The following is a 574,476-nucleotide window of genomic DNA, read 5'->3' as shown; positions in this document are numbered from 1 at the left end:
GGAGGTGAGTTACTCGCCGCAGGATTCCTAGCCTCTGACCTGCTCTTGTAGGCATGGTATTTATCTGGCTACTCCAGTTCAGTTTCTGGTCAATGGTAGCCCCTAAGATGGTGATAGTGGGGGATTCAGCAATGGTAATGCCGTTGAATGTCAAGGGGAGATGGTTAGATTCTCTCTTGTTGGAGATGGTCATTGCCTGGCACTTGTGTGGCGTGAATGTTACTTGCCACTTATCAGCCCAAGCCTGGATATTGTCCAGGTCTTGCTGCATTTCTACACGGACTGCTTCTGTATCTGAGGAGTTGCGAATGGTGCTGAACATTGTGCAATCATCAGCGAACATCCCCACTTCTGACCTTTGATTGAAGGAAGGTCATTGATGAAGCAGCTGAAGATGGTTGTGCCTAGGACACTACCCTGAGGAGCTCCTGCAGTGATGTCCTGGAGCTCAGATGATTGACCTCCAACAAACACAACCATCTTCCTTTGCGCTAGGTCTGACTCCAACCAGCAGTTTCCCCCCGATTCACATTGACTTCAGTTTTGCTAGGGCTCCTTGATGCCATACTCGGTCAAATGCTGCCTTGATGTCAAGGGCAGTCACGCTCACCTCACCTCTTGAGTTCAGCTCTTTTGTCCATGTTTGAACCAAGGCTGTAATGAGGTCAGGAGCTGAGTGGCCCTGGCGGAACCCAAACTGAGCGTCACTGAGCAGGTTATTGCTAAGCAAGTGCCGCTTGATGGCACTGTTGATGACACTTTCCATCACTTTACTGATGATTGAGAGTAGGCTGATGGGGCGGTAATTGGCCGGGTTGGATTTGTCCTGATTTTTGTGCACAGGACATACCTGGGCAATTTTCCACATTGCAGGGCAGATGCCAGTGTTGTAGCTGTACTGGAACAGTTTGTTAAGGGGCTAGTCTCTGCTGTGCCCACCAGTCACAGAAGGACAACAGACTACAAATCAGGAATTTAGAAAGGGAAAAAAAGCTTTCAGTAATTTTTTTCCACCTAAAGAGTAAAAAGCTGCTTTTAAACTGGTGCTTCTTTCCAAAATATACAGGGAATGCCATTGGTACACTGGTTCCTTTGAGTTTTTGGTGTGTCTACAAATCTGCCACTGGAGTGAAGGAGACAGATTTAGTTTAGTAAATCAGGGAGCTAGCTCAGTCTCCTGAAATACAAAGTACCAACACTGTACAGTCACTGAGTTGTGATGTACGGTACCAGGCAATGTCATTGAAGCAGGCAGTACAAACGGGTTCAAGAGGCAATTGGAAACATTTCCAGACAGAGAGGAATTCAGCAGTGCTTGAAGTGAAATTTTGAGAAGGGGTACTTTAACTCCACAAATAATTTTGATCCTTCACAATCATATCGCCCTAGATTCTTGCTGTTTTGCACTGGTTTTACCAGTACAATTCCCTTGAAATCGGCCAAACCCGCATAAAAAATCAATCAATTTTAAGCACAAGTTAACATGACTGTAAATTGAGTTTCTGCGATATTTAGCACTGATTAAAAAATATCACCCTGGAAGATGGTCCTGCCCACAAAACCAGCCATTCCCCAGAATGAAATAATGAGCATGGCAAGTTTCTGCTGATTGCACCTGTTTGCAATTATTCAAGAAGGCTCTTCAAATTAAACTTTTTTTTAGGCACAAAGGCATTGTTAGACATGTTTTAAAAGCTTTTAAATATTAAAAACTATTTGATTTACTAAGCATCAAACTAGTGTACACCAATGAAACTAGTAAATGGTTCAGTATCATTTTTTAAAGTCACTTTCAGTGTTTTAAAATTAAGTTACTCATGGGTGGTGAACTACATACTCTTATTAAAAATGTTTTTTTTTGTGATAAACCTATTTCAGCAGTATTTGCTTAGAGTTGAGGAGCAAAAAGGGTATGATTACGCTACTGGGGGTATATAGGCCTCTAAATAGTGGGAGGGAGATAGAGGAGCAGAGCCACAGGGAAATCACAGAGATGTGCAAGAACTATAGAGTGGTGATATTGGAGGACTTTAATTACTCAAATATCGATTAGGATAATTTTAGAGTAGAGGGTAAGGAGGGGGAGGAATTCTTCAAAAGTGTTCGGGAGAACTTCCTTGATCAGTATGTTTTCAGCCCAACTAGAAAAGAGGCATTACTGGATCTGGTGCTGGGAAATGAGGAGGGCCAAGTGGGCGAAGTGTTGTGGTGGAGCACTTGGGTAAAGTGGTCATCATATCATAAGGTTTAGACCAGCAGTGGAGAAAAGCAAGGAACAAAATGATGTAGAATGTCCAGTATGGAAGAGGGCTAATTTCAAAGTGATGAGAAAGGATCTAGCCAGGGAGAATGGAACCAAAGACTGGCAGCAAGAGTTGTATCGGAACAATGGGTTATCTTTAAGGAAGAGATGCTTCAGGTACAGGCTAGGAACATTCTAACAAGGATGAAAGGTAGGGGAACCAAGAACAGGGCTCCTTGGTTGACGAGTGAGATGGAGATAAACAAAAAAAGAGGGTGTATGTTGCATATCAGGTGAACTCATCAAGTGAGAACCAAGCCATATACAATTAGTTGAGAGGGGAGGTGAAGAGGAAAATAAGACTGGCAAAGAGAGTATGAAAATAGAATGACAGTCAACATAAAAGGGAAGCCAAAGATCTTTTACCGACAAGCAAATAGTACACGAGTAGTAAGAGGAGGAATGCGGCCGATGAGGGACAGAGAGGGTAATATATGCCTAGAGGCACAGGGCAAGGCTAATATACTGAATGAGTACTTTGGATCAGTGTTCACTAAGGAAATGGAGACTGATAAAATATCAGTAGAAGCAGAGAGAGTCGAGGCAATGGATAGGATAAAAAATGAGATGGGGAGGTATTAAAAAGGTTGGCTATGCTTAGGGTTGATAAGTCACTTGGCGTACATCCCAGGTTGCTAAAGGATGTTGGGAATGGAGATAGTGATAGTGGAGATAGTGGATAATCTTTCAGTCTTCCCTGAATACAGGGGAGGTGCCAGAGGATTGGAGAGTGGCAAATGTGACATCAAAGAACAAAGAACAGTACAGCACAGGAACAGGCCATTCGGCCCTCCAAGCCTGCACCAATCTTGATGCCTACCTAAACTAAAACCTTCTGCACTTCTGGGGTCCGTATCCCTCTATTCCCATCCTATTCATGCATTTGTCAAGATGCCTCTTAAACGTCTCTATGGTACCTGCTTCCACCACCTCCCCCGGCAACAAGTTCCAGGCACTCACCACCCTCTGTGTAAAGAACTTGCCTCGCACATCCCCTCTAAACTTTGCCCCTCTCACCTTAAACCTATGTCCCCTAGTAACTGACTCTTCCACCCTGGGAAAAAGCTTCTGATTATCCACTCTGCCCGTGCCGCTTATAACTTTGTAAACCTCTATCATGTCGCCCCTCCACCTCCGTCGTTCCAGTGAAAACAATCCGAGTTTATCCAGCCTCTCCTCATAGCTAATGCCCTCCAGACCAGGCAACATCCTGGTAAACCTCTTCTGTACCCTCTCCAAAGCCTCCACATCCTTCTGGTAGTGTGGCGACCAGAATTGCACGCAATATTCTCAGTGTGGCGTAACTAAAGTTCTGTACAGCTGCAGCATGACTTGCCTATTTTTATACTCTATGCCCCGACCGATGAAGGCAAGCATGCCGTATGCCTTCTTGACTACCTTATCCACTTGCGTTGCCACTTTCAGTGACCTGTGGACCTGTACACCCAGATCTCTCTGCCTGTCAATACTCCTAAGGGTTCTGCCATTTACTGTATACTTCCCACCTGCATTAGACCTTCCAAAATGCATCACCTCACATTTGTCCGGATTAAACTCCATCTGCCATTTCTCCGCCCAAGTCTCCAACCGATCTATATCCTGCTGTAACCTCTGACAATCCTTATCACTATCCGCAACTCCACCAACCTTTGTGTCGTCCGCAAACTTACTAATCAGACCAGCTACATTTTCCTCCAAATCATTAATATATACTACAAACAGCAAAGGTCCCAGCACTGATCCCTGCGGAACGCCACTAGTCACATCCCTCCATTCAGAAAAGCACCCTTCCACTGCTACTCTCTGTCTTCTATGATCGAGCCAGTTCTGTATCCATCTTGCCAGCTCTCCTCTGATCCCATGTGACTTCACCTTTTGTATCAGTCTGCCATGAGGGACCTTGTCAAAGGCTTTACTGAAGTCCATATAGATAACATCCACTGCCCTTCCTTCATCAATCATCTTCGTCACTTCCTCAAAAAACTCAATCAAATTAGTGAGACACGACCTCCCCTTCACAAAACCATGCTGCCTCTCGCTAATAAGTCCATTTGTTTCCAAATGGGAGTAAATCCTGTCCCGAAGAATCCTCTCTAATAATTTCCCTACCACTGATGTAAGGCTCACCGGCCTATAATTTCCTGGATTATCCTTGCTACCCTTCTTAAACAAAGGAACAACATTGGCTATTCTCCAGTCCTCTAGGACCTCACCTGTAGCCAATGAGGATGCAAAGATTTCTGTCAAGGCCCCAACAATTTCTTCCCTTGCCTCCCTCAGTATTCTGGGGTAGATCCCATCAGGCCCTGGGGACTTATCTACCTTAATGCTTTGCACGACACCCAACACCTCCTCCTTTTTGATAATGAGATGACTGAGACTATCTACACTCCCTTCCCTGGGCTCATCATCCACCAAGTCCTTCTCCTTGGTGAATACTGATGCAAAGTACTCCTTTAGTACCTCGCCCATTTCCTCTGGCTCTGCACATAGATTCCCTTCTCTGTCCTTGAGTGGGCTAACCCTTTCCCTGGTTACCCTCTTGCTCTTTATATATGTATAAAAAGCCTTGGGATTCTCCTTAATCCTGTTTGCCAATGACTTCTGATAACCCCTTTTAGCCCTCCTGACTCCTTGCTTAAGTTCCTTCCTACTGTCTTTATATTCCTCAAGGGATTCATCTGATCCTAGCCTTCCAGCCCTTACAAATGCTTCCTTTTTCTTTTTGACGAGGCTCACAATATCCCGTGTTATCCAAGGTTCCTGAAACTTGCCAAACTTATCCTTCTTCCTCACAGGAACATGCTGGTCCTGGATTCTAATCAACTGACGTTTGAAAGACTCCCACATGTCAGATGTTGATTTACCCTCAAACAGCCGCCCCCAATCTAAATTCTTCAGTTCCTGCCTAATATTGTTATAATTAGCCTTCCCCCAATTTAGCACCTTCACCCGAGGACTACTCTTATCCTTATCCACAAGTACCCTAAAACTTATGGAATTATGGTCACTGTTCCCGAAATTTTCCCCTACTGAAACTTTGAAACTGAAACCTGGCCGGGCTCATTCCCCAATACCAGGTCCAGTACGACCCCATCCCTAGTTGGACTATCTACGAATTGTTTCAAGAAGCCCTCATGGATGCTCCTTACAAATTCTTCCCCATCCAAGCCCCTCGCACTAAGTGAGTCCCAGTCAATATAGGGGAAGTTAAAATCACCCACCACTACAACCCTGCTAACTTTACATCTTTCCAAAATCTGTCTACATATCTGCTCCTCTACCTCCCGCTGGCTGTTGGGAGGCCTGTAGTAAACCCCCAATATCGTGACTGCACCCTTCCTATTCCTTATTTAAGAAAGGGTGTAAGGACAGTCCTAGCAACTACAGGCCAATTAGTTTAACATCAGTGGTGGGTAAGGTTTTAGAAACAATAATCAGGGACAAAATTAACAGGCCCTTGAAGCGGTTTGCATTAATTGTGGATAGCCAGCATGGATTTGTAAAAGGCAGATCATGCTTGACTAATCTAATTGAATTCTTTGATGAAGTAATAGAGAAGGTTGATGAAGGGAATGTGGTGGATGTTGTTTATATGGATTTTAAGAAAGAATTTGATAAGTTACCACATGAAAGGCTGGTTAACAAAATTGAGGCTCATGGCATAGGAGGGTCAGTGTCCAATTGGATAAAAAATTGGCTGAAGGACAGAAAACAGCAAGTCGTAGTAAATGGTTGCTTTTCAAACTGGAGTATGTGGTGTTCCCTAAGGAATCACTGCTTTTTTTGTTGTATATAAATGACTTGAATCTTGGAATACAGAGTACAATCTCAAAATTTGCCGATGGTACCAAATTTGGAGGTGAGGCAAACAGTGAGTATGATATGAATTGCCTGCAACAGGACATAGATAGGCTAGCAGAATGGGCAGAAAGGTGGCAGATGGAATTTAATACTGATATGTGGGAAGTGATGCATTTTGGCAGAAGGAACAGTGAGAGGAAATATATACTTAATGGCACAGTTCTAAAGAGTATGCGGGAATATAGGGATCTGGGAGTGCATATGCCTAGATCTTTGAAGGTGGCAGGACATATTGAGAGAGTAGTTAGTAAAGCATATGGGATCTTGGGCTTCATAAATAGAAGCATAGAGTACAAAAGCAGGGAAGTTATGCTGAACCTTTCTAAAGCTCTGGTTAGGCCCCAGCTGGAGTACTGCATCCAGTTCTGGTCACCACACTTCAGGAAGGATGGTAAGGTCCTTGAGAGGGTGCAGAGGACATTTACTAGAATGGTTCCAGGGATGGAGGATTTTAGTTACAAGGTTAGGTTGGCAAAGCTGGGTTTTTTCTCCCCAGAACAAAGGAGTTTGAGGCAAGATTTAATCGAAGTGTACAAGATTATGACAGGCTTAGATAAATTAGACAAGGAAAAACTGTTCCCATTAATAAATGTGCAAGGACTAGGGGACACAGATTGAAAGTTTTGGGCAAAAGATTCAGGGGGTATATGAGGAAGCATTTTTTACGCAGCAGGTGGTAATGATCTGGAACTCGCTGCCCACAAGGGTGGTGGAAGTGTAGACAATCAATGACTTCAAGAGGAAGTTGGAAGGCCACCTGAGGGAAATAGATTTGCAGGGCTGTGGGGATTGAGCCGGGGAGTGGGACTGACTGCATAGCTCCGTGGAGAGCCAGCATGGACTCGATGGGTCGAATGGCCTTCTATGCTGTAAAGACTCTGTGACTCTATTACCAGATTACCATTGTTAAATACATAAAAGAATATGTTTAATGCAAGAAAAATGAACAATTATGTTCCATTACGCTGCTCAATTACATTAGTTGATGGATGATTTTACATTGTGATTATGCAAATAAGTTTGAGCTGAAACTTGAACCATAACTTAACTTCTGAAAAACAGCACAATTTCAAGCACAATTTGCACCCAGGGGTTCTCAACCCCAGCAGTCCTGTTGGTCTTTACATAAACATCAACATCTGCAAGTGGTTGCTAGCTCCACTGGCAAACCCATTTCATAAAAAGATCAGAATTGCAAACAAGAATGATTAACTTAACTTGAGGAGCCACTTGTGATAATGTATCCTAAATTCTAATCCTGTTGCGCAAAAAAATTCTTCAAATCTTCCTTATGTTTCGATTACTAAATCTAAATTTATACCACCATGTTAACTGATTCATCAAACAGTGGAATCTTTTTTCAATATTTACTCTTTGAAACCTTTTCAGTAATTTGAATATTTCTATTAGATTGCTGCTTAACTTTGTCTGCTCAACTGAACTGAACTGATTTCTAGCCTGTGAAGAACAGAGGTTCCTAGTTAAACTGTCAATCCAAGAGAGATGGAGAGAATTTGCAGTTATATAATGCTTTCCTTGTCTTTAGAACATCCCAAAGTGCTTCACAGCCAACTAAGTAGTTTTGTAGTGTCATCATTGTGGTAATGCAGGAAAATACAGCAAGGTCCTAGAAACAGCAATGAGATAAATGTGCAGATAATCTGTTTCTGATGTTGAGGGATAAATGTTGATCAGGACACCAGGAGAACTCCCTTGCTGTCTTCAAATAGTGCCATTGAATTTTTTACATTTGCCTGTGAAGACATTCAGTTTAATATTTCATACACTTCATGCACCAGCAGTTATGTTACATGGTACTTAAATCCCAAAGTGTGAATGGACTTATGCTGGTGCTTGGAAGTTTAGTTGGTGTGACTGGGTGTGTGGTGAGTTGCTTGAATTTCTAGCTGTGCAAGGGCCTGGCTGAATTGGCCATCTGCACTTGAGAAGACATAAAACGGAGAAGGCATTAGAAGGATCACTGCTGGCAGCTTCATAAAATTTGAACAAAAACATTGAATGAATATCGTGAGTTTCTTTCTTAGAATGATGACGCTGGGAATATTAATGCATATCAGATGTAAATGCATCAACCCTTCACCAGGAGCATTCCCCAGCTACTCCATATCTATCTCCAGATAGTGCCCCTATATTTGGAGAATCCTCCTTTCAAAAGCTGTCATTTCATGAATTGTCACCATTCCACCTTCAATCATGGACCTTTGGCACCTATTCTAAGCTAACTAAATGCAACAATTGATTAGTTTTGACATACTTTAGGGAAAAACTGCATTCCCTGCACTTAACAGCGTATCGCAGGCATGCTAGGGGAGGATGGTGAGGGAAAAAGCTAATGATACAGGTCAAAGTACAACAAGCTTTTCTTGCTGGGCTGTGGTGGGCATACCATTTGTGGGTTGCATGGGTCTTTCAGTGTCACATGTGATGGTGGGGATATCTGTAATGACTTTCCAAAATGACAATGCCATTCCTATGGTTCAAATGCTGGCCAATGCTTCTCTCTGTGACAGTAAAAGCAACCGATCAGAGATGCCCTCTTGTCTTTCCTTTTCTGGTCAAGTATCTTACTTTTTTGCTGCTTTGTAGTCAGATCCTCTGCATCATTCTTGCTGCAATTATAACCTCTTCTACCTCCTGTCATGCTTTTCTGTACATAATCTTGTTTACTTTCTTCCTAGAGGAAGAGAGCAGAACCTTCATCCTCTCTTCTACTTCCTGGAACAGCAACTCAATGCTTTTGTCATCAGAGGGTGGTGGTTGATGGCAAATGTTCATCCTGGAGTTTAGTTACTAGTGGTGTACCGCAAGGATCTGTTTTGGGGCCACTGCTGTTTGTCATTTTTATAAATGACCTGGAAGAGGGTGTAGAAGGGTGGGTTAGTAAATTTGTGGATGACACGAAGGTCGGTGGAGTTGTGGATAGTGCCGAAGGATGTTGTAGGGTACAGAGGGACATAGATAGGCTGCAGAGCTGGGCTGAGAGATGGCAAATGGAGTTTAATGCGGAAAAGTGTGAGGTGATTCACTTTGGAAGGAGTAACAGGAATGCAGAGTACTGGGCTAATGGGAAGATTCTTGGTAGTGTAGATGAACAGGGAGATCTTGGTGTCCAGGTACATAAATCCCTGAAAGTTGCTACCCAGGCTAATAGGGCTGTTAAGAAGGCATATGGTGTGTTAGCTTTTATTAATAGGGGGATCGAGTTTCGGAGCCATGAGGTCATGCTGCAGCTGTACAAAACTCTGGTGAGACCGCACCTGGAGGATTGCGTGCAGTTCTGGTCACCGCATTATAGGAAGGATGCGGAAGCTTTGGAAAGGGTGTAGAGGAGATTTACTAGGATGTTGCCTGGTATGGAGGGAAGGTCTTACGAGGAAAGGCTGAGGGACTTGAGGTTGTTTTCGTTGGAGAGAAGGAGGAGGAGAGGTGACTTAATAGAGACATAAGATAATCAGAGGGTTAGATAGGGTGGATAGTGAGAGTCTTTTTCCTCGGATGGTGATGGCAAACACGAGGGGACATAGCTTTAAGTTGAGGGGTGATAGATATAGGACAGATGTTAGAGGTAGTTTCTTTACTCAGAGAGTAGTAGGGGCGTGGAACGCCCTGACTGCAACAGTAGTAGACTCGCCAACTTTAAGGGCATTTAAGTGGTCATTGGATAGACATATGGATGAAAATGGAATAGTGTAGGTCAGATGGTTTCACAGGTCGGCGCAACATCGAGGGCCGAAGGGCCTGTACTGCGCTGTAATGTTCTAATTCTAATTCTAAAAAAAAGAGGGAGTTCAAATGCATGATCCAGTGTTTGAACTCATTGTTGCCAATGATACAGTAAAAGTTTGAAAATCCACTGTTTAACTCAATTGCCAACACAATTGATTGGTGCTCCATTGCCCTTATTGCTGTGGTACAAATTAACATGCTTAAGGGGAGGCAGTGGCATAGTGGTAATGTCACTGGACTAATAATCCAGAGAATAGGCTAATGCTCTGGGGGTATGGGTTTGAATATACCACGGCAGATGGTGAAATTTGAATTCAATTAATAAATCTAGAATTAAAGAGCTAGTCTAATGGTGACCATGAAACCATTGTTGATCGTTGTAAAAACCCATCTGGTTCACTAATGTCCTTTAGGGAAGGAAATCTGCCATCCTTACCTGGTCTGGCCTCCATGTGACTCCAGACCCACAGCCATGTGGTTGACTCTACCCTCTGAAATGGCCCCACAAGCCACTCAGTTCAAGGGCAATTAGGGATGGGCAATAAATGCTGGCCTAGCCAGCAACACTCACATCCCACAAACAAATTTTTAAAAAATACAGAAAAGGTAATGCAAACAGTAGGGTAAATTTGTTGTTCTTGGACTCCCAACAGGGAGTTGCTCTCAAGGAATATGGATCAGAAATAGAGCTACAATACTATGGTGTGAAGTCACCTTCAAGTGCAGCTCCCTGCTGGGAGCGCATGAGCAGTGAATTTTCCTAGTGACTCTGCAGTATTAACTAAAATAGCAAAATTAAATCAGGGCCATTCTGTCTTTCTGGCAGAGTATTTTAAACTTAATCTCTGATCCAAGTAATGATTGCCAGCTGCATTCAATAAGGGCAAAAGCTTACATGAAATTAGATAATTACCTATATGATGATATAAAACTGCATGGAGTAAAACTAAGCCATTTAAAAAAATTAGCACAGAATGCCAACATGTCATTATTACATAAGGATATCCTACCGTGGTCCACTCTACTGGTAAGTGGGGTTACTTGATTTGTGTATTTTTCTGTTCCTTAGGAAATGTCTTTACATAAACACTGTGGTTTTTTCAACAAAATGTTACTTCTAACAATTACTTGGAGGTTTTCAGTCAAATTTCTGTGTTTTAGTATGTTTGTGCTTTATGTCCATTTAAAGCAAATTTAACCTTCGGTATAAAGTGAACGATGTGAAATTCCATGACTCCCAATGTCTATTTTATCATTAGGAAGGAGAACATCCAGTTTAAAGCACAACTGCATGAGACAGACTGAAATCTCCTGTAAGAGGCAAACTTACTTAAATACATCATAAGCAGGGGTAGTTAGTTACTTGACTGAGTCAAATTCTTTCACTTAACCCATGGGATCAGAGATAGCTGGCAACTTCTTTGACAGGTGAAAGACAGACACACATGCTGAACCAAGCCAGTATGTTACCATGGTAACGGGGCCTCCCCACAGTGTCCCACCAGCAACTTTAAGCTTTGCTTCCTGATTTATCAGTGATTTATACAGGTACTAATAAGACATAACTGGAAGCCCTTAAATGTATACATAAAATAATTATGATACTGTTATGCGTGCACTTTTCTAAAAGTGATTTTTTGAAAATTATAAATGCATTCCATTATTCCATTCTGGAGCCCAGATTTTACACCTTTGTTCATGGACAGATAATGATGGCAGATTCTTCGCAGGCGCAGATCATGAGAAGGCTTGTCTCCATGGTAGTTGAAATGCTCATTGGTGACTGAAGAGGCCAATTCTTGATCTGCAGGCTCTTGAGCAGTTGGGGCACAAGAACTCCTGGTTTGGAGGGGCTTTGGTATAAACAGACTCCTTCCATTGTCTGCGCCTTTCTTCAGCAGCGTTGTGTCTGTTTGTTTCGAACTTGTAGATTGCTTTCCTGGTTGTTGCGTGCCAGCTGTCTGTGTCAGCAGCCTCCTGTTCCCACACCCGTTGCTCAATGTCAACCAGAGAGAGCTATCTTTTCAACTGGTCTTTGAAGTGTTTGCGAGGTGCACCTCGATCTCACTTACTGGAGAATAGTTCTCCATAAAGCACTGCTTTTGGCATTCTGGAAACCTCCATGTGTTATACATGTCCTGCCCAGTGCAATTGGCGTTGTAAAAGATTGCAGTCAATGCTGGGCAGATTGGCTCTGTTGAAGACTTCATTATGTGTGATGTCGTCCTGCCATTTGATGTTCATGATGTATCAAAAATAGCGTCGATGGAAGTACTCCAGCGGTAGCATTTGTTTTCTGTACAGAACCTATGATTCCGACCCATCAAGAGGGTGGTGATGACAACTGCTCGATATACTTGAATTTTGGTAGAGATGTGTAGTAAATGATTTCGCCAGACAAGCCTCAAGAAGCGGCCAATAGAGCTGTCGGTCTTGGACAGTCAATTTTTCTATGTCCTTGTTGACAGTGGCATCATTTGAGATAATGGCACCATGATAGGTAAACTGTTCTACTGCATTGAGGTTGCTGCTGTTAATGCTGATCTACAGTGGATTGTAATTTGCTTAGGGCTGTGGTTGGAAAAGCACTTCTGTTTTCTTTGCGCTAATAGTAATGTCAAAGGTATTTGCTGCCTCAGAGAAATGGTTTACAATGAGCTGCATTACCCCCTCCATGTAAGCCAGAAGGGCTAAATCATCAGCAAACAGAAGCTCCACCATAAGCTCTGCTGTAGTTTTGGTATGTGCCAGTGGTTGCCGCAGGCTGACGTGACAGCCATCTTTTCAGAAGCAGATATATCTGCCCTCCTTCAAGCCTGCCTTCTCCTCTTGTAGCATCATAATGCTGAAAATAGAGAAAAGGTTCGGTGCCAGAACACACCCTTGCTTAATACCATGGACAGTGTTATGCAAGTACTTCTATTTTTTTTTTGAGGATTCATGGACATTGGTTTATTTAGGAAAACTGAAAAGACTCCAGGGATGTTTATTACAAGGGACACCGAGAGGCCATGTTTAAAAACAACCTTTACTGGAAATCACATGCCTTAAGTCAATAAACAACAGAAACCTTCGTGACTTGGGGGAGATCTTTATTGGGAAGTGATATGTCAAGATTTATAGTGGTCAGGAGGTTCTGACTCACTGTTTGGGGTTTTGTTTCTGAGATATTGTTTTGCTTCAGTTGGGGTGTGGACTGTGTTTGAAAGCAGTTGGAGATCAATCTGTCAAGGGAGAAACACCCAGCTCATCATTCCTGCATCTCTCGAAGAGACCTGGATAAATCCAGTGTGTCAGCTCCTCTTTCTCTACCTCTTTCACAAACCTACAAATCCAGAGTGGGATAACTGAAACCCCGATGCCACATTTCTCCCGGAAAGCATCCCTGACCACTTCTCAACATCTCCAGAATGAACTGCTCCAGAAAAGATCCCAGTGATCAGTTGGCGTATACCTAGACGCCAGACCAAAAGGGACAACTGACATCCTTCCATATCTTCTCTTTTTCTTCAAGAATTAACGTATTTGGCCAAAGTATTCCTTTTTTTGTTTTTTTTTGTAAAAGAGCTCTGCAGAGAAAATCTCTTTAATTTTCAGTTAACCAGTGTGTGTGTGTGTGAATTAAAAAGGGAATTTTCATGTTTCAATCTGTGTATTGATGCTTTGCTTTGTTACTGGTTAAGTCTTATTTTATGAGCAACTGACAGTTTTGTTGTTTATTGAAGAAACCTGGTCGGTATATTTTATTCGTGGATAAAAAGAATATATGATTGAACATATGGTAACTGGGTAAACATTTAAATATATGTTGTGACCTGTGGAGAAGTGGAACTAGAAAAGACAGTGCACTTCTTCCACATCGGTTGTAACAACAGATAGATCTTATTTATTACATATGCAGCCTGCCAGTAGCTGGGATGGGATCTTTTGTTGCAGATGATGGCTGCTTTGTCTCCGATTGCTGCTGCTGGTGATTTCAATGGGAAGGAGCCACTGCTTTAATGAACAGCCACCGACACTGAGCAGTTCATCACCTGCTGACCTCCTAGGCCCGCTCCACAGAGCCCAATTGCAGAGCCTTGCTCACCTGGAGAATAAATTAGAAATTCAGGTACAGAGCTGGCAGGATTTTCCACCATTGAAATGAATGCTGTAGGACCCTCTGTCCTCCACATCTGAATTCCCAATATATGTGCTCCTGGTGGGTGAAGCTCTGTGCAAGGAAGGCAAATCTGTAAACGTGCCCTTCATGTGAATTATATGTTGTAAAATTCCAACTACAGTTCCCTGCAGTTTAAAAGATGGAATTCACCTCCAGCACAGAAAATTTGTACACTCTAGGAATAATCAAAAAAAGTGAAGACTGCAAGAGAACGAGAAAGAAAATACCCTAGAAATCTATTTGGAATGTACTGTAGAAATTCATGTTTTAAAGCAATATCATATCCATTTGTTTATGTGGGACTCTCCTTTTCATTGCTCTACTTGCATGTTCTTTTTGTTCTCATGTTTTTCCATTGCCTCACCTGATGATCTTTTGCATGATGTAATGATGTTTTATTAAGCAGCTGGCACGCCATTCAGCTCCTTCACTCCCTCTTTGTTGATCATTGCCTTATAAATGTTGACTGTCCTATGCATTTCCAGCATTTTATATTTTTTATTTCAGATTTCCAACATTTGCAGTCTTTTCCTTTTACTTAACTCCCTTGCTGCGATGGTTAATGCTCTCTCCTTTCTATCCTTCCCCATTTTTTCCCAACCACATAAAAATGCTTTGTTATCGTTCAGCTTTCAGTTCTGATGAAATGTGGTATAGTAGTGGGAAATGAAAAACAAAATTGAGCTAGGCAGCCTACCTCTTGGTTCCCACCCATGCCAGTGTCAGAGTAAGATCCCTTCATGCACCCCTCCCCCTCCCTCCAGCAGGGTTCTTGGTTGTGTGATCCTTGACTACCTCCAATGCACTTAAATGATGATAGGTTACAGGACTGAGGAGAATAGTCAATCCTAGGAACGTAGGGAGAGTGGTGGTGGTACAACCTAAAGAAACAATGGGAAGTCCACTAATTGTATCTTTGGGAGGGAGAGGGAATAGTAGTGGGCATCTTTACTTCTCTTCCAACTCCTTTTCCTGAAAGACCTGTGGTCATGGAGAACCTTTCATTTCATTATAAAAAAAAATCTTCAGGGCACTTCTATCTCCTCAAGACATTGTCCTCTTCCTGCTGCCGTGCTGCCAATTTCCCCATTCACAGTGGTGGCCTCCTCAACGTGGTGGAGATACGATTAATAGTTTACCCTGCTTGAAGAATTAGGCCTGATCTAGAAAAATTGCCTGGGGTAGCAAACAGAGGTTTGGGATGCCCTTTTGATGCTTAATCCACTGTAGGAAAACCCAGCCAAACTTGCGTTTCCTCTTTAAGGTTTGGCTGGCCTGCTGTATGTTTCCAGCGTTTTCTGTTTTATTTTAGACTTGCTGCATTTGCAGTTTTTCCTTTTTTATTTGATCTATATGGCTTGTGCATAAATGTAATAATCCAGTCTTTGTTGCCCACCTGAGATTTAAGTTTGTTAAATGTATCAGTATTAATGTAGGGTGCTGCTGTTAATCTGCAATTCCCAATAGGACTGTAAAACACAATTTGGAACACTAACAGATGGTTGCTCTCTATAGACATTCCCATTGCACTACTCCATCTGCCATCCCAACAGAGGCAGTAGCCCACTTATTTTAAGGGGACAGAGGAATGTCATATGAATGAGTTGTGGTTTTGTTTACCAATATCACCAATGGTAATTTATAACCTCATAATTCTACATTTACTCCTTTGAAAACCTTTCAATTTCAAAGGATTTAACCATAATTTAAATCACCATTACGAACAAATAGTGAAGAATATGAGGCAAGTAGTCAATCTATTGTATATGCTGCCTGTTAACCACAGAAGTTTAACTCACAATTGAAAAACTAGTAACATGCAGTCAGATAGGAAATTTCTACTTCGCAACCTAAATAATTTCCCTTCAATTTTTAGATTACAAACATTAAGTAGTAAAGTGCACCACTCGTCTGGTTACCATTTTATTCACTTGATAGTTTATGTCCTCCTCTAGCTCCACTTCTGCAAACCACTTCCCCAACTCTGACTTAGTGGGCTGAATTTTCAGTGCCTCCCCCCAAAAGGCGGGAATGGAGGGTGGGGGAGCCCGAAAATAGTGGCAATGGGCGGTGTGTCAATTTCCAGGTGCCGATCCCAGTGCCAGCAATAATCACCAGGGTGGGGGGAGAGCTTGGCAGGAATCCCACTCTCCTCCCCATTGAGACCAATTAAACCTGTTAAGAAGCTTGTCTAGAGCCGGTTGAAGGGGAAGGGTGCAATATTTAAAACGGCGAATTATTTCAGAAGCTGTCAGTTTCTGAACAGCTAAGGAGAAATGGATACACAGTGGGGAGCCAGTCATGGCCACCCCAGGGTATCAACCTGGCCCCATAAGAGGGTAATCAGGGAAAAGGGGGAACTGGGTACTTGGTGAGAGGGTGCCCTTGGTACTGTGCAGGTGGCAGGGAGAGTGGGCACTCAATGCCATGGCTTTGAACGGGGGTCAGCACTCCCCTGGCATCACAGGGCAAGGCTGCCAAGGAAAATGGGGCAGCCACCTACCCAGAAGGAAGGCTCCAGCTGGCAATGGGGGCATGACTTTCAAATTTTGGGCTCAGTGATGATGAGAGGCAACACCCTTCACAGGAAGGGCAGAACCCCAGGCATCAGGAGGGCACAGGAGAGGAAAGAACGGCAGGAAGGCAACTGAGGCCAAACCTTCAACACAGGAATGACTGCCAAAAGTGGAGCTACCTGCAGATGACCAAGACCCAGTGCGACAAGAGACTGTGACTCTCCAGGCAGATGGGCACAGACATCTGTGCCCTTATTGCCGAAGACTTCGCACTTTCCAGCACTCATCACCATGTCCTGCCAGTGGCCATCAAGACACTGTTGCCTTGAAATTCTTTGCTTTTGGCTCCTGCCAAGGATCAGCTGTGGACCTTAGTGGCATCTCAAAAACACTGCACACATCTCACTGGTCACTGATGCCTTCTTTGCCAGAGCTGGATAACACATTCATTTATTGACAGACATGGCTTCGCAGCAACAGAGGACATTGGGTTTTGCCTCTATCGCTGGATTCCCCTAGGTGCAGGACATCATCGATTGCACCCATGTGACCATCAAGGCATCCAATGACTGGCTAGTGAGATCCATCAACAGGAAGGGCTTACACTCACTCAATATCCAACTGGTCTGAGACCACAACAAGAGCTTCCTCCCTGTGTGTGCTTGCTTTCCTGGCAGTTGCTATGACTCCTTCATCCTCTGCCAGTCCAGGCTGCCTCAGATCTTCACTCCAACCCTCTAAATGCATGGAAGGATCCTAGGACACAAGGGAAATCCCTTGAAGAGATGGCTACTGACTCCTCTGTGGGAGCCCTGGGCAGAGGAACAGAGGCAATACAACCAATGTAACTGCTCAGCAGTACAACCACTGAGCAGGCCATAGGGCTTCTGAAGATGCCATTCCAGTGTCTGGACTGGTTGGGTGGTGCCCTCCAAACCCTCCTGAAATGGTCTCAGTCATTGTGGTGGTCTCCTGCGCTCTCCATAACATGTCCCTCCGGAGAGCTGTGGAGCTTGAGGACAGTGAGGCCTTGGAAGAGGCTCACGGGAGAGGAGCAGAAGCAGGAGGTAAGACAGGAGGAGGAATTGGAGGCAGAGGAAGATGATGCTGCATGATGAGGTGGCCTCCTCCTGCCACCCTCTGGGAAGAGGATCTTCCTCCTCTCCCTCATGGCCTCCAGCATTAGATCCAGGTTGGCATCAATGAAGCAAGGGTCTGCCCTGCCCCGGGGCCCAGGCCTTCGGCTCCACTGCGACATCTCACTTCCCTCTGTTACAGTGGAAAGCTTTGGCACAAACTGGAGATCTCTCCCTCAGGACAATCAGTATCCTCAATGAGGCTGCCAAGGAGTGTCTAAATGAGTCACACAGAGATAGGCACCAACTGTTGCACCACGGACATTTCACAAAATTATTAGCTCAGCCACAGACATGGGAGCATTTAATCTATATGTAAAGTGTATAGCTAACCTAATGCCATTAAAACACAGTCTGACTTCAAACACATTTCTCCCTATTTAGTGAGATACCTGGCATTGTTTTTGCTTGCACAAGTTGTCAACCTCTGCTGGCACACATGGTGTAATGATACAGAGAATTTGGAAAGATGTCCATCTGTTAGGAATGATCTTGATCTCTTTCTCTCCCCCTTCTCTCTCTTCCTCTCTTTGTCCACCCCTCTCCCCTCTGTCTCTCTCTCACCCCCCTCTCTGTATCCATCTCTCTCCACCCTCTTTCCCCCCTCGGTTCACTTCTCTCCACTCTCTCTCCTCCCTCTCTATGTCCCTCTTTCCTCCCTCTCTCTCTCCCCTTCTGTGTCTCTCCTCTCTCTCCCCACCTCCCTCTCTCTCTCTGTTCCTCTCTCGCCCCTCCCTGTATCTATCTGTCCCCATCTTTCTCTCCCCTCTCCTCTATCTGTGTGTCCCTCCCCCCCTCCCTGTTCTCTCTCCCCACCTCCCCCTCTCTCTGTCCCTCTCTCTTCCCCTCTCTCTCCTTTCTCTTTGTCTATCTCTGTCCTCTCTATCTCCCCACTCAGTGACCCTCTCCTCCTCTCTCTGTCTCCCACTTTGTGTCCCCCTCCCTCTCCCTTCGCCCACATGCACCAGGAGCAGAAACACATTGCCACTCAGTGGCAGCCCCGCACTCTGAGAGAAACCAGGGCCTTTGGAGAGCTGAAGATGTGGACTGTTTGCCTTAAAAAAACACCTTGCTCTAGATCAAAGAAGTCTTCCCTTTCCAACTCTATCATTGCTTTCTTGTATGCTATCCTATCTGTTCTACTCATTCCAACACTCTCCAGGGATGATTCTGCAGGTTGGACACAGGCAGAGAGTACTTGCCAGGAAATCACAGGCCCCAGTGCCTGACATCCCATCAATTTAACTGCATGGACAGAAAATTTTGCAGGCCGGTGATGTCTCAACCAGCTATCCCTGCAAGCGTTCTTCTGCACTAGGAATGCCCGACCACAAAGTTAGTCCGACAATAACCTCCCTCCGTGGCTCCACCACCACCCTGCCCTGCTCCCATTGGTCAGTGCCCCCAGATTGATGGCACCAGTCTTCTCAGCGAGTCCTGCCTCCCCTGTGCTCCTATTCGATGGAGGTCCACACACAGGCAAACCATTCACACTTCTGATTGGTGGGCTGGACGCAATTCTATGCCAGGCTGGATTCTGGCCCACAGTCTGTCGGACCTAGCCTGATGCCCTGATCCTTTCTGATTACTTTTGGTCCTGGTAATTTTAAATATCTTGCTCCAAGCCTTTAAACTTACCACTAGGTTATTTTAAACCACAAGTTTAAAGGCTTGGAGCAAGACATTTAAAATTACCACAGACCTCAAGATTTTTACCATGGACACTAGTTGATTGTGGATGGACATGTTGCCTACTCCTACATGTCACATGTCAACTGACTCACCTCCATTTCCACCCCCACTGGCTCTAATTGGACAGGGAACCTATTTCCATATAAATTAAGGGCTCACCCTGTCAAAATCTGAACTTTAATCAGTTTGCCACCGGAGGTGGGTATCTGACCCAAAAACAGACCTGGCTTCTGTTTCCTGCCTCCGTGATGAAAATTCAGCCCAATATGTCCACTTTGGTGCTGTCCATAAATGCAAGAAGTTGCTTCAAATGTGCCAGCAATCACTTAAAAAGGAATGCATGATTGAAATATGCTGATTCTGATCACAGTTACACTGGGGCTGCGCACAACTGGTCATGGACTGAAGTCACCTTGATCAGTATAATAAGCAGAATCATCCCCAACTGTTTTATGCCCTTTTCTATTATGCTTTGCTATTAACTGACTCTGTGCTTTCCTGGAAAATGATTAGAATTTTAAATGAATCCTTAGATGAGGTAATTAGAATAATAGAGCATCTTAAAGAAAAATGTGTAGCAATGCATGCTGTGTGGAATCAGCAATCAGTCAAGGTTTTTAGGACAGCCTTTGATAGTAATTGCGTTGCTAATTTAACTGTGTATACAGTGCCCTCTGCTGTAATGTAACTTTATTATTGAGATTGGATTTAAACAGGACAGGATTGAGCTCAAAGCATGATTTTGTAACTATATATATATATTTAAAAAATCTAGATTGGGATTTATGGAATGAGTTAAAGTGATCTAGTTGGCAATGTAGTTTTAAGCAGATCCATTATTGCAGTTTCTACACCAAATTTTATAAATTTATCATAGAAATTCCAGTACAGAAGTTGGTTATTTGGTGCATCATACCTTTGCTTGGGTTAGCTCTTAAACTGAACCTGTCTACTCTAATCCCATGTCCCTGTCTTTTCATCATGTTGTATTAAATTATTTCTGTTCAAACTTTCCCTTTTAAATGATGTTACAGGTCCTGATATTACTAACTTTTACTTTTTTCCCAAAAATATACTTTATTTGTAAAATTTGTAAAAATACAATGCATAACAGTTCAAATTTGACATTATATAAAGTGCAGTAGAGATTAGTTTCTTTCAATACAGTATGTGAGGTGCCTCACTACACTTATCATTTCAGGTTATATTTACAATGTATATTTACATTTCACGTGAAACATTCTCTGTTGCATACAGCCCAAGAGGTTTTACACAGTTTCCAGCCTCTTGGTATACTATGGTGGGAGGACCTTACACAGTGGCCTTTCCCCATTGAGCCTTTACAGTGGCTGCCCCAAGATTTAGTTCATCCCTCAGCACATAGTCCTGGACCTTGGAATGTGCCAGACTGCAACGCTCGGTCGTTGACAGCTCTTCGCACTGGAAGACCAGCAAGTTTCAGGCAGACCAAAGTGCATCTTTCACCGAACTGATGATCCTCCAGCAACTGTTGCTGTTTATCTCAGTATGCATCCTTAAGTAACAACCGTAGAGCACTGAATCCTATGTTACAGAGCTGCTCTGGATGAACCTCAACAAAAACACTGCATCTCTTTCCAGACCTGTTTTGCAAAGGCACATTCCAGAAGGAGGTGGGCTCTTCCCCACCGCAGCCACCTTGACAGCAGCGTGCAGAGGTGCTGAGACGCCGGGCGTGCAGGAAGGATTTGACAGGGAGGGCCCTTCTCGCCACCAGCCAAGCTGCTTCTTGGTGTTTGTTCGAAAGTTCTGGCGATGAGGCATTGTGCCAAATGACTTTGACAGTCTGCTCCGGGAACCATCCAACAGAATCCACCATCTCCTTTTTCCGCAGGGCCATGCAGACTTTACGTGCGGACCAGTGCCTCATGGGTTGTGGTCAAACATGTGGACAGGTGGTATGGCGCAGTCCAACTGAATGAAGAGTTCTGCGGCAATGAGGCCAGACCTATCCTTCGCCACACCGGGGACAGATAGCACCTCAGCATGTAGTGTCACTTGGTGTTTACGTACCGAAGGTCTACACACAGCTTGATGCAGCTGCCATCAGGTTGAAGGCGATGTTGGGTACATTTCTTTCCCCCTCTATATAGAGGTTTGAACATTGTGTCCCTGCGGACAAAGTCCATTTTCGATCTCCAGATCAAGTGGAAGATGTCTTGGGTGACCGCCATGGTGCAGGAGCAGGGTATGGGCCAGACCTGCACCACATACAGCAACACCGAGAGCGCTGCACACCTGATGATCAGGTTCTCACCCGCAATGGAGAGAGAGCACTGCTCCCACATGTCCAGTTTTTGTTTCACCATGGTTATCCTTCCAATTTTTGGCGCATCCCCAGCCCCTCCAAACCATAACCCCAGCACCTTCAGGTAGTCTGAGTAGACGGTGAAGGGGACAAATGATTAGTCAGCCCAGTTCCCAAAGAACATGGTCTCTCTCTTGCTGCGATTTACTTTGGCTCCTGAGGCCAGTTCGAACTGGTCGCAGACGCTCAATAGTCTGCAAACTGAATCTGAGCAGAAGACAGTGACGTTGTCCATTTACAGGGAGGCTTTGACCTGAGTGTTTCCACTGCCTGGGATTGTCACCCCCCCTACGCCCGTATCCTCCCTGATGGACTCGGCAAAGGGTTTGATACACCACAGGAACAAGAAAGGGGAAAGAGCACAGCCTGCCTGACTCCAGATTTGATCGGAAAACTTCCGATTCCCACCTATTGATTGAAACTGCGCTACTGGTGTTTGTGTAGAGCAGTTGGATCCATTTGCAGATTCCCTCCCCAAATCCCATTTTGGAGAGCATGTCTATCATGTAGATATGCAATATCCTGTCAAAAGCCTTCTCCTGGTCCAAGCTGATGAGGCAGATGCCCACGCCCCCGTCCCGTACACAGGTGATCGTATCCCTGGCTAGTGCGAGGCCATCAGAGATCTTGCCAGGTACAGTGCAGGTCTGATTGGGTGAATCACCAACTCCAGAGCAGACTTGACCTGATTAGCAATGACCTTGGAAAGAATTTTGTAGTTCACTTTAAGCTGTGAAATGGGCTGCCAATTTTTGATTTCCTTCCTCTCCCCCTTCTGCTTGTAGATGAGGGCGATGATGCCTTTCCTCATAGATTCTGACATGCTGCCAGCCAGAGGTATACTCTCATACACTTGCAGCAGGTCTGGGCCGATCCAGTCCAACCGAGTTGAATACAATTTGACTGGTAAGCCGTCGCTTCAGGGAGTTTTACTCATCTCAAAGGACCTGATGGCCTTTGTCAGCTTGCCCAGAGTTAGTGGTTTGTCCAGACTCTCTTGTGTACTGTCATCTAAGACCTGTGCTGTTTGTGGGCTTCACGTTGTACAGCCCAGCATAAAAGGATTTGCTGATCCTTAGTATGTTGGGCTGCGATGACGTTACCGAGCCATCCTCTTCCTACAGTCTACTGATCACAGAGCTCGCTCTGTGTGCCTTTTGGAAGAAGAAACGTGAACACGTCTCATCCTGCTCAACGGAGCGGACTTTGGGCTGGAAGATGAACTTGGAGGCCTCTGTGTCAAAGAGAGAGGCCTGCTGGCTCTTCACCTCTTGGAGATCCTCCTTGACATCGACTGCGGAAGGAGCAGATTCTGCTTTTCTGGAGTTGGGACATTTCCCTCTGTTTCTCTCTCACCTTCTGAGGATGAAGAACCTCTTGATGTTCACCTTGATCGCTTGCCACCAGTGTGTTGGGGTTTCAAAGAGGAGTTTCATGGTTCTTCTACCTTTGTAATCCCTTTTGAGTTCCTCAATGTTTTTTGGGGTCAACAGTTTCATGTTCAGCTTCCATGTCTCCCTCCAACCCACTGGTCTTCCTGTAGGCAACAATTGGCCAGTAGGAGACAGTGGTCAGAGAAGAACACCTGCTAGACATTGGTGGATCTGACCGTGAACACTTGGGAAACAAACAGGAAGTCAATCCTGGAACGGAAGGACCCATCTGGCCTCGACCAGGTTTATCGATGCTGCGCGCCAACTGCAGGGTTGCTGAAGACATCATGCAGCTTGGCATCTTTTACCATTTCCATCAGGAATCTGGATGTGGCATCCAGTTTGCTGTCGGCCCTGCTGGATTGTCCAGCCGCATCGATGATGCAGTTGAAGTCACTGCCTAGAATGACCAGCCTGGACGTTGCCGTCAGCAGTGGGAGCTGCTGAAGGATGGTCAGCTGCTCACTGTTTTGAGCTGGGGCATACAAATTGATTAACCGGAGCTGTGTGTTTTTGTACATTATATTTGTTACGAGGAGGCGACCGCCCACCACCTCCTTAACTTCGGAGACGTTTTCTCCCTGAAGTAGAATACACAGCCCAGAGGAATGGGTTTTGTTTCCCCCAAACTAGATCAATGGCCCGTGGGCCCACCATCGTGACCATTGCCTGTAGGTGCTGAGGTGCAGTTTTGCAGAGACTGCCCTGGCATTGATGCACCTCCATGATGAGGCTGAGCGCCACAGGCATCTCAGGCTCAGACAGTCGCTAGTGAGCAGGCTGCCACCACCTCATTCTCGGCCACAGGGGGAGCACCTCGTAGGAGTGGCCGTGAGCACAGGCCATCATGTCGGTAATGTTACTTTGTGGGTCGCTTCGGTGTGTCTGTTGTAAATAAAATCACAATGTACTTCCATAAAGCACTGGCCATGTTGTTGCACTAAGGTAGACCTGTCTGTCTTCATTTCATCATGGCGATGGTTGCTGCAAACTCTTGGATGATGCTCAACAAGGGCACCCAAGTCAGCAACCATCTGCCTGGACAGGCACAGCCCTGATGCTCTAACTTTCCTGGTAGCTTCTCCTTTGGCTTTCTACTGAGGGTCTCACCTTTGTTGCCTTCCTGCCCCTTATTCCTGACCTCCGCACCACTGTTGCCCATGGGTCTGCCTCTCCTCCTGGAGCTGCTGCTCTTCATCGCTAGTTGACCCTCTCTCGGAGTAGCTTTATGCCATTTTCTGTTACATCTTTCTTTCCTTTCAATTGGAATGTGCAGTCTTCCTGAGCATCCCCTCCACCCCCCACTCATGAACTTGGCCCATAATCAGAGGAACCCATCCAGACTGTGCGCCACCCCTCAAAGCTGACCCCCCCAAAATGCCCTTTTTAAGAGTGATGAAATATGACAGATAATTCTCCTGACTCTGTGGGACTGGCTGCTTGTGATTGAGGGCCTTTTCTGAGCCTTCCCTCTTTGATGGAGCCCTTTTGCTGCTGTCCTGCCGTTCTGAGTGATGTACCACTTTGTTTTTTAAAATTCATTAATGGGATGTCGGCGTCGCTGGCTAAGCCAGCATTTATTGCCCATCCCTAATTGCCCTTGAGAAGGTGGTGGTGAGCTGCCTTCTTGAACCGCTGCAGTCCATGGGAGGTAGGTACACCCAAAGTCCTGTTAGGAAGGGAGTTCCAGAATTTTGACCCAGTGACAGTGAAGGAACGGTGATATAGTTCCAAGTCAGGATGGTGTGTGACTTGGAGGGGAACTTGCAGGTGGTGGTGTTCCCATGCATTTGCTGCCCTTGTCCTTCCAGTTGGTAGTGGTCGCGGGTTTGGAAGGTGCTGTCTGAGGAGCCTCCCTCTCATGGTTAAGACCTTGCATGGATCCCATCCCTCTGAATGAAAATTCAAAACTGGCCCTTAACGAGCTGACAACAAGGCTGTTATGTGGCTTAACTGGCCATTTAGTGATGTTCGGTGGTTTGACTCCTCCGGCTCTCAGCGGAGCCATTTAAACTGGGAGCGTGTCGGTTGCACATCGGGAAATCGGCACGCCAACCCGAGGGGCAGGTTTAAGTGACTTTCCGCTCCAGGTTCCGCCCTCTCAATGAAATAAAAATCCCGCCCAGGGAATCCAAACTCCATAATAGGCAGGTGGGTAGACCACTAAAGGAAATGACTGACCCCACTGCTGGAGCAGATATGAGGCAGACGCACACTTAATTTTCACATTAAACTAATTGGGTGTGAAACTTGGGTCCATGTCTGAGATGGCGCTATGGAAGCCAGAGGGCCCCTGAGTGGAGCGCGTGTGCCTCTAGCTGTTTGCAGTACAGTCTACGCGATGCCCCGTGCTAGCAAGGGCACTCATGTGGGCGTCCCCTGCATTCACTGGAAGCCTCTGGACTGCTGCTGGCATGACATCACTCAGCCCCACTGGCTGGTTTGATGCTCGATTGGCAAATTTGGACCATGTAGGTTCATTCAATGTATTCAATTGTCACTCACCAAAGAACATGCATTCTGCTGCAAGAGTGTCCCAGCACTAGTGTTATTGAAAGGGCCAGGCACCAACTTGCAGGTGAGGTGCTTTTCACTTACTTCTGTTTAGGCTGAGTTTGCGGAAGTACTATGCTGTGTTTTTGGAGGTGCTTTTTGAGAGGTGGTGTTTAAAATCAGGGAGGACACAGGAATTGCTGCCTGAGGTATGGGAACTGTAGTTGCAGTGCCTCTTGGTCTGTAACATGTCCATTAGATGGAGTTGAGGCTGCAGGGAGAGGAAGCTCTGAAGAGAGGGAGGAGCAGGAGGAGAAGCATGGCTCACACAGATGGCGCTACCTAACCAGGATTTCTCGGGAGCATTTCTTCTACCCACACCTGACCCAGGAGCAGTTCCTGAGGTGACTCAGGTTCAATAAGGAGGTATTCACTGAATTCCTCCTCCCTTTTCTCCTAAAACCTGACCTGGAGCCTCAAACCAGGGGGGGATGGATCTGCCAGTGGGCCTTAATGTCATGGTTGCCTTAAATTTTTAAGCATCCGGGTCCTTCCCGGCAGGAGCAGGAGAAAGCTCCAACATTTCCCAGTTTGCTATTCATTGGAGCATCCGGGAGGTCACCTACTCCAGACAAGGACAGTATATCGTTTTCTTGCTCAGGATGGATAAGGAGGATGAAAGAGCACATGGATTTGCCCAGATCGTGGCATTCCCTGCACAATCGATTGCATGCACATGGCTCTGTGGGCCCCCCGTGACAATGGAGGGAGGTATAGGAACCACAAGGGGTTCCATTCCATCAACGTGTAGTTGATGTGCGACCATGCCAAGAACATCATGCCCGTGAATGCCCCATATCCTGGCAACAGCCATGATGCACTCATCCTGCGCCAGTCGACCCTACCCACAACCTTCAGGCCACCCAGAGGAATGGCTCAGGGATGAGGGCTACACATGGCAGATGACCCTCACAGCACCCGCCCACCCCCCACACCCCCACCACGCCACCACACAAGGAGAGTGTGCATGCATTAAAAGCCACAGAGCCACACAAAACATCACTGAGCAGGCAATTGCTGAAACAATGGTTCCACTGCCTTAATTGCACTACAATACATGCTGGAGCTGGTCTCACAAAGTCCGTTGTGGTCTGCTGTGCCCTCCACAACATCGCTAAATTGAGGATGCAGCCATTACCTCCAGGAATCCAGAGGCCACCTCAGGCAGAGGAGAGAAAGAAAAGGAGGAGGAGTAGGAGGAGGGGGAGGAACAGGAGGTGAAGGAACAGGAGGAGACAGGAAGGAGCAGCCCAGATCCCTTCTAACTGGACCTACTGTCAGCCGGCACATTACTCAACTCCATTTTCAATGAAAATACTTATCCTGATCACCATGGACCCACCATTCCCCACCATCGGGCGGCACAGTGGCGCAGTGGTTAGCACTGCAGCCTCACAGCTCCAGCGACCCGGGTTCAATTCTGGGTTCTGGCTGTGTGGAGTTTGCAAGTTCTCCCTGTGTCTGCGTGGGTTTTCTCCGGGTGCTCCGGTTTCCTCCCACAAGCCAAAAGACTTGCAGGTTGATAGGTAAATTGGCCATTATAAATTGCCACTAGTATAGGTAGGTGGTAGGGAAATATAGGGACAGGTGGGGATGTGGTAGGAATATGGGATTAGTGTAGTATTAGTATAAATGGGTGGTTGATGGTCGGCACAGACTCGGTGGGCCGAAGGGCCTGTTTCAGTGCTGTATAACTAAACTAAACTAAACTAATCACATCCTTCTGAGACACCCCATATCAGTGTACCCTTGACTACCAACCAACAATAAAAGACAGCCACAAAAGTCTTATCAGTAACATCTTCATCCAACAACACATCCTATTATACTAACAATTATACAGAAATGTACTATTCACCCTTATGCATTCCCTTAGTGCCTGTCTTGTGGGTGTCTTTTCCTGGTCTAGTGCTCCTATGCAGTGCTTCCCAATGGCTGCAGCATGGCTGGTGGAAGGCTGCTGACTTTCACTAGGGGAGACTGCACATGGTCTTGCAGGACACCCTCGAGCAACTCTGGGCCTTGAGGGCCTGGCTTTCGCCTGCAACTCTTCGACATTGGAAGCAGCAGTCTAGGCTGGCTGGCTGAGAGGCAATAGCAAGGACACTGGTGGGAGCACAAGTGGTGTCACCCTGAGAGAGGACAGCAGGCTCATGCTCAGCGGTGCCACTGCCACTCCCATAGAGCAGCATCTCCACAATCCTCGTAATCCATTGGTGGGAAGTTTGCTGGATTTCCATGTATGCCTGCATGCCCCTTTGGGATCAGCAGCCATGATGCCAGCAATCTAAACCTGCATGGCAACAAACATGGATCCGATAACCTCCATCTGAGCTTCCACTGCAGCACTGAGACGTTGGGAGGATTCTGCCTGTGCTGCAGTGGAAGCTGAGGCATCAGCCACCAGACGCTCCATCATGGTTAGGTCTATTGGTGCTGTCATGGAGATGCCCACCACTTCCATGGTGGAGAGGATGGCTCCAAGCTCTGGGCGATGCCCCCTGCCATGTTGGAGCCTGTCTTTTCCATGCTCCCTGACAGTGACAGGAGGCTGTTTGGCAGGCCTGACAATGCACCAAGCATCTCAGTGTGCATGTTCATCAGCATTCTCCTGTTTGCTGCCTCATCGAAATCCTTATCTGACTCCCATGTAGGAGAATTAATGTATGCTCTCTCCCTCTAGTGAGCTGGCACTCAAAACATCCTAGCCCCCTGGCCTGGCTGTAGCCCACTTGTGACTGGTAACTCACCACATGCAGATCCCTACTCTATACTAGCTTCTAAAGTATGCACAGTGCCAGTATCTGAGCTGGTGGCTGTGAAGTGATGGTGTGGGGTTGTTCTCCTTCTTCATCTTGGGTGTGCTGTGACTGGCCAGGTGCGAGTTCTTGGGTATCTGAAAGCATGAAAGCAGAAGGGGAATGTTGGGGTGAGGGAGGTGTGATTAAGGAGGGAGGAATGAAGGAGGTCCATGGTCACACACCTGCAGCTTTCACTTCATGCAAGATATCAGGATGAGGGTGAGGAGGGAGTTGAGAAGGGGCATAAGGCAGTAACTTACCATTATCCTCGAAGGTCTCGGCATTGGCTCAGTTGCAGCCAGCTCCATGATTTGCAGCACCATTTCCTCTGTTGGGCTGTGAATGGAATCATGCCGGCCCTCTGCTTGTTCTCTCTCTTGTTATGGGTGACCTTGTCCTGCAAGAGAGAGGGCAGAATGTCAGCAATTGTGTTGCACTGTTTGGGTGATGTGCCTGCCATAGCTGAATAACTGAAGGTATGTGGAGGCAGCAAGAAGTCGGTGTAGGGGTGGTATCATTGGAAGGTGTGTCTGGGTGAGATGGAGTTTTGTGAATGTTCGGCATGAGTTCTGAGTGCTAGTGAGTGTGCTGGGTGAGGGGCGAACTGAACGGTGTGAGAAGCTGGTGGTTTGTTGGGTATGAGATGTGATGTGAAGATGCATTCACTGACATTGATCACGCAGGTGAGGTTATTAAACGTCTTCCAGCACTGCTGCCAGGTCCTCGGGGCCAGACTCAGCTCATGCTCAGCGGTGCCACTGCCACTCCCATGGAGCAGCATCTCCACAATCCTCGTAATCCATTGGAGGGAAGTTTGCTGGATTTCCATGTGCGCCTGCATGCCCCTTTGGGCACTGGGATCAGCAGCCATGATGGCAGCAGTCTAAACCTGCATGACAAAAAGCATGGATCTCAACCTCCGTCTGAGCTTCCACTGCAGCACTGAGATGTTGGGAGGATTCTGCCTGTGCTGCAGTGAAAGCTGAGGCATCGCCCACCAGACGCTGACCAACTTAAGGTCCTCTTCCCTCTGTTGCTGTGATTATACATGCGGCACAGGGGTGGGGGACTTCTGCCACTTGGGGAGGCCGTCCAGTAAAACAAGGTGGCATCCCTGCGACCTTGCGGGGGGGCCTCCTCTGTGGGCAATTTGTGGCGGCAAAGGCCACCCCTCCGCAAACACCTACCCCGCCCTCAAAGACCACCCTCCCCCCCACCTCGTCGGAGCCTGCTGGACTGACCCTGGTGACCCCGCTACACTTACCTATGGGGTCTGGGGCTCCAGTGATAGGCCTGGTCCCAGGCCTGGTGTGGTACTGGCAAGTGGCCACTGTTCCTAGTGGTGCTGCCAATACTACTGAACTGCCAGCTCTCTGATTGGCTGGTTGCTCTTGGAAGCGGGATCCCCGTCCTTAAAGGGATGGGGACCATGGCACCGGGCAGTTAAGTGCCCAAGCGCCCTTAAATTGTGCTGGGGTGGAGGCTCCAAAGAGCCAAGGCAGGGTTCCCTCGCCTTTTCAGCCTGTCGTTGGGACCCCTGCCGAAATTCAGCCCGAAAAATGGGAATGCAGGGCTCTCTGGTCTGTATAGCTTAGCACCATAGTATACAATATATTATTTATGAGAGAAATGGCAAAGATTTTTAGACTTCTTCAGAACTTATGCAATTTGTACCTGATTCCAATATATATTACAAGAAACTTTGAAACCAGATGACTACTAATATCTTTCTGATACAATGTTAAACTGGGAATTTTGGATCCCTCCAATCCGAAAATTCCTTCAGTGCCCAGGACGGAATTCATTTTTAAGTTCAGGAGCAAAAATTCCGCTTCTTCTTCCTTGGATGAATGGTGGATATAACATTACAAAAACTCTTGTGAATATTTTGTAATATATGGAAAACCACAAGCTGGGATGTGCACAATTTCACAATATGCGTCAGGAGCACAGATACAAATGTTGTTAATATTAGCCCTGAATTTCCTCAGTGTTTTGGGTGCCCAGGGGCATTAATGGGGTGGGCAGGAGCTAGCGAGGGTGGACGATGGGGCATGCGAGGATTGTGTTGGGTCTCCACCTGTTTGGATCTCCCAGGGGTTTTAAGGAGTGGGGTGCTAGGCACGCCCTTTGCTAACAACATCAAGAATATAGGCGGGATTACTGGGATGACATCTGCCAGAATTCCTGCCATTTCCACCTCTGTTTCCCCACCCTCAGTACACCTGCATGAATATCGGCTGAAGAGGAGCCTGCTAACATTTTTGATTTGACCTCTGTCATCATGGATGCGTTGATTGACTCTTCATTGCCACCTCCAATAAGGATAGAAGGATATGCAATCTTGTTTCAAAGGTTTGAAGCCAGGCTTCAATGATACAGCATCTTAGTGTTTTTTAAAGAACTCCTCGACCAGCCCCCACCGCCTTGCAAATTTCCTCCCGCTATCTAATGGGTGCCTCAGAGGAGATGCCAGTGGTTTGGGTGCTCAACCATTTTATAGAAATATCCCTTGCCCTGGGAATGCAGACAAGGGCAAGGCATGTAGGACCATCAGAGTGAGGCCCCCCCCCGCCCCAATCCCCGGCCATGATTATTGCAGCAGAGTGGGATTATAGATTTTTAGCTAAATGGAACAAGAATGATAGAATTCTTATCATTAAAATTGTTATCATCCACAAGATGTTTTCTAGTTGTCTTATTTTATTGCTTTTGACAAGAAATGTATATTCTTATTTTTTGTAAGGATACCAGTCAGTCATTGAACACTTTATTAAAAATAAATTCCACATAGCCATCAATAGCCATGTTTACATTAATGTACCAGAATTAGAGCACTATTATTGCAGTTATATTCTTTCTATTATGTTTGCCTGATCTATCACAAATACCATTGACAAACTTGCCTGTTCAAATTGCAGGAGCTGTATCCTGCAAAGATTATGATGTTAACGAGATGCAGTTTTCAATACTGCAGAAGAAATTTGGCTGGCTTCTCTGCTGTAATTTGGGCGGCACAGTGGCGCAGTGGTTAGCACCGCAGCCTCACAGCTCCAGCGACCCGGGTTCAGTTCTGGGTACTGCCTCTGCAGAGTTTGCAAGTTCTCCCTGTGTCTGTGTGGGTTTCTGCCAGGTGCTCTGGTTTCCTCCCACAGCCAAAGACTTGCAGGTTGATAGGTAAATTGGCCATTGTAAATTCCTCCTAGTGTAGGTAGGTGGTAGGAGAATGGTGGGGATGTGGTAGAGAATATGGGATTGATGTAGGATTAGTATAAATGGGTGGTTGTTGGTCGGCACAGACTCAGTGGGCCGAAGGGCCTGTTTCAGTGCTGTATCTCTAAATAAATATAACATTGGGATTGAGCAGGAGCCTGGAATTAGACTAGGTAGATAATGTGGAGTAAAATGCTGGTATCGACTTGTAGGGATGAATGGTCTGTGATTCTATAATTCATTTCTTATTTGAGTTTAGGGGAGTAGTACAAGTAGAGAGTTTTTGCTTAAAATATAGAACACACATATTTTTCTAAATATTAGTTGCAAGCACTGTGTGGACTTAATATTAACTCTTCCAACTTTTCAATAACATGAATTATATCATTAAAAATTGGAAAAACAGTTTTGTTGGTATAACTGGATTCTGAATACGAACTGAAATTTGGATATTGTCTAAAATTGTGTACTATTTGTATTACAAGGTAGATAAGCAAAGACAATGTGGTCATCATTATTTGTTTTTGGTCAGCCGAGTGTCTGACTCACATGATCTTGTTCAAGAGTCACCAAATCAAGCTACTGAGAATTTTTTCCCCAAAAATATGCTTTATTCATAAAATTTTTAAAAGTACATTATGCAACTGTTCAAATTTGACATCACAAAAAGTGCAATACAGTTCAATTTCTTTAAATACTATCTGTGGCATTCTGAGGTGCCTCACTAACAATTATATTTACATTTCATGTCCAACATTTTCGGTGCATACAGCCCGAGGGGTGTTACATGGGTTCCAGACCCCAGAGGGTCTTGGACTGTGGCCTTTTCCCATTGAGCCTTTGTGGCAGCTGCCCCAAGCCTTAGTACGTCCCTCAGCACGTAGTTTTGGACCATGGAATGTGCCAATCTGTAACACCTGGTCATGGACAGCTCTCTGCACTAGAGGAGCAGCAAGCTTCAGGCAGTCCAAAGAGCGTCTTTCACCGAGTTTATGGTTCTCCAGTAGCAATTACTGTTTGTCTCAGTGTGCGTTCCTGGGAATAGCCCGTAGTGCAGAGTCCTGCATTATGGAACTGCTCAGGATGAACCTCGGCAAAAACCACTGTATCTCTTTCCAGACCTTCTTTGCAAAGGCACATTCCAGAAGGAGGTGGGCGACCATTGTTTCCCCACCGCAGCCGCCTCCAGGACAGCATTATGTGGCAATGAGACTTTGAGTGTGCATGAAGGATCTGACAGGAAGGGCCCTTGACATCACAGCTAAGCTACGTTTTGGTGCTTGTTTGAAAATTCTGGCAATGAGGCATTCTGCCAAATGAATTTGAAGCTACTGAGAAATCTATGAAAATAGAATTTCCATGTGCCTGAAATGGACTGCACACTCTCACTGTAGGTCGGTCACATCCCATTTACCAGTGGGAACACTTTTGCGAGAGGACAGCTGTGGCAGAAAATCTCCACTTAAATTGGCGGTGCAATCAGAGAGACTGAAAGCAGGGCAAGTATCAGAAATGGAAATGCCACACTAATGTAAATAGGACATGACCCAATAAGATTGAGTTCAAATGCAATGATGGAGCAGTTTAGAGGCAACTTTAGCCTTCATTTAACCCTTAAATCTGCAGCTGAAACTAGGCGTGACAAGTGGAAAATGTTTCATTTTCCAGTACTGACATCATCCATCTTAATGAGCACAAAAGTTAAATTTAAAATAAAAATCAGAGAACAATAATTTATCATTGAATTTGTTCTACGGAGTCCAAGTAACTGAAGTGAGAATATAAAAATGTTGCCTTGAAATGGAATGAGTGTAACCACATTAATATTACAATTAAATAGTTTTCACAATAAGTAGTACAATATTTAAATAATTATTCTAAATGTATTTCTATAACATTATTATTATTCATTATCAGTATGGAAATCACCTAACTATATAAAGAAAATTGTATTGAGATTAGAAAGTTTTGGACGTTTTCATAATAAGATTCCAAAAAAATAATTATTGTTAATGATTGGAATGAGTAATTGCAATGAAAAAAATTGATTGCAGCTGTGTTCCAGAATTTAGTCCCAGAATGGTGGGCTCAATAATAACAATTTATGGCTCGACTGATGGAAACATCTGCAAACTTTCTGATTCCAAATGTGCAGGACTTGCTCCACCTGTTGGAGAGCAAACTGGGTGTTCCTTGTGTTGTGGGGCAGCAGACCTCTAGGTGGCGCTTCCTGATGAAAATCTGTGTTGCACTTTGCGCGAAGGGAGGCACCTTATCACATCAAATAAGCTCATGCCAAAGTACTTCACAGACAATGAATTGCTTCGCAGTGCAGTTATTTTTCCAATGTAGAACTGACTGCAAAATGATCTTCTAAAACAGAGATCTGGAAAAGCATACTTATTAGGAAGAAAATGTACTTTTGGCATCCAATGAGGAATAATTATACCTGATAAATATTTTTGTTATGTAAGTTGAAACTGAAACCCTCAATTTTTCAAATAGGTTTCATTAAGACCCATTAACGAAATATTCTGTCTTGTAATCTTAATTCGTGAACACAGCAGTGCACTAGATATTTTGACAAATGGCATATTTTTTTATTCATTCATGGGATGTGGGCATCACTGACTAGGCCAGCATTTATTGCCCATTCCTAACTGCCCTTGAGAAGGCGGTGGTGAGCTGCCTTCTTGAACTGCTGCAGTCCATGTGGGGTAGGTATACCCGCAGTGCTATTAGGAAGGGAGTTCCAGGATTTTGACCCAGCGACAGTGAAGGATTGGCGATATAGTTCCAAGTCACGATGGTGTGTGACTTGGAGGAGAATTTGCAGGTGGTGATGTTCCCATGCATTTGCTGCCCTTATCCTCTAGTTGGTAGAGGTTGTGGGTTTGGAAGGTGCTGTCTAAGGAGCCTTGGTGCATTGCTGCAGTGCATCTTGTAAATGGAACACACTGCTGCCACTGTGCGTCGATGGTGGAGGGAGTGAATGTTTGTAGATGGGGTGCCAATCAAGCGGGCTGCTTTGTCCTGGATGGTGTCGAGCTTCTTGAGTGTTGTTGAGCTGCACCCATCCAGGCAAGTGGAGAGTATTCCATCACACTCCTGACCTGTGCCTTGTAGATGGTGGACAGACTTTGGGGAGTCAAGGGGAGATGGTTAGATTCTTTCTTGTTGGACATGGTCATTGCCTGGCACTTGTTATTTGCCACTTATCAGCCCAAGCCTGGATATTGTCCAAGTCTTGCTGCATTTCTACATGGACTGCTTCAGTATCTGAGGATTCACGAATGGTGCTGAACATTGTGCAATCATCAGCGAAATTACATACAGCTGTATTCTCTGTTGTATCTCACTGAGGTAATTTTGTTTTTTACTTTCAATCAGAATTCTGCAGCTCCAGTTCCTATTAATGTGCATTTTTAACCAATTTTTGCAAATATTGAAATAAAAACAGAAAGTGGTGGAAATACTCAGCAGGTCAAGCAGCATCTGTGGAGACAGAAGTAGAGTTAACATTTCAGGTCTGTGAACTTTCATCAGAACTGGCAAAGTTAGAAAAGTATTAGGTTTTAAGCAAGTGAAGGGGAGTGGGGGGGGGTGGGGAGGGGGGGGCGGGGTGGTGGTGGTGGGCAGTGGGTGTTGGTGGGGAAGAGAACAAAAGTGGAAGTTAGAGAGTTAATGGCAGAATAATGAGCAGGTCTGCCCAAAAGCACAACATGAAAAACAGGCACTTGGTTAAAAAATAAAATAATTAAAAAAATTAAAATTGAAAAGAAGCCAGTCATGCTCTGAAATTGTTGAACTCAATCTTGAGTCTGCAAGGCTGTAGAGTGCCTAATCGAAAGATCAGGTGCTGCTCCTCAAGCTTGGGTTGATGGTCACTGGAACACTGGAGCAGGCCAAGGACAGAAATGTGTGCATGAGAGCAGGGGGGGTGTTGAAATGGCAAGCAACCAGAAGCTCAGGGTCATGCTTTCGGACTGAGCGCAGGTGTTCCACAAAGCGGTCAGCCAATCTGTGTTTGGTCTTCCCAGTGTAGAGGCGACCACATTCTGAGCAGCGAATCCAGTATACTAAATTGAAAGAAGTATAAGTAAATCGCTGCTTCACCTGGAAGGAGTGTTTGTGGCCTTGGATAGTGAGGAGAGAGGAGGTAAAAGGGAAGGTGTCACACCTCCTGCAGTTGCATGGGAAGGTGCCATTAACACTCTCTCTCTGGACTAATGCTTTGTCTTTCACCATCACCATTAACAGTGTCTTTACCTTTGTCCCATGACATCTTTATTATTTAATCCCTCCTGCCCTCTGCCCTATCAAACACCTTCCCTTTTGTTCTCTTCCCCACCACCTCCCTCCCCCATTCTTTTGCTTAAAACCTAATACTTTTCTAACCTTTGCCACTTCTGATGAAAGGTCACAGACCTGAAATGTTAACTCTGCTTCTCTCTCCACAGATGCTGCCTGACCTGCTGAGTATTTCCAGTACTTTCTGTTTTTATTTCAGATTTCCAACATCTGCAGTATTTTGCTTTTAAGTAAATATTGACACCTCTTGCTAAACCTTTGAAATGTTTACCTTTTTCTTTGCTAATATTTTAAGGCTCTTTCCTCCCTTAATTAGGTTCCCACACCCATGGTTGACCAAGAGGAGAGATGAAATTTAGTGCAAGACTTGGTCAATGCTGCTTTGTAACTGGCCAGGAGGGGAAATAAGAATTGGTTGAGTTGACTCTAAATTTTAATTACCTCTTTTTCTCCTAATGTAATTCCTTGGCTTCAAATGCTGCAATTCCCAGATGACTTTTACTGAGATCTGAAACTTGCTTTGTTGGGCCTTTCAGGTTCAAAACCGAGTCCTACTCTTGTTTGGGGCTTAGTGGCATTAAGTTTCATGGAAGCAAAGAAAGAGACAGAAACACCAGAATGAGAGAACTTATACAAAAGAACACATAAAACAGATAACAAATCAAAGACTGTAAATTTGTTGCTACACTTATTGTACTCTTTGTCAGGAAAATTGCATGGCATGCAGAGAATTAGGGCCAGAAAAAAATGGAGAAAATAAATAAGCTCGAAAATAATTTCCCGCAGAGTGACTGCTGGAGCTGTACCTAAGAACATATGAAATCAATGGGTAGGAAAAGACAAAATCATCCAACGAGCCTGTCCTACACAACAGTGATGCCTGGAGTGTCATAATTAGGCATCCATTTCATCAGTCAGATAATCTCCTAGGAGAGGCAAAAAACAGGGGGAAAAAATCCACAGCCTATTAGGGAAACAAAGAAATCTGGGAAATTCCTCACTGACCCCACTTCAGTGATTGAAACTGGCCCATGGGATCATTGCCCATGCAAATAGCCGTGGTATATTACCGACCATTTATAAGAGAATTATAAACTGGAATTGATCCATCACCCTCTTTAAAGTTTAAATAACTCTAATGTCTAAATTCTCTAATGATGTTTAAATCGTAATTTAACCAAATTTGAAATTTATATCTCGTATTCCTTGCATTTTATCAAAAACATTTTAAGAGTTGATCTGGTAGTTGAATTGAGGTTACTTTCCTTTTGTATCCTTGGCCTTTGGCTGTAGAATGTCTGGGTGTTTCATTAAGGTGACCTTCCCTAGAGAAACCAGACACAGAATTGTCTGTTCTAACCCCACATTTAATTAATTTAAGTACTTGCTAATGGCTGTGTCAAAATTGCCAGCTAACCTCTGAGCAGCTCCAAGATTAAGTTGGAGGTCATCCCTCCTTGAAAGCTTATCTATTCCTTGGGAAGTACTCCAGTTATCCTTGAAGGTCAGCTTTTCCCTCGTGCACAGTTCCTGTAGCTAGATGTTAAAACTGATGACTACTCCTCTCCAAAGTACCTCATCACTGGCAGTAGGAGCGAGATGCACACCCTTGCTCCTTTATCCCTTGATGCATTGACCAGGCCTTTTTACTTCTGTTAAACAAATTCATATACCACATTACTCATTTGTGTGGCAGTAGAATATCTTTTTGGCTTGACGTCAGCATCCTGTTAGTGGGAAATACCACTTGTGTTGCTACTGCATTCTTTGGCCTCCTTATCTCGAGAGACAATGGGTAAGCGCCTGGAGGTGGTCAGTGGTGTGTGGAGCAGTGCCTGGAGTGGCTATAAAGGCCAATTCTAGAGTGACAGGCTCCTCCACAGGTGCTGCAGAAAAATTTGTTTGTCGGGGCTATTACACAGTTGGCTCTCCCCTTGCACCTCTGTCTTTTTTCCTGCCAACTGCTAAGTCTCTTCGACTTGCCACACTTTAGCCCCGCCTTTATGGCTGTCCGCCAGCTCTGGCGAACGCTGGCAACTGACTCCCACGACTTGTGATCAATGTCACAGGATTTCATGTCGCGTTTGCAGACGTCTCTAAAGTGGAGACATGGACGGCCGGTGGGTCTGATACCAGTGGCGAGTTCGCTGTACAATGTGTCTTTGGGGATCCTGCCATCTTCCATGCGGCTCACATGGCCAAGCCATCTCAAGCGCCGCTGGCTCAGTAGTGTGTATAAGCTGGGGATGTTGGCCGCCTCGAGCACTTCTGTGTTGGAGATATGGTCCTGCCACCTGATGCCAAGTATTCTCCGGAGGCAGCGAAGATGGAATGAATTGAGACGTCGCTCTTGGCTGGCATACGTTGTCCAGGCCTCGCTGCCATAGAGCAAGGTACTGAGGACACAGGCTTGATACACTCGGACTTTTGTGTTCCGTGTCAGTGCGTCATTTTCCCACACTCTCTTGGCCAGTCTGGACATAGCAGTGGAAGCCTTTCCCATGCGCTTGTTGATTTCTGCATCTAGAGACAGGTTACTGGTGATAGTTGAGCCTAGGTAGGTGAACTCTTGAACCACTTCCAGAGCGTGGTCGCCAATATTGATGGATGGAGCATTTCTGACGTCCTGCCCCATGATGTTCGTTTTCTTGAGGCTGATGTTTAGGCCAAATTCATTGCAGGCAGCCGCAAACCTGTCGATGAGACTCTGCAGGCACTCTTCAGTGTGAGATGTTAAAGCAGCATCGTCAGCAAAGATGAGTTCCCTGATGAGGACTTTCCGTACTTTGGACTTCGCTCTTAGACGGGCAAGGTTGAACAACCTGCCCCCTGATCTTGTGTGGAGGAAAATTCCTTCTTCCGAGGACTTGAACGCATGTGAAAGCAGTAGGGAGAAGAAAATCCCAAAAAGTGTGGGTGCGAGAACACAGCCCTGTTTCACGCCACTCAGGATAGGAAAGGGGTCTGATGAGGAGCCACCATGTTGAATTGTGCCTTTCATATTGTCATGGAATGAGGTGATGATACTTAGTAGCTTTGGTGGGAATCCCATCTTTTCTAGTAGTCTGGAGAGACCACGTCTGCTGACGAGGTCAAAGGCTTTGGTGAGATCAATGAAAGCAATGTAGAGGGGCATCTATTGTTCGCGGCATTTCTCCTGTATCTGACGAAGGGAGAACAGCATGTCAATGGTCGATCTCTCTGTACGAAAGCCACACTGTGCCTCAGGGTAGACGCGCTCGGCCAGCTTCTGGAGCCTGTTTAGAGCGACTCGAGCAAAGACTTTCCCCACTATGCTGAGCAGGGAGATTCCACGGTAGTTGTTGCAGTCACCTCGGTCACCTTTGTTTTTATAGAGGGTGATGATATTGGCATCGCGCATGTCCTGAGGGACTGCTCCCTCGTCCCAGCACAGGCATAGCAGTTCATGTAGTGCTGAGAGTATAGCAGGCTTGGCACTCTTGATTATTTCAGGGGTAATGCTGTCCTTCCCAGGGGCTTTTCTGCTGGCTAGAGAATCAATGGCATCACTGAGTTCCGCATCACTGCATTGTAGCAGTATGAAATGGCTAGCTTCAGAAGTGGTATTTCCCACTAACAAGATGCTGCCGTCAAACCAAAAGGATATTCTGCCTACCACACAAATGAGTAATGTGGTATATGAATTCTAGTGCCAGTACAATGTCAGGTACTTAGCCTGTAAGTCCCAATGACTGGTGGTTCGTATCAGATGGCACATCCCTTCGGGTCTTCCAAATGTGCAGAGTACTGACCGTACTCAACCAGCCCATACTAGCAAAACTCAGAACACAATGTCTAACATTAGATGTGATTCCGCGATTGGACAGCACTTACTGAACAATCTCGAGTGTGCAAAGAATTACACTAACAACCAATTTAAGATTATTAGTCGGGCTCGCAATGTGGCTCACTTATGCTTGCTAGAAGCTACATATATTCATACACAAGGACCTGCCCTCTGCAGGCGAAAGGAACATATTCAGGCATTGTGACTTTTTTGAATTAAACAAAAGCGTGGAGGACAATAGTACTTTCCCCATGGCAATGCCAAGACCAATCAGAGTCGACTTGTCAACCAATCAGCACCCTTTTCTCACTCAGTATAAATTGTTGCTCCTTTTGAAACTTGGCATTCTTGACTTTGTCCTGATGAGTGCAAGACATGTCTCTTTGTTCAGCAATATTCAAGTTCTGTGCTACCAAGTGACTAATTATACTGTCTTGATTTTTTTTAACCAAAGGCTGTTTTACTTGCTTATATCTGAGTCCTCTTGACATTGTCGCACAGAACATTTGATTTGCTTCTTTTTTGTAGATCTGTAGGGGGATCAGTAAAAAATTAAAACATAAATCCCAATGCTGCATTTCTAATATTTTACTTCCAGATCTGTCATGGTGCTGCTCATGAAAAGGGAAAAGATATAAAAAACTGTGGTGTCCAGAAGTATGACAGGAAGTAAATGTGATACTTACAGGAAGTGTGTTCAACATGCAAGACATTTAATGCATTATTAACAGATCTCGCTTGGTTTTCAATTTTCAGGTGGGCCTTTAAAATTGCAAGCAGCCTGCCTGCCTGTTTCCAGCAGGAGACTGCTTTTGTCTTTGAATAATTAATAAATAAACTTAAATTTAAAAGGAACTTAAGCTTACGTACAACAAACTGACCTGGGAGAAGAGCTTGGTGGAGCACCACTTATTATTGGGAGAACAAAATGGTAAGTATATTTGTAAATATTCATAATTTACATATCAAAGTAATAATCAGACATGACACCCATGTGTGACACCCAGCCATGACAAAATCATGACAGAAAAATGAATGCAATAAGCAGGAAATGCACTTTAGGCACTAACTTATTATTTTATCGATATAATTTTTTGTGTCCATGCTACATGTGGGTAGCCTTGCCCACCAGCCTCCCATATTGGGGAATAGCAGACACACTGCTCGCAATTTCCCATGCCGTGCCAACTCAGAAAATAAGCCCTACAGACATAAAGAAAAAAAATTATTTATTCAGTAAAAATGATACCAATCATGTATTTTCCAAGCACGTTCACACAAATTGAACTCTTTTAGGCAGTGCAAAATTCTGAAATACCAAACCATTTCTATTTATTTTGTTATGATGATGCTTCTATATTTTTTATTAGGTTTTTTTGAGGAATGATGTATTTTAGAATTATGGACATTGTTTTATTTGGGAAAATAGAAAAGGATTCCATGGATGTCTTTTCAAAGGGGTAATCGGAAGGTTTTTAGACTTGGTTTGTAAACAACCCTTACTGGAAGTCACCTATCTTCAGATAAGTACCCAGCAGGGATTTTTGAACTGGAGAAGATGTTTACAAAGAAGTGACATGTCAAGATTTATAGGGGTGAGGAGGCTTGTCTCTTGAGATTTTGTTTTTGGTTTCACTTTGGACAGTGAGTTGGAATGTGGATAGTGTTTTGAAAGGAGTTTAAATATCAACCTGCCCAGGACAAAACCCCAGCTCAGCTCAGCCTTTTCCATCTCTTTGAGAAGCTCTTTGAAGCGAGTGTAAGAAATAGGGAAATTGATGCTGCAATCCTCCTGAAAAACCTGCCAGAAACTCCTGTTGCCGTATTTCTCCTGGAAAGCCTGCCAAACTGATCTTCAATGTCACCTGAAGAACTGTTCTAGGAAGATCACAGTGACAGCTGTCCACACATATTTGGGACACCAAATCAAAAAGGGACAAATGACATCTTACTATATCTTTCTTTCTTCAAGAATTTGCAAGTATTTAGACAAAGTATTTTTTTGTCTTTTTTTTGTAACAGACCTCTAAAGAGAAAATCTCTATTTTTCGTTTAACCAGTGTGTGTGAGGGGCTAAGGTAAAAGGGACCTTTCATATTTCAATCTGCGTGCTAATGCTTTGCTTCATTACTGGTTATGTCTTGTTTTATAATAAATTGATAATTTTGTTGTTTATTGAAGAATCCTGGTTGGTGCATTTTATTCTGGGATAAAAATAGAGTCTATGAGTGACTGTATCGGTAACTGCGTAAACATTTAAATATATGTTGTGACCTGTGGGGAAGTGGAACTAGAAAAACAGTGCACTCCTCCCGCCTCAGTCATAACAATTTCCATATGATTTACTTTATGCATTGAAATAAAAACAATACAGCTTTTTCACTACCAATTCAGACAGAGGCTTTCTGAATGGCACTATATTTGGTTGCTATGACATTAGTTCTGTATACTGTTTTGTCTATTAATTGCTGAGAACAATTGGCCTGGATTTTGTGTTCAGTGTTGTTTACTGCTAGCACAGACCTTTTGTGTGCTTTTGCACAGTAAATTATGATCATGGTGAGTCTGATACAATGCAGTGCACCCTACAGGGGTTCTATGGCATGTGTGAACAGGCCAGGCAACGGCATGTCTCTTCAACCAATCAGTTGCAGGATCCTCACTGAGGCATGCAGAGTCTAAACCAGGAAGTGTAAGTCAATTCAATGTAAAATCACAGACAGAAACTAAAATAAACGGCTGGATTTTACCTTAGGCGGACAGGAATTCGCCACCAACTTAAAAGTCAGTGGCGAACCTGCTTCCGCCGAGCCCGGGGATCCGTCCCCCATTTTACAGGTCCCCGGGCTTGAATTGTCCTGAGGCGGGACTTCCACCCGCTTGAGGGAGGAAGTCCCGCTCAGTGGGCTGGCAGCTCTTATTCCCAGCAGCTCCACTGGGAGTGGTGGCCACTGCTGGAACTACAGCCCAGTGGATGACATGGAACCAGGAGGGAAGGTTAGTTGAGCATGCCTCACCAGGGAGATTGGTTGTGCCCTGGTGAAGCTAGGGTAGTCATTTGGGGGGAGGGGGGCTTCTTGGGCCCCGGGGGTAGGTTAGGAGGCGGGGGCGGCCCTCAATCGGGCACCCTGTGCCCGACTGCCATTGCCTCTCCCCTCCCCCCCCGCCGGTGCTCGGAAAGGCCAGGAGCTATCACTGGGCAGCATTTCACGTCCCCAGCACGCCCGCTTGCCATGGGTAAAATACTTGTGGAGGCGGGCAAGGGCCCTTAAGTGGACGTTAAGTGGCCACTTAAGGGCCCTGATTAGCCTCGGGCGGGCAGATGGTTTCCACCCCACCCACCCCCCCTGCCCCCACCCCACCGCCGAAAGTTGACCGGAGGCGGGAGCAGGGTAGGTAGGCCTCCCAGAGTCTCCAGCTCAATTTTATGCCGCCCCCATGCCACCATCCGACCCACTGGGGCCGTGTAAAATTCAGCCCAAAGTGAGGGAACAAAAGATGGGATTAAGGGAAAGAGATTAGAACGTTAGAACATTAGAACATTACAGCGCCGTACAGGCCCTTCGGCCCTCAATGTTGCGCCGATCATCTGACCTACACTATTCCATTTTCATCCATATGTCTATCCAATGACCACTTAAATGCCCTTAAAGTTGGCGAGTCAACTTTCAGGAGAAAGTGAAATAAAGAAAAAGTAAAAAGAAATACTATAATATTTTAAATCTCCAACAATTATTAAAAGCTAAAGGAATGAGACTTCACACGTATAATTTTTTTCATGCCAGAGAGGTTGTTTGGTAATTAAAACTTCTCATACTATTAAAATTTCACTTAGCTGTGCATGAACAAGCCCTAACATTTTAAGAAAATAAGAACATAAGAAATGGGAGCAGGAGCAGGCCATTCATCTCTTCGAGCTTGCTCAGCCATTCAATAAGATTATGACTGATCTTCTACTTCAACTCCACCTTCCTGCACTATCCCATATCGCTTGATTCTCTAAGTACATGAAAATGTATCTATCTCTGTCTTGAATATACTCAATGACTGAGCATCCACAGCTCTCAGTGGTAGAGACTTCCAAAGGTTCACAACCCTTTGATGGAAGAAATTTCTCCTTATCTCAGTCCTAAAAGGCCACCCACTTATTCTGACACTGTGACCCCTAGATCTAGAGTCTCTACTCAGGGGAAATATCCTCCTAGCATCTTCCCTGCCCAGCCCCTTAAGAACTTTTGTTTACTGTGACATTTTATTGCTTGAGCAAAAAAAAGAAGAGCATTGCAAACTAGGTTGGTGCTCTCTCTCTCTCGCTCATTATATATATATATAAATATTATATATATAAACACAATGTCATTTGTTCTGTCCTAAATATAAACCTGGTCTGCTGGCAGCAGAGTATTATTCCTCTACCTCTAAAATGGAGAAATCCCATTTACTCCAATCCACTACAAACCAGGAGAATCCTCTCTCCTATCCTTTCTTTGCCCACTACTCTGCTTGCAATGACTGTCTTTATGATCCTCAGTCAATTACTCAAAAAGTTGTAAAGGTTGGGACTTCCCAAGTTCCATTGTTGGAAGCATGTATTTTTTTTTGAGTTTTGAGAATTAGTGTATGAAAAATATCATCTAAACAGTCTTCCAAAAACTACTGTTCTGTTTTATATTACAGAACTCCTAAAATGACAGACCACATGTCTTATATAAACTGACTTTGCAATAAATAGATACTGACTTTAATGACATACTTCTCTAGAAGGTGTGGATCAGAGAAGAGAATTGGGATCGCAGGCAGCAATCTTTAACTTTATTTACTTACAATTTGTAATATTTTTACATGAAGGATTTTTCTATTTAATCAATTGGAGTTTTGTGCTCAATAGCAGAGGACGCGATGTGGTTAACTCTTAAATGTCCTTTGAAATGGCCTAGCAAGCCACTCAGTTGTACCTAACCGCTACGACGTCAATAAAAAGGAATGAAACCGGACGGACCACCTGGCATCGACCTAGGCACCGGAAACGACAACGGCAAACCCAGCCCTGTCGACCCTGCAAAGCCCTCCTTACTAACATCTGGGGGCTTGTGCCAAAGTTGGGAGAGCTGTCCCACAGACTAGTCAAGCAACAGCCTGACATAGTCATACTCACGGATTCATACCTTACAGACAATGTCCCAGACACTGCCATCACCATCCCCGGGTATGTCCTGTCCCACCGGCAGGACAGACCCACCAGAGGTGGTGGCATAGTGGTATACAGCAGGAAGGGAGTTGCCCTGGGAGTCCTCAACATCGACTCTGGACCCCATGAAGTCTCATGGCATCAGGTCAAACACGGGCAAGGTAACCTCCTACTGATTACCACCTACCGCCCTCCCTCAGCTGATGTCTCAGTACTACTCCATGTTGAACACCACTTGGAGGAAGCACTGAGGGTGGCAAGGGCACAAAATGTACTCTGGGTGGGGGACTTCAATGTCCATCAACAAGAGTGGCTCGTTAGCACCACTACTGACCGAGCTGGCCGAGTCCTAAAAGACATAGCTGCTAGACTGGGTCTGCGGCAGGTGGTGGGGGAACCAACATGAGGGAAAAACATACTTGACCTCGTCCTCACCAATCTGCCTGCCGCAGATGCTTCTGTCCATGACAGTATTGGTAGGAGTGACCACCGCACAGTCCTTGTGGAGACGAAGTCCCGCCTTCACATTGAGGATACCGTCCATCGTGTTGTGTGGCACTATCACCATGCTAAATGGGATAGATTTCGAACAGATCTAGCAATGCAAAACTAGGCATCCATGAGGCGCTGTGGGTCATCAGCAGCAGCAGAATTGTACTCAACCACAATCTGTAACCTCATGGCCCGGCATATCCCCCACTCTACCATTACCATCAAGCCAGGAGACCAACCCTGGTTCAATGAAGAGTGCAGGAGGGCATGCCAGGAGCAGCACCAGGCATACCTCAAAATGAGGTGTCAACCTGGTAAAGCTACAACCCAGGACTACTTGCATGCCAAACTGCATAAGCAGCATGTGATAGACAGAGCTAAGCGATCCGATAACCAACAGATCAGATCTAAGCTCTGCAGTCCTGCCACATCCAGCCATGAATGGTGGTAGACAATTAAACAACTAACTGGAGGAGGTGGCTCCACAAATATCCCCATCCTCAATGATGGGGGAGCCCAGCACATCAATGTGAAAGATAAGGCTGAAGCATTTGCAACAATCTTCAGCCAGAAGTGCCGAGTTTATGATCCATCTCGGCCTCCTCCTGAAGTCCCAGCATCACAGATGCCAGACTTCAGCCAATTCGATTCACTCCGCGTGATATCAAGAAACGACTGAAGGCACTGGATACTGCAAAAGCTATGGGCCCTGACATTATTCCGGAAATAGTACTGAAGACCTGTGCTACAGAACTTGCCGTGCCCCTAGCTAAGCTGTTCCAGTACAGTTACAACACTGGCATCTACCCTGCAATGTGGAAAATTGCCCAGGTATGTCCTGTACACAAAAAGCAGGACAAGTCCAACCCGGCCAATTACCGCCCCATCAGCCTACTCCCAATCATCAGTAAAGTGATGGAAGGTGTCATCAACAGTGCCATCAAGCGGCACTTGCTTAGCAATAACCTGCTCAGTGACGCTCAGTTTTGGTTCAGTCAGGGCCACTCAGCTCCTGACCTCATTACAGCCTTGGTTCAAACATGGACAAAAGAGCTGAACTCAACAGGTGAGGTGAGAGTGACTGCCCTTGACATCAAGGCAGCATTTGACCGAGTATGGCAATCATCTGAGCTCCAGGACATCACTGCACGAGTTCCTCAGGGTAGTGTCCTAGGCCCAACCATCTTCAGCTTCTTCATCAATGACCTTCCTTCAATCATAAGGTCAGAAGTGGGGATGTTCGCTGATGATTACACAATGTTCAGCAACATTCGCGACTCCTCAGATACTGAAGCAGTCCATGTAGAAATGCAGCAAGACCTGGACAATATCCAGGCTTGGGCTGATAAGTGGCAAGTAACATTCGCACCACACAGGTGCCAGGCAATGACCATCTCCAACAAGAGAGAATCTAACCATCTCCTCTTGACATTCAACTGCATTACCATCACTGAATCCCCAGCTATCAACATCCTAGGGGCTACCATTGACCAGAAACTGAACTGGAGTAGCCATATAAATACCGTGGCTACAAGAGCAGGTCAGAGGCTAGGAATCCTGAGGCGAGTAACTCACCTCCTGACTCCCCAAAGCCTGTCCACCATCTGCAAGGGCACAAGTCAGGAGTGTGATGGAATACTCTCCACTTGCCTGGATGGGTGCAGCTCCAACAACACTCAAGAAGCTCGACACCATCCAGGACAAAGCAGCCCGCTTGATTGGCACCCCATCTACAAACATTCACTCCCTCCATCACCGACGCACAGTGGCAGCAGTGTGTACCATCTACAAGATACAGTGCAGCAATGCACCAAGGCTCCTTAGACAGCACCTTCCAAACCCGCAACCTCTACCAACTAGAAGGACAAGGGCAGGAAATACATGGGAACACCACCACCTGCAAGTTCCCCTCCAAGTCACACACCATTCTGATTTGGAACTTTTTCGCCGTTCCTTCATTGTCGCTGGGTCAAAATCCTGGAATTCCCTTCCGAACAGTACTGTGGGTATCCTTTCTTCTCTTTGGGCCTCCTTATCTCGAGAGACAATGGATACGCGCCTGGAGGTGGTCAGTGGTTTGTGAAGCAGCGCCTGGAGTGGCTATAAAGGCCAATTCTGGAGTGACAGGCTCTTCCACAGGTGCTGCAGAGAAATTTGTTTGTTGGGGCTGTTGCACAGTTGGCTCTCCCCTTGCGCCTCTGTCTTTTTTCCTGCCAACTACTAAGTCTCTTCGACTCGCCACAATTTAGCTCTGTCTTTATGGCTGCCCGCCAGCTCTGGCGAATGCTGGCAACTGACTCCCACGACTTGTGATCAATGTCACACGATTTCATGTCGCGTTTGCAGACGTCTTTATAACGGAGACATGGACGGCCGGTGGGTCTGATACCAGTGGCGAGCTCGCTGTACAATGTATCTTTGGGGATCCTGCCATCTTCCATGTGGGTATACCTAACCCAAATGGACTGCAGCGGTTCAAGAAGGCAGCTCACCACCACCTTCTCAAGAGCAATTAGGGATGGGCAATAAATGCTGGCCTGGCCAGTGACGCCTACATCCCATGAATGATTTTAAAAAAAGAAATAAAGTGGATTAATGTAGCAGGGCAAATAGCAATTATAATATACTTATAGTTTCATAACTTTGGTCAAAGATAATTACCAAAGGAGATATTTTCCTCAGCAATCCTGACTCAACAAATGCAAAAGATATCACAGATATTATGTAAGATTAAAGTTCCCATTTCCTGATGATTGTATTCACTTTTTGAATTTTTTGCTCCCTTCTTGTTTTTCAGTTGTACAGATAATGTGAGATTGCCCTATATTGTCTCTTATTTGCGACAGTGTTGCGTGCAAACATTAGAGAGAGAAGCAGTGTTACTTCAATCTCCCAATGTAAACAGGGTAGAATTTCCAAATACAAGGAATCTCAATTTCATTGTTTAAAGTTTAAGAAAGTACAGTATATGCCATTGTTAGGTATCATTTTATCACACTATCTCCTGTTTGCTACTCATGTCAACTCAAAGTGTGAGAATAATGCCTTTGTTCTTTCTGTTATTCCAATCTACACTAACCATACCTGTTCAAACTCTTCTGGAATCTGAAAACAATAAAGCCTTTCTTTTTCATGAAATACATTTTAAGATATTCACATTTACACTATCAGTTAACCATATTTCTTCTGGTCAACTTATTTCCTTATGTTTTGTTGTTTACCTGCAATTTTGCTCCTGCTGTTTAGAAGTATTTTAATCCTTTGTACTTCAGTGCCAAAGGAGAGAGTTTACATCCATAGTATTTGTATATCTTCTTCTTCTTCTTTGGCCTCCTTGTCTCGAGAGACAATGGGTAAGCGCCTGGAGGTGGTCAGTGGTTTGTGAAGCAGCGCCTGGAGTGGCTATAAAGGCCAATTCTAGAGTGACAGACTCTTCCACAGGTGCTGCAGATAAATTTGGTTGTCGGGGCTGTTACACAGTTGGCTCTCCCCTTGCGCTTCTGTCTTTTTTCCTTCCAACTGCTAAGTCTCTTCGACTCGCCACTCTTTAGCCCCGCCTTTATGGCTGTCCGTCAGCTCTGGCGATCACTGGCAACTGACTCCCACGACTTGTGATCAATGTCACAGGACTTCATGTCGCGTTTTCAGACATCTTTAAAGTGGAGACACGGACGGCCGGTGGGTCTGATCCCAGTGACGAGCTCGCTGCACAATGTGTCCTTGGGGATCCTGCCATCTTCCATGCGGCTCACATGGCCAAGCCATCTCAAGCGCCGCTGGCTCAGTAGGGTGTATATGCTGGGGATGTTGGCCGCCTCGAGGACTTCTGTGTTGGAGATATGGTCCTGCCACCTGATGCCAAGGATTCTCCGGAGGCAGTGAAGATGGAATGAATTGAGACATCGCTCTTGGCTGACATACATTGTCCAGGCCTTGCTGCCGTAGAGCAAGGTACTGAGGACACAGGCTTGAAACACTCGGACTTTTGTGTTCAGTGTCAGTGTGCCATTTTCCCACACTCTCATGGCCAGTCTGGACATAGCAGTGGAAGTCTTTCCCATGCGCTTGTTGATTTCTGCATCGAGAGACAGGTTATAGGTGATAGTTGAGCCTCGGTAGGTGAACTCTTGAACCACTTCCAGAGCGTGGTCGCTGATGTTGATGGATGGAGCATTTCTGACGTCCTGTCCCATGATGTTCGTTTTCTTGAGACTGATGGTTAGGCCAAATTCGTTGCAGGCAGCCGCAATCCTGTCGATGAGTCTCTGCAGACACTCTTCAGTGTGAGATGTTAATGCAGCTTCGTCAGCAAAGAGGAGTTCCCTGATGAGGACTTTCCATACTTTGGTCTTCGCTCTTAGACAGGCAAGGTTGAACAACCTGCCACCTGATCTTGTGTGGAGGAAGATTCCTTCTTCTGAAGACTTGAACGCATGTGAGAGCAGCAGGGAGAAGAAGATTCCAAACAGTGTAGGTGCGAGAACACAGCCCTGTTTCACGCCACTCAGGATAGGAAAGGGGTCTGATGAGGTGCCGCTATGCTGAATTGTGCCTTTCATATTGTCATGGAATGAGGTGATGATACCTAGTAGCTTTGGTGGACATCCGATCTTTTCTAGTCGTCTGAAGAGACCACGTCTGCTGACGAGGTCAAAGGCTTTGGTGAGATCAATGAAAGCAATGTAGAGGGGCATCTGTTGTTCACGGCATTTCTCCTGTAGCTGGCGAAGGGAGAACAGCATGTCAATGGTGGATCTCTCTGCTCGGAAGCCACACTGTACCTCAGGGTAGACACGCTCAGCCAGCTTCTGGAGCCTGTTTAAAGCGACTCGTGCGAAGACTTTCCCCACTATGCTGAGCAGGGAGATTCCATGGTAGTTGTTGCAGTCACCGCGGTCACCCTTGTTCTTATAGAGGGTGATGATATTGGCATCGCGCATGTCCTGTGCCCCTGGAAAAGCCCCTGAGAAGGACGGCATTACCCCTGAAATAATCAAGAGTGCCAAGCCTGCTATACTTTCAGCACTCTACGAACTGCTTTGCCTGTGCTGGGACAAGGGAGCAGTACCACAGGACATTTGTATATGCATGAGATCTAAAGAGATTATACACTGGGACCCTGCTTTAACGCAGTCCATGGTGTCCACATCTCGAATCTGTGTTGTAGGTGAGACTGTCATATAACGAGGTCACTTCAAAACTTCCAAGCCAGTACCCAGAATAATAAAATAAACAATGATGACAATCAATTCAAATAAATTACATTTTATTACTTTTGGTAACAGAAATGTGAATATACATGTACAATTGGACTTTTAAAAACCACAAATGGTCATTGTGGAATGGATGAAGGCATGTTGAAGAAAGCAGTAATTTTTAACTGTTCACATTTATTCTTCGCCTTTGCCAGATGAAAGATGTTGTGAAGCTATGTCACAGTTGCAGCAGTTGATTTTTCATTGGCTTCCAACCATCTCAGCAATTCTTCTAGGTCTACTTCATCTGTCATCATCTCATTGATAGCTTCTCGGGCATCGATATTCAGTTATGCGTTGATGTCATCAGTATCTAATTCAGTTCCAAGTACGGACCTGGCATTATTTAGATTGAATCCATTGCAGTCCACAACTCACTTCGTGCTTTCAAGCATTTCTCCTTCAGTGAGGCCTTCGATATGCTCCCTGCTGTCACTGTTCGTTTCCATCTCAAATGCAGTACCCGAGGACTGTTTCCAGGAGTTTTTGATATCGTTGATTATCGTGTTACTAGATTCTCTAGGGGTGGGTGTGCAGGGTAGTAGTCAAGCAGTCAAGCAAGATGGCCTTCTTTGGTAATTTGATCTGTCAAAGATGTTTTCTGTTGTTTGATACAAATTCATGGTGGAACCAGTCTTCAAAAATTGATGAAGTCATCCAGACTTTGGTGCTACAGAACCATAGAAAAGTAATGGCACAGAAGGAGGCCATTCAGCCCATCGTGTCTGAGCCAGCTGAAAAAATTAGCCACCCAATCTAATCCCACCTTGCAGCACCTGGTCCATAGCCTTGCCCGTCACAGCACTTCAGGTGTCCAGGTACCTTTTACTTGAGTATTGGCATAGTTGTGATTTTGGGTTTAGATGATGGAAGTTGCATGGTTTGCCGAATTTTCTGCTGATGATTTGTTCTTCAGTGTATCCTCCTTTGTGTAAAATCTTCTTTAATTCAGTGGTAAATGATGTTGAGGCTGGCTCACCAGCGGATCATTGTTCTCCCCTTATCGTAACCTGCGAAATGCCATGCCGGTTCTTATATCTTGCTCACCATCCTTTGCTGGCTCCAAACTTTACTGGGGCACTGGTAATTTCAATCCTTTGGTGGGAAAACCTCTTAGCTTGAGCTTGAATAACAGGACCAGATATGGGTATACCCTCGGCTCTTAGCAAGGTGAATCACGTGTATAGGGCCATGTCGAGAAGTGTGTTGTCAACATTTTGGGCTTTCTTTCTTACTTGGCCACTTTCATCCATCTCCATTGACACCCTTCTCAACTTCTCTTCATCTTTAAGCCATCCACAAAGCGTTGATTCAGTGATTCCCACTCTCTTTGAAACGGACCCTTGAGTAGCGCCTTCCTTGATCTGTGCAAACAATTTTCAGCTTCTTGGTGATGGTGTAAGATTTTCTGTTTCGTGATTCAGTACACATGATTTCACGTTGATCATTGTATTGGTATTTGTGCAAATTTGACCCATATTTATACAGAGAAAAATGGCACCTTAAATAGTCAAGAGGTGCCCTCTTATTGGATGGTTCTAAATTATTTATGGAGCATTTACTTCAACAAGGTTCTGAAATACGTTCTGAAATGATAACTTTACATTTTTTTATTCATTCATGGGATGTGGGCGTCGCCGCTAGGCCAGCATTTATTGCTCATCCCTAATTGCCCTTGAAAAGGTGGTAGTGAGCTACCTTCTTGAACCACTGCAGTCCACGTGTGGTAGGTATACGCACAGTGCTGTTAGGGAGTTGCAGAATTTTGATCCAGCGACAATGAAGGAACAGCGATACAGCTGCTCTTGTCCGTCGAGGTGGTAGAGGTCCTGGGTTTGGAAGATGCTATCTAAGGAGCCTTAGTACATTGCTGTATTGCATCTTGCAGATGGTACACCCTACTGCCACTGTGCAGCGGTGGTGGAGGGAGTGAATGTTTGTAGATGGGGTGCCAATCAAGTGTGCTGCTTTGTCCTAGCTGCATCCATCCAGGCAAGTGGAGAGTATTCCATCACACTCCTGACTTGTAGATGGTAGACAGGCATTGGGGAGCCAGGAGGTGAGTTACTCGCTGCAAAATTCCCAGTCTCTGACCTGCTCTTGTAGCCACGGTATTTATGTGGCTGGTCCAGTTCGGTTTCTGGTCAATGGTAACCCCTAGGATGTTGTTCGTGGGGGATTCAATGATGGTAATGCCATTGAATGTCAAGAGGACATGGTTAGATTCTCTCTTGTTGGAGATGGTCATTGCCTGGCACTTGTGTGGCATGAATGTTACTTGCCACTTATCAGCCCAAGTCTGTATTTGGTCCAGGTCTTGTTGCATTTCTACCTGGACTGCGTCATTATCTGAGGAGTCACGAGTGGTGCTGAATGTTGTGCAATCATCAGCGAACATCCCCACTTCTGACATAATTGAAGGAAGGTCATTGATGAAGCAGCTGAAGATGGTTGGGCCTCAGACACTACCCATGAAAATTTAGGAGTCCAAGATGGACCTGCGTTATACCAAGTTCCACACTATAGCATGTCGCATTATGGCTGAAAAGTGCTTAATTTCCTTCCATCAGCTTAAAAAAAAATTAAAAAGACAAGGAAACAATCAACAGTCACTCCCACTCACCTAAACATACTTGACCTTGTACTCACCAATCTGCCTACCGCAGATGCATCTGTTAATGACAGTACTGGTAGGAGTGACCACCGCACAGTCCTTGTGGAGACAAAGTCCCGCCTTCACATTGAGGATACCGTCCATCGTGTTGTGTGGCACTACCACTTTGCTAAATAGGACAGATTTCGAACAGATCTAGCAATGAAAAACTGGGCATCCATAAGGCGCTGTGGGCCATCAGCAGCAGCAGAATGGTACTCAACCACGATCTGTAACCTCATGGCCCGGCATACTCCCCACTCTACCATTACCATCAAGCTGGGGACCAACCCTAGTTCAATGAAGAGTGCAGGAAGGCATGCCAGGAGCAGCATCAGGCATACCTCAAAATGAGATATCAACCTGGTAAAGCTACAACACAGGTCTACTTGCGTGCCAAACTGCGTAAGGAGCATGTGACAGACAGAGCTAAGTGATCCCACAACCAACGGATCAGATCTAAGCTCTGCAGGCCTGCCACATCCAGCCATGAATGGTGGTGGATAATTAAACAACTCACTGGAGGAGGTGGCTCCACAAATATCCACATCCTGAATGATGGGGGAGCCAAGCACATCAGCGTGAAAGATAAAGCTGAAGCATTTGCAACAATCTTCAGCCAGAAGTGCTGGGTTGATGATCTATCTCGGCCTCCTCCCAAAGTCCCCAGCGTCACAGATGCCAGACTTCAGTCAATTCGATTCACTCCGCGTGATATCAAGAAATGACTGAAGGCACTGGATACTGCAAAGGCTATGGGCCCGGACAGTATTCCGGCAATAGTACTGAAGACCTGTGCTACAGAACTTGCCGCGCCCCTAGCCAAGCTGTTCCAGTACAGCTACAACACTGGCATCTACCCTGCAATGTGGAAAATTGCCCAGCTATGTCCTGCACACAAAAAGCAGGACAAGTCCAACCTGTCCAATTACTGCCCAATCAGTCTACTCTCACTTATCAGTAAAGTGATAGAAGTTGTCATCGACAGTGCCATCAAGCGGCACTTGCTTGGCAGTAACCTGCTCAGTGACAGTTTGGCTTCTGCCAGGGCCACTCAGCTCCTGACCTCATTACAGCCTTGATTCAAACATGGACAAAAGAGCTGAACTTAAGAGGTGAGGTGAGAGTGACTGCCCTTGACATGAAGGCAGCATTTGACTGAATAGGGCATCAAGGAGCTCGAGCAAAACTGAAGTCAAGGTAATCAGGGGGAAATCTCTCTGGTGGTTGGAGTCATACCTAGCACAAAGGAAGATGGTTGTGGTTGTTGGAGGTCAATCATCTCAGCTCCAGGACATCACTGCAGGAGTTCCTCAGGGTAGTGTGCTAAGCACAACCATCTTCAGCTGTTTCATCAATGACCTTCCTTTAAACATAAGGTCAGAAGTGCAGATGTTCGCTGATGATTGCACAATGTTCAGCACCATTCGCGACTACTCAGATACTGAAGCAGTCCGTGTCCAGATGCAGCAAGACCTGGACAATATCTAGACTTGGGCTGATAAGTGGCAAGTGACATTCGCGCCACACAAGTGCCAGGCAATGACCATCTCCAACAAGAGAGAATCTAACCATCTCCCCTTGACATTCAATGGCATTATCACCGCTGAATCCCCCACCACCAACATCCTAGGGGTTACCATTGACCAGAAACTGAACTGGCATAGCCATATAAATACCATGGCTACAAGAGCAGGTTAGAGGCTAGGAATCCTGTGGTGACTAACTCACCTCCTGACTCCCCAAAGCCTGCCCACCATCGACAAGGCACAAGTCAGGAGTGTGATGAAATACTCTCCACTTGACTGGATGGGTGCCGCTCCAACACTCAAGAAAGCTTGACACGATCCAGGACAAAGCAGCCCGCTTGATTGACACCCCATCCACAAACATTCACCCCCTCCACCACCGACGCATTGATTCACAACCCTCTGAGTAAAGAAATTTCTCCTCATCTCTCTCCTAAGTGGCATCCCCCTTATTTTGAAATTGTGTCCCCTGGTTCTAGACTCCCCAACTAGGGGAAACATCTTACCTGCATCTACCCTTTCTATCCCTTTAAGTATTTTATAGGGGGCCACTCTGCAGCCCTCTAAATTGCCCCTACTCGGGGCTTTAATTATTTAAATTGGAAGCCTACCTCCATTTGGTGGGCAGCCAATCTGCTTCAGAGCCCCATCACTGAGAAACATCCCCGGTGGCAGTAATGCTACCTGTTAATTTCTTGGCCACCACCCCATCCCCCCACCTCCTCCCAGGAAAGACATTTTTTTGGAAAGACATTTTTGTATAGTAACTATCAGTGTTGGAATAAAAGGGACCCAGTTGTTGCTTTCCCAATTCACAGAAGAAATGGTTAAACCAGTTTTAGTCACATGACTAGCTGGCTTCAGGTTTTTTGAATTTGAACTTCCAACAAAGGATCTGAACAGACAAAGCCATGTGGTCATGGAGTAAAGATCTCTCCTGGAACTGAAGAAAGAATTACAGCCTCTCCTGTCTGCCTGCTTCCATCTCCTACCCACAGAACTGAATCTTGTGAAAACACATGAAACTCAAAGAGAGCAAAGTTTCCTAAGTGAACAGGTTTTAAGAAGACTACTGGGCCCCTATGAAATGCAAGACTATATCTACAATCAAGGACTACAGCGAGCTCAAGAAACAGCAACAAGATATTGCCTCAAACTGTTCTACTTATCTTTTCTTCTGCTCTTTTCTGTCCCTATTTGCATGTGTGTATCACGTGTGCATGCTAGCGTGGGCGCGTCGTACATCCATTGGCATTAACCGGATTAGAGTTTAAATTTAAGGTTTAGTAAATTTCATCTTTATTCTTTAAACCAAAGAAAGACTGTTTGTGCTCATTTCTTTGCCTTATAATTGGAAAGTTGTGAACAAGGATTCACAAAGGGGGAGCTCAAAACATTGTATGTTTAAAATTAAACCCCGTTACAATAAGACCCGGTGAAGATAATAACAGACCCATAGACACCTTTCGCACCTGGTCATAACAATACTGTTAACCAGGATTCTTCTGACTATGTCATAGCTGCGTACTTCTCAGCTTCTTTCAAATTGGACTGGGACACTGTGCCTCAAATCTTCACCTATGGAGCCTTAGTGATGAAAACAAACATCCTTCTGGACAAACATAAACCATCTCCCATGTTGTTGAATCATGTACACTAACTAAACTATCTAGTGGCTTAAGCTCTTTGCATGCTGGTGATGACAATGCTCCAAAATGGCTGGAATTACAGGCCAACGGTGCATACATTAATAAAGAAATAAATTCATAACTTTGTCCCCTGAGGCTTGAATTTATCCTCACAGGATTAATGATTTGAAAAGTATAAATGGTCAGTGAAGGAGGTTCATTGGCTTGAGCTCTTTGCCACTAAACCCACACATGCCAACTGTCAGTGTTTCACATGGATAGTGTTTTGGAGGCCTTGTCAGTCTGTCAGTGTTTTCTTTGAAACAATTCACCATTGCTGGGTGATTGTTTCCCCAGTCCTTCTCTTTCCAAATCCAGGTGGCTAATGACTGGAACAGATCCCTGTCTCCTTTTTGTGCTGCTCCCAGCTGCCATGGTGAATTTGTGCCCTCCAGATAAAGTATTTAAGAACTCTTGCTAAAACTGCTAGTTATTTTGGCCTCATTCAATGCCATCCATTCTGCTGATACATTAGCAAACACTATACAAAGATTAGAAATGTGAAATGTTTTAAGCAAGTAAAGCGGGGGGTGGGGCAAGAGATAACAAAGGAGAAGGTGTAGATAGGACAAGGTTACAGAGAATAACCGACCAGAAGGTCATGGAGCAAAGGCAAACAATATGTTAATAGTGTGCTGAAAGACAAAGCATTAGTACAGATAGGGTGTTAACAGACTGAAAACTGAACAACCATAAGTACAAACACAAAAAAAAGTGGTTAAGCAAACTGAACAAACTAAGACAAAATAAAATAAAATAAATACAAAAGAAAAAATACCTAAAAATAAAAGTAAAATGGGGGGGCCCGTCATGCTCTGAAATTATTGAACTCAAAGTTTAGTCTGGCAGGCTGTAGTGTGCCTAATTGGTAAATGAGATGCTGTTCCTCAAGCTTGCGTTGACGTTCACTGGAACACTGCAGCAATCCCAGGTCAAAGATGTGAGCATGAGAGCAGGGGGGAGTGTTGAAATGGCAAGCAACCGGAAGCTCGGGGTCATGCTTTTGGACTGAGCAGAGGTGTTCCGCAAAGCTTAGTTTGTTCAGTTTGCCTACCCACTGTTTTTTTCATATTTGTACTTGCGGCTGTTCAGTTTTCAGTCCGTTAACACCCTATCTGTACTAATGCTTTGTCTTTCAACACACTATTAACATATTGTTTGCCTTTGCTCCATGACCTCTTGGTCGGTTATTCTCTGTGACCTTGTCCTATCTACACCTTCTCCTTTGTTATCTCTTGCCCCACCCCCACTTTACTTGCTTAAAACCTTTCACATTTCTAATATTTGCCAGTTCTGAAGAAGGGTCACCGAGCTGAAACATTAGCTCTACTTCTCTCTCCACAGATGCTTCCAGACCTGCTGAGTATTTCCAGCATTTCTTGTTTTTATTTCAGATTTCCAGCATCTGCAGTATTTTGCTTTTATTACTATACAAAGATTACTCTCCGGAAACAACTGAACTTCAGGACAACCCAAATGTTATTTGCCTCATTGTGGTACATATGTGTCCAGTGATCTTTACATCAGTGCTTCCCCATGATCATAGTGTATGATTTGTATGAGCTGCAGCTTAACCTTGTGCTTTTTCTAGGTACAGGAATAGGTGAGGTGGCCACTTTATGTCCATGAAAGCCTGTTGGGATTGAAATGACCATCTGCCTACATGAACTAAGTTCTGCGAAATCCCAACTATTGGCTCTGCTACTCATGCAGCTGCAGCAGCCGTCTGGCCCTGCCTCCTTTCTGCCACATTTGCTAGCATGTTAGTGGATTGACAGAAGGGTCCAGTTGTGTTATTGTTCGCAGAGATAATACCATCAATTAAGCTTATACAGTCAAACAGCTACTGCTGGGCACTGCAACATCATGACCCCTGATCGGCATGACAACAAATTTGATGGCACCCACAAGTTCAGTGAAGCAGTGCCCCATGGTTCTCGCTAACTGATCCCCAAGCCTGGTCCACCATGATGCCCAAGGCAACTATGGCAGAAGACTGTGTATTCAAGACAGGTACTATACCTGACCTGGAGTGTGTGTGTGTGTTTGTGTGGAAAAGTGGGACAGGGGGAGTTGCCAGACAGCAGGTTCTTGCACCTCTTCTGTCACCACCATCTTGTCAGTCATGCCCTGTGGATTAAATGCAAACCCTCCTGTAACTCAACATTTAACTCCTCCAGTTTTTGAGTAAGTGCTTGCTTGGGTAGGGGTGAATGATGCTGGATGATGTGAGGTGCTGGGTATTTTGTGGCCACTGGTCCCTGATTTCTTGGGGATCACCTGGAGAAACATTATATGACAATGAACTGCACTGTATGTTTTTGTGTCAATGAATGAGGGTGAGTGAATGAGTTGGGCAAGGAGGAAAAACATGAGAATGCTTGTACAAATAATGTCCTTGAGGAGGCCTCCTACTTCTTCAGCCCCCATTTTCTCAGAAGCCTTGGTGGCCAACAATCTATTAAACAGCTTCTTCATAATCTGTCAGTGCTTGGAAGTTCACTGGGTTTCACCATCTGGGTTTGCTCCTAACTTTTATGTTCAGTCTTGTCTGGCAAGAAGAGAATAAGATGTGAAATTCCAATTATTGGGTGCCAACTACGGCTCAGTTGGTAGCATTCTTGACTGAGTCAGAAGGCTGTGGGTTTAAGTCCCATTCCAGAACTTGAGCACAAAAATCCAAGCTGACACTCCAGTGCAGGACTGAGGCAGTGTAGCACTGTTGGAGCCAAGTCTTTTGGGTAAGACATTAAAGTGAGGCCCTGCCTGCTCTCTCAGGTGGATGTAAAAGATCCCACGGCACTTTTTCAAAGGGCAGCAAGGAAGTTATTCCCAGTGTCCTGACCAATGTTTATCCCTCAATCAACATCACAAAAAGATATTATCTGGTCATTATCACATTGTTTTTGTGGGAGCTTGTTGTGTGCAAATTTTTTGCTGCATTTCCTGTGTTACAAGAGTGATTACACTTCAAAAAGTACTTTATCGGCTGTAAAGTGTTTTGGGACGTCCTGTGAAAGGTGCTATACAAATGCAAATATTTCTTTCAACTGGAGATACAATGACAGCCAAGTGCTTTGCTGCAGCTGTCCTCTCTGTAGCTCTGTATATTTTCATGTAAAATTTAATTTTCAGCCACATTGAGATAAAAGGAATGTTTCAGGCTGAATCCCTGTAAGGTGAGTGATAAAAAAAAGTTACAGGTACTGGCAGCTGACGCTAATGTAATCATGGTAATCATCCAAGTACCTTAAGATGGTGTGATGGGGAATAACAGTTAGGAAGTGTCTTGCATTCTTAACACATGCACTTCACATATGGTAGTGGTGGTCAGTCCTACCTTGACTACCCTGGTGAGGTATCTGAGCTTCTTCTTCTCTCCAGCTCCTCTGAGTGTTGCTTTCTTATTGACATAGTCTGCCACCTCCTGCGATGCACTTTGTATAGCTGTCTGCTGAGATTTGTGCCCTGGTATATCAATGACTCCATTAACTTGCAGACTGAATGTACCGAGAAGTGCAGTGCGGTTTCCATGCCAGCAGATCTACTGTGGGTATGATCGTCTCCATATGTCAGCTACAAGAGAAGTGTAGGGAACAGAGTATACCCCTTTACCTTACTTTTGTAGATCTCACTAAGGCATTCGACACCTTCAGCAGAGCAAAGTTCTACAAGATTTTGGGAAAAATTGGCTATCCACCGAAGCTCCTCAGTCTCATCTGCTCCTTCCATGACAACATGCACCGCACTGTACAATTTGATGGCTCCACTTCCGACAGTTTCGGAGTGAAGAATGGAGTGAAACAGGGTTGTGTCCTAGCCCCCGCTCTGTTTGGCATCTTCTTCTCTATGTTTCTGACCTTCACCTTCCCTGCAGATATGGAAGGAGTCTACTTGCACACCAGGTCAGACGGTAAGCTCTACAATCTATAAAGGCTGAAAGCGAAGACAGAAACTCATCACGTCCTGATCAGAGAACTCCTCTACGCTGACGATGCTGTGCTAGTCACTCACATAGAAACTCAGCTATAAAGACTCATGGACTGTCTCTTCTGTGCTTGTAACTTGTTCTCCTTGACTATAAGAGTCAAGAAAACCATGGTCATGGGACAAGGTGTTGATCTCCGTCCCTGATCACACTAAACAACAACCCACTGGAAGTGGTTAGAAAATTGTGCTATCTTGGGTCCATGGTGACAGACAATCTGTTCCTTGATGCAGAGCTTGAAACAAGCATAGAGAAAGCAACTACCACCTTTGGCTGACTTGCAAGATGTGCATGGAATAACACCAAGCTGACCCTTAAGACCAGGCTGATAGTTTATAAAGGATATGTTCGCAGCACCTTGCTGTATGGCTGTGAAACGTGGGCAACTTACAGGTACCAGGAAAAGAAACTCAAAATTTCCATCTTCACTGTCTGCGGTACATTATGGGTATATCATGGCAGGACAAAATCACATATGTGGCAGTCCTCTCAAAGGCAGAGCTCCTAAGTGTGTTGGCACTGATCAAACAGAAGTGACTTCGGTGGATCGAACGTGTCCGCAGGATGAAAGACGGTCACATATCCAAGGACCTTCTGTATGGTGAGGTAGCAGGGGCCAGACGACCAGTGGGGCGCCCAAAGCTCCACTTCAAGGATGCTTGCAAGCATGACATGAAGGCCCTATATGTCGACTATTGCACCTGGAAGAGTCCAGCTGGCGAAAGAGGGAAATGGCGACACATCCTGTGGACTGATCACTACAGCAGCTTGGCAACAGGCGCCAATGTCAAAAACAACAATTCACAGCCTCCCTTGGCAGCATCACATGCAGCACTTGAGACAGAACCTGCCTCTCAAGGATTGGCCTTCACAGCCATCAGCAAAGGTGCACCAAGAGAAGACACCCCACCTAAATGGATTGTTTACTGCATGTCCATCATCTTTCGTAGATGGAAGAATGCTAACTCAATATCAATGATAATCATCATCCTCTGTTTCACTTGCAGCAGGAACATTTTCACTGAAGGAGCAATGCACTTTGCAGCACTTGGTACACACCCACTTTTCTAGATGTGAAAATTCAAGATAAATTGAGTCTGCTTATCTGCTTCAAAAAGCCTACCCCTTTGAGGACTTTAAGTTCTGCAGCACAACACTAATCCTAACCCACACAATGGGGCATTTTAACTTTGGACAATGATGTGAAATGGGTGATGTTGAATTAGCCTCCCATAATACACCTTGACTGATTTTCTTTTCACTGAAGTGAATGGAAGGGAAAATTAGGCAGAGTACAGAATGCGCAGTCAGCTCTATATCGCCCGATTCACACTATCGCCCAATGTTAAAATGACACCCCACTGAGTTTCCAATTGCTGGTGATGTTTATTCCATGAACTCACTGGTGCTATGATGATGAAGCTGTCAGGTTCAAAGCTCGCTCCACCCACCACCCACCTGTTTCACGCTCAGATCAGAAAATCTACACTTTCATACCTTTAATATTGCACATTACATTGCATATTTTATAATAAAACTCATTGGTGAAGTGCACATCACACAAAATGTGTCTGTAACACACACACACACACACACACACACACACACACACACACACACACACACACACACACACACACACACACACACTTACACAAGCATTTTCTCACCATTTCCTGAGCGATTAAGATGAAGTACTTTTTGATTGGTTCCTGGGAAATTCGAGCCAATTGGAAGACACTTTACCACTATTTACTTACTTCATTGTCTCTCAAAAATTTATGTTATATCCTTCAGTTGGAACGATCCAGTAGGATAGCAAAGTTCCTTTCCATTTACATGGTGTGAAACTGTGACTCTTCTTCTTTGGCCTCCTTGTCTCAAGAGACAAATGGGTAAGTGCCGAGAGGTGGTCAGTAGTTTGTGAAGCAGCGCCTGGAGTGGCTATAAAGGCCAATTCTAGAGTGACAGGCTCTTCCACAGATGCTGCAGATAAAATTGGTTGTCGGGGCTGTTACACAGTTGGCTCTCTCCTTGTACTTCTGTCTTTTTTCCTGCCAACTGCTAAGGCTCTTCGACTCGCCACACATTAGCCCCGCCTTTATGGCTGTCCGCAGCTCTGGCGATCACTGGCAACTGACTCCCATGACTTGTGATCAATGTCACACGACTTCAATGTCGCGTTTGCAGATGTGTTTAAAGCGGAGACATGGACGGCCGGTGGGTCTGATATCAGTGACGAGTTCGCTGTACAATGCGTCCTTGGGGATCCTGCCATCTTCCATGCAGCTTACATGGCCAAGCCATCTCAAGCGCCGCTGGCTCAGTAGGGTGTATATGCTGGGGATGTTGGCCGCCTCAAGGACTTCTGTGTTGGAGATACGGTCCTGCCACCTGATGCCAAGGATTCTCCGGAGGCAATGAAGATGGAATGAGTTGAGACGTCACTCTTGTCTGACATACGTTGTCCAGGCCTCGCTGCAGTAGAGCAAGGTACTGAGGACACAGACTTGAAACACTCGGACTTTTGTGTTCCGTGTCAGTGCGCCATTTTCCCACACCCTCGTGGCCAGTCTGGACATAGCAGCGGACGCCTTTCCCATGCGCTTGTTGATTTCTGCATCGAGAGACAGGTTACAGGTAATAGTTGAGCCTAGGTAGGTGAACTCTTGAACCACTTCCAGAGCGTGGTCGCCGATATTGATGGATGGAGCATTTCTGACGTCCTGTCCCATGATGTTCGTTTTCTTGAGGCTGATGGTTAGGCCAAATTTCTTGCAGGCAGCCGCAATCCTGTCGATTAGTCTCTGCAGACACTCTTCTGTGTGGGACGTTAATACAGCATCGTCAGCAAAGAGGTGTTCCCTGATGAGGACTTTCTGTACTTTGGTCTTCGCTCTAAGACGGGCAAGGTTGAACAACCTGCCATATGATCTTGTCTGGAGGAAAATTCCTTCTTCTTAGACTTGAACGCATGTGAGAGCAACAGTGAGAAGAAGATCCCAAACAATGCAGGTGCGAGAACACAGCCCTGTTTCACGCCACTCAGTACAGGAAAGGGGTTTGATGAGGCACTGCTATGCTGAATTGTGCCTTTCATACAGTCATGGAATGAGGTGATGATAGTAGCTTTGGTGGACATACGATCTTTGCTAGTAGTCTGAAGAGACCACGTCTGCTGACGAGGTCAAAGGCTTTGGTGAGATCTATGAAAGCAACGTAGAGGGGCATTTGTTGTTCACGGCGTTTCTCCTGTAGCTGGTGAGGTGAGAGCAGCATGTCAATGGTGGATGTCTCTGCTCAGAAGCCGACTGAGTCTCAAGGTAGACACGCACGGCCAGCTTCTGGAGTCTGTTTAAAATGACTCGGGCGAAAACTTTCCCCACTATGCTGAGCAGGGAGATTCCATGGTAGTTGTTGCAGTCACCCGGTCACCTTTGTTCTTATAGAGTGTGATGATATTGGCATCGCGCATGTCCTGTGGTACTTCTCCCTCGTCCCAGCGCAGGCAAAGCAGTTCAGAGTGCTGAGAGTATAGCAGGCTTGGCATTCTTGATTATTTCAGGGGTAATGCCATCCTTTCCAGGGGCTTTTCCACTGGCTAGAGAATCAATGGCATCACTGAGTTCCGATTTTGTTGGCTGCTCGTCCAGCTCATCCATGACTGGCAGAGACTGGGCTGTATTGAGGGCAGTATCAGTGACAGCATTTTCCCTGGAGTACAGTTCTAGGTAGTGCTCCACCCAGCGGTCCATTTGCTTGCATTGGTCAGTGATCGTTTCTCCTGATTTAGACTTGAGGGGGGCGATCTTCTTGATGGTTGGTGCAAAAGCTCTCTTAATGCCATCGTACATTCCTCTGATGTTTCCGGTGTCTGAGGCCAGCTGAATACAACTGCATAGGTGTTGCCAGTAGGCATTTGCACAGTACCTGGCTGCTTTGTGCAGCGTTTCTGGCTACTTTAAGTGCTACGGATATTAACTCGCTGGGGGCGTTCTTGTAGTTCAACAGTGCAGTGCGCTTAGCGGCTATGACAGGTTCCAGCTCTTCAGAGTGAGATTGAAACCAGTCTGCTTCTCACATTTGCCAAAGGTGGTCATTGCTGAGTCATAGATGGAGTCTCTGATGTGGGCCCACTTCATCTCTGCATCCCCTTGGTGTGAAACTGTGACTACTGAAAGCTAAAACACAATACTAATTTTAAATTGAACTATAAACAGGAAATGTACAAAACAGAGTTACTTGTTTCAAACAATACAGACATAGTAAAACAAAACTGGGTTTTACAATGAATCTTTGAATTCAGAAACCTGTTTTCCTTGATGACACTGATGACACACACCATTATATAAGTCCAGGTTTCAATCCTGTGTATTATCCTGAATGAAAAATTCACAGTTTTGTGTTGTCATACTGTGCTTTACTTACCAATCAGAAGAAAGACATGGGAGAATTATAAAGGGTGAAATCGATCCTTTCTTAATGCTTGACTTCCTGAAAAAGGACATAAGGTGCAGGTGGGACAAAGACCACACTTGACATTATCCAGAACATTCTTTGTTAACTTGTGTAAACAGAATTACAGAAAGGTTTAAGACAAACAGATTGAAGTTTCTTTTATATTGCAACCTGGGTTTTGGGAAGTGAGCTAACAGTGCTATTCCCCCACATTTATCTTTCTGATCTGAAATAGGTCTTCCTCTAAAACAGTTAAATTTTAATGCCCACCATTTCGTGCATCATAGACTGGCTATGATATTTTGAACAGTGTGAATGTGCTCAGTAGCGATGCCATCACACAGTCATGATGTCACAATATAAAATTCACTCATATAATGTTGTGACTGTAGGAAATTGGCCCAAGGCTCTTTACGGGAGTAAAAGGGAAAGCAAATGGAGTCAATGGGGAAAAAGATTAACAGGGTTAAACAAAAGTTTGGTCAAAGTGCATCTTAAAGGAGAAAGAGGTGAGAGAGAGGTGATAAGATAGCAGGGCTTCGAGAGAAACTCCCAGACAGTAATCCCCAGGCAGCTGAAGACTGAAGGAATAAATGGAGGGAGGAATCCACAAGAGGTTCGAGTCAGAGAAACAGCATTTGTGGGGACCTGTATGGCTGGACGAGGTTTCAGAGAGAGCGAGAGGTGAAGCCATGGAGGGACTGAAACACAAAAGCAAGAAGATGTACATTTATATAATGCCTTTCATGACCTGAGGACGTCCCGGAGCACTTGACAGCCAATGAAGTATCTTTGAAGTGTCGTCTCTGTTGTGCTGTAGGAAACATGGCAGCCCGTTTGCAGACAGCAGGCTCCCACAAACAGCAATGAAATAAATGGTCAGATCATCTGTTTTAGCTGTTACATGAGGGATAAAGAACTCCCCTGCTCTTCTTCGAATAATGCCCATGGGATTTTTTTATGTCCACCTGAGAGGGCAGATGGGGGCTCAGTTTAACACCTCATCCGAAAGGCGGCACCTCCAACAGGACAACGTTCTCTCAGTACGACACTGAGATGTCAGCCTAGATTATATGTTTGTTCCTAGAGTGGGAAGTGAACCCATAACCTGTGACTCAGAGGTGAGATTGTTACCATTGAACCACAGCTGAACACCTAAGAATGTGAATTTTAAATCTGAAGCACTGGGGGACCAGGATCCAGGTTGGTGAGGACAGGAATTATGAAAGAGTAGAACTTGGTGTGGGATAGGATGTGGGCAGCAGAGTTATGGATGAGCTTCGAGACTGGAGGATGGGAGTGCCATCCAGGAGAGCAGTGAAATTTTTGGGACTGCAGGTACAGGGGTTTCAATGGGAGATGGGCTGAAGTCAGGTAGAACCATAGAACCATAGAAAAACTATGACACAAAAGGAGAACATTCAGCCCATCGTGTCTGCGCCGGCTGAAAAATCTAGTCGCCCAATCTGATCCCACCTTCCAGTACCTGGTCTGTAGCCCTTGGTAACTGACCTCTCTGCAAAAGGAAACAGGTCCTTCCTGTCTACTCTATCTAGCCCCCTCATAATTTTGTACACCTCAATTAAGTCACCCCTCAGCCTCCTCTGTTCCAAGGGAAACAACCCTAGCCGATCCAATCTTTCCACAAAGCTACAACTTTCAAGCCCTGGCAACATTCTTGTAAATCTCCTCCGTACTCTCTCCAGAGCAATTATGTTCTTCTTGTAATATGGTGACCAGAACTGTATGTAATACTCCAGTGTTTTATACAGTTCCAACATTACATCCCTGCTTTTGTATTCTATACCTCGGCCAATAAAGGAAAGCATTCCATATGCCTTCTTCTCCACTCTATCTACCTGTCCTGCCACCTTCAGGGACCTGTGGACATGCACTCCAAGGAATCTCACTTCTTCTACCCCTCTCAATATCCTCCCATTTATTGTGTATTCCCTCGCTTTGTTTGCCCTCCCCAAATGCATTACCTCACACTTCCCTGAACTGAACTCCATTAGCCACTTTTCCACCCACTCAACCAAACCAAGCATATAATTCTGGAGTTCACAGCTATCCTCTTTGCTATCAACTACACGGCCAATTTTTGTGTCATCAGCAAATTTCCCAATCATGTCTCCCACATCTAAGTCCAAATATATAACACAAACAGCAAGGGTCCCAGCACTGAGCCCTGTGGAACAGCACTGGAAACCACTTTCCATTTGCAAAAACATCTGTCGACTACTACCCTTTGTTTCCTGTCACTGAGCCAATTTTGGATCCAACCTGCCACATTCCCCTGTATCCCATGGGCTTTCATTTTACTGACCAGTCTGCCATGTGGGACCTTGTCAAATGCCTTAATAATATCCATGTAGACCACATTCACTGCACTACCCTCATCAATCCTCCTCAGTTCTGATGAAGGGTCACTGACCTGAAACGTTAACTCTGCTTCTCTCTCCACAAATGCTGCCAGACCTGTTGAGTGTTTCCAGCATTTCTTGTTTTTATTTCAGATTTCTAGCATCTGCAGTATTTTGCTTTTATTTTAGTAAGACATGACCTTCCCTCGACAAATCCATGCTGTCTATCCCTCATTAATCCGTTCCTTTCCAAGTGGCAGTTTATCCTTTCCCTCAGAATTGATTCTAACAATTTACCCACCACTGAGGTCAGACTAACCAGCCTATAATTATTTTGCCTCTCCCTCGCACCCTTTTAAAACAATGGTATAATGTTCGCAGACTTCCAATCCTCTGGCACCTCGCCCATATCCAGTGAGGATTTAAAGATGATCCTCAGTGCATCTGCTATTTCCTCCCTGGCTTCCTTTAACAACTTGGGATGCAATCCATCCGGCCCTGTTGATTTATCCACTTTCAAGGATGTCAGACCCTCTAGTACATCCTCTCTCATTATGCTTATCGTATCTAATATTTCACACTCCTCCTCTTTAACTACAATGTCTGCATCATCCCTCTCCTTGTGAAGACAGAGACAAAAAACTCATTAAGAATCCTGCCCACATCTTCTGCATCCACATGTAAGTTCCCTTGTACATCTCTGATAGGCCCTACCCTTTCCTTAGTTATCCTCTTGGTCTTAACGTACTGATAAAACATCTTTGGGTTTTTCTTGATTTGACCTGCCAATCATTTTTCATGTCCTTAGCTTTCCTAATTTCCTTTTTTCCTTCACCCCTGCACTTTCTATACTCCTCTCAGCTTTCTAGAGTATGAAGTTTTTTGTGATTGTCATAAGCTTTCTTTTTCTGCTTTAACTGACCCTGTAAACGTCTAGATAACCAGGGGGCTCTAGATTTGGTCATACCATTCTTTATCTTTGTGTGGCCATGCCTACATTGTGCCTGTCGAATCTTGCTTTTGAGGTGTGAGATGTTATGGAGGTGATCTTCGTGATAGACATGATATAGGGTTGGAAACTCTGCACAGGGTCAAACAGGATGCTGAGATTGCAAACAGTCTGCCTCAGCCTGAGTCTGTGGCTGACAGGGGATTGGAGTCAGTGGAGATGGCATGGAATTTGTTGGGGGTGGTGGTGAAAGATGATTGCTTTTGTTTACCTGACCTCCCTATAAACATTACACTCACTTCCTGTCACCCTTCAGCTACAAAATTCAAATGACACACTTGAGACCTAACATTTTTTAGCCTAATCTCTGAAGACACCATGGAAGATCTGCTAGTCTTAGAAAAGGAGAAATAAAGTAATTCATTGACCTGTAGACTGAAATCTACGACCGTCGACCTCTTAAAAAGTTACACCTTGTTCAATCCAAGGACAGATGCTATATGCCAAAATTGCTAAAGTAGTTTAGGGATGAAATCTACAACATCCTGACAGTCATCATAAGGAAATTAAAAGATATAGGGAAGGTCCCACACATTGTTTATTTTCAAGGAAAGTTATAAAATAAGCCCAAGTAACTAAAATCAATTAGTATTACAATGACAGATAAATAGTAGAATTGATCATTAGGAACAAACTTGAGGATTACCTGCATAAATATAACAGCTAATGACAGCCAACAGACTTTCAGAAGTGAAAGAGCCTACCTGAACAATGGGGAGGCGGTGGCATAGTGGAAATGTCACTGGGCCAGTAACCTAGAGACCCAGGCTATTGGTCTGGAGACATGGGTTCAAATCCCACCATGTCAGATGGTGATAGAAAATGGAGTGCAGATTGCAAGCTGAGTGTGGAGATTCGAGTTTGGTGAGTGGGGATTTTAAATGTTGTTATCTTTATAAAAGTCTGGTCTGCAGTTAGCATTTAACTGGGATTTACCCTCTAGTTTAAAGTAGGGTTAAGAAAGTAAAGTAAGTTTCTTACTGTCTTAGGCAGGGATTAACAGGTTCTCCTGCAGAGTAGCTGATCAGTTAAGTAGCTGACCAGTCTAATCTGGTTGCTGCAGTTTCAGCTTCAAAGGGTATAAATACAGAGGTCTGGGTGCAGCCTGCAAATAGAGTGCAGATTGCAAGCTGAGCTTGGTGAGTCGCAAGTTTGGTGAAGGGGGGAAGAGGTACTCCATTTTCTACATTTGCTTTCTACTTTTTTAACCCTCCAATATTTGGTTCTTGCTTCGGTACAGTGGAAGGAGCTGTTTGGTGAGTAACTGGTCAGCTACTCTACTTATAATAAATAGTCTGTAAAGTTAAGGAATGGCAGGACTGCTCTGCCGAGTGGAATGTACACTTTGAGGCATGTGGGAAGTCATGGACGCACCATATGTTGTAGACAGACACATCTGCAGGAAGTCTCACCAGCTACAGAAGCTTGAGCTCCAGGTTTCAGAACTCGAGCAGCAGCCGGAGTCACTGTTGTGCAGCTGCGAGGCGGAGGACTACGTGGATAGCACGTTTAGGGAGGTGGTCACACCGCAGGTTTGGAGCATGCAGGAAGATAGGGAATGGGTGACCACCAGGCAGTCTAAGAGAACCAGGCAGGTAGTGCAGGAGTCCCCTGATATGATCTCACTCGCTTATCGGTTTTCCATTTTGGATACTGGTGAGTGTGATGATTCCTCAGAGGAGTACAGTCAGAGCCAAGTTTGTGACACCACAGGTGGCTCAACTGCACAGGAGGGGAGGAAGAAGAGTGGAAGAGCAGTAGTGATCAGGGATTTGTTAGTTAGGGGAACAGATAGGCGTTTCTGCAGCAGTAAACATGACTCCAGTATGGTGTGTTGCCTCCCTGGTGCCAGGGTCAAGGATGTCACGGAGAGGCTGCAGGACATTCTTCTGGGGAGAGTGAACAGCCAGAGGTCATGGTCCACATTGGTACCAATAACATAGGTAAGAAGGGGGAATGAGGTCCTGAAAGCAGATTTTAGGGAGCTAGGAAGGAGAATGAAAAGCAGGACATTAAAAGCAGTAATCTCAGGATTACTCCCAGTCCCACATGCAAGTGGGCAAAGGAATAGGAGAACTGAGTGATTGAACATGTGGCTGGAGAACTGGTGTAGGAGGGAGGGCAAAAGATTTCTGAGACATTGGGACCGGTTCTGGTGCAGGTGGGACCTGTACAAGATGGACAAGTTGCATCTTAGCAGGACTGGGACGAGTATCCTTGCAGAGAGATTTGCTAATGCTGTTGGGGAGGGTTTAAACTAAATTGTCAGGGGAATGGGAACCTGAGAGGGAGCTCAGATTGGAGGGAAGCAAAACTGGTAACTTGTCAGGAATGTGGGAACCAGGAGCAAGTATCAGAGAGGAATACCAACGTGCATAGAATACTGGGGGAGATGGATAGCACTAGAGTAGGGAATAGTAAGTTATTAGGTGGGGTCAGAGTAAGGGAGAACATAATAGTCTGAATCAGGGTTAAAGTGCATGTATGTGAATGCACGGAGTGTGGTTAATAAGACTGGTGAGGTACAGGCGCAGATTGCCATGTGGAAATATGATGTGGCTATAACAGAGACCTGGCTCAAAGAAGGGCAGGACTGGGTGTTAAATATTCCTGGATACAAGGTGTTCAGGAAAGATAGGAAAGCGAAAAAAGGGGGAGGCATGCGGTAATGATTAAGGAGAGCATTGCAGTGCTGGAGAAAAAGGGTATTCCAGAGGGGTTGAGGATAGAATCAATTTGGCTAGAGCTAAGGAACAAAAAAGTTACATTGCTCAGTGTTGTCTATAGGCCACCAGCTAGTGGGAAAGATATGGAAGAACAAATTTGCAAGGAAATTACAGAAAGGTGCAAAATTTATAGGATAGGTACAATGGGGGACTTTAATTATCCAAAGACTGGGCTAATAGTAGTGTAAAGGGCAGTGAGGGGCAAGAATTCCTAGAGTGTATTCAGAAAAATGTTCTACAACAGTATGTTGCTAGTCCAACAAGAAAGGAGTCACTGCTTGACCTGGTTCTTGGGAATGAGGTGGGCCAAATGGATCAAGTATCAGTAGGAGAGCATTTAGGGGATAGTGATCATTGTATTAGAAGGTTTAGGCGGCCAATGGAAAAGGACAAAAAGCAATCCAGGGTAAGAATAATTAACTGGGGGAATGCCAACTTCAATGGGGTAAGAATGCAGCTGGGGCAAATAAACTGGAGTCAAAAGCTGGCAGGAAAACTGGTAGATGAAGAATGGGCTACCTTCAAAGAATAGATAGTTCGGGCACAGTTGAGGTATGTTCCCTCGAAGGGGAAAAATAGGGCAAACAAATCCAGAGTTCCCAGGATGACAAAAGAGGTAGAGATTAAGATAAAGAAGAAAAAGTGTGGTTATGATAGATGCCAGGTAGAAAATACTATTGAGAACCAGGCTGAAAATAGAAGGTCCAGAGGGGAAGTGAAAAAGCAAATAAGAGAAGCAAATACAGAGCATGAAAAGAGACTGGCAGCTAGCATTAAAGGAAATCCCTAAGTTTTTTATAGGCATATAAATAGTAAAACGATGGTAAAAGGAGGAGTGGAGCCAATTATGGACCAGAAAAAGGATTTACACATGGAGGCAGAGAGCATAGCTGAGGTACTAAATGGATACTTTGCATCTGTCTTTACCAAAGAAGAAGATGCAACCTAGGCAATGTTGAAAAAGGAGATAAGTCAGACACTAGAGGGGTTTAAAATTGATAAAGAGGAAGTATTAGATAGGCTGTCTGTACTTAAAACGGATAAAACACCAGGGCCGGATGAGATGCATCCAAGGATACTGAGTTTAGTGAGGGTGGAAATCACAGAGGCACTGGCCATAATGTTTCAGTCTTCCTTAGACTCGGGGGTGGTGCCAGAGGACTTGAGAATTGCAAACGTTGCACCCTTGTTCAAAAAATGGTGTAAAGATAAGCCCAGCAACTACAGGCCAGTCAGTTTAACTTCGGTGGTGGGAAAACTTCTAGAAAAATTAATTCTGGACAAAATCAATAGTCACATGGACAATTGTGAGTTAATTAAGGAAAGCCAGCATGGATTTCTTCAGGGAAAATCATGTTTAACTAAATTGCTGAAGTTTTTTAAGGAGGTAACAGAGAGGGTTGATGAGGGCAATGCTGTTGATGTGGTGTATATGAACATTCAAAGGCATTTGATACAGTGCCACACAACAGACTTTTGAGCAAACTTGCAGCTCACAGAATAAAAGGGGTGGGAGAAGAAATTGGCTGAGTGACAGGAAACAAAAAGGTTAATGGATGTTTTTTGTGCTGGCACAAGGTTTGTAGTAGAGTTCCCCAGGGATCAGTATTGGGACCCTTGCTCTTCCTGATGTATATTAATGGCCTACACCTTGGTGTACAGGGCACAATTTCAAAGTTTGCAGATGATACGAAACGTGGAAGCATTGTGAACTGTGAGGAGGATAGTGTAGAACTTAAGAAGGACATAGACAAGTTGGTGGAATGGGCAGACAGGTGGCAGATGAGGTTCAATGCAGAGAAATGTGAAGTGATTCATTTTGGTAGGAAGAACATGGAGAGACAACATAGAATAAAGGGTACAATTGTAAAGGGGGTGCAGGAGCAGAGGGACCGAGGTGTATATGTGCATAAGTCATTGTAGGTGGCAGGACAGGTTGAGAGTGCGGTGAATAAAGCATACAGTATCCTGGGCTGTATTAATAGGGGCATAGAGTACAAGAGCAAGGAAGTTATGTTGAACTTGTATAAGACTCTAGTTCGGCCTCAGCTGCAGTATTGCGTCCAGGACACCGCACTTTAGGAAAGATATGAGGGCATTGGAGAAAGTGCAGAAAAGATTCACGAGAATGGTTCCAGGGATGAGGAATTTCATTTATGAGGATAGATTGGAGGAGTTAGGACTGTTTTCCTTGGAGAAGAGAAGGCTGAGAGGTGATTAGATAGAGGTATTCAAAATCATGAGGGGTCTGGACAGAGTAGATAAACTGTTCCCACTCATGAAATGATCGAGAACAAGAGGGCACAGATTTAAAGTATTTGGTAAGAGAAGCAAAAGTGACATGAGGAAAAACTTTTTCACACAGTGAGTGGTTAAGGTCCGGATTGCGCTGCCTTCGAACGTGACGGTGGCAGGTTCAATTGAAGCATTCAAAAGGGAATTAGACAGTTATATGATAAAGAAGAATGTGCAGGGTTATGGGGAGAAGGCAGGAGAATGGAACTGAGGGAGTTGCTCTTTCGGAGCATACAGTATCCAAATAGCCTCCTTCTGCATTGTAACGATTCTGTGATTCTGTGAACAATCTCCTCCATTTTTTTCAATGAAGTGATGTCTCTATTGGAGGATGTAAAGCCCTCTGCTATGACATAGACTGCCAGAAAACTTTCAACAAAGTTCCACATGAAAGATTATGACAAATTTAAACCAGTGGATATCTTTGGCAAAATTTGGTGGTGGAGAAAGAAGTGGCTGAAACATAGAAAAGAGCGGAAGCAGTGGTTACTAGTTAGGGGATTGATGCTGAGCTGGAGAAAGGTACTGAATGAAATGCCCAGGGATAGGTGCTGGTCACCCACTGTTTCTGATTTTGGGTTTAGAAACATAGAATTGCTATTAAGGCAGAGAAGACTTCTGAACGCAGGGTGGGGGCATGACATCGGGCGCAAAATGCAGAAGATCGTGGGATATGTGTGAATGTTTGATTTCAACAGGGATACCCTGACCTCTGGGTTTTGTACCTCACGTGAGTGGGTGTGATGTACACCTGCCATGACGTGATTATACCTCGACTATTTAAAAGGACCGCGGAAAGACAGAATTTGGAAGAGTTGGGAGCAGTGTAGGAATGAGTGAAAAATTTAGAGATGGAACCAAGAAGGGCAAAGCCCACCGCCTGGTTGAATGAGGCATCACTTGATTTATTGCTGGGTGCAGTACGGGCTAGGAAGGAGGTCCTATTCCTCAACAATGGCAAGAGAAACCTACTGCTTTGTCCAGAGGTCAGCAGTAGGAGAGTAGTACTCTATACCTGGATCTAGCGCAGGAAGCAGTTTAATCACAAGTGGGTCCAGAAAGGTGAGCGCAGTTGTAGATTCATCTACAACCTGTAGCGCAACCCCCTCCCCTCTCACTCTTCCTTGTCAAGTGTACTCCATTACATCATCCCTCATGCCCTTAAGTTTCAGCAGCAGCCATTGTTTTGTTTGAATCTTCGTCACATCCCCCTTTCTCCACCCCCACTGCCACTCACCCCAATCCTTATGTAATGTGGTACCACCTCAGTCAGTTCACCCGATCCTCAGCACACGTTCTCAAATGGTGCTGGCAACAAGTCCTCAAATGCATGCCAGTACCAGTCGTGATGTATCGACATGATAGTCACCCTCTCTGAATACACGGCATCCATCAGATTCAGACATGCCTTCTAGACACTCTGTAGATCTGTCATGTCCCCTTGCAGGAGAAGAGAGCACAAAATACAATGGAGAGGGAAAGGACTGGATTTGGGCCATCATAGATTGCCCAGCTGACATCTGCAGAGGAGGAGGCCATAGAGGTCAGCAAGATATCAGCGTTCCTAAGCATTGGAGATGGCGAGATATAGAAACATAGAAACATGGAAATTAGGAGCAGGAGTACGCCTTTCGGCCCTTCGAGCCTGCTCCACCATTCATTATGATCATGGCTGATCATCCAACTCAGTAACCTGTTTCCGATTTCCCTCATATCCTTTGATCCCTTTAGACCCAAGAGCTATATCTAACACCTTCTTGAAAACAGACAATGTTTTGGCCTCAACTGCTTTCTGTGGTAGCGAATTCCACAGGCTCACCACTCTCCGGGTGAAGAGATTTCTCCTCATCTCAGTCCTGAAAGGTTTACCCGTCTCCTTAGACTATGACCCCTGGTTCTGGACTCCTCCACCATCGGTAACATCTTTCCTGCATCTACCCTGTCACGCCCTGTTAGAATTTTATAGGTTTCTATGAGATCCCCCCTCACTCTTCTGAACTTTTTTTTTTATTCATTCATGGGATGTGGGCGTCACTGGCCAGGCCAACAATTATTGCCCATCCCTAATTGCCCTTGAGAAGGTGGTGGAGAGCTGCCTTCTTGAACCGCTGCAGTCCATTTGGGGTAGGTATACCCACAGTGCTGTGAGGAAGGGAGTTCCAGGATTTTGACCCAGTGACAGTGAAGGAACGGCGATATAGTTCCAAGTCAGGACGGTGTGTGACTTGGAGGGGAACTTGCAGGTGGTGGTATTCCCATGTATTTGCTGCCCTTGTCCTTCTAGTTGGTAGAGTTCGCGGGTTTGGAAGGTGCTGTCGAAGGAGCCTTGGTGCATTGCTGCAGTGCATCTTGTAGATGGTACACACTGCTGCCACCGTGCGTCGGTGGTGGAGGGAGTGAATGTTTGTAGATGGGGTGCCGATCAAGCGAGCTGCTTTGTCCTGGATGGTGTCAAGCTTCTTGAGTGTTGTTGGAGCTGCACTCATCCAGGCAAGTGGAGTGTATTACATCACACTCCTGACTTGTGCCTTGTAGATGGTGGACAGGCTTTGGGGAGTCAGGAGGTGAGTTACTCGCCTCTGACCTGCTCTTGTAGCCACGGTATTTATATGCCTACTCCAGTTCCGTTTCTGGTCAATGGTAGCCCCTAGGATGTTGATAGTGGGGGATTCAGCGATGGTAATGCCATTGAATGTCAAGAGGAGATGGTTAGATTCTCTCTTGTTGGAGATGGTCATTGCCTGGCACTTGTGTGGCGCGAATGTTACTTGCCACTTATCAGCCCAAGCCTGGATATTGTCCAGGTCTTGCTGCATTTCTACACTGACTGCTTCAGTATCTGAGGAGTCTCGAATGGTGCTGAATATTGTGCCATCATCAGCGAACATCCCCACTTCTGACCTTATGATTGAAGGAAGGTCATTGATGAAGCAGCTGAAGATGGTTGGGCCTAGGACACTACCCTGAGGAACTCCTGCAGTGATGTCCTGGAGCTCAGATGATTGACCTCCAACAACCACAACCATCTTCCTTTGCGCTAGGTATGACTCCAGCTAGCGGAGGGTTTTCCCCCTGATTCCCATTGACCTCAGTTTTGCTTGGGCTCCTTGATGCCATACTCAGTCAAATGCTGCCTTGATGTCAAGGGCAGTCACTCTCACCTCATCTGTTGAGTTCAGCTCTTTTGTCCATGTTTGAACCAAGGCTGTAATGAGGTAAGGAGCTGAGTGGCCCTGGCGGAACCCAAACTGAGCGTCACTGAGCAGGTTATTGCTAAGCAAGTGCTGCTTGATGGCACCGTTGATGAAACCTTCCATCACTTTATTGATGATTGAGAGTCGGCTGATGGGCGGTAATTGGCCAGGTTGGACTTGTCCTGCTTTTTGTGTACAGGACATACCTGGGCAATTTTCCACATTGCAGGGTAGATGCCAGTGTTGTAGCTGTACTGGAGCAGCTTGGCTAGGGGCGCGGCAATTTCTGGAGCACAGGTCTTCAGTACTATTGCCGGAATATTGTCAGGGCCCATAGCTTTTGCAGTATCCAGTGCCTTCAGCCGTTTCTTGATATAATGCGGAGTGAATCGAATTGGCTGAAGTCTGGCATCTGTGATGCTGGGGACTTCAGGAGGAGACGCTGGCCTCCCGTGAATATAATCCTAACCGACTCAATCTTTCCTCATACGTCAGTTTTACCATCCCAGAAATCAGTCTGGTAAACCTTCGCTGCACTCCCTCTATAGGAAGAACATCCTTCCTCAGATAAGGAGACCAAAACTGCACACAATATTCCAGGTGTGGCCTCACCAAGGCCCTGTATAATTGCAGCAAGACATCCCTGCTCCTGTACTCGAATCCTCTCACTATGAAGGCTAACATACCATTTGCCCTTTTTACCGCCTGTTGCACCTGCATGCTTACCTTCAGCGACTGGTGTATGAGAACACCCTGGTCTCGTTGCATATTCCCCTCTCTCAGTTTATAGCTGTTCAGATGATCTGCTTTCCCGTTTTTGCTACCAAAGTGTATAACCTCACATTTATCCACATTGTACTGCATCTGCCATGCATTTGCCCACTCACTCAACTTGTCCAAATCACACTGAAGCCTCTCTGCATCCTCCTCATAACTCAGCCTCCCAACCAGTTTTGTGTCATCTACAAATTTGGAGATATTACATTTAGTTCCCTCATCTAAATCATTAATATATATTTTGAATAGCTGAGGTCCTAGCACCGATCCCTGCAATACCCCACTAGTCACTGCCTGCCATTCGGAAAAAGACCCGTTTATCCCTACTCTTTGTTTCATGTCTGCCAACCAATTTTCTATCCATCGCAACACACTACCCCAATCCCATGCGCTTTAATTTTACACGCTAACCTCTTATGTGGGACTTTGTCGAAAGCCTTCTGAAAGTCCAAATAAACCACATCCACTGGCTCTCCCTCATTACCTCTACTAGCTATATCCTCAAAGAATTCTAGTAGATTTGTCAAGCATGATTTCCCTTTCGTAAATCCATGCTGACTCTGTCCGCTTCTGTTCTCCAAGTGCTCTGCTATAAAATCATTGATAATGGACTCTAGAATTTTCCCCACTACTGACGTCAGGCTGACTGGTCTATAATTCCCTGTTTTCTCTCTACCTCCCCTTTTAAATAGTGGGGTTACATTAGCTACCCTCCAATCTGTAGGAACTGCTCCAGAGTCTATAGGATCTTGAAAGATGACCACCAATGCATCCACTATTTCTAGGGCCACTTCCTTAGGTAATCTGGGAGGTAGATTATCAGGCCCTGGGAATTTATCAGCCTTCAATCCCATCAATTTCCCCAACACCATTTCTCTACTAATACTGATTTCCTTCAATTCCTCCCTTTTACTAAACCGTGTTCCCAACATTTCTGGTATGTTATTTGTGTCCTCTGTAAAGATAGCATTTAGTTGGTCAGCCATTTCTTTGTTCCCCGTAATAAACTCCCCTGTTTCTGACTGTAAGGGACTGACATTTGTCTTCACCAATCTTTTTCTCTTCTTATAGAAACTTTTACAGTCAGTTTTTATGTTCCCCGTAAGCTTACTCTCGTACTCTATTTCCCCTTCTTAATCAATCCCTTGGTCCTCCTTTTCTGAATTCTAAACTGCTCCCAATCCTCAGGTCTGTTGTTTTTTTCCTACAAATTTGTATGCCTCTTCCTTGGATCTAATGCTATCTCTAATTTCCCTTGTAAGCCATGGTTTGGCTACCTTTCCCGTTTTACTTTTGCGCCAGACAGGAATAAACAATTGTTGCAGTTCATCCATGTGCTCTTTGAATGTTTGCCATTGCCTATCCACCGTCATCCCTTTAAGAGACTGAGGGTTCACTGCCATATAGTGACAGCATTAAATTCTTATGGCCCACATCTCGAAAAGACTAAGTCATGTTGACTTGCTTTCATTACTGAATGAAACATTAGCACTTTAATCACGCTGAATTTCAACATCTGTATATTTCCATGACTAAGTCATATCCGTCTCTTCTCTCCTCCAAGGCCATCACATGAAGAACAGCAGCTCGTGCCCTTTGCAGACAACATTTTCTCAGAGGAGTTGATCTTTTCCAAGGGTGCTCTGTTACAGGACCTATGCTAACCAGGCTCCTGAGCAGATATGAACACTTTGGTGGGTCCTGTTAGACAGATAGGTGGGACCTGATCTTCTGAATCACAGTTCACAAATGAGCAGAAATATAGGGTGGTGCTAGGGACAGCTGTGGAGAGTCCGTATTGGAGGGTGCAGTCCTCTCCAAGCTCTGCTATCTGGACAGAGATACCAAATCCTGGGGATCAACAATGAAGAATGATAGAGGGTCAGCAGCAACTGTGTGAAATACTGGCAGTTGTGGCAGGTACACTGCCCCCAACAGCAGAGAGGATGGAGGAGTCCAGCTCAAGCATTTGTGGATTGATTTTGCAGGCCATTGCAAGGATGTCTTCCATGAATAGAGTGGCCTCATTGAATTTGAATCACTGCACACTAATCAATACCTGCAAACTACGGATGCCAACATTTCTGCTGCCTGTCACAGGATAACAGGTATATATGTCATTTTGTTCTCCTGCAGAGAGGTAGGAGAAATATGCCACTGGCCCATGAGAGGGAACATGAAACTAGGAACTCCACTCAAAAGTGTTCCTACAACTCACCCATTGCCCTGACCTAATTCAGTCAGTACCTGATTTGCTGCCTTGTCTCCCAATGGCTGAGCCTGCTCCTGGACAGGTGAAGGTGGAGCAGTCTTTGGCGGGGCCCTTATGAGTTCCAAAATCCAGAGGTTGTTGGCCACGAGCATCCCCGAAGTCAGAGCAGGGATCAGAGCAGCCTGCCTCTACCTCTGCTGACGCCACAGGGGCTGCACCACAAAGCAGCAGTGGGTAAAGGGAAAGACAAACTTTGTCATTCACCGAGTCTTCACACATGGATTATGAGAAAATGTTGTGTCAGCAAATTTCATTTATTTATTCACTCAAAATGTATTCATTTGTACCCCATTCCCGTGGTCATTATTCTTGCTTGGTGAGTGCCAACTTGGGGTTTTCAGTTGTTTGATGATGAATGAGAAGACAGGAATTGACTGAGACCAACTAGTGCATGTACAATGTGATTATTTCAGGACGGCTTTGTGTCAGTGTAGGTGTGGCCAGGTGCGGAGGGGAGGGGAATGCAATGGTTACTTTGGTCCAGTGTGAGTGGCTAACTGAGCCTTCAAGCTGTTAGGGCATCTGGTTTTTAAGCAGCAATGTGATTGGCTAATCTGGCATTGGGAGCCCTATCTTCACTATCCTCCAACTCTTCATTGGAATCCTCATCAGATGATGAATACTGAGCAACTTGTTCCCCCTCCACCTCTAGTCCTTGCTGCTGCAACATGTTGTGTAGAATGCAGCATGCCATGATTATCCTCGAGACCCTCTCTGATGGAAACTGAAGGGCACCTCCGGACCTGTCCAAGCACCTATAGTACACCTTGAGCATGCCATGGCTTGCTGGATGACATATCTGTTTGTCATGTGGCTCATGTTGTTGTGCTACTAATGTTCATCGATGGGGCTCCTCGGAGGTGTCATCAAACAGGTTCGAAGGGTGTAGCCTTTGCTGCCTAGCACCACCATCTTCAAGTTCCCCTCCAAGTCACACACAAACCCGACTTGGAAATATATTGTCATTCCTCCATCGTTATTGGGTCAAAGTCCTAGAACTCCCGACCTAGTAGCACTCCCTCACCACATGGATTGCAATAATTGAAGAAGGTGGTTCACCACCACCTTCTTGAGGGCAACTAGGGATGACCAATAAAGACTGGTCTGGCCAGCGATGCCCACATCTTGTGAATTGAAAAAAAAGACCATCCCTGAAGGCTGGTTTCACATATGACTAGATGGTGACATTGGACTGCTGGAGAATGAAAGCATCATGGCAGCTCCCAGGGAATCTGGCACAGGCCTTGTTTTTTTGTGGTTGAAGACTAGCTGAATATTAATGGAATGAAAATCCTTGCGGTTGATGGATGATCGTGGTAGTTCTGGGGATATTCAAATTGCCAAGTGTGTGCAGGTGATGGCACAATGCACCTTGGGAAGCCAGCCAGAGACACAAGTTCTAGTGCGTGCTAATTCTGGCTACTGTCATCACAATGGAAGTTTACATATCTCCCAGTCCTGGCAAACAATCTGTCGGTCGCCTGCCATATGCATTTATGTGCAGTCTACTGCTAGACCCTCGATATTTCCCTGGTAGTGCCCTGGAGAGAATCAAAGGCAAAAAGACTGAGAGCAGTGGTGACTTTCACAGCCACTGGTAATGCGTGATACCAGGTCCAGGAGGTATTCTAGGAAGTTGCAGATATTTGCGATCTAGTTACATGACCATCTCAGCGTTTGGAAGTATTGATTTTCTGAGAGGTCAAGGAAGTGAGCCTCTGTCTGTCGACCATGTTAGGTGGGTAGTGCCTCCTGTGAGCTCAATCCTCTTTGTTTCTACCCTTACTCCCATGGATGCTGATTGTCTGCCTCACCTGAAGTCCAGTCAAAAGCAGCCATGGCACCACCCAGCCCGATATTCTTTGTGAATACATCCAAATAGTACAAATTGGTCTCTCATAACAAGTACTATCAGCAAATAGTTCTCCAGAGGGAACAGAAAAAGCAGCTGTGAACACTCAGCATGTATTCACATCAGGAATCCTGATCTTTAACCATCCACGTGAAGTCCCACTCCATCTCGCCTCTGTTTCACTGAGTTTCCCAAACTCTGGGAAACCTGTGCAAAATGACAGAACTGGGTTATTTGGATGCCCTGATATCTGGTTGAAATGGACACAGCTGTGATCATGGCGAGCTGGGGTCAAGTTTTGCAAATTTGAGGATTTAACCCCACTGACCCTTACCTGTGTCGTGGGGGCAGGAGGGTTGAAAATCCCCTCAGAATGTAAATTAGCCAAATTTTCAGATGTTGTAAAATTTTTGGGGGACTGGGTGTAAAGTACAGTCTGATGCTGCAACCAAGGTTTACTAATGTCCTTTAGGGAAGGAAATCTGACGTCCTTACCTGGTCCGACCTGTGACTCCAGACCCACAGCAATGTGGGTGACTCTTAACTGCCCTCTGAAATGGCCCAGCAAGCCATTCAGTTGTCATACAGTCATAGAGTTATACAGCACAGAAGCAGGTCTTTCGGCCCACCGTTTTTCTGCCGGCTATCAAGCCTATCTATTCTAATCCCATTTTCCAGCACTTGGCCCATATCCTTGTATGCTATGGCGTTTCAAGTGCTCATCTAGATACTTCTTAAATGTTATAAGGGTTCCTGCTTCTACCACCTCTTCAGGCAGTGTGTTCCAGATTCCAACCACCCTCTGAGTGAAAATTCTTTCCTCAAATCCCCTCCAAACCTCCTGCCCCTTACCTTAAATCTATGTCCCCTAGTTATTGACACCTCCGCTAAGGGGGCGGCACAGTGGCGCAGTGGTTAGCACCACAGCCTCACTGCTCCAGCGACCCGGGTTCAATTCTGGGTACTGCCTGTGTGGAGTTTGCAAGTTCTCCCTGTGTCTGCATGGGCTTCCTCCGGGTGCTCCGGTTTCCTCCCACATGCCAAAGACTTGCAGGTTGATAGGTAAATTGGCCATTAGCAATTGCCCCTAGTATAGGTAGGTGGTAGGGAAATATAGGGACAGGTGGTGGTAGGAATATGGAATTAGTGTAGGATTAGTATAAATGGGTGGTTGATGGTTGGCACAGACTCGGTGGGCCGAAGGGCCTGTTTCAGTGCTGTATCTCTAAAACTAAAACTAAACTATCTGCCCTATCTATGCCCCTCATAATTTTGTATACCTCTATCAAGTCTCCCCTCAGCCTTCTCTGCTCTGAGGAAATCAACCCTAGCCTATCCAGTCTCTCTTCATAGCTGAAATGCTCCAGCCCAGGCAACACCCTGGTGAATCTCTCTCCAGTGCAATCATATCCTTCCTATATTGTGGCAACCAGAACTGTACACAGTTCTCCAGCTGTGGCCTAACTAGCATTTTATACAGCTCCATCATAACCTCCCTGCTCTTATATTCTATGCCTCGGCTAATAAAGGCAAGTATCCCACATGCCTTCCTACCCACCTTATCTACCTGTGCTGCTGCCTTCAGTGATCGATGGACAAGTACACCAAGGTCCCTCCGACTCTCTGTACTTCCTAGGGTCCTACCATCCATTGTATATTCCCTTGCCTTGTTAGTCCTCCCAAAATGCATCACCACGCTCTTATCAGGATTAAATTCCATTTGCCACTGCTTTGCCCATCTTACCAGCCCATCTCTTTCGTCCTATAATCTAAGGCTTTCCTCCTCACTATTTACAACACCACCAATTTTTGTGTCATCTGCGAACTTACTGATCATACCTCCTATATTCACGTCTAAATCATTAATATACACTACAAACAGTAAGGGTCCCAGCACTGATCCCTGTGGTACACCACTGGTCACAGGCTTCCAATTGCAAAAACAACCCTCGACCATCACCCTCTGCCTCCTGCCACTAAGTCAATTTTGGATCCAATTTGCCAAATTGCCCTGGATACCATGGGCTCTTACCTTCTTAACCAATCTCCCATGCGGGACCTTATCAAAAACCTTACTGAAGTCCATGTAGACTACATCAACTGCTTTACCCTCATCTACACACCTTGTCACCTCCTCGAAAAATTCAATCAAGTTTGTTAGACATGATCTCCCTCTGACAAAGCCATGCTGACTATCCTTGATTAATCCCCGCCTCTCCAAGTGGAGATTAATCCTGTCCCTCAGAATTGTTTCCAATAGTTTCCCTACACTGATGTTAGACTCACCAGCCTGTAATTACATTTCTTGAATAATGGTAGCACATTCGCTGTCCTCCAGTCCTCTGGCACCTCTCCTGTGGCCAGAGAGGATTTGAAAATGTGTCAGAACCCCTGCAATCTCCTGTCTTGCCTCACGTAACAGCCTGGGATACATCTCATCTGGGCCTGGGGATTTATCCACTTTTAAACCCGCTAAAACCATTAATACTTCCTCCCTTTCAATGCTAATTTGCTCGAGTATATCACAAACACCCTCCCTGATCTCTACAACTACATCCTCCTTCTCCATAGTGAACACAGATGAAAAGTAATCATTTAAAACCTCACCTACGTCCTCCGACTCTGCACACAGATTACCACTTTGGTCCCTAATAGGCCCTACTCTTTCCCTGGTTATCCTCTTACCCTTAATATACTTATAAAACACTTTGGGATTTTCCATTATCTTGCCCACCAGTGCTTTTTCATGCCCCCTCTTCGCTCTCCTAATTACTTTTTTAAGTACCCCCCTACACTTTCTATACTCCTCTAGGGCCTCTGCTGTTTTCAGCCCCCTGAATCTGCCATAAGCCTCCTTTTTTTTCCTGATCCTTTCCCTTGACATCGACGGTACCCTGGACATGTTGGTCCTACCCTTCTCCTTTACGGGAACATGTTGGCCCTGAACTCTCACTATTTCCTTTTTGAATGACTCCCACTGATGTGATGTAGACTTTCCTATAAGTAGCTGCTCCCAGTCCATTTTGGCCAGATTCTTTTTTATCATATTGAAATCAGCCTTCCCCCAATTCAGTACCTTTATTTCTGGTCCATCTTTGACCTTTTCCATAATTACCTTAAATCTTAGAGTTATGGTCACTATCCCAGAAATGCTCCCCCACTGACACTTCTACCACTTGTCTGGCTTCATTCCCTAGGATTAGCTCCAGTACTTTCTACTCAAAAAGCTCTCCTGTATGCACTTTAAGAATCCCACCCCCTTTAAGCCTTTTGCACTAAGACTATCTCAGTTAATATAGGGGAAGTTGAAATCCCCTACTATTATTACCCTATTATTTTTACACCTCTCTGAGATTTGCCTACCTATCTGCTCCTTTATCTCTCCCTGATTATTTGGAGGCCTGTAGTAAACTCCCAGCCAAGTGATTGTCCCCTTTTTGTTTTTAAGTTCTACCCATCTGGCCTCATTTGAGGAACCATCTAAGATATCATCCCTCCTTACTGCAGTAATTGACTCCTTGATCAACAGTGCAATACCACCTCCTCTTTTACAACCCTCCCCCCACCCCACTGCCCCCACCGTCATGCCTGAAGATTCTATATCCTGGAATATTGAGCTGCCAGTCCTGTCCTTCCCTCAACCATGTCTCTGTGATAGCAATAATATCATATTCCCATGTGTTAATCAACGCCCTCAATTCATCTGCCTTACTTCTAAGACTCCTTGCGTTAAAATAGATGCAACCCAGCCTTGCATTATTCATTTGTGCCTTAACAGCTCTATATTTGTTCTGCCTTTCAGACTGACTTAATTCCTCTTCTATATCTGGCTGTGCATCACCCCCTACTGTACCTGCACTCTGTATCCCATCCCCCTGCCAAATTAGTTTAACCACCCCCCCCACCCACAACCAAAACAGCACTAGCAAACCTCCCAGCAAGGATGTTGGTCCTGTTCCGGTTCAGGTGCAACCCGTCCAACTTGTATAGGTTCCACCTTCGCTAGAAACAGATCCAGTGATCCAGGAAACTAAAGCCCTCCCTTCTGCACCATGTCTTCAGCCACGCATTCATCTATTATATCCTCCTATTCCTATACTCACTAGCACGTGGCACTGGGAGTAATCCAGAGATTACAACCTTTGAGGCCCTGCTTTTTAATCTGCTACCTAGCTCCCTGAATTCTTGTTGCAGGACCTCATCCCTCTTTCTACCTATGTCTTTAGTACCAATGTGAACCACCACCTCTGATTGTTCACCCTTCCCCTTCAGAATGTCCTGCAGCCCCTCCATGACATCCTTGACCCGAGCAGCAGGGAGGCAACATACCATCCTGGAGTCATGTTTGTGGCCACAGAAATGCCTATCTGTACCCCTTACAATAGAATCCCCTATCACTATAGCTCTCCCACTCTTTTCCCTCACCACCTGTGCAGCTGAGCCACCCGTGTTGCCACAGACTTGACTCTTGCTGCATTCCCCGAGAAGCTATCTCCCCTAACAGTACTCAAAGCGGAATATCTGTAAGAGAGGGAGATGGACCCAGGGGACTCCTGTACTACCTGTCTAGTTCTTCTACTCTGCCTGGCGGTCACCCATTCCCTTTCTGCCTGAGCAGTCTTTATCTGCGGTGTGACCACCTCCCTGTAAGTGCTAGCCACGATGATAGCCTCACGGATGCTCCACAGCGCCCCCAGCCGCGGATTTCGAGCACCTGCAGTTGGAGACATTTGCTGCACACGTGTTCGCCCTGGACACTGGTAGTGTCCCTGACTTCCCACATTGCAGAGGAGGAGCATTCCACACAGCTGAGCCACCCTGCCATGACTTACCGTTAATGTACTCAAAAAAATTGAGATTATTTACACTCGGGACCTTGATTTCCAAAAAACCACTGCTTACTATATAAAAAAAAGTAATAATTGCTAGTAATTAGTAATAAATTGCACTAATTAAAAACAAAAAACACACTTTAGTAGTACTAACCTTATCACTTATAGGGTAGGTTTTGAGATTTAAAAAAAAGAACTTTCTCTCCCCTGATTTTTTAAAGCTATTTACAGGCACGAACAGCTGTTACTTACCCAAGCAATCAGCTTACAGATTTCCCGTGATGTCACTGGAGTTGCCAAGGGTTACAATCTGATTGAGTGATAAGTCTTTCAGTACTGACTTTAGATTTTGTTGCATTATTATTTCAGATAATGTGGAAACTTGACACTTGATATTGTCTGTTTCTGCTTATTCTAGCCCCAAAACAAACATCGAATGAATTTTAAAGCTTACCTTACTCGGCCTCTTGGTATCTTTGACATGTTGGTTAAGCCACCATTGATCTCCCACTCAGTTGGGTGCTGATGACGTGCTCAGAGCCTGATCAGTATATTTAAATCAAGAACTTGCTGGCTGCTGGCGGGGGTCCTTGCCACCTGCAGTTTAATATTTCACTTGACCAGATCAAGGCAGGAGCAGAGTGGCTACGTCTCCCTCCTCCAATTTGCTCCCCCTCCATCCTTCCTGCTGCCAGTTTAATTGTCCTAACACGGAGGCTTATAGATTCACTCCTCAATCCAGTCATTCAAGTAAAATATATTGGGTCATTTATTAATTTTTTCAATCATATGACCCTGCTAATTATCTGTAGCACTTTGCTCAGTAATTTCTGCTTAGTATAATAGTTAAACATCTGTTTGTTTTCTGTAAAGGCATTGGTGTGGTCTAGGTCTCCACATGTGAAATCTATTCAAGGCAATTAATTCCACAAATTAATGACTTCTGTGAAAACAGAATTTCACAGCAAACCCTTAGATTAAAATCACAGTTGGGACATGATTGATTGCATGCCATGTGATTCTCCTGCAAGAAAAATAATCATGCATTAGGAATGTCTTACGCTGCAAACAGCAACATACAGGATCCACAACCACCATTTTCATAGTCATAACCCTGTTAAACAACAGAACTTCAATGAACTTCAACTGTTTCTCAATGTCAAAACATAGGTGCAACATGTTGTAACTTCTGTTCTATTATTTTTACTTCTGATAACCAAGTGTTCTCTTTTGCAAAGCCCAATGCCACCAGAACAATGCCAAACCATTCCACTTCCCCTTCTGGGAAGGTGGGCACTAGTAATCACTGAATTCATTGATGATAGACTGCCTGCCCAAAGTAAAGATAAACGCTAGTTAGATTTCTAAAGTCAATTTTGAAATTTAGTTAAATGAAGCATTTGATGTTCTGCAATGACATCCAGTTGCCAAAAGCTCCTAGCGAACCAAAGAACACTGTTGTTATATTCCATGATCATCTGGGTGCATACCAATCTAAACAAGCAGTCAAAGGACCCTCCCCAGTGATTTGTGGCCCTGTGGATGGTTGATTTTGCTAAGTCCATGTGCAGACACACACAACGGGCCGAACGGCCTCCTTCTGCACTCTAACAATTCTATGATTCTGTGACCTGCTCATCTTGCACACAGAATAACCAAAGACAAACAGACAAACAGGGCTGAATTTTACTGGCCCCTCGACCCCGTGGGTCGCGGAGTGGGGGCTAATCCTGGGGGGAGAGACCCGCCTCAACCTGCGATGTCGAGAAGGGCCCGCCGCAAATTACTGGCAGTGGGGGGGACCTTGGTGCGGCTGCCCTGCCACACCGTGGCAGCACCCCATTACAATATGTTAAACTGGACTTACCTCTGCAGATTATCCAGCCCACTGCCTCTCCATTGACGCTTCCTGATTTTTCGCTGAACGGGCGGTTGTCACGTGCCGTCCGTTCACGATTTGAAAAGTTGGTGGGTCCACAGAGGCAGAAGGTATTGCGACAGAAGGTCCTTTTCAGGGGTCTCACTCTGCATACTTAAAGGGAGGGGGTCTGAGATTACTGGAGGGAAGGCTCTGCTGGCATGAAGGGAGGTACTGTGTTTGTTTGTTTTCGTGAAGGAGCAATGGCACACTCGGTAGGTACCTTGTGTGTGGGGAGGGTGCCAGAAAGTGCAGGAGCATTAAGGTTATATGGATGGTGGGGGCAATCGATTCAGCTAGTAGGATGTTGATGTGGTCATGCTGTGCCACTTTGAGTGTTGGCCAGATGGGCAATGCCATGGCATGCCACATAGTTGATCCAGGAAAGAGCTGATGTACCCGTCAACACCAATCCCTGCCCTGTTGGGAACCTTCGAATACATGATGAGTTCAACTTTATTTATCACAAGGAAAAAGGCATGGGTCATCCTACATTGTGTGAATCTCTGCTCGTGAGGATCCGTATGTGCCAGAGGCAATATCAACAGGCAGGTATAATCCACGTAGAGGCCCCCGGTCATGAGCAAATGCCCCCAAGGGGAGCCAGCCATTACGGTTGCCCCGCATCTACAGGCCCCAAATGACATGCCGTCGGATGTCAGAGCACCAGTGTCAGAGGAGATTGCGCATGCAGAGAGGTTGGTGACACGTCTCTGTGCCCTGCTCAAGGATGACCTGCAATAGGGGCCAGGTCTGGCATGATGAGGATAGACGTCAACAGGATTCCTCCTCGGACTATGAGGATGCTGAGGACCTACAACATGAAAGACGTAGGGAGGGCTGATGGCACCCAGGATCTGCAAGCAGGGCTAGCTGTGAGCTAGGGATGTATGGCAGTGGCTTATCAGACAAAGGCTCTCTGCACCATAGGAACCGACATGAGCTCTGCAAGCCTCACATCACCCTCGCTCACCTGCTGTGCACCAGTCCACATCTGCAGCATCCTTGTGTAAAGCATTAGAGGCAGCAGCTGACTGAGCCAATGTTCATGTCACTGCATCCGTGGAGACGCTCATGAGTAATGGTGGCTTGGCAATGATGTTATTGCATACGTAGGCTCCCCTGAGGGCCAATGGTGCAAAGAGATGTGACATTGGTGCTACATGCTGGCACACATCATTCACACAGAGAAAAGGACACACATGTTGATGAGGAACATTTAGTGAAAGACGTATTTACATTGCTGTGACACCCATGCATTCCCTTTTGTGTCAGTGTGTTCTCAATAAACCTCTGTAATACCTTGGTATATTTCAGTCCCACGTCCTGGAATGTGCAAAATTCAGATTATTCACCCAGGTGCAGCACGCCTACAAGGAGGAATGTTACACTTGAGTGGGAGAAGAGGATCGCAACTTCATAGGACACTGGGACACAGCAGGTTAAGTATGTGGCAGCAAAGTGGAAAGTGCTGGGGTAACTCAGCAGGTCAGGCAGCATCTGTGGAGAGAGAAGCAGAGTTAACTTTCAGGTCTGTGACCCAGATTGACAGCAGCCCCACTCTTTAGCAGTCAGGTGAGTATTTCTTTGACAGCTGTCAGGAAGCAGGTGCTGGGGTGCTTAAATAGGGCCCCAGCACCTGCTGCACAACTGTCACAGGGTTCCTCACTGCGCCGAATGTCCCACCTCTCCCCACATAATATGTGGGGGGAGGCTTGGTGCAGTGATGCTAATGAGCCCCATGCGTAATATCGCGGGGGCTCTGCGGCAGCCGCTAAATGCGGGCACCCCGCTGAGTTTAAAGGGCACCGCCACAGAGCATGGTGCCTGTATAAAATTCAGGCCACAATGAGTGGGGAAATGTAACCAAAGATTGTGAAGCAACTCCTTTAAATTGCCAACTGAATATCAAAGTTTCCAAATATGGCCACAGTTAATGTACACTTTGGTAAAAATGTCCAATTTTCAAAATTGTTAATTTTAGAACCATAGAGTTATCAATAGTTTAAAATGCATGTTTTTCTTAATTATTGTTCCTGTAGCAATTTGGTTTCTTCGATGTGCCTTCAAATTTCTTTTGAATTGATCAGCTTTGTGTTTCTTGCCAAAAAAAATTCAAATTCTCATGGGCAATTTTGTGGTGCAGTGCAACGTTAAACTGATGTGCTGAATACTGTGGAGTATCTACAATTTGCCAAGCAGTAAGTTGGCTGAGATATCAAGAAATAAAGACTTGCATTTTTATATTGTGCTTTTCACAACCACTACAGACTCCTCTTTATCCACATAGCTTGTTACTCCTCAAAGAACTCTTGAAGCACTACAGTCCATGTGGTACACCCACAGTGCTGTAAGGGAGTGAATTCCAGGTTTTTGACCCAGTGACAGTGAAGGAACAAAGGAACAGCGATTTAGTTCTAAATGAGGATGGTGTGTGACTTGGAGGGAAACTTGCAGGTGCTGGTGTACGATATATCTGCTGCCCTTGTTCTTCTAGATGGTAGAGGTCATGGGTTTGGAAGGTGATGTCAGAGGAGTCTTGGTGAGCTGCTGCAGTGCATCTTGTATATGGTACACACTGCTGCCACTGTGTGTTGGTGGTGGAGGGAGTGAATGTTGAAGGTGGTGGATGGGCTGCCGATCAAGTGAGCTGCTTTGTCCTGGATGGTGCCAAGCTTCTTGAGCGTTGTTGGAACTGCACCCATCCAGGCAAGTGGGAGTATTCCATCATACTCCTGATGTGTGCCTTGTAGATGGTGGACAGGCTTTGGAGAGACAGGAGGTGAGTTTTTCGCTGCAGAATTCCCAGCCTCTGACCTGCTCTTGTAGCTACAGTATTTATGTAGTTGGTCCAGTTCAGTTTCTGGTCAATGGTAACCCCCAGGATGTTGATAGTGGGGGATTCAGCAATAGTAATGCCATTGAATGTCAAGGGGAGATGGTTAGATTCTCTCTTGTTTGAGATGGTCATTGCCTGGCACTTTTGAGGCGTGAATGTTACTTGCCACTTATCAGCCCAAGCCTGGATGTCAGACAGAGCAGCACAAATCAGCGAGACCAGTGGGGCTAAAAAAAGCGAGGAGAAGGAAGGCGAGATATAGTCAGAGCAGTATGAATCAGTGAGACCAGTGGGATTCGCTGTCACCTGTAACCAGTCGGAGTCTGCATTCAGAAAGAGAAAAGAGAGGCGTGACATCACAAGGAAGCAGGTAGGTGATTGGCTGCTCAGTAGTGCAGCTTAGATACTGCCTCTCAACAACTGGCAGACTAAAAACGGGAAAAAAATGAAGTATTAATAATAAGGAACAAGTAAATAGCAGGTGAGTATGATCTTTTTTTAAGTAAGGTTTATTTTAACTAGGGAACTGTATTGATTGATTATAGGATTTATCAGTACTCGTAAGCTTTTATTAATAGTTCTCGTATTGGTAACATTTATTTCTTTAGCAGTAGCGAAGGGTCAACTAATAAATAAAGGAATGGCAGGGTTGCGTCATCCTGGAGAGTGCACCTCTTGCGCAATTTGGGAGCTCCAGGATGCTTCCCATATCCTGGATAACCATTTATGCAGGAAGTGTCATCAATTGCAGCAGCTTGAGCTCCAGGCTTTGGAAATTGAGCAGCAGTTGGCGACACTGTGGTGCATTCATGAGGCTGAGAGCTTCGTGGCTAGCACGTTTATAGATGTGGTCACCCTGCAGCTTAAGAGTATGCAGGGAGAGAGGGAATGGGTGACCACCAGGCAGTCAAAAAGAAACAGGCAGGTAGTGCAGAGACCGTTGAGTGCATCTCACTCTCCAACAGGTATTCAGTTCTGAATACTGATGAGAGTGATGGCTCATCTGGGGAGTGCAGCCAGAGCCAAGTCCATGGCACCATAGGTGGCTCAGCTGCACAGAGGGGTAGAGGGAAGACGGGAAGAGCCATAGTGATAGGTGATTCGACAGTCAAGGGAACGGACAGGTGTTTTTGCGACTGTCGACGTGAATCCAGGGTGGTGCGTTGCCTCCCTGGTACCAGGGTCAAGGATGTCCCTGAGCAGCTGCAGAACATCCTGAAGGGAGAAGGCGAACAGCCAGCAGCCGTGGTCCAAATCGGAACCAGCGACATAGGTAGAAAGAGGAATGTGGTCCTGCAGTCAGAATTTAGGGAGCTAGGTAAGAAAATAGCAAGCAGGACCTCAAAAGTAGTAATCTCCAGATTACTCCCAGTGCCATGCGCAAGTGAGTACAGGAATAGAAGGATAAGACAGATGAATGGGTGGCTGGAAAGTTGGTGCAGGAGGGAGGGCTTTAGATTCTTGGGACATTGGGACCGGCTCTGGAGGAGATGGGACCTGTACAGGCCGGAAGGGCTGCATCTGATCAGAGCCGGTACTGAGTTCCTTGCGGGATGTTTTGCTAGTGCTGTTGGGGAGGGTTTAAACTAGTTTGACAGGGGGATGGGGACCTGAGGGTGGGACAAAATCAGAAATGAAAATGGAAAGCAGAAAACTAATGGATGAGTCTGGAAGACAGAGGAAACAAAAGTTAGATAATTTAAAAAAAGAGTTTGGCAGTGGTCAAAGGTATCTATTTCAATGCAAGGAGTAGAGCAAATAAAGCAGGTGAGCTGAGGGCACAGATAGACATGTGGCAGTCTGATAGCATAGCTTTAAAGAAACATAGCTTAAGGAGGGACAGGAATGGCAGCTCACGTTCCTGGTTGCAGGGTTTTCAGACACATTAGGGACGGGGATAAGAAAGGAGGGGAAGTATCAATTTTGGTCAAAGAAACATTTACAGCTGTAAGGAGGAATGATGTGTTGGAAAGTTCATCAAATGACGCCATATGGATTGAGATAAGGAACAAAAAGGGGCAATCACACTGCCGGGAATGTAGTATGCACCCCCAAACAGTCAGAGGGAGATAGAAGAGCAGATATATAGGCAAATCTCTGAAAAGTGCAAGAAAAGTAGGGCAATAATAATAGGGGATTTTAACTACCCCAATATTAACTGCCATAGTTTTAGTGTGAAAGGAATTGAGGGAGCAGAATTCTTGACATGCATTCAGGAGAACATTTTTGGCCAGTATGTAGCAAGTGCAACCAGAGAGGGTGCAGTTTTAAACTTAGTTTTAGGAAATGAAGATGGGCAGGTGGAAGGAGTGGCAGTGGGAGAGCATTTTGGTGGTAGTGATCATAATTCAGTCAGTTTTAACATAATTATGGAAAAGGACAGAGATAGAACAGGAATTAGAGTTCTCAATTGGGGCAAGGCCAATTTTAATAAGCTGAGGAGTGGACGGGAAACTGCGACTTTTTAAAAATTCATTCATGGGATGTGGGTGTTGCTGGCAAGGCCAGCATTTATTGCCCACCCCTAATTGCCCTTGAACTGAGTGTCATGCTAGGCCCTCAGAGGACATTTTTAAGAGTCAATCATGTTGCTGTGGGTCTGAAATCATGTGTAGGCCAGACCAGATAAGGATGGCAGATTTCCTAAAGGACATTAGTAAACCAGATGGGTTTTTACAACAATCAACAATTTTTTCATGGTCACCATTAGCCTAACTTTTTAATTCCAGATTTATTAATTGAATTCAAATTTCATCATCTGCCATGGTGGGATTCAAATCCATATCCCCAGAGCATTAGCCTGGGTCTCTCGGTTACTAGTCTAGTGACATTACCACTACGCCACCAGCTCCCCAGTTAATTGAAGATAAATCAGTGTCAGAGCAGTGGGAGCATTCAAAGGGGAGATTCAAGGGGTTCAGATTAAACATGTTCCCACAAAGAAAAAGGGTGGGGCAGCCAAATCTAAAATCTCATGGATGTCAAGGAGCTTACAGGGTAAAATAAGGCAGAAAAGGAATGCTTATGTCCGACACCAAGAACTCAATACTACAGAAAGCTGAGAGGAGTACAGAAAATGGAGGGGTGAAATCAAAAAGGAAATTAGGAAAGCTAAGAGGGCATGAAAGAACATTGGCAAGCAAAATCAAGGTGTACCCAAAGATGTTTTATCAATACATTAAGAGTAAGAGGATAACTAAGGGAAGACTAGAGCCCATAAAAGACCAAAAAGTAACTTATGTGTAGGGGTGGAAGATGATGGCATTGTTCTTAACGAATTCTTTGCGTCTGTCTTCACAAACGAGGGGGACAATGCAGATATTGTGGTTAAGGAAGAGGAATGTGAAGTATTGGATGCGATAAACAGAGGTGGAGAGGAAGTATTAATGGGATTAGCATCCGTGAAAGTTGATAAATCACTAGGACCAGATGAAATGTACCCCAGGCTAAAGGCCTGCTTCGGTCTGCAATTGAAACCCGACCTGAGCCCAACAGAACCATATCTGACCCAAGCCTGACCCGACCCGATCCAACCACCGGAATGAAGTTGATTATATTAAAGAGGTTGTGCTCTACCTTGGATGGAATCACTCATTGCAGACCAGTGCGGAGTCCGAATGCACATTTCCCGCCTTAACGTCCTTGCTGTCACTGTGTCTGACCCGGCCCGACCTGACCCGAACCCGACATAGGTCGCTGGGCCCGGACGGGTTTGGGTCGGGTAGCCATGCTCAAACCCAGGCTGTTAAAAGAAGCAAGAGAGGAAATAGCAGAAGGTCTGAACATCATTTTCCAGTCCTCATTGGATACAGGTGTGGTGCCGGAGGATAAGAGGAGTGCTAATGTTGTACCTTCGTTTAAAAAGGAAGTGAGGAACAGACCAAATAGTTACAGGCCAGTCAGTCTAACTTCAGTCGTGGGCAAAGTACTGGAATCAATTCTGAGAGACAGGATAAACTGTCACTGAGAAAGGCGCAGATTAATCAAGCAGAGTCAGCATGGATTTGTTAAGGGAAGATCTTGTCTGACCAACTTGATCGAATTTTTTGAAGAAGTAACAAGGAAGATAGATGAGGGTAGTGCAGTTGATGTGGTCTGCATGGATTTTAGCAAGGCTTTTGACAAGGTCCCACATGGCAGACTGGTTAAAAAAATAAAAGTTCATGGGATCCAGGGAAAGGTAGTAAGGTCGATACAAAATTGTAGGAATCAATTGTAGTGGCAGGAATCAAAGGGTAATTGTTGACGGGTGTTTTTGTGACTGGAGGGCTGTTTCCAGTGGCGTTCCACAGGGCTCAGTACTGGGTCCCCTGCTTTTTGTGGTATATATCAACGATTTGGATGTAAATGTAGGGGCCATGATCAAAAAGTTTGCAGACGACACAAAGATTGGCCTTGTGGTAGATAGCGAGGAGGATAGCTATAGGCTGCAAGAAGATATTGATGGTCTGGTCAGATGGGCAGAAAGGTGGCAATGGAATTCAAACCAGAGAAGTGTGAGGTGATGCATTTGGGGAGGTCAAGTAAGGCAAAGGAATACACAATTAATGGGAGAATACTGAGAGGTGTAGAGGAAGTGAGGGACCTTGGAGTGAATGTCCACAGATCCCTGAAGGTAGCAGGACAGGTCGATAAGGTGGTTAAGAATGCATATAGATGCCTGCAATGAAGACATTCTTTATTAGCCGAGGTATAGAATATAACAGCAGGGAGGTTATGCTGGAACTATATAAATCATTAGTTAGGCCACAACTTGAGTACTGTGTGCAGTTCTCATTACAGAAAGGATATAATTGCACTAGAGAGGGTACAGAGGAGATTTACGAGGATGTTGCCAGGACTGGAAAAATGCAGGTATGAGGAAAGGTTGGATAGGCTGGAGTTGTTCTCCTTGGAACAGAGAAGGCTGAGGGGAGATCTGATTGAAATGTACAAAATTGTGAGGGGTCTGGATAGAGTGGATGTGAAGGGCCTCTTTACCTTAGCAGAGAGGTCAGTGACTAGGGGGCATAAATTTAAAGTGATTGGCAGAAAGATCAGAGGGGAGATGAGGAAAAACGTTTTTTCCCAGAGTGGTAGGGGTCTGTAACACATTGCCTGAAACGGTAGTTGAGGCAGAAACCCTCAACTCATTCAAAAGGAGTCTGGTTATGCACCTCAAGTGCTGTAATCTGCAGGGCTGCAGATCAAATGCTGGAAGTTGGGATTAGACTGGGTGGATCGTTTTTCGGCCAGCACAGACACCATAGGCCAAGTGGCCTCTTTCTGTGCCATAAACATTCTATGGTTCTATGTTGTCCAGGTCCTGCTGCATATGGACATACGCTGCTTCAATGTCTGAGGTGCGGCAAATGGTGCTGAACATTGTGCAATCATTAGCGAACATCTCCACTCTGACCTTATGATGGAGGGAAGGTCATTGATGAAGCAGCTGAAGATGGTTGGGCCTTGGATACTACCCTGAGGAACTCCTGCAATGATGTCCTGGGACTGAGATGATTGACCTCCAACAACCATCTTCCTTTGTGCGAGGTATGACTCCAACCAGTGGAGAGTTTTCCCTCTGATTTCTATTGACTCCAGTTTTGCTCGGGCTCCTTGATGCCATATTCAGTCATATGCTGCCTTGATGGAATTCTGCTCTTTTGTCCATGTTTGGACCAAGATTGTAATAAGGTCTGGAGCTGGGTAGCTTGGCAGAACCCAAACTAAGCGTCAGTGAGCAGGTTATTGCTGAGCAAGTGCCACTTGATAGCACTGTCGCTGACCCCTTCCATCACGGTGATGATGTTCGAGAGTATAATGATAGGGTGGTAATTGGCCAGATTGGATTTGTCCTGCTTTTTGTGGACAGGACATAGCTGGGCAATTTTCCACATTGCCGGGTAGATGCCAGTGTTATACCTGTACTGGAACAGCTTGGCTAGGGGCGCGAATGTTACTTGCCACTTATCAGCTCAAGCCTGAATGTTGATAGGTCTTGCTGCATGTTTACATGGACTGCTTCAGTATCTGAGAAGCCACAAATGGTAGTGAATATTGTGCGATCATCAGCGAACATCCCCACTTCTGACGTTACGATGAAGGGAAGGTCATTGATGAAGCAACTGAAGATGGTTGGGCCCAGAATACTACACTAAGACTGTTAACCCAAGCCACTCTTGTATGGTTTCTGATTGGATAAAACAGTGCCTTTGGCAGAGGGATGAGCCAAACCTGAAATCTAAATCGTGACTGCATCACTTATCATACTTGTTACCATCTGTTCTCCTTATCAAAATCCAATGCATACAAAGGATTATGATCCATGCTAGCCTCCTTTCACATGTTTCTATTTTTTGTGAATATTTTGTTGAAATACTATGTGTTGATGGTACAAGCAGGGCACTTAGCTGGAGGAATTACTGTGCTAGATGGCACAAGGGAGCTAAATCAATACATCATAGGTTAATAACTACATTTAGTGATGATAATTTGCAATGTAGAGCCCATTAAGTACTTACAATCTATAGCTTACTTTATCTAATTTACTTAAAATTTTTAAATAAATTAACCGAATAGCAAGATGGGTGACAAAATTCATCAAAATGTATTCAACTCTAATTTTTTTTTAAAAAAAAGCTGATGGGGAAATTCTTTATTTCAATCCTGACAAGATCAATATTGGCAGTTTTATGGCCAGTGAGGCAAATCTACTGGCATCAAGAACTGGCATGGTGCTTTCTGTGAGATTTGGAACTGTGCTTTCCTTTTTTTTGGTACTTCAGCATAGTGCCCAGGATGGTCCTTATCATTTCCATAGAACAAAAAAGTTTACTGCCCAAAAGGAGGCTACTTGGACATTGTGTCTCTCTCAGTTCTTTGTTAGAACAATCCAAAACTAATTCGACCACCCTGTGCGCTCCCAAAGCTCTACTTCAAATGTTCACTCACTTTTCCCTTAAAAGGTGCAATGGTCCCCACCTCACCAATCTTGGGTAGAAAAGCATTCTATACTCAATGACCATCTGTATAAAGCTATTTCGCTTAACATCTCTCCCCTTTTTTAAAAAATTCATTCATGGGATGTGGGCGACGCTGGCCAGGCCAGCATTTATTGCCCATCCCTAATCGCCCTTGAGAAGGTGGTGGTGAGCTGCCTTCTAGAACCGCTGCAGTCCATTTGGGGTAGGTATACCCACAGTGCTGTTAGGAAGGGAGTTCCAGGATTTTTACCCAGCGACAGTGAAGGAACGGCGATATAGTTCCAAGTCAGGATGGTGTGTGACTTGGAGGGGGACTTGCAGGTGGTGGTGTTCCCATGTATTTGCTGCTCTTGTCCTTCTAGTTGGTAGAGGTCGCGGGTTTGAAAGGTGCTGTCTAAGGAGCCTTGGTGCAATGCTGCAGTGCATCTTGTAGATGGTACACACTGCTGCCACTGTGCGTCGGTGGTGGAGGGAGTGAATGTTTGTAGATGGGGTGCCAATCAAGCGGGCTGCTTTGTCCTGGATGGTGTCGAGCTTCTTGAGTGTTGTTGGAGCTGCACCCATCCAGGCAAGTCCGGTGTCGATGTTGAGGACTCCCAGGGCAACTCCCTCCCTACTGTATACCACTGTGCCACCATCTCTGGTGGGTCTGTCCTGCCGGTGGGTCAGGACGTACCCGGGGATGGTGATGGTAGTGTCTGGGACATTGTCTGTAAGGTATGATTCCGTGAGTATGACTATGTCAGGCTGTTGCTTGACTAGTCTGTGGGACAGCTCTCCCAACTTTGGCACAAGCCCCCAGATGTTCGTAAGGAGGACTTTGCAGGGTCGACAGGGCTGGGTTTGCCGTTGTCCTTTCCGGTGCCTAGGTCGATGCCGGGTGGTCCGTCCAGTTTCATTCCTTTTTATTGACTTCGTAGTGGTTACGTCAACGTATAAGAGTTAACCACATTGCTGTGGGTCTGGAGTCACATGTAGGCCAGACCAGGTAAGGACAGCAGATTTCCTTCCCTAAAGGACATTAATGAATCAGATGGGTTTTTACAACAATCGACAATGGTTTCATGGCCATCATTAGACTAGCTTTTAATTCTAGATTTATTAATTAACTTCAAATTCCACCTTCTGCTGTGGTGGGATTCAAACCCATGTCCCCAGAGAAATACCCTGGGTCTCTGGGTTACTAGTCCAATGATAATACCACTACGCCACCGCCTACCCTTCTCTTAGTGACCATTTAAAATTGCATCACCTTTCATCACTGTCTTCCCAACAAAAGCAAACAATTTTACAGATTCACTGTATGAAAACCCTTCATTAATTTTGAGCCACCTCTGTTCCGGGGGAAATAATCCAAGTAGCTCAAGTCTCTCCTCATAACAATAATTTCTCACCCTCTTATCATCCTGGTAAATCAATGCTTCATGCACTCTGTGGCTTTAATCCCCTTTCGATAATGGAGAGCCCCAAAACTATAAATACAACTCTCATTGTTTCTGCACAATTGCTTTGTTGAAATCTCATTAGCCATTTGCCCTTGGACTCTATGCCCCTACTTATAAGACCAAAAGTTCCTTTTTATGGCTGTATCCACCTACACCTCCACTTTGAGAATTATGTACATGAACCTCAAGGTCTCTCTGTTTATCTACATCCGTTAGCATCTAGGACATTGAGTGTATACTCACCTTCCTTGATTTTCTTCTCAAAATTAAGGACCTCACATTTTGCATTAAATTGCATCAACATCCTGTGTGCTAATTTTCCTAACCTGTCAATGTGTTTCTGAAGTTTTTTTACAGTCCTCGTCACTGTTTGCCAAACCAAACTTGTGTCATCAGCCAATTTCAATATTGCATTCTGTTTGCCCAAGTCAAAATTATGTATATATCCAGAACAAAGCATTGTTTTTTGTGGTACATGTAAGATCATTAGGGAAATAAAACAGTTATAACAAACCAGTTGATCCACAAATTTTAAATAATTCTCTGCTTCTTTTTTCCTAACCGCCGTCAACATACACTTCTTTATTACAGTACTGGCTTTCCTTCAGGTAAAAGTAACTATGTCCTTTTGAATTTGATAGCTGAGAATGGCAAAGTGCTACCAGTATGTTTGTAAACTGCAATATTCTAACCCCTGATAATACATTTTAAAAGTACTAGTGTTACACAGTAGCAAATATAATACAGAACTATAACCACACAATTTCCCAATTTCTTCTGCATCCTGGTGGCATGAGAACTTTAGTATTCCAGTGTATCACATTGCTTGGCTCTTGCCCAGCTGGAATTTTTACCATCCTGTGCATATCCGGATACCTGGACGCACATGGCTCTCTCCCAATGGATGGAAATTTTAATATTTCAAGAGTGGAGAAGAAAGAATTTCTGCCCTTTAAACATTTAAATAAGGTCAGGTAGATTTAAAAATTAACCAGGAGGTCCAACAAATTTTCTGAGCATTTTATAAACCAAGTTTGACACTTCAGACCAAAGCAGAATGAGAATACCATGTCCAGAAGTCTTATTCTACTTCATTTGTTGTGCTCTGACTCTGGATTTAAATTGCAAGTTTAGTGCCTGCTCAAAGCTGCACATTAACACTAAACTTGTAGTGCAAATACATCCAAAGAGAAAAATCTTATCACAGCTGATTTATTTTGTTCTCTCTTTTTTCCATGTTGGTGCAAGGTTAGCATGATGGATCCACATAAGTATCAACTAGATTATAGAGTGATATTTATTGCTTTGCCAGATTTTTCCTAACCCCCTTGTTCCTCCTTTGAAAAGATGGCAGCCACAAACATTTAAACATTTAGAAGTTAACTGCTGGGAGAGGAGCTCTGCACAGGTAAACAATGAAAGTGAAATCACTTTTTTTGATTGTATCATACACAAATGTAACCTGCAATCCACAATAAAATTATTAGTTATGAACACATGAAGAAAATGTATGAAGAAAACAATGAATACATTAGGTATGGAAATGAAACAACTGACTTTTTTGGGAATGAGCTGACATTTTTTTTAACATCTTTTGTACATAGCTTCATACCCTAAACCACCTACTCAAGATGAATCTGATGCACTAAAACTAATTTGCAAATGAAAATCCAATTTAAAATATTTTTAAAGTGAGGACCCATCATTTTTCAGTCGAAATAAACAATAGCTTTACCTGGATTGAACAATGGCTACATACCAAATTAACAAAAGAAATAAAAGAGTAAAATTCAATGGCCAGCACAATCTGCGAGTTGTTATCGAAACTCATCCTTAGAACATTGCATTTCTATTTACTCTTGGCTGTGATACATTCCAAAGTCTGTTTTATACTAAAATTGTTCACAAGAACATTTCAGCAATACAGAAGGAAGGAAGCTCTTTTAAAATAATGAAATGTTGGCATCATACACAGCCAAGTGCTTTCTGTAGGACAAAAAATTCAGGATCAGTGGTTGTAGCTTGGATTTCAGCTAAAGTGAAAATCGTGTGGTCCAAAACAACTCTCAAAGAAAACTTCACTTTTTCTTGTTTGCCTTGGCTCTCTGATGTGCAAATTCTGACAATCAGAAAACCCCAAATATTCATCTTCAACATCCAAAACTGAAACTAAAGAACCATGCACTCACCTCAAACAGAAATTCTTTATATATAGAGTAGTAGTTCAAGTGGAGTAAGCATGAGTCTGTTTAAGTCCTTCTGCTCTTCAATTCTGAAGACTAAGGATCTCTTTACATGGTTAAATGTGACCAGATCTCAGTGTGACTGTACTCTGTTCATTATAATACTTACAAAATACATCTCCTAAATTTTTAATAGAAGTTAACATAGTATGCAGAGATTGCAGTGCAGATATTCAGAATTACTGGGTAGATTTTCCTCTTTACCACCTGGGCATTGAGCATTACTGAGTGGGGTGCAAAGGGGAAAATCAGATACTGAGGACTGAGCTCCTGCTCCATTCATTTAAATGGAAGGAAATTCGGGCAGTATCAGTACAATACTCCCTGGCACATTTTTGTCATTGCACTCCTCCCATGCTTTAATGTGAAAAACTATCTTGTGGCTTCTAAATAGTTGCCGACTTAGCTTCTAACTTTTGACATTTTTAGTGGAATGACTATTTGATAGTATTGGACTGATGGTATTTCTACCCCGAACAAGTTTACTTGACTTTTACTAGTCACAACAATACATCAAATGACACTCGTTCTTTCTGCTAAAAGATCTGCACCAATTTTCCTGCCGATATTTGCATGGTCTGCTATGCAGACAGTATCCAATAACTTTAAAATTAATAATACTTTGTTAAAAAATATCATATTTTTGTTTTATTTGCTTGTATTGTTCCTTTTCACATTTATCAATTACATTTTAGGACAATTCCCAAGCAAAGCGACGATAATTTCATATTTTTTTGTTCAGTGGACCAACCGAGCTACTCAAATTTATTTTCTGCTACGCAATTTGTGATTGTTTTGATAACTCAGTTTAAATCACTGTTTCACACATATTGCTCTTAGGATACAAAATAAATTAGATACAATTCCAACACCTGCTGCTCAGGTAAAACCTCAGGAAAGGTTTTACAAGACAGCTTAGATCTTAGTTCTGAGCTCCAGTGACTGGGCGGAACAAAACTGTCATTTAACACGGCACAAACATATTTTCCATTACCCAACACATGAGCAATTAAAATACGTTGAATTACATAAAATATAAAGCAGAGAAACAGTCCACTCAGCATAACTCGTCTGTACCTGCTTTTATGCTTCACTCGAACAACCTCCCATTTTTCTTATCTAACTCCATCAGCATAAACCTGTATTCCCTTCTCCTTCATATGCTTATCTAGCCTCTCCTTAAATGCACCTATATTTTTTGGCCTCAACCACTCCCTGTGGTAGTAGGTTCCACATTCTCATCACTCTCTAGCAAAGAAGTTTCTTCTGAATTCCCTTATTGATTTCTTTGTGACAATCATATCGATGGCTTCAAGTTTCACTCTTTCCCACAAGTGGAAACTCTCTCTCTCTCTGTCTATTGTATTAAAGCCTTTCATAATTTTAAAGACCTCCACATGGTCAACTCAGCCTTCCCTTTTCAAGAGAAAAGAGACCCAACCTGTTCATCCTTTCCTGATAGGCATCAGGCATCACAGTTCTGGTATCATCCTTGTAAATCTTATTAGTTTGAGATGGAGTATTAGCTTGAGGGGCTTTGCTTGGTTTGAAGGGCTGTATAAGATGAAGGGGCTTCATCAGTTTGAAGGGCTATATTAGATTGAGGGGCTGTATTAGTTTGTGATGCTGTATTATTTTGGGTTGCTATATTAGTTTGATTTGATTTACTTCTTTGAGATGCTGTATTATTTTGAGATGCTATATTAATTTGATTTAATTTACTAGCTTGAGGCATAGGGCAGAATTCTCAAAAGATAGTCCCGGCCAAAACAATGGGTCCCGTAGCACCTTAGAGAAGGCTTTGCTATGGCTGTTTAACTTCCGGATTTCCCAGTTAAAAGAGGGCGGGTGGGATGACATGCCAAATCTGCCAATGAAGGCTCAGTATTTAAAGGGATCTCGGCAAGGGTCTGAATTGCTGCAGGAAATCTTGGTGGTGAAGTATTCACAAAGGAGTAGAATAGAAGGAAGATATGGAAAGGCTGCCCCCAAGGTTCTCTGATGCTTTCCTGAAGGGAATGCTGGAGACTTTAAGGGCGGGAGAGAAGTCCTCTTCCCTGAGGATGGGAGGAAAAAGCCAGCCAGCCTAATAAACAGCTATGGCTGAAAGTTGCAGAGACTGTCAGCTGCAGGAGTGTGGTGCCCAGCACCTGCATTCAGTGCTGCAAAAGGTTTAATGACCTCATGAGGTCAGGAAAGGTGAGTGTCATACCACTTTCAGGTGGCATCCATCATTCTCTGACCTCCCTTGCACTCTCCTGCACAACACTCTTCTGACTGACACACCTTGCAGTTCCAACATGTTCCTTTCTCTCCAACCACCTCCTCAAATTTCCATCTCAATAGACAACACTCTTACTCCCTCTCATCCTATTGCCCTCTCGCACTCATCCCTCTGGTCCCCTCCTCAAATGTTCTCATTACATCCTCATCACACTTCTCACACTCAACTCTCTGCCTTCTCTCATTGTAGGAGAGCCCACAACTTTCTGGACAGGCAGAGAACCGGGGTGAGGGTGAACCTGCAGCCATAGCCACCCTAATTGCTGCTGCATAGAACATCCTGGAGACCAGCAGGGTGGCAGACAGACTGGGCGCTGGCAATGGTGAGATGGGGGTGGCTCAGAGACCTAATGACAACATTAGGTGATATTGTCATGATAAGTAGCATGCTGAGTTTCAACCCTTTCTCAATGTCAGCACTAACTCATTTCTTTAATCTCCAACAAGTTCTTCATGGAGCACCTGCTGAGGGAACAAATCGATCACTCTGAGGATGCACCATCACATGACTCATGAGCATCCTTCACAAGTGCAGATACACACAATCTGGTGGATATTGGAGTCGAGACAGCTAGGTCGTCACATAGTGAAGAGTACATCACATGTGAACAGGAGCAGGCGGTGGAGACAGGGACAACAGTAGAGAGCCCTGTCAGAGTACACAGGACACTCCAAGATCTGCTCAGCTGGACACAGATGCTGAGCCTCGGAGGTCATCCATGAAAAGGGACTTGTGGAGCAGCAATGAGAAATGTGTACATTTCTGTCAGCATTTACAGAGGCAGTGCACACCCTTGGAGAGAGATTGGAAGAGTCCATCTCTAACATTAGTGCCATGATGTCTCAAGCATTTGTGCTGATGCCCATCTCCATGGAAAGAGTGGCCATCTGCATGGAGAATCAGATGCGGCAGGCCACGGAGTGCATTCTTGCTCAGGCCAATGGCCTGCACACAGCCTGTCACTTTACACAGGATGGAGCAAAGCCTTGAATTGGAGACTCAATGCCTCAGTGACATGCAGCCAAGTGCTCTCCAGCTCTTGACAAGCAGGGAAGTGCAGGTGGGCCCTGAGAGGGAAGACTGTGAAAGGGCATGTGGCAGTGGGGACTCTTCTCGAGGTACTCTCAGGTCTCATCCCTTGCACCCCCATCCACATCTCAGACAGAGCCGCACATTAAGGGCCAGCTACCTGACCCGAACCCGACGGAACCCGACGACATGTGTTGGGTTTGGGTCGGGTCAGATCGCACTTCCGAGTCTGGCATTCAGGCTCGGGTCAGGTCAGGCCAGATCGGACACGCTCTATCACCACCTTCGCTAAGTGGCTCCAATGTTAATGTACTTTTTGGACTTGAAAGGTGGTTTTGTTACAGTTATTTCAAGCTTGTGCAGATAAGCAACAAAGTAAAGAACGGGAAGTAGGTTAACTGATGGTTGGGTCGGGTTGCGGAAAAAAATAGAAGGACTCGGGCCGGGTTGGGGTCAGGGTCGGATGTGATTCTGTCAGGCTCGGGTCAGGTTTCATTTGCAGACCCAAGCTGGCCTTTACTGCACATGCTGTCTCCTGCTCTGATGACCATGTCTGGGCCTGCACAGGTGGAGGTGGGACAGTCTTTGATGGCTCCCTCACGTGCTCCAAAACCCACAGGACATTCGCTATAGGCAGTTCATGTCTCAGAGCAGGGGAACAAGCAGTCTGAATCCAGCTCAGCTGAAGCCATAGGAGTTGCACCACATAGGTGTAATAGGAAGCGGATGAGAAGTACATCTTAGTTGCACAAGGGGATTCACTTGGGTGCTTATACCAATGTTAATTGAGTTATAAGGATGTTTATTGCAATGAATGAATGACTTTATTCGAACGCCACATTCTCCTGGCCTCTACTTTGTTATATCCCTCATTCACCCTGCACATTAGCCTTCAGGTGAATGATACGATCAGGTTTTATGAGGAGGAAAGAGTATGAATGTATTGGTCGACTGATTGAATGTTGAAATGAGGTGCGGCTTGTTGTGGGGTGTGGGCTGGTGGTACAGGTTTCTGATGGCACTCTCAGATGGCTTTACACACACAAATTAAATAAAGCAGGCCTGGATGAATCCATCACGGGCTTCTCCGGCAGCCAGGTGTGTGGCTGCAGGCACCATGGCTACATCTGGTTCCTCCTCCTCCTCTGAAGTTCTGCACTTTCCTCTTTCTGCAGCTCCCCTCCTCTCTACAGCGTGATGTTGTGAAGAGCACAGCGGACCAGAACAATCCTGGAGACCCTTGATGAGGCATACTGAAGGGCTCCTCCAGATCTGTCCAAGCACCTGAACTGCATCCTCAGCAAGCCAATTATCACCTTTGTGGTCATGTAGCTCCTGCTGTATCTCTCCGCTGGTTCACTGATCGGGTTCGTCATAGGAGTCAGCAGCGAGATCTTCAGAGGCTGACCCTCGTCTCCCAGGAGCCTGTTGCTGAGGCTGTGTGGAGGAATGAAAACTTGCGGGAGATGTGATTGCCACAGAATAAATGAGTTATGGTAGCTCCCTGGATATCTAGTGCAGACATGCATGGTAACCTTTCGGTTGTCACAAACTAACTGGACATTGAGGGAGTGGAAGCCCTTCAAGTTGATGAAGACTGCTGGCTGATCTGATGATGCCTTGATTGCCACATGCATAGAATCAATGACTCCCTGCACCTGTGGGAATCCAGCCTCTGCAGTGAAGCCGACAGCCCTCTGGATTTGACTGGCCTCATCCATGGCGAAGTTGATATAATTGGCGGCCTTGGAAAACAAGGCATTGGTGACCTGTTTGATGAATTTATGGGCAGCAGATTGTAAGATCCCGGAGATGTCTCCAGCTGATCTCTAGAAGAATCTGGAGGCAAAGAAATTCAGGGCTGTGATGACCATGATGGCCAGTGGCAATAGGTGGGCACCCGGTCCACTTGGAAAGAGGTCTTGTTCCAGGAGGCTACAGATGTCAGTCATGGCCTGCCGTCAAAGCCTGATCCCCCTGAGACACTGTTGCTCTGTCATGTTGAGGAAGCTCTCCCTCTGTCTGTAGACGCTGTGCTGGAGGTATCGTCTCCTTTGAGCTGGAGCTCCATGCCCATCCCCTCTGTCCCATGGAGCAGCATGTAGCTGTGGAGAAGGCAGCTGCTGCTGGTGTTGTTGCTCCTGGTGCTGCTGTTGCCCTTGTTGTTGTTGCTGCTGCTGTTGGTGTGGCTGATCCTATTGCTACTCCTCAGAGGAGCGATAAGCTACTTTCTTACTGTGGTGAAGGCTGACAGCAAGGAAGTTGGGAGGAAGGTGAGTATCCTCCAAGGAACTTGAAAGTAATTCCAAAAGGTTGCAATTGACACTCAAAGTAGTGATTTCAGGCTGACAGAAGTAATCCTGCAAGCACAAACCTTTCATTGTGGCTAACCACAAGTTTGCCAATTTCAGTCTTTAATGTCTTCCCAGCACATCAATTTCATTAAACCATCATTCTCCCCCTGTGCTCTCGCCTCGTGAACCCTGGGGAAATGCAGAGAGCTCGGGGAACCCAAGCGCTGACAGCTAAGCCCAGAATCTAGGGTTAAAGTGAGACTTAATGACTTCTTGCAATATTTTAATTAGTTTCCTGACAGCTGCATGGGGATGCCCCACTCGCCTCCAAACCCACCTGGGTCAAACCCAGAAGCAGGCGTGAGCATGCTGGGTTCCCGACCTCATGCTACTTTTCGGGGATTTTTTTCATTCTTGGAATGGGAGTGTCACTTGTAAGGCCAGCATTTATTGCCCATCCCTAATTGCCCTTGAGAAGGTGGTAGTGAGCAGTCTTCTTGACCCACTGCAGTCCATGTGGTGTAGGTACACCCACAGTGCTGTTAGGAAGGGAGCTCCAGGTTTTTGACCCAGCGACAGTGAAGGAATGGTGATATATTTCCAAGTCAGAATGGTGTGTCACTTGGAGGGGATCTTGCAGTTGATGGTGTTCCCAGGTGTCTGCTGCTCTTGTCCTTTTAGGTGGTAAAAGGTCATGGGTTTGGAAGGTGCTCTCGAAGGAGCCTTAGCAAGTTGCTGCAGTGCATCTTATAGATAGTGCATTGTGCTGCCATTGTGCGCCGCTGTGGAGGGAGTGAATGTTTAAAGTGATGGATGGGGTGTCAATCAAGTGGGCTGCTTTGTGCTGGATGATGCCGAGCTTCTTGAGTGTTGTTGGAGCTACACTCATCCAGGCAAGTGGAGAGTATTCCATCACACTCCTGACTTGTGCCTTGTAAATGTGGACAGGCTTTGGCGAGTCAGGAGGTGAGTTACTCGCTGCAGAATTCCCAGCCTCTGATCTGCTCTTGTAGTCACAGTAGTTATATGTTTGGTTCAATTAAGTTTCTGATCAATTGTAATCAACAGGATGTTAACGGTGGAGGATTCAGCAGTGGTAATGCTGTTGATTGTCAAGGGAAGGTGGTTAGATTCTCTCCTGTTGGGGACGGTCATTGCCTGGCACTTGTGTGGCATGATTGTTACTTGCCACTTAGCAGCCCAAGCCTGAATGTTGTCCAGGTCTTGTTGCATGTGGGCACAGACTGCTTCAGTATCTGAGGAGTCTCGAACGGTACTGAGCATGGTGCAATCATCAGCAAACATCCCCACCTCTGACCTTATGGGTTGGAGGGAAGGTCATTGATGAAGCAGCTGAAGATGGTTGGGCCTAGGACACTATCTTGATGAACTCCTGTAGTGATGTCCTGGGGCATAGATGACTGGCTTCCAACATCCACAACCACATTCCTTTGTGCTAGGTATGACTCCAACCAGCAGAGAGGTATTTTCCTGATTCCCATTAAGTTGAATTTTGCTAGGGCTCCTTGATGCCATACTCAGTCAAATGCTGCCTTGATGTCAAGGGCAGTCATTCTCACCTCATCTTTTGAATTCAGCACTTTTGACCATGTTTGGACAAAGGCTGTAATAAGGTCTGGAGTGCAATGGCCCTGGTGGAACCCAGACTGAGCGTAGGTGAGCAGGTTATTGCTGGTTAAGTGCCACTTGATAGCACTGTCGATGACATCTTCCATCACTTTGCTGATGATGCAGAGTAGACTGAATGGTTGATATTGGCTGGATTGGATTTGTTCTGCTTTTTGTAGACGAGAAATACCTGGGTAATTTTCCACATTGTCGGGTAGGTGCCAGTATTGTAGCTGTACTGGAACAACTTGGTTTGGGACATGGCTAGTTCTGGAGCACAAGTCTTCAGTTCTACAGCTGGGATGTTGTCAGAGCCCACAGACTTTGCTGTATCCAGTGTCGTCAGCCATTTCTTGATATCATATGGAGTGAAATGGATTACCTGAAGACTGTCATCTGCTCGGCACTGCTGGCTGCAGATGGCTGCAAATGCTTCAGCCTTGTCTTTTGCATTGACATGCTGGGCTCCCTCATCATTCAGGATGGGGATGTTTGTGGAGCATCCTCCTCCGGTTCATTGTTTAATTGTCCATCACCATTCACGAATGGATGTGGCAGGACTACCAAGCTTTGATCGGATTCATTGGTTTTGGGATTGCTAATTGCTGGAGATCGCATGTGCTTCTGCTGTTTAGCATGCAAGTGGTCCTATGTTGTAGCTTCACCTGGTTGGCATCTCATTTTTACGTATGCTTGATGTTGCTCCTAGCATGCGCTCCTGCACTCCTTATTGAACCAGGTTTGATTCCCTGGTTTGATGTTAATGGTGGAATGAAGTATATGCCGGGCCATGAGGTTATAGATTGTGGTTGAATACAATTCTGCTGCTGTTGATGGCCCACAGCGCCTCATGAATGCCCAGTTTTGAGCTGCTAGATCTATTCTGAATCTATCACCTTTAGCATGGCGGTAGTGTCCCACAACACGATGGTGGGGGGGGGGGGTGGCGGGGCGGGGGCTAGTCTCCATAAGGACTGTGCAATGGTCACTCCTAACAATACTGTCATGGACAAATGCATCTGGAACAGCTGGATTGGTGAGGGTGAGGTCAAATAGGTTTTTCCATCTTGTTGGTTTCCTCACCACCTGCTGCCAGCACAGTCTGGCAGATATGTCCTTTAGGACTCAGACAGCTTGGTCAGTAGTGGTGCGACTCAGCCATTCTTGATGATGGGCATTGAAGTCCCCATTCAGAAAAGATTCCATGCCCTTGCTACCCTCATTGCTTCTTCCAAGTGGTGTTCAACATGGAGTAGCACTGATTCATTAGCTGAGGGAGGGCAGTAGGTAGTAATCAGCAGGAGATTTCCTTGGCCATGTTAGACCTGATGCCATGAGACTTCATGGGGTCTGGAATCAATGTTGAGGATGCCCAGAGCCACTCCCTCCCAACTGTATAGAACCATAGAAATGTTACGGCACAAAAGGAGGCCATTCAGCCCATCGTGTCTGTGCCGGCTGCAAAAGCTAGCCGCCCAATCTAATCCCACCTTCCAGCACCTGGTTGTAGCCTTGCAGGTTACAGAACTTCAAGTGCATGTCCAGGTACCTTTTAAAAGAGTTGAGGGTTTCTGCCTCCAGCATCGATCCGGGCAGTGAATTCCAGACACCTACCACCCTCTGGGTGAAAACCTTTTTCCTCATGTCCCTTCTAATCCTTCCACCAAACACTTTAAATCTGTGCCCCCTGGTAATTGACCTCTCCACTAGGGAGAGTTATATACAACTGTACCACCACCTCTGGTGGGTCTGTTGTGCTATTGGGACAGGACATACCCACCCTAGGTTTCACCCTGTGCCTGTATTTATGTCTGTCTCCCCTTGCCACTTAAAACTCTGCCTATAGTATTAGCTTGAGATGCTGTAATGGTCTGAGATGCTGTATTTGTGTAGGGTCCTGTGTTAGTTTGATTTGATTTACCAGTCTGAGATGCTGTATTAGTTTGTGACTGTGTTATTGTCTCAGGTACTGTATTGTTTGAGATGCTTTATTAGTTTGGTGTGATGTATTAGTTGGCGCTGCTATATTAGATTCAGCTGCTTTATTAGTTTCTGGTTCTGTTTAAGTTTAGGTGCTGCATAAGTTTAGGTTGCTGAAACAGTGAGCTTAAACTTCACAGTGAAGGAAATCGGGCATCTGGGACCTGAATAAGCATGTCATGAAACTCTGCCATTAGCCTCACCGTTATCTTGACAGCAAATTACAGCCCAATGACTTTTGCAAACATGACCAAAAGGTGAAAAAATGATACTAACCTGTGTAAGAGGACTGACTGTGCAGTGATATTTGTCAGCATTGATTGCAAAAATGGAATTGTAATTTTTGTACTGTAAAAATCAATATTAAGTACAAAGCCCAATATAAATGATGCTTTTAGAAGAAACAGATTAAGGAGTGTAGCTGCAGGGCTAAGACATTGATAGTCTATGCTGGTCTTTTAACTTCTTCCAATTACTTTGAAGGGGGTTCCTTCTTTCAGTAAGTACTGAATTCCATTGATGTCAATCAGTAAATCTGCATTCATTTTCAAAATAAATCTTTACACATTTACTGACAATACCTGAACTAGTTATCTAATTTACACAAGTTCAGGTTATCTATGTTTTTGAAAGCAGATTGCCCGGTTCTTATTTAGTTTTTTTTTAAATTGTGTTTTAAAAATGTCAAAGCCATAGTGTTAAACAAATACCATCAACTGTACTGCCTGATTTTACTACCAGTGAACCACTGAGGCTAATCCACAAAAGACTGCCGTGCCTGTTTGGAAATCAACATTGAATGACATTGCACAGAATACCCTTTTGCACATAATATTATATTGATTCCCTTTCAGTAAATTTTAACAGGGTTTGACTTCTCAAAATGTTTCTTGATGAAATTTGATGTTCTTACACTTTATCTTCAACCAAGTAGTTTCACCTGTAAGGTCAATTTATCGTTGTGCATCCTGCATGCATCATTTGCCTAACCTGCAGTAAACAAAATGCCAGATTGGGAAATGCATTTAAATTACATTGTACATTGTAATCATATCAAGAATATATCTTCACACCATTTTCTATCAATTAAGTTGTTCTGAACAAATCGTAAAATCTGAAATGTCCACTTTCAAAAATTACATTAGAAACATGATGCATTAGAAGAAAAAGAGTCTGCAACCTGAAGAATACCACTCATAGAAGAAAGCACAGGAGCCGTTGATAGTGGTGACATTCAAAATGATGTGACAAAGTTACTAGTCTTAGGTACTTTGAGGTTCCATTTAACTCTACCTGCCCTGCAGTTGCGAATTTAAAAATGAGGTTGCTTATCCATCCAGATTCCAAACATTTCTGATATTAACCTGTGACTTTTGCAGGCAGATGAGACACCTGCTCAACACAAGCAGGCGCCTCATCAAGTTAGGGAAATGAAGGTTCTATTGCATCAATAGGACCCCAATGCAGTTTTAACCAGGGCCTGAGCGGAGAAGCTACTTTCCAGATAGGCAGAAGCAGGATTCTCTTCAGGGAAATCTAAGTGCTCCTCTAGGTCCTATGAAAAAGTTGTGCTTCCCCTGTCCTGGACTAGCCCCCACTTCCCTCCCATGGAACCCTCCTGCACCACTCCCCCATTCCCCATTCTTACCTGGAAATTGTTGGGCACTGAAGAGCCACCCCATCTTTGCCAGCTGTTCTCTGCCCTCTTCATAACTGTTCTTGGCGGGAAGTGGGCATGCGGCTTTAAATGTGGCCCAATGGTTAAAATCAGAATTGCCTCCTGCTGCCTGTGCCAGATGCCCACTCCAAGTTCAAATGCACTCCTTCATTTTCAATCTATGCACTGCACCATTTCTTACTGTATGCAATGATGGAAGTCTGATAAATGATCTCTAACCTGTATCTTCTGATCATCAGACTTATTTTTGAAATAGCTTTTTCACTCTGTTTCATAATAATAGTTAAGGAACATTCCATAAAATTCTACAAACAAGAAAAAGAAGTAATGAAAAATCTTCTTTGAATTAAACAGTAAACTATGATTAGGCTAAATGATCTCTGAATTATGCTTTCAACAATAACTTGTATTTATATAGTTCCTTTAACATAATAATACACCCCAAGGTGCTTCTCAAGGGTAATATCTCTTGTTTATCCTTTTTAATATCATGTAGTTGCATCTTCTATCATGTGCACATTTCAAACAGTTGTTGTCATCAATAATTTCATTGTTCATAGCATAAAATGACAACTGAAAATAAATCTTTCAAAAGATTCCATGCCAGGATAGGGACTCACCAAAATTAACATACAGAAAATAACAGTAATTAAGAAAATAGTGGCACCAAAGAGTGACAAATCCCCATGACCAGATGGCTTCCATTCCTGGGTTTTAAAGGAAGCAGGTGAGAATATTGCAGATACTCTAACCATAACCTTCCAAAGTTCAATTCTGGAAGCATTCCTTTAGATTGGAAAATTGCAGGTCACTCCACTATTTAAGAAATGTGACAGATGGAAACAAGAGAACTGCAGATCAGTTAGTCTACCATCTGTTGTCGGCAAATTGCTAGATTAGAGTCTATAAGCAAGGAAAGGCTGACTGAACACCTTGAAAATTTTCAACTGATCAGAGAGAGCCAGCATATATGTCAAAGATAGGTCATGCCTGCTGAACCTGATGAACATTTTGAAGAGGTAACTGAATTAGTGGACAGAGGAATGGCTATGCATGTTATTTATATGGACTTCCATAAGGCATTTGATAAAGTCCCTCATAAGAAACTATTTGCTAAAGTTGAAATGCATGGAATTGAAGGCAAATTATTGACCTGGTTGGGAAATTGGCTGAGCGGCAAGAGACAGAGAGTAAGGATAATGGGCAGGTACTCTAATTGGCAGGATGTGACTAGTCGTGTCCCACAAGGATCTGTGTTGGGGCTTCAAATATTCATTACATTTATTAATGGCTTAGATAATGGGACAGAAAGCGACATAGCCGAATTTGCCGAGGACACAAAGATAGGTGGCATTGCAAGTACTGTAGATGGAAGCATAAAATTACAAACAAATGGTAATAGATTAAGTGAATAGGCAAAACTGCGGCAAATGGATTTCAACATATGCAAATGTGAGGTCATGCACTTTGGGCCTAAAAAGGATAGAACAGAGTAGTTTCTAAATAGTGAAAAGTTAGAAACAGTGGTGGTGCAAAGAGACTTGAGGGTCCAAGTACATCATTCATTAAAATGTCATGAACAGAAAATAATCAAAAAAGCTAATGAAGTTCTGGCCTTTATATCTAGAGGACTGGAATACAAATGGGTATAAGTCATGCTTCAGCTATACAAAACACTGCTTATAATGGACCTGGAGTACTATGAGCAGTTCTGGGCACTACACCTTGAAAAGGATATATTGGCCTTGGAGAGAGTGCAACGTAGAATGATATCTGGACTCCATAGGTTAAATTACAAGAAGAGATTACACAAACTAGGGTTGTATTCCCTATAATTTAGAAGGTTAAGGGGTAATTTGATTGAAGTTTTCAAGGTATTACGAGGAACAGGTAAGGTAAATAGAAAGAATCTATTTCTGTTGGTTCGAGAGTCTCAGACTAGAAACATTTTTAGATGCTGTAGAGTTCCAGAATGTGGAGGGTTATTTTTTCCAGATGCAGACTGACCCCATGTCTAATTTTTTTTCCTTTCAAGAAGGAAATTAGAAAACACTGCTATACATAAAAGGCTGCATGTTATTAGTGCTCCGCGGCAGCGCACTGTGAGAGCGGCGGCCTTCCGACATGGAAGTGCCATGGCACAGCTCCGTGATATTACACGTGGGGGCTGCTTTAACTAGAGGGGGTGGGGCGGCTGCCCCCGATGTCGTAGAGGGGATGGCTGCTGCGTCCCCAGCAACGTGTCCAGCACCACCGCGCAGGCGCCGGTGCCATTTTAAAAGGGATCCAAGCCCTTAGAAGTAATTTTAATTTTTAAAGGTACTGTATTCATTTATTTTTTATTAACAAACAATAATTATATGGAGGCCCTTCCCCAACCTCCTCCAATGGTCATTTCATTGCCTGATATCACCAAAGCTTTCATTTTTCCCTACCCGAACTTTACCCTCCAAACTTCTAACTTTTGCCCTTCCAACCCCTTCCCACCATCCCCACATCCAATCAAAAGTGTTTTCCTCCACCACCCCGCCCCCCCACCCGCTCTGAAAATTTTATTCCTCCCCCCTTCCCACCAGGTTCTCACCTTGGAATTCCGTACGGAGTTCTGAAGGCGCGTGAGGGACGAATGGCGTGGGATGGCCGCTGCCAGCAGGTAAATGAATTTACATATGATTTAGGCTAATTTGAATATGTAGATGAAGGCCCCGCCGAGGTCCCCCTGCCGCCAATAATATGCGGTGGGCCCTTCTCAGCGTCTGGGGTCGAGGCGGGCCTCTCCCCACAGAATTGTACCGGTGCCCCTGCCGTGACCCACGGTGCGAAAGGCTTGTAAAATTTAGCCCAAAGGGTGGTAGAAGATTGAAACTCTCTTCCACAAATGGCGATCAATGCTAGAACAATTGTTTGTTTTAAATCTGAGATTGATAATTTTTTCTTAACCAAAGGTGTTAAGGGATATGGGGCAAAGGCGAGTTAGGTCGCAGATAATCAATAATCTCATTGAATGGTGGAACAGGCTGGAGGTGCCAAATAACCTCCTCCTGTTCGTATGCACCATCAGGCAGCTGTATAATAATAAAACCTTCACCATCATATTAGACTGCATGAAATGGCACTTATTTGAACACAATTGTTTAAGGCAGAGGTTCCCAAACCGAAGAAGGGTCACTGACCCGAAACGTTGACTCTGCTTCTCTTTCCACAGATGCTGCCAGACCTGCTGAGTGATTCCAGCATTTCTTGTTTTTGTTTCAGATTTCCAGCATCCGCAGTATTTTGCTTTTATTACCCAAACTTAACTTGTTGCGTACCAGTTTCCAGATCTCAGATCCACCAACTTCCCGCATATCTCTACCAGCAAACAGGTTTAATATTTTAACCCCTTTAATGACCAAGCATTGTAGAAACTGTACAAATTATAAGACACACATACAATGTCTTACTAGTACTACCCACCATTAATGTGACACATGAGGCTGTTAGTTCGAGCGTAGGTGCGTAACGTTTGGAGTGACAGGTGATGGTTTTAGTCTGAAGTTGTTTTCTACATATCGCTGACGATACTTGGGTTTCATTGAACTGAGTGATGAAAATCCACTTTCATACAAGTAAGCTGTGTCAAACGATATCAAACCTTGACAGACCTGTCTGACAATTCAGGGAACTCCGCTGGCATTTGGACTTAAAACTCAGCCAACTGCTTTTGTTGGAATTCTATCTTGAGTGCGGGGTCAGTTGTCATGACAAGGAGGTTCTCTTGTACTTTTATTGATAAGTCGTGCGGCATGGGTACTGCAGATGAATTTATGAATGTGTAGCGGACCCAGCTGTTCATGTTTCATTAGGTACAGAACGGATCTCTCCTATCAGGTTCACCTAAATCTACAATAACAGACCCATCAGTTTAACCTAATCTACTACGAACAATTAAGACTCTAATTTTGGTCATTCCTTCCTATTTGACATTTCCCAGAAACATTTTTAGATGCTGCCTAGTTCTAGAATGCAGAGGGTTATTTTACCTAGAAACAAACTGACGCCAAACCGTTTTTAGTAAACGCAATTCTCAGCACTGGGTATCATTCGGTCTTGCAATCACTGAATCTGCAAACTACAACATGTCCACTTTTTAAGTGAACTTTTATCTTCCTCCAAATGCATTATTTTTAATGCATCATATTGTACTTAACATCAACCACATCTGAAAGTAGGATTGCTTACACTGTTGCTTTGAATATTTTGTTTCTTCAAAACATTAACATTTTAGATTAAAACATTTCACATTTTAACGATTTGTGTTTCTTAGTCAATTTACGTGTTTCAGGTTAGTTGGGATCGGTGGAGGTCAGCTCAGTCAGCCTGTGAAGTTGGTGAAAATTAATGAAGGTTTTCTCAGTAAAATGACTGGTTTCAAAGCATAAAATAATTTGAATTCCTCCCAAAGAACTAGTATAGGAGTCAAAACTAGCACCTTCAATGATAGGGGGAAGGGCACTACAAAGGAGGAGAAAACATTGGGCAACAACAAGCAACGATTTTTAAAACTAAAACTGAACAGATTAACTCAAGGAATATTCCAGCACATTTGCAACTTCCCTCCACCACCTCCTGTACTGTCTGGTCAGTATTGACCTTGGTAATATTCTTAATGGTCTATTTGAAGCGACCTAACAAAGCAAGTGGCAGCTTCACTTACCAAAAAGTTTAACCCAGATCAATGCTGCCAGCAAACCTGAAAGACCCTTTTATTTAATTAAAAGCAAAATACTGCGGATGCTGGAAATCTGAAATAAAAACAAGAAATGCTGGAACCACTCAGCAGGTCTGGCAGCATCTGTGGAAAGAGAAGCAGAGTTAACATTTCGGGTCAGTGACCCTTCTTCGGAACAGACCCTTTTATTTAACTGCCCATAGTGCCGTCAATGCCAGTGACTGAAAGCCTGCAGCTCCTAATTGAATGCAAATCGTAACAATTTACAGTGAAATGGGAGAAAACAAAGAGGCGTGTGAGAGTGAACGCAGTGGAGGGGCATGCAAAAGGATCCGTCATTGGACAATTTCCTCCATGTACCCCTGAGAGACTGCCAGGGCTACATGTGCCACAGTTTGGGAACCCCAATTTAAGGAATATGTTTCTACTCACTTTGATAAAGTTGCTTAAATGCTAAGAAAGCTTGAATTCTTGAGAAAACACTCAAGATATTTATTGGGAGAATGAAAATTTCCAAAGGAGGGAAAATCTCTGGAGTTGGTGCTTTTTACTTCGAAACTTATGCCACATCTTGCCTTCTGAGTAGTTTTTTTGGAAACTGTCATTTTTACATATCTGCCATTTTTACAGATCCAGCCATTTTTTCTTCTCCAGGTTCTTTCATATCTGACTTTTTAACATCTATCTGTAATATGTTAAAGGTCTTGTGTCTAGTGTATGCTTCATGTCTGTGTCACATTTGGTCCCAATCTCAATGTTCTTGTCTTGCTTGTTCTGCACCATGCTTCTGATTTACTGTGAGCAATGCCAGAGGAAATCTGCTGGTAATATTTTTTTTTATTCATTTATGGGACGTGGGTGTCGCTGGCCAGGCCAGCATTTATGCCCATCCCTAATTGCCCTTGAGAAGGTGGTGATGAGCTGCCTTCTTGAACTGCTGCAGTCCATTTGGGGTAGGTACACCCACAGTACTGTTAGGAAGGGAGTTCCAGGATTTTGACCCAGCGACAGTGAAGAAACGGTGATAAAGTTCCAAGTCAGGATGGTGTGTGACTTGGAGGGGAACTTGCAGGTGGTGGTATTCCCATGTATTTGCTGCCCTTGTCCTTCTAGTTGGTAGAGATCGCGGGTTTGAAAGGTGCTGTCTAAGGAGCCTTGGGGCATTGCTGCAGTGCATCTTGTATATGGTACACACTGCTGCCACTGTGCGTCGGAGGTGGAGGGAGTGAATGTGTGTATATGGGGTGCCAATCAAGCGGGCTGTTTTGTCCTGGATGGTGTCGAGCTTCTTGAGTGTTGTTGGAGCTGCACCCATCCAGGCAAGTGGAGAGTATTCCATCACACTCCTGACTTGTGCCTTGTAGATGGTGGACAGGCTTTGGAGAGTCAGGAGGAGACTTACTCGCGGCAGGATTCCTAGCCTCTGACCTGCTCTTGTAGCCACGGTATTTATATGGCTACTCCAGTTCAGTTCTGGTCAATGGTAGCCCCTAGGATGTTGATAGTGGGGGATTCAGCGATGGTAATGCCATTGAATGTCAAGGGGAGATGGTTAGATACTCTCTTGTTGGAGACGGTCATTGCCTGGCACTTGTGTGGCGCAAATGTTACTTGCCACTTATCAGCCCAAGCCTGGATATTGTCCAAGTCTTGCTGCATTTCTACACGGACTGCTTCAGTATCTGAGGAGTCACGAATGGTGCTGAACATTGTGCAATCATCAGCGAACATCCCCACTTCTGACCTTATGATTGAAGGAAGGTCACTGATGAAGCAGCTGAAGATGGTTGGACCTAGGACACTACCCTGAGGAACTCCTGCAGTGATGTTCTGGAGCTGAGATGATTGACCTCCAACAACCGCAACCATCTTCCTCTGCGCTCGGTATGACTTCAACCAGTGGAGGGTTTTTCCCCTGATTCCTATTGACCTCAGTTTTGCTAGGGCTCCTTGATGCCATGCTCGGTCAAATGCTGCCTTGATGTCAAGGGCAGTCACTCTCACCTCACCTCTTGAGTTCAGCTCTTTTGTCCATGTTTGAACCAAGGCTGTAATGAGGTCAGGAGCAGAGTGGCCCTGGCGGATTGCAAACTGAGCGTCACTGAGCAGGTTATTGCTAAGCAAATCACTTTACTGACGATTGAGAGTAAGCTGATGGGGCAGTAAATGGTCGGGTTGGACTTGTCCTGCTTTTTGTGTACAGGACATATCTGGGCAATTTTCCACATTGCAGGATAGATGCCAGTGTTGTAGCTGTACTGGAACAGCTTGGCTAGGGGCGCGGCAGGTTCTGGTGTTGTCAGGGCCCATAGCCTTTGCAGTATCCAGTGCCTTCAGTCGTTTCTTGATATCACGCAGAGTGAATCGAATTGGGTAAAATCTGGCATCAGTGATGCTGGGGACTTCAGGAGGAGGCCGAGATGGATTATCAACTTGCCACTTCTGGCTGAAGATTGTTGCAAATGCTTCAGCCTTATCTTTCGCACCGATGTGCTGGGCTCCCCCATCATTGAGGATGGGGATATTTGTGGAGCCACCTTCTCCGGTTAGTTGCTTAATTGTCCACCACCATTCATGGCTGGATGTGGCAGGACTGCAGAGCTTAGATCTGAACCATTGGTTATGGGATCGCTTATCTCTGTCTATCGCATGCTGCTTACGTCGTTTGGCACGCAGATAGTCCTGTGTTGTAGCTTCACTAGGCTGACACCTCATTTTGAGGAATGCCTGGTGCTGCTCCTGGCATGCCCTCCTGCACTCTTCATTGAACCAGGGTTGGTCTCCTGGCTTGATGATAATGGTAGAGTGGGGGATATGCCGGGCCATGAGGTTATATATTGTGGTTGAGTACAATTCTGCTGCTGCTGATGGCCACAGCGCCTCATGGATGCCCAGTTTTGCATTGCTGGATGTGTTTGAAATCTATCCCATTTTAGCACGGTGGTAGTGCCACACAACACGAAGAAGGGTGTCCTCAATGTGAAGGCAGGACTTCGTCTCCACAAGGACTGTGCGGTGGTCACTCCTACCAATACTGTCATGGACAGATGCATCTGCAGCAGGCAAATTGGTGAGGATGAGGTCAAGTATGTTTTCCCGTCTTGTTGGTTCCCTCACCACCTGCCGCATACCCAGTCTAGCAGATATATCCTTTGGGACTCGGCCAGTCGTGGTGTTACTGAGCCACTCTTGGTGATGGATATTGAAGTCCCCCACCCTGAGTACATTCTATACCATTGTCACCCTCAGTGCTTCCTCCAAGTGCTGTTCAACATGGAGGAGTACTGACTCATCAGCTGAGGGAGGGCGGTAGGTGGTAATCAGCAGGAGGTTTCCTTGTCCATGTTTGACCTGATGCCATGAGACTTCATGGGGTCCAGAGTCGATGTTGAGGACTCCCAGGGCAACTCCCTCCCTACTGTATAACACTGTGCTGCCACTTCTGCTGGGTCTGTCCTGCCGGTGGGACAGGACATAGCCGGGGATGATGATGGCAGAGTTTGGAACATTGTCTGTTAGGTATGATTCCGTGAGTATGACTATGTCAGGCTGTTGCTTGACTAGTCAGTGGGACAGCTCTCCCAACTTTGGCACAAGCCCCCAGATGTTAGTAAGGAGGACTTTGCAGGGTCGACAGGGCTGGGTTTGCCACTGTCGTTTCCGGTGCCTAGGTCGATGCCGGGTGGTCCGTCCCGTTTCATTCCTTTTTATTGACTTTGGAGTGGTTAGATACAACTGAGTGGCTTGCTAGGCCATTTCAGAGGGCATGTAAGAGTCAACCACATTGCTGTGGGTCTGGAGTCACATGTAGGCCAGACCAGGTAAGGACAGCAGATTTCCTTCCCTAAAGGACATTAGTGAACCAGATAGGTTTTTACAACAATCGACAATGGTTTCATGGCCATCATTAGACTAGCTTTTTTAAATTCCAGATTTATTAATTGTATTCAAATTCCACCTTCTGCTGTGGTGGGATTTGAACCCATGTCCCCTGAGCCCTTTGACTTTGTAGTGGTTAGATACAACTGAGTACAACCCTAACCCTAACCCATGTCCCTTTGCGGAACACCTCCGCTCAGTCCGCAAGCAGGACCCTGAGCTTCCGGTTGCTTGCCATTTCAACACTCCCCCCTGCTCATATCTCTCTCCTGGGATTGCTGCAGTGTTCCAGTGAACATCAACGCAAGCTCGAGGAACAGCATCTCATCTACCGATTAGGCACACTACAGCCTGCTGGACTGAACATTGAGTTCAATAATTTCAGAGCATGGCAGCCCCCCATTTTACTTTCATTTTTAGTTGTTTTTTCTTTTTTCTTTTCTTCTTTTTTCCATTTTTTACAACTTTTTTTTTTGCATTTATTTCATTTCATCTTAGTTTGTTCAGTTTGCTTACCCACTGTTTTTTTTCATGTTTGCACTTGCTGCTGTTCAATATTCAGTCTGTTAACACCTTATCTGTACTAATGCTTTGTCTTTCAGCACACCATTAACATATTGTTTGCCTTTGCTCCATGACCTTTTGGTCAGCTATGTGGCCTTGTCCAATCTACACCTTCTCCTTTGTTATCTCTTGCCCCACCCCCACCTCACTTGCTTATAACCTGTGACATTTCTAATATTTGTCAGTTCCGAAGAAGGGTCACTGACCTGAAACGTTAACTCTGTTTCTCTTTCCACAGATGCTGCCAGACCTGCTGAGTGGTTCCAGCATTTCTTGTTTTGATCCCCAGAGCAATACCCTGTGTTTCTGGGTTACTAGTCCAGTGTCAATACCACTACGCCACTGCCTCCCCAATATATGCTAGTGGTTATGATATTGGACTTACAGTTTAGAGGTCATAAGTTCAAATTGCACCACGGCAAGATGAATTCAATAGATCAGGTAAATTTTGGCACCAGAAAAATAATGGTTGGCTGAATTTTATCAGCCCCTCGACTCCGTGGGTCGCGGCGGGGAGGTGCGTAAAATGTTAGTGGCAGAGGCCCGCCTTGACCCACGATGCCAAGAAGGCCCCCTGATATTAGTGGCGGCGCCAAGGCCTCGGTGTGCACCCACCCACCCCCCCCCCACCGCTTGGTGGTGGGGCCTTCACTAAAATATTAAAATGAGGCTAATTAACATTCAAATTAACTTACCTGCCAACAGTGGCCGTCCCATGCCGATTTTATGGCTAACCAGCTAATTAGAAAAGGGAAATAAATAATGACTTGCAACGTCACTCACATCCACAGAACAAATAGAAAAAAACTGTCAGCAGCATCTCAGCACTTGCTGACCAAAATCAGAATTAAGTACAAGCAATAGATAAAATTGCCAAAGAAATGTTATGTTGAAATCCAATACCTGAATGGCCAGAACCATAAATAACTTGAGATGCAGTTCCTAAACACAAGGAAGTGGCATAGAAATGGGGATTACAGACCATAATGCAGTGTGGTTTAGAAAAAGCTGTCGGGTTGAATTCCTTCTTGGGTGGCAGCACAACACGCATGGTAGAAACCTGCTCAAGACAAATTTCACCCCTTTATTTCTAAAGCATGCTACTTTGGCACTGTGGCAACGTTAGTCTTTGCCTGCGTGAATTTGGAATTTGCCGGCACTGACTTATGCTTCTGCTTCTATCGTGAGAGACACAGAGAAAAGCAGGGGAGACAGAAGCAGGAAAACATAAAAGCGAACATAGAAGTAGCAGAAAGAGGGGCAAGAGTGAAGCAGAGAAGGGGAAAAAAACAGGAAAAGGAAGGAATAAACCGGAAATGGATAGAGAACACACTAAAAAAAAAGAACAATAATGAAAGAGAGGGGAAAGAAACAGAGGGGAAAGATTAAAGAAGCAGGAGGCAGACACACAGATGGAAAGAAAAGAGAGAGAGAACACACACAAATGGGAAGGCCATAGTTCCATACACACAAAGAGAGAGATTCTCAAATGGAAGGGGAGGAGATATACATCAGGGAAAAGATACAAGAGACAGAAGAGAAGATGAGAGAGCAGAAACAGAGAGGAGCAGGGGGAGAGGGAGTGAGAAGCTGAGGGAAAGGAAGCAAGACACAGAGAAAGTAAATAAAGAAAGAATGATCAAACTAGCATTTATCTAGTGCTTTTCATGACCTCATAATATCTCCAAGCACTTCACAGTCAATAAACTGTTTTCAAGTGTATTCACTGTTCCAATATTGGGACAGCAGATATAAGAATGCTAGAGGGAAGGAGGAGAATCACAGTATCACAGAAGAGTTACAGCACAGATGGAGGCCATTTGGCCCATAGTGTCTGTACTGGCTCACTGAGCGAGCAATTTACTTAGTGCCATTCCTCTGCCTTCTCCCCATAACCCTTTACATTCTTCCTTTTCAGGTAACTATCTAATTCCCTTTTGAATGCCTCGATTGAACCTGTCTCCACCGAACTCTCTGGCAGTGTATTCCAAATCCTAACCACTTGCTGCATGAAAAAGATTTTCCTCATGTTGCCATTGCTTCTTTTGCCAACTACTTTAAATCTGTGCCCTCTCATTCTTGATCCTTTCACAAGTGAGCATAGTTTTTCCCGATCTATTTTGTCCAAACCCCTAATAACTTTGAATACCTCCTCTCAGCCTCAAATCTCCTCTCAGCCTTCTCTTCAAGGAAAACAGTCCCAACTTCTCCAATCTATCCACATAACTGAAATTCCTCATCCCTGGAACTATTCTCATGAATCTTCTCCACACTCGTTCCAATGCCTTCACATCTTTCCTTAAATTCAGTGCCCAGAACTGGACACAATTCTCCAACTGAGGCTGAACTAGTGTTTATACAAGTTCAACAGAACTCCCATGCGCTTGTACTCTATGTCCCTATTAATAAAGTCCAGGATACTGTATGCTTTATTGACTGCTCTCGCTCAACCTTTCCTACCACCTTCAGTGACTTATGCACATATACACCCAGGTCCCTCTGTTCCTGCACCCCCTTTAGAATTGTACCCTTTATTTCATATTGTCTCTCCATGTTCTTCCTCGCAAAATGAATCACTTCACATTTCGAAACATTGAACTTCATCTGGCACCTGTCTATCCATTCCACCAGCTTGTCCAAGTCCTTTTGAAGTTCTACACTTTCCTCATCAAAGTGCTTCCAAGTTTCGTATCATCCGCAAATTTTGAAATTGTGCCCTCTACACCATGGTCTAAGTCATTAATATATATCAGGAAGAGCAATGGTCTCAACACTGACCCCTGGGGAACTCCACTACAAACCTTCCTCCAGCCTGAAAAACATCCATTAACCACTGCTCCGTTTCCTGTCACTCAACCAATTTTGTATCCATGTTGTTACTGTTCCTTTTATCCCATGAGCTATAACTTTGCTCACAAGTCTATTGTGTATCACTGTATCAATCGCCTTTTGGAAGTCCATGTATACTACATCAATAGCATTGCCCTCATCAACCCTCTTGGTTACCCCTTTAAAAACTCCAGCAAGGTGGTTAAACATGATTTTCCCTTCACAAATCCATGCTGGCTTTCCTTAATTAACCCTCATTTGTCCATGTGATTATTAATTTTGTCCCAAATTATTGTTTCTAGAAGTTTCCCCACCACTGAAGTTAAACCGGCTGAGAATGCGAAAAATAGACTGAAGGGAAGCAGGAGAAGATTTTTTTTCAGGAAGTTAGCTGTAAAAAAAGTAAATATTTTGGGAACTACTGCAATATCATTTGTGTCTGCATTATTATCATAAGTTGCTGCTACTGTGGTAAAAGTCATTAGAATATTAATATTAGCAGTATTATGTTACTAACCCTAACCCTAACGTGTGCTCTAGTCATTGGGTTAGATTCGAATCTCCCATTAGCGGGCCAGTGGCATTATGAACGTCTGTCTTGCCCTTGCAATTAATTCTGTTGTCAACCCACTACTTTCTTCCTAGGGCTCTGATTACTAATACAGGGTGGCTTCGGAGTGGTAATAGTGCTCTTCATTGGATTATGACCGTTGGATCCCTCCAAGCTGGCTACACACTTCATATTTAGAACATTACAGCGCAGTACAGGCCCTTCGGCCCTCGATGTTGCGCCGACCTGTGAAACCATCTGACCTACACTATTCCATTTTCATCCATATGTCTATCCAATGACCACTTAAATGCCCTTAAAGTTGGCGAGTCTACTACTGTTGCAGGCAGGGCGTTCCACGCCCCTACTACTCTCTGAGTAAAGAAACTACCTCTAACATCTGTCCTATGTCTATCACCCCTCAACTTAAAGCTATGTCCCCTCGTGTTTGCCATCACCATCCGAGGAAAAAGACTCTCACTATCCACCCTATCTAATCCTCTGATTACCTTATATGTCTCTATTAAGTCACCTCTCCTCCTCCTTCTCTCCAACGAAAACAACCTCAAGTCCCTCAGCCTTTCCTCGTAAGACCTTCCCTCCATACCAGGCAACATCCTAGTAAATCTCCTCTGCACCCTTTCCAAAGCTTCCACATCCTTCCTATAATGCAGTGACCAGAACTGCACGCAATACACCAGGTGCGGTCTCACCAGAGTTTTGTACAGCTGCAGCATGACCCCGTGGCTCCGAAACTCGATCCCCCTACTAATAAAAGCTAACGCAAAATATGCCTTCTTAACAGCCCTATTAACCTGGGTAGCAACTTTCAGGGATTTATGTACCTGGACACCAAGATCTCTCTGTTCATCTACACTACCAAGAATCTTCCCATTAGCCCAGTACTCTGCATTCCTGTTACTCCTTCCAAAGTGAATCACCTCACACTTCTCCGCATTAAACTCCATTTGCCATCTCTCAGCCCAGTTCTGCAGCCTATCTGTGTCCCTATGTACCCTACAACATCCTTCGGCACCATCCACAACTCCACCGACCTTCGTGTCATCCGCAAATTTACTAACCCACCCTTCTACACCCTCTTCCAGGTCATTTATAAAAATGACAAACAGCAGTGGCCCCAAAACAGATCCTTGCGGTACACTACTAGTAACTAAACTCCAGGATGAACATTTGCCATCAACCACCACCCTCTGTCTTCTTTCAGCTAGCCAATTTCTGATCCAAAGCTCTAAATCACCTTCAACCCCATACTTCCATATTTTCTGCAATAGCCTACCGTGGGGAACCTTATCAAACGCCTTACTGAAATCCATATACACCACATCCACTGCTTTACCCTCATCCACCTGTTTGGTCACCTTCTCGAAAAACTCAATAAGGTTTGTGAGGCACGACCTACCCTTCACAAAACCGTGCTGACTATCGCTAATGACACAAAACCGTGCTGACTGTCGCTAATAATATCTTTTCCAATTGAACGAGAGAAACAAAGGAAACAAGTGGCAAGAAGCAATTGGCGAAATGCATGTTGCACTCAAAATTTTATATGACAACATCCTCCACATACCCCCAACCCCATTTTGTCAAACAGAAAAGGTTTGCTTTCAGTCCATTAATGTGTAGTTAATGTGCAATGTCAACCACCTTATCCTGCATATGAATGTCCACTGGCCAGGAAGCTGCCATGATACTTTCATCATGTAACAAGCTGACATACCAGCCCTGATAATGCAAAGCCACGAAACAGGATTGTGAATTGGGTTCAGACTAAATAGACATGACCCCAATAGATTAATAAAACAAAATTAAGAGGTAATAGAAATGGGAGGGAAATTACCTCGACAAATTCTGCAGGGAGAAATGAGATGGAGCTGATTGGGATGAATGTAATAACATATAAAAGTGTCAAAAGGGTGATCAGAGAGGCAAAGAGAGACCTAGAAAAAGCATAACTGCAGACAAATTATAACAGTTGGAAGTTCTTCCAGCAATTTAGGGGGCAGTCACAGATGAGGTGAGAAATATACAAGATGCAAAAGGACTAGAAACAAAGTGTCATAAAACAGTAAAAATTCTGAATGACCATTTCCTCCAAGTATTTATAACAGAAGACACAAACAATATGCCTTTCACCAAATAGATGTTGTCCAGACAAAATGAATGACATGGAAGTCTGATACAAGCTAAAGGGTTCAAAAACAATAAATCTCAAGGGATGGTATTTATCACAAGACACAACGGTGACATTCAAGTGTAGGAGGCAGTGCAAAGAAGAGCTGCAAGGCTGAATTCTGGCCTTTGAGGCCTGAGTTATGAGGAAATACGGGAAAAATTGGGGGCTTTTCAGTTTGCAAAGGAGGCATCTAAGAGGTGATATTATTGAGGCATACAAGATAGCAAACAGTGCAAAACAAGTAAATCCAGAAAATAAATTAATTTACAAGAATAGAACACAGGATCACAGGTTCAAAATAGTAAAAGGCAAATTTAGGACTCATTGGAAGTTTTTTTTCACACACAGAGGGATCAACATATGAAATGGACTTCTGGATAGAGTAGTGGATACATTGCCCTGGAGTCATTTAAGAATGCAATAGGGAGACTTTAAGGTAATTCTGGAAGGATAAGCTAGGAAAAGCTGAACTGCATTTCTCATTCATAATTATCTAGTGATCTTGTGAAGTTTATATTGAGTATGTTTCTTTATAATTAGAGAGGCACTCTGTGTGTGAAGAGAAATAGGCAGAGAGCTATTTCAAATATGGCAGACAACACTGATAGCATACTTGTTGCAACTTTTGTTTATTTTTGAGGTGTATATAAAATATTACATATTTTTCTCAGTAAATTGTGCAGCAGTATCAGTTGAAACATACTTGCAAGTAGTTTGAATACAAACTAGATGAGAAACCTCAGCAGATTTACAACTAAAATTTAAAATTTTAAAATTAGTTTAATTATTTTACTTCAGAAGGCACATCAAGCTATGCGGGGGAGATAAAGAGACTTATTTATGATATTAATTATTAGTTGTTGAAAATGCTGAAACCTGTGATGGTAATGAATATTTTGTGCATTAACCTGCTATCACTATATACCATTTGTTATCAAGGTTTTTATCCCAAAAAATAATTTGGAGATCTTACATACAGGCCCTGAGTGAGCTGGAATAACAGAAACCCCTAGGGTAAGGAGCCCCCACTGTTGGATCCATGTTTGCAGCTGCCCAGATGTCATTTTCCTTATAAGGGGTGGGCAGTGATTCTGCTCCTTAAAAGGCTGCCTAGAAACAGCGGAGATGAAGCACAACTAGGTTCCTGTTGTTTTCAGATAGATTCTCCTGGAGTCTTGCCAGAGTTGTGGTAGGAGGCTGGCAGAAACCCCAAGGTATTTCAGGGTCATGGTATTCTACATATTGAGTATTTTTATAAAACTGGCATTGTTTTCATTTTCATTATTATATAACCAATACTTTTGCATCTGCGGTACTTTTGCCTATCTGGCATTTAATGTCTTTACATTGCTAATACTTTTACACACTCAGCATTTTACATCTATCTTATTTTTTATATATCTGCTACACCTTCTGTATTTTTGCATTTTTACTATTTTTACCAGAGCTTTTGTTATATACCCTGTAGTTTTCATATCTGGTGTTTTACATCTACAGTGCTTTAACTTACTAATTTTTAACAATCAATAATTTTACCTATCTGGTATTTTATCATTACTTTTATATACCCAGTGTTTTACACTGCTGGTATTTTACACTCTCAGTCTTTATATTATATATATTTTTATATATATGGTGTTTTACTTAGTCAAGATTTATTACAATTTGAATTTTTTAGAAATCCAGTTATTTTTACATCTTCAGTATTTTTATATAACTGGTATTTGTATATATTTGGTATTTTCACATATTTAGTATTTTTATATATCGAGTATATTTGGTACTTTTATACATCAAGCATTTTTACATTTTGGGATTGCATTATAGCCAATATTTTAAATATTTGTTATTTTTTATATATCAGCTGTTTTTGCACCTTCAGTGCTTTTACATCTAGTATTTTTATATATGCACTATTTTTACTCAGTCCATACTTTTCATGTTTACATTTGATCATTTTATGTCTTCAGTACTTTTATAAATCTGGTATTTTCACATCTCTATGATTTTACATATTGTATTTTTATACATTCAGTATTTCTACATATTTTGAACTTGTACATATTGAATATTTTTACATCACTGGCTTTTTTAGATCTCTGATGTGTTTATCTAGTTAACTATCTGGTAATTTTAAATATTCAGCATTTTAATACTTTTTTTTAAAAACTGGTATTTTTTGTACTCAGCATTTTTACATGTTGAGTATTTTTACATATTCCACATCTTTCCAGGTCCACTGCTTTTCATTTCCAGCATTTTTACATATTTAGCATTTTCAAATCGCTGCCTCATTTGCATATTCAATATTTTAAAATATACAGTTTTTTTTACCAGTTTGGCATTATTACATATTTGATACATTAACATATCAGACATTTGCACATCCTCAATATTTTATACATAGCTGATCTTTGTCACATTCAGTTGTTTACATATTATAATCTTATGCATCTGATATACTTGGATTTTTTTTTACCTATTCATTAGTTTTAATATTTAGTATATTTATTCTATCCCAAACAATTGGGGAAGAATAAATGAATGAAAATATCACACAAGTATATTTATCTGTGTTATCATATAGAAGGTAAGTGTCTTTATAAATAACACTTGTTCCATGTGAACTTCTGAACTCATTCCAACTGCCCGAGGGGGTCAGACAGGAATTCTCCAGCGTATTTTTTTCCCTTATTGGCCCTGTTTTTTTCCTTTTTATTTTGACTCTCCCAGGAGATTACATGGCTACAGGCATGGGTGGGAGGTGGAAGGATGGGAAGAAGTGTTTAGCCATGATAATCCAGCCTTCCTGTTGTGGGGAGATTAGAAGGACCAGATAGTCTTTTCTTGCCCGCCAATTCTCTATGTTTGTATGTTATATCAGCTATTTTGCTAAGGTCTGTGACTAGTTTCTGGAAGAATAGCTGAAAAGCACTTCAGAAGTTTTGCACATAAGATCAGAAGAAAACACACAGCTGGTGAGGTGGTTCTCAGGCATGCTGTATGATGCAATGCATACATCACACAAAGCAGAACAAACATTGCATAAAATCATTTGTATGTTTTATGGAGAAACACAAACTGTCCCTGAAATGTACCAAAGTATATAGTGAAATGCACTGTGTCTATATTGAGATTAGTTATTCTGGTATTACAATGCTTGGAATGCGAAAACTGAACTCTTAAGACAATTTTTTTCTGAAAATAAATTCCTGATGATTAAATTCACATCAGCACTAAAAATCAGTTCTAAAAATGAAAAACAGGGCTTCTTCCGATTAGGAATAAAATTTCAGTTCAAAACACAAAGTAAAGCACAATCATAGCTATTAGATAAATTTGCTGCCTTAAGAGAACGACCTGTGCACCACTACTGTATATAGGATTAAAGTTTAAATTCCTGTTAAAAGTCGCACAAGCACAAAATTAAACAGAAGAACATAGGAAATAGGAGCAGGAGTATGCTATTTAGCCCTTTGAGCCTGCTCCGCCATTCGACAAGATCATGGCTGAAACAGAAGAAAATGACAGGCAAACTCGTGGGCCATCTGAGCTAATGTCAAAATAAAACATATTCCTTGTTTTATTACCTTCTCTTGTGGTTTTGGACCTGCTTCTAAACACAAGCACAGATTTATGATGAAACGGCAGAGCAGTTCAGAATGAAAAAAGAAAATCTAATTCTGTTATGGGTGTATTCAGTAGGTTCCAATTCTGTTTTAATTTTGTACAATTATTTGTAATCTACATCACATTGCAACAATGTTCAGACTATGCATTTGTTCCAATTTTGCCTATATTCAGATTTTCAAATTGTATTCATGTACTTGTGTTGTAGTAATTTGGTATTATGCCCAGCAGAGAGAGCAGACTTCCATCTTATCTGTCTGGGCTGGATTTATAGCCAGCCTTTTTGGGGGAAGTTAACCTAATGCATCGCTCAGTTCCTTGCTCAAACATTTTGGTAATATGATCATAAAATAATACAGTACAGAAGGAGGCCATTTGGTCCATCAAGACTGCAGCAGTTCTTTCGAAGAGCAATTCAGTTAAACCTATTCCCCCATTCCTTCCCCATACCCCTGCTATTTTTTCTTCTTTAAGTATTTATCCAATTCCCTTTTGAAGGCTCCTGTTGAATCTTTGTCCACTACCCTATCAGGGTATCATTTTAAACCTAACCACTTGCTGTGTAAAAAAACTTTCTCCTTCTGTCACCTCTGTCTCTTTCATCAATAACCTCAAATCTGTGCCCTCTCATTATTGAGTCTTCAGCCATTGGAAACAGTTTCTCTTTATTCACTCTTTTTAAACCATTCAAGATTTTAAACATCTCATCAAATCTCCTCTTAGCCTTCTCTGCTCTGAGGGGAACAAGCCCAGCTTCTCCAGTCTATCCATGTCACTGTAATCCCGCATTCTTAGAACCATTCCAGTAAATCTCTTCTGTGCCCTCTCTGAAGCTTTCTATGATTCTATGATAGCTGGTATCAAATTACAATTCTATTTGCAATTTCTATTATATTTTAAACTTTTCAGATATTCAGCATCCATTTACAATTCTGTTCCTATTCTGTACCATAACCCACATCTGTTGCACTTATTTCCTACTATATTATATGATGTTTACTGACACATTCTTTTCAATTATTGGCATCTTCCTGCATATTATAAATTTGTGCTGAGTATATGGTATCATATTCTAATTCTACTGTGGACATTTGGCAGCACATTCCAATTCCAATTCTGCGACTATGTTGTCATTCTGTTGTGGATAGTTAGTGTTGTTTTCTGATGTCCATTGTTGTTATGTGAATGTGGTGCTATGTACCAATTCTATGCTTGATTTTGGCCACCATACTCTAACTGTATTGAGAGTACTTAGTGCCATATTCTGATCATGTAGTAACAATTTGACATTATGTTCTCATTCTGTCAGAGGACAATAGGTGCCATTATCTGATTCTATCCTATGTTTTTGGTTCTGATGAAATTGACCTGAAATGTTAAGTCTGTTTCTCTCTCCACGGGTGCTGCCAGACCTGCTGAGTATTTTCAGTTTTTATTTCAGATTTCCAGGGTCCACAGTGTGTGTGGCTTTTGTATGTATATTTGGTCTTTTGTTCTAATTCCATTGTGGAAAGTGAGTATGGTATTCTAATTATGTTCTGTTCATGTCTATGTTCCAATTCTGTTCTGAATATTTGCTACTATGTTCTAATTTTGTCATGGGAGATTGATTCAATGTTTTGATTCTGCCCTGATTACTTAGTATCATGTTCTAATTCTTTACCAGGCATTTCATATTATCCTTGAAACTTGCTATGGGTGTCTAGTGTTACATTCTAATTCTACTTGGTACCATATTCCAAATGTGCTGTGAGTATTTTGTACTATATTCTAATGTTGTTGTTGTTATTTGAGAACATGTTCTGAATGATTTGTATTTCCTAGTATATTTTAATTCGTTGTGGGTATTCAGTTCTCTATTCTAATTTTATTGGAGGTATTTCCATTTTTAAAATAAATTCTTTTGTCAATTTTGGACGAATAGTTTTATTCTGTTGTGGGTTTTGACATAGTATTTTAATTATGTTCTGGATATTCAATACTTTGTTCTGGGTATCTGGTACTTATTCTAATTTTGTTCTTGGTATTTGTACCATATTCTGATTCAGTTTTAGGCATTTTATGCTATCTTCTAATCCTGCTGTGATTATATGGTTCTGTGTTCTGATTCTGTTTTGGGTATTTGTTCCAATGTTCAGAATCTGATATGGGTATTTGGTGACACAGTCCAATTCTAGCATTTAATCCCATATTCGGATGCTGTTGTGGTGATTTGGTAATGTGATGGATATTTTGTGCCATTTTCTAATTCTGTTGTGTGCATGTGATAGCCTATTCTGATCCTGTTGTGGATATTTGGGTATTTTTTTTTATCATGTACTAATTGAGCTCTATGTATTTGTGACCAAATTCTGTTACTGTTGTGGGTATTTGTTAATAAGTTCCAATTCTGTTTAGAGTTTCATTTTGAAATATTAGGAACATAGGAGCAGGAGTTGGCCATTCAGCCTGCTCCACCATTCAATACGATCATGGCTGACCATCCACTTCAATGCCTTTTTCCCACACTATCCCCATATCCCTTTATGTCATTGGCATTTAGAAATCTGTCAATCTCTGCTTTAAACATACTCAATGACTGAGCTTCCACAGTCCTCTGGGCAGAGAATTCCAAAGATTCACAAACCTCTGAGTAAAGAAATGTCTCCTCATCTTGGTCCTAAGTGGCTTCCCCCTTATTTTGAAATTGTGTTCCCTGGTTCTAGACTCCCCAACCAGGGGAAACATCTTAGCTGCATCTACTCTGTCTATCCTTTTAAGTATTTTGTAGGTTTCAATTAGATCACCTCTCTGATTCTGTTGTGAGTATTTAGCATTACTTTCTCATTCATGTGTATTTCATACTGTATTTTAATTCTGTTGTGGCTATTTGGTACAATTTTCTGATTCAGTGGTGGGTATTTGTTATCATATTTTGATTCTTTAGTGATGATTCTTTTACAATGCCCTAATTCTATTGTGGGCAATTGGTATCATTTTCTGTTTCTGTAGTATATATTTGGCACAAAGCAAGTCTGTTATTTTGAATTATACTTTCATTCTAATATGGGTATTTAGTACCACAGCTTAATGTGCTATGGTTATTTTGTCCTGTGCTGCAATTCTGCTGTGGGTATCTGTTGTGATCTCTTGGTTCTGATGTGCATATATGGTATCGTATTCCAAATCCGTTGAAGATGGTACTTTATTCTACTAGTATTTTATGTTTAGCATCGTACTCTGATACTGTTGTGACTATTTAGTACCATATTCTGATCATGTTGTGGGCATTTAGTATCATGCTCCGATACTGTTGTGAGTATTTAATACTATATTCCAATACTGTTGTGAGTATTTAATACATATTCCGATACTGTCATATTTAGTACCATATTCCAATATTGTTCTGGGTAGATACTGCCACATTCTCATACTGTTTTGGGTAGTTAATACCATATTCCGAGTCTCTTCTGGGTAGTTAATACTACATTCCGATACTGTTGAGTATTTAGTACCATATTCCGATACTATTGTGGGTAGTTAGTACCATATTTCGATACTGTTCTGAGTATTTAGTACCATATTCTGATGCTGTTGCGTATTTAGTACCACATTCCGATGTTGTTGTGAGTATTTAGCATCACATTCCGATTCTGTTGTGTGTATTTAGTATGATATTCCAATACTGTTCTTGGTATTTAATACCATATTCTGATACTCGTGAGTATTTAATACCATAGTTTGATGCTGTTGTGAGTATTTAGAACCATATTCCGATTCTATCATGGGTGTTTAGTACCATATTCCAATACTGTTCTGTGTAGATACTATCGTATTCCAATACTGTCATGGGTTATTTAGTACCATATTCCAATACTGTTCTGGGCAGATACTACCACATTCCGATACTGTTCTGAGTAGTTAATACCATATTCCGAATCTGTTCTAGGTAGTTAATACCATATTCCGATACTGTTGTATTTAATACCATATACTGATACTGTTGTGGGTATTTAATATCATATTCCAATCATGTTGTGGGAATTTAGTATCATTCTGATACTGTTGTGAGTACTTGATACCATATTCCGATATTGTTGTGAGTATTTAATACCATATTCCAATACTGTCGTGAGTATTTAATACAGAATCCGATACTGCCGTATTTTGTACCATATTCCAATGCTGTTGTGAGTATTTAGTACCATATTCCAATACTGTTCTGGGTAGATACTACCACATTCCAATTCTGTTTTGGGAAGTTAATACCCATATTCTGATACTGTTGAGTATTTAGTACCATATTCTGATTCTGTTGTATTTAATACCAGATTCCAATCATGTTGTGAGTATTCAATACCATATTTCAACACTGTTGTGCTTATTTATTACTGTATTCTTAAATTGTTGTGGGTATTTAGTAGCATACTCTGATAATGTTGTGAGTATTTAATACTATATTCCAATATTGCTAGGGATATTTAGTACCATATTCCAAAACTGCTCAATGCGGCATTAGGCTCCAATTATGTTGTAGGTTCTTGGTAAGGTATTGCTTCTGGTTGATACCATATTTGGATTCAGTAATGGATATTTGGCATTCTGTTCAAATTCGACTGTGGGTATTTGGTACAAGCTCCCATTTTCTCTTGCAGGCATTTGATATCCATTCTGGTTCTATTGTGTGTAGTTGGTATTCTGCCCCAAATACCCACAAGAGAATGAGAATATAATACCTAAAGCAACAGATTTCAAACATGGTACCAAGTAGACATGACATAGAATCAGAAAATGATACCAGGTGCTCACAACTAAATTAGAACATTGTAACAAATCGCAGCAGAAAAGTCTAAATATGGCAACAAATAGCCACAAATGAAGGTCATGGAACAAAGGCAAACGGTATGTTAACGGTGTGTTGAAAGACAAAGCGTTAGTACAGAGAGGATGTTAATTGACTGTAAAACACAAAGCACTCCAAGCACAAACATTATTTATTTTTTAAAACAGAAACAGTGGGTAGGCACAGTTTTTCTATTTATTTTACCTGTTCCAATTTGTGGATAAAATAAGCTTTTTAGCAGCACCAGGATTACTTAAAAAGAAATATTTAAGCTGCATGTCTGACTTCTTGACAGTTAAAGCCCATTCAGACATAGAATGGTAATATAATTCAACTGAAGAGCTCCAAGAGATGGACATTATATTTTTCAAAACTGATTGTCTACATATACATTTTTCAGTGTTTCCTGGGTGAACAACTTGAACAAAGTAGCTAATTTGTAAAGAATCTTGGAAAATTTCTTTCTTCATGACATGTTTTAAATTAAATAAAAACATACAGTGCAATTGCTTTGCTTTCTTTTCACAAGATTGAAATAAAAAAAAACATTATTTTGTCGAAATGCATTGATGGGAATCCATTGAGTATATCTCTGACAGTCACTTTTTAACTACTGTATCATTTCTATGGTCCAACCATTGACAGGGTCTTAGTATCAGTGTACCATTAAAATTAACTCGGTTGACTTTTCAGTTCAAAGTATTCTCTTCTAACTTCTGGAATCGAACAGAAATCTGTTACTATTATCCATGCATTATTGACATCAAGTTGACAGTTTTATGAGTATTTCTTCAATTACCAACAAGTAGTAATAATCTGCCTTCCAATATCTGTCCCTCAGTATCTATCCCTACAATTGTTGAAAGGCAAGAAAGGCATCTGATGCACAGTATAATGCACATGGAAAGGAACAAAATCTATTTCACCTCTGTCTAGTGTAAGTTTCCAATTTGACAAATGGACAGTAGAAATGTATCCAAACTCAGATTTGGAAAGCACAGATCCTAGAACAAAGTAGCCATATGTGGATGAGATAATCAGTCTCAGTAACTTGTTGTCCAATGGTCCACTCATTCACTTTCAAATTATATTCACTCCTCTGATTTCATTGAGCGATATATTCTAGTAGCTGCCATTTAAATGTTCCAGCTATTGTCAGGCAAATAATTGTGTCTGTATGTCTGCAACATCAATGGAACAGATGCATCTATTGCTTGTATTTTGAAGGGAGCAGAAGTCGTGCTCTTGCTATTTTCTGGACTTTATTTCAACACATGTTTAGATTAATAGGAAATGGGCAGCAGTCAAGGAATTGTGAAAATTTGATTTCAGTGAAATATCCCTCAGCAACTACTGCTCCTCAGAATTCCTGTGTCTGTCAGTGATTTAACAACTGGAAGGAAAAAAAATCAACATCAATGTTCAAGTTTAACTAGTATGAATTGTTGGTCAGTAATTTGAATGCACATTCTATTTCCTTGTGTAATAGACCAGCAATATCTCACCTCACTGCTTGGACAAAACATGCTTCTATTCACTGTCCATGCCTTTCAATTACAGGCAATTAAAAGACAGTATCCAGCACTGGGAACATTGAGAAAAAACATTAGAACGGAGATTAATGACCACAAAAAGATGAGATAGATTGCAGCTGAAACCAAACTGTGTTAACTTTCAAGATTGACATCCATCAAAATGTATTACATTTTAAAATTATAATGAGAAACTGTCTTTTCCAATGAGTGAGACTTGGCCAGTTTGTATCCATGTGCCAGCCTTAATAATGAATGGACCATTTGGCTACTCTTTTGCATTGAGTGTGCTCAATGACTTAACAGCAATGATCCAAGTCCTACCTGTGTTCCTCATTCCTATTATTGATAGATTAAGGAGGTAGCATCCAGATAACTTTAAATAATATTCCTGCCTTATAAACTTCGTCTTTGGTGGAGAAACATATCCAACTGATGGGAGCAGCTGGAGCAACATCCATTCCTCTTCAACATTGTGCCAGTTATCCACGTCCAACTTATGGAGAAGAGGCAGCACTGATGAGAAAGAAAAGCAGCAAGACTTGCTAACCCATATTCATTTGAATGGAAAGTCCATGTTCCCCGCCAGCGTGGAGCAGAGGTCAATTTCCAAGCATCTCCTTTGCACCCTGTGGTCTGGATGCCAGGCACTCTCTTGTACCCACTTCCAAAAACAAAGGTAGTAGTAGCAGCAGCAGCTAGATGATGCCATTTAAAGGGGCCCCTGCGCACTCTTGCTTTTGCTGGCAGCTGGATGGATGGATGGATGAATGGATGTATCTGCAGTTGCCCACCTCTTATCTCCTGGACGCCAGCAGCAGCAGCAGCAACAGCCTCCAATGTTGCGAAACCCCCTGACGTCACTCCCAGCATCCTCCGCACAATGGCTTCTGAAAAGAAGCTGGGGAAAGAATTTTTTTTAGGCCGTGAAAAATAGAGAAAAATAATTTCCAAAATTTGGAAAGTGGAGATCGCGTGCATAAACTTATCGGAAAGAGATGCCGAGTCAACGGCGGTGAGTTTGTGCTGATTGCTGGAACGAATAGTGCGGGTTGTGGGGATGAAATTGACTAGTGAAGTGCTGGGAAGTTTTGCTGGGCAGTTTGTGTGTGTGTGTGTGTGAGAGTGAGTTGTGAGTGAGCGAGTTAGCTCGGGTTTATTATATTATACACTCAAGTTTTTTCCGCGGGGGTTGCCAGTCAAAATCGCCCTCCCTCAAAGTATTTCAAGGCAGTAAAAATCCCACTTGCAGAAATCTTTCTAATTTACAAGAGTTTTTTTTCCCCCCCTTTGCCAGATCTTCATTTTTGGTGATTTTTTTTTAAATTACGTGATCCAAAAAAAAAACGTCTTTTGGGGAGTAAGTTTCGTGTCTCTAATCCTGTATCTTCTGATGGTTCACGCCGCGCTGTTGAAATGCAGTGTAATTTTATTGCGGGGAGAGTTTCTTTAGAAAGGGAATTTTGTCACGATTCTGAATTGGAAAGTTTTAAACTTATGAATTTCGTTTGTGAGTCGGTAAATATTTCGGAATCGGACGTTTTCCAAACTCTTTACGTTTCAGGATTTATTCCCCCTCCCCTTCTAAAAGTTGCACGTTATGAAGTTGGTTAACATTAACTAGTTATTTTTTGTGGCTCATATTACGGTTTTGTTGCTGTGAGTCAGGCGTTGGGGGTGGTCACGCTGCTGGGCTGTGACAAAATATATGTAGATAACTAAAATCTTTCACGAAAAATCTATCGTTTTGTTTTAAAATGGATAACTATTGCACTTGTTTACACTCGAGTTGTTTGGCGCTGGTGCCCCGTTGAGTTCCATCGACCATTGCACTGAAGAGATACAAATATTGTCCTGCATTGCATGGAAAACTGTTTCGTCGTTACTCCAGAATGTGTAGTAACACGTGAGCTCGTTTAGTTGTAAGGGGAACTGGAGAGAAATAGGGTATTTAAAAGTAGTATTTCCAAGTTGTTTGCCTACTTAAAAAAAATAAATGTTTAGTGTTCAACTATTGTAAATATTGATGAAACCCAGTGGAAACCGCGTTGTACTTGTTTTAAGCTTAAAACTTAAAAATAAACATTTTAATCTGTAATGTTAAATAATGTTAATAACTATGGATATAAGGTGAACATTTTTGTAACGATTAGCGTTAGTTCAGTGTTGTAATCTTAAGAATTTGCCCCTGAGTATAGGACACGTTTGCTTTCCTCTTGCTCATGTTACCTGAAACATTTTTTTTTAACTTTCAAATTCCAGTTGATACTAAAGCTATGCATATTTTGGATTTGCAGATATATAATACTTTCAGAACTTGTTACTGTGTTTACATATATATTTTTCTAAGGAGTCAGCTTTGTCTTGCTAATTTCACAACTTAAGATATTCCTAGGACAGCTTTGAAAGAATGAATAAGTAATATGTTTACCTGACAATCCGAATGTATACTCTCCTTATAGTAAACAAAATGTTATATTAAATGTGTCTGTTCTGTTGCAAAAAGAGTGATGTGGTAACTATTTGTCGTTGCTGACAAACTAATTGAAAATGTTTGTGTCAGAAAATTGTTTGTGTGTAGGACGTAAGGTGCGAGATTGAATTTATGTAACTTTTTGAGTGAAAATAGAATGTGATAGCATTGAAATGAGTATGACATACAAATTGTAATATCAAACTCTGGATACTGGAAATAAATATATTAATTTATTTTAGATTTTTACTCTTTAAGATCCCAGTGTGCCAGCCTTAATAATTCATCAGGTGCACCAGAGGTGATGAATGTATTTTTTATGGAACGTGTACATGATAACTTGAAAAGATAGTAATAAAAATATCAAAATTACTTTGGAAACTAATTCAGCAGAAATTGCGAAATATTTGTAACTTACTAGAGAAAGTGATGGTTCAAATCCTATCTGAGAGTTTAACTTAACCAAAGTTTATAGATTCAAGAATATGTGAACTTAAGGTTTGCATGAAACAATGAAGAAAATAGAAGAATAACAAGGAAGACAGTTAAGATGTACTGTATTCTAAAGAATGATTAATTGCCATGATATCAGAGCCAAAAGTCAAAATTGTAACACACAAACCCGATGTTCATCTTAGAAATATCACAGTTATATCAAAGATGGTATATAGTTTGGTTTCTTCGGTCTTTTAGGACACGATGGGTCGTATTTAAATCATTTTAGTTGGAGTTCTTTATGCCTTGTAATGTACCTGTAAATTGGCAAATGTTGGAACTTTTAACAAGTTTCAACTTGTTGCAAAATTGATTATACAAGTTTTGTGTGTTAAATGTTGGGATTGATCTGTTTCAGAATAAATTTTTGTGTGCCCTTTTATCTTTTAAATATTATGAAGTGTGAAATAGATTTTTTTTTTTGTTTTGACTGCTGCTGTTTCACTTTGTGAAACAGATTTTAAAGACAGATGCTCCTTACCATTTGCATTTAACCAACTTTGAAACAATGAAGGAAAAAGTAACATTAAATGCCCTTAAAAATTAACAAATTATTTTGTGTCTCAAATATAGATTAAATATGAAAAGTTGTAGAATTGTAAGGCATAGCTTTATGTTTAAATAAAATTGCTTTTATCAGAAGAATTTGACCATTTGATCGATGCAAGTTGTGGAGAAATTGTCAAGTTCACAAGTGCAGTATCTTTTAAAATGTGATGTTAGATTGTAATTGAAATAAATCCAGTGGAAAAGTATAACAATAAGCCTATGAGAGAGTTGGTTTTTAATTTGATCTGATAAACTTTGAACTGTGTAAACATTTTACCTGTGTCATTGAATATTGATGGTATTAAAACTCTAACGTTAATATTAGTGATTACTTGTTTTTTTTTTAAAAGTTCCAAATTGGGTTAAGTTCCAATCTTAAAAAACACAATAGTGCATTTTAAATAACAGTAGATGTATATCTATTACTTATTACAAAAGATTGTAACTAAATCTCTACTCTTCTGCGTAATGGTTTCAATCCATATATGCCCTGATGTTTAGATGTTTTGCTCATCAAACTATAGTAACATAACAATGAAATATGGAGCATTAATATATATTCAGATATTTTACAAAATTAATTTATTGAAAGTGAATTTTCAAGTGTTGGATGAAACACATTTTAACTGCTCTTATAATAGAACCACAGAAATGAAAAAGGCAAAGAGATTTATCTGTTGTAAGTAAGATTAAAATTTTACAAACTAAGTTAAGAATCATTCATTAGTAATTGTTTTTCTGTTAGTAAATTCAAGTAACTGTTGGTTTTAACATGTTTGTGAGGTGTAGTTTTTACGGACAGTGATCTTTTCAATTTGTAATCTGGAGTAGAGTTGAAAATTGAAGGCATTTTCTTTTTCTTTGAAAGAATCTTTGTATAACTACAGTTACCAAAACATTTGGACAGTTACTTGAAGTCAGAAAATTTGGAGGAAATTTTCTAAAACTATTTGAATACTAATTATGAAAATATGCTTGTAAGATTATTAAAATTAATTTCTTTACTTTACAACAACATGCAGAAGAAACAGGGTTGTAGAATGAATTGGGATGAGGCATTTGATGCATTTTCATAAATTTTAGTTTAAAGTTGGATTCTTCATTTTCTTCTTCGTTTGTTTTTGTTTCTGGCGTTTGCCAGACATGTGTGTGAATGAAAATTGACAAAGTTGCTGGAAATGGATCCAAGTGTTTGGTTTGAATTTTGACGTTCAAAATTGAAAAGAAATTGTAGAGAAAAACCATTGTGCTTGCATGTCAAGAAATCATTTCTTAAGGCAGTTTGGGTAAAGTGGAATTATCTTGGCTTTTATTCTTCCATTTGATTTTCTCTATCTAAATCTGCAGATTTCAAATTTATAAATGAGCTGAAATAGTCCAAGTACTTTTCACGACCAAGCTTGTATCTTCAAAGTATTCTTCAATCTGCTGTATGGTGATTTAAAGAGACGCCTCATTTGTAAACTGCATGCTTTTTACATATTGCACATCAACTGTTAAACAGAGAAGGGTTGTTTAAGTTTTATTTCTAAGCACTTGCCAGGAAAAGTATACATTTAGAACTGAATCCTTTTAAAGTCATAAGGAGCTTGGGTGAACATGTAGTCCTTTGAAGTTAGTTTTTGAGATTCTTAAATATTTTTGTGCACTTTATTTTGGAACTGTTATCATAGGTAGAACTGAAGAGACTGTTATTTGCCTTTCAGAAACTATTAATTCTTTTAAAATGAAACCTGTGTTCTAACAAATGTGTGTGTAAATATCCTTGTTAATGATGCAGGAGATGACACATCGAGAAAACACATGTATTTTTAGTATATGGAGTTTTAGTGCTGCAGTCAGTGTTCATTTTCTGTTCTAGCACCTTTTTATCATCAGAAACCACCTTTGACATTATGACAAGGATTATACATGGTGAGAGAGACTTATCTATGAATTTGATGACTGATAATCCAGACTATCAAGGCTTATAAGAGGAGTACTGTATCTTTAACAAGATATGAGCAATTATCTTCAAATGCTCAAAAGATTAGCTAAGCTTTGTACTGCATGTTATCTGGAAGATTTGCGTCCCAAATCTCTCAATGTGTGTTTTTTGCTGTGAATCACTTTGCTGGAAATTGACTCAGAGCATGTGTGCTTGAGTTATACATTCATGTGCTAGAAGGAGAGTATGTGTTGGAGTCTGATTCAACATTCATAACATACAGAACTGTTTTTTTGCGCCACCCCCCCCCCCCCCCACCCCTGCAGAAGAGTGGATTGTCGACTCTTATTTCAATGTGAAGTTGTTGATATTGTGACAAAGGATAAGTGTGCATGACCATAAAATACATTGCACAATTGAAATGGTGTTTCTTAGATATTGTCTGAGCTGATAAACTTGGGTTACTTTGAACTAGCCAGTTAGGCAGTTGGTGGAAAGCTTTCAGTTAGCTAATGAATGAATGAATTAATCATGATAAAACTTACTAAAATGTACAGTAACTTGTTAACCGAATATCTGTGTAAAGTCTTACAGTTATAAGATTAGTTAACTTGTGAAGCATGCTCTGCTAGTGGCACACAAACTGCTGTTTCAAGCAGAAATATGCTAGAAAACAGAGATGTTGTAAATAGTATTTTCAATGATTTAGGAAACAAATCTACCAAATAAAATTCAGTACAAAGTCTTATTTCCCACAGTAACTGCATGCTGTAGTTCATTCTTCGTGAAGTACTTGGTGATGATTCTGTGAGATGTGATGAGTTGCTTTTTCCAGAACAAGTTTGTTCATTTGTTCAATACTTGACAGTTTAGTGTCAGTTGACTTCTGCAGCCCATACTTTGTACCCCAGTGCATAAATGTTTCTGAGGCTTTAACTTTTTCATAGATCTAGCTGGAGTTTTGGTGAAACCAACCTTTGAATTTGCAACTTGCAATCAGCAGTGAGGCTGAGAGCATGGGCGAAGGTGTTTTGTATTTTGAAAGATGCTTCGTACGCCTGTAGCATCGTGGAAATTTTAATCGTGTTTACTAGAACTTGGGGAGCAAAAGGTTGTAAGTACTGTACATCAGAATAATAATAAATGGCTATTAACTGCAATTAACGATTAATGGTTTTGTTAGATTATATAAAATGTGAAGATTTATTTGAAAATAATGGATAAACTTTATTAGTAAATTGAAAGGATGCATTCACACAGCTGTAGCAAATAAACTGACCAAGGATTTGAGACACTATCACCCAAGGATCATTGGTGTATATCATTTCTCAAACATAAAAATGATTTTTGGTATTGACTTGACATAAAGTCAATGGAACAGACCTGGACTTGCGTTTGTTGCTGAAAAAGCATTTCTTATATTATCATCGATATGATTAAATATATTAGCCTGAAGTGTGAGTGGGATTGAAGAATTCTATGCATTAGTCATAGTTAGATGAGACTAGCCTGTGATAGAACAATAATTATTTCAGGAAGACCTCAGGAAAAGTTGAAAAGCTGCTGCAAGGAAATAAGTTTTAGCATGGAGGCAAAAGTGTAATTCTTCTTGGAAAATATTTATTTCTGTTCACATGAGTATATGTTTGATGTACAAAGTTTTCCAAGTACTTAAGCATTCTTCCTGAAGAAGCTTCCTTACTTGGTAACATTTAGAAACTGTTGATATTGCCTTTTTAAAATTTGAATGAGCGTTGCTTTCCTTCACCCACCTTCCCCTGCCACCAAGCCTACAAATTATATCAAAGCTATAATAAAAAATTTAAATCAAGTTTCATATTTGAAATGACCTCCTAGTGAAACTGTGAGCAACTTGCTTCTCTCCACATCTGTCCATAATCCTTTTACTCTGCCCACCACAGGGAGTTGCATATGTTGGATTTATAATTTTTTTAACAAGTTGCTGGTTCCTAATTTCATTACTGGATTCCATATTGATTACTTTTATTTTACACATAAGATGGGTCTAGTTTGATGTTTACTTCATTTACTGATGGCACTTTTGGTCAATTAGCCAGGATAGGCATATTTGATGGTTTTTAGTTGACAAAGCTGATTCAACATAAGAGCTGTAGAAAAGGGATACAGCATCCAGTATACATTAACAGGAAAAGGAGTAATCTGTGCCTCATACCTTAGGGGGTATATAGTTTATTCACATCTTGAGGTGTACTGCAGTCTAACAACATGATTACCAGTTTTCCCACTCCATTTTCCAAAGCTGTAGTCAGAAATAAATTGTTTGTTCAGTGATGTGAATATAAGAGCTAGAAATCAATACTTCGCCCATCTCGGTTTTCGGAATGTAGTATACTTGTCTTGCCTAGGGGTTGACATCTTGTGTCCTACTGAGTCATCAGGAATTGTGGTTAGAGTACCAGTGTTTGGTATTCAATGTATTTTATCCTTGGATATGTAAAGGTTCAGTGAAATTATCTAATTTTAAATATGTCCAAAAAGCTCGAATTGAAACTGATATCTTCAAAAATACTTCTTGTATCTTTTGAAACTTCTGACAATTATTTTGCAAATGTACTCGTTAAAAGTAAGAACTATACCTTTATATACGAAGTCTAGAATTTATAGAAAACACTTGCTAAAGTAACTGTTACCCATTTAACTCTGGGTAACCAAATGTTGCTCAGCATTTGCCCAGTTACCTGAGCAATTGCTTCAACTTGTAACTGGCTTCATTAGTTACTGCAGCTCCCAAGTTTGCAAAATCTAGCTGAAGCAAACCTATGAAAGAATTAAGTTAATCAAAGGCAATTTAAGTTTTTTTTTCATCCGGGACTCTTTCTTTGTAGGTCCTAACATTTCAGAAATGTGAGAGTCTGGATACAGTATAATGAAAAGCTAGAGCAAAAATGAGACCAGTTCTCTTGGTTTTTGTGCATGGGCTTCCTGAAAGGGTAGAGATTCTCCTCAAAAGTGGAGGAGTGGTGAACTCGGGGGGGGGGGGGCGTGGTTTACAGTTAATACAGTGCCATGGAACCATTCATATGGCCAGTGTTCCCCAGTTCCTGTGGCATAGCATTGTAAAACGGAAGGTTCCAAATGTATGGTACTAATTCTCATAAACCTTTAGTCCAACCAATTAAATAACCCATTTCTGATTGTAGGTCCAAAACGAAGTTTAAAAAGGCATGTCTGCTGCTGTCGTTAGAATGCTAATAAGGTGAATTATCCCAACAAACTCACTGTTTACTTTGAAGGAGAAGTATATATTGTTACAGAATCAGTAGAAATTACAGAAGGAAGCTATTCAACTCAACATGCCTGTGCTGACAGTAACTCTTTAATTGGTGCTATCTACTGTAATCCCATTTCCTTGGACTTTTTGTTTCCTTTTATATTCTTTCATTTAATTATCCAATTTCCCTTGAAATGAAAATGAAAAATAACAGTAAATGTTGAAATGAGATATCTGATAGATCAGTGTTGGTAAAGAGAAAAGACAGGGGAATGTTTTCGATGAAACCCTCATCCTGAAATGCTAGTCTACATTTCCTCTGTCCATCTCTAATCACCCAACATTTCTGTTTCATTTCCTTTTTAAATTGAGTCTTAGTTTCTCCCTCAAAAGCCACTTGTGCTAAAGTGTTCCATGTTCTAATAACCCTCTGTCAGGAAAAAAATTCTTCTAACTTTCCTCTTTGTTCTTTCAGTTATCATGAGTCGTTGTCATTTTGCTACTAATTTGCTAACCAGTGAAAACAGTCTTTCTGGTCATTAATCTTTCAGAAGACTTTTCAGAATTTTGAACACCCTTTTTGGATTTAAAGTCCTAAAATGTTTCCCACTTTGATCATGAAGATCACTTCTCATTCCTGCCAACATTCTACTGAATCTTTGCTCTTTAATATCATTCATATAATTGATTGTATTAGTGTTCTGTTATAGTTAACGGATTGAACTTTGGATATAGATTTATGGACAATTTATCTTTTAAATATCAGTGTTGATCATAAGGTGTGTGTGACAATTTCTTTACATTTGTTTGTTTTATATTTATCTAAGGATTAGAACACATTGGCATTCCTTGTGTTAAGGGCTTGCACTTGAACTTGCTGTACTTCTAAGAAGAATATTAATTGGATGCATCCTTTTATATTTATATTTCTGATTGTAACCATATAGATCTACATATTATGCACATTTCTACATGTAACACACATCTATCTATTTGTAATTGGACTTTTCTGCACTTAATCTTCCATCATTTAAGGGGGTTTCTTCTCTCAAAAGCATGAACATTTTACCAAGAACATGCTTGTATTACGCAGAATAACAATGACTTTTTTTGGGGGGGGGGTGGGGAGATGGCGGAGGGGGTGAAAGATTGGTTATAGGAATTGATTGTCAATTGAACTTTGAGTAGTTTGTAGAAGTGCTCAAACAATGAGTATTTATTAAATATATAGGAGCAGACGCTGTCTTTGCTAAAATTCTAATTAGGAAAACAGTAATGTGAAATGTTGCACTGTGAAATCCAATAGTTACCACAGAAACCGTCGATCAAAATTCCCCATAGATTGCTGAATTGAGAGTGATTCCAGTGGCAACCTCCTGACCAGTTACCATCAGGCTACTTCTTGATAGAGGAGTTTTGAAAATAAGAATGCAAAATAATGCCATTCTCTTTAAAAGTTTCTAGCAGGGCATGTATCTAATTATCTGGAGACTTTTTTTCAGAAAATGACTGACTGACTTTTTTTTTGTAAGAGAGTTTCTTTTTTTTTGATTGTTGGAAGAGTTTGAAATCTATCCACCAGTTCTTTTAATCTTAGTTTAGAAAACACAATGCTATTTTCATAGGTTTCCATTGTTTCAGTCATTGTAGTCAGTTAAAGAAGTTAGACCCTGGGAAGATGAAGTCATACTTCAACGAATCTCAGACATCCATTATACAATGATTTGACTGTGCGAAGCAGCCCAGAAGTGATTATTGGTAAGATGAGCATGCAAATGCTTAATATGTTCACTATTTTAGCAGAAGGATCAACCCATTTAAAATAAGTGTTCGCAAATATCTTGGAATAATTTCTAAGCTCTCTAGTGTTGATTCTTTTAACCGTAGATTCATTGTGTTCGAACTAAACAGAATCTACATAGTTATGAAACAAAATAGTGGTCACAGTTTCTTGAGTTTTTGAAAACACAATATGAAACTTGTCCAGAAATATTCCTGAGGTAGTGTCTGTTTTTGACATCTTGATGTAGTCTAACCACTTGTTGCTGAACTTTGTTAGGTGCTTTAAGGAAATCAGAAAATACTTCAGTCTGGTGTGGTTTGTATAGACACATTTTAAAAACTACTTGGCATTTTGTTTTGCCAAAATAAACAAGGGTCACACAGCAGACCAACATCGCGAGAGGGACATACCTTTGAAATATCTATGCACTTGTCTCATTTCTCAGCCATTTTGCATTTTTGTTCGGAAAGTATATGAAAGTATTTACAAAGCAACACCTTGATTTACAAACCTGTAATTGTGCAGTTTTGACCAGAATAGGCTTTTGCTCACAAATGCAGCTGTAAAGTTTAGGTGTGGCTCAGCAGCCTTGTGTTAGGCATGTCCACACTCAGCTGCTTTCAGTGTTGAATGTAAGCTACTATGTGATTACTGATGCACAGCTTCCAGGCAGGCTTGCAATTTCATTGCTCAAAGTGGATGCATGTATTGTGTTTGCTAAGAGATATAGGTTGGGAAAATCCCTCAAAACCAAACTAGTAATTTATTTGAAAGGACACTGGAAATAAAAGTAGGTCTAATATTTCTACCAGGGCTATTGGAATGATAGGATGTGTAATGATGTGCCTCTAAGGCTATATTTACAAGTGTGGCTTCAACATAGATGGTTTTGCACTAGATGTGATTATGGTGTAAATGCAGCCCAAATCTGGAGTGTTGGCTCAATCTGCCAGTGGAATGAAACAGAGTGGAAATTTCACCCTGTTAAATTCAGGAGATTGGTCCAACTTTAACATTGCATTTACACAATACAAAATTACTTCAGGAAAATGCTAAACTAAATGCATCCTGAAAAAGTTCACTCAAGGAGACCTTGTCTATCTAGAGATTTCCATTCTTTTTTACCCCCACACATGGTCATAGAAAATGTTAAAATTGTCTTTTCTCAGTGTGGCCATAAGGTGAAATTCTCTGACGCAGACTGTTAACATTTTAAGTCCATAAATTATTCTAAAACTGGATAAAATAGTTATTGAAAAAGCGGAATATTATAGGGTATGGGGACCATGCAGGATCCTGGGATTAGACTAGGTGGGATCCGTGTAGAACAAGACCAGAACAGACCTCGTGGGCCAAATGGTCTGTTTCTGTGCTGTTGCATTCTATGATTCTATAATTGGATACATTTTTCTAGTAATTAAAATGAGGAATGCAACATTAGCAACGAGTCAAGTATAACAACAGTTAGAAGAGAGTGAAACATTGAATGAGATTGTCCTTTCGAGCCAATTAATGTTGAATTATGAACAGTTTTTGTGCAGTGTGTTCATCTCATTGGTTCATAAAGAAATGGATGGAAGCTGGCAAAATTAATTTCAGACACTCCCTCCAATGGAATTAAACCTGGATCCCAAAAGTAAAAGAACAGTGCTGAAATCCACTGGTGCACTCAGTCCTTCAATCTTTTTTTTCCAATCCAATTGATTGTCTGTAGGTAAGTTGAAAGTAGCCTACTCTTGGTATGTAAGACATGAAGAATTATAATACAGAAAGTAAATTAACACAAAGTTCATCTCCACGCTGTAAATGTCTAAATAATGATCAGTGAAAATTGGTGACTGTATTGTTAAAATTTCTAAATGTCTTTGCATTATATATATGCTTAAACATCAAATAACTGATCCACCAGACAAGAGAGAGTATAGTTGGGGGAGTGGAGAACGTTTCTTGGGGCCTAATCCATGTTCCCCTGCTCCCTCTATTCCACTGTTGGTTGCTCTTCAGTTATTGTGCTCCAATCCTCTGGAATTGCTTGCTTACGTCCTATTTCCTTGCAGTCTTTCTACTTTCAGTAACAAAATCAAAACTTTGATCTTCCCTGTACCTTTGGTCCCTTGTCTTAACCTTTTCCATTTTTTCTTTTTCGCTTTCTGCTGGGAGCCTTCATAATGCAGAGTGCCTTCAGAGGTCTTCCTGTAGTTTAAGTTGTCATTATTAAAAATGCAGTTGGATGAAAGCATTTAAACTAACCAGAAAGAGGTTGTTAGCAGAAAAGGATTGTGGATAACAAACTGTAAAAACATGCGGGTTAATTCACAGATACATGATGTTTGCTATTCAGTACCATAGCCCCTCACTATAACATATCTTATCCACAGTAAAACATTGACCTGATTTGGAGGTAATAATGACGGCAAAACAGTCAGTGTCCACCATCATTACACCTCCTGAAACTGACAGCAACATCTGGAATCTGGATGGAAATCCGGTAGTTGTCAGTGATTCTACACTGTAGAGTGACAAGAACATCCACTCTTACGCTGTTAGTGTTGTTGTAAAATCCTTGAAAAACTTAGACCTTGTTGAATAAATGTAACTGGGTTTTTAAAGACGAACTAAGTTCATAATTATTGCTGAACAGCCTCGCTGGCTCTGAAATAGTAATTTTATATTTGTTGACTATCAAATTTCTCCATTAAGATGGAGATGAGGAGGAATTTCTTCTCTGAGGGTCGTTAATCTTTGGAATTCTCTTCATTGGAGAGCAGTGGAGGCAGGTTCATTGAATATATTCAAGGCTGAGTTAGACAGATTTTTAATCTACAAGGGAGTCAAGGGTTATGGGGGCTGGCAGGAAGGTGGAGTTAGGGCCACAATCAGATCAGCCATGATCTTAATGAATGGCAGAGCAGGCTCGAGGGGCCGAATGGCGGACTCCTGCTCCTATTTCTTATGATTGTTATAAATCCCACATTTAAAAAAGAAAGTTTGCTTGATATTATAGCTACTGCCTTAATCTCGTTTATCTCCCAATCATTTATTTTGCTATTTGTAACTTTTAAAATTCAACGTGAAGGGATTCAGTGGTTTTAACTTCTTAGTTGGCTGTCTTAGAATACATGATTGGCTGTTTATCCTGCTTGATGGCAGCAATGTTGCAGGACACCCCTTAACTTTCCTGATGTCAGGAAAGGGGACGTCGATGCCACAGAGATCGCAAGATCTTTGTGAGCAGCTTCTTCGAGGTCAGTGGCGGGTGCTGTTGCTTGGCTGCTGATTACGTTATCCATCCCATTGTTGATAGTTCCCTCATTAACAGAGAAATCATTGACAGAATCCTAATTTAAACCATCTCTCTTTTTAAGGTTCCCAAAGGTAATCGCGCAGAGAAGATTTTATTTTACTTGAGGAGGATCAAAGTGATATAACCCCTGCACATTTATTTGTTTTTTTTTGGTGTACGGTTTCTATTTTTGTTTTAGAAAAACAGAAGTTCAAATGGAAACTGGATTGGATTCCTTCCACTAGCCCAGAGGGCCAAACCTCCTCGAAGTTTCCCTGCTGCCCAAGCCCTGAACTTGCCTCTTGAACGAGTTTTTCTCCTATCTCCCCTCATGTCCCCTGCAAGCTTAGCTTGTCCATGAGGCCCACCTCCTGCTCCCTCGATCCTATTCCCATGAAACCGCTGATTGTTGACCACCCAGCTACCCCTCCTGGCCGTTATGTTACCTGTTATTGTTAACAGTTCTCTCTCTTCAGGTGTTGTTCCTCTCACTTTTTAAATCTGCAATCATCACCACCACCTCAAAAAAAAACCCTTCACTCCACTGTTCTTGCTCACTAAAGCCCCATCTCTAATCTTCCTTTCTTCTCCAGTCTTGAGCATGTTGTTGCCTTCCAAATCCCTTGCCCATCTTTTCAGGAACTCCATGTTTGAATTCCTCCAATCAGGTTTCTGGCCCTGCTACAGTCTCTTATCAAAGTCACAAGTGACTTCGTATGTGACTGTGATGAAGGTAAACTTTATTTCCTTGTCTATTCAGTACCTGTCTGCAGCCTTTGACTCAGTTGACTGCACCATCCTCGTCCAACACTGTTGTCAAGCTGGGTGGGACTGCTCTCACCTGGTTCTATTCTTGTCTAATCGTAGCCAGAGAATCACTTGCAATGGCTTCTCTTCCTGTTCCTGCACTGTTACCTCTGGGGTCCCCCAAGGATCTATCCTTGGACCCCTCCTATTTCTCATCAACATGCAATCCCTCAGCGACATCATCCAAAAACACATGTACGCTGATGACACCCAGATCTACCTCACCATCATCACCTCTGTTGACTCCTCCACTGTTGCTAAATTTATTAGACTGTTTATCTGAAATCTAGTATTGAATGAGCAGAAATTTCTGCCAATTATGTATTAGGAAGACTGAGCCACTGACTCCATCTCTCTCCCCTGCAATTTTCTGAGACTAACCAAGATTATTCACAATCTTGGTGTTATATTTGATCCCGAGTTAAGCTTCCGACCACGTATTCACGCCACCACTGAGACCACCTATTTCCACCTCTGTAACATCACCCGACTTCACCCCGTTTCAGCTCATCATCTGCTGAAACCTCATTCATGCCTTTGTTACCTCTGGGCTTGACTATTCCAGTGCACTCCTGGCTGGTGTGCCACATTCTATCTTCTGTAAACTTGAGGTCATTCCTAAACTCTGCTGCTTCTGTCCTAACTCGCACCAAGTCCTGTTCACCTGTTTCCCCTACGCTCACTGACCAACATTGGCTCCAGATCAAGCAACATCTTGATTTTCAAATTCTCATCCTTGCTTTGAGATCCCTTCATGGCCTCACCTCTCCCTATCTCTGTAATCTCCTCCAGCCCTACCATGTACCGAGATATCTGTACTCCTCTTAATTCTAGCCTCTTAAGCATCCCCGATTTTGATCACTCCACCATTGGTGTTGGCTTCAGTTACCTAGGATCTGGGCTCTGGAATTCCCACCCGACACATCTCTGCCTTTTTACCTCACTTTTCTCACTTAAGACGCTCCTTAAAATCTATCCCTTTGACCTAGCATTTGGTCATCTGGCCTCATAGCTCCTTTTGTGGCTTGGTGTCATATTTTGTTTGATAATGCTCCTGTGAAGTGTCTTGGGATGTTTTATGACATTAAATATATGTTGTTGCTGCTCCCTTTTCTATGTAGATGCTGTTTACTTAACTACACTTATTGTCTCCTTTAAATCAATTTGTTAGTTATCCACCTCAAACCATCCGTCTTATTCTTTGTCTTTTGATTTGATGGAGTATTTCGTATGCTGTACTGTGTCAAAGGCTTTGCTGCTCCAAACTTATTAAATCTACTGAATTCCCCTCACTTATCCTCAAAGAGCTGTGGTAGATTTTTCCAGCTTGTTCTACAACCTGTTAATCTAAAATGACTTGCCTTATTTTGTTGCAGTATATACAGCAAAATGGTAATGTTGCAACTATAAGCTGAAATACAAGTTAGTAGCAGTCAATACCAAAAGCAAGTTTGTTAATTTACAGTGTTGTTGAAAGACCATTAATGCTAAGATGAGAAGTGCTGTGAAAGTTTCAACCAAGACTGAGGTGAGAAAAACCATACAAGGCTATACAGGCTCTGTTTACTGATTGAATGCAGGGCAACAAGTCATGCCATGGAAGCCTTTTGACCTGATTTGCAAGGATCAAAAGGATTTATCCAACAAAAGGGGATGACTATTTTGGGCAGACAAACAGATATAATCACGTAGGAGGATTAAAATCAGGAAAATGGGCAAGCAAGAATATGGAGCAGGGAAGGGACTGGAGTAGTATGGACAGAGTTTAGAATGGGGGTGACCAACCTCTTAACTTAACTATTGGTGTTCAGCATTCCTTTTTGATAGGGTGTGTGAAATGCCGTTCTTGTAGCACTAGTTTGGTTCAGGTAGTGACAGTGTTCGCTATTAGCATTACTTAGAATCATAGAACCATCGAAAAATTACGGAACCGAAGGAGGCCATTCAGCCCATCGTGTCCGCGCCGGCTGAAAAAACTAGCTGAATCAAGCTAATCCAACTTTCCAGCACCTGATCCATAGTCTTGCTGGCTACAGCACTTCAGGTGCATGTCCAGGTACCTTTTAAAAGAATTGAGGGTTTCTGCCTCCACCACCATTCCTGGCAGTGAATTCCAGACACCCACCACCCTCTGGGTGAAAAGTTTTTCCTCATGTCCCCTCTAATCCTTCTACCAATCACCTTAAATCTGTGCCCCCTGGTAATTGACCTCTCCACTAGGGGAAACAGGTCCTTCCTGTCCACTCTATCTAGGCCCCTCATAATTTTGTACACCTCAGTTAAGTCACCCCTCAGCCTCCTCTGTTCTAAGGAAAACAACCCTAGCCTATCCAATCTTTCCTCATAGCTGCAACTTTCGAGCCATGGAAATATTCTTGTAAATCTCCTCTGTACTCTCTCCAGAGCAATTATGTCCTTTCTGTAATGTGACCAGAACTGTATGTAATACTCCAGCTGTGGCCTAACCAATGTTTTATACAGCTCCAGCATTACATCCCTGCTTTTGAATTCAACATCTCGGCCAATAAAAGAAAGCATTCCATATGCCTTCTTCACCACTCTACCTGTCCTGTCACCTTCAGGGACCTGTGGACATGCACTCCAAGGTATCTCACTTCTTCTACCCCTCTCAATATCCTCCTGTTTATTGTGTATTCCCTTGCTTTGCCCTTCCCAAATGCATTACCTCACACGTATCTGGATTGAATTCCATTTGCTGCTTTTCTGTCCACTCAACCAAACCATTGATATCTTTCTGCAGTCTACGGCTATCCTCTTCACTATCAACTACACAACTAATTTTTGTGTCATCAGCAAATTTCCCAATCATGCCTCCTCAACACTGAACCCTGTGGAACACTACTGGAAACAGTTTTCCATTCACAAAATCATCCATCAATTACTACCCTTTGTTTCCTGCCCATGAGCCAATTCTGGATCCAACCTGCCACATTCCCCTGTATCCCATTGGCTTTCATTTTACTGACCAGTCTGCCATGTGGGACCTTGTCAAATGCCTTACTAAAATTTATGTCGACCACTTCCACTGTACTTACCTCATCAATCCTTGCTACTTCCTCAAAAAACTGAATTAAGTTAGTAAGACGTGACCTTCCCTTAATAAATCCATGCTGACTATCCCTGATTAATCCATGCCTTTCCAAGTGGCAGTTTATCCTGTCTCTCAGAATAGATTCTAACAATTTACCCCCCACCGAGGTCGGGCTGACCAGCCTATAACTACTTGGCCTATCCCTCATACCCTTTTTAAACAATGGTACAATGTTCGCAGACCTCCATTTGTCTGGTACCTCCTATATCTAGTGAGGATTTGTAGATGATGCTCAGTGCATCTACTATTTTCTCCCTGGCTTCCTTGAACAACTTCTGTCCATAACTTTATTCCACAATAGTTCACTGTTCTGAGGAAAATAAATCATTTGAAACCACAAAAAAAAGACATCTTCTATAATAACAGTAGTCAAGCTTCGATATAATGTTGTCTTTGCAAGTCCATGTGTGGCGATATATCTGTGAGTGAGGAGCAACTGTTTTTAAACCTTTTAGTTAACGGTGGTACTAAGGTTCACTTTGCTCCATTTACTTCCCTGTTCTCCTCTTTTCAGCTGAAGATGTTGACTCAACTAGAGTCCAGTGTCACAGATACCAGCAGCCCTCCGGTTCTGCAGCGTAATGTCCATTTTTTCTGGGCGAACCTAGATGAGTGTCATCAGATTATTTGACAGTAAGGATTACTGAACCCGGCCCAATTTTGTTTTGATCTGGCATTCGTACAATGAACACTTTCCATTGGGGTGACTGGATAGTTGTCAAAACAGGAACCTTGGTTGGCTTCTCCCCTCTGGTGCCCAGGTCAGTTGAGGCCAGTTGTAGCCCAGCAGTTGACCTGGCTGAGATTAGTCAATTCTGCACAGACTGGGAATCAAATCAGACCTTCTGATAGATTTGTTTTCTACAACTTTGGTGGTAACAGACTGGCTGACCCTTCTACCAGAAAGCAACACATAACTATATTCATTTATGAATATTTATATGGAATAAGTTTAGCATTTGTGGTGCTGAGTTTTGTGGAATGGGAGTGTATACTGGGAATCAAGTTTTTATGGAAGGGAATGTCTGTGCACAATCCAAGAAAGAAAGACTTGCATTTCTATAATGCCTTTCACGACCATTGGATGTCCCAAAGTGCTTTACAGCCAATGAAGTACTATTGACATGTTGTCACTGTTGGAATGTAGGAAACACGGCAGCTAAATTATGCAAGCAAGCTTCCACAAACAGCAATGTGATAATTACTGGATTATCTGTTTTTGTGATGTTGATTGAGGATCAATATTGGCCAGGACACTGGGGATAATTCCCCTGCTCTTCTTTGAAATGGTGCCATGGGATCTTTTGTGTCCACCTGAGCAGGTAGATGGGGCCTCGGTGTAACTCATCTGAAAGATGGCACCTCTGACTGTGCAGCACTCCCTCAGTACTGCACTGCAGCCTTGATTTTTTTTTTGTGCTCAAGTCCTGAAGTGGGACTTGAACCTACAACCTTGTGATTCAGGGACGAGAGTGCCACCAACTAAGCCACAGCTGATGCATGAATCAGGTACGTTGGCCTCAATGCACAGATTAATAATGTGGACTCTCATTGTGTAAAGTTCTGCAATGGGAGTGGCAAATTGTAAACATTACCTCATAGTGTAATAAATGTATGCATAATACTTAAAACATTGAAGTGCTTGTGACATTTTTCTATGGTTAAAAACATTATATTCATGCACATTGTTTTGAGAGCTCAGGTGTCAGGAATCCTAGCTTCCTCTATTGCCTAAATTTGGGTGTAAAGTAATAGCAGACTGTTACACACCGTTCTTGCATTTTGAAAAGTAATCAGAGCTTTGCAAGGTTGTGGGAGAGGAGGTTGATGTCTTGTTCTCCTATACGTTGAGAATCAAACTCAATTTAAATTATGCTTATCCAAACTGAATTTGAATTTCCCTTGTAATATTAGAGTTCTGATTCCCCAAGCCAGGATTTGAATTAAACAAAAGCAAAATTTGATTCTGATACGAGCCCAAGCCCTCGAGCAGCAGCAGAGGAGATATTTGGAGAAAAAAGACTGTTTACACCAAGCCAATCTAAATTGACTTGCTTGAAGCTTAGAAAAATTAGGATATGGGAATTGCAGGCTAACTTTCCACCTATTAACTCTGAATAATTGCATTCTAGTCCTGTTAATCCAAAGTGGGGGAGGTAGGAGATTTAGACAGTGGCGTTGAGAGCATGCTGTTATCTGGTAAAGCATTTTGACCAGATGTGAAAACAAAGGGCTGTGCAGTTTTCTGGTGATGTAAGCAAATTTTGAGAACCCAAAAAAAGAAAATTTCAAATTTCATGTTACAGTAGGTACAACATCTGCTACAGAACAAACTTAGCCTGGCAGTCAATGTGCTGGTCTTTCAGCTGCGATTGGTGTGGACTGTGCTACCAGGAACTTGATACTACACCCTTCCTTCAAAGAATCCCCAATACAATGACCATTCCCTTTGACATTGTTAAGTTGGTGGTTTTAAGCCCACTTTTGAAGAATTCAGCATCCGTCATTCTGAGATGAGTTTCGCTTCCAAGTGGCTGCATAAAACTTTTAGCTGGGATACAGTTGTTTATTTCATTTAACTATTTCAGCCCCCTCCTTGTCCCCTGCAAATTATCATTACAAGAACTATTCCCTCATGATTTGAAACAATCCACCCCGATCTGAGGAAAGCTATAATGTGAACCTGATAACGTTATTTAGATGTTTGCTGTCTATCCACTTATTTGTTCTCGTACTTTAGGTTGCAATATATTTTTGCTGTGATTTTTATTAGAAGATCACTTGCTTTCAGTAAAGAAATGCTTAAAGCTGTATGATTATAGAATATTTCTTTAAAAATTCTACAATAGGAAAGTGCAGAGATTCTGATTTATATTCAGAACCGACCAATGATAAGTGGCAATTATCCAAGGTTGAAATGAAATTAGCAAATAGTGATGTGTTTCTATTGGGCAGTGAGATTGTAAGAAAAAAGCACAAATTTAGATCATCGTAAGAATTGAAGGGGAGGTCAGGTTTTATTTACCAAAAGTAGTTATATTGTAATTGTCTGTGACAAGTTGTTTTGAAGCAGAATCCATCAATTCTTTTGGAAGGGAATTATAGATGATTGTTTGAAAGAAGGTGGATATTAAAGTAGTCAAAAAAACACTAGCACAGACTTGATGAGCCAATAGAATGTTAGAACACAGAAACATTCTCTGATTCTGTAAATGAGTTGGATATGTTGGAGACCCTGACAAAGGCTGGAGGAAAACTTGGCAGTGGAATGAATGCCTGTACATAGTAAACAGTCCTTTTTCACTGATCATACAAACTGTGCATAATAGAATTTGATATACACTATTGTCAAGATAGAGTAATGATTAGGTTAATGGGCAACAAAGAAATTCAAGAAAATTAGTTGAGTTCCATTAGGATGTTTCTATAAACATAAGGTGAAACGGAGGGAGTCCTATAATCAGTATTATTTTAATTACTGGTTAGAGTTATTCATAATATAGCTCCTGTCTGTTATTTTTGTTTCAATGATGAATGTTAATGATATCAGTGACTGTATGGGGAATGGGCAAGAAAAGAGTGATTTACTGACCTGAGTAATTTGATGGAACTGCATTTGTAATCGAGGAAGCTGAACGGACAGTGGATCAAAAGTTAGAAATTTCTGTAGGCGATTATTAGAAGGTAGCTGTGTTCATGTGGCATTTCTCTGTCCTTTAAGAGGTGATCATCCATTTATGCTAAATAGTTTATCATCTCTGAAAATAGCAGACAAAGGAATCCGATCCATGTCTGTTACGTAGTAATAATATCAAACAGTAATTCCGAGGTATGTCAATAGTGGAGATTAAAGATGTCTTCAGCCAGAAATATTAACTTGTCATAAAAGGACATAAAGACGGTTACAAAGTTTAAAAAAAAAACTGTGCTGCTTATTTCCTGCTAGTTATTCAATAATTTTAGCGTTCAGCTCCCTCATACTGTTAGGTTCAGTAATTCTTCCGAGGCATTTGTCTAAAAAGATGCTTTTATATTGCACTAGTAGTGCAGGTCTGGTGCAGCTGGCTCCAAGTCAAAGGTAAGGCAGAGGGATTTGCTAAGCCCAGCAGCTGGTCTCGCAGCACCCAATCTTAGCAAGTCCTGGTGGTTTTGCATTTTGTGTTCAGTCAGCTGCAACTGTCCTGCATTTGGGGAATCTGATACCACTGGCATTGGTCACATGCAATATAAATGTCTTCAGTGCCACCAATATTCATTTATTATCAGAACCTAATGATTAAAAAACAAGGGCCCTAAAGTTATTCTATGTCACACCAGGGTACACACACTTAATCCGTTCATCTGAAATTCCAAACTCTTCTATTTTAGTATATTCACCCAAAATCTGTAAACTCTTACTTCATTGCATAATTCCAATGCTGTGATTTCTTAGGTTGCCTAAACAAAAACTGGAGACTTAACTTTTTTTAATCAACTGGATTGCAACAGTTGTTACAACCGAGGTGGGAGGAGTGCACTGTATTTTCTAGTTCCACTTCTCCACAGGTCACAACATATATTTAAATGTTTACCCAGTTACTAATACAGCCAATCATAGACTCTACTCTTTATCCCAGAATAAGATGCACCAACCAGGTTTCTTTCATAAACAACCAAATTATCAGTTTATTATAAAACAAGACATAACCAGTAACAAAGCAAAGCATTAGCACACAGTGAAATATGAAAGTTCTCTTTCACCTTCGCCCCTCACTCACACACATACACACCAGTTAATCGAAAAAAAGAGAGATTTTCTCGAGAGCTCTGTTTTAAATAAAAAGATAAAAAAGAATACTTTGGCCAAATACTTGCTAATTCTTGAAGGAAAAAGAGAAGATATGGAAAGATGTCAGTTGTCCCTTTTTGGTTTGGCATCCGGAATACGTGTAGACGGCTGTCAGTGGGATCTTTCTGGAACAGTTCTTTTCAGGTGACGTTGAAGATCAGTTTGGCAGGTTTTCCAGGAGTAAAGTAGCATCAGTTTCACTATTTCTTACACTTGATTGTCAGGAAGTTCCCAAAGAGATGGAAGAGGGTGCTGATGGTGACTACTCTCCAAGCTGGTTTTCTCCAACTACCTTCAAAACAGTTCACACCCCAACACACTGTCCAAAGTGAAACCAAAAACAATATCTCCAGATTCAAGCCTCCTTACCCCTATAAATCTTGACCTATCATTTCCCTGCAAACATCTCCCCCAAGTCAAAAAGCCCCTGCTAGGTATTTATCTATCTAAAGACAGGTGGCTTCCAAAAAATGTTGTTTTCAAACAAAACCCAAGTGTCATTTCAATGATTCCAGTGAAACAAAATCCATAAGAGTCCTTTTTCAGTTTTCCCAAATAAAACAATGTCCATAATTCTAAAATAAATGAGTCCTCAAAAAAAAAAGTCTAACAAAAAATATAGCAATACCGTCTTGACACCTCCATCCTTGGAGGAATGAAACGCCATTTTCAAATACGTTTCATTACATAGAGTAGGAAAAATAACAAGATGAAAAATATTTTCAAACACATTTTCACACTCAAACTCATTTGCTCTTTTCCTGTGGCTAATACAGTTCTGCTTTGTACCATCTTTGCACTCAGATAATCAAAGCAAAGTTAAATCCAAGAGAAAGCATCAGCAATCAAATTTTTTTCCCGCAATGTGGATAGTCTTTAAGTGATTAGGTTGCAATAGTAAACTCCATCGGAATAGTCTGGCATCCTGGTTTTTGTATTTTTTCACAAAGGCTAGGGGGTTATGATCAGTACATACCAGTGTCACTCTGTAGTTATGGTGGACACAGACCTCAAAATGTTTAAAAGCTAGTAATAAGACTAGGGTTTCTTTTTCCACTGTTGAATATCTTTTTTGGTGTTGATTTAGCTTTTTGGAAAAGTATCCCACTGGCCTTTCTATGCTTGATTTATCATCTGGTAACAGGACTGCACTGACCCCCAGGTCACTAGTATCAATCGCTACCTTGAAGGGCTTGGTGAAATTTGGAGCAGCTAACACTGGTTCATTCGTCAACATGGCTTTCAGCCTCTCAAAAGATGCTTGACACTCCCCTAATCACACTACCTTGGTTTTCTGTTTTTGTAGCAAATCTGTCAGGGGAGCAGCTATTGTACTAAACTTTGGTACAAACTTACAGTAGAAACCACACATCTGCAAGAATATCATTTCTCGCTTAGTCCCAGGGGTGGGGAACTCCACCGAAGCTTGTTCTTTTGCTATTCTTGGCAACATTTGTCCTTGCCTTACTATATGCCTGTGGTAGGTTACTCTGGCTTTTGCAAATTCACTTTTGGCAAGGTTTATCATTAAATCAGCCAATTGTAATTTTCTAAACAGAGCTTCTAGTTTTTCCAAGTGTCACTGTACACCAGCACATCATCAAGATAAACCACACTGGCTACCACTGGGTTCATTAGTCTCTGAAAAGTGGCTGGGGCATCTTTTAGCCAGAATGGCATCACTCGGCATTGGAAAAGACCGTCTGGTGTGACAAAGGCTGATATTTCTTTAGTTTGGGGTCTTAAAGGAACCTGCAAGTATCCCTTTAACAAATCTATTTTTGTAAGAAAGGTGGCACTGCCCACTCTGTCAATACAGTCTTCCAAGTGAGGTATTGGGTAGGAGTCTACCTTTGTTATTGCATTAACCTTACTGTAGTATATGCAGAATCTAGTTGAACCGTTAGGTTTAGGCACTAACGCCACTGGGGAACTCCAGCTGCTTTGACTGGGTTCAGTTGGGTGTTTTCCAACATGTATTGGATTTCTGCTTCTACCTGGGCCTGTTTCTCTGCTCTTCAGTGATAAGGATGTTGTTTTACAGCAGAGGATTCCCCTGCATCCACATCATGTATGACTAAGGTTGTACATCCTGGCTTGACCCTACAGACTCCTTTTAAATGCTGTGAGTAGCCTTGTTGGATCTTCTCGTTGTTCTACATCTAAATATGAAAGCATAGTGTCCAATCTCCCTAACAATTCAGTATTAGCTAACTGGATAGTCAGAGGTTCAGTTTGAGAATTGTATAAGTATCCTTCTGCTTCATTCTCACTATCACTTTCATCCTTCACTGTCCCTATTACCTGACATACTTGTGCTGGCTTATCCTCCAGGCGATGATATTGTTTTAACATATTGATATGATACAGCCGATTCCTTTTCTGGGGATCTGGGGTGTCAGTCAAATAATTTACTTTACCAGTTCTTTTAACCACTTTATATGGACCACTGAACCGTGCTTTCAGCAGTTCACCCTGTAAAGGCAGTAATACTAACACATCATCCCCTGGTTGAAATGTTCGGGTCTTGGCATGCTTGTCTGCCCATTTCTTCATGGTTGTTTGGGAAGCTTTAAGGTGTTGCTGAGCCACTTTGCTGGCTCTCGTGAGCCATTCCTGGAACACTGATACATAATCTAACACACTATATTCGTCCCTTTGTTCTAAAAAGCTTTATTTAATCAGTTTTAGAGGCAGTGGCATAGGGGTATTGTCACTGGACTAGTAATCCAGAGATCCAGGGTATCGTTCTGGGGACGTGGGTTTGAATCCCATCACGGCAGAAGGTGGAATTGGAATTCAAGTAATAAATCTGGAATTCAAAGCTAGTCTTATGAAACTATTGTCAATTGTTGTAAAAACCCATCTGGTTCACTAATGTCCTTTTTAAGGAAGGAAATCTGCTGCCCTTGCGTGGTCTGGCCTACATGTGACTCCAGATCCAATCTGGTTGACTCTTAAATGTCCTCTGAAATGGCCTAGCAAGTCACTCAGTTGTATCTAACTGCTTTTATCTTGTGTCCATAAACTAATTCAAAAGGACTAAAACAATAGATTCATTCGCTGAATCCCTAATGGCAAACAGAAGAAATTATAGCCCTATTATCCCAATCATGGGGATATTCATGACGATATGTCCTGTGGGTCTGATGGTACCATTTTAAAGCTCCTTGTATCTGTGGGTAGTATGCTAAAGACTTTAACTGTGTTCTTCCCAAGTTACCCATAACTTCCTGAAAAATTGTAGGCATAAAATTGGAACCTTGATCTGACTGAATCTCAATTGGTAATCCATATCTAGTGAAAAACTGGGTTACCTTTTCTACCACTACCATAGCAGAAATTGTTCTCAAGGGCCTCTGAGAACTGAGTAGCCATATCCATGATTGTGAGTATATATTGGTATCCCACTTTTGTTTTTGGTAAAGGTCCTACACAGTCTACCAACATTGTACTAAATGGTTCCCCAAAAACTCGTATGGGAATTAGTGGTGCTGGTTTTATGGCAGGTTGCGGTTTCCCCACAATCTGGCACTTGTGGCATATTTTCCAAAACTGCACCACGTCCTTGGAAAGACCTAGCAGTAAAAATGTCGACTTTTATATGTGATTGGACCTTCTGGATCCCCACATGCCCTGCAATAGGAATTTCATGCACTATCTTTAATATTTCTTGGCAATACTCGGGTGGTGCCACTATCTGGTGAATGACATTCGCAGGTCTGTGAGGAGGTCTCCACTTGCTCATCAGAATCCCATTTTTAATATAGTATCCGACTGGAACTCTTTTTTGCCTCAGCTTGAGTTAGAGCTGATTGTGCTACTTTATTTAACTCTGGATTGGCTTGCTGAGCCTTGATCAGAGAAGCTTTGCTGAACATTTCCTTTGAATTATCCAGATCTTCAAAAAGTTTCAGATATTAGGTTATCTGTCTGTGGTGCCAACTTTATCTCTGACAATGGAATTTGTTTAGCCATTGCTCGGGTCACTACACCTGAAGGAAAAATTCCTGGAACCTTTTCCTGCAACTGTTCTGTCTCTTTGACTTCATTTAGTCTTTCCGTGACTACTGGAGAAGCTACTACCTTTGCTTCAGCCAAGTCATTCCCCAGGAGTAGGTCAACTCCATCTACAAGCAAACTATGGACAACTCCAATAGTTACTGTTGCAGACATTAGGTCACACTCCAGGTACTCCCAGTACAAAGTTACGGGTATATACCCCCTGCCACTACCATTCACTAAAACGTTGGCATTCAGTGCGCTCTCTGGTGGAAAAGTTACGCCTTTCTCAATCAAAAGAGATTGGGTGACTCCTGTATCCCTTAGTACAACAATAGGTTTACTTACCTCACTTGAGGGATAAGGAGTTACCTTTCCCTTTTGACCTGAATTCCCTACACCTTTCAGGTATCTTATGTCCCCCGCAGTGGTTTTTGTACTTGGCCTTACAGCTGGAGCTTGATCTGTTGTACTCTCGATCAGGGCCCCTTTCTCTACATTGGCTTTGTGTACCCCAATAAGTTCTATGGATTTATCCCACAACTTCCAGCATTCTGTGCCTTGTGGTAACACTTAGACTTGCGGACTTCACTTCCACCCTCAGCATCATCTTCTCTTCTGTCCTGAGGAGGAGATCCTGGGGCGTTCCCAGCTGTCCCTTCTTGTCCCTGGCTACTTGCCTTCCTTTCACCCTCCCACCTTCTATCCTTCTCAGCTTTGTGGGGGTGACAGACAAAGGGTTTGGGCTTGTGCTGCCTGTTGAAACTTTTTGGTTCTCTACATGGGTTCTTACTAATGGAGAAAGTGAATTTTTATATTCTTCCAGGAGAATTAGTTCCCTAAGATTCTCATCCATGGCCTTTACCTTTTAGTGCCTGCATCCAACGATCAAAATTAATTTGCTTTACCCTCTCAAATTCTATGCATGTCTGCCCAGGCTGTCTCCGGAGGTTCCAAAATTTCTACCTGTACACTTCAGGGACCAACTCATAAGCGGTGAGAATAGCCTTTTTTTGCCGTCTCATCTGCAGAAGCCTCTTCAGAAAGCATAGCATAAACTTCATGAGCTCTGCCCATCAGCCTGCTTTGCATAAGCAGTGTCTAGCTTTCTTTTGGCCACTTCATCTGTCTGGCTGTCTTTTCAAAAGAAATGAAAAATGCCTCTATGTTCCTTTCCTCAAATTTCATGAGGGTTTGTACAAATTTAAACAGCTCTCCACTGGGTCCTGGGCTGGAGACAGGTCTTTCCTACCTGAATTTTCATCGGGGTCAAGGACATCCTTTTTTTTCCTCTTGTTCCAGCGTTCTAATCTGGTATTCCTTTCTCTCTCCTTTTCCTCTCTTTCTCTTGCCCTTTTTCTCTCCTGCTGCTCTGCTTGCTCCCTTTGAAATGCTTTCTCGTTTGCCCATTCCTTTTCCTTTTCAAGTTCAAGCTGCTTCATCTGCAACTGAATTTTAACTATTTCACCTAGTTTGCCTCTTTCTTCCAATTGTTAATGCTGTGCTATTCAATTATGTCTGCTTTCTTAGTTCCTGGTTTTAACTCTGATGCCAACAGGTCTGCTAGTCCTTTTAGTCTAACCTTGGTTAAGCTTCTCAAATCACTCAGGGATACATCCCCCTTCCCCCAGAAAGGTCGTAGCAACTAACAAAGACATTCCAATAGTGTAAACTTTACTCTAATGCACAAGAAACTTGTGTGTTTTTTTTACTTTTCCTCTTTTCAATTATTATTACCCCATTTACAATTATACATCTTCAGTGTTGGGTTATCCTGCACAGAGCCCCAATTATATTTTGGGCTGAGGTGGGAGGAGTGCAGTGTCTTTTCTAGTTCCATGTCTCCATAGGTCACAACATATATTTAAATGTTTACCCAGTTACCGATACGGCCGATCATAGACTCTACTCTTTATCCCAGAATAAAATGCACCAACCAGGTTTCTTTCATAAACAACAAAATTATCAGTTTGTTATAAAACAAGACATAACCAGTAACAAATCAAAGCATTAACACAGAGTGAAATATGAAAATTTCCTTTTACTTTAACCCCTCGCTCACACACGCGCGTACACACCTACTGGTTAATCGAAAAAAGACATTTTGTCTTGAGAGCTCTGTTAAAAAAAAAGGACAAAAAAGTATACTTTGGCCAAATACTTGCTAATTCTTGAAGAAAAAAAATATGGAAAGATGTCAGTTGTCCCTTTTTGGTTTGGCGTCCCTGAAATGCATTGACAGCTGTCTCGGTGTTCTTTCTAGAACTGTCCTTTTTAGGCTACGTTGAAGATCAGTTTGGCATGCTTTCCAGGAGAAATGTGGCATCAGTTTCTCTATTTCTTACACTTGATTCTCAGGAAGTTCCCAAAGAGATGGAAGAGGGTGCTGATGGTGACTGTTCTCTTACCTTCAAAACAGTTCACACCCCAACATACTGTCCGAAGTGAAACAAAAAACAATACCTCCAGATTCAAGCCTCCTGACTCCAATAAATCTTGACCTGCCATTTCTCTGTAAGCATCTCCTCCAAGTCAAAAAGCCCCTGCTGAGTATTTATCTGAAGACAGGTGACTTCCAGTAAATATTGTTGTCAAGCAAGACCTCTGTGTCCTTTCATTGACCCCAGTTTTAAAAAAAACATCCCTAGAATCCTTTTCAGTTTTCCCAAATAAAACAATGTCCATAATTCTAAAATACATGAGCCCTCAAAAAAAAAATGAACAAAAAATATAGAAGCACCATCATAACTCAGTGGTGCTCACTCTGAATATCATTGAGGAATTAAATATGTTCTTGGATTAGGCTAGATTAATGAAAGACAAGACTGATTGTTGAATCCAAGTCCACTCTATCGTTAGTCTGACAAAAGATGACACACTAGTTAACATTTGAAGATTTTGACATTTCACTTATAGATTGTTAGCACTGTCTAACTTCTCTGCCAAGTATTAGGGCTGTTTATGTAGCTCTGCCCTCTACTGCACGTGTCTGAGTCCAACACTAACAAATTGTACGTCTGCATTGTAGTTTAAGCATTCTTTGAGATTCAAAGGTTTCTTTAGAATTTCATTGATGTTCTAATATCTGTACATTTTTATTAAATTGTACCTCTTCATTCCAAAATAGCTTGGTATAGCTGTTGTGTTCCAGGCCCTTTTCAGTATCAGTGCATTTGAAACTTTTCCTGTTTAAGTATGTGCAGTATAATGATCTGACAAAACATAAAGGCTAGAGTGGTCAAATTGAATGAATAAAGCTCCTCAACTAAAAAGCAATGAGATTTGCTGTAATAGACAAACACTCCTGCATCTCTCTCAAGAAGCAAAACAGCTGCCAAACATTTGCAAACAGTACTCTTGCTGAAAGACAAAGCTCGAGTGACAACTATGAACCACTGTTTTTTTGAGGTATGGTGTTGGTAAGGTTTGCTGTCTGATTGAAGGCTCTTTTCTGCTGAGCTTGGTGTGAACACAGACTTAATTGAATGATAAATGCACGGAGAAAGAAGATGAATAATAGTGAACAATACTGACCCTGTGTGTGGTAGTGGCATCTTGGTCTGCGTCCAATGGTTGCTGCCCTTCTCCAAGAGACTTCTATTATTTTCTCTCTGCCAGACGGTCAGATGACCTTAACTTACCAATAAGCTGCAAGACAGTGATACAAGTTAGCAGTCCCATGTGTTTTGAAAGGCTTCAGTTTTGTCAATCTAATTTAGCTGTCGCTACATAGCTTTGCAACTGGCAAGAAGCATTGCAGCAATTTTCTAGTTTGAGTGGCTTTATGCCATTTTATTGCCAGCTTATGCTCTTGCCTGAAGAAGGCTTCATTATCCACTATTGATACGGAGCTGACTCTCTTGGAGGAGTGCCTGCTGGCAGTGTGCCTGAAGCTGTACAATCACTGCTGGAGCACATCTGTCGTTGTGTCTCCCTTCTAGGAGGGTTCCCCAGTTTACTGCTGTAGATTAGCAATCTGAATTATTGTGTCCTGTTTTGAAAAGGAAATGGATTTGTTTTAGGGGTGAATTTTTTGTTCAAAATGGCTTCTCTCAAAACGCACCAAACTTAATCAACAATGATGAGATACAGAAATGAAGCAAAAACATACAATTTCTAACTGAATGGAGAACAGGGGAGTGCTTCTCCTCCAAGTTCTACTTACTTGTTTATAACAATCAGTGGGTACTTGAGAATCACTGTGACCTTTATTAACTGCTCCTGCCCTACATGTAACCTTAATATCCAGAATCAAAACCTCTTTTATATCCATGCCTCCAGTCTGACTTTAAACACAAACTTTTAAAGAACTTCTCACACCTTCTCCCCAGTGGTGTAACTAGGAATGTAAATTTGGGTGTGCCCCAACATAGGGTAGACAGCAATGATTAAATAAGTCACCGTACTGTTGCAAATGTTGCTCCCAATCACCCCAGTGGACGTAATTTTGAAATGTTTTAGAGATAGATACGCAGAAAGGTTCATATAAAGGTTTACCCTAAGTCTGCTCACACTATTCATCTCTTAGCATTATTCCTGTTGCCTTGTCTGGTAGCTGATCTCCCTCATAATGTGTGTCTTAAGGCTGGACTGCATGGCACTGCTTGTGTCTGAGTGCTACATTCTGGGAATCTATGCTTCACTTCGCTGCTGCTTATGCATTTTGCCTGAATGTGGGCAGAATCTAGGTGGGCCTGGTTGTTAATTGGATATGTTGTAGACTGGCCCTGTTTCTTTATATCTGATTTCGCAGGGAGTTGGCAGGGACCAAAGACAATGTCTACGGTCTTTCTAGTGTTTAACTGGTGGCTCATCTAGAACTGGAAAGCGGAGGTAGTGACAACACCCAGCTCCAGTCTCTCCACCACATCTCTCCACTACAGAGATGTGGTGGAGAGACTGGAGCTGGGTGTTGTCAGCTAACAATGCTAAGATCAGCTCTTTTTAAATCTCCTGGCCCACAATATTCAAATAGGATAAACCAGCAAATAAGGAATATGAGCACAAATAGAAACTTAGTTTCTGAGTCTTTGGGGCCTGGATTGACATTTGGTTCACAGGCTGTGGTTCAGACGCTTAAGCATAAAACACTACTGGGCTCCATGGTAGATGTCTGCACTTTTACTTTCTCCTGCTTTCCAACATGTGTGATTTTGTCTAAACCACGTAATAATGTGCCACTTTTTTATTAGTCAGCTATGGCTCAGAGGAGGCCATTTGACCCATCAGGTCCATGCCAGCTCTCCGTGGAGCAATCCAGTCAGCCCCAGTCCCCCGCTTGATCCCCATAGCCCTGCAAGTTTATTTCCTTCAAGTGTTCATCCAAATTCCTTTTGAAATCATTATTTCTGCTTCCACCACCCGCGTGGGCAGAGTGTTCCAGGTTATTACCATTCACTGCGTTAAACAGAAGTTCTTCGTCACATTCCCCTTGCATCTCTTGCCCAAAACCTTCAATCTGTGCCCCCTAGTCCTCATACCATCGGTTAGTGTCAACTTGGATTTGTTAGTGAAATTGCTTTTGAGCCAGAAGATTATGGGTTCATGGCACCATTCTAGAACTTGAGCACGTAATTGGGAATGGCTTTCCAGCACCATGCTGAGGGTTTGATGCATTGTTGGAAGGACACTCCTTAGGGTGGGATGTTATACTGAGGCCTTCTCTGCCTGTTGAGGTAGGTTTAAAAGATTGTATGCTCTATCAGAAGAGGAGCAAGAAGTTTCCCAGGTGTCTGTCAACTATCTTCAAAAAACACAATCGATTAACTCATTCAACTCTTGCTGTGTATGACATAGCTGACATGTTGACCTATGTAACAATACCTGCACTTTAAATTACTTCATGGTGTATGAACCATTCTGAGAGAAATGGAAAGGCACTATATAAATACAGACTGTAAAAGTGCAGACCCCAGTTGAGTTGACACTGCTGTAATGGTGTGTATAAGACTGTAGGTTTGTTTGTGTAATGGAAAAGTCTTTGTAATCCAACTTCATATTATGCTATACACCACCAGTTCTTGCCACCAATGGGACTTGCTTTTTTGTTACCAGCAGTAGTTGTTAGTATTACTAAATAGTGCCAAATGAGGTAATGATGCCTTGCTTCCCTCTAGCTTAACTCCCCAGAGGCAGTAGTTCCTTTGTAACGGCACAGAACAGATTTGAAATTAAATGTTCAGTTTGTATAATATTCCTATAGTGTTGTAAAGCTTAGCAACAGAAATGAATATAAAATAGTCATGTGTAGAAATGTACTAGTGACTTTGTTAGCAGTATTTCAGTTTAGTGTTTCAACAATTTGGGAAATCAGAAAGTATATGTAATAGCCTGGAAATCACTCGGTTATGTTGTATAAACACTGAATGCTCTTGTGTCAAGCTCCTCTCCTATTTTAACAGTGTCATTAACCCATTTATTTCTTTAGAAATGTGTTAACTTCATTAAAATAGAGGAAAGTGGAATTTGGTTCAGGCCTTGATGTTATGGTTGAAGATCATACACGTGCAACCTGCTGAGGCTTGGCGTGCAAAAACTGTGAATGCTCATAGGGTAACATTACTTGCCCTGATTTCCAGGCTGCAGTACATCATTTTGATTTATCTCTGTTTTTCTGAGGGATGTTCGTGCTGTGGAGTAGAAATCTTCCAATTTAGGCGGTATCAGCTTCAAGCACTCCCCGGTCAAGAATAGTCAGATGCACAATAAAGCTCTCTTTCTTCTGCCCCAACAACCTGCATCAAATGCAATCATAGAAGGCTGTCACTGCACTATGTCTCCCCATTTCATGGGCTAGTCATCTTTGGGCCCATGTATGCAACGGTTGTCAATTATGGCTGAATTCCGAGCAGTTTTATGCTGTTGGCTCTTGCTCAGAGGGGAGTGGATTGAGACTGCCCAAACTCATTTCACATGGGACCCTTCCAGCCACCAGACGTAGGAGACTTTCTATTTGTCTATGGGCTGGATTTGAACCCAGGTCCCAGAGGTAAAAGGCTAACATATAACCTGTTTGTTCCTTATCAAAAGGAAAATAGGGTTGGTGGTGGTTGATGCATATTTGAATTTTGAAATGTAGCAGTTGGCCTTTTATATGATTTTAAAGCTGAGATCCAACTGAATTAAAAGTCTTAAAAACTCTACTTATAGATCTTCCCCTGCCTCCCCCACCGCCCCCCCACCCCCCACCCCCCACCCCGACCATAGCTCAGAGTTTATCAAGTGAGTAGCTGAGCCATACAATCCAGGAAGTTTCCAGGTCCAATCTGCAGTCCAGGCTAAGTTAGATGGTTTCAGAGTTCGAGAGAGAAAACTGGCCAGGGTTTTTGCCGCTGGTTGTGACCCAGTAGTGAGTTGCTTTAAGCAAATGGCTGTTGACAACATCAGGCTCTCCTATAGTTGCCCATCACGGAGAATAGGCTGCTAATTTTCATGGTCATGGCTCACGTGGATAATGGTAGGATAATGAAGGTTTGCAAACCCTGTAAGAGATCAATGCCTTTTGGAGATGAGGAGAGAAAATTGGCAAACATTTCTATCGACTTCATTAAAGTAAGTTCTAATTTAAAATCAAACATAGCATGTTAATCTTCCTAACTATTCTATTTAATACTATCTTAATACAATTAAGGAATTCTAAAAATTAGAGTTTAGACCTATGCTCAACAAATGGTTTATCCTGTGTGATGTCCCGTTTGCAGTCCCATGTACTTCAGCACATGTGACCTGTGCTGTCTTTTAAGTCCTTAGCAGCTAGGAAGCAAATTTATTTACTTAGGTTTAGTGATTAATGAAAGAAAATGTTATTGCACCTTGCAACATAAAATACTATATGTGGTAAATGTCTACATTGCTGCCAGAAAAAACACAATGTCTCCAGAATGCTATTAATCTGTTTTTAGATTTCAGTTGTTGTTTATGGAATTGGCAAAAACTCACCAATTCGATTTGCTTAAAAAAAATGCATGAAACAGATGCAGTTCAATAAATATTTCAGCAGAATTTAAAATATTCATTTTTGTCAATGAACCAACAGCGTTTCACAGCACCCAACGAGACAGCAAAATAAACCAATCAAAATTTGCAATTTATGTTTAACGCAGCACCAGTCTGCCTTACAGCTGCTTCCATTTTTACACTACAAATTATAGTTTACATTGCTTTAGATGCTGAATCTTGATTTAGGCTAGTGTTAGGCTGCTATGTCATCAGTTTCAGTTCTCTAAATGCCAGCCTGTAGGACCAAAAGCCTGCATTACCTAGCACTGTCTGCTGTTTATATATATTTATAAATTCAGAATACTGGAGCCAATGCCCCAAAATTAGAAGTGATTAATTGTAATTCTAAAAATGACACATATAATCCTGTTTTTAATACACTTTATATCTTAATTCAAATATTTGAACACTTATTACCAATTTTTATGTTTCAGAAATTACTATATTGAAAGATTTTTGGAATCTTTAAATACAATTAGCTGTCCCACCATTCCTTGCTTTAATGGGGGTTTTTTCATTACTATTGAGTTTTATTTTAAAATGCTTTTAGTTGAGAGTTGCTGAGAGGTCAGTTTTATTCATTCTTGGGATATACGTTTCACTAGCAAGGCAAGCATTTATTCCCCGTCGCTAGTTGCCTTTGAGAAGGTTGTTGTGAGCATTAAGGTGGAATGCCAGTTTTGATAGTTGCTGGGGGCGGTGATGTGAAGGGCCTGAATTAACAGACACAACTGAAGTAACTCAACCACCTTTGCCGTGTTTTAGTGACTTGTCCACTCTTGTGTTAGCCTACACACAGCGAAATGCTTTGTAACTCCTTCAAGCCAGTTTCATCCAGAGGTCACCAAGACACTTTTTTTAAAAAAAACAACAAAAATGAAAAAAAAAAATAGAAGGACATCAACTTGTGTTCTTTGTCATTGTTTGGTTTCTTAAAGAGGTTCCTGGCATGGAGGCAAGGTGTTACTTGAATTTTATTGACAATTGTACCTACGTATCTGTGTGCACCTAAAGCTTGTGTTAGCTGTTTGAGAGAACCTTTGCACAAATGAATGTCATTCAAATGGGTTAGCTGGTTGTCTGCAAATATTACCAACAGTAATTCCTAGGTAGCTGAGACCAACATGGCCTTTTAGAATTCGTGTATGAATAAAGAAAAAATATAAGCTTGCATTTATATTGTGCCTTTTCATATCTGCAGGATATTCCAAAGTGCTTCACAGCCAGTGAATTACTTGGAGATACAGTTATTGTTTTCTCAGGTTTGTACCCCACAAGGTCCCACAAACAGCAAGTGACCAGTTAATTTGTTTGGTTGGTGTTCATTGAAGGATGAACATTGATGAGGACGTTGGGACAGCTCCCCACACTTTTTTTTTTGAGTAGTGACATGGCAGCTTTAATATTCACCTGAAGCTTTGACTTAACCTGCAATCTGAAAGAGGGCTCCTCTTGCATTGCAATGCTTCATCAGAAAGCTACACAAGTGTTAGCATAGATTATGGATTCAAGACCTGAAATGAGGCTTGAACCCAAAATCATTTGACTCTGGTGCAAGAGTGTACAACTGAACCAAGTTGACAAATTTAAAGAATTTGAAAATGGTTTGAGTTGCATGCCCTTATTATATTAAAATGAGCACAAATGCCTGAAATACGAACTGTGATTACTTGCAATTTGGAATCTATGTCCTACTCTTGATTTCTACTTTGTCTTTGACCCATTATTGGTGTCCAGTGTTCTGGGGTTGGTTGGTTCAGTTGGTAGCACTCTTGCCTTTGAGTCAGAAGGTTGTGAGTTCAAGATTCGCTACAGACATGAGCACATAATCCAGGCTGAAACTTTAGAGCTATAATGAATGACTGACTGTTTCATTATTGGAAGTGCCATATTTCGAATGAAACGTTATACCTAGGTCCTCTCTGTTCAGGTGGATGTACAAGGTCCCATGTCATTATCAATCACAGAGCAGGGAGTTCCTCTGGTGTTAAAGTCAACAGTCCTCCCTCAAGCTCAAGTGAGGCTATAGAACAGCTAACCAGGTCAAATTATCAAGTAATTGTTAAGTCATATCTTATACAGTTTTAATGATTACTTGTTTGCCGTTGTCTTATTATGAAATATAATTGTTTTAAATGTTTCATGAATTATCAAATTGACAATTTATTTAAGACCATACAAACTACTGACAGATAAAAAGTGAACCTGTCTAAGAGTGAGTTCGGGGACATGGACAGTATGCTGTAGGTGGATTCAGGGGGTGGTGCATTTGGCAGCTGTTAGTGCATATGTTACAAATCGGCTTATTTAGAAAATGCCACTTGCCTTTCTAAATGTTTTTTCCTTGCAAAAAGTAAAGCAGTGTAAGCATGTATTATACACAGCTTTGGAGAAAATGCCACGAGGATAACATTAGCATAGATTTAAGCTTGTGCTGCAGCAAGCATATTTTCTTTGTGAGATTCTGAGAGTAAAGAACATATGAAGGAGACACAGCACAAGCAACTCTTGATCAAAAGAATTGTCAGTAGTTTAAATGGCAGACTTCATAGTTGTCAAATTAGGGTCCAGGAATCCCAATTCTTCCCAAAGCCATCAGATTTCTGCATTTATTTTTCAGTATTCATTGATGTAGTAGTGCTTTCTGTCGCTGTGTACTAATAAAAAAAAAAAATGGTGCTATGTTTGCAGTGATTTCTGTTGCAGTATAGACACTGTCTTTTGGAAGTTAGTAATCAGTGTTGTTTGGTATGTTAATATTTGCAAGCGATAATCCACTTGAATGTTTCAGAACTTGAGGTGATCTTTAAAGTCAGATTTTACAGCAGTTTTTCATTTAATAATTTGCATTTTCAATACCACATGAAAATATACAATATTTAGTAAAGAGCATAATTAATTAACTGTAACGTTAATTACTGAAGCCAGAAAAGTGACTTGCAAGTCATAAATCAAATTGGTGATGTAATGGGTTTGATGCATTAATTGTATCTATGATTAAATGATTGGCTATTTATTGAAACATTGGCATCAATATAATGAAAATTAATTGTTGGCCAGTCACATAGTGCAGCAGGTTTTCCTTCAGTGACCACAGCACTGCCACTTTAAAATCGTTCAGCAGGCATTCCCAAATGGCTCAAAGATAAAGTCTCCATCTCTGAGCCAATAAGACCAAGAATAGTTTGGGTTTTATACCCAGTCAGTGCAGAGTTACACAGAGCAACAGTAGGGGGCTGTAGTACCCTTGAGTTAGGAAAGAGGAAGCATCACCATTTCTGATCACTTTCCAGTGACTTGCGACTGCAAGTTGTGCTGTGTAAATCCCAAGCATGGATATCCTATTCTCCTGTCATACTTTGTATGATAACTTTACTCAAAGTAATCTCCAGGTTACCTTCTTGGAAATGAGGGTACGTTTTCAAGCAGCCAATCTCAGAAGGAATATCTTTTTGAAAAAACATTTCAGGATATCATTTTTGTTGAGTGCAATTTTTATTAGGAGCTGTTAAAGGAGACATTGGTTAATGCAGCAGGTCAGGTTATAATAAAGACATTGAAAGCATGAATTTCAAACAGTCTGGTCTGACAGTATATGAAAGGACTTCTTCATGCATTAATGCCAGTGAAAAAGTGCTACTTGGAAAGCTTTTCATGAGATACAAAGGGTGCAGTGGAGGGGTTAAATTAAGCTTCAGGAAGTTGAGTGGCATGATTAATGGAGGAAAGCCTGCAATACAGCTGCAAGTAGCTTTATATTTAACTGTAGATTTTACCATTAAAAATGTACATGAGAGCTTTGCAACATGGCAGGATTGAAGGTGCTGCAAGTAGAGCTAAAAAGCTCTGGATCTCTGCACTTAACAGGCAGTTCTCTGTTAATCTTGCAACCCTCAGAAGTCAGTTCCTTCTTCGGTTTTACACTAGTAGATCCCCTGTGGCATTGCTGATGTTGAATGAGAGTAGGATATACTGTTTTCTGGCAAAAGGAGCGAACCATACAATGCACAATGGGTATAGGAAAGGGATGAAAGATGGAGGGATGCTAAATTATAGTCTGGAATCTGGCTTATGGTTGTGACCTTTAACTGTTTTGTTTGACCTATCCTGTCCTATTTAGTGCACTCTCTTTGGAGAAGAGGTCTAACTGTGTGCATCCAGAGTCAATTAATGGCTAGTTCCTGAGGGAAGTTCTGTTTGGCAACTGCTTGTGAATCCTCAACTCCAGCCCTTGGAGAAGAGGACAAGAAATTAAATTCAGCAAATATAGCAGATGATACTAATTATTTTACTGCTACATCTTGGCATTTTTAAAAAAAGATTTAATATCAGTTACTTAAAACCATCTCCATAGTACTTTTAATTTGGAAATCATCTATGCGTTGGTACCAGATTTCCTTTTTATTCTTTGATGTTTTTTGACCTGCGTTTCTTCCTTTGATAATTCTTTTTTTTCCCCACTGTTTTACATTCACCTCTTGTTTTCCCACTTGATATTTGCTGAGCAGTCCTTCTCAGGAAAAAAAACATAGGGGTGTCCACCACCTGGAGCAGAATGCTGTGCTGGTTTGTGAAAGTATACCTTAGATATTCAAAGTGTTATGGAGCTAAATGTTGGAAAATGAGTTGGCTCCAAGGTAAATTCTTGCTCTGAAGCATACAGGTCAAGAATGTCCCAGATTTGAACAAGGCTTACAGAATTGAAGCTGTTTGGCTGAGATGATGGAGGAGAGCCATGGAGAACTAACTGTACTATGGTGATCAAATCACTGCTTTCAGTGTAGGAAAGGATGAGGATGGATCTAGGGATTTTTTTAAGAGTTTAAGAAATGGTTTGATTCTGTCCTTCAATTAATCTAGGATGTATGATTTATCACTATCATGACTATTGATAGTTCAGTTCAAGCATTCAAATTGCTAGCCAGTTCACCATAAGTGGGACAAAAATGAATGAGCCAGTCGACTTGTGATTTCACTAAATGAAAAGCACTTTAGACATTTTCTTGTGGATTATGAAATTGTAAAGTGTGCTATTTGTGTGTTTTACACTTTAACACCTGAAATGTCCAGGCAGAAATTTAAGAAACTAAAAAAAACTGGGTAGTGCCTCTCGAGAACTTGTTCAGCCTTATGATATTTGATTAAAAACAGATTATGAAGGTTTTTGCTACTTAATGCCATTGGACAATTTCTGGAAATAGACATTTTAACAATCTGGTTACTTGATCAGGAGCAGCCAGCCAGACATATATATAATTGTTTAGGTCATGGCATTCCATTTCAAAATCCGTTGAAAACTACTTTGTCAATCTCTTCTAAGGTAGAATCCATTTTAAAAGTACTCCTGTATCTACTGTGCCAATTACACATGTAGGTGGCATTGTGGTGGGGCTTTGCCATATTAAATAGTCACGTATTGTTGGGTCAGAAACGAGATGTTTTTGTTGTATTGCTGACTGCTGCATCTTGCAGTACTATACCCAAGCCACCAGGTGGCTGTACAGCAGAAAGATCACTTTTCCACTTTCACCCAAGTGAAAGGTAAATCTTTGGAATTAATAAAGGATAGAAATGAAAATTATGACAGTAATCATTAAGATGAGCTGGAGAGATTTTAGATGTAGCCTCATTCAGCCTCTGATATTCCCTCCCCTCCCCCCAGCTTTACTTTACTTTTCCTGGCTGATTGCATGTGTGGACATTTTTCACCCCCGAGGAGCGTCTCTCAACTCTAATCGCTTTAAAAGAATTTGTTGTGTATACCCCTCTCAGTTCACTCCCATCCCTGCTGAAATGTTGGCAGCTTTGTTTGCTGAGCCTGATGGTAAATCAATTCCCCCCTCACCCCCTCGCCCACCTCCACCCCCAGCCAGCTCCCACCCCACCACTCCACCTCAACATCCAGCTAAGCCTAAAAGCATGGTTAACAGATTTTTTTGTCTGTGGATGGTTTGATCCTTCAGCCCACACTGACTTCCAGGGGAATTATCATCATCATCATCATCCTCCTCCTCCTTTACTGTCCCTCTCCCCATCCTCTGTCCTTTCTCTACCCCTTCTAACCCTGAATACTGCCTTGGATCATGATTCCCAATGGCTCAATTGACAAGTATATATTAATTTATAGCATATTTGTACAGATCTGTTAACAGTTTGGTCACTAACTGTTTACGTTTGGTTCAGATCATCAGTATCATGATCAGTGAAATGAATTGTGCAAGGGAAAGCTTAGTACATCTACTTCAGTAATATGAATTTTATTTTACTATACTGTCAAATAAGTATGGTAGATTAATGTAGGTAGTGCACTGATTTGAAGGGAGCTGTGTCTATTTAAGCTGTAAAGACGTGGGAATGCAGTAATTCAGAATGAGCAGTTCAACTAACATGAGACTGTATGACGAATATTTCAATCAAGCCATTGCCCTGAATTACAGCCCCAGTTACAGTAAAACCATTATTACAATGTTCATGCAATACATTAGCTTCTATAAAATCTTTTCCTGGACAGGCATTGGCTCTGCAGAACTGGGCAGTAGCTCAGTGGGGTTATTGTAAAATGGTTGCTTCATAAATGCTGCTTGTAACTCTGGTTAAAGTTGCTAGCAGCGTGGATAAAATTGCCAGTTTGCATTGCTGACTCGGACCACTGTTACAGTTCCATGGAAAGATGATCCTTTCAATTTACTCTGTCTGTCTTTGAGTAGAAATTAGGCATGTAACTGCCCTCGATCAGAAGTCAAGAAATGTATACAAATGTAGTCAAAAATATAAATGGGTGTGTGACTGTTATTAGTTTTAGGGTTGTGTGTCCACTAGGATTGACCTTTATCCCTCACCCATTCATCATTGTATATTTATATGTATTGTGTGCATATATCCTTGTGCATGTGCGCGTGGACATACACACACCTAATCATGCTCCTATATAGATTTCAGTAGAAGCATAAAATGGAGTACTGCAGTTTAATTCCAGAAGGTGCGCACTCTCTGTAAACCCTGAATGTCAGCCCAAGTATTTTAGGTGCAAATTTTTACATAAATTGCCTACCAAAAGCCAATAATTGAAAAAGTCTGCTAAATAAGTAAAAGGCAGTCCACAATTTGAATACATTTTTGTGCAAATGATTGGTGTAAATTTCATGATTTTTTTCAAAACACATTTTAGTACATTCAGCTAAACAATGCAACTCGGGGAAACACAGCTGTGCAAGGAGCAATTGAGTTGTTGTATAAAGCACCATGCTTTGTTTTTCCTTCGAGTACTGCAATTTAGTTTATTTTTATATTTGAGCTAGGCAACAAGGTTAGTTGATATCTAGTATGGAAATTGTATGAGGCATCAGAAGATGAAAGGATAAATGAGCAGGGTGATTGGCATTGTTTAGGTTGGCATTGTGTGCAAAGGAAATTTCTAAGTGCTGCAATTAAAGTTTTATGCGCCAGCAATCGCTAAACATTGTGGGATTTCCCACTTTGTGGTTGCTTGCGCCACCACAAGTCCATATTCTGACTGATGTAGGGTATGTAAAGAGCACAACTGCACAGAACTCCTCACACCCAACATGACGATAACTGTAGCTCAGCCCAAAGATAATTAAGGGAAAAACAAAGCCTTTCTCCAGGGAAATTGAAATCTTATTTCTTTGCTAGGATTGAGCAGGACGGATGTGGAGAAGATTGTCAAGTTGGGCTGGATCCAACCAGTGACCAGTATGCCAGTGGATGTCTTAATAATGAATAAGAAATGTTTCAATCTGCAAAGCAGTGCCCAGCTATGTAATCATCAACCAGCTGCACATATCACAAACAATACCACGCTGATCAAAAGTAAAAGCCGCTGTGGTGCATGTCCAAGTATTTGGCCAGCATGCTCCGGTGAAAAAGTTTAGTATCTATCAAATGACGCTTCAAGACCAGAGATGGAACAAGCAGTGTGTTGCAAGGTGTTTCAAACTTCCTTAAACATTTCACGTTTTGTTTTTTCCTCTTGATTTTTATGGTTAGTGGATATCCGTTCGGCTCAACTCTTTCTCCAGTGAATTGCACAGTCATTTTCTGCTGATGCTTCTAATGGCCTCGAAGCACTCCAGCAATCTTAACTATATAACTGCTGAACTCCCTGTATGACTTGTAAATGTTTTGCACAATTGATGTCTACAAAACAAGTTTTTCTTTTTAAGTGTTATGAGTCATTTTTTGAAAAAGAAAGTGAAATGTAGAAAATACATTTCGGCAGACTTGCAAAATGTTTGTGATTGAACCTTCCCCCCCCCCCCCCCCAACCTAGCAAGTATGTCTCCTAGAGAATATAGATGCAACTTTATTCTTTTTAAAGAGACTGCATTTGCTGATGGTTCAGACCACACTTAAGTTTATCAGAAACCAAGCTTGCAAAAAAATTGTACAGATGGTACCAGAATTGAGAGGTTATAGTTATCAGAAAAGAAATACCTTGGCAGTGATCTGATAGAGATCTTCCATTGAATGGTTTGGACAAGGTAGATATGAAATGTTTCCACTTGTGTGCCAAAACTAGGGGCCATAAATACAAAATAGTTACTAATAAATACAGTAGGAAAATAAGGCAAAAATTCTTCACAGAAGGGTTGGGATGTTGAACTCGCTACCACAGGAAGTGGTTGAGGCAAATGGCTTAGATACTTTTAAAAGGAAATTGTATGAGTACATGAGAGAAAAGAAAATAGGAAGATGAGCTGAAAGGCTCAATTGAGGCAGAGAGAATAGGAGGGGAATTGTGTGGAGCATAAACACCCAGTAAAGACTAGTTGGGCTGAATGGCCTGTTTCTGTGTTGTATACTCCTTGTAATATACATGGGGGTGGGGGAGGGATAGCCAATACTGTGGAGGACAGCAAAAAATTAAAAGACATGAATACATTTTGAGAATGGGAATATAATTAGCAAATGAATTTCAACACCGACAGGTGTGAGGTTTTACATTTTGGGAAGAAAAATAAGCTACATACATTAACACACAGGGCCCTGTTCTTTGTAGACAGAAAGAACATGTACACACTGCACCTGTTTCAGCTAAACAAAATAAGTGACAGCCATTTGGTTAGATCAAACTTGGACTACTGTGTGCAATTCTGGTTACCATATTATAAAAAGGATATATAGGCATTCTAGAGTGTGCAAAAAAGATTAAGGATAGTATCAGAAATGTGAGCTCTACCAATCAGGAAAGGAAGAACCTGTTGGGTCAAGAAATGACTGAGGAGTGACCAAATGGAGGTCTTTAAAATTATGAAAGGTTTTGATAGAATAAAAAACGGAATGTTTCCACTTGTGGGGAAAAGTAAAGTTAGAGGCCATCAACATAAGATAGTCAGCAAGAAGTTAATTAGGGTTTTCAGAAGAAACTTCTTTACCCAGAGAGTGGTGAAATATGCTACTAGAGGAAGTGGCTGAAGTGAATAGTATAGATGCATTGAAGGGGAGGCAAGATAGGCCTATGAAGGAGAAGGAAATAGAGGATTATTCTAATGGATAAGGAAAGACTGGAGGAGATTTGAGTGGAGCATAAACACTGCATAAGAGCATAAATGGCCTGCTTCTGTGCTCTATATTCCATGTAATCTATGTCATCCTAAAATAGGGACAATATCATTAGGATCTTAAATTTCCTTAGTATTACAAGAAAAATTCTGGATCACTGTTTTCCTTTAGAGGAATTTTAACATAATCAAAACCTCTGCTAAGAATCAAACTTACCACTTTCTCCCTAGCAAACTTGCAGAACAGTCTGTCGTCTAACCCACTGCATTGTATTAACAGTTGAGATGAGGAGTTGTCCTTTGTTTTTTGAAACAAAAATACCTTGTGCGAAAAAACTTCTTTTCCTCCTTCCACCAGTTTTACCTTTATGATTTTTTTTTTCTTTAACTTCCTCTCGGGAAAGCACAATTGACTTAGGTTGTTTTACTGTGACTGCACCCACACTCCGGGTGCTGATGAGCATCTGATACCTCAACTATTGACCTCCCTTCAAGGGTGATGATTATTGGGAGGTTGTTCGATTGTCAAGACCATTCCATCTTAGCTTGATCCTGTCATCAGATGCTAATTTCCAACAGAAGTCACCAGATAGCAGTGAGAAACCCTGGTTAACGTCTTCTCTGTCCTTTTAGCCTTAGAATTCTGAAGCCACTTGTAATGCTCCCATCACCTTTCAAGATGTTAATTCACCACAAATTGGGGAGCAGACCTTGGACTTTCCAGTTCATTATGACTTAGTACTGTGCCATTACATAGCTTTTTCTATGATCATGATTATGGGTTATCTAAACATTTTTTTAAAAACTGCAATTTGAACTTTGGTTTAATCTCTGCTGAGAGGACGCCTATTTAGAGAAACCTTTTCTCATGATAAGTGTTCCACAAAATTTTGTTTGCTTGGAGGGGGAAGCTCAAAAAAACATACACCGCCTTGTCATGACTCTATAGTGCTTTGGTGTTCCCAATTTATATTTGGTTGATTGAGGTTCCCAAGAGAACTTTCCTATTTTCACATACCCTTATCTCTACATAAAACAAGCTGTTGTCTTCTGCTGCTGCTGAAGACTACCAAGCCAACCTATCTCCAGCATTAGCTTTGGCTTTTTTGCAGTAAGACTGTCCAACCAAAGTAACATTTTACCTCCCACAGGATTTATTCTTCTGTGCTTCTCAGATGGTTCCTAATATATAGCACCTCCTTCCAGTTTACTCCATCTTTCCTGAACACACCATACCTTTTGAATATTTATTTATCGCTATTCTTTAGTGTCAGCCAAGTTTTAGATATTTCTACTAAATTATAGTTTCCTACTGTCCCAATAGCTGCACAGCCTACGTCTTACCCTTAATACTTGGATTCATATCTTTACATTTTAGAATAGATTTGCCACTTGGCTCTCTGTGTCTGCTGGTTCCTGTGTGTATCTCTCACTCTCTTGAGCTTCCATGTTCTTATCTGACTTCCACTCTACAATTGGTCACATATGGAATCCAGTTTTTTTCCCCTTATCTTCCTTCCATCTATCCAATTTAAATGATTTTTGATGATCCTTTTCTTACTTCTCATTGTTTTTGCTTTGCTTAGGTGTGACCTGTCTGTTCTGTACCAACCCTTTTTTTTAACAACAATACACCCTGCTACTTTTAAAAAAAAAAGTATAATAATTTTAACACCAGATTGCCAGCATTTAACTATGTTCTTTTTTGGCAAGCGCCCTTCTTTTATTTAACGCTCAAAGCACACCAAGGAAAATTATTTTACGTTGATTTATTTTTGAGTTTTGAGCAGCTCTTCACATATGTAACTTTTATAACCCCTATATTTTCCTGTGTTTATCTTTACGTGGGCTATCACCATTTTCTCTTTTTTTGGCCGAGCAGTCGCTTTCTAACATTTATTGAATGGACACTGCCCTAGCTCCAGGTGGACAGTTATCCTATAGGTATATTATAGTTATAGAGTAATAATGGCACAGATGGAGGCCACTCAGCTCATCTAGTCTATGCCAGCTCTCTGTAGAGCAATACATTCTCCCACTCTATTGCTGTAGCCCTGAAAGTTTATTTCCCTCAATTGCCCATCCAGTTTCCTTTTAAAATCAATGATTTATCTCTGCTTCCAAAACCCTAGTAAGCAGTGAGTTCGAGGTCATTACCACTCACTGTGTAAAAAGTTCTTCCCCCACATAACCCCTGCATCTCTTGCCCAAAACCTTCAATCTGTGTCCCCTAGTCCTAACGGGAACAACTTTTCTTTGTCTACCTTTTCTAAACCTGTCTTGATCTCGTACACCTCTATGAAATCTCCCCTCAACCTCCTTTTCTCCAGGGAGAACAACCCCAGCTTCTCCAACCTAACTTCGTAGCTAAAATCTCCCATCCCTGGAACCATTCTGATAAAGCTATACCTTCTCAAGGACCCTCACATCTTTCCTAAAGTGTGGTGTCCAGAACTGGACACAGTACTCTAGTTGTGGCCTAACCAAAGCTTTATAAAGGTTCAGCATAACTTCCCTGCTTTTGTGCTCAATGCCTCTATTTATGAAGCCCAAGATCCCAAATGCTTTGCAAACTGCACTCTCAATATATTTTGTGGCCTTTAAAGATCTATGCACATGAACTCCCAGGTCCCTCTGATTTTGCATTCTCTTTAGAACTATGCCATTAAGTCTGTGTTGCCTCTCCTATCCCTTTTCCCAAAATGCATCACCTTACACTTCTCTATTAAATTTCATCTGCCACTTGTCTGCCCATTCTGCTAGCCTATTTATATCCTGTTGGAGTTGATAGGTGTCATCCTCACTGTCTGCCATACCTCCAAGTTTGATGATATTGGAAAATTTTGAAATTTTACTCTCTTCCAATACTAAATCATTCACATATATCAAAAAAGCAGGGGTCCGAGCACTGACACTTGGGGAACACTATCATCTTCCATCCGCCAGTTTGAAAAGCAGCATTTAGCATGGCTTGCTGTTTTCTGTCCTTAAGCCAATTTTTTTATCCTCGCTGACACTGACCCTCCTATTTCCTGAGTCTCAATAAGTTCTTGTAACACAAATTGCTTTCTGCTTCCTTGAGCCTTTCAGTCTATAACTTTATGCTACCTAAGAATGGATTCAATTTTTTCTTGAACTTGCTTATATACTGTGCTTCAATATGGTATTATAAACATATTGCTTAATGTAGTACTGAGCCATGTTGACCAAGAGGATTCCGGATTCCATCCTTAGTTTGTATTGAATACTTCTAGGAGAATAGCAGCTACGATTCAGTTTTTTTCTATGATTCTGCTGTATAGAGCATGTGTGGACATTGGAGAAGGCAAGAATCTGTCTTAACTATGATGACCCCTGAGGTTGAATAGCTTGCTAATATTGAACTCTGTGGACTGGCAGACAAAGGTTGTTCAGATGCCAATGGGCTGTGCATGTCAATTGAGCTTCACAGTGGCATGAATCATTACCTGCAGGGGAAGTAAGAATTTTGTGGGTGTTTGGAGAAGTGGAAAATAAAGTCAGGACCAATCCCATCTGGTTAGTGATGGTGTCCCATCTCAACCAGCAGGAAGCAGGATGGAGTGCGTCAGTACATGATGGTGAAAAAAAATTCAAAATAAATAAAACACTAATACGATGAATCAGTTTTGTTTTCTTTTAACTGTAGTAAAATATACTGATGTGGTTACTTCCCGAATCCCAAACATTTTGCTAGTGTGTGATTAGTCACAGTAGAATTCAGCATTCAATGGGTAGTGCTGATTCATAAAGTAATTATGCCAGGAAATTCATACATAGTGTCTGTGTGATGTGTGACTTAAAACTAGGCTCTTGAAAATTAAAAAATAACGAAACCATAAAACTTACAGAAGTTGTCTTTTTGTGTAAGGAATATCTTGAGGTTTTTCAAGTCTGGAAAAGTTACTTTATGATGGCAACTTACTCTTTGCATCAAAGTCAGTTTACATTTCTGAATTTGATAAGAGTCGACATGGTAAATTGCATTTCCTCTAAATCATCAAATACTACGCAGTGTCTGAATCATCATCATACTTACGGCATGACTCATTTCATTGATATACTGCATAATGTAAACACTGTCAGGGTGAAAAAATGAATCTGTTCCTGCTTTATCTTCAGTTTTACAAAGAAAAAAGAAGCCATTATTTTTATGGTATCTTGCAATTTATGTTCAACTACAATTTCTTTATCCTCATCTTCTTCTTTGGCCTCCTTGTCTCGAGAGACAATAGGTAAGCGCCTAGAGGTGGTCAGTGGTTTGTGAAGCAGTGCCTGGAGTGGCTATAAAGGCCAATTCTAGAGTGACAGACTCTTCCACAGGCACTGCAGATAAAATTGGTTGTCGGGGCTGTTACACAGTTGGCTCTCTCCTTACACTTCTGTCTCTTTTCCTGCCAACTGCTAAGTCTCTTCGACTTGCCTCTCTTTAGCCCTGCCTTTGCGGCTGTCCGCCAGCTCTGGCGATCACTGGCAACTGACTCCCACGACTTGTGATCAATGTCACAGGACTTCATGTCGCGTTTGCAGACGTCTTTGAAGCGGAGACATGGACGGCCGGTGGGTCTGGTACCAGTGATGAGCTCGCTGTACAATGTGTCCTTGGGGATCCTGCCGTCTTCCATGCGGCTCACATGGCCAAGCCATCTCAAGCACTGCTGGCTTAGTAGGGCATGTATGCTGGGGATGTTGGCCACCTCGAGGACTTCTGCCTTGGACATACGGTCCTGCCACCTGATGCCAAGTATTCTCCGGAGACCGCCAAGAAGGAATGAGTTGAGATGTCGCTCTTGTCTGACGTACGTTGTCCAGGCTGTAGAGCAAGGTACTCATTTATTCATTTAACACCTCATTTATTATAGATCCGTTTTGCTCAAATACAGAAATGTACCACAATGAAACAAGTTTAAGGAGATTAACTCAATTTTAAGGTGGATCGGGGAGTTCATTGGGTAATGAGAGGTAGCTTTTTAATCAAGCAGTGCTTTTATTTTCATAACCTGTTGCCATCTAAGGAAGCAGACAGGCCTTCCTTACATTTCAAATCTAAAAATAAATTCACGACATTGTGATCAGCACTGTATGGATGCAGTCCTGGTAAATTCCATTGCCCTATTGGATCAAATAAGAACATATACACAGTATATTTAAAGTCAAACTGTAAAATCATGTAAAAAAAGATGAAAGCAGGTTCAGCAGTTGGCAACTCTTAATGACCGTGCTTCTATTCCCTTTCTTTCTTTGGATGTGACCCTCAACCAACTAGTCCTGTGTTCTATGTCTTGAATCCACTGTGGATGTCTTTCGGTTGACACTGTGGTTGGCACTGGATTGTATTGGGTTTACTGATGGTATTTGTTTTGTGGATATGTCTCCATATCAGCGATTTCACTCTTGGAAGGAGATAGTCATAGGTCGGAAATTAGATTATCCTTCAGTTGCGAGTACCTCAGCAGCCTTGGAATTTGGCACTGAGATGTTTCACGTTACAAAGCACATCTTTCATAAAAACATTTTCTTCTATTGATAACACGTGTAAAATCTCTCGAAGGATTTTCTCAATTATCATTGATTAGATACTAATAGGTCAGGCATGAATTTAAAAAAAGCCCAGATCTTGTGTTTCAGTTTATCTCTTGCTGAAGAAGAGTCTATATGTAAAACTTATCTGTTCTGTGCTGATACTGCCTGACCTGCTGAGTGTTTTCAGCACTTCACAATCGTTTTAGCTTTCAGTTCTAATAGCAATTATGTAATCATTCTGAATACATTTAGTGAAGAATTTTGAGTTGACAGGATGCAATAACTCAGCAGTTAGTCTACAGTTCATGAAACTCTTCATACAGATAGGCAGGATTTCACACCTTTTTATGTGTAATAGTCATTTATTCATTGCAAAGAATCAGCCTCTTGGAGGCTATGTAAGACTTCCTTCATGAGTCTATAATAATCAGTCCCAAGTTGATTAAATTTTAAGATTAATGCTATTGTTATGCTGCGATGTTCATTCTATTTTCATGGCGATAGTGTCATGGATTCAGCATGAAAATTCTATTTCAGAATGACCGAAGAGAATTCTGATTGATCTGGTCTATCTTTAGCCCTTACATTAGTCCTTGGGATAATTATTTATGATGATGCATAAACCTTATTTCACATGCTTCAAGTAAATTTAAAAGAATCCACAGCACTATTTGAAGAGCTCAGGGAGTTCTCCTGGTATCCTGGCCAACAATTCTCCCTGAACCAATACCATCAGACATTGATTAACTGCTCGTTTACCTCATTGTTACCTGTAGAATCTTGCTGTATGAAAATCTACTGCCACATTTGTTGCACAGGAAGAATAATTGCCTTTCAAAATAAGTTATTGTATGTGAAGTTTCTGCAAAATGGTAAAGTATTATATAAATTGGGACCAGTTGTGGGGCAGAAGGCACCTATTCGAAAGGGACAGGTTGCACCTCAGCAGGATTGGGACTAATGTCCTCGCGGTGAGGTTCACTAGTGTGGTTGGGGAGGGTTTAAACTAAATTGGCAAGGAGGTGGGCACCAGCGTACATTAGTAGAAAAGAGGAATAAGGTGCATAATGTGAGTGTTGGACAGTACTAGAGAAGAAAGTAGTTACATGTTAGATATGAGCAGACTTGAGAAGAGCTATGAGGAATAGGCAGAATTACAATGCATGCATGTAAACGCACAAAATGTAGTGAATAAGGTTGCTGAGCTACAAGCACAAATAGCAGTATTGTAATATGATATAGTGGCAATAATGGAAATGTGACTTAAAAATGGTGAGGACTGGGCAGTTAATCTGCAATGATATTAAGTGTTAAGAAAAGATAGAGGAGGAAAAAGGAGGTGGGATGGCAGTACTGATTAGGGAAGACATTCTAGTGTTGGAAGAGGGGATGTTCTTGAGTGTGCAAGAAAAGAATCCATTTGGTTAGAGTTGAGAAGCAAAAAGGATATGATCATGCTACTGGGGGTATTCTTTAGGCTTCCAAATAGCGAGACAGAGTGAGGAGCAAATCTGTAGGGAAATCTGTGGGGGAGCACTTGGGTACGACTGATCATCATTATATAAGGTTCAGACTTGTAATGCAGAAAAGCAGGAGTGATGTAAGGTAGAACGGCTTGGAAGAGGGCTAATTTCACTGCGATGAGAAGGAATCTAGCCAGGATGAAATCGAACCTTAGACTGACAGGCAAAACTGTAGTGGAACCATGGGTTATCATTCAGGAAGAGATGCTTCAGGTACAGACTCTGTATTATTCCAACAAGGGCAGAAGGTAGGGGAACTAAAAACAGGGCTCCTTGGATGACGAGGGAGATAGAGAATATGAAGAAACAAAAAAAAGAGGGTGTATGATACATGTCAGGTAAATTCTTCACGAGAACCAGGCCAAATACAAGAAGTTGAGAGGGGAGGTGGAGGAAAATAAGGCTGGCAAAGAGCTATGAGAATAGAATGACAATTAACATAAAAGGGAACCCAAAAATTCTCTACTGGCATGTAAATAATGATGGGGTGGGGCCTGTTAGGGACAAAGAGGGTAATATCTGCTTAGAGGAACAGAGCAAGGCTAGAATACTTAGTAAACACCAATACAAAGTACTTATTAAGGAAGAGGAATCTGACTATCTGTAGAAGCAAAGAGAGTAGAGACACTGGATAGTGTAAAAATTGAGAGGGAGGTGGTACTGGAAAGGCTGGTTATGTCAACTGGTCCGATTGGCTTGCATCCAATTTTGTTAAAGGAAGTGGGAGTGGAGATAGCAGAAGGGCTTGCTATAATCTTGCAATCTTCCTTAGATACAGGAGAGATGACAGAGGATTGGACACTGGCAAATGTGACACCCTTATTCAAGAAAGGGTTTAAGGATAGTCATAGCAACTACAGGCCAGTTAATTTAACATCAGTGGTGGGTAAGGTTTTAGAAACGGTAATCAGGGAAAAGATCGACAGACACTTAGAAAGGTTTGAGTGAATTAAGGATAGCCAGCTTGGATTTGTAAAAGGCAGGTCATGCTTGACTAATTGAATTTTTTGATGAAGTAAAAGAAAAGGTTGATGAAGAGTATGCAGTGGAAGTTGTCTACGTGGATTTTAAGAAAGTTTTAAGAAAGATGAAGTACCACATAAAAGACTGGTTAACAAACTTGAGACTCATGGAATAGGAGGTCACTGTCCAATTAGATTAAAAGTTGGCTTAAGGACAGAAAATAGCGAGTGGTGTTCCCCCAGGGTCAGTGCGAGAACCACTTTCTTCTATATATAAATGACTTAGATCTTGGAATAAAGAGTACAATTTCAAAATTTGCCAATGATACCAAACCTGGAGGAATGGCAAACAGTGAGGATGATCCAAACTGCCTGCAATAGGACATAGGCTAGCAGAATGTGCAGACGAGTGGCAGATGAAATTTAATACAGACAGATGTGAAGTGATGCATTTTGGCAGAAGGGATAGGGTGAGGCAATGTATAGATTTAATGGCGCATTTCTAAAGTGTATGCAAGAACAGAGGGACCTGGGGTGCATGTGCATTGATTGAAAGTTTTGGTTAAGAGATGCAGGGAGAATGAGGAAGGACTTTTTTATGCAGCGAATGGTAATAATCTGGAACTTGCTGCGCATGAGGGTGGTGGAAGTAGAAACAATCAATGATTTTAAAAGGAAATTAGATGGGCACTTGAAGGAAATAAACTTGCAGGGTTACGGGGATTGAGCAGGGGATTGGGATTGACTGGATTGCTGCACGGAAAGCCAGCATGGATTCAGTGGGCTGAATGGCCTCCTTCTATGCAGTAAATACAAGTTTGATTGTTTGTGAGTTAGAAGATGTTTAGAGTATTGTCACGCCAATGTGTTTTGTTGCATGATTTATTTAATCCACTGACTGGAGATCTGAAGTTATATTTTTTTAGAAGACATTTAAAAAGAACAGCTAAAAGGATGGCTTTGCTGGCAGCTTAGGATGGCCACTAAATTTGCAAAACTGTATCCTACATTGCAAGAACTGTGAGGAGGGAGACGAAATGTCTGCTCATATTCCAGCAAGAACCAAGACCAGGAAGTTTAAGGGAACTACCTGTTCTATTTAGCAGGAGAGAAATACTGCTAACTGCTATGTTTGAATCATTGAGTGACTGTCATGTGACAAGCCCCTCCCCATCTGTGCTTTTAAGCTCGTGTTTCTCTGCAGCAAAGGAGAAGCTTCTGGACTCTGACACGGGCAGACCCTAAGTGGAGGTCTCTCACTCTCTCGCCCCCCTTCTCCCCTCTTCTCTGTCTCTCTCTCTTTCTCTCTTTCCATTTCAGCGTACAAGCTTCGAAATCTGCCTGTTGCCTGACCACCTTTGCATACTCCGGCTACTATCAGAAACCTCATTGCATCACTGTCTCCAAGCGACTCACTGAACCAATCGTCGACTTCTTCAAACTAAAAGCTTCAGAACCACCAAATTCATCTATAAGCCAGCCGAATCACCAAATGTCACAGACTGCATACCTTTTTTCATATGGACTCTAACTCAACCAATGTACTTTACCCCACTCTGTAACCTATTTGTGTATGTGTAAACCTCCAGAATGCGTGTGTGAGTGAAAAGTGGCACGTAGTTTATTATTTTCATTAGTTTGGTTTAGGTACAATAAAGTTAACCTCTTTGTTAACTCAAGAAAACCTGTCCGATTAGTTCTTGTTATGATCATAGCAAGTAAGTAATCAAACACCTACTGAATTGGCCAGTACATCCACTTTTATGAAAGAATTAAACCTGATGTGGTCAAACAAGAAGAGGGAAACTCTTCAGCCCCCTCCTCACTTGACCGTAACAGTATCCTAATGTTACAGGTCATCACATTGGATGTGTACAATCCTCCTTTCTTGGGTTTGGAGTCTTGTATGTGCAGGCATGTGTCATACACAGTAGGATTCTAACTTGAGAGAAACAGAGGATGGTAATCACAGAAACATTAGCTGTGCTAGTGTGAGTGAGACAGTATAGTTTAATGTATCTCAGTCATTCCAGGACTCTTGACATAACGCAGCGTATTATTTAAGATTTCTAGCATTTGCAGTATTTTGCTTTTGTAACAGTGTATATTAGTTATCCTGATGTCAGTGAATCTATTACAAAAAATATAGTTAAATTTTATAGCCATTGCAGGGAAATCTTATGTTGCAAAATGTACTGGGCATCTAATTTCTAATTTAACGATTTTCCTTTGCAAACTGCTGATAATGACACCACAAAAGCCTTTAGGCAGCTTCTAGAAACTTTGTTTTTAACTCCTGTCAGTTGTCGATCAACCACTGAAAGCAGCAATACAAATTCGAATGAAGGATAATGGGCAAAATCCTGTGTGACGGGCAACTCCCTTTTTAAAGCTTATGAGGTGGCAGGTGTTTTTTTGTTGTTGTTTCACCATGATGACCACAACTCACTTGAAAAATGCATTTCACAAGAACCGTTGCTGAGTGTCCACGTGAAACTAGTCTGCTACTTCCAACCTTGAGGCTATGGACAAAATCAGTAAGTTTTACAAGCTTTAATGTTGGAAGCTAAAATGTCTAGTAAACAACCAGAGACAGAAGGGGACAATTCAAAGCTGTAATGTAATCTTGTGGTTCAAATAACATTTATAAATTGCTGGAGATTCGTTCTCATGGTTTGCGATGCCATCTGATCATCTTGATTCGATGACAGCCTTGTAATCATTCCCTGCTATCTATTATTCTGTGAGTGTTTAGATATTTAATACCTTTTAAACCACATCCTACCTTTTACCTTAAAATAAAGACATTAGTTTTAACACTATGAACACAGAAATTTGAGAAGGATCTTGTACAAGCCAAATGATAATTGTGTGAATTACAAGGTGGCAAGAGGTTCAGACCACGTAACTGTATGAATACAGTTTGTGTGGTTCACCTTGGTTATCTAAACCCTAGGAAGTTCAGTAAGAGATATAATTATTGCATAGTGGCTAACAGGCTTGATGGGCTGAATGGCCGCCTTCTGTTCCTATAAAGAAAATTAATAACAGCTTGAATATTATAAGTCTTAGTGGGGGTTTCTGTCACCCTCGGCATTTCAAGCATAGCATACAATGAAGGACCTGAAATAAAATTACATTTGTGATCTAAATTTTGTATTTAATCTGTGAATTAGGATCTGTGCTATGCCGAGTGTGCAATTTTCTTCTGCTTTGTTGCATTGCAGTTATATATAGATATCGTATATTGCCAGTGAAGAATTAGCCAAATGATATCACCTTGTATTACTCATGGGCATTACTGACAGGAGGATTTTATTTCAGTTTAGTTCATAGTGCAATATTGTGCCTTTGTTCTGTTACTCTGTGTATGTTATGTTAAGGTAAGAAATTGGAGCAGGAGTAGACCATATAGCCCCTTGAGCCTGCTCTGCCATTCAATACGATCATGGCTGATCATCTGCCTCAACGCCAGTTTCCTACCCACTCCCCATGTCCCTTGATTGCCTGAGAGGTGAAAAATCTATCTATCCCAGCCTTGAACATACTCAACGATGTCCTCTTCAGAGCTTACATTCCCACCTAGCGTTGTATTATCAGCAAACTTGGATACATTACTATTGGTCTCTTCATCATCTAAGTCGTTAATATGGATTCTAAATAACTGAGGCCCCAGCACTCTTCCTTGCAGCACTCCACGAGTTGCAGTTTGCCAACTTGAAAATGCCCCATTTATCTGTACTCTCTGCTTGCTGTCCAAAAACCAGTCGTTCATTCATGTTAATATTTTACCTAAAACGCCATAAACCTTTATCTTGCGTACTCACCTTTTGTGTGACACCTTATCGGATGCCTTTTGGAAATCCAAGTATACTACATCTACTGGCTCCCCTTTATTTACCCTATTAGTTGCATCCTCAAAAAAATTCTAATAAATTTGTCCAACATGATTTCCCTTTTGTAAAACCATGTTGACTTTGTCTGATCATACTATAATTTTCGAAGTGCATTATTAAGACTTTGTTAATAATAGATTCCAGCATTTTCCTGATGACTGATGTCAGGCTAACTGGCCTATAGTTTCTTTCTCCCTCTTTTCTTGAATAGTAATATTACTTTTGCTAACTTCCAATCGTTGAGACTGTTCTAGATCTAGGGAATTTTGGGAAACTGAAACCAGTGCATCCACTACCTCTGCAGTTAGCTTGTAGAACCCTTGGATGTAGGCCATCAGGTCCTGGGGATTTGTCAGCATTTAGTCCCTTAAGTTACTCAAATACATTTTGCGCTGCTGATCTTAATTACTTCAAGTCCCTCACTCTTATTAGCCCCTTCGTTACCCTCTATTTCTGGTGTGTAATTAGTCTCTTCTACTGCGAAGACAGATACAAAATATTTGTTCAACATCTTTGCTATTACCTCATTCCCCATGATAATTTTTCCTGTCTCTGCTTCTAAGGGACTAATGTTTACTTTAGCTACTTTTTATAGACTTATAAAAGCTCTTGTAGTCCATTTTTATTCTTTAAATGTTTCCCAGTGTTTATTTGCCGCCGTACCTTTTAGTCTATTTACTCAAAGACCTTTTCCATTTCTCCCCCTTACACCAATGTAATTGACCTTGTTTAAGTTTCAGATTCTTGTTTTGGACATGAGTATGTCGCTCTCAAACTTAACATGGAATTCAATTATTTTGTGATTACTTTATCCCAGAGAATCTTTTACTGTAAGATTACTAATTAGGCCTGCCTCATTACACAATACTAAATCTATAATAGCTTTTTCTTTAGTTGGTTCTACAACGTATTGTTCTTGGAAGCTCTTATGAAAGCATTCTATAAACTGATCTTCCAGACTACCTTTGCGAATTTGATTTTTCCAGTCTATTTGAAGATTAAAGTCCCCCACAATTGTACCACTAGTCCTTCTAGCTTGTTATGAATGTTTTGTGCATTCATATAAATAGCATCTAATTTTTTTTTAAACTGCTATTCTTTGCATGGATCTTATTCGCTGATGCATTATTCTTGTTAAACTCTCTGTCCCTTCCTGTCCCACTCTGCTTGTCTTTACCAAAATTGCTACACTGCTCTATTGCCTTGAATTTTCTCTTCAGATTTCTAAATCTTCCTTCACCCAACCCCTGCTCCCCTGCCCTTAGTCTAAAGCCCTATCAAGAGCCCGAGTTATATGATTCACCAGGATGCTGATCCCAGCGTGGTTTAAATGGAGCCCATGCTAACGGATAAGTTCCCTCTTTCCCCAGTACTGGTGCCAGTGCCCCATGAAAAACCCCTTCATCATACAACACCCTTTGAGCCATGCGTTTAATTCTCTAATCTCGTTGACTGTATGCCAGTTGGAGTGTAGCTCAAATAACAATCCAGAGTTTATTACCTTGGAGGTTCTGCATTTTGATTTAGGCCCTAACTTCTCAAACTCCCTCAGCAGAACATTATTCCTAGTTCCACTAATATTGTTGGTTCCTACATGGACCACAGCCACTGGATCCTTGCTCTCCCGCTCCAGGTTTAGCTCCAGCTGTGAGGAGATGTTTTTAATCCTGGCACTGGGCAGACAACACAACATTTGGAACTCTTCATCACGCCTGCAGAGAACTGTGGAGACCAAAAGTCTTGTACCTTTTTTTTAAAAAGCCATTCTTGGAAAGTGTCACATTTCAAGGCTGGCATTTATTACCTTGATATTACTGAGTGGTTTGCAAGGCCACTTGACGAGCATCTAAGCGTCAAACATGTTGGTGAGGAACTGGAGTCACATGTTAGTATGGACCGAATAAGACCAGCAGGTTTCCTTCCCTAAAGGAGATTAGTGAACCAGCTGGGGTTTTATGTCAGTCTGACAACTTTGTGGTCACATTTACAGATTTAAAAAAAAAATAACTAAAGTCAAATTCTCAAGCTACCATGGTAGGATTTGAACTCCTGTTCTTCTGGATTATTAGTCCAGACCTGTGGATTACTGATCCAGTTACATAATTACCACAAGATGATACACATATATTACACAGGTCCATGACAATGAAGAAAGCCAGTTATTTCCTGTTGTATTCTGATCTTGCTCATGAAATTAGAGAGCTGAAGATTTACAAGTAGTTACATCTCGTCTTGGCTCAATGAGTCTATTCAGCCCACTTTGCCACAGGGAATACCTGAGCAGTGATCTTAAAGGGACAGGCCCATGTTAAATTCACCTCCATTTTACAGCGTAACAACATAATCACGTTCCACACCCCAGACTGCTTGTGAACAATGCCACAGGCATTGGTAAGTTTATATACATCCATGTACAACAACAAATTGAATGTTGTACAAGACCCAGGAGCATTATCAAACAAAATTTGACACCAAGCTGTGTAAGTAGATATTGGGGCAGATGACTTGCATGTATGTATTTATTTATATACACCCGTATGTGTATGCATGTATATCTATTTTATATATGTCAGTGGTGCCCAAGAGCAATGCTGGAAAATTATATCATAATGGTGTGGGAAGACATAGTCAAAGCACACTGTATTTTTAATTTATCACACTTGCATGGCCTTTTTCCATGACCCTTAACTGTTAATATCTGATAACCCAGATATATCAGCTTTGTGAAATTATTGCTAACGAACCATAAAGTGCTCAGTGGTATTACAAAATTACAATAGGTAGTCGTAAAATCATGGAAGCCTGCAGCACAGTAGGAGGCCATTTGGCCAGTCGTACCTGTGCTGTCCCCGTTTATTGTCTAACGCTGTACGTTCCTCATTCTAAAGTTCCTCATTCCAACTCCCTTAAAAAAAAAATTATTTTAGCAATCGGCTTCCACCACCTCTTCAAGTAGAGTGTCCCAGATCCCGACCATTCTAAGTGGAAACGTTTCTCTTCATTTCCTTCCCAGATCTTTTGCCAATGATTTTAAATCTAGGACCTCTGGTTATTGACCCATTTGCCAGAGGGGATCATTTTTCTCGATCTACTCAAAACCTGAAAACATCTTGAATACCTCTATTAGGTTATTCTCTTTTAATAAAACCTTTTCAATCTGAATCAAATTGGTTTCTTTTCCACTTAAAAGTATAATCAATTAGTACTGATCATATGATAAAAGCAAAATACTGCGGATGCTGGAAATCTGAAATAAAAACAAGAAATGCTGGAACCACTCAGCAGGTCTGGCAGCATCTGTGGAAAGAGAAGCAGAGTTAACGTTTCGGGTCAGTGACCTTTCATTGGAACTGACAAATATTAGAAAAGTCACAGGTTATAAGCAAGTGAGGTGGGGGTGGGGCAAGAGATAACAAAGGAGGTCTAGATTGGACCAGGCCACATAGTTGACCAAAAGGTCATGGAGCAAAGGCAAACAATATGTTAATGGTGTAATAGTCCGCAAGCAGGACCCTGAGCTTCCGGTTGCTTGCCATTTCAACACTCCCCCCTGCTCTCATGCTCACATCTCTGTCCTGGGATTGCTGCAGTGTTCCAGTGAACATCAACGCAAGCTCGAGGAACAGCATCTCATCTACTGATATAGGCACACTACAGCCTGCCGGACTGAACATTGAGTTCAATAATTTCAGAGCATGACAGCCCCACATTTTACTTTCATTTTTAGTTATTTTTTTCTTCCTTTTTTTTTACATTCTTTTTTACATTATTTACAATCTTTTTTTTTTGCATTTAGTTCATTTCATCTTAGTTTGTTCAGTTTGCTTACCCACTGTTTTTTTTTCAGGTTTGCACTTGCTGCTGTTCAATATTCAGTGTATTAACAGCTAATCTGTACTAATGCTTTGTCTTTCAACACACCATTAACATATTGTTTGCCTTTGCTCCGTGACCTTTTGGTCAGCAATGTGGCCTGGTCCAATCTAGACCTCCTTTGTTATCTCTTGCCCCACCCCCACCTCACTTGCTTATAACCTGTGACTTTTCTAATATTTGTCAGTTCCGATGAAGGGTCACTGACCCGAAACGTTAACTCTGCTTCTCTTTCCACAGATGCTGCCAGACCTGCTGAGTGAATCCAGCATTTCTTGTTTTTGTTTCAGATTTCCAGCATCCGCAGTATTTTGCTTTTATTATATGATTGTGGTAACTGTCTTTAGAGGTTACTGAGTCAGGTGAGGATGCTTACTTAAGGCAAGTAGACACAGCAAGATTTCATGATTTAGCACTCCTGATCTCTGCCTGAATTTCTCATAGGTGTTCAACCATGAGAAATTCTTAGAATATACAGTACAGAAACTGGCCAACCAGTTCAGCCCAGGAGTACTAAATTATAAAATCTCTGTTATTAGTGCAGGATAACTCTCTGCTGATAACTTATCTCTACTATCAGGATCAGTATCATCTTTGTGATGATTTTTTGTATTCATTCTTGGCATGTGAGCATCGCTGGCAAGGCCAGCATTTATTGCCCATTTAAATTGCCCTTGAGAAGGTGGTGGTGAGATGCCTTCTTGACGTGGTGTACGTAAAACCGCAGTGCTACTTGGGAGGGAGTTCCAGGATTTTGACCCAGTGACTGTGAAGGAACAGTGATATAATTCCAAGGCCAGATGGTGTTACTTGGAGGGGAACTTGCAGATAGTGGTGTTCTCATGCATCTGCTTCCCTTATTGTTCTAGGTGGCTGAAGTCACAGGTTTGGAAGGTGCTGCAGACGGAGCCTTGGCAAGTGGCTGCAGTGTATCTTGTAGGTGGTACATACTGCTGCCACTGTGCGCCAGTGGTGGAGGGAGTGAATGTTTTAGGTGGGAGATGGGGTGCCAGTCAAGTGGACTGCTTTGTCTTGGATGGTGTTGAGCTTCTTGAGTGTTGTTGGAGCTGTGCTCATCTGTGCAAGTGGAGAGTATTTCATCACACCCCTGACTTCTGCCTTGTGTTTAGTGGACAGGCTTTAGGGAGTCAGGAGGTGAATTAATCGCCACAAAATTCCCAACCTCTGAGCTGCTCTTATAGCGACAGTATTTATGTGGCTGGTCCAGTTCACTTTCTGATTAATGATAACCCCAAGGCTGTTGATGGAGGATTCAGTGACAGTCATGCTGTTGAACGTGAAGGGGAGATGGTTGATTCATTCTTGTTGGAGATGGTCATTGTTTGACACTGTGTGGCACGAATGTTAATTGTCACTTATTAGTCCAAGCCTGAATATTGTCCAGGTCTTGCTGCATGCGGGCTGCTTCAGTATCTGAGTAGTTGCGAGTGGTACTAAACACCGTGCAATCATCAGTGAACATTCCCACTTCTGACAGTATGTAATTAACACTCACTGGATCCCTCATCACTGTAACAAATGGAACCATAGAACACACAATATTCTTTCACTAAGGTGAAGCTGTGTATAAATGGTTTATGGCTGTAAATAGACAGAAGCCTTAGATTTGTTGGAGTTCAATTGCAGTTGGTGAAGGAAGTTTACGGATTGCCATTGGCATGTAAATTTCTGGCTCCAGGTCAACCTGCAAACTACATCAGTGACAGCAATTAGCCAGTTACTCTGTTTTTAAACTCGGAAGGAGATTATTGTCTTTTTGTTATACTTTTGAACCTTGAAATGTGACATCCGAAGTGTGACAGACATTCTTAAACCTCTTATACATTGTATATAAAAATCGATATTTACAAGCACCAGCAGGCAGAAAAAAAAGTTCACTATAATTTTTGAGGAACAGTGTTGTAGCATATTCGGATGCTGACATGAATTGCCATAGAAGGAGGACTTGATTCCTTCCCTAATCAGCAGTGTTTTGTATTGCAGTATGTTGCTTTGACAAGGTGTCCGGTGTTTTTTGGATATCTTCTGACAAAGTTAAGGGGAAAGTTGCAGAAAATTGTCGTTGGACTGCTTTTGCATGCTTATTGTTTGCTGGCTAAAGCGTGGGAGCAGGTTGCTTAGCAAGTATGAGTATGCATACTGACAAGGTGTGGAAATTTCATAGCATCAAAAAAGGGGCACAGTTTGGGTTGGGGTAGCTCCAAGTTAAATTAATTTAAATATGTGTGTTTTCACACTGAAGATTTATTTGAATGGAGACTGTTGCCTACACCCAAGCTGTTCATTTTGGAATTTTTAAAAACCTTATTCTAATTTTTTCAGTCCTTGAATGGACTTTGAAATCTCAGCACAACTTGCATTTGTGTTGCAAATTTGATGACGAAAACTGCAGTTGCATTAATTTCACCACCAGTGGGAGGAATATACAGTCCAGTAGCATGGGTAAAGGCATCCACATTCCAGATAATGGCTTAAGCCCCCATTAGTTGCACATTATTGACAATTTAGTGTAGGTAAATCATCAGTAGCCAGCTAGCTGTGGGAGCAGCAGCTTGACCTTTATTGGAGCTTCTTAGAATAATTTAAATATTCAATGTACCACTTCTGACAATGCCATGAGAGTGAAACCTGAGTAAAAATAATTTGTTGAAAAAGTATTCTGCAAGTGGTATTATGGGCTCTCAGCTGTTTCAAATGGCAGACTTGTTTGTGACTGTACACGACAGGATTTGGACAAACTGAAGCTTATTGAAGTGGAGGACATGAGGCCACCATGGAGACCATTACCACAGTTGAGGCGGGGCATGACAGAAAAATGTATATATGAGTTTTCCAGTGTGCAGGTGGGCAATGTTGCAGATTATCGAAGTAAATCACAGCTGTACTGCAGGAGGACACCTCGGAGGGGTCATGCAGCAGGGCAATATGGGTGGAGCTCAGGAATAGGAAGGGTGCAGTCACGATGTTGGGGGTTTACTACAGGCCTCCCAACAGCCAGCGGGAGGTAGAGGAGCAGATATATAGACAGATTTTGGAAAGATGTAAAGGTAACAGGGTTGTAGTGGTGGGTGATTTTAACTTCCCCTATGTTGACTGGGATTCACTTAGTGCGAGGGGCTTGGATGGGGCAGAATTTGTAAGGAGCATCCAGGAGGGCTTCTTGAAACAATACGTAGATAGTCCAACTAGGGATGGGGCCGTACTGGACCTGGTATTGGGGAATGAGCCCGGCCAGGTGGTCGAAGTTTCAGTAGGGGAAAATTTCGGGAACAGTGACCATAATTCCATAAGTTTTAAGGTACTTGTGGATAAGGAGTAGTCCTCGGGTGAAGGTGCTAAATTGGGGGAAGGCTAATTATAATAATATTAGGCAGGAACTGAAGAGTTTAGATTGGGGGTGGCTGTTTGAGGGTAAATCAACATCTGACATGTGGGAGTCTTTCAAACGTCAGTTGATTAGAATCTAGGACCAGCATGTTCCTGTGAGGAAGAAGGATAAGTTTGGCAAGTTTCAGGAATCTTGGATAACGCGGGATATTGTGAGCCTCGTCAAAAAGAAAAAGGAAGCATTCGTAAGTGCTGGAAGGCTAGGAACAGACGAATCCCTTGAGGAATATAAAGACAGTAGGAAGGAACTTAAGCAAGGAGTCGGGAGGGCTAAAAGGGGTTATGAGAAGCCGTTGGCAAACAGGATTAAGGAAAATCCCATGGCTTTTTATCCGTATATAAAGAGCAAGAGGGTAACCAGGGAAAAGGTTGGCCCACTCAAGGACAGAGAAGGGAATCTATGTGTGGAGCCAGAGGAAATGGTGTACTAAATGAGTACTTTGCATCAGTATTCACCAAGGATAAGGACTTGGTGGATGATGGGCCTAGGGAAGGGAGTGTAGATAGTCTGTCATCTCATTATCAAAAAGGAGGAGGTGTTGGGTGTCTTGCAAAGCATTAAGGTAGATAAGTCCCCAGGGCCTGATGGGATCTACCCCAGAATACTGAGGGAGGCAAGGGACGAAATTGCTGGGGCCTTGACAGAAATCTTTGCATCCTCATTGGCTACAGATGAGTTCCCAGAGGACTGGAGAATAGTCAATGTTGTTCCTTTGTTTAAGAAGGGTAGCAAGGATAAGCCAGGAAATTATAGGCCGGTGAGCCTTATGTCAGTGGTAGGGAAATTATGAGAGAGGATTTTTCGGGACAGGATTTACTCCCATTTGGAAACAAACGGACTTATTAGCGAGAGGCAGCATGGTTTTGTGAAGGGGAGGTCGTGTCTCACTAATTTGATTGAGTTTTTTGAGGAAGTGACAAAGATGCTTGATGAAGGAAGGGCAGTGGATGTTATCTATATGGACTTCAGTAAAGCCTTTGACAAGGTCCCTCATGGCTGACTGATAGAAAAGGTGAAGTCACACGGGATCAGAGGGGAACTGGCAAGATGGATACAGAACTGGCTTGGTCATAGAAGACAGAGGGTAGGAGTGGAAGAGTGTTTTTCTGAATGGAGGGATGTGACTAGTGGTGTTCCGCAGGGATCAGTGCTGGGACCTTTGCTGTTTGTAGTATATATTAATGATTTGGAGGAAAATGTAGCTGGGCTGATTAGTAAGTTTGCGGACGACACAAAGGTTGGTGGAGTTGTGGACAGTGATGAGGATTGTCAGTAGGATACAGCAGGATATAGATCGGTTGGAGACTTGGGCGGAGAAATGGCAGATGGAGTTTAATCCGGACAAATGTAAGGTAATGCATTTTGGAAGGTCTAATGTAGGTGGGAAGTATATAGTAAATGGCAGAACCCTTAGGAGTATTGACAGGCAGAGAGATCTGGGCGCACAGGTCCACAGGTTACTGAAAGTGGCAACGCAGGTGGATAAGGTAGTCAAGAAGGCATACGGCATGCTTGCCTTCATCGGTCGGGGCATGGAGTATAAAAATTGGCAAGTCATGCTGCAGCTGTACAGAACCTTAGTTAGGCCACACTTAGAATATTGCGTGCAATTCTGGTCGCCACACTACCAGAAGGACGTGGAGGCTTTGGAGAGGGTACAGAGGAGGTTTACCAGGATGTTGCCTGGTCTGGAGGGCATTGGCTATGAGGAGTGGTTGGATAAACCCGGATTGTTTTCACTGTAACGACTGAGATGGAGGGGCGACATGATAGAGGTTTACAAAGTTATAAGCAGCCTGGACAGAGTGGATAGTCAGAAGCTTTTTCCCAGGGTGGAAGAGTCAGTTACTAGGGAACATTGGTTTAAGGTGAGAGGGGCAAAGTTTAGAGGGGATGTGCGAGGCAAGTTCTTGACACAGAGGGTGGTGAGTGCCTGGAACTTGTTGCCGGGGGAGGTGGTGGAAGCAGGTACGATAGCAACGTTTAAGAGGCATCTTGACAAATACATGAATAGGAAGGGAATAGAGGGATATGGGCCCCGGAAGTGCAGAAGGTTTTAGTTTAGGCAGGCATCAAGATTGGCGCAGGCTTGGAGGGCCGAATGGCCTGTTCCTGTGCTGTACTGTTCTTTGTTCTCTTTGTTCTTTGTTAACAGTCTTGGGAATGGATTGAAGATGGGGCTTAAAACTCAGCAACACAATTTTATTGGATGCCAATATTCTAGATGGTCTGATTCAGCCTGAGCAAGTGACTGGAGAGGGGCTGTAATCATCGGTAGTGGAGTGGAGTTGATGGTGCAGACAGAAGGCAATGGCTTTTGTCAATTCAGTGTTCGGCTGAAGGACGTTTTGACACATATAAGACTGGATGTCGGACAGGGAGCCTAATTCTTCATTAATTAAATAATTTAAGATAATGTAACTAGGTTACAGTTCCAACTTAAAGCCTGTTGTCAGTTTAAAAAAAAAAAAATTCTTCACCTGAAAAGCTGTTAATAGTTGCAGCATGTTTAAGGAAGTTACAAATTGTCAGCGCTGAAGTTAGTAATTGAAGGGGAGGCTGTGCCAACTTTTAAGAAGAGGTTAAAGAGATGGTTGAAGGGATATGGAAATGGGGCAGGCATATGGGATTAGGACTGCTGCTTGAGTGGAGAATATACACAAACATGAACTGTTTGGGCCAGATGATACATTGTGATCTTTATGTAATTCTTTGTGGAAAAAAATAATAGTTTTTTAAAATGCCATTAAATCAGTGTGGAATGAATCAGAAACAGTCTTTTTGCAAATAAAATATTGCAGCAAAAATTCAGAGCCATTACCTATAAATGTTAAAAATCCATTTAACCTACATAACTGCATACAGTTGAGTTGCTAATCAATTTATTACCTATACTAGTGTTTGGGAATTTTTTTTTAAATTAATGAAAATTTGTGTTGTGCCTCTGAGGATCTGCTGGAAATGTAATGCCCAAGCTGATACTAGTGCCTACCCAATAATGTCAAAGACCATTATTAGTTTAAATATGCATGGTAAAAACAGTATGACTTTGAGCCTTTCCCATTTGTGTCCTTCTGTTTATAGTGTTACGACCATGGTGGGAACAACGCACTGTTAATTCAGTCCCATCACTCCACAGGTCACAGGATATTTATTTAAGCTTTCCAAAGCAGAAAAAAAAACAGCCAAATTAAGCACTCTTGTGTCCCCAGAATGAAGTGGACCAAAGCAGGTATCTTTAGACAACAACAAATTCACTATTTATTAAAAAACAACTAAAGACCTTACAACTTATTTAAAAATTTAACTCCTGCATTCGCATACATACACACAAAAATTAACAGTGGTTCGGTTTTAAGTTAGCTGGCTGTTAAGAAAATAAACAAGTCTTTGCAGGTTACGTTCCTGATGGATGGAGTCTTCCAATGTAGAAACAGTCAAAGGTCACTTGAAGTCTTCACGGGTCTGATTGGAAAAAAAAAAGTCCTTCAAAGATAGGAATTCAGCAGTTCAGCTGTTGTAGCATTAAACTGTCCATTCAATGATGAACACAGCAAATACAAATAACTTGTTGGAAAAAAAGCTTTTCTTATTTTCTTAAGGAATTAATTTGGCTTGTTGCTTTGTAGAATTTTGAGAGTGAAATAACACAGCTTCTTCCTTCAGTTCAAACCACTTCACAGAACTCTCTGCTCAAAACCAGTCTCTGCTAGCTAGTTTAAACAGTCAAAACTGCAACATTGAATCACGTGACATCTCTCTCCTGCTGCTGTTTCTTGGCAACCAGAATGCAATTGGCAGACAATGTCTCTTGGAACCTTCCCTGCCTTAAAGGTGCACTGATCTTTTACAGCCTTAAAGGCGCGCACAATATTTCTGAGGTGAGAAAAAAAGACCATGACGAGTTGCACTTGAACTGTTAGCACTACAACTGTTGGCACTATTATCAATGAAAGTGTATTCTTCTGTTGATGGGACATGAAATAGTGCTTGAATTACATGTTGCCTTGGTTTGATGTACAGTATGAAGAATAAGTTGTTTTTTGCGACAAGACAAAAAACACCTGTTCAGGTGGCAAAATATAGTTAGTTGATATCGTGCAACCTTGATGTGAGCTGTTATGTACAGCTGGAATTCATGAACAGTTTTTGATCTTTTTCATAAACTGAAAATCACACCATTTTATGACCTCTGCACTTAAGCTGACTGAATTTACTGAAGTCTCTATTGATAGATTCTTCCCATGAGCTTGAAATAATGCTATAGTACGCCGTTGAAATTTGCATCTGTTTAGTATAAAAATGGTACACATAATGCATTTCCTCTGCCACGGTTTAAACTTCATCTTCAACTTTGTCAGACTTAAAGAAAAATATAGAGGGACTCTTCAGGAACATACAAGATCAGGATTTTGTAGTCTCTTAATTGACATCTTTAACGGGATATGTATCTAGACTTGCCATGTTATAATGCTTCTGATCATATGAAATGGCTGACTTTACCATGAGCAATGCCACAGAAGATGTACAAGTATTTTAAAAGTAATGAGATAGGGCGTGCTTCATGTTCATCAAGCTTCTCGCTTGGCTGAAATATTTAAAAAAAACTCTCCCAAAGGAAATATGTTTGAATTTTAAAAATTCCTTTAATCAGCCAAATCGAAAATAATTATTTTTGTAAATTACTTTACCCATTTTTTTGAATAATAAAACTACAATGTCCACAATTTTATATGTAAATGCATGAACAAATTTACATATAAAATTAACTTTTTTGTTTTTGAATACCATCATTAATGTTTTTACTTCAAAACCTTGATCTGACACAAAAGCTTGATATTTTTCCCAGAGAAAGTTGTCAGTTTCAACAAATTATGGATTACAATTGTGCCTGCAGTTTCCAGAATGCCACATTCGGGTCAAGCACAGAATGTTGCAGAATATATTCGTGAAACAGTTTTGTTTTTATAAATAGCGGTGTTGAGTACAAGAGCAGAAATGGTGATTTTGAACAGGACAAATCTGAAGAATAATATTTGCAGTTTTGGGCACCCCATTATAGAAAGGATATTAAGACCATAGTGAGCATATGATGTAGATTAACCAAGCTGACACCAGGGATAACTGTACTTGTGAAGAGAAACATGAAATACTGGGGCTTTTCCTGTTGGAGCTGAGAGTGTAAGCGGAAGTTTTATGGGGATATTTTAAACTGTGATGAGTTTTGATCAGTTGAATAGAAAAGGTCTTCCCTTTAAATAGGGGAGTTGGTGATGAGGGATCACCAATTTAAAATTGTCATTAAGTGAATGAAGACAGGTTAAGAGATATTTCTTGAACATTGTTGTTTAAAGTAGGAATTTTAAATTTCATTCTTGGGGTGTGAGCATCACTGGCAAGGCCAGCATTTATTGCCCTTTCCTAATTGCCCTATAGAAGGTGGTAGTGAGCTGCCTTCTTGACCCACTGCAGTATGTGTGGTGTACAGACAACCGCAGTGCTGTTAGGGAGGAAGTTCCAGGATTTTGGCCCATTGACTGAAGGGATGGCGATTATAGTTCCAAGACCAGTTGGTGTGTTACTTGGAGGGGAACTTGCAGGTGGTGGTGTTCCCATGTGTCTGCTGCCCTTGTTCTTCCAGGTGGCAGAGATCAATGTTTTGGAAGGTGCTGTCAAAGGAGCCTTGGTGAGTTCCTGCTGTCCATCTTGTATATGCGACACACTACTGCCGCTGATTGTTGGTGGTGGAGGGAGTGAATGTTTAAGGTGGTGGATGGGGTGTTGATCAAGCAGGCTGCTTTGTCCTCGATGGTGTTGAGCTTCTTGTGTGTTGTTGGAGCTGCGTTCGTCCAGGCAAGTGGAGAGTATTCCATCACGCTACTGACTTGTGCCTTGTAGGTGGTGATCAGACTTTGGAAGGTGAGTTACTTGCCGCAGCATTCCCAGCCTCTGACCTGCTCTTGTAGCTACAGTATTAAATGGCTGGACCAGTTAAGTTTGTGGTCAATGGTAACCCCCAGGATGATTGACGGTGAGGGATTCAGCAATGGTAATGCTGTTGAACCTCAAGGGGAGATGGTTAACTTTGCCACAGTGAATAGTTGAGGCAGAGAGAATTGGATCTTTTCAAAAAAGATAAGCATTTGAAGCAGTGGAGGATGGGGAGAAAGCAAAGCAGTGGAATTACTTTTGGATTGTTGGATTGATGTGTTAAATGTCCTTCCTCCTGTGCTGCAACATTCTACAGTTTCCTAAGAACCTACTATTAAAGGAAAGAAGGAAAACCAAATATGTCGAAGTCTCCTTGGAAATTTTTTTCACCCTCTCTTTTTTTTCTTCCTACTGTTGACAACACGCAAGTTTTAAAACATGCAACTTATAACATAAAATACAAAATATAAAAAAATATATTTCAACTTAACCATAAAATTGCCCAACTCCTATTGGAAATACTTCTATTATATTTTCGCCTCTGAGATTTAACCTTTCTTGAGGTCCTAGGTTTCTGGTTCATCCCCAACTATCACGTTGAAACCAGCCTGCAACATCATGTTCCTGACCACCAATCTGCCTCGGACAAAGATGATCCCAGTGTGGTTTTTTGCATGTTAGGACCACTTCCAACTTGTGCTCTAAACCCATTCTGGACCCCAGCATGGCCAATTTTCAACGTAGTCATTTTCAGTATGATCTAGTGCTTATGTTGTATTTGAAGACTGAGGGATCGGGAATGGGGTGAGCGGGTGCAGCAAAACCAAGTGAATGGATTATGGCCAGGAATATATGCCAAGGCTGGGTCTAGCAGTAATTCTTCGTCTGCCTACTCACATTGCTATGGAAACGCTGATTTTTTTCCTCCTGTGCTTAAAGAGCCTGAACATCACTCCACAGTACTGCCTTTCACTTTCCCCCATGACTACCAGACATTTGTAGACAGTTGGATTTTCTATGACATCAGGAGTTTACAAGCACCTGAAATTGTCTGCATTTGCTTATTTAGATTTCTTCCCCACAGGTTGTACTTGAACAACAGTCTTAAAAGGATAAGCCAGATTAGTGGCTAAACAATGCAGTTGTGCTGCAGACCAGACTCTCCATAAGCGCTACCATAAAAGAACTAGTTGATATCAATTTACAGGTGGTTTATATTGTTAAATTCAAGAACAATGTAAATATATTAGTATAACTCATTTTAAACCATTTGCCCTTTCATTCTGGTCAAGCTTTAAAATTAGGACATCTATACTATTACATGTATGCATAAATGATTTTTAAAAATTGCAGTACACACCTGCATATTTTAGGCGAATATTATTGCAAAACATATTGGAAATTGTTTTCTTAAATTAGATTATGCATTGTTCATGTGATTAGCAGCAGTGGGTTCTAGCAGGTGCAGCAGAGAAAATTAAATCGATATTTATAGCATTCTATCATTTCCTCAGGATAAGCCAAAGTGCTTAATAACCAATTAATTACTTTTAAGTATAGCCATTATTGTTTTATAAGCTGTGGAGTGGGGCTTGTTAGTCTCCACATGTACAAAATGGCCATGACATCTTGGTTTGTGTGAATGTACATAAAGCAGTGACCTCATGACCTCGGGTTTTGATATTGTTACGGCCAGGTGACAAAGGTGTCTAAGGTTCCCTCTCGGCCTTCACCTGGTCGAACCATAACAGAGTTTACTTTTAAACACACCGTGTTTCTAGCTCCCCCTTGGTGAATCCTTGTTTACTGCTTTCCAATTCTTTGTCGTCTTTGGCCTCCTTATCTCGAGAGACAATGGGTAAGCGCCTGGAGGTGTTCAGTGGTGTGTGGAGCAGCGCCTGGAGTGGCTAAAAAAGCCAATTCTTGAGTGACAGGCTCTTCCACAGGTGCTGCAGAAAAAGTTGTTTGTCGGGGCTGTTACACAGTTGGCTCTCCCCTTGCGCTTTTGTCTTTTTTCCTGCCAACTACTAAGTCTCTATGACTCGCCACACTTTAGCCCCGCCTTTATGGCTGCCCGCCATCTCTGGCGAACGCTGGCAACTGACTCCCACGACTTGTGATCAATGTCACAGGATTTCATGTCGCGTTTGCAGACGTCTTTAAAGCGGAGACATGGACGGCCGGTGGGTCTGATACCAGTGGCGAGCTCGCTGTACAATGTGTCTTTGGGGATCCTGCCATCTTCCATGCGGCTCACATGGCCAAGCCATCTCAAGCGCCGCTGACTTAGTAGTGTGTATAAGCTGGGGATGTTGGCCGCCTCGAGGACTTCTGTGTTGGACATACGGTCCTGCCACCTGATGCCAAGTATTCTCCGGAGGCAGCGAAGATGGAATGAATTGAGAGGTCGCTCTTGGCTGACAGACGTTGTCCAGGCCTCACTGCCATAGAGCAAGGTACTGAGGACACAGGATTGATACACTCGGACTTTTGTGTTCCGTGTCAGTGCGCCATTTTCCCACACTCTCTTGGCCATTCTGGACATAGCAGTGGAAGCCTTTCCCATGCGCTTGTTGATTTCTGCATCTAGAGACAGGTTACTGGTGATAGTTGAGCCTAGGTAGGTGAACTCTTGAACCACTTCCAGAGCATGGTCGCCAATATTGATGGATGGAGCATTTCTGACGTCCTGCCCCATGATGTTCGTTTTCTTGAGGCTGATGGTTAGGCCCAATTCATTGCAGGCAGCCGCAAACCTGTCGATGAGACTCTGCAGGCACTCTTCAGTGTGAGATGTTAAAGCAGCCTCGTCAGCAAAGAGGAGTTCCCTGATGAGGACTTTCCGTACTTTGGACTTCACTCTTAGACGGGCAAGGTTGAACAACCTGCCCCCTGATCTTGTGTGGAGGAAAATTCCTTCTTCAGAAGACTTGAACGCATGTGAGAGCAGCAGGGAGAAGAAAATCCCAAAAAGTGTAGGTGCGAGAACACAGCCCTGTTTCACGCCACTAAGGATAGGAAAGGGGTCTGATGAAGTGCCGCCATGTTGAATTGTGCCTTTCATCTTGTCATGGAATGAGGTGATGATACTTAGTAGCTTTGGTGGACATCCAATCTTTTCTAGTAGTCTGAAGAGACCACATCTGTTAAAGAGGTCAAAGGCTTTGGTGAGATCAATGAAAGCAGTGACGAAGGGAGAACAGCATGTAACGGTTAAACTCTCTGTACGAAAGCCACACTGTGCCTCAGGGTAGACGCGCTCGGCCAGCTTCTGGAGCCTGTTTAGAACGACTCGAGCAAAGACTTCCCCCACTATGCTGAGCAGGGAGATTCCACGGTAGTTGTTGCAGTCACCGCGGTCACCTTTGGTTTTTATAGAGGGTGATGATATTGGCATCGCGCATGTCCTGAGGTACTGCTCCCTCGTCCCAGCACAGGCATAACAGTTCATGTAGTGCTGAGTATAGCAGGCTTGGCACTGTTGATTATTTCAGGGGTAATGCTGTCCTTCCCAGGGGCTATTCCACTGGCTAGAGAATCAATGGCATCACTGAGTTCCGATTTTGTTGGCTGTACGTCCAGCTCATCCATGACTGGTAGAGGCTGGGCTGCATTGAGGGCAGCCTCAGTGACAACATTCTCCCTGGAGTACAGTTCTAGGTAGTGCTCAACCCAGCGGTCCATCTGTTTGCGTTGGTAAGTGATTGTGTCCCCTGATTTAGATTTGAGGGGGGCGATCTTCTTGATGGTTGGCCCAAAAGCTCTCTTAATGCCATCATACATTCCTCTGATGTTTCCAGTGTCTGAGGCCAGCTGACTATGACTGCATAGGTGTTGCCAGTAGTCGTTTGCGCAGCGCCTGGCTGTTCTTTGTGCAGTGCTTCTGGCTGCATTAAGTGCTACGGATGTTAACTCGCTGGGGGCTTTCTTGTAGTTCAACAGTGCAACGCGCTTAGCAGCTATGACAGGTTCCAGCTCTTCATTATGAGATTGAAACCAGTCTGCATTTCTCTTCGCACGTTTGCCGTAGGTGGTCAAAGCTGACTCATAGATGGTGTCTCTGATGTGGGCCCACTTGGTCTCAGCATCCCCTGTGGGAGTGTTTTGAAGGGCTGTTACAAGTGAACTTAGTGTAACAGCTGTGGATGAGAAATTCTGCTCGTGTTGATGCGCGGGTGGTCCTTCTGCTTGGAATGATGCAACTTCTTTGGTCTGAGTCTAACCTTGCTGCACACCAGGGAGTGGTCGGTGTCGCAGTTCGCACTGTGGAAGCTGCGTGTGATTTGAACACTGTTTAAGGAGGCTCGCCTTGTGCCAACGACGCGATCTTGGGTGCCTCCATGAAGCCTGGTGACAGGGTTTAGTGTGAAAGAACGAGTTGGTGATGCAGAGATTATGACAGGTACACAACTCAAGCAGTCTCTGCCCATTCTTATTCATCTTACCAATGCCATAGCGCCCAAGGCAGGAGGGCCATGAGTCATGGTCGGCCCCAACCCTGGCATTAAGGTCCCCCAGCAGGAACAGGTGTTCGGTGTTGGGGATGCTGCTAATGATATTATGGAGTTCCTCGTAGAACTGGTCTTTAGCTTCATGTGGGGAGCAGAGTGTTGGAGCATCGATGCTGAGTAGGTGTACTGGACCAGAGGCGGTGAGCAGTCGGATGGACAGTATGCGTTCCGAGCCATTTGAGGGAGGCTATATCATGCTGAGCAAGGAGCTTCTGATGGCGAAGCCCACTCCATGGTGTCTTGGTTCTTCAGGATCCCTAACCTGCCAGAAGAAGCTGTAGTCTTGCTCTGCTAGAGATCCATTCGCGGGGAGGCGTGTCTCCTGAAGTGCTGCAATGTCTTCATTGAGTCTGCTGAGCTCGTTGTTAATGATGGCGGTCTTCCGAGAATCCTTGATGTGTGTCAGGTCTTCCGACAGGCCAGGACACATAGTTCTGACGTTACAGCTTGCAAAGCGTAGGGCTGGTACCTTCTTTCCTTTTTTCATCTTGTTTGGTGCGGTGTTGCAGTCCACTTGTCGGGCAATGACCCTGAGCTCCAAGCACCCATTGAAGCAGGTGGACTGTGGTGGGACAGAACCTTATTGACCGGGGGCTTCCCGGTTTGAGGCGGGCGGTAGCTGTCCAGTGAGGTGCGATGACCCCTCCCACCGACAAAGGCAACCCGTGGCGCCCAATCTCTATGCCAATTGAGCTGGACTTATAACCTGTAACTGCTGCCTTCCGTGTTGTTTCAGTCGCTGTGAGGCAACTATGGAGTGACCTCTCCATGGCGCATGCCTAGGCGAATGTATGGAGGTTGAGAGTTGCCCAATCATCAAAACCCCCCTCTCGGCCTTTCTGGTGGGGTCCAAAGGAGTGCAGAGCACGACGTTTGGCACTGGTATGGCTGCAGGAACTGCCGGAAACATGCCAAAGGTGACACATGACCGCCTACAGGGTTCCGCTCCGGATGTTCTTGCCTTGGTCTCTCCCGAGATGCCCACAAGGCAGTAGGGTTGTTAGGGCCCCTACACAGGTGTAGGATGATGCCAGGGGGAGCTGGGAAGGGGGCTGTCAGGGGGTAGGAGGGGTGTGCAGGGGAAGGGGGTGCAGGGGGAAGATGGTGCGAGGGGGGGCGCTGGGAAGGGGTTGTGAGGGCGGTGCGGGGGGGTGAGCTGAGAGCGTGAAGCTGGGAAGGGGGGGGAAAGGGGGTGCAGGCTCAAGATGGCTCCTGGGCTGTAAGCTCCCGAGGAAGCTCCCTTGCTGTTCAACTCTATCCATGGCCATCTGCTCCCATTCTTTGTGTTTTCTCCCCCAATCTACCCTCTTAAACGGTTTAAACTCCCCTGGCTCTTTAATCAGTTCATTTTAGCCCTAACTACAAGCTAACAGCTAGTTTATGTTACCTGGGCCCACTGCCCTCCCCCAGCCATACCTGCTCTTTGTTTTCTCAATGAAATTGATCGCAGTCCGGACGAAACTGAAAAGTACAGCTGGTGATACTTTGATCTCCGATCCTGCTGTCTTCACTGTCCAGAGTGTCCGCGGCCACGGCGTGCGGTAAGTCCGTTGAAGAGAAGGAGGAGCAGCGGGACCCTAGGGAAGCCTTGCGAAAAGATGCCCCAAACACCCAAAAAGCCACGAACGGCTCCTCGGCCGCAACTTCAAAGCGCCCGCAGGAGATGGCTCGGAGAGCATCTGCAGCGCGCTGTCGGCATTGCTGGTACCGGTGCCCGAGGATGTCGCTCACCTCCCGAAGGACGCGGACGAGATTTCCAGGCGTCGATGGTGGGAACTGAGGAAATGGCTTTCCAATTATAAGGCAAAGAAACCAGCACAAACAGGTTTTCTTAGGTTTAAAGAAGAAAAGTTGAAAGTTATTAAACTTAAACTCTAATTGGTTAATGCCTATGGATACATGACACGCCCACGCTAGCATGCATAAGCCATACACACATGCAAATAGAGACAGAAAAGAGAAGAAAAATAAAGTGGAAAAATTTGAGGCAATATCTGAAGAATTGTTACGGTTCTTCGAGCTCACGTAGAGTCCTTGTTTGTAGATAGATCTTGCTTTTCGTTGGGGCCCAGTATTCTTCTTGAACCTTGTTCTCTGTAGGAGCCTTTTCTCTCTAGGACTTCATGTGTCTTCAGTGGATTTGGAATTCTGTGAGAAAGAGATGGGAGCAGGCAGACAAGAGAGGCTGGGGTGAGCCAGCCAGGAGAGATCTTCTCCGTACAGGAGCATTCTGCTTTCTGCCCAAACTGTTTGTACAGATTCAAAAAACTCAGGTTGCCCAGCAGGTTAGTCATGTGACTAGCTGGTTTGACCATGTCCGTTTGTGTATTCAGCCATCTTAACAGTTAACCTGGAATGCGAGCTCCCCGACCTTCAATGTCTGGTGATCAAAAGTCCATTGTGGGCTGAATGTGTCAGGGAATGGTCCTTTGTCCTTTCCAAGCACTGTCTGTTGATATGCAAATGTATTTCCAGCCAAGAGTCCATTGTGGGTTGAATGTGTCAGGGAATGGCTGCTTTGTCCTTCCAAACACTCACTGTTAATGTGAAAATGTGTTTCCTGCCAAGATCTGGAAATTTTTTAAAGCAAGTCCTTTCTTCGCTTCAACAGTTTGAAATTTAATGTCCATGTGGCGAAACTAATGTGCCTCGTTCTTGACAGGTGGGGGCCTGAATGACAATAGCACGACAGGGAAAATAGCTGTGTGGTATGATGTCATGACTTGCATAATGAAATCACTACCAAAATGTACTGTTGCCAACGGAACGGAGCAATGACTGGCCCAAACAAGACTAATCCCAGTTGGGAAGGGCAACAATAAGTCTTCTGGGCTATCTTTTAACAAACAAAATCCAACAAGTTTGAGATGTGTCACAAGCAACAGCAACTGTTCAATATTCAAGTAGCTTTCTATTTCCCTCAACTGAACTAAGTAAATCTTCTCAAATTTGTTGAGAGTTTGGAGAGTCAGTGTACACTGGCTCTTCCCAATCTTCTTTCCTGATTTTGAAATCCGTTTGAAGCCTTTTGATGATCTGGCATCAAGACATCACTATTCTTTAGAGATTACCTCCTGTGGTTATTTATACTTTTGAACCCAAACTAAGAAGATCCTATTTCCACTTGGAAGATTAAAATCCCAGAACCTGTGAATCCCAAGCCAAGTGTTCGAGTGTGATCCATAGACCATTGAGCCATCAAAATCTATGTTTCCACGTGTTTATGTTAAAGCAGGTTTTCAAATGTGGAACTCTTTTAATTACATGTAGTACAGATGCTATATGTTCTTCAGTCTGATCTCCAACCCATTCACACCAGCTTTCACTCAGTACAAACAGGTAGATGTGCAGGAATCTTCCCTCTGATTGAATTATTTTTACAATCCGAAAATAAGCAGTTCTGAACATTATTGGAAACGTGGTCAAGAGAGACAATTCTAAAGAGATAAAAACAGAAAATGCTGGAAATGCTTAGCTGGCCAGGCAGCATCTGTTGAGAGAAATGGAGGTAATGTTTCAGGTCGATGACCTTTCATCAGACTTATTTCAAATTTCCAGCATCCGCAGTATTTTACTTTACTAAAGAGATGTTCTTCTGCCTGAGATTGCAGCTGCCTGATTGACTTGCAGGAAGCTTGGTTCTCTTTTTGTAGTACATCCAAAACGGCTCTGGAATTGAAACTCAGTAAAGAAATAAATATCTATTTTCAATGTTTTCCTGTCAGCAAAGGAAATTAAACAAGCTGCCACAAGCTGTTTAAAGTGAAAGCAAGACAACTACTTCTGTGGGGTATGGAACAAAAAACATCTCTTCACAAAGCTTTCGCTGAGCAGCAGAAATCATTTGCTGTGAATTTGCTAAATATTTTTAGAACTCAAACCATTTGGAGGCAAAAAGCAGAAATTGTATTACAGCAGGCTGCCGAAGTAGGAACCTGCTGTTCATTTAATGAGGTCAGTATCGCTGTCACTTACTTGAACTAGAGTAATTGCAGTACAATTTTAACCAATACATCAATATTTCCTTAAAGGTGTGTTATTTAATATAATCTGTATGGAGAATGTGGAAATCTGTCTCCCAGTTGTGTTATTCCCACAACCAACATGACCAGAGCCTGATCACTTACAGTTCATTTACAGTTTGTGGGTCCTTGTTTACAAATTGGCTATTGCATTTGTCCAGGTAACAACTACGACTGCACTTCAAAAGTCATTCATTGGTTGTGATGCACTTCATACACATGTAATGATGAGTCACAATATAAATTTAAGCTCTTCTTTAAGCTATCACTTAATTGCAGTTTTGAGAGTGCTGCATTGCCAGATGAGACATTAAGCAGAGAACTTATCTTCTGGATGTTTAGTTCCCATGGGACTATCAAAGAAGAGTAGAGAGTTTTCTTGGCATCCTGGTCAACATTACTCCCTTCACCAGCACTACCAAAACAGATTAGCTGGTTGTTCTTCATATTGTTGTCTGTGGGATCTTGCTGTGCATAAATCTGCCACATTTGCTCACAATAGCAATTGCTCTTCAAAAATAATCTGTAAGACATGCATTAAGTTGTCTTTCTCAGATGTGTAGGTGCTATGCAAATGCAAGTGTTTCTTAAATCTATGTGGCATGTTTGTAAATACTTTTTATTTTCTACTTAAATATGTATTATAACATGCAGATAAAGTGTGCTTCAAGCACATATAGCAGTTGCTTAAAGTTATGAATCATTAATTGAGATTTCTGATTCGTTATAGAAGAGTTTTTTTTTAACAGCTAGAGAATTTTAATTTGTCTGTTTTCTTGTTAGTAGTAATAATCTGTACAACAGATGCCCCTCTACATTGCTTTCATTGATCTCACCAAAGCCTTTGACCTCGTCAGCAGACGTGGTCCCTTCAGAGTACTAGAAAAGATTGGATGCCCACCAAAGCTACTAAGTATCATCACCTCATTCCATGACCATATGAAAGGCACAATTCAATATGGTGGCTCCTCATCAGACCCCTTTCCTATCCTGAGTGGCGTGAAACAGGGCTGTGTTCTCGCACCCACACTTTTTGGGATTTTCTCCCTGCTGCTTTCACATGCGTTCAAGTCCTCGGAAGAAGGAATTTTCCTCCACACAAGATCAGGGGGCAGGTTGTTCAACCTTGCCCGTCTAAGAGCGAAGTCCAAAGTACGGAAAGTCCTCATCAGGGAACTCCTCTTTGCTGACGATGCTGCTTTAACATCTCACACTGAAGAGTGCCTGCAGAGTCTCATCGACAGGTTTGCGGCTGCCTGCACTGAATTTGGCCTAACCATCAGCCTCAAGAAAACGAACATCATGGGGCAGGACATCAGAAATGCTCCATCCATCAATATTGGCGACCACGCTCTGGAAGTGGTTCAAGAGTTCACCTACCTAGGCTCAACTATCACCAGTAACCTGTCTCTCGATGCAGAAATCAACAAGCACATGGGAAAGGCTTCCACTGCTATGTCCAGACTGGCCAAGAGGGTGTGGGAAAATGGCGCACTGACACGGAATACAAAAGTCCGAGTGTATCAATCCTTTGTCCTCAGTACCTTGCTCTATGGCAGTGAGGCCTGGGCAACGTCTGTCAGCCAAGAGCGTCATCTCAATTCATTCCATCTTCGCTGCCTCCGGAGAATACTTGGCATCAGGTGGCAGGACCGTATCTCCAACACAGAAGTCCTCGAGGCGGCCAACATCCCCAGCTTATACACACTACTGAGTCAGCGGCGCTTGAGATGGCTTGGCCATGTGAGCCGCATGGAAGATGGCAGGATCCCCAAATACACATTGTACAGCGAGCTCGCCACTGGTATCAGACCCATCGGCCGTCCATGTCTCCGCTTTAAAGACGTCTGCAAACACGACATGAAATCCTGTGACATTGATCACAAGTCGTGGGAGTCAGTTGCCAGCGTTCGCCAGAGCTGGCGGACAGCTGTTAAGGAGGGGCTGAAGTGTGGCGAGTCAAAGAGACTTAGCAGTTGGCAGGAAAAAAGACAGAGGCGCAAGGGAAGAGCCAACTGTGTAACAGCCCCGACAATCAAATTTTTCTGCAGCACCTGTGGAAGAGCCTGTCACTAGAATTGGCCTTTATAGCCACTCCAGGCGCTACTCCGCACACCACTGATCACCTCCAGGCGCTTACCCATTGTCTCTCGAGATAAGGAGGCCAAAGAAGAGTTCTAATCTGTACTAATACTCACATGTCCGGCCTCAGTATATCAATGAATACTCGCTGTACTTCATAATTCATTTTTTTTTATTCTGTCATGGAGATGTGGGTGTTACTGGCAAGGCCAGCATTTGTTGCCCATTCCTAATTGCCCTTGACAGCCTTGCTGGGCCATTTCAGAGGGCATGTAAGAGTCAACCACATTGCTGTGAGTCTGGAGTCATATGTAGGCCAGACCAGGTAAGGACTACAGATTTCCTTCCCTAAAGGACATTAGTGAACCAGATGGGTTTTTACAACAATCAATGATAGTCTCAGTAATGGTCCCATGAAACTAGCTTTCAATTCCAGATTTTTAATTAATTGAATTGAAATTTCACCAGCTGTCATGGTGGGATTTAAACCCATGTCCCCAAGGCATTACCCTGGGCTTCTATTACTAGTCCAGTGATATTACCACCATGTCACCATCTCCCCCATGAAACACTTGGGATGTTTCTGAAAGCACTGATAATGTGCTCTATAATGTCTGTTCATTGGAGAAGTTCGGTCAAAAAAGCCCAAAGGAGTCTTGAAGCTGGTTGGTTGGCATCCTTCCATCTACGAAAGATGATGACACGTAGCAAACAATCCATTTAGGTGGGGTGTCTTCTCTTGGTGCACCTTTGCTGATGGCTGTGAAGGCCAATCCTTGAGAGGCAGGTTCTGCCACAAGTGCTGCATGTGAAGCTGCCAAGTGACGCTGTGAGTTGTTTTTTGAGTTGGTGACTGTTGCCCAGTTGCTTTAGCCAATGGTTGTCATGGTAGTGCACGCCAGACCACAGGATGTGTTGCTATTTCCCTTTTTCAACAGCTACTGACCCCCAGGTGTGATAGTCAACATTTAAGGTCTTTGTGTCATGCTTGCAAGCATCCTTGAAGCGGAGCTTTGGGCGCCTCACTGGTCATCTGGCCCCGGCTACCTCACCATACAGAAAGCCGTTAGGTATGCAACCGTTTTCCATCCTGCGGACGTGTCCGATCCACTGAAGCCAGCTCTGTTTGATTAGTGCCAATATGCTTGGGAGCTATGCCTTTGAGAGCACTGCTGCATTTGTGATGTTGACCTGCCAGGATAAACCCATAATGCGCTGCAGACAGCGAAGTTGGAAATGATTGAGCTCTCTTTTCCTAGTAGCTGTAAGTCACCCATGTTTCACAGCCATCCAGCAAGGTGCTGAGAACACACGCCTTATAAACCATCAGCTTGGTCCCAAGGGTCAGCTTGGTGTTATCCCATGTGCGTTTTGTGAGTTGGCTAAAGGTGGAAGTTGCTTTCCTTATGTGTGTATCGAGCTCTGCATCAGGGACAGATTGTCTATCACGCTGGATCTAAGGTAGCAGAATTTGCTGACCACTTCCAGTGCCATGTTATTTAGTGTAATCAGGGCGGAGATGCAACACCTTGTCCCATGTCGATGGTTTTCTTGATGCTCATTGTCAAGAGAACAAGTTACAGGCATGAGACAGTCCGAGTCTTTGTAGCTGAGTTTCCATGTGAGCAACTAGCACAGCATCATCAGCGTCGAGGAGTTCCCTGATCAGGACGTGTTGTGTTTTTGTCTTCACTTTCAGCCTTGATAGATTGTGGAGCTTGCTGTCTGACCTAGTGTGCAAGTGGACTCCTGTCAGACCTGCAGGGAAGGCAAAGGTCAGGAATATGGAGAAATAGATGTCAAACAGAGTAGGGGATAGGACACAACCCTGTTTCACTCCATTCTGCACTCCAAAACTGTCATTATCAACTGATTTAAAATGATCAACTGAGAGACATGCATTACAACAAGGAAGTGTGAGCAATTTATTTTTTGTTGTAGTTCAGCTCTTCCTTTCTCCTTTCCAGCATGTCTTCCTGTCACATACTATCCCTGGCAGAGGGTGGTTGGCAGTTTGCTAGTCTGTTATTACCAACCAAGAGCCCAGTTTGCATCTTCCCATTGTGGCATAGTGAATTCCAAGGGCAGAATGCAGTTGTATACACTACCACTCGATAGCGCAACAAGGCGACAGCATAATGGAGTTGTTGTGACATCCTGCAATTTTGCGCATATGGCACATTGTTTTAGGACAAATAAATAAGAAACACTAGTTTACACTTGTAGAAGTAGTGTGATGCTAATCAAAAGGCATGAGTTATTTACAATTAAACCAGTCTGCAAAGTGTTATACCAAATTGGCAAGATGCCAGGATGAGATTGTGCAATAATTTAATTTCTGTTGGCATAAGCAAAGCCAGGTAGGGACAGGCCCTGCACTGTGCCATGAAGTTTAAATTTACTTCAAGAATTTGCATTCTAAATTTCTGTTTGTGATTGTTAGTCAACACTATTCAAAGGTTAATAATCTTGTTCGACTCGATTATATCTCCTAAAACAGCAGCTCAGGAATGGTTGAATGCATTGTTCAAGAGAGATACTGCAGCTGCAAGCAGTTTGTGGTCAGTAACATATTCTGCAAAAACAGTTTATTTTGTGAATCTAAATTTTCAAACATGTTTATTTCCTGTGGTGCTGCTTCATTTCGTATGAACTTTATTTAGGAATCGGTTTTTAAAAAATGAAACTGATTGTTTATGGTATTGATAGTCCATTAGTTGTTTAACTGCATGATTTATTATACACCATGTCGTATAACCAAGACGTTTATATAGATGTCCTAAGATGTCATGGGGTTTGGGGGGGTGGTGGGGGGAGGTTAATCGAGGACATCTAATGATATGTCATAGGTAGCCATGGAGCTTGCTCAATTATCTTGGAGTCACCAAGAAATTTCCTCGAATTGGCCGCAGTTTCTTTTCCTCTTGTTTGCCTTCTCAAGGGCTGTGATTCACGAGGGTGATGCATAAAGTTACACTATCTAATTGTTAAGATGAGTACTGAGAGGACTATTGGTTTGGTCTTGTCCGTTTTTATGTTTATGTATGATTCGAAGTCCTTCCTCCAAATATCTTAGAAAAAGCTAAAACTTGATTTTGTCAGTGATCATTCTATAACATTCAAGCCTGTGCAAGACAGACATTCCAAATCTTGTGTCTTCCCAGAATGACGAAGTATAACTCTGAGTAAGGCCTGATAAGTAGAGAAAGTTAAAATTTATCGATCAGTGATTCTAACATTATACATATTAAAAACTTTTTTTGTGAAATTACGGAGATTCTAACCAAACACAAACTCTGAGAGTGAAGAAGGTCTTCTCAGTTTGGGAAGTTGGGCAAAACTCGACTTTACATGAGGAGCATACAGTCTACTTGATGTATGGAAGCAAGTCATGATTGTGCTAACTTAAAGGAAATGGAAATAAGTGTAGTTATATTGATCACCGCCTCTGTATGATCCACTTCTTGGTTAAATATGTATCGAGAATGTACTTTAGCTACAGATTGTCCATAGAAACCGGATTCCATGTGCTGAAGGTACAAAGGCAGCAAGAACTTGCTCCACATATGGGAGAGTCCTGTAATATCTCTGTTGTGGCAAGATGTTTGAGATCCTTGGCAGTATTACAATAATGGAGATGCAAGCCTAACCAGAATTATGCATATTACATGAAACAATATACCTTCAGCTTTCCAAGAACATGGCAAGAATGCTCATCTCTGCTGTTAAAACAGCAGACTATTCAAAATAAGGAGCCCGCCACTGATCTCAGCAGTGAGCTCAAACAATGATGGCCTGCCACCAAAGAGTCACTGCAATCTCCTGCATGGCGGCTCATTTAAATAGTTGGGGCGGCCTGCCCACCCCCCAATCATGTGGAGGGGGTGGGCTGTCCGCCCCCAGCAATGGCGTCAGCTGTCTGTGCGCAGGCACTGACGCCATTTTTAAAGGGCAGCCTGTCTTGCCAGCCGATTAAAATTTTTAAAGCTACACCCCCCCCCACCCCCCCAAAGTTCTCCAATAAATTTCTAACGCACCTTTCTCACCCCCAGTAACAATTACATTAACTATTTTACCTTTCTCTCCCCAAAACATTTAACTTTTAAATCTGACCTTTCTCCCCCCACCTCCCCAGACGACACAAAGTTTAAAGTTCACTCCTTCCCACCATCCCTTACACTCATTACGTTTATTTGACCCCGTTTTCCTCGTGGGTACTGAGAATCTTATCCCCTCCCCCTTCCCACTAGTGTCACGCTGGCTTCCCTGCGATGGGGAATTGAAGGTGCAGGAGTGGTGGCTGCTGCACTGAGGATTGTGGCGGGTCCGGAAGATGGAAGGTAAGTTAAATGTATTCATTATACTGATATAAATAATGAAATTCAGGTCCTGTCATCCAGCGGCGGGCGGGGGTGGGGAGCTGCCATGGAGCCTCGCCACTGCCGGGAGGATTGTCTGGGCCCTCCTGGTGGCTGCCGGACCCATATTCCGGTGTCCCCCATCCCGCCATGGAGCCCACACGTGTGCTTGGTCAAATCCAGCCCATAGATTTATAATTCAGATCACTACTTAACTAAAACAATGGAGGAAACAGATAGGATAGCGATTCAAGGCAAAGAGTGTGATCAAGATTCAAATTAGATGAAGAATACAAATGATATGAAAGACAGGTGATTAAAAAAAGTAGAATGCACACCTTTCTAAGCCAATGTGTTGTGTTGCATTTTTTTTTATTCATTGGAATGTGGACAGTGTTGGCAAGGCTGGCATTTATTGCCCATCCCTCTACAACTGAATGGCATGATACCATTTCAGAGGGCAGTTGAGTGTTAACCAATTTGCTGTGGGTCTGGAGTCACATGGGTGAGACTGGGTAAGGCTGGCATACTACCTTCCATTAATGAACCAAATGGTTTTTGAGGACAATTCAGTTGTTTTATGTTACCATTACTGATGCTCACTTTTATATTTCAGATTTATTTAATTGAATTTAAGTTTCCCAGCTGCCATGGTAGGATTTGAACTCTTGTCCAGATTGTTGGCCCTGGCCTTTGGATTACAAGTCATTAATATAACCACTATGCTACCATATCCCAAGAATATACTTGTAGACTTGACAGCATTGGTGTCGGAATTGTGATCACTGAATCCCTAACTATCGACATCCTGGGGTTACCATCGACCAGAAACTGAACCGGAGTAGCCATATAAATACCATGGTTACAAGAGCAGGTCGGAGGCTAGGCATCCTGCAGTGAGAAATTCACCCCCTGAATCCCCAAAGCCTGTCCACCATCTACAAGGCACAAGTCAGGAGTGTGATGGAATACTCTCCACTTGCCTGGATGGGTGCAGCTCCAACTACACTGAAGAAACTCAACACCATCCAAGACAAAGCAGCCGCTTGATTGGCACCCCATCCACAAACATTTACTCCCTCCGATGAGTTCTGATGAAAGGTCATCAACCTGAAACGTCAACTCTGTTTCTCTCTCCGCAGATGCTGCCAGACCTGCTGAGTATTTCCAGCACTTTGTTTTTATTTTAGTTTAAAATAGTTTCCTTTCTGGCCCAGAGGGTTTGATTGGCATTGCATTAACTTGGGGCGTGTCACTACATCCCCTGAACTTCCTCAAGGATTTGTGTATTCATAAACTTGTGCTTTCAATAACAGACAGTTATTTGTCCAGGAAGATTTGGCCGAATGTGTTTACTCTAACTACAGAACTGACAAGTGCCATTTTTAAAATATTGTCTCAGTCCTTTTTGAATCAAATATGCAGGAACAAAGATGGAAGGGCTGGTATATCAAGTGATCTCATACTAGAGAGAGGCATGGATAAATCAAAAACTGACTCAGTAATTAGATCAATTGCTTGTTTATGCTGTTCCATTACCAGATTCACAATCTAGGCAGTTCAAACAGGATATGTTTGTGCCATGTTTGTAACAATCATACAGTGAAACTTTCTTCTTATTTGCTACCTAACAGAATTAAGCGTGTAGTGCTAGATTACATTCCTAAAGTACTCCTTAGTTAGAGAAAAATGACAGTATTATACAGGATGGAGGACCCAAAAAATGGATACCACGCAGGAGGAAGTGTTTTGTTATGGTATTGTTGCATCTTCCCCAAAGAAATATTGTATTCAAGGTGAAGGATTTGGCATTAAAATTATGAACTAAGTAAGCCAGTTCTTACTCTAAATTCCCCACACCCATGAGTGAGTTTTAAAAAAAAACCCTCATACCCTTCGATTGTACTATCAGCTTCAGTAGCACTTTGGTCTTAAGTCAGTAGGTTGTGGGATAGAATCATACAATGTTTACAGCACAGAAGGAGTCCATTTGGCCCATCATGTCTGTGCTGGTTATTTGCAAGAGCAACTTAGCTAGTCCCACTTCCCCACTTTTTCCCTCGTAGCCCTGCAAATTTTTTCTCGTCCGTTAAGCACCACTCCATGATCTTAGTGCATAATCTTGGATAAAAACTACTGTGAAGTACTGAGAGAGTGCTGTGTTGTCAGAAGTGCCATCTTAAAATGGAGTAATTAAACTGAGCCCCATCTGTCTCTTAAAGTGGGCATGAAAGATTCCTTAGGGCAGGGTGTCATGCTTAATGTCTCTTTCTCTCGGACCAATACCATCAAAAATAGATGAAGTGGCAGTTTACCTTTCCGGCATTTGTAGGGGAATTATGCAAAATGGCTGTCACGTTCAACCGATGTAACAATAGTAACTGCACTTCCATTGGCTGTGAAACATTTGGAGACATTCCAAAGACACACTGAGGTGCTATTTCAATGCAAGTTGCTCTAACTGACAAAAGTACATTCACTCTCCAGAATTAGAATATTAAACAAAAGAAAAGGTGCTATTGCATAATTCAAATTAAGAACCTTCATGTGCAGGTAAAACTTCCACCTGCAGCATTTTTCTTGTGCCTTTTCAAAGTACAGGAAAAATTCTTGCGTTATAAGCACATTCTGTGTTATTCCATCTCAATGTATCTAAGCTTCTTGGAAGCTTTTTAATGTTAAACAAGTTTATCTGTTTTCATTAACAAGGTTCAACATATTTTTTAACCTTATGCTAAATTCATGTTTTCTGTGCTGGAAGACCTCTCAATATGATGATCAGTACAAGGTCAAGATTTGATCTTCAAAATTAAACAAAAATTGCAACACAGAAACAGTATGTTTGGTCCAACCAGCCCATGTTGGTGTTTAACCTCCACGCAAGCAGTTGCCCAAGTCTCATGTGCTCCTACTGTTCCCACATCCCTTTATTTCTCTTTCCTTCGTCTACATATTTAGCCTATTAAATTTTAGTGCAGTCTCAGAATCAAAGAAAATGGCACTTCAGGGTCCTCTAAATCCTGGTCGTCAGCAAGACAGGCTGAAACACCTTGGCCACAAAATTCATCTTCATAGCTGTGCTAATGCTGGCGTTACAGAAGCCTTAAGCTGCTGAACCGCTTCCAGCCACTTCTGGTGCAGCCCGCTGTGCTTGTCAGGGCTCTAGGGCGGACATGTCGCACGAGTGCCAGAAACGTGCAGAGTGGGCAGAGCATGACATCACTTGGCGTCGAATGCTAACTTGGCCTTCAAATGCCATTTTAGGTCACGCAGGTCTTGTGAACGCCCTGTATTAAGTATTCTCAACTGGTCATTTTTTCAGCTACATGAGGGATCCCTCTGGCACTATTGAAACACATCAGCATAGGACATTTAGGTGAGGTACTTTTGACATTCTTTTCGTGCCACAGAGTGAGTGGAAGTACTGTATCCAGTGCTGTTAGAGTTCTGAAAAGTTGTTGGAGTCAGAAGGAAGTGTTAGTGGATTTTTCCAAGGCTTGTTAGAAGGCCTGTCAGCAGAACACCTGCTATCACTCATGGGGGTTATAGTTGCAGTCCCTCTTGGCTGTGGCACAAAAGGTACATGGAACAGAGGCATAAGAGGAGATGCTGAGGGAGGAGGAGGGCTCTCAATACAAGACCACATCCACCTGTGGTCTTCAGGGGACATTTCTACCTCTACCTCAGCCAGGAGCATTGGACATTTCACCATGGAAGTGGTCACTGACCTGTGCCACCTTCTTCAGCTGGACCAGCAGTTGCACAGGGCGAGGACAGCGGTGCCAGTGGCGTTGAAGATCACAGTGGTCCTTAGTTTCTACACAAGTGGATCTGTCCAGGTGGGAGCCGACAATATTTCCAACTCTTCACAGTTTTTCATATATCATTGCACCAAGGTCCTGTACTCCAAGAGAGGGGACTTCACAATCTTCCCTCTAACCAGAGAAAAGCAGGAGGAGCAGGCATATGTCTTTGCCAGAGTAGCGGGATTCCCAATGGTGCAGTGGCACGTAGCTCCGCGGGCACCATGTATTAATGGGGAGGTGTCCCAAAACCACTCCCTTAATCTGCAGTTGGTGTGTGACAATGCACGCCACATTCGTGTCGTTGAAGGCCCGCTCTCCAGGCAGCAGCCACAACTGTTCATCCTGCACCAGTCAGCCATTTCTACTATATTTGAGTCAGCACAATGAACCAGAGGCTGGCTGTTTGGTGATGAGGGATACCCACTCGTCATGTAGCTCATGACTCCCCTCCACCACATGACCATGTGCATATGATGAGAGTCAAGCTACCACCAGGAGCCTTGTGGACTAAACCTTTGGCATTCTGAAACGGTTTAACTGTCTGGACTGCTTGAGGGAGCCCTCCAATAGCGCTGGAGCATGTCTCCAAACTGGTGGTGGTCTGCCACATTGTGCACAACCCTGCTCTCATGAAGGTGCAGTCCTTTGGTGAGCACCTCGGATGGAGGCAGAGGAAGGGATGAGGCATCTGGGACACCTGTACTCCAGACGGGTTTTTCATGAACAGCTTCTCAGATTTCAGTTCCTCTAAAATCTCAACCCCACGTCACCGCTGCTCCATAATTACCCAGCTTTCCATCTCTCTGCTATGGACCATCGCTGGTATCTGAAGGCATGATGGCAGCAGTCTCAGCTTGACTGGCAGCAAGTTGACCTTGCATAGCAAAAAGCATCAATCTCATGACCTCAGTCTGAACTTCCACTGCAGCATTGAGACATTGGGGTGGCTTCTGTCTTGTACTGCAGTGGAAGCCAAGACATCAGCCATCAGACGCTGCTGGGTCTGCTTGTGCTGTCGTTGAGTTGGCCACCACTTCCACTGGAAATGATAGGCTGAAGGTGTGTGTGAAGCCTGTGCCAAGTTGGAGTCAGGCTGCTCCATGATCCTTGACAGTGTCATCAGGCTGTCTGGCAGGCCTGTCAAAGCAGCAAATATCTCTATGTGCATGCCCATCAGAGTTTGCCGATCAAAGTTTTTTCTTATTCATGGATTTTTATTCATCCACAACCAATGGATCAGATTTAAGCTCTGCAGTCCTGCCACATCCAGTCGTGAATGTTCGAGGACAATTAAACAACTGACAGCAGGAGGTGGTTCCACAAATATCCCCATCCTGAATGATGGGAGAGACCAGCACATCAGTGCAAAAGACCAGGCTGAAGCATTTGCATCCATCTTCAGCCAGAACTGTCAAGTTGATGATTCATTTCGGCCTCATCCTGAAATCCCCAGCATCACACATACCAATCTTTAGCCGATCAGATACACTCCACGTGATATCATGAAATGGCTGAAGACACTGGATACTGCAAAGGCTATGGGTCCTGACAACATTGCGGCAATAGTACTGAAGAGCTCTGCTCCAGCACTAGCCACACCCCTAGCCAAGCTGTTCCAGTACAGCTATAACACTGGCATCTACCCGGCAATGTGGAAAATTGCCCAGGTATGTTCTGTACACAAAAGCAGGACAAATCTGATCCGGCCAATTACCAACCCATCAGTCTACTCTCGATTGTCAGTAAAGTGATGGAAGGGGTCATCGACAGTGCTATCAAGCAGTACTTGCTCAGAAATAACCTGCTTACTGACGCTCAGTTTGCGTTCTGTCAGGGCCACTCAGCTCCTGACCTTATTACAGCCTTGGTCCAAACATGGACAAAAGAGCTGAACTCCAGAGATGAGGTGAGAGTGACTACCCTTGAAATCAAGGCAGCATTTGACCAAGTATGGCACCAAGGAGCCCTAGCAAAACTGGAGTCAATGGGAATCAGGGGGAAAAGTCTCAGCTGGTCGGAGTCACACCTAGCAGAAAGAAAGATGGGTTGTGGTTGTTGGGGGTCAATCATCTCCATTCCAGTACATCACTGCAGGAGTTCCTCTGGGTAGTGTCCTAGGCCCAACCATCTTCAGCTGCTTCATCAATTACCTTCCCTCCATCATAAGGTCAGACGTGGGGATGTTCGCTGATGACTGCACAATGCTCAGCACCATTCGCAACTCCTCAGACACTGAAGCAGCCCATGTCCAGATGCAGCAAGACCTGGACAATATCCAGGCTTGGGCTGATAAGTGGCAAATAACATTGACGCCACACAAGTGCCAGGCAATGACCATCTCCAACAAGAGAGAATCTAACCATCTCCCCATGACATTCAATGGCATTACCATCGCTGAATCCCCCACTATCAATATCCTGGGGGTCACCATTGACCAGAAACTGAACTGGACCAGCCACATAAATGCTGTGGCCAGAAGAGCAGTTCAGAGGCTGGGAGTTGTGCAGTGAGTAACTCAACTCCTGATTCCCCAATGCCTGTCCACCATCTACAAGGCACAAGTCAGGAGTTTGGTGGAATACTCTCCACTTGCCTGGATGAGTGCAGCTCCAACAACACTCAGGAAGCTCGACACCATCCAGGACAAAGCAGCCTGCTTGATTGGCACTCCATCCACCACCTTCAACATTCACTCCCTCCACCATCTACGCACAATGGCAGCAGTGTGTACCATCTACAAGATGCACTGCAGTAACTCACCAAGACTCCTCAGACAGTATCTTCCAAAACCACGACCTCTACCACCTAGAAGGACAAAGACAGCAGATGCATGGGAACACACCACCTGCAAGTTCCTCTCCAAGCCACACACCATCCTAACTTGGAAATGTATTGCTGTTGCTTCACTGTCACAGGGTCAAAATCCTGGAACTCCCTTCCTAACAGCACTGTTGGTGTACCTACACCCCAAGGACTGCGGCGGTTCAATAAGGCGGCTTACCACCACCTTCTCGAGGGCAATTAGGATGGGCAATAAATGCTGGCCTAGCCAGCGACACCCACATCCCACGACTGAATAACAAAAATGTGGAAATCACTGGGAAGGCCAGCATTTATTGCCCATCCCTAATTGCCCTTGAGAAGGTGTTGAGCCGCTGCAGTCCATGTGGTGTATGTACACCCACAGTGCTGTTGGGGAGGAAGTTACAGGATTTTGACCCAGCGACAGTGAAGACGAGATATAGTTCCAAGACAGGCTGGTATGTAACTTGGAAGTGAACTTGCAAGTGGTGGTGTTCGCTTGTGTCTGCTCCCTTTGTCCTTCATGGTGGTAGAGATCATGGGTTTGGAAAGTGCTGCCAAAGGAGCCTAGGTGAGTTGCTGCAGTGCATCTTGTAGATGATGCACACTGCTGCCACTGTGTGTTGGTGGATGGGGTGCCAATCAATCATCTGAGTCCTCTGCAGCTGTACTTGTCTGCAACCTCACCCTCTGTTTGTTTGTTTATTTATTTAGAGATACAGCACTGAAACAGGCCCTTCGTCCCACTGAGTCTGTGCCGACCAACAACCACCCATTTATACTAACCCTACGGTAATCCCATATTCCCTACCACCTTCCTACTCTAGGGGCAATTTACAATGGTCAATTTACCTATCACCTGCAAGTCTTTGGCTGTGGGAGGAAACAGGAGCACCCGGCGAAAACCAACGCGATCACAGGGAAAACTTGCAAACTCCACACAGGCAGTACCCAGAATTGAACCCGAGTCCCTGGAGCTGTGAGGCTGCGGTGCTAACCACTGCGCCAACCACTGTGCCGCCCCATGAGCTGGCACATGTGCTGTCCTTTTCCCCCCTGTCCTGGCTGCAGCCCTCTTGTGCTTGGTGACTCACAACTTGTTGATCCCGCCTCTATGTTCCTCTCTCAATTCCACACAGTGCCAGTATTTGAGCTCGTGACTGCGAGTCTCCGATCAAGTGACGGTGCCCCTTCATCAGACGTCTGCTCTTGTTGATGCTTTTCATGCTGAGGCTGCTCTGGCTGGCCAGGCGTCATTTCTTGTGTATCCTGAAGCATAAATGCACAAGGGGCAGATTGGGGTGAGGGAAGGGGTTTGGGTGGAAAGCAAGAGCTGCATGGTTACACCATCTGCAGCTTGTACGTCATGCTAGATAGCAGGGTGAGGGTAAAGTGGGATTTGAGAAAGTGCTGTCTTGCTGGATATTCACACCATTGCCCGATGCAATGGCCTCAGTCACTGCTGGCCCAATATTTCAGAGCACAGTCTCTTCCAAAGGGTCTAGGAGATGCAGACATGCCTGTCTGTGCTGCTCCCTCCTGTTATATGTGACTGTATCCTGCGAGAGAGGGGAAGAGTGTCAATGAGTGTGTTGCAATATGTTTGAGTGATGTGCCTCTCAGCTGAATAGCTGGAAGTATGTGGAGGCTGCGAGGAGTGGGTGGGTGTGAGGTCAGCAGCATTGTTAAGTGTGTGAGGGTGAGGTAGAGTGTCTGGATGTGAGGCATGAGTTCTGATTGGTTGATGAGTGATGGGGGGGGGGGGTGTTGCATTGAGCTGTGTGTGAGGTTGGTCGTGCATTGGTTAGGAGATGGCATTGAAGATGCTTTCACTGACTTTGACCATGTGAGATCATTGAATTTTCCTGGTACTACAGCCAGATCCTCAGGGCCAGACCCCTTGAATTAACCTACATGTTCCCATTCCTTTTGCAGCGTGTGCCTGGAGGGTGTCGTGGCCCCCTGTGGAAACATGACATGTCTCCCTCTTTGGACTGCCTAGACTAAGACCTCTAGCGCCACATCAGAGAACCTGGGAGACCCCTCTCTCTGTCCTGCTGCTCCATTGGTGGCCTTATTTCTTCTCTGCAAGACTTTCGCAAACTCTTCCTGCAGTTTCTGCAGCCTGAATGCACCTCCTGTTTAAAAGAGGTGCAGGATGCCTTTAAGAATAGGCTAGCTTTGACTTGTGCTAGACACACACACCAAGGCCCCCTGCTGAGTGTGCAGTCAGTCAGCAGCGGGTTTAATGCTGGACTGTGTGCTACAGTAGTGTTGATGAGCAGGCAGCATGCCTGCCTGCCCTTCACTGGGTACAGAGTAGTCGCACATCACAATCCCTGCACCCACTAACAGGCTTCATCATGTTTTTAGCGCCTTAACTTCGAGAGTTTTGTGCAGTTTCTTCTGGTTTTAAGGACATTGACCTGTTAGTCCAGAGTTCACCATAGTTAGATCTGTGTTGGCCAAATACTTGACTGCCTGCATGAAGGTTTTCCACATGTGCCTCTCTTTTATTCTTGGACCTCAGCCATAGGTGTCACCCAGGTGAAGTCCAGATCTCAGTGGTAGAACTTCTCTCTCAAATTATCATACTGAGAATCATGCAGCATAAAGGAGGTCATTCAGACCATCATATCTGTGCTGGCTCTCTGAAAGAGCTTCCAAATTGTCCCACTCCTCTGAAGGGCAATTATATTTTCTTGGTCTCCTGCATGAGTCATGCCTCATTATCATTTTGACCTACTTTTGAACTGTTGGTTATTACCCCCTCTTAACTTGCTATCTGTCAAATCCATGTTTTTGGTTGCTATTGACGACAGTTCCTGTGGTTTGAGGGCCTTCTGGATTCCTCCCACGTCAGTTTTCCAGGGCAGATGCTGTCTTGCTCTTCACCAGAATTGGTACGCAGGGTTAACACTGTTTCATCTCATTGGGTTGCTGATCTTTGGTTGCATTCTTGCATAGCAGATACCTAATTTTGTTCATAACCAGTCACAAGTGGAATTTATTAAATATACAGTTAGAAATAAAATAACCTCACATTCCTATCAAATTGGGGTAGCACTGTTGCACTTATATTGTGCAGCCACTGGGCCCTTACATTATATATTGTCTCTTTATAAGTTAGATTTAGCAAGATCAGCAAATGTAGCATTACACCATGATAAATGCTCCCTCTGAAGTTATATTTACTTTCAACTAGATTGGCACTGTACATTAATTTCCCCAGTGATAAAATTCATATGTGAATTGGAGATGAGAGGAAAATATTAGAAATTTCTTGGATTTCCTTACTTGAATGTACAAAGATTCTGGAGTAGCAGTTCCATGATTCATACATTCCCAGAGATCCAGTTGAAATTGGTTCCCAGTGGGCACTTGCATTTCTTAGGAACACGGTGTTGCACCAGGGAAGAGATTCATATGGTGGAAGGATCTGTGGGCAAAAGTTGATTAGATGTTAGAATAGAAATGCAGCTATCCCTCAACAGAATCCAGAGGAACAATCTGTTTTTATTTTGTTAGTTTGTAGTTTTGGCTTGCGGATTTCTGTTCAGTTTCATATTACTTCAAATGGTTATAGTCATTGCTGCTGGAGATCAACTCTTGTAGTTTGTTCCTCATTGATGTTCCTGATTGAAATCAGTTCCTTAAAGCTTTGGAGGAATTTTAGACTGCCAGCAGGAAGTGATGCTGCTGCTGCCTAAGGGGTCCTGATTTCAATTAGGTAATTGCTTCCTGTGCACTTTGGTCTGCTCATCTAACCTTATTGGTGATCATTTCTGTCTGGACTGAGGGAAGGGACAAACTGTGGAATTTAACTTTGTGGAAATTTGGATTTCTGGTCATTCTTCCATTGAGAGTGATGTGGATAGATGCCTTTTGGGTGAATTTTTAACAAAACAACAAAGATAATGCAAACTTATACATATGTAACGCAACTTGTAAATAAGTCAAGTTATTGTCAGATCATTTGCTATCAATGTAGGGATGGTGAGCTATTGATCTTCATTAGTAAATGTTTACTTATAAGTTCTGTGAGTGATAAAATCCTGTTATAAATAATTCCACATCAATACTGTTGGCGGGGTTAGGGGTGGCGGTGGGTAGAAATCCATTCAAATGCTCCCATGTTAATGGCATTTTTATAGGTAGCTTCAGTCAAAGAGCTGGCGTTGACATGAGAGACTGAATGGGCTCTGTTGGTTCTATAATTTCTAACATTTTATATATGGCTTGTGAAAGAGATTTTAAGTTGATAGTGAAAGATTCAAACAACAGGGCAGAAATGAATTGTACTGCATAGTAAATGTAAAGGCCAATAATTAACTGGTCCTTTAAAAAAGAAAAGCTGGAGTACTTGTAATCCATCTAGCTCTGATACCTTGGTATTTAAAAGCAGACATTTTCTTGAGGCTCTTGGGAATTCTTTACAGGTATAAACATTAAGCATTTTTTGCTACCACACAACGGCAGGCTATAGTGTTGAGTTTTAATCTTTCTTTTTTCTTTTGGGCCTCCTTATCTCGAGAGACAATGGATACGCGCCTGGAGGTGGTCAGTGGTTTGTGAAGCAGCGCCTGGAGTGGCTATAAAGGCCAATTCTGGAGTGACAGGCTCTTCCACAGGTGCTGCAGAGAAATTTGTTTGTTGGGGCTGTTGCACAGTTGGCTCTCCCCTTGCGCCTCTGTCTTTTTTCCTGCCAACTACTAAGTCTCTTCGACTCGCCACAATTTAGCCCTGTCTTTAAGGCTGCCCGCCAGCTCTGGCGAATGCTGGCAACTGACTCCCACGACTTGTGATCAATGTCACACGATTTCATGTCACGTTTGCAGACGTCTTTATAACGGAGACATGGACGGCCGGTGGGTCTGATACCAGTGGCGAGCTCGCTGTACAATGTGTCTTTGGGGATCCTGCCATCTTCCATGCGGCTCACATGGCCAAGCCATCTCAAGCGCCGCTGACTCAGTAGTGTGTATAAGCTGGGGGTGTTGGCCGCTTCAAGGACTTCTGTGTTGGAGATATAGTCCTGCCACCTGATGCCAAGTATTCTCCGAAGGCAGCGAAGATGGAATGAATTGAGACGTCGCTCTTGGCTGGCATACGTTGTCCAGGCCTCGCTGCCGTAGAGCAAGGTACTGAGGACACAGGCCTGATACACTCGGACTTTTGTGTTCCGTGTCAGTGCGCCATTTTCCCACACTCTCTTGGCCAGTCTGGACATAGCAGTGGAAGCCTTACCCATGCGCTTGTTGATTTCTGCATCTAGAGACAGGTTACTGGTGATAGTTGAGCCTAGGTAGGTGAACTCTTGAACCACTTCCAGAGCGTGGTCGCCAATATTGATGGATGGAGCATTTCTGACATCCTGCCCCATGATGTTCGTTTTCTTGAGGCTGATGGTTAGGCCAAATTCATTGCAGGCAGACGCAAACCTGTCGATGAGACTCTGCAGGCATTCTTCAGTGTGAGATGTTAAAGCAGCATCGTCAGCAAAGAGGAGTTCTCTGATGAGGACTTTCCGTACTTTGGACTTCGCTCTTAGACGGGCAAGGTTGAACAACCTGCCCCCTGATCTTGTGTGGAGGAAAATTCCTTCTTCAGAGGATTTGAACGCATGTGAAAGCAGCAGGGAGAAGAAAATCCCAAAAAGTGTGGGTGCGAGAACACAGCCCTGTTTCACACCACTCAGGATAGGAAAGGGCTCTGATGAGGAGCCACCATGTTGAATTGTGCCTTTCATATTGTCATGGAATGAGGTGATGATACTTAGTAGCTTTGGTGGACATCCGATCTTTTCTAGTAGTCTGAAGAGACCACGTCTGCTGACGAGGTCAAAGGCTTTGGTGAGATCAATGAAAGCAATGTAGAGGGGCATCTGTTGTTCACGGCATTTCTCCTGTATCTGACGAAGGGAGAACAGCATGTCAATAGTCGATCTCTCTGCACGAAAGCCACACTGTGCCTCAGGGTAGACGCGCTCGGCCAGCTTCTGGAGCCTGTTCAGAGCGACTCGAGCAAAGACTTTCCCCACTATGCTGAGCAGGGAGATTCCACGGTAGTTGTTGCAGTCACCGCGGTCACCTTTGTTTTTATAGAGGGTGATGATGTTGGCATCGCGCATGTCCTGGGGTACTGCTCCCTCATCCCAGCACAGGCATAGCAGTTCGTGTAGTGCTGAGAGTATAGCAGGCTTGGCACTCTTGATTATTTCAGGGGTAATGCTGTCCTTCCCAGGGGCTTTTCCGCTGGCTAGGGAATCAATGGCATCACTGAGTTCCGATTTGGTTGGCTGTATGTCCAGCTCATCCATGACTGGTAGAGGCTGGGCTGCATTGAGGGCAGTCTCAGTGACAGCATTCTCCCTGGAGTACAGTTCTAGGTAGTGCTCAACCCAGCGGTCCATCTGTTTGCGTTGGTCAGTGATTATGTCCCCCGATTTAGATTTGAGGGGGGTGATCTTCTTGATGGTTGGCCCAAGAGCTCTCTTCATGCCATCATACATTCCTCTGATGTTTCCGGTGTCTGAGGCCAGCTGAATATGACTGCATAGGTGTTGCCAGTAGTCGTTTGCGCAACGCCTAGCTGTTCTTTGTGCAGTACTTCTGGCTGCTTTAAGTTTTAATCACAAAACAATTAATACATGGTTTCAGGGAAGGGAAATAAAATGGATCATTAGAGGAGTCTGATCTGCTGACTCTAAAGGAGATTAAATAGCTGAGGTGCTGAACATGATGCACGTTTTTAAAGTAACAAAATGGGTTTGTTGAGACTGGAACTAAGTGCAACTGGAACAATCAAAAGATAAAAAGACTAATTCCTGATTCAGCAGAGAGGAGGAAAATGATGGGATTGGGGGCAAGGAACTGAAAAATAATCAGTTAAGATCGAGAGAGTTTATCTTGATCTCGGATGGATGAGCTGAATTAATTTTCTTGTTCTTCCCTCTTCGTTTTAAATATGTCCTTTTCAGTGCAATCTGAAGTCAAAGCAGTAAGAACAGTGGTACTGTCTAAGTGTTTGGAAATGTCAGCCTAAAAGTTACTGTCGGTAACGTGGGCGGGCAAAAGAACTAATGAAAGGTCACAGACCTGAAACGTTAATTCTGCTTCCCTCTCCACAGATGCTGCCTGACCTGCAGAGTATTTCCAGCACTTTCTGTTTTTATTTCAGATTTCCGACATCTGCAGTATTTTGCTTTTATATAAATTCTTAGCTGTTCATGGAAAGGGATAGTAGGTGAGAATTGATAATGTGACCCAATCGTATCAAATGGGAGTAATTTCCAGCACAAACATTCCAGCAGTGTAGCAGTCTTGACATAGTATTTAACATGAGTTGTTCCAGGACTTGAATGCACAGTGCTGCTTCAGTTATTTAAAACAAAATTTTGGTGCTTTATCTCTCAAATATTGCCATTTCTTTAAAAATTAAGATAATGTTTTACCAATGTGCAAAGGTGTAGATTTGCTTCAACAGCATTGCTATTAAGAAGTGATGCATTGAAAGATTATTCTCATAATATTTGAAACATCTTGTTAGTATTACTAATTTGGAGCTAGGAAACTTAACCTTCAACATGCTGTCATATTCCCTACTTGCTAGTAAAACTGTAACATTTCACAAACTGCAGTAAATTCTGCTTTTATATTTGCTGTACTATCTGTCCATGCTTGTTTGGGAGGGATGAAGGGTGCGGTCTGTGCACGGGAGAGAGAAACTTCTAGGATAACCATAATATTGTGATGCTAATAATGTTAAAAGATGCTGCGGACTAACACAACAAAGAATAAGTTGAGGAAATGGAAGTGCTTAAGCTCTTAAGTAGGAAAAAGATAATTTTCTGCTCCAGTTGACGAGAGCTGCTTGGACTATATTGGGAGTTGTAGTTCCTCTTACAGTGTTAGTGACACAGTTGCTGTAGTGAACAGTGAGGTGGATATTCAGGAGTGCTTTGGATGAGCCGTGATAAATGTGTGGTCAGTTGCTACAACAACTATTAAACAACTGGGTAAGCAGTGCTTCTGGACTGACGCATGACCAGAAACTTTTATTGAAGAAATTGTGGTCACAAAATTGGGTTATCGTGGAAGTTTTTTGTTTCAATCATGTTGCAAACAATAAAGCAGAACTTCCTGCAGTATACGAAATGTTGTGGTTTTACTGCCAAGTATAGTGAATACAGAATATAGTGGTGCTAAGATTGTTAAGTTTCCAATCTTTGAATCAATAATATTAAAGGCTTTTCAATTATTAAGAGATTAATCTTTGTGCTCTATTAGCCCATAGAAAAATGCACTTATATAGCACTATCCTCGGAACACCCGACAGTACTTTACAACCAATAGATCTGTATTAATGACTTAGAAGTGACAGAGAAACATATCTAAGTTTGCTGCTGATACAAAGGTAGGTGGAAATGCAAGCTGTGAGGAGGACACAGAGGCTGAAAAGAGAGAAAGATAGGTTAAGTGAGTGGGCAACAAGGTGGAAGATGAAGTATAACATGGGGAAGTGTGAAGTTATTCACTTGGTTGTAAGAATAGAAGAGCAGAATATTTTTTAAAAGGCATGAAACTTGTAAATGTTGTTCAGAGAGACTTGGGTGTGCTCGTACAAGAAATACAAAGTTAGAATGCAGGTAATGCAAGCAATTAGGAAGATAAATGGCATGTTGGCTTTTGTTGCAAGGTGATTGGAGTACAAGAATAAAGAAGTCTTGCTACAATTGTACAGGGCTTTGGTGAGACCACATGTGGAATACTGTGTGCAGTTTTGGTCTCCATATTTAAGGAATGATATACTGGCATTGGAGGCAGTACAGCGAAGGTTTGCTAGATCGGTCCCTGGGATGAGAGGGTTGTCCTTCGATAGGCTGACTAAATTGGGTCGATATTTTCTGGAGTTTAGAAGAATGAGATGTGATCTCGTTGAAACTTACAAGATTCTGAATGGACTTGATAGGATAGACAATGAGAGGTTGTTTCAGGTGGCTGGGGACTCTAAAGCAAGGGCACAGTCTCAGGATAAGGACGCGATCATTTAGGACAAGATGAAAATTTTCGGCACTCATAGGGTCGTGAATCTTTGGAGTTCTCTACCCCAGAGTGTAGTGAATGCTGCATTATTAAATATATTTAAGGCTGGAATAGACAGCATTTTGGTCTTGGGGAATCAAGGGATATGGGGAGCAGGCGGGAAAGTAGAGTTGAAATCCACGATCAGCCATGGTTGGAACAGGCTACTCCTGCTCTTATTTCTTGTATTCTTACGGAATAGATCACTTTTGAAATACAATGCTATGTGGACAAAAATAACGGCTAATTTATGCAGTCAGGTTCCAATAAATGAATGACCAAGATAATCTCTTTTTTTCGTTCAATTTGGTTGAGGAGGGAATATTGGCCAGGACATCATGTGTAAGCCCTGCCCTTCAAATTGTGCCATCAGACATTTTGAATCTACCTGAGCAGGTAAGAGGGTTTGAGTGTTCCTATTGAATAACTGTGCCTCTACCACGACTGCAGTCCCTCAGTACTGCATAGGAGTATCAGCTTATAATGTATGTTCAAACTGAGGCACAAACCTACAACTTTCTGGCTCATTCAAGTGTACTAACAATTAAGCCAAAAAAACACTGTTACAAAGGTGTGCAACATTTACTTTGTTGTTTTAAGGGCTACCAAATTTTGTATCATGTTGCACCTTGCCTTACTGTTATGTGTAACAGATTGTTAAATTTCTAATCACTGAAGCTGAGGTTTTACAGTGTGTAAGTTCGTATCCCGTAGCGGTACATCTAGGTGGTGAAGACCAATTTGAATTTTTCAGGTCAGGCACGGTTAGAGGTCGGGTAATAGAACCAGTGTGCAGAAAGGGGAAAGGAGGGGGCCGAATGGCTGCCTCCTGCTCCTATTTCCTATGAAAGGGCGTAGGTGAGGAGGTGACTGGGGAATGGAGAGGCAAGGAAGGGGAAGACAGCAGGAGGTATTGGGTTGCAAGGGGAAGGGGATAGAGATTGGGAGTGGAGGGTGCAGGGAAAGGAGAAAGGGGCTGGTGGGTAGCCAAGGATCATAAAATCATCTGAAGGGGCTGCTGCAGGAAAATCAGCTCAGCTGTTGGGGATTGGGGTGAATCACGGGTTGGTTTGTGGACACATTATTCTACCTGATTCTCGCTTCCAGTGAAATGATTGCCAGCTCTCTCAGCAGGGAAATCAGATGACAACATTGAAACAGGTTACTGGAATTCCATCTGCTGGAATGGAGGAACTTTTAAAAAAAATTCTTTCATGGGATGTGAGTGTGACTGGCAAGGTCAGCATTTGTTGCCCATCCTTAATTGCCCTTGACAACTGAATGGCTTGGAAGGCCGTTTCAGAGGGAAGTTTAGAGTCAACCTCATTGCTGTGGGTCTAGAGTCACATGTAGGCCAGACCAGATAAGAACAGCAGATTTCCTTCCCTAAAGGATATTAGTGAACCAGCTGGATTTTTACTGAGACGAGCTTTCAATTCCAGGTTTTTTTTAAATGAATTAATTGAATTTAAATCCCACCAGCTATGGACCCACATCCCCAGGTATTAGACAGGCCTCTAGATTGCTAGTTCAGTGACATTACCACTATACCTCCATATCCCTACATAAAGAACAGATCTTCAAAATCCGACAGGGACTGAGGGAAAAAAAACAGAAATTTCAGCGTGAAATATGCTTTCAGTTCACTCTTCGGAGTGCTGCTGGATCTGATTTCTTTCCTCCAGTGATTTGTTGAGGCTCTCAACCTTCATTTATACTCTTTCAGGCAACCTGCTTATTGGGTGAGTTGCCATAATCTAATTGAATAGTGGAACAGGCTTGAGATGCTGAATATCCTACTCCTATTCCCTGGGGGCTGCTACTGGACTGATTTCCAAACATGATCTTCAACATCCGTCTCATAACTGAGGGGTGAAAGTTTCTCATGGATTATTTCTTCATTCCATGTGGAAACTTCAATTTCATTGTGAAAATGTCAGGTTAGCAATGGAAAAGGGGATATTGGTTGGGGAACAATGGGTTGCTGAAATCCATGTTGGGAGATTTCAGTGGCCGTTTTGAGGGATTGTTCCATAATGTTAATTTAGCCTCTGTACTTCTGGTGTCATATAATTTGACCCTCACAGGCGTATCATTAGAATTTTTGGACACTCAGCGTTTGTAATATATGTTGTCGATCCCTTGTGGTGTCGCATATGATGAGTCACTTCAAGCAAGGTTAGCAGGGTAATTGGACCATGGTGGGGAAGAGGGAGAGAAGATTCTGGAGGAAAGGGAAGTGAAGTGAGGAGGGACGGAACAACAGGTGGCAGGAGCACGGGGAGAGGCAGGAGAGAGACATTGAGCAAGAAAAAGAATTAGGATCCTGGCAAAGAGGAAGGAATGGATGGAAGAGGGAGGGCAGTTCAACATGGATTATGTCAAAGAACAGTACAGCACAGGAACAGGCCATTCAGCCCTCCAAGCCTGCGCCGATCTTGATGCCTGCCTAAACTAAAACCTTCTGCACTTCCAGGGACCGTATCCCTCTATTCCCATCCTATTCACGTATTTGTCAAGATACCTCTTAAATGTCGCTATCGTACCTGCTTCCACCACCTCCCCCGGCAGCAAGTTCCAGGCACTCACCATCCTCTGTTTAAAGAACTTGCCTCGCACATCCCCTCTAAACTTTGCCCCTCTCACCTTAAACCTATGTCCTCTAGTAACTGATTCTTCCACCCTGGGAAAAAGCTTCTGACTATCCACTCTGTCCATGCCACTCATAACTTTGTAAACCTCTATCATGTCGCCCCTCCACCTCCGTCATTCCAGTGAAAACAATCCGAGTTTATCCAACCTCTCCTCATAGCTAATGCCCTCCAGGTTTTCAAACTTGTCCATGGAACCTAGGGGAGTTGTAAAGCTATCTTTACTTTGGGCCAGGCAGACCAAACAGTGAGCACAAGATCACAATCTTTATTATATTTATTTGTTGACTTGCTAGCACAATACTTCTGTTGCTCAATATACGAATAGAACATTTTCTACCGTTATAATGCTGTTTTCCTTTGGGTGCTTGATGTATTTTTGATTGCAAAATATTACAGATAAAATACTACTAACGTTGGAATTCTGAAGTAAGAACAGAAATTGCTGTAAACACTCAGTAGGTCAGACAGCTTCTGTGGAGGGAGAAACAGAATAGCCATTTAAGAACTGGAATAAATTAGATTTAAGTTTATCAGCAAGTACAGAATCAGAACCAGAAATAAAGTGGGCTGGGGAAGAAAAGAATAAAAGGGAAGTTCTGTGAAAGGGTGGGCAGTAGGAATGATCAAATGGCAAAAGGGATTATGGTGCATGTCTAAAGTGGGTGATAATGGGACAAGAAAGAAAGAAAAGAGAGGTCCAAAGCAAATGTAAATGCTTAGAGCAGAACCATCACTAGAGCCTGCTATTGAAGAAAATATTTTTGATTGTGCCCTTATTTGCAGGGCTATCTTCTAACCGGTGTCAGGCAAACCCCCCACCTGCTAAGACTTAGGCACACATTATTTCACCACATGAACATTAAAACTTTAAAAATTGCAATCTCTGTCTGGAAAGACATTTCCGTGGTAACAGACCATGTTGAAACATTGGAGACTCTGCAGTTGCTCTCCAATGCACAGAAGTGGTCAGACTAGTTTTAGCCACATGGCTAGCTGGCTGGGGCAGAGAAATTTGAGCCGCCAACAAGGATGTGAAGAGACTGTTCCTTATATGGAACAATCACATGACTAACCTGCTGAGCACCCTTGGAGTTTTTTAAAATTTGAACTCCCAAACAAAGGAAGTGCCAGTTAGTTCGTCATGGGCTCTCCTGGAATGAAGAACACCTTCCTGCTTGCCTATCTCTCAGGGAACTGAAACCATTAAAGACACGTGAAACTTATGAGAAAAATGTTTGCCACAAAGTTTTAAGACGATTACTGGGCCCCAACGAAACGCAAGAATATAGCTACAATCAAGGACTACAGCAAGCTCGAGAAACAGTAACAAGATATTGCCTCCAACTGTTCTAGTTATATCTTCTACTCTTTTCTGTCCCTATCTTGCATGTTTATATCGTGTGTGCATGCTAGCATGAGCGTGTCGTATATCAGCAGGCATGAACCATATTAGAATTAAGTTGAGGTTTCATAAATTTCATCTTTCTGCTTTAAACCAAAGAAAGCCTGTTTGTGCTTAGTTATTTGCCTGATAATTGGAAATTGTGAACACTGATTCACAAAAAGGGGAGCTCAAAACACAGTGTGTTTAAAATTAAACCCTGTTACAATAAGACCAGGTGGAGACAGCAAGAGACCCCCCTAGACATATTGTTCACCTGGTCGTTACACCCGCATTTTAAGTTTTTAAAATGTATGGAGTTAATAAAGAACAGGCAAAATGCAAAAACATTCATATTGAAAGTTACAAGCTATCAATGTGATATAACAGAAGTGGCAATGACATGCATTTATATTGTGAATTGAATGCAAAAAAACAAGTCCTCTAATGGTTTTCATTTGGAAAAGCATTGGGACATGCACATTTGAACCATGGAGGGAGAGATTTGGATGGCTAAAGGGATGATTGAAAAGGTTTTGAGAAGACTTTTAAAGGAAGAGAAGGAAGTAAAGAGGCAGAATGTTTTAGGAAGGTGTTGGAGAAAGTGGAATCATGGGAGCTGCAGGCTTTGCCACCAAGGGTGAGTTGAAGGGAACAAGTAAAAGTGCTATATCTCTCAAAAATGGGAGCGTAGAAATTTAGGAATGCATAACAACCATTATGACCCATCTGGGCAGATTACAAAAAAGCAACATAAATTAGAATAGACATGACCACTTTCAACTTAAGGCTGCACCTCTCAGTTGGTGACATTGGGTTATATTTTTACCACAAGCTTCTTGAGTTGTTGAAGTTGGATACGGTGCCCAATAATAGACTACTGAATAAGGTCAGAGAATGGGGAGTGAGGGGAGAAGTGGCAGAATGGATTGCTTGTTGGCTTTAAGACAGAAAGTAAAGAGTGGAAGTAAAGGGTAGTTATTCAGAGTTACGGAGGGTGGGTAGTGGTGTTCCATAAGGATCAGTGCTGTTCACAATTTACATTAACCATTTGGACTTGAGAATCAAAAACAATTTCCAAATTTGCTGTTGACACCAAATTAGGGAGGATAATTAATATTGAGGACTGCAACAAATTATAGGACAACATTAATAAACTTACAGAATGGGCAAATAATTGGCAAATGAATTTGAACACAGATAAATGTGAGGTATTACATTTTGGTAGGAAGAATAGAGAAGTCACTTATTACTTGGAAGGTGCGAGTCTGTGGGGTGGAGGAACAAAGGGATTGCAGAGTACAAATACGCCAATCACTAAAAGTTGTGCCATTGGTTAGCACAGCCATAAAAAAAGCAAATCAAGCACTCGGCTTTATTTCTAGAGGGATAAAATTGAAAAGTAGGGATGTTATGCTAAACCTGTATCGAACCTTGGTTAGACCACACTTCGAGTACTGTGTACAGTTTTGGTCACCATATTATAGTAAGGATACACAGGCACTGGAGAGGGTGCAGAGAAAATTTACAAAGATGATATCAGAAATGCATGGGTATACATATCAGGAATGGATTAACAGGCTGGGTCTCTTTTCTCTTGAGAAAAAAAAAAGACTGAGGTCTTTAAAATTCTGGAAGGTTTTGATAGAGTAGATACTGAGAGAATGTTTCCACTTGTGGGGAAGAGCATAACTAGAGGCCATCAATATAAAATAATCACCAAGAATCCAATAGGGAATTCAGAAGAAACATCTTTACCCAAAGAGTGGTGAGAATGTGGAACTCGCTACCACAGGGAGTGGTTGAATTGAATAATATAGATGCATTTAAGAAAAGCTAGATAAACATAAGAGGGAGAATGGAAGAGAGGACAGATTTAGATGAGAAAAGATGGGAAGAGTCTTGAGTGGAGCATGAACGCCGGCATGGGCTGGTTGTGCCGAATGGCCTGCGTCTCTGGCATGCTTCCTGTATTAAGTTTTCTTCACAAGTCAAACGTCAGTGCGGCTCACGTAATAACACTCCTGTCTCTGAGTCAGAACGTTATGGGATTAAACCTTTAGCATTTGAACATTAAATTTGAGAATGTTACAGCACAGACAGAGGTCATTTGGCTCATCTTGCCTGATACTGTAATGCAGTACTGGTAGAGAATTGCATTGTTGGAATTGCTGTCTTCCAGATGAGATGGTAAACTGATGCACTATTCAAATATCTGTTTGAAAAAAAAAAATCCACTGACAGTATTCAAAAAGGAGGGAGTTGTTCTGCTGTTCACAATTATCAACACAAAAATAGTAACTGCACTTTAAAGATAATTAAATCTGAAGCACTTAGTGACACCCGGAGTATGCGATAAGGTGCTTTATATATTTGTCATTTATTCCTTCCTTCCCCAACAAGGTTTAGCTCTACCAGTTCATACCACCAAGTATTTCTTGATGAGTATTTGATAATCCAGCAGAGCAATTAGGGTAATAATATACTTCATTGAAGGCTAACTTGATATCATCTTCCTGTTATTAGGAAAACCAATGGTGCACACATTTTTCTGATGGCTGTTTATTTTTGTAGTTGTCAATCTGCCCTGATGCACTTTAATCTCACCTTTAAGCACCACTGTTTAACAGCACACAAGCCCAGTCCTCAATTTTAGACTCATTGCTCTGAACTGCTGACTTTTGAGGCGTCGTGATCTAGTTGCTGTTATACTTGCTCTAATTTTGTGCATAGCAAATCTAATTTTCATTGTTTTTGCCCAACATTTCACTCTGAAGTTTTCCCCTGCTTTGACACCCATTGACCATTGAGGCATCTGGGATGGCGTCTCATGTACAGGGCTCCTGAGCCTAAAGGCCTGCTTAGGTCGGGAAAAAGAACCCGACCTGAACCCGAGCCCCACCTGGCCCGAATCCTCCAGTTTTGCCCCAAGCCTGACCAAAACCGAGCCTGGCCCAGCCTGACCCGACAGTCCCTTTACTTGCCTTCCGATTGGGAAGCTCCATGAAGCTGCAGCGCATGCGTGATGACGTCACAGTGACTTCACCAGCTCACTGCGCAGACTCCGTTTCGTCCTGGGCTCCCAGCTCAGCTAAGTTTTTTTTTCATTTTAATACTTAACGGCAGAGCACTTAGCATGTGTGTCCAGCCCGATCCGACCCAAGCCCGAAAGCTGGACCCTCAAGAGGGGCCCGACTCGACCCGGACCCACCACATGTTGTCTGGTCTTGTCGGGTTCTGGTTGGGTAGCAGGCCTTTACCTGAGCCCACAATACATGGATGTCAAGGCACTGCTTCTCTGTAAAGGCCTGCTCGGGTATAAAAGTGAAACCTGACCTGGGCCCGAGTCCTTTAAATTTTTTTTCGTGCCCGACCTGACCTGACCTGACACAAATGCCATTCATCCGTTCCGGCAGCAGGCTATTCCAGCAGATAGAGTTGTGGGGAATCATGGATGAGCCTGATCCCGTGAGTTCCCGGAGGCAGCACTGTCCAGCCCGACCCGACCAGAGCCCGAATGCTGGACTTGGAATATATACACGACCCGAACCTGACACATGTAGTCCGGTTCGGGTCGGGTAGCCAGTCTTTACCTCTCTGTCTCTTAGATTATTTGATCAGATTTCATGTGGGTGAAGTAGAACGACTTTGAACAATTTAAGTTTAGATGAGCACTTCAATTTCATGGAGATAAAATCTAAAATACACAAAAGCATAGTTTGCAGCAGTGGTAGATTTAGAGATTACTGCAGGTGATGTGAGTGCTGAAAGCAGATGATTTATTTTCTAGCAAGGCTTGGGAAAATTTTCCTGCCCTCCACTTTTATTTTTGTATTTTACACTTTATAAGATACATTTTCTAAATTTAAATGGTTACTGCAATTCTCTCCATGTAAAAGAAAAATCCCCTTGGAGAATTGTGGACATTTCAAATATGAAAATCAAAGTATCTATTTCATTGTGATTCTAATGCCAAATAAGTATTGTTAATGGTGAAGAAATCCTACCACCCACAATATTCTTGCTAGTGCTTGCTACAGTCACTAAACAAAACTGTTTCACTGTTGCATGTGTGCTTGTTATGGACCCTATGGCAGTCCAGAAGCAGATGGGATTATCTGGATTGAGTATGCTGATCTAACCATTTTTATTTTTAAAATGCTTCGGGGTGGGATTTCCCATTTAATATTTTGTGAACTTGGAATATGACCCAACATTGGCAAGAAAAATTTATTTCCGTTTTGGACTATTGCTGTACTCTTTAGCTAGGTCACTTCAATAGGCAATAAAAGTCAACCAACTGGAGATTTCCTTCCATAAAGGACACTAATGAACCGTTTGGTTTTGTACAAAAATCTGACAATTTTATTACTCCTGTAAATTAATAAATTTCAAGCAAATTTATAGTGGGATTTGAACTCATCCTCTGGGTTGCTGGACTAATAACATAACTACAATCCTATCAAAGCCTTGAATATTTAAAGCCCTCTCTCCAGCACCTCCTTTGAAGGTTAGAGAACACCATTTTCTCCAGTCTTTGCTCATAACTCAATTTCTTTGGCATAAATGCTCAACTATGATTCACAAAGTCAGCTGCGCATCTTAAAGTCTTTCTAACTGCAGTTTTTGTGCCACCAATGATGGCAGAAAATAATGCCTGGTTGTGTAGCTTCCATTCCATCTCATGTTTTTTACCAACCATTTAGCCCTGCCTCTGACTAATCTCATTGGTTCCCATCGCTGCCCTTCAGTAAAATGTGATTGTTTCTGACAGCTTTGAGTCCCAATTTCCAACTGATATGATTGTCATGATGGATATTATGACTTTCATTGAAAAATTATACTGACTCGTTTTCTAGAAGTATATCTTTTAATTCCTGAAAGATTGTATTGGGTATTGTTCTGGTCAAGTGAGGAGGGGTTGAAGGGTTTCCCTCTTTTTCCTCTCCTTGTTTGACCACAACAGGTTTAATTCTTTATTAAAGTGGATGTAGTGGCCAGGTCAGTAGGTGTTAAATTGGTTCTTGTTACGACCATAGCAAGTATGTAATCAGACAGATTTTCTTGAGTTAACAAAGAAAGAGGTTATCTTTATTGTACCTAAACTGAACTAATAACATAATAAACAATGTGCCAACTTTTTTTCTCTCTCTCTCTCTCACTCACACTCACTCACACTCACTCACACTCACTCACTCACTCTCTCTCTCTCTCTCACTCTCTCACTCTCTCTCTCTCTCACTCTCTCACTCTCTCACTCTCTCACTCTCTCACTCTCTCACTCTCTCACTCTCTCACTCTCTCTCACACACACACACACACACACCAGAGGTTTACACACACATACACAAATAGATTACAGAATGGGGAAGGATAGATTGGTTGAGTTAGAGTCCATAAAAAAAGTATACAGTCTGTGGAGATTGGTGATTCGGCTGGCTTCTGGCTGAATTCAGTGGTCCTAGGCTTTTAGTTTGAAGACCAGATAACTGGTTTGGTGAGTCTCTTGGAGATAGCGATGCAGATGATTTCCTCCAATAGTGTTTCTGATTGTAGCCGGAGTATGCAAAGGTGGTCAGTCAACAAGCAGGATTTGAAAGCTTTCAAGCTGAAATGGAGAGGGAGGGACCCCCACTTAGGGTCTGCTCATGTCAGAGTCCAGTTGCTACTCCTCTGCTGCAGAGAAAAACACTAGCTTACAACTACAGATGGGGAGGGGCTTGTCACATGACAGTCACTCAGTCATTGAAACATAGCAGTTAGCAGTATTTCTTTGCTTGCTGAAAGAAGAGGTAGTTCCTTTAAACTTCGTGGGTCTTGGTTCATGCTGGGAAATGCACAGACATTTTGTCTCCCTCCTCAGTCCTTTGCACGTAACATACAGTGTAGCAAACAGCTTTTTTTTAATTCATTCATGGGATGTGGGCGTCACTGGCCAGGCCAGCATTTATTGCCCATCCCTATTTGCCCTTGAGAAGATGGTGGTGAGCTGCCTTCTTGAACCGCTGCAGTCCATTTGGGGTAGGTATACCCACAGTGCTATTAGGAAGGGAGTTCCAGAATTTTGACCCAGTGACAGCGAAGGAACGGCGATATAGTTCCAAATCAGGATGGTGTGTGACTTGGAGAGGAACTTGCAGGTGGTGATGTTCCCATGCATTTGCTGCCCTTGTCCTTCTAGTTGGTAGAGGTCGCGGGTTTAGAAGGTGCTGTCTAAGGAGCCTTGGTGCGTGGCTGCATTGCATCTTGTAGATGGTACACACTGCTGCCACTGTGCGTCGTTGGTGGAGGGAGTGAATGTTTGTAGATGGGGTGCCAATGAAGCGGGCTCCTTTGTCCTGGATGGTGTCGAGCTTCTTGAGTGTCGTTGGAGCTGATCATCTTAAGCTGAAAGGATGACTTTGCTGGCAGCTTGTCTTTTTAAAAATGTCTTTCTTAAAAAAAATGAATTCAGATCTCCAGTCACTGGATTAAAGAAAATGAATATTCAACAAAACACATTGGCGTAACAGTATTGAAATGGAAGCGACTTTCTTTGAAGAAAGAGTTGTTAATATATAGTGAAGTTATGAAACATTTCTACGTATAAAGGGTGGTTGCTAGATCAATTGGTAATTTTTTTTTTTAGAGATACAGCACTGAAACAGGCCCTTCGGCCCACCAAGTCTGTGCCGACCATCAACCACCCACTTATACTAATCCTACCCTAATTCCATATCCCTACCACATCCCCACCTGTTCCTATATTTCCCTACCACCTACCTATACTAGGGGCAATTTATAAAGGCCAATTAACCTATCAACCTGCAAGTCTTTTGGCATGTGGGAGGAAACCGGAGTACCCGGAGGAAACCCACGCAAACACAGGGAGAACTTGCAAACTCCACACAGGCAGTACCCAGATTTGAACCCGGGTCGCTGGAGCTGTGAGGCTGCGGTGCTAACCACTGCGCCACTGTGCCGCCCAGATTTTAAATCTGAGATTGATAGATTTTTGTTTTTCAAAGGTATTATGGGATATGGGGTAAAGTGGACGGGGAGGGGGGGCATATGGAGTTGGTACAGATTAGCCATGTTCTTATTGAATGGCAGAACAGGCTTGAGGGGCTTTAATGGCTTACTCCTGTTCCTGCATTCATATACAATGTGCTCTTGAACCATCAAATAGAGAAACACACAGAAATCTGGTGACAGACAGAAATGTGAGGAACTCCCCTTATGGATTTCTAGGGTTCAGAGACCCTAGTTTGAAAAACTATCCTGTGGAATCCGGAATTCAGAATGAATAATTTTTTTTAGTTCCTGTCCGCTTACTTATGAAATAAAATGATATCAATAGTCAAAGTACAACTCTACATTTTGAGAAAGTGTTTCTGTACTGATACTGAAAGAGTAAATAATAAGCACAGCTTCCCTCCCAAGAAGCTGCATGTAATCCTTCCTGTCATTTTAATGCCCTGCCATCCAATTGTTACGACCAAGGTGGGAGGAGTGCACTGTCATTTCTACTTCCACCTGTCTACAGGTCACAACACATTTTTAAAAATGTTTACCCAGTTACCGATAAGGTCAATCGTATACTCGACTCTTTATCCCAGAATGAAATACACCAACCAGGTTTCTTTAATAAACAACAAAATTATCAGTTTATTATAAAACGAGACTTAACCAGTAACGAAGCAAAGCATTAACACATAGATTGAAAGATGAAAGTTCCCCTTTTTAAATTCCCAACACACAAACTGGAAAAAAATACAGAAATTCTCTCTGCAGAAGTCTCATGCAAAACAAAACGAAAAAGAGTACTTTGGCCAAATACTTGCTAATTCTTGAAGAAGAAAGAGAAGATATGGAAGGATGTCAGTTGTCCCTTTTTGGTCTGGTGTCCCAAATACACCTCGACGGCTGTCACTGGGATCTTTCTGGAGCAGTTCTTATCAGGCGACGTTGATGATCAGTTTGGCAAGCTATTCAGGAGAAATGCAGTATCAGTTTCTCTATTTCTTATACTTGATTCTCAGGAGGTTCTCAGAGGGGGAAGAGGGTGAGCTGATAGTGGCTGCACTCTCAGCTGGTTTTCTCCAACTGTCTTCAAAACAGTTCACACCCCAACACACTGTCCAAAGCAAAACTGAAAACAGTATCTCAAGATCTCTCAGAAGGGATCGTTCCCTCCGCGACACCCTGTTACACTCCTCCATTACCCCGAAACCTCGTTCCCTTCCCATGGCACCTTCCCATGGTAGGAGGTGTAATACCTGCCTCCTCTCTCCTCACTATCCAAGGCCCCAAACGCTTCAATCAGGTGAAGCAGCGATTTACTTGTACTTGTACTTTCAATTTAGTTTACTGTATTCGCTGCTTTCAATGCAGTCTCCTCTACATTGGGGAAACCAAACGCAGATAGGGTGACTGCTTTGCGGATCACCTCCGCTCAGTCCGAAAGCATGACTCCTGAGCTTTCTGTGGTTTCCATTTCATAGAATCTTAGAGTCATTCAGCACAGAAACAGACCCTTTGGCCCATCGTGTCTGTGCCGGCCATCAAGCACCTACCTATTCTAATCCCATTTTCCAGCACTTGGCCCGTAGCCTTGTATGCTATGGCGTTTCAAGTGCTCATCTAAATACTTCTTAAATGTTGTGATGGTTCCTGCCTCTACCACCTCTTCAGGCAGTGTGTTCCAGATTCCAACCACCCACTGGGTGAAAACATGTTTCTTCAAATCCTCACTAAACCTCCTGTCCTTTACCTTAAATCTATGCCTCCTGGTTATTGCCCCCTCCGCTAAGGGAAAAAGTTTCTTCCTATCTAACCTATCAATGCCCCTCATAATTTTGTATACCTCAATCATGTCTCCCTCAGCCTTCTCTGCTCTAAGGAAAACAACCCTCGCCTTTTCGGTCTCTCTTCATAGCTGAAATGCTCCAGCCCAGGCAACATCCTGTTGAATCTCCTCTGCACCCTCTCCAGTGCAGTCACATCCTTCCTATTGAGAGGTGGCCAGAACTGTACACAGTTCTCCAGCTGTGGCCGAACTAGCGTTTTATACAGCTCCATCAAAACCTCCCTGCTGTTATATTCTGTGCCTCAGCTAATAAAAGCAAGTATCCCATATGCCTTCCTAACCACCTTATCTACCTGTGCTGCTGCCTTCAGTGATCTATGGACAAGTACACCAAGGTCCCTCTGACCCTCTGTACTTCCTAGGGTCCTACCATCCATTGTATATTCCCTTGCCTTGTTAGTCCTCCCAAAATGCATCGCCTCACACTTCTCAGGATTAAATTCCATTTGTCACTGCTCCGCCTATTTTACCAGCCCATCTATATCGTCCTGTAATCTAAGGCTTTCCTCCTCGTTATTTACGACACCACCAATTTTTGTGTCATCTGCGAACTTACTGATCATCCCTCCTATATTCACGTCTAAATCATTAATGTACGTTACAAACAGCAAGGGTCCCAGCACTGATTCCTGCGGTACACCACTGGTCACAGGCTTCCACTCGCAGAAACAACCCTCGACCATCACCCTCTGCCTCCTGCCACTAAGCCAATTTTGGATCCAGTTTGCCAAATTGCCCTGGATCCCATGTGCTCTTAGCTTCTTAACCAATCTTCCATGCGGGACCTTATCAAAAACCTTACTGGAGTCCATGTAAACGACATCAACTGCTTTACCCTCATCTACACATTGAGTCACCGCCTCGAAAAATTCAATCAAGTTAGTTAGACACAATCTCCCCCTGACACAGCCATGCTGACTATTCCTGATTAATCCCTGCCTCTCCAAGTGGAGATTAATCCTGTCCCTCAGAATTTTTTCCACTAGTTTCCCAACCACTGATGTTAGACTGACTAGCCTGTAATTACCTGGTCTATCCCTGCTACCCTTCTTGAATAATGGTACCACATTTGCTGGCCTCCAGTCCTCTGGTACCTCTCCTGTGGCCAGAGCGGATTTGAAAATTTGCATCAGAGCCCCTGCTATCTCCTCCTTTGCCTTACATAACAGCCTGGGATATATCTCATCTGGTCCTGGGGATTTATCCACTTTTAAGCCCGCTAAAACAGCTAATGCTTCCTCCCTTTCAATGCTAATATATTCAAGTATATCACAATCCCCCTCCCTGATCTTTACGCCTACATCGTCCTTCTCCGTAGTGAACACAGATGAAAAGTAATCATTTAAAACTTCACCTATGTCCTCCGGCTCCACACATAGATTGCCACTTTGGTCCCTAATGGGCCCTACTCTTTCCCTGGTTATCCTCTTGCCTTTAATATACTTATAAATTGCCTTAGGATTTTCCTTTATCTTTCCTGCCAGTGTTTTTTCATGTCCCCTCTTCGCTCTCCGAATTACTTTTTTAAGTACCCGCCCCCCCCCCCCCCCCCCCCCGCCCTACACTTTCTATATTCCTCTAATGCCTCCGCTGTTTTCAGTGCTCTGAATCTGCCATAAGCCTCCTTTTTTTTTCCTGATCCAATCCTATATATCCCTTGACATCCAGTGTTCCCTGGAATTGTTGGTCCTACCCTTCACCTTTAATGGGTACATGTTGGCTCTGAACTCTCACTATTTCCTCTTTGAATGACTCCCACTGGTCTAATGTAGACTCTCCTACAAGTAGCTGCTCCCAGTCCACTTTGGCCAGATCCTGTTTTATCATACTGAAATCCGCCTTCCCCCATTCCGTACCTTTATTTCCGGTCTGTCATTGTTCTTTTCCATAACTGCCTTAAATCTTAGAGTTGTGGTCACTATCCCCGAAATGCTTCTCCACTGGCACGACTATCACTTGTCCAGCTTCATTCCCTAGGATTAGGTCCAGTACTGCCCCTTCTCTTTCGGACTTTCTACGTACTGGCTCAAAAAGCTCTCCTGTATGCATTTTCAGAATTCCACCTCCCTTAAGCCTTTTGCACTAAGACTATCCCAGTTGATGTTAGGGAAGTTGAAATCCCCTACTGTTATTACCCTGTTATTTTTACACCACTGAGATTTGCCTACATGTCTGCTCCTCTATCTCTCCTTGACTGTTTGGAGGCCTGTAGTACACTCACAGCCAAGTGATTGCCCCCTTTTTGTTTTTAAGTTCTGCCCATATGGCTTAATTTGAGGAACCTTCTACGGTATCATCCCTCCTTACTGCAGTAATTGACTCCTCGATCAACAGTGCAATACCACCTCCTGTTTTATCCCCTCCCCTGTCAGGCCTGAAGATTCTATACCCTGGAATATTGAGCTGCCAGTCCTGCCCCTCCCTCAACCATGTCTCTGTGAAAGCAATAATATCATATTCCCATGTGCTAATCAATACCCTCAATTCATCTGCCTTACTAGTAAGATTCTTACATTAAAATAGATGCAATCCAGCCTTGCATTTTTCACTTGTGCCTTAACAGGTCTATATTTGCTCTGCCTTCCAGACTGACTCGGTTTCTCTTCTATATTTGACTGAGCATCACCCCTTACTGTACCTCCACTCTATATCCCATCCCCCTGCCAAATTAGTTTAAGCCTCCCCCAACAGCACTACCAAACCTCCCAGCAAGGATGTTGGTCCCGTTTCTGATCAGGTGCAACCTGTCCAACTTGGACTGGTCAACACTCCCCTGCTCTGATGCCAACATTTCTGTCTTTGGCCTGCTCCAGTGTTCCAGTGAATATTAATGCAAGCTCGAGGAGCAGCACCTGATCTTTCGATTAGGTACTCTACAGCCTTGCAGACTGAACATTGAGTTCAATAACTTCGGAGCATAACTGGTCTTTTTGTAAATATTTTTTAACCATGTGCCTGCTTTTCATGTAGTCAGAGCTGCTCATTATTCTGCTATTTATATTCTCTCTGGACTAATGCTTTGTCTTTCACCACAAGTATTAACACACTGTTTGCCTTTGTCCCAGGAGAGCTTTGTCATTTAATCACTCCTGCCCTAGCAAACACTTTCCCTTTTGTTCTCTCCACCACCCCTTCCCCTTTACTTGCTTAAAACCTCATTCTTTTCTAACATTTGCCAGTTCTGATGAAAGGTCACAGACTTGAAACGTTAATTTTGCTTCTCTCTCCACAGATGCTGCCAGACTTGCTGAGTATTTCCAGCGGTTAGCACCGCAGCCTCACAGCTCCAAGGACCCGGGTTTGATTCTGGGTATTGTCTGTGCGGAGTTTGCAAGTTCTCCCTGTGTCTGCGTGGGTTTTCGTCGGGTGCTCCGGTTTCCTCCCACATCCAAAAGACTTGCAGCTGATAGGTAAATTGGCCATTGTAAATTGCCCCTACTGTAGGGAGGTGATAGGGAATATGGGATTACTGTAGGGTTAGTGTAAATGGGTGGTTGTTGGGGTGGTTGTTGGTCGACACAGACTCGGTGGGCCGAAGGGCCTGTTTCAGTGCTGTATCTCTAAATTAAATTTTTTTTTAAAATTAAATACTTTTCTATTTATCTCAAGAGTCAAGCCTCTTAACCCCTGTAAATCTTGAACCGTCACTTCTCTGTAAACATCTTCTCCAGATCACCAAGGTTTCTGTTGTTTATTGCTTAAAGCACATGACTTCCAACAAGACTGTTTTTTAAAAAACAAATCTGTGTCCTTTCAATGAACTGTCAACAAAGCAAAATCCAGCTTCTATGAAATCTTCAGCCTTCCAATGAAGCCATCTTCACAATTTAAATTCAAGTCCTCAAAAACATATACTTAACAAATAAAAAGAAACACTTTCGTAACACAATGCATTAACCACTAGCCACATGTGAATAATTGGGAATCCAGATATCACTCATTATCTTTCTGATTAGTAAATAAAAAATGAATAATACACTGTGCGCATGTGATCTCATATTTGTACAACATATGTTTGTGTTGTCACAAAAGGTTGTATTTTTGTACTAAAATCTTGAATTCCTGTGTTTTTAAATAAACTGAATAAAGTATGTTACTCAGTGAAAGACACCTGCAAAAATAATTGGAATTCCAGCAGTGTTTTGAAAGGAAGTTCAGAACGAAGAGTTGAACTTTGAGAGTTTTGAAAGGAAGTTGAACTTGTAAAAGGACAGGGAGGTCAGCAGTTGCAAGGAAATAATGAGTTTGATCTTTCTTCAGAGCAGCTTTTGAACAAGGGGGAGACACTGTGTTTGGAAATATGACCATGTTCAGGAAGGCTCTTTTTTCACTTCGGGCCCCTTAAAAGCCTGTGAATTGGACAAAGAACAGGCAGTTGAAATCTTTGTTTGACCTGCCTGGAGCCAGTGAGACGAGACCCAGAAAGGTGTTACCTCCCTCTGTAAAGGAGACTTGCATCTCTTGAAAAAGAATCCTGCATTTGAAAGGTAGCGGATTCCTGTTGCCTCCAATCTCTGAAGAATTTCTGTATCCATTGAGATTCCTGCTGCCTTCTATGTTCCAAGAAAATTCTGCAATCTGAAGAATTCTTCTACTGTGAGACTGCTGCTTCAAAACCTAAGCAGACCTGTTGCTGCACCCCGTTGGAAGACCTGTGTGATGCCTGCTGCAGTTAAATTGCTGTGAACACCTACCATCACAGACTGTTCATCAACCTTGCCTGGAGTGACTTTGAGTGGCATCTGACTATTTGACTCTGGGACACCTCACCATACCAAAAACATCCTACCAGAACGTGAACCTCCATTATTTGTATTATTCCTTCTGTTCCTAAGAAACAGTTGTAATGTAAAACACCCTTTTGAAACCAGTTAATCAGTTCTTTTTGAATGTATGTGTGTGTGCAAGAGGGTTAAGGAGTTTTCATATTTATATAGATTTATCTTGTTAATAGTTAAGACCTATTATTTCTTTTCGAATAAGTAGTTAATGTTCTTTAAAGAAACCTGGTTTGGTGTGCTTTATTCTGGGGGAAACGTAGTGTTTAATTTGGCTAGGCTTCGGTAGGTGCGAAACTTGATTGGATATGCTATGACCTGTGGAGTAGTGGGACTGAATTAACATTGCACTACTCCCGCCTCGGTCATAACAGTGTGCCTAGTTTTTTTTGTATTTGGGTGGCACATTGGCGCAGCCTCACAGCTCCAGCGACCCGGATTCAATTCTGGGTACTGCCTGTGTGGAGTTTGCAAGTTCTCCCTGTGTCTGCGTGGGTTTTGGCTGGGTGCTCCGGTTTCCTCCCACAGCCAAAGACTTTCAGGTTGATAGGTAAATTGGCCATTGTAAATTGCCCCTTGTATAGGTAGGAAGGTGGTAGGGGAATACAGGGACAGGTGGGGATGTGGTAGGAATATGGGATTAGTGTAGGATTAGTATAAATGGGTGGTTGATGGTCGGCACAGACTCGGTGGACCGAAGGGCCTGTTTCAGTGCTGTATCTCTAAATATAAATAAATAAAATGGGAATACAAATTGTGTGCGAGTATTTTTTGATTGTGAATGCTTTACTTTGTTAGTTACTGAACAGTAGATTATGCTTAAGTAAATATACATGAGTACATTTACTTGTACATTGTAAGTGTATGTAAGGAATTTTTACTGAAATGATTGTGTGTAGTTGTTGCTGTGGCCACACCCATGGCTGGTCAGCAACTTCTATTGATCACATACTTTTAAACTATATACAGACTGGCCAAGAGAGTGTGGGAAAATGGCGCACTGACACGGAACACAAATGTCTGCGTGTATCAAGCCTGTGTCCTCAGTACCTCAATTCATTCCATCTTCGCTGCCTCCAGAGAATCCTTGGCATCAGGTGGCAGGACCGTATCTCCAACACAGAAGTCCTCGAGGCGGCCAACATCCCCAGCTTATACACCCTACTGAGTCAGCAGCACTTGAGATGGCTTGGCCATGTGAACCGCATGGAAGATGGTAGGATCCCCAGGACACATTGTACAGCGAGCTCGCCACTGGTATCAGACCCACCGGCCGTCCATGTCTCCGCTTTAAAGACGTCTGCAAACGCGACATGAAATCCTGTGACATTGATCACAAGTCGTGGGAGTCAGTTGCCAGCGATCGCCGGAGCTGGCGGGCAGCCATAAAGGCGGGGCTAAAGTGTGGCGAGTCGAAGAGACTTAGCAGTTGGCAGGAAAAAAGACAGAGGCGCAAGGGGAGAGCCAACTGTGCAACAGCCCCAACAAACAAATTTCTCTGCAGCACCTGTGGAAGAGCCTGTCACTCCAGAATTGGCCTTTATAGCCACTCCAGGCGCTGCTTCACAAACCACTGACCACCTCCAGGCGCGTATCCATTGTCTCTCGAGATAAGGAGGCCCAAAGAAAGAAAGAAAGCCTAGTAGATCACAGGTTCACAAGGTTGTCTTCACTTCCAGTCTAGCTGTCTTCCTCCAACTAACTATAAATGGCTTGCTTAAGGGTCATTAAATTTGTTGTCAGCTGTTACCTTACAGTGAATAAGAGACCTGAGTCCTGTAGTGAGCACCATATTCTTATAGTCCAAAGTAATCTGTAATGGATACAGTCTCTGTATTACTGCTACAAATAGATTTTTTTTTTCCCCCCATTTCTTCTTGGTACCAGGGTTACCAATCTCTTGTTACCCTGAGAAAGGTTGATGGGTTTTCTCCTTGAATCTTTATGGTACCATTGTAGTTGCATCTGAAAGATGCCGGTTTTGTAATGTAGAAGTGTGTTACATTGGCTTTTAAATTGATCTTAACACAATTGCGATAATGCCTTGTGATACATTTCCAACATTATGCTCACAAAGAATTTTCTGTCTGCAGCCTCTTTGGTAATAGTGTGGTGAGATACCACATTCACTGTTTCAATTGGTCATTTATTTGAAGACTAAGATGCCTTTGGTTTCCCAAGTTCCTTGTGTGTTAGCCGGTTTACAGTGGCTAAGCTATAAAGTAGTTCAGAATGAAATATATACCCACTCTACATTTTGCCTTATGAATTATTTTATAATGGTTGCAAAAGCCAAAGTTACTTTGGTAATAAGTTGGAAACTGAAAAATATATACATATATTTAAGAATTTCATGCATGCATGGTTGTCAACACAAGAAATTGGAGCATGAGTAGGCGATATGGCCCCTGCGAGCCTGCTCTAACATTCAATGTCAACTCCACTTTTCCACCCTGTTCCCATATCCCTTGATTTCCTTAGTTTCCAAACATCTATCGATCTCAGTCTTGAATATACTCAACGATTGAGCATTCATAGCCCTGTGGGATAGAGGATTCCAAAGAGACACAACTCCTGAATGAAGAAATCTTTCCTCATCTCTGTCCTGACTGGCTGATCCCTTATCCTGAGACTATGACCCCTAGTTCTGGACTCTGCAGCCAGGGGAAACAATCTCTCAGCATCTACCCTGTCAAGTCCTCTAAGAATTTTATAACTGTGGAGATTATTCATTTTTCTTGGAGACACTTAACAGAGTTGTATTTTTATTATAAAAAGCTACTAATAGTGCAACACCTGCTACTACGTAACAGCCTTGCTGTTGTCAGAACCACTATAACGTCTGTTTATAAAAAAAATTCTTCAAACAACATGTACTACTATGTAACATGTACGACACAGCTGCATAATCTGCTCCTCAAAATGTACCACATAATTCCACCAACTACTCTGTAACCACTACTACTCCATAACTACTACAAATATGCAACTAAATACTATTGTTAATATTTACTACAAACACTATTGAACTTTTGCTACTCCATATGAAATATATGTGGAACAACTTACATTTATATGGTACCTTTAACATAATAAAGTGTCCCAAGGTGCTTCACAGGGGCAATATAAAACAAAATTTAACACTGAACCACATAAGGAGATATTGGGTCAAATGTCTAAATGCTTGGTCAAAGAGAGAGATTTTAAGGAACATCGTAAAGGAGGAGACCAAGTATAATATTTCCAGGTTTGCTGATGACACAATACTAGGTGGGAATATGAGTTTTGAGGAGGATGCAAAGAGGCTTCAAGGGGATTTGGACAGGCTAAGTGAGTGGGCAAGAACATGGCAGATGGAATATAATTTTGAAAAATGTGAAGTTATCCACTTTGGTAGGAAAAACAGAAATCAGAGTATTTCTTAGATGGTGAGAGATTGGAAAGTGTTGATGTCCAAACGGACCTGGGTGTCCTTGTTCATAAGTCACTGAAAGCTAACATGCAGGTGCAGCAAGCAATTAGGAAGGCAAATGGTATGTTGGCCTTTATTGCAACAGGATATGAGTGCAGGAGTAAAGAAGTCTTGCTGCAATTGCATAGAGCCTTGGTGAGGCTGCACCTGGAGCATTGTGTATAGTTTTGAGGGAGCACAATGACGATTCACTACACTAATTCCTGGGATGGCGGGATTGTTCTATCAGGAGAGATTGAGGGGACTGGGTCTATATTCTCTAGAGTTTAGAAGAATGAGAAATAATCTAATTGAAGAATACAAAATTCTTACAGGGTTCGACAAGTTGAATATAAGAAGAATGTTTCCCCTGGCTAGTGAGTCTAGAACCAGGGGACAGTGTCTAAGAGTAAGAGGTAGGCCATTTAGGACTGAGATGAGGAGAAATTTCTTCACTTAGAGGGTGGTGAATCTTTGGAATTCTCTACCCCAGTGGGCTGTGGAGGCTCAGTTATTGAGTATATTCAAGACAGAGATCGATAGATTTCTGGATGTTAAAGGTATCAAGGGATATGGGGATAGTGCAGGAAAATGGCATTGTGGTAGAAGATCAGCCATGATCTCGTGGACTGGTGGAGCAGGCTCGATGGGCTGATTGGCCTACTCCTACTCCTCCTATTTCCTATGTTTCTATGTTCCTGTGAAAGCGAGGTGGAGCGGTGTCGGGAGGGAATTCCTGAGCTTCAGTCCGAGGCAACTGAAGGCACATTGGCCAGTGGTGGAGTTATGAAATTGGGGTTGCTCAACAGGCCAGGTGTGTATGTATATGTATGTATATATATATATATATATATTAAAATAAATCTGTTAGTAAAGGTGTATATATATATATATATATATATATATATATATATATATACCTTTACTAACAGATTTATTTTAATTTGACTTCAACTTTCATATTATTAAAGATCATATGTTTTGTACTCAATGGTTTCCACTACAGGTGAGCTGAGATCTGTAGTGAAATACATTTCCTTATAGTTGTATCTGTTTAGTTGTTCCTCTACCACCTAGTGGAGACCATGTGCTATTAACAGAAACAGGAAATCTATTCAAAGTACTTGGCACAACTTTAGGAAATGTCTTGTTAAGTTTTTTTTTAAAAGTTTTCATGCCAAATGTGCCAGTGAAATGCTTTTAAAATTTGGCTGGAAGATAGAAAACATTGTGGTTTGTATATGAAATGACGAAAGATGTATTGTATTTTAAACCATCCTTTACCTCTAAAACAAGTTGAATTCTTTGCAGAATCTATTTTTTTTATATCCCAAAATAATTTCAAAGGCAGTTAGTAGACATACTGGGTGATGATTTTCATGCTTTGATTCATTTCATTAAAAGCAGTGTTATCGTCCTGAGAGGGCTAGCTGATCTGTACACTTTAAAAAGAAGTATAGTACAATGGAATCTTGTTCATACAAAACTCCCCACAGTAGCAAATGCCTCTCATGTTTGAGTTCCATTATAATCCATGAAGAAACTCATGTCTTATTGTAATGTCACTGATAGGAGCAGGTCATTGTGGTGATAAAGAAAATGAAGTTTTAAAGTTGTTTGAATTTTGACTGGAATGCAGGCTCAGAGTTTCTATAATATTATAAAAATTATCCTGTTGTGATAGTATCCACCAGATTTCTCACAGGAATTTGAAACTAATTCTGTCCGACTCCTATGAAATGCTTAGAGGATTGTTTGCAATGCTGCACTATATGCTTCTTAGTTTTGCAGCTTGACTTGAGCTGATAACTGAGATCCAATTTTATTTTGTATATATTAAAATGGTCAATCAGCGGAACTGCCATACATAATCTCATAACAAACTAGTGCAAAGAAACTCTGGATATGGGTCATTGGCAATTATCCTTGTGTTTAAAGAAAGCAGAGTGAATGATAATAGAGGTCACAATTTCTGATGGTTGTTAGGGACCATATTTGATACCAGTTCATGGGGGATGTGAGGACAGGTTTCCTTGTTAAAACAGAGACCATTTGAAAGGTCCTGTGAAAACATTTCCAGACCAGAAATATTACTTAGTGAAGTTAAGAAGAGTTCATGTAAATTTAGAATTGAGGCTGTGTTGCCAGGGTAGTACAATCAGCACTGTAACTAAGAGGTGCACTAAAAAAGTGCCATTGACATGCAAAGGACAATGCTACATTATAAACAGGGCCTTTGTTCACCAAACAGTTCTGCTTATTAAGAAAAACATTCAACATTACTAATTGATGGGATTTTTTTCTGTGTAGGTCAGTAAAGATGTGTAGCAACACTTCCTGGTCTCCTCCAACGAGAATTGTTGGAACTGGCTGAAAAGGGATTGTCTTGGCAGAACTGGAGGAGATTATTGCACATGTGGAGCAAGTCATGCCAAAGGTAAATGTGTCAGTTACTGTTATAGACATATTTGTATCCTACAAAAATAGAATGTTCTTGAAAAGAACTTGTTTAATTCTTAATGAAAATAGTTTGGGTTTGTGCTGCATAGGCCTACTGAGATGAGGAGGAATTTCTACACTCAGAGGGTTGTGTATCTTTGGAATTCTCTACTTCAGTAATTTGTGAATGCTCCATCGTTGAATATATTCAAGGCTGGGATAGTTAAATTTATGATCTCTTGGGAAAATCAAGGGATATGGGGAGTGGGTGGCAAAGTGGAGTTGAGGCACAAGATCAGCCATGATCATGTTGAATGGCGGAGCAGGCTTGAGGGGCCGTATGGTCTACTCCTGCTATTTCTTAAGTTCGCATGTTCTTATGGCAATTGAGGATGGGCAACAAATGCTGGCCTTGCCAGGGATGCTCACGTCCCATGAATAAATAATAAAAAAAAAAATGATACCCATGAGTTCAGGCATCCCACTAGTTCTTCGCTAAGCTTTGTGACAGTATAGGTTTGCTAGTAAAGACCTCAACAGTCTGCAGGATGGATGAGAGTGTATGTTTGCCTCTTCAAGCTGCCTACCCTACCTTGCCTACATCACCAACCAGCTATCCAATTGAGACAAATTATAAATACTTTTGTAACGCCTTGTCAGGCAGGCATTTCTTCCAGTGCTGTGCAATTCTGTTTCATTTTATTAACTTTATTTAGGGTTCTCTCTGCATTTTGAGAATGTGGTGTATTTTTCATACACCATGAAGAAATTCAAGGTCAAAACCCAGAGAAGTTGGTTATTAAATATTAGATGCTTAATTTCTTTGCATGGGGCAGTTTGAAATCTCTGTTTTTCCCCTGTGCAGGTCTCGTTGGGCCATGCATCTCCTGTGACTGAGAGAGAAGGCGTGCAATTGGGTTCCAGACCTTCGCTGATTCCATTTATAAGTGGTTGTTCAGAAGTGTAGAGCAGTGGCCTGGCAACATACTCTTCCTTTTTTGGTAGATGCCAAGTGCAGTCAGATACTTGACCACAGATTTATGACTGATTGGGATAATTGTGCAGGAGTGAATTTGAACCTGTATCCCTCCACTTCATGACGCCTCCACTACGCTGTAAGTTTTACCATCATCTTCTCACTACATTGTAATTAATACTAAAAATATTTTGTTAACTTAAGCACACATTCACTTACACTGAAGCTTTGCATTTTCCTTGGTAAAGGCACAGATTCAGTTACAGCGAATCATGCCAGTGAACGTGGAAGGCTAGGCAGTATCGAACCACTAAGAATTACCTGAAATCTATGCTCTCCACAGCAATCATGTGCAGCACATTCTTAGTAGAATACTCCAGGATAACATCTCATAATGGCCATAGATATAGGGTTGTATTTTGTAGCCAAGTACCAAGAGTTAAGGCCACTGTAGGCTTATCATGGAATATTCCTTCAAAACTTCAGCCATCACTAAGAAGGTAGCCATACATGTTGTACCCATTTTTAAAGGTTCTCAAAAAAAGAGTATGGGCCAAGTTCTGAAATGAAAAGAAAAAAGCAAGATTTGCATTTGTACGGTGCCTTTCACATCCTCAGGAGGCCCCAAAGCACTTTGCAGCCAGTGTAGTCTCTATTGCAATGTAGGAAATACAGCAGCCAATTTGCACACAGCAAGCTCCCACAAATAGCAACATGATAATGACCAGATAATTTTTTTTTTTTAAGTGATATTGGTTGAGGGGGAAATATTGGCCGCGACACCAGGGAGAACTCCTTTGCACTTCTTTGACTAGTGCCATGGGATCTTTTATGCCCACCTGAGAGGGCAGATGGGGCCTTGATTTAACGTCTCATCCTAAAGACTGCTTGTACAGCAATGCACCGATCTCTTAGTGCTGCACTAGAGTGTCAGCCTAGACTCTTGTGTTCAAGTCTCTGGAGTGGGAATTGAATCCTGCCTTGGGTGCGATTGCTACCAACTGAGTCATGTCTGACACATAAAATGATGTCGCAAGACATAATGGAATCCAAGAAAGTAATGGTAATGATGTATAAATTAACTAGCTAGGTCATGAAAAATTGTGTCCAATAAGATGTTGACCTGTGAATTTTATTTATTAATTATTTATTAATAAAACAAAGGACCTGGGTTGCAAATGATCAAAGGTGCAATTAAATTAGTTCAAGAAATACAAATAAATGAAGTACTTTTAGACTCTCTGATTTTAGTTGTGGGGAAAAGGAAACTGTACATTACATATGCTCTCTGGTACATTGTGAGGAGATATAATGAGCTCATTTGTATGCACTCTAGTCTCATCGAACACGATTCATTGTTTCTTATTAGCTGTTTGTAGCATGACAAAGTCTTCCTTCCTCCCATGTGTCTTATTAATTTATTAATGTATTCATCCCTTGCCTTTTTTGTTCAGTTTCGACAATTCTGCATCCCTTTTCTTGACTCAGAAGGGGAGATAGGTGACCTGATTATAGATATCTGCTGTTGTTATGCGTCACTGCCAAAGGATGTATTATATTACTGTGGCTCTTCCTCTAGGTGTCCTCCAGAATCTATCTTTGTTCAAGTATCTCAGCTCTGCTCTGTGTCTCCCATGTTTCTCAACTACAATTCCGCTAAAACCTGCTGTTATTTAGATTGATGCATACAGTGTGTTCAGCATTTGATTGCCTCTCTCCTTTGAGTTGCATTGAATATCAATGAATAATTATATCAATTAATGTGTTAAATGTTTTGTGTGCTGTGTGGATCTTCACCAACATGCTGTAACACCTCTCTCTAATGCTTTGCTGTACCACTTCCTATAATGGTTCTTTGTAACACCCCACAATCATACGTGATCACAGTCAGTTTTTAGTCTGACCCAACTGGGCCATTCTTCTCATCTGAGTTTCACTTCCTTAACAGTGGTAGCAGACCATAGACGAGTAACTTAATTCAACAACAACTTGCATTTATATAGCAACATCTAATGTAGTACAGCCTCCCAAGGTGCTTAACATGAGCATTATCAAGCAAATTAGACACAGAGCTGCATAAGCAGATATTAGGGCAGGTGACCTAAAGTTTAGTCGAAGAGATAGGTTTTAAGGAGTGTCTTAAAGGACGGGAGACAGGTAGAGAAGCAGAGAGGCTTAGGAAGGAAATTCCAGAGCCGGGGCCCAGGCCAGGGGTTGGTAACTTTAATAACAAAAAGCCATTTTCAAAATTTAGTCGAAATACAATATCTTAACAGGCACAAAGCTGTTACCCAACTGCCAATACAAGGAAAAACAAGACAGACACACATTTATGGATTCTATTCAAAGCCTTTTTACTGACACTCATAAACATACATGTATTAGTATCAATGAAAGAAGGCATTTGATTATCAACATTTTGAAGGATTTACAAAAAGGTTAGTTGATACTTTCTCACAAGTACAATGTTAATAAAAGTTTAAAAATAAACAAGCCATTTAATTGACATCAACGTCTGCAAGCAACTCAAGTGATTGGCTGGTGGGTGATATGTAAGCCATTAATGCGATGGCACGTGACCTCATTTTGCTTAGCAAAACAGTCAACTGTAAGTTATGACTTTTGATCCATGCAAGTTTCCAGTAGAATTTCATATTTTTGTGATTAAACATTTCACAGGTTCTAGCTGTTATGTTAAAACATCCATTGCCAAGGTGATATTTAGATGTGATATTCTTTTTAAAATTAGAAACACATTTCATAGAGTCAGAGTCATTTACAGCACAGAAGAGGCCATTCAACCCATCAAGTCCATGCTGGCTCTCCAGTCAGTCCCAATCCCCTGCTCAATCCCCACAGCCCTTCAAGTGCCCATCCAATTTCCTTTTGAAGTCATTGATCGATTGTTTCCGCTTCCACCACTGTCGTGGGCAGAGAGTTCAGGTTATTACCACCTGCTGCATAAAAAAAATGTTCTTCCTCATATTTCCTCTGCATCTCTTGCCCAAAACTTTCAATCTGTGTCCCCTAATCCTTGTACCATTAAATGTTTCTTTGTCGAACTTAACTAAGCCTGTCATAATCCTGTGCACCTCTATTAAATCTCCCCTCAATCTCTTCTGCTCTAAGGAGAACAATCCCAACTTTTCCAACCTAACCTTGTAACTAAAATCCTCCATCCCTGGAACCATTCTGGTAAATTTCCCCGCACCCTCTAAACTACCCTCACATCCTTTCTAAAGTATGGTGAGCAGAACTGGATGCAGTACTCCAGTTGTGGCTCAACCAGAGCTTTATAAAGGTTCAGCAAAACTTCCCTACTTTTGTATTCAATGCCTGTATTTTATGAAGCCCAAGATCTAATATGCTTTACTAACCACTCTGTCAAGGTGTCCTACCATCTTCAATGATCAATGCACATGCACCCCAGGTCCCTCTGTTCCTGCACACTCTTGATAACTGTGCCATTAATTATATATTGCTTCTCACTGTTCCTTCTGCTAAAATGCATCACCTCACACTTGTCAGTATTAAATCCCATCTGCCAGCTGTTTGACCATTCTGCTAGCCTATCTATGTCCTGTGTCAGGCAGTTCATATCATCACTGTTTGCTACGTCTCCAAGTTTGGTGACATCGGTACTTTTTTGAGATTGTGCTCTGTATTCAAAGATGCAAGTCATTTACATATACTAAAAAAGCAGTGGTCCCAGCAGTGACCCTTGGGGAATACCACTATCTATTATCTTCCAGTCTGAAAAACAACCATTTACTGCGACTTGCTGTTTTTTGTTTTTAAGCCAATTTTTTTATCCAATTGGACACTGACCCTCCTATTCTATGAGCTTCAATTTTGTTAACCAGCCTTTTATGTGGTACCTTAAAAAATGTTATCTTAAAATTCATATAAATGTCCACCACATTTCCTTCACTAACCTTTTCTATTACTTTATCAAACAATTACATTAGTCAAACATGATCTCCCTTTTACAAATCTGTGCTGGCTATCCTTAATTAACTCGAACCTCTCCAAATGTCTCTTGATTTTTTCCACTCCTCCCCCCCTTGATTATTGCTTCTAAAACCTTACCCACCACTGATGTTAAACTAACTTGCCTGTAGTTGCTAGGACTGTCCTTCTACCCTTTCTTGAATAAGGGTGTCACATTTCACACTCACCAATCCTTTGGCACCTCCCCCATATCCAGGGAAGATTGGAAGATTATGGAAAGCCCTTCTGCTATTTCCATCCCCACTTCCTTTAGCAACCTGGGATGCAAGCCATACGGACCAGGTGACTTATCTACCCAAAGCATAGCCAGCCTTTTTCGTACCTCCCTCCTCTCAAGTTTTATCCTATCCATTACCTCTTCTCTCTGCTTATAGATATTTTGTCAGATTCCACTTACTTAGTGAATAATGATACAAAGTACACATTAAGCACATTAGTCTTGCCCTGCACCTCTAAGCATATATTACCCTTTTTGTCCCTAATAGGCCCCACTCCAACATGCTATCGTTCTTGCACATCACTTTGACTTCCCTGCAGATTTGGTCCTCTATCTCTTTGTGTCTCACTCTTTGGAGGCCTATTGAATTTAGATAAAACTATTTTTTGAAGCATTGGTAGAAAAAAGGGCCCGACCAATCAAGGTCGGGAACCTCACGAGTCCTTAATGAGCTGTGGATTGCCAATCTTTGGCCTAGGCAGCTGAAAGCAAGGCTGCCATTGGTGGATCAATTAAAATGGGATATGTGTATGAGGCCAGCATTAGAGGATCGTAGAGATTACAGGCAGTGTTCCCTCTAAATTTTCTGTAGTCTACGAGTGATTTATTTCACAGTCCCTTTTAATTTTTCTGTGCGGCCGTGCACACGGGATTGCTTGAAGGGGCTGACTTGTGCATGGACTGCATGGGCTCTTTCTGGTTGTGGCCATGTATTGCAGGGAACATTGGTAAGCAGGTGTGGGTGGGGGGAGCAGTGGGGTTGCAGGTGGGAGGGATTTGTAAGCAAGTATGAGAATTTCAAAATGCAGGTGCTGACGGATTGGGAGCCAGTGCATGTCGATGAGCATAGGGGTGATTGGTGAACGGGATTTGTTGTGAGTTAGGATACAGGCAGCAGAATTTTGGATGAGTCCAGGTTTATGTCGGGTGAAAGATGGGAGGTCAGCAAGGACAGCATTGGAATAGTCAAGTCGCTCAAGAGAACAAAGACATGGATAAGGATTTCAGCGACAGGTGAGCTGAGGCAGGAACGGAGACAGGTAATACAGAGTTGGATGTAGGCTGTCTTGGTGATTGAGTGGATATATGATCAGAAGCACATCTTGGGGTGAAATAGGACATCAAGGCTGTGAATAATCTGGTTCAACTTAAGACACTGGCCAGGAAGAGGGTTGGATTCAGTGGGTAGTGAATGGAGATTGTGGCAGGGACAGAAGACAGTGACTTTGGTCTTAATAATTAGTTGGAGGAAATTTCTGTTCATCTAGGACTGGATGTCAGGCAAGTAGTGTGACAAATCAGAGACAGGTGTCGGTGGGGGGGGCGGAGGGGTGCAGGGTGGTGGTGGGTGCAGGGGGGAGCTGGTGGATCAAGTGAGGTGGTGGTGAGGCAGAGCTCTTTGTTTTCAGCATTCGTGTAGAAACTGACATGTTTTTGGATGATGTCGCTGTATGAGAAATAGACAGGGACCGAGGATAGACTGTTGGGGAGCTCCAGAGGTAATGGTGCAGGAGCAGGAAACCATTGCAAGTGATTCTCTGGCGACAATTGGATAAATTAAAATGGAGGAGAGGCGTTGAAAGAGTATGGTGTGGTCATCTGTGTCGAAGGCTGCTGACAGGTCGAAAAGGATGAGGAGGGATAATTTACCATGGTCAATCTCAGAGGATGTCATGTGCGACTTTAATAAGGGCCATTTCAGTGCTATGACAGGGCAGAAATCAGATTGGAAGGGTTCAAAGGTGGGGTTATCGGAAACATGGATGCAATTTCAGGAAACGACAGCAACCAATAAATTTGGACAGGAAAGGGAGTTTGGAAATGTAACTAGTTTGCAAGGATGGGGATCAAGGCTGTGCTTTTTGAGGAGGGGGCTGACGACAGCAGATTTGAAGGGGAGAAGGACCATACAGTGGAGAGAGAACCATTAATAACAGCCAATATGGGAGCCAGGAAGAGAAGTTGGTAGTCAGCAGTTTGGTGGGAACGGGGTCAAGAGAGCAGGAGGTTGGTCTCATAGATGAGATGAGTTCGGAGAGGGCATGAGGGGAGATGGGAAAGAAACTACATAACCATGCATGTTCAGGGTTAGGGCAGGGCAACATGCTAAAAACCATTAAACTGCTCCAAACCAAGCCGAAATGTAGAAAAGCTGAAATTTTTAACACAGTGATTCATACAATTAGGATGACGTGCACTGGCCTCTCTTTATTACAGTTGCAAATCAATTTTTCTCTCACTCTCACAGGCAATACATGTGCACACAAAACATATATACAAATTCTTGATTGACCGTTAATCAAACCATTGCAGGGTTCTGACATCGACCCTAACCTGTAGTTTTTTTTTATTCATACATGGGATGTCGGCGTCGCTGGCCAGGCCAACATTTATTGCCCATCCCTAATTGCCCTTGAGAAGGTGGTGGTGAGCTGTCTTCTTGAACCGCTGCAGTCCATGTGGGGTAGGTACACCCACAGTGCTGTTAGGAAGGGAGTTCCAGGATTTTGACCCAGCGACAGTGAAGGAACGGCGATTATAATTCCAAGTCAGGATGGTGTGTGACTTGGAGGGGATCTTGCAGGTGGTGGTGTTCCCATGCATTTGCTGCCCTTGTCCTTCTAGTTGGTAGAGGTCGTGGGTTTGGAAGGTGCTGTCTAAGGAGCCTTGGTGCTTGGCTGCAGTGCATCTTGTAGATGTCATAGTCATAGAGAGATACAGCACTGAAACAGGCCCTTCGGACCACCGAGTCTGTGCCGACCATCAACCACCCATTTATACTAATCCTACATTAATCCCATATTCCCTACCATCTACCTACACTAGGGGCAACTTACAATGCCCAATTTACCTATCAACCTGCAAGTCTTTGGTGGTGGGAGGAAACCGGAGCACCCAGCGGAAACCCACACGGTCACAGGGAGAACTTGCAAACTCCACACAGGCTGTACCCAGAACCGAACCCGGGTCGCTGGAGCTGTGAGGCTGCAGTGCTAACCACTGCGCCACTGTGTGTCAGTGGTGGAGGGAGTGAATGTTTGTAGATGGGGTGCCAATCAAGTGGGCTGCTTTGTCCTGGATGGTGTCAAGCTTCTTGAGTGTTGTTGGAGCTGCACCCATCCAATCAAGTGGAGAGCATTCCATCACACTCCTGACTTGTGCCTTGTAGATGGTGGATTGGCTTTGGGGAGTCAGGAGGTGAGTTACTTGCCGGAGGATTCCTAGCCTCTGACCTGCTCTTGTAGCCACAGTATTTATATGGCTACTCCAGTTCAGTTTCTGGTCAATGGTAGCCCCTAGGATGTTGATAGTGTGGGATTCAGCGATGGTGATGCCATTGAATGTCAAGGGGAGATGGTTAGATTCTCTCTTGTTTGAGGTGGTCATTGCCTGGCACTTGTGTGGCGCAAATGTTACTAGCCACTTATCAGCCCAAGCCTGGATATTGTCCAAGTCTTGCTGCATTTATACATGGACTGCTTCAGTATCTGAGTAGTCATGAATGGTGCTGAACATTGTGCAATCGTCAGCGAACATCCCCACTTCTGACCTTATGATTGAAGGAAGTTCATTGATGAAGCAGCTGAAGATGGTTGGGCCTAGGACACTGCCCTGAGGAACTCCTGCAGTGATGTCCTGGAGCTCAGATGATTGACCTCCAACAAACACAACCATCTTCCTTTGCGCTAGGTATGACTCCAGCCAGCGGAGGGTTTTCCCCCTGATTCCCATTGACTTCAGTGTTGCTAGGGCTCCTTGATGCCATACTCGGTCAAATGCTGCCTTGATGTCAAGGGCAGTCACTCTCTCCTCACCTCGAGCTCAGCTGTTTTGTCCATGTTTGAATCAAGGCTGTAATGAGGTCAGGAGCTGAGTGGCCCTGGCGGAACCCAGACTGAGCGTCACTGAGCAGGTTATTGCTAAGCAAGAGCCGCTTGATGGCACTGTTGATGACACCTTCCATCACTTTACTGATGATTGAGAGTAGGCTGATGGGGCAGTAATTGGCCGGGTTGGACTTGTCCTGCTTTTTGTGTACAGGACATACCAGGCAATTTTCCACATTGCAAGGTAGATGTCAGTGTTGTAGCTGTACTGGAACAGCTTGGCTAGGGGCATGGCAAGTTCTGGAGCACAGGTCTTCAGTACTATTGCCAGAATATTGTCCGGGCCCATAACCTTTACAGTATCCAGTGCCTTCAGTCGTTTCTTGATATCACGCGGAGTGAATCGAATTAGCTGAAGACTGGCATCTGTGATGCTGGGGACTTCAGGAGGAGGCCGAGATGGATCATAAACTCGGCACTTCTGGCTGAAGATTGTTGCAAATGCTTCAGCCATAATTCGCATTGATGTGCTGGGCTCCCCCATCATTGAGGATGGGGATATTTGTGGAGCCACCTCCTCCAGTTCGTTGTTTAATTGTCCAGCACCATTCATGGCTGGATGTAGTAGGACTGCAGAGCTCAGATCTGATCCGTTGGTTATGGGATCGCTTAGCTCTGTTTATCACATGCTGCTTACGCAGTTTTGCACGAGAGCTTCGCCAGGTTAACACCTCATTTTGAGGTATGCCTGGCGCTGCTCCTGGCATGCCCTTCTGCACTCTTCATTGAACCAGGGTTTGTCTCCTGGCTTGATGGTAATGGTAGAGTGGGGGATATGCCGGGCCATGAGGTTACAGATTGTGGTTGAGTACAATTCTGCTGCTGCTGATGGCCCACATGGATGCCCAGTTTTGCATTGCTAGATCTGTTTGAAATCTATCCCATTTAGCACGGTGGTAGTGCCACACAACACAAAGGAGGGTATCCTCAATGTGAAGGCAGGACTTTGTCTCCACAACCACTGTACGGTGGTCACTCCTATCACTACTGTCATGGACAGATGCATCTGTGGCAGGCAGATTGGTGAGGACGAGGTCAACTATGTTTTCCCCTCTTGTTGGTTCCCTCACTGCCTGCCGCATACCCAGTCTAGCAGATATGTCCTTTAGGACTCGGCCAGCTCGGTCAGTCGTGGTGCTACTGAGCCACTCTTGGTGATGGACATTGCAGTCCCCCACCCTGAGTACATTCTGTGCCCTTGCCACCCTCAATGCTTTTTTCAAGTGGTGTTCAACATGGAGGAGTACTGATTCATCAGCTGAGGGAAGGCGGTAGGTGGTAATCAGTAGGAGGTTACCTTGCCCATGTTTGACCTGATGCCATGAGACTTCATGGGGTCCAGAGTCGATGTTGAGGACTCGCAGGGCCACTCCCTCCCTACTGTATACCACTGTGCCACCACCTCTGCTGGGTCTGTCCTGCCGGTGGGACAGGACATACCCGGGGATGGTGATGGCAGTGTCTGGGACATTGTCAGGTATGATTCCGTGAGTATGACTGCGTCAGGCTGTTGCTTGACTAGTCTGTGGGACAGCTCTCCCAACTTTGGCACAAGCCCCCAGATGTTAGTAAGGAGGACTTTGCAGGGTCGACAGGGCTGGGTTTGCCATTGTCGTTTCCGGTGCCTAGGTCGATGCCGGGTGGTCCGTCCAGTTTCATTCCTTGTTATTGACTTCGTAGCGGTTAGATACAACTGAGAGGCTTGCTAGGCCATTTCACAGGGCATGTAAGAGTCAACCACATTGCTCTGCGTCTGGAGTCACATGTAGGCCTAACCAGGTAAGGACAGCAGATTTCCTTCCCTAAAGGACATTAGTCCTTTACAACAATCGACAATGGTTTCATGGCCATCATTAGACTAGCTTTTTTTTTATTTTTAAATTCCAGATTTATTCATAGAATTCAAATTCCACTTTCTGCTGTGGTGGGATTTGAACCCATGTCCCCAGGGCAATACCCTGGGTCTCTGGGTTACTAGTCCAGTGACAATACCACTACGTCGCCGCCTCCCTGCACCAGCAGTAATTTCAGCAGTAATTTCAATAATGTCCAGCAATTTTATATTGTAGCCTTGAAGAGACATACACGTGCTTTGCCAAATGTTCCTGTCCTCATAAAAGCAGCACATCATCAAACTTACTGACTGACTAGATACACTAATTTTTTTTTGTATTATTCATTAAAGGGATGTGGGTGTTTCTAGTGAGGTCAGCATTTATTGCCCATCCCTAATCGTCCTCCAGAAGGTGGTGGTGAGCTGCCACCTTCAAGCAATGAAGTCCATGTGATGTAGGTACACCCAAAGTGCTGTTAGGAAGCAAGTTCCAGGATTTTGACCCAATGACGACGTAGTTCCAAGATGTGATGGTGTGTGACTTGAACAGGGACTTGCAGGTGATTCTGGTCCCATGCGTCTGGTGCCTTTGTCCTTTTCGGCAGTAGAGCTCACTGGTTTGGAAGGTGCTGTCGATGGAGCCTTGGCGAGTTGCTGCAGTGCATCTTATAGATGCTACACACTGCTGCCACTGTGTGTTGGTGGTGGAGAGAGTGTATGTTGAAATGGGCTGTTTTGTCCTGAATGGTGTCGAGCTTCTTGAGTGTTGTTGGAGCTGCACTCAACCGGGCAAGTGGAGAGTATTCCATCACACTCCTAACTTGTGCCTTGAAGATGATGGACAGGGTTTGGGGAGTAAGGAGGTGAGTTACTTGCCACAGAATTCCCAGCCTCTGACCAGCTGGTCCAGTTAAGTTTCTGGTCAATATTGATGGTGGGGGAATTCAGCGATGTTAATGCCGTTGAATATCAAGGGGAGATGGTTACATTCTCTCTTCTTGGAGATGGTCATTGCCTGGCACTTGTGTGGCATGTATGTTACTTGCCACTTATCAACTCAAGCCTGAATGTTGTCTTGGTCTTGCTGCATGCCCTTGAGGATTTTGGCAGCTCGGTCTGTAATGGTGCCACCAGGCCACTGTTGGTGCTTGTCTTTGTCTTTGAAGTTTCCCACCCAGAGTGCATTCTGCACCTTCTTCGAAATGGTGTTCAATGTGAAGAAGTTCTGATTCACCAGCTGAGGGTTGGGGGTGGGGAGGCAGTAGGTGGTAGTCAGCAGGATATTTTCTTGTCTGTATTTAAACCAATGTTATGTGACTTCATGGAGTCCAGAGACAATATTGATGACTCCTTGGGCCACTCCCTCCCAACTGTATACCACTGTGCCACCATCTCTGGTGGGTTTGTCCAGATTTTGTCACACTTCAAAGAAAAATAAGGAACAATTACCAGGAACTAAGTTGGAGTAAAACTTTCCAGAGACACAATGCCTGCAACCTCTTAGTTGACATATGTATGAAGTCTCACAATACTTCCTTAATGTTATTTTGTAGCTTTAAAGGGACACACCCACACCTTGAATGGTTTAAAGTTCCCAAACTTATAAATTGGCACATCCTCTGACTTGATGTTTAAAAAAAAAAGAAAGGAGAAGATTTCATCCTCAATACTTTTCAGCTAGAACCTGAAAACTACATATAATTTACTCACCAGTTTATACAACTTCAATTACCTGGATTCCCAACAGCGAATACCTGAGCAGTGGCTTTAAAGGGGCAAGTCAGGTTAACACTTAAATATCACAACTGTACTTCAGACTGCCCATGAACAATGTCTTAGGAGATCTGCCCATGATTAATCTAACTTTGACACCATAATAACAACACTTTCCAATCACTCAAATACTTGATGAATGATTTACACATGCATGAATGTCAACATTGTGCTTTCAGCCCATTGATGAAGGTTGTTCTGAAGTTCTTTTGTAAAGTTAACATGCTAATGCAAGGTAAACTCAATAGGAAAAGATTCAGACAGTCAAGAAAACAATAGTATAAGAGACAGTCAATGAAAGGCAGGTTGAAGTAGCCCAATGATGAATTGATAGGGTTTGTATTGCTATCTAGAATTGTCCCCATGGGTTATTTCCAATCTCCTCTAGATCAATGAATAAGTGTCCTAGCAGACATGGGAACAGAAGAGATTTACTGGAATGGTACCAAGGATGAGGGACTTCTGTTTTGTGGAGAGACTAGAGAAGCTTTTGTTGTCCTTAGAGCAGAGCAGGTTAAAATAAGATTTGATAGGGATATTTAAAATCATAAATGGTTTTGATAGAGTAAATAAAATGAAACCATTTCTACTAGCAGAAGTATTGGTAACCAGAGGGTAGAGATTTGTGGTGATTGTTGAAAGAACCAGCGACGACACAAGGAAACATTTGTTTACCACAGCGAGTTGTTGTGGTCTGGAATACACTGCCTGGAAGGGTGTTGGAAGCAGATTCAGTTGTCACGTTCAACAAATACTTCGATAAAAACTTGAAGGGGAAAAACTTCACAGGGCTACTGGAATTAAGTGGATAGCACTACCAAAGAGCCCACACAGGCATGATGGACTGAATGGCCTCCTTTTGTGCTGTATCATTCGATGATCTATGCACTTCCCTTAACCTTCCTAGCAACCAGTTACATGGTAATATCAATGATGCTCTGGAAACAACTTTACTGTTGTTTCTGAGGAAGTGTGTGTAAAAAAAAAAAAAACACACACACACACAACTAAAGTCTTAAAAAGGAGTAGCATCATAAAGCAAAGGAATTTTTTGAAAATTAAGGGACAATCCTTCAAAGGTTTAAACTGGCTCTGAAGTTGCTGTCGTGACAACAGAAACATAAACTCACATTTTTGTGAGTCTGCAATTCTGCCATTAGGTTAAGATCAGTCATTTTACTGATTGGTTTATAATGAATAGTTTAAATCAAAAAATCTTTAACCGTTGCACGCAGAACAATACAATATCTCATAAATTAACATTAAATGCTAGTACCATTTCAGCACTACATCCAAAAAGTAAGCCAAGTTCAGAAATTTCTCTTCAAACTATAAAAAGGAAAGACTTGCATTTCTATAACCCCCTTATATCTCAAATGTCTTAAAGCACCTTGCATATATTTAATTTCTTTAAAGTACAGTGGCTGTTGTTACGTAGGAAATGCAGTTGTCACTTTGTGCACAATGAATCCCAGTAACAACAATGAGATGGGTGACCAGTTGACTTGTTTTTGTGGTGCTGGTTGAAGGAGGAATGTTGGCAAAGATACCAGGAGAACTTCCTGCTCTTCTTTGAATGATGATATGGAACCTTTTTTCACCTGAACCAAGTGAACCCGCAGTACCTTATGCCTCATCTGAAAGGTGACATTTCTAGAAAAGCAGCACCACTTCAAGTGCTGGAATATCTGCCTGGATTATGGGCTCAAGATTTGATCATCCTCTATCAGTAGAGGGGTGTTTGATGTCTTTCATAGGAATCATAGAAAATTTACAACACTGAAGGAGGCCTTTCAGCCCAATGTGTCCGTGCTGGTTGACAAAGAGCTACCCAGCCTAATCCCACCTTCCAGCACAAGGCCTGTAGTCTTTCAGGTCATGGTTCTTCAAGTGGACATCCAAGTACTTTTTAAATGTGGTGAGAGATTCTGCCTCTACCCCCCATTCAGGCAGTGAGTTCCAGGACCCTACCACCTTCTGGGTGGAAAAAAATGTCTTCTCATCTCCCCTCTAATCCTTCTACCAATCACGTTAAATCTATGCCCCCTGGTTTTTGATCCATCTGCTAAAGTAAATGAATTGTCCGAGTTCATTGTATCTAGGTCCGTCATTGTTTTATACACCTCAATTAAATCAACACTCAGCCTCCTCTATTCCAAGGAAAATAGCCCCAGTCTATCCAATCTTTCCTCCTAGCTAAAAATTTCCAGTCATGACAATATCTTCATAAATCTGCTCTGAATCACATCTTTCCTTCATTGTGGTGACCAGAACAGTATACAATACTCAAGCTGTGGTCCAACTAGTGTTGTAGCCAGCTCTAGCATAGCCTACCTGCTCTTATATTCTGTGCTTTGGTTAATAAAGAAAGTATGCCATATGCCCTTATCAACCTATCCTGCTGCCTTTAAGGATCTGTGGACATACATTCCTCCACACTCCCATTTAGAGTCATAGAGTTATACAGCACAGAAACAGGCCCTTCGGCCCATCGTGTCTGTGCCGGCCATTAAGCACCTAACTATTCTAATGGCATTTTCCAGCACCTGGTCCGTAGCCTTGTATGCAATGGCGATTCAAGTGCTCACCTAAATACTACTAAAATGTTGTGAGGGTTCCTGTCTCTACCACCCTCTGAGTGAAATTTTTTTTCCTCAAATCCCCTCTAAACCTCCTGCCCCTTACCTTAAATCTATGCCCCCTGGTTATTGACCCCGCCACTAAGGGAAAAAGTTTCCTCCTATCTAACCTATCAATGCCCCTCGTAACTTTGTATACCTCAATCATGTCCCCCCTCAGCCTTCTCTGCTCTAAGGAAAACAACCCTAGCCTTTTCAGTCTCTCTCCATAGCTGAAATGCTCCAGCCCAGGCAACATCCTGGTGAATCTCCTCTGCACCCTCTCCAGTGCAATCACATCCTTCCTATAGTGTGGCGACCAGAACTGTACACAGTTCTCCAACTGTGGCCTAACTTACGTTTTATACAACTCCATCATAACCTCCCTGCTCTTATATTCTGTGCCTCGGCTAATAAAGGCAAGTATCCCATATGCCTTCCTAACCACTTTATCCACCTGTGCTGCTGCCTTCAGTGATCTGTGGACAAGTACACCAAGGTCCCTCTGACCCTCTGTACTTCCTAGGGTCCTACCATCCATTGTATATTCCCTTGCCTTGTTAGTCCTCCCAAAATGCATCACCTCTCACTTCTCAGGATTAAATTCCATTTGCCACTGCTCTGCTCATCTTACCAGCCCATCTATCTCGTCCTGTAATCTAAGGCTTTCCTCCTCACTATTTACGACACCACCAATTTTCGTGTCATTTCTCCCATTTATTGTGTATTGCCTTGTTGCATCTCCCAAAATGCATTACCTCACACTTCTCTGAATTGAATTCCATTTTCCACTTTTCTGCCCAATTGACCTGACCATCTATATTTTACTGCAGTCCAAAGCTTTCCTTCTCACTGTCAATGAAATGACCAATTTTTGCATCATCTGCCGACTTCTTTATCATGTCCTCTACATTTGAGTCTAAATCATTAATATAACTATAAAAAAGGGCCCAACTTCTTAGCCCTGTGGAACCCCATTGGTAACAGTCTTTCGGTCACAAAAAACACCCGTCAGCCATTACCCTTTGCTTCCTGCCACTAAGCCAAGATCCAGTTTGCCACTCTCCCTTGGATCCCAAAGGCTTTTACTTTTTTTATCAGCCCGCCATGTGGGACCTTGTCAAAAGCTTTGCTAAAAGCCATGAAAACCACATTGCCCTCAACAACCCTACTTGTCATCTCCTCAAAAAATTTAATCATGTTAGTCAGACATGACCTTTCATTCGTTGTTTTGCCACAGTTTTCATTTTGCTTAAGCAAAACATTTTTTCAGGACAACAGACAATTAGAACGATTTTTTTTTTGAAGAATCTGAGACCTCTAGTTCTCAAAGATTAGAAAGTAGGCTTCGATTTAGATTGAATCGTTCATGTTTCCACTGTACATGTTACTTGTGTTTTCATTTCCCTTTTGTTTAGGTAGTTTCCTTTTTTTAATTTCCAACCAAAAGTGTGCGCAGACAGCAATCTATAATCAAGCTTCTACCAGTCTCACTATGTCTGTGTAACTACCTGACGTGCCGAAAAGGCAGCCCGAGTTGACTTGCTCTTATTTTCCTTGTCCCAAATTTTAATTTTCCCTTGTGGTGAGTCACTTACCTGCCCTCTTTCTGATGTCCTGGCATGATTTTGCTCTTTACACATAAGAAATCAATTCCTAGAACTTCTTGACACAATATATTGGCTCACAAGGTAGTGTGCCATTAATGCAACCTATATGTTCTCAATGAGCGAAGTGAATACAGGTGAAGTGAAGATGACTTTTACAAAATGTATGTATTTGAGGACAAGTATTGTGCGATTTTCAGTTTTTATATATACAACATTTTGATTTTGTATAAAATTGCCTTTGATAGAAAATATGTTTCTTCATGAAAATAAAATGGGAGCCTGAACATCTTTGGTCATAGCTAACCCAAAGATGATTAATAAATGAAGGTACACAGAGATAGTGATTTTCATGTTCAGAAATGTTAATCTTTGTATTTAATTTGACTTTTAGGCCTAAAATTTCTGTGCTCCTCCCATATTGCTGAAGCAGCTTTAAACTCTGGATGCAACAGGTATCTATCAACTGGAAGTGATCATAATACACAGACTGAAAACACAGGAAATACACTTGGTAGCGAGAAGGTGGGTAAAGCCCCATTTTTCTAGGGACTTGGCCTGTAAGGCTGCAATGGCAGCTGTTGCCACTGATGACCTAAGTCAAATCACAGTAACAAAACAGAAGGAAGATACGCAGAAGGTTTTAGAAGCCAAATGGAAAGGGAAGGAGTCAAAGCCAAGGAGAACCCTTGAGTGCCTGATCTGCGGAGCATTCTTCAGCAGTGTTGACAAACTTAAAGTCCATTCATACTCTCACACAGGAGAGAGGCCCTACAAGTGCTCATACCCGGAGTGCACTAAAGCCTTTGTGTCCAAGTATAAACTTCTCAGGTATGGGAAGCTGAATGGGAAAAGTGCCCTAAAAACTGTTAATTAAATGTATTTAATCCTTTGAGGACGCAACTTTCTATGCAAATTATGCAACATGTACATCTTTAGCTTTTAAAATGGTTTTGGAAGAAATATTAACATTATGAAACTTAACTGTTACAATATTAAGTATTAGCAATACTTGTTGCATTTTCTGAATAACCTCAAACATGAATCATTTTTTTAAAGAATGTTGCAGAAATGCTACTGCAGTCCTCAAAGGGTTAACTTAAGTATATACACCTCCTCCAGGCTTGATGAGGATTCTTGCAAACCATCTGCTAAAGACCACTCCACTTCTGACCATTGCCTGCTCCAGTGATTTCCTGCATAAAGTGATGTCACACAATACAGCAAGGATATAATATGCTGTTTGGCTACCATTACAAATGAAATGTCAAATTATGTCCTGGCATCCATTGTGTTACAAAAAAAAAAGCCTTTAAGCATGTGCTTTTCAAATTGTGCATAATGCATTGACGAGGAATCCTACAACGGTTCCAGTAAGAAGCTATACCAAATAGTCAACAGTGTATCATATCATCGCAGAAATATTGGGCTTTATTTAGATCAATGTCATGAAATTTCACTTCTTGTCTTGTATCTGCTAGCCATATGGCATATACACTGAAAATATTGCAAGTCAGAATGGCAGCATTCAATTGAATACAGTTTGTTTATTGCTTCTGCTCTCATACCAGGTGATACTGTGATGCAAAATTCACAGTGGTTTTATTTCTAAGGTGGCATTGGTCAAGGACTGGAGAATGTATCCAATAGATACAGTCAAAAGACAATGTTAGTGCAACTTAAAATTACATTGATATTATAGCAAGGAGAAAAAAACTACACAACGAAGAGCCAGGATATACCAGTGTAGCATTGGTGGTCAGACCTAGCCATGGGAGACAGTGCGGTTGTCTTTGATTCTTTTAGGAGAGAAAGAAGAACCCAGAACTAAAAGAGAGTAACAAAAGATTTTGTTACACTAAAAAATCCTGATTGTATGATATGTACATATCGATCAGTGATCATGCTGAGAAATCAAATAACGATGGTGGTAATGGAAGGCAGTTTACAGACATTATTATTAGTTGCTCTCTTACCTGAGCCTCAGCAAAAGCTCCCTATCACTGACATTTGAAAGTGGGATCTCACCTCCCTGGTGATCTTGGAAGCGTTACTGCTTTGCAGGAGTGCAATTGATAACATGCCAGACAAGTCCCATTCTCTACCAAGCAGTTGTTAACATTACAGAAAGCCAGGTGGTGAAGGATAGAACTGGAGCCAATCATTACACACTTTTATAAGCATTTCTTTGCAGAGGTGCACATTACATACATGCAGCCCTTTACCCAATGATCACAGTTTCAGTCTCTTCCTATTTAGAGGAGCACAGTTAAAGCTCACCAGCTGCATCCAATTTATATCGCATTAACAGGTTCTCTTCTCTCTCTTTAACTTAAAATTTGAGTTTATATGTATAAACAAAATATGAAAATAAATTAAATGAAAGACCTCCATATTCTTGTACAAAGCATTATGTTGCGAGATGCCCCTAACAGTTTCTTAGTATATGCAGTTCTTTTTGTAAAACAATCCTACAGATGATGATTTGCATCCACCCATTTAATTTTAGAGATTTCCTTTCTCTCTAGCAAATGTTTCATTCCTCACTCACTCACACTTTTTGTAGAGTGTACATAATCCCACAAGTAACAATTATCTACAAGGTGTTCAAGGTATACTATCTTTAGTATACCCATTGTACAGAATCTCACTTAAAATATTTGACAGCTAGAATCCCATATCCACTATCTCCCCAAGATCCAGTGTTTTGGCAGCCAGAGTACTTTTAACAACCCTTTTTATTTTGTTAGCTTCCCATTCTCACCCATCAGAAATTTTATGCAATCAGCTGCAGTAGAATACCCATCAGGAAGATTTGCATGTGAAGCATTGCTTTAAAAAAAAACTAGCTTCATGTTCTTTGGGTTACTTATGGCTGGGAACTTAAGTATGCATTTATCCAGCTTTAAATTTAGTAATGAAAACAAAATCCTGGAAATACTCAGCAGGTCAGGCAGCGTCTGTGGAGAGAAAAACAGAGTTAGCATTTCAGCTTGATGACCTTTGTTCAGAACTGGGAAAAGTTCAAAATGTAAGAGTTGTTTGGGTCAATAAGGATTGGATCAGGGTGCCACAGAGAAAACGGTCCCTTTGGAATGTTGAAAGGGGAGAGCAGGGGAAGATCTCTTAGTAGATGTCACGTTGAAGCTGGCGTAAATGGCAGAGGATGATCTGTTGGATGCAGAGTCTGTTGGGATGTAAGGTGAGGACAAGAGGAACTCTTCCATGGTTCTGGGAGAGAGGGAAGGGGTGAGAGCAGAAGTATGGGAAATGGGACGGACAAGGTCAAGGACCCGGTCAAACATGGTGGGGGGTGGGGAGGTATGGGGTGGGTGGGAGGGGTGGAGGGCAGGTCTTCGATACCAGCATTTCTGCTATGTCTTTCATTTTCACCCTGGTCCACTCCTCAATCACCCCCTCTCCTTCCCATGGCATATTTCCTTGCAAGTGCAGATGTACCACCTGCCCTTTCACTTGCTCTGTCCACCATCCAAGATCCCAAACACTCCTTCAAGGTGAAACAGTGAATAACATGTACTACTTTCGATTTAGTGTACTGTATTCACTGCTTGCAATGTGGTCTGCTGTACTTTGGGGAAACCAAATGCAAATTGGGTGACTGCTTTTTGGAACACCTCCATTCAGTTCACAATATAGTCGACTCTTAACTGCCCTCTGAAATGGCCTAGCAAGCCACTCAGTTCAAGGGCAATTAGGGATGGGCAATAAATGCTCGCCTTGCCAGTGACACCCACATCAATGAATTAAAAAAAAAATTGTGATCCTGAGCTTCCAGACCTGAAATTTTAATTCTCCACCTTGCTGTCACACTGACATCTCTGTCCTCAACCTTCTGCAGTGATCCAAGGAAGCTCAGTGTAAGCTTGAGGAACAGCATCTCCTCTTTTGATTGGATCTTCTGGACTGAACATTGAGTTTATCAATTTCAGACGAACCTCTGACCCCATTTTGTTTCCTTTCTTCTTTGTAGGTTTTGGTTAAACTCTTGTTTTTCTCTCGTTTTTGCTTTCAGAGGGCAGTTGTTCATCATTCTGCTATTCACATCTCCTCTAGACACATCTGTTGTTTCTTTACCACTCCCTTTGACCTTCCACCACCAATTGTTTTGTCATTTAATCTGTCCTGTCTTCCATCCTATCACAGACTTTTCCTTTTGTTCTTTGTTCCACCCTCTCCCATTTCACTTGCTTAAAACATCTCTAACCTTTCCCAGTTCTGATTGATGGTCATCATCCTGAAATGCTAACTCTGTTTCTCTCTCCACAGATGCTGCCTGATCTGCTGAGTATTTCCAGCATTTTCTATTTTTATTTCAGATTTCCAGCAGCTGCAGTATTTTGCTTTTAAATTTCATAATGTTTTATTTGTCCTTAAAACATTCTCTACTTTAGAGTGTTTCATCCTGATACTTAACACCAACATATCAAAACTAGAATCTGGTTTAGATTGAGCGCACAACCAGTTCCATTGACCAGTCAAGCTTCACAGTTGCTTTGTCTCTTTAGATATAACATCATCTTTCTCTGATGACCTAGTACGATTAACTGGGATGGAGTAACACTCTCTAAATAGTATTGTTGATTTAAAGTTATTGGAGACCTACTTTGCTTAATATCTAAGCCAATATATTTAAAACCCTCACAAGCCTGTCTCCCAATCTTAAATTCCACTCTAATTTTATTAATAACACATTTTTCAAATTCTGCAGTACCACCCCATAAGAAATCATGCAAATGCCTGAAGGTTTTCCTTTAAGGTACCAATAAAACATTGTGGGATAAGCTTTTAGTTGACCACAATCTATTTTCAGCAAAACAGATCTCACCCAAAAAATACCATACCCTGGAAATATAATTCAGACCATAGATGCATTTGTTTAGTTTCCATAGCCTTTCTTCTGCATCCGCCTCTTTGGGCGATTTCAGAAACACTTCACTCTGAAAAGTATCGCCCTGCAGAAATGCGGCTTTTATGTTGATTGATTTACACTCCCATGAATATGTGGCCAAAAGAGCAAAAGAAAACATTTTTAAGATTACTTTTTCAGCTATTGGGAGATTCCACTCGCACATCAGTACCACCTAGTCACTCTTCAAGACCCCTAGCAACTAGCCTCACTTTAGCCTTAAGTTCCATCTGCAAGGACTTTTTCAGTACAAGTCCACCTGTGAGACAAAGCTGGTTGACCCTTATGCGGTACCTCAGAGTAAACTCCAAACTCTCTCCAACTATCTCCCTTTGTTCAGCTGCGATATTCATGGCCATAATGTTCATGTTTTCACACATGTCTCTGAACTCACCATTGGCAAATTTCCCTCCAGTATCAGAAACTTGATGGTGTCCCAAGTCCGCGCACTGTCCATTTCTCCATGATTTGGTCTTTAGTAACCCTTTTGTCCTTACTAAGTATTGTAGAAAGACTAAATCCAATCACCAGGTCTACAAAATGTACAATGAAAATATTTCTTCGTCCCCTACCTTTAGATGCATGGCAACTACCTAGTTAAAGTCACATACCAAGCCTTAAAATAGGACAGGACAGCGTCCTTTTTACAGATTTTGCACTTCTCACTAATCTCTTCTATCAGCCTCGTATATTCTTCATCAACCACACCTGCACCTTTAGTAGGATTCTGAACCTTTGACAAGTAGGGTGAGCAAATTGTCCATGTCACGTTAGGACAATTTGTTTTCTTTTTTCTCTGATTCTTATCACTTGATGCCATTAATATTTGTCCAATGCTGTGATGAGAAACATCAGGTTTTGTTAAGGGAATACAATAATGCCCTGACTGGGTATAAACTGCGGATCCACTGACTTTCCAAAAATAATTGCCGTATCATGCTCTATGTCAAGTACATTTGTGCCTTTTTTGTGGAAGGTTTACGCAACAGCATTGGTATCTCACTGGAGACTACATCAGTACTTATAAAATAGCTTCAGTTATTTTACCTGGATTACAACTTTTTTTAGTAACCTCGATGTGTTGTCAATACCAAAAAGTCATACTTTTATGATCTTTAACCTTGCATTGATCCTCACTACTTAGTCAATCAAGGTAACATTTTACCCAGTCTGTCCCACATTCTGTTGAACTACAAGTATTATTTAGTACTGTACAATTAAAGGGGTCTACAACTAACATATTCACACAGGACTAAAACTCCTTGTGACCAGTATAATTTGTTTGGATTCGTCATTATCTTCATCCTCTTCCTCATAATTCTCTGTGTCATGTGTCATTTTGAGGACCCTGCCTCTTTGCTGTGAGCAGTTAGTTCACTGCATAATGATATTTGGAGACACACTGAAAGCACATATTAACTGTTCTTTGGGCATTCCTGGGATTCATTTCCCCCATTATGTTTGTTCCAATTTTGTCTTCTACTGTAATAGCCACATCTGCTAAAGGTGCTTTCATCCTCATTCTGCCTGTCTTTAATCCTTCCATTGCACTGATGCCTGTGTTGTATCTGGGTTATTTTGAAATATGGCAATCATTGAGCCCTTTTTTTATGTCACTGCGGAATGTTTCATTTGTTCCTTGAAGGCTGAAGGAAATGACTGTTTGTTTCCCCAGGAATTTTTTAAAGACAGCAGACATCTGATCCAATGGAGTCTCCTTCCATGAGACCCAAACATCTGTTTGAACCAGTTACCTGCCCATATGAGATGCCTCAGTACAATACAGTAATTTAAACTCATCCAGGGATCCCAAAATTGAATTTTGTCAATCTTTTATACAATCTGCTAAAGTCCATGATATATTCTTGAAAGGAGTGATCATCTGTTTTCTGAAAATTATCAAAGTCTGACCATGCCTCATAGGCATTTAACAGATCATCTGTCTTGTAGATTTCATCCAACTCTAATCAAAGGTCCAACCCTTCATCCAACTGACGGGCATCGATCTCACAAAATACTTCTGATTTTACCTCTTATAGGAAGCAACAATGCCGAGGCTATACCAACAATTTACCTTTTGTTTTCTGCCACTTTTCACAATGGCCACAAGGATTTTAGTTTACTGTCTGAAAAAGTTTTCTTACTTTCCAAACTTCACTTTTACGCAACTATCCTCTGCTGCCACATATTCCAGAAAGCCAATTGATGAAGGATATAACTAGAGCCAATCTTTGCACATTTTATTAGCTTTTATTTACCAGAATGGTTCCAGGGATGGAGGATTTTAGTTACAAGGTTAGGTTGAAAAAGCTGGGTTTGTTCTCTTTAGAACAAAGGAGATTGAGGCGAGATTTAATGGAAGTATACAAGATTATGACAGGCTTAGATAAGTTAGACAAGGAAAAATTGTTCCCATTAACAAATGGTACAAGGACTAGGGGACATAGATTGAAAGTTTTGGGCAAGAGATGCAGGGGGAATATGAGGAAGCACCTTTTTATAGAGCGGGTGGTAATGACCTGGACCTCGCTGCCCACAAGGGTGGTGGAAGCGGAAACGATCAATGACTTCAAGAGGAAGTTGGATGGCCACCTGAGAGAAATAGACTTGCAGGTGTACATGGACCGAGCTGGGGAGTGGGACTGACTGCATAGCTCCGTGGAGAGACGGCATGGACTCAATGGGCCAAATGGCCGCCTCCTGTGCTGCAAATAACTCTCTATGCACCTATGACTATTATTTACAGTGATACACATTACAAATATGTATCTCCTAACCCAGTAGCCACAGTTTGTTTGTGGATATTTATAGGAGCAGAAGTGAATCTCCAGTTAATACCCACCACCTGCATACAATTAACAGTTGTAAAATATAAAAATGCAAAGATTCTGATCTTCTGATGGAAAGTAGGAAAAAACAAATAGAAACACCGTCACCTTACCAACAGTGGCTTTAACATGAAATGGATTCAAGCTCCACCCATAGGTCAGCATGTTTATTTTGTGAGTAGCTGAGCTGTACAGAGCGGGAATATCTCTGGTTGAATCCTTGGTCTGTGCTTAGCCTAATGAGTTGATGTTTACAATTGGCCTTGGTGTCCCAGGTACTGGAGGGATTCCTTCTTCTGATGGTTATCTAGTCACCTCTACAGGAAGTGCTTGGGTATAGATGATGGATGAGGGTAGTGTCAGCCTCATCTGTGATGCCCCTGCAATTGAAGAGCCTGCTGACACTTGCCATCAAGGCTGTTAAGTGAATAATAGTGTCTTGCGTTAGATACCTGAGGGCAACCTTCAGGAGATAGGAGAGAAAATAGATAAAAAGAAAAGAAATTAGAAAACTTCCCGATGAATAAATGCAAATCGCAACCACTGGTGCCATTCAACACCATGCAGACCAGGAAGAACCATGGTTTAATCCACAGTCTGTGCTGCATTAGTTTCATTCAGTTGAGAAGTATGCAGTAGAGCTATGGGTCACACCATTTCCCAGGAAGTAGAAGACAAAAGAACTAACCAAGGTTTTAGTTCCATATTGCTAAAGTGAGGTTCGGATCAGCTTTTCCACTAGTAAGCAGCCTATCATGAGTGCCTCGGCCCACAAATGAACAGTGACTTCTCTGGGGTTCTGAAGGCCACTTCTGATTGCTGCTGCTTTATAAGCAGGGGAATGATGACCAGTACCACTGTGCCTAAGGTAGGAAGTTGATGGGTGATCACCACAGACTTTGTAGTAATAAGTAAGTTGCCCAGGTAGAGGCCTTGAACCAGGTTGATTGGTCTTCCACATGAGTAGAAAGTAGTGTATGGGTTATGGGAAATTAAGAAAGAGACAAATTAATGTTTTAAAAATTGTGGAGGTTTTTTTGACAAATCCAAGCCCAATTTTTACTGTATTTTTTATCCATGAGTGGATAGACACTAATTTTTGTTTTAGACAATGTATTTAAAACAGGTTTGAGCCAGGTACATTTCTAGAAGTTTCTAGAATGTTTTTTTTTAAATCATGTATCTGTTAAGGTGCTTGTATAGGAACATTCTCTTTGCTGATGACATTGTTTCACTGCCAGCTGCTGGTCCTCTTTCAAGCAGGATCCTCCCATCCCAATTTTTACAGGTCAGATGCTGGTTTTGATGCGTCACATGGTGAGTGTGATATCCTCTGTACTAGACTGGCTAAACCCTCTTACCAAAAATGGCACAATAGGAAGAAGTTTGACACAGAAGTCAATGGGAATTTAGAATTTTTTTGAATTGGTGCCCAAATGAACAACCTGGATCTTAATCTCGTCTGTTAATTTCAGCTTTCTCTACCATGCTTGCAGCATTCTAGTAAACAACAAAACATGAAGAACAACTGGAACTGTCAAATGCATAGTCCTTTGCAGTTGCAAAGACCAATCCAAATCACAACCCTCAACATTTCTTATCCACTACACCACTTAATGCCAACAATGAGAAGTTTGCCAGTAGAAGCCTCTAAATCTGCTAAAACTTTTTCTTTTGAATCATCGTGTGGTTCAGTATGAATGATAAGAGTTTTCACTCTACCAGCACTGTCCATTGTGCTCATCAGCAATGTTAACCAGGATAGGAAAGCAACAGATTTGAATACAACAGAAGTGAAATATTATGGATGCTGGAAATCTGAAATAAAACCAGAAAATGCTGGCTGCAGAATACACTCTTTCTAAATACTCATTGCCTCTCAAAGCTTATCATGTAAAACTTCATCTCAACCCTCCACTGTCGAACTCTGACCTGATTTATGAAGACAATACATCCCTTTGGCCCCGGCAGCATAGAAACTATAGTGTCTCATGGATAATTTGATTATTTCAGGCCCATTCCCATAGTCTTCAGTTCAGTTCCTAACTGCTTGCAAATAACCTATTAGTACTGAAGGTAGCACATTTATTAGATTGGCCAGTTTTCTTACTTGATAGATCAGTTCTGGGAGTAATGGTACTTATCACTTTGCAGTTCTGCAGTAATTATGAATTCTTTCAACAAAGCAAACAGAATACTGAGCTGCCATGTCAAATTAGTCAAGTCTGAGGCCATTATGCTGAAATTCTGTAGTATTTAGGTCAGCCCACACTCTTGAGTACTACTGTTCAGTTCTGGTTACCAAAGCACAGGGAAGTATTGCAGAGAATGGAAGCCAAACTGATCATTGCCTTAACGGGTTGACCTTATGAGGAAAGGATGGTAAAGCTCAGACTGTTCAACCTTGATTAAAAGGGAACGAGAGGGGACCTTATGGAGGTATATAAGATAGTAGGTGGAATGGAAAGCTTAATCCAGAGCACTATTTAAATTCGCCCACTATTGTGGGTCAGGAGGACATAGGTTAAAAACTGGTAAAAGGCAAGTTCAGGACTGAATTCCTGAAGCATTCCTTATCTCAGAGTGACTTAAACCTGGAATCGTCTTCTGAGTGAGTTAACAGAAGCAAAAACTTGGAGTCATTCATAAGGCAGTTAGATACCATAATATAAGTGGGCTAGAGTGTGCTGAACATTTGTACTATACAAGTGGAAGATATTTCCATGATCAGGGAGCTTCAATAATCAGCCATCACTTTACATTGCAATCCCAGCCAGTAATAAATGTCAGAGTATTTCAAAGCCCTTGAACATCTTCCCACTTCCTAAATCCATGCCTATGGTTCCTTTGACTTCATGCTTTAATCTGTCCAATCAGTTTTCTGCCCCCTGCCACAGTGCTGAAAGAGCTCTAACAGAAGTCACAAATTACATCCTCTGGAATTGTGGTGCATTATTCTTTTTCATCCTACTTGACCTCTTTGTAGCCTTTGGCACTGTCAGCCACACCATCTCCTCCATTTTTAACTCTGTGGGACTGTCATTACTTGGTTTCACTCTGATCGTAGCCAGACAATCTTCATTAGTGGCTTCTCTTCCTGTCCCTAAACAATTTTCTTTTAATTCCCAGGGATTGATCTTTGCCCCCCTCCATTTTTCATCTACATGATGCCCCATGACAACATCATCGAAAGACATGTGGTCAGCTTCCACATGTATGCCATTGACATCCAATTTTACCTCTCCACCACTTCTCAACCCCTCCACTGCCTGAAGGTTGTCAAACTGCTCGTCCAACATCCTGTCTTGGATAAGCTGCAAGTTTCTTTAGTTAAATATTGGGAAGACTGAAGCCATAGTCTTTGGGCCCCCGCCACACGCTCTGTACCCTTGCCACTGATTTCACCTCCCTCACCTATTGACAGTCTTCTCATCATTGGACTTCACAATCGAAGAAGAGGAGAAAATACCAATGGTACAAGGAACTTCTCATAAGTTTTTGAAAAATGGTAATGGAGAATATAATGGGACTTAAGATTGACAATTCTGCAGGACCTGATGGTTTCCATCCTAGGTTATTAAAGGAAGCAGGTGGGGAAGTTGCAAGTGTGATTGTAATTTTCCAAAGCTCCCTCGGATTCGAAAACCGTACACTTGATTGGAAAATTGCAAATATTATTTGAAACAGGAGGGAGGGAAAAACCAGTAAAATACAGATCTGTTGTGTATCATCAGTTGTAGGGATGTCACTGGAATCTATCATCAGGGACAGAGTAGCAGCATTTCAATATGTATGAGTTGATTGAAGAGAGTCAGCATGGATTTGTGACTAGTTGAATTTTTTTGAGGAGGTGGACAGGGGAGTGTATATAGATGTTGTCGATATCACCTTCCAGAATGCATTTGATAAGATTGTGGACAAGCGATTATTAGCAAAAATGACAACGCATGGAATTGGACTTGAAAATTGGTTAGAAGGTAGGAGACGAAATGTAGGAATAAAGGGAGTATACTTTGGTGGAATGCGACAACTGGTGTTCCTCAAAGAACTGTACTGGATCCTTAGCTTTTCACCATTTATATCAATGACGGATGAAGAAATAGTGAATTGTACATCCAAATCTGATGGTAATACTAAACTAAGTGGAATAGTAAGTTGTATAGATAGGAGCAGGAAGTTACAGTGAGACATAAATTAAGTGAATGGGCAATCATGTAGCAGATGAAGTTAATTGTGGGAAAGTGTAAGCAAGAAAGATAAATTGGAATACTTTGTAAATGGTGAAGGAATAGAAACTGTGGAGGAGCAAAGGGATTTGGGTGTCCAGGTACATAAATCACCTATAAAAGCTGGTGCACAGGTACAATAAGTAATCAAAAAGGTTAATGGAATGTTGGCCTTTTCACAGGAAGGTTGCAAAACAAAGAGAAGGAAATTATTTCTCAGTTGAACAAAGCATTGGCCAGATCCTGTCTGGAGTATTACATTCAGTTCTGGGCACTGCACTTCAGGAAGTATATATTGGCCCTAGAGTGGGTACAACATAGATTTACCAAAATGATACCAGGGCTAAAAGGGTTAAATTATGAGAACAGGTTGCATAAACTTGGGTTGTATTCCCCTGAGTTTAGAAGGTTGAGGGGTGATCTAATTGACACCATTAAATAATAAAAGGATTTGATGAAGTAGATACAGAGAAACTATTCCTCTAGAAGGGGGTTCCAGTACAAAGAGCCACAATCTTAAAATGAGAGCTCGACATGAAGGGTAATGGAAGTGTGGAACTCTCCCAACTGTGTCTGATCTGCTGTGCCAATTGAAATTTTTAAGCCTGAGATCAACAGATTTTTTTTATGATGTAGGGGTATGGATCAAAAGTGGTTAGATAGATTTGGGTAGAAATCTAATTAAATGGCAGAATAGGCTTGAGTTTTGTAGCCTACTATGTTACTTCCTGGCTACTGTCTAAGATTGAACCAGAATGTTTGCTACCTTGGCATCCTATTCAACCCAAGCTGAGCTTCTGATCCCATATCCTCTTCATCACAAAGACTGTCTGCCTGCACCTTTGTAACACTGCCTGCCTCCGTCCATGCTTCAGTCCTGTTGCTCAAGCTCTAATTTATGCCTGTATCACCTTCCGACTCTACAATTCAGCGCTCTCCTGGCCAAATTCCCATCCTCTATGCTGTGTAAACTCCAGCTCATCCAAAACTGCTGGTGCCTATTTCTTGTCTTACACCAAGTCTTTCTTATCACAGTCTTGTGTGGCTTCCCTCTCTTCACCTCACCAATGGCAGCCATTTCTCAAGCATTTCTGGCCCCTATCTGGGATTCTGTACCTAAACACCTCTGTCTTTCCACCTACTTCTCCTCCTCAAAGTCTAACTGACCAAGCTTTCGGCACCCCTCTTACTATCTCTATCATCGGATCAGCGTCTATTTTTGTTGGATTATATCTGTGAAGTGCCTTGGACAGTGTTATTCAATAGAAATTTCTGCTTAGCTACAGGACTAAGGCTTTAGTCACATGCACTGATTTAGTGGAAAACACCTTGTGCACAATACAGGTAAATGCATTTCTACATGCATATTTCCTTAACAAACATCTGCCAGTATACTCTGAAAAACTTTGCAGTCTCCCTTACACAAAGTTTGGAATTCTGGCATGAACCAATCAGGCACAGCACCTCTTAGTGCAACTTCTAAAATTTTGACCAGCAGTTACAAACAGCATTTCATCTTCTTTGTAGTGATCACTGAGAATGTTGACTTGTACAAAGGAAACTGTCCCTGCTGTCCATACAGAACCCAATTGGAGCTTCCTTGCCCATTGTCATGACTTGCCCCGTTGCAGCTACTCCTTATTGGCTGGGTTGGCTTTTTTCCTACTGGCCTGGAGCTGTTATTCGATTGGTTGAGCTGACTACTTTGCTGTCTCCCTTTGCCGTATGATTTTGCTAGTGTTTCCATGGTGCTGAGGTCTGGCTTTTTTATCCATGTTGCATGCCATTTAGCAAACAATCTAAACAGGAACCAAAAAAGTTAAGCACAAACAACAATTAAAAAGCACTTGCGCACTCTGCTTTTCATCTTGTCTTTTTACTAACAAATGCACATGGTTAAAGTACACATGCATATGCTGCGTAAATGAGTATTGAGATTATATACCCTTGCTCATTTTTTATATACTGAAGCATATAATTAGTCACATCTGAATTACCAATTCATCACATGGGGCTAGGTTTAAAGAGATGATGTAAATGCAGCTTGTTGAATGCAGAATGATTTTGTCACATGACTCAACAGAATAGATATCATCTAAAATATATTAAAATCCTTGAGTTTTTGTGACAGGTTACACTTGGGTTACTCCTGTATGATCGATGCATAGTTGCACGTCATGCCTTCAGTACACAGATTCTCCATCTGTTTTCTGCCTTCCAAGAACTGCAAACCTGAAGTTATCTCCTGAGGTCTTGCTGCTCCCTCACTGTCATGTTCAAATAAATGCCGCCCTGCTTTCAGCTTCACTTCTCCAGTCACCTCAGTCAAACTTGTCTCTACTGCTACGCCTGTTCTCCTTCTTTGGCCTCCTTATCTCGAGAGACAATGCTTACGCGCCTGGAGGTGGTCAGTGGTTTGTGAAGCAGCGCTTGGAGTGGCAATAAAGGCCAATTCTAGAGTGACAGGCTCTTCCACAGGTGCTGCAGAGAAATTTGTTTGTCGGGGCTGTTGCACAGTTGGCTCTCCCCTTGCGCCTCTGTCTTTTTTCCTGCCAACTACTAAGTCTCTTCGACTCGCCACATTTTAGCCCCGTCTTTATGGCTGCTACGCCTATCTTCAACATAAAAGTTGTAGCAGAGTCTCCTGCTGACAGATCTCAAAACATGAAAGCTCCTTACTTGTATTCTGCCCATTCAGCCTCCACTCCTCAGTCCTAGCGTCCCAATGCAGCCAGGCTACCCCTTTGGTACTTTTCTCATCTCTTCTTAGCCCTTCCGCTTTTTCTTCGTGAACTACTGCCACTATCTACACCTCTTTGATCTAACCACATCAGAGCTCCCTGCTTCAATGCCATTCAGCGCAAAAAAGATGCAGTTAGCAAAAGTACCCAATTTTTAAAGAAGTTTCCTTGTCCTGCCTCTTATTTCCTGGCCATAGCTGGAATAAAAATAGCAGATTGTGTTTCTGGTCTTCGTCCCAAAGCCTAAGTTAAGTAGAAAGCATTCAGACTCCCCAACCTTACTCCAGAAACATCCTGCTCCGAACTCCAACCAATCTAAAAACTAACTTACGACTATCAAGAAAGACTGAACAGGCTGGGGCTCTTTTCTCTAGAAAAGAGACAGCTGAGTGGTGATCTGGTAGAGGTTTTTATCAAACGTCTTCAGAATTTTAGATACACATTAATAAAGCCAGTAATCCCCTTGTATCTTCATTTTTAGTTACACAGTGCACCTCTACTAGCTTTATTATTTATTTTCTCTTCGTAACATTTTTAAAAAGAATTGTATCCCCTCTTCAGTTTTATTATTTATTTTGTACTCCCTTCTTCCAACTCCCTCATTTTTTTTAATTTCAGGATCTCCTTCCACCCCAATTATTTATTTCATTTTCCCTTCTGTTTGGTTGTCACCAAGAAAGACAGCACACGATTCAGCATTTTAACATGTGCTTCTCAGTGTAAGCCTCCATCTTTATTCTCTGTCTCTATGTATGTGTGGCCCTAGCCCCTAGAAGGAGTCAATATACATAGACTCACATCAAGTCACACTCGGGGTCCTAAAGGTACAGCACAGCAAACAAGTCATGTTCAACTTGAATTTTTTGAAGAAGTAACAAGGAGGATAGATGGGAGCAGTGCCGTTGATGTGGTCTACATGGATTTTAGGAAGGCTTTTGACGAGGTCCCACATGGCAGACTGGTTAAAATATAAAATCCCATGGGAGTCAGGGAAATGCAGCAAGGTGCATACAAAATTGGCTCAGTGGCAGGAAACAAAGGGTAAGGTGTTTTTGCGACTGGAGGGCTGTTTCCAGTAGCGTTCTGCAGGGCTCAGAACTGGGACCCCTGCTTTTTGTGATGTATATTAACAATTTGGATGTAAATGTAGGGGGCATGATGAAGACATTTGCGGACGACACAAAGATTGGCCATGTGGTAGATAGCGAGGAGGATAGCTGTAGGCTGCAGGAAGATATTGATGGTCTGATCAGATGGGCAGAAAAGTGGCAAATGGAATTCAACTTGGAGAAGTGTGAGGTGATGCATTTGGGGAGATTAAACAAGGCAAAGGAATACACGATTAATGGGAAAATACTGAGAAGTGTAGAGGAAGTGAGGGACCTTGGAGTGAATGTCCACAGATCCCTGAAGGTAGCAGGAAAGGTCGATAAGGTGGTTAAGAAGGCATATGGAATTCTTTCCTTTATCAACAGAGATATAGAATATAAGAGCAGGGAGATTATGCTGAAACTGTATAACTCATTGGTTAGGCCACAATGTGAGTACTGTGTGCAGGTCTGGTCACCTCATTACAGAAAGGATGTAATTGCACTAGAGAGGGTGCAGAGGAGATTTACGAGGATGTTGCCAGGCCTGGAAAAATGCAGCTATGAGGAAAGATTGGATAGGCTGGGGTTGTTCTCCTTGGAACAGAGAAGGCTGAGGGGAGATCTGATTGAAATGTACAAAATTGTGAGGGGTCTGGATAGAGTGAAGGTGAAGGGTCCATTCACCTTATCAGAGGTCAGTGACGAGAGGGCATAGATCTAAAGTGATTGTTGGAAAATTTAGAGGGGAGATGAGGAAAAACTTTTTCACCCAAAGGGTGGCGATGGTCTGGAACTCGCTGCCTGAAAGGGTATTTGAGGCAGAGACCCTCAACTCATTCAAAAGGAGTCTGGATAAGCACCTCAAGTGCCGTAAGCTGCAGGGCTACGGACCAAATGCTGGAAGTTGGGATTAGAATAGGTGGATCGTTTTTCGGCCAGCACAGACACGATGGGCCAAGTGGTCTCTTTCTGTGCCATAAACATTCTATGGTTCTAACTCACATACCATAATGTCTCCTTTTTTTTCTTCCAAATTAGTTGTCCGAAAGAATAAAAGTAAAATTGTACAGTGATCCCAATCACAGAACAATAACATACAAGAAATATGTAAGTGTAGATGATTTTTTTTCAGCTGAGTCCTTAAGTGTTCATAGTGTTCTTTTCAAATGCGTAACCTTTCCTGGCCAAAAGAGAACATCTCTGGCTCGTCTGACGCAGGCGTCTCCTACAAAGTGACTCTTGTGGATTCTGTCTAACATCAGTGGCTGCATTGCTTTACGCACAATGACTTACATGCCCTTGTAGAGAATTCCATTCTGCATTGTTATCTTCTCTCTAAATCTGAAGTACTCTTGAACTGAGACTGGTACTTCTGCCATCCACTTATCAACATGGACGTGAGTGTTTGTAGTGTCTGATCCCTCAAAGTCTCTTTCTGGAGCTGGATGGAAGTCACATTGCTCACTCTCTGATAGTCTCCTTGATTAATCTGTTCAATTCCATTGTAAATTGGATCAGCTTTTCTGCTGCAGGGTTCATGTATGTAGTCTCTACTGAATCTGTCAGTTATGCACATCTTCTCAGGACAGTACTTGACATCTAGCTGGTAGTTCTGTAATCTCAGCATCATTCTTTGAAGCCTCTTTAGTGCACTGTGAATGGCTTTGTTGTAGATTGGAACAAGTGGCTTGTGATTAGTGTGCATCGTGAACTTCCTCCCTTGTATGTACTGGTCAAACCACTCGCAGCTGAAGACTATGGCCAAACATTCCTTCTTTATTTGAGCATAGTTACATTCTGCTTTGTTCAAGGTTCCTGAGGCAAAGGTAACTGGCTGGCTATTCTGAAGAAGGGTGGGTCCAATTCCTTTGTCTGATGCATTGCATTGGATTGTGACCTGTTCATGCAAGCTGGAGTATTTCAACACTGCAGCTTGCGTGAGAAGTTGTTGGAGCTCATGTAGTGTTTGAGTGTGGTATTCTAGCCACTCAAAGTAAGCATCTTTGCCCATCAATCTTCTTAGCGGCTCTGCAACATGAGATAGTCTGGGTAGGAACTTTACCAGGTATCTAATGCACTGAAGAAGACGCTGGATTCCATTCTTGCTTTTAGGTGCTGACATCTCCATGATAGCCTTTATTTTGTCTGGAACTGGGCATTGGCCATCCTCTGTCAATAGGTGTCTCATATAAGGCACTGATGAGAGACGAAGTTGAAGCTGCTTCTGGTCAACTTCAAGTTGACGTCTCTTGCTCTTTGCAGGAGCTAGGCTAAGTTCTTGTCACAGTCTGCTACCACTTCCTGGTGGATGTCGCCACTTCCGAAAACCAGAAAGTCATCAGCGTTGACATCAACACCATCTAAACCTTCAATAATTTCATGCTGGCGTTGATGAAACTCTTCTGGGGCTGTTGATATACCAAATTGCATACGTGTCCATCCGTAGCGGCTGTAGAGTGTAGAAAACATTGTGAGAAGACTGTTCTCCTCATCTAGTTTCACTTTCCAAAACCTGTCTTTAGCATCAGAAACTGAGAAGACGTGCGCTTTAGATGGCCTTGGTAAGATGTCATCCACCCATGGGAATAGGGTAGTGTGGGCACTTCAGAGCCTTATTCAAGTCCCTAGGGTCAGTGCAGATTCAAAGTTAGTTAGGTTTCTTCACAGTGACTGCACTGCTAATCCATTCTGTTGGTTGTGTAACTTTGACAAGGATTCCCCGTTCTTCAAGTTCTTCTGCTTCAGTTCCTGCTTCAAGGGAATAGCTACTTTCTGAGCAGCATGCTTCGCTGGAGATACTGTGACATCTACATCGAGGTGATACTCTCCAGCAAGGCAGCCTCAGCCTTCGAAAACATAGGCATACTTGTTAATTACATGGGTAATCTTCTCTGCTCCCATCAGATTAACTTTGTTCAAGGTCTGTGGGGTGTTTACTGTAATCAATCCCATCTGGAGTGATGTTTTGCCTGCCAGAAGAGGCATCTGTTGCACGTCCACTACCTTGAAAGTGATCTTATGCACACGATCCTCATGTTGGCAGAAAAGATCACACTCTCCTCTTACAGGAATAGTAGTTCCATCATAAAGTCTGATCTTTGTCTGGCAAGGTCTAAGCAGTGAATGTCTTGTCTTGTCAATCTCGCACAAATGCCTGAATGAGATGGCATTGCATTTTGCTCCTGTATCAGCTTGGCACTCTAACACTGATTGCAGCAAACTAATTGTACTGTCAATTTCTTTCCTTCATTATGAATGTGGAAAACTGTGACTTCCTCCATAGCATGTATCTCATCCTCTGACTCTGACATGTCATTATCATCCCGCACTTGGATGCAGTGTTTTCCTTTTGCAGACAGCCTGGAAATGATTTGCCTTGTCACATTTCCTGCAGACCTTTCCATATGCCGGACATTTTTCTCGTCCTTTTCCATGACTTCCTCCACAGTAGGGACACATGTGGAAACCTTGTGGCTTCTTTGTGTGGGCCTTTGGCTGTGTGATGTCTTTTGCTGACATATCCTGCCATGAGCCTGCTTTGAGGAGCCTGCTGATCTCATCTTGGGCTTGGAAGGTAACTTGTCATGGCTGTAGTGCACCTCTTCTTGCCCTCCAACAACTTTGAGTTGCTGATGAGCAGCCTCACTAACTTCAAGGACTCTGATAGCCTTCTTGAGATCACATACTGTATTCTGCTGTCTAAACAATCTGGCTTGAAGCTGTTTATCTTGACAGCATCAACATCTCGTCAAGTCGCATACCAAGCTTGCAGGGCTCAGCTAACTGTCTCAACCGGACCACAAACTGGTCAGCACTATGGAAAATGTATCTGCCATACAAAACATTACTTGCAGGTGCAAAGTGTTCAGATAATTTGTCAATTATCTTGCTTGGTTCTTTTGCATCATTCTCACTCATTCCAAGTGTTCTCAAACTCTGTTTGCATTCCTGACCCATTACAGCTCTCACGGTGACTATCTGGGCTGTATCTGGCTTTTATCCAGTTCTGTAGCACTAGATAATCTTGCCAGGATTCTTTCTAAACTTTCCAGTCAGCCGCTAAATTCCCCTTGCAGCACACCGGCTGCTGTGTTGGAATCTGGCAATACGCTATTTTGTACTCATGACTCTGATGAATTTTGTGTAGAGAAAAATGATGCAAATAGAAACATAGAAATCTCTCAGGCTGCTAAACCTGTGCTCCCAACACATCATTAATGTCCTAAACTTTCATATTTTCAATGAAATCCGTCACTTCTGACACCATGGGCTGAATTTTAATCGCGTGCCACACTCCAACTCGGCGGCCTTCTGGCACAGAAGTGCCGCCGAGGAGCCCCCATGATGATATGCGCGGGGGGGCTTATTTAAATTGGGGGGGGCGGCGGAGAACGGCTGTGCCCGATGATGTAGAGGGGGGGGGGCCTGTGCCATTTTTAAAGGGCTTTACGCCCTTAGCGAAATTTACAATTTTTAAAGGTGTAGCATTATTAATTTTTATTAAATAAAAACTGTTGTGATGGAGGCCCTTCCCCCGCCCCATGGTAATTTTATTGCCTGGGATAACCAAAAAATGTCTTTTTCCCGAACCAAACCTTACGCCCCAACCTTCAAACCTTTGCCCTTCAACCCCTTCCCACGATTCACACAACCAATCAAAATTGTTTTCCCCCGTTCCTCCATCTCTCTCGCTCTGAAAATTTTACTCCTCCCCCCACCCCCCACCAGGTTCTCGTCTCGGAACTCTATACGGAGTTCCGAAGGCGCGCGAAGCACGAATGGTGGCCGTAGAATCGGCGTGGGACGGCCGTTGCCTGCAGGTAAGTACATCTACATATTATTAACATTAATTTAAATATGTAGATGAAGGGCCTGCCGCCAGACGGCGGGGGGAGGTAGCTGTACCGAGGTCTCTCCGCTGCTGGTAACATGCGGTGGGCCTTTCTTGACGTTGCAGGTCGGTCGAGGCAGCCTCTCCCCGCGGAATTTTACCAGCCCCCACATCATGACCCATGGAGTCAAGGGGCCGGTAAAATGCAGCCCCGTGTTTGGTTCGGTTGTCACCAAGAAAGACAGCACATGATTCAGCATTTTCACATGTACGTCTCCGTGTCTGCTTCCATTTTTATTCTCTGTCTCTGTGTCTGTGTGGCCCTATCCACTAGAGGGAGCCAATATACACAGGCTCACATCAAGTCACACTCAGGGCTCCAAAGGTACAGCACAGCAAACAAGTCCTGTTCAACTCACATAACATAAAACGCTCAAACCATATTGGTATTATTATAAACCTGATATCCCTGCCTTGCACTCCTTGTTTCTAACCCCAAACTTCAAAATCCTTTCCTTATCAACGAACCCCACCCTCTGACTTATTGTGAGTTCTGCCACGAGGTTCCCAAATCATCAGAGAAGGATCAGAAGTATGAGTTTATAAAGAAGAACTGCTGATTTGAATGGTTCTGCTTCTTCTCTAAATTGAATGTTGCAAATTCTGTGAATTCATTTTTTTAATTGAGTTACATCCATTTCATTTTAATAGTGGGGATGATACTAAATGCTACAGTGTTAGACCCAGTAGTTAGATTTTACTATAATATAAAGAAAGTGATAAGACCCTGCTTATTATACTTAATATTTCATAATTTTTTCCTGTAGTTATGGCATCACTGTGTCATAAACCAGCACTAAAATGGTCAGTTTATAAGATTTAAGGGGAAAACTTTAGACCAGCAAAGTTAACGTGAAATCTTAATGTCTTTGAACTACCTCCCTTTTCATTTAAATGGGTTAAAGCCTGTGTGACATTGCCACATATAGGAATGTAATATGGATGTGTTAAGCTTTCTGTATTTGTACTTTGCCAATGAGACATTCTACTATTTTAAAATTAGACAGAAATAATTGCTGTAGGAAGGGTAACAGATCAGAAAATTTAATAGGAAATCGTTAATTCTTGAAGTTCAAATTTAATTAAAGATTCCATTCAGCAATAGAAATGCACTGTGAATTTTGCTTAACAAAATCACCTGGACACTGAACAATGGGATTTTCACTTGAAAATGTTGTTTGAAAATTGAGACTGATTCGGCTACAGCACTGAAAATCTTTTATAAAAAAAAAAATCCCTTCCCACCCAGTTGTTTTTACAGCTAAAGAATCGGTTAGTAATACAGCTGTGTGACAGCAATATGCACCTGCCCCACTCCTGGAGTTGTCGCAAAATTGCCATCAAATGCAGACTGTTTCCCTGATTAATTAAAACCCTAGACTGTTTTCTAATCAGTTCAGTGTTGCCATTTGTTTTCTGTTTTGCACTCTGTGTAACAAAATCATAAACAAGTTCTTTATAAATGGGTTTATGATCTTGTTGCACAACATGTACAGAGGAAATCACCCCACTGTTGCCATATGTTGTGTGAAACACTATTACTGTTTTAGTTAAGCAGTATCAATATAATAAATGATTTGCTGACACAAAAATGCTTTTTATATCAATCTGACCCTTGTTCGGCAGAAAGTTGATGGATGTTAAAAGCTGATTCTGCCTCCCTCCCTTTCTCACTATGGGGATTGAGATGACACAATATGATGAATGATCAATACACCACAGTAATTTACCAAACTATGGCATTTGTTTAAAGCATTTCTTTGGTATAACCAGAACTGTCTGCTAATGATTTTAAGATTGGAGTTTGGGCTCCATTGTTGTAGATTGCCTCTCAGATGTATCCTCTTCTAAATCAGATCTAGCCTCCCCAAGGTACCAAAGTAACTCAGCACAGAACAGAATGCCCTGGTTATTTTATCACTGACTTTAGTGATACCAGGCTACAAATTATAGTGGGCGATGTTAGCGATAGATGCCTAACATGATGACATGACATTCATCTGTCTGCTGTTTTAATGAACCTGTTAACTTGTTTAAAATAATTGGCTTAATGTCATTAAAGTTGCACATGGAGGAATGTCATACAAATGAGTTGAGTTTTCATCCACAATCTACCATTATAACGAATGAAGTTTGTATATCTACTTCAGCAAACTGGACATCTGATGGGACCTCTCTACTCACTAAGAACCAATGAATTATACTGAGGGACCAACCAGTGGAATAATTTCACAATAAGGAAATTTCAGCAACCATTAAGTTATCAGAGGTACATTGAAGCTGGGGTATTCTGTAAAAGAAGATTTTATGAAGACCTTATAATCTACCACATTAACATTTACAACTGAAGAAATTATCTGCAAGTCAAGCTTTTAAGCTGCTTTTCAAATAGACTTCACTAGACTCTGTAGACTAGTCATATTCCTACAAGTCTGTAGAACAAACAGATGGCTTATTTCAAAACTATGTAATGCTATCATAGACAAGGCAGTGATTAAAAAGTTCATAATGACCTGGATTACTGGGTTTTTATGACATTGGAATTTTTGAGCAGCCTAAATTGAGAAAGCTTGGAAGAAAATTCATGAATTTCCACCATGTTGACTACACAAAACAAACTTTCCTAATTTATTTCCTCTTTACCTGCCTTTAAATGAAAGTTTAAAAATGAATTCATTTTGCAGTGATGGAGTTGTTTCATCAGCCATGTCAAATATGCATGAATCTGTCTATAAACTCAATTGAAACATCTTGTAAGATGCACTATCATAAGAACATCAAATTATTGGCTGTGACCACAATACAGCCCAAGAATCAGTCGTCTCAGTTCTATTTGCCTTATGTTTCTTACTAGCTAGTTTGTCCTGTTTGCAATTTGTGGACCTGGAGGTATGGAAAAGGCCGTTCTTAGTACTGTTGTCATTTTGCTGGATAAATCCCAAATTGAGACTGGTTAGTATCCACATCATAAGATGTGTACAAATTAATGGGAATATTAATTTGAGCTTTATATAAAGTCCTCAAAGCACCATAGTATGAAACTATGACCCACAAAAACAAAAAGTTTGTGCAAGGTTGGTCTAGAGAGCCAATCAACTACTGATTGACTTGATTTGAGAATTTCTCCCTCCTATATAATTTAGGATTTTTGCTTTTGAATAAGCAAAGATAAACCAGATGTACATTCCTTACTTGCCTCCTGTTTGGCCATTCAATTCCTTGTATCCTTACATTTGAGAGTGTTTGCTACCTTTGTGGTGTTAGGGAGAGAAAAGGAGTTGGAACTGCCATCACAAAACATCAACTAAAGACTTCCCCTAATGATTCAGTGAGTTTATCCAGTGACTAACTAAGCTTTTCAGATCAAGGAGGATTCAAGTTTGATCCCCATCTCTACTGATTTAGCCTATCTCACTGAGATGGACATATAGGTGTTACAAATAGATCTCCTTGACTCCTGTCTGGGAAGGTTATCAGCCAGATTCTCATTCTTGGCCATTGTTCAGCAACTCCTGCTGAAAGTTCGCATGTGTGGGCATTAAGTGATAATTGAGTCTGGCTCAGCGGTAATGCTCAGTCATTGTCAATGCTTATGCATGTATAATGGACACAAGAGACAAGAGAGGGCAGTTAGTACCTGTGTAAGAAAAAGTCAAGACCTTCAGGAGAGGATGAGGAAGAACAAAATTGGCATGGAAAACAAAACCAGTCAGAGCATAGTGAAATCTGGAATTTAAAATAATGGTTATCTACAACAGCAGACAAATCTGGTTGATATTTGGGCCTAGTTTGGAAATTCAGCTTGATAACCCAATTGCCTTGACATGTCATATGGCTTAATCTATAGGCAAATTATTCAGCCATTCCAAGGACCCTAACTCTATATGCTTGTATCCAATGATCCCTGTCTACACTTCCTTTGCTATCTTCAATATTGTAGGCACTCTCTGCCTCACTCTGCATGGCTACATTTTCCTGCGTTTTCTCAATTGCAATCGTATAGAAAATAGTAACCTAAATTATAATTTCGTGATGTATGCAACTGTTGATAAACATCAAATTATTTTACTTAAATGAAAACAGAAAGTGCTGGAAATACTCAGCGGGTCAGGCAACATTTGTGAAGAGAGAAGCAGAGTTAACGTTTCAGGACTGTGACCTTTCATCAAAGGCAAAGATAAAAAAAAGTATTAGGTTTTAAACAAGTGAAGGGTGGGGTGCAGGAGTGAGTTGGTGGTGGTGGGAAAGAGAACAAAAGGGAAGATGTGTGAGAGGGCAGGAGAGATTAAATAACAAAGATGTCATGGGACAAACGCAAAGAGAGTGTTAATGGTTGTGGTGAAAGACAAAGCATTAGTACAGAGAGAGTGTTAATGGCAGAATAATGAGCAGCTCTGTCCAAAAGCACAACATGAAAAACAGGCACACGGTTAAAAAATAACGCAAAATAATTTTTAAAAGAAATAAAAAATAAAAAAAGGCCAGTCATGCTCTGAAATTGTTGAACTCAGTGTTGAGTCCGCAAGGCTGTAGATTGCCTAATCAAAAGATGAGGTGCTGCTCCTCGAAGTTGTGTTGATATTCATGGAATACTGCAGCAGGCCAAGGACAGAAATGTGGGCATGAGAGGAGGGGGGTGTGTTAAAATTGCAAGCAACCGGAAGCTCAGATCATGCTTTCAGATTGTGCGGAGGTGTTCCACAAAGAGGTCACCCAATCTACTTTTGGTCTCCCCAGTGTGGAGGCAACCGCATTGTGAGCAGTGAATACAGTATACAAAATTGAGGAAAGTACAAGTAAATCACTGCTTCACCTAGAAGGAGGGTTTGGGGCCTTGGATGGTGAGGAGAGAGGAGGCAAAAGGGCAGGTATTACACCTCCTGCAATTGCATGGGAAGGTGCCATGGAAAGGGGACGAGGTATTGGGAGTGATGGAGGAGTGGACCAGAGTGTCGTGGAGGGAATGATCCCTTTGGAATGTTGACGGGAGGGGAAGAGAAGATGTGTTTGGTGGTGGCATCACACTGGAGGTGGTGGATATGGTGGAGGATGATCCTTAGGATCTGGAGGCTGGTGGGATGCAAAGTGAGGGCAAGGGGAAGGGGTGAGGGCAGAAGTGTCGGAAATGGGTCGGACACTGTTGAGGGCCCTGTCAACCACACTGGGGGGTTCCTCAGTTGAGGAAAAAGGAAGACATGTCAGAAGCGCCATCCAAGGCCCAAACACTCCTTCCAGGTGAATCAGCGATTTACATACATCCTTCAATTTAGTATACTGTATTTGTTGCTCACAATGCGGTCGCTTCTACATTGGGGAGACCAAATGTAGATTGGGTGACTACTTTGCGGAACACCTCTGCTCGTCCGAAAGCATGACCCCGAGCTTCCGGTTGCTTGCCATTTCAGCACACCTCTCTGCTCTCATGCTCACATTTCTGTCCTCGGACTGCTCCAGTGTTCCAGCAAACATCAACCCAAGCTTGAAGAACAGCACCTGATCTTTCGATTAGGCACTCTACAGCCTTGCAGACTCAACATTGAGTTCAACAATTTCAGAGCATGACTGGCCTTTATTATTTTTTATTTATTTCTTTTAAATTTTATTTTACTTTGTAACCATGTGCCTGTTTTTCATGTTGCACTTTTGGACCGAGCTGCTCATTATTTTGCCATTAACACACTCTCTGGACTAATGCTTTGTCTTCCACCACAAGCATTAACAAGCTGTTTGATTTTGTCCCATGACACCTTTGTTATTTAATCCCTCTTGCCCTCTGCCCTATCACAAACCTTCCCTTTTGTTCTCTTCCCCACCACCCTCCCCCCACCCCCCACCCTTCAATTGCTTAAAACCTAATACTATTCTTACCTTTGTCAGTTCTGATGAAAGGTCACAGACCTGAAACGTTAACTCTGCTTCTGTCTCCAAGATGCTGCCAGACCTGCTGAGTATTTCCAGCACTTTCTGTTTGTATTTTAGATTTCCAGCATTTGCAGTATTTTGCTTTTAAATTATTTTACTTATTGATGTGCCATTACGTTTATAAGGTTTTTTTCTCTTGTTCAGTTTTTTGTTCTATTTTTCAGTTCTTTATAACATTTCCATCGTTTCCTTCAAGAAAAAAAGTAGTTTACAAAAAGCATTTGATTTGAGATGGAAAGTATAATTTTGTATTGTCAAGTGTGCAATGCTGCTTTCCATTTTAATTTCAAAATGTTGAATTCTTTCCCTAATCTTTTACATTTTCTTGTAACAATTCAAAAACTACATTATATATTTTTGCAAAGATAAGTTGGCATAATAATTGCATGGAATTGTTATTTAAAATCTCACTAAGAATATAATTTTTTATGCTCATAACTTGAATAGGTTGCTTGCAATAAACATATGAAAAATAATTGAGATTAAATACTAAGTTTGTGCTTAATTGCAATCAGCAGTAAATCTATCTAATGTGATGCCACCATTAATTCTATTTTATTTTAAACTAGCTTGGGAAGTGTACGTAGTCCTGATTGTTTTCACTATTATTTCGTTTAGGCACATGGCCACACATTCACCACAAAAAACCCATAAGTGCACCTACTGTGAAAAAATGTTCCACCGGAAAGATCATCTGAAGAACCACCTTCAGACACATGATCCAAATAAAGAGGCATTCAAGTGTGAAGAATGTGGCAAAAACTACAACACCAAGTTGGGGTACAAGCGCCACCTAGCACTGCATGCTGCCACCAGTGGTGACTTGACCTGCAAAGTGTGCCTTCAGACATTTGAGAGCACAGAGGTTCTGCTTGAACACCTGAAAACACATTCAGGCAAGTCGTCAAGTGGAGTTAAGGAAAAGAAGCACCAGTGTGACCACTGTGACCGACGGTTCTACACTCGGAAAGATGTTCGGAGACACATGGTAGTCCACACGGGCAGGAAAGACTTCCTTTGTCAGTATTGTGCTCAGAGATTTGGCAGAAAAGACCACCTGACAAGACATATGAAGAAGAGTCATTCACAGGAATTGTTGAAAATTAAGACTGAACCATCTGATATGATGGGTCTGCTTCACTCCAGTCCACCCATAACAGTGAAGGAAGAACTTAGTCCAATGATGTGCATGGCTTCTAAGGAGGCAGTAGGTAAGCCATTTACTAGTTTGCCGATGAGCATGTACAGTCCACACATTCAAGCCATGACAAATTCAGGATCATCACATAGTCTGGTTGCTAGTTCTCTAGCTATGGGCATGGGTTGCCAAATGGAGCCCCCATCCTCAATTCATTCAGCACCTCCTCAACCCCCTTCTAAATATCAGCTTGGATCTACCTCATATGCCACTGGCTTGCCTGAGAAGCCAACAGAAAGTTACTTAATGGACTTGCACAGCAGTTTGCCACTTTCATCCCATGAATCTCAGTCTTCACCAGCTAAAGTAGGCTTAGATTCGCAAACTGGGCCTCTGGATGACATTTCTGGTGAGCATTTGCTTTCCAAAAGCCCTGCTATAATTACTGAATCCCTCTGTACAGCAAACATGGACTTTTCACATTTACTGAGCTTCTTACCACTGAATCACCCTACGTACAATCCACCTGTTTCAGCAGGGGGGCTGGTAATGGGCTACGCGCAAAGTGAGCCTCAGTCCTTACTTACCTCTCTTCAGCCTCAGCTGCAAGACTCCCAAGGATCTGGAAATGGCCTGAATCTTGGGCCTCTTCACCCATTGTCTCCAGTCTTTACCACCAGTCTGAGCACAACAACATTGCCACGTTTCCACCAGGCTTTCCAGTGAACTGCTGTTGGATATTTTATTCAATAATCTGTGCTTGGAGTGGAATTGAATGAAGCGCACAAAGCTTTCTAGAACTCGAGGGGAAGCTAAAGCTTTGAAGAAGCTTTTATAAGGCAATTTCCGTTATTCAGTTTAATCCATAATATGGAGGTTTTTTTTAATCTATTAGCAACTGACAAGGCATATACAAACAATGAGCCTTTTTTCTGCACTCTAACATGGATACAAATCCACATGAGGGCTGAACACATCAGAACTCTGAGAAGTGGATGAGTTTTAATGTGAAAATTACTCCCCAGACAGCTACATGTTTCATATGTTTTTAACATTCATGGAGACCTGTTACGATTGAGAAGTTACTTCATGAGCTAAAAATCTGAAATAGAATTACAGGGAAAAATTAGTGAAGGATGGGAAAAGAATATAGTTGTTATGGCATTATGCAACGTGTATTAATCTCTGCTTAGTCGATTATGCTTGGGTGTCTGTCCAAATTGTGTTTTTAGAGCAATATTTTGTCACACACAAAGGCCTCTGCATGAAACAAAAGTTGCACAATGAAATGGACTTAGATTGTGCTCGCAATGTGAATTGTGCCCAGTCAATTACCCTCTTGAGAATAAAGTATTGGCTTAATTCATTGTTAAAATACCCTTAGTTTCCTAAAAATTGAGACATTTTGAGAGAACCGGGAAGATAGTATTTGCAAGGAAGTGCTGACCCACGTAATCATTCAAAGAGCATTGGCCTAGAAATTACTGTTCATAATATCAGTAGGCAAATGCTTAGCATGTTCATATGACTTACTCTCTCTGTTATTTTAATGGTGACTTAACCCATTTTAAGTAAACTGGTCAATACAGGTTAAAATAGCAGGTAGAAAGGACATTTTATGGACATTTTAAGTTGCAAATGTTGGCAACAGTAATTTCTAGCCTTATATTTCTGTTTTTTACAGTTACTACGTTTGTCATACTAGGGTGTACGAAAGTTTTCATCTTACCAGGATTGAACCCTATTTATTTTTTTAATTGCAAAGCAGCTGCTTCATATTTCTTATTAAATATTTTTTTCATGAGGGTAGATATCACCTATTTATGATCAATTACTTCAATCCATGGTTCATGCATTAAGCCATTTCACTGTGGTGTGCAAAGCCCATACAGCAATCTGCTTATGAGAGTTTTTGAAAGTTAACAGTAGCTCATTTATAGCAAAGCTTAAATGTTGCAGCATGTTGGAAAATCTGCAGTTTTAAATGTTGCTGCTGATTTATCTAGGGTACAAATTAAGCACCTCAGTGACTTTGTTGAGTGCTACTCTCAGGAACAACCTGTTGTGTTCCTGCAAGTACTGTAAATGCATTGCTCACTAAAGGTAACGTTGGCAAATAGTGTTGAAAGAGGAATAGCTTAAAGCAAGGTAGACTTGAACATTAGTTTGTAACAAAGGTACATAATTGCACAAAATTAATCTCAGCCATTCGATCAAAGTTAGCTTGATGCACATTTTTACAGGAGTCTGGCTCTATTTTACTAAACTATTATTGCAGAATTATTCTTTGCTTCCAGATTTGTGGCACAATTAAAACTTAGCATTTTGAATGAAATTCAGTGTCATAATAGCCAGTATGTAAATGCGTGTGGTGCAGTTTTCCTTCTAACACTAATTTTGCTTTATAAAAAAATCAGCTTAAAAAAAACACTGAACATTCAAATTCTCAGCTTAATGGGGAGATATTGTGGCTTAATTGTAATGCAATTGCTTCTGATATTTTAATCGTCCTGCCTTTTACATCTGAGTAATAATCCTAAGTTTTGTTTTTGTGTATTCATTTAAACCCCAAACGTATCTTCAAGAAAAGGAAAGACATTATGATATACATCTGTGTATAAATACTATAATGCATATTTTAGAAGATTTAGCTCCAAATTAAGTAGTTGAAACACCAAGCTAATTAAATTCTTAACTATCATCTGCAAGAATTGCATTGTTGGCTTGTAGATGTAGTAAAAATCCATTGAGTATCACTAGACTTTTATTGTAGTGAATATTTACTTTGAAAATATTGTACCTTTCCTTGTATTTAGGAGCTGTGAGATCTAGAAAGGATACAGAACAGGGTGTTTGATTTAAGAATACCCTGATTATATTAAGTCAGGGTCTCATAAAGAAAGATTTTTATGTTATGCTTGTGTTTTAATGTAAAGATTTTAGTTCTGTTACTGTTTTGCCTCTCCTGACAGTGCCTTATTCTGGCCACCAGAGGCTTTGAGCTATTTGAATCCTTATTTCACAGTTCTCTGAGCAGGACCTCACAAAGACACAACACATCACCTCATTCATGCTTCTTGCTATAAGCCTAGGAGAAAACCAAACCTGCCTTACAGTGAATGTGGACACAACTTCACCTCTGACTGATACAGAATCAACATCAGGAAAAACTGTTGCTGTTGATTTCACAACAAGCTAGTTCTGCATGACGAAATACATAAAAAAAAACTCCTCATGCAAATCAACCGTATCTATATTTTAATATATAAAAGCTTATTTTTATGAAATTAGGGGCTGATATCACAACCAAATTCCGATATTGCAGAATTTAACAGTATTCCTCTCATAGCCAAGAGTGGTTTATTTTTTAATACTGATAATTCATTACAGCAATATTTGTGGTGTGGCATTACTAAACATTTTATCCTAAATATTTTAATGGATTTCCTCAGTTCACTATTTTGGGAGGAAATTAAAATGTAGAACATTGTGGTACCAATTGGAAAATTGTTAATTACTTCAGTGTTCCATTCTGCCCTGCGAGAAAGGAAATAGTTTATACCATGGATGTTTTGGAAGGGAATAAGTCAGGGCATCTCTGTACTACCTGTGGGCAGACCTTTCCTAGTTAAATTTAAAATCCTTTTGGTTTAAGGCCAAAATGACAATAACAATTTTATTCACACTGGTGAACAACAGCACAGTGATCAAAGACATATTTTCAATTAATCTTAATTGCTGTATTCATTGTAAGGCTAATAGTTCCTCTTATGGCTGATTAATTCACTATGTTCTAGCACTTTCAGAAACCTTTATAGGAGAGTATTTCTTCAGTACCATAAACTGGTAATGAATCTGTTCTAAATTTAAATACCATTAGATTTTTGTTAGATCTATTAGTATTACTTATAATAAAATAGCGCATTACAGTGTTTTGTATTACTACCATTCAGCTGCTCTGTGTTGTACTTTAATATCTAGGATATCTGATGTATAAATCAACTTGATGTATAAACCACAATTACTCTCAAATAATTTTCTTTCTTTAAGTCTGAGTGCTGGAATCTCCAGTTGTTGTTTCAATGAATGCTGAAAGTCTACATTAGCATTCCAAGATTTACGAACTGTATTTGGAGTTGTACAAGTTGCATCTCTCTTCACTGTATGTTAACTAATGTTTACCAATGATTCATACATCAGATGGCCAAAAGTCAGCGTGCTTCCATAGTTGCACAATTTATCTGTATTTTGTAAAATTCTTTCAATTAAAAGTGTCATGTTCTATATTTGTACTGATGTTTTAGGACTGAAATGAAAGCAGATCAAGTTAAAGTAATTTGCCCATTTTATATTTTTTTCAAAAAAATAAATGTGCCTACTCCTAAAGGAAGTGCATAGACTTGGGGAATGGAGGCATAATCAACATAATGGTGTTTGATGTATTGTTCCGCAGTCGATGACCAGACTGAAAACCGTTTTACTTCCTCACAAATCACTAAATACTGCTAAGATGGTTTTTCTCTCTCAAACTTCCACGTGCCAAGCTTCACCCAGGACTAAAGTGAATGTGTAAAACACTTAATGCATAGAGTCCACATAAAGTGTCAATAGATTATTAGTAATAAATAGTAAAGTTATTGCAGTTGGAAAAACTGCAGACAATTTCTGTCCTTTATACATTGTGTAGTAAATAGTAACTTTTTCCTGCATTTTGTTTTTAAATACTGCATTCTGTCATGACAGGATGCTTATTGCATATGGTAATCATTATTTTTATATAGCATTTTATTTACATACTACTGGTATTTGTACAAAATGTATTTCAGGTAAAGAGCAACATAATCACATATTTTTACATGAGTGTTTTATCAGGTTTCATTTGCAATCTATTGCTGCAGTTGAATTTGTTGGACATTTGTATTGGTAGATCCAAAGAAGTATTTCGGCAAACATATTTACTTATTGTACATTATACTTTGACTGCTACCATGTTACTTTTGAACAATTAAACTATGGAGCTTGAACTGCTAAATGTTCATTATTTACATTCATTCTGATTACAACATGTTTTGGTGAGAAGACAAAACATCATTTCATGAGGAAAGTGCTCCATGAAATATTAATGTAACTTATTGTTTTGCAATTTTTGTAAAGGAGGGAAACCATCTAGTGAACTTAACAAATTAAAGCAACTTTTGTTTTTTGATTCCTACTGGAAGCTTTCCTTTGTGCAGAATTCCTATCTTAGCTGCTAAACTTGTTTACACTTGCATGTTTGCCTGCTTTCTCATTCACTTGTTACATGTAAAGCCCCTTTAGCTGCATCCGAAAAGATCATTGTGACTACTAATGGATCATTATAAGAACTGAGACAAACATCTGTTAATCATTTTCCTACACAATCCATTAATCCAGCCTGCCTTGATTTATTTACTGGCTCCTTTTATTTTTGTAGAAATTGGCACGAGAAAGTTGGACCTAAAACTATTTGGTATGAATTGTGATAATGTTTTTGCGGCAATCTTAATTTATATTTACCCAGAATGTCAATGCAGGTCTTTAAACAAACTCAAGCTACTCAACACCTTCAGTCCTCTGGCACCATGCCCTTAATGTAAGCAACTGCATGTAAACCAACAAAACATTTCCCCAATTCCAGTGGTTAGATAAATTCTGAAAATTAATCTAGCATTACAATTCATAAACAGCACTCCACAGATGAACTAGTGAGCTTATCATTTGGTAATCTATGCCTTTCAGTGTCTGTCTTTCCTTACTTGACACAGCAATACTGTACTCACCAATTTAGGTTATGCACAAATGATGAGTACAGCACTAGTAGCATGTGTAGCTTGACAGGCTTCGTTTTTTTTTTCACCTTTTTCATTTGTTCTTGAGCCCTGGTTGCTGTTTAGTGATTTTCATTCACATTTTTCACGGACAGCCAACTGTCTGCAAGGAGTCCTCTAGTCCGCTGTTTCCCAGCTCTCAGATATATTTTGCATCTTTGCTTTTCACAGGAATTTCAAAACGCTGATTGAGTTGTGTGCCCCTATGGCACTCTCCTGTGACATTGCCGGGAATTGCTATTATTCAGGATGCTGGATTCCACTATGCTCTTAGGTATAAGTGATTGTACTCATGTTGCTGACTCAGGTGAAAGGCGAGGCAGCACCACAAGTAATGAGGTGAGCCTCTTGTTTTGGTCAGATTTAATATCTTCATTTTTTCAGTAACTTTTTAGTACAAATCAAAGCATTATAGAATTTAAATGATGTGATTCGATCATATAATCAGGGAAACTTTCTCATTTAAAAGAAATAATTTCAGTCTGAACATCTAAAGATTGTAACTTTGAGTCTTTGGAAATCCAAATCTTTGAAATTCTCTACTCCAGAGGGTTGTGGATGCTTCATCATTGATTATATTTAAGGCTAAGATGGACAGATTTTTGGTCTTGGGGAATAAAGGGATATAGGAAGTGGGAAGGAAAGTGGAGTTGAGGTAAAAGATGAAATATAATTGTATTGAATAGCAGAACAGGCTCGAGGGGACATAAGGTCTGCTCCTGTTCTTTTCTTAATGCAGTTGATAGGCATGGACAGAGTGGATAGTCAGTAGCTTTTTCCCAGGGTGGCAGAGTCAGTTACTAGGGGACATAGGTTTAAGGTGCGAGGGGCAAAGTTTAGAGGGGATGTGCGAGGCAAGTTTTTTACACAGAGGGTGATGAGTGCCTGGAACTTGCTGCCAGGGGAGGTGGTGGAAGCAGATACGATAGCAACGTTTAAGAGACATCTTGACAAATATATGAATAGAAAGGGAATAGAGGGATATGGGCCCCGGAAGTGCAGAAGGTGTTAGTTTAGGCAGGCATCAAGATTGGCGCAGGCTTGGAGGGCCAAATGGCCTGTTCCTGTGCTGTACTGTTCTTTGTTCTTTGATAATTTATACCATAGCTATACTGAGGACTGTTCATTTTAATAGCTTTCAAGATATTCCAATTTTTAAATTTTCATTTAACATAAAAATAGAATTGTAGAGCTCAAGGCTTAATTAGCTATGTTGCATTCATCTTTTGGACACATTAACAGCTGTTTGTAATGGTATGGTTTATTCAAATCATGTAGAATGGTGTTGTAAATGTTAGTGATTCCCTATTGTACATGTGACAAATGTAGATTTCCTGTCTGTATCAGTACTGCATATTTACCTATTTTGAAATGGTGGGGGAAGGCAAAATCATCTTGTGTGACCATACCTGGAGTATTATGAGGTTGCACAAAGGAAACAGCTTTAAATTGGAGAGATTCGGCACTACAAAAACGAGTGCCAGTTTTATTTTTATATAAACTCTTTCAAATTATTTGATCCAAATCTTAGTTAACTAAATGGTTACAGAAGTAATAGTTTGTTCAGTGGCATTTCTTCCTGATGCTGCACATTTTATTTTGTACATTTATATGTTTCACCTGACACAGGTTTTCAGTTTTCTTATTTTGAGTTCAAGTTCAATGATATTGCTCACAGGTCAAAGGAACAGGAACTCTCAAGCCCACATAGAAATCATAGAAGTTTACAGCACAGAAGGAGGCCATTAACCCTATTTTGTCTGTGCCGGCCAACAAGGAGCCATCTGGTCTGATCCCACTTTCCAGCTCTTGGTCTTTAGCCTTGTAGATTACAGCACTTCAAGTGCATATCCAAGTACTTTTTAAATGTTATGGGGGTTTCTGCCTCTATCACTCTTTGAGGCAGTGAGTTCCAGATCCCCACCACCCTCTAGGTGAATGGATTTCCCCTTGAATCCCCTCTTTTTTTTTAGAATTAGAATATTACAGCGCAGTACAGGCCCTTCGGCCCTCGATGTTGCGCCGATCATCTGACCTACACTATTCCATTTACATCCAAATGTCTATCCAATGACCACTTAAATGCCCTTAAAGTTGGCGAGTCTACTACTGTTGCAGGCAGGGCGTTCCACGCCCCTACTACTCTCTGCGTAAAGAAACTACCTCTGACATCTGTCCTATATCTTTCACCCCTCAACTTAAAGCTATGTCCCCTCGTGTTTGCCATCCTCATCCGAGGAAAAAGACTCTCACTATCCACCCTATCTAACCCTCTGATTATCTTGTATGTCTCTATTAAGTCACCTCTCCTCCTCCTTCTCTCTAACGAAAACAACCCCAAGTCCCTCAGCCTTTCCTCGTAAGACCTTCCTTCCATACCAGGCAACATCCTAGTAAATCTCCTCTGCACCCTTTCCAAAGCTTCGACATCCTTCCTATAATGCGGTGACCAGAACTGCACGCAATACTCCAGGTGCGGCCTCACCAGAGTTTTGTACAGCTGCATCATGACCCCGTGGCTCTGAAACTCGATCCCCCTACTAATAAAGGCTAACACACCATATGCCTTCTTAACAGCCCTATTAACCTGGGTAGCAACTTTCAGGGATTTATGTACCTGGATACCAAGATCTCTCTGCTCATCTACACTACCAAGAATCTTCCCATTAGCCCAGTACTCTGCATTGCTGTTACTCCTTCCAAAGTGAATCACCTCACACTTCTCCGCATTAAACTCCATTTGCCATCTCTCAGCCCAGCTCTGCAGCCTATCTATGTCCCTCTGTACCCTACAACACCCTTCGACACTATCCACAACTCCACCGACCTTCGTGTCATCCGCAAATTTACTAACCCACCCTTCTACACCCTCATCCAGGTCGTTTATAAAAATGACAAACAACAGTGGCCCCAAAACAGAACCTTGCGGTACACCACTAGTAACTAAACTCCAGGATGAACATTTGCCATCAACCACCACCCTCTGTCTTCTTTCAGCTAGCCAATTTCTGATCCAAAGCTCTAAATCACCTTCAACCCCATACTTGCGTATTTTCTGCAATAGCCTACCGTGGGGAACCTTATCAAACACCTTACTGAAATCCATATACACCACATCCACGGCTTTACCCTCATCCACCTGTTTGGTCACCTTCTCGAAAAACTCAATAAGGTTTGTGAGGCACGACCTACCTTTCACAAAACCGTGCTGACTATCGCAAATGAACTTATTCTTTTCAAGATGATTATAAATCCTGTCTCTTATAACCTTTTCCAACATTTTACCCACAACCGAAGTAAGGCTCACAGGTCTATAATTACCAGGGCTGTCTCTACTCCCCTTCTTGAACAAGGGGACAACATTTGCTATCCTCCAGTCCTCCGGCACTACTCCTGTCGACAATGACGACTTAAAGATCAACAACAACGGCTCTGCAATCTCCTCCCTGGCTTCCCAGAGAATCCTAGGATAAATCCCATCTGGCCCAGGGGACTTATCTATTTTCACTCTTTCCAAAATTGCTAACACCTCCTCCTTGTGAATCTCAATCCCATCTAGCCTAGTAGGCTGTATCTCAGTAATCTCCTCGGCAACATTTTCTTTCTCTACTGTAAATACTGACGAAAAATATTCATTTAACGCTTCCCCTATCTCCTCTGATTCCGCACACAACTTCCCACTACTATCCTTGATTGGCCCTGTTCTAACTCTTATCATTCGTTTATTCCTGATATACCTATAGAAAGCCTTAGGGTTTTCTTTGATCCTATCCGCCAATGACTTCTCGTGTCCTCTCCTTGCTCTTCTTAGCCCTCCCTTTAGATCCTTCCTGGCTAGCTTGTAACTCTCAAGCGCCCTAACTGAGCCTTCACGTCTCATCCTAACATAAGCCGCCCTCTTCCTCTTGACAAGCGCTTCAACTTCTTGAGTAAACCACGGCTCCCTTGCTCGACAACTTCCTCCCTGCCTGACAGGTACATACTTATCAAGGACACGCATTAGCTGCTCCTTGAATAAGCTCCACATTTCGTTTGTGCCCATCCCCTGCAGTTTCCTTCCCCATCCTACACATCCTAAATCTTGCCTAATCGCGTCATAATTTCCTTTCCCCCAGCTATAATTCTTGCCCTGCGGTATATACCTGTCCCTGCCCATCGCTAAGGTAAACCTAACCGAATTGTGATCACTATCGCCAAAGTGCTCACCTACATCTAAATCGAACACCTGGCCGGGTTCATTACCCAGTACCAAATCCAATGTGGCATCGCCCCTGGTTGGCCTGTCCACATACTGTGTCAGAAAACCCTCCTGCACACACTGGACAAAAACAGACCCATCTAAAGTACTCGAACTATAGTATTTCCAGTCAATATTTGGAAAGTTAAAGTCCCCCATAACCACTACCCTGTTACTCTCGCTCCTGTCGAGAATCATCTTCGCTATCCTTTCCTCTACATCTCTGGAACTATTCGGAGGTCTATAGAAAACTCCCAACAGGGTGACCTCTCCTCTCCTGTTTCTAACCTCGGCCCATACTACCTCAGTAGACGAGTCCTCAAACGTCCTTTCTGCCGCTGTAATACTTTCCTTGATTAACAATGCCACACCCCCCCCTCTTTTACCCTCTTCTCTGTTCTTTCTGAAACATCTAAATCCCGGAACCTGCAACATCCATTCCTGCCCCTGCTCTACCCATGTCTCCGAAATGGCCACAACATCAGGATCCCAGGTACCAACCCATGCTGCAAGCTCACCCACCTTATTCCGGATGCTCCTGGCGTTGAAGTAGACACACTTTAAACCAAGTTCTTGCTTGCCAGTGCCCTCTTGCGTCCCTGTAACCTTATCCCCTACCTCACTACTCTCAACAGCCTGTACACTGGCACTGCAATTTAGGTTCCCATTCCCCTGCTGATTTAGTTTAAACCCCCCCGAAGAGCACTAACAAATCTCCCCCCCAGGATATTGGTACCCCTCTGGTTCAGGTGAAGACCATCCTGTTTGTAGAGGTCCCACCTACCCCAGAAAGAGCCCCAATTATCCAGGAAACCAAAACCCTCCCTCCTACACCATCCCTGCAGCCACGTGTTCAACTCCTCTCTCTCCCTATTCCTCTCTTCGCTAGCACGTGGCACAGGCAACAACCCAGAGATAACAACTCTGGTTGTTCTCGCTCTAAGCTTCCACCCTAGCTCCCTGAATTTCTGCCTTAAATCCCCATCTCTCTTCCTACCTATGTCGTTGGTGCCTATGTGGACCACGACTTGGGGGTGCTCCCCCTCCCCCTTAAGGATCCCAAAAACACGATCGGAGACATCACGTACCCTGGCACCTGGGAGGCAACACACCAACCGTGAGTCTCTCTCGTTCCCACAGAACCTCCTATCTGTTCCCCTAACTATGGAGTCCCCAATGACTAATGCTCTGCTCCTCTTCCCTTTTCCCTTCTGAGCAACAGGGACAGACTCTGTGCCAGAGACCTGCACCCCATTGCTTACCCCTGGTAAGTCGTCCCCCCCAACAGTATCCAAAACGGTATACCTGTTGTTGAGGGAAACGGCCACAGGGGATCCCTGCACTGCCTGCTGGTTCCCTTTCCTTCCCCTGACGGTAACCCATCTACCTACTTCTTTTACCTGAGGTGTGACTGCCTCCCTATAACTCCTGTCAATAATCCCCTCCGCCTCCCGAATGATCCGAAGTTCATCCAGCTCCAGCTCCAGTTCCCTAACGCGGTCTGCGAGGAGCTGGAGTTGGGTGCACTTCCCGCAGATGCAGTCAGCAGGGACACTCTTGGCGACCCCTACCTCCCACATTCTGCAGGAGGAACATACAACTGCCTTTACCTCCATTCCCACTATTCTAGATTCCCAATAAATCTACTGAAAAACCAAACGAAAAAAAAAGTCAAAACTTGTTCGCTTAGCAATCCGACGGACTGAAGTTTTAAATAAAAAGCTTACCTTATCAACACCCTGAACTGCTATGCCTGTGCTGGGACGAGGGAGCAGTACCCCAGGACATGCGCGATGCCAACATCATCACCCTCTATAAAAACAAAGGTGACCGCGGTGACTGCAACAACTACCGTGGAATCTCCCTGCTCAGCATAGTGGGGAAAGTCTTTGCTCGAGTCGCTCTGAACAGGCTCCAGAAGCTGGCCGAGCGCGTCTACCCTGAGGCACAGTGTGGCTTTCGTGCAGAGAGATCGACTATTGACATGCTGTTCTCCCTTCGTCAGATACAGGAGAAATGCCGTGAACAGCAGATGCCCCTCTACATTGCTTTCATTGATCTCACCAAAGCCTTTGACCTCGTCAGCAGACGTGGTCTCTTCAGACTACTAGAAAAGATCGGATGTCCACCAAAGCTACTAAGTATCATCACCTCATTCCATGACAATATGAAAGGCACAATTCAACATGGTGGCTCCTCATCAGAGCCCTTTCCTATCCTGAGTGGTGTGAAACAGGGCTGTGTTCTCGCACCCACACTTTTTGGGATTTTCTTCTCCCTGCTGCTTTCACATGCGTTCAAATCCTCTGAAGAAGGAATTTTCCTCCACACAAGATCAGGGGGCAGGTTGTTCAACCTTGCCCGTCTAAGAGCGAAGTCCAAAGTACGGAAAGTCCTCATCAGAGAACTCCTCTTTGCTGACGATGCTGCTTTAATATCTCACACTGAAGAATGCCTGCAGAGTCTCATCGACAGGTTTGCGTCTGCCTGCAATGAATTTGGCCTAACCATCAGCCTCAAGAAAACGAACATCATGGGGCAGGATGTCAGAAATGCTCCATCCATCAATATTGGCGACCACGCTCTGGAAGTGGTTCAAGAGTTCACCTACCTAGGCTCAACTATCACCAGTAACCTGTCTCTAGATGCAGAAATCAACAAGCGCATGGGTAAGGCTTCCACTGCTATGTTCAGACTGGCCAAGAGAGTGTGGGAAAATGGCGCACTGACACGGAACACAAAAGTCCGAGTGTATCAGGCCTGTGTCCTCAGTTCCTTGCTCTACGGCAGCGAGGCCTGGACAACGTATGCCAGCCAAGAGCGACGTCTCAATTCATTCCATCTTCGCTGCCTTCGGAGAATACTTGGCATCAGGTGGCAGGACTATATCTCCAACACAGAAGTCCTTGAAGCGGCCAACATCCCCAGCTTATACACACTACTGAGTCAGCGGCGCTTGAGATGGCTTGGCCATGTGAGCCGCATGGAAGATGGCAGGATCCCCAAAGACACATTGTACAGCGAGCTCGCCACTGGTATCAGACCCACCGGCCGTCCATGTCTCCGTTATAAAGACGTCTGCAAACGCGACATGAAATCGTGTGACATTGATCACAAGTCGTGGGAGTCAGTTGCCAGCATTCGCCAGAGCTGGCGGGCAGCCATAAAGACAGGGCTAAATTGTGGCGAGTCGAAGAGACTTAGTAGTTGGCAGGAAAAAAGACAGAGGCGCAAGGGGAGAGCCAACTGTCCAACAGCCCCAACAAACAAATTTCTCTGCAGCACCTGTGGAAGAGCCTGTTACTCCAGAATTGGCCTTTATAGCCACTCCAGGCGCTGCTTCACAAACCACTGACCACCTCCAGGCGCGTATCCATTGTCTCTCGAGATAAGGAGGCCCAAAAGAAAAGAAGAGTCCTTTTTTTTTTGGTTAGAGGAGGAGGGTGGGTGGGAGACACTACACGTGTAGTGTCTTGGGTACTGCCACTGCCCAAATAAATAAATAGTTTTCCCCTACCCAGCAGTCCCCGGTCCTCCGAAACAAAAAAGGGATTAACTTGTAACTTACTGAAATTGACCGCTCAGCTGAAAGTCCGCTCCGCACCCCGTTCTATCAAGGCTGCTCCTCGCAAAAGACAAAGATTTTAAAACTGCCCAAATAAATAGATAGTTTTCCCCTACCCAGCAGTCCCCGGTCCTCCGAAACAAAAAAGGGATTAACTTGTAACTTACTGAAATTGACCGCTCAGCTGAAAGTCCGCTCCGCACCCCGTTCTATCAAGGCTGCTCCTCGCAAAAGACCTCTTAGCGGAAATCATGTCCCCTGGTTATGGACCGTTCAGCCAAGGGCAATCGGGCCTTCCCATTAACTCTATCTAGATTCCTCATAATTTTATACACTTTGTGGAAGGGGTCTCAGGCTCCCCTTTCGCCCCTTCTCTGGTTTGCCCGCAACCGGGTTGATTCTTTTAATACAGTGATTTAGCTTACATCCTCAGTGGGCACTTGCTCCTGTTCCTCTAATTATAATTGCAAATGAACCAATCGGACTGGTTTTCTTGAGTTTAAATAAGAAAGATGCAAGTTTAATGGCCTTATCATTCTAGACCGGTTAAAATTATTAAAATATGCGATGCATTCATGCTCACATTCACACTAGAGGCGCACACGCGTACAAATCGATTACAGAGGGAAAACAGAGTTGGGAGGTTGAAGTAAAGTCCATAATAAATGGAATTCAAATACTGAGTCTGTGTCTTTAGTTAAGTTAGTCTTGAAGTCCTTGCTGGGCCACGTGCACAATTTGGGCTTGCTTCTCAGGTATCAGAAGGCAGGAGAGGGGCTTTATCCAGGTCCCCTGGTTGTTGACTGGAAGGATCTGTAGTCTTGAGGCTTAGTAGCTGCCACCTAAATTTCCCTGGGACTTTGCTGGAGAGAGAGAGGGAGGGGAGATCTTCCTTCCCTGGGTCTCAGTTACTCACTGACTTCTGAGTCATCACTCACAAGTCTCCAGTGTGGCCCAAATAGTTATGTGATGTGATCACCTCTTTGTGTTTGAAACAGAAGTTTCTGGGGTTTTTCTGAAATTCAAAGTTCTCCTCTCAAGCTGTTGAAACATACTTGGTAGAGGGGTTTGGCTCTTTCAAAGTCAATGGGTATTGATGGCTTTTGGCGATCAACATTGACAAAACCATTCTAGGTAATTAATCAGAGAGCACACCTATTGTTCTGGCTAGACTGGGTAATTACCTCTGTCTCCAGGCTGATTCCTTAGTTCTACACATGTAAATTTGTGGCCATCTTGGCTGCTAGTAGTTCTGTTTTCTTTTAAATGTTATTTGTAACAATGTCCAGTAAGAAGTCTCAGGCAAAGTTCCATATCGTGAAATTAATATTTCCAGTTGGCATATGGGGTTTTCGTTACAATCTCAATTAGTTTCCCCTCAGCCTCCTTTGTTCCAAAGAAAATAACCCTCTCCTCTCCAATCTTTCTTTATATCTAAAATTCTCCAGTCCAGGCAACATCTCATAAATCTCCTCTGTACCCTCTCTTGTGCAATCACATCTTTCCTATACACAATAAGCAAGGGTCCTAGTACTGAACCTTGCAGAACCTCACTGGAAACAGCCTTCCAGTCACAAAAACACCCATTGACTATTATCCTTTGTTTCCTGCCTGAGCCCATTTTGGATCCAACTTGCAAATTTCACAATTTTCGTGACCAGTCTGCTATGTCGGACCTTATTAAAAGCCTTGCTAAAATCTATATAAACTACATCAAATACACTACCGTCATTGACTCTCCTTGTTACCTCCTCAAAAAATTCAATCATGCTAGTCACGACCTTCCCTTAACAGATCCGTGCTGACTTGTCTTTGATTAATCTATGTCTTTCTAAATAAAGATTTATCCTGTCCCTCAATTTTTTCCAATAATTTCCCCATCACCAAGGTTAGGCGGACTGGCCTGTAATTACCCACTCTATCCCTTTCTCCCTTTATAAACAATGGTACAATGTTAGTTGTCCTCAGTCCTCTGGCACCACATCTGTAGCCAGAGAGGATTGGAAAATGAATTGGAAAGTTTCTTCTCATGCTTCCCTTAACAGTTATTTCATCTGGGCCTAGGGATTTATCCACTTTCAAAGATGTTAAATGCCTTCATAATTCCCCTCTCACTCTGTTAATTTCATGTAATATTTCACACTCCTCCTCCCTGATTGCAATGTCTGTATCATCCTTCTCTTTTGTGAAGGCAAACGCAAAGTAAGAACCATACCAATGTGTCCGCCTCCACACCTAGGATTTTCTTCTGGTCTCTAATATGCCCTACTCTTTCCTTAGTTATCCTCTTGCTCCATATGTATTTATTTTTAAAGAAAACTTTGGTTTCCTTGATGTTACTTGTCAATATTTTTTCATGCCTTCTCTTTGCTTTCCTAATTTCTTTTTTAATTTCACCATTACAGATTTTATACTCCTCTAGGTTTCCTTCAGTATTGTGACCTCAGCATGTCATAAGCTTCCCTTTCTTTATCCTCTGCTTTAAGTCCCTTGACATCCAGGGAGCTCTGGATTTGTCAGTCCCACTCTTTTTCTTTAAGGGAACATACTTGTTCTGAACCCTCACTGTCTTTTCCTTGAATGCCTCCCACTGATCTGGCACTGATTTATCTTCAATCCAGTTTAGCTAAATCACGTCTCAGCTTAATGAAACTAGCTTTTCCCCAATTGAGAACTTTTATTCCTGGTCTATCTTTGTCCTTTTCCATAAATACCCTAAATCTAACTGAATTATGATCATTCCCTAACACTAAATCCAGAACCGCCCCTCTGATGGGCTTGCTCCATACTGGCTAAAAAGTTCTCCTGAATGCATTTTAAGAATTTTGCTCCCTCTGTGCCTTTCATACAAATTCTATCCCAGTTAATATTAGGACAGTTGAAATTCTCCACTATTACTGCCCTATTATTTTTGCACCTCTCAAAGATTTGCCTACATATTTGTTCTTCTGTCACTCCCTGATTGGGCGTCGGTAGTACACTCTTAGGTTGCCCCATTTTTGTTCTGCAGTTCAATCCATATGGCCTCATTAATGATGATCCTTCTTCCATGTCATCCCTCCTCACAGAGATAATTGTTTTTTTAAATCAATATTGCAACTCCTCTCCTATTTTATCTCCCTCCATCTCGTCTGAAAACCCTGTAACCAGGAATGTTAAGCTGCCATTCCAGCCATGTTTCAGTAATAGCTATGATATCATACCCCCATGTGTAAATCTGTGCTCTCAGCTCATCTACCATATTTCCTGGACTTGCATTGAAGTATATACCATTTAGCACTGTCAAACTCCCTTGTCTATTTTCGAGCCTTTATTCCCTCTGCCTTCCAAACATGCTTATTAATTTTCTGCGTTCCATTTCCAGTTTTTCTTCTGAATCTATTCTCAGGTCCTCATTCCCTGCCAAGATAGTTTAAACCCTCCCCAACAGCACAAAAAACCCCGCTTTGAGGATATTGGTCCTGGCCCGGTTGAGGTGCAATGCATCCAGCTTGTACAGTTCTCATCTCCTCCAGAAGCAGTCCCTATATCTCAGGAAACTAAAGCCTTCCTTCCTGCACTCTCTCTCCATCCAGGTAGTCATCAGCTCTATCTTCCTATTTCTGTACTCACTAGCATGTGGCACCAGGAGTAAGCTGGAGATTAGTCTGGTCCTGCTTTCCAATCTCTCTCCTGGTTCCCAAGACTCTGCCTGCCGGACCTCATCCCTCTCTGTCTATGTCATTGTTGCTAATGTGGACCACAGTTGCTGGCTTTCACCCCCCCGCCCTCAGAATGCCCTGTTGCCTCTGTGACATCCTGACCCTGGCACCAGGGAGGCAACATACCATCCTGGATTCATGTCCTGTGGCTGCAGAAGCACCTGTCTGTTCCCCCTACTATAGAATCCCCTACCACTATTGATCTTCCACTCATGGTGAGCCACCTATGGTGCTGTGGACTTGGATCTGCCTGTACTCCCCAGAGAAACCATTTCGCTCACCAATATTCAGAAGTGAATACCAGTTGAAGGGTGAGATATCCTGTCAAGTCTGACTAGTCCTCCTTGCCTTCTGGCGGTGACCAGTTCCAGAAATGTGCTATCCATGAAGCTCTCAGCCTTGCGGATGCCTTGAAGTGACTCCAGCTGCTGCTCGAGCTCTGAATCCTGGAGCTGTGACACTTCCTGCACGTGGTTGGCCAGACCACGAGAAGCATCCAGGATTTCCCACATGGCTGAGATTCTCTGCCATGCCTTTAACTTTCTAGATTAATAACTAGAAACACAACAGCTATTCATCAATTGGCTCCATCCCTGGTGCGGACACCACTATAGTTTTGCAGAATTTGCTTTTGTTGATGATTTAACTGGAGGCTCTCTTTAGCTCCTCGGTCGCTGCACTCTGTCCACCCAGGCCCACTATCTCTGTTGCCAGTGAGTCTCTGGGTTACCTCTCTTCCCCCCCCTGCTTTAACTCCTCAGTTGCTGTGCATAGTCTCCACCCAGGTCTACTTCCTGCAGCAGGTGATTACATTGAATCAGAAATTGAAAAGAGAAAGAAAAAAGAGCAGGCAGCGAGAAGAATCGCAGAACATATGAACAATGGAAAATATACCACAAATGTATCAAAATTGAACATGCCCCAGCACACCCTGCCCAATCCACATAAACTACATTTTGCACAATGAAAGCTTATTTCTCGCTCCAAAAATTCCTAGATCCACCACTTCAACAATTACACATATATACCTTTCCACTATACTACCCCCCAAATAATACAACTGATTGGAACATTTACAATCCTCTGGCACCACTCCCATAACCTGAGAAGGATTGGAAGATTGTGGCTAGAGCCGCTGCAATTTCCAATCTTTCATCCTTCCAATCTATGATGCCTCTGGATTGGGTGACTTTTCTACTTGGAACACTGCCAACCTTTTAATTACCTCCTCTCTTTTTATCTTATCCAATTTCAATACCATTTCCTCCTTTACTCTCACATTGACAACATTCTCTTTAGTGAAGACTGATGCAAAGTGCTCATTTAGTACCTCAGCCATGACCTCTGAGAAGATATACTTTTGGTCCCTAATTAGCCTTACCCTTCCTTTGACTACCCTTTTACTATTTGTGTTTATAAAAGGCTGTTGTGTTTCCTTTTATGTTACATACTAATCTATTCTCATACACTCTGCTTATTTCTGTTTATAGTTCTCCCCTATACTACTAGTAATTTGCTTGGCTATCTCTTGAATCTTGAAATTGACATTTATCATAAGCCTTTTTGTGTTTCATTTTAATCTCTTTAGTTGAGGAATGTTTAGCTTTGGATACCCTTCCTTTTCATGGGAATATGTCTAGATTGTATCTGAACTATGTTCTCTTTAAGGCTCCTATAGCTCATTTACTGTTTTACCTGCCAATCTTGGATTCAGATCTAATTGGGTTGGCTCAGGGTTACCTAACATATGGCCCGTGGGCTGGAATCCAGCCTGCCAATCCTTCATAATTTGCAAACAGAAAGGGGCGAGATTGATTTTGTTTCATTTGTGTTTCCCCCCCTTTGTTAGCGGTAAGTGAACAGACAGTTGGTGCAGTTCAGCCTGTGCCAGAGCAGTTACTAGTCTTCGCTTTCCTGCGAGTGGCGGGGAGGGGAAGGTGGTAGTAGTTGGGGTGGGGGCAGAATGTTGCTTGTATGATTGACCTGTAAGCTCACCAATCAAAAGTGCAGACCTGTGTTGAATAGTAGCATGGGGGGAGGCGGGACTTGCTGGGAAGACTGGCGCCATCAATTGGGGGTGCTAACCAATTGAGCGGCTTGTCTAAGATTCATGCACCTTATATCTCTTCTCTAATTGTTTATTCTGATGTCTCTGCCAAATTAGTTTAAACCCCTCACCCACAAGGTTAGTTAACCTCTCTGCGAAGATATTGGCCCCAGCCCTGTTGAGGTACAATCTGTCTATCTTGTACGGGCATCATTTATCCAGCCACATGTTAGCTAATCTTACCTTACTGTGCTTAAACTCATTACTCACAGTGCCATGTGCTAATCAAGAGAGCTTTTGAGGTCCTGCACATAAGAAGGAGACTTCCTCCCTAGCTCTTGAATCTGTCTGTAGGACAGTATCCTTTCTTTACCCATATGTCATACTCAGTAAAGAATATATTCCTACTATGAACTTTATTCAAGGTGGACTCTTTAAAATTGACTTTACCTTTTCTTAAAAAGGTGGACAAGGCTGCCGAAGGTCAGAGGACATGACCTGTGCATTTGAAGATTGTCTCAGTGTTATGGACAAAAGGATATATTCCATGTTAAGAGGTGTCAATTACACCCATCCTGAAACTATCAAGTGACATTCCTGAATTGAATGGGTTCTTCTAAAACAAAGGCGTGAAACAGATACCATAACAGAATGGTTCATATTCAGACATCAAATGATGGTCATGGTTATCATATCTTGGCCCATTGTGTAGTCGCAACAGGGGAGAGGGCTGTGTGTCTCCTAACAGAAGCTAATGGGAGAGATTTTTTTACCTTAAAAGATAGCAAGAATATCACAGAAGCAGTCCTGCCACTGGCTGTGAAAAGAAGCCCAGCCAGGCAACTTGGTGCAGCAGAGAACTGAAAGTGACATACCACCGCCAATCTGAAATCTTTGATAACCACTAGAAATCTACAACACCTCAGTAAGTCAAGACTAAAAACAACCTAGGCCTACATCTTTAAAAGAAACTGTTCTACATAGAAGATTCAACAGGTTTACTGTAAACCACAAACACCTACCATACCTTGAATTATTACACTTTACCTTCTATCTTCTCTTGAGAGTGAATGTGTGCGTGAGTAGTGTAGTGAACATTTAGGGGAATGAATATTGTTCAATAACTAGTTACTGTTCTGTTTTAATCCTACAGGAAAACCTGTCACTGTCTGTTTATTTGGCAATTAAACTACTCAGGGACTAATATCATTTTAAACAAAACAAGATTGTGGTCATTTCGGAGGTGAACAGTGGGAACCATCCACACCCCTTACCACCTGTCAGTAACATATGTCATTGAATCCAACATCGTCCACAACTTCTAGCTGTTCCCCTTCTCCCCAGTAAAATGGTCTTCAACCATTCAAGTGATGTCCTTTATGCTGGTATTAGGAAGGCAACCCACCATGCAAGACTTAGGCATTTCTGCAACTCTAGACATAGACCTCTTTCTCACCTGGTCATAGCAGTTAGTGATGGATTAAATTGCATGCCAAGGACAAAACAAACTCACCAATCCAAAGCAATGACTGAGTGACAGACCTGGGATTAAACTAACAATATTCTCCATCTGAAAAAGATTTTACTTTGTTGACCAATATTTACCAGAAACAAAATATATCTCTGTTCCTGGAAGGCAAAAAGGGCTAAATTTGCACTGTAATGGGCTAAATACATAATCGTTTTAGAGAAATATGTGTACCTTATCAAAACCCAGAAAGTAACAATTTCAGGAAAAGTAACTGCCATATTGTAAAGTTAATTTCATAAGCATATCAAAAACATTTTACTCAGATAACATTTACTAAAACAGACAAGAACTTCATGCAGTTTTCTTCAGATTTAAAACTGATGTCTTACAAGAAAAAAGTGTAAGTCACACCACTGCAAAATGTATAAAGGAAAGTTTACACACATTTTTATTTTATACTGGACATTATATAAAGGGTAACATGCCTTTTGAAACAATTACATAATCAGTACATACAGTGCCTATGACCAAAAAGCAAAAGTACAAAATTGCATTTATTTATACCATTGCATGAAAGTCACACAAAAATTAAATGAATCCCATGAAACCACTAAGGAAAATTCTAATGCAGAATTTCAAAAAAGGATCATTTAAATATTTAGAAAATATACAAAACTTAAAATTTAAATCACAGTAAACTTCATATCACCCCTTCACCCCCCTTTCAAGGACTATATTACCACTAATTGTTAGAGAAAAATGTACAGGAAAACAAATCAATAGGTTTATTATATGTTGAACAGCCAAAGACTCAGATGTGTCTGTACTGGATGAAGTCAGTGCAGTATTTTGTAATACTTCATCAGTAGACTAGTAAATAGAAGCATGGTGGCAGCCACTAGGTAACTGTTCCATCTCATTGTTTTCATTTTCTCATCCATCTTGATCACAGGGTCCAGATACAAATAGGAGACATTTGTGATGGCAATTCTTCCAAATTTTGCGGCCAGATAATCAAAAAGGGGTCATGGAAAAGAAATATAGGTACACAATGCAAAAAGCCAGCTGTAAATTATAGAGCTACAAAGTATTTAGAATAAAGAACAAACTGCTCTATCTGTATTACACATGCACTGCATACAGACAACAAAGTGCAAGATGTTTGTTCTGAATGCAGCTCCTCAGTGCTTTAGTTATGAGCCATTCACAAAACCATAAAGGAAGTGATAGAAAACAATATAAATTCGGTCAGGCCTTTGGTAATACTTTAATATTTTTACTGAATTTTTGCAGCTATGCCTATATCTAAAAATGCACAACAGCCTCAGTAAATTGAGGTCCAAACCAAAATACTAGTCAGTACAGCACAGGCGATTTCAAACTCTTAATAACCCACACCTTTGCCTTTTAGAACCAACAAAATCTGTAGTAATTTTGAATATGCACCTACAGTGATTTAAAGGCTTCCATGATCAGGTTCCTATTTACAAGGCTTTATTTAATTATTTTAAAAAGAAATGCTTGACAAAAAAAACCTTGCTTTATTTACATCAGAACAAATAAGTGTAATCAGCTTTTTGGTGTATAATCCACTTCAGTTGTTTAGCCCAACTGCAATTGTAGTAACAAATGTGTTCAGACAAGGTACACTTCAACTGACTGTGAAAATGTTAGGAGTGAGAAATCCATCAACCAAAATCCACAACCAAATTCTAGACATCATAGCCCCATGACATTCCTCTCTATGAGCAAGTTGGCTTTCTTCAAAGTACTCAAATAGAATGGGCATCATCTGTTTATGAATTTTCTGTAGTAAAGTAGGTCATCTAGTGCTTCTTCAGCTACCAGTATTCTACACCTCTTAATAAAAGACAAATTTTTCCTAGGTAGTGGAACTGCGTAGAAAGTACAAGTAATGAATTTCTCTGATCAATGGCACTCAATAGACATTCTATGGATCTCTCTTTGCAAATTGGCTCTGACTTCAAATCTGTTTGTTGCATTTGTACACAAAAATTTCCATATCCAACTTAGCAAAATGTATGAACATTTAAGATCCAACTGCTTAAGAGGCAACAAATGTTTCCAGTATTAGATTTTTTTTTTTAAAGTGTCTGGCACAATAACACTCAATGTGATAAAGTAGGTAAAAGCTAGTTTAATTCTTTATATAGAATGTTCACAATGACATACTGGAACAAAGCTGGGAATGGATATCAATGCTTTTTATAATTAATGCCTATGTAGCATCCTAAATGTTTTGTTCTGCAAAAAGAGCATTTGTTTTCAAAACAAAATTGGCATATAAAAACTTCCTTTTAAGAACTCCAATATTGTTGCCTAATCGCTCCAAAAGTGAACACCGTGCAATTACCTAAATTGAAGGAATTTTTCAAAGTGATATTCTTCGGAATCAAGAGGTGCTTGCCAACATGTCCATTAGCATTTACAGTTAGAAGGTCCATCATATACATGAATTCCTTATTGTGTGGCTGGTCTTTTCAGTCTATTTTTACAGCAGCGTAGATTTTTCGTATGAACATGTATGCAGCATAGAATCCAATAGTTCCAGTTAGCAGCCAGAAAGAAAGCACCATCAGAGTTGTGTAGCCAAAATACAACAATGATGGGATGAATTCCACAATATCCAACTAGAAAAGAATAAGATTTCTTTTTACATTTTAACAGTTTCAAACTGCAGTGCCAAAGAATAGACTGTAAAAAGTTTTTAAAATATATATCCTGAAACTGTGCATGAGCAAACACGTGCAAAAATAAAAAGTAAAATTAAATCAGGCTTGATTTTCCATCTTTCTTACCTTATTAATAAAATAAAATATGGCATAAACAAGCACATAAAATGCTGATCCGCCAGACACCAAAAACGTTCTCCACCACCATCTATAATCCTGAAATGTTAAAGCAAAGAAGTCAGTTAATGTTTTCCTTAGAACTAAAACAAAAGCTTCCTTCAATAAGTACAACCCCAATAGAAACTTCAATTTTTGTATTTATCCTAAGATTCAACTAACCATTTCATCGAAATAGACGCTAAATCTGTCTCAGGAATATTCTACTAATGCTGAATTGGGTATTAAACAAATGACAGTCAGTGGAATCTGAGATTCCCACTTATGGCAGCTTCTTTTATTGCACATTTTCAGTATCAGCAAAGATGGCTGCCATTATGCTGATGCTGTATCAAGTTGAGTCTTGAAAAAAAGCATCTCTTCCCGCTGGGAATCACCCAGAGTGTGCATTAACAAAATTTTGCCTTCATGGTTCATTTGGTAAATACACTCCACAGAATGGAAATTATACAAACCAGGAACGTCCCAGATTTGATCCCAATGCGTGTGTGCAAAGCAAGCATTCAGGTGCAGCAAGCAATTAGGAAGGCGAATGGTACGTTGGCCTTCATTGCAAGAGGATTTGAGTACAGGAGCAAGAATGTCTTACTGCTGTTATACAAGGCCTTGGTGAGACCACATCTGGAGTATTGTGTGCAGTTTAGGGCTCCTTATCTGAGGAAGGATGTTCTTGCCATGGAGGGAGTGCAAAGAAGATTTACTAGGCTGATTCCTGGGATGGCAGGATTGACGTATGAGGAGAGATTGGGTCGACTAGGCCTATATTCACTAGGGTTTAGAAGGAGAGGGGATCTCATAGAAACTTATAAAATTTTAACAGGACTAGACAGGCTAGATGCAGGGAGGATGTTCCCGATGGCTGGGGAGTCCAGAACCAGGGGTCACAGTCTCAGGATATGGGGTATACCATTTAGAACCAAGATGAGGGGAAATTTCTTCACTCAGAGGGTTGTGAACCTGTGGAATTCTCTACCACAGAAGACAGTGGAGGCCAAGTCATTAAATATATTCAAGAAGGGGACAGATATATTTTTTAACGCCAAAGGGATATGAGGAGAAAGCGGGAACAGGATACTGAATTAGACGATCAGCCATGATTTTCTTTGAATAGCGGAGCAGGCCCAAAGGGCTGAATGGCCTACTCCTCCTATTTTCTATGTGTAGAACCTGACTTCGATAAGGATGCGGTAATTGGCTTCAGCACCTCCAGATTGGGGGTGGGAGGGGTGAGATGGGGGGTGAATAATCAAATAGGAAAGAGACTGCTATATAGTGTCCCCTGTGGAAAACTTTTATATATAAATGATGGATGAGAGCAGAATTGGGCTCATCTCTGATGACTCCCATATCACAGCCTGCCAACACTCACGGGCTTGTTCACACAAGAACACTGGTCACTTAGGCAAGGGACCAGTGGGCTGCAGACAGTGGTAGAATCACATTCCAGCATGATTCAGCTCTTTTAGGAAATAAGGGGAGATGGGAGAATCAAAGAAAGGTTTTAGGAAAAATAAAAATGCCAATGTAGTAAATCTAATCTCTTCAGTTGGTCCCTGCTTTCAGTCAAGACAACTAATTAATTAAATAGCTATGCAGAAGAACAAGGAAGCTGCAGGAGGGTGGGAAGTATTAGGAAAATTATACCTTTGCTTTTATGTGATTTGAGCATGGAGGTAACATAAATGAGTGGCCAGGGTCACTAATGGTCTGAGTCTGAGATCAAGCTCTTACATGGACTAAGGCCAATTTGGACACTGAGCTGAGTGGGTACATTCAATGTTAGAAACAGATAACTTATTCACCTAAGTTTACCTACAGATTAAATGTCTGCTTGCCACACTAAATGATGTGATTGCAAATGACTGATTTACTTTTGTCTATTAGCAATTAAATGTGGATTCAGCTCCCAACAGCTGAGTTAATCCAGCAAGTAACTGAGCCATACAGACCACAAAGTTCCCAGATTTGATCGATCTCTAGTATGTGCTGAGTTAGCTGATATGAGACATAGCACTACAACTGACTTTAGCATACACAGGTGCAAATTGTTTAAGGGTTGATATTCCCAACTACTTCTGCTGAGAGTGACACCAGGCACAGACAGGATAGTACTTTATTACAATGATGCTATGGTCCATAACCTTGTGTTATTCTCTGTCAATGCTCATACATGACTAATGGCAACTTAGGTTATGTGCCATGGAAGGGAGGTATGGAACCACAGACTCAGCAAGAAGGCATAAAGCTTTAGGGCAGGGAAACTGCAAAATAGAATAGTGGATTCCAGTTTTTCTTGGTGCCAATTGAAAAGATCATCTAACATCCTTCTAATTTAAAACCAGGTTTTACCAAATAAAATGGCAGATAAGGACAATCATATAATGCAATATTTACAACTGATCATACATACCTCTGCACAGAGCTGGAAGTAAACCATGACAATGCTGATTTGAGAACATGACACTACCAGTATAATAAATACCAAAAATAAGAATCCAAAGAGGTAATAGAACTGGTTCTCCCAAATTGCCTGCAAATGAAAAAAAAGTTTCAATTTAAATAAAACTATTGTTGAATAATAACAATTCTTGTTTAGATAATCAAATTTATTTGTCTGGCAGTTAACTAAAGCACCAGTTTCTGGTTAGGGAAGCCTCATATAAATGCTGTAGTATTTTTGAAGTTCAAAGACAAAATTGGGTCAACAAGCATGTTTTACCTTACTGAAATGCCCTAGTTAATGAAGATTCTATTCGCAAATACCGAGGGGAATCTAATAAGGGCTTTCAAAATTATGAAGGGTTTTGAGATGGTAAATCAATGAAAAATTATTTCCATGGGTTGGTGAACCAGACAACATAAACTTTAGGAATGTCAACAGGACGAAAGGGAGAAATTATTAGTTTCTTTAGAGTTATTAAAACAGCTATAGAAAACATAATTTAAAAGGGCATGAGATAAATATTTGAAAAAGATGAATATAAAAGAATAGAAGGAAAAGATAGGGAAATGGTATCAGTAGATAACTCCTATGAAAGAGCTAACATCGATTTTAAAAATTACATTAGATTCACTTACACTGAAAATAAAGAACAGCTCAATAAACATGGCACCAAATGGCAGGATACCAGCCATAAGAATTCTGCAAGAAGAAGTCAGTAAAATCAGCCGATGGTACAGAAGTATAAATACAACAATTTGATTGAGGACATTATTATTAAGGGTTATGACAAAGTAAGTAATGATAAGTTGTTTGCACTGGTTGACAAGACAATAATATGAGAACACAAACTTAAAATAATCATAAAAATTAAAAGTGATGGCTAGAACTATCCTCCCATACAGCAGGTGGTTATAATGTGGAAGTCTTTGTCATAAATCATTGCCGAAGCAGGGTTTATAAATTCTTTAAAAACAGAATTAGACTGTTGCTTGAAAAAAAGATTATAAAGGGCATGGGGAGCAAGCAGGGGAGTGTGTTTAGACTAGGTGATTAATGTGGAGAAACACACCGACATAATACTTGCTGGGTGAATATCCTGTTTGTGTCTTAACATTCTATGATTGAAACACATGCATTAGTATCACTATTGCAACTGGAAACAAAAAAAAAAATGCAGGAGTTTGAAATCTGTAACAAAATGAGAAAAATGCTAGAAACATTCAACCAGTCAGTCAGCATCTGTAAAGAGAACTTACAATTTAAGCAAATTGTTAATTAACCTGTATGTTCCCTTCACAGATACTGACTGACCTGTTGAGTGTTTCCAGCATTTGTATTGTGAAACTGCTAAGGTGAACTACCACCACCTTTTTGAAGCATCTAAGAATGGGCAATAAATGTCAGCCTTGCCAGTGAAGCTCACATCCTGAGAATGAATAAAAATGAATTCCAGAACAACTGCAACATGCAGTGTAACTCGAGCCTATAGGCAACAGTTTAAAGAATGCAATTGGAAAATGCAGAGGTTCTTTATCTGGAGCTTAATTCCACAGATGCCCTGACCACATGCTCTGCAATCGTTCCTTCTGTAGCAGATCTATCTCTGCATGGCTCTGATTTTGAATTATAAACTATGGCACTTCTAGGAGATTCATCTTTAAAATATAAAACGCTATAAAGCAGGGAAGTTACAAAGCAGTATTGACGGATTAAGTGAGTGGGCAAAATTGGCAGATGGCATTCAACATATGGAAGTGTGAGGAGATCTACTGTGGATCAAAGAAAGAAAATCGGAATATTTTCTTAATAGTGAGAGACCAGAAGCTGCTAAAGGATTTAGGTGTCCACAGGTGCAACAAGTAATCAAAAGGCACCTTTAACTCAAGGGGGTTGGAATACAAGTGAGAAAGTGATGCTTCAGTTGTACAGATCCTTGGCTATACACCATCAAGTGCACTGTGTTCAGTTTTGGGCACCAAACTTCATGAAAGATGTATTGATCTTAGAGGGGGTACAGCACAGATTTACCCAGACGACACCAGGGCTTAAAGGGATAAATTGTGAAGACAGGCTGCATAAAGTTGTTTGCATTCCCTCGAGTTCAGAAGTTTGTGGGAGTGATCTAATCAAAGTGAATAAAATGAAAGAGATATTCAAAAGAGTACATACAGAGAAACTTGCAAAAGAATCCAGAACCAGGGGGCCTAATCTTACAATTAGAGCTAGACCATTTAGCAGCAAAATCAGGAAGCAATTTTTCAAACAAAGCATTAGTGGAAATCTGAAACTTACTGCCTCAAAAAGCTCTGAATGCTGGAACAATTACATTTCCAATACTAAAATTGATCAACTAATGTTCAGTGAGGACATCAAGGGATATGGGGTAAAGGCAAGTAAAGGGAGTTGAATACAGATCAGCCATGATCTAACTGAATGATGGAGCAGGCTAATGGGACTGAATGGCCTACTTTTGTTCCTATGTTACTATGAAATGCCAGCATGGAGCCAATATCTTACGAATATGCTGCTCCAAAGACATTTTTTTTCTTTTAGCAGTGTTGGTGAGATGCCAGGAATAGACACCAACATATTGCACCACGGACATTTGACAAGGTAATAACTCAGCCATAGACATGGGTGCAATTTATCTGTATATAGCGTCTCGCCAACCTAATGCCATCAAAACAGAGTCTGATTTAAAACACATTTCTCCCTATTTAGTGAGATACCTAGCATTGTCTTTGCTTGCATAAGAAGTCAATGTCTAACCGCACACTTGATGTAGTGATGTAGAGAATTCAGATAGATGTCCATCTGTTAGGAGCGATCTTCCTCTCTTTTTCTCTCTCTTTCACCTTCCCTCTCCCGTGTCCATCTCTCTCCCCATGTCCCTTGCCCCTCTACCCAACCTCTTTCCTCTTCCTCTCTTGCCCCCCCTCTCCCTCCATACACCAGATGCAGAAACACATTACTACTCGGCGCAGGCCAGCACTCAGAGAAATCAGGGCCTTTGGAGAGCTGAGAAAGTGGACTGACCTTGTCTTTTCAGTTCTTTCATTGCTTTTCTGTGCACTGTCCTATCTGTTCTACTCACACTGACATTCTCCATGGTTGATTCCGCGGGCCGAACACAGGCAGGTAGACACAAGATCCTATGTCACTATTCGAAGAACAGCAGAATTCTGCGTGTTCTGGCCAACATTCATCCCTCAAACAGAATATTATTTGTCATTGCCATCCGTGGGACCTTGTTGTGCACAATTTGGCTGCTGCATTGCCCCATACTATAACAATTACTGCACTTCAAATGTACTTTGTTGGTTGTGCAGAATTTTGGGACATCCTCAGATTCTTTTACTGCTTGCAAGTACAATTTGAGATAATCACAAAACAAATTAAAGAAGGGGTTTGGAAAAATGCCTTTGCACAGTGAGGGGTTTGAATGTGAGATTTTCCTGTCACAATCCATTGTAGGAGCTGAGTGCATGAATCTGATTGACAGCACCGGTCTACCCAGTGAGTCCCGCCTCCCCCGCTCTCCGATTCGACAGAGGTCTGCGTGCAGGCAAACCATTCGCACTTCTTATTGGTAGGCCAGATACAAAACTTTGGCGGGCTGTAGTACTTAGTCCGATGTCTGATGATCCCGATCCTTTGTAATTACTTTCGCTCCTGATCATTTTAAGTGTCTTACTCCAAGTCTTTAAACTTGTGTTTTAAATTTTTATTTTATTTTAAAACATAAATTTAAAGGCTTGGAACAAGACATTTAAAATTATCATGGATGTCAAACTTTTTACCACGGACACTGATGTCTGTATACGGACACGTTGCCAACCGAAGAGATGCCCTGCAAGTAAGGTTTTTACTTGTACATCTGTTTCATACATTGGCTTAAACAATCCTAAGCAAACACACTTAAGTACACTGGATACCCTCCACCATGATTACTAAAAGCCTTATATTTGTAAGCCTTATGCAAGGTTATAGTCCAACTTCAATCAAACTACATTTTGTCCAAAACATTTCAGCATAAAAACATAATAAAACAATTTCATTAAAAAATTTTATCTTAATTATATCTATCTTTAAAAGATAGACATAATTGTTACAGAATTTCAAAATACGTCAAATCTGTACAGATAATCTACAACTTACCCAACAAATTTGTTCATGTACCATCGCTGTTCGGGGACCTGACGTGGTATTTGATTGGTGCGCACAGGGTTGTCATATGGTTGTTTGCGAAAACCAAAATAATAGCCAAGGTATACTAAAGGAAGTGAGATACCAAACCACATGCAGAGAAGGGCTAACATAGTAGGAAAGGGAACCTTTAAAAATACAAAAACAGCATTAAGTTAGCAAAAAGGTTTATAAAGTTCCTTCAGAAAACTGTGGAGATGGTTTTAGAAGTCAATGCGCTTGCCCAGTTGATTAGAAAATAAACTAGTCTGTAAGGTTCTCTTTATGTAAAGCTTAAGCTTGTAAAACTATGCTATGGCCCTGTTAATGAAATTCAGCATTTAAAGTTGAACTTCAACATCCAAATAGGGAGACTATGAAACTTCTGAGCTGATTCTATTGTTTTCTGACAAATCAAAAGGAGGGTTAAAAGGTCAGCACAAATTCAACCCATGTCTAAAAATGAACGTATTTCATACTTCAGGATTGTTACTCATGTAGTCAAGAACAAAAGTCGCATTACATCCATTTTCTAATCTAATCCAGAGCTTGAATTTTATTGGAATGCCAAATTGGTCTTCAGATAGTAGAACAAATTTGCCCCCTCACTTTTTCTTTCAGCAGGTGGTGTTGGTAGTTAATGTTAAAAATTCTATTGCTGAGGTGTCAGCCTTGACTCAGTGGTTACAATCTCACCTCTGTGTCAGAAGGACAGAGTCAAATCTCACTCAAAGACATGAGCACTTGATATTGTAGTGCACTGAAGTGTCATCCTATAAGAGTGCTGCACTATCAGTCTTTCCAATAAGATGCCCACTCAGGTAGACACAAGATCCTATGTCACTATTCGAAGAACAGCAGAATTCTGCGTGTTCTGGCCAACATTCATCCCTCAAACAGAATATTATTTGTCATTGCCATCCGTGGGACCTTGCTGTGCAAAATTTGGCTGCTGCATTGCCCCATACTATAACAATTACTGCACTTCAAATGTACTTTGTTGGTTGTGCAGAATTTTGGGGCATCCTCAGGTTCTTTTACTGCTTGCAAGTACAATTTGAGATAATCACAAAACAAATTAAGGAAGGGGTTTGGAAAAAATGCCTTTGCACAGTGAGGGGTTAGAATGTGAGATTTTCTGTCACAATCCATTGTAGGAGCTGAGTGCATGAATTATTTTAAAATTGACTAAGATAGTTGCTTGGAAAGGGGGAATATTAAAGGATCTGAGACACAAGTAAAGTGGGATTAGAGTAGATGGCTCATGCAAAGTTAAATCACCAGTGCAGGTTTAATGGACAAACGGCCTATTACTGTTCTGCAATATTCTGTACTTCTACAAATTGCTTTTCAATAAAAACTGGACTCCACCATAAATATCTAAATATAAAACCAGTAACTGATACCTAGTTTAAAGTAGCAAAAAGAATCTGAATTCATGTAAATCCAGACTTCTATTACTGCTAAGAACAATCCAACTTTTTTGCATCCAAAGCAGCACCCGGACCAAGAAGGCAACGCAATGTTAGCTCTCATCCCAAGGCCTATTTGTTCGCAGATGAATGTCCTACCCAGAATTTCTACTTTTCTTGTTCTAGCTACCAATTCTGTGCCTTTTTTCACACTATAATTAATAAAATAAGCACAAAAGATAAACTTGTTCACTTTTGTTTAAAGTAAAATGTGACTGCTTTACTTTTCTTTTAGTTTTAGAATGCCATGGTGGGGGGGGGGGGGGGGGAGGAGGGGGACGAGGGGCGATACATCATTACCAGACCCACCAGCAGACTACAATAGAAAGGCAGGAGCATGTATATTGTTTTAATAATAAAAACGAGAAATGCTGGAAATACTCAGCAGGTCTGGCAGCATCTGTGGACAGAGAAGCAGAGTTAACGTTTCAGGTTCTGAAACGTTACCTCTGCTTCTCTCTCCACAGATGCTGCCAGACCTGCTGAGTATTTCCAGCATTTCTTGTTTTTATTTCAGATTTCCAGCATCCACAGTATTTTGCTTTTATATATATTGTTTTTATGCTTTAAGATTATCCATAAGATAAACAGCGTTCCCTCAGCATTTTGTTCCAAGTCTCAAGCCTGGATTGCATCAATGATTCATTAAATTGTTCAACAAATAAATAGCTCTAATTATTAACAAACTGTGTTTAGATCAACACTTACAGCTCCTGATGAATGTTTTCCCCAAATGAAACAATTTAGGACAAAACACAATCCAAACACAATGCTAGGGTACAGTGTAGCAGTCTGTAAATAAAGAGGAAAACAAATTAATCTTAATGAGTAAAATATAGATACGGCAGTAAAATCTTTAAACCCCAGTATTTCATTGAGGTAGTGTAGCAAAGAACAATACTAAAGTGGTGGAACACATTTGCTGCTTCACTTAGTTAAGTGTCCAACCTTTGGGACTATGAACCTTTCTTCTAAAGGTTTAGATTTCATGCATTCATCTTTCCCAGAGCAGCAGGGTAAATAAAGTCCAGGGGGAAGTTACATGTAATAATTAATAGGCAAAGTGCTTAGGGGCATTTGAAATCCAATTCTTAACTATGTGTTGAAGCAGAGTAGAAGATACGAAACATTTTGTTGAGGGACATGGTGCAGAAATATTACTACATTCCTCAAAAATATCTCCAGCATTGCATGCTTACTTTTACCACTTTAATCACCCAAATACCTTTCCTATAAAGTAAAATCTCTATCCAGATGTACACATAACTCGCATGTTTTAACAATCTGCGGTTAGATTATAATGTTTTACTTCTAAACTTTAGGGTGAAATTTGTGCTCATTAGGGTAAGTGATGACAGAAGACTGGTGTATTTTGGTATATTTATGACAAATTTTGCAGTGAAAGGTTTTTGGATGTGGTGAGGGCAGGGAGACAGGGAGTTATTTTTAAATGTTGTAGCTGTAAAGCAATGTGTAGTCAAACAAGTTAAAAAAATTGTGCGGAGGTGATAAGTGGTTAAAATGTTTTGATCTTTGACAAAGACTAAATAATGTGTTGGTCTGCAACTTGTTAGCATATTTTGGCAATCAATAAACACTCGTGTTGGACTGTATGTATTCCTTTCAGGATGTGAATAGAGGAAGATGAAAGACAGAGCAAGAGGGTAAGTGGATGGGTCAGTCAGGTCTGGCATATGGTACTGTCAGGTTTTATCAAACAGAAAGCTGTGAGGGCAAATTTTGCCCAGACTCAAAAGATTAGTTTGGAATTATTTTGCTTAAGCATGATGCTCAGAACACTTACAGGAGTGACTAAATCTTCTGTACCCAAAGGCAAAACTTGTAAATAGACTTCAAGAATCAAACTTTGTAAGGCTTCAATTCCATTTTGAAGTGCTTTTGGACTGATTTTCCAAATGCAGCTTTGAGTATAGGGTCTCATTCACCAAAAGTGCATAGCGGGAAATTATGGGAACACCCTCCACAATTTTTCAATATACATTCCTCGCAAGCAAGGCTCTCCATGCCCAGTGCATGCAATGAAAAAATCAGTTCAACATCTCGAAGGTCTGAAATATATTAACTACTAAAATGCAACTTGTAATGGGTAATTTTGTTCGGCTATGAGCTGGCAACAGAAAATCGAGGCTACAATGTACAATGTTGTAGCCCCACCTCTGCTGTTGAGCTCATCAAAAAGCCTCAATGCTAGGAGCCAAGCCTCACAAATCTATCCCCTAATTCCTACAGTAGCTTTGAAGTATACACTGAATTAGAATTGAGCTCAGGTTAAAAAGAATATCTTTCCAAAGTAAATTCACATGGGACTAGCAAATTCTTGCCCGAGTAACAACAAACCAAAATCATTCGGAATATTTGTCCACATAAAAATGTACAATATAATGTACTTACACAAAAAGCACCTTTCCTCCATCGGTGGCCTTTCAGAGTGCGGTACAAACGGCCTGCAAAATAACCACCAAACAACCTGGGGAAAAAACATTTTCCATAAGACTGACTGGATAAGCTTAGAGGTTTAGTAAAACTCCGTTTACTAAATACAATCGCACAACCTGCAAAACTGGATCTTACTGTACATGAATATTAGAATTGCACAGTCTTCAGAGCTGTCCAATTAAAGCTATTTCCTAAAAGCAATTAGTTAACTGCTCTGAATTTCTGAAATAGAATCTGAAAGTCATAGCACAAAAACATGCCATTTCATTTATCAACTCTGTGCCGATATTCTTCTCATGAACCACCTGCTCTAATCTCTCACTCCCCATATCCTTTATTACAATTTTTCAAGCAACTAATTCCCTTTTAAAAGAATTTATGTATTTTGCTACAATAGTTTGTCAGAGAATTCCACATTCTAATAACCCTGTGTAAAGAATTTATTTCTAACTTTCACTGAAATTTTTGCACGTATAGAAGCCGTTTACTTCCAGGAGGAAGTAATAGTCATTATGAACTGAACTTTTCTGAAATATTAAGACAAGATAAAGCCCTACTATGGCTTTATCCTGGATTATATTCTTCTGAAAAATACCATCCTTTCTCCCTTTAAAATGCTACTCAGTTTTAATTACTCAGTTTAATCATTTCACAGGTACAAATTTGTAAGAAGTAATGTAGCAATGAATATCGCACATTTTAGTTCAATTCCTGCAAACGTTTTGCAAGTCATTTTGTATATCTCTGATGAAAAGTCTCTACTTAAGACCACTTATGTTGCCACAGTAGGTTTCCCAAGAATTATGGATAGCACACTGCAGATTCACAGTTCATGCTTTCAACAGCAAAAAGAATCTGACAATAGTTTTAATAAGAGGGCGGCACAGTGGCGCAGTGGTTAGCACCGCAGCCTCACAGCTCCAGGGACCCGGGTTCGATTCTGGGTACTGCCTGTGCAGAATTTGCAAGTTCTCCCTGTGACCGCGTGGGTTTTCGCCGGGTGCTCCGGTTTCCTCCCACAGCCAAAGTCTTGCAGGTTGATAGGTAAATTGGTCATTGTAAATTGCCCCTATTGTAGGTAGGTGGTAGGGATTATGGGATTACTGCAGGGTTAGTATAAATGGGTGGTTGTTGGTCGGCACAGACTCGGTGGGCCGAAGGGCCTGTTTCAGTGCTGTATCTCTAAATAAATAAATAAAGAATTTAAATGTTATCTACAATTCACATCCAATTTACTTCTTTTATTTGCAGGAACAACAAAGAGAGGTAATGGCTAAGGTTATAGGAACATAGGTAGACCATACAGCTTCAAGTCTAATCCACCATTAAATTAGATCATGGCTGATTTGAATGTCAACTCCATTTACACCCTTGATCCATATCCAAATACCCTTACCTAACAAAAACTTAGCGATTTCAGTCTTGACAATTTCAATTGACCTAGCATCCACAGCACTTTAGGGAGAAAATTCCACATCTCTATTACGCTGTGTGTGAAAAAATGCTTTTTGATTTCGCTCCTGAATGGCCTAGCTCTAATTTTAAGATCGTGCCCCATTGTTATGGGCACCCTAACAAAGGAAGTAGTCTTTCTGTATCTACCCTATCATGTATTTTTATTATTTTAAGCATTTAAATTAGATTACTCCTCAATGTTCTGAAATCAAGGAAATGCAACCTAAGTTTATGCAAGCTATCTTGATAATTTAACTCTTCAAGCCCTGGTACACTTTTGGTACACCTGCACTGACCCTCACCCAGGAAGGAATTGTATCCTTATGTGCAGTTCCCAAAACTGAACACAATCCTCCACATGGGTTGTAAAAAGGCTCGTTACAACTGAAGGATAACTTCCTTTCACCCCCCCCCCGCCCCCATCTTTATATTCCTCCTGAGAATAAAGGCCAACATTCCAATAGCATTTTGGATTACTTTTTGTACCTATGCACTAGCTTTAAGTGATGTATATCTGGATACCCAAATCTCTGCTCCTCCATAGTTTGTAGTCTCTCACCATTAAGAAAATATTCTGATTCATCTTTCTTGGATCCAAAGTGGATTAACTCACTTTCACACATTAAGCTGCAGCTGCCACAGTTTCGCCCACTCACTGAATTTGTCTATGTCCCTTTGTACCTTCCTGCGCCCATCTACACAACGCACTATTCCTCTCAACTTGCTTATCCAAATGCAATACTCTCTATTCCTTCATACAAGTCATTGATTTTTTTTATTAGTTTGTTCGTGGGATGTGGGCGTCGCTGACATGGACAGCATTTATTGCCCATCCCCAATTGCCCTTGAGAAGGTGGTGGTGAGTTGCCTTCTTGAGTCCTTGGGGTGTAGGTACACCAACAGTGCTGATAGGAAGGGAGTTCCAGGGTTTTGAACCAGCAACAGTGAAGGAACAGCGATATATTTCCAAGTCAGGATGGCTTGGAGGGGAACTTGCAGGCAGTGGTGTTCCCATGCATTTGCTGCCCTTGCCCTTCTAGCTGGTAGAGGTCGCAGGTTTGGAAGGTGCCATCAAAGGAGCCTTGGTGAGTTGCTGCAGTGCATCTTGTAGATGGTACACACTCCTGCCGCTGTGCGTCCGAGGTGGAGAGAATGAATGTTGAATGTTTGTGGATGGGGTGCCAATCAAGCGGGCTGCTTTGTCCTGGATGATTTCGAGCTTCCTGACGGTTGTTGGAGCTACACCCATCCAGGCAAGTGGAGAGTATTCGATAAAACTCCTGACTTGTGCCTTGTAGATGGTGGGCAGGCATTAGGGAGACAGGAGGCGAGTTACTCGCTGCAGAATTTCCATGAGGCCCCTGTATAAATCCCTGGGTACTACTTGTCACACTCTGTCAATCAGAACACATTCCATGTATCCACACTCCCTCTCTAATCAATTATCAACCCATGCAGTCTAATATTTGCTTGTGCAATGCCTTCTGGAAGTTGACATAGTCAACATCCATAGACAGTCCCCTGCCCACCCTCATTAGTCACCTCAAAAATTCAACCATATTCAAACAATGTGGAGTGTGACTCAACTAGTGCTATCCTACAGGTCTTTTCCTCCAAGCTGGCCTGACCTTGAACTGTGCTTCTTCAACAAGCTGCAACTCTAGGTGCCTGCACTGAGTTCTGAGGTAAGTCATACACATTTGAAATACTTTTTTGCAATGAATTTTCTCATAACAGACCCCATTATTGCACTCAGTAATGCAATTCCAGAAACTGAATTACCTGAAGTGCAAGCACTCCTTATGGGTATTGTTATGGCCAAGGTGGGAGGAGTGCACTGTTAATTCAGTCCCACTTCTCCACAGGTCACAACATATTTAAAAAATTTTCCCACTTACTGAAACAGTCAATCAGATACACTATTTTCGCCAGAATAGAACACACTAACCAGGTTTCTTTACTGAACAACAAAATTAACAGATTATAAAACAAGTCTTAACTAGTAATGAAGTAAAAACAATATCACACAGATCAAATGTTTAAAAATACAACATTAATTTTTAAAAGTCCCCTTTCTACATTAGCCAACTGTTAACGTCCCTTTTTACCTTAGTCCCGTCTCTCTCTCTCTCACACACACACACACACACACACACACAGACAGACACACAAATACACCAGTTAACCAAAAAAAGTGGATTTTTAGATCAGGGCTCTGTTACAGACAGAAAGCATTTGGGTTTACCTGCTCGTTTTTGAAGGAAACAGCAAATGAGATATGCTGTTCCAAACTGGCATACAGTCTAACTTCTGAGTAGAGCATGGCTACCTGACTCGAACCCGACGACATGTCAGGTTCCGGTCGGGTTGCTCTTCCGGGTCCGACATTGGGGGTCGAGTCGGGTCGGACACGGTTACAGCCAGGACCTCAAGGAGGAAAACATGCATTTGTACTCTGCACTGGTCTGCAGTGAGCGATTCCATCCAAGGTAGAGCACAACTTCTTCAATAAAGTTTATTATATTCTGATGGTCAGGTCGGGCGCGGGAAAAAGTCAAAGGACTCGGCCGGGTCGGATGTGGTTCTGTCGGGCTTGGGTCGGGTTTCATTTGCAGATCTGAGCAGGCTTTTACTTCTGAGCACATGCAGACAAGTCACTGAAATCTTTATAACAGTTCTCTTCAGGTGGCATTGAGAATTATTTTTAGCAGATTTTCTTGAAATACAGGAAACAAGATGAATCAATACAGTGGACCTCACAGGGTCTTTTCTTGGGTGTTTCTGGAAAGCAAGCTGGGTTGTGGTCTTCTGACCTTTCGTGACTTTTTCTTCAGACTTGACTTTATCTCCTTCTAGAAGGTAAAACCACACACACACTACCAGAAAGCTTTTCAGTCTTTTTTACTGCCCTTCCAGGTGCTCTCTGTTACTACTGGGCTTGTCCAATCAAAGGAATGCTCGTCACTTTTCTGCCAGTTACCAGGGTTTCTGCTCCAAGCCTAACCCGAGCCATGTGACAATTAGCAACATTGTTGCCAATCCGGCTCCCTCAGTGCCCTTGATGTAAAGGCCTGCTACCCGACCTGAACCCGATAGGACCTGACGACATGGGTTGGGTTCGGGTCGGGTCGCACTTCCAGGTCCGGCATTCGTGCTTGGGTCGGCCCGGTTTGGACGCGCTCTATCACCACCTCAGGTAAGTGATTTTAATGTTAATTTACTTTTTGGACTTTAAAGGTGGTTTTACTACAGTTATTTTAAACTTGTGCAGGTAAGGAACAAAGTGAAAAACGGAAGGTAGGTTAACTGATAGTCGGGTGCAGGAAGAAATGGAAGGGCTCGGGCTGGGTCGGATGGGGTTCTGTCGGGCTCGGGTCGGGTCGGGTCTCATTTGCAGACCCGAGCAGGCCTTTACCTTGATGGCACTATTAAAAAAAAAACCTGGTCCACATTTATTCAGCTTAACCATAAATTCCTTTGAAAAAATATTTTAACAAAAAAGAATCACTTTCATAACAGTATCGGCAACAAAGAAGGATGCATGGCAAGGTGAATTTTCAAGCCTGCAGCCCATTCAGCAATTAAAGTTGAAGATAAGCCAACCTTAATCAGACACCAACCTGAACATGAAAACAACAATCAACATGAAAATTAGAGAGCACGTTCAGGACCTGAAAGCTGCTGTCAATAGATTTCCTTCAGCGTGCTGACAGTAGAACTGTTAACGATGGGAGAAAAGAAAACTTGGGATACTTTTGGAACAAAGCACAACATACACACAAGCCTATGGATCGTGGGAAGGGAAAGAAGAGACTAGCGAACACAATCGTTTGGTGCTTATATGATGCCAGAGGCTGGCTGATACAATGGTTGCTCCCCTCTTTGCACGATAATCTTTTAATTGTGTACATGGAGAATGAATAAGGAGGAAAATACTCTAGTGCTTGAAATTAAGCATATCGAAAAATTAGTTAACATACCCCATGAACATGAAGAGGAAACATGCGGTTGTCATCAATGCCCCTCTGCTGGATGGTGACAGCATTCCTAACATGGCAACAACTGAAAATGAATTCATATGCAAAATTAGAAAAAGCTCTGAAAAATTCCAACTGATCATATTTTGAAGCAAGAAATATGATGGCAAATACTCACTGATTACAATTAGGATCATGCAGAATAACTGGATCCCTGATCCTAAGAGAGAGCTGAGGATCATGGGATACTGAGGTGGCCTGAATACATCACCATGGACCAGTTTCCAACCAGATTCTTCCATTGTGTCTTCCTGCAAGCATCAAATTTAAAATCGTGTGAGGATGAATCTTCAATTAAAAATGTCACTTTGCGCATTATTTTCACCGTGCCACTCTGCCCCGCCCACTTTGACCAGTACTTAACACAAGTGCATCAAGAAAGGGCAGCACAGTGGCTAGCACCGCAGCCTCACAGCTCCAGCGACCCGGGTTCAATTCTGGGTACTGCCTGTGCTGACTTTGCAAGTTCTCCCTGTGACCGCGTGGGTTTCCTCCGGGTGCTCAGGTTTCCTCCCACATGCCAAAGACTTGCAGGTTGATAGGTAAATTGGCCATTGTAAAAATTGCCCCTAGTGTAGGTAGGTGGTAGGAGAATTGAGGGAAGGTGGGGATGTGAGAGGGAAAATGGGATTCATGAAAGATTAGTATAAATGGGTGGTTGATGGTCAGCGCGGACCCGGTGGGCCGAAGGGCCTGTTTCGGTGCTGTATCTCTCTATGACTCTAAGAAAGCAAGTAGGCAACAAATTTCCCTCTCTCCCCTAATTAAAAGAGTCAGATTGAGTAAGAATGTATTAATTTCTATTTAAATCTACAATTGAATTTTGGGAAACGTTATGCCATTTACCTAGTTTCCCATGTGAACTCCATTTAACATTTGTCTTTGTTCTTTCTTCTCTACTTTGTTGATAATTTTTGTACTCAATGGGGCAGTTCTAAGAATAGAACACTTGCACTTCATATCAAGCAATTAGCAGCCCAAGACCAAGCACATTGTGCCAAGGTGTACAGTAGCTGTCTCCTATTCAGATGTACTTTAATTCCAACTTTGGGGCCATAAAAATGTGCCACACATGGTGCTTTCTCACTCTTTTTCCACATACCAGCCTTCCTCTGGCATCTCAGTAAAACTGGAAATTTTGTGCAAACTATGAGTAATTTTATGCTGTGAACACATGTCCATTAGCAACTAGGATAACATTCCCAAAACCTATTTCACGTAAAGCAATATCAAAACCAAGGGGAAACCAACAATCCATGTACCGCAGCTGGATTCAAACCCAGGTCCTAAAAGTGAACAATCACTGTACGAACCTATTAAACCCAGATCCTGATTTTCTCTTTACAGCACAAATGAAGATGTGACAATGAGACAGACTGAAAGAGTAGGAACACAAGTAAAATCGTTGCTGCTTTATCTCAAAAACATCTTGCAGGTGCCTCCCATTAGCTTACTTTAGATGGCGATTAAACCTTAAATAGTTATGGACAAGTATTCAATTTGCCAGATTTTTTTTACATTGTTGGGCACTGTATAATTATGATCTGTTCTGGAATGGAACTTAAAACCCTCTCAGGAAAAAATTAGCTTCATCATTCCCATTATCTTCTGAAGAAATCAAAGCAAAAACAAATCACAGCACTCAAAGCTGTCATAGAAGGGGCTTTCCCCATTCAGAATGGTATATTACAGTTGACCAGATCAATGTTCCTTCTAAGCTACGCAGCAACCTGGAATGTAACAGGCTGTGCAATAAACAGATGGCGCACAAAGAAAAATTAGAGGCAACATTGAATCAGATTAAAACTGAAGTATAAAAAGAAGTATACAGCACATGGGCAAAGCATGGTTGGACATACAGGGCTTGTGAAGGTACTGATACGCAGTGTGGTTACACTTGCAGGACCCAAAAATTATCATGACTGAAGTAAATAATGTGAGGTTTGGAAAGAGAAAAAGTAACAGCAAGGCAGAAAGTTATTTTAGTTACTAGAAAATGAGATGGTGAATGAATTGCTTGGTTTTGGTTTTTCCTTCCAGAACTATTAATATAATGTAGGTGCTATGGGTCGTTAACAACATGGATGCTGAAGTCACTTGTAACAATTATATCAGAGGAGTAAAGTACTTATTTGTGTTTTTTAATTGGCTGTTAAGAAACGTAAGCCAATTGGAATACTTTGAACCTTAGATACTTTTCTGCTCCACAGATGCAGTTGGCAAACTTTTATATCGATGTATAAGTTAGTCGTTCTTTTCCCTCCAAGAGTACAGCTGAAAAGTTAAACCATTTGTGACAGGAAGACAGAATTTCCCACAAACTGCCAGCAGCTTGAGTGTTAAATACCCTCCTCATTCTCAAGTCACTTCAAACCAAAAATACATACAATGTCATCTTCTCTGTTATAGTTCGCAATGTCCTTCCTGAGAGTTCGAATGATTATCATGCTGAGAATTCCTGAGAAAGGACGGAAACGAAGTTTAAAAATCAGGTTTTCAAAAATAAAAGATGAATAACGTCAACATTTTCAGATTGTTGGGGCATGAGCTCTAATTTTAACTCAGCCATCATCTCCAGGTACCAGCAAGAGGTGGAAACATGTTTTCCCTTAAGAGTAAGTGAAAAATTTTACATGGTTTTTCAAATGATTAACTGCAAGAGTTGTGTTCTGGAAAATTCCTTTAAGGAATTAATATCGCATTAAAGGTGCTGACAGCATTTGAGCAGGTTGGAGGGAATGCATCACAAAATGAACTACTTAATATACATGTTGATGCCAAGGATTCAAGACACTGGTACTTCACTTATGCTGTGTAGCGAAAAATCATAGTGTAATTCTCCACTGAAGATGAGAAATTCAATTTCTAAGTAGTTCTCTAGCAGCAGCCTCGTTACAACCTGACAATCTAGACATGAAGGGCTGAATTTTCCCAGCCCTGTGGAGATGGGGTTGAGAGGTTTGTTTGGGGGGGGGGCAGTGACGGAACGCATTCCCGCTTCTTGGGGACTTTCCTGGGGTGGCTGGGAACCAGGTCGACTACCCACTCCAAGGAAGTGGGCAGCCAATTAAAGGCCTCACTTAGATGCCATTTTGCAAAGTGTCAGTATTTTCCCAACATCGAAGCAGCCACAAGTGTCCCATATGGGCCCGATGTTAGGGTCCCAACACCCGCTGGAAATTTAAGCACAAGCAGCTGGCAGATTCAGCGGCATAGTCAGCCCTAAGACAAGGCTTTGATTGGGTGAAAGAAAGATTACCTAGTTTGTATGTCTCTTTCATTTTCAAACGCTATGTATTTCGTTTATGGGATGTGAGCGTTGCTAGCTAGGCCAGCATTTATTGTCCATCCCTAATTGCCCTTGAGAAGGTGGCAGTGAGCCGCTGCCTTGAACTGCTGCAGTCCACGTAGTCTAGGTACACCCAGAATGCTGTTAGGAAGGGAGTTCAGGTTTTTGACCCAGCAACAGTGAAGGAACAGCGATATAGTTCCAAGTCAGGATGGTGTGTGGCTTGGAAGGGAATTTACATTCTTGTATGGTGGTGTTCCCATGCGTCCAATGCCCTTGTCCTTCTATGTGGTAGAGGTCATGGGTTTGGAAGGTGCTGCCACAGGAGGCTTGACGAGTTACTGCAATGCATCTTGTATATGGTACACACTGCTGCCACTATGTGCCAGTATGTTGAAGGTGGTGGATGGGGTGCCGCTCAAGTGGCTGCTTTGTCCTGGAATGATGTCGAGCTCCTTGAGTGTTGTTGGAGCTGCATTCATCCAGGCAAGTGGAGAGTTTTCTATTACACTCCTGACTTGTGCCGAGTAGATGGTAGGCAGGTTTTGGGGAGTCAGGAGGCAGAATTCACAGCCTGTGACCTGCTCTTATAGCCACAGTATTTCTTTGGCTGGTCCAGTTTAAGTTTCTGGTCAATGGTGACCTCCCATCACACATTACAGGAATAAGTTCCAACCTGAGATGGTTCTGGAGAAACCATGAGAATTTAAATATTTAATTATGGAATACCACAGCTATTTGGGGTGTGACTGAGAATTCTGAGTGCCCCCATCATAGGGAAATTCTCTTTTATAATTAATAGCATGTGTTTTGCAGTTGGCTTATGTAATATTTTATACCAAATACCAAACGTTCTGAACATCAACTGCTGTCAGCAAGACCCCGCAGTGGCTCAGCACTGATGTGCCTCCTGGTACCAAAAGGGGACAGCAGATTCACAGCACTTGTCCTTGGTACCAATAAGGGTTTGACAATGGGCAATTTTAAACAGCTAAAGATCAGCAACTTCCAACTAAAGCCTTCTTAATATTTTCCTCAATTATATGAGATACACAGTTATAGCTATATTTAATTAAACCACAACAAACATGTCAGGCAACAGTGATGTTTCGCTGCTGATGAGCATTTCTTCTGCTTTCAAAAACTGATGTCAATACTGGAGCTGAGTGGAGGCACACACACTGTGCTGATTATTTTCCCTGTTTCATGCCATCTTAATGGCTGCCTGGATAGTGTGTGGTTGGTTGATGTTTGTTGTCATATGACCTGAACTGACTTGAACACTGCCAATATCTGAGCCTGTCGGCAAGCTACTTCATGTCAGTTAAAAATCATGGAGGTTTGCCAGAAATGGCACCATGATTTCCTGGGAAAAACTATGAATAGAACAGACTGACCAGTTGAAAACAGAGTCCACTAAGATTACCCAGACTATCTAATCTAAAATACTCTGGAGGAGAAAGTCTGAGCATTTTCCCACGAATGAGACACGTGTGGTAAAGGCCTGCTACCCGACCTGAACCCGACGACGTGTCGGGTTCAGGTTGGATCGGGTTGCACTTCTGGGTCTGGCATTCGGGCTCAGGTCGGGCTGGGTTGGACACGCTCTATCACAGGTAAGTGGCTCCAATGTTAATTTAATTTTTTGACTAGAAAAGTGGTTTTGTTACAGTTAGTTTAAGCATGTGCAGATCAGCAACAAAGTGAAAAACGGAAGGTAAGTTAACTGATGGTCGGGTCGGGCATGGGAAAAAATGCAAGGACTCGGCCCGGGTTTTTTTTTTTGCAGACCCGAGCAGGCCTTTAATGTGTGGCATACCTATCTGGTACGTCATTACATTTTATGCACGTTAGTTATGTAGTTTCCCCAGAATTAATGAACTTATCCTTTGCTTTTACAAAATGCAGCAGATTTGTAACCAAGGAGGAGGTATTAACTGCCACATAGACAGTTTGTTCATATTACATGTAATAACACAGAATGTGCAGCACAGAAATAGGCCATTCGTCCCAACCAATCCATGCCAGTGTTTATACTCTACATGAGGCACCCCACACCCCTCTTCATCTAGCCCTAATCAATATAACCTTCTATTCCTTTTTCCTTTGTTTATCTAGTTTCCTCTTTAATGCATCTATACTAGTTACCTCAACTAAGCCTTGTAGTAGCGAGTTCCACATTCTAACCACTCTCTAGGTAAAGATGTTTCACCTGAATTTCCTATTAAATTTATTAATATCTTATATTTATGGCCCCTGGTTTTGTTCTGCACAAGTGGACACAATCGTCTCTATGTCTACCTCATCAAACTCTTTCATAACCTTAAAGAATCGTGAAATAGTTCCACTAAAATGTCACATGTAACAGTAACCAACTCACCAGAGAGGAAGAAAACTACAACCACCGAATTCACAATTGAGAACCAGTGAATCTGTACATCACTCATGGTTAAGTAGGTGTCCCAGCGTGATGCCCATTTAATAACACTTCCCTAGAAATACAAAGTACAGTAGTTCTGCGTAACATTTTACATTATACATAGTCTCCATAAACTATTTGTATTAACTTTGACACTGAAGAGTTTCATATTCTAGTAAAGTTTAATTACACAGTCTGAACAAACTTTTACAATAACCTGAGGCCAGGATAGCAGTTCAGAAATCAACAGTAAACCTAAGGTCATCTTGACATACTGGGTGTTCATATGCACAAACAATAGCAGATGTTATTTGCTCGTGCACAATACAAATAAAATAATAGACTATTAGTGCCTAGCTTTGTGATTCATATCTCTCAAATTCACAGAGATTCACATTTTCACTTCACAAAATCTCCAAAACTGTAATATTTGAGTTTGAATGAGAACTGTCAGCAAACACAAATGCTCTGGAATTGACTCATGTAGGGCTCTATACAGACACATTGATTTCTGACGTTATGCTTACCTCCCAACGGACAGAGTAAGTAAAAAGCACATCATTTTCTTTGTTGGGATCAATCTCCTGGGGAAGAGAGCCTGCAGCCTCAGGCAGGATGCAATTTCCTTTCTCATCAGCTTTTAAATCTGGGACAAAAAATGAACTGTGACAATTCAATAAATATAGGTTTACAACAGCCAAATATTTATTGGGCTCAAACATAACTTTTGGAATATTTACTCATTAAGTAATGAGACAAATATTTATTTAGCTCAGAAAAATGCTAACTATACAGACTGAACTTGTTAGCATAATAGGGTTAAGAAGTCACCTTTAATTTATCACTTACCCAAATTTAGTGAACAAGCAAGTTTGTGCCCATTTTTTCTTCTGGTTTAACTTGCCCCTCAGAATAGCTTATTAAACATATTTGCTGGTTTTATTTTTTAAAAAGGGGGGAATTCACCTTTCCAATACTGTTAACTGACCTAAAATTTGTTATGTTGGGGTGGGGAGAGGAAGACAGTTCATAGTCAAACTGAGCACTGTAAAAACAAATACAGTCTGAAGGAACGAACCAAAGGAAAAGAAATGTTGCAGGTTCTGCTGAATATATAAACGTAGCAGCCATTACTGCCCACAGTAAGATCCCATAAGAGCAATTAATCGTTTTCTTGGTGGTTATGATGAATGAGAAATATTGGCCAGGACACTAAGAGAAACCCCCTGCTCTTCAAACAATGCAACGGATCTTTACCATCTGCCTGAACTAGCAGCTGGGGTCTAGTTTTAACATCTCATCCAAAGAACACCTCCAACGCAATACACACTCACTACTGCACTGAAGTATCAGCATAAATTAAAAGTATTTGGGATTTTTTTTAAATTATTCGTTCATGGGATGTGGGCATCGCTGGTTAGGACAGCATTTATTGCCCATCCCTAATTGCCTTGTGAAGGTGGTGGCGAGCTGTCTTCCTGAACCGCTGCAGTTCATGTGGGGTAGGTACACCAACAGTGCTGTTAGGAAGTGAGTTCTAGGATTTTGACCCAACGACAGTATAGGAATGGTGATAAAGTTCCAAGTCAGAATGGTGTATGGCTTGGCGGGGAACTGGCAGGTGGTGGTGTTCCCATGCATCTGCTGCTCTTGTACTTCTAGGTGATACAAGCTGCGCGTTTGGAAGGTCCTGTTGAAGGAGCCTTGGTGCGTTGCTGCAGTGCATCTTTCAGATGGTACACATCACTGCCACTGTGCGTTTGAGGTGGAGGGAGTGAATGTTTGTGGATGGGGTGCCAATCAAGCAGGTTGCGTTGTCCTGGATGGTGGCGAGCCTCGAGTGTTGTTGGAGCTGCACCCATCCAGGCAAGTGGAGAGTATTCCACCTTGTGCCTTGTAGATGGTGGACAGGCTTTAGGGAGTCAGGAAGTGAGTTACTCGCTGCAGGATTCCCAGCCTCTGACCTGCTGTTGCAGCCACGGTATTTATATGGCTACTCCAGTTCAGTTTCTGGTCAATGCTAACCCCCAGGATGTTGATAGTGGGGGATTCAGTGATGGTAATGCCATTGAATGTCAATGGGAGATGATTAGATTCTCTCTTATTTGAGATAGTCGTTGCCTGGCATTTGCATAGCACGAATGTTACTTGCTACTTTTCAGCCCAAGCCTGGATACTTTCCAGGTCTTGGTGTATTTCTACACGGTCTGCTTCAGTATTTGAGGAATCGCGAATGGTGCTGAACAATGTACAATCATCAGCTAACATCCCTACTGACCTTATGATTGAAGGAAGGTCATTGATGTAGCAGCTGAAGATGGTTGGGCCTAGAACACTACCCTGAGGAACTCCTGCAGTGATGTCCTGGAATTGAGATGATTGACCTCCAACAACCACAACCATCTTCCTTTGCACTAGATATGACTCCAACCAGCAGAGTGTTTCCCCCGATTCCATTAACTCCAGTTTTGCTAGGGCTCCTTGATGCCATACTCGGTCAAATGCTGCCTTGATGTCAAGGGCAGTCACTCTCACCTCGTGAGTTCAGCTCTTTTGTCCATGTTTGAACCAAAGTTGTAATGAGGTCAGGAGCTCAGTGGTCCTGGCAGAACCCAAACTGAGCGTCACTGAGCAGGTTATTGCTGAGCAAGTGCCGCTTGATAGCACTGTTGATGACACCTTCCATCACTTTACTGATGATCGAGAGCAGACTGATGGGGCGGTAATTGGCTGGGTTGGATTCGTCTTGCTTTTTGTGTATAGGACATACCTGGGCAATTTTTCACATTGCTGGGTAGATGCCAGTGCTGTAGCTGTACTTAACAGCCTGGCTAGGGGTGCGTCAAGATCTGGAGCACAGGTCTTCAGTACTATTGCCGGAATGTTGCCAGGGCCCATAGCCTTTGCAGTATCCAGTGCCTTCAGTCATTTTTTGATATCGAGTGGAGTGAATCGAACAGGCTGAAGTCTGGCATCTGCGACGCTGGGGACTTCAGGAGGAGACAGATGGATCATCCGCTCGGCATTTCTGGCTGAAGATTGTTGCAAATGCTTCAGCCTTATCATTTGCACTCATGTGCTGGGCTCCTCCATCATTGAGGATGGGGATATTTGTGGAGCCACCTCCTCCAGTTAGTTGCCCACCACCATTCACAACTGGATGTGGCAGGTCTGCAGAGCTTATATCTGATCCGTTGTTTGTAGGATCGCTTAGCTCTGTCTATCGCATGCTGCTTACGCTGTTTGGCATGCAAGTAGTCCTGGGTGGTGACTTCACCAAGTTGACAACTCATTTTGAGGTATGCCTGGTGCTGCGCCTGGCATGCCTTCCTGCACTTTTCATTGAACCAGGGTAGATCCCCCTGCTTGATGGTAATGGTACAGTGGGGGATATGCCGGTTACAGATTGTGGTCGAGTACAATTCTGCCGCTGCCGATAGCCCACAGTGCCTCATGGATGCCCAGTTTTGCATTGCTAGATCTGTTCAAAATCTATCCAATTTAGCACAGTGGTGGTGCCACACAACATGATGGAGGGTATCCTCAATGTGAAGACGGGACTTCATCTCCACAAGGACTGTGCGGTGGTCCTACCAATACCGTCATGGACAAATGCATCTGCAACAGGTAAATTGGTAAGGACGAGGTCAAGTATGGGTTTCCCTCTTGTGTTGGACATTGAAATCCCCCATCCAGAGTACATTCTGTGCCCTTGCCACCCTCAGTGTTTCCTCCAAGTGGTGTTCAACATGGAGAAGTACTAATTCATCAGCTTGGGGGGGTGGGGCGTGGTGGAGGTAGGTGGTAATCAGCAGGAGGTTTCTTTGCCCATGTTTGACCTGATACATGAGATTTCATGGGGTCTGGAGTCTATGTTGAGGACTCCCAGTGCAATTCCCTCCCGACTGTATACCACTGTGCTACCACCTCTGCTGGGTCTGTCCAGCTGGTGGGGCAGGACATACCTGGGGGATGGTGATGGCGGTATCACCCCTTTTTTTCAATCTAGTGTCCAATTCATTCATCTTCCTCTGCATTACCTTAAACAAACATCTATTTATGTCACTGCTTCCATCATGAACTCGAACCTCTATCTGCTCTCCAACCCTTCCAGAAGTTCATCCACCTGATCCATGATGTTTTTTACCCTGACACCAAGGAGGTAAGAAAAGTGTCTGTACCTTGCCTATAGAATCGACCTTTACCACTATTCTTGTAGTCAATCGATTCCCAAGTAGTCCCTTGCTCCGTGGTGCCAAAATGAAACCCAATACTATCCGTACCTTGCCTATAGAATCGACCTTTACCACTATTCTTGTAGTCAATCGATTCCCAAGTAGTCCCTTGCTCCGTGGTGCCAAAATGAAACCCAATACTATCCTCCTCTGAGTCAATGTCACCTTGTGCTTCCCCAACACTAAATATCTAACACACAGTTCCAGTATCTTAGTGGTTTTCTGCATGTGCGAGTCCTGTCTCCTTTTGTTGTCCCTGTAAATTGTCATCCACTTCTCTTTCTACACCATCCCCATATCCTGAACTATCCAGCACTGTGACATTACCGATGCTCTATAAAACCCCTCATCCTCTCTGATGCAGTCCTTAACCAGTTTCTCTGTTCCACAGACTGTTTTCAAATACTGTAGCACAAATGTGCTACCACCTGATACATTGCGGATCTATGACCCAAAAATCGTACTCCACCCACATCATGAGGATTGTCTGCACTGTCATACCTGCACATCCAACTTAAAAACATAGCCAGGGTTAGCCTGAACTCTCATTAGCACTAACTTAGTGCAAGAATCAAACTCCACCCAATTTCACAAGTATTAATTATAGAAAAAAAGCCTCCTGTCCAATTGTAACTCGATGACAGCATTAAACTCCCACTGAAGCTAAACTTAACAATCTTCTGGCTGTTCACATTCTACTGGCCTCTCACAGTTTGAACCTTTAGGACTCTTCTTGAAGCCTGAAAGGAAAAGTGAGCTGACAACAGAAACAATGATGACTTTTTTTTTTAAAAAGGGGAAACTACAAAGCGATTGTATGGATTGAATTACTTTATCGCATCAACATAGATCAAAAGCATATTATTTGTCCACAAGAATTATTTGCATAGTTCCCAACATTGCTTTTTTTCATATCACTGAAAATTGAATTGATATGAAGCGCATGGAAATACTGAGTTACCAATATACAGGAACTGCTAGAGGGATCCAAACTGGGAACTTTGCTCAAAAAGCAGAGCACAACAAAGGACTATCAATAATACAGCAAATCCACATGAGCATGGAACCAGAAATCTGAACCACGCTCTTTTTCCTAAGCTCAATACTGTTGTTTGTTGCATTCCATTTTCAATGTGCTGTCATGTGGCAAAATAAATATGACATAGAACCAATTACATTACTGCTCACTGCGATGTAGAGGTTAACATATGAAAAATGTCCTATAAGATATTTTTTAAGCATAGTTTACTGCTTTATACTCAAGTCTATACATATGCATAACAAACACAAACCAGAGCAGTGTTGATCATGTAAGTTTACAGTTGTTCACATATGTTTTGTATTTATTTCTCCATCTTTGTAGTTGTTTGTCTATGAACAGGTTGCTACATACAAATGTGCTCAAATTATATCCAGAAAGAACACTATTACCTTCATACTTAACACTTTGTGGTACAACTTCAAAGCGCACAACTCTGTATGTAGGTTCCTGGTCTTTCTCTATTTCTTCCTTGTGATAATAAACAATGAAGGAGAGATGGTTGTGGAGGTAGAACTGTAAAATAGGAATATGTTAACTTAATCTTTATGCAAGAGAAGTGTAAGCTATAAATACAATACTAGGTATGCCTGTTCTCCTACAGCTACACCTATGTGCACAGACATAAAAACAGACAATTGCAAAAGGGTTCACAATGCACATTGCACAACAGCTGATAATTACAACGTTTAGCTTATGTGACTTATTTTAGACTTAATCCAGTATAGAAACTATTAACCTGGCGGGCATGAAAGCTCACGTTTGCTACGCACAAAATGAGAAATATAGATGAGAGCAACGCATTATTTTGCTACTCCGATGCAAATGACAACATTAATTTCTGCTTTGTAAATAACCAGTGTGGAAATACGGCAAGTGATGCTATTGTGCGATCACTTAAACATTTGTGTAGAATTCCTCATTATTACTTTAACAGACATAACACATTCATTCTAAATCCTAGAGAAAGAAAATTGATACCCCCATTTAAGCAATCATGATAAAATCACTAATTTCTAGACTTAAATCTCCACAAAATTCTGTTCAGCCCTCACCAACATTTATTAGGGATTCATAAGTGAAATACGTAGAAGCTTCTACTACAATTTAAAAAATATTTAATTGCAATGTAAGATTATCGGAAAAGGCAATTATAGAGATACAGGGGCACTTCCAGGATAAAGCATTTTTTAACAAAACATGCTTACTTTATAGGGCATTATTTAGTATTTTAAATTTGTCATGCTTCAATACTCAGGACAAAACCATTTAACTGACATCAACTACAGGACTCACTAGCAAGCAGTTTCAGAAAAACAGCACTGTTTGCTATTTTTTTTATATTGATTCCTATCAAGAATCACCAAAGCCAAAAAATGTAAGGACTGGTCAAATCATAGGAATTGATATCACAGTTTAGTTCACTGTTCCCTTAATGGACCAAATGTCTAATTTCACTGCTATATGTTTCAGGTTATATTGCAATTAAACGACTTGATTTGAAAATCTGTCCAGTTAGTTTTACCTTGTTGTTGTCAATAAATCCCAGTCTGTAACCATGCTCAAACTGTACTTCCTTTTCTTTCTTTTTGTCATTGTCATCATGGTTTGGATAAAATTCTAAACGTGTTGCGACAGGCAGGTTATCTGCAATTCTGTAACAGATAATTACCATTCACATATACTGAGGAGAAAAGGAATGCCTCAAACTTCATATTCAAAAGATCATGGAAATTACAGCTTCAATGTAGTAAAGATTTAAGGTAAGGAGCAGGAGGTTTAGAGGGGATTTGAGGAAAAAAAATTTCACCCAGAGGGTGGATGGAATCTGGAACACGCTGCCTGAAGGGATGGTAGAGGCAGGAACCCTCACAACATTTAAGAAGTATTTAGATGAGCACTTGAAGCGCCATAGCATAGAAGGCTACGGGCCAAGTGCTGGAAACTGGGATTAGAATAGATAGGTACTTGATGGCCGTCACGGACACGACGGGCCGAAGGGCCTGTTTCTGTGTTGTATAACTCTGCGACTCTAATAACCTCTGCAAAAATGTCTCTGAGGTCCCCTGTCGTCGTTCTCATCATAATCCTGTGTCGATGTCACCTGGTCACCAATTCGCTGATCTGTTCAAAGGTCTTCAAAATTAGGAAAAATTGTTATGTTTGTCCCCTTGGCCTTCTCTGTTGCAGTGAACAAAAGCCTCATTTTTTGAGGTTTTCTCAACTAAAACCCAATTCCTGGTAGCATTCTAGTGATTTTTTGCTGGACTGTGACAGTGTAGCGTGGTTTGTCCAATACTTGTTCCCTTCAAGCGCAGCTGCTGCTGGGAGCTTGGGGTTGGCGAATTTACCCTCAAACCTCAAATTCAAGTACTCCTTGGTCATGTATAAAAAAGCATGTATAAAGCTCTCTACTCTATCCCAATAATGCAATCTTAGTAGAGCAGCAGCTACAGGACAAGTGAAATTTTTCTTATTTTTCCACACCAACTATCCTTATGGCTTCTCCATGAGCCTGCGAACTTAGTTCTCAAGTACAGGTTATTTTGCACTGGTACGAGGAACTGAGTTGGTGCAAATACATTTCAGGTACAGCCAAAAGAAAAGATGTCTCATTGATAAGGAAGGTAAAATTAGAGTACGAGAGAAAGCTAGCTAGAAATATAAAGACAGATAGTAAGAGTTTCTATCAATATTTTAAAAAAGAGAAGAGTTAACAAAGTGAGCGTTGGTCCTATAAAAATTGAGTCTGAGAAATTAATAATGGATAATAAGGAGATGGCAGAGGAACAGAACAGATATTTTACATCGGTCTTCACTGTAAGTCAGAAATGGAAGGGAGGAACTCAAGAAAATTACTATCACCAGGGAAGTGGTACTGAACAAATTGTTGGAGCTGTGGGCTGACAAGTCCCCGGGTCCTGATGGACTGCATCCTAGGGTGTTAAAAGAAGTGGCCAGTGAGATAATTGATGCCTTAGCTTTAATTTTCCAAAATTCCCTAGATTTAGGGAAGGTTCCTTTAGATTGGAAAATAGTGAATATAACTCCCTTATTCAAAAAGGGAGGGAGACAGAAAGCAAGAAACTACAGGCCAGTTAGCTTAACATCTGTCTTAGGGAAAATGTTAGAAGCTATTATTAAAGATGTTATAGCAGGGCATTTAGAAAAATTCAAGGTAATTAGGCAGAGTCAACATGGTTTTGTGAAAGGGAAATCACATTTAACCAATTTATTGGAGTTCTTTGAGGGAGTTACATGTGCTGTGCATAAAGGGGAACCAGTGGATGTATTGTACTTAGATTTCCAGAAGGCATTTGATAAGGTGCCACATCAAAGGTTATTGCATAAAATAAAAGCTTATGGTGTAGGGGGTAACATATTGGCATGGATAGAAGATGGGTTAGCTAACAGGAAACAGAAGGCATAAATGGGTCATTTTCTGGTTGGCAAGATGTAACGAGTAGTGCGCCACAGGGATTTGTGCTGGGCCCTCAACTTTTTACAATTTATATAAATGACTTAGATGAAGGGACCGAAGGTAAGGTTGCTAAATTTGCTGATGACACAAAGATAGGTAGGAAAGTAACTTGTGAAGAGGACATAAGGAGGCTACAAAGGGATATAGATAGGTTAAGTGAGTGGGCAAAGACCTGGCAAATGAAGTATAATGTGGGAAAAGTGGGAAATTGTCCACTTTGGCAGGAAGAATAAAAAAGCATATTATTTAAATGGAGAGAGATTGCAGAGCTCTGAGATGCAGAGGGATCTGGGTGTCCTAGTGTATGAATTGCAAAAGGTTAGTATGCAGGTACAACAAGTAATTAGGAAAGCTAATAGAGTGTTATCGTTTATCGCGAGGGAAATTGAATACAAAAGCATGGAGGTTATGCTTCAGCTATACATGGCATTGGTGAGACCGCATCTGGAGTACTGTGTACAATACTGGTCTCCTCATTTAAGGAAGGATGTAAATGCGTTGGAGGCAGTACTGAGGAGGTTTACTAGACTAATACCTGGAACGGGTGGGCTGTCTTATGAGGAAAGATTGGACAGGCTAGACTTGTTTACACTGGAATTTAGAAGAATAAGAGGCAACTTGATTGAAACATATAAGATCCTGAGGGGTCTTGACAGGGTGGTGTGGAAAAAATGTTTCCCCTTGTGGTAGAATCTCGAACTAGGGGGTCACTGTTCAAAAATACGGGGTGGCCCATTTAAGACAGAAATGAAGTGACATTTTTTCTCTCAGATGGTCGTGAGTCTTTGGAATTCTCTTCCTCAAAAGGCAGTGGAAGTAGAGCCTTTGAATAATTTTAAGGCAGAGATAGATAGATTCTTGATAAGCAAGGGGGTGGAAGGTTATCGGGAGTAGGTGGAAATGTGGAGTAATCAGTTCAGCCATGAACTTATTAAATGGCAGAGCAGGCTCGAGGGGTCAAGTGGCCTACTCCTGCTCCTATATCGTATGTTCGTCTCCCAAGCTCTGAGGTTACACTAAGCATTTACTAGCAGACTACAGAGGAGTGTTGATATTTATCAAAGGCAGAGGCAGTTATTTTTTTACTCATACATGGTGAAGGCGTATGAATAAAAAGATCCAAGACCAGATACAAATCACCCAAGAATTACTTATTCATTCTCTATATCTTTGCAACAGTCAATTATGGTTTTATTGTCAGAGTAACTACTGGTTATGGCAAATATTTATCCCTCAATCAACATCAGTGAAACAGATTATCTGGTCAGTAACACATTGCTGTTGGTGGACTCTTGCTGTGCACAAATTGCTGCATTTTCTACATTACAACAGTGACTACTCTTCAGAAGTACTTAATTGGCCATAAAGCATTTTGGGACATCCTGAGGTTGTGAATGGTGCTATAAAAATCTAAGTTTATTTTTAATTTTCAAAGTGAACCTACAAGTGAAGCAGTATATGGTTTAGTAGAGCATGCAACTGTAAGTGAATTACAAAAGATGAGTTCAGCAACTCATCAAGAACTGGTAACTCTAGCTGACTAAGAAGCATGAATGAGCATCAGCACAATAAGAGCACGCGACCTAAATCAGTTTTTCAAAAAGCAAAAGCTCAAAATTTCTATTCCTGTGGGAAAAATTTGTCCATAGAACAGACACAATAATCAGTAACTGTTCTCAGACTTAAATAATTTAGCTTCCGTCACCAACATTTCTCATCTCTTTTTGTTTCTCGCTGAACTACCCCAATGGTAGTAAAGTGCCCCTTCCAAGGGAGATGGAAAACAATTATCCTTCCCTACAGAATGTCAATTTGAAACAGTACAATGCACCCATTTAGAAATCTACAGCTGAACAGGGATACAGCTTGAGCTGTGGAGGTAAGGATCTCTGATTTGAAAATGGTCAAACTGCACTGGAAAACTCCAACTATCTGTTTTAGCTTGTATGTGCATGTTGTTAGTTAACAAGAAAAGTTGGGTTCAAAATTAGGATCTGAGTCATTGGTAAGTATTGTTTCTGGCTCCTGGTCAACTGACAAGCCATTCTAATGTAGGGCAGAAAACTAGTAATGGCTTCAACCCCCTGCTGTCTACTCTGCAACTGACCAATTAGGAATTATTTATGTTCCCAGCTTCTCCAGTTTTCCATGCAAATAGAAGATCACCACTAGCATTCCCTCTAGTACTGGCAATTCTCACACATTCCTGGCTGGCCTCCCATGTTCTACCCTCCCTACTTAAACTTGAGATCATCCAAAATTCAGTTGCCCATGTCCCATTCATCCATCACCCCTGTGCTTGCTGACCTACCTTGGTTCTCATTTAAGCAAAGACTCAATTTTGAAATTTTCGTCCTGGTTTTCAAATCCCACCAGTGGCCTTGCTCCTCTCTATCTCTGTAATCTCCTCCAGTCCCACAACCAACCAAGATATCTGCGCTCCTCCAATTGTGGCCTCTTGAGCACCCCCAAATTTAATCGTTCAACCATTGGCAGCCTTGCCTTTAGCCAAGGCCCTAAAGCTCTGGAATTCCCTGCATAAACGTTTCCACCTTTCTTCCTCTCCTTCCTCCTTTAAAATTCTTCAAAACCTACCTCTTTAAACTCGCTTTTGGTCATCTGCCTTAATATCTCATGTCACTTGGCGTCAAATTTTGCTTCATAACATTTCTGTGCAGCGCCTTGGGACACTTTAAAGGCACTACATAAATACAAGTTGCTGCTGTTGAGATAAGGACAAATTTTATCCTTAATTTGTTCCAATCTTTTCTTTAACCTATCAGCATTCATACATGGATGCAGAAATATAGCAGAATGATCCCAGTGCACAGACTGACAATATGAAGGAGCTCAAATAAAACAGCCTGTATAAAGGGCAGAACAAGATTGCAAAAACATACCTATCTACAGACCTTAACTCAGTGCACACGGTTTTCTTGCCAACCTATCTTAACAGCAAGCAAGAGACTAATTAAACCATGCACGTCACAAGGACTTACTCCAGTCTTCAGGTTGTGGAGAAGGATTACAAGTCTACCGAACGACGAATAGAGCTTTCGCCCTCCTGTTAGTGAAAACTACTCCTAAATGTACTTGGTCTTACAAAATAGATATCAACTTTTCCATACCAGTTCCTGTATTTAGACAGTTAAATCCAAAAGTACCTAAAATTTTGTTGGTTCTTAAAAGGATAATGGCAGCTTCCCTGATGCCGCAGTTATTAAGTAACAGTACAGCCACACAGGCCTAAAGATTCCAAGTTCAATTCCTGGTTTTGTTGTGATAGCTAATCTTAATTGTGGCACAAGTACAAGTGCCATCATTGGATTCAGTACCTTCATCCTAGGAAGGGGATAATAAACTCAGGGTCCCGCTTGCTAGCATGCACAGGCCTATAGAATCAGGCTCAACTGTGGTGCCCCATGGTAGAATAGCCTATCCCTACACAGTCCACAAAAAATTCATAGCAAAGTTCCTTTAACAAAGCAATATGGTATAAAAAAAAGTTTTAAACAAGTTAATGAACTGCAGGCTGCACACTATCAATGTATAAGAGCAAAAATAGTTACACATACAAATGAACATAATATTCTTCCCGAATTCTTTCTACGACCAGTTTACTTTCTGCTACTTTAAACTTGACAGGTTTGTTTGGCTTGTCACAAAGCACTTCACATTTCTTTTCAACGCTCATGTGCAAGTTGTATGGTGTGTTCACAATCCGATCACCTCTTAACACCTCACCTGTATAAAAGAACAAATTTAATAACAGTTATTTCTTTTTTGCATTCCACCTATCTGCATCATTATTTTTGAACATGTAAAATTATTGATGCCACAGTTACAGGAATCAAATGAAACAGCAGTAACAGACCTTTAGCATTATCATAGAACAATTAGCTCTAGTGTCGTGTTTGAAGCATGATGTGTTAACTGGTGATTAAATTCTGAGTTTCAAGGGGGAGCCAGTGGATGTGGTTTATTTGGACTTTCAGAAGGCTTTCGACAAAGTCCCACATAAGAGATTAGCATGTAAAATTAAAGCACATGGGATTGGGGGTAGCGTATTGCGATGGATAGAAAACTGGTTGGCGGACAGGAAACAAAGAGTAGGAATAAATGGGTCTTTTTGCAAATGGCAGGCAGTGACTAGTGGGGTACCGCAGGGATCGGTGCTGGGACCCCAGCCTTTCACTATATACATTAATGATTTAGATGAGGGAACTAAATGTAATGTCTCCAAATTTGCAGATGACACAAAACTGGTTGCGAGGGCAAGTTGTGAGGAGGATGCAGAGAGGCTTCAGGGTGATGTGGACAAGTTGAGTGAGTGGGCTAATGCATGGCAGATGCAGTATAATATGGATAAATGTGAGGTTATCCACTTTGGTAGCAAAAACAGGAAGGCAGATTATCTGAACAGCTATAAACTGAGAGCGGGGAATATGAGCAAGACCTGGGTGTTCTCGTAAACCAGTCACTGAAGGTAAGCATGCTGGTGCAACAGGTGGCAAAAAAGGCAAATGGTATGTTGGCCTTCATAGCGAGGGGATTCGAGTACAGGAGCAGAGATGTCTTGCTGCAATAATACAGGGCTTTGGTGAGGCCACACCTGGAATATTGTGTGCAGTTTTGGTCTCCTTATCTGAGGAAGGATGTTCTTGCTATAGAGGGAGTGCATCGAAGATTTACCAGACTGATTCCTGGGATGGCGGGACTGATGTATGAGGAAAGATTGAGTCGGTTAGGATTATATTCGCTGGAGTTCAGAAGAGTAAGGGGGGATCTCATAGAAACCTATAAAATTCTAACAGGACTTGACAGGGTAGATGCAGGAAGGATGTTCCCGATGGTGAGGGAGTCCAGAACCAGGGGTCATAGTCTAAGGATCAGGAGAAATTTCTTCACCCAGAGAGTGGTGAGCCTGTGGAATTCACAACCACAGAAAGCATTTGAGGCCAAAACATTGTATGTTTTCAAGAAGGAGTTAGATATAGCTCTTAGCTCTAAAGGGATCAAAGGGTATGGGGCGAAAGCGGGACCAGGCTACTGAGTTGGATGATCAACCATGATCATAATGAATGGCGGAGCAGGCTCGAAGGGCCAAATAGCCTACTCCTGCTCCTATTTTCTATGTTACTAACATAGGTTTCACCTCTTATATGCCTCATCAGATGCAAAATCCATTACATTGCTCTGCTGACCAAGAGTCACTTATTAGTTCACTAATGATTTAAAACGTGAACAAAGCAAGTTTTTCTTAAAAGCTGAACTGACATTACAAGCGGTAAGCAGTGAGTGGCCATGTTGACCTTGGTATCATTACTAATATCATTCAACAAAGTGATTCCTGACAACGCGTCCCGCCACTGACGGCATTAGGCTGCGCCAAGGTGCACACATGCGCAGACGGGCTCCTGCTCTCTGCGCGTACGCTGCAATCCGACTTGCGCATGCGCCAATGATGTCATCGCTTGATGTGTGCATCTTCGGGCAACGCGCCTGGTCGGCCTCTGCGCATGCGCCTTCCGGCTGCTCCGCTCCCCCCACTCACTGCTCTCTCCGGCCGCTCTGCTACCCCCCTCGCCACTCTCTCTGCTCCCCCCACCCTTGCTGCTCTCTCCGGATGCTCTGCTTCTCCACCCCCTACCCCCACCCCGGCCCGCTCCGCTCCCCCCCGTCCCGCTCCGCTCCCCCACTTGGCCGGCCCGCTCGCTCGCTCTCTCCCGCCATTGTGTGCTGCCATGTGTTTAGGTTAGGTTGCCTTCGTGTGATTATTTGAGCAGCGCAATCTTTAGTCCTGGCAGCTGCCTGAAGTTGCAGACTGGGACGTTTTAGTGGCACATGCTGCATTTGCGCATGTGCCACTGCAGTACCACCTAGTGGTAGCGCTGTCAGCAAACGCAGCCATCATTAAAGCACTGGTCATTTACCTCCAACCTCAGGAAATATATCACTGAAAGGTGCCTCCAGATTAGGAACAACACAAAGAGAGCCATACATACTTATTAATGCCTCAATGCCAGAACAATGACATCTTCCAGAAGAGTTCAACCTGACACATTAACAAACTGCATCTTCCACAGTTCAATAGCATTCCATATACCACACTACATGCACCTATTCCTGGCCTAGCTGCAATCTCACATGAGCATTTACTGTCCACCTGAAATTAAAATATATATTACAAGATTAGGGCAAGACTTTCAAATATCTGTAATCATTTACTTTAATTCTGCTTTTGCATTTAATACATGAGCCAATCCCTCAATCTATAAACTCAGACCATCAATGGAAGGTGCTCCACAAGTCATTTAGCATATGCCATGCATGGAAGGAGCTGTGATGAAATAAACAATGAAAAGGAAGAATTATGAATTAAAAAGTCAACTGTTAAATAAAACCACAAGAACTTTGACAATTGTACTACAGTCAAAATGGAGTAATGGTTATATGATTAAGAGGGCTAAAAGGGGTCATGAAATATCTTTAGCAAACAGGGTGAAGGAAAATCCCAAAGCCTTTTATTCATATATAAGGAGCAAGAGGGTAACTAGAGAAAGGATTGGCCCACTCAAGGACAAAGGAGGAAAGTTAAGCGTGGAGTCAGAGAAAATGGGTGAGATTCTAAACGAGTACTTTGCATCGGTATTCACCGAGGAGAGGGACATGAAGTTGAGGTTAGGAACAGATGTTTGATTACTCTAGGTCAAGTCGGCATAAGGATGGAGGAAGTGTTGGGTATTCTAAAAGGCATTAAGGTGGACAAGTCCCCAGGTCCGGATGGGATCTATCCCAGGTTACTGTGGGAAGCGAGAGAGGAAATAGCTGGGGCCTTAACAGATATCTTTGCAGCATCCTTAAACACGGGTGAGGTCCCGGAGGACTGGAGAATTGCTAATGTTGTCCCCTTGTTTAAGAAGGGTAGCAGGGATAATCCAGGTAATTATAGACCGGTGAGCCTGACGTCAGTGGTAGGGAAGCTGCTGGAGAAGTTACTGAGGGATAGGATCGATTCCCATTTGGAAGAAAATGGGCTTATCAGTGATAGGCAACATGGTTTTGTGCAGGGAAGGTCATGTCTTACCAACTTAATAGAATTCTTTGAGGAAGTGACAAAGTTGATTGATGAGGGAAGGGCTGTAGATGTCGTATACATGGACTTCAGTAAGGCGTTGTTTGATAAGGTTCCCCATGGTAGGCTGATGGAGAAAGTGAAGGCGCATGGGGTCCAAGGTGTACTAGCTAGATGGATAAAGAACTGGCTGGGCAACAGGAGACAGAGAGTAGCAGTGGAAGGGAGTTTCTCAAAATGGAGACGTGTGACCAGTGGTGTTCCACAGGGATCCGTGCTAGGACCACTGTTGTTTGCGATATACATAAATGATTTGGAGGAAAGTATAGGTGGTCTGATTAGCAAGTTTGCAGACGACACTAAGATTGGTGGAGTAGCAGATAGTGAAGGGGACTGTCAGAGAATACAGCAGAATATAGATAGACTAGAGAGTTGGGCAGAGAAATGGCAGATGGAGTTCAATCAGGGCAAATGCGAGGTGATGCATTTTGGAAGATCCAATTCAAGAGTGAACTATACAGTAAATGGAAAAGTCCTGGGAAAAATTGATGTACAGAGAGATTTGGGTGTTCAGGTCCATTGTTCCCTGAAGGTGGCAACGCAGGTCAATAGAGTGGTCAAGAAGGCAAACGGCATGCTTTCCTTCATCGGACAGGGTATTGAGTACAAGAGTTGGCAGGTCATGTTACAGTTGTATAGGACATTGGTTCGGCCACATTTGGAATACTGCGTGCAGTTCTGGTCGCCACATTACTAAAAGGATGTGGATGCTTTGGAGAGGGTGCAGAGGAGGTTCACCAGGATGTTGCCTGGTATGGAAGGCGCTAGCTATGAAGAGAGGTTGAGTAGATTCGGATTATTTTCATTAGAAAGACAGAGGTTGAGGGGGGACCTGATTGAGGTGTACAGAATCATGAGAGGTATAGACAGGTTGGATAGCAAGAAGCTTTTTCCCCAGAGTGGGGGATTCAATTACAAGGGGTCACGAGTTCAAAGTGAGAGGGGAAAAGTTTAGGGGGGATATGCGTGGAAAGTTCTTTACGCAGAGGGTGGTGGGTGCCTGGAACGCGTTGCCAGCGGAGGTGGTAGACGCGGGCACGATAGCATCTTTTAAGATGTACCTAGACAGATACATGAATGGGCAGGAAGTAAAGAGATACAGACCCTTAGAAAATAGGCGTCATGTTTAGATAGAGGATCTGGATCGGTGCAGGCTTGGAGGGCCGAAGGGCCTGTTCCTGTGCTGTAATTTTCTTTGTTCTTTTCTTTGTTTGTTTGATCCCTCCTGTACTGAAAATCAACAAACCTGTCTACAAAGGAGGAACTCATTAACCTTGTCTGGGAGTAAGAGGCGCACGGATTGGAGACTTTGCCTGAGTGAGACGTAGTCAGAGTGTGAAGGTGGGAATTTGGTTCATGTGAGAATTCGGTACAGAGAGGGAGAGAGGAATTAATGTGTGACGTTCCAGCAAAGAAGGTAAGTGATTGGTTGAACATTTTCTCTTTTTCTCTTATCTCAACTAAGGAATTTTAATTGGGGTTGGAATAATAAAAATCTTCTGTGACTCAGGTAGTTTATTAATTAGGTTTTATTAGTAGTAGTGTTTACCAGCAGTAGTAAAGCTTATTAGTAGTGGAGCTTAGCAGTAGTCAACTTTAATAATTATGAATTAATTAAGAAAAATAAATTAACATAATAAAAATGGCAGGGCAGGTGATGTGTTGCGGGTGCAGTATGTGGGAGCTGCTAGACGCCAGCGTGATCCACGGCCAACACATCTGCAGTTAGTAAGTGTCTGCGGCTTGAGGAGCTTTGGCTCAGAGTCAATGAGCTGAAGGCTGAGCAGCAGACACTGTGATGCATCAGGAAGGAGGAAAGTTACCTGGACACTTTGTTCCAGAAGGCAGTCACATCTCTTAGGATAGGGTCAGCTGATTTGCTCAGGGACAAGAGGGTGTAACTTTGAGTGAGGCAGGTAAAGGGATCAAGAAGACAGAAGTGGAGGAGCCTCAGCCCTTGCAATTGTCCAACAGGTTTGAGGTTCTTTCAGCTTGTATGGATGAGAGCGCTGCAGGATGGATGAGCAAACTGACCATGGCACCGTGGTACAGGAAGCCATTCAAGTGGGGGGAGTAAATAGGAGTATAGTGGTAGTCATGGATAGTATAGTTAGGGAGATAAACACAGTTCACTGCGGACAAGAGCGAGAGTCCAGAAGGCTGTGTTGCCTGCCTAGTGCCAGGGTTCGGGACATCTGCTAGGGGCTGGAGAGGAACTTACAGTGGAAGGGGAAGGATTCAGTTGTCGTGGTCCACGTGGGTACTAATGACATAGATAGGACTAGGAAAGAGGTTCTGCATAGGGAATATGAGCAGCTAGGGGCTAAATTAAAAAGCAGAACCTCAAAAGGTAATAATCTCTTGGTTATTACCTGAGCCATAAGCAAATTGGTGTAGGGTAAAGAAGATTAGACAGTTAAATGCATGGCTCAAAGATTGGTGTGGGAGAAATGGGTTTTGATTCATGGGGCACTGGCACCAGTATTGGGGAAAATGGGAGCTGTACTGTTGGGATGGTCTTCACCTGAACCGTGCTGAGACCAGTGTTCTGGCGCCTCGTATAACTGGGACAGTAGAGAGGGCTTTAAACTAAATAGTGGGGGTGAGGGATCAGGTGAGGTAAGATGTGATTAGTTAAAGAAAGAGAAGGCAAGATAGCAATAAGGGTAATGATAATCTGTGTGGGGCAGGAAGGGACAGAGCGTACAAACTTAAGAGTGTGCCATCAGATAAGGTTAGAGGTTGTGAACTAATGGGGGATGGGGAGGGTTCGGGTAAAATGAGATTTAGAAATCCAAAGAGAAAGGTCGAGGCATGGGAACAGCATTGTGGGTAAAGACAAGCAGAATGGGACAGGAAGGGACAGAGAGTTTAACAAAAATTGTACATCAGCGAATAAGGTCATTGCTGGGAATAGAAGCAAAAAGATTAAATTAAAGGTCTTTATCTGAATGTGCGAAGCATCTGCAATTAGATAGATGAACTAGTGCCACAAATAGAGGTAAATGATTTAGATCTAATCACTGTTATAGAGACATGGTTACATGGTGATCAAAGTTGGGAAATAAATATTCCAAGGTACACAATATTTCAGAAAGACAGACAGAATAGCAAAAGAGGAGGGAGAGCCCCAATAGTAAAGGATGAGATAAGGACATTAGTGCGACAGGATCAGGCCTCAGAAGGTCATGAAGTAAGATCAGTATGGGTGGAAATTAGGAATAGCAAGAATCAGAAAACACTGGTGGGAGTAGTTTATAGGCCCCCTAGCAGTAGTTATAACATTGGACAGAGCATTAAACAAGAAATTATTGGAGCTTCTAACAAAGGAAATGTAATAATTGTGAGGGACTTTAATCTGCATTTAGACTGGGACAATTAAATTGGCAAGAGTGGTCTAGAAGATGAGCTGGTAGAATGTTTTCAAAACAGTTTCTTAGAGCAACACGGTGTGGAACCAACTAGGGATAAAGCTATCTTAGATCTAGTATTGTGTAATGAAGCTGGGTTAAATAGTAATGTAATAGTAAAAGATCCATTGGGAAATACTGATCATTATACCATTGAATTCCATGTTAAGTTTGGAAGTGACATACTCCAATCACAAACAAGAATCTTAAACTTAAAGCCAACTACGTAGGTATCATGGGAGAACGGGCTACAGTAAATTGGGTAAAAAAGGTATATTGGTAAATGAATAGCAGGAAACCTTTAAAGACGCAATTCAAAATGTTCAACAAAAATACATTCCATGAAAAACAAAAACTCAGCAAGAAAGATACATCCATATAATAAAAGCAAAATACTGCGGATGCTGGAAATCTGAAATAAAAACATGAAATTCTGGAAATACTCAGCAGGTCTGGCAGCATCGGTGGAGAGAGAAGCAGAGTTAACGTTTCAGGTCAGTGACCCTTCTTCAGATATATCCATTGCTCATTCAGGAAGTTAAGGATAGTATTGGATTAAAAGAAAAGGCTTACAATGTTACAAAATGAAGAGTAGCAAGTCTGAGGATTGGGAGTTTTAGAAACCAGCAAAAGGCCACCAAAAAGTTGATAAAAAAGGGAAAAATAGACTGACAGTAAACCAGCCAGTAATACAAAAATAGATTGTAAGAGCTGTTATAGGTATATTAAAAGGAAGAGAGCAGCTAAAGTAAACGTTGGCCCCTTAGAAGCAGAGACAGGATAAATTATCATGGGGAATGAGGAAATGGCAGAGGCATTGAACAAATACTTTATGTCTGTCTTCACAGAAGAACAAGTTTCATACCAGAAATAGACAGTAAACTAGGGGCTAAAAAGTGAGGAAATTAATATCAGCAGAGAAAAAGTATTGGAGAAACTTAAGGGATTAAAATTTGACAAATCCCCAGGATATGATGGCCTACACCCTAGGGTTCTAAAAGATATAACTGCAGAGATTGATGTGCTCGTTATGATTTTCCAAAATTACTCAGATTCGGGAATGGTCCCATCAGATTGGAAGTTGGCAAATGTTACACCACTGTGTCAAGAAAGGAGGGAAAGAGAAAACAGGGAACTACAGGCCAGTTAGCCTAACATCAGGCATTGGGAAAATGCTGGAATCTATCATTAAGGAAGCCTTAACAATGCACTTAGAAAAGCACAGTATGATTAGAGCAAGTCAACATGGTTTTACTAAAGGGAAATCCTGTTTGACAAGTGTATTAGAGTTTTTTGGGGATGAAACTAGTAGGGTAGATAAAGGAGAACCAGTAGATGTAATATACCTGGATTTCCAAAAGGCATTCGATAAGGTGCCCCACAAAAGGTTAATAGGCAAAATAAGGGCTCATGGAGTTGGGGGCAATATATTAGCATGGATAGAGGATTGGTTAACAGGACAGCAAAGAGTGGGCATGAACGGGGCACTTTCAAGTTGGCAGGCAGTAAATAGCGCAGTGCCGCAAGGATCAGTGTTGGGGCCTCAGCTATTTACAATCTATATCAAAGACTTAGATGAAGAGACAGAGAGCAATGTATTTAAGTTTTCTGATGATACAAAGGTAGGTGGAAAGGTAAGCTGTGGGGAGGACAGAGAGGCTGCAAAGGCTTATAGACAGGTTAAGTGAGTGGGCAACAAGGTGGCAGATGGAGTATAATGTAGGGAAGAATGAAATTATTCACTCTTGTCAAAAGAACCGAAAAGCAGAATATTTTTTAAAAGGTGTGAAACTCATAAGTGTTGATGTTCAAAGAGACTTGGGTGTGTTTGCACAAGGAATGCTAAAAATTAGCATGCAGGTACAGCAAGCAATTAGGAAGGCAAATGGCATGTTGCCCTTTATTGCAAGGGGATTGGAGTACAGAAACAAAGAATTCTTGCTACAAATGTACAAGGTTTTCGTGATACCACATCTGGAGGACCGTGTGCATCTTTGGTCTCCACATTTAAGAAAGGATGTATTTGCACTGGAGGCAGTTCATCGAAGGTTCACTAAATTGGTCCCTGGGAGGAGAGGGCTGAGTAAATTGGACCTATATTCTCTGGAGTTTAGAAGAATGAGAGGTGATCTAATTGAAACAAACAAGATTCTGAAGGGGCTGGATAGGATAGACACAGAGATTGTTTCCGCTGGTTGAGGAATCTAAAACATGGGGCATAGTCTCAGGATTGAGGGCTGATCATTTAGGACTTAGATGAGGAGAAATTACTTCACACTAAGGGTTGTGAATCTTCAGAATTCTACCCTAGAGAGTTGTGGATGCTCCATCGTTGAATACATTCAAGGCTGGGATAGACAGTTTTTTGGTCTCCCAGGGAATCAAGGGATATGGCGAGCGGGCAGGAAAGTGGAGTTGAAGCCCAAGATCAGCCATAATCGTATTGAATAGCGGAGCAGGCTCGATGGGTCATATGGTCTACTCCTGCTCCTATTTCTTATGTTCTTGTGAAACAGCTCTGGGGAGAACCCTTTTGAAATTGAAAAGAGCACTACTGCATATCGATGATCCCCTATTGACATCAATGAACTAACAAAGGTTCTAGAGACTGACTAACTCACAGCCCAAACCAAAATGAATAGATGTGAAGTAGCACCACATTAACAGAATGGCCCCCATACAGACATCAATTCATAGCCATGGTTATCATATCTTGGTCCATTGTGGTCACACCAGGGGAGAAGGCCACATATCTCCTAACAGAAACTCTAATGTGATGATTTTTTACCTTAAAAAGGTAGCCCTCTGGAGAGAGGGGAGATCAAACCAAGACCTCAGAAAGCCAGTCCAGCCAGAGACTGTGCAAGAGATCCAGGCAAGCAAGACCCACCCTGCTGAACAACTGGAGCAGCCACTACAGCAGAGACATCACAAAGTGTTTTTGAGACTCTCCACCTGTGAAGGTAAAAAAAAAATCCACACCACTAGCTTTGTGTTGAGTCGTAACCAGTTCAAGATTACAAACACCCAGGCCCGAACCTTTAAAAAGGCTTTCTTCCTGAGAAGATTCAACAGGTTTACTGTAAAACACAGACACATACCTCACATCAGTCTTTAAAATACATCATAGTCTTTTCTCTCTATCTATCCTTGTGTACGTGTGTGTGAGTGAATTTGTGTGGGGGTGACGTTGTACTCATTTTGGGAATTGTGTAAAAAATAAAGTTTTTTTTTAAACCTATGGGAAAACCTATCAAATGTTCGTCTATTTGACCCTAAAAATACTCAGGGACGAACACACGATTTTTAACAGAACACGAATGCAGTCAGTTGGGAGGTGAACAGTGGGAACCACTCACACTCCCTTTTACCTGTCCATAACACATACAAGTTATGCTATAGTTTACACTACAAAAAAATGTTACCAATTGTAATAAACTCACCAAGATTTTCTGCCTTATATTCAATTTTTTCTGGGCGACAAAAAGGGAGAGAATAATATTCATATGGGAGCTGTGTCCGTGAGCTAGTCAACTTCACAGCCTGAAACAAGAAGATTAAAAGACTCAAGATTTTTTAATTGGCATTTTATGCAAGTGTATTTATTTTGATGAAAATAATCACATCCTCTTGCGTCCATGCTTCATAGGTCAGTACAAGAATATATATTAGGTGAAGAAAAACTTCTACCAAGTTGATCTAAACACTAATATGCCCAGAAATGTTAACTCTGTTTCTCTCTCCAGAGATGCTACCTGTCCTGCTGAATATTTTCTGTTTTTGCTTTGATCTAAGCACTTTTAGGAATTAAACTGGACAGACTACTCGGCATCGACCTAGGCACCGGAAACGACAACGGCAAACCCAGCCCTGTCGACCCTGCAAAGCCCTCCTTACTAACATCTGGGAGCTTGTGCCAAAGTTGGGAGAGCTGTCCCACAGACTAGTCAAGCAACAGCGTGACATAGTCATACTCACGGAATCATACCTAATAATGTCCCAGACACTGCCATCCCTGGGTATGTCCTGTCCCACCGGCAGGACAGACCCACCAGAGGTGGTGGCACAGTGGTATACAGCAGGGAGGGAGTTGCCTTGGGAGTCCTCAACATCGACTCTGGACCCCATGAAGTCTCATGGCATCAGATCAAACATGGACAAGGAAACCTTCTGCTGATTACCACCTACCACCCTCCCTCAGCTGATGAGTCAGTACTCCTCCATGTTGAACAGCATCTGGACGAAGCACTGAGGGTGACGAGGGCACAGAATGTACTCTGGGTGGGGGACTTCAATGTCCATCACCAAGAGTGGCTTGGTAACACCACTACTGACCGAGCCGGCCGAGCCCTAAAGGACATAGCTGCTAGACTGGGTATGCGACAGGTGGTGAGGGAATGAACAAGAGGGGAAAACATACTTGACCTCGTCCTCACCAATTTGCCTGCTGCAGATGCATCTGTCCATGACAGTATTGGTAAGAGTGACCACCACACAGTCCTTGTGGAGATGAAGTCCCGCCTTCACATTGAGGAAACCCTCCTTCGTGTTGTGTGGCACTACCACCGTGCGAAATGGGATAGATTCGAACAGATCGAGCAATGCAAAACTGGGCATCCATGAGGCACTGTGGAGCATCAGCAGCAGCAGAACTGTACTCAAACACAATCTGTAACCTCATGGCCCCGCCATATCCCCCACTCCACCATTACCGTCAAGCCAGCAGACCAATACTGGTTCAATGGAGAGTGCAGGAGGGCATGCCAGGAGCAGCACCTGGCATACCTCAAAATGAGGTGTCAACCTGGTGAAGCTACAACACAGGACTAACCACGTGCCAAACTGTGTAAGCAGCATGCGATAGACAGAGCTAAGTGATCCCATAACCAACGGATCAGATCTAAGCTCTGCAGTCCTGCCACATCCAGCCGTGAATGGTGGTGGACAATTAAACAACTAACTGGAGGAGGTGGCTCCACAAATATCCCCATCCTCAATGATGGGGGAGCCCAGCACATCAGTGCGAAAGATAAAGCTGAAGCATTTGCAACAATCTGCAGCCAGAAATGCCGAGTTGATAATCCATCTCTGCCTCCTCCTGAAGTCCCCAGCATCACAGATGCCAGACTTCAGCCAATTCGATTCACTCCACGTGATATCAAGAAACGACTGAAGGCACTGGATACTGCAAAGGCTATGGGCCCTGACAATATTCCAGCAATAGTACTGAAGACCTGTGCTCCAGAACTTGCCACACCCCTAGCCAAGCTGTTCCAGTACAGCTACAACAATGTGGAAATTTGCCCAGGTATATCCTGTACACAAAAAGCAGGACAGGTCCAGCCCGGCCAATTACCGCCCCATCAGCCTACTCTCAATCATCAGTAAAGTGATGGACGGTGTCATAAACAGTGCCATCAAGCAGCACTTGCTTAGCAATAACCTGCTCAGTGAAGCTCAGTTTGGGTTCCGCCAGGGCCACTCAGCTCCTGACCTCATTACAGCCTTGGTTCAAACATGGACAAAAGAGCTGAACTCAAGAGGCGAGGTGAGAGTGACTGCCCTTGACATTAAGGCAGCATTTGACTGAGTATGGCATCAAGGAGCCCTAGCAAAAACTGAGGTCAATGGGAATCAGGGGAAAAACCCTCCGCTGGCTGGAGTCATACCTAGTGCAAAGGAAGATGGCTGTGGTTGTTGAAGGTCAATCATCTCAGCTCCAGGAGTTCCTCAGGGTAGTGTCCTAGGCCCAACCATCTTCAGCTGCTTCATCAATGACCTTCCTTCAATCAGAAGGTCAGAAGTGCGGATATTCGCTGATGATTGCACATTGTTCAGCACCATTCGTGACTCCTCAGATACTGAAGCAGTCCGTGTCGAAATGCAGCAAGACCTGGACAATATCCAGGCTTGGGCCGATAAGTGCCAAGTAACATTCGCGGCACACAAGTGCCAGGCAATGACCATCTCCAACAAGAGAGAATCTAACCATTTCCCCTTGACATTCAATAGCATGATCATCGCTGAATCCCCCACTATCAACATCCTAGGGGCTACCATTGACCAGAAACTGAACTGGAGTAGCCATATAAATACCGTGGCTACAAGAGCAGGCCAGAGGCTAGAAATCCTGAGGCGAGTAACTCACCTCCTGACTCCCCCAAGCCTGTCCACCATCTACAAGGCACAAGTTAGGAGTGTGATGGAATACTCTCCACTTGCCTGGGTGGGTGCAGCTCCAACAACACTCAAGAAGCTCGACATCATGCAGGACAAAGCAGCCCGCATGATTGGCACCCTATCTACAAACATTCACTTTCTTCACCACCGACGCACAGTGGCAGCAGTGTGTACCATCTACAAGATGCACTGCAGCAATGCACCAAGGCTCCTTCAACAGCACCTTCCAAACCCGTGACCTCTACCAACTAGAAGGACAAGGGCAGCAAATGCATGGGAACATCACCACCTGAAAGTTCCTGTCCAAGTCACACGCCATCCTGACTTGGAACTATATCGCCGTTCCTTCACTGTCGCTGGGTCAAAATCCTGGAACTCCCTTCCTAACAGTACTGTGGGTATACCTACCCCAAATGGACTGCAGCGGTTCAAGAAGGCAGCTCACCACCACCTTCTCAAGAGCAATTGGGGATGGGCAATAAATGCTAGCCTGGCCAGCAACGCCCACATCCCATGAATGAATTAAAAAAAAACTTTTGGTCCAGTTAACAAAACAGTATTAAGGAGAGAAAAACAGAAAATGTTACAAATGCTCAGAAGGTCAGGCAGGATCTGTGAAGAGCAAATCCAAGTTAACGTTTCAGGTCACTGACCTTTCATCAGGACCGGAAAAAGTTAAAGATGTAACAGGTTTTAATCAAGTACGGAGACAGGGAAAGGGGGTAGGGAAGAATGAACAAAAAGGAAGGTCTGTGATAGGATGGAAGGCAAGAGAGATTAAATGACAAAAGGGGATGGTAATGGGACAATTAAGAAACAAAAGATAGGTCTAGGAGGAGATGTAAATGGCAGTAGCAGAATCATTACCAACAGCTGCTGTCTGAAAAAATGGGAGCAGTGGTTATGATCTGAAATTTTTGAACTCAATGTTGAGTCTGGAAGGCTGTAAAGTGTCTAATTGAAAGATGAAATGGTGTTCCTCGAAGTTCCGTTGAGCCTCATTAGAACAGCGTAGGAAAGCAAGTCAGAGAGGTCAGGGTGGCAGTGGGGCGGAGAATTAAAACAAAAGGCAACTGGCAGCTCAGGGTTATGCTTGCGGACTGAACGGAGATATTCCACAAGGCGATCACTGAATCTGTGATTGGCATCCCCTGTAGAGAAGACCACATCATGCGCAACGAATACAGTATACTGATTTGAAAATGTTCTTATAAATATTTATGAATCTCAAAATCTCATCAGTTTTTTAAGTCAACCATTGCAATCAAAATTGGCATTCCTTGATTGGACAGCCTCCAGTACTTTGGTCTGAACACTGACTTTAGCATTGTCAGTTCTTGCCCATTTTCTTGTCCACTTTTACCATCTACCTCCCACTACATTGGCCTCTGTTTTAGAGAGCATTTTTTTGCACGCATGTCTTTCCTGTGCCTTTTCATTGCCTTGTTTAGATATTTTCACACCCTTTTGTTCTTTGTAAGCCTTTTTGTTCTTCAGTGAGATGATTATTATACATCAATCGATCAATCGGCAGTTTTCACTTATTTACACCTTATAAAAAACCTACATCACTCCAAGCAGAAGGGCCATCCGTGCATCAACACTAACAGAATTTCTTATCCACAGCTGTTACATATGATTCTATATTCACTTGAAAAAGCCCTTCAAAACACTCCTGCAGGGGATGCAGAGACAAAGTAGGCCCACATCAGAGATGCCATCTATGACTCAGCAATGACCATCTTTGGCAAACGTGAGAAGCAGAATGCAGACTGGTTTCAATCATTTTAAAGAGCTGGAACATGTCATAGCCGCTGAGCGCGCCGAACTACTGAACTACAAGAAAGCCCCCAGCAAGTTAACATCCGTAGCACTGAAAGTAGCCAGAGGAGCTGCACAAAGAACAGACAAGCACTGGGCAAATGACTACTGGCAACGCCTATGCAGTTGTATTCAGCTGGCCTCCGACACCGGAAACATCAGAGGAACGTATGATGGCATTAAGAGAGCTTTTGGACCAACCATCAAGAAGATTGCCCTCCCCCCCAAGTCGAAATCAGGGGAAGCGATCACTGACCAACGCAAGCAAATGGACTGCCGGGAGGAGCAATACATAGAACTGTACTGTAGGGAAAATGTTGTCAGATACCGCCCTCAATGCAGCCCAGTTTCTGCCAGTCATGGATGAGCTGGACGAACAGCCAACAAAATCGAAACTCAGTGATGCCATTGATTCTCTAGGCAGTGGAAAAGCCCATGGAAAGGCCGGCATTACCCCTGAAATAATCAAGAGTGCCAAGCCTGCTATACTCTCAGCACTCTACGAACTGCTTTGCCTGTGCTGGGACGAGGGAGCAGTACCACAGGACATGCGCGATGCCAATATCGTCACCCTCTATAAGAACAAGGGTGACCGTGGTGACTGCAACAACTACCGTGGAATCTCCCTGCTCAGCATAGTGGGGAAAGTCTTCGCTCGAATCGTTTTAAACAGATTCCAGACGCTGGCTGAGCATGTCTACCCTGAGGCACAGTGCGGCTTTTGAGCAGAGAGATCCACCATTGACATGCTGTTCTCCCTTCGCTAGCTACAGGAGAAATGCCATGAACAACAGATGCCCCTCTACGTTGCTTTCATAGATCTCACCAAAGCCTTTGACCTCGTCAGCAGACGTGGTCTCTTCAGACTACTAGCAAAGATCGGATGTCCACCAAAGCTACTAAGTATCATCACCTCCTTCCATGACAATATGAAAGGCACAATTCAGCATAGCGGTGCCTCAACAGATCCCTTTCCTATCCTCAGTGGTGTGAAACAGGGCTGTGTTCTCGCACCTACACTGTTTGGAATCGTCTTCTCACTGCTGCTCTCACATGCGTTCAAGTCTTCAGAAGAAGGAATCTTCCTCCATCCACACAAGATCAGATGGAAGGTTGTTCAACCTTGCCCGTCTAAGAGCGAAGACCAAAGTACAGAAAGTCCTCATGAGGGAACTCCTCTTTGCTGACGATGCTGCATTAACATCCCACACAGAAGAGCGTCTGCAGAGACTCATCGACAGGACTGCGGCTGCCTGCAACACATTTGGCCTAACCATCAGCCTCAAGAAAACGATCATGGGACAGGACGTCAAAAATGCTCCATCCATCAATATCGGCGACCATGCTCTGGAAGTGGTTCAACAGTTCACCTACCTAGGCTCAACCATCACCAGTAACCTTTCTCTCGATGCAGAAATCAACAAGCGCATGGGAAAGGCGTCTGCTGCTATGTCCAGACTGGCAAAGAGGGTGTGGGAAAATGGCGCACTGATACGGAACACAAAAGTCCAACTGTTTCAAGCCTGTGTCCTCAGTACCTTGCTCTACGCCAGCGAGGCCTGGACAACGTATGTCAGCCAACAGCGACGTTTCAATTCATTCCATCTTCGCTGCCTCCGGAGAAACCTTGGCATCAGGTGGCAGGACTGTGTCGCCAACACAGAAGTCCTCGAGGCGGCCAACATGCCCAGCATATACACCCTACTGAGCCAGCAGTGCTTGAGATGGCTTGGCCATGTGAGCAGCATGAAAGATGGCAGGATCCCCAATGATGCATTGTACAGCGAGCTCGTCACTGGTATCAGACCCACCGGCCGTCCATGTCTCCGCTTTAAAGACGTCTGCAAACGCAACATGAAGTCCTGTAACACTGACCACAACTCGTGGGAGTCAGTTGCCAGTGATCGCCAGAGCTGGCGGACAGCCGTAAAGGCGAGGCCAAAGAGTGGTGAGTCGAAGAGTTGGCAGGAAAAAAGACAGAAGTGCGAGGAGAGCGCCAACTGTGTAACAGCCCCGACAACCAATTTTATCTGCAGTGCCTGTGGAAGAGTCTGTCACTCTAGAATTGGCCTTTATAGCCACTCCAGGCGCTGCTCCACAAACCACTGACCACCACTAGGCGAGAGACCCATTGTCTCTCAAGACAAGGAGGCCAAAGAAGATGATTCACAGAACACTAAACATATTCACTGCCTCTACGGTAGGAGTCAGCACTCCGATCTTACCTGTTGTTTCTTAGCCCCAACTTGTTTTCAGTCTCCCCTGGAACTTTTGTTTAGTCAGAAGCTCATCTTCCTGTTTCCATTCCTGATGAAGTGTATACCCACTTCTAATGAACTATACAATTATTATCCTAGCTCACGTATATCTCAAGTTGCCTGTGCGACTACCTCAAAAACCAAAATCCCGGTTAAGAGTCTGAATATTGAGAGCATGTAGGGTAACAAACCACAGCAGGTCTTATAATCCAGTTTCTTATATTCTATTTGCTGTGACAAATTGATTTGTGATTCAGAAACAAATCAGTTGTGCACATCCCTGTCTTTTAACTGGTCGCAGTCTTATCCCCAACTGCTGCATAGCCAGCTTTTACCAATAACGGCTTACAGTGAGTAGATCTTGCTTGACATATGCAGACCAATAGCATGTTTTTTCAACAAAAGTCCCACGTCAGGATGTTTCAGCCAGAAACAACATCACAACTAGAATTGATAATAATAAATACTTTTATACAGGATTGCACACCAACTATAGGAGGGCAAGGTTCATCACGGGACTGCTTGACGTGTGTAGGCTTCAAGACTATCCTGCATGGGCCAATTAGTGACCAAGGCTCCATACTGGCCAATTCAGAGATCTAGCAGAGTTCGGAACATTTTGTACTCCTACTACATATCGAATTACATTTTAATCTGAAATTTGCTTAACATACTAAGTGAATTATGGGGTAAGGTTTGCGATTTCCTACTTGGATGGATATCTTCTATGGGCAACTAGGGATGAGCAATAAATGTCAGCCTTACCAGTGACACCCACATCGCAAGAATGAATAACAAATAGCACATGTGCTTACCTTAATTTCTACAGGGTGATTTTGATGAAAGTCAATTGGTGCCACGCCTGGTACGTAAAAAGAAAATGTAGTATGCAGGACTGAAAGAAACACCAATGGCCAGATTAATATTGCCTGAAAAATAAGGGATTAAAACTGGTTAGGATTTATATGCATATGGGTCTGACAAGATCAGAAGTGCTAACATTGCAGGAAAATAAAAATTTGTTCAATATCAAAAATGGCATGAATATTCATTATTACCTGAAGCAAATTTTCACTTTTAATAAACATGCAATGATGCATAATGAGAATGTCATGACGGCTTATTAAGAAAATATTTCTTTTATCCTAGAACTCTCCTCGGTGAGCTATGTGAGCAGTAGAGCTCCCTCTAGCTGAAGTACTCCATTTTCTATGCACAAACCGCCCCATTGCCATTGCTGCAAGTGGAAATGCAAAAACACCAGGACTTGAATAAACCTTTTATTCATTCATCACTGACACAGCTATTGTCCAACCCAAAGTGCCCTGAAGATGGTGGTGGCCTGATTTAGAATTATATCACTGATCCTTCACTGTCGCTGGGTCAAATCCTGGTACTCCCTCCCTAACAGCACTGTGGATGTACCCACACCACATGGACTGCAGCGGTTCAAGAAAGTGGTGGCAAGCCACCACTTGTGATGTGGGTGGGTACACCCACAGTGCTGTCAGGGAGGGAGTTCCAGGATTTGACCCAGGACAGTGAAGGATCAGTGATATAATTCTAAATCAGGACAGTGTATAACTTGGAGGGGAATTTACAGGTGGTGGTATTCCCATATGCCTGCTGCCCTTGTTCTTGTAGGTGTTAGAGGTCGCAGGTTTGAAAGGTACTGTTGAAGAAGTCTTGTTGAGTTGCTGCAGTGCATCTTGTAGATAGTACACACTGATGCCACTAAACACTGACGATGGGGGGAGTGAATGTTTAAGGTGGTGGTGGGGTGCTAATTAAGCAGGCTGTTTTGTCCTTGATGGTGTTGAGCTTTTTGAGTGTTGTTGGAGCTCCAGTCTTCCTGGCAAGTGGACAGTATTCCATCACACAATTGGCTTGCGTCATGCAGATGATGGAAAGGCTTGGAAAGTCAGGAGGTGAGTTACACGCCACAGAACTCCCTCTGACCTCCTCCCACAGCCACAGTATTTATATAGGTGGTCCAGTTAAGTTTCCGGTCAATGGTAATCCCATGCATGTTGATGGTGGGGCATTCAGCGATGGTAATGCCATTGAACGTCAAGAGAAGATGGTCAGTTTCACTCCTAAAGGAGATGGCCATTGCCTGACAATCGCAAATTTTACTTGCCACATATCAACCCAAGCCGGATTGGACTGCTTCAGTATTTGAGTCGTCGCAAATGGTACTGAACACTGTGCAATCATCAGCGAACATCCCCACTTCTGTCTTTCTGATGGACGGAAGGTCATTGACGAAGTAACTGAAGATGCTTCAGCCTAGGACACCACCCAGAGGAGCTCCTGCAGTGATGTCCTATGCTGAGATGATTGGCCTCCAACAACCACAACTATCTTCCTTTGTGCTAGTTATGACTCCAACCAGTGGAGAATATTCCCCTCGATTCCCACCGACTTTAATTTTGCTAGTGCTCCTAGAAGCCACGCTCATTCAAATACTGCCTTGATGTCAAGGGAAATCACTCTCGCTTCACCTCTAGAATTCAGCTCTTTTGTCCATGTTTAGATCAAGGCTGTAATGAGGCCTGAAGCTAAGTGGCCCTGGGAGAACCCAAACTGAGTATCGGTGAGCTGGTTATTGCTGAGTAAGTGTCGCTTGACAGCACTATCGATGACACCTCCCATCACTTTGCTGAAGACGGAGAGTAGAGTGATGGGGTGGTAACTGTCTGGAATGGATTTGCCCGGCATTTTGCAGATAGGACATACGTGGGCAATTTGCCACATTGTCAGGTAGATGCCAGTGTTGTAGCTGTACTGGAATAGCTCGGCTAGGGGCATGGCTAGCTCTGGGGCACATCTTCTATTCTACAGCCGGGATGTTGTCAGGGCCCGTAGCCTTTGCTGTATCCAATGTGTTCAGCCACTTCTTGATATGATGTGGAGTGAACTGAATTGGCTGAAGACTAGCATCTGTGATGCTGAGGACCTCAGGAGGATGCTGAGATGGATCATCTGCTTGGCACTTCTGGCTGAAGACAGATGAAAATGCTTCAACCTAGTCTTTTGCACTAACGTGCTGGGCTCCCTCATCATTGAGGATGAGGATGTTGGTGGAGCCTCCTCCGGTTAGTTAATTGTCTACCACCATTCACAAATGTATGTGGCAGGACTGTAGAGATTTGATCTGATCTGTTGGTTGTGGGATCGCTTAGCTCTGTCTGTAACATGCATGGCACACTTGAAATGTATCAACATGGCCATCTGCAGAGTTAAATGCTATTGCACTAAGCTGAAACTTCATTCCCAAATAGCAAAAGAGGTGGCACAGAGCGCTCCATAGTACGTTATTAAGTCTTCATAAAATCAAAAATACTGGACACCACTGTTGTACAGCATCTCCCAAGTTGCCATGTTGCAGTACCCATTTCACATTACCTGAGCAAGAGGGAGCTCTCTTCCTCACATAGCTCACTGAGGAGCTCTTGTGGCACAAACCTGGTACTGCAGTATTAAACCAGGAAATTCCGTGTCAAAATTCTGCAACCCACTTGAAGGTCTTAAAACTACATACAATTCCACCTCTGCTAGACACACTTTAATAGTTAAGGTCACTAATGCAATCAAGTTCTACAACTAAATATGAATATCATAAACTAAATCACCTTTCCCATTTGTCACTAAATTTGCACTATTATAATATAAATCTCATTAAAAGATTCACAGAAACTGGCGAACTGGTGGTGTATTGCAGTGGAACCCAGAGTGAAAATGCAACAGTAACTCATGGGATGAAGTTATTTTTTTGTCTGTTGTCTGTAGAATGAGTCTCAACCCAATTCCCAGTAAGCTCTTGTCCAGAGTACAGAACTGCTCCCAACAGGCGCTAAATTGGTTGGTATAGGAAATTAAAAAGCTACAGGAGTGCTCCGAATTTGGAGCAGAGGTACCTTTTTGGGACTCTATTGAGGGTTTTTACTATCTAGCTATACCACACTTGATCATTAAGTGTTAGTACTAAGCAATTGAAAATGTCCAACATCACTCACCTTGATATAGAAATTCAAACAGAAAAATTAAATTCTCAACAAACACAAAATGGAGAGCAAAAACTACAGTTGGGCTTTAGATACAAAGCAAAACATTCCTACCTTAAAAAAGCAAACTGGTTAACAAAACACAATGCACTGACCAAAAACGATTCTGCATTAAATCCTGAGGCCATATATTTTATGAAAACACATCACCTGTTCAAAAAGTGAGTAATACGGTTGATTTACTTAATTATTTTTGGATGTCAATGATACAAACCTATACAGTAATCATGGGGGCTTTAATCTTCATATAGACTGGGCAAACCAAATTTGCAGCAATAGTGTAGAGGACGAGTTCATGGAATGTATAGATAATAGTTTTCCAGATCAGTATGTTGAGGAACCAACTAGAGAAAAGGCTATTTTGAATCTAGTATTGTGCAATAAGAAAGGGTTAATTAATCACCTAATAGTAAAGGGGCCTCGAGGAAAGAGTGACCATGATATGATACAATTTTATATTGAGTTTGAAGATGATTTCGTTAAGTCTGAAACCAGGGTCTTATATCTAAACAAAGCAAACTACGGGTGGCGAGTTGGCCAAGGTAGATTGGGAAACTTTGTTAAAAGATATGACAGTAGACAAGCAATGGCTAGCATTTAAAGAATTAATACGTAATTTGCAACAAACATCCATCCCTCTATGGCACCAAGCCCCACAGAAAAAGTGGCCCAAGAGTGGCAAGGAAGAGGAAAGAAAAGTATTAGATCAAAGGAAGAGGCTTATATGTCAAAAATAGTGGTAATCCTGAGGAGTGGGAGGATTTTGGAATTCAGCAAAGGAGGACCAAGGAAATTGATAAGAGAAAAGAGAATATGTGCATAAATTAGAAAGAAACATAAAACCAGACTGCAAATGTTTTTAAAGGTATGTAAATAGGAAGACATTAGTGAAAGTAAATGTGGCACCATTTTCGTTAGAGACAAGCAAAATTATAATGAGGAATAAGGAAATGGCAGAGACATTAAACAACTACTTTGTGTATGTGTCTTCCTGGTAGAAGACAAAAAAATTCCAGAATGATGGGGAACCAAGGGTCTAGCGAGAATAAGGAACTTAAATAAATTAGTATAAGTAAGGAAATTGTACTGGAAAAATTAATGGAACCAAGTGGCGACAAATTCCTTGGACCTGATGACCTGCGTCCGAGGATTTTAAAAGAGGTCGCAATAGAGGTAATGGATGACGTTTTTGATCTGCCAGAAGTCCTTAGATTCTAGAACATTTCCCCAGGATCGGAAGGTAGCAAACATAACCCCACTATTTAAGAAAGGAGGAGAGAAAATGGGGAACTATAGGCTAGTTAGCCCAACATCAAAATGCGAGAACCTATTAGGGACGTAGTAACAGGACACTTACAAAACCATAATATGATTAAGCAGGGTCAACATGGATTTATGAAAGGGAAATCACGTTTGACAAATGTGAGAATGTTTTTTAAGGATGTAACTAGTAGGATGGATAAGGGGGAATGAATGGATGTAGTTTATTTGGATTTTCAAAAAGCATTCAATAAGGTGCCACTCAAGAGGTTATTACACAAAATTAGAATTCAAGGGATTGGGGGTCATATTTAGCATTGATGGGGGTTGGTTAATGGACAGAAAACAGAAAGTAGGAAAAACGGGAAATTTTTGGGTTGGCAGGCTTTAACTAGCAGGGCAGAGATAGAAGAACAAATACAGAGGCAAATTTGAGTGCAAAAGAAATAGGGCAATAATAGTTAGGGATTTCAACTACCCTAATATCAACTGGGATACAAACAGTGTGAAGGGCACAGAGGAGACTAAATTCTTGAACTGCATTCAAGAGAACTTTTTTAGCCAGCACGGAACAAGCCCAACGAGAGGTGGTGTAATTGTAGATTTAGTCTTAGGAAATGAAGCTAGGCAAGTGGATGAAGTAGCAGTGGGTGACCTTTTTGGAGATAGTAACCATAATACAGTTAGATTTAGCATTATTATGGAAAAGAACAAAGATAGAACAGGAGTAAAAGTTCTAAATTGGGGGAAGGCAAATTTTAAGAAACTGAGAGGTGATCTGGCAAAAGCGGACTGGATACAGCTACTTGAAGGAGAATCAGTGGCAAACCCGTAGGAGGCATTCAAAAGCGAGATACTACAGGCACAGTGTAGACATGTCCCCAAAAAGAAAAGGGCAGTACTGCGAAATCTGGAGCCCCCTGGTTATCTAGAAGCATACAGGGTAAGATAAAGCAGAAAAAGAAAGCTTATGATGATCACAAAAAACGTAATACTTTAGAAAGCCTAGAGTAGTATAGAAAGTGCAGAGGCGAAGTAAAAAAAGAAATTAGGAAAGCAGAGAGAGGACATGAAAAAATATTGGTAGGTAAAATCAAGGAAAACCCAAAGACGTTTTATCAATACATAAAGAGGATAACGAAGGAGAGGGTAGGGCCTATCAGAGATGTACAAGGGAACTCATGCGCGATACAGAAGATGTGGGCAAGGTTCTTAATGAGAACTTGTCTCTGTCTTCACAAAGGAGAGGGATGATGCAGGCATTGTAGTTAAAGAGGAGTGTGAAATATTAGCTACGATAAGCATAATGAGAGAGGAAGTACTAGAGGGTCCGCTCACCACCCATGAGTCGGCCAGTCGGCCACTCCGCTGACCACCCAAGAGTCGGTATAAATCATCAGGGCCAGATGGATTGTATCCTAGGCAGTTAAAGAAAGCTAGGGAGGAAAGAGTGGATGCTCTGAGGATCATTTTCAAATCTTCACTAGATACAAGTGAGGTACCAGAGGATTGGAAGTACCATTGTTTAAAAAGGGTGCGAGGGATAGGCCAAATAATTATAGACGGACCTCAGTGGTGGGCAAATTATTGCAATCAATTCTGAGTGATGGGATAAACTATCACTTAGAAAGGCACAGATTAATCAGGGATAGTCAGCATGGATTTGTTAAGGGAAGGTCGTTTCTTACCAACTTAATTGAACATTTTGAGGAAGTAACAAGGAGGATTGATGAGGGTAGTGCAGTGGATGTTGTCTACATGAATTTTAGTAAGGCATTTGACATGGTCCCACATGGTAGACTGATCAGAAAAGTAAAAGCCCATGGGAAACAGAGGAATGTGACGAGTTGGATCCAATTTTGGCTCTGTGACAGGAAACAAAGGGTAATGGTCGACAGATGTTTTTGCGAATGGAAAGTGGTTTCCAGTAGCATTCCACAGGGCTCAGTGTTGGGTCCCTTGCTGTTTGTGGTATATATTAATGAATTGGATGTAAAAGTGGGAGGCACGATTGGGAAATTCGCTGATGACACAAAAAATTGGCCGTTTAGTTGATAGCGAAGAGGATAGCTGTAGATTCCAGAATGATATCTGGATGGTTTGGTTGAGTGGGCAGAAAAGTAGCAATTGGAATTCAATCTGGAGAAGTGTGAGGTAATGCATTTGGGGAGGGCAAACAAAGCAAAGGAATATACAATAAACAGGGTAGAGGAAGTGAGAGATCTTGGAGTGCTTGTCCACAGGTCCCTGAAGGTGGCAGGAAAGGTAGATAAAGTGAAGAAGGCATGTGGAATGTTTACCTTTATTGGACGAGGTATAGAATACCAAAGCAGGGGTGTAATGCTGGAACTGTATAAAATGCTGGTTAGGCCACAGCTGGAGTACTGCATACAGTTCTGGTCACCACATTACAGGAAGGACATAATTGCTCTGGAGAGAGCACTGAGGAAATTTACAAGAATGTTGCCAGGGCTCGAAAATTGCAGCTATGAAAAAAGATTGGATAGGCTACGGTTGTTTTCCTTAGAAGAGGAGGCTGAGGGATGACTTCTTTGAGGTGTACAAAATTATGAACAGCCGAGATAGAGTAAACAGGAAGGACCTGTCTCCCCTCGTGGAGAAGTCAATTACCAGGGGGCACAGATTTAAGGTGATTGGTAGAAGGATTAGAGGGAACATGAGGAAAAACTTTTTCACCCAGAGGGTGGTGGGTGTTTGAAAGTCGCTACCCAGAGCGGTGGTGGAGGCAGAAATGCTCAACTCATTTAAGAGGTACCTGGACCTGCACGTGAAGTGCTGTAACCTGCAAGGCTACAGACCATGTGCTGGAAGATGGGATTAGAATGGGCAGCTAGTTTTTCAGCCAGCGCAGACACGATGGGCTGAATGGCCTCTTTCTGTGCCGTAACTTTTCTATGGTTCTATGGCACTGAAGGATCTGTACTTGGGCCTCAGCTATTTACAATCTATATTAATGACTTAGATGAGGGGACTGAATGTAGAGTATCCAAGTTTGCTGACAATACAAAGTTAGGTGAGAAAGTAAGCAGTGAGGAGGCCACAAAGATGCTGCACTGGGTGGCAAAGAACATTGTAGATAGAATACAATGTGGCACAGTGTGAAGTTATCCACTTTGACAGGAAAAAAATATTTTTTGAATGATGAGGGGCTGGGAAATATTTACATTCAGAGGGACCTAGGTGCCCTTGCACGAGTCACAAAAAGTTAACATGCAGGTATGGCAAGCAATTAGGAAGGCAAATAGTATGTTAGCTTTTGTTACCAAAGGATTGGACGGTAAGAGTAAAGAAGCCTTACTACAATTATAAAAGGCACTGGGGAGGCCACACCTGGAGTACTGTGTGCAATGTCAGTCACCTTATCTAAGGAATGACATACTTGCCCTAGAGGGGGTACAATGCAAGTTCACTAGAATGTTTCCTGGGATGAAGAGATTGTCCTAAAAGGAGAGATTGAGCTGACTGGGCCTATATTCCCCACAGTTTAGAAGAATGAGAGGTGATCTAATTGAAACATCAAATTCCCTGGCTGGGAAATCTAGAATACAGGGCCACAGTCTCAGAATAAGGGGTCAGCTGTTTAAGACTGAGATAAGGAGAAAACTCTTCGCTCCAAGGGTTGCAAATCTTTGGAATTCTCTACCCCGGAGAGCTGTAGATGCTCAGTCGTTGAGTATATTCAAGTCAGAGGTCGATAATTTTCTGGGAATTAAGGGATATGGGGATAATGCGGGAAGGTGGAGTTGAGGTAGATCAGTCATGATCTTGTTGAATGGAACAGCTGGCTCAAAGGACCAAATGGCCTATTCCAACTCCTATTTCTTATGAACTGTATCTCTAAATAAAATAAAAAAAATAAATTAAAAGTTTATTACAGTTATCTTTCCCATTTGTCACTAAATTTGGAAATAACTGCACACAGTTAATTCAAAGTTGCCTAATTCAAATTTTTGAGTAAAAGACAACTTTGAATTAACAGTAGGGTTACTGCCAACTGTTTTATAGCACACACTAATTCTAATTGAGTCAAAATAGTGATTAGTGATAGGTAATACCATGCTTAAACACAATTATTAGAGCTACGCAAGACTGTTTTACTGATTTACCACAAGGTTTATCCCTTTACATTTTGAGTCCCTATTGAGTCAACTGCAATCAGTTCTACTAGATTCAAAGTATAAACAATAATGGACATGGAATTCGGTTTCCCTTTCTCCTGCCTCCCACAAAATAGCAACAACCATTGAGAAGTCAACAAATGGACTTAAATTATTACATTGTAACACAAACCTTAGCCCAACACTAGAATAAAGGTTTTATCTCAATTTGCACATTCAAAATTTGATATAACTACTTTACATTTTTCACTTGTGGTGAGCATCAGGATCTGCATCCAGGGACAGTGATTATTGTTCAATAGGATAAGTCAAAGGAAAACTGCTGCATACTTCTCCTGAGCAGCATTCTAGCCATATCATTAAATATGTACAGCTCTCTACAGAATATTATTCAGTCCAAAAAGCTGAAGTAAAAAGAACAAGAAAAACAGACAAGTGTTTATGGGCCTTTGTATTTCAGATTCAAACTGCATCTTCTGCTCCCACGGAAACTGTCATCGCATTCAAAAAAAAACTTGGATATGCACTTGAAATACCATAAGCTACAAGGCTACAGACCAAGAGCTGAAAAGTGGGATTAATTAACTACTCATTTAACTCTATTATTATGCCCTTACGGAAATCCATGAGCTGCCTCTCAGGAATATATATTGGCTTGGATTTTGATAGATAAACGTAAAGTGTTCCCTTTTCCATACTGCAGAAGCTATTGTTTAAACAAAAATTGTTGATTCATTGATTTTACCTCCCCATATTTTTTGATGCCCTCTCTGCTTTCCTAATTTCCTTTTTTCATTTCACCCCTACACTTTCTGTACACCTCCAGGCTTTCTTCAATATTCAGCTTTCATATCTAGCATAAACTTTCCTTTTCTGCCAAATCCCCCACTGTATGCTCTTTGACATTTGGGGTGGGTGTGTCTAGATTTGGGTATCCCACCCTTTTTCTTTGTGGAAACATGTTTGTTCTAAACTCTCTGTCTCCTTCTCGAATGTGTCCCACTTCTCTGACATTGATTTACCTTCAAGTAGCGGTTTCCAGTCCACTTTTGCTAAATCACATCTCAGCTTAGTAAAATTGGCCTTTCTCCAGTTTTGAACTTTTACTCGGTCTATCTTTATCCTCTTCCACAACTACATTAAACATAACTAAATTATGATCATTACACAAAAATGCTCTCCCACTGATACCTGCCCAAATTCCTTCCCTAAAACTAAGCCCAGAACTGATACATTAGGTAATAAGCCAATGAATTACAAAGAACTACTTAGGCAGATGCATTTGGTGTAATAGAAGAGAGGTGGGCTCACTTTTAAAATCACAAAAGGCAATCCATAAAGGTAGAGAAGACATAAATATAACACAACTTATATTTATATAGCACCTTTAACGTAAAAAAACATCTGAAGGCACTTCGCAGGAGCATTATAAAACAAGACAGGGAGCCATATAGGGAGATATTAAGGTCAGATGACCAAAAGCTTGGTCAAAGAGGTAGGTTTTAAAGAGTGTCTTAAAGGTGGAGAGGTGTTTGGAGGGTATTCCAGAGCTTAGGCCTAAGCAGCTGAAGGTGCAGCCACCAATGATAGAGCAATTAAAATTGGGAATGCTAAAGAGGCCAGAATTAGAAGTGCGCAGATATCTTGATGGTTGTGGGACTGGAGGAGATTACAGAGATAGGGAGGGGCGAGGCCATGGAGGGATTTGAAAACAAGGATGAGAATTTTTAACTCAAGTTTTGCTTGGCTGGGAGCCAATGTAGGTCAGAAAGCACAGGGGTGATAGGTGAATGGGACTTGGTGCAAGTTAAGGCACGGGCAGCAGAGTTTTGGATGACCTCACGTTTACAGAGGGTAGAATGTGGGAGACCAGCCAGGAGTGCATTGGAATAGTCAAGTCTAGAGGTAATAAAGGCATGAATGAGGGCTTTGGCAGCAGATTTCCTTAGAGTTCCAGAAGGCATGTGATAAGGTGCCCCATCAAAGGTTATTGCAGAAAATAAAAGCTCATGGTGTAGGGGGTAACATATTGGCATGGATAGAAGATTGGATAGCTAACAGGAAACAGAGAGTAGGCATAAATGGGTCATTTTCTGCTTGGCAAGATGTAACGAGTGGTGTGCCACAGGGATCTGTGCTGGAGCCTCAACTTTTTACAATTTATATAAATGACTTAGATGAAGGGACCGAAGGTAAGGTTGCTAAATTTGCTGATGACACAAAGATAGGTAGAAAAGTAAGTTGTGAAGAGGACATAAGAAGGCTACAAAGGGATATAGATAGGTTAAGTGAGTGGGCAAAGATCTGGCAAATGGAGTATAATGTGGGAAAATGTGAAATTGTCCATTTCGGCAGGAAGAATAAAAAAGCATATTATCTAAATGGTGAGAGACTGCAGAGCTCTGAGATGCAAAGGGATCTGGGTGTCCTAGTGCATGAATTGCAAAAGGGTAGTATGCAGGTACAGCAAGTAATTAGGAAAGCTAATAGAATGTTGTTTATTGCAAGGGAAATTGAATACAAAAGTATGAGCTTATGCTTCAGTTTTACAGGGCATTGGTGAGACCAATGGAGCACTGTGTACAGCATTGGTCTCCTTAATTAAAGAACAATGTAAATGCGTTGGAAGCAGTTCAGAAAAGGTTTACTAGACTGGAATAGGCGGGTTGTCTTATGAGGAAAAGTTGGGCAGGCTAGGCTTGTAACTGCTGGAATTTTGAAGAGTAAGAGGCGACTTGATTGAAACATATAAGATTCTGAGGGGTCTTGACAGGGTGAATGTAGAAAGGATGTTTCCTCTTGTGGGAAAATCTAGAACTAGGGGTCACAGTTTAAAAAAAGGGATTCCCCATTTAAAACAGAGATGAGGAGAATTTTTTTCTCTCAGAGGGTCGTGAGTCTTTGTGACTTTTCCTCAAAAGGCGGTGGAAGCAGAGTCTTTGAATATTTTTAAGGCTGAGGTGGATAGGGTTATTGGGCATAGGCGGGAATATGGAGTTGAGGTTTCAATCAGATCAGCCATTCTCCTGCTCCTAATTCACATGTCCATAGATGAGCTGAGACAGGGGCAAAGTCGATCCATGTTACGGAGGTGGAAATAGGCAGTCTTAGTAATGGTGTGAATATGTGGTCAGAAGCTGATCTTGGGGTCAAATGTGACACCAAGGTTGCAAACAGACTGGTTTAGTCTTAGACTGTTGCCAAGGAGAGGGATGGAGTCAGTAGCTAGGGAATGGAGCTTGGAGTAGGGGACAATAACAATGGCTTCAGTTTTCCCAATATTTAATTGGAGGAAATGTCTGCTCATCCAATACTGGATGGTGGATAAGCAGTCTGATAATTTAGCAACAGCGGAGGAGTTAAGAGAGGTGATGAGGTACAGCCAGGTATAATCTAAACAAACCATGACTTTGAAGGCAAGGATCAACTCCTTCACACTTGACTGCTATTTTTTGGAAGCAACCAGATGATACTAAGTTGGTAGGGGTTGAGATGGGGGAGGGGGAAATTGCTAGATCAAGTATGTGGAGGACTACCCCAAAATACACACTTGCAGAGTGGGCAGATAAATGGCAAATTAAGTTCAATACAGCAAAGTGTAAATTAGTTCAATTTGGTAGCAGGAATAAGGAAGGCACTTATTCCTTGGAAGCCAAGAACTAAGTGAGATAGAAGATCCAAGAGATCTGGGAATGCAGATAGCAATATGAGGTGGTTCGTCCATTAAGGGTGAAAACAAAATACTGGGGTTCATTTATGGAGAAAGAGAATACAAAAACAAGGTGGTAATATTGAATTTATATAGGAACAGTTAGACTACACTTATGAGTATCGTTTGCAGTTCTGGTCTCCATATTACATAAAGAATATTGAAGCACTGGAGAAAATGCAGAAATGATTTACAAGGATGCCATCAGAATTGAGAGGATGCAACTCTCAGGAAAGACTGCGCAGGTTTGGGCTCATTTCTATGGAAGAGAGACTAAAGGAAAATCTACAAACATAAGAATTAGGAGAAGTAGGCCATTCAGCCCCTCGAGCCTGCTCTGCCATTCAATAAGACCATGGCTGATCTGTTTGCGTCTCGAATTCCACACTCCCATCTATCCCCAAAAGCCCTTGATTCCCTTGCCTAACAAGAATCTATCTACCTCTGCCTTGAAAATATTCAATGACACTGCCTCCGCCACCTTCTGAGGCAGAGAGTTCCAAAGTCGAACACTCAGAGAAAAAATTTCTCATCTCTGTACTAAAAGGGCGACCCTTAATTTTGAAACAGTGCCCTTTAGTTCTGGACTCACCCACAAGAGGAAACATCCTCTCCACATCCACCTTATCAAGACCGTTCAGGATCTTATAAACCTCAATCAAGTCTCCCCTCACTCTTCTAAACTCCAATGAAAACAAGCCCAGTCTGTCCAACCTTTCCTCACAAGACAACCCGCTCATTCCAGGTATCAATCTAGTAAACCTCCTCTGAACCGCCTTCAACACATTTACATTCTTCCTTAAATAAATACAGCACACAGTATTTGAGATGGGGTCTCACCAATGCCCTGTATAACTGAAGCATAACATCCTTACTTTTATTTTCAATTCCTCTCGTAATAAAGGATAGCATTCCATTAGCCTTCTTTATTACCTGCTGTACTTGCATACTAATTTTTTGTGACTCCTACACGAGAACACCTAGATCCCTCTGCACCTCGGAATTCTGCAGTCGTTCTCCGTTTAAGAAATACTCTGCTTTTTTATTCTTCCTGCTAAAGTGAACAACTTCACATTTTCCCACATTATACTCCATCTGCCAGATTTTGCCCACTCACTCAACCTATCAGTCTGCAACCTCCTTATTTCCTCTTCACAACATACTTTCCTACCTATCTTTAATAAACTTGCTATATTTGCAGATGAGACAAAGAACTCCAAAGTTAGTTAAAAATGATTTCCCTTTCACAACCCCATGCTGACTATTCCCAATTACCTTGAGTTTTTCTAAGTGCCCAGCTACAACCTCCTTAATGATTGATTCTAACACCTTCTCCACGACAGATGTCAAGCTAATTGGCCTACAGTTACCTGTTTTCTGCCTACCCCACCTCCCCCTTCTTGAATAGAGGGGTTATATTTGCTACTTTCTAATCTGATGGAACCTCTCCAGAATCTAGCGAAAATAAAAAATTAACACCAACGCATCTACCACCTCATTAGCCACCTCTTTTAAGACCCTAGCATAAAATCTATCAGGATCTGGGGACCTGTCAGCCCGCAGCTTCATCAGTTTGGACAGTACCGCTTGCCCGGTGATTGTAATTTCACCAAATTCCTCTCTTCCTTCCACCATTTGATTTACAACTATTGCCGGAATGTTTTTTGTATGCTCTATGGTGAAGACAGAGGCAAAATATTTGTTCATTACATCCACCATTTCCTTATTATTAGCTCCCCATTCTCACTCTCTAGAGGACGAACACTAACTTTACTTACGGTTTTCCTTTTAAATACCAGTAAAAACTCTTGCTATCCATTTTTATATTTCTAGCTAGCTTCTTCTAATTTCCTTCTCCTGATTAACCTTTTCGTCATTCTCTGCCGTTCTTTATATTCTGAACTGCCACTCATCTTTGCGCAATTAAATGCCTTTTCTTAAGTTTGATGCTTTCCTTAACTTCTTTAGTTAACCAAGGATGGTAGGTCCTTCCCTTAGAGAATCTTTCTTTATAGTAGGAATATACTTATTCTAAGTATTCTGAAATATCCCCTTAATTGTCTGCCACTGCTTCTCTATTGATCTATCTCCAAGCCTAGTAACCCAGTTCACTTCAGCTAGCTCAGCTTTCATGCACACATAGTTGCCCGAATGCAAATTTAAAATCTGACAGAAGTCTTTAAAATTATGAATGGGTTTGACCAGGAGGATGTGGAGAAACTGTTTCCACTTGTGGGAGAGTCCAGAACAAGGAGGCATAAATATAAAATAGCAATTTAACCGTCAAATAAAGAATTTGTTTACACAGAAGGTGGTAAGAATGTGGAACTCGCTACCACATGGAGTGACTGAAGCAGACAGATTTGATATAATTAAGGGAGCAGTGAATAGATGATGCTGCTTTAACATCTCACACTGAAGAGTGCCTGCAGAATCTCATCGACAGGTCTGCGGCTGCCTGCAATGAATTTGGCCTAACCATCAGCCTCAAGAAAACGAACATCATGGGGCAGGACGTCAGAAATGCTCCATCCATCAATATTGGCGACCACGCTCTAGAAGTGGTTCAAGAGTTCACCTACCTAGGCTCAACTATCACCAGTAACCTGTCTCTAGATGCAGAAATCAACAAGCGCATGGGAAAGGCTTCCACTGCTATGTCCAGACTGGCCAAGAGAGTGTGGGAAAATGGCGCACTGACACGGAACACAAAAGTCCGAGTGTATCAAGCCTGTGTCCTCAGTACCTTGCTCTATGGCAGCGAGGCCTGGACAACGTATGTCAGCCAAGAGCGACGTCTCAATTCACTCCATCTTCGCTGCCTCCGGAGAATACTTGGCATCAGGTGGCAGGACCATATCTCCAACACAGAAGTCCTCGAGGCGGCCAACATCCCCAGCTTATACACACGACTGAGTCAGCGGCGCTCGAGATGTCTTGGCCATGTGAGCCACATGGAAGATGGCAGGATCCCCAAAGACACATTGTACAGCGAGCTCGCCACTGGTATCAGACCCACCAGCCATCCATGTCTCCGCTTTAAAGACGTCTGCAAACGCGACATGAAGTCCTGTGACATTGATCACAAGTCGTGGGAGTCAGTTGCCAGCGTTCGTCAGAGCTGGCGGGCAGCCAAAAAGGCGGGGCTAAAGTGTGGCGAGTCGAAGAGACTTAGCAGTTGGCAGGAAAAAGGACAAAAGCGCAAGGGGAGAGCCAACTGTGTAACAGCCCCGACAAACAAATTTTTCTGCAGCACCTGTGGAAGAGCCTGTCACTCTAGAATTGGCCTTTATAGCCACTCCAGGTGCTGCTCCACACACCACTGATCACCTCCAGGCGCTTACCCATTGTCTCTCGAGATAAGGAAGCCAAAGAAGAAGAATAAAGGGATACAAGATAGCTTGAGAAGAGGTAATTAGAGTGGGCGGAGGCTTGTATGGAATACAAACACTAGAACAGAGCAGTTGGGCTGAGTGGACTGTTTCTATGCTGAACACTCCATGTCAAACCAGTCAGCCTAGGGAAAATACATTTACAATATTCAAGTAAACACATAATCTTGATACAAAATGGAATAAATCAAAATAGGTAGACAAGATAGAAGAAAACAATGTAGATGCTGAACAGAGACCTAAAATAACAGGCAAGTTTGATGGGCTGAATGGCCTTTTTAATCATACTTTCTGTTATTAAAGTCCAAAGACTAATTTTTTTTTCAGTTCTGATATTCCTGAATTAAACCAATTTACTGGTTTATACCATATTCATAAAAACACACAAGCTTTGAACAGAATTTTTAAAAGGATTTCCTTCCTAAAAAGAATTGGTCTGTTTTGACCTTTCCTGGTCCCCCACACATTCCTGTAATTGTACTTACAGTTGTACTGGGACTAGGCAGATGCTTCTACCTTGTCACATAAGTCATTTGTGTATTTTCTTTTAAAGTAACACAATGTTCTCTATAAATTCTAGACCACTCTATATGGGACAGGGCATTGCCAGTAACATACTGTTCTTTCATTTTTGGGCCATGAGCTTGAATTCAGCTTCATTTGATGGGACCAAACCGCCTTCACAGTCTCAAGCATTTGGGTAATCTCAACCCTGTTCCGAGCAAGTATGGCTCCAGATTCCAGTGATGTAGCAAAGTAATAACTTGTACCCGTCCACATTACAAGCAGCACTATAATAATGGTAGTTTTAGACTTTCTGCTTATTTTAAGCGCTACATATCTGCAGTACAATAACTTTACATATAATTTCAGATATTTAGTACATACTTAAGGATCTAGTCAAACACACTAGATCTACCTAAACATCTTTCTTCCACCGTTGCAACCATTGTATATTTTTATCCATCAACCTAAACATTGCTCAATTTTCTTCTCATTTCTCCTTATTGATAATGCACCATCCACATGTTGTTCTTTATCCCTGCATCGTGAGGGTAGAAATGAAGATCAGTTTCCTACACCAACATATTCTTTTCTAGGACCTCTGAACTGTGGAACTTCACACCAATCATTGACTGTAAAGCACTTGGGGTGCTTGAGGTCATGAAAGGTAATATGTAAATGCAAGTTCTTTCATTCTTTCTTTACCCCACCCAGTCCTTCCTTTCTCTCATATTTGGCATAACTGGTCTCCTATTATTCTTTCAGCCTCAATGGTGTCATGAACTATGCGCCTTGGCCCTTCACTTCAGTTTCTCAGAAAATCAGCAAAATAAAATGCCAATTAGTCAACCCACTTTACATTCCTGCAACAGAATGTCTTACCATAAGGAGCCCTTTTTAAAAGTACCATGACCCAACTGTAGATGACAAAGCCTGATGGGCATGATATAATAGAACTGAATTAAATATCCACACAACGTTAAAAAAAATTAAGTTTATCAAGCATCATCTTTAAACATGCTCAACAAATAAAGAGAAAATATAAGCAAAATACTGCAGATGCTGGAAATATGAAATAAAAACAAGAAATGCTGGGAATAGTCAGGTTAGGCAGCATCTGTGGAGTGAGAAACAAAGTTAATATTTCAGATCAATATCCTTTTATCAGTTCTCCTGTTCTGAAGCAAGGTCATCAATTTGAAACATTAAGAGAACTTTACTTGAACATTCTGAATGCTTATAAAATATTAACATTTATGTGATGCTTACATCTGATGTGCATTTATATCAAAATAGGCATACATTTTTTCAAACTCTGAGGAGCTTTCAGTACTTTTAATAATTTTTGACAACACAAAAATACTGATGACCATTTGCAAGCATTCCTGTCAATAAGGCAACCAAAGCTAGAGCAAGAACACTTCATGCTCACGTGGAAAGTAGCAGCATTCAAAAATAATTACATATTAAGGATTAATATCCAGAATTTGTCTCTGGCTGCTTAGTGTCCAGATGTTGAACACTTCCAGACTATTATGCAACCCTCACCTACACAATTTATTTTATAAACTAGTAATAACTTTTTTATTTATAACCAAGGTTTATAGTAAAAATTCAACCATTTAATGCCAATAGATTTGATATACATCAACAAAAGTACTTGTACAACCAGATGTGTTAAATGCAACGACTAAATATTAGTGATGCCGTGGAGTCCACTTGCGTATCGTTACAGCCATGCATGGGCAAGAATGGGTTCGTACTGCATTCCTAAAGTTCAAAGTGACCCATGCAAAATATGTTTGAGAAAAGGTTTGTTGAGGAAAAAGGGGGGGGGGGGGGTAATACAGGAGCTAATGTGAGGGGACAAACGAATCTGAAGAGCCAGAACCCTCTCTGTTCATCCCCCTAGTTACAGCTTCCTTTATTACTCAATAGTATGATCAAATACAGCTGAGAGCCGGTCTCTTAGGCCATCATTACCTGGCAGGATTAGACGGCCGGAATGCGCTCAAAGCCGCTTTAATCCCAAAATACCCCCGCCGCCTCTAACAACCCCCCTCAACCTGCCCCCTTCCCCTCCCAAATGACAGCAAACACAAGGGTTGTTATTGTTGTGAGGGTGCAAGGAGAGATTTTTCCTCTTACCTTCCTCTGCGCCATTTTGGAATCCACGTGTCATCCGTGACGTTACCGGATGTGAGGTCAAGCCCTCTCCCCCATTGGCTGGCTGCCAGTGCTGACGTTTCAACACTTTGAATTGCACTTTTGGTGCAGTGGAAGCTTATTTCTTGTTTATGGTTTTACTTTTTAGTTAAGCATTTACAGTTGAACACTTTTTACAGTGTAATTAATTTTCTGCCTGTGATTGTAGTGTCTGTCGATTCCCCAATCTTACTGTGGGTGCATTTTCACATGAGTTTAGAGTCCCTTCACGCTGACATTTACAGCTTTGGTACAGACACAGCTTGAAAAAGAAGTCAGGCCTGCTGAGTATTTCCAGCATTTCTTGTTTTTATTTCAGATTTCCAGCATCTGCAGAATTTTGCTTTATTGAAAAAGAAGTCATTGGATCAGAGAATGATCCAGCACAGAAGTCATTTGGTCCATCGTGGCTGTCCCGGCTCTTTGTAAGAGCTAGTTAATTAGTCCCACACTTCTGCTGTTTCCTCATACTCCAGGAATTTTTCCTTTTCAAGTATTGATCCAATTCCCATTTGAAAATTATTATTGAATGTGCTTCCAGCACCCTTTTAGGCAGTACATTCTGGATCCTAACAATTTGCTGCATAAAAAAATATTTTCCTCATATTGCCTCTGGTTCTTTTGTCACTGACTTTAATTCTATGTCTTTTGGTTACCGAGGTCAGTTTCTCCTTATTTATTCAACCAAAACCCTTTGAGATTTTGAACACCTCTATCAAATCTCCCCTTATTATTCCCTACTCTTAAGAGGAACAAGTCCAGTTTCTCCTGTCTTTCCACATAGCTGAAGTCTTTCATCCGTGGTGTCATTCAAGTAAAACAAAGCAAAATACTGTGAATGCTGGCAATTGACATAAAAACTGAAAATACTGGAAATAGCAAGCCAGGCAGCAGCTGAATAGAAAGAAACAAAGGTAATATTTCAGGTCGAATAACTTTCATTAGAGCTAGAAAAGGTTAGAGATGTAAGCAAGTACAGAGGCAAGGAAAGGGGGCGGGGAGGAAAGAATAAAAGGGAGGGTCTGAGATTGGCTAGAAGGCAGGAGAGATTAATTAAATGCCAAAAGGGATAATGGTGCAAGGCAAAAGGGGATGATAATGGGACAAGTAAGGAAACAAAAGGTGGGTCTAGAGAGGTGTAAATAACAGAATCATTACCAGCAGTTGCTGTCTGATAAAATGGGGACCGTGATTATGATCTGAAAATGTTGAATCTGAAAGGCTGTAAAGTACCTAACTGAAAGATGAGGTTAGGTTGTACTTCATTGGAGCAGTGTATTAAACCTCCTGTGCACCTTCTCTAAGGCCTTGGTATTCTTCCAAAACTGCTTTGCCCAGAACTGGTCACAATAATCCAGTTGGGACGTAACCTCTATTCTATAAAAGTTTTGCATAAATTCCTTGCTTTTGTACACTATGCCTCCATTTAAAAAGCCAAGCCTCATTACACCTTTTTAATAGCCTTCTCAATTTGTGCTGCCAACTTCATGCATTGAATATGTACATCCCCAGTTCTCTCTGTTCCTGCACCACCCATAAAATTATACCATTTATTTTATATCGCCTCCTCATTTTTCCTTTCAAAATCAATCACTTCACATCTACTATGTGTCTGTCCATTTCACCAGTCTGTCTAAGCCTTCCTGAAGTCTGTTACTACCCTCCTCACTATTTACATTTCTGAGTTTCGCGCCATCTCCAAACTTTGAAATTAGTCCCTGCATACCAAAGTTCTGGTCATTAACATATATTATAAAGTCAGGATCAGATGTGACACCAGCACAAAGTGGAGTGGCATTCCCTGTCCAAGCATGGACGCTGGAATTTGTAGTCTTAGTTTGTTTAGCTCAGTTTGAGACAGATGTTCTATTTACATGCAAATTTAGCATTGTTGCAATCTGAAACCACCTTACATACTTATTAAACTTGTAGTACAACTGTCCGCTAAATGCTACCTTTCAGGTTCCAGTCTGGCAAATTGTCTACACCCAAACCATTATTATCTATTACAACAAAAACAAGAAATGCTGGAATCACTCAGCAGGTCTGGCAGCATCTGTGGAAAGAGAAGTAGAGTTAACGTTTCGGGTCAGTGACCCTTCTTCGGAACTGACAAATATTAGAAAAGTCACAGATTATAAGCAAGTGAGGTGGGGGTGGGGCAAGAGACAACAAATTATTATCTATTGATAGATTCTGACTGATCTGCTATATCCATCATTTTCTGATTTTGTTTAATATTTTGTATGGCACGGGAATCCTTAAAGTTCTTGCATGAAACATTCTGTTTGTTATTTTCCACATTTTCAAACAAAATGAGAGAAATAGAGACAGAGAAAAGTGATTAAATATTGGTACTCTATGGAACATCACAAAGGGAAATTCAAATATAATAGTTGTAACTTATATATATCCACAAACTTCCTATCTGTCAAACTTCAGACATCACACACTGACTAATGAAAAGCATAAAGATTAAGTACAATGGACTTACTATATTCTTTGGAGTTTAGAAGAATTAGAGGTGATCTCATTGAAACGTGTAAAATTCTTAGGGGCTTTATATGGTAGAGGCTGAAAGACTGGCTGGAAATTTTTGCCGGAGGCAGCAGTCCCACGCTGGGGCCAAAAGAGGGAGAGGTGACCTCGCTTTGGGGGGTGGCAGGACCCAGGGCTACATTTTGCCGGTGGCTGCACCCGGGGCTGCTGTCCCTATTAAGGATGGCAGCCTGCCTCCCAAGAACTGCCGGCCCAGTCGGAGGTCTGTCAGCTCAGCAGCCCCACTGCTAGCGGTGACCATTGCTGTGACTGCACCTGGAGGATGAGGGAGCATCGATGGCTGGCACCCTTGATGAAAGGTTGGGGGTAGCAGAGGGCTGGCAGGCAGGCCCTGGTGATCATTGGTGGGAGCATGGTCTCGGTGAACAGGTGGCGTCATTGTCGCATGGGTGGTCACTGCCTCCGAGGGGCCCATCCATGGGCCAAAGTGTGCCCAAAAAAGAGGCCACTGGGAGGCTACCAGGTTTCACTGGACTGTTTCCCCACCTGGCGGCGGGCTGCCCAGCCACCGGCAAAATGCTCACGGAGGTGGGAAGTGGCCCTTAATTTGCCATTCATTAGTTCAATTGGGTTCCGAGCGGGCGGCTCATCTATCATCTTTCCCACTGCAGGCAAAATGGCATGGTGGCAGGAAGACATCAGCACGCCACCCGATGCCTTCTCGCACCATTTTGCCAGCCTTTCCACCTCCCTGCCTGTCCCCAAAGGGCTGGTGAAATTCAGTCTGCTGTTTCCCCTGGCAGGAGAATCTAGAACTAGGGGTCATAGACTCAGGATAAGGGGTTGGTCATTTAGGATTGAGATGAAGGTAAATATTTTTACTCAGAGGGTCGTGGATCTTGGGAATTTTCTACCCCAGTGGTATATTCAAGACTGAGATCACTAGAATTTTGGATACTAAGGGAACCAAGGGATATCGGGATAGGGTGGGAAAGTGGAGATAAGGTAGAAGAGCAGCCATGATATTACTGAATGACAGAGCAGGCACAAGGGGCCATATGGCCTACGCCTGCTCATACTTCTTACATTATTAGGAAACAAATGCAATAACTGGTGTAAGCCTTTTTAAAACACTCACTCAGACTTATGGTTCATTTTGGACCGTGACATGCAAGAGAACAAATTGATGACTCACTCAAAAAGTTGTTAAACTTAATGGGGTTATTGTTTATTTAAAGAAAGACCAGCTCTCCTTCCGACACTTGGTCAGGTTTCTCCTTCATAACTGCATTGCTCGTCTCTTGTGACTGCAGTAAAGGTCTCCGATGTGTTCAACATTTTATACCCCTTTTCAAAGGATGGACCTGGGTTACTATATTGAGAAGCCATACTGTCCTATGAAGCTTCTCTTAAAATCACAATACCCCATTATATTTTGAACTCTTTCTTTAAACCATAGGGTTTGAACCTACCCAGAAAGTTGTCCATCTTTCTTTAGCTTTCTTCAGTAATTTTCCATCATGTGAGGCCCTTGCAGTCAACCTTCCACATAAAGATGTTTTTAGAATGAAAGCTAGAATACTAGGCTTCCTTTTATCTACGTTGGACAGTGTCCAAGGTCTATTCAACTATCAATATCTCATCTTTACTTACACTATTTCTGTTTCTTTCCAATAGCCTTTGTTTAGTTTCACTGCTTTACCACAGCTCAGCAAATTTAATTTTAAAAGACTGAAAAACAAGCATTTCTTCCATAACTTGACTCTATCTTTTCTTCACTGGTCCAGTCTCTTCCCACCGACATCTGTGACTCTTCTGATGTCCTACGTCATTTTGACAATTTCCAGTTTCCTGGCCCCAACCACCTTCTCTTCACTATGGACATCCAATCTCTCTACACCTCCATCCCCCACCAAGAGGGTTTGAGGGCTGTCCGCTTTTTCCTTGAGGAGAGGCCTAACCAGTCCCCATCCACTACCACCCTCCTCCGCCTAGCTGAACTTGTTCTCACATTGAACAACTTCTCCTTCAACTCCACTCACTTCCTTCAAGTAAAAGATGTTGCTATGGGTACCCATATGGGCCCTAGTTATGCCTGTCTTTTCGTTATGTCGAACATTCCTTCTTCCAGTCCTGCTCAGGCCCCCTCCCCCAACTCTTTTTCTGGTACGTTGATGACTGTATCAGTGCTGTTTCCTGCTCCCACTCCGAACTGGAAAACCTTATCAACTTTGCTTCTAACTGACACCATTCTCTCACCTTTACATGGTCCATTTCCGACACTTCCCTCCCCTTCCTCGACTTCTCTGTCTCCATCTCTGGGGATAGGCTGTCTACTAATAGTCATTATAAGCCCACCGACTCCCACAGCTACCTCGACTACACTTCTTCACACCCTACCTCCTGTAAGAACTCCATTCCATTCTCCCAGTTTCTCCGTCTCTGACACATCTGCTCTGATAATGCTACCTTCCATGACAGCGCTTCTGATATGTCTTCTTCTTTCCTCAAGCGAAGAATCCCCCCCACTGTGGTTGACAGGGCCCTCAACCATGTCCGGCCCATTTCCCGCACCTCTACTCTCACCCCTTCCCCTCCCTCCCAGAACTGCGACAGGGTTCCCCTTGTCCTCACTTTCCACCCCATCAGTCTCCATATCCAAAGGATCACCCTCCGCCATTTCCGCCACCTCCAGCGTGATGCCACTACCAAAGGAATCTTCCCCTCCCTTCCCCTGTCAGCTGTTCCGAAGGGATCGTTCCCTCCGCAACACCCTGGTCCACTCCTCCATTACCCCCACCACCTCGTCCCCTTCCCATGGCACCTTCCCCTGCAATCGCAGGAGGTGTAATACCTGCCCATTTACTTCCTCTCTCCTCACTACCCAAGGCCCCAAACACTCCTTTCAGGTGAAGCAGCGATTTACTTGTACTTCTTTCAATGTAGTATACTGTATTCGCTGCTCATAGTGTGGTCTCCTGTACATTGGGGAGACCAAACGCAGACTGGGTGACCGCTTTGCGGAACACCTCCGCTCAGTCTGAAAGCATGACCCCGAGCTTCCAGTTGCTTGCCATTTCAACACCCCCAACGCCACCAGCCCCCCCCCCCCACCCCCCCACCACTCACCCCGCTCTCATGCTCACATCTCTGTCCTGGGATTGCTGCAGTGTTCCAGTGAACATCAACGCAAGCTCGAGGAACAGCATCTCATTTACCGATTCGGCATGTTACAGCCTGCTGGACTGAACATTGAGTTCAATAATTTCAGAGCATGAAGGGCCCCCCATTTTACTTTTATTTTTAGTTATTTTTTCTTTTTTCTTTTTTATTGTTTATGTTTATTTAATTTTAGTTTGTTCAGTTTGTTTCTACTGTGCCTATCCACTGTGGGAGTTTTTTTCATGTTTGTGCTTGTGGTTGTTCAGTTTTCAGTCCATTAACATCCTATCTATACTAATGCTTTGACTTTCAGCACATCATTAACATATTGTTTGCCTTTGCTCCATGACCTTCTGGTCAGCTATTCTGTGACCTTGTCCTATCAACACCTGCTCTTTTGTTATCTCTTGCCCCACCCCCGCTTTACTTGCTTAAAATCTTTTACATTTCTTGTATCTGTCAGTTCTGAAGAAGGGTCACGGACCTGAAACGTTAACTCTGCTTCTCTCTCCACAGATGCTGCCAGACCTGCTGGGTATTTCCAGCGTTTCTTGTTTTTATTTCAGATTTCCAGCATCTGCAGTATTTCGCTTTTATTTATTCCATAAGCACTATTTCATGCTTCCCAAGTTGAATCAGGGTAAAAATTATGTCAAGTTGCTTCTTTTCCTTACTACTTGGAATGTACAACATCTCCAGTGAAGCAATACTAGAGTAACAATAATTGCAGCTTGTTAGTTGACTTTTGTATGAACACACTTAGTAGTTAATTCATAATTAAATTTACAGTTTAAATGGAGTCACACCTCTATTAAATAGACTACTACAACATGTATGACATTATAAAAGTTTCCTATATTTATTGCACAGCCATTGCTCTTTCCTAATGTGAACAGTGCCACTAGTGCTACTAAGGGTTTTTCAATTAGTGTAATTTACTCATAATTTACGAATTTAAAATAGTGCTGTTTAGACAGAGTCAGGCTGTGAGTTGTGTGTGAAGGATTTCACTGACTCGGGGAAAGAGGTGCTCTTTGCAGTCTTTCTTTTCTGCCTTTTCAGCCTCCACTGTACAGGGGAAGAAGCTAACTGGCGAGTAACTGGTAAGTTATTTCACTTATTATATTCGCGATAATTAGTTTGTAAAGCTAAGTAATGGCAGGGCAACTTGGCCAAGTGGAATGTGCCTCCTGTGGCATGCGGGAAGTGGTGGACGCACTATGTGTCCTTGACAAACATATCTGCAGGAAGTGTTACCGGCTGCAGAAGCTTGAGCTCCAAGTTTTGGAACTCGAGCGGCGGCTGGAGTCACTGTGGTGCATCTGTGAGCCATAGAACTACGTGGATAGTACATTTCAGGAGCTGGTCACCCCAGAGCTTAAGAGAGCACAGGCAGAAAGGGACTGGCTGGCTGCCAGACAGTCAAGAAGGTCAAGGCGGGTAGTGCAGGAGTCCACAGAGGGCATCCCACTTTCTAACCAGTATTCAGTTCTGAGTACCGATGGGAGAGAGGGTTCCTTTGGAGAGTGCAGCGAGAGTCATGACCAGAGCACCATGGGAGCTCAGCTGTGCAGGGAGGGAGGAGAAAGGACAAGAGAGCAATAGTGACAGGGGACTCTATAGTTAGGGGAACAGATAGGCGTTTCTGTGGTCGCAGACATGATTCCAGGATGATATGTTGCCTCCCTGGTGCAAGGGTCATGGATATCACCGAGCAGCTACAGGGCATTCTGGAGGGCGAGGATGCACAGCCAGAGGTTGTAGTCCACATTGGTACAAACGATAGAGGAAGAAAGAGGGATGAGGTACTGCAGACTGAGTTTAGGGAGTTAGGAACGAGATTAGTAAGCAGGACCTCGAAGGTAGTAATCTCCGGATTACTCCTAAGGCTACGTGCTAGTGAGTATAGAAGTAGGAGAATACACCAGATGAATGCGTGGCTGGAGAGATGGTGCAGGAGGGAGGGCCTCAGATTTCTGGGGCATTGGGACCAGTTCTGGGGAAGGTGGGACCTGTACACGCCAGACAGTCTGCACCTGAACAGAACTGGGACAAATATGCTTGTAGGAAGGTTTGCTAGTGCTGTTGGGGATGGTTTAAACTAGCTTGGCAGGGGGGTGGGAACCTGAGCGCAGTCTTAGATAAGAAAAATTCAAGGCAGGGAACAGGAGGCAAAAATTAGTGAGTGACTCTGAAAGACAGAAGAAGCAAAGGTTAAAAAGTGTGCAGCACAGGAATTTGGCAGTGTTCAAAGGTATTTATTTAAATTCAAGGAGTATAGTAAATAACATAGATGAGCTGAGGGCACAGATAGGCACATGGCACTTGGCAACATGACATCGTTGCTGTAATGGAAACTTGGCTTAAAGAGGGGCAAGAATGGCAACTCAACATCCCTGGATATATAGTTTACCAGCAAGATAGAGAGGGAGATAAAAAAGGAGAGGGTGCAGCATTATTAGTTAAGGAATCAATAACAGCTTTGAGGAGGGATGATATGCTAAATGAATCATCAAATGAGGCCATATGGATGGAGCTCAGAAATAAATAAGGGGCAGCCACACTACTAGGAGTGTACTATAGACCCCCAAATAGTAAGAGAGAGAGAGAAGAACAATTATGTAGACAAATTTCTGAGTGAAAAAACTTTCTTTCTTCTTTCTTTCTTTGGCCCCCTTGTCTCGAGAGACAATGGGTAAGCACCTGGAGGTGGTCAGTGGTTTGTGAAGCAGCACCTGGAGTGGCTATAAAGGCCAATTCTAGAGTGACAGACTCTTCCACAGGTGCTGCAGATAAAATTGGTTGTCGGGGCTGTTACACAGTTGGCTCTTGCCTTGCGCTTCTGTCCTTTTTCCTGCCAACTGTTAAGCCTCTTCGACTCGCCACATTTTAGCCCCGCCTTTATGGCTGTCCACCAGCTCTGGCGATCATCGGCAACTGACTCCCATGACTTGTGATCAATGTCACAGGACTTCATGTCGCGTTTGCAGACGTCTTTAAAGCGGAGACGTGGACGGCCGCTGGGTCAGATACCAGTGATGAGCTCGCTGTACAATGCATCCTTGGGGATCCTGCCATCTTCCATGCTGCTCACATGGCCAAGACATCTCAAGCGCCATTGGCTCAGTAGGGTGTATATGCTGGGGATGTTGGCCGCCTCGAGGACTTCTGTGTTGGAGATACGGTCCTGCCACCTGATGCCAAGGATTCTCCGGAGGCACCGAAGATGGAATGAATTGAGACGTCGCTCTTGGCTGACATATGTTGTCCAGGCCTCACTGCCTTAGAGCAAGGTACTGAGGATGCAGACTTGATGCACTCGGACTTTTGTGTTCCGAGTCAGTGCGCCATTTTCCCACACTCTCTTGGCCAGTCTGGACATAGTAGTGGAAGCCTTTCCCATGCGCTTGTTGATTTCTGCATCGAAAGACAGGTTACTGGTGATAGTTGAGCCTAGGTAGGTGAACTCTTGAACCACTTCCAGAGCGTGGTCACCGGTATTGATGGATGGAGCATTTCTGACGTCCTGTCCCATGATGTTCGTTTTCTTGAGGCTGATGGTTAGGCCAAATTCATTGCAGGCAGCCACAATCCTGTCGATGAGTCTCTGCAGCCACTCTTCAGTGTGGGATGTTAATGCAGCATCGTCAGCAAAGAGGAGTTCCCTATTGAGGACTTCCCGTACTTTGGTCTTCGCTCTTAGACGGGCAAGGTTGAACAACCTGCCATCTGATCTTGTGTGGAGGAAAATTCCTTCTTCTGAAGACTTGAACGCATGTGAGAGCAGCAGGGAGAAGAATATCCCAAACAGTGTAGGTGCGAGAATACAGCCCTGTTTCACGCCACTCAGGATAGGAAAGGGGTCAATAGGGCAATAATAGTTGGGGATTTCAACTACCCCAATATCAACTGGGATACAAACATTGTGAAGGGCACAAAGGAGACTCAATTCTTGAACTGCGTTCAAGAGAACCTTTTTAGCCAGCACGTAACAAGTCCAACGAGAGGGGGTGCAATTCTAAATTTAGTCTTCAATAATGAAGCTGGGCAAGTGGATGAAGTAACAGTGGGTGACCATTTTGGAGATAGTGACCATAATACAGTAAGTTTTAGCATAATCATGGAAAAGGACAAAGATAAAACAGGAGTAAAAATTCTAAATTGGGGGAAGGCAAATTTTAAGAAACTGAGAGGTGAACTGGTGAAAGTGGATTGGATACAGCTACTTGAAGGAAACTCAGTGGCAAACCAGTGGGAGGCATTCAAAAGCGAGATACTACAGGCACAGTATAGGCATGTCCCCACAAAGATAAAGGGTGGTACTGGCAAATCTAGAGCTCCCTGGTTATTGAGAAGCTTCTTTCTATTTTTTTTCTTTTGGGCCTCCTTATCTCGAGAGACAATGGATACGCGCCTGGAGGTGGTCAGTGGTTTGTGAAGCAGCGCCTGGAGTGGCTATAAAGGCCAATTCTGGAGTGACAGGCTCTTCCACAGGTGCTGCAGAGAAATTTGTTTGTCGGGGCTGTTGCACAGTTGGCTCTCCCCTTGCGCCTCTGTCTTTTTTCCTGCCAACTACTAAGTCTCTTCGACTCGCCACAATTTAGCCCTGTCTTTATGGCTGCCCGCCAGCTCTGGCGAATGCTGGCAACTGACTCCCACGATTTGTGATCAATGTCACACGATTTCATGTCGCGTTTGCAGACGTCTTTATAGCGGAGACATGGACGGCCGGTGGGTCTGATACCAGTGGCGAGCTCGCTGTACAATGTGTCTTTGGGGATCCTGCCATCTTCCATGCGGCTCACATGGCCAAGCCATCTCAAGCGCCGCTGACTCAGTAGTGTGTATAAGCTGGGGGTGTTGGCCGCTTCAAGGACTTCTGTGTTGGAGATATAGTCCTGCCACCTGATGCCAAGTATTCTCCGAAGGCAGCGAAGATGGAATGAATTGAGACGTCGCTCTTGGCTGGCATACGTTGTCCAGGCCTCGCTGCCATAGAGCAAAGTACTGAGAAGCTTACAGGATAAGTTAAAGCAGAAAAAGAAAGCTTATGATGATCAGAGAAATCTTAATACTTTAGAAAGCCTAGAGGAGTATAGAAAGTGCAGGGTGAAGTAAAAAAGGAAATTAGGAAAGCAAAGGACATGAAAAATTATTGGCAGGTAAAATCAAGGAAAGCCTGAAGATGTTTTATCAGTTTATTAAGAGCAAGAGGATAACTAAGGAAAGGGTAGGGCTTATCAGAGATGTACAAGGGAACTCATGCATGGATGCAGTAAATGTGGGCAGGGTTCTTAATGAGTTTTTGCTTCTGTCTTCACAAAGGAGAGGGTTGATGTAGACATTGTAGTTAAAGAGGAGGAGTGTGAAATATTAGATACGATAAGCATAAGGAGAGAGGAAGTACTAGAGGGTCTGACATCCTTGAAAGTGTATAAATTGTCAGGGCCAGGTGGATTGCATCCCAAGTTGTTAAAGGAAGCCAGGGAGGAAATAGCGGATGATTTGAGGATCATCTTCAAATCCTCACTAGATACAGGAGAGGTACCAGACAATTGAAGGTCTGCTAACGTTATACCATTGTTTAAAAAGGGTGCGAGGGATAGGCCAAATAATTATAGACTGCTCAGTCTGACCTCAGTGGTGGGTAAATTGTTAGAATCTATTCTGAGGGACAGGATAAACTGCCACTTAGGAGGGCGTGGATTAATCAGGGATAGTCAGCATGGATTTGTTAAGGGAAGGTCATGGCTTACCAATTTGATTGAGTTTTTTGAGGAAGTAACAAGACGGATTGATGAGGGTAGTGCAGTGGAAGTGGTCTACATAGATTTTAGTAAGGCATTTGACAAGGTCCCACATGGGAGACTGGTCAGTAAAATGAAAGCCCATGGGATACAGAGAAATGTGGCAGGTTGGATCCAGAATTGGCTCAGCGACAGGCAACAAAGGGTAGTAGTTGATGGATGTTTTTGTGAATGGAAAACTGTTTCCAGTGGTGTTCCACAGGGCTCAGTGTTGGGTCCCTTGCTGTTTGTGGTATATATTAATGATTTGGACATAAAAGTGGGAGGCATGATTGGGAAATTTGCTGATGACACAAAAATTGGCCGTGTATTTGATAGTGAAGAGGATAGCCGTAGACTCCAGAATGATATCAATGGTTTGGTTGAGTGTGCAGAAAAGTGACAAATGGAATTCAATCCGGCTAAGTGTGAGGTAATACATTTGAGGAGGGCAAATAAAGCGAGAGAATAGACAATAAATGGGAGGATATTGAGAAGGGTAGGAGAAGTGGGAGACCTTGGAGTGCATGTCCACAGGTCCCTGAAGGTGGCAGGACAGGTAGATAGTGTGGTGAAGAAGGCATATGGAATGCTTTCCTTTATTGGCCGAGGTATAGAAATCAAAAGCAGGGATGTAATGCTGGAACTCTATAAAACGCTGGTTCGGCCACAGTTGGAGTATTGTGTACAGTTCTGGTCACCACATTACAGAAAGGACATAATTGCTCTGGAGAGAGTACAGAGGAGATTTGCAAGAATGTTGCCAGGGCTTGAAAGTTACAGCTATGAGGAAAGATTGGATAGGCTCGGGTTGTTTTCCTTCAAACAGAGGAGGTTGAGGGGTGACTTAATTGAGGTGTACAAAATTATGAGGGGCCTAGATGGATTAGACAGGAAGGACCAGTTTCCCCTAGCAGAGAGGTCAATTACAAGGGGGCACAGATTTAAGAAGATTTGTAGAAGGATTAGAGGGGACATGAGGAAAAACCTTTTCACCCAGAGGGTGGTGGGTGTCCAGTGAATGGTGGTGGAGGCAGAAACCCTCCATTCTTTTAAAAGGTACCTGGACCTGCACCTGAAGTGCTGTAACCTGCACGGCTACGGACTAGGTGCTGGAAGGTGAGATTAGATTGGGCGGCTAGTCTTTTCTTTCGGCCAGCACGGACACGATGGGCTGAATGACCTCCTTCTGCGCTGTAATTTTTGTATGGTTCTATGGTTCTAGTACTACATTAAATAGCAAAGGTGAAATTGGATAACCGACAAACTCGAGTCTGCTGATGGGAACTGTGAACGGGGAACGATCCCTGCACCAGAACAGATTGGTCCAAGGCCTACTCAGTATTAGGTTTCATTAAAATGGATTTAAATGGCTTCATTTAAATTAGGCCAGTGAGCTGTGACTATTGAGGATCCCCAGGCAGTCAAGAGGTGAAAATATGAGTCACTGCTTCACCAGTTTAAATCTTAATCATTTGAAAACAGTCACAAAATTCTGCCATTTTTAACTTGAGGGATTGTACTTTTTTATCTCTATTGAAGTACAAGAGCCATATATCATTTTTATTATAGTTGCAGCATTCAAAAGTATTACAGTTCCCAATCAACACGGAAGTGACAAAAGTCTTGAAAGCAAATGGTCAGAAATAAAAGTCACACTTAATTGGCTTGTTGGAAATTAAAATAAATCCAGCTGTTTTTGAAAGTTTTCACATAAAGCGTTAGCTGTAATTGTAACTCTATTCAACAGTTATTTCAAGAAAGTGATGTTAAATTTGTATACAACTTTGGTTAGGTGACAGTGTAAGTATTGTGTACTGTTTGGAGTAAGCATTATTGGTAAAGTATGAAAGTAATGGAAAGGATACAGCAAGGATTCATTAGAATGACATCAGGAATGAGAGGTTAGAGTTATGAGAAAGACTTGAAAAACTGGGGCTTTTCTCACTGCAATAGAGAAGGTTGAAACTGGAATCTAATATATGTTTTCAAAATAATGAAAGGTTTCCAGAGAGTAAGCAGTTAAATATTGTTTCCATTGGTTGGTGAATCAGAAACATAGAGAAACAGACTCATTACCTTTAGGAGAATGAAGGAGGAAGTTGGAAGAATTTTTTCCACATTTTTTCTTAGAACAGAGAATGCTTTATCATAATTTGCTATTGAGATGAAGACCATATAATTTAAAATGGAATTGGATAAGCATTTGAAAAGGATGTAAAAGAATACAGAGATAGGATGGGGAAATACAATTAGATGAATCAGCTTTAACAGGCATGATGAACTGGTTGGTCCTCTTTTGTGTTGTAAATTCTACAATTAAGACATACAACAACAGAGGTAGATGTTTAGTTCATTATTACACATTTTTTTATTATTCATTCATGGGATGTGGGCATCGCTGGCTAGGCCAATATTTGTTGCCAATCCCTAATTGCCCTTGAGAAGGTGAGCTGCCTTCTTGAACTGCTGCAGTCCATGTGGGTTAGGGACACCCACAGAGCTATTAGGAAGGGAGTTTCAGGAATTTGACCCAGCGACAGTGAAGGAACGGTGATATAGTTCCAAGTCAGGATGGTGTGAGGCTTGGAGGGGAACTTGCAGGTGGTGGTGTTCCCAACCATTTGCTGCCCTTGTCCTTCCAAGTGGTAGAGGTCGCGGGTTTGGAAGTAGCTGTCTAAGGAGCCTTGGTGTGTTGCAGCAGTGCATCTTGTAGATGGTACACACTGCTGCCAATGTGCATCGGTGGTGAAGGGAGTGAATGTTTGTGGATGGGGTGCCAAACAAGCGGGCTGCTTTGTCCTGGATGGTGTTGAGCTTCTTGAGTGTTGTTGGGGCTGCACCCATCCAGGCAAGTGGAGAGTATTCCATCACACTCCTGACTTGTGCCTTGTTGATGGTGGACAGGCTTTAGGGAGTCAGGAAGTGAGTTACTCGCCGCAGAATTCCCAGCCTCTAACCTGCTCTTGCAGCCATGGTATTTATATGGCTACTCCAGTTCAGTGTCTGGTCAATGGTAAGCCCAGGATGGTGATAGTGGGGGATTCAGCAATTGTAATGCCATTGAATGTCAAGGGGAGATGGTTAGATTCTCTCTTGTTGGAGATGGTCATTGCCTGGCTTTTGTGTGGTGCGAATGTTACTTGCCACTTATCAGCCCAGGCCTGGATATTGTCCAGATCTTGCTCCACCTGGACATGGGCTGCTTCAGTATCTGAGGAGTCACGAATGGTGCTGAACATTGTGCAATCATCAGCGAACATCCCCACTTCTGACTTTATGATTGAAGGAAGGTAGGTCATTGATGAAGCAGCTGAAGATGGTTGGGCCGAGGACACTACCCTGAGGAGCTCCTGCAGTGATGTCCTGGAGCTCAGATGATTGACCTCCAACAACCTCAACCATTTTCCTTTGTGCTAGGTATGACTTCAAGCAGCGGAGAGTTTTTCCTTTGATTCCCATTGACTTCAATTTTGCTAGGGCTCCTTGATGCCATATTCGGTCAAATGCTGCCTTGACGCCAAGGGCAGTCACTTTCTGGAGTTCAGCTCTTTTGTCCCTGTTTGGACCAAGGCTGTAATGAAGCCAGGAGCTGAGTTGCCCTTGTGGAACCCAAACTGAGCGTCAGTGAGCAGGTTATTGCTAAGCAAGTGCCGCTTGATAGCACTGTTAACCACCCCTTCTATCACTTTGCTGATGATCAGGAGTGGACTGATAGGGTGGTAATTGGCCGGGTTGGATTCGTCCTGCTTTTTGTGGACAGGACATACCTGGGCAATTTTCCTCATTGCCGGGTAGATGCCAGTGTTGTAGCTATACTGGAACAGCTTGGCTAGTGGTGCGGCTAGTTCTAGAACACAAGTCTTCAGTGTGATTGCCGGAATGTTGTCAAGGCCTATCGCTTTTGCAGTATCCAGTTCCTTCAGCCATTTCACGTGGAGTGAATCGAATTGGCTGAAGACTGGCATCTGTGATGCTGGGGACCTCAGGACAAGGCCAAAATGGATCATCCACTTGACACTTCTGGCTGAAGATGGATGCAAATGCTTCAGATTGTCTTTTGCACTGATGTGCTGGGCTCCCCCATCGTTGAGCATGGGGATATTTGTGGAACCTCCTCCTCCTGTCAGTTCTTTAATTGTCCACCACCATTCACGACTGGATGTGGCAGGACTGCAGCACTTAGATCTGATCCGTTGGTTGTAGGATCACTTAGCCCTGTCTTTTGCCTGTTGCTTCCACTGTTTGGCAAGTAAGTAGTCCTGTGTTGTAGCTTCACCAGGCTGACACCTCATCTGTTGAATTCTCCTCTTTTGTCCATTTTTGAACCAAGGCTGTAATGAGGTCAGGAGCTGAGTGGCCCTGGCGGAACCCAAACTGAGCATCACTGAGCAGGTTATTGCTGAGCAAGTGCCGCTTGATGGCACTGTTGATGACAGCTTCCATCACTTTACCGATGATTGAGAATAGACTCTTTTGGGCCTCCTTATCTCGAGAGACAATGGATACGCGCCTGGAGGTGGTCAGTGGTTTGTGAAGCAGCGCCTGGAGTGGCTATAAAGGCCAATTCTGGAGTGACAGGCTCTTCCACAGGTGCTGCAGAGAAATTTGTTTGTTGGGGCTTTTGCACAGTTGGCTCTCCCCTTGCGCCTCTGTCTTTTTTCCTGCCAACTACTAAGTCTCTTCGACTCGCCACAATTTAGCCCTGTCTTTATGGCTGCCCGCCAGCTCTGGCGAATGCTGGCAACTGACTCCCACGACTTGTGATCAATGTCACACGATTTCATGTCACGTTTGCAGACGTCTTTATAGCGGAGACATGGACGGCCGGTGGGTCTGATACCAGTGGCGAGCTCGCTGTACAATGTGTCTTTGGGGATCCTGCCATCTTCCATGCGGCTCACATGGCCAAGCCATCTCAAGCGCCGCTGACTCAGTAGTGTGTATAAGCTGGGGGTGTTGGCCGCTTCAAGGACTTCTGTGTTGGAGATATAGTCCTGCCACCTGATGCCAAGTATTCTCCGAAGGCAGCGAAGATGGAATGAATTGAGACGTCGCTCTTGGCTGGCATACGTTGTCCAGGCCTCGCTGCCGTAGAGCAAGGTACTGAGGACACAGGCCTGATACACTCGGACTTTTGTGTTCCGTGTCAGTGCGCCATTTTCCCACACTCTCTTGGCCAGTCTGGACATAGCAGTGGAAGCCTTACCCATGCGCTTGTTGATTTCTGCATCTAGAGACAGGTTACTGGTGATAGTTGAGCCTAGGTAGGTGAACTCTTGAACCACTTCCAGAGCGTGGTCGCCAATATTGATGGATGGAGCATTTCTGACATCCTGCCCCATGATGTTCATTTTCTTGAGGCTGATGGTTAGGCCAAATTCATTGCAGGCAGACGCAAACCTGTCGATGAGACTCTGCAGGCATTCTTCAGTGTGAGATGTTAAAGCAGCATCGTCAGCAAAGAGGAGTTCTCTGATGAGGACTTTCCGTACTTTGGACTTCGCTCTTAGACGGGCAAGGTTGAACAACCTGCCCCCTGATCTTGTGTGGAGGAAAATTCCTTCTTCAGAGGATTTGAACGCATGTGAAAGCAGCAGGGAGAAGAAAATCCCAAAAAGTGTGGGTGCGAGAACACAGCCCTGTTTCACACCACTCAGGATAGGAAAGGGCTCTGATGAGGAGCCACCATGTTGAATTGTGCCTTTCATATTGTCATGGAATGAGGTGATGATACTTAGTAGCTTTGGTGGACATCCGATCTTTTCTAGTAGTCTGAAGAGACCACGTCTGCTGACGAGGTCAAAGGCTTTGGTGAGATCAATGAAAGCAATGTAGAGGGGCATCTGTTGTTCACGGCATTTCTCCTGTATCTGACGAAGGGAGAACAGCATGTCAATAGTCGATCTCTCTGCACGAAAGCCACACTGTGTGAGAATAGACTGATGGGGCCGTAATTGGCCGAATTGGATTTGCCTGCTTTTTATGTAAAGGACATACCTGGGCAATTTTCCACATTGCAGGGTAGATGCCAGTGTTGTAGCTGTACTGGAACCGCTTGGCTAGGGGTGCGCCAAGTTCTGGAGCACAGGTCTTCAGTACCATTGCCGGCATGTTGTCAGGCCCCATAGCCTTTGCAGTATCCATTGCCTTCAGATGTCTCTTGATATCAATGTGATATCGGATTGGCTGAAGACTGGCATCTGAGGAGGAGGTCGAGATGGATCATCCACTCAGCACTTCTGGCCTCAGCCTTGTCATTTGCACTGATGTGCTGGGCTCCCCCATCATTGAGGATGGGGATATTTGTGGAGCCACCTCCTCCTGTTAGTTGTTTAATTGTCCACCACCATTCACAACTGGATGTGGCAGGACTTTCACTTTCTCACAGGGTTGTTTGTTATCAGTGCCATCTGCAGACATGAAAAATGATAGTTTCCCATGGATTTTTACCCACTTTATAATGTTGCTAATGTCCTATTTTGCTGTATTATAAACCTACAGAAAAGGTATGAAAAGTAATTACAGAATGTGAGGTGCTGGTTTATAGAAGGTTTATTTCACCAAAATATAGTGGGGCTTCAACTGATGTCAATGGATATGACTGTTTATCTCCCTCATCATCCTGACTTGGAACTATATAACTGTTCCTTTACTGTCGCTGGGTCAAAAACCTGGAACTCCCTTCCTAATAGCACTGTGGGTGTACATACAAAAGATGGACTGCAGCGGTTCAAGAAGGTAGCTCACCAACACCTTTTCAAGGGCAATTAGGGATGGGCAATAAATGCTGGCCTTGCCAGAGATGCTCACATCCCATGAAAGAATAAAAAAAAATTGGGAACTGAAGAGCAAAAACAATTGCCTAGAAATTACTGTTTGTGACATTAGCAGACATATTTTTATGATATTCTTCTGGCCACTGTTTTGACAGAAGTGCTAAATCATTCATTTCCCATGCGTTGACACTTGTATTAGAGTAAAAAAGAATGTCATATGAATGCATTAAAAGGCTTAAGTAGAATAGCCTCCGAAAAATGGCACGGGGATTGCAATGCACACAGCATACCATTTTCATGTTGTCTGCTGATTAGCATGATTGTTGCATCAATTGTCTTTTCATTGGCTGCACACATCTGCAGGGGGCCCAAAATTGTAACTTTTTAGCACCACTTTAAGCTAGCCTGCACCTCGTAAATGGGAGGTGCTTTGTGGCTGGAGCAGGTGCTGGGAGTCATGCAGAAAGTGAATCTGATCTAGGAAACTGTGCAGAATGGCACAACATGGGACAGAGTGGGCTGCAAGGTTGTTGGACACTGTGCTGGAGGTCTTGGTGGAGGAAGTTGAAAAGAGGAGAGATGTCCTGTATCTGCAGGGGGCCAAGAGGCCCTCCAGACACAAAGTCAAAAGGCAGTGGGAGCAGATAGCCATGGAGGTCAATGCCAGGAGTGTGGCCTGAGAACCTGGATGTAATTGTGCAATAATTTTGATGAGCTCACACAAGTGTTCAAGATCAATGAATGCGTCTTGAAATGCCATATTCCACCAAATGCAACACTAGCCTCAGGCACTCTTCAAATCACCACACTCCCATCACTCACCTACCAACAATCTTGATCAATGAGGGCTATCATTCATATGCTCCACTGCACCCTCACACACATAGTACTGCTGCAAGCCTCACAACCACATCTCACAGTTTACACAAACTGTCAGCTATTTAACTATGACAGCCGTTACCAGTCAACCAGGTTGCACAATACTCACTGGTGTAATTCACTCTCTCCTGCAGGACAAGGTAGTTCACAATCGAAGGCAACAGGAACTAACCAGAGGGGGACAGATGTGCCTACATGTCCTAATGCCCATGGAGGAGATAGTGCTAGTCATTCTTGAAATGGCCATTGCTAAGGCTGTGGCCAGTGGCAGTGTTGAAATCATTGAAGATGAGGGTATCCTCATATCTAATCCTCCTTTTCACATCCCACACCCACCCTCCCAATCCTTGATTTCTTCACACTTCCCAGCAGTCTTATCAACTGGCTGCTCAGAGACAATGAATACCCACTTAAAACATAGCTGATGACACCTGTGAGGAATCCAATCAATGAGGCCCAGGAATGATAAAATAAAAGCCATACAATAACCAGATATGTCACTGAGCAAACTATCTGCATGCTGAGATCTGCTTCAGGTGCCTGGTCAGACCTGGAGGCGCCCTTCAGTGTGCACCAGCCAAAGTTTCCAGGATAACCGTGATGAGTTGCACTCTGCACAAAACTGCATTGCAGTGAGGTTTGGACCTGCAGGAGGAGCAAGGCACAGAGAGAGGGGATAGAGAAGGGGGAGAAGAAAAAAGAGAAATAAGGGAAGCACAGGATAATATTTCACTTGCTGCTATTATCAAGTCAACATGAGTGAGTGCTATATGCCATATGGCTATCTGATATTTAATTCTGTCACTAGCGAGCAGGGAGGCTCCCATCTCCCCATTTTTGGCAGCCAGGCACATCGAGATTTTGCTGATGTCCAGTGCCTCCTCCTCTGTGGCTGTTAGTTGCAAGACGGCTGGAGGACCACCTCCAGTTTTATTTTAATTTTATTTATTTTATTTAGAGATACAGCACTGAAACAGGCCCTTCGGCCCACCGAGTCTGTGCCGACCAACAACCACCCATTTAAACTAACCCTACAGTAATCCCATATTCCCTATCACCTCCCTACACTAGGGGCAATTTACAACGGCCAATTTACCTATCACCTACAAGTCTTTGGATGTGGGAGGAAACCGGAGCACCCGGTGAAAACCCACGCAGACACAGGGAGAACTTGCAAACTCCGCACAGGCAGTACCCAGAATCGAACCCGGGTCCCTGGAGCTGTGAGGCTGCGGTGCTAACCACTGCGCCACTGTGCCGCCCAGTTCTCTGCCTCTCTCTCATGTTCTGTGCTCTTGCAAGGAAGGAAACAAGAGACCTATAAGTGAGAGTAATGACATGTGCTAAACAAATGAATGGAGAGCATTTGTTGAGGGAGAGACATGAAATTGCATGAAGACGAGGGTGAGTGCCAGTGGCTGAGGGACAAATGGGAATGTGAGGAAATGCATAGACAGAGAAGGATGGGTACACCTACAAGGCAAGCTGGTGTGAGCACTGATGTGCCAGAGTAGGCTTGAGAAGGCAGAGTGAGGGGGTTAGTAGTTGAGTGTGCCACTATTGGCACCTTTCCTGCCTTGCTAAGGTCATTAGACTGCTTTTAGCATTGAATCCAGGTGTCTGGTACCATACAGAAAATGCTGGAAATACTCAGCAGGTCTGGCAGTATCTGTGGAGAGAGAAACAGAGTTGAATGTTTCAGGTCTGTGACCTTTCTTGAAACGTTAACCCCGTTTTTCTCTCCATAGAGGCTGACAGACCTGCTGAGTAATTCCAGCATTTTCTGTTTTTGTTTCAGATTTCCAGCACCTACAGTATTTTGCTGTTTTCACTGGCAGGTTTCTTCCTCCCATCAGTCAGAAACAGTGTCTCCCTACGGGCTCTTACAGTCCTCAGCATCACATACAAGGAGGTGTCACTAAAGCAAAGCACAGTCTTTCCCATGTGTCTGCACTCTGTTCCGTCACTTCCTGGTGTTCTCCTTCCAACTCCAGAATCCATCAAATTTCATGTTTGCAATGTCTTTTTATATACTGGAGTTGAAATCAACTCATGTGGGTTGTCTGCTCAAGCTAATTGGTTGGGAAACCGAGAAATAATATGTTAATACAGTGGCTGGGTTAAAAAGCCACTGACAGACGTGCTGCACTTTCTCCTGGGTTTTCCGCATGCTATTGGACCCCACCCCTGCTCCCAACATGTGGGCAACTTAAAATAGAGCCCATTGTTTCAGCATATTAATGGCCTGCTCTTTCACATTTCTTGTGGCAACATGGCTCTCATTGTATGCATGCTGCACTTGTGTGCGTGGGTTGTGAACCGGAGTCATGAACTATGTTGTCAGCAGATAGCCCTTATAATGCAGCTGGCACAGGATACCAGGCATTGAGCTACATGAAGCACTGCGGATGACCACACACTAACTGGACGTTGAGGGAGTGGAATCTCTTTCGGTTCCAGGACATGGCAGAGTTGATATGCGGCGCCTGCAAAGTGATATGCATGCAATCAATGTCACCCTGCACCATGGGGAAGCCTGCAATCCTAGTGAAGCCACATGTTTACCCTGTTTGCTGGTATCTGGCAAGAGAGAATGAAAGATAGTTAGCTCTCTTTCAATAGAGAGCCTCAATGACCTCCCTAATGCAACAGTGGATGGAAAACTGCGAGATGTTGCTAATACCCAGCTCCAGCCTCGAAGGAGCTAGACGCATAATGTTCATCACCACATTTACCTTCACATCCACTGGCAATGTGAACCTTGCTCTGCTCTGAGATTGCAGTTGTGGCTGCAGCAGTCAGAAGATTTCAGTGAGAATGTCCTTACTGAAGCACAGACATCTCTCACTATAGATGGAATCTTCTGGTCTTATAAGAATCTCGGCCCCAGGACAGTTGCCGGGTCCTGACCCCAATGGTGCATGCGTTCCACTCACCTGCGCGATCTTCCCAGAGGCAGCCAATTAAAAGACTGCCTTCGCGTTCGCCTTCCAATTAGGGACAACAGGTGGGTTTGCAAGGTGGTAGCCCAATCAGAGGGCCCGAAGATGAAAATTGGCCACAGCTGGCGGGTCATCATTGTGGAAGGGGAACACCTCCACAACATTTCTTGTAGACACGGCTGTGGCCCCACAGCTCCAGGATGGGGGTTTTAGAGGAGGCGTCGATGGCCCCCTGGCCTGCCACCTGGAGGCCACCTTCAGGTATCTGCTGGGCTTCTGCCTCGGGTGGGGTCCTGTCCGATATTGGGAAGATCCCAATGGTGGCAGCATCTTGTCATCAATGAGTCCCTCAAATGGCCCTCCTTGGCTACCTGGAGCTACCAGGTGGATAACCACTGCTGCTGTGAACCTGCATCTGGCAAGATCGCTTGGAGGCAGGAATGCGTCAGGGAGTTGACCCGATGTGCGACTCTCTGAATTTTTCCCAGTCCCACCTTCAAACCCACCTCCATGGAGCTGAGAAAATTCCACCTATTAGTCATCGCTGGCATTCAGGTAGGAGAATTGCTCCCTAAACACTCTGGCCGAATATGGCCTCCTGCTGAGAGCCTTTTTACCCATCCTCCTCCTGCAAGTTTCTAGCAGCTTGTCCTGCTTGGCATTACCTCTGCTTACTCTCCATGTCATGCTATATTCCAAGTGGAAGGCCTACTACTCCAACTAGTTTATGCAGTTGCCTTAAAGTCAGCAAAATGTCATTCAGCACCTGCCACAACATTCCCTGTAGACTTTTGCAACTTGAAACTATTATGGAAAGCACCATACACTTTTGGAATTGTAGCAACAGCCAGAAAAAAATCAACCAGCAACTGACGTGTAGTAGTTGATAATCCCTTTTAATAGCACTGGTGGAGCATCATTCATACTGCTTTTTAAAAAATTCATTCATGGGATGTGGGCGTCGCTGGCCAGGCCAGCATTTATTGCCCATCCCAAAGTGCCCTTGAGAAGGTGGTGGTGAGCTGCCTTCTTGAACCACTGCAGTCCATGTGAGGTAGGTATACCCACAGTGCTGTTAGGAAGGGAGTTCCAGGATTTTGACCCAGCGACAATGAAGGAACGGCGATATAGTTCCAAGTCAGGATGGTGTGTGACATGGAGGGGAACTTGCAGGTGGTGGTGTTCCCATGTATTTGCTGCCCTTGTCCTTCTAGTTGGTAGAGGTCGCAGGTTTGGAAGGTGCTGTCTACGGAGCCTTGGTGCATTGCTGCAGTGCATCTTATAGATAGTACACACTGCTGCCACTGTGCATCGGTGGTGGAGGGGGTGCCAATCAAGTGGGCTGCTTTGTCCTGGATAGTGTCGAGCTTCTTGAGTGTTGTTGGAGCTGCACCCATCCAGGCAAGTGGAGAGTATTCCATCACACTCCTGACTTGTGCCTTGTAGATGGTGGACAGGCTTTAGGGAGTCAGGAGGTGAGTTACTTGCCTCAGGATTCCTAGCCTCTGACCTGCTGTTGTAGCCATGGTATTTATATGGCTACTCCAGTTCGGTTTCTGGTCAATGGTAGCCCCTACTGTTGATAGTGGATGATTCAGCGATGGTAATGCTGTTGAATGTCAAGGGGAGCTGGTTAGATTCTCTTTTGTTGGAGATGGTCATTGCCTGGTACTTGTATGGCGCGAATGTTACTTGCCACTTATCAGCCCAAGCCTGGATATTGTCCAGGTCTTGCTGCATTTCTACACGACTGCTTCAGTATCTGAGGAGTCACGAATGGTGCTGAACATTGTGCAATCATCAGCGAATATCCCCACTTCTGACTTTATGATTGAAGGAAGGTCATTGATGAAGCAGCTGAAGATGGTTGGGCCCAGGACATTACCCTGAGGAACACTGGCAGTGATGTCCTGGAGCTGAGATGATTGATCTCCAACAACCACAACCATGTTCCTTTGTGCTTGGTATGACTCCAGCCAGCGGAGGGTTTTCCCCCTGATTCCCATTGACCACAGTTTTGCTAGGGCTCCTTGATGCCATACTCGGTCAAATGCTGCCTTAATGTCAAGGGCAGTCACTCTCACCTCACCTCTTGAGTTCAGCTCTTTTGTCCATGTTTGAACCAAGGCTGGATTGAGGTCAGGAGCTGAGTGGCCCTGGCGGAACCCAAACTGAGCGTCACGGAGCAGGTTATTGCTGAGCAAGTGCCGCTTGATGGCATTGTTGATGACACCTTCCATCACTTTACTGATGATTGAGAATAGGCTGATGGGGCAGTAATTGGCCGCGTTGGACTTGTCCTGCTTTTTGTGTACAGGACATACCTGGGCAATTTTCCACATTGCAGGGTAGATGCCAGTGTTGTAGCTGTACTGGAACAGCTTGGCTAGATGCGCGGCAAGTTCTGGAGCACAGGTCTTCAGTACTATTGCCGGAATATTGTCAGGGCCCATAGCTTTTGCAGTATCTAGTGCCTTCAGTCGTTTCTTGATATCATGCGGGGTGAATCGAATTGGCTGAAGTCTGGCATCTGTGATGCTGGGGACTTCAGGAGGAGGCCGAGATGGATCATCAACTCGGCACTTCTGGCTGAAGATTGTTGCAAATGCTTCAGCCTTATCTTTCGCACTGATGTGCTGGGCTCCCCCATCATTAAAGAGGGGGATATTTGTGGAGTCACCTCCTCCAGTTAGTTGTTTAATTGTCCACCACCATTCATGCTGCATGTGGCAGGACTGCAGAGCTTAGATCTGATCCGTTGGTTATGGGATTGCTTAGCTCTGTCTATCGCATGCTGCTTACGCTGTTTGGCACGCAGATAGTCCTGTGTTGTAGCTTCACCAGGTTGACACCTCATTTTGAGGTATGCCAGATGCTGCTCCTGGCATGCCCTCCTGCACTCTTCATTGAACCAGGGTTGGTCTCCTGGCTTGATGGTAATGGTAGAGCGGGGGATATGCCGGGCCATGAGGTTACAGATTGTGGTTGAGTACAATTCTGTTGCTGCTGATGGCCCACAGCGCCTCATGGATGCCCAGTTTTGCATTGCTAGATCTGTTCGAAATCTATCCCATTTAGCACGGTGATAGTGCCACACAACACGACGGACGGTATCCTCAATGTGAAGGCGGGACTTCGTCTCCACAAGGACTGTGCGGTGGTCACTCTTACCAATACAGTCATGGACAGAAGCATCTGCAGCAGGCAGATTGATGAGGACGAGGTCAAGTATGTTTTTCCCTCGTGTTGGTTCCCCCACCACCTGCCGCAGACCCAGTCTTGCAGCTATGTCTTTTAGGACTCGGCCAGCTCGGTCAGTAGTGATGCTACCGAGCCACTCTTGGTGATGGACATTGAAGTCCCCCACCCAGAGTACATTTTGTGCCCTTGCCACCCTCAGTGCTACCTCCAAGTGGTTTTCAACATGGTGGAGTACTGAGTCATCAGCTGAGGGAGGGCGGTAGGTGGTAATCAGTAGGAGGTTACCTTGCCCATCTTTGACCTGATGCCATGAGACTTCATGGGGTCTGGTGTCAATGTTGAGGACTCCCAGGGCAACTCCCTCCCTACTGTATACCACTGTCCTGCCACCTCTGGTGGGTCTGTCCTGCCAGTGGGACAGGACATACCCAGGGATGGTGATGGCAGTGTCTGGGACATTGTCTGTAAGGTATGATTCCGTGAGTATGACTATGTCAGGCTTGACGAGTCTGTGGGACAGCTCTCCCAACTTTGGCACAAGCCCCCAGATCTTAGTAAGGAGGACTTTGCAGGGTCGACAGGGCTGGGTTTGCCATTGTCGTTTCCGGTGCCTTGGTCGATGCCGGGTGGTCCATCCAATTTCATTCCTTTTTATTGACTTCGTAGCGGTTAGGTACAACTGAGTGGCTTGCTAGGCCATTTCAGAGAGCATGTAAGAGTTAACCACATTGCTGTGGGTCTGGAGTCACATTTAGGCCAGACCAGGTAAGGACAGCAGATTTCTTTCCCTCAAGGAAATTAGTGAACCAGATGGGTTTTTACAACAATCGACAATAGTTTCATGGCCATCATTAGACTAGCTTTTAATTCCAGATTAATTGAATTCAAATTCCACCTTCTGCTATGGTGGGATTTGAACCCATGTCCCCAGAGAAGTACCCTGGGTCACACGCTTAACGTGTGTTCAACTGTGTGAGGTTAAGAGAGGGCATAAGGTGGAGCATGGAGCTCCAAAATGGCAGCACTGGCATCAAATCAGTGTTGCACACTGATTGACATCATGATCTGTCTGCTCTTCATACTTCCAGTAAACATAGTTGCGCGCATGTTAGTGCCGTCCAGAGCGATTCATGGCAGAAGTATGCGTGCATGCAGTGCGTGCTACTTTGATCCCTGAAAGGAACCCTAATCACCCAAATAGTAGGCGCTGCTAAGCCCAACTTCACACCCTAAGGGTTTGTCAATATCGTCAATATTAGGTTCTGGGTTAATATGTTCATAACAGTGCTGGGAAATCCCAACAAAAAGCTCAATGAACATCTTTAATTTATTTTTTCCAGCATGTTAATAATAAACTGAAAATAAAATGCTTGACAAATGATAAATAATATACAATCCTATTTACTGTTAATTACAGGTATTTCTTACTTGGTGGCTGTAGTTCTCTTATTCTTACAGCTACCCATGTTAACAGTTACTACAACTGTAATACATTAAACAAAAGATAGATGGCCATTAGAACTGAATATTGTCATGGTCCTGTAGTTTTTTTGGGGGGAATATGTGGTGTATCTTTAAGGCTTGCAAAGAATCAGTACTGCTTTAAGAACCAGCAGGCTTCCAGAGTTACCAAGAAGGTGCATTTTCGTTGCCTTTGATTCCAAACACCAAAAAAACATAATTGATACAGATTCAACATGTGGCAGAATAGTCTATCAGGCGGGTAAGTAAGAATTACCCCTACTATACCTGTATGAGGTGCCAGGTAGATGAATGGTAGGTTAGGTGTCAGTGAATTCCATTCGGAGACTGGGATTCAAAGGGTGCATTCTCGTTACCATGGATATAGCCACTGGGATTGAGCATCATTGAAACATTTGTTCCAAGTCAATTTTGAACTGGCTTTTTAGTTGAAGACAGTCTGTTCTAACAGAACACATACAGACAGACAGCTATGGTATTAGCACCTGGAAAAAGAGCTCTCAGCCATTTAAACTGAAGGAAGAGAATTTTAGTCTGTGTAATTATTATTATCCCTCAAAATTCTAAAAAAGTCAAGCCAAAACAGAGATCTCTGATAATTTAAACTGAAGGAAGGGAAGTTAGACTGTGACAATCTTTTATCCCTCAAAAACTCTAAAGTCAGATTGATTCTATTGAAAGTGTTCGCAAGTTGTTAATTGTTGAAATCCATCGCTGAAGAAGGAAGCATCACTTACTGCTAAGGTTAGACTACGGACTGTTCTACTATTGAAGAACCTGTTTTCCCCATTGGATGGCTGTGAGGACTTCAAGCAACATTGGACTGTAAATTTGCAAGGACTCTAATTTTTTCCTATTTTACATGTTGTTTATATCTTTGTAGTGTTTAAGAATTTAGTTTTTCTAATTAAACAGTTAATTTGTTGATTTAAAGACAGCTGGTTTGGTTCGCCTCATTCAGGGGTTAATAGATGGTACAATTTGGCTGGGTCTTTAATTTGGAAAGTTTAAAATGATGTTAGGCGATCTGTGGAGGGGCGGGATTGAATTATCAATGCATTTCTCCCACCATAATCAGAATCATATATTTTGATTGGGGGCTTTGACTGGAGCGGTCAGTTGTAACAATACTAACAGTAACCCTTTTCTTTCAAGCTGTTGCATCCTACCAGCATATCCTCTCTTTCAGCAGTGATGCTGAGACCATCTGAGCTGCAGAATTCTCTACAAATTATATTAGTACTGGTCTATATACAACAAGACGAAATTGTTTCTCATCTCCCTCCCCCCATAATTCTCCATTCCTCAGAGATAGAGATGCATTGCTGTGCATAGTCATTCTGGCAAGAAAAATTAATTTGAATGTCGGAAAAAGGTGAGTCAGCAGTCCAGTGTTCTAGACCACAAATTTGTCTTTCAAATGCTAATATTTCTTGAATGTAATTCATATTCATATTATAGCTCTTAAAATATGTTGCAATTATTTGTTAAACACATCAATCATTCATTAAATATATTCTGTTAAACACTAGCAGCTACCTGCAGCTCTACATCACCTATGAAACACTAAAACATTGAAATGCTAATATGTTCTCAGATTTAACTCATTTAATGCAAACCAAGTTCTAAAGCCGTTTGACTTCATGCTTGTACTGTATTAACAGAACATGAACATGTTATTCTTTATGCATATTACTGGATATCCTTTGGTGAATTAGCAGATATGCTACTTTATAATAACAGGGCTGTTATACCAGATAATGCACATAGTATTATCAAGGCCAATGATTTAAGGTAACCAAATAACTCAAATTCCATTTTTGCTAATTGGTGTTACTGATTCAACAATTCTTCACTTTCTGTGAAGACTGTAAACTGGTGGCCATAAATGAGCAGCCTTCATTTTGTATATATTCTTTTACCTTGACATGCATGTTAATTTTAATTGCTTGCCTTTTTAAAAATATGAGTATGTGTAGCAAGATATGCCAGGTTGAAGATTCATACTTGGTATTTAGTAACACTTGGTGTTGGAGGTCAAGGTGTATTGCAGCACTGGAATAGTTCAGGGTTTTGGCAGCACTAGGGGAGGCGGTGGGAATGGCAGGGGTGGGGTGGGGGGGTAGTCAGGTGGCATGGAGCAGGGCGATGGAGGGTGTCGATGGTCTTGGGATTCCTGATGTCTATCAGCCAAGGGGAGGGGAAGGATGTCTAACAGAACTGGTTTGTAAGTTTTTAAAGGATTTCTGCAAATATTTAATTAACAATTTTGTGGTTGGTCAATTATTGGAAAATTATTATTCCCTTTCCTCTTAAATTTGGCCGTGTAATTTGAACTGATTGTCACTTTTTAACAGCCACTACCCTAAATACATTTTCATGCCGGGATCTCTCCTACTTGTCCATTTGGTATAGCTTTCCCACTTCATGTGTACATTTTGGCTGCTGCTCCACCTCCCCATTTTTCCTGTTTGACCATTGCAGGTCTTGTTCTCTCATCCTGCTTCTCATCCAACCATGTCCCCTTTCTCAGTTCCAATATCATTCCTCCTTCTTGTCACTATTTCCTTGCCTACCTTTTCTCTTGCTGTCACCCCAGGTTTCAGTCCCTCCTAAATGAACCCACAGCCTCACTTGGTATGCATCACTATGCCACAATGGCACCTTTTGGTTTTTTTCCTAGAGTGGCAATCCCAGCTACCTCATCCTCTGCTTCTGGCAGTCACCACATCTGCCTGTTTCACATGAGCTACTCGCTTTAAACGTGCTTTCCATCCTTCTGACTTCTTCATCTGCCCCCGCTATGATCCTTATACTATCCACTCTATCACCCTCCAGATGATATACTCCATTGTGAAAAAGTCCCTCACTATTCTTCACTTTGTGAGTGATTCTACTGGCATCCTGGAATTGTCATAAACATGGCTCATGGCTGGTGATTTCTTCCCCCACTGAAGCTTCCCCGCTTGACTATATATTCCATTGTTTGCCTTGCCCGAGTTCTCACACCAGTAATGAAGTTCTAATTGTTTATTCACATCTTGTTGTCTTCTCATTCAAGCATCTCACTCTGCTCCAGCCTGCTCAACCTCTAATTGTGTACTGCCTTCCAATCATCCTTATCTTTATTGATATGCTCCCCCATTGTGACATCATCCACAGATCTTTCTAACATCGACATTGAGTTACAATTCCCTTCAGTTGAAAATTGGAGAAGCCTGAATCTATTGTTCTTGGCACTCACAATCGACTGTTGCCTTGCCAACAACTTCATTCTTTTGTTTAGTCAGTCAGTCAGTCAGTCAATCGAGCTGAACGAGATCATGCGAAACCCTGAGCTGAACTGAACTGACGTTCAAACAATGCATTCCCTCCATCAGCAAGCCACAGTATTTCTACCTCTATTAAATTGCTTGCCTCTGTCTCTATATTATCCCTCCATTGCTTAAACCTTTCTGCATGTTTTTCCACCACCTCCAGACTACATTATTCCAAGGCTCTCCTTACTGGCCTTCTATAAACTTCATCTTGTCTCAAATAAAGCTGCCCATACTGATTCCGTACTATGCCCCACTGCCTCATTGCCCCGTTCTTGCAAACCTACACTGGCTCCCTATCCCCTACAGAACTACATTTAAAATTCTCATCCTCTTCAAATCTGTCTGCAGCCTCACCCCACACTACCCCTGAAACCTCTTGCAGATTTACTTCCCCTCCTGTACCCTTCTTTTTTTTCCCCAAAATATACTTTATTCATAAAAATCTGTAAAAAATACATTGCAACAGTTCAAAACAGCACCAAGTTGACATTCCTAAAAGTGGAAAGGAAATCAGTTTTCTTCAATACAGGCGTGAGTTGCCTCATAACCCTTCCATTCCATTTTACATACAATGTACATTTTACTGCAAACCCATATTTGGTGTATACAGCCCAAGGAGTTTCCCATGGGTCCAGCCCCTCAGTTCACTATGGTGGGAGGACCTTACACAGTGGTCTTTCCCCATTGAGCCTTTGCAGCGGCTGCCCCAAGCTTTAGTGCAGCCCTCAGCACATAGTCCTGGACCTTGGAATGTGCCAGTCTGCAACATTCGGTCGCGAACAACTCTTTGTGCTGGAAGACCAGTAAGTTTCGGGCAGACCAAAGAGCATTTTTCACCAAATTGATGGTCCTCCAGCAGCAGTTGATGCTTATCTTGGTCTGTGTCCCTGGGAACAGCCCGTAGAGCACAGACTCCTGTGTTGCAGATCTCCTTGGGATGAACCTTGACAAAAACCACTGCAACTCTTTCCACACCTGCTTTGCAAAGACACATTCCAGAAGGAGGTGGGCAACAGTCTCTTCCCCACCACAGCCGTGTTGAGGGCAGTGTGCAGAGTGGGTGAGACTCCGGGCGCGCAGGAAGGATCTGACAGGGAGGCATTCTGCCAAATGACTTTGGCAGTCTGCTCGGGGAACCATCTGACAGGATCCATCATCTCCTTTTCCCGTAGGGCCTTGAGGACATTCCGTGCAGACCACTGCCTGATGGATTGGTGGTCAAAGGTGTTTTTCCGCAGAAACTTTTCCATGAAGGAGAAGTGGTACGGCACGGTCCAACTGGATGGAGCGTTCCACGGCAACGTGACCAGGCCCATCCTTCGCAACACTGGGGACAGATAGAATCTCAGCATGTAGTGACACTGGGGCTCTATGCACAGCTTGATGCAGCCACACACAAAGGTGGTCATCAGGGTGAGGGTGACGTTGGGTACAATTTTGCCGCCCTTATCTAGAGGTTTGAGCATCGTGTCCCTTGAGTTTTCCAATCCTGATATGTGTATTTAGGAATATATTTACTTCTCATTCATCCTGACACTAGGTAGTGTTGCTGCTCCTCCAAACTCATCTTTCAGTTTAGCTTTTTCCCTTTTTAGATTTCTTTTCTTCAATATTTGTTTTTTCCTCCCTCAGCCGCTAACGGCCTCAGGTCTCTATCTCACCACTTAGCACAGGCATGGGCCCTGGACACCCACCACCACCAACGCCACCCCCCCAGGCCTATTCATCCATACCACTGTGGAGTTCCAGCTTCCACCAATCTGCTCCAATGCAGGGAAGCCTGGGGGAGGCCAGAATGAGACAAAAGGTTTTGGGGAGCAGGGTGCCGGGATGGGGAAAGGAAACGTGGTTCGTGGGGAAGCCTAAATGATGAGGAACATGGAAAGGGGACTGGTAAAAAGGAGATTGGGAAAAGAGATAGGGAAGATGGGAGGGGAAAGGTGATGGATAAATGGCATGGGGCATGGAGAAGCAATGGGCGCTGGTACTTTCTTGCACCCTGGTCATATTCCTTACCATATCCTAAAACCTACCTGTAACTCAGGTTAAATCTGTCCCCAGGCCACTGCCCATACTTACCATTGAGAAGAGATAGCAAAGCAAAATTCTGAGTGGGGAAACAGGACACGAGAGAAAGAGAAAAGGAGCACAAAAGACAGAGTTTTAAAGAAAGTCAAAGATCATGGAGAAATGACCAGAAAGAAAAAAAGAGTTATCCACACCACACATACATTTAAATGACAATAACGTTTATTCAGAATTACTGCCTTGATTTTAATTTAATTTCTTGTTTAGAACCATGAAAAGTCATATATTTGAGAATGTTGTGTAGGCTTAATGTCTGGAAATATGCTTTTTGTGTGTACATGTACATGCACAAACACATTTATGAAGACTTGACAGTCAGCTTAAATAGGGCATGCTATCATTACATGGGGGGGGGGAATGAAAATAGTTTCTTACAAATGGGGCATCAGTTGAAATAACAGAAATAGAGATAGTGTTCTTTTTTCTAAAAGTGATACAATTTTTGCCAACCGTTTCCCTTTCCTTTCCTGAAGCCTTCAATTCCTGCTGAATAAGGCTTATTGGGTAGTGATCATCCTCTCATACCACTGTTACTGTCTCTTATGTGTGAGTCTAAACAGAGGCCGATGGTAGATTATTCAGTCGTGGTGTTGCCAAACCTTTGTCCTATCCTATCCTCATCTGATTTGCCCACACAAACTTTCCAGCAGGGGATGGGTTATCACTGGCTAGCAATCAGGAACAACTCTATATTTCTCCCACCTCAGCCCAAGGGCAAATTGTAGTGCTCCAATTATCATCCTAACTGAAATCAGGGGCTGGATTTTTAGGTGCGACGGGGCAGGAACGGAAGAAGGCGGTTGATGAAAATACCAGCACCAGCTGGTGTGCCAATTTTCCATTGCCGTTCCCACCACTGGTGAGTTTCATTAGGGGTCATCAAGGCACGGGGAGACAGGCTTCGGGAACACGGCCGATCTGTTAATGAGTGCAATTTGAAAAACATTTTTTCATGGGATGTGAGCTTCACTGGCAAGGCCAGCATTTGTTGCCCATCCCTAATTGCCCGTGAGAAGGTGGTGGTGTTCACATGCATCTGCTGCCCTTGTCCTTGTAGGTCATAGAGGTTGCAGGTTTGGAAGGTGCTTTCTAAGGAGGCTGGCAAGTTGCTGCAGTGCATCTTGCTGCCACTGTGCACCAGTGGTGGAGGGAGTGAATTTTAAGGTGGTGGATGATGTGCTGATTAAGCAGGCTGCTTTGTCCTGGATGGTGTTGAGATTCTTGAGTGTTGTTGGAGCTGTGCTGATCCAGGCAAGTGGAGAGTATTCCAACACACTCCAAACTTGTGCCTTGTAGATGGACAGGCTATGGGGAGTCAGGAGGCAAGTGACTCACTGCAGAATTCGTAGCCTCTGACCTGCTCTTGTAGCTACAGTATTTATATGGCTGGTCCAGTTACATTTCTGATAACTGGTAACCCACAGGATGTTAATGGTGGAGGGATTCAGCGATGGTAATGCCATTGAATGACAAGGGAAGATGGTTAGATTCTCTCTTGTTGTTGTTTATTGCCTGGCACTTTTGTGGTGCAAATGTTATTTGCCACTTATTAGCCCAAGCCTGAATGTTGTCTAGGACATGCTGCATGTGGACACAGACTGCTTCAGTATCTGAAGAGTCATGAATGGTGCTGAACATTGTGCAATCATCAGTGAACATCCCCACTTCTGACCTTAAGATGGAGGGAAGGTCATTGATGAAGCAGCTGAAGATGGTTGGGCCTAGGACACTACAGTGAGGAACTGCTGCAATGATGTCCTGGGACTGAGATGATTGCCCTCCAACAACCATAATGATCTTCCTTTGTGCTAGGTATGACTCCAACCAGTGGAGAGTTTTCCTCCTGATTCCCATTGACTTTAATTTTTCTCGGGCTCGTTGACGCCATACTCGGTCAAATGCTGCCTTGATGTCAAGAGCAGTCACTCTCACCTCACCTCTGGAATTCAGCGCTTTTGTCCAAGTTTGGACAAAGGCTGTAATGATGTCTGGAGCTGAGTTTCTCTGGCGAAACCCAAACAGAGCATCAGTGAGTAAAGTGCTGCTCGATAGCACTGTCGACAACACCTTCCATCACTTTGCTGGTCATCCAGAGTAGACTGATGGGGCTGTAATTGGCCAGATTGGATTTGTGGTGCTTTTTGTGGACAGGACATACCTGGGCAATTTTCCACATTGTCAGATAGAGGCGTGACTAGTTCTAGAGCATAAATCTTCAGTACGACCACCTGGAATGCCAGGACCCATATTTTTGCTGTATCCGGTGTCTTCAGCCATTTCTTAATATCACGTGGAGTGAATCGAATTGCCTGCGGACTGGCAACTGTGAATTTGGGGACCTTCTGGTTACAAATGCTTCAGCCTTATCTTTTGCACTGACATGATGAGTAACCCCATCATTGAGGATGGGAATGTTTGTGGAGCCTCCTCCTCTGACTAATCATTTAATTGTCCACCACCATTCTTGACTGGATGCGGCAGGACTGTAGAGCTTTGCTCTGATCTGTTGGCTGTGGAATCGCTTAGCTCTATCGCATGCTGTTTCCGCTGCTTAGCATGCATGCAGTCCTGTGCTTTGGCTTCACCAGGTTGGCGCCTCATTTTTAGCTATGCCTGGTGCTGCTCCTGGCATGCTTTCCTATACTTTTCATTGAACCACTTAAGGTTGTTAAAGAGCTCATTGAGAGCTTGTTGGGGGACATATTGAGATTTTGGTGGGGTGAACTGGCTGCACGCTGGCTCTGGGGAAGACCAGGTGCATGGAGGCGGATGCCAGTCATGGCCAAACCAACAAATTAGGTGGGTGCATAAAAGGGAGAACGGATCAGAGGGGCACTCAACCATTGGCTCACAGGTGCCATCGGGTCTGTACAGGGCGAGTGTTCTGTGTGTGCTTGGGCAGTGCAGGGGGTCGTCATCCTCCTGATATCATGGGGGCATAAGAAGAGGGGACAAGGCTTCCAGATATAATTGCAATGCCACCTGAGCACAAGGAAGGCAGCAGCTGCCAATGGGAGCACGACTCTCCAGTCGGGTTCAGTGGCAATGAGGAGCAACATCCTCCACAGGAAAGGCAGAGTCCTGAGCATGAGGAGGGCAGAGGTTCTACTTGCAAAGACGGAGCTACCTGGACATGTTGGAGAATTGGTGCCGCAGAAGACGACGACTTTCCAAGCAGTTGGTCACAGAGATTTGTGTTATCGTGGCGGAAGACCTCACACCTTGCAGTACTGCTCGCTATGCCCTGCCAGTAACCATCAAAGTCACTGTGGCCTTGAACTTCTTTGCCTTTGGCTCCTTTCAAGGATCAGCTGTGGATATTGGTGGCGCCTCACATACGGCTGCACACCATTGCCTCTTGCACCACTGATGCCCTATTTGTGTGTGCTGAACAGTACATTTAATTCCAGACAGATGGGGCCTTGCAGGCACAGAGGATAGTGGATTTCACCTCTACCATTGGATTCCCCCAGGTATAGGGCATCATCAATTGCACCATGTGACCATCAAGTGAGATTCATGAACAGGAAAGGCCTCCGCTCCCTCAACGTTCAACCGGTCTGTGACCACAAGAGCTTCCTGCGTGTGTGCTCTCACTTTCCTGGCAGTTGCTATGACTCCTTCATCCAATGGCAGTCCAGGGTGCCACAGCTCTTCCTTCCACCTCCCCAAACTATGTGGTTGGATCCTAGGGGACAAGGGATATCCCTTGAAAAAAATGGCTACTCACCCCTTTACAATAACCTGAGACAGAGACACAGAGGAGCTAAAACTAAAGCCATCTGCTTGCCAGAACAATCATCGAGCAGGTCACTGGACTTCTAAAGATGCATTTTCGGTGCCTGGACCAGTCGGGTGGCACTCTGCAGTACACTCCTGCAAGGGTCTCGCATATTGTGGTGGTCTGCTGAGCTCTGCATAACTTGACTCTCCAGTGAGGTGTGGACTTTGAAGAGGGTGCTGCACTACATGGACACAGCTCATCAAGGAAGAGGAGCAGCAGAACGTGGAAGAGGAGGAGGAAGATACAGAACACAGAGTGCCCCGGCTGCACAGGGAGGTGGCCAGGCCCAGTTGGGGCTCAAGGGTCTCGTCAGGGATCATCCGATTCAGACTCAGTTCAGCTGAGACCTTCTAACCCAGGAAGACGCATGATCTGGTGCCCGTAAGAACACTTCCGGTGAGATGCAGCCTGGAACAGATCAACTCATCACCAATGCATGATGCACATCTGCTGGGAGATTTCACTGTCAACATTCACAGACCCTTGCTCCCCTTCACCACTTCTTCCCTCTTTTCTTGTCCCGCCCTTAATAAAAATGGTCATCACACTGTAGGAAGGATGTGATTGCAATGGAGAGGGTGCAGAGGAGATTCACCAGGATGTTGCCTGGGCTGGAGCATCTCAGTTATGAAGAGAGACTGGATAGGCTGGGGTTGTTTTCCTTGGAGCAGAGAAGGGAACCTGATTTTGGTATACAAAATTATGATAGCATTGATAGGATAGATAGGAAGAAACTTTTTCCCTTAGCAGAGAGGTCAATAACTAGGGGGCATAGATTTAAGGTAAGGGGCAGGAGGTTGAGGGGAGTTGATGAAAAATTTGTTCACCCAGAGGGTGGTTGGAATCTGGAATACACTGCCTGAAGGGGTGGTAGAGACAGGAACACTCAGGACATTTAAGAAGTATTTAGATGAGCACTTGAAACGCCATAACATACAAGGCTATGGGCCAAGTGCAGGGAAGTGGGATTAGTTTTGGACGGGTGCTTGATGGTCAGCGCAGGCGTGTGGGGCTGAAGGGCCTGTTTCTGTGCTGTAAAACTCTATGACTCAAAAAGGAAGCGCACACACCTGGCTTCATGTGTCAATATTTACATGGTGCTCAAAAAGACAAAAACTACACAATTACTAGTGAAAGAAACTCCAGTGACCCACTCAGTGCTCTGCCCGACGCAGTGGCCTCTGCCACTCCTACGCAATGCTCCCTTTGTGGTCTCACTGGTCACTGCTTGCAGCTGAGATGTATCTAGCAATTGTGATGATCATGGGGGCACCTAAAGACTGCTGCGCTGGTGCCAATGCAGGAGCAGCCTCCGTCACTGGGCCCTGCTGCCCAAATGGTCCCGCAGTCAGAGGGGCTGAAGAGGCCAATGATGATGATGGTGCCTTGTGAGGGGTGGCACCTTTATCCTCCTTGGTGACTGCCTGTCCTTGGCTGGCACTCTGGATGGCTGGAGGGATTGCCAGTTGGGGTGCAACTGGCATTTCCTCCAAACATCTTTATGCCATCAGCATCACTGACTAGTCACTACAGAGTGTACCATGTAGCCTGTGAACGTCAGTGAGTGCATGCAGGAACTGCACAGAGTGCTGCTGCTAATAGCTCTCCGAGGTTGGCCACACACTCCTTTGCAGAGCTCCTGCACTCAAAGCCCTGAGCTATGGTGGCACACAGGAGCTGGATGGTCTCCTCCATTCTCAGCTCATGACCACACATTGCCCTGGGGAACTACTACCTGTGGGAGCACAGCTGTTGCTGCTGGTCTAAGTAGAGCCTCCTTTCCTGCACGGCCCAAGTCCCTGCATCTGTGCCCAGCTGAGTCTGTTCTCCATCCTCTGAGAGGCACTGCCCACAGCTGTTTATCAACTCCTCCTAGACACTCATGCTGTGCTCATCACTCCGTGCCACCCTATCTATGTATGCTTGAGGACCCACTGTGGTGACTATCTGAGCTGATGGAAGGTGCGCTTGTTAGGGTGTGATGTTGCTTGCTCCGAAGTCTCTTCTGGTAGCGCTTGGCCTGGTGGTCCACAAATCAGATTTTGCGTCTCAGTGTTAGAACCTGCGGGAGACACAAGAGGAGATCATGAGAACTAGCCTATGAGAGCAGAAGCCTCTGCAATGCTGAGTCTTCCCAATGCAACTGAGTCATTGGCATGCTATCAGACAGGGTGGAGTGCAAGGCACCCCCTAAATCTATGCATTCTAATTTCTACTCACCATCTCCACCAGGAATGTCCATCTTGCCTTCTCAGACTTGCTCATCGTCAGCAACCCTGGCTAGCTCCATGGCTCCATCTTCCATGGTGATATGATGAAGGATAGGGACCCCTCCTCCAGTCTGGGCCCTCTCACAGGCATTGAGCCTGTTTCTCCTATAATGTCGAGAGAGAGATAAGGTACTGCTGGTCTCTATGGCCAATGCCTGTGGATCATGTACAAAAGAAGCTGCATGTATCAGTGTTAGCAGGTCCCCAGGAGCACTATGGCTAAGAGTTCAGTACATACCCTGGCACACATTCCTCACATGTTCAACAGCAGCATGCACCCTCAGTCTCCTCAGCTGGAGCTTGAATATCCAGAGGCCTGTCCTGAGGGCCTGGCATTTCACTCACCTTGCCAGAGCAAAATAAGGTCATTAAACCTCTTCCTGCACTGGACCCAGTTCCTCTGGATCACACTGTCTGCTCACAGCATCTGCCACCTCAATCCAGGCCTGCTTGGTTTGGGAGGGTGGCCTTCGCTTGCCATCCTCTGGAAAGCGGATCTTCTTCCTCTCTCACTGCCTCGAGGAGGACTTCTAGGGTCTACAGCAGCAAAGCGAGGGGCCGCCCTGGCCCAGTTTCCAGCAATCTGCCTTTCCTGCTCCATGGGTTATACAGCAAGTAAATCTCAAACAGCAGCCACAGTGAGTTTAAATCGGGCCCACTCTTTCAGTCCTGCCTCCAATGGCACTAATTGGCTGGAGGGCGGGTTGAGCAGCCAATTAACAGACCCCACCCCCCATGACAGCTTCCCCCTGGGGGCAAGATCAGGACCTGAAAAAACAGTCCCAATGTCAGTTTTTCGACCCCAGAAGGAAAATCAGGGCCCCGCTAACTAAGTACAGATCAGCAATTGAAGCTAGAGTCATTTGTTTCCCATGGCTATGTTACACGGTTTTTTCCCCACTGAGATTGGGGTGGGTGGGCGTGGGGGGTGGAATTGGTGTCAGTAAGGAGGGTTCCATTTATTGTAGATGAAAAGCTTTACTGCAGCACTCAATCAAATATAGCATACTGCTTCACTGTGAAATTAATTTCAGGCATGGCCAAGCAAAATTAAATCAAATCATGGATTATAAAGTAAAATTGCACAGAATACAAGGGCAAGGCTCTGAAGTACATGTCTTCTGTAGCTCAAAACACAGGAGTCGAAAAGGGCTATGGATTTTCTTGAACAGGTATTTCAAAATGTAGTAAATTGCAGCAAACATTTATTTCAAAAACTAATGATTTTCAGATGGTTCCAGTGTTTGAATTTTTTTGAAACTGTATAGACCAGATCAAGGTACAGTTCTTCTGAAATTCTGCCAATATTCTGTTGGCCCTAGAGATTGGAGCAGCTACGTAACTTTGAGCAATGTTATAGGGGCAACGAGAGCATCTTGCATACTCCAGCCAAAGGGAGGGTATTTCCTCACTCAATTTTTGGCATATTTTAAAAAATCTCAGCTACTGAGACCAAAAACAAAGCTACATGATATCATCTAAATTATATTGAATGGACTCAAGAAAAATAAGCACGTCAACTACACATTCTTATGTTTTTGAATGCTTTTAAAAACAAATCTTCAAATAATAATTTAATGCTCAGTTTTCCTTGGCGAATTGGAAAGGAGATTCGACGATATGATGCTCCCAGCAGGGAGCACATCTCAGGAAATTTAATCATCCAGCCCTGGATTTCCCAAGGTACTCCATATGATCTGCTGGGACTGCTGGACTGTGAAATCGCTGCTTGTGTGCCAACATGGACTCAATGGATCGAATGGCCTCCTCCTGTGCTGTAAACGACTAAGAAGTGGGAGCAACTTAAAAGTATACATTGGTTACTTTGCCTGTCAGCAACAAATGTTGGAAAAAATGATGAGAGATTTACTCAGAAAATTATTCCCAGTGTAACTTAACTTATAAAGATCAAATACACTGATGTAACATTTGTAAGTTTCCGCACATTGAATGACCATCAATTCCACAAATTTGATTTGACAAATTTCCAGAACTAGCAATTTTAAGATTAAGGCACTTTATTTCACACATCAAGCATTAATACAAATATACACTATGAATGGCTACATTTTTGTAATCATAGTACTTTTTTCAAATTGTGAAATCATTTTAAGCCATGAGAAATAACAATGCATAGTTTATAAATCTCCAAGCATGTGCATACTCCAGCCCATTATTAAACAAAGTTCTGATACTTTGGCCTACAAGTTTTGCTACAAATGAAACTTATTGGATCTAGTACACACTGTTATAAATTATTTTCAAACATTTATTAAATCACACATCTGATAAAAACTTTAAACAAAAATATTCCAAGAAAAAAAAGAGACCAACTAAATTAATAGATTTAGTTTTGATTTTATCGATTAGAATTAGTTCTAAGATTTTGGCTCAGTAGCTATCTCTCTCCATTAAGCTGCATGCATCCCAGTGCTTTCTTTTTGCTGCAAGAACAGTCTGATGGGTTAAAGACACTTCTGTGGCACAATTGCTTGCAGGCAACGTTTCTCCCAGCAAAAAAGGTACACTTTTCCAGCAACTCAAGCCAGAAGCAACAAGTTTTGCATGTACTGGTTGAATTGTAGCCTCCGGTTGGTTTTATCACAAGGCAAAGCAAATATTCTAATATACTACCAGGCAGATCAACCAGGGGTTTTGGCCTTGTGCTCAGGCTGGGTCCTGCTTATGGCCAGAGAACAGCACTTTGTCAGCATTCAGCCATGAAACATCAAAACTCAATATTCTGGGTTTATCTGAGCTAATGAATCTAATCCCAAATTATCGTGGAAAGTGAAATTGGAGAAATCATATGATGAAGCCGTCATGTGAACGCATACAGTATTTTTGCCATCGTTTGACCCAAGTTCACTTGGACCCAATCTCAACCACAATTGTGCCCTCAAAAGCAGTAGGAAGGATCAGCAGGTACAATTTCTCCACAGTACCACTGCTCAGGTTAACCTACCAATATTGTGAAATTAAACACAAGAAGGACTAGTAGGGATTCTATCAGCTAATATGAAATAGAGTACTCACTGCTTTTTTATTGATGGCAGTCATCTTCAATAATATTTTCAAAGACTAAATATTTTTAAGGACTCTCCTCCCCTCTTTGCAGACACTGGGACCAAATGTATCAAGTTCGTTGAGACACTATACAAATAGATTGAGTTCTTTCCAAAATCTACTCCTGCTATATGGACTGTGTACATATTGGGAACCTTGTGTTTATAAGAGCCCACACAGGGCTGAAACAATTCAACTGACGACCTCTTATTTATAAAGCATGTAAACATGACATTACTGTAAAAGAGGCTGTAATAGCCAAGGCTGTGCTCTGAGTGCTACCTTCAGTATAAAAATAGTGCACAATGATAGAATGGTGATGTCAATGAAAATACAGTACCAATATTGCTTTAAAACATTTTCAGAAAAAAATAAACCCTTTTTTCAGCAATCTAAGAACTGCTAAACATTAAGTTTTGTGCAGAAAAATTGCTCACATTTTCAAAAAAAACATTGAAAATATATAAGATGGAAAACATTTGTTTACAGTCAAGAATGTTGAAAGTTATTCTTATTGGACATGGTGCAAAAAATGCAAGTGCAGACCTTAAAACAGTTAAATCTAAAATGGTGGTTTAAATTACTTTTTTGCATTTCCCCAACGTCTGTATATATCTGGCACTTTGTTATGGCTGCTGCTGGTACTGGCTCTCTGTTGCTGTATAAAAGTCTTCTAGCACGCTCTGTAAATATTCGAAAGTGGGACGCTCTTCCGCCTTGTTCTTCCAGCACTTCATCATGATGTCATACAGCTCTACTGGACATACTTCTGGACGTGGCATCCGATATCCATGTTCTAGTGAACGTATCACATCAGGGTTCGACATTCCTTAAAAAAAATCAAAAAATGTAAAAGGTAATTTATATATTTTAAAAACAAAATACACTGGCACATTTCACTCATCATTATCTTTCACCAAATCTCTCAAATTTCCACCATGTCACTTGACTCACTATTACTGATGTGAATTTGAATTTATAAATGCAATAAAGATCTTTCAGAGAACTATTAAATAACTTATTAATATTAATTGAGTGAATGGGATATATGACACGACCTCTGACTTACAATACAGCTGCCAATTAGTTGCATTTACCTTTACACGTTTAATCAAATTAGTGTGATGCAGTTCTGGCATGGCACCAATACTAAACTTATAAATATAATTGGGTTTCATTGCACAAACATACTCCAAAATGAAATGGAGTGAGATTCCTTCCTGCCAGAGGATTCACTCTGCTTTGTTCCTGTATCAGGTAAGGTCCTAATTCGGGATTCAGACTGCATTTATACCATAACTGCAGCATCAGCATGACGTGAACCCACTTCACACAACCCTACAGTTGCATTGAGTGCATCCTTCGATAAGTAATGTAAGTGCTAAGAGGAGCAAGGTTTGTGCAACAGCATTACAGTCCTGCTTGAAAAACCTGACTGTTCTTTACAGACCTGGGTAAGGGGTCCGGCCATATGTGATGGTTTCCATGAGAAGAATTCCAAAGGACCAAACATCAGACTTGATTGTAAATGAGCCAAAGTTTATGGCTTCTGGCGCTGTCCACTTAATAGGGAATTTGGCACCTAGAAAGACATAGTAATGGTGGATTACTGAATGAAACCCAATTGCCAGAAAATCCCAATTGCTGCAAATTGGGGATGCTGAGCTCACTGCCTGATTCTCTGATCTGTACTAGCTCGGGTGAGACACCATCAGGACTACAGTCTTGCCGCTTGACAATGAATATAGATTTTTTTTTGACATAACACAATCGTTTTTGGGAGTCAGCTAAAAACAGCAACTTTAAATAAGGCAAATGGAACAGCAATTCCCTATAATTAGAGTGGGAAATACTATTTGTATTTTCAAAAACATCCAATTGTTACCATTGTACATAGTTGTAATTTCTAAGCACTAATATCTTATGAAGTTTTGCTTTTGAAACAAAGGTATTAAAGAAAGTCTGCTTTCCAGCAGTGATACATCTCATATTTTGTTTCGAAATTGCTGACAGTACTTTTGTCCTTTCCGAATTTCTATAAATCAAATGGATGGCACCAAGAAAAATAAACAGCCCTGCAAATATGCTATAGGATATGTTAAAATAGCAGAAGGGGGAATTTCAGAAATGTATTGCGTCTTTATGCTCATATTAACTGAGTAATTCAGGTCTATGCCATTTAAAATTACTACAATCTCAACTAGTTATTAGCAGAAATATGAAAGTATATATCTAATGGTATGATGCAGGCATAGAACAGAGAAAGCTACATCACCATCAAATTGTTTAGCAACAGACTTGCCCTACTCCACAGGGGCAGAGTTTTCCCAGGCAGGCATTATCAAATTTTTTTAAGTTTTATTTAGAGATACAGCACTGAAACAGGCCCTTCGGCCCACTGAGTCTGTGCCAACCAACAACCACCCATTTATACTAATCCTACATTAATCCCATATGCCCTACCACATCCCCACCATTCACCTACCTACACTAGGGGCAATTTACAATGGTCAATTTACCTATCAACCTGCAAGTCTTTGGCTGTGGGAGGAAATCGGAGCACCCGGCGAAAATCCACGCAGTCACAGGGAGAACTTGCAAACTCCACACAGGCAGTACCCAGAACTGAACCCAGGCCGCTGAAGCTGTGAGGCTGCGCCGCTAACCACTGCGCCACTAAATTGGAATGAATCAAATTTAGGTTTCAGTTCTGAAATCAGCCCTGTTGCACCATTCTGCAAGCAAATTAAATGAACACAAGGGGAATGCAGAATAAAAGAGTACTTTAGCAAAAAATAACCAAGGTAATTATTATGCAGATAAAAGGCAACCTCACATTAAACAGAAAACTGTGCTACACTAGGAGCTTCCAGTTAATCTCAGTGGGCCAGCAAAAGGGTATAAAGAAAGACAACTGTGGAGTAAAGAGAGTTATCCCAATAGCATGAACTCCCATTGCTGATATGTGTTAACTGAAAACATTTGTCATCTGCTTTCAACATAGGCAATCACTACTGGGTAAGACAGATACAGATCCTGGAAAAAATAAACCAAGGGCACTGAAAACATTTTGGAGTTGGCAGCTGGAATTTACTGTTGACAATATTAAATGGACAAATGCTTAGTGAAATAAAAGGATTTTCAATAAGGGTGAACAAAGTGGAAACAGTGTGGCTAGGAACAAAGATTAAAGATACAAAACTCATGAGAGTTGTCTACAGATTTTCTTGACAGTAGTGATATAGGTGTAAATGTATAAATACGGAGATCTGAGAAGTATGCAGTAGAAACACAGTCTGTTTATAATGGAAGGTTTTAGTTTTCACAGACTGGGAGAAGCAGGACAGCTGAAGTAGAAAAGGCAACAAGTTTCGAGAATGTATTGAGGAGAGTTTTCTGGAACTATATATTTTAGAAGGGATAAGGTCATACTAGATTTAGTAATGTTTAATGAACCAGAATTAGTTGACGATCTAGCAAAAAGGGAACATCTTCAGAATAACCACCATAATATAATTAAATTTGATGTTAGATTCGAGAAGAAGCAAGACGAGTCACAAACCAAGCTTTTAAGTAAGGCAAACTTTGAAGGGGTGAGAAATATGTATTGGACACTAAGGGAATTAAGAGATATGGGAATAGTGCGGGAAGGTGTAAATGAAGTAGACAAATCAATCGATCAATCATTATTGAACGGTGGAGCGGGCTCCAAGGGAAAAATGGCCTACTCTGGCTTCTATTCCTTTTGCTCTTATGTTAACTACAGTAAATGGGGCTGCACTGTAACCCTAAAGACAAACAGGGGGAAGTATTCTAATAAGTTTTTGGTACAATACATCAGTACATATCCTTAAAAGGCAAAAGCTCCACTTGTGCAATGAAGTAATCATGGTTAATTAGTGAGGTAAGAAACAATATCAAACTAAAAGAAAAGGCTTACACTGATGAAAAGGAAAAGTGGAAATCCAGTAGGATGATAAGAAATGCAAAAATAGAATATGAAAAAAACATGCAAGGACTAACAAAGCCAACAGTAAAAAGTTTTATAAATATATATATATCTTCCCAGCAGCACCTTCCAAACCCACAACCTCTACCACCTAGAAGGCCAAGGGCAGCAGACACATGGGAACATCACCACCTGCAAGTTCCCCTCCAAGCCACTCACCATCCTGACTTGGAATTATAATCCCTATTCCTTCACTGGCATTGGGTCAAAATCCTGGAACTCCCTCCCTAACAGCACCGTGGGTATATCTACACCACATGGACTGCAGCGGTTCAAGAAGGTAGCTCACCACCACCAAGGGCAATTAAGGATGGGCAATAAATGCTGGGCCTGCCAGCGACACTTGCATCCCATGAACGAATAAAAAAAAAGCTTGGAGTGTGGTAATAGGGAATGTGGAGCCCATTAAAGACAGCAGATTAAGGAGAGTCCTAAATGGACAGTGAAACATGGCAAGCTTTCTAAATGAATATTTTGTTCAATGAAAGATCATTGATCATTGAAATGTTAACTCATCTCTCTTTCTCTCTCCACAGATGCTGCCTAACCTGCTGAGTATTTCCAGCATTTTCTGTTTTTAAACATACATTTCCAGCATCTGCATTATTTTTGTACTTTGTATCTGTTTTCAGAGTAGAGGAAGATAGTGGTACAAGGGAACCTAAAAATGCTAAGAGGAAAAACCTATTGGTTCAACATAAGTTTTAAAAAATGCAACGGAAGAAACAGAATCTTGAGACAAATCTCCAGGATCTGCATAAATGATAAAGGGATTCATCAGGGTAGGTAGAGAAATTATTTCCTATGATGGGGAAAATCGAGAACAATGGGCCACAATCTTAAAATTAGAGCTGGGTCATTTGGGACCGAAATCACAAAGCACTTTCCCCCAGCCCCCACACAAAAGGAACTCTCTCCCCAAAAAGGCTGTGGATTCTGGATCAATTGAAATTTATGATGGAGATTAACAGTTTTTTTTTTAATTAGTTGTCGTCATCAAAGGAATTGGATCAAAGGTGGGTAAGTGAAGTTCAAGGTCAGCAATGATCCAACAGTATGTGAGAACAGGCTCAAGGCACTGAAAGGTCTACTTCTTTACCCATGCTCGAATGAAAGTTTCTGTCCATTAATTTAACATGTGTTAACCAGATTATAACAGGGATATTAATCCATTTAAAATAGTGGTCAGAGAAATTTCATGTCACATGTTAAATTCTGTCCACTAATATTTCCAACAGTAATTTCTAGAACCAGATACTTTATGAATAAATAAGGACCAAGTTAATCCAATCACAAATCAGGTCTTTTTTGTGCCAATGTCTTTAAGTATTTTACATCTTAGAAACAGTTATTGGTACGAGCGATGAACAGGTTAAACAGGCCAACAGTAACATGATTCTTAAAAAAGCTAACTTCTACACTCAGCCTACTCAAGCTGCGGGCCCCCACTGTAAATAGTGTCAAACTGCTGAGGAACCCCACCCCTCTCACAAGAACCCAAAGAAATAGGAAGAATAGACCATATGGCCCATTGAGTCTGCTCAGCCATTCAATACGATCACGGCTGATCTAAGGCTTCAACTCCACTTTCCCTCCCACCCACTCACAATATCTCCTTATTCCCTGAGACACCAAAAATTGGTCTATCCCAGCCTTAAATGTATTCAATGATGGAGCATCTACAACCCTCTGGGATAGAGAATTCCAAAGATTTACAACCCTTTGAATGAAGTAATTTCTCTTCATCTCAGTCCTAAATGATCAGCCTTATCTGGAGACTGTCCCCTGTGCTTTAGATTCCTCAACCAGCAGAAACAAATCTCTGTCCACCCTATCCAGCCCCTTCAGAATCTTATATGTTTCAATCAGATCGCCTCTCATTCTTCCAAACTCCAGAGAGACTATAGGTCCAATTTGCTCAGGCTCTCACTATAGGACAATCCCCTCTTCCCAGGGACCAATCTAGTGAACCTCCGCTGTACCGCCTTCAATATAAGTATATCCTTTCTAGAATGTGGAGACCAAAACTGCACATAGTATGCTAGATGTTGTCTCACCAAAACCCTGTACAATTGTAGCAAGACTTCTATATTTCTATACTCCAAATTCCTTTTTAATAAAGGCCAACATGTCATTTCCCCCCTAATTGCTTGCTATACTTGCACGCTAACTTTCTGCATTCCTTGTACAAGCACATAAGTCTCTTTGAACTCCACCTATAAGTTTCACACCTTTTAAAAAATATTCTGCTTTTCTGTTCTTATTACCAAAGCGAATGACTTCACACTTCCCTACATTATACTCCATCTGCCATCTTGTTGAATGGTCACTTAACCTGTCCATCTCTTTGCAACCTCTGTGTCCTCCCAACAGCTTACCCGTCTACCTTTGTATCAGCAAACTTAGATGAAGAGACAGAGAGTAATGTTTCTAAGTCATTAATACAGTTTGTAAGTAGCTGAGACCTCAGCACTGATTGTTGCAGCACTCCACTGTTTACTGCCTGCCAACTTGAAAATGCCCCGTTTATGCCCACTTTGCTTCCTGTCTGTTAACCAATCCTCTATTCATGCCAATATATTACCCCCAACTCCGTGAGCCCTTATCTTGCCTATTAACCTTTTGTGTGGCACCTTATTGAATGTCTTTTGAAAATCCAAGTACACTACATTACTGGTTCTCCTTCATCTACCCTACTAGTTTCATCCTTAAAAAACGAATACATTTGTCAAATAGGATTTCCCTTTAGTAAAACCATGTTGATTTGTTCTAATCATACTGTGCCTTTCTAAGTGCGTTATTAAGGTTGCCTTAATAATAGATTCCAGCATTTTCCCAATGATTGAAGTTAGGCTAACTGGGCTGTAGTTCCCCATTTTCTCTCTCCCTCCTTTCTTGAAAAGTGGTGTAACATTTGCCAACTCCCAATCTGATGGGACCATTCACGAATCTAAGGAATTTTGGCAAATAGCTAGCACATCCACTATCACTGCAGCTATCTCTTTTAGAGTTCTAGGATGTAGGCCATCAGGTCCTGGAATTTGTCAGATTTTAGTCCCTTAAGTTTCTCCAATACTTTTTCTCTGCTAATAGCAATTTCCTTAATTTCTTCACTTTGTAGCCCCAAGGTTACAGCCTATCTCTGGTATGAAACTTGTGTTTTCTACTGTGAAGACAGACACAAAGGCTGGAATTTTACATTTGCCAGACAGCAGTCGTCCACCGACCGAAAAGTAGGTGATGATCCCGTCTCCGCCAGGCCTGGGGATCCAGACCAGATTTTACGGTCCCCAAGCCCTGAATTGGCCTCAGGTGGGATCCACCTCATTGAGGCAGGAAGTCCTGCTTAATGGAGCAGCCAGCCAATCAGTAGGCTGGCAGCTCTTAGTCTCAGCAGTACCAGTAGGAGCAGTGGCCACTCCTGGGACTGAAACCCAGCTTCAAGATGAAGAGGAAGGACGACCCCGGAAAAGAGGTAGGTTTCTGTGACCTTTCTGGGGGCAATTGATTGGGCCCCGGCGAGGCGGGGGGTGGGGGGAAGAAAGAGAATCAAGGGAGTCCCTCAGTCGGGCACATGGTGCCCGATTGAGAGGGTCCCCTCCCCCCAGGCCCTCAGAAAGTCGCCTTTAATCAGGCGGCTTTTCTCAGGCCTGGGCCGCTCACCTACCAAGGGTAAAATCCCTGTGGCAGGTGGGCTGTTTCTCGCCACCGCCACCCTGCGTAAAATGGCGGCGGAGGCAGGAGTGAGTTGGTATGGGCCACCCCCACCCCCCCCAAGCCTCCCACTCCATTTTACATGCTCCCGCCACCAGCCTGCTCTTTGGAGGGGGCATAAAACACCGGCTAATTTATTTGTTCAATACCTCTGCTATTTCCTCATTCCCCATGATAATTTCTCCTGTCTCTGCTTCTAAGGGACCAATGTTTACTTTAGCTTCTCTCTTCCTTTTTATATACCTATAACAGCTCTTACTGCTTAGTTTATTCTCATTCTATTTTTTTCTTTAACAACTTTTTGGTGGCCCTTTGCTGGTTTCTAAAACACTCCCAATCCTCAGCCTTGCTACTCTTTTTCCCCTCAAAAACTGACATTCTGCCAGGGGCCCCTTGTCCCAAATTATGAAAGAAAGTGCCAGCTGCTCAAAAAAGAACATTTATTACCATTGTAGAAAATGCTTCATAAGTCAAAACAGCAAAACAAAATGCATTAGAAAATCAATAAATGCAAATACAGGATTGGAAACCTATGTTCACAGCACACAGTATGCCCTGTCAGGCCAGAATCAATAGCTTCAGGGATCCCCTGGGATCTTCTTGTAGTTGCCAGCTTGCAAGCCCATGTTTTATTACATAGCAGGAGCACAACCGATTTAAATATTTTAACATACCTTCTCTGGCTGTATATTCATTGTCTTCAATTATTCTTGCTAAGCCAAAGTCGGCAATCTTGCAAACCAATGCCTGAGACACCAAAATATTGGCAGCTCTTAGATCTCTGTGTATATAGTTCTTTGATTCAATATAAGCCATTCCTTCGGCAATCTTAATAAAATAATTATAGAGTTAGTGATTGTTACCAAACTTGTATTTGATACAGTTGAACAAAAATTCAATAGATAACGAGACATTTATATTATCTTTCAGAAACAAGAATTTATTAAAAAAGGCCAGAAATGACTCTTTACTTCACTGTTTGTCGAGTTCAGACGATTTTATACAAAATTCACCATTAAAAAAATAATGTTATGTAAATGCGTTAATTATTCAGCTGCTAAAACCACAAAAACAGTAAGTTCTAGCTTAGGCATTCTTTTGAAGGCAGAGTTCTTGCTGGGCGGCAGTTCCATGATCATAAACAGGCGACAAACAGATTGCCAAAGGGGCCATTCATCATGAGAATCTAGAGTGTCAGGAGGCTATTCATTATTTACAGCATATTAAAAAAAATGGTCATCTGTAGCTCACATCTTATAATACTGTACTACAATCCTTTCTTTCCTGTCACAAACCCCCCCGCCCTCCCCCCATCACGCTCAGTAAAACAAAAAAAAAAATGTTTCTTCAATGCCTCAGCAAATTTAGACCAGCTTGCTAAGCCATGCACAAGAAGGTTCAAAGTTTACTCCCAAGCTCTGAGCTGATTTACAAGATCTGCTAGGGTAATGGCAGATGACTGTAACTGGCCTCAGCATCTCGATAAGGGAGGAGAAAAATTCTCTTAATTACATGAATGGGCACACCCAGTACTGTTGTGAGGTAATGGTTTGTAAATAATGTATTGTCTGCCTCCTTTGGGCATGGCCTGCTTACACAAACAAGCCCATCTTCAATATACATTAGAGACAAAGAGATAGAGACAACTTGTGTCTGTTGTCCTCTTTTAATCCACCTTGGCTTCTCTTACTGTTCCTATGATTTTTCTCCCCTGTGCCTTTGCTTTCCTTTCTTTCTTTTGGGTTTATGCTAAACTTCTCTGTCCTCTATTCATTCAGATTACTATTTATATTATTCTCTCATTATTTAAATCCAGGCCTTTGTTACCTCCAGACTTGACTATTCCAATGCTCTCCTGGTAGCCTTCCATCTTCCACTCTAAATAAATTTGAGCTCATCCAAAACTTTGCTGCCCGTATTCTAACTTGCACCAAATCCTGTTCACCTATCACCTGTGTTTGCTGACTTACATTGGCTCCTGGTCTGAAAATGCCCCGATTTTAAAATCCTCATTGTGTCTTGCCCCTCCCCATCTCTGTAGCCTCCCCCTGCCCTACAACACTCTGCGATATCTGCCCTCCTCTTGGCATCCCCAAATATTATAATTGCTCCACCATTGGCGGCCATGGTCCTTAGCTCTGGAATTCCTTTCCTAAACCTCTCCACCTCTCTGACTCTCTTTCCTCTTTTAAGACACTCCTTAAAATGTACCTCTTTAACCAAGCTTCTGGTCATCCATCTCAATATTTCCATATGTGGCTTGGTGTCAAATTTTATTTCATAAGCTCTTGTGAAGTGCCTTGAGAAGTTTTATTACATCAAAGGTGCTATATAAAATGCAAGTAGTTGTTGCATTTCTCATTTTCTTCCTCAGTCTTTTAATGTACTTCGCTTTGCCTCAGCCTTTCTTTTTACGCCTTCCCCTTGGTTTGTATGTCTGCTTCTCACCCCTCCTGGGATATCTCCTTTTCCCTCTTTCCATAGCTATGTCAGTGCTATTCTCTCCTTCCCTTCATCAAGTTCAGTATCCCTTGCCTCCCTCCATGGCCTTTACTTCTTGTCCTTTCTCTCCATCACTGCTACATCCATCTTCCAGTCATTGTGGGCTGGATTTTGTACAGGTGGCAGGGCTCCTGGCACTGGGCCGAAAAGGCTGGGGAACCCCACCTCTGCCTTTTCGCATCCCACCACTCCTGGAGGGATCCTACGGTCTTTTAAAATCAAAGAATCATGAGCCGGGATCCTCGTCCCTTTAAAGACATGGATACCGCCTCCATGAGCTGCCAGCCAGAGGCCAGCAGCTCAGCAGTATCCTTAGTGCCACTAGGGGCAGTGGCCGCGGCTGGTAGTGCAGAGGCCTTGGACTCAGGCCCAGCACTAAAATGCTCATTCCTGGAGGGGATCCCCTGTGGGCCCACGAAGGAGGGACCCCTCCCTCCAAAGTCCACAGGGAGGGCACCTCATGTTGCTATCCGTATGCTCATGCATGCATACCATTGATTATAGAAGACACATCAGCAGAGGGTCATAAGACATGGTCTGATGAAATGGAGGCAGTTTGGGGTCCGGTTCACTTGCAGTTAGAACAATGGAAGAGCATGGAATGAAAAAAGTACTTGCATTCTACAAACAGTGTAGAATTTTGCCTATCATGGACTCTGCTCAGCTTAACCTTGCTAGACAAAATCATGTAAAGATTTTCTTCCTTTATCTCAAAAATTAGAAAAATTCCAAGAATATTTTATGTAGTCCATACAATGCACAAAGCTCTTTTTACAAAAGAACCCTCAATTTTTTTAAGTTTCACCATTTTCCTTGTTTGATCAATATTTCTTAAAGGCAAGTATTTACAAGTTGAGTAACCTCAGAGACACAATGCAAGTTTCAGCACACAACCAGGAACTACTACAGGTCAAATATCAATTGAATGTTACAGACCCTCACTGGTTGGTGTTCTCTCTCTCTGTTGATGGTTGATTCTAACCCACTCTTTCCTTGTGAAAGATTAGTGGGTGGAAAATTCTGCAGGATCACTGAACTCTGCTCCCAAATTCCCCAATGTGTTCCCAGTGCAGGAGGCTTCATGCCGAGTGCGAAAATTTGTAAAGTCTACCTGATGGTATGAAAAATGATTTATAAACTAGCAAGCAGCTAGCAAATAGACCAGGGTGGTCAGCTTGCTGCATTAGACAAGGGATTAGTTGCTCATATGTCTATTCAACTTATTTCCAGTTGGTGGAGCTCCACTCAGTCCTACTTTCTTTTAACCAAACAAATCACACACCACAAACATCTGCAAACTAGTCTGTAAATTTACAAGCATGTCAAGAGTATTTAAGAGTCTAAAAATGAACACTTATTTTAACAGTTCATACAGTAACTGCATAGCCTGTAATGGTGAAATGAGCCACAGGGGATTTCCTGGTTTCACAAGGCATTCAATTTAAAAGTTGTCATATGTTGAGAACACAAAGCCACTCAACTATTAGTTTTTGAAATTTTTTTGACTACATGGCAAAGTTGCGAGGTGGACGAGCGACAATGGGTTATCACTAACACAAAACCTGCTGCGGCTGCTTTTGGACAGTTTCCTCTTCTAGTGCTGATGCATGTTTCTTTCCACTTGTACAGTAGCATCCATTTGCTGTTGCTAACTCTGGTATAAAAAATAAATTCTGCGAGCCAGTGGAGGAGTAAGTAAGTAAGTAAGTAAGTAAGTAAGTAAGTAAGTAAATGAAAAGCTCCAGCTTCCCTGCATAGCATTTTAACATGCACTGGATTTCTGGCCCACAGAGGACATTATTCATATCTAGTGGAGAAGGTGTTTTTTCAGTCCCTTCTCACCTTTTTTTCCCCCTCCCTTCCTTAAAGCAGTGTCTCATGAGTACTATACAACTGTTGGAAGGAGGTTAATCATAGCCAAGCCTGACCTTATTCTCTCCCAAGATCTCCAAACATGCACATTCCACAATGGAGTTCTGAAGAGTGATCAGAGTAGGAAACTCTGGTCGATTTCCCCACTCTCATTCCTCCTGCGATGCCAATGATTAAGCTACCCTGCTAAGAATAGCTAACTTACAAAAATCTCTTACTGTTTCTACAATAATTCACACTGCTTACACTGTACCCAATTTGTCCTTCTGCAATTCAACATCCTCTTACAGATATAACTAAGCACATCTGTGCTTCCTTTTAGAGAACTTTTAAAAATAGCACATCTTTAAAAATAACAGCAAAAAATGATTTACTGTTGACTCAACTCCTAAACTTTACCGGAATGTGCTTGTCATTATCAGGTGAGTGGGAACACGATGAGAAAGGAGGTGACTGTTAAATTCCAATACCAATAGCTCCGCTGCCTATAAAGGTGTGCACAATCTTTCAAAAACAATAAACAGAAAAAAAACCCTTCCATTATCTGGCACCTTCTGAAAGTCACTGGGGATAGGAAAATATTTGTAAAATTGAAAATACATTCGTTTCGAAAGCAATCAACTAGAGCAATTCTACACTAAAAGTGTCAAAGGGACGTATACACAGTTTACTTCATTCTTTAATATCTTCTATCCTTTTTAGGAGCACTTTCCTCTATTTTTGTCTCAGCTCAGCTACTTTAGAACACTTTTGAACTATTTCACATTTGCTTGACAGCACACCTGGGTGGCCTGGCCCTAAATATTTGGCTCTTGCCTCTCTGTGCTTTGCCACTGCACTTAGTTTCTGGAATAAAGATTTCACAGATACCAGGCAACCTATGGTCCTCCAATTTTACGTGGGGCTTGGGAAGGAGCATCAAGAGGCTATTTAACTCCTGGACCACCATAGCACAATCCAATCGTATTCCCAAAAATGATAATCAGAAGTGGTCAAGAGATGAAGGGATAAGTGGTTGCATCTACGGTGATCACAACAGAAGGTACCAGGGTAAAGTAGCTAGAAGTGGGAATGATGAAAATAAAATACAGCATTGTGGCTGAAATTATCCCTAGCATACAAGCTTGATTTGTCCATAATGATGCGGAGGACTTGCCAGCAAACTGCTCAGGAGTCAGCTACTGAAATTCATCATGACCTTAAAATGGGTATTGCACAGTACTACTTCACACCAGCTGTGTACAAAAATTGATCCAACCCAAAAACTGTGTTCCCCACATAAGTCTGCTTTAGACATGAAATGTATTAAAATATAAAATATGCCCAATTAAGCCATCCATGTACCCTCCTGTAAATGCCATGTTGAGAATATACACCCGGCTCATCAGAGTGATAACCAGCATACGATTTATCCTAGAAGACTTAGAAGATTAAAAAAAAATATTTATACCTAGACTATTGGTTATCAAATGTTTGCTACACCTCATTGTTTTAACTTGTAATCTTTGTTTGTAATGTTTGGTTTCTTGAAATAAAATGAGAAATACATGGGTAATATCTGAACTGAAGCATCATCAGGTTTAGCAGAGGTATCACTAGACATCCAAAGGCAACAATAACTGTCAGCATGCATCCTTACCTTAGCTACAGTAGATTTTAATGGTGAAACATATCGGAGATTGGATTGATAAAGAATTAAATCTGCCATATGGAGTGATAAAAATTAATATATTCCAATTGCAATAAAATTCAAGAACTGCCACATGGTGGTGCTTTTCTGACAGAATAACTGCATGTTGTTCAGTAACTTTGCTGCATCTCATGAGACTATTTTGAAATTAAAAATGCAGGCATTGGGTTACTATACTTAAATAATCAAATTAAAGCTCCCCAAAGGCGTTCAACACTTTTAAAAGCACCAAACTTGAAGCCACTTTACCATTATTTCCCCAACTTCTCTCCTACTCTTTTCAAGCTATGTGCTGCTCACATGCACCTCAGTCCATGGCTCTCCACATATATTGGCTAGGATTCAAATCAGGCTCAGGGTACAGGTGGGGTGGGGGACAGTGGGGAAGAGTGGGGTGGGGAAAGAAAAAAAAGGGAAACATGTCTTTTTTTTGGTTGAGCTCAGAACCAGAGCCAATGATTTCCAGAATGCAATTTTCAGTTTGAGACCCTATTATCATAATTATACCAACTTAAATAACCTTCTTCGTGAATGTGACCGTCATAAATTGTTACTTCTCATTCTTCTTGCCTGGTTTGTAGCGTTCGACACAGTTAACCACAGCATTAACCACTCCAATACCTCTCTTCAGTGTTCCAGCTGGGTGGAACCAGGTGGAACTGGCTTGGTTCCATTCTTATCTATCGAACTGGAGCCAGAAAATCACTTACCATGGCTTCTCTTGCCACTCTGTTACCTTTGGAGTCCCTCAAGGAGTCCCTCACTGTCCGATTTATCACAATGCTTGTTTGGTATCCAGTGCTGGATGATTAGAAATTTTCACCAACTAAACATTGGGAAGACTGTAGCCTTGAGGGAAATTTTAATTAAAAATGGTGGGTTTGCATTTAAAGTCAGATTCCCGACCCAAACCCACTTCCAGCTTTACTGAGGCAGGAAGGTGGGCAGGTGACCAACCCGCTTCAATCGGCAGGTTGCCATGTTAAATATTATAATGAGGCTGCAAGGCTCATTGTTATTCAGCTTTTCAACTTTAACAATAGATGGCCAGTTTTCCGGAGTCTTGGGAAACCCGGCAGCTACATACTGGCAAGAGCTCAGTGGATCCACCTACTTCCTGGATCCAGCATACCTGGCTAAGAAACCCTGTGATTGGGCACCCGAACTCCCCCTCCCCACCTGCTGGCACTGAACCCACACCCCAACCTGAGCCCTCCGATTCACTCCCCACCCCGTGCCCTTCACTTTCCCTACCCTGCCCACCATCCATCTGATCGACAGACTTGACTTCCAGTGGGATGGGGAGCCAAATCAGGTGGGTTTCCTGTGTGGAACTGATCAGTGAGATAACACACACACACACCGAGGAAAATCTATAATGTGCGGGGGAATTCAGACACCACCTACTCCCAGCGGGTCAAGCAAGTAAAAATTCAGGCCATTATCTCTGGCTTCCACCTCAAACGCTGTTCCCTGTCCACCATTTCCATCACTGGTAACCGTCTTATGGTGAACAAAACCATTCACATTCTCAGTGTTATGTTTGACCCAGAGTTGAATTTTCAATCAATCACATATTCGCACCAAGACTGCCTACTTTCACCTCTGTAGCATCACTTGACTCCAATCTTCTCAGTTCATCTGCTGAAATCCTCATCCATGCCTTTGTTACCTTTAGACTCAACTATTCCAATGCTGTCCTGGCCGACCTCCTATTTTCCTATGTAAACTTGTGCTCATCCACCACCCCCATGTTTGCTGACCTGCATCGACTCCCTGGCTGACAATGCCTCAAGTTTAAAGTTGTCAATCTTGTTTTCCAATCCCTCCATGGCCTTGCCCACCCCCAACTCTTGAATCTCCTCCAGCCCTACAAGCCTTCAAGATCTCTGTGCTCCTCCAATTCCAACCTCCTGCACATCCCTGAATTTAATTGCTCCACCATTGGTGGTTGTGCTTTCAGCTGCCCTGACTCCAAGCTTTGGAATTTCCTCCCTAAACCTCACCACCTCTCCTCTATTAAGGCACTCCTACAAATCTGCCTCTTTGATCCAACTTTTGATTATCTTTCCTGATTTCCCCTTCAATGTTGGTCAGAAAAATGTCAATTCTTTTATTGATAGCACTGTTAAGTGTTTTGGGTTATTTTATTACATTAAATGCAAGTTGTTGTTACACCGGCTGTACTTCATTCTTGAGTGGGCCCATTTTTTTTCTTCTACCCAAAATAGGGCCCACTGTGAATTAGATACACTAGACTGCATACTGATTCTGCAAAACACTCACACCCAATAATGCTCAGATCTCCAGCTGAGCTTGTTTTTTTTTTAAAAAAGGAAAATTGTTGCTAAAAAGTCATTTTGATATATTGCTCACTAATTTAGTGCTGGTTAAATGAAGAAATTGCATCGCAAATATTTTCTGATGAAAACGAAACATTGCAAGCCAGCAACACATGGCAAAGTCACATTGTTGTGGGGATTTTATTTTGCAGTGTTGCCAGGTTATTCACTGTGTTGTATATACTACACAACTTGCTTGACTGAAATCAAACTGTTCTGACTGCTATAAATACAGCAGTCAACCCGAGCAGGTTAATCAGGCTAACAATCAAAAGCAATGAATAGCACAGAGGAACAGTTCACAAAATGTACAAACAAATGTTACCTGAAGGATGTCATCAGTATTAACTAACATAAATGGACTGAGCAATCCAGCAGAGAATTGGTTTGGGCAGAGAAATATTTAATAAATTCAACTTTCTTCAGGAAACCTCAGAGAACATCAGAAAACCGAAGACAAATTTCCTTTTCTGCTAATTTCTTCTATGGGGTGACAGGACTGCTTTGGTTATCTTCAATTTAAGCGTTTCATCAAGTATGCAGTAAACTATGTCTGTGGATCAAAAATAGCCCAAGTAGCCCTCAGAGCTCTCTGCACTTATTAATTCTTACCACACAAGAAACTTATTTTCTTGTAAAGCCACTTAGTTTCAGAATCTCTTGCATCTGACTGCATTTAGTATTTAAAAATGGACCTTGTGTTTGGCCGAACCTGAAAATACATACATGTCTGTTCTGCTAGCTCACCCAGTTTAAACCAGATGTAGTTTAATGAGCTGGAAACAAGAGAAAGTATAACAAAGGGCTGAAACCATCTGTCTGACTAGTCCAACTGAGAGCAAAATATGGGGATTTATGGTTGTGACCTTATAATCATAGCATATTAGTACATCGATGACCACAAGCTGCATTCTGCTACCGTGGTGCCCTATTCAACCCAGAGTTGACCTTCAAACTCCACATCCAACCCATCAGAGACCGCTGACTTCCATTTAAGCTCCCTACCTCACCCCACTGCCAATGAGACCCTTATTCACGTTTTGTCACTGATTTCTCAAATGCTCACAACCGTCTTCAATCTTCCACTCTTCATAAACTCCAACTTGTTCAAAACCATCTTGCAATAAGTTCCAATTGCTCATCGCTCTTGTCTTTACTGACCTGCATTGTCTCCCTCAGTTCAAATGGTTTGAATTGAAATCTTAGTCCTTCTTTTCAAATGGTCCCCTCTCACTTCATCCGAGTTCTTCCTGCTTTACATTCTCTTCCGCATTCATTAGTCTTCAGACTCTTGTCTTTTCTGTATGCCTCACCCACACCATTTCCCCTTTACAGGCTGGAATTTTACATTTCAACCCCACCCCCTCCCTGGGAGCTGGCTGGAGGGTGCCTTGCCTGTCATCTACCTGCCTCAGCTGGTATTTTACCAGCAGCAGGGGAGGTGGTGGGTGGCTTGCCTGCCCTTGGGTCAATGGAGGCAATTAAGTGACTAATTAATGGCCACCTAAGGGCCTTTTTCCACCACCGCTGCTATTTTGCCAGCAGTGGACAGGCACTTCGCTAGATGGGAGCCCGCCCAGTAAAATCTGGCTGCTTACTTGTGGCCTCGGTAGGGGCTGGAGGGGTACCTCCTAATTGGGCCCTGGAGGGCACCCCCAGTGGCGTGCCACCCCTTCTGGAACCTGCCTGATTGGCCCCAGCCATCCCTGAGCCCACTTACCTGCACTCTGGGCCTCTTCGATGACTACAGCTCCAGGGATGGCATCAATCACAGCAGTGGCCACTGCTTCAGATGGCACTGCTGGGACTGGAACTTCTGGCTCTCTGATTGGCCAGCAGCTCTTGGAGGTGGGACATCCTACCCTAGAGGGCGGAAGCCATGACTGCAGGCAATTAGGACCATAAAATATAGTCGCGGCGTCCAGAGTCAGTGGAGGTGAACTTGCATCCGACTTTCCAGCCGGTGGACAGGGTCACCAGCTAGGCGGTAAATCCCTGCCAAAGTATTCAGCCCTACCCTCTGAAATTTCCTCCCTAAACTCTTTTGCCTTTCCATTTCACTCTCCAAAAGCTTCCTTGAAGTCATATTTTCAACCAAGTTTTCAGTCACATCCTAAAATCTCCCATCATGGCTAGTTTTGGTCATTCCTTTATGCTTCTCGCTTTTCTCCCCCTCCACAAAGTACCTCAGGATGTTTTCTATGTTAACAGCATTGTTGTTACTACCAGGCCATTTTTAAACTTTGTTTTGCTATCATTTCATAATTTTTGTTCCAATTCAAATTTTCACTGCAAGATTATTTCTTCCATCTGGTTTATTGCGGATATCTTTTCACAACCACTATGGTAAGCAGTGTGGGGAAGGGGGAGGTGTCACTGTAACCTCGAGGGTGGGGAAAAAGAGGCAGGCGAAAGAGAATCAGGAAAATAAAAAAGGATTACAAGATTTTCAGCTCATGTGGAACTCTGATGCACTTTCAACAGGGTGGGAGTTCTAGCTATTGATTTCTCTGCAGTAATCTTAGCCTTTAGCCATTGTTTGTTAAGCAGGGAAGTATAATTCAATTTTAAAAGTGTCAACTAAAGTACTTTTGAACTGAGGTTGACCCTACAGCAACAGTCACTTTCAGGATGAAGTAATCACCCGAATAAATGATCGAATTTAAGATATGCCATGGCATATTGTCTCTTAAGTTTTAAGGAAAATAATAGGTGCCACGAAGAGAGTTAGGGATAGAAATGTGTTTGACCGGTTTTCCGGGTGCAGGGATTGTGATTCACAACTTGCTTGTATCCATTCAAGTCAAGGTGGACACACTGCAATATTGGTGTACCCACCCCGCTTTCCTGATTATGGCGCTGGGGTGAAAGGCTGCCACACTATTCTGTACTATTCTTCTGATCTCCATGCCACCTTCAGGCTCTCCACACAGCAGGAAGGACTGGCAATGCCAATTGTCCTTCCAGGCAGTCTGCTCCTTTAAAGGCTCACTGCCTACTAAAGGGAGGTTGTACACATACAATGATAGCAGACAGAAAATCATTTAGTACCACGTCAAGTGTGGCTCAAAAGGCATGGGAGTGGGCTCCCCGGTTCAGTAATGCTGCTCTGGAGGCTCCAGTCTCCACCGTGGAGTCCAGGAAAGAAGCAATGTTTCCCTGGGTTGAAAGGAAACCCTGAAGGCTCAACCAGAGGAGGGAATGGGGAGCAACGAAGGTTAATGCCTAGAGTGTGGCCCTATGGACATGGCAGCAATGCTGTAAGAAATACAATGACCTTACATGAGTGATCAAAATGAGCACATGCATTCTCACACTGCCTCTCGTCCCCACGACAACAGCAACCTCTCACTCAGCTCTATGCACTCCACCCAGCATTCACCCAGCTGTACTTCCTAGCACTCAGGACTCACTCCTAACATTCATATACTGCACCTCACCCACACAAATCCATCAATGCTGCCTGCATCACACCCATATCCCCTGTGCCTCTGCAAAACCCCAGCTCACTAGCTATGGTAGCTCTATAGCATCATCCAAGCAGTGGCACATGCACAATGACACTCTGCCTCTCTCTTGTAGGGAAAGGTTGCCCGTAATAGAAGACAGAGGTAGATGAATGGAGTGGGGGGTGGGGGGGCACTCCAAGACTCCATCCTTTGAGCCCTTTAGAGGAGATGTTAAAATGCACCATGGGCCCGGAGGCAACGCAGCCTGTGGCATCTGGCACAGCAGAGGCTGTCCAGGATGATGGTAACTGGTAACCGGCAACCTTATGCCCCCTTTTCAACTCCCTCCTCATCCTGGGATGTAGCATTGAGTGGAATCTGAAGATGGTGTGACCACAAAACTCCTGCTTTCCTCCACAACCCCTTTCTCTCACCCCAACCTTCCTCTTCTGCTTGGATGCTTTCAGAAGAACTGCCACCCGGACACCCTCAGCTTAGGCAGGAGGAGGATGAAGAACTACCCCACAAAAATGATTAGAAGGCATCGTAACTTTATCTTACAATCTTAGCCACCAGCTCAAGATACTGGCACTCCTCAAACTGTAGAAGCTAGAATAGAATCTGGATGGTGAGTCACCGGGCACAAGTGGGTACAGCCAGGCCAAGGGGAAAGGGTGTGCCAGCTCCCTGGAAGGCAAAGTTGCAGAAGGATTCTTCTGCAGGGTACTCAGGAGAAAGCTTCAATAGGATGGCATACAGGAGAATGTTGATACACTTGCACACCAAGGTGCTTGGGGCACTGGCAGGCCTGTCAGACAACCTCCCGTCACTGTCTAGGAGCATGGCAGAGACCATCGTACAAAGTGTGGAATCCATCCTTTCCCCCGTAGAAGTGATGGCCAACTTCATGAGAACGCTGGCAGACCAACTCAGTATGTCTCAGCTGCCACTGCAACACATGGAATCCTCTCAGGATGACAGCATTTGTGCTCCCACCACAGCTACTCCACCACGGGCTTGTATTTTAACTTTCAGTACTGTACAATTACACCAAACATGTGGATTGTCATGACAGAGGGCAAGAGAAATATATTAATAGCGGCAGTTTGTACAGATGTTTCGGATTTGTAAAGGCCCAAGACAGTAAACTTAGAATTGTAACATCTTTGAGTCTGCAACTTCTCCATGATCTAATGCAACTGTAAATACTGTTAAGTGTATGCTCAATATATCTGCAAGTAGTGTATGCTGAATAAAGCTCAATAAACTAACACTGACCTCAATGCGCAAAAACCCTATTGATTTGAGCAATAGACAGAACATTTAATCATAATTAAATATTTGCTAACAGGAGCACAGGTTGAAACATTGGGCATTGCCTGCTTCACAACTCTGCTGATTTTTGGCTTATTATTTCATATATATATTTTTTAAAAATCACTCATGGAGTCTTTGGTATCATGTTCAAAAGTACCTTTGCATAGTAACTTTCTGCGCTTTTGTAATGTCAAGCTTGTACATCTGCAGTAGGCAAAGTTAAGGTCTAGCAGCAGATGCAGATAAGAGAATTGTTGAGAGTCACAGTTGGTTGAATTATTGGTATCAGTACCACACAGGCAAGTTTTTAGGGTCTCAGTTCAAGCAATACTTCAACTCTTTTAACAAGCTCAAATCAGAAAGGATCCGAGAGCAAATATGCACAATATAACTAACACTGAATTGTATAGATGATTGCTGCTTTTTCAACAGATAAAATAGCCCACAACACTAAGGAATATGCCAACTTCCTCATTTAAAAAAAACACGTATACATTTTCAAATGTTTATGTTGAACTTGAATTTCCTTCTGTAGAGTTTGGTAAAACAACTGTGACCACTTACTTGAGCTGAAAAATCGATCAGCTTGGGTAACTGCAATTTGTTTCCTTCATCACTTTTCAAGAAATCTAATAAACTCCCTGTAAGAGACGAATAAAGATTTAATCACCTGAGCTGACACAATACAAGTGAAAGTACAGAATTTTCTGGGGGGTTTTTTGTATTTACACCATTGTTACCACTACATCCCCATGATCCTCCTGCCTATCCCTCTTGGACATAGACCATGAAACAGGTTATGCTGTCTGCTTCTAAGTCATCAATATCATGCTGACCAAACAGATAGAGAAAATGAGTAGCACCTATCTCTCTTCCGCCTCACCATCAAAAATGGAGTGCTCCAATATGAATTGCTCTATTCCATCACTTAGCAAGTATTCTCCTGTCAGAGAAAAATCTAGTTTGACCTTGAACTTTCACTCAGGTTTTACAATTTTTTTTTAAGGTTTTAAGAATATCTGTAGGAAGAAGGGAGAATTGTGGGGAGGAATCCTTCTCTACATAATTGAGCTTTGCTTTTTGGTTTATTGACCAAGAACGACCCCCTGGTCTCTGCTGAGATGTCTTCGGACGGTGGGGGTGGGGGCGGAGGGCAGCTGGAGCAGGAGGAAGAGGTAGCGAGTATATTGCCTGATCAAAAAAAAAAAAACTTAACTTGTCCACTATCTTTTTTCAATGTATGGCAGTTCTCCGAAAACACAGAGTATGCCCCTTAGCATCCAAGATATCAGAATAAAAAACAAATTGATTGGAAGGTGGGCAGGTTGGGTAGGCAGCCAGCTTCAGAATCCAAAACTTGAACATTATATCAAGTGCAGCTGCCATAACAGGAATTCATTTAAGCATCCCTCAAAGTCAAATAGTCATCAGTGGAGGAGTAATTGGTCTTTTGCACATCAACCAATTGAGAGTTGGAGGTGCACAGTTATTGAAGGGTGATAGGACTGGAGGTGGTTAAAGAGATAGGGAGCAGCAGGACGCTGGAGGGATTTGAAAACAGGGATGACAATTTAATATTGAGGCATTGCCAGGCTGGGAGCTGCTGTAGGTGGACGTGCAAAGAGGAGCTCGGGGAACGGGACATTAAGTATGTACGTAAGTAAAAAAAAAGGGAAGTTTGCAGTTGCTGATTTACTACTGAGCATTACTACATTCTGTTCTTAGAGTTTTGTCCAGAAGATATTTAATGCAATTATCTGTTTTTTTAAAAAAAAATTCATTCATGGGATGTGGGCTTCGCTGGCCAGGCCAGCATTTATTGCCCATCCCAATTGCCCTTGAGAAGGTGGTGGTGAGCTGCCTTCTTGAACTGCTGTGGTCCATGTGGGGTAGCTACACCCACAGTGCTGTTAGGAAGGGAGTTTCAAAAAGGATTTTGACCCAGTGACAGTGAAGGAATGGCGATATAGTTCCAAGTCAGGATGGTGTGTGACTTGGAGGGGACCTTGCAGGTGGTGGTGTTCCCATGCATTTGCTGCCCTTGTTCTTCTAGTTGGTAGAGGTCGCGGGTTTGGAAGGTGCTATCTAAGGAGCCTTGGTGCGTTGCTGCACTGCATCTTAGAGATGGTACACACTGCTGCGACTGTGCATCGGTGGTGGAGGGGGTGCCAATCAAGCGGGCTGCTTTGTCCTAGATGGCGACAAGCTTCTGGAGTGTTGTTGGAGCTGCACCCATCCAGGCTAGTGGAGAGTATTCCATCACACTCCTGACTTGTGACTTGTAGATGGTGGATTGGCTTTGGGAGTCAAGAGGTGAGTTATTCGCTGCAGGATATCTAGCCTTTAACCTGCTCTTGCAGCCATGGTATTTGTATGGCTACTCCAGTTCAGTTTCTGGTCAGTGGTAGCCCCTAGGATGTGGATTGTGGGGGATTCAGCGATGGTAATGCCATTGAATGTCAAGGGGAGATGGTTAGATTCTCTCTTGTTGGAGATGGTCATTGCCTGGCACTTGCGTGGCACGAATTTTACTTGCTACTTTTCAGCCCAAGCCTGGATACTTTCCAAGTCTTGGTGCATTTCTACATGGATTGCTTCAGTATTTGAGGAGTCGAGAATGGTGCTTAACATTGTGCAATCATCAGTGAACATCCCCATTTCTGACCTTCTGATTGAAGGAAGGTCATTGATGAAGCAGCTGAAGATGGTTGGGCCTAGGACAATACCCTGAGGAACTCCTGCAGTGATGTCCTGGAGCTCAGATGATTGACCTCCAACAACCACAACCATCGTCCTTTGCGCTAGGTATGACGCCAACCAGCAGAGAGTTGTCCCCCCGATTCCCATTGACCTCAGTTTTGCTAGGGCTCCTTGATGCCATACTCAGTCAAATGCTACCTTGATGTCAAGGGCAGTCACTCTCACCTCACCAGTTCAGCTCTTTTGTCCATGTTTGAAACAAGGCTGTAATGAGGTCAGGAGCTGAGTGGCCCTGGCGGAACCCAAACTGAGCTTCACTGAGCAGGTTATTGCTAAGCAAGTGCCGCTTGATGGCACTGTTGATCACACCTTCCATCACTTTACTGATGATTGAGAGTAGGCTGATGGGGCGGTAATTGACCGGGTTGGACTTGTCCTGCTTTTTGTGTACAGGAGATACCTGGGCAATTTTCCACATTGCAGGGTAGATGTCAGTGTTGTAGCTGTACTGGAACAGCTTGGCTAGGGGTGCAGCAAGTTCTGGAGCACAAGTTTTCAGTACTATTACCAGAATATTGTCAGGGCCCATAGCCTTTGCAATATCCAGTGCCTTCAGTCGTTTCTTGATATCACACGGAGTGAATCGAATTGGCTGAAGTCTGGCATCGGTGATGCTGGGGACCTCAGGAGGAGGCAGAGATGAATAATCAGCCCAGCACTTCTGGCTGAAGATTGTTGCAAATGCTTCAATCTTATCTTTCGCACTGATGTGCTGGGCTCCCCCATCATTGAGGATGGAGATATTTGTGGAGCCACCTCCTCCAGTTTGTTGTTTAATTGTCCACCACCATTCACGGCTGGATGTGGCAGGACTGCAGAGCTTAAATCTAATCTGTTGGTTATGGGATTGCTTAGCTCGGTCTATCACATGCTGCTTACACAGTTTGACACCTCATTTTGAGGTATGCCTGATGCTGCTCCTGGCATGCCCTCCTGCACTCTTCATTGAACCAGGGTTGATCTCCTGGCTTGATGGTAATGGTAGAGTGGGGGATATGGCAGGCCATGAGGTTACAGATTGTGATTGAGTACAATTCTGCTGCTGCTGATGGTCCACAGCGCCTCATGGATGCCCAGTGTTGCATTGCTAGATCTGTTCGAAATCTATCCCATTTAGCACGGTGGTAGTGCCACAGAACACGAAGGAGGGTATCCTCAACGTGAAGGCGGGCCTTAGTCTCCACAATGACTGTGCAATGGTCACTCCTACCAATGCTATTGTGGACAGATGCATCTGCAACAGGCAGATAGGTGAGGACGAGGTCAAGTATGTTTTTCCCTCTGGTTGGTTTCCTCATCACCTGCCGCATACCCAGTCTAGCAGCTATGTCCTTTAGGACCCAGCCAGCTCAGTCAGTTGTGGTGCTACTGAGCCACTCTTGGTGATGGACATTGAAGCCCCCCACCCAGAGTACATTCTGTGCCCTTGCCACCCTCAGTGCTTCCTCCAAGTGCTGTTCAACATGGAGAAGTACTGACTCATCAGTTGAGGGAGGGCGGTAGGTGGTAATCAGCAGGAGATTTCCTTGTCCATGTTTGACCTGATGCCTTGAGACTTCATGGGGTCCGGAGTCGATATTGAGGACTCCCCAGGCCTCTCCCTCCCGACTGTATACCACTGTGCCACTAACTTTCCAGGGTCTATCCTGCCGGTGGGACAGGACATACCCAGGGATGGTGACGGCAGTGTCTGGGACATTGTCTGTAACGTATGATTCTGTGAGCATGACTATGTCAGGCTGTTGCTTGACTAGTCTGTGGGACAGCTCTCCCAACTTTGGCACAAGCCCCCAGATGTTAGTAAGGAGGACTTTGCAGGGTCGACAGGGCTGGGTTTGCTGTCGTCATTTCCGGTATCTAGATCAATGCCGGGTGGTCCATCTGGTTTCATTCTTTTTTATTGGCTTCGTAGCAGTTAGATACAACTGAGTGGCTTGCTAGGCCATTTCAAAGGGCATGTAAGAGTCAACCACATTGCTGTGGGTCTGGAGTCACATGTAGGCCAGACCAGGTAAGGATGGCCGATTTCCTTCCCTAAAAGGACATTAGTGAACCAGATGGGTTTTTACAACAACCAACAATAGTTTCATGGCCATCATTAGACTAGCTTTTAATTCCAGATTTATTAATTAAATTCAAATTCCACCTTCTGCTGTGGTGGGATTTGAATCAGTGTCCCCAGAACAATACCCTGGGTTTCTGGGTTACTAGTCCAGTGACAATATACTTGGGTCTTCACAGTAGCAACACTTGAAAAAAATGTGTAAAATTTTTCTGTCCACTATTTTAAATGGTTTTAAAATAGTAAACACAAGAACTTGAATCAAACTGGTTAAAATTTTATACCCTAATAATGCACAATGCAATTGCATTCAAATTTCTATTAATGCGTTATACTCTCCCTAAAGCCCACAATTCATCTGAAATGGGGCAAGCAGGTTCAAGTGAGAGGCAATCTTAAAAAAATGAACCCATAATTTTAAATTTGGGCTGCTTGGTGAAAACTACTCTTCTTCCTGAATGTAATTTTAAATACAGGTTTAATAATTTGTTAACAGTTTTGTTTAAGAGCTGTCTGAGTACACGGAAATAATTCTACTGGCTATTTCAGAGTGCTCTTGTATAAATATTGGTGAATAAATACTTAACATGAACCTACAGCTTTTTAAACGTAGTTTGCTTAAATTTGGCACCTCAATAATGATTTGCAACCATTTTATCTAGTTATGATTAGACGTTCATAATGATCTTATAATTGCTTATATGGACCAGCTAAATCATTTTGGGTATAAATGATTATATAAATGTTTTCAATGTTTAATTTGGACAGTTAGAGAAAATAGTACAATCTGTATATCTGTGACATGATGTACTTGACTGCCCTCCCATTAGGTTCAAATTTCCTTCAAAAACACTAAAACACCGTTCTGCTGCGTCAATACTCCTAAACACGTCTTAGAGTAACAAATTTTTCATGTTTTAAAATTGGAAACTTTCTTTAACTAGTTCTTATATGGAAAAGATGTTGACATAAAATGCATTATTTTTTTGCAACCATGATAAAACAGAAGACAAATAATTGTTCTGAAAGCAATTGTTATATCTTTAAAAACAAAATATCTATTTCCTCCAACTGCTTGTCCAGTATCAGCTGTTGTGGTTTTAATCGACTAGAAAACACTGAAGCCGAAATCTAGCACATAATTTATGCTCGAGTGACCACAGGAACTTGCATCCTCCCCCACACAGTTCAAGGTTGCAAGCAATGAATTGTTTGTGCACTTACAATATGGTTACCCAGATATATACATAGCTATGCACGTGTCCAGATGTGTGTATATTTCTCATGTACCATAAAGAAATTACCTTTCCTGAATATTTTCCGAGTATTACAAGTGATTAAATATTTTGTCAGTGGGAGAGAGAGATGTACAGAATCTAACTCTTTTGCAGAATCAACTAAACTAATCCAATTCCAATAAATGTGGGTCAGAATTAATTAACCCATTTTGTTTAGTGGTGTGGGGCAGGAACGGATGCTCAGAATGGTTATTTAGGTCTTCTAGTCAGCCTATCCTTTTGAATTTAAAGCATGGAAGGGAAGCCAAGCAAGTTGATGTTTTTGATCACTAAATTTGAAACCACTGCAAAAAAGAAAATATAACAAAGTTGAAAGCCAGTTTGGTAATGGCTGAGGCAGATCACAAAAGGCGCATGAATAATTGCAGTTAGAGGGTCATTTATGGAGAACAAAATAAAGCAGGGCATAAAAACAGGAATCTAGCCCAAATTTACCTGCTTCCCACCCAGCGAGTTAGGTTAAAATTACCCCACAGATTTCTCTCCCTGGCCCTGATGTTCTCCTCTCTTGGAGATGTTTTATTTGGTGTAGCTCTATGGGTGGTTTTACCCTCTGGTAAATCAACAAAGATGATTATTCAAGTGCAATTATTGACCATGAATATGGTCAAGTTATTTGACCACATAGGGATTCAAAGCCAAGCCCAATTCTATCCTTGTATGGTTCAGCTACTGGCTCTGCAAAATCACTAGCCCTAGTAGTTTAAGTTACACTTTGGAGGAACATCAGTTGATACAATTTTATCCCCCACAGAACAGCTTCATATATCCACTAGAGCACAAGACCACCAGAAGGTTCCCACAGATAACATTGCTCTGTAGACCAACGCAGAAAAGCCCATGCTAGTTTTCTCCCACTTAATTTCCTGCCTTAAATAGAAGTCAAATCTTCCTCCCGTTCTGGACTGGTTTCTTACTCTTACGAGTATAAAGAGAATGGCAATTTCAGGGATCAATGTCCCCACATGCAAAGGATGCCAGTAAAATGTCTAATCCAATTCTGGGGCTGGTGTTTTTTCTGAGGCATCTATGGCAGCTGCTTAAAACAGGCAATGCACGTTCCATCAACATAGAATGAATGATCCATCTTGGCCCCCTTCTGAGGGCCCAGCATCAAAGCTCTGCATATCCCGTTGTGAATGATGGATAATTAAACCAACTGGAGGAGACTCCACAAATATCCCCATCCTCAATAATGGGGAACTCCGGCACATCTGTACAAAAGACAAGGATGAAATATTTGCAACCATCTTCAGCCAGAAGTGCCAAGTGGATGATCCATCTTGACCTCCTCCAGGAGATCCTCAGCATCACAGATACCAGTCTTCAGTCAATTTGATTCATTCCACGTGATATCAAGAAAAGGCTGAAGGCACTGGATATAGCTCAGGCTATGGGTCCTGAAGATTTTCTGCTCCAGACCTACCCACACCCCTAGCCAAGTTGTTCTAGTACAGCTACAACACTGGTACCTACCCGACAATGTGGAAAATTGCCCAGGTATGTCCTGTCCACAAGAAGCAGGAGAAATCCAATCTGGCCAATTACTGCTCCATCAATCTACTCTCAGTCATCAGCAAAGTGATGGAAAATGGAACGTTTTGTTGACACTATCAAGCGGCACTTACTCAGCAATAACCTGCTCACTGATGTTCAGCTTGGGTTCCACCAGGGTCACTCTGCATCAGATCTCGGTCAGAATTTTACTTTGTGGTGCTGGCCAGTGGGGTTACCACTGACCAGAAACTTTAACTGGACCAGCCATATAAGTACTGTAAACATTCACTCCACCACTGGCACACTGTGGCAGCAGTGTGTACTATCTACAAGATGCATTGTAGCAACTCACCAAGGCTCCTTCCAAACCCGCGACCACTACCACCTGAAGAACAAGGACAATAGATGCATGGGAACACCACCACCTGCAAGGTCCCCTCCAAGCCACATTCTGACTTTGGAACTATATAGTCATTCCTTCAGCGTCTCTGGGTCAAATCCTGGAACTCCATCCCCAAGGTGGACTGCAGCGGTTCAGGAAGTCGCTCACCATCACCTTCTCGAGGGCAATAAATGCTGGCCCTGGCAGCAATACTCAGATCCCATGAATGAATAAAATAACTGTTTAAGTGAGGGGCCCCAATAATTGTTTTAGGCCTTTTCTGCTAAATTTGATATTGTCGAGGGGAGGAGGAACCTGGCCTGCTCTGCTCAGGATCCCTAAGCAGTTGCTCAGCAACTGCCACCAAGAGTAAGGTTTAACAATCAGTGCTATGGAGTCAGGAGGAGCAGGAGTGCTTGCCTGATTCCATGATATCAGGACCAGTATCCCCTCCCCCATCCCTGTGCTGCTCCCCCACTCCCTCCAGGACTTACGTTTGGGGTGCTGACTCAGCTAATGGCCCGATAGTCATTTCTTCAAACAGGCAAGCTGCCTCTGTAGGCAAAGCAAGCACCAACAGCTCATCCAATTAATACTAAATGAGGCCCAAGGCTTAATTTTGGGCTGGCCTTGGGCCTCCCAATATGGGTGCACATTGTGGTCACATTGCCACCTGTGCACGTGAAACCGGGTGCTAGCGAATTTATATCAGTGTGTCTAATTTCCAAATACAAGACAAGCAAACATCTTGAACAACTATCAAACTTTACACCAAACATGGCTGCTTGCCTGGGAATAGAATTTCTACAGTGCAAGCTGCTTAGCAACCATTAGGAAAGAAATTGGATAGTGCCAGCAAACTGGGCACAGGAAACAATCCAGAATCCAGAAATTCAATTGAAATTGGGCCACCAGCCTTATTTAAAATTAAGGAATATTCAAGGACCACTAGATAGGCCACATGTAGACCTATTTATCCTGAATGCAGCAGGCCCAGCGCTGGCTTTGTTTAGGGCAATCCAATTTCAGGAAGGACCCATAAAACAGATGTAAATTTCTATTTGTATATGCCTTCATCAATATGGTGGAGAGGGCACCTCCACAGAATGTGTGCACACCATACTGGATGCTTTGGCACCCGTTTTACAGGTGCAGCACCCCGTTTTACAGGTGCAGCACCCGTGAATATTTAGGCCATTAACGCCATCAAGATTTTTTTTCATTGTAAATTTGAGGTTGAGATTTTCTGCAGTACAAAGTACTCTATAAAAAGGTAAATTCACGGACCCCAAACTTCCAGGAATTATACAGCAACTGAAAGGAAACATTACAGCTAGGAGCAATTTTTCAAATTCAGTTGCTGATAAATTGCAGAAACATACATAAAATGTTCATCTGAAATTCATCTTGCTGAGAAGAACTCTTAATTGTGCTCAGGACATTCATTATGTAACACTGCACTTGTTACATGGAGCTCTTCCATTGCCAGAAGGGGAATGAGTTTAAGTTTTTAAATGAGACTACATTGGACATTTCATTTACGCAAAATGAAGCGTCTCTCCTTTTGAGCAAAATGAACTGTTCAACTCAAGTGCACATTGCTATGTTAGTGACTGCAAGCATATGGGAACTGAAGGAGGGAAATTGAAAAGTGACCTTATTTGATTTTCTTTGTTCACAAGGAAATATAGGGCTGGGTCAGGCCCCGACATCAGGGATTAAATGCGGGCCCCGACCCTGCACCGTGTCAGGATTAGTCATCCGACAACAATTTTTGCAGGATTGGCCAATTAACGGCCAGAGGGTGTGCTGGCTGTCCAATAAAGGATAGTGGGCAAGCTCCTGAGGCTGGAGGGCCAATAAGAGGCCCTCCAGCAATGACACATTGGCAGCCCCATAGGCAGAGGTGGGGCTACTAGATGGAGGCAACCTCTGAAGGCCAGGTTAATAAATTTTAAATTGAAAAAAAGGCCACAGCTGTCTGGCCCTGATTGTGGACAGGCAACCCCTCCAGTGAACGGCCAGTGGCTAGGAGGAGAGGGGGGGGGGTGGAGAAAAGAGAAAGAGGGAGAGGAGAGGGGAGGCGTGGTGGTCCTTAGCAGGATGAAGCACGGTTCCCCCCCCCCAATCCCACTGGGAGACGGCCTTGTTTAACTGGCTGTGTTTTGGCTGCAGCATGGAATCCACCTGCTAACTGGAAAATTGGAACTGTGCTGGCAAAAATGGCATGCTGGTTTGGCAGCAGGAATTCTGGACTTGCCCACCTCAAGTTCCTCCCTCATCAGGCCTCAAAAATTCAGGCCATTCTCTCTTAAAATCAGCTTTTAACCCAAGGACGTTCACTGGACGACTGGATTACAAATTTAAAGGACTGCCCTCTTTACTAATTCACTAAGTAACAATAAAATGATTACTAAGGCACAAGTGGTAGCATGAAAGGTTTCAACAGAAAAGGGAACCAAATGCAAAATTATTTCAGGGAACACTTGTTCTCTCTCTCAGGATCTTTGCTCAGTTTGTTGCTTTGAAAGTTAAAGCAAACACACATCATTCTATACATGATTGTAAACAGAGGACTTGGCTCTGAAGTTGAAGGTTAATTTTAAAATAAAGTAGATGGGAGAAAATAGATGAGCAAGATTGGTAGAAAATCAGTAACTGGCATTTGTTCCAATTTTATTGGTACTCCAGTGTTTTATGAAGTTACCCACACATGAAAAAGCTCATTTAGGACTTGTTAAATAGGGCAATTAGAACAAACTTATAAAGATTTCTTTAGGATGGGTTAAATATGAAGTTTATGCTCCTTACCTTTAGTCACACCTGGGTGTTGCTTTTCTTTTAAAAAAAGAACAAAGCAAGGCAATATAGTGAAGTTTAAACAGGAAAAGAGGGAAGTGCAAAGTGAAAAAAGGAGAAATAGAGATGGCACAACATCTTGTAAATCCGTTTTAATAAGCTACCGTAACCCAACTCCCCAGTAACCCATTTTGCTAAGTTTTATACACAAAGTTTCATGGGTTATACACCATTTTAGATACTTGAAAATCATGTTCTAACAGGTGGGTTCTGACTAGCTTTCATCAGCATAAATGAATTTGGACTTCACCTAAATTTTGAAAATGAACTGGTCATACATCCACCATTTAGATTTGAACTTGATTTTTTTTCTACAAGGACAATTGCTAAAAGCAGTTAATTATACATCTTAGGTTGCATTTTAAGTTCGGAAGCCCCTTTTTGTTGAGACATTTTTTTCATTGGTGTAGCAAGTTTCAAAAATGAATAGCTTGGAACAGTTAAAACAAGATGGGCTAGAATATGAATGAAAGCTTAGAGATAATAAGAGATTAGAGAGACAATCATGGAATGAGCCTTGGCTCACTGGTAACCTTCTGACTCAGGCAGAAATGCTATGAGTTTGAGTCCAATCTAGACAGTCCTGGCAAGTGATAGAGAGTTCCAATCTCTGATCACTGAGTGGATATCCAATGGGGATACTCAAAAGCAGAGTGGCAAGCCCCATAATTGCTTCTAGATGGTTCTCCTGGTAGGGAGTTGCAAGTTAGGCCAACAATGTGTCCACATAAAATAAAATTGTTGTGGAAATGGCTCAGAGCACAATCTGCTGGATGTAAAGCAGTGGAAGAAGTGGGTTGCCTTATGTGCTGCTGGGCATAGGTGGGGGGGGGGGGGGGGGGGGGGGGGGAGGGAAAGACAGATGAGCCAAGAGTAATCTCATAAGTAACAAGACTGGAGTGATGGATTTTGCCAGCATTATTGTCAACTTGGGAGGTGGAGAGAGCGCAAACATGTTACCAATGATATTTAGTGCTTTTAGATCTGTTACTTAAAGCAGAACAGAGCTAGGGTCAGGTTCCACATATACACTGATAACACCCAGCTTGACCTCTCTTGACCTCTCCACTGCCTCCATGCAGTCAGAGTGCTTGTCTGACATTCAGTCCTGGATAAGTTGCAATTTCCTCCAGTTAAACCAAAGCCCTCAGTCTTTGGCCCTCGCAACAAACTCTGTACCCTTGCCACCGATTCGTTCCCCTTCCACAGCCACTGTCTCAGATAGAAATAGACTTTAACCTCAGCATCCTATATTATCCAGAGCTAAGCTTCTAATCCCATATCTTCTCCATTCTTAAGACTGCCGACTTTCATCTCCAACATTGCCATCCACTGTCCATTTGCTGCAGAATTCCTCATCCATACTTTTGTTGCCTCCAGACTCGGCTATTCCTATGGTTTCCTGGCTGGCCTCCCATTCCTTTGCCTCACCATTCCTCCACTTGAAAGGAATTGATAGAGGAAACAGCTTCTCTCTATTTACCCTGGTAGAAGAGTTCAGAACAAGGGGGCTAACCTTAAAATTAGAGTTAGGTGGTTCAGGGGCAATGTCAGAAAACACTTCACACAAAAGGGTAATTCTCTCCCCAAAAAGGTGTTGAGGCTAGGTACATTGAAAATTTAAAAGCCGAGTTTGATAGATTTTTTGTTAGGCAAGGGTATGAAGGGTGACAGAACGAAGGTGGGTAGATGGAGTTAAGACACAGATGAACCATGATGTAATCGATCCAATTAAGTGTGGCTCACCACCACCTTCTCAAGGGCAATTGAGGATGGGCAATAAATGCTGGTCTTGCCAGCAACACATCATGAAAGAATTTTTTTAAAAAGGTGGAACAGGCTCAAGAGGCTGAATGGCCTATACCTGTTCCTATGGTGACTTCTGCTATTTAGACTAAAAACTTGAGATCCCGTCAACTTCAAGGAGAGAGTGCGCGTGATGGGAACACAGGCACTTCAAAAGGAGTGGCGGGAGAGAGCAGCAGGCAGTTCAAAAGTTATCCAGTCTAGGCCAGAGTAGACCATTGGTTGGCGAGTTATTGTTTATCTCTCAAAACTCAGGTAATTTTACGAATAATGTTTTATTTACTAATACTAGTAATGCTTAATAGATTGGCTGGTGAATATTTCCTATTAAATAATTAATTATCTATTTAAAGCACAATCAGGATGGCCGGGCAGGTGATGTGTTGCAGATGCAACATGCGGGGGATGGTGGACGCCAGTGTGATCCATAGCAAACAAGCCTGCAGTAAGTGTCTGCGGCTCGAGGAGCTTCAGTTCAGTGTCAATGAGTTGGAGGCTGAGCTGCAGACATTGCGATGTGTCAGGGAGGGGGAAAGTTACCTGGACACTTTGTTCCAGGAGGCAGTCACACCCCATAGGATAGGGTTGTCTGATTTGGTCAGTGGTCAGGTACAGGAGGATGTGACTGCGTGTGAGAGAGGTAAGGGAATCGAGAGGTCAGAAGTGGAAGGGGCTCAGCCCTTGCAATTATCCAACAAGTTTGGAGGTTCTGTCAGCTTGTATTGATTAGAGCAAGGGCTGCAGGATGGATGAGCAAACTGACCGTGGCACCATGGTACAGGAAGCCATTCAAGTGGGAGGAGTAAATAGAAATGCAGTGGTAGTAGTGGACAGTATAATTAGGAGGATAGATACAATTCTCTGCAGCTAAGAGTGAGAGAGTGTAGAAAGCTGTGTTGCCTGCCTGGCGCCAGGGTTTGGGATATGCGCTTGGGGCTAGAGAGGAACTTGCAGTGGGAGGGAGAGGATCCAGTTGTCGTGGTCCACATGGGTACCAATGACATAGGACTAGGAAAGAGGTTCTGCATAGGGAGTATGAGCTGCTAGACACTAAATTTAAAAAGCAGAATCTCAAAAGGTAATAATCTCTGGGTTATTACCTGAGCCACAAGCAAATTGGCATAGGGTAAATAAGATTAGACGGTTAAATGCGTGGCTCAAGATTGGTGTGAGAAATGGGTTTAGATTCATGGGGCATTGGAACCAATACTGGGGAAAGTGGGAGCTCTACCGTTGGAATGGTCAACACCTGAACCATGCGGGGACCAGTGTTCTGCCGAGTCGTATAACTAGGGCAGTATAAAGCCTGGCTCAGGTATAAAATTAAAACCCCACCCAGGCCCAAGTCCATTAACTTTTTAAATGCCCAACCCAGCAATAACAAACATATTAATGAAACAGAAAAAAAATCGTAGATTAAAACAAAAACAATACGAAACAAAAAACAGTAGTGTAGCCCAACCTGACTCGAGCCCAAATGCTGGACGCAGAATACAGACCCACCACATGTAGTCGGGTTCGGGTCGGGTAGCTCGGCTTTCGGGCAGTAGAGGGGGCCTTAAACTGAATAGTGGTGGTGAGGGATCAAGTGAGAGAAGATGTGATAATTTAGAAAGAAAGAGAGAGAGGAGAAGGCAAGAGACCAAGATAGCAATAAGGATACTAATAATCAGGGTGTGACAGGAGGGGACTGTGCACACAAACTCAAGACTGAGCTAACAGATAAGATTAGAGTTTGTGAACTCAGTGGGGGGAGGGTTCAGGAAAGGTGAGATTTAGAAATCCAAAGAGAAAGGCCAAGGTATTGGAATAGTATGGCATTGTGGGTAAAGACAAGCAGAATGGGACAGGAAGGGACAGAGAGTTTAACAGAAATTGTACATTAGCACATAAGGTCATTGAAGGGAACAGAAACAAAAAAAAAAAATGAAATTAAAAAAGGTTCTAGATATCTGAATGTGCAAAGCATCTGCAATAAGACAGATGAACCAGTGGCACAAATAGAGGTGCATGATTTAGATCAAATCGCCATCACAGAGACATGGTTACATGGTGATCAAGGCTGGGAAATAAATATTCCAGGGTACACAATATTTCAGAAAGACAGTCGGAAGAGCAAAGGAGGAGGGGTTGCACTGATGGTAAAGGATGACATAAGGGCATTAGTGAGAAAGGATCTGGCCTCAGAAGATCATGAAGGAGAATCAGTATGGGTGGAAATAAAAGGAATAGCAAGAATCAGAAAACACTGGTGGGAGTAGTTTATAGCCCCCCTAACAGTAGTTATACCGTCAGACAAAGCATTAAACAAGAGATCATTGGAGCTTGTAACAAAGGCAATGTAATAATTGTGGGGGACCTTAATCTTCATATAGACCGGGACAATGAAATTGGCAAGAGTGATCTAGATGATGAGTTTGTAGAATGTTTTTGGGACAGTTTCTTGGAGCAATACGTCATAGAGCCAACTAGGGATAAAGCCGAGATCTGGTATTGTGTAACGAAGCAGGGTTAATAAGCAATGTAAAGATCCACTGGGAAACAGTGATCATAAACTTCCATGTTAAGTTTGAAAGTGACATGCTCCAATCACAAACAAGAATCTTAAACTTAAAGTCAATTACGTAGGTATGATGGGAGAACTGGATAAGGTGAATTGGGTAAATAGACTAAAAAGGTACGGTGGTAAATGAACAGCGGGAAACATTTAAAGAAATAATTCAAAATGTTCAACAAAAATACATTCCATTGGAAAACAAAAGCTCATCCAGAAAGAACCAGAAAGTTAAGGAAAGCATTAGATTAAAAGAGGCTTAAAATGTTGCAAAAAATAAAAAAAAGTAGCAAGTCTGAAGATTTAGAAACCAGCAAAGGGCCACCAAAAAGTTGATAAGGAAAAAAAACAGAAAGAGAGTAAACTAGCCAGTAACATAAAAACAGATTGTAAGAGCTTTTACAGGTATATCAAAAGGAAGAGAATAGCTGAAGTAAACATTGGTCCCTTAGAAGCAGAGACAGGAGAAATTATCATGGGGAATGAGAAAATGGCAGAAGCAATGAACAAATACTTTGTGGCAGTCTTCACAGTGGAAGACATAAGTTCCATACCAGAAATAAACAGTAACCTAGAGGTTAAAAAGAGTGAGGAAATTCATGTCAGCAGAGAAAAAGTATTGGAGAAACTGAAGGGACTAAAATCGGACAAATCTTCAGGACCACACCCTAGGGTTCTAAAAGAGATAGCTGCAGATATAGTGGATGCACTAGCTATGATTTTCCAAGATTCCTTAGATTCGGGAACGGTCCCATCAGATTGGAAGTTGGCAAATGTTACACTGCTTTCAAGAAAGGAGGGAGAGCAAAAACAGGGAACTACAGGCCAGTTATCCTACCAGCCATGGGAAAATGCTGGAATCTATTACTAAGGAAGTCTTAATGCACTTAGAAAATCACAGTATGATTAGAGCAAGTCAACATGGTTTTAGTAAAGGGAAATCCTGTTTGACAAATGTATTAGTTTTTTTGAGGATGAAACTAGTAGAGTAGATAAAGGGGAACCAGTAGATGTAGTATTCTTGGATTTCCAAAAGGCCACACAAAAGGTTAATTGGCAAGGTAAAGGTGCATGGAGTTGGGGGTAATATATTAGCATGGATAGAGGATTTGTTAACAGGACAGGAAGTATAAAATGCTAGTTAGGCCACAGCTGGAGTACTGTGTACAGTTCTGGGTGCCACACTATGGGAAGGATGTGATTGCACTGGAGAGGGTGCAGAGGAGATTCATCAGGATGTTGCCTGGGCTGGAGCATTTCAGCTACGAAGAGAGACTGGAAAGGCTAGGGTTGTTCCCCTTAGAGCAGAGAAGGCGGAGGGGGAACCTGAATGAGGTATACAAAATTGAGGGACATTGATATGTTAGATAGGAAGGAATTTTTTCCCTTAGCAGAGTGGTCAATAACCAGGGGGCATAGATTTAACGTAAGGGGCAGGAGGTTTAGAGGGGATTTGAGGAAACAAAGTTTCACCCAGAGGGTGGTTGGAATCGAGAACACACTGCCTGAAGGGGTGGTAGAGGCAGGAACCATCAACATTTGAGTATTTAGACGAGCACTTGAAATGCCATAGCATACAAGGTTACGGGCCAAGTGCTGGAAAATGGGATGAGAATAGTTAGGTGCTTGATGGCTGGCACAGACACGATGGGCCGAAGGGCCTATTTCCGTGCGGTATAATTCTATGGCAATGAGTTGGTATAAATGGGGAATTTTCAAGTTGGCAGGCAGTAAAAATAGTGGAGTGCCACAAGTATCAGTGTTGGGCCTCAGCTATTTCCAATCTATATTAATGACTTAGATGAAGAGACAGAGAATAGAGTAATGTATCTAAGTTTGCTAATGATACAAAGGTAGGTAAAAAGGTAAGCTGTGGGGAGGACACAGGTTGCCAAGAGATATAGACAGGTTAAGTGAGTGGGAAACAAGATGGAAGGTGGAGTATAATGTAGGGAAGTGTGAAGTTATTCACTTGGTCGTAAGAATAGAAAAGCAGAATTTTTTTTTTTAAAGTTTGCAACTGGTAAGTGTCGATGTTCAAAGAGTCTTGGGTGTACAAGGAACACAAAGTTAATATGCAGGTACAACAAGCAATAAGGCGGCAAATGGCATGTTGGCCTTTATTGCAAGGGGATTGCAGTACAGGAATAAAGAATTCTTGTTACAATTGTACAGGGTATTGATGAGATCACAACTGGAATATTGTGCAGTTTGGTTCCAACATTCAAAAAAGGATATACTTGCATTGGGGGCAGTGCAGTGGAGGTTCACTAGATTGGTCCCAGGGATGAGGGGGTTGTCCTATGATGAAAGACTAAGTAAATTGGGCCTGTATTCTCTGGAGTTAAGAAGAATGAGGTGATCTCATTGAAACAGAAAATTCTAAAGGGGCTGGATAGGGTAGACAGATTATTTCCGCTGGTCAGGGAATCTAAATTGCGGGGTCACAATCTCAAGATAAGGGACCAATCATTTAGGACCGAGATGAGCAGAAATTACTTCACTTAAAAGGTTTGTGAATCTTCAGAATTCTCTACCCCAAAGGGTTGTGGATGTTCCATCGTTGAATACATTTAGTGCTGGGATACATAGATTTTTGGTCTCTCAGGGGCTCAAGGGATATGGCAAGCAGGCAGGAAAGTGGAATTGAATCCCAAGATCAACCACGATTGTTTTGAATAGCCAGCATGCTTGATGGGCCATATGGTCTAATCCTGCTCCTATTTCTTCTTGTGTAACTCTCTTCTCGATGAAGACCATCCTTAAAATTCACGTCTTTGACCAAGGTTTTAGTCACACGTCTTAATATCGCCTTCTTTGGTTCAGTGTAAATTTTTAGCTGATTCCGCTATTATGAAGTTCCTAGGGATGCTTGTCTATGTTAAAGGTGCTACAGTGTGTTACACATTGGAAAAACACATAGCTAAACTTGTATTACATATAGCATAACACATCTTGGACATGATGCATGGCAGGGCAAACTCAACAGCCAGCAGGCTTTCTGCAGGAAATGGCTGTTTTAACTTTGTTCCCCACCCACCCATGACAAGCAATTTTAACTGCCAGGCGTTACTAATGTGCTACTGGCTTATTTCCTGCCTGTTTAAGTATGAGGAAAGGAGGGGTGGTGGGCTAAAATTTCCTCAAGGAGCCAAGAGGAGCACTCCTGCTCTTCATGGCCTCAAAGTAAAAAAAAAAAAATTAGGTGGGTCAGGTTAAAATCCCCATGATTCAAATTGCAATACATCTGGGAGAATGTATATGCTGAAGTTTATTGCAAGACAGCCACATCAGGAAACTCAGATGGTATAAGCGGTGAGATTAACTTGAATGGTTTGTCAACACTCACTTAGAACACACAGATGCAATTAATATTGTCAGAAATGTCTTCCTGTTCTCAATCAAATGACTGTAAATAGGATGATATCATACCAGGACACATACTGTTACTGTTCCATTTTACACAGGTTGCTGCTGTGATGCAGATTTTTATTCGATAAGAAATTACCTTAAATTTTGTGCAAGCTTTTTTTTTCCCTCTCTCTCAGGCACTGCTGAATTGTTTAAAATAAGTTGTGAACACTATTCATTTGGGATAATATACACAATTCACTTAATGGTGTGATGTGGAGCTTTCACACTGAGTTCATATTTATTGAGGCAGAATTCATTAAAATATGACTACCAAGTATAAATAGTGAGGTGATGGCAATGAAAATGTTTGTTCTCAAACATGTATTTAAACTGTGCATCTGCATATTATCCATTACTTATTTTTGTACCAGACATTGTAAGTACCTTCCATATAAATACTTTTGCAAAAAATGCATACCTTCTTTATTCAATGCATATCTGAGTTTAGGGGACCTACATCTTTATTGTAGTGCAGGATTATAGCTAGATGCAACATTGAAGTCCTCCCTTTGTGGCAGTGTTTTAGAGGAGTGGGACTTCACATGCACATTAAAGAGGCAGAAGCACCCTGAAGGCCTTTCAGAGGCTGAACTAGAGAGATTTTGGGTCAGAAATGGAGAAAGAGAAGGCCTCTAAATGGAGGAAGAGGGCCTTGTAAAACAATTTTGAAGCCTCCTTACTGTCACCTTGGATTGACTTCCAGCTTCCACAGAGGGTGATACAACGAACAATCCAGAATTAGTATGCATAAAGCATCTTTAAATGGGTAAAATGTCCCAAGGCCCTTCATAGGAGCATTATCAAACAAAAATTTGGCACAGAGTCACATAGAAAGATATTCGGGCAGATGACTGAAAGCTTGGTAAAGAGGTAGGTTTTAAAAGGACAGAGAAAGAGAGGTTTAGGGCTAGGATAGCTGGGGTCATGGTTGACAATGGTGGAGTAGTTAAAATTGAGGATGTGCATAAGACCAGAATTGGAGGAGCACAGATATCATAGAGGATTGTGCAGGGAAGGTCATGTCTTACCAACTTAATAGAATTCTTTGAGGAAGTGACAAAGTTGATTGATGAGGGAAGGGCTGTAGATGTCGTATACATGGACTTCAGTAAGGCGTTCGATAAGGTTCCCCATGGTAGGCTGATGGAGAAAGTGAAGGCGCATGGGGTCCAAGGTGAGCTAGCTAGATGGGTAAAGAACTGGCTGGGCAACAGGAGACAGAGAGTAGCAGTGGAAGGGAGTTTCTCAAAATGGAGACGCATGACCAGTGGTGTTCCACAGGGATCCGTGCTGGGACCACTGTTGTTTGTGATATATATATATATATATATATATATATAAATGATTTGGAGGAAAGTATAGGTGGTCTGATTAACAAGTTTGCAGATGACACTAAGATTGGTGGAGTAGCAGATAGTGAAGGGGACTGTCAGAGAATACAACAGAATATAGATAGACTGGAGAGTTGGGCAGAGAAATGGCAGATGGAGTTCAATCAGGGCAAATGCGAGGTGATGCATTTTGGAAGATCCAATTCAAGAGTGAACTATACAGTAAATGGAAAAGTCCTGGGAAAAATTGATGTACAGAGAGATTTGGGTGTTCAGGTCCATTGTTCCCTGAAGGTGGCAACGCAGGTCAATAGAGTGGTCAAGAAGGCAAACGGCATGCTTTCCTTCATCGGACGGGGTATTGAGTACAAGAGTTGGCAGGTCATGTTACAGTTGTATAGGACATTGGTTCAACCACATTTGGAATACTGCGTGCAGTTCTGGTCGCCACATTACCAAAAGGATGTAGATGCTTTGGAGAGGGTGCAGAGGAGGTTCACCAGGATGTTGCCTGGTATGGAGGGCGCTAGCTATGAAGAGAGGTTGAGTAGATTAGGATTATTTTCATTAGAAAGATGGAGGTTGAGGGGGGACCTGATTGAGGTGTACAAAAATCATGAGAGGTATAGACAGGTTGGATAGCAAGAAGCTTTTTCCCCCCCAGAGTGGGGGATTCAATTACAAGGGGTCACGAGTTCAAAGTGAAAGGGGAAAGGTTTAGGGAGGATATGCGCGGAAAGTTCTTTACGCAGAGGGTGGTGGGTGCCTGGAACGTGTTGCCAGCGGAGGTGGTAGACGCGGGCACGATAGCATCTTTTAAGATGTATCTAGACAGATACATGAATGGGCAGGGAGTAAAGAGATACAGACCCTTAGAAAATAGGCGTCATGTTTAGATAGAGGATCTGGATCGGCGCAGGCTTGGAGGGCCGAAGGGCCTGTTCCTGTGCTGTAATTTTCTTTGTTCTTTGTAGGAGATTACAGAGATAGGGAGGGGCTAGGCCCTGGGGGATTTGAAAACAACGATAGGCATTTTAAAACTGAGGTGTTGTTTAACCAAGAGCCAATGCAGATCAGTGAGCACAAGGGCAGTGGCTGAATGGGACTTGGTGTGACATGGAGTTTTGGATGAGCTCCAGGGTACAGTGTGGGGAGGTGGCCAGGAGGGCATTGAATAGTCAAGTCTAGAGGTGGAGTGTTTTGGCAGTAGATGAGCTAAGACAGAATTGAGCGACGTTCGAAGGTGGAAACAGGCAGTCTTAGTGATGTTCCCAGAAAGCAGCAGTAACTGGCATGGACAGGATACCAGGCCCTGCCCCACCTCATTGCTATTTACAACCAATGGACCCCAAACAGGTGGCCAGTGGTGTTACTAGTGAGGGTAGAGAAAATGGAGGTAGAAGTGGTGAGGAGATGACGGGCCTCATTACCCAATTTTTATACCATGATCTCACCCAGGATAACAAAGGAATTCAAACCAGTGATATCAAAGAGACAAGCTGGTCAGAATTTCTTGATACTACATGTTGAAATAAATCAGCAGGGCAGGAGACCATTCGGCAATTGGCAGAGTAGAGACGCAGGATAACTATCTTCATGTGATGTTTGCACACCGATAAGTTAAAAAATGCTAGTTACTCAAAAATTGCGAGGCAAATTTCAGAATGATCAAGTGAACAAGCCTGGTAGAAGTAGTGGATGAGAGTTGGGAGTGTGAACTAACAAGCAGCACTTACAGATAGGGACAGCCAGTACTGTGAAGTGGTTGTAACAAATATTTGTACATAGCCCTGAACACCTGCCTTGTAAATAACAATATCACCACTAATAATAGAAAACCAGTTGAACTCTAAAGATATTTCAAAACAAAAAAAAGAGAAAACACTCACTCTACCTTTGGCCATATACTCTGTAATGATGTATATGGGTTCCTCCTTTGTAACTACAGCATTGAGCCGCACCAGCTTATCGTGTTGAAGAGCCTTCATAAGATTAGCTTCCATGAGGAAGGCCTCCACTGACATAGTGCCTGGCTTCATCGTTTTCACTGCTACCTTGGTATGGTTATTGTACATAGCTGAAAAAGAAGTTAGATTTTTGTTCTATTAAACTCTCAATTTCATCTTTTAAGAATGTTAGGATTACTCAAATGATCAATGCATTATCACGTTCACAAAAAATTGTGGTGCAAAGATGCTGACACTTCTGATTTATGCTTGCATTTAGCATCTACTGAGTGATAACCTCGTATCAGTGCTTCACCGGGTCTTCATACCATACTAGTCCCACACACTTCCTGCACCTAGCAAAGGTAGTGACATCACCTCTGTAACTTGGCTGTTTGCCAGGAAATACATGCGAACAGTCAAGTTATCATGCATGCCACTCCAGTTTTCCTGCAGGGACACCCCTACTTTCTGGTTCATATTGTAGGCATATAAGGACCTATCATATTTTGTTTTGGAGAGACAAGGAGATAGACGACAATATTTTAAGCAATAAAATGCTACAAATATTGCTTGGGTAGCATTCTGTAAGATTTGTAAGTTTGGGCATAGCCAAGTTTTTTTTATTAAATTAGTTTACAAGCTCTCACCCTTCAGTTTCGGTCACACCTTACTAGTCTGTTAAGTTTCCAACTAACTGTGGCATTCTGCCTGGTCATAACCACATGATGTAAAGCAGTGAGGTCAGTCATCATCTTCAGTTCTGATAATACCCACATTTTTTGACCAAAGATAAACTAATACATCAGTACTGCATATTAAAAACAGGATTGTTACCTTATCATTCAAATTGTGACTGGAACTATTTCAAAATGAAGGTGGAAAATGCAGGGTTAAAGATAACTTTATTCAAGTGTATTGAGTTGACCTGACCCTACTTCATAATATAAATTCAAAAGGTGATGTTTTCTGATTGAAAAAAGGAAACTACCAATGTAACCATTTACATCATGAAGACATTGTTCAAGGATTTTAAAAGGTAACTGCAGATTGAATTCAGATTTATTTTAAATTACTATAAATATGGGAAATTCTGATAACTCAAACAGCAAAGCTTGAGGGGACATAGGATCAATCTTAATGGTGGAATTAAATTATACTTTACTGCCCTCCAAAGGCTATTTTATTCATAAAACAGCTTATATATATTAAAAGTGATTTTTATTTGTACTTTGTTTAGGTTTAAAGGTCATTTACATATGTGAAAGGCATTTTGGTTTTCTCCATTATGTCACGGGAGCCGTTCTTTACACTGTTCTCTGTTATATTAAACAATGATTAATTATCATTTCCCTTAAATAAAAAAAGCCAAAATGACTGCAGATGCTAGGAATCTAAAACAAAAATAGTAACTGCTGATAAAACTCAGATCAGTCAGAACTTGTGAAACTTTTCACCCAATCGCACGAGCTTGCTGACATTTTTAGTCCGGAGGCATTTTCTGAAATTACAAAAAGTGTAATTTTTTTTTTACACTAAAAGATGACACTGATACAGCTTCAGTCTCCCACAGCAGGAAGTTTGCCTTGGAGACCTACATTGCAATATATAGAAGGATCAGTCGTTGATTCATTCAGACTGGAAGTATGAGAGCTGCAGCATTAGGAGTCATTTCCAGACAATGGAGCATGGCTGTTCTTGCTATAAGAAGCTTGTTTATATTGATACTTAACATCAGAAGAAAATGATCGATCTTTGGTCTAAGGTACAACTGTAAACTCCAAAAACCCAAGTTGACATACAATCCAAGTAGTGTTATTAAGTCTCATACCAGTTAAGGGATCAAACTAATTCGTGCTGTATCGAAGTAATTTACATCTTTAACCTCTTATGGCAAGAAATAGTATGTATTAGACATGATTCAGCTGTAAAGCTTTCTTCCAATGGAAAGTTTGGAACTGATCTTTGTGCTTACACTTAGGATTCATTGATTAAGAGAGAGCAGCACTGAGTAGGGTCCTTTCCAAACCCATAGGCCCATGAAATGTTATGCTTCAGTTATACAGGGCATTGGTGAGACCAATTACCAGTCAATTACTCTGTCAACTGTCACAATATAGTTGCAGAATCTGACCAAAGGTGGTTCTTTGGAGGTTTCCAAAGTGTGTATCCCAACTCCACCACAATTTCACATACATACTAACAAAAAACAATTATATTAATGAACTGAGTATGGGCAACTTACTAATATGTAGTAGAAAGTATTAATTATTTTGTCTGGACTTAAGAATGAATTTGTATTGTCATGCAGGCCCCCACCTGACAAGAATGAGGCACATTAATTTCACCACATGGACATTAAATTTCAAATTGTTGCTGGGAAGAAGAGAAGGCCTGTTACAAGGGGTTGCAGCCCCCTGGCTGGAAAGACATTTTTGCATATTAACAGACAGTATTTGTAGACAAAAGGACCATTCCCTGACCTACCCAATACACAAAGCCAGAAGTGGTTATACTGGTCACGTGACTACCCTGCTGGCCTACTTGGGGAGTTTTAAATTGTAGAGACAGTTTTTGAACAGGCAGAAAGCTCTTTGCTCCTGGATAGAAAAGATCTCTTCCCCTCCTGTCTGCTCCTATCTCTTTCTCACAGAACTCCAAGACCAACTGAAGACACATGAACCCCAAGAGAGAAAAGTGTCCTACAGTGAACAAGATTTAAGAAGAATACTGGGCTCCAATGTAAAGCAAAATCAACCTACAAAAGGACTCTACAGTGAGCTTGAAGAACCGTAACAAGCTCTTCAGATACTGCCTCAAACCTTTCCACTTGATTTTTCTTCTGCTCTTTTCGGTCTCTATCTGCATGTGTGTATCGCATATGCATGCGAGCGTGGGTGCGTTGTGTATCCGTAGGCGTCAACTGAATTAGAGATTAAGTTTTAATAAAATTTCACTTTTCTTCTTAACCTAAGAAAGCCTGTTTGTGCTCATTTCTTTGCTTTATAATTGGAAAGCAGTGAACAAGGATTCACCAAGGGGCACTCAAAATACAGTGGTGTTTAAAATTAATCCGTTGCAGTAAGACCAGGTGAAGGCAGAGAGGGACCCCTAGACACCTTTTCCACCTATTTGTAACAGTATTTACAATCGTTTATTTCCTCCTTTGCCCCCAAAAAGCTCAACAGCCAATAAATTACTTTTGGAAGTTTCATCACTGATATATAGCAGGCAGTTTGTGCAAAGTAAAGTCCTACAAGCAGCAAATAAAATGAATAAGAATTTTTTTTTGGTAATGCTAAGGTAGGAGTGGTAGTCACGACACTAGGAAAACTCTCCTCTCTTTAAATTGTGACAGTGAATTTAGGAATTCAGTTTAATAGCTCATCTAAAGGATGGTACCACTAAAAATGCAGCACTTACTATTACACGGAGGTGTCTGCCTAAACTGTGCCTACAGTGAGGCTTGAGTCCAGAAATTTAACTCAGAGGAGTGTGCTATCACTGAGCCGACTGAAAATAGATTTTTAATACTACTTATGTTAATAGAATATGTGCATGTGTGAGTTACGAGTGTGTGTGTTGAAAATAAGGCTAATTATAGTCCTAGTTCTTTAGCCATAGCAACCACAAGTGTAGCTCTGTGCTAGAAGTGGAACCTTGCAAGATTACTCTTGAAGTATTGAAAATTAGGCAAATCCAACTTCAATCTTCAGATCCTGATTTGAATTCCAGGAAAACACACACCTTTATTTCCATTCATTCTGGTGGGTAGCGCCTGGCCTTGACTCAGCAACTCCTCCTAGAGTTTTTGAAGTGATCAAACACTCATGCTGTGGTGAAAATGCAGCTCTCTTGTGGCCCAACATATTGCAATTATACCAGAGTCACTAGAGGAACAATAATGGTCTTTGCCTTCAGCTTGCTGAATTTCACATTCTGTGATTCCTTTAACAATTAGTCACTCGTTTAAGATGTTTTAAAAATAAAATAATGAAACTTACCCAACCATACTTCTCCAAATTGCCCAGCTCCAAGTTTTTTATTTAGTTTGAGTGATTCTCTTGGAATTTCCCAGGCATCTTTCTCCCATGGTTTTTGGGGTTTTTCACTAATACAAGGCTTTGTAAGTTTCTGACACAATCCGTCCCCTTGTTCTGATAATTGAAAGAATTAAATATGTTAGCTCATCAGATAAGAGATTATGGGCATAGAACTCAATGAGGGTAAGCAAGAATGGTGTTTTCAGCAGTGACAGCTTGATCTTCATTTTGATAAGTGCAAAAAAAAAAACAGGTTATGCTTCCATATTTTATTCTTTGAGTTTTTATTTTGTCTCACTGATGATCTTTCATACAATCCCTGCTTTTGTCCTAAATAGTTTTGATTTAACACGTTACTTTCTTCTCTAACTGGAATATACGTCATTTCTTCACACTCAGCTTTCCCAGAGACCACACCCTAAAAATATAATAATGGTCTATTATGCTGTTGGGATAGTGTCGCAACTCTACGTTTGATGTAACATGCAATGAACAATAGCAACTATCAGATCGCCTCCAGCATGCCTTACAGTAAACTGCAAGATATGATATTTGAAAAGAACATGCGTGTATCACCATGCAATGCACAGTACTTTATTCTGCTGCTATGACAAAATGGTCCCTCCAATTTTTCTGCATTCTTGAAATGAATGCTCAGATCAGTTACTGGTAAAGTTACAGATAAGAACAATTGTTTTCTTTTTAAGTCAGAAGGTCAATGAAAAGGCAGATAACCTAGATCTGGCATTAAGTGTGATAGAGAAATTTGCAGTAGATGATGCAGCATCTGGTCAGTAATTCTGGACAGCACCATAGGTGCTAGTAGTCATCTGCATCAAGTGGCCAATTGCCTCTAACAGATATTTTAGCCGTCATACTGAAATAAGTTTTGGCGGAAGAAAACCCGAGACTAAAAAACACCACTTCTAGTCTGTGCTGAGTACATGCTGCAAGGCCACTGCAAAGCAATCCTGGTATTCAGCATCAGGTTACTTGAGTTTTAGATCGTGAAAACATATAATCGTGCAGAAGCAGAACACTCACGGTGTAGAAAACTTCACACTTTGTTAAAAAATACAGGAGGTCAGGCCCAGCACAGCACACACCTGGTTTGGTCTTGCCATAATTTAGGTTCATTTGTAATTCATATGCCATAAAATTACACTTTCGTTAACAGTGCTTAGCTCCATACTCAAATTCCTTTGTCCACTATTTGGGTAGAGACATTAAGCCATTTATTTTAACTTAGTTAATGCTTCCACTAAAAGGCAATCAATAAGGGAATTTCAGACAAATACATGTACATTATTATCCCACAGAACTAAGCTTAGGGTAACAAGACTGTTCCACAATGTGACAATACTCACTTTTATAATGGTCAACCAGGTTGTTTAAAGTGGTGAATGTTATTCGAGGGGAGATGTAAAAGCCACCATTGTCCAGGGTACGAATTTTGTAATGTTTCACTTGTTCACCTAATGAAGAATCATAATCTCGAACAGAGAGAGAATAACTACCTAAATTACAAAAAAGGAAAATTTCAGCAACGCATAGTTCAAAACATAGTGCATCCCTTAGCATTTAAAAAAAATAATTTCTCAACATAGTTCTGTCCTGTGAGCATATGCCTACCAAATTAAGGGTTGATAATGACTGGACAATGTATAATGTACAAGTCTTTTTCCAGTTTACATTATTGATGTTCAAAGTTCATGTATAGGGGGAAAAAAGGAATAAGAGCTCATCTTGTCAAGATATAACAATGCATTTATATAGCACCATTAGATGTAGTAAAATGACCCCAAGAGTTTACTTATCACTCAACTACATTTCAAAAGTGCTCACCTTTGGTTGTTTCACTGTCTCGTATCATAAATGAGCCAGTTTTATTTCCTGATGCCAGCAGGCATCTCTCTGCATCCTTTCTACTGACACCTTTGAAGAACCATCTCGAATGGAATACACAGAATTGTGTTAGTAAAGAAAGAACTTGCATTTATATTGCACCTTCCTGCACTTCTCAGTATATCCCAAAGTACTTCACATTCAAATTTTATTTTGTTACGTGCATGATCACATCAGACAACTTGTGCACAGCATGGATCACAAATAGCAAAGGAGATAAATACCCAGTAACCTTTTTTTTTTTTAAATGGAGTTAGTTGAGGAATGTTGTCCAGGGTGTTAGCAGAGCTTCCTGCTCATCTTCAATATAGCGCTCGAGGATTTTTACATCCAGCAGGAGATTGAGGTCTTGGCTCAAATTCTCACTTGAAGGATGGCACTCCTAATACAGCATTTCATCAGGACTACTCTGAAGTGTCAATCTAGGTTGAGCTCATTCCTGAAGTGGACTTCTGACTCAGAGCCAAGTGCACTCAATTGGTATAATGCTGTTAGTACATGACCTCCGAGCAACATATGAAGATTCTTCAGTAAAGCACATTTAAATCCTCAAATGGCAGTACAGGATGTCTGCAAGATTATGTCAAGGTGATGACATAGTTAATTTTAATGCAGCACAACCACAACTGCAATATTTTGGCAGAATTGATGAAACTACTATCTAATGATGTTGATCATTCTACTGTGGATATATTATGCACTATTGGGCTATTTTCCTGCAAAAAAATATAGAGTCCTGCACTAACTTAATTATATTAGGTGCAGCGAGTGGAAGTGCAATAAGGCACATGTAAACAATAATACTTCACTATTCTTCAACCTTACTGCATTGGACAAAATGCCATATGTGTAATGGCAGCAAAGGCATCATCAATGCTAACCAACACCCATTAAGAATTGCTTCTATCTGCTTTAGGCTGCAAATACAAACATTCTGGGTACTCACTCCTCCATTTCCAATGTGTTTTCTTTGGCAAAATAGTTACTTGGAACATAGCCTTCTTGATCAGACAGCAAAGATTTTCCCAGCCACCATTCACCTTGTCTGAAACAAAAACAAACAATTCTAATAGCGTTGCTTATTTGTGCATTTACAGTATATGAATCAGACTGCTGTTGCAGTAAGCAAGGATTGAATAAAAATGTTGGTTAATTTTACATATTTATTAAAAGGTTGTCACTGTTCTCCCAGGTAATTCTGTATGTTATCTGGAGATGTATAGGAAGAACTCAATGCTCTCCTTCCCCAGTTCCAATTAAGGAGTCATGCAGTGCTGCAGACCATCCTCAGATATCAGGTTACTAAGCCCACCTCAGAGGCTTGACTTGGTTTTGATCATCCATTGCCAGGCATGTGGTCTTGAACTTACTTCAGTGTGAAAGAGACCCCCTCCCCCAACTCCAAGGATGCTGCTGTTTGACATTTTTGAATTGGATTTTTTCTTTGAATTTGCTGTTATGCTTTGAGAAGGTCATGTAAACTTGTTTGTATCTGAACTTGTCATTGGGATCACCATTGACATGTGTGGAATCTTTATTGAACTATGTAGATGCATTAATGAATTATTCACACTGGCTTCCACACAACTAAAATTGGTTAATGTAACTCAAATGTCAATGCTGTTGCGATACTTACACCAAGGAACCATTATAATGTTCTAAATGTGTAAATGTGTAAATAAAGGAAAGTTCAGGAGTTTGATAGAAACTCAACAGGAAATAACCCTTCAGTTCAGTAATCCATTTAATGGTCCAGATAGAAATTTCTAGTTCTTGAAATTCTACTTCAAAATTTAAAAAATAATTATTCTAGAAAGCTTATGGATTGTTATAATACTGTGGTGTATAATTTTTTGACTCTTAACTGTAATTATTCACAGCCATCTCCCCACACAGTGTTCAATGCTGATGTTAAAGATACAATAGATCAGTAAACTCTTACTTACTCTGACAGCACTTTTACTTTTTCTCCTTTTTTAAAACTCAAGTCTCCTTCATGAATGCGTTCATAGTCATACAGTGCAACCACCACCGTTTCATCTTGTCCTGTCAACAGAAAAAGTTCAATCAATTGAAACAATTTACTTGATGCACAAGAGTACGAATTTCACATTAGCCAAAATTAGCTCCTTTTTCAGGCAGTATTAAGAGCGATTGTCTGAAATTCTGGGGTCCCAGCTGTACTGACATACAGAATCCCCGTCTGTTCAAGCACAATGTCATTGCAGGGACAGGATTACGTGCATGGCTGGGATAAGCTTCTGGTGCTTACAAGGGAACGCAGTGAGGCCTTTCTGGGTTGAAGGAAAAAAAAATCCCAATATAACCAGGCTGTGCCCCAAATTCTGAGGACCTGCGCGGTATCTATCTTGGGAAATGGTGCAACACATTAGTTTTCCCGAAGATCTTTAGATCTATGCCAGTTTTCAGTTGATCAATTTCCAATCTCTTCAGACCCAGTCAACTTCTGGCGTTTGGTGATTTTCCAACAGGAATTAAACATTTGATGGGCAAGTCATTTGGGGCCACTTCAACCACCACCTAGCAGACAACCCAAGAACAACACTATCAGCAGCTTGAGACAGACTTGCATTACCCTCCCAGGAAATGAGGTGTGGCGTGGGAAAGAGCATTTTAAAATCAGAGCAAATTTTTTTTTTTTTTTAAAAAGATCTCAATTTTGGGACAACTTCAACAAGTACAGAACCTAACTTATCTTTTAAAACACAAAAATAATGTAGTGTCAAATCTATTCAGAAAATTGTAAAATTACAAAATACATCATTCCATATAATTGCCCTCCTCCCCCCCCCCCCCCCCCAATATTATTAAACATCAAACACTTACAAAAGTGCAGTGTGAAAGTGTCAAGGGTCGTTTAGCACTCAGTTTTTACCTTTAGGAAGGAACATAGGAGTAGGCCATTCAGCTCATCAAGCCTATTCTGCCATTCAACAAGCTCATGGCTGATCATCCACTTCAATGCCTTTTCCCCCACAATATCCTCATATCTCTTTATGTCATTTGCATTTAGAAATCAGTCAAACTCTGCTTTAAACATACTCAATGACTGAGCTTCCACTGCCCTCTGGGGTAGAGAATTCCAAAGATTCACAACCCTCCGCGTAAAGAAATTTCTCTTCATCTCTGTCCTAAGTGGCTTCCCCCTTAGTTTGACATTGTGTCCCCTGGTTCTAGGCCTCCTCCTGTGCTGTAACCATGCTATGATTCTATAGTTTCTGAAAGCCTCTCCAATAAGTAACCTCCAATGATTTTCGCTAGTTGGTAGAAGAGACACATGACAAGGTCTTTAGCCATTAGAGAAAAGGGTTTTCCACCTTTAGGATTATAGCTTCCCAAGAAACTGAGGTAATGTAAGTTACCATGACAAAGCCTGTACATTTTCCACGAGCTGTACTTGTTGCACAGTGGGGCACTTCATAAATTTTAATGGATGTTGCAGTGTTCCTCTGATTTCATAGAGTTTCATGAATCTGTAAATCAACTTCTAAAGGTTGCTAGTTCCAGGGTTGAAGATCATCACACATTTGTTAATATTTGGTTGCAAGTTCACTAAAACCCATGATCCAAGACTATTGCCTTTACACTCATGCTTGCTTCTATCTGAACCACCCCCAATACATGAACTGTATTAATTCTGGTCATGGTCCTCCAACACAGCCCTTACAAGATGGTAGGAATGGTGGACTAAGATCATAGCATGGAAAAGCAGAGAAGAATTGATTATTTTTCCAACTACTGACTGTAGAAAATATTAGTTAGAAACCATGAAAGCTACATTCCACCTACAAAGTACAGCAGGAATTAGGGCTACTTGAAGCAGAAATGTAACTTAACCAGAGCCATATCACCAATGCAATTAGAACTCAGAATTGAGCAGGTTAACTGCACCAGTATTAACAAAAAGGTATACAGAAGAGCAATATCTGGTGTTCAGCCACCAAACTGCACATTTTACTGTGTGTGTTCATTTGTAAGAGTAGACAAATGCAAACAAGCAAGATTGGTACAAAAGCAAAATACTGCTGATGCTGGAAATCTGAAATAAAGACAGAAAATGCTGGAAACAAACACTCAGGTCAGGTAGCATCTGTGGAGAGACAAACAGATCAGTGACCTGAAATGTTGGGCTGAATTTTACGCCACCCCAGCAGGTCAGTTGGTGGTGTGGGGACGGCGTAAAATTGAGCGGGAGGCCTGCCTGCCTGCTCCTGCCTCCGGTGAACTTTATGGCGATTGGGCGGGGTGGGGGGGGTTGGTGGTGGATTACGGCCCGCCCGAGCCCAATCAAGGCCCTTAAGTGGCCATTTTAATGGCCATTGTAGTCAGGCACAGGGTGCCCAATTGAGGGCCGCCCCCGCCTCCCAACCCACCCATGGGACCCAAGACGCCCCTTCCCCCCCCCCAAACTACCATTCCAGTCTCACCAGAGAAGGACCGATCCCCCTGGTGAGGCAACCCCTACTTACCTCATCTTCCCATTCCATGGTGTCAGCTGGGCTGCAGTCCCAGCAGTGACCACCGCTCCCCAGGAGCCATAAATTAAAGCCCCGGAACCCGTAAAATGTGGGACGGATCCCCAGGCTAGGCGGAAGCGGGTTCGCCACCGACTTCTACATTGGTGGCGAATTCCCGTCCGCCTAAGGTAAAATCCAGCCCGTTAACTCTGTTTCTCTCTTCATAGATGCTGAGTATTTCCAGTATTTTTTGTTTGTATAAGCAAGATTGGTAGACTGGTAACTCTGACAGTTGGAAATATTTATTTCTACCATGCATGCAGGCTTGATTCTACTAAAAAAGTGCCTGAAGCAAAATCAACAAAAAAGTTTCCTTTCAAGGCATTGTAAAATTGCACAGAATTGAGAGGCAATAAACAGAAAGGAAGTTATGAACTCCAATCTCAAGTGAGTCGTCAGAAAGTACGCGATTTGAAAGCTTAACTAGAATACTGAGAAGAGTTATTAGAACATCAGCATGGTGTAGCTCCTGTTGCCAGTCATAAAACAGTGCAGCAAAGAAGTAAAGTATAAAAGATAGCACAATACTTGTTCCACACCTATGTAAACCTTCCTAACAAATCTTTCCTTATTTCCAATGGAAGATCTATTAGAGCAGAAAAATTCAAGACAGGGAGCTGATAAAACTTTTACAGGCACCTTACCAATATCTACAAATGTGATAAGCAGGTTTGATAGCAAAACTAAATTCTATCACCATAGAATTATTTTAACAATAAACAGCTCCTTCACTTCAATTAAAGAGTACAGCTACCATTTGAACATTTAAATAATACCTGCATTAATCACAATGCAATGAATCAAAGTGCTTCACCTAAATTACTTTGAAGTACAGTGAGTATGTTGCAGTAAATATTATCTACTAGTAAAAGGTCCTACCAACAGAAGAAGTGAGATGAATGACCAATTAATCTGCTTTTTTTTGGTTACCGTAATTCTTAGGGGAACGCAAGCCAGAATACCAGAACAACTTGTTCTTTAAACAGGGATGTTTAGCATTTATCTGCCTAGATTGAGCACTCAGTTCTTGGCATGGGGCACAATTTGCTAACCCAGAGGTAAGAATGCTACCATTTCAGCATCTAGTTGACATTAACTCAGCATGGGAGCCCTGTATATCTTTGAAAATACAGAAGACAACTAAATTTAAAAAGCAAGCAAGCAACTCTTATTCTGTACCAATTACACAATATAATCTCTCAAACCTCATCAAGGAAACTGGTTTTGAGTTGGCCATTTTCCAGTTTCATATCAGAAATGCCCAATTTCCTAATACTGAAAATATTTAGAACTTTCTGTTGTCAGTGATCAGGTACTACTGTATCATACAACATTTTTATATAGTGACAAAGCACTTCAAGTGTTGAATTTATTTTGATCACTATGTTACTGGTATAATTCAGTAACTTTTTCCAAAGACTATCTTAGTGATGGCACAATTTCCTCATGTTTGTGGTACATTTTGTATTCTAATCCATTTACCAATTTTATAACCAAAAATAAATTCACTATTCAGCTTCATGTTTCCAAATTAACAGCAACGCTAACAAGCGTTGATTTTGATTTTCCACCAAAATAATCTATCTTCATGTTGCTAGATGTCTGTGGTTAAGAATAGGGGCATTTTATGTATTCAGACTCATATGTTTAACTGGGCAATAATGAGGAGCAGCTGGATATAAAGGGGGACAGAGCACCTGTGCTTTTATTGTTTTAATATTCCACAATTGCTAGCAAAAGTTTAAATCAGGACATGGTGCTGAGTTGATTATTGCCATTAGATCCTAGATAAATCAATTAAAGATGCCAGTGGCTTAGTAGGTAAATATACCACCTTGTGTCATATTGAGCCATACAGAGCAGAATGTCCTAGGTTTGATTTCTGGTCTGTGCTGTTAACTCATCTTAGTAAAGTCAGTCGCTTGGGTATTGTAATTGGCTTTAATACTCCCAGACCAGGGTTCCCTTTCCTGATCCCATTCCTGCTCCAGTGACTACTACTGGGAAGTATAAATGTAAAGATGGAGGAAGTCAAGGTTTAGTGCCTTGCATGGTGAAATAGTCTGCCAATACTCAGTATCTAGACTCATGTATGAAGAATGGACTCTCAAGGAAGGTTACACAGAAGTTTCCAGTGCTCATGGAATTGGATTCCAGTAGGAAGTGAGGCAGGGGGTCAAATCCAATACAAGTATATGGCGATTGGTTGCAAAAACTGCATTAGCAACACATAGCTTGAGCATCAGTTTCCCAAGAGAGTGACACACCCGCACCTCCAGTTAAAAAAAAAAGCACAGGTAGCAGTTTGCTAATTGTTTTAAACGTTCCAATGATAACAACAATTTATTCCCCAAAGTACAAAATGCATCAATACGAATGCAACTGAACAAACTGACACTTTAGGAATCACACATGGTGATCACATGGAACACTATTGCATCACTAAAGCTTCCAGTGACAGTAAAAATGTCAACAGCTGAATCAAATGCTTTACCGATATGACCAAGGATTAGTTTTTTTATACATACCTCCTGAAGTAGATGATGGCCCAGAAGGAAAACTATTTGTGTTCTGAAGAAAAAGAAGGGTCAATACATGAACATTCAATCAAATCCAAGTACAGATAGAATTATGAAGCTGGTATTACTTTTTTTATTTTTAAATTTGACCCATATACCACCAAATCCAATTGAAAGTAGGATGTTGTGAATTATTAACTACCACAGAATTCCCACAAAGGGCAAACAAACAGTCACATGGATCTGACTACATGAATAGAAACATCTCCCCTCACATCTCAAGGTAAACTCTTCAACTATGGACTTTCAACTGTACAACAATGTCTATCTATTTTGGAAGATTATAAAAAGAATTTATTCAGGTCTTACACTGAAATAGGAGACAGTGATTTGAAAGAGGAATGCTTTAAATAACTAAGTTCTAGCATAAAACTTGCTGCATCATACACTGCAGTTAGAATCACTGACTCATTCAGGTTCAGCCTTTTACATAAATGTTCCCTTTCAACTTTCCTTCTCCTAACAAAATGTGTTTTTAAACACATTTTTTAATCCTCTTGTCACAGATGCTCAGAAATTATACTCTGCTTGTCACATTAGAATGCCTTAGTTATAATTGGAAGCTGTGGCCCACAGACAGTGAGGATTCACTTCCAATAGTACACAAAATTCTTATTGTAAATACTTGCACAACCATTGTAAGCCCATTTTAAATACAATGAATTCCATTGCCAGGATTCTGACAGTTCAATCTAGTGAAAGAATAAATTCTACTGCCTGCATATCAAAAATTTATTTCAAGTCTGACAAAGACATTTGCACCCAAAAGAGCTTGCATTCCTCCCCTCCCCTCTTTAGATAGTAATGAGGCACCCCTGTTCTTCGTGGCTCCACATTAAGTTGAAATTGAAGAATTTGGCTTTTTGTTATTGACTGCCCGCTGTCCTTTTAAAAGGACCACTGTTTAGACCGTGGCAAAATCTTGAAAAACTAAAGGGAAGCATGCCGAGTACATGTGCTGCTCCGTGCTGACAAACATCTGAAAAGGTGTGCTAAAATTGGTATTAGGTCCCTCATTAGCATATAGAAGGGGCCCAAAGCTGGTTTCAGGTAAACCTGAATACCACCTGTGCCAATTTGGAGTTGGACATATTTCAGTCAGCCACAGGACATAGCTCTTTTAAAAAAGTCAATTTTGCTCCCGTTTTATGCCAAAAAAAAAATGGTAAAACTGGGTTCAATTTCTCCCTCTCACTGTCTACGCTCACAGAATGCCCACTTGGCTGAGGTGTTAGTGTCTAATAAGTTCTTTTAATGGATGTTAAATATCTAGTAGTTGAAGGTAATAGGGTGAACAGGTGTTGGGTGTTGATTATATGGACACACATTGGAGTACAATTAACTAAAGAAGAGCCAACCAGCGTTGGCTGGGTGTTAGGAGTGGAGAAGTAAGCTCTGTGGCAAGCAATAAACAGTCTCTGCCAAAGCATCCTAGTCTCAGTGTCTTCTTCCCATACAGGCTTGGAAGTTTCTCTAACATAAGGTACTGGAAAGCTATTAGCACCTGAATCATATTCCAAAAGACAGCAACTTCAGACAAAAGAAAGGGAAGTTCTAATTTAATATTAATGTCTTCAACAAATTTCCATAGAAAAAAAGGTCAGTTTCATTAGCAAAAGCTAAACAAACAAACAAGTCGTTTCAATTGCCACGGCACAAAAGCAACTAATTAGTAGAACTGCAAGTATTACACCTCAAAATAGCAACATTTCACTTCCATGGTGTTTGTCTAAATCCACACAATTGATAAGTAAGCTGGTACATTGAGAATCTACAGATAAAACTGATTAATTTTCACACATCAACTAAAGTATTTTAAATATTTGTAATATTTCCACTTAATAGACAGTGATGTCACAAAGTAAAGGATGGGACGTACTTTAGCCAAATTGAGTTCCCCATGCCAAACTGAATTCAGGAGGTTCCAAACCATCTATATAAACTGATTATTTTACAGAGTTCACAAATTTACATTTCTTCCAATAGTGAGAAAGAAAGACGAACTACTCCCTGAAAAGTTAGGATTTAAAAAAAAACACATACATTATTGCATGTGAATTAATGACAAAGAGAGCAAACAATGTCTGGAAAATTTATTTGGATTCAAATGGGAATGGTCCAATTTCTCCAGCATTTTCTTGACTTTGATTGTTGGGTAGATAAATCACTGGACTTACTGCACAAGTAATGAACTTGGCAGCGTGACACAGTGGGTTTGCAGCCGCAGTTTCAGATGGGGAGCTACCAAGATAGGATGTGTCATTGTTGGGAAGCAGTGAGTAAAAGGCCAAAACACAAGAAATACAAAACCACTCCAGATTCCTTTTACTAATCAGTTTCAGAGTTGACCATCTGACTTGAGAGACTGGTATAATTTAGTCAGTCTCCTGTTGCCAACTTAACAGTAATCTCCAATGTAAAAACAAACCATGCCAACATACATGAGGAACAACTTTAAATAGGTGGGTGGATATGATAAACTTGAAACAAAAGAACATACATCTCTAACTTGCAACTTTTTATTGAATCAGAACTACTGCAGATTCATGTCGGAGATAAAAAGGGCTAAATTAAAAAGCAAGTCCTCGAGTGTGATAACCTCAGGATTACAACCTGAGCCACATGCTAGTTAATTGGTAGAGGGTTAAATAAAACAAGAATGTGAATACATGGCTGAAAAGTGGCATGGGAAGGAGGGGTTCCAGTTCATGGGACAGTGGTACTGTTCTGGGTCAGCAAAGAACTATACTGCTGGAATATGTAGCACCTGAACAGGGCTGGGATAAAAGTCCTAGTGAAAAAGGATTAATAGAATTGTAGAATGGATTTTAAAACTAGTAAAGGGTTTAGGTGGGGGAGGGGATCTGGATAGATAAGTAATATGGGGGGAAAGAGCCAAAAAAGGTCAGAGTCTAAACAAAGATAAAAATATGCATGGAACAGGAAAGATTCTAAGAAATAATGACAAAGTGCTGATAAAAATAGAGAAGTCATGAAAAAGAATATGACCAGGTGAAATTCAGGCATGCCCACTTTTGGTGCACTCTCCTCAGTATAGCTTTATTCCCCATGGAGCCCCAAATAAGGTGCATTGGAACTCATCATAATGAAGACTGCTCTGTGGGAAGAGGCAGTGACAGGCAAGTGAATTGGGAGGTGCAAGATTGCTGTCTGGGGTGGGAGATAGATGGAGATCAGGGGGCCTGCAGGTTAGACGTCAGGGATCTTGGCTCTGGGAGCAGCAGAATTGTGAATATTCACTTAAAAAAAAAGCCATGTTTATGGTTGGTTTTCCTAGGCACCCTATGCGGACACTGACTACCTTAGAGCAAACTAAATGCAAACAGGAGCAGATGCTATTAAGCCCTGTATTTTGATATGGAAAGGGCTCAAAGCCTGCTTCAGGTGTTGGTAAGGCAAGCCTCTTTTGTTTGTCCTTACCCAATATGATGGGCAGTGCACTTCCGGTCAGAAGTATGCACATGCTTTCTCCTGGCCATTTGTGGACCCTTAGGAGGCTGCAGAGTGCCCGAAATAAAGACACTATATGGCCCAATCTAACCCTCATTACATTGCCTGTAATAGCAATGTGCAAAACATCTGTAACAAAAAAGGAGAAATTGAAGGTATTAACTAGAAATGAGAAAATAGATGTAATAGGGGTAAATGGAAACATAACTGCAAACAGGACAGGATTAACAGTTAAAAATTGCAAACTGCGATATATTTTCAAATGTTAGGGAAAGAGGAGGTGGTGTGGTTGCTGCGTTAATCAGAAACTATATAATGCCAGTAACAAGAGAAGAAAATAAACAGAATGGGATCTTTTGATTAGGCACTCTACAGCCTTGCAGACTCACCGAGTTCAATTTCAGAGCATGACTGGTCTTTTTTCCGCCCGTTTCTTTTTTTTTTAAAAACATGTGCCTGTTTTTTTCATGTGAACAGCATTGCTCATTACTCTTCCATTAACACTCTCTTTGGACTAATGCTTTGTCTTTCACCACAAGCATTAACACACTCTTTGTCTTTTTTCCATGACAGCTTTGTTATTTAATCTCTCCTGCCCTCTGCCTTATCACATACCTTCCCGTTTGTTCTCTTCCTCACTATCCCCCTTCACTAGTTTAAAACCTAATTCTTTTGTAACCTTTGCCAATTCTGATGAAAGGCCATAGACCTGAAACATTAACTCTGCTTCTCTCCCCACAGATGCTGCCTGACCTGCTGAGCATTTCCAGCACTTTGTTTTTATTAAACAGAATGCATCTTTCTCAGTCTTGTAGATAGTGCAAATGTTCAATTCTGTAGTCAGTAGAAGAATCCAATTCCTCACCAAACTCCACTCGCCCATGAACAGCAACTAGCATTTATATAGCGCCTTTAATGTAATAAAACGCCTTACGGGGGTGGGGATGGGGGGGGGGGGTGGTAAAGGGGAGAGAGAGAGCGATAGAGATACAGAGACAGCGAGAGAAGAAAAGTTTATGGATGGAATTCCATCCTAGGGCCTGGGCAGCTGAAAGATTCACCGCCAATGGTGGAGCAATTAAGATCATGAATGCATAAGAGGCCAGAATTGGTGAAATACCTTAGGACATTTTTCTACATTGAAGATGCTATATAAATGCAGGTTGTTCTTGTGGAAGACATCACAACCTAATTTTACTTGATCGCCCACTAGTGTATTTTCCATCAAGAATCACTGTTCAGTAATCAGAAGTGGGAAATTCTCCTTTCTCCTCCCTCGCCCAAAAGGTACAGAGACTAATTCTATCACCATTATCTGGTACCATGGCTGAGATCAGCAAACTTACTGGCAATTAAAACTGGGACCTTCTGATCTGTATGTTAGACATAACATTGCTTTTACCCACTGATGAAGTTAGTTTTAAAATGAATTAAGTAAAACATGCTCTTTAAATTAGTATTTCTTTTTCAAATCAAAAGCAAAATACTGTGAATGCTGGAAATCTGAAACAAAAACAAAATGCAGGAGAAGCAACACCTGCCCTTTTACTCCCATCTTCTACTGTCCAGGGCCCCAAACACTGCTTCCAAATGAAACAGCGATTTACTTGTAAGTCTTTCAATTTAGTATAAAATATTCGCTGCTCACAATGTGGTCTCCAGGGTAATAGTAGGGGATTCCAACTTCCCCAATATTAACTGGGATAGTCTTAGTGCATAAGACTTAAAGGGGGCAGAATTCTTAAAGAGCATCCAGGAAAGCTTTTTGAGCCAGTACGTAGAAAGTCCTACATGAAAAGGGGCAGTACTGGACATAATCTTAGGGAATGAAGCTGGACAAGTGGTAGAAGTGTCAGTGGGGGGAGCACTTCAGGGATAGTGACCATAACTCTAAGATTTAAAGGTAGTTATGGAAAAAGGACAAAGATGGACCGGAAATAAAAAGGTACTGAATTGGGGGAAGGCCGATTTCAATATGATAAAACAGGATCTGGCCAAAGTGGACTGGGAGCAGCTACTTGTAGGAAAATCTACATCAGACCAGTGGGAGTCATTCAAAAAGGAAATAGTAAGAGTTCAGGGCCAACATGTTTCCGTAAAAGTGAAGGGTAGGACCAATAAGTCCAGGGAACGCTGGCTGTCAAGGGATATAGAGGATTGGATAAGAAAAAAAAAAAAGGGGCTTATGTCTGATTCAGAGGGCTGAAAACAGCGGTGACCCTACAAGAGTATAGAAAGTGTAGGGGGGGGGGGGGGGGGGGGCAAGATAAAGGAAAATCTCAAGGCATTTTATAAGTATATTAAGGACAAGAGGATAACCAGGGAAAGAGTAGAGCCCATTAGGGACCAAAGTGGCAATCTGTGTGTGGAGCCGGAGGACGTAGGTGAGGTTTTAAATGATTACTTTTCATCTGTGTTCAATATGGAGAAGGACGGGGTAGGTGTAGAGATCAGGGAGGGGGATTGTAATATACTTGAGCAAATTAGCATTGAAAGGGAGGCGGTATTAGTGGTTTTAGCAGGTTTAAAAGTGGATAAATCCCCAGGCCCAGATGAGGTGTATCCCAGGCTGCTATCGGAGGCAAGAGAGGAGATTTCAGGGGCTCTGACACAAATTTTCAAAACCTGTCTGGCCACAGGAGAAATGCCAAAGGACTGGAGGACAACGAATGTGGTACCATTATTCAAGAAGGGTAGTAAGGATAACCCAGGTAATTACAAGCCAGTGAGTCTAACATCAGTGGTAGGGAAACTATTGGAATTAATCTCCACTTGGAGAGGCAGGGATTAATCAAGGATAGTCAGCATGGCTTTGTCAGGGAGAGATCATGTCTAACAAATTTGATTGAATTTTGAGGATGTGACTAGGTGTGTAGATGAGGGTAAAGCAGTTGATGTAGTCTTTCAGGGAATCTCCTCTCTTGCCTCACATAGCAGCCTGGGATACATCTCATCTGGGCCTGGGGATTTATCCACTTTTAAACCTGCTAAAACCGCTAATGGACTTCAGTAAGGCATTTGATAAGATCCCGCATGGGAGATCGGTCAAGAAGGTAAGAGCCCATGGAATCCAGGGCAACTTGGCAAATTTGGATCCAAAATTGGCTTAGTGGCAGGAGGCAGAGGGTGACGGTTGAGGGTTGTTTTTGCGATTGGAAGCCTGTGACCAGTGGTGCACCGCAGGGATCGGTGCTGGGACCCTTGCTGTTTGTAGCGTATATTAAATGATTTAGACGTGAATATAGGAGGCATGATCAGTAAGGTCGCAGATGACAAGAAAATTGGTGTTGTTGCAAATAGTGAGAAGGAAAGCCTTAGATTATAGGATGATATATATGGGATGGTAAAATGGGCAGTGCAGTGGCAAATGGAATTTAATCCGGAGAAGTGTGAGATGATGCATTTTGGGAGGACTAACAAGGCAAGGAAATACACAATGGATGGTAGGACCCTAGGAAGTACAGAAGGAACTTGGTGGACTTGTCCATAGATCACTGAAGGCAGCAGCACAGGTAGATAAGGTGGTTAGGAAAGCATATGGGATTCTTGCCTTTATTAGCAGAGGCATAGAATATAAAGTTCTGGTCGCCACACTATAGGAAGGGTGTGATTGCACTGGAGAGAGTGCAGAGGAGATTCACCAGGATGTTGCCTGGGCTGGAGCATTTCAGCTATGAAGAGAGACTGGATAGGCTAGGGTTGTTCTCCTTAGAGCAGAGAAGGCTGAGGGGGCACCTTATTGAGGCATACAAAATTAGGAGGGGCATAGATAGGAAGAAACTTTTTCCCTTAGCAGAGGTTCAATAACCAGTGGGCATTGATTGAAGTTAAGGGGCAGGAGGTTTAGAGGGGATTTGAGGAACAATTTTTTCACCAAGAGGGTGGTTGGAATCTGGAACACACTGCCTGAAGGGGTGGTAGAGGCAGGAACTTCACAACATTTAAGTATTTAGATGAGCACTTGAAACACCATAGCATATGAGGCTACGGCCAAGTGTTGGAAAATGGGATTAGAATAGATAGGTTTGATGGCCGGCGCAGACACGGTGGGCCGAAGGGCCTGTTTCTGTGCTGTATAACTGACAATGGGGAGATTAAACACAGACTAGGTGACCGCGTTGCAGAACACCTCCATTCAGTCTGCAAGCGCGACCCCGAGTATCCTATGGCTTGTTATTTTAATTCTCCACCTGGGTCCCACTCTGACCTTTCTGTCCTTGGCCTGCTACAGTATTCCACGAAAGCTCGAGGAACAGCACCTCATCTTTTGATAGGGTCAACTTGGAGTTCAATAATTTTAGATAATAACCTCTGCCCCCATTTTTGTTTCTTTTCTCGGGTTTTTATTTTTGGATCATTTTTCCACCCACCTACTCACCTAGTTTCTTTTTTAATCCCTTTACAGTGTGTTCGGACGGCTGCTATACAGCCATCAACACCTCATCCAGACACATCTTTTGTTTCTTTACTTGGCTTTGCACCATGAAACCTTTTTCTCATTTAACTGCTGCTGCACTCCATCCCATCACAGACCTTCCCTTTTGTTCTTCTTCCCCCAACTCCGCCGCTTCACTTGCTCAAAACCAATTACATTTCTAACCATTGCCAGTTCTAATGAAAGGTCATCGGCCTGAAATGTCAACTCTACTTTTCTTTCCACAGATGCCACCTGACATGCTGAGTATTTCCAGCATTTTATGATTTGGTTTCTTTTATCAATCGGTTTTGAATCCACATTGTGAAGAGTCAGTCCATACAGGCTTCATTCAGTATAGATATACATCAGTAGTGACTATTTCTGTAGTACAAGTGTTTGTTAACCATTAAAACAAAATCCTCAAAGCATTCTGTCCAAACTCATTTTTCCAGTAGTTGAAGAATTACCTTGAAACTTTTTTTTTTTTTACTTACTGTCACATGTGAGTTGGACGTGGGATCTTTCACATAAAGAGCGGTTTGAGATTTACGTACGGGATCATTTAAGCTTTTTTCTTGCTGGTCAGAAGACTCTTTTGATTTTGCACAGCCCATGTTTCTGAAAAAACATTGTTGAAAACAATTTATGATCACTCCAGAGAGGTCTAGGCTCATCAATGATTGAATGTACATGCAATATGGTAACAATGCAACAAACTGAACACCTCAACTATGCAACTATATTACCAGGTGCACAAGAAACATTATCTGGAATACTTACTCTGGTGTAAACAAATAGGCCCAAATTTACACCCTGGAATACCAACGTATGAATGACTAGACATTGTGACGGAAACCACACCCGCCAAATGGAAACATATTAATTTCATCATACGGAACACTATTTGAGCTGTTACTGGATCTTGAAAATAACTTGTTAAAAAGATCACAGGATTGAATGGCTGAAAACATGGCTGCACATTTGCATTTTGAGAAACAGTTGCACTGAGAGACAATGGAAGTACTCCCTGATCCAATTAGCGAGATGGGTTTTGTCAATTGTCGTGATCAACATCTTTTGTGTGAGAGCCAGAACTCCACCCCCCACCAAGTGTGACTGGAAAACCTTGAAATCATAAACCCTCAAGAAGCTGCTGTTGTAAACAAAGAGATGGTCACATGATTGACCTGCTGGTAAGACTGGGACTTTTTGAATTATGCCTGACACAGTAAAGGGGACGACTGCTTTTTGAAGACCAAAAACAAACAGTCTCTCTCTCTCATTTTAGCCAATGTATAAATCCATTTAAAAATAGGAAAATTAGATAGAAAACAAAAACAATTGTGCCAGAGATCTGTGATTCCCATCCAGTCAGGAGATGGAGAGATGTAGGACAATGGGGAGGAGGAAAAGCAATGGGAGGTTGTCTTCTAACCATCTGAATATTGTTAGAATCGGGTGTTATAGCACTTGAAACTGTCATATTTTGCAAGTTTGCCACAGAAAGCTTTGAGTGCTAGTTTCAGCACCTTTGGTGTAACTTTTGCAGTGGCAAGAAAATTAAAAATATCTGGAGTTTACAGCATTTTCACAGGCGTTGCTGCAAAAAAATAATTTAAAATCAGTCAGCACATAACTTACAAATCTCAGAGAAACCTATCCAGGACCCACCAAAGCAACACACTTTACCAACAGAAAAATCAAACAAAAATACCTCAGTATTATAAATTATAAAGTACTTAGTCTGATGTGCACATCATCTTTCAAAACAGAGTGAAATTATTGCTGAGGAATTATAGCAAGTTTAGTAATCTAGGAGCTACACAACATCACATTTTTCCCCTTACCCTCTCCCTAAATATATAAAACAACTCATGGGCCACATGACCCAAGACTTTAATGTTCAATTTATTTCTCATTTCTTGGTGGGGGGAAAACACCACGTAGTGTAATGTTAATCCATAGAGACCAAGAGAGCAAGGTTCCATTCCTGGTCAGTGCTCAGTTCACCAAAAAAAAAGCAGCAGTAATTGGTGTGCAAGAATTGGAGTCAGGGCTAGGGACAGGAGAAAACCAAAAAAAGCAGATCAAAAACCAGGATTTCTGTTCTGGATTATAATTCAATAATCTCTTCTGGTAAATGTATCTGCATGGGCGTAGGGTGAATAAAAAGGATTAAGCTTGGTTGTGATACCCTCCATGCTCCAATAGTCTGCTGACATTCTGTTTAGGCACGTACATGCAGAGTGGCCAATTGGGCCAGGTACAAATGGGCTACTGGTCCTCAATGAGCAAGCAAGATGACAGAGTCAACACCACAAAGTGGAGTGGAAAGGTGGGGTTTGGAGGATAATTCAGGAACGGATGGGAGAAAATAGAAGGAAATAGCATGGCAACATTTTTTCTTGGGGAGGTGGAAAAGAAAAGCACGCCTGTAAATCATGTTATCCAATTCCTAAACTAGCACTAATCACATTCATAATTTATAATGAAAGCACTGAAGAATGTTCTTATTCAAATAAAATTTGGAGTCACAAAAGAGCGTCATGCTGCATTAAATATTAATTTATAACCATTATGTTATAGCATCATAATGAATAACACACACTTCAGTTATCTGTGATTCGAGGAACAGAAAGGAGGGCTGACCATTCCACCTTGGAACTGACTGACCGACCAGGCTCACAAATGAGAGCAGGAGGTTGCCAATACCGGTCTCTTTCCTCACCAGAATGCCAACCAAGAAACCAAGACTTTGCCCACTGCAACATAACTTCCTATCACATCCCAGATAAAATGGGCACAAATGGCCAAAGCTGCAGAAAGAAATGAGAGCACAGGACAGAGTGTATGTGAGCATTCAGGCACTAGAGTTCGCAAAAAAAAAAGGTGGTTCAAGGATACCAAGAAATGCTAAATAGTTGGGGAGCTAGATGTAGTATTCTGTTACAATTACCAGTACCCTCTATTTATTTAGGCTTTGATGCAAAGAGGCATCCCAAAGTACTTGCCAAATGGCACAAAGAAAATGGATATCAAGCCTGGAAGGGAAATTAGGAGGTGGAATGCACAAATTGTAGTTGGAGAAATAGAGCATTTGGGAGGGGTTATGGGGCTGGACACAATTAGAGATAATGTGAGGCATAGCCAAAAGGGAGGGATTTATACATGAGGTTTTTGAATTAATGCATCAAAGGACAGGGTGCCAGTTTAGGTCAAGAAGAAGAATACGCATAATGGGCAAGTGGAATTTAGGGTGGGACAGGATATTTGTGGTAGAGGTTCAGAATTGGAGTTTACAGAGAGTGGAAGACAAAAGGCTGGGCAAAGAATGTTTGAGAATAGTTGAATCTGGAAGCAATAAAGACAGGAGTGACTATGCTGGGGAGGTGGGAATAATAGCTTTATTATTTATGGCTCTAACTACTTTCTTTCTTTGGCCTCCTGGTCTCCAGAGACAATAGGTAAACGCCTGGAGGTGGTCAGTAGTTTGTGAAGCCGTGCCTGGAGTGGCTATAAAGGCCAATTCTAGAGTGACAGACTCTTCCACAGGTGCTGCAGATAAAATTGGTTGTCCGGGCTGTTACACAGCTGACTCTCCCCTTGCGCTTCGGTCTTTTTTCCTGCCAACAGCCAAGTCTCTTCGACTCGCCACTCTTTAGCCCCGCCTTTATGGCTGTCCACCAGCTCTGGCGATCACTGGCAACTGACTCCCACGACTTGCGATCAATGTTATAGGACTTGATGTCGCGTTTGCAGACATCTTTAAAGCGGAGGCATGGATGGCCGGTGGGTCTGATACCAGTGACGAGCTCGCTGTACAATGTGTCCTTGGGGATCCTGCCATCTTCCATGCGGCTCACATGACCAAGCCATCTCAAGCGCCGCTGGCTCAGTAGGGTGTATATGCTGGGGATGTTGGCCGCCTCGAGGACTTCTGCGTTGGAGATATGGTCATACCACCTGATGCCAAGAATTCTCCGGAGGCAGTGAAAATGGAATGAGTTGAGACGTCGCTCTTGGGTAACATACGTTGTCCAGGCCTCGCTGCCATAGAGCAAGGTACTGAAGACACAGGCTTGATACACTCGGACTTGTATTCCGTGTCAGTGCGCCATTTTCCCACACCCTCTTGGCCAGTCTGGACATAGAAGCGGATGCCTTTCCCATGCGCTTGTTGATTTCTGCATCAAGAGACAGATTACTGGTGACAGTTGAGCCTAGGTAGGTGAACTGTTGAACCACTTCCAGAGAATGGTCGCCGATATTGATGGGTGGAGCATTTCTGATGCCCTGTCCCATGATGTTTGTTTTCTTGAGGCTGATGGTTAGGCCAAATTTGTTGCAGGCAGCCGCAAACCTGTCGATGAGACTCTGCAGACACTCTTCTGTGTGGGATGTTGATGCAGCATCGTCAAAGAGGAGTTCCCTTATGAGGACTTTCCATACTTTGGTCTTCGCTCCAACACAGGCAAGGTTGAACAACCTGCCATCTGATCTTGTGTGGAGGAAAATTCCTTCTTCTGAAGACTTGAACGCATGTGAGAGCAGCAGGGAGAAGAAGATCCCAAACAGGGTAGGTGCAAGAACACAGCCCTGTTTCACACCACACAGGATAGGAAAGGGGTCTGATGAGACACTGCTATGCTGAATTGTGCCTTTCATATTGTCATGGAATGAGGTGATGATACTTAGTAGCTTTGGTGGACATCCAATCTTTTCTAGTCTGAAGAGACCACGTCTGCTGATGAGGTCAAAGGCTTTGGTGAGATCTATGAAAAGCAACGTAAAGGGGCATTTGTTGTTCGCGGCATTTCTCCTGTAGCTGGCGAAGGGAGCACAGCATGTCAATGGTGGATCTCTCTGCTCGAAAGACACAATGTGCGTAAGGGCAGACACGCTCAGCCAGCTTCTGGAGCCTGTTTTAAAATGACTCGAGCAAAGACTTTCCCCACTATAAGGAGCAGGGATATTCCACGGTAGTTGTTGCAGTCACCGCGGTCACCCTTGTTCTTAGAGGGTGATGATATTGACATCACGCATGTCCTGTGGTACCGCTCCCTCATCCCAACACAGGCAAAGCAGTTCATGGAGCGCTGAGAGTATAGCAGGCTTGGCAGTCTTGATTATTTCAGGGGTAATGCCGTCCTTCCCAGGGACTATTCCACTGGCTAGAGAATCAATAGCATCACCGAGTTCCGATTTTGTTGGCTGTTCCTCCAGCTCATCCATGACTGGCACAGACTAGGCTGCATTGAGGGCGGTCTCAGTGACAACATTTTCCCTGGAGTACAGTTGTAGGTAGTGCTCCACCCAGCGGTCCATTTGCTTGTGTTGGTCAGTGATCGTGTCCCCTGATTTAGACTTTGGGTGGGGGGGCGGTGGGTGGCGATCTTCTTGATGGTTGGCCCAAAAGCTCTCTTAATGCCATCATACATTCCTCTGATGTTTCTGGTGTCGGAGACCAGCTGAGTACGACTACATAGGTGTTGCCAGCAGTCATTTGCACAGTGCTTGGCTGTTTTTTGTGCAGCAAACTACTACTACTGTAATAAAAAGGTCCCAGGGTGAGAAGGTGATGGTATAGCAGCACAAAAGGATGCTAGCTTAAGTGGCTTGTGGAAAGTTTATATCGTAACTGTAAATAATAGAGTTGTTAGTTATCCTTTACCGGAGTCTAAGGCTTTCTCTAGAATGTCCTACAGTGCTACTAATACAAACCCAACAGGGTGGCAACCGTAAAACAACAGTAAAAGAACCAGGAGAGCTCTTGGGAGAAAATCAGTAATCCAGACCAAGATTTCTGGACAGCAGACATCCACATGAATGGACATGTCAAGAAAACCCAATATGCCAAATGACAAATATTAATTTCCTTGGTCAGAAAGTTACATTAGACTTTTAATGGAAAAATTCTACAAGTTAAACTTTTAAAAAACTAGCAGCCAAGATGGTCACTGCCATTTACATCTGAAATACCAGGAGATTGAACTGGAGACAAAGTTGAACAAGCCCAGCCAGGACAATGGCTTGCTCGAAGTGATTTTAGGTAATTCAATTGCTTCATTAGCATGGTAGTCAAGGCAATCCTCACATTGATTTTGAAAGAGCAACCCCCCCCCCCACACCAAATGTAAATTGACATCCTCAGGCATGTGGAACCTTGAATTTCATTAGAAGGTTCCAGAAAAAAAAACAGAAGCAACCATTTGTCCATTTCGGGGGAGTTGTTACACAGATGAAGAGATAAGCAGTAACTGAGCGGGCAGCAGCAGAGAAGGCTGCAGGCCTCCCTTTCTCTCTCCTCAGAGAACATTAAGCTTGAAAACTGTCTACAATTGGGGGACCTTCCAAGCCTACAGACTGCCACAGCCAGTGACCAGGGGAAGACAGCCAAATGCAATTCTGCTGTCAGGAAAACCCTGAGCAAAGCAGACCAGCCAAAGTGCACTTTGATCAGCGAGGGCTTCAAGAATACAGCTTCGGCCAAGGGCTACTGGATCATCCACTTCACAGACTGTGTATTTAAGTTCCATTTATTCTGGACTTTAATCCAACCACCAAATCTATTTGTCTGTGCGCGCGTGATTCCCGTGTGAATGTGTAGATGAATATCTGGCATATTTTTTAGTATTTTTAAATCAGGTTAGAGTAGTAAGTATAATAAACTTACCTCTTTCTTGTTTAAACTCAAGAAAACCTATCCAATTAATTCTTTCACAATCACAGTAAAGGAAGAAAGGTAAAACACTTGAGGTAGTGATCACAATCACTGTTGAAAAGGAATAAACCCTGTTGCGGTCAAATCAGAGGAAGGGCAAGAGGAGAGCTCGAGACTCCCTCCTCACCTGGCCATAATAGGACACCTCACAAATTTTAAGCTTGACCAAGAGGCATGCCAGAAGAGACATTATCTGCAACTGACAGGTATACAGTTGCATGGTCCAGGCGGGACACAACTGCGAGTAAAAGGCAAACTCCAAGCAACTCTTCAGCATAGAGGCAGACAACTGGTAGAGACCTTATACGTCTTAATCAATCAATAATTTTATTTACTGAGCATAAATGCATGCTTGCAACTGCAGCTGACTGAAGGGGTAGCCAAAGTCAAACAAACAATTCCTTCCAATCGTCATCCGATGAATTATCGAGGGCAACTGTAGATCATCCATCACAGGAAGACATGAATTTCGTAGGCAGCAGAGTCATACTCGCAGCAAACAGCACAAAGTTGGCCAGCAAGCACACAGAAGTAGTTATGAGAAAAACGACAAGCACAGAAGAATGACAGAGTACATTCGCATTGGAAAATAGTGTACACATGGGTGGCCACGAGAAAGTCCAGGAAGGAGAACAATGAAGACGTTCCATGAGTATAGGGAAATACCTTACCATAATTGACAACTTATTAGTTTACGACAGAATTGTTATTCCTACTTCAATGAGATCAGATATCTTCGATCGATCACACCGAGGACATTTGGGTATAACCAAGTGCAATCTTTGGTATGGTGCCCTGGGATATCTAAGGGTATCGAGACCATGATTAACAACTGTCAGACATGCGTGATTCAGAGGCCAGGACAGCAGGAACTGTTGTTGATTACCCAATTTCCAACTAGACCTTGGCAAAGGCTAGGCATGGATTTATTCATGTCTGGTGGGAAGTCACATACCACCATTAGCGACTACTTTTCCAGGAGGCTAGAAGTCCGATGATTACTTTCTATGACCACCAAGGTGGTTATCAGAATCCTTACGGACATCTTTGCGACACATGGGATTCCGAATGAAATATCAGACTATGGACCACAGTTCGCGAATGCATGCTTTATCCAGTTTTCTACAAAGATGGGCTTTCAGCATCTTACAAGCTCACCGAGGTATCCACAGTCCAATGGCAAAGCAGAATGAGGTGTGAGAACCATAAAATCTTTACTCAAGAAAAATGAAGATCTTCTAATCTCACTCCTCGTTATTGTTCAAGGCGACTGCTGTGCAGATCATCAGCAGAATTACTAATGGGAAGGAAGTTAAGAACGGTTTCCAGTATTGCCTCAAAAATTAATGCTTGGATTGAAGACTCATGACTATGAGAAAGTTCGTGAAAGAGAAAACTCCTACAGAAGGAAACAAACCAGGAATTACAAATCGGCGATTTCGAGCGAGAAGCTTACCCAAGTTAAACAATGGTCAAAAAGTCTGGATACGTGATCTAGAACAAGGTACAGTAATCCATAAACATGAGGATTATCAGCAATCATACATGAATGAACGAAGGGAACATATGAAGGAATCGGAGGAATATAATTCCCATTCTGCAAAAGCAACAGCCAGTAATCCATCTACAAGATCCAGATGGTGATGAACAAACCAAATGAAATACAGCCTGCAGAAATGAAAAACCAAGTCAGCAACACAGACTTCCTAAAGACAGATTACAACCAGATCAGGGAGAGCTGTCAAACCTCCGATGAGACTGAATCTGTAAAGTCAGAGATTTGGGGGAAAGAGACAGAGTAGTAGAGAAGTCATAAATGTATCTATGTTTGGAAAAAATGTTGGATAAAGACTTGGGGGGGTTGGGGGAGGGAGAATAAGATGTAGTATAAGGATGAAAAGGGTTAATACTGAAGGCAGTGAGAGAGACCCTTCCCATTGTATGAACGATGATGGAAGAGTCACATGCGATAGGCTTGAGAAGAAAGTGGTATAGCAGCACGAAGGATGCTAGCTTAGGTGGCTTGAGCAGACGGTATAAAGTAACTAAGTAATAAAAAAAAAAGGTGGTCAGTTAACATTTACCAGAGTCTAAGGCTTTCTCTAGAATGCCCTATAATGCTACAAATACAAACCCAACATACACATTAGGGCAGATGACCAAAAGCTTAGTCTAAGGTAGGTTTTAAGGCATGTCTTAAAACCTACGAGGAAAGTGAAGTAGACAGTTTAGGGAGGAAATTCCAGAGCTCAGGGCCTAGACAGCTGAAGGTGCAGCTGCCAATCAGAGGAGGTGACCAGATTTAGGAATGCAGATATCTTGGAAGGTTGTAGAGCTGGAGGAGAGTGGAGATAGGGAGGGGTGAAGCTATGGAGGGATTTGAAAATAAAAGGAAGAGAATTTTAAAGTAAAGGCATTGCTTAACCGGGAGCCAACGCAAGTCAGCGAGCACAGGGGTAAATGGATGAATGGGATTAGGTCCAAATTAGGAAATGAGCAGCAGCATTTTGGATGACAATTTGCAAAAGGATAGAATGTGGGAGGCCTGCCAGGAGTGCATTGGAATAGTCAAGTCTAAAGGTAACAAAGGCATAAATGAGGGTTTCAGCAACACATTAGCTGAGGCAGGGGTGGAGTTAGGTGATGTTATGGAGATGGAAGTAAGTGGTCTTAGTGATGGTACAGATATGTGGTTGGAAGCTCATCTCAGGATCAAATATGACACCAAGGTTGCGCAGAGTCTGGTTCAGGCTCAAACAGTGCCAAGGAGGGATGGAGTCAGTGGCAAGGGAGCAGATTTAGTTGTGGGGACTGAAGACAATGAATTCAGTCTTCCTAATATCCAATTGGAGGAATTCCTGCTCATCCAGTACTGGATGAGGGACAAGCAATGTGGCAAATAGAGACAATGGTGGGGGTATAGCTGGGTGTTGTTAACATACATGTGAAAACTGACCGTGTGCTTTTCGATGATGTCACTGAGGGACAGCATGTAGATGAGAAATAGGAAGGGGCCAAGGATAGACCCTTGGGGGACAAGAGAGTATGCAGAGGCAGGAAGAGAAGCCATTGCAGGCAATTCTCGGGCTATGATTTGATAGATAAGAATGGAACTAGGTGACTGTAGTCCCACTCAGCTGGATGACAGTGGAGAGGTATTGGAGGAGGATGGTGTGGTCAACAGTGTCAAAGGCTGCAGACATCATGGTAACAAACAGACTTATTTAGCCAGAGTGTACATGGCTAGGGAAGATAGATGGAATGAATTGGAAGGCAGCAGACCTAGGCGGATGGCTTTGGTCCTTTTTTAAAAAAAATTCATTCAGGGATGTGGGCATCACTGGCTATGCCAGCATTTATTGCCCATCCCCAATTGCCTTCGAGAAGGTGGTGGTGAACTGCCTTCTTGAACCGCTGCAGTCCATTTGGGGTAGATACACCCACAGTGCTGTTAGGAAGGGAGTTCCAGGATTTTGACCCAGCGACAGTGAAGGAACGGCGATATAGTTCCAAGTCAGGATGGTGTGTGACTTGGAGGGGAACTTGCAGGTGGTGGTGTTCCCATGCGTTTGCTGCCCTTGTCCTTCTAGTTTGTAGAGGTCGCGGGTTTGGAAGGTGCTGTCTAAAGGAGCCTTAGTGCATTGCTGCAGTGCATCTTGTAGATGGTACACACTGCTGCCACTGTGCATCGGTGGTGGAGGGAGTGAATGTTTGTAGATGGGGTGCCAATCAAGTGGGTTGCTTTGTCCAGGATAGTGTTGAGCTTCTTGAGTGTTGTTGGAGCTGCACCCATCCAGGCAAGTGGAGAGTATTCCATCACACTCCTGACTTGTGCCTTGTAGATGGTGGACAGGCTTTGGGGAGTCAGGAGGTGAGTTACTCACCTCGGGCTTCTTAGCCTCTGACCTGCTCTTTTAGCCACGGTATTTATATGGCTACTCCAGTTCAGTTTCTGGTCAATGGTAGCCCCTAGGATGTTGATAGTGGGGGATTCAGCAATGGTAATGCCGTTGAATGTCAAGGGGAGATAATTAGATTCTCTCTTGTTGAAGATGGTCATTGCCTGGCACTTGCGTGCAATTCAGGTCGCCACACTGCCAGAAGGACGTGGAGGCTTTGGAGAGAGTACAGAGGAGGTTTACCAGGATGTTGCCTGGTCTGGAGGGCATTAGCTACGAGGAGAGGTTGGATAAACTTGGATTGTTTTCACTGGAACGATGGAGTTGGAGGGGAGACATGATAGAGGTTTACAAAGTTATGAGTGGCATGGACAGAGTGGATAGTCAGAAGCTTTTTCCCAGGGTGGAAGAGTCAGTTACTAGGGGACATAGGTTTAAGGTGAGAGGGGCAAAGTTTAGAGGGGATGTATGAGGCAAGTTCTTTACACAGAGGGTGGTGAGTGCCTGGAACTTGCTGGGGGAGGTGGTGGAAGGAGGTATGATAGCGACGTTTAAAATGCACTCTGGGTGGGGGACTTCAATGTCCATCACCAAGAGTGGCTCGGTAGCACCACTACTGGCCGAGTCCTAAAGGACATGGCTGCTAGACTGGGTCTGCGGTAGGTGGTGGGGGAACCAACACGAGGGAAGAGCATACTCGACCTCGTCCTCACCAATCTGCCTGCCGTAGATGCATCTGTCCATGACAGTATTGGTAGGAGTGACCACCGCACAGTCCTTGTGGAGACGAAGTCCCGCCTTCACATTGAGGATACCGTCCATCGTGTTGTGTGGCACTATCACCACGTGTTGAATGGGATAGATTTTGAACAGATCTAGCAATGCAAAACTGGGCATCCATGAGGCGCTGTGGACCATCAGCAGCAGCAGAATTGTACTCAACCACAATCTGTAACCTCATGGCCCAGCATATCCCCCACTCTACCATTACCATCAAGCCAGGAGACCAACCCTGGTTCAATGAAGAGTGCAGGAGGGCATGCCAGGAGCAGCACCAGGCATACCTCAAAATGAGGTGTCAACCTGGTGAAGCTACAACCCAGGACTACTTGCATGCCAAACTTTTGCAGTATCCAGTGCCTTCAGTCATTTCTTGATATCACGTGGAGTGAATCGAATTGGCTGAAGTCTGGCATCTGTGATGCTGGGGACTTCAGGAGGAGGCAGAGATGGATCATCAACTCGGCACTTCTGGCTGAAGATTGTTGCAAATGCTTCAGCCTTATCTTTTGCACTGATGTGCTGGGCTCCCCCATCATTGAGGATGGGGATATTTGTGGAGCCACCTCCTCCAGTTAGTTGTTTAATTGTCCACCACCATTCACTGTTGGATGTGGCAGAACTGCAGAGCTTAGATCTGATCCATTGGTTATGGGATCGCTTAGCTCTGTCTATCACATGCTGCTTACGCAGTTTGGCATGCAGATAGTCCTGTTTTGTAGCTTCACCAGGTTGACACCTCATTTTGATGCATGCTCTCCTGCACTCTTCATTGAACCAGGGTTGGTCTCCTGGCTTAATGGTAATGGTAGAGAGGGGGGATATGCCAGGCCATGAGGTTACATACTGTGGTGGAGTACAATTCTGCTGCTGCTGATGGTCCAAAGCACCTCATGGATGCCCAGTTTTGCATTGCTAGATCTGAAATCTATCCCATTTAGCACAGTGATAGTGCCACACAACATGCTGGATGGTATTCTCAATGTGAAGGCGGGACTTCGTCTCCACAAAGGACTGTGCGGTGGTCACTCCTACCAATACAGTCATGGACAGAAGCATCTGCGGCAGGCAGACTGGTGAGGATGAGGTCAAGTCGGCGGATGGCTTTGGCCTTCCTAATGTCGAGCTGGAGGAAGTTGAAAGTTATCTAGGATTTGATGTTGCACGAGCGTTCTGAAAGCACCTAAACTGTTCAGGGATTGAGAGAAGTAGAAGGGAGGCAGTACTGGGTCTTATTGGCTTACAAGTAAAAGTTGCCTTGAGATGTTTGAGAAAAAGTAGATAAAAGTAGTGGGTTCTGAGGATAGATCCGAGGGACTCCAGAGGGGACTAATCAGGTCCACTGACTAGTTGTATCACAGGGAACTGGATCCAAAAGTATAGATGGTCCCGTTTTATAAAATTTACCCCATCCATATCTCTGCTCAACTTATTTATTTAATGTCCTGAGGGAGAAGATGAAGCATTGTTAAAGCTTATAAGAAGTGATTTTTTCCCCCAACAAGAAAATCTGGTGAATATCAGTCGAGCAAAAAAATGCCAGTTATTCAATACATTATATTTTTGGTGTCCCAGCAGAAAGGCTATTGTGCTCAATATGTGACAATTAGATTTCTACCCAATCTTTAGAACCCTCTCTCTTAGTAAGGTATCTGTTCTCATTTGGCAACACAGTCTTAATAACTTTTCCGGGGAATCTGATCCATTTACTGGTCACTATTGTTGAGAAAAAATATTCACCCGAGGCCCAAGCTTTTGCCAATGCTCTCTAGATTAGTAATTATAGCAAATTAAATAACATTCTTTCACCCGAAAGATCCAATGAAAATGCAATAAATCCAGGGCAAGAGTTTTCTTCATAATATAATTCTGGAATTATGCTGGTCACTTTTCCCTGAATCCCAGCTAATTCGTCAAAATCCTTTTGGAGATAGTGTGCTCAAAATTGCATTTAGTACTCTAAATCTGGCCTCCTCAAATGAGTTTTGCAGGATTGAGACAACCAGTGTTCTGACAAAGGGCCCACATGCTAAATATTACTCTGTTCTTTTCTTTATAGTTGATGGACTTGCTGCGCATTCCAGTATTTTCTATTTTAATTTTCTATCATCTTAACATGCTTTTTTGAGAACATAAGGAATGGGAGCAGGAGTAGGCCATTCAGCTCTTGAGCCCACACTGCCAATGAGATCATGGCTGATATTCTACTTCAACACCATTTTCGTGCACTATCCCTGTATCCCTTTATGTTTTTAATATGTAGAAATCTATCAATCTCAGCCTCGAACATATTCAATGACTGAGCCTCCACAGCCCTCTGGGGCAGAGAATTCCAAAGTTTCACCACCCTCTGAGTAAAGAAATTCCTCCTCATCTCAGTTCTAAATGGCCTACCCCTTATTCTGATACTGTGTCCCTGGTTCTAAACTCCCCAGCCAGGGGGAACGTCCTTCCTGCATCTACCCTATCGAGCCCTGTAAGAATTTTGTATGTTTCAATGAGATCACCTCTCATTCTTCTAAACGCCAGTCTATTTAATCTTTCCTCACAGGCCAATCCCTCCATCCCAGGAATTAGTTTGCTGAATCTTCGTTGCAATCCCTCTATGGCAAGTATATCTTTCCTTGGGTAAGACAACCAAAACTGCACACAATACTCTAAGTGATGTCTCACCAAAGCTCTACATAATTGTAGTAAAATATCTCTACTCCTATACTCAAATCCTCTGGTAATAAAAGCCAACATACCATTTGCCTTCTTAATTGCATGCTGTACCTGCATGTTAGCTTTCAGTGACTCATGAACAAGGATACCCAAGTCTCTTTGAAAGTCAACACTTCCCAGCCTCTCACCATTTAAGAAATACTCCATTTCTGTTTTTCCTACCACAATGGTAGGTCTCCACATTGTATTCCATCTGCCAAATCTTTGCCTGTGCACTTAGCCTCTCCAAATCCCCTTGAAGTATCTATGCATCCTCCTCACAACTCACACTTCCACCTAGTTTTGTGTCATCTGCAAACTTGGAAATATTACATTTAATCCCCACATCAAAATCATTGATATAGATTGTGAACAGGTGGGGCCCCAAGCACTGATCCTTGTGGTATCCCACTGGTCACTGCCTGCCAAGTTGAAAATGGCACATTTATTCCTACTGTTTTCTGTCTTTAAACAATTCTCGATCCATGCCAGTATATTCCCCCCCAATCCCATGTGTTCTAATTTTGTTTACTAGCCTCTTGTGTGGGACCTTATCAAAAACTTTCTGAATATCTAAACATACCACATCCAGCAGTTCCCCTTATCTATTCTGCTAGTTACATCCTCAAAAAACGGCAACAGGTTTGTTAAACAGGATTTCCATCTCATAAATCCATATTGACTCTGTCCAATCCTGCCACTATTTTCTATATGCCCTGTTATCACATCCTTAATTATAGATTCTAACATTTTCCCTATGACTGACAGACCAATAGGTCTGTAGTACCCAGTTTTCTCTCCCCCCCCCGCCCTTTGTTAAATAGTGGGCTTCCATTTGCCACCTTCCAATTTGTCGGAACCATTTTATAGAACTAATAGAATCATACAGCACCGAAACAGGCCCTTCGGCTCACCAAGTCCGCACCGACCATCAAACACCCATTTATACTAATCCTACATTAATCCCATTTTCCCCTCTCACATCCCCACCTTCCCTCAATTCTCCTACCACCTACCTACACTAGGGACAATTTTTACAATGGACAATTTACCTATCAACCCGCAAGTCTTTGGCATGTGGAGCACCCGGAGGAAACCCACGTGGTCACAGGGAGAACTTGCAAACTCCACACACGCAGTACCCAGAACCGAACCTGGGTCGCTGGAGCTGTGAGGCTGCGGTGCTAGCTACTGCGCCACTGTGCTGCCCATGACTCTATTTCAGCGTCAATAGACTTTTGAAAGATGACCACCAATCTATCTATTGTCTCTATAGTCATCTCTTTCAACCCTCTGGGAAGTAGATCATCAGGTCCAGGGGATTTATCTACTTTAAGCACCATTAATTTCTCTAGTACTTTTTTAAAAAAAACTATTAATACCTTTCAGTTCCTCATTTAAACTAGTCCCTTGATTCTCCATTAATTCTGGGAGGTTTCTAGTATTTTCCTCCATGCAGACACAAAATATTTATTTAGTTTCTCTGCCATTTCTTTATTCTCCATTATAAATTCTCCTGACTCTGCTTGTAATGGACCCATCTTTGTTTTTGCTAATCTTGTCCTTGTTAGATACCTATAGAAGCTTTTACAATGTGTTTTTATGTTTCTCACTAGTTTACTCTCGTATTCTACGTTCCCTTTCTTAATCTTTTTCTTTCTCCTCCTTTACAGAATTCTAAAATGCTTCCAATCCTCAGGCTTATTTTTTTGGCAACTTTATAAACCTCTTCCTTTGATCCAATACAATCCTCGATTTCTTTCATTAGTCACAGTTGGAACACTTTTGTTGCTGGGTTTTTGTGCCTTAAAAGGAATGTATTTTTTTTGTAAACTATGTAGTAGCTCTTTAAATGTTAGCCATTGCCTGTCTACTGCCACACATTTTAACCTAGTTTCCCAATCCACCATAGTCAATTTGCCCCACATACCTTCACAGTTTCCTTTGCTTAGATTTAAGACCGTAGTTTCTGATTGAACTACATCACTTTCAAACTTGGTGTAAAATTCTATTATGGCTACTATTTTCTAAAGGCTCCTTTACAGGATTATTAGTTAGCGCTTTTTCATTGTGCAATACTAGATCTAAAATAGCCCATTCCCTAGTTGGTTCCTCAACGTACTGCTCTAGAAAACCATCAAGCATACATTCCAAGAATTCGTGCTGCACAACATTAATACTAATTAGTTTTACCCAGTCTGTATGTAGATTGAAATCCCCCATGAGTAGCTGGTTGTCCTTAAATAAAAAGTTTCAAGTGAAATGCTTTAGTCAATAATCATCCCGAAATCTTTTTCCAATTCATATTTACTATAGGAAAAATATTATTGGCACAAATAAATCATATGATTTATGACAGTTACCCAATAATATAGACAACATATAGATCCCAAAACGAACAAGAAAGGCAGTATTGCCTTTACTGGTCTCCACAAAAGATTCTAAATTAGCCTTCCAACTTTCAAAATTACTCAGTTATGCTTTGCAACATTGTGCTTAATATTTTCAGTTTTATTTGCAAATAGTCACTCAATACAGCAGAAAAAACACATTTTTGGTAATCTAACGTCTATACCAAGATCATTGCTTTATTTCCTTCTGAATTTGTGAAACCAACAGCATAATTAAATGTTACAGCTCCCTTTTCACAGACTTACGATATGAAATTATTAAACTAGCCAGTGTCCTGCCCACTAGTCTTACCCTATAATTAACTAGATATAGTGACATGGCAGAGGGTGATTTAGGGTACATTTGCACCCAGGTGCCAAAACCCAAACTAACAAGAAGTGAAGTAGAGCAAAACTACTTCTGCCAAAGGTTCTCACTCAGCTCGATTCCAGTGTCTGGTCAGGCCCAGTCCTGATTCCAGATTTGGAGTGTATTTCAACTATAACTTCAGCTTTGGTGCAAAGCAAGAGCTTCATACCAATACTACAGTTGAAGTGTTTTGTAGTCAGTTTACCAGGATAAGGGAATTTCATGAAAATTAAACAAAAACTAGTTACTTATAACTGTTGTCAGTTCTTATACAGCATGACAAATTGTATATTAAAAGGCAGATATCAGAAAGTTTCTAAACTATTGACAAAGTAAAATTCCAATGCTGCAAAATGTGCTACACAAGAATAGACAAGAACAGGCCAGAATATCTATCACGTTTGACCCACTTCTGGTTAAGGATAAAGATGACATTCACTGGATAGTATACTCCTCTCGGTCAGAGGCTTGCAGCAGGTGCAGAGATACAAAAGATTTTGTGGCATGAATCAAAATATTAGGGCATTCTAATAGGCAGCCCATCTGCTCCTGCTCATGATATCAAATTTCATCCAAGTTTTTTTCCCCCCAGTTCTTCCTCATTACTCAGATCTCCAAGTCTGGCAAGCAGCCTTCTGACTCTTCATTACTAGCCTCCAACATCTCCACTGTATCGCAGTAATTAGACCTGAACTCAGTACTCAAGGCATGGTCTGACCAGAATGCTATAATTACACAGTTCGATCACATAGTTTCTGACCTATAATCTACTGTTTTGGTTATATAATTTAGCAGTCTATTGGCTTCAATTGCTGCCCTGCATTGGTTGACATTGGTCAGTCTAATAAGGCTACTCGGTTCAACTTCACCCTTAGCTATTAGCATGTTTTCTTTCTACATGCAGTACTCCATAGTTATCTGCATTAAATTTAATTTGCTACTGTTTTGCTCACTTACATCCTTTGGCCAACTTATTCCTTAATTTATGAGTTACCTCTTCTGATACCACTTCCTCCTTGTTTGGTAACATTGGCAAATGAGACCAATTTGTTTTTAGCTTCTGAATCCAAATCATTTATGTAAATGATAAGCAAGTCCTAGAGTACCTTAAATCAATACTCCCTGGATATAACTCTAACAAGCCAATTTCCTACCCATTCCCAAAATTTACTCTTGATCCCAATAGCTTTGTGTTTAATGGATTGCCAAACTTTTTCACATGCCTTTTGGAAATATTGGTGTACCATGCCATATTGTTTCCCACTTGGGTTGTTACTTCCTCAAAGAAGTCAAAGAGGTAGGAGCTGAATCCGCATTTACTCCTATTTACTAGGTCATCATCATTTTGTATGTTTACAGTTTTTCCTTGGAGAATAGTGTGAAGTAGCGGGAAGATTTACAGGCTGATTAACAGCCTAACTAGTCACAACATGAATGCTCTTTCCATGGTCGTAACCATGCTTATACTAGCTCATAAGCTGGTTTGTCTTTTATGGAGAGAGGATTTTATGGACTCCCACAACCATATGATATGATGAGGTGGGGCCACCCACACCCACTTGACACGAGTACCGCACTGGAGGTCAACCCAGAATTCACATCCGGAGTTCCAATTTCCACTTGCCAGAACTGTCTGGAGCAGAAGAAATTAATGGGTTTATACTTGCCTCTCTGTTTTGTTACCCTTTTTAAACATTAACACAAGGTATTTTCAATGTACAGGTACTTCCCTGGTGTTCAGCATCTCTATCATAACAATTGTCAATGCCTCTTCTGCCTAGCCTTCATTAGCACTCTAGAATACTATCTATCCCTGGGGATCTGTCTGTTTTGAGCTATTTTAGCATCTATGATTTCCATCTCATCTATTCTAAAATCTTGAATTTTACCTAGGTTATCCTTGTGTGGGGTGGGCATGTTGCTCATGTCTTTCCATGTGAATCGTTGGAGAGAATTCAAATTTTTACTATCGTACATTTATCCTCAATGTCAATCTCTTGCACTTTTTATGGTTCTAATCTTTCTCACTGCTGTCTTACTATTTTAGTACTGAAACAGTTTTTACTGTTAAGGTTTGCCTCTGAAACTATATTTTTCTAGGTTTTGCTTGCCCTAATCATTCTTTCAATTCTTTTCTGCAAGTTAATATATTGATTTCCTTTTCCTCTTTTTAGGGAGTATTTTTTCCTCTGTTATACTGTTAATTTGTTAATCCATTTAAGGATATTGCTGGTTTCGTCAGAACATGCCAAATCTAGTCATACATTTAATCCTGCAAATTTTCTTTATATCTTTCAATGTGTTCCACATGTCCTCTACTGATGTGTTGTTGAACATCATTCTCCAATAAACCTGATGCGAAGTGTTAAATATACCATGCTATTCCATTCCCATTGCATCAATTCCTCATTCTAGTATAAACATATTGATCACTTTAAGATGGGGATAAGCAACTTACACCCATTTTAGTTTATTTCTGCCTGCAATGTACTATCCTTTGGTTGACGAACAGCTAGTTAATCTGTTCCTAAGGGGCTTTGTCACTGACCAGAAACAAGGGGGCGAAAGAATACCATAACTTACACATTTCTTTGACAGGCAAAACCTCCCAAGATATTTCACCAGATGGGGGTAGGTGTGGGGAATAGAAGATTTGGACAAGGAGAAGGAACTGGGAGAACAAAAAAGGTGTTAGGAGAGGAGACTGATGGCAAAGTTGAATAGGTCAGTGTGAGGCAGCTTTTAAAAAGGTGGGAAAAGGTGCAGCAACGAACAAGGGCCTAGCAAATGAATTCCATAGAAAAGGATAATGATGGCAGAAACCTCTGCCCATGGTGGCGGAGGACAGATGCAAGGAATCTGAAGAGGAACACGAGAGTTACAAATGTAGGGTAACAGTACGTTATTCTATGTGCACTTAGTTTTCAAATAATCGTTCAACCTGATGCATTCTCCATGTAAGTCACCCTCGTAGGTTTTCCCCTATTTACACTCATCATTTTGACCTTTTCTTACATTCTGTAAGACTGACATCAAAGCTTTCAACTTAACTAGATAATTCTATATTCCCCCACCCACCCCAAGAAATATTCAAATGAAGCTTTCTCCTCCCATTTAAGTACAGCCTTTTGAGACGCAAATAGCCTCTTGGATCTTCTGAGTACCTCTATCATTATATTCCTCTGGATTCAAAAGTGGTCTCTGGCTCAGGTTTAGGGGGCTTCTATCCACTTGGGTTATCAATGTTCCCCATAGTGCTAGGTTGAAGGACTCTGTCCCTTTTTGGTTCTGGTTGCTTTGATGATACGATTAAGTTGATGTCAACACCTTACAGAACCACAAAGTATTCTGACAACATATTAAAGTGTTGACATTTGATCTTTAAATCTGTCACCCAGACTCCATCATTTTCATCAACATTTGGTACCTGGCTCTCTGTCAAATTGTGCTTTTTCATCAGGTAGAACTTATATTCTTTTCCTTTGAAGTTGACCAAATGCGATTAGGAACAAATTTTCCGCTAACATTGCATGTTTGGGACAAATCCTTGACAATTTGTTCAAAATGCTTAGCCTATTTTCTGCATATTAAGATCCCTTAATGTTCTGCATGTTCCCTGCCAAAATTTCAGACCACACTGATAAGGTCACCAGACATTTGCCTTTTAATGTTGGTCCATTTTAAACCATCAGTTCCCAACTTGCTCTCTGATGTCAGAGCGAGTCATTATGGCGCTAAAAATGGCCATTCAGCCCATCGAGTCCATGCCAGCTCTCTGTAGAGCAATCCAGTCAGCCTTATTCTCCCGCTCAATCCGTGTAGCCCTGCAAGTTTATTTTCCTTAAGTGCCCAACCAATTTCCTTTTTAAATCATTCATCATTACTGCCACCCTCATAGGCAGCGAGTTCCAGTTCCAGGGGTCTAACTAGAGCTTTATAAAGGTTTGCATAACTTCCCCGCTTTTGCAAATACCTCCATTTATGAAACTCAAGATCCCATATGCTTTGCTAATTATGCTCTCACTATGTCCTGTCACCTTCAAAGATCTATGCACATAAACCCCCAGGTCTCTCTGTTGCTGCACACTCTTTAGAACTGTGCAATTAGGTCTATATTGCCTCTCCCTATTCCTTCAGCAAAATGCATCACCTCACACTTCTCTGTATTAAATTCTATCTTCCACTGGTCTGCCCATTCTGCTAGTTTATGTCCTGTTGCAGTCGATTGGTATCATCCTCACTGTCTGCTACACTAAGTTTTTTTATCAGCAAATTTTGAAATTTTACTCTATTTCAAGATCCAAGCTACATATATAATCAAAACAAAAAGGAGTGGGCCTAGCACTGATCCTTGGCGAACACCACTGTCTACCATCCTCCAGTCTGAAAAACAACCACTTACAACAACTTGCTGTTTTGTCCTTAAGCCAATCTTTTTATCCAAGTTAACACTGACCCTCTTATTCCATGAGCCTCAGTTTTGGTATCCAGCCTTTTTTATGTGGTACTTAGTCAAACACTTTCTTAAAATTCACAGACAACATCCTTTGCTTTCCCTTCATCAACTTTCTTTGTTACTTCATCAAAAAATTCAATTACATTAGTCAAACACGATCTACCTTTTACAAATCCATGCTGGCTCACCTTAATTAACTCAAACCTCTTCAAGTGCCTGTTTTTTTCCTTGATTATTGTTTCTAAAACCTTACCCACCACTGATGTTAAACTGACCGGCCTTTAGTTACTAGGATAAGGGTGTCACAATTGACACTCACCATCTTCTGGCACCTCCCCTGCATCTAGGGAAGATTGGAAGATTATGGCAAGCCCTTCTGTTAACTCCACTCCTGCTCCCTTTTGCAACCTGGGATGCAAGCCATATGTACAAGGCGACTAGTCCACTCCGAGCATAGCCAGCCTTTCCAGTACATACTGCCCAACAGTTTTTCACCCCATCCATTACCTCGACCATCTCCACTTCTAGCATATTTTGTCAGCATTTGATACAAAGTATTCATTAAACATTCTAGCCTTGCCTGTTGTGGAAGCACCTGAAGAGCAGACCAACTTATGAAGCTCTAAGTGAAGGTCACTGGAGAAAGTGATATTGCATTACACATGACCAAAGAGTTATAATAAAAACCCATATTTTCTTTGGATATTACTTGTAGTCCTCAGAGTCTTACAATAGCTCACATATCAAAGGAAAAAGTAATATCATCACATGGTGGCAACGTTTGGGATATATTTTTCTGAAGACCACCAAATATTACATTGTGGCGACATTTGACTTTTGTTCCTGAGAAACACACCAACAGAGCCCATAAAAAACAGCAGATTGCTTACTTGGAGTGGCTGAAGATTCTGGAGACCCCACAACCACTTACAACTTGTTTTGTCCTTAAGCCAATCTTTTTATCTAAGTTAACACTGACCCTCTTATTCCATGAGCCTCAGTTTGGCCTCAGTGGTTGAGGGGGGCACAGTGGTGTAGTGGTTAGCACCACAGCCTCAGCTCCAGTGACTCGGGTTCAATCCTGGGTACTGCCTGTGTGGAGTTTGCAAGTTCTCCCTGTGTCTGCGTGGGTTTCCTCCGGGTGCTCTGGTTTCTTCCCGCTTGCCAAAGACTTGCAGGTTGATAGGTAAATTGGCCATTAGCAATTGCCCCTAGTATAGGTAGGTGGTAGGGAAGTATAGGGACAGGTGGTGATGTGGCAGGGATATGGAATTAGTGTAGGATTAGTATAAATGGGTGGTTGATGGTCGGCACAGACTCGGTGGGCCGAAGGGCCTGTTTCAGTGCTGTATCTCTAAACTAAACTAAAACTAAACTAATGCAGCAAGCTGGGCAACAGACAGGGCCCTGGGAGGCATTGAAACTCTGAGTACAGTAGGCAATTTGCCAGGAGATCAGAGCTCTCAACTAATCTGGCTGTGGGTCAAAAAGTTTGAAAAGCAGTAGCTTAATAAATTCAATGAATGAATAAAAATCTGGAATTGAAAGCTAGTCTTGGTAATGGTGACCATGAAACTACCACTGATTGCCATAAAAACCCATCTGGTTCATTAATGTTCTTTAGGGAAGGAAATCTGCCATCCTTACCTGGTCTGGCCTACATATGTCTTAGACCCACAGCAATGTGGTTGACTCCTAACCGTCCTCTGTAATGACCTAGCAAGCCATTCACAAAACCACTACACAAAAAAGTTGAAAAGAATAAAACTGGAAGGAACACACAGCATTGACCTAGGCATTGGAAACGACATAGCAAACCCAACCCTGTCGACCCTGCAATGTTCTCCTTACTCACAACGGGGGGGGCTTGTGCCAAAATTGGGAGAGCTGTCCCACAGATTAATCAAGCAACAGCCTGACAGTCATAATCACAGAATCGTATCTTACAGACAGTGTCCCAGACACCACCATTCTTGGGTACATCTTGTCCCACCAGCAGGACAAACCCACCAGAGGTGGTGGCATAGTAGCATACAGTCGAGAGGGAGTTGCCCTGGGAGTCCTCAACATTGACTCTGGACGCCATGCATGTCTCATGGCATCAGATCAAACCTGGACAAGGAAACCTCCTTCTGATTCATCAGCTGAGGGAAGGCGGCAGGTGGTAATCAGTACTCCATGTTGTGCACCACTTGGAAGAAGCATGAGGGTGGTAAAGGCACAGAATGTACTCTGGTTGGGGAACTTCAACGTCCAACACGAAGAGTGGCTCAGTAGCACCACTACTGACCAAGCAGACTCAGTGCTTAAGGACATACCTGCCAGATTAGACCTGCAGCAGATGGTGCACCAAGAGGGAAAATACTACTAAACCTTTTCCTCACCAATCTACCTGTTGCGGATGCATCTGTCCATGGCATTATTAGTAGGAGTGACCACCGCACAATCCTTGTGAAAATGAAGTCTTGTCTTCACACTAAGGATACCTTCCATCGTGTTGTGTGGCACTACTACCATGCTAAATGGGATAGATTCAGAACAGATCTGGCAGCTCATCCATGAGGCACTGTGGACCAACAGCAGCAGCAGAACTGTATTCAAACACAATCTGTAATCTCATGGCCCAGCATATCCTCACCTAACCATTACCATCAAGCCAGTGGATCAACCCTGGTTCAATGAGGAGTGCAGGAAAGCATGCCAGAAGCAGCACCAGGCATACCTAAAAATGAGGTATCGACCTGGTGAAGCTACAGCACAGGACTCCTTGCGTGCCAAACAGCAGAAGCAGCATGTAATAAACAGAGCTAAGCAATCCCATAACCAATGAATTCAGATCTAAGCTCTGCAGTCCTGCCACACCAGTTGTGAATGGTGGTGGACAATTAAACAACTAACAGGAGGAGGTGCAACAAATATCCCCATCCTCAATGATGGAGGAGCCCAGCACGAGTGCAAAAGAAAAGGCTGAAGCATTTGAAATCACCTTCAGCCAGAAGTGCCGAGTGGATGATCCATCTCAGCCTCCTCTTGAAGTCCCCTGCATCACAGATGCCAGTCTTCAGCCAATCTGATTCACTCCATGTGAGATCAAGAAACAGCTGAAGGCACTGGATACAGGAAAGGCTATGGGTGCTGACAACGTCCCGGCAATAGTAATGAAAACTTGTGCTGCAGAACTAGCTGCACCCCTAGCCAAGGTGTTCCAGTACAGCTACAACACTGGCATCTACCTGACAACATGGAAAATGGCCCAGGTTTGTCCTATCCACATGAAACAGGACAAATCCAATCTGGCCAATTACTGCCCCAGTCTACTCTCAATCATCAGTAAAGTAATGGAAGGTGTTGTTGATAGTACTATCAAGCAACACCTAAACAGCAATAACCTGCTCAACGATGCTCAGTTTGGGTTCTGCCAGGGCCACTCAGCTTTGGTCCAAACATGGACAAAAATAAAAGTTGAACTCCAGAGGTGAGGCGAGAGTGATTGCCCTGGATATCAAGGCAGCATTTGACCAAGTGTGGCATCAAGGGGGCCTAGCCAAACTGAAGTCAATGGGAATCAAGGGCAAATTCTCCACTGGTGGGAGTCATACCTATCACAAAGGAAGATGGTTGTAGTAGTTGGTGGCCAATCATCTCAGCCCCAGGATATTTCTGCAGGAGTTCCTCAGGATAATGTCCTAGGTCCAACCATCACCAGCTACCTCAATAGCCTTCCCTCCATAAGGTCAGAAGTGGGGATGTGTGCTAATGATTGCGCAGTGTTCAGCACCATTCACAACACCTCAGATACTGAAGCAGTCCATTTCCATATGCAGCAAGACCTGGGACAACATTCAGGCTTGGGCTGATAAGTGGTAAGTAATATTCGCACCACACAAGTGCTGGGCAATGAATATCTCAAACAAGAGAGAACCTAACCATCTCCCCTTGACGTTCAACAGCATTACCATAACTGAATCCCCTACCAACATCGTGGGGGTTACCATTGAGCTGACACATAAATACTATGGTTACAAGAGCAGATCAGAGACTGGAAATTCTGTGGCAAGTAACCCACCTCCTGTCTCCCCAAAGCCTGTTCACAATCTACATGGGGCAAATAAGGAGTGTGATGGAATACTCTCCACTCGCCTGGATGAGCGCGGCTCTAACACTCAGGTAGCGCGACACCATCCGAGACAAAGGACCCCCCCCTTGATCGGCACCCCATCCACTATCTCACCACTGTGCACAGTGGCAGGTGTGTGTGTGTGTGATATACAAGATGCACTGCAGAAATTCACCACGCCTCCTTCGACAACACCGTCCAAACCTGTGACCTCTTCCACTTAGAACGACAAGGACAGCAGATGCATGGTAACACCACCACCACCTGCAAGTTTCCCTCCAAGTCACACAATATCTGGACTTGGAAATATATCGCCGTTCCTTCACTGTCGTTGGATCAAAATCCTGGAACACCCTCCCAAACAGCACTGTGGGTGTTCCTGCACCAGATGGACTGCAATGAATCAAGAAGGCAACTCACCACCACTTTTTCAAGGGCAACTAGTGATGGGCAACAAATGCTGGCCTTGCCAGCGATGCCCACATCCTATGAAATAAAAAAAAATTACTGTCTTAGTTTTCCCAATTTTTTTTGCTTCATGGGTGTGGCCTAAGCCACACTCTGGCTTCTGTGTTTTCTGGAGCAAGAAGTGAGTGAACCAGGGAAACAAGCTATGAGAACATTAAGAAGCTGTAAGTAAAGGACACCAGAGGACATGATGTTGTCACATGATCAGAAAGTTGAGAGTGTAGCCTGACAGAGTGATATGTGTTTAGATATGGCTCATGCAGCAACTGTTGTTCCAATTACAGTATAAATTAAAAATCCACGTTTTCTTTGGATATTACCTGTAGTCCTGTGAATCTTACAATAATTCACATATCAGAAGGACCAAGTATTATACTGTATTGTGCCTTTAAGCATAGATCACCTTCGTTGGCCCCAATAGGCCCCACCCCGTCTCTTATCTGCTTACTGTTCGAATGCTGGTAGAAGATTTTTGGGTTCCCTTTTATGTTAATTGTCATTCTATTCTCATTCGCGTTTTGCTAGTTTTAAAATGGGAAGAGAAGAGGAAAATAACTTATTGTATTTGACCTGGTTCCCACTTGAAGAATTCACCTGACATGCACCATACACCTTTGTTTTGTGTTTCATCATATTCTCTATCTCCCTCGTCATTCAAGGATCCCTGGCTTTGGCTCCCTTACCTTTCCCTCTTGTTGGAATGTACCTAGCCTGTACCTGAAACATCTCTTTAAAGATCACCCATTGTTCTGTTACAGTTTTTCCTGCCAATCTTTGGTTCCATTTTACCCTGGCTCGATCCCCTCTCATCCCATTTGAAGTTAACCCTCTTCCAATTTAGAAGTTCTATTTTAGGTTGTTCCTTGCTCTTCTCCATTACTAAACTAAACCCCTTGATACAATGATTACTCTTACCCACAGACACTTGGCCCACCTCATTCTCCACACCAGATCCAGCAATGCCTCCTTCCTAGTTGAAGGAGAACATATTGGTCAAGGAAATTCTCCTGAACACATTTCAGAAATTTCTCCCCCTCCTTTCCCTTTACTCTAATATTACCCCAATTGATATTTGGGGAACCAGAGTGTGATATTAGGGAACTTTATAGCTCTTGCACATTTGATTTTGTTTTAGATTTGCTCCCCTCTTTCTCACTATTTGGCTGCATATAGAATATCCCCAACAGCATGATCATACCTTTGTTGCTTCTCAACTCTAATCAAATGCCCCCTCAAGGACACCCTCTATTTCCAACACCACAATGTCTTTCCTATTCAGAACTGTCACCCCACCTCTTTTTTCCCTTCTCCCTTTTTCAAAGACTTTGTATCCTAGAATTTTAAACACTCAGTCCTCAACATTTTTAAGCCACATTTCCATTAATGCTACATCATATTACCAAATGGCTATTTGTACTTGTTGCTCAGTCAACGCATTTACAGACATGCCCACATTCTAGACCTGCCTTTGTATTCCTCATAGGCCTTCTTAGACCGCTTTTATGTAATACGTTACAACTTCCTTCTCTAGTACTATCATTCACCCCTTTATGCACCTTATTCCTCTTTTCTACTTCTATATGCTTGTTTCCATACCCCTATCAATTTGGTTTAAACCCTCCCCAACTACACTAGTGAACCTCCCCATGGTGAGGACATTGGTCACAGTCCTGTTGAGGTGTAACCTGTTCCTCTTGAATAGGTGCCTCCTGCCCCAGAACTGGTTCCAAAGTCCCTGGAATCTGATGCCCTTCTTCCTGCGCCATACCTCAAGCCATGCACTGATCCTCCCTATCTTCCTTGTTCTACACTTGCTAGCGTATGGCACTAGGAGTGATCCAGCGATTACTACCTTCAAGGTCCTAATTTTTTTAAACTTCCTCCCTAACTCCTGAAAATCTGACTGTAGAATTTCAATACCTGCCCTCTCTGTTGTTGCTACTGACATATACCAGAACTTCTGGCTTACTCCCTTCCTCTGCCAGAATATTCTGCATCTGCTCCATGATGTCCTTTATGGTGGTGCCAGGTAGGCATGTGGGGGGCAGGGGGGGGACCTCATGATGACGGTTACAGAAATGCCTGCCTGTCCCCCAACTATGGAATCTCCTATAACGAGAGCATTTCTACAGTTTATTGTTTCGTCCTATACAGTCCAATGCCCATTGGTGCCATGGTCTGGACTGCACTCCAAGCAGTTTCCAAAGCTGAGTACTGGTTTGAGAATGGCACACACCCTGAAGACTACTGCACTTCCTGCCTCTTACTACACTCTGGATGGCCACTCATCTACTATTTTGAACTCTTACTGCCTGTGGGGTGTTCAGCTATGATTATTCCAGCCAGTAAATATGGTTTCATGATCAGCTTGCAGATCTCATCTTGTAGCCTGTTCCCTATCTCCTGTAGTCAGAATACTCTCAATAATATTACCCAGATATAAATGTATCTACGCTTAGAACCTTTAATCCGATTCAGTTCTTTCTGACGTCATGAGCTCCAACATATGGCATCTGCCGAGATCAGGTTTTTTTTCTAGTATGTGAGAAATCATATGCAAGAACTTTGCAGGAAAAGCCATTTCATTTTAAAAGGCAACTAGTCAATATTTTAATGGCCCAGTAGAGATATAAATGGCACTATTCAGTCAGTTTTGGGGAAAAAAGGTATTTATGATTGTTACAAGTGTGTTACCCCTAGTTGTTTTATTAGCAAATGTTACTGTGGTCAATATCAAAGGGGCGCAATAGCTACTGGACTAGCAATCCAGAGGCTTTAATGAATAACCCAGAAAAGGTGAATTTAGATCCCAACGTAGTTGTTTGAGTGTAAATTCAGTTTAAAAGAAAAATCTGGAAATAAAAAAAGCTGGTATCAATTAAAAACAGTGACTTTGAAACTATGAAATTGTTGTAAAAAAGAAATACTGGTTCCCTATTGTCCTTTAGGCAAGAAAACCTGCAATCATTCTTACCCAGTCGGGCCTATGTATGACTCAAGTCCCACAGCAACATGATTGACTCTTAACTGCTCTGAAATGGCCAAACAAGCCAGGTTTTTATTAAATCACTATGAAAAATATCACACCATCAGCAGCAATTCAAGAGGTAGCCCACTGACATCGTCATAGGACACTTAAGGTTTATGGGCAATTTACAATTCATGTCTGTGACATCCACATCTCCAAGAAAAGAATAAATACAGTAACAAGCAACATCATAAAGAAATCACATCCAAACTCTGTAAAGTAATTACATATTTCAAATGCAGGATTTTTATTTAATCTATCATATGCCTGCAACACCATGTTGTGGTAATGCAGTTCTGACCACCATTTTGTGCTGTGGTGATTCTGTGTTAGCTTTGACTAGAGTGTTAGTGACTTGACAACAGAAATAGTCATTTCATAATTTTAAAGAAAAGCAATGGAGCCCTATAATTTGGTTTTCTAAAAATCATTTTAAGTCAATGAATTAGTAGAAACATTACTAGAAACAACTTAACTCCAAAGTGGGAACTGCAAGTTTTTTTTCACAATTTGAATGCTTACAATTTAAGTGTCTCAACTGAATGTGAAAAAGAGAAAAATAAAATGTACACCAGTGTGTACTAACTGGACATTTAACACTTTAAAAAAAAAAAAGAGATGCCATTACTGTTACCATTTTGATTTGGAACTTGACAGCAAATTTGACCTGTGTCTTTCCTGTTTCTCCCCTCCCTCTAAAATAACCAGCACTGCATGGTGTTCGTATTTACGAATGGGAGTTGAATCTACTGAAAAGTTTACTCTATTTGCCACGAAGCAGCCAGAAAATGCTCCTATACCCACACCTGCTTAGGACCATGTGTCCAGTCTGGCCAGTACAGACAAGCAAACACCATTGATCCTGCACACAGATTGCCCTGTAGACAGCTGTTAAAGGAAACAGAGCAACTGCAACTTTGAACAGCTTAAAAGTATTAGCGTAGTGTCAAAGACACAGTGAGACTTCTGATAACTCAAGCCATTACCAGTTATGCTGCCAAGACATACACATCAAGGCCCCAGATTCAATCCACAATTTAGGTGTCAACCTTGGCTCTACGGTAGTGCACTCACCTCCCAGTCAAATAGTTGAGTGTTCAATCCCCCAAAGACTTGAGCACATGACCTAGGCTGACACTTCAATGCAGTACTGAGGAAGTGTGACAAAGTTGAAGAAGGTGCCATTTTACAGATGATAGATGCAGCACAATGCCGATACAAGCACATATAATCTATTACAAGCAAACATTTGGTGTCCTCGGGGGAGGAGGTGGGGGGTGGGGGGGGAAAGAAAGGAGGGAAAAAAAGTGTGCTAAAACTTCACACTGTAAGCCAAAGTATGCAGAATGTTTGCTTCATATTGCGTAACTTTGATACAGTGTGGTACTATGCCAGTCCTACCATCTCCTGATCATAGATGATAATGGATACCAACTATCAGCATAAAATTTATATTTGCCAAGCAAAAAAGCTTCAAACACCAGGGAGGTGAATTTCCATGAGGGTTCTCCTGTTTGTCATTGTAACTTTGGTGGAAGCACCATGAAAACACCAGGAAAAATGGGGTAAAAGGTCATTTTTAACATTTCTACAGCTTCCTCCCAAAATTATGGCAGACAAGCTGGAAAATTCTCAGAAATTCACCCCTGCTTACACCATCATATTAATCTTATACCGGTGATAACTGGGGGATAAAATAAGTTTTCTTCTATAGTACATCTCAACTTTCTCCTGTTGTCAGATTAGTCAGTCCTGCAATCCAAGTTGATGTTAGTTTCTGTACCTAAATCAGAATTATATATGACAGATATGACAAAGCAAAGATAGTGATAATAAAAATTGGATCTTATAAAAAGATAAATGTGCTTGGCCATACATGTTGACATCATGGCCTTGCCCATTTTCTTCCTGTGGTCATGTACAATCTACTCTTCTTAATACAAAGTTACTTCATTCTATTTATCCAGCAGTATTTCCCCATTTTGATATATTATTTATGTTTAACAGAAATTATTAGATAAGTCTTTTCCAGCAGCATGATAGAGACTCAAAAAATTCAAACTGTTTTATAAAAGGATATGTCAAGACCTTTAAGGATAAACTGAAGCATTCATCACATTTGCGAATGATATCAAATTCAAATTAAAGCTTAGACCCTCTCTCATCTCACACTTGGCACACTCACTTTAGCTCTTTTTCTACCGTTTTACTAAACCCTCTCCTTCAATTGCCTCATTTATGCTTAAACTTATACTAGCTTGAGTCTTCTAACAAGTTTATTTAATGTTGCATTATTTCCTTCCCGTTCCCTATCTACAGTTTAAATTTCGCTGTTGTGAAACATATTATACTCCCCTTGCAAATTAACACTTTTTCCTCAATCTGTGTTGCAGAATTGTAACATATTTTACATTGCATCATACTAAAACAATGTGCATAGTTATACCCATTTGGTGAGCATTAACAGATCAATATAAAACAGTATGTTGTTTTTAACTGCAGATTGAAAGCAGATAGAGGTCAATGAAGACTTTCATTCACAATATTCTGCTGATATTTGATATTGGCTTTCTTCAACACACTAATGATGCTGAGGCAAAGTTCCATCAATGCTGATATCTTTTTACTACTTTGCCATGTTGCCATTCTACTTGTCAGTTTAGACAGCGGGAATTCTGCCCATCATGGTCTCCACAGGCTAGTCAGAAGCCACGCTAAAAGACAACAGGCACATGTTCCATGTGGGATTAGTAAGGGCTCCAGAAAAGTATTCCAGCAAATGGTACTTGATCCCAGAACCCAGGGACTTAATCATTTTAGAATGGAGGCTCCCATTTCCTTTTGGGGAAAGTACAAACTATTTTAAAGTTTCTTTGGCTCATTAAGAACTCTGCTACTCATCAAGACCGGTAGGATACCATTCTGATTTTCTGTCAGGTAGATAGGGAGGGTCCCTCTGTTGCACTTATGCAAGAACAGGCTGCCCAACCCAGTTAGTTAAATGACCCCATCCATGGCATTTAGGATGAAATCTACACCCTTTACTGCAGCTAGCTGGAAGTCTCACTCCAGCCATCTGGGAACAATTGTTCCTACTGTCTGTACCCTATTTCACTGTGGTTAACATTGTACCTAAGCCTAATCTTGTGAAAATTAGAGATCTACTTTCTATCAGATATCACTGTATAGCGATCAGAAGCAGGAATCCTAGATGATGTTTAGCATAGAGAATGGAGACTAATTTTAGGGAGCAACTGCAACTTTGTCAGAGATTACTCTAGAAAGGCTTAGACTTCATAGACACTTGATGACAGTATTTAAAATGGTGAAAGAACAGACTGTGTACATGTCGAGATCAATATTAGCCTCTTGCAGGAACTCGTCTGGCTTTCTTTCGAAGATTTGCAGCAAAGTCCACATCCTGTGCACAAGCCAACAATTTATTCCTGAGATGCATGCACGATAGTGATTAATGAAATGCATTACTATATATGAAAAACATTAGCGCAGGTTTCTATTGCAGAACATATTTCGCTCCTAGAGATGCCCAAATGGAGAAGTGTTAGAAAAATGAGTTGTGCAGAATACTTGCTCTCCACATATTAACAAAATATATGAGTGGAGATATTAGAGTTATTCAAGCAGAATAGAAAAAGTTAATAAAAGCAAAATACTGCAGACACTGGAAATCTGAAATAAAAATGAAAAATGCTGGAAATACTCAGCAGGTCTGACAGCATCTGTGGAGAAAGAAGTAGAGTTAATGTTTCAGGTCAGTGACCCTTCATCAGAACTGGCAAAGGTTAGAAATGCAATAGATTTTAAGCAAATAAAGCAGGGGTGAGGCAAAAGATAGCAAAAGGGAAGGTGTTGATAGGACAGAGGGTCACAGAGAATAATTGACAAGGTGGTCATGGAGCAAAGGCAAAGGGTGTGTTAATGGTATGGTGAAAGACAAAACATTAGTGCAGAAAGGGTGTTAAATGACAGAATAAATGAACAGCCCTGGCCAAAAGCACAAACATGAAGAAACAAAAGTGGGCAGGCGCATGGTAAAAAAAAATGATGAAACAAACTAAAATTAAAAAAACAGGAGGGCCAGTTACGCTCTGAAATTATTGATCTCAATGTTCAATCCAGTAGGCTGTAGCGTGCCTATTTGATAAATGAGATGCTGTTCCTCGAGCTTGCGTTGATGTCCACTGGAACACTGCAGCAATCTGCATGCAATCGCAGGAGGTGTAATATCTGCCCTTTTACCTCCTCTCTCCTCACTATCCCAGGCCCCAAACACTCCTTTCAAGTGAAGCAGTGATTGGCATGTACTTCTTTCAATTTAGTAAACTGTATTCGCTGCTCACAACGTGGTCTCCTCTACATTGGGGAGACCGAACGCAGATTGGGTGACCACTTTGTGGAACACCTCCGCTCAGTCTGAAAACATGACCTCGAAATTCCTGTCACTTGCCATTTCAACACACCCTCCTGCTCTCATACCCATATCTCTGCCCTGGGCTTGCTGCAGTGTTCCAATGAACATCAATGCAAGCTCGAGGAACAGCATCTAATTTACCAATTAGACACGCTACAGCCTGCTGGACTGAACATTGAGTTCAATGATTTCAGAGTGTGACTGCCTCCCCCTTTTTTATTTAGTTTTTTTTTTCATTTATTTAATTTTATTTTATCATTATTTTTTTGACCATGTACCTGCCCACTGTTTTTTGTTCATGTTTGTGCTTTTGGCTAGGGCTATTCATTATTCTGTCATTTAACACCCTCTCTGCACTAACACTTTGTCTTTCATCACACCATTAACACACCCTTTGCTCCATGATCTTCTTGTCAGTTATTCTCTGTGCCCCTCTGTCCTAACAACACCTTCCCTTTTGTTATCTTTTGCCTCACCCCTGCTTTATTTGCTTAAAACTGATTACATTTCATTTCTGATGAAAGCTCACTGACCTGGAACGTTAACTCTGCTTCTCTCTCCACAGATGCTGCCAGACCCTCTGAGTATTTCCAGCATTTTTTATTATAGAAAAAAAATTAATCCTGTATAGCAGTGCTGGAGGAGGAAACATAGGTACAAAATAAGAACTGATGTCAGGAAACACTTAAAAAAAAAATGAGATCATTATCTGGAATGGTCATCTAGGATAGTGGAGGCAACAACTCGAACGGCAGTAGACATTATGATTTGAGCAGGGAGGAAGAGTTAGATAGGCTAAATAGCCAGCTTCACGTGTGCTTAATTTTTAAGGTGTAAACCCAGCCACTGCTCATAGCGGCTCTGGGCCCAAAATTATCTGCCTGCAGGAGACTAGAGTGACCCAACATCTTGACGAACTGGCTACCATCGTTGAGGGTTCCAACTTGTCGTCACTTTATTTTCGAATGCTGAATGGTGGTGCCAGGATGCAGGCAGCATCATTTTGGATGAGCTCAAGTTTACAGAGGCTGTAAAGTAGGAGGCCGGCCAGTAGAGCATTACAAAAGTTGAAATTGGAGGTAACAATAGGCATGGATGAGTTTCAATAGCAGATGAACTGAGGCTGGGGTGGAGTCATACGATGTTAAGGAAGTGGGCATATGCAAATGATGCCACATTATACAAATGTAATTTCTAGGATAGTCTATACAGTAAAAGCATTGAAAGTTCAGTTTTTTTTTTAAAAAAAAAAGAGCACATTATAGTGGGCAGCCATACTATATAATGGAAGTATACCACAAAAATCAGTGCCCTAGTGAACTTGTCTCAAGGTCATTGATGTGACCATCGACAGCACTGACAATAGGAATGCTACATCTTAGAACCAGTTTTTTTCTCAGTGACATGACTCCAGCCCCAAAACTGCATCATGCCAGCATTATTCTCCCTTTCTCTAAAGGTCTTAAAAATCAGAGCCAGTTCCCTGGCTCAAGGCAAATTTAAAAAAGTGCTGTCTGCAATATGCTCCCACCTGGCACCTCCCTTCATTTTACAAATTACACCAACAGGAACTAGAACACAACTTCCCACAGATCAAGTATTCCAAGTCAAGGTCAGTTCTCAGGTGGGTAACATACTAATGCTGCTGTCGCCATAATAACATAAAGGTTAAAGACACTGACAGTTCGTTAAAGTAAAGCAAGAGGACAAAATTTGCATTTGTATAGTGGGCTGAATTTTACCAGCTCCCCCATCGTCAGGAGTTGTGGTAGGGGGGCCCGAAAAATGCCTCTGGAGAGGCCCGCCAAGGGCCTCGATGCCGGGAAGGCCTCGCCCCATATTACCAGTGGCAGCGAGGCCTCGTGGCGGCCCCGCCACTCGGTGACAGGACCTCCATTTAAGAGATGTAAATGTAAATGAACTCATCTCGTCCCACTTGCCATCCCGCTCCAATAGCATGGTCACTGGCTGGCACTCCCGCACCATCCGATCTCCGACCAGAGTTCTGATGCGAGACGCTGGTGGGGATGGGGAGGGGGTAGGTATTTCAGTGCGGGGGCTTGTGGGGGGGTGAAGAGAAAGGGCAAGAATGAGATGTACGGCTATTGGGGTGGGGAGTGGGAAGAGGTGTTGGAAAGATTATTAAAGTTATTTTCAATATTTCTAAATACACTGTTTCTTTAAAAAATTTAAATGGTCATTTAGGACTCTCAGCCCTTTAAAAATGGTGCCAGACATGGGCTGGATTGCCTGCCCCCTCCAAATCATCGCGGGCGGTGGGGGGGGGGGGCGGGGGGGGGGTGCCGTGTGGTGAGGCATTCTGCCCCAGCCACGTAAATGAGTGGCCACGTTTAATATCGTGGCGGCTCCGCGGAGTAAATCCCGCCCGTGTGCCCCGCCAGCTGGTAAAATGCAGCCCAGTCTCTTTCATGACTACTGGACATTCGAAAGCATTTCATTCTCAGTAAAGCATTTTTAAAAAGTCATCACCGTTGTAATGTAGGGAAACATGGTGGGTAATTTGCACAAAGGGAGATCCCACAGACAGCAATGTCCGTTTTAGTGATGGGGGTGTTGAGGGAGAAATAATGGCCAGGACACGAGGAGAACTACCCTGTTCTTCAAATAATGCTATGGGGTTTTTTTTTATGCCTACTTGAGAGCGCAAACAGGACTTTAACATCTCATTTGAAAAAGATAGAACTCAAAGTGCAGCATTCCCTCAATATTGCACTGAATTGTCAGCCTAGATTAGGTGCTCAAGTCTCTGGGGTGAGTCTTGAGCCCCCAATGAGCGAAGGTTGACATCTTGGGAAAGATTATTTTGAGTTAGAATCTTATGCTGAAACTGTCAAATGGCATTTCGCACATAAAATACTTATAGGTGTGAAATTAATTTTAAGGACTGTACAACATTCATAAAAATTACAGTTCAAGGACTGTGCTGTGGTGTCTATCCGCTCATGTTGCAAACTTCAATCATCTTCACACAGACTGACCTCATTTCTCAAACAAAACTTGACAAGGATTGATTTTTTTTTAAATATAGAAATAAAAGGATGCTTTTAGTCAGTATGGAAATTGATCAACGGCTGCCATTGTTGGATATTGCGCATGCTACATGAATAACTCCTTGACTGAGGTCAGCGTGCATCTGCGTCCGTTCCTTATTCACAAAAGGGTTGCCTTCCAGGCTTCTTGAGCCTAGTATCCTTACAAATTGCTAATTTAGCATCAGAAAAAGGTCCGCAGAAAACACCACTTTTAGAACGTATTTATCTTCAGAGGATCTTTCTTCTGTCAGGCAACACCACCCCACCCCACCCCCACCACCTGTCAGGACTAAGGCACACATTATTTCGCCACATGAACATTAAAAACTTAAAATTGCCAGTCCCTGACGGGAAAGACATTTGAATATTAACAGTGTTGGAACAATGGGGACCCAGTCGTTGCTTCCCCAATACACAGAAGAAATGGTCAGACCAATTTTGGTCACATGACTGACTGTTGGAGGTTGTGAATTAGAACTTCCAACAGAGGATTTGAACTGAAAGCTCCTGGCTCCTGAGAACATGTCTCTCCTGTCTGCTCCCATCTCTTTCTCACGGAACTGAAGAACCATTGAAGACATGTAAACTCAAAGAGAGAAAAGTCTCCTAGGTGAACAAGGTTTAAGAAGAGTACTGGGCCCCAACAAAAAGTAAGAGCTGTCTACAATCAAGGACTCTACGGCAAGCTGGAACCACAGAAACAGTAACAAGAAACCCCCTTTAGAGACTGCCTCAAACCTCTCCAATTTATATTCTTCTGCTCTTTTCTGTCCCTATTTGCATGTGTGCATCGCACGTGCACATCATATATCCGTAGGTGTTAACCATATTAGAGATTAAGTTTAAGTTTTAATAAATTTCATCTTTCCTTCTTTAAACCAAAGAAAGCCTGTTTATACTCACTTTACCTTATAATTGGAAAGTTGTGAACAAGGATTCACAAAGGGGCAGCTCAAAACACAGTGTTTAAAATTAAACCCTGTTACAATAAGACCAGGTGAGATTGTAACAGATCCTGAGACACCTTTTGCACCTGGTCGTAACACTTCTTTACGCACTGTGGATTATTCAGAATGTTGGCACAAAATTCTACGTTGTAGCGTGCCAAAAATAAGGTTGGGCCTGTAATTCCCACATGATTTTCCATCATTTTCTCAAGGAAGGTGAGAAACTATTCATTTCCACTGATGGCTCACTGTCACGATGTGAGTTAACATACTCTAAACTGGAGGACAATAACCATTGGCAATTAACACTTGTATAATACTATTACATACAATTAACTATTTTACATGGCAGTGGATAGCAGGAGTATTACTAAGCAGGAGGGAAAAAAGTTAAAAAGGATAGGAATAGGCAAAAGTACATTCAAAAAGAAGATACAAAAGGCAGCTTTTGAAGGTTGGGAGGGGGTTGGCAAGGAGGGAATTCCAGAGGACAAGGGCAGAATAGTTGCTGATAGGAGAATGGATAGGTAGGCCAGTGTTGAAAGAGTAGAGGTAGGAAAGGCTGAGGCCATGGATGGATTTGATGATTAGAATCTTGAAAGTTGATTGTCTGGGATCCCCTGGGAGATGGGAAGCCAGTAGAGGTTGGCCAAAAAAAAAAAAGAGGTCACAGAGAAATAAAGCAGATTGTCGCTGACATTGCTGTGAAAACAGGCTATTCTTCCATATGACGTTGCTAAGGGGTAGTGCACAAATGATGAAAAGGAAAGTGCAAAGGATGGAATCCTGGCATATATTAAGGATGACAATGCAGGCACCTGAGCAGAAGTCATTGGAAGTGATATAACGTCTACAATGTGAAATGTCGGAGAGGAACCAGAAGGAAGCAGCAGCGGAAAGATGGACCATGAAGGAGATTCATTCAAGAACAATCAAATGATGGAAAGATCTGAATGCAGCAGAGAGCTCGAAGAAGAAGAGGGAGGGAGAATGAGCAGCAGTTACAAAGGATGCATTGGTGACTTGTACAGCCGTGAATCTGCACTTGTCAATCAGGCACTTAGGGGGTCATTTTAACGTAAATAGCCCATTGAAAAACTGACAGCATCAGATTGGATGCCTGCTTTACACTCTGCCCAATTATTGCTGAAGCTAATAAAAAGGAAGATCAGATGGGGTATAGAGCAGGTACTGGATCCCATCCTGCCAGTTTCTCACCAGGCAGGTTAGGTTAAGATTATGCTGTTAATGTTAATATAGACCACCAAACATTGTCATCGAAAAAACAGAGCTGAATGCCGTCAAGCTATTTACTAATTTGGGAAGCGCCATCTTGTTTGATGCCACCATAGACAAGGAAGTGGACAATAGGCAAACAGTACATTTGACAGACTCTACAAATGAGAGTGGAGCAACCACAGCCTCAGAGCACAGACCAAACTCAAAAGTGTACAAAGCCGTAGTCCTCACCACCCTTCTGTATGGTGCCGAGTCATGGGTCCCATAACACTGTTATGTACGCCTTCTAGAGCACTTCCATCAGCACTGCCTGCGCAGTACCTCAAGATCTACTGGCAGGACCGCATCACAAACATTGAAGTCCTGGAAACAGCCAACATCACCAGCATCGAGGCCATCCTCCTGCAAAGCCAACTGCATTGGGCGGATCACATTGCTCTGATGGACAACAGTCGCCTGCCCAAGATAGTGTTGTATGAAGAACTGACCACTGGTAAAAGGAAGAAAGGGGCCCCATGCAAACGTTTCAAGGACTCCCTGAACAATTCCCTCTCTGTGTGCCACATTGACCATCGCCAGTGGGAAGCGCAGGCCATAGATCGTGATGCCTGGAGATGCTACATCGGGGGGCTACAGACACCTTTGAGACTGAGTGAAGAACCAGCATTAAAGAGAAAAAGGAGGAGAAGGATAGAACCAATTGCCCCCAGCAGCGACTATACCTTTACTTGTACCCGCTGTGGGAGAATCTGCCGGTCACAGATAGGCCTGACTAACCACCAGCGGGCCTGCAACCGATGAGTACAACCTTCCCAAAATCTTCATCCATGAAGAAATGCCAGGAGAATGTTGTAGATCAAAGCATTCAAAACTGAAGCCCACGAAGGGGGGATTGGGGGAACTCTTGAAGTAACCTGATTTTTATGTCTTTGATTAGTAACAAGTTACAGTCCTTACATATTACATAAAGGACCAGAATTTGCTGGAAAAATGGCTGTGATTGACACTTGTATTAAAATTAGCCAACTTGTTTCATGAATTGTGAATTGCTACATGTTGTTGGACAATTTGCACTGCTCTGTTGTTAGCTTTACAAAAACAGGATCTTGTCCTTAACCTCCCTGTGAATTCCATGAAGTTAATTTATTGTGCATTTGCACATTAAATGTCCAAACTCACAAAGTTAAGTCTAGTAATAGCATAAGTACCCTTTTAAATGGTATGATAATTGTTAATGCCTTCCAATCAAATTTTCTGGCCTAGAACAATTAGAAGTGTGGAGTCTCATTCCTTCAGGTAGTCAATTGTTGGAGATTTTAAGTGTCAAATTAAAAAATAATTCTTGTCTGGTCTCTCTCTCAATCCCTTTCTTTCTGACCTGATATGACATTGCGTTCACCCACTCTAATCACCCTCCTTCTCAGTCCTTGCGTTGTTAATTTCTCAATCCTTAAATCTCTCTGGTTAAGGAGATATACTGGTGGTCCCACCATTCATTAAGGTCCCAGATGCCCTGTTGCCTTCACCACGCTGCTATTAGTTCGCACTTCCAGCAACTTACAGGGCAAAAAAAAAATTTTTTTTAATTTGAGCTGCTGTATAGGCAAGAAGTCTAGCCTGGACACGTCATGAGATGCCCTGCTCTGGAAAATTTTGGCAAAATAATAAAAGCACGCATTTTCTGCAAATGACTGCACCGATTTTCTTTGGACAGCTGACACTATTTTATAAGTTAAGAACTTTAGAACGTTCCTAAGAATGTGTCAATGTTTACTAGGGTTCTCTCCTCCCCAGGAAGAGTTGGAAAATCTGTTTCAAATGGAAGTTCTGTTTGTCAGTTAGAATCCAGGAGCTGCTCCATGCACTATTCTAATGACAATAGATGCCCCAGTTTGCTAGAACCATAGAAATATTACGCCACAGAAGGAGGCCATTCAGCCCATCATGTCTGCGCCAACTGAAAAGTTTAGCCGCACAATTTAATTCCACCTTTCAGCACCTGGTCCGTAGCCTTGCAGGTTATGTCCAAGTATCTTTTATGGATGAGAAAGTCTTTTGGATGATTTGAGATCCAATTCTAGTTCCCGAATTCTCACCTTAACAATATTATGCAGCTGTGAAAGTTGGAGATAAACCCAGACACCTCCCTTTTTCCACCCTTTCCCTCAACCAGCTCCAAGTAAGATTCTTTGAATTGTTATTTCAATATATGGAGCTTTCTCCTCCATCAGCCTATAAATTATTGCACGTACTAAGATTGCAAAGGTGGACTAGCTATTTAGTTACTATTACACGGTGTTCCCTATTTCCTGGTATCTGCCAATTTAAAACTAAGCGTGTCTTATTTAGAGATACAGCACTGAAACGGGCCCTTCGGCCCACCGAGTCTGTGCCAACCAACAACCACCCACTTATACTAACCCTACAGTAATCCCATATTCCCTATCACCTACCTACACTAGGGGCAATTTACCTATCACCTGCAAGTCTTTTGGCTGTGGGAGGAAAACCCACACAGACACAGGGAGAACTTGCAAACTCCACACAGGCAGTACCCAGAATCGAACCCAGGTCCCTGGAGCTGTGAGGCTGCGGTGCTAACCATTGCGCCACTGGTCAGTAGCATAGAGGGAAAAAGAGAGAGAGAGAGAGAGCAAACATAACGACGAGCGTTATGTAGTATGATGCTGTTACTGCTGCAAATTAGACAAATGTAGGTCAGAGGTCTTGTAACTGGGGTCCTTAATCCTAGGCGATCCAGGGGGTCTTCAGTAATGTCTCAGTATATTTGCAGCCACCGTCCCCCAACTCAACCCCGTAAATGCTGAACGTCTCTGTTGTGTATTCAAATTCACGTTGTTAGTTAAAATTAAGGAACTCCTCCACAGTTTTCTTGTAACAATGAACGTCCTAGTTCGGTGAGATAACGCCCTTTAGAACAGTCGAGATGCTCTTCTCGTTTCCCAATTCTCACCGCTTTATTTTTCAACAGCGTACAATCGACATGAGTACATTTTTGTTTAATAAAAGGGTTTTATTTTTAACTAAAGACCTGGTCGGACCATCCAGTACAACAATATCGCCCTTGGTACGGAAGTAGCACACAGACCGAAACATCTGATCTCTACAAGCGACAGCTTCCAGCAGCAAAATTAGAAGAGTGACCATTATCTGTTCAGTCAGACCCCTCCTCACACTTTGTATAACTGGAATTCAAAGATCCCAATCTAGTTATAAATAGTCTTAAACTACAATCTCAGGCAGCTTCTGTAAACGTCTGAATTAAAGCCAAATAAAGGGTCACTGACCCGAAACGTTAACTCTGCTTCTCTTTCCACAGATGCTGCCAGACCTGCTGAGTGATTCCAGCATTTCTTGTTTTTGTTTCAGATTTCCAACATCCGCAGTATTTTGCTTTTACATACCTTCTCTCCCGGGAATCACTTTATAAAGTCTAAGTAAAAAATCTCCAAAATTAAAAAGTCGTCTCGATGCTTTTCTTGCCCTGGTCAGACAGCAATGTAAAGTCCCATAGTTACCACAGGTATTACGACTGGAGATCCTTAAATAGTTGACTGGTCACTTACTACATTTTGTGACCCATTTCCTGGTAGCTGATGAGTTTGTGAAGGAGTTTAACTCGGCTAGGAAGTCACCACCTCCTCAAGTTGTTAATTGGTGCTCGGAGGAAGCAGTGATCATTCAGGGAGGCGGTCTTTCGGACACAGTCTGCTGTAGAGAACGTAAACCGAAGCCTCTTCTTCCAGCACTATGATTATAAACGGAAATACAGCCCATTCAGGCAAGTGTCGAGAGCCCAGTTTGTTAGTGCGATTTGGTTTACTCAGGCTGTATGTTTAACATAAAATGTACATTGTAAGCGTAGTGAGGCACCTCACTTATATTTACAAAGTGCCACATACTGTAATGAAAGAACTTGAACTATATTGTACTTTATGTAATCTCAAATTTGAACTGTTATGAAAGGTACTTTTACAAATTTTATGAATGAAGTATATATATATTTTTAAAGCTCTTACAATCGTTTTGAGCTCTGGAGAGATGTTTCTCGCTGAATTGGTCTGTTTACTCAATTTTAGGTGAGTCACCCATGAACGCTTCTCCTGGAAGAGTCACACACACGTCTCAAACTGTCCTATCTAAACAGGGGGGGGGGGGGGGGAAATCCTAGTATTTATACCTTGTTTTGCAGGAATGATCAACAATATTATACCATAAATTTTCTGCAGTTCCAACTGGACGCGAAAGGAATTCAACAATTTATTGGACACTACATATTCCTGTTGAGTGGCCATCTGGCCACAGCCCAGGGCTCTAAATACTGGCAAGCTGGCCAAGAGAGCATCCCCAGGAATCCTGTTAACCTGGACTTGTATTTGGCAGTTTTTGCCAGGCCTAGGAGCGGATGTACCAGGAAGTTCAGTGGCCTGTTTGTCCTGCATGGGGATGGGGGTGGTGGTTGTTTAAAGTTTGAAGGGTTTTGCTACAGAAAGTAAGGAGAACCTGTTTCCTCTGATGGATGGGTCAGTAACCAGAGGATATAGATTTAAGATAATTGGAAAAGGAACCAGAGAGGAGATGAGAATTATTTCTAACCCAGAGTGGAATTTGCAGGGCTTGGGAAAAGAGCAGAGGAGTGGGAATAATTGAATAGCTCTTTTTAAGAGGTAGAAAAGGCACGATGGGATGAATGGCCTCCTGTGCTGGATGCTTCTAACAAATTGGTCATAGTGGTAGCACAAAACAGGAACTAGGAATCAGCGACATCCACTGAAGTCAATGGCAAATAAATCAGGCAGAGTATAAAATGGATGCCAATATGCTAATTCACCACCACCCAAGACCGATTTCATCCCTGAACCCAAGATTAAAATTGTCAGTGAAAGGTGCAGCTAATAATCAAGTTTCAACCACATCAGGTAGTGAAAAAAGGCTGCAAACTCAGGCTGCATAACAGGGTATCGACGTGGATAATATATAGTGGTGAGGTAGTGATGAGAGGCCACTGAGCAATGCAACACTTTCCATGCCAGGTCCCCAGTGGTTCATGGAAAGACCTAAGGTGTAAGGCCTCTCATCTGTGCAACAGCTTACCTGAACTTAGTGAGGATGTAAGACATTGATGCACTTGCTAAGCATTTTACACTCCTGATCAAGTAACCAGATTGCTAAATCAGCTAGAATTATATCCAGACATCTACCCCCAAAGATTACATGACAAAAACCTTTGTAGTCTATGTTTTCATTTTGCAGATATGTCCATAAGTACCGTCCAGATTCTTTCTTCATTCCTTAAATTTTTGCCAGCTTGTGTTAAATCAGAAGCAGTGAGAGTGCAATGCTTTACAGTACTATAGTCCATATTATCAGCAGCATGTAAAGAAATAGGCTACGAGTGCTTTTCCAGTCAGTGGTGATGCGAGTTGGCTGGTCCTTTCATCTTTGTTCCACCTGTGACACCAGCTAACAAATTCAAATGTCCAGATAAAACAATGAACCCCTGTTCAGATTTTGGATTAAGATTTGCTTGAATGAAGCAGTGGACCCTTATTTTAACAACTTGTATTTATATAGTGCCTTTAACATAATAAATCATCTCAAGGTGCTTCACAGAAGCATTATAAAACAAAATTCAACATCGGACCACATAAGGAGATATTAGGGCAGCTGACCAAAATCTTCATCAAGGTAGATTTTACAGAGTGTCTTAAAGGAGGAAACAGAGGTTTAGGGAGGGAATTCCAAATCTTAGGGCCTTGGGACCTGAAGGCACAGCCACCAGTGGTGGAGGGATTAAAATCAGGGATGCTCAAGAGGCCAGAATAAGAGGAATGCTGATATCCTGCAGGGTTGTGGGGATGGAGGAGATTACAGAGATAGGGAAGGGTGAGGCAATGGATGGATTTGAAAACAAGGATGAGAATTTTAAAATTGAGGCATTACTTAACCAGGAGCCAATATGGCTCCAGCAAGCACAGGTTTTTTAGTTTTAGAGATACAGCACTGAAACAGGCCCTTCAGCCCAACGAGTCTGTGCCGACCATCAACCACCCATTCATACTAATCCCACATTCCTATCACATCCCCACCTGTCCCTATATTTCCCTACCACCTACCTATACGAGGGGCAATTTATAATGGCCAATTTACCTATCAACCTGCAAGTCTTTTGGCTGTGGGAGGAAACCGGAGCACCCGGAGAAAACCCACACAGACACAGGGAGAACTTGCAAACTCCACACAGACAGTACCCAGAATTGAACCCGGGTCGCTGGAGCTGTGAGGCTGCAGTGCTAACCACTGCGCCACTGTGCGGTGTGATGGTAGAATGGAACTTGGTGCGAGTTAGGACACAGACAGCAGAATTTTGGGTGACCTTAAGTCCAGGGAAGGTAGAATGTGGGAGGCTGGCTGGCTAGAGGCAACAAAGGCATGAATTAGGGTTTCAAGAGCAGATGAGCTAAGACAGGACAGAGACGGGTAATGTTATGGAGGTGGAAATAGGCAGTCTTAGTGATGGCGCGAATATATGGTCAGAAACTCATCTCAGGGACAAATATGACAGCAAGGTTACAAACAGTCTGGTTCAGCCTCAGGCAGTCATTGGGAGGGATGGAGTCGATGGCGAGGAACTGGAGTTTGTAGCAGGGACCGAAAATAATGAAATAAAAGCAAAATACTGCGGATGCTGGAAATCTGAAATAAAAACAGAAAGTGCTGGAAATACTCAGCAGGTCTGGTAGTATCTGTGGAGAGAGAAGCGGAGTTAACGTTTCAGGCTGGTGACCTTTCATCAGAACTCTCCTCATCAGCCTCCTGCTGGTGGAGTTTTTCCTCCTCGTTGGCCTTAAGTTCAGGCCATTCCCTCTCTCTGCAATCTACATTAATCTCATGTTCCTTTTTCTTGTTGAAGTTGCTGTAATTCTCACTATTTCTCCTGCTTCAATGCTCTTTTTAAGTCTCCATTTAAACATTTCTCCTTTGCCTTATGCTCAGCAGCCAATTACGCTCTCTGTTTTCTTCCCTTTTGATCTAGATGACATTTTTAGATATTAATGTTTCTGTTCTGTTCGTTTTTAAATGTATAACCATTTTGAATCATCCTCGTCACCAGTACGCTCAGTATCCTAGGTAGCTCCCACCAGTTGTTTCAAATTTGGGTCCATCATAGATACCTTCTTGGGTTCAATGGCATCAGTTGCTCTCTTAAGCAACTTGAGCATCTTACATTCATGGGAGTTGGCTCATACTGCCCTGTATCTACTTACACAATCGTGTAACCTAGGGATGTAACAATGCTTGACCTGAATGGGGTAGAACAAAGAACAAAGAACATTACAGCACAGGAACAAGCCCTTCGGCCCTCCAAGCCTACGCCGATCCAAATCCTCTATCTAAACCTGTCGCCTATTTTCTAAGGGTCTGTATCTCTTTACTTCCTGCCCATTCATGTATCTGTTTAGATACATCTTAAAAGACGCTATCGTGCCCGCGTCTACCACCTCCACTGGCAATGCGTTCCAGGCACCCACCACCCTCTGCGTAAAGAACTTTCCACGCATATCTTCCCACTGCACAGTGGCGCAGTGGTTAGCACCGCAGCCTCACAGCTACAGGGACACGGGTTCGATTCCGGGTACTGCCTGTGTGGAGTTTGCAAGTTCTCCCTGTGTCTGCGTGGGTTTTCTCCGGGTGCTCCGGTTTCCTCCCACAAGCCAAAAGACTTGCAGGTTGATAGGTAAATTGGCCATTATAAATTGTCACTAGTGTAGGTAGGTGGTAGGGAAATATAGGGACAGGTGGGGATGTTTGGTAGGAATATGGGATTAGTGTAGGATTAGTATAAATGGGTGGTTGATGTTCGGCACAGACTCGGTGGGCCGAAGGGCCTGTTTCAGTGCTGTATCTCTAATCTAATCTAAAAAAATCTAATCATCCCCCCTAAACATTTCCCCTTTCACTTTGAACTCGTGTCCCCTTGTAATTGAATCCCCACTCTGGGAAAAAGCTTCTTGCTATCCACCCTGTCTATACCTCTCATGATTTTGTACACCTCAATCAGGTCCCTCCTCAACCTCTGTCTTTCTAATGAAAATAATCCTAATCTACTCAACCTCTCTTCATAGCTAGCGCCCTCCATACCAGGCAACATCCTGGTGAACCTCCTCTGCACCCTCTCCAAAGCATCCGCATCCTTTTGGTAATGTGGCGACCAGAACTGCACGCAGTATTCCAAATGTGGCCGAACCAAAGTCTTATACAACTGTAACATGACCTGCCAACTCTTGTACTCAATACCCCGTCCGATGAAGGAAAGCATGCCGTATGCCTTCTTGACCACTCTATTGACCTGCGTTGCCACCTTCAGGGAACAATGGACCTGAACACCCAAATCTCTCTGTACATCAATTTTCCCCAGGACTTTTCCATTTACTGTATAGTTCAATCTTGAATTGGATCTTCCAAAATGCATCACCTCGCATTTGCCCTGATTGAACTCCATCTGCCATTTCTCTGCCCAACTCTCTAGTCTATCTATATTCTGCTGTATTCTCTGGCAGTCCCCTTCACTATCTGCTACTCCACCAATCTTAGTGTTGTCTGCAAACTTGCTAATCAGACCACCTATACTTTCCTCCAAATCATTTATGTATATCACAAACAACAGTGGTCCCAGCACGGATCCCTGTGGAACACCACTGGTCACACGTCTCCATTTTGAGAAACTCCCTTCCACTGCTACTCTCTGTCTCCTGTTGCCCAGCCAGTTCTTTATCCATCTAGCCAGTACACCTTGGACCCCATGCGCCTTCACTTTCTCCATCAGCCTACCATGGGGAACCTTATCAAACAACGCCTTACTGAAGTCCATGTATATGACATCTACAGCCCTTCCCTCATCAATCAACTTTGTCACTTCCTCAAAGAATTCTATTAAGTTGGTAAGACATGACCTTCCCTGCACAAAACCATGTTGCCTATCACTGATAAGCCCATTTTCTTCCAAATGGGAATAGATCGTATCCCTCAGTATCTTCTCCAGCAGCTTCCCTACCACTGACGTCAGGCTCACCGGTCTATAATTACCTGGATTATCCCTGCTACCCTTCTTAAACAAGGGGACAACATTAGCAATTCTCCAGTCCTCTGGGACCTCACCCATGTTTAAGGATGCTGCAAAGAGATCTGTTAAGGCCCCAGCTATTTCCTCTCTCGCTTCCCACAGTAAACTGGGATAGATCCCATCCGGACCTGGGGACTTGTCCACCTTAATGCCTTTTAGAATACCCAACACTTCCTCCCTCCTTATGCCGACTTGACCTAGAGCGATCAAACATCTGTCCCTAACCTCAACATCCGTCATGTCCCTCTCCTCGGTGAATACCGATGCAAAGTACTTGTTTAGAATCTCACCCATTTTCTCTGACTCCACGCATAACTTTCCTCCTTTGTCCTTGAGTGGGCCAATTCTTTCTCTAGTTACCCTCTTGCTCCTTATAAATGAATAAAAGGCTTTGGGATTTTCCTTAACCCTGTTTGCTAAAGATATTTCATGACCCCTTTTAGCCCTCTTAATTCCTCATTTCAGATTGCGCCTACAATCCCGATATTCTTTCAAAGCTTTGTCTTTCTTCAGCCGCCTAGACCTTATGTATGCTTCCTTTTTCCTCTTAGCTAGTCTCACAATTTCACCTGTCATCCATGGTTCCCTAATCTTGCCATTTCTACCCCTCATTTTCACAGGAACATGTCTCTCCTGCACGCTAATCAACCTCTCTTTAAAAGCCTCCCACATATCAAATGTGGATTGACCTTCAAACAGCTGCTCCCAATCTACATTCCCCAGCTTCTGCCGAATTTTGGTATAGTTGGCCTTCCCCCAATTTAGCACTCTTCCTTTAGGACCACTCTCGTCTTTGTCCATCAGTATTCTAAAACTTACGGAATTGTGATCACTATTCCCAAAGTAGTCCCCTACTGAAACTTCAACCACCTGGCCGGGCTCATTCCCCAACACCAGGTCCAGTATGGCCCCTTCCCGAGTTGGACTATTTACGTACTGCTCGAGAAAACCCTCCTGGATGCTCCTTACAAATTCTGCTCCATCTAGACCTCTAACACTAAGTGAATTCCTGTCAATGTTGGGAAAATTAAAATCTCCTATCACCACCACCCTGTTGCTCCTACATCTTTCCATAATCTGTTTACATATTTGTACCTCTATCTCACGCTCGCTGTTGGGAGGCCTGTAGTACAGCCTCAACATTGTTACCGCACCCTTCCTATTTCTGAGTTCTGCCCATATTGCCTCACAGCTCGAGTCCTCCATAGTGCCTTCCTTCAGCACAGCTGTGATATCCTCTTTGACCAGTAATGCAACTCCTCCACCCCTTTTACCTCCCTCTCTATCCCGCCTGAAGCATCGGTATCCTGGGATATTTAGTTGCCAATCATGCCCTTCCCTTAACCAAGTCTCAGTAGTAGCAATAACATCATACTCCCAGGTACTAATCCAAGCCCTAAGTTCATCTGCCTTACCTACTACACTTCTTGCATTAAAACAAATACACCTCAGACCACCAGTCCCTTTGCTTTCATCATCTGCTCCCTGCCAACTCTTTCCCTTAGTCACGCTGACTTCATTATCTAGTTCCTTACAGGCTTTAGTTACTACCTCCTTACTCTCCACTGACCTCATTTGGTTCCCATCCCCCTGCCACATTAGTTTTAACCCTCCCCAACAGCGTTAGCAAAAGCACCCCCAAGGACATTGGTTCCAGTCCGGCCCAGGTGTCGACCATCCAATTTGTAATAGTCCCACCTCCCCCAGAATTGGTCCCAATGTCCCAAAAATCTGAACCCCTCCCTCCTGCACCATCTCTCAAGCCACGCATTCATCCTGACTATTCTTTCATTTCTACTCTGACTATCACGTGGCACTGGTAGCAACCCTGAGATTACTACCTCTGAGGTCCTACTTTTTAACTTGGCTCCTAACTCCCTAAATTCTGCTTGTAGGACCTCATCCCGTTTTTTACCTATATCATTGGTGCCTATGTGCACAACGACAACTGGCTGTTCACCCTTCCCCTTCAGAATGTTCTGCAGCCGATCTGAGACATCCCTGTCCCGTGCACCTGGGAGGCAACATACCATTCGGGAGTCTCGTTTTCGACCACAGAACCGCCTATCTACTCCCCTTACAATCGAATCCCCTATGACTATAGCCCTTCCACTCTTTTTTCCGCCCTTCTGAACAGCAGAGCCAGCCACGGTGCCATGAACCTGGCTACTGCTGCCTTCCCCTGGTGAGCCATCTCCCTCAGTAGTCGCATCTTTCTCGTGTATCGTTCAATCTTGGCAAAGGTGGACCTAACAAACTATTGGTAAGATTAGACTTGAAATGATTCATTAAACTACTTTATTTCAGTGTGTACAGTTTTTCTTTTCGCAAAAGTAATTATATTTTCCAACATCAGTGGCTCATCGTTCGTGATTTTAAAATGTTTAGCAGACCATGCATTTTATCCTGCTTGGAACATTTTTCTGAGCCGATTGACTTTGTAGCTTTCTGTTTTAAAAATCTACCTGTCCACCATTTCTATCTTGTACCTCTTGCTGTTCACAGCTCCAAAAAGGGATCCAAACTCTCCAGACACAAGGTATTTATCGATTATTTAAACACGCTAATGAGTTGCTTATTATTAACAATGTATGAGGACACAACCTCAAAGATAGCTTTTTTGTATCATAATCACCTATTAGCCCAATTTTAACCTAAGTCACCCAGTGGAAATGGATGGGTTTAGGTCAAATGCACGTTTTACACTTCGTCTGATCTTAAGCTCCATTGAAGTCAATGAGGTATTAAATCAGCTGGGTGCCAAATGGACGTCTGAGCTGAACTTGCCCCATTGCCGTCAATCCATTGGGGATTGTGTCTCAGAGCCTCCACCCCCAGCAACTCTTTAACTTGCAGGAATATACTATACTCTAAAACATAACATTGAAAATAACTCTTTTCCAAATACCGTCTGTTGAAAAATGGTCAACTCATCCTGGTATGTGACTCCGTTTTAATTTCCTGTTGTTCAATTTTGAAGCAATTAAGGGTCAGTGACAGGCACTGTAAAATGCAGTCTGGGTTGAAAGGTACTTTTTATTTCTCCACCTTCTGACTGGTATTTGTCTAATCAGAGATATTGATAGTGAACATCCTCAACAAAATTGACTAAATATCAATTTATCAAACTCACAAAGAGCATATTATGAATAAAAACTGTAAGGAGCTTGAATTGAATGCCCTGCCTCTATGAATCCCTGACCAGCCAAAACATCTATATTCGGTAGGTATTGAATCCACAAACTACTCCAATTCTTGCTGTTATGGATTTTAATCCCATATATACATATCAAAAAGAAAGAATCCATTACCATGATACATCATAGATAAAATGCTTCATTTTGCCACACATACTGAGAATTGGAGAATAATTACACAGCACAATGATTCACAGTGATGAAAGATAGCATGGTTACATTTACATGACTAATGTGGATTTTGGATTCTATGTCCAGGCAGAGTAAAAACTGATGTTCATAACCACAGTGACTGAATGGATGCAACAACTGCTCCACTGAGGAAAAAGTAAACCAACAAGAACTTGCATTTATGTAACACAGTTAATGTAGGAAAATGTCCAAAGGCACTTTACATATGCATAATCAGGCGAAAAAATGACATTGAGCCTTGGAAGATATTAAGTGGGCTGACTAAATGTTAGGTCAAAGAGGTGGGTTCTAATGAGAGTCTTAAATGAGGAGAGGTGGATGTTTAAGGAGAGAATTCCAAAGTTTAGCACCCAGACCACCTAAACCAAGAAGCGAAACAACAGAGAAATTTGGAAAGGCATAAGAAGTGAAGACAACAGAAGACAAGACATAAGAAAACAAAGGTGGTGATGAGAAGACGGATCAGAAATATAGGAATAAGACACAAAAGCAATACATTCACTTAAGTTTGTGAATACCTACTGTCGAAGGAGCTGTAACCAACATCCCCTCTAATTTTTTTCTGTCATGTCTGCTCATTTAAGTGCGCTGTACCTTTAAAGTTTCTTGCACGCATGGACGATATACTAAAGGGAACGACTTGTAACGGCCTGCACGATAATCTCCAGGTTGCTACGCTGCCACACATATGTGCAGCAGCTCAGAGGGACACTGGCTCTAACTAGCACATGTTAGTTCTCCATAAAAACTAATGTTTTGCAGATGTACATCCAGCTTGGTAATTACTGGGTAGTGTATCATGCCAGACCAATTTGCATTGTAAAAAGGAGTAAGCACTTAAAAAGTTACCGAGAAAAAAAGACCTGCATTTATATAGCACCTTTCACAACCATAGGGTGCCCCCATAACACTTTGTAGCCAATGAAGTACTTTTGAAATGTAGTCACTGTTGTAATACAGGAACTGTTGACAGCCAATTTCCGCACAGCAAGCTCCCACAAACAGTAATGTGATAATGGCCAGATAATCTGTTTTTGTGATGTTGATTGATGGATAAATAAAAGCAAAATACTGCAGATGCTGGATATCTGAAATAAAAACAAGAAATGCTGGAAATACTCAGCAGGTCTGGCAGCAACTGTGGAGAGAGAAGCAGAGTTAACGTTTCAGGTCAGTGATCCTTCATCAGAACTGACAAATATTAGAAATGTAAAAGATTTTAAGTAAGTAAAGCGGAGGTGGGTTAAGACAACAAAAGAGAAGGACAAGGTCACAGCGAATAACTGACCAGAAGGTCATGGAACAAAGATAAACGGTATGTTAATGATGTGGTGAAAGACAAAGCGTTAGTACAGAGAGGGGTCTCTTGCCCCACCCCTGCTTTACTTGCTTAAAATCTTTTACATTTCTAATATTTGTCAGTTCTGATGAAGGGCCACTGACCAGAAACGATAACTCTGCTTCTCTCTCCACAGATGCTGCCTGACCTGCTTTTCTTGATGGATAAATATTAGCCAGGACAAGGTAAATTAGAAAATTAAAATATGCAAAATACATTACCCCCACTAATATTTGATATAGTATAAAGAAAATACTTGTGCTTATATAGTTCCTTACTGAATCATTGGGCTGAATTTTAAGGGAACAAAGTGGATGGGTATGGAGGCATGGGGGTGGGTGTGGGGGACATAAATCTGGACAGAACATGCTGGACAGGAGGTCTGACGCCATGATGTCCCATTCCAATTTTGTCCATGCTGCCAAACGTGGAGGGTGGAGGTCTGACGGAGATGTGGTGGGCAGGTAATTGAGATCGTAAACAGGCCAATTGAATGTGATTTTATGGAGCGGTTTTAATTTTATAAATGGCGCACGTCTCACAGGGCTTCAAAGGCTCGCCTCCTTCAAGGAGGCAACACGGAGATGACAGAGCATGGCTGGTTGCAAGGGGAGGCCATTGGGAGGGCAACCATCCAAGGCCTGAAGGGTACAGTGAGCACAGTGCATCAGATGGGGGGGGGGGGGTGGTGGAAGGTTGGCTGAGCTACAGGGGAGCCAATACAAAGAGGGCAATGGGCAAGTGATACCAGGGCAAGGCTCACAAGTGGGGGAAACAAAAGGGGGCCACTGGCAGGAAAGGACTGCTTTTCAGGGAGAGGCCACCTATCATGGGCCTCATTCATCCAGACTTCGGGGAAGCTGTCAAATATGAGGTGCAGCTGACCAGGAGGGAGGGTCAGGCACCTGCAGTGGTACCGCAATGGCCTGTGAGCCCACAGGGGGATCTTCAGCTGCCTCTGTATGCTGCAGAAGGGCAAAGAGGAGAGAGAGGGAGATGCCCCATGCAGAAAGAGGTACCCTCCAGACAGAGTGTACAGATTGAAGCTCAACTACTGCAGGGGCAGTGCCAATGAAGACTATGCCTCTCCAGGGAGGCTGTAATGGACTTGTGTACCATGATGCAAGATGACCTGAACCCCAGGGGACTTGGTGGGAATCCAATGCCAGGTCACCGCTGAAATTCTACACCACCAGATCTTTCCAGAGATCCACAGGGGACATGTGTGGAATCTTGCAGTCAGCGGCACATCGGTGCATCTCGGAGGTCACCAATGTCCTGTTCAGGAGGGCCGGACACTATGTGCGTTTCAGCAAGGAATCAAACTCACAAGCTGAGAGGTCCATCGGGTTTGGGCCATCGCTGGATTTTCCCAAGTGCAGGGTGTTATCAACTGCACGCATGTGGCCATCAAGGTTCCGAAACACCAGCTAGGGCTTCTACTCCCTCAATGTACAACTGGTCTGCGATGACCATAAATGGATTCTGCAGCTCTGTACATGTTTCCCGGGAAGTTGTCACGATGTCTACGTTTTGAGGCATTACCAGGTCCCAGAACTTTTTCGTCCTACCTCCAGCCTTCAGGGATGGATGCCTGGAGACCAGGGCTACCCACTGAGGATACGGCTACTGACACGTCTGAAGAACTCGCACACGGATGCAGAGGAGAGATACAATGTCTGCCATGGGACAGCACGAGCTACCATTGAGCAGGCCATTGGTCTAGATCAGTCCGGGTGACCCCTTCACGTATCATTGTGGTTTGCTGTGCGCTGCACAACCTGACCCTGCAGAGGGAGGAGCCAATGAACAATGAGGAAAGTGAGGAACAGACTGCCTCCTCAGACAATGAGGATGTGAGCAGGAAGATGGGCAAGACAGGCCAGATAAAGGATCCCAGGGGCAACAAGGTAATGGCCATGAGAGATGTGCAAGGGAGACTCGTGATGCCCTTATACATTCACATTCCATTTGATCCTTACTGCCCCTTGTAACTTCACCAATAAAGACCTGCCTTTATGCAGCTGTGTTGTCGCCTTCCCTCCTTAAGGATGCATTGGTTTATTGAACATTCGCGCAGAGCAGATCTGGTTAGGCTCCAGAGTTGACCCCTCAAAGCATCTTTGATCACCTCCAGCCTCTTCCTAGAGGCTGAGATGCAAAGGAGGGCCAAACCCTTGATGGAAGAGAAAGGGAGGGAGTCCATGCCTAGCAGTAAAGATTTATTGACATTCATAATGGAGACTGCCATTATCATCTGAAATAAACACTCACCCATGATTCCATGTGCACTTCATAATTCTGTTTCATGAACTCCTATGTGTTGCTGTCCCTGCGCTGTCAACTGAGATGGAGGCTGCCTGCTGACCTTGCTGCCCCAGGGCTATGGATGACCTTGGCAGTCGTCCTCTGGATGCCTTGGGCCTGGAGAGCCCTGGTTCACGGTGGACTTCCTGCGCAAGAGGAGTACCGCCTACTTTTGGCAGGGATGTTGAAGGAACTGGTGAGACTGGCAGAGGGGCAGAGGTCCAGCTGTCCACACCAGGAGGACCCTGAGAGGAGCCCCCCAGCTGCGGGAGGCAGATGCTCCTCCTCTTTACCAAGGCAGACTTCTGTCTCCATGCTGACTTGAGAGGACAGAGGACCTGGTGGTGATTTGAGGGCCCCTATCCCCCTCTTTTCTTGCCACTGTGGCTTTACGCCCCTGGTCAGGCCGAGGGTATAAAGGTCTGCACGAAGATCCTGCAAACACTGAGTGCTCTGCTGGATGTGGCTCTCCATCGGATCCGCCAATCTTTCAATGGAGGAGGCCACTTGTGCACCAGTCAGAGACAATGTTGAGGTCAAGGCCTGGATGGACTCCTCCATTGACCGTTCTTGGGCACGCATAGCCTCTGGCATCTCTGCCAGATGTTCCCGCACCTCTTGCTGCAGTATTTACCTTGTTGCTGCTGCAACCTGAGGTATGTCTTAAGCCTGGAGCTCAGCATGGGCCTGGCTTCCTGCAGTCCTCCAACTGTCAGAGGCCTGGGCTGTCACAGTATCCGTCAGCTGCTCAGACGCTTGTGTGTTGTGATCACCAACTTGTGTGCCCAGATCTATACTCGAGTGCAAACCCACTGAGGTGTGAGTATTTGTACTGTTGGAGGGTGCAGGACTATGAGATGCCAATGGACCCTCTGAGGCTCCTTTCTCCCCCTCAGAGGTGGCAGCTTTATTTGTTCGCTGATTTGGCAATGCTTGACCTGCATGAGAGAATAGAGAGATGTAAGGGTCGAGGGCCTGCCCTCCCTCCATAGCACACGCCCCATGATGCAGGCCTTGTTGGCACTGGATGCCTGATGAGTAGTATGGCTCCATCACTGCAGGTGCAGCCTTGTGTCCCATGGAGACCTTACTCACTGTCTTGAGACAGTGCCCCACTTCTCCGTCCGCTATGCTCTGGCTGTCTCACAGTCCAGCCAGCTCCATGGCCTCCTCCTCCATTGGTGTGAGCACATGCAGCCCACCCCCAGTCTTGGCCCGCTCCCGATGATAATGCTCTATCTTCTCCTGCAGATAGAGGGAAGGGAGATATTGGTCCCTAAGTGGCATCAATCCCAACACATTGCTGCTGGCAGTCCAGTTGCCATTGTTCGGGGCACACAGACGCTTCCTGCATACCTTCCCAGGGATCTTGCAAAATTCCACTATGACAGAGGGTCTCGTTTCAGTGCCACGCCATGCCACTGTCAGTCATCCTGCATCCCCTGATCCTTTGGCATGTCTGGGGAGGGGGGGGGGGGGGGGTGGGGGTTGATCCCTCTCCTTCTAATGCACCGTCATGCTTTGCCAGATGCCAAGCCCAAGAGTATGAAGGCATTAAATGATACTCACTTTCGCAGTCTGGATGAGGTCATTGAGCTGCTTGCAGCACTAAATCCATGCGTAACCCTGCTGACCTCTTCCATGATCTGCAGCTATGCTTGCTTCGTTTGGCTCCCAGGTCTCCTCCTCTTGTCCCTCGGGAACAAGATGTCTCTCCTCTCCCTGGAGCACCTGGATGAAAGCATCAGGGAAGCATGGGGCTGCACGGAGTCTCCTCTCAGCCATTTCTAAATATCAACTATGACCTCCTCCTCTTCCAGTCCTTCCGAGTGCAGTGTGCACTGCAGACCTGGCAACCCTTTTAAAATGTCCCCATCAGCTGCCTAGGTGTCATCTGATGCCATGCTCCCCACCTCCGGGCCCAACCCTAACCATGCAATTGGTCAAGTGTCACGGCGCATTATGCTTAATTGGCCAGCCACTGCTGAATCACGTACGGCCGTCCGCTCCTGCCCCTGACTGCCTTGCGCCCAGTTCCAGGCCCAACAGCAAGACCGGTGACTCCCAAATAAAATTGAATTAAATTTTACAGCACAGAAGGAGGCCATTTGACCTATCACATCTGGCTGTGAAAGAACGCCTCATTTATTCCCATTCCCTTGACTTTGCTGTTTTATTATTTTGAGAGCCTGAAAGTCCTCTTTAATGAAAAAGGGGAGAATACTTAGTTTATGAGAATTCATTTTATTAGTGGTTTGCTAGTTGTGATGAAAAACAGAATTCTCCCTTTTTTTATTGAGAAATTTCCCCGCAAATATTTTTTGTTCATTATTTGCTTCTCTGTCACTCTGATTTTTATTTCCATCTCTTTTAGTTGTCCTTCCATTTTTCTATGTGTCTTACTTCCCTCTCTCCGTTTCTTGACAGTAAGAGGTCAAAGTTGTCTTTGTATACTGCTTTACACGGAGCTCCAAAAATTTGAGGTGCACAGGATATAATTGAGGACATGCAGCATATGTTGTGGGCTACAAATGATTGACCTTCCTGACATATATGGTATTATTCAGTTACATTTTAGATTCCTGAGGAGACATTGGGACAAGATTCTGGTTAGCAAGGCTGGGAGAGAATTTACAAAGCTGAGGAAAAGGACACTGAGCCTTTCAGAGAATATATTTGATGTGATCATATTTTCATCGTAACTCTCAGAAAATCCCAGCAACCATCTTACATGTTTTTGGTGGCTATTTTCAGCAGCCAAAGAATATTGCAGGCTAGATTCCCATAAATTAAGGTAAGTATGCTCTTACATCAGACGGGTTGCCGTTGTATTTGGAAATTCACATTGTCATTGTGGTGTTAAATGTTCACCCAAATTTCAGTTATTGTGAATTTTACCAACCTATCTAGAAATAAAATCCAGTTATTGCTATTACTACTATTCATTTCCTGGATTCTAACTTACAATCGTGACTTCTATTTACAACAGAGATGTTTTAACTCTTCCTGTGAGGGGGAGGGAGTTGAGAGAAGAGAACACCATCAAGTATTGATGCATTGCCAAATGTTACAGCTTTACTTAGAGACTTTCAGCTATCCAAAAGACAACAGTGCTGTCATTGCAGAAAGTGTGTGCCTTTATGAATATGTAATGATCAAAAGTACAGAGATATGATAACCTCAGGGACCCCTTGGCTTGGGCTAATAACTCTCCAACTAATAATGCCTTTCAACTGGTCTGACAACTCTTTTTAATTAATAAAAACTTCATTGGATAAATTAGCTTCAGAATACAAAGATCAGAAGAACACACTTACATTTGCCCTGCAGTTCTTTTTTAATATTTCAATGTACTCACATATATTTAATTGTATAAAGAAAAGGCATCTTAAGTTCCAACAAAGCTTTGTAAAGTGTAGTCACAGTTCTCTTGTAGGCAAATGTGGCAGCCAAGTTGTGCACAACAAGATCTCTCAAATAGCAATAAGATAATTGACAAATTGATCTGTTGTTGGAGGGGTCGATCGATGGATAAAATGTTGGCCAGGACAAAGCCCCTGCCATTACATAGGATATTAGGATATAAAGCACAGAAACAGGCCATTCGGCCCAACCAGTCCATGCTGTTGTTTATGCTCCACTTGAACCTCCTCCTTCCCTTTCTCATTTAATTCTATCAGCGTAACCCTTTATCCCCTTCTCCCTCATATGCTTATCTAGTCTCCCCTTAAATACATCTATACTATTAGCTTCAACCACTCCCTCTGGTAGTAAGTTCTACATTTTCACCACTCTCTGGATAAGGAAGTTTCATCTGAATTCTCCATTTGATTTTTTGGTGAATATCTTATAATGATGGTCTCTAGTTTTGCTCTTCCCCACAAGTGGAGACAATCTATCTGTGTCTACTCTATCAAAACCTTTTGTAATTTTAAGGAACTGTATTAGGCCACTCCTCAGCTTTCTTTTTTTCAAGGCATCAAGGGATATGGGGATAGTGGGGGAAAACGGTGTAGAAGTAGATGATCAGCCATGATCTGTTTGAATGACAGACCAGGCTCTACGGGCCGAATGGCCTACTCCTGCTCCTATTTCCAATGGTCCTATGATCCTAAGAGAAAAGAGACCCAGCCTGTTCATCCTCTCCTGATAGGTGTACCCCCACATTTCTTTTTGCACCCTCTCCAATGCCATTAAATCTTTTTTTATAACATTTTCAAATAGTACTATGGGTTCTTTCATATCTATCTGAACAGAATAATGTGGCTCGGTTTAACTTCTCATTTGGAGCATCTCTGACAATGTCACACTTCTTTGGTACAGCACTGAAGTATTTGTCCAGATTATATCCTGAAGTGTTTCGAGTGGGGCTTGAACCTTTGATCTTCTGGCTCAGAATGTTACCACTGGGCCAAGTATGAACAATCTATGAGGAAGTGACATTGAACAATAGTAAAATATAGAACATATTTTGCTGACTTCAATTATTATCTGTAAAATTAATTACTATGCTAGTTCTAGCAGACAGCAGTGGGTTATGGCAACATGCGTATGAAGGGAAGTTCATACTCTTGCATTACTGGAATCTAACACTAACCTCCACTGGGTTTCCTGTTTCACAATGCAACTGTAGTGTTCTTATAAAATGGATTGGGAAACCATTTTTTGGAGATATGTGTCAAAAAAAAAGACTTTGATGCATAAAACCACCCTTACTACAACAGAGCCTTATTTGATTATAGCCTTGACCTGCAAAATTTACATCAGTATGATAATCTAGTTCACAGCTAGGTCCCATTATTGGATTTTTAATGAACTTCATTATAACTCCACTTGTCAACTGCAGCTTGACTGCTGTATGGCTGGTGATTTGTCAGTGGAAATGTTGACCTATTTTTTTGTTAGATTTTTTTCAGTCAGCTTCACAATCCAGCAGTAATCTTTTTCTGCCTTATACTTCTTGATTTTATTATCATTTTTGCACCTTGATTTTGAATTATTATACCAATTCTCCAGTTCACTAATTCTGGGGCAAAGGTTTCCTTTGGCTGTGATGCCTTAGTTATACTGTAAACATAGTGGGAATATTTTCCATATTCAAAAACAACTTTTATTTATAACTTGTATAGTTATTATTTCTACCCAAGTCATAAAAGCATTTCAAAACTTCAGCAGAGGGCGCAAAAATGGATGCTAGAAGATTGGATGTCTGTTTTGATATATTTTAAAAGGGAAAGGAAAATAGGTCAAAGTGTCCCACGAGCAACCAATCTCCTACTGCCAATTTTGTGCCCCCACTGAAGCTGAATTTTACCCCCTACATTTTTAGTAAGCCAGAAATGGTGGCCAGTGGAAATCTTCTCCCTTTGAGAATCAAGTGCAGAACTCTGATCACTTTCAGATACTTTCCTACATTACTTAGTACCATATTAGGCTTTGTTTCTGATGGAAAGATATTAAGAGCATCTTAGTTGTCATGAAAATGTGCTTGGTTAAATGATGATTTTTTTTAATCCACCAGCTGGAAACCTGAATATTAAACTGGTGGAGACGAAGCACTCAAACCGTGCAAGCTTTGAACTCTGCCAGCTGACCGTGAGCATTGAGACATATTCCCTGCTGCAGACTGTAGTGTTCAGTGGTTTAATTAATATGTGTTTGATTTATTAGTCTCTTCACCAATCGATGCTCACTGTGCTTAATTATTTAAGTCTGAGGGTGGTGCTAGTGAATAGAGCTGTTTTCGGAAAGGACTGACAGAGACTCCCCTCGAAGGAATCAGCCGCATTGCTACCTCCCAGAGAACCAATGAATCAGTGTCCACATCTTCCAACTGGAAGCCTCGGGACCACCATAGGAAAGTCGCGTGACCACTGAATTCAGCCTGAAGCCAGCCGAGTCATCAAACTCCACAGACAGTATACCCATTTTATTTCTCTGGAATCTAATTCGAACAATCTATCCTACCGCACTCCGTAACCTATTTGTGTGTGTGTGTGAGTATGTGAAAGAAAGTTGGAGCGTATTTTATTATTTTACTTAGATTAGTTTAAGTACAATAAAGCGAACCTCTTTCTTTGTTAAACTCGAGAAAACCTGTCCGATTGGCTCTTTTTATGATCACGGCGTGTAAGCACATTAAACACTCACTGAATTGGCAGGTAGATCCATCTAAAAAAGAAATAAACTTGTTGTGGTCGAACAAGGAGAGGGAAAAGAGGGGAGCTCTTCTACCGCTCCTCACCTGATCATATCATTGTTCATAATTAATTCATAGCTGCCAAACCTACACATTTTTAACTTAAAACACCTTATTGCTGATAGCTGCACAATGGAAAGACAGTTGATTTTACAAATTTGGTTACATTCTTATTGTGGGAATATTTGTGGGAATAATCTACAAGATTTGTTTTAGGCAAAAAGCCATTTCTATAGTCCAAGTTGATGATGACAGCATCAGCAATGATCTTCACAGGTAATTACAATATAATCAATCATAGGCAGTGGCAGAATATGAAACCACGTTGCTATCACTAACAGCCTCGAGAAAGATTTACAAAAAGAACTTGCATTTCTATGGTGCTGATTATGTACAGCGAGATGTCATAGGAAACTTTAGAGAGTGCTGGGTAGTAAATGAACATGAAGCAGGGGAAGCAAAAGAAAAATCCAAGAAGAGTAATCGGGGTGGGGACAAAGAGAATGAATTCCTTAGGAGGCTTTCAAGCAGAAGGGAAGAGGGAGAGTGGAGATGTTGCAGGTGGACGCTCTGGAGGGAAAGGCAAGTTGGCTGAAGAAGCAGCCATTAATTGTGGACCTTAGGCGGTAGAGAAAAAGAAGTAGACTAGTTTTGGAAGACTGTGGGGTGTGTGCAGGGACAGAGGGTTGGAGTAGATCTCATAGGTAGGAATTGGGAAGTCCATGGAAGAATTTGACGATTAGGATGAGTATCTAAATGTTGACTTTCTGGAACATGGGCAGCCAGTGGAGCTTGGTGAGGAGAGGGATGATTTGGATACGGGTCATCACTTTAAATACATGAAAATTATCAATTCAGACTATGAACAGAATTAACTTTTAACTAGGCTGCTGCATGTATTTGAATAACTAACCAATTTTAAATAACTTCCTGCTTTTTAATCAGACTTGTAGATCAGCATTGTATGGCTAGTCGTCATGTTCCTCCTTAATGCCAAGAAAAGCTTTCAATTTTTCTTTTCCTTTCATTTCCTTACTGCCAACACATACTTTGAAAGTTTAGTTTTTCTAACCATTTTTATAATTTTCAACTTAATGATGGGCAATCTTGAGACCTTTAATTAATATGATTAAGCTAATGTCTGCATGCCTGTGTGTTACAGCATAATTGAGTTGAGTAATAATTTTGAGTCCAAGGCTCAGCTTTTAAAAGGATTTAGTCTCGTGTTTCATATAACAGTCTACTGTAGTTGCGTCTTTATACAAAGGCAAAGATTTCTATTGTTGTGGCAACATTATAATATATAAACAGTTGATTAATTGAATAGCAAGGTTGGAAAGTCGAGAAGCAAATGTGGAAGATGGTTGCATCACAGTTGTTACAACCAGGTGAGAAAGGTGTCTAGGGTTCCCTTTCAGCCTTCACCTGGTCTTACTGTAACAGGGTTTAATTTAAAACACACCGTGTTTTTAGCTCCCCCTTGGTGAATTCTTGTTCACCGCTTTCTAATTATAAGGCAAATAAACCAGCACAAACAGGCTTTCTTAGGTTTAAAGAAGAAAAGTGAAATTTATTAAACTTAAACTTTCATTTGGTTAACGCCTACAGGGATACACGATGCGCTCACGCTAACATGCATATGCGAAACACACATGCAGATAGGGACAGGAAAGAGCAGAAGAAATAAAGTGGAAAAGTTTGAGGCAATATCTGAAGAGTTTTTGTTTCGGGTCTTCGAGCTCACTGTAGAGTCCTTGGTTGTAGGTAGATCTGTTGGGGCCCAGTATTCTTCTTAAACCTTGTTCACTGTAGGAGACTTTTCTCTCTTGGGGTTCAAGTGTCTTCAGTGGGTTTTTGGAGTTCTGTGAGAAAGAGATGGGAGCAGACAGGTGGACAGGATGTCTTCTTCAGTCCAGGAGCATACAGCTTTCTGCCAGTTCAAACACTGTCTCTACAATTTAAAACTCTCAGTTCAAACTCTGCAACAGCCAGTTAGTCATGTGACTAACTGGTCTGACCATGTCTTGGCTCGGTGTATTGTGCGTGTCAGGCAATGGTCCTTTGTCTATAAACACTGTCTGTTAATATGCAAAAATATCTTTTCAGCCAGGAGTCCGGCAACCCCTTGTAACAGGCCTTCTCCCCAGCAACAATTTGAAATTTAGTGTCCATGTGGCAAAATTCAAAATGCTTCATCCTTGGCAGGTGGGAGCCTGCTTGATGCAGTAATAACAATTCATTACTTAAGGCAGCCAAAGCAAAAGCAGATTAGTTGCAGCCAATCAAGTATAATGGTCATGTAATGTCAAAGTTTTATCGTGGGGAACGTGCTGCATATTCAGTTCAACCATATGGAATTGGCAATGGTTCAGGATAAATAGGAATGACTGCTTAATGGGAACAAGCTGATTTTGCCCCCTGAGCACTTCTGAAAGTAAACTTTAACAGAGGATTTCTGAATGAGTTAACAATTAATTCCATTCCCCTACTCTTCTGGTATCTTTTTATATTACCTTTTTCAAACACTTACTTACTTCCTTTTTACCAGCAATTATATATTTTGTTTCCACCACAGTTTCTGGTAAGGCCTTCTACATATTAATTACTTTCAGTGGAGATAAATTCTCCTAACATCTCCCTTTATTCTTTCGATGATAATCTTAAATTTGTGCTATTTAGTTACTGACTCACTGACCAATGGAAGGTGCAATTCCTTATTTACAAAATAAAACCTTTTTATAAGCTTCAATATTTCCATCAGATTTCTTCTAAACCTCCTCAAAGAGCGCAGTTTCTCTAGTTTCTTCTCATTACTAAAGCATCATCACTGGTATTGCCTAAAAAAACTTCTGTTTCCTTTTCCATGGCCTTGACAGCTGGACACCATATTCTAACTCCAGCCTAACTGACGATTTGTTATTTGACAGTGTGTCTTTTGGATTGATTTTCAGCAGCAAGATTCAGAAAACAGAATATGGGGATTTCCCTGGCTATTATTTACATGGAAGAGGAAGAACAGAATGAAAGGAGGGAAGTGAGGCAAGTTCAATTATATCAGAGATGAACTACCCATGTTTGTAGGCTCAGCCAAACGCAGACTGGAGCCTCATTAACAAACTGGGATCCTGTGATGTCAATGGAATCCCAACGGCTTTATCACTACATCCTGAATGGGGTGGCTTTGCAGAAATATGGTAATTTTCAAGATGCTAGCAGAACTATATCACATGACTTGCCATGATCTGTCCACACAACTGAAGAGCTCTTCAAAATTATTATATAGTATGCTTAGTAGTGAACCTGACTTCTGAGTATGCCATGTCGTATCTTCTCCTGGCTTTGTTCATGGCTAGCCCAATGGTTTTGTTCACCTTCAGTAGCTCTTAGGAGCTACCCTTGCAATCTGCCTCAAATAGCTCAGCCACAGAAGACTGATCTAAAATGAAGACATCGTGACTCAAGGCTGGGAAGCAAGTGTTGAACTGTGCAACCCTGTGTTGCTGGTCATTGACCACTTGTCTGAAAATATGTAAGGAAAGATGCCTTTCTAGGCCACTTTACTAGGGAGACAGTGATGGAGTTGTGCTGGAAGCTGGTCTACAGCCTACCTTGATCACAGGGATGCCACTACCAATGGCAATCAAAGTAACTGCAGTGCTAAATTTTTATTCCTCAGGCTCATTCCAAGTAGCTATGGTGGATATTGGCACCATTAGCCAATCCACAGTGAAGTGATGCACCAAGCAGGCCATTGATGTATTGTTCACCAGGGGAAATATCATTATAATTTTCTGCTGGAAATTATTCCACATTGCAGGATTCCTGAAAGTAGCACCCAGATTGCCAGCTGGGCTCCTGCACAAAAAGCCATGGCTTTCATTAATCACAATGTGCAGATGGGCATTCAGCCTTCTCATCTCTCCTTTCTATTCCCGTGGTTGCTGAAGCTGCAGGAATCAATGTACAGTGCAGCCATTCTTACCCCTGCCGGGATCCCTTTAACTAGGAATCCTTCCTGTGATAGATTTGGTGCATCATCCAGCCCACTGTCCCTGATTGTCCAGGAAACCTGGAAGTGGGGTGTTAATGCTGCATTTGAGGTAAAGAGCCACAGAAAATCCCACTGACAGAACACATGGGTTCCTGGCCCACTACTGGTCTCCCGTTGTGTGCAGGTCTATTCAGTTGAGATTCCACCCAAATTCTCAAAAAATTGATTAGTATATGCGACTAGCCATTTCTTACCCTGGTGATAGTGGATTTTCTGCTACTACAGAATCTAGGTACATCTTTAGTGTTGTGGAGTTCTACCTATCACAGGTTGTGCCCATGACCCTGACTGATTTTTCAGCTGGCTCCCTAGGCCTCTGCCTGGAGAGGATGCAGTGACTGGCCTCAGAAATTAAACAGCCTCTCTTTGGACCCAACAAGAACAACATGCATTTATATAGTGACTTTAATGTAGGAATATATCCCAAAGCACTCCACGGGAGCATTATCAAACAAAATTTGCTACTGAGGGGATATTAAGGCAGTTGACCAAGAGCTTGGTCAATGAAATAGGCTTTAAGAAGCATCTAAAGAGGGAAAGAGAAGTAGGGAGGCGGAGAGGTTTAGTGAGGGTATGCTAAAGCTTAGGGTCTTGGTGGAGTGATTAAAATCAGCACAAGAGGCCAGAATTGGAGGAGGACAGATATATCATAGGGTTCTACGGATCAAGAAGGTTACAGAGACAGGGAAGGGAAAGGCAATGGAGAGATTTGAAAACAATGATGAGAATTCTAAAATCAAGGTGCTGCTTAAGCAGGAGACAATGTAGATCAGTGAGTACGGGGTGATGGGTGAATGGAACTTGGTGCGAGTTAGGATAAAGGCAGCAGAGTTTTGAATGAGCTTAAGTTCATAGAAGATGGGAGGCCAGCCAGGGGTGCATTGTAGCAATGCTTGACTAGAGGTGTCCCTTATTCTTTTAGTTGCTGCGGTGTTAATGAAAGAAAATACAATGAATGTGGGTATATCCAGCATTTACAGACAATTACAATACACCCACCCATATATTGTAAGACCTGTTACTTCTCCTGTCAGGGATGTGTGAAGGTCCAGACAAGTGTAGTCTTTCCTGCACTTTGTGAAGATGCATCTCACCAACAGCATCTTCAAAGAGGTGTTCCACCATGTTCTGTACTTTGTTTTGCTGCACTCTTTATTTTCCCTTTATTATCCAACAAGAAACAACAGCTTCTTTAAATGTCACAATGCAGGAACAGAAAATATTTCTTTGAACACCTAAATCTGGCCAAATTCCAATCGAAAGGAGTAGAAGCTTTGAATTGCGTGTTGCTGATATCAGTGGATGAATGCTTATCACTTTTGCATGACATTCCTTTCTCTGCTATTTTAGCAGTGGCAATAACCTACTTAAAATAAATGGGTTAATGCCTCTGTTAAAATAAAAAGGAATGTCATACAAAAACATTACAGACCCACCTGCTAACATCAGCAACTGTTATTTCTAGGATAGAGTCTTCCAGGCTACAAATGTCATGTTCACATTTACACTGTGGGGTAGATTTTATAAATTATTGCTCCTGGTGCAGAGCTCCACAAAACGAGAGCATGTATCAGAAATTCTAGTACAGAGACCAGTGTGCCCTGCACAGTCTTCCATCCATTTAATTTTAATTCAGTAAATCTACCCCATTATAAGATAGGAATTCCTCTGCAACAAAAATATTATTCTGTTCAATTATAAGGGAAACTAAATTATTTTTTCTTTAATAGGAGTTGTACTAAATCAAAAAACAGTTAAAAGCTTTTTAATGATTAGATAGAAATCAAATATAAACCTTTAGAGAGTTGAGCTGTCTGACTTTGCCCAATATATTGGTGGTATTCCATATTGGCAGTAATGCATTTAAGTTTGCTGACTATTTATGTGATACTAATATTCAGAAGTCATTGGAGTTGAGCTTGACTTATCTATAATCAGCATGTGATGTGTGCTGTCTGCTCACTCAAGCAGACAATGTTTAACAAATAAAACATTTATTGGAAGGAACGTTATAAAGGAGTTTCTAATTTTCAAACTATTATGTTACTTATGGAGCTTCAAACAGAATGTTGAACAATTCACATTATAAATTATAAAAGATATAACATGAACGCATAATTTAGCTATTGTACTGAAAACAACTTACAGAACAAGTCACTAGGGAGAACAGAGTTCAACAGAGAAAGACTGATAACATAAGTTTGGTTAAACCATTTCCTGCTTTTTGACAAAATTCTTATCTTTGCAAACTGGACAGTTCTCCAGAGAAGCAACGAGAATATTAATCCTCCATCTTGGAGTATTAGGATTTCCAATGGGAAGTTATACTATTGAACTCGAAAGATTTAAGCAACACTTTTACATCAAATTAAGAACTAAAAGAGTATTCTATAGCCTTCGTTTAACTCTGAAATATTTAAATTTATTTCAAATATTTTAAAATGTATTTTATAAAAGCTGTAAAACATAGTTAATGCTCAAAGAGGAAAAAAAGGTCTTTTTAAATAGGTTTAACTCAAACTGTACATTAGAACATGAGTTTTTTTATAGTCTTTTCCATTAACTAGTAGGTACAGAGGTCGAATTCTCTCAGCTATTCTGCTGACATCCTGGACTCCTGCCATAATTCCAATGAAATGATTCAGAAAAAGGGCAAAGCACAGAAATGCTGGATCTCAGTCTTGTTTGCGAATTCCTGTTTAGCCTTGTAAACCTTCATCTGCCACTCACAAGGTCATTTACAGAGAGAGGGCTGGACTTTGAGGAGGTGAAAAGCCTTTTCGTGCTCTCCTGGAGTGATCCTTCAGTGTTTTGAAGCCTAATTGCTTGGGACCGGGATCTCTGTCCCTTTAAAGATGGGAATCCCGCCTCCAAGAGCTGTCGGCCAATCACAGGTCTGGCTGCCCAGCCATATTGGCAGCGCCACTGGGAGCGGTGGCCATTGCCAATACTGCAGAGGGCTTGGACCCAAGCCCAGCACTAGAACCCCAGACCTGAGGTAGGTGAGGTGGGGTCGCCGGGACCAGTCCGGAAAGCCCCGGTGTGGGGGCGTGGGAGATGGGCGTGATGTCCAGGGGGAGGGGAAACCATGGAGTTGTAGGTTTTGCCACAGATTTCCCACAAAGGAGGGACCCCCCCCCCTCCCAAAGCCCTCAGGGAGGGTGCCCCGTTTTACAAGGTGCCCTCCCTACTTGGTGGAGGTACCCCCATCACCCCCGACCCCGCCATTGGTTAGATCCCAGCAGTGGCGGGAAGAGGAAGAAACTCTTAAGTGGCCGTTATTAGGCCATTTAAGGGCCCAATTGTCTGGAAGGGTGTCGTTGGCCTATCCTGCCCTCGGCAAAATTGCTTGGTGACGGGCCTTCCCGTCAAAGTTTTAAAAAGAGGTGTAAGCAGTTTGACAAACTGGAGAAAGATAATTATTAGTGTAAGCCTTCTTACTAAATGGTGGTTTGTTATGATACGGAGTAGGGTTTTAAACTGCATCATAAATTCTCTTAATAGATTCAGTAGGACTCTCAGAAGGCTTCATATGTCCCATAAGAGCAACCAAATTCATTGCATTAGTCAGAAATTGTAGGTAGGCTTTAAGCATGTTGGTGATGTATCTTATCAAAAGCAGTTCAATTCCAATTAAACTATGAGTGTGATATTAAGTATAGTTAAAATACAAATCTCTGAGACAGAAATTACTAATCATTGGTCTTCCTCATATGCAAATGAGGATAAATCTGCACATAAAAATGACTAAAAATGGAAGTACTTCACATAGGCTGGCAAACTCCCTCATTTCCCTTCCCCTCCTTTGAGAATGCTTATTAAAGGGACTGGTGTAAGGGCTAAATCTCATCTGCCACTTTTTAGCTCATTTCCCCATCTTGTCAATATGCCTTTGCAACTTTCTACAGTGATTCTAAAGAATTGACATCTCCTATTTCAGTATCATCTGCAAATTTCAACACCACACTTCCTGTAGGCCTATATCCAAATCATTGATTATAGTCAATGAACAGAAGTGACCCCAGAACTGAACTGTTTGGAACACCACTGCTCAATCTCAAGCACTCTGAAAACTGTCCCTTAAATCCTACCTTTTAATCAATTTTTAATCCAATTTACTATCCTCCCCTTGCAGACACAGGATGAAATGCATTGAGAGCCAATCCACTTGGCCCAGCTACTACCGGGATTTCCTGCCGGAAGTTTTGTATCTGAAACATGAATAATATATAAAACTTCATTAAGAGCTCAGTTAGTGTATTCTGTGCAGTATTGGGCCCCGAACTATAGGAAGAACACTAAGGCTTTAGAAAGGGTACAACAGAGAGTCACTATGATGTGGCCTGGTATGATGAAATAAAAGTATGAAAAAGCCTTGAAAAATGTTGTCTTTTTCATTGGAACAATATGATAGTGTTTAAAGTTATGAAAGAATGGGACAGTGTAAATAGAAGCACACTGATTCCAGTTTGGAGATCAAGACCAAGAGGCCATTTGATAAGAAATTAACTGCAAGAGATTTAGAACAGAAGGCAGGAAAAATTTCTTTACACAGAC

At 42.6% G+C, this 574,476-nt stretch overlaps 3 protein-coding genes and 1 long non-coding RNA gene across 13 annotated transcripts; 2 read left to right on the top strand and 2 right to left on the bottom strand.

Moving 5' to 3' along the window:
• Positions 1–138,368: 138,368 nt before the first annotated feature.
• On the top strand, positions 138,369–310,698 carry plagl2 (pleiomorphic adenoma gene-like 2). Of its 6 annotated transcripts, XM_068048358.1 has the most exons (6): positions 138,369–138,486; positions 260,724–260,850; positions 261,718–261,967; positions 278,170–278,300; positions 278,398–278,606; positions 305,020–310,698. In XM_068048358.1, the coding sequence occupies exons 3-6, from the start codon at positions 261,949–261,951 to the stop codon at positions 306,263–306,265; spliced, it is 1,605 nt and encodes a 534-aa protein (XP_067904459.1). In that variant the 5' UTR covers positions 138,369–138,486; positions 260,724–260,850; positions 261,718–261,948; the 3' UTR covers positions 306,266–310,698. The 6 variants fall into 6 exon arrangements, with proteins under 6 accessions (XP_067904459.1, XP_067904455.1, XP_067904456.1 ...); XM_068048354.1 differs by lacking the exon at positions 278,398–278,606 and having other exon boundaries at positions 278,170–278,230; positions 305,020–310,697; XM_068048355.1 differs by lacking the exons at positions 138,369–138,486; positions 278,398–278,606 and adding an exon at positions 219,786–219,813 and having other exon boundaries at positions 278,170–278,230; positions 305,020–310,697.
• Positions 310,699–326,834: 16,136 nt separating this feature from the next.
• On the bottom strand, positions 326,835–399,870 carry tm9sf4 (transmembrane 9 superfamily protein member 4). 2 transcript variants are annotated; one of them, XM_068048351.1, is made up of 18 exons: positions 399,815–399,870; positions 381,411–381,524; positions 373,780–373,879; positions 363,367–363,535; positions 357,836–357,965; positions 356,703–356,826; positions 351,564–351,682; positions 350,998–351,109; positions 347,716–347,786; positions 345,447–345,579; positions 345,272–345,353; positions 339,792–339,867; positions 338,088–338,171; positions 335,881–336,056; positions 332,358–332,421; positions 331,690–331,809; positions 329,229–329,318; positions 326,835–329,060 (listed from the first exon to the last, which is right to left on the bottom strand). In XM_068048351.1, the coding sequence occupies exons 1-18, from the start codon at positions 399,827–399,829 to the stop codon at positions 328,911–328,913; spliced, it is 1,929 nt and encodes a 642-aa protein (XP_067904452.1). In that variant the 5' UTR covers positions 399,830–399,870; the 3' UTR covers positions 326,835–328,910. The 2 variants fall into 2 exon arrangements, with proteins under 2 accessions (XP_067904452.1, XP_067904453.1); XM_068048352.1 differs by lacking the exons at positions 373,780–373,879; positions 399,815–399,870 and having other exon boundaries at positions 381,411–381,495.
• A 40,193-nt stretch (positions 399,871–440,063) lies between these two features.
• Positions 440,064–547,144, bottom strand: hck (HCK proto-oncogene, Src family tyrosine kinase). Of its 4 annotated transcripts, none has more exons than XM_068048350.1 (13): positions 547,077–547,144; positions 505,441–505,504; positions 496,948–496,990; positions 491,828–491,927; positions 490,828–490,926; positions 489,822–489,925; positions 489,344–489,493; positions 487,938–488,090; positions 483,882–484,064; positions 462,589–462,665; positions 449,527–449,680; positions 442,580–442,711; positions 440,064–441,958 (listed from the first exon to the last, which is right to left on the bottom strand). In XM_068048350.1, exons 2-13 carry the CDS (start codon positions 505,498–505,500, stop codon positions 441,756–441,758), a joined length of 1,458 nt encoding a protein of 485 aa, XP_067904451.1. In that variant the 5' UTR covers positions 505,501–505,504; positions 547,077–547,144; the 3' UTR covers positions 440,064–441,755. The 4 variants fall into 4 exon arrangements, with proteins under 4 accessions (XP_067904451.1, XP_067904449.1, XP_067904450.1 ...); XM_068048348.1 differs by having other exon boundaries at positions 505,381–505,504; positions 547,077–547,143; XM_068048349.1 differs by having other exon boundaries at positions 546,915–547,139.
• Positions 547,145–547,151: 7 nt separating this feature from the next.
• Positions 547,152–566,042, top strand: LOC137378187 (uncharacterized). The gene is made up of 3 exons (XR_010976577.1): positions 547,152–547,291; positions 555,140–555,173; positions 565,191–566,042. It is a non-coding gene; the product is annotated as an uncharacterized lncRNA (long non-coding RNA).
• The last annotated feature ends 8,434 nt before the right edge of the window (positions 566,043–574,476 follow it).

The sequence above is a fragment of the Heterodontus francisci genome, chromosome 16 (assembly GCF_036365525.1).
Source record: "Heterodontus francisci isolate sHetFra1 chromosome 16, sHetFra1.hap1, whole genome shotgun sequence".
Taxonomy (NCBI): domain Eukaryota; kingdom Metazoa; phylum Chordata; class Chondrichthyes; order Heterodontiformes; family Heterodontidae; genus Heterodontus; species Heterodontus francisci.
Note: the sequence above shows the minus strand (reverse complement) of the source record. Positions and strands in the feature narration are given on the sequence as shown.

Excerpts from the sequence above, each read along its gene's own strand:
- hck (XM_068048348.1), bottom strand. The coding sequence starts at position 505,500 with ATGGGCTGTGCAAAATCAAAAGAGTCTTCTGACCAGCAAGAAAAAAGC. Across the intron at positions 484,065-487,937 it reads ATTTGGAGAAGTATGGTTGG|CTATGTACAATAACCATACC; the intron begins GTAAGTTTCATT and ends CTTCTTTTTCAG. Across the intron at positions 449,681-462,588 it reads TGATCGATTTTTCAGCTCAA|ATTGCCGAAGGAATGGCTTA; the intron begins GTAAGTGGTCAC and ends TATTTTATTAAG.
- tm9sf4 (XM_068048351.1), bottom strand. Across the intron at positions 356,827-357,835 it reads GATTTATTGACAACAACAAG|TTCTACCTCCACAACCATCT; the intron begins GTAAAACTAACT and ends CCTATTTTACAG. Across the intron at positions 351,683-356,702 it reads ACAAAGTGTTAAGTATGAAG|ATTTAAAAGCTGATGAGAAA; the intron begins GTAATAGTGTTC and ends TTTTTGTCCCAG.
- plagl2 (XM_068048358.1), top strand. Across the intron at positions 278,301-278,397 it reads ATACACTTGGTAGCGAGAAG|AAGGAAGATACGCAGAAGGT; the intron begins GTGGGTAAAGCC and ends GTAACAAAACAG. Across the intron at positions 278,607-305,019 it reads TCCAAGTATAAACTTCTCAG|GCACATGGCCACACATTCAC; the intron begins GTATGGGAAGCT and ends TATTTCGTTTAG.